This window comes from Sorex fumeus, unplaced genomic scaffold (assembly GCF_029834395.1).
Source record: "Sorex fumeus unplaced genomic scaffold, SorFum_2.1 ptg000020l, whole genome shotgun sequence".
In the NCBI taxonomy this organism is placed as follows: Eukaryota; Metazoa; Chordata; class Mammalia; order Eulipotyphla; family Soricidae; genus Sorex; species Sorex fumeus.
In genome coordinates, this window is record NW_026606077.1 from 7,755,530 (window position 1) to 8,245,548 (window position 490,019).

The following is a 490,019-nucleotide window of genomic DNA, read 5'->3' on the forward strand; positions in this document are numbered from 1 at the left end:
GCAATGAAAATTTCTTAAAAGACAAAAAAAAAATTCTTTTTTTTATTTCTTAAAAAAAAAAGCTTCGATAAAGCTTCTGGATTCATGTAACTATTGGAACTATTGGCATACTTACAATTCAAATACTTCATTCCCTGTAATATTCAAGTGAAAATGAGATAAAGCAACCCAGTTACAAAGTATGAGCTTCTAAGAGAATTATCCAATCATTCTAGTAGAATGTTAGTAAGGAAGCCTCGTGCTAATGAAGGACCCACACTGTGTTCCTGCACGCAGCCAGAGACCCATCAAGCCAACCAGCAACATCCAACGTGACCAGAACAGCCCCTTCCCCTGTACGTCATTCTCCCCTATGCTGCCAACCGCAGAAACAAGACTTGATGTTTTATTACTCAGAGATGGTTTAACAAGGTTATGTCCAAGAAGCTCCCTATCAGTTACAACGGATACATACAACTTAAAACAACTTTTTCTCCCTGAGTTTCTGCCCTAAACAACTTCCCTGTCCGCCAACTAAAATACAAGTCGTTGTGCCTGTTGCAATGTAACTGTGCCCAGTGTTTGTTAACCATCAGCGGGTGGGATGCTGCTGCTTTAGTTCCAGGGCTGGTGAGAAGGTTAGACTCCAGGGTGTAACTTCAACTCTGTAGCTAGGTGACAGCCCTGATGCCAAGGATGGCTAGGTCTGGATGCTGAGGCAATGTTTTTTATTTCCTGTCCTCTGAACCAGAAAGCACAGTTGGGATGTTGGTTAAATTGCCTCTCAGCGTTCAAACTGTGTCTTTTCTGTGTCTCTTAACACAGTCTGTTCTCTGTTAAATGAGAAATTTGATAAAGCTTCTGGATTCATGAGTTAGCACTTGGCACAGTGTTCTTCCAAGCAGCACTTCTGTGGACTCTGATGATGGGAATCTCAAACTGTGTCACAAATTCCTATGGAATACCTTGGGAATTCATGGAAACTTAAGTAGCTGTCAACTGTTTCTCAAAACAAGAATACAAGAATAGTAAACTATCACTCGGCAAACATTGGACAATAATAGAGGTGGGATAGTACAGTGCATGGGGTACTAGTCTTGCACATGGCTGGCCTGGGTTCCATCCCTGGCACCCCTTATAGTCCCCCAAACACAGAGGAGTGATCGCTGAACACAGAGCCAGGAAAAAGTCCTGAGTATTTTTGGTATGCACCCCCCTCAGGTAATTGGTGAAATTCAATCATGATTTTAGTTAATATTTGTGTATATATGTACATATATCTATAAATCACTGGTTTTCCAACATTTTGGTCTCAGAGTCCTCACACTCTTAAAGATACTGAGGACTCCAAATGACTTTTGTTCATTTGTATAATGCTCACAATATTTATATTAAAAGTTAAAATGGAAAATTTTAATATTTAGTCATTTCAAATAGATCCTTTATATAGCTAATAATATTTTTATGAACATATTTTCCCAGGAAAATAAGAGTATTATAGTTTTACATTCCTGTGAATTTCTCTAGTGTGTCACTTAAGATAGTTGATTCTCATTTCTTGTCATCATTGCTTAGGTTATTGTTTAAAATTATACATCATGTAGCATCTGGAAAATGCCATTGTACATTCCAGTTTACACTATACACTTAGGCTAATAAAGCCAAATAGCAGTTTATTACTAGGAAAAAGACCATACCGTATATTTTAGGAACCCCGAGGAGTTCTTGGACTACACCTTGAGAACCACTTTTAAATCACATAAAAATTAGTTACTCTTTGTATTTAGCTACTTTGACATAAATATCAGCTACTATTGTATTTTTTGTCTTTTATGGCATCAATTCAAACAGATGGAAAAAGTAATAAGACTGACAATTTATGAACTTAAGCAATCTTATTTATGTGAATGTTCTTCATATTTCAGGAGCTTAGAATTGTTAGCATAATGCAGAGCAACTGAACTAAATACTGCATTCTGCACTGCTGTCAGCTCACCAACCCTATATTATCTTTCAGTGTGTGTTACAGGCACCTCCTGCACAATGATTATATACTATCACTAAAGTAGGTTTGTATTCCCCCAAATAATGCTGACTCCATAAAATGTCAAGCCCGAATTCTTTCCCATAAGCATGTATTGAGTATCTACTATATTCAAGGCTCATAACAGGTTCTTAGATTTTTAATTTTATTTTTATAAAGTTGTTACAATAATTTGTTACATTCAATATTTTAACACCAATCCCACCACGATTATTTTGAAATTTACCACTACTATCCAAGCCTGCCCCAGTGGCAGATGCTAAATAATTTATTTTGCATTGCTTGTTACAAAAATTGCTAAAAATGATCCAAAGATGTTTCCTTAGAGGAAAGTGGGTAAAAAATGTTGCATCTCACCTTGGAACCATTAGTCCCTCTCATGCTCAAGGAATTCTAAAATTTTAAATAGGGTGATAGAGCTGGAGTTAAATTTTTAACCGGGAGATGGGACAGCGCTTATTCCCGACTCCATGAAATCGAGATTTTATTTTATTATATTTTTTGCTTTTTGGGCCATACCTGGCGATGCACAGGGGTTACTCCTAGCTTTACACTCAGGAGTTACTCCTGGTGGTGCTCGGGGGACCGTATGGGATGCTGGAAATGGAACCTGGGTCAGTGGCATGAAAGGCAAATGCCCTACCCGCTGTGCTATCGCTCCAGCCCCAGTCTGGGGATTTTAGTCACAAAACCTGTATACCTGGGTTTTTCAGCAGATTCATCTTCATGACTGAAGGGCTTGTCCCAAGCCTGTGAAGATTGGCTGTGAGCATGATGATAAAGATTGGCTGTGAGCATGATGATAATCGGGATCTGGAGGTTTTCAGCTGCAGGGCTCTACTGGGGCAGGCAGAAGGACTCACCTGCTCCCCTCCGAGGACCCTGGAGGCAGTCAGCCTGGTTCAGGCTGAGGAGGCATCTCTGTAGCATGTTGCTCTCTTCTGATATTCATTTGTGAGTCCAGGTTCGGAATTTAAAAAAAGTTTTAATCAAAACTCTTGCCCTTCAACCTGGAGGAGAGCAGGTCAGCCCAGTGCCCATCCAAATAGAACTCAGCAGCCAAAAGCCTCCACACTCCACAATCACCACCTTGTTCCTTGCCAAATTCCACTGCTCAGGATGAGCTTCATCCAGAAATTAAATTGCTGAAAAACTCAGGTGTGCAGGTTTTGTGACTAAATCTCCAGAATTTTATGGAATCAGGGATGGGCTACCTCACGCCACCTCCCAGTTCTTCTAGAAACCCTGACAGTCATGCAGATGCCCCAAAGCTGCCACCTAGTTAAAAATTTAACTGCAGCTCTATCACCAAATGAAAAAATTTGAACTTCCCAGAGAAAGTAGCCTTGAATGCTGCACCATCTCAAACTCTACAGCACTGATAAGCCAGGAGTAGCACACCAGATTGGAAGAGATGTAATGTAGAAGGTAACTAATCTCAATTTTCAAAATAAAAACATAGAAGGCTTTATAACAACATGTTAGTAATATTTTACACAAGGACTTAATGGCTCCATGTGAGATACAACATTCCTCACTAACTTTCAAGGAAACATTTGATGAACATTCTGTTAGCAAATTATAATAAGCAATATAAAATAAATGAAGGTCTGCTATGGGGGCAGACTTAAGGAGTGGTTGGGAAAATTGGAGACAATGGTGGAAGGAAGGTATAATGGTGGTGAGACTGGTGTTGGAATGAAATTTTTTTTAACTTAAAATCCTCAACCCTTGAGCAAGTTGCATATAAAATAAGATTTGCACTGACATTAATGTCTTTTTGCTATGTTCACTAGTTTTTAATCAGTCTGATAATTGACCCTTAAAATTATCTAGGGAAATAATTAATAATTGATTTCTGATTATGAGACATACTGCTTCAGTGAATTAGCGTGTGCGGATCAGGGATTTGGATTCTAAAAACCAACACAGAGGGTGAGGAGATGCCTTAGTGATTCAAGGGTCTGCCTTGGAAGCACGAAGCTTTGAGTTCAGTCCCCACTGTCACTCCCCAATGCCAAGTGCAATCCTGGTAGTCCTGCTGTCTATGATCTGCTTTGCTCTAATTTAGTGTTGCAGCTTGACAAGGCATGTGGAGACACCCCAAATCAAGGGTGAGTCCTCTCACGAACAGCACAACTTAAATCATGTAAGAGATCAGAAAGATAACATCGTGGGTATGGCACTTGTTTTGCACATGGCTGAGCCAGATTCAATCCCCAGCACTGCATGCAGTTCCCTGAGAACTACCAGGAGTAATCCCTGAGCACAGAGCCCAGCTAGGTGTGGCTGCCAGATAAACATTGTGTAAGCATCATGAAACAGCAGCCATTCCATGCACTGAGCCTGTGTGTGATTAACTCAGCAAACCCCAACAAGCACTATCATCAGAATGGCACTCTATCAAGCCCATGTGCAAATACTGCCACTAGAGGAGAGTAATGCCAGTCAGTATGAAGGCAAGGTGTGTAACTCCAAAACCTGAACTGCAACCCTTAGGAATCACCATAATTAAATGTTGGAGTGCCATGTCCAAGTGTGTGTGCAGAGGTCATTTTTGCACAATCAAGCAGAGGGGAAAGGAAGAGCAATAGGCAACAGAAGTGCCCATGCATTGATGAGTTTGGGAATGAATACCTAATATATATAGGGCTGGAGCGATAGCACAGCGGGTAGGGCGTTCGCCTTACAAGCGGCCAACATGGCCGACCCGAGTTCGATTCCTCCGCCCCTCTCGGAGAGCCCGGCAAGCTACCGAGAGTATTCCATATGCCAGACACAGTAACAACAAAGTCTCCAATGGAGACGTTACTGGGCCCGCTCGAGCAAATAGATGATCAACGGGAGGGCCTTTACCTTTACCTTACCTAATATATGCTAGACTTAGCCCTGGTGGCCCCCAGCACTGCCAACCCAAACAGCACCATATTGTTAGGCCTATCAATTAAACCCTGTGGTCCATTTGGCCAAGTATCACTGGTAATTGCCCCCATTCCTATATGTGTAACTTAGGACTCCCACCTCTCCCTCAATACACAAAGAAAATGCATTACTCTTTATCTCTCATACTGTCACACATAAAATATCTCTTTATTTTATCATCAATATTTTAAAAGTTTGTCATTGTTGAAAACTGTTGTCAAGAGATACTACTTATGGGGCTGAAGAGATAGTGCAGTGGTTAAGGTGCTTGTCTTGCATATGGTGGACCTGGATTCAATCCCTGGCATCCTGTATGGTCTCTTGAGCACTACCAGGAGTGATCCATGAGCACATCCAGGTGTGGCCCCAAAACAAATATATATATATGTACAGGTGTATATATATATATTTATGTAGAGAGAGAGAAAGTGAGAGAAAGACTACATAGGTAATTACCTTAAATTAAAATAGAAAATGAGGTACATTCTCTGCTGTCCATATCACAACTGTACTTTATTCATAGTTCCTTACATAATCCTTTTTTGATTATTACATTTTTATAAATAAAATATAAATAAAATAAAATATAAAATGAATGTAAACTGATGTACTTATTTTAACCAGTTTATAATTGATCTGTCTTCACTACATAAAAAATAGAAGGTATTGCCATAGCAGTTTACACCATACATGTTTTACCACTGTAAAATGCAAAATATTTTTTGCTACAGGCATCTGACTGCAAAAAGTATTACTTAACAGAGTTTTGATTTTGTTTCTTTAAAATAATTTGGTAAGATATTCCATGTTTTATTACATCTATCTTCAGGACTCATAAGTGTATCCTAGAGTATTTCAAAAAACCTATACAATTTTCTATCAAAAATTTCTTTCTGACTTTTTTCCTTTTTTTCTGACAGTGACAGAGATGAAACCCAACTCCTCACATATGTGATGCATGTATTTGACCACCAAACTGCATTCCTGACCCTACAAATTTCTTTTGAGGTTGTTTTTACTCAAGTAGTTGTCTAGACATTTTTTTTTCTTTCTGCTTTTTGGGTCACACCTGGCAATGCGCAGGGGTTACTCCTGGCTCTGAACTCAGAAATTACTTCTGGCGGTGCTCAGGGGACCATATGGGATGCTGGGAATCAAACCTGGGTCAGCCACATGCAAGGCAAATGCCCTACCCGCTGTGCTATGCTCCAGCCCCATGTCTAGACATTTCTGATTGATAGTTGCTGTTAAAGTGAGTATCCTTTGCTAATAATATGGCAATAATGAATCTTATTCAAGGAAAGTAAAGCAAAATGAAACAACTTATTTTTCTTCTCATGAAGAGAGGAAAAAGGAAGTAGCTAAGTAATTCATAATAATTTGTGAAAATGATCAAGATATATTCTCCAATTTGATGAATTAAACTAGTTTCAAAATGAAAGACTCCAGCCCAAATCATGGTTTTTAAATACCTTTTCCCTGGGTCTGAAACAATGCTACAGTGGCATTTGCCTTCCACACTGCCAACCTGGGTTTGATTCCTGGCATCCCATCTGATCCCCTGTACCCACCAGAAGTGATCCCTGAGTGCAGAGCCAGGAATAAGCCCTGGGCACTACTGGGTATGACCCCCAAACAAAAATAATAATTATAAAATAATAAATAAATATCTTTTCCCATGTAAAGGAACCAGAGTTTCCTTGAAGAAACAATTGATTCAGGACTTGATCAGGAAAATGTAATCTATAATCTGAACATCTTGTTCCTGAAATAAGTGCTCAGAACTCAGTGGGAGCCAGCCTAAAGCACGTTGACCAAATCTGGGCTAAATACAGAATTGAAAGAATTGTAGTAAGAACACTAATGAATTATGACCCATTGAGTAAGACAAGATTCTATGAGTTTATATAATGGGAGGCAGGGAATAGACGGGAAACAAGATAAAGTTGTTCCTTTTAAACTGGATGGCCACGGCTGATATTGAGAGGTTGGTGAGATTCAAAAATCACTATTTTACAGCTATCAAAGGAAAGATTGATATAAGAGAATATTAACAGGGGACAGGAGAATGTTTTAAGAGAAGCATCATATTTTTTATGTTTTCATGGTATCTCCCACAGATTGTGTATTTGTTGGAGGTGAAAAGAGTGTGCAGTAATCAAGAAACTAGACAATACTTTGATCAGTGATTATGTGTCTCCAAAAGTGAAATCCTGAAACATTGCTAGAATCTAATCAGAAAAAAACATAAACCAAACCCATATTGAGGAACAGTCAATGAATTGTCACAAAAGTAAAAAAAAAGTCTGAGGAACTAATTGTTCCATTTTAAAAGAAATGTTTTTATAATGAATTATAATTTGACATGGACATGTTTTATGCCTCGTTAGTGCATATACAAATACACAAGTGCACACACTTTAAATATCATTATATAGTTTCACATTATGGGGCTGGAGTGATAGACCGGGGATAGGGCATTTGCCTTTCACGCGGCCAACCCGGGTTTGATTTCCAGCATCCCATGTGGTCCCTGAGCACCACCAGGAGTAATACCTGAGTGCGTGAACCAGGAGTAACCCCTGTGCATCGCCGGGTGTGACCCCAAAAAGCAAAAAAAAAATTTGGTACATGGTATTTCATTGTATAGATATACTTTTACTTAATAAGTCACTTGATTTAATCAATATTTAGAATGGTTTTGATTTTAGTCCATGTTTTCTTATTCTGATATAAATAGCCTTACATAGATATTATTTTGATTAGATCTGAGTAATTTATGGGATAAATTCCTGAACATAAGGCTGTAGATTAAGGCTTCAAGTCTCTGAGACTGAAACTGAGTTCAGGATGTTTATTTGGACATAATCTTGGGTTAAACAGCTGTGAAAAGTAGAGACAGTTGTGGGAATTTCAGAAAGAAGTTGAGTTTGAGGTATCCAATGTTGCTCAACCAGCTCCATTAGGGACCTATATAAGCTAATGTGATCCATCAGACCCAGCCAGCACTGATTGGTTGCAAATAACAGCATTTGAAATACTCCTCCACTATTAATCATTGAATATGTGCTACCATAGAAAAGCCTTGCATGAGAACACTTTTTGTAGTGCATAAAATCCTATTTATTAGACATAATTCGCATAATACAGAAAGAGTACCAAAAGAACTCCTTTTTGTAGGACTAACACATGCCATCTTTTACCAAAGTAAGTATGTAAAAAAGTGTTCATGGGGCTGGAGAGATAGTACAGCAGGTAAGATACTTGCTTTGCTTGTGACTGACTCAGGTTCAATGTCTGGCACTATATATATTCCCCTGAATCCCTCTAGGAGCAACTCCTGAGCACAGGGTCTGGAGTAAACCCCGAGCACTGTCAGGTATGACCTCTGCACCCTCCCACCCCAAAAATGTTCTCATTACAGGATAAAATCTTTTAAGCAGGTTAGTAGCACTGTAGCAATGTCTTCCTCTTGTTCATCGTTTTTCTTGAGCGGGCATCAGTGATGTCTCACAACGAATTGTGAGACTTGTTGTTACTGTTTTTGACGTATAGAATACATCATAGGTAGCTTGCCAGGCTTTGCCATGTGGGCAAAATACTCTCAGTAGCTTGCTGGGCTCTCCGAGAGGGGTGGAGGAATTGAACCCAGGTCGGCAAATGCCCTACTGCTGTGCTATCGCTCCAGCCCAAGTAGGTTAGTAATGAATATTATTATCTAGATTTCCTGTGGTGATCATCTTGCCATATAAACAAATATTGAGCCAGAGAGATAGTTCATGCGGTAAGCCTTGCATGTGACTGACCCCAGATCAGCTCCCTGGCACCATATATGATCTCCTGAGCACCACTGGGAGTGTTTCCTGAGCACAGAGCCAGAAATAAACCCTCTTCACCACTCGACAGGGCCCCACCTCAAGAAAGATGCATAATTAATTGTTAGATAATATATACCTGAAACTAATATAATGTTATGTGTCAGCTTTATCTCAACAAAGATAAACAACTATTATAATGGAGACAAATCAGCAGGCTATCACTAAGAATAGCTCAACTAATTTTGTATCCAAGGTGAAACAGGTGGTCATTTCAAGTGTTCTGAAACCTAAAACAGTGCCTGGCTCATTATGGGGAAATGAAAAAATGTTAACTGAATGAACAGATATCCTTCACATGTCTTTGCACTTAAGTATAAATATCACTGTATCACTGTCATCCTGTTGTTTGTCAGTTTACTCTAGCGGGTGCCAGTAACATCTCTATTCCTCTCAGCTCTGAGATTTTAGTAGGCTCTTTTTACTCCTCTTTTCCCAATGATTGGAGGCTCTTTCAGTGTCAGGGTAATGAGACCTCTTGTTGTTACTGTTTTTGACATATCGAATACGCCACGGGGAGCTTGCCAGGCTCTCCTCATGCGGGCAGGATACTCTCGGTAGTTTGCCGGGCTCTCCGAGAGGCATATATTTATATATTTCTCTCTATGATTTGTTGCCTACTGTCTGAACCCCATCAAATATGGCGTGGTAATTATGGAAAATGGATAGGAAGTGTCTTATGATGTGTCATGCATGAATGAAGTCCCACAGAACCCAGATAATGAGGAACTTTATGACCTTAGACTCTGGGCTCAACAGGACCCAGGAACAGAGATCCCCCAGTCTCCAGCGACCCAGGGATAACAATGATAAGCCACTCACTACTGGCGCCAGATAATCTCCTCATCGACCACCCTCTAGAACTCACAGCTGCTCGTCCCGGAAGGGAGCATAAAAAGAGACTCCCATAACCATGCCACCGGATTCTGCGCCAGGCTGTTTTTACTTGGGGTGCCCCAGAGTGGGGCGGGTGAGAGCCCTCCCTGCCCCACGGGACTCAGCCCTGGCAGCCGACCTCCACTATCCAACCTCCACCATACTCCAGGCCTTTCCTGACACTCAGGCCAAGCTTCACACATGAATGAAGTCACACGAAACCCAGGTAATGCGGAATTTTGTGATCTTAGACTCTGGGATCAACAACACCCATTGTATAAATAGTATAAATATAGAAAATAAATACTATGTGGCAACCAGCATTATTTCTGTAAATCCCTAATTTTTTCCTCAAATAAATTTGGATATTGCTATTACCTGGCGCCGTGTAATCCCATCAATGGCCAAGACTCAGAGACTATAAAATCCAGCTCCCGGAACCGCGCGGCCGCATTTGCGGCTGCGCGACATCTTATCAGGACATCTTTTATGACATCTTATTATCTCATTCCTACTTTGGACAAACTTGCAGGCTATCGAATGTAGCCTGCCCACAGGGCAGAGTCTGGCAAACTCCCCGTGGCGTACCAAATATGCCAAATACCAGTAACAATGATGGGTCTCATTCTCCTAAAGAGCCTTGAATATAATTTCAGGGCTAGGATGAAAGAGACGTTACTGGGGCCTGCTCGAGGCAATCGACGAATAACAGGATGATGAAAAAAAATGAAATGAAAATTTGGATATAATGTTTACTTTTTTGTCACATTTACCTTTCTATCAATGTGGAGTCACAACTCACAAAACAGTGTTATTGGCTTTGGTTTGAATATTTTATTTTGGAGCCAGGGTTTATGTATGTGTAGGGATCACACCTGATGGTGCTCAGGGGACCATATGGGATGCCAGGATCAAATTCTGGTCAGGTGCATGCAAGGCAAGGGGCTTACCCACTGTACTATCTCTTAGGCCCCTCACAAACAATGTTTTGCTACACAAAAACATCATTTTTGTATGTTTGAACATTTCAATATTTTGATATTTTATATTGCTAACACGTTTATAATCGAATGACCCAGGCTCGATTCCTCCATCTCTCTCTCGGAAAGACTGGCAAGCTACCAAGAGTATATTGCACCCTCATGGCAGAGCCTGAAAAGCTCCCTGTGACGTATTTGATATGCCAAAAACAGTAACAAGAATCTCACAATGGAAACATTACTGGTGTCCGCTTGAGCAAATTGATGAACAACGGGATGACAGTTACAGTGATGCAGTAATCTTGCTAACAATTTAATGTATATAAATACGAAAGTTTAGTGATACTTCTTTCCCAAATCAAACTCTTATCACGTTCAGTGGATAATATGATTTTGTCCAAAGCTTAGTGACTGTGGCTTTTATTTATTTCTATTAGAAAGTCAAAGCAAAAACACAAAAGAAACGAGCCAAGGATATGGGTCAGTGACAGGTAAAGCATATTCCCTTATGTGTAAGGCTCTGAGTTTGATCCTCAGCATAGTCACAAACACACAAATACACAAGAAATTCACATCTTTCTCAACATATAATAGAGTGATATATGAGGACACATCATTGTTACTGGTATTTGGCATATTTGGTGCGCCACGGGGAGTTTGCCAGACTCTGCCCTGTGGGCAGGCTATATTCGATAGCCTGCAAGTTTGTCCAGAGTAGGAATGAGATAATGAGATATCATAAAAAGATGTTTTGATAAGATGTCGCGCGGCCGCAAATGCGGCCGCGCGGTTCCGGGAGCTGCATTTTGTAGTCTCTGAGTCTTGGCCGCTGATGGGATTACACGGCGCCAGGGGGCCAGGTGGTGGGTGTGACCCCCGCCTACTGGAATTTGGAGGATCTGGGTGGAGGATGCTCGACTCCAATTCGGGTAGGCTTGGAGATCTCGGCCCTGGAACCCGCGTGGCTTTGTCCCTCTGCCAGTACCTTCATGTTTGCGGAGAGTGGTCTCAGCATGGTGGTGGCTGGTCCTGGAGGTCTTCGGCTGCCGGAGCCCTGGTCAGGGTGGGGAGGAAAGCTCAACCCGCTCCCCTCCAAGGGACCCCGGCGAGGAACAGCCAGGCGCAGGGGCAGGAGACTGACTGCACTGGTCTCGTCCGGGAGCTGCATTTTGTAGTCTCTGAGTCTTGATGGGTCTCATTCTCCTAAAAAGCCTTGAATATAATCTCAGGGCTAGGATGAAAGAGACGTTACTGGGGCCTGCTCGAGGCAATCGACGATTAACAGGATGATGAATGAATGAATGAATGAATGAGGACACAAGGTGGACACAACAGCGGTAGGGCGTTTGCCTTACATGCAGCCAACATGGCCAACCCGAGTTCGATTCCTCCGCCCCTCTGGGAGAGCCCGGCAAGCTACTGAGAGTATCTCGCCCGCACGGCAGAGCCTGGCAAGCTCCCCATGATGTATTCGTTATGCCAAACACAGTAACAACAAAGTCTCCAATGGAGACGTTACTGGGCCCGTTCGAGCAAATCGATGATCAACGGGAGGGCCTTTACTTTACTTTACTATCAGTGGCTTTGGAGATGCTCAGGGTTTGTTCAAATTTCTTTGCTTTCCACTAGACGAAAGCACACCAAAGTTATGGTGTTGCTTCTGCTAAGAGGAAAAGTACTACTTCCTTCTTTTACATTATGTTTCTTCTTTTAATGATTCACTTAACAACACATAGAAATTCTAGTTATTAATATCTCACAGCCTCAGTTAAAAACTAAGAGCAAGTGGAAAAGTAGAATTTGAGTTTTGAATTGCTATTACCATAAAAGTTAATCAAACTAGAAAATGGCACTTAATGGATCGTTTCTTTTCCTAAAATCAAAGTCCCATGAGTTAGTTTAATTACTGTTGAAGATTCTAAAACATTTCAATAAGTTTATGTAAATCCAAATTATTTTTAATTAGGGTATTGTTCCAACTCTAAACATCAATTCACCTCTATAAATAGTAGAGAGTTTCAAATCCACCAAGAAGCAGGCATCAAGATGAGACCAGGGGCTGGAGCAATAGCACAGCGGGTAGGGCATTTGCCTTACACGCGGCCAACCCAAGTTCGATTCCCAGCATCCCATATGGTCCCTCAAGCACTGCCAGGGGTGATTCCTGAGTGCAAAGCCAGGAGTAATCCCTGAGCATAGCCGGGTGTGACCCAAAAAGGAAAAAAAAAAGATGAGACCAGATATGCAAGGGTGTGTTGGGGAGAATGCTTATAAAAGATAAAGCAGAGAACAGGAGTAAACTGGGAAGAAGAGTTCAGGGTAATCACTATCATGATTATCCTGTTATTCGTCGATTGCCTTGGGCAGGCACCAGTAATATCTCCTTCGTCCTAGCCCTGAGATTCTAAAAAGTGCCACATTCAAGGCTCTTTCAGGATAAGGAGAATGAGACCCATCATTGTTACTGGTATTTGGCATATTGGGCACGCCACGGGGAGTTTGCCAGACTCTGCCGTGGGGGCAGGTTACATTTGGTAGCCTGCCGGGTTGTCCAAAGCAAGAATGAGATAATAAAATGTCGCTTCCGGGAGCTGGGTTTTATAGTCTCTGGGTCTTGGCCATTGATGGGATTACACAGCGCGGGCGGTGGGGGGGGGGGGGAGTTGGTGAGTGTGACCCCCGCCTACTGGAAGATGGAGAATCTGGGTGGAGGATGCTCAGCCCCTATCCAAGCAGGCTTGGAGATCTCAGCCCCGAGACCCGCGTGCCTTTGTTCCTCTGCCGGTACCTTCATGCATGTGGAGAGTGGTCTCAGCATGGTTGTGGCTGGTTCTGGAGGTCTTTGGCTGCCAGGGCTCTGCTCGGGGCGGGGAGGGAAACTCAACCCGCTCCCCTCCAAGGGGCCCCGGCGAGGACAACCAGGCACTGGGGCAGGAGACTCTGTGCTGTTTTCTTCCGGGAGCTGGTTTTTATAGTCTGTGGGTCTTCGTCTTGGCCGTTGATGGGATTACATGGCGCTGGGGGGGCGGGGTGGAGGTGGGGAGGGGGCATTTGGTTGGTGTGACCCCAGCCTACTGGAAGATGGAGGATCTGGGTGGAGGGGGGCGGATTGAGTTTCCCTCCCCACCCTGAGCAGTTCAGGGTAATATCTGTGACAAAAGGGAGGAAGAAGGAATGAGTGGGAAGAACCTCAAACCAATTATGAGCAAATCTCACTCAGGTCAATGGGGAATCCTAGAGCCAAAGTTACCAATGAAGGAAGTATGCTTTGTGCAGGAGTGGAATGGCTTTAAAAAATAGTAGATAATATATATTTCAAGTTGAAAATAGTCACAAAAGGCAAAACTTGTCATCATATGATAAAGGATTCAATTTATCCAAAATATATAGCAATTGGAAATATTAATGCACCCCCACATAGCTAATTCTGAGAATACAAAACAAATGTTAACAACTAAAAGGAGAAATAAACAGTTATATTGTTGAATTTAAAGATTTCATACTTTACTCTCAACAGTGGGTAAATCAGCAAACTTACCCAATATGGAGAGTCAATAAGGAATCAGCAAATTTAGACAGCACTGATAAAATAGACCATAAAGAAGATAGCCTCTAATAACAAAAGCAATATATGTACTCTCAAGAGAACACAAAATATTCTCTAGGATAAACCATAAGATAGATCACAATTCAAATACCAACTAATTTGATCCATGTAAAACTATATAAATAGTTTTTCTGAAAAAATGGAACAAAACTAGAAATCAATAACAGGAGACAGACCAAAGCATTCATAAAGACACAGAAATAAAACAACACATTGTTGAACAATGAATCAAAAAATCTAAAGGCAAATTAAAAATACTTGATATAAATGGAAACACAAAATCATAAAATTTAGCCAAAAGCTATTTAAAGAATAGTTTATTCTTATAAATGAATATAACAAATTAAAAAAATAAAATAATGTAACATCATGCTCAAAGGAACAGCTTAGGGGAAATAAGGTTTTACATGAACTTATTAGAGTAGAACTTATTGTGGCTGGTTCCGGAGGTCTTCGACTGCCAGGGCTCTGCTTGGGGCTGGGAGGGAAACTCAATCCGCCCCCCTCCAAGGGGCCCCTGCAAGGACAGCCAGGCACTGGGGCAGGAGACTCTGCGCTGTTTTCTTCTGGGAGCTGGTTTTTATAGTCTCTGGGTTTTGGCCGTTGATGGGATTACATGGCACCGGGGTGGGGGGGGGCAGTTGGTGGGTGTGACCCCTGCCTACTGGGGGTAGAAGTTTCTTAGTTGCCTATTAGCTCTGTCCTGTGCAACAGAATCTTGTGAGGAGAGGTCTGAGTGGAGCAATGCAATCACTACTACACTCCACATGGTTCTGCACTGACATAGTGAATTGCTTATCAGTTCCTACATGCATGTTTGGGAAACAGAATTGCCATGGTTCCCATGGACTTCTATTTCAACAAGATAAAAAGGTAAGTGGGATAAAATACCATCTCCCATTCCTACCGTTAGTTTTAATCCACAATTATACCCATTGTTTTCCTAACTAACCTAAGTTTTCTCTCCCTTAGCTATTATCTCTACAGATTATTAATATTATTGGGTTATAATTCTAAAGATTTTAGGTTTAACATTGGTTTGCCATTTCTCCTCCACCGCAAGGAGCTTAGGTTTACTAATTCCCATCACAGTGCTCCAAGGCTCTCCCATTCCTCTCTATTTATCTTTTAACTTCTCTGTGCTCTGCTTCCCCTATCTGTCAATCGTTCATTTCCACTAACCAGAACCTATGACTTGTAAAGTCAAATTCTTCAGAGATATTTGGATTTGTAAGTGAAATATTGCTTTATTCTTTCCTTATGTCCTCACGCAGCCGACCCGGGTTTGATTCCTCCGCCCCTCTCAGAGAGCCCGGCAAGCTACCAAGAATATCTCGCCTGCACAGCAAAGCGTAGCAAGCTACCCGTGATGTATTCGTTATGCCAAAAACAGTAACAAGTCTCACAATTTGTTGTTGAGAAATTGTGAGAAATTGTGTGTGTGCTACAGTGCTACGTTAGAGCAATGACCTTTTTGTATAAACACAGGAAAACAGTTAATGCTATGCTTTTATAACTTGGGAATTGATTGACTCTGAAAAATATTTACTCCCAGGAATATGTCATATTTACTGCTTGACTTAAGCCTCAGTTGTCCTTAGTTCCTAGCACCACAGAAGCAGGGTCCCAACGAAGGAACTGGATGGACCCAGGACAAGTGAAAAGCTACCCTGGCATTGAAACCGGACAGGCTAAGTGCCATAAAGCTTATAATAAACTAAGAGCACAGCTGTGGACAAATTCTGTCATGACCCAAAGAGAAGTGACTGGACAAGAGCCCTGCTAGGCTTAGGAAGGACTAATCCTGCCTGAGAATTGGGATCTTTCACGAGATGTTCTTTTATGCTTAATAAATCTCTTACTGTGTCCATGCAAAATTACTAGAAAGGTTATTAAGAAGTAAATTTAGGATGACTGTTTAATGATTATGAACTAAGAAAAGGAGAAATATGCCAGAAAAATTTAGATGAAATTTCATCCTTGAGCGGATCTCCTAGAAGGATGAGATCTTTGTCTTAGAAGAGCTTCCTGGCAGGAAGGGCTTTACATATGTTGACAGTGCTATCTCATCTATGTAGAATTGCTAACCACAGCCCTTGGTGATTGTTCTCTGTAACTAGGCTGTGGAAGTGGGCTGGAGGAGAAACAAAATGGGCGGTGAGTGAGACTAGAAGGAGGCCGAGAAAGACTAGATTGGCGTAAATGGCATTTGATCACTACCCATCCTGGCCCCCCTTTTCTCCTTCTTTCATCCACTGTTATCAGCCATCTGGGGTGGGAAAGTGGCTTGACCACTGAACATACACGGCGAGAGTGCCCAGCAAGCTACCGAGAGTATTTGATATGCCAGACACAGTAACAACAAAGTCTCAACAAAGTCTCCAATGGAGATGTTACTGGGCCCGCTCGAGCAAATCGATGATCAACGGGAGGGCCTTTACTTTACTTTTACATAAATATGAATAAAGTAACCCAACATATTTAGTTGAGTATATGCCACAATTATAGGGCTATTTATTCTAGTAACATATTTATGAGATAACTTAGTGAAAAGTTTCTTGAGAAATAGCCAAGGAGCAGGCTGGAAAGATAGGGCAGCGGGTAGGGTGCTTACCTTGCCCGTGGCTGATCTGGGTTTGATCCCCTGAGCTTTACCAGGAGTGATCCCTTCCCCAAGCACAGAGCCAGGACTAAATCCTGAGCACAATTGGGTGTGGTTGTGCGCCCCAAACCAAATTAAATAAAACAAGTAATCAAGGAGGGCTGGGAAGATATAGCTCACGTGGTAGAATACATGTTTAGTATCTACGAGGCCCTGAATTAAATCTCTAGCACTGCGTGGATCACTTGAATTCCTGGGAGTAGACTTGGTCTCCCCAAGGTATACTGGAGAGAGTCCCAATTTAAAAATCAATACAAAGGGGCTGAAAAAACAGCACAATGGGTTGAGCATATATTTTGCATACAGGAATCCTGGTTCAATCCCTGGTGCCATGTGGTCCCTTGAGCACTGCAAGAGAGTACTCAGAAGATAGAGCCAGGAGTAGGCTAGAAAATGGAACCAGGAATATCCCCTGAGCACCATCCAGGATTTCCTTTAACTCTCACAAAATTAAGCACGTAAAATTAAAAAAATAAAAGATACATAGCCTACGAGTCCATCTTAAATGTCCTTTGATGTATCAACAATTATGGTATTGATATTTGCAAATAAAACAAAGTAGATAGAGAATCATGGGGTTAATTTCATAGTTAGATTCAAAAGGCCACTGTATATTATTGGAAACAAATTTTGGTTGATTACTAGATATTTACTTTTTTTCTGTATTTAACTTTAATATTAGAAGATTAAGTCTGCTTAGGTTGTTATTTTAATGAAGGGACACAACTAATATCATTTTTATAGAGAAGTTATATTCTCTTATATTTTTATTACCAATTCTCTTTACAGGCTTTACCAGTCTTGCCAGGCTTTGCTGTGCAGGCGAGATACTCACTGTAGCTTGCCAGGTTCTCTGAGAGGGGCGGAGGAATCAAACCCAAATTGGCAGGATTGGCCTCGTGCAAGGCAAATGCCCTACCGCTGTGCTAATGCTCCAGTCCAGTGCCAGATAAGTTCATTAATAACCAGTATTGAACTCACAAATAAATCTCTCAGAAGAGAGCAACACAAGAGTAATATGCTGCAGAGATGCCTAGAGGCACCTAGACCCCCCAAATCACCATCCAGTAAAAAAATAGAAATAAATTAACCTCAGCTATATCAGCATATTTAAAATTTTAGAATTCCTGGAGCGACATCTCATACTCTACCCCACTGATGTCGAAGAGTAGCACACCACATTGGATGGAAGTATAAAGTAGAAGGCAACCAATCTTTGGGAAAAAACAAATGTGTATATATATATGTATATGTATATGTACATATATATGTGTGTGTGTATATATATATATATATATGCACACAAAGCTCAAGGATCAACCTTTAAAAACAGGCTAGTAATCTCTTATACAAGGGCTTAATAGCTCCAGGATGAAATACAACAATCTTCACACTACTTTCCTCTAAGGAAATTTTCGGATCATTTTTAGCGGATTATTCATAACAAGCAATACAAAGTTAATTATTTAGGTCCTGCTTTGAGGGCAGGCTTTGGGTGTTGAGGTGAAAGCATTCAAAATATGGTGGTAGAAAGGTATAATAATACCGGGATTGGTGTTGGGATATTAAATGTAATAAATTATTGTAAACAACTTTATAAAAATTAAATTTAAAAATCTATGCAAACTGACTTGCACAGTATTTCGAAGTAGCTAAATAGCTGAAAACAGAAAGTTCTACTTTATGTGGATATTTTAGTTAATAATTGAAGAAGAAATGATGACATTTTTAAAAATAACACAATTTGTGAGGCCAGGGCGATAACTCAGAGGGCTAGAGTGTATGCATAACTGGTGTGCATAAAGCACTGACTTCAGTCCTGTACCACATGATTCCCAGCTCTGGGTGTGGTCCTACTGATTACACCCTAATACTGCCGTACCTGAATGGTGCTGTATCTCTAGGCCAGAGAATACACAACCCACAGGCCACTGGGCAGGGCTGAGTGTCACAGACCCTCCTCTCCAACCCAGACTGCCCTGATCACTTCCTGGGAGATCCCTCAAAGGTGCTAAAAATTAAAACCACAACTTTGTAACTTTTACTTTTTTTTACTGAGGTAATATAGCATCTATGAATAAATGTAATAATAACAGTTTATATAATTTAATATTTATGTATAAATATATGGTCATATAATATACAGCACTAGAGCACTGGCCTCCTGTTGTTCATCGATTTGCTCAAGCAGTCACCAGTAACGTCTCCATTGTGAGACTTGTTACTGTTTTTGGCATGTCAAATATGTCACGGATAGCTTGTCAGGCTTTGCCGTGCGGGCAGGATACTCTTGGTAGCTTGCCAGGCTCTCTGAGAGGGGCGGAGGAATCCAACCGGGGCCAGCCTCATGCAAGGCAAACGTCCTACCTGCTGTGCTATCTCTCCTTTAGGTATATAATATTACTTTACCATATCCACCATCAAAGTGCCACTATCCCCCCAACACTGTCCCAAAGTCCTTTGTAGTCTTCTCCTTTTTTCTCCAGCCCCCAACTCTACCTTGGGAACCCGAATTCTCTTAAGAGATTGTCAGGGTTCCTTTTCATTGGCCACTGTCTATACCCTTGCTTTGTTTCACTGTTAATCACATATGAGACCGTTCAGTATTTGTCTTTATACTAAATATTCTGCTCATTGTGACATCCTCTAATTCTGTTAGTGTTGCAAAAAACAGCAAGATTTCATTTCTTCTTACTTCTTAGTAGGATTCCACTGTGCACCTGTATCACAGTTTCTTTACCCAGAAATTTATTGTTGTGTGCTTAGGCTGTTTCTAGGTCTTGCAATCTTAGACATGCACTTTAGTGAACATAGCATGCAAAATCTTTTCAAATTAGTGCTTCTGTGTTCTTGGGAGAGATACCGAATTCAGAGTAGAATTTCTGGAACATACCATAGTTCTATTTTTAGTTTTTGTTTTTGGAGGGCTAGGTGCTCAAAGGTTACTCCTGGCTCTGTACTCAGGAATCACACCTGGCAGAGGTCAGGGGATCATATGTGATGCTGGGATCAACCCTGGGTCAACCACATGCAAGGCAAGCACCCTATCTACTGTACTACCACTCTAGCCCCTTATTTTTAATTTTTTTGCGACATCTCTGTACCACTTTCCACAGAAACTGAACCAGTTTACAAAGTCAGCAACAGTAATAAAGATTTATTGTTCAAGGCGTCCCCATCAGCACTGCTTGTTTTTGCCTTTTGCTGTTGTTGTTTAGGGGCAGCAACTGATGTTGAGTGTCTACTCCCATCTGTTGCTCAGGGGTTGCTCCCAGCGGTGTTTTGGAAACCATGCTGTGCTGGGGATAGAAAACCCTCTAACTCGGGCCTCCTGCTTGAGAAGCACGCACTGTAGCCCTTTGAACTCGCTCCAGTCCTGTTTCTGGTCTTTTCAATATAGGCCATTCTAACAGTTGTGACTTGACATCTCATTTTGATTCACTTTAAGGGCAGAATGGACCTATTCAATGATTCCCAATAGATATGAAAACGATCAAGAAAAGAAGTTGAATGGAAAACAGTTGACAACACCAAGGATCTGGTTTTGTTTTTGTTGCTGTTTGTTTTGGGGCCACACCCAGTAATACTCAGGGTTACTCCTGACTCTGCACTCAGGAATTACTCCAGGTGATGCTCTAAGAACCATTTTATGCCAAGGATAAAATCTAGGTCAGGTGCATGCAAGGCAAGTCCCTTACTCACTTTACTATCTCTTAGGCCCCTCACAAACAATGTTTTGCTACACAAAATACTATTTTTATATACTTTAACATTTCAATATTTTTATATTTTATACTGCTAACAATTCAACATATAAAATATTTTTAAACTAAGTGTTGGGTATTTTCCAGGATAAGGGTCTTAAAAGCAAGGCAAAAAAGTTTACTGATACTTCTTTCCCAAATCAAACTCTTTTTATCATGTTCAGTGGTTAATATATAATTTTGTCCAATGTTTAGTGACTGCGACTTCTTTTTTCTTTCTCAATTTTTTTTGGGTCACACCTGCCAATGCTCAGGGATTACTCCTGGCTCTGCACTCAGGAATTATTACTGGCAGTGCTTGGGGAACATCTGGGATGCTGGGGATCGAACCCTGGTTGGCAAGACAAACACCCTATCTGCTGTATTATGGGTCTGGATCCTGACATTTTTTTTCTACTAGCTGTACTATCTCTCCAACTCCACACTAAGGAACTCTTAATAAATTGAAAACTTTAGTTTCATTACAAGATATCAATACTGGTTTATTAACGGCAACAAATGTATCACACAAATACAAGATATTAGTCATAGGATGGATTCGGGGGGCAAATATGGGATAAAGAAGAAACTCTGTACTATATAAAATTAAAACTATGTTTAAAATATTCTATTTAGTAAGGAATTGTATTTTGTTTCCTCTGAAGTAATGAAATAGGAACTACAAACAACAACATAGAAGGTGTTACTGTCAAAGGATTGAATCTGAAATCTAATTAAACATATAATCAAATTATTATCTTATAGGGAATATGGTGACTAGATGATTACAATAGCAATACCACAATGAAAGGAAACGTAGGGGCCTCTTTTGTTTTGTTTCTTACAAATGACTTTTAAAAATAAACACAATGCATAAAAATCAGGAGAGAAAGATCTGTGGTAGACTAAAGACTTAGAAAATTTGTAGCTGAAATAAATGTGTTGAACTCATGTGGGTCCTTATTTAAGAAAGAAAATTTTGAGCATGTATGAGATTTAAAAGTACTTTCATAGGAGCTTTTAATCTGTTTGGTGTGACAGTAGCACTCTAGTTTTTGGAGTTTTAAAAACAAACATGTTTTTCATGGAAAGTATCATGTTAAGCGAAATGAGTCAGAAAGAGCAGGATAGACACAGAAAGATTGCATTCATCTGGGGAACATAAAGTAACAAAATGGGAGACTAACACCCAGGAGTGGCCGAGATTAGTACCAGGAATTTTGCTCCATGACTTGGAGGCCAGCCACACATGCTAGGGGAAAAGGCAGCTCAGATAGAGAAGGGAGCACCAAATAAAGGGTGTTGGGAGGATCCTCCCAGGATGGGAGATGCATGCTGAAAGTAGACTATAGACCGAACATGATTGCCACTCAATGGCTCTTTGCAAACCACAACACCCAAAAGGAGAGAGAGAACAAAAGGGAATGCCCTGCCACAGAGGCAGGGTAGGATGAGGGGGATGGGGGTGGGAGGGATACTGGGATCCATGGTGGTGGAAATGGGCACTGGTGGAGGGATGGGTATTTGATCATTGTATAATCAAAACCCAAGCACAAAAATGTGTAAGTCTACAACTGTACCTCATGGTGTTTCACTAATAAAAAAAACAACAAAAACATGTTTTTAAAGTTTGTATCTGTATACAAATGTGAAATATTTTAAGTTAAATGGGAAAAATTCACCTCTTCCCCATGGAAAAAGCTGAAATTATATCCCCACATTACTGCATACACAAAAATAAATTCTATCTTGCAGAAGTTATTATAAATTTTTTGAAGCAGCCATTTCCATATAGGTTCCCTATTTAACACACTGAGAATTGCGGCACTTTAAAAAAAAATTAGAAGAAACTTATGTCAACCAGCAGAATGGGTCTTCCTTGATTTATTCAGACAATAGGTATTATTGTAGTACTAAATGTAATAGCAGTGATCTCTAAAATAAATACTTTCAAAAGTGTTTGAAAATTTCAAAGAGCCAGATAAATATTATCCAGGTGTACAAAGTTTAAAAACAGGATTACTCCATGGCTTTGAGGCCAACCGCACACACTAGGGGAAAAGGCAGCTCAGATAGAGAAGGGAGCACCAAATAAAGGGTTTTGGGAGGTTCCTCTTGGGATGGGAGATGTGTGATGAGAGTAGACTAGAGACCGAACATGATTGCTACTCAATGTCTCTTTTGCAAACCACATCACTCAAAAGGAGAGAGATAACAAAAGGGAATGCCCTGCCACAAAGGTAGGGTGGGATGGGGAGGATGGGGGTTGGGAGGGGTACTGGGATCAGTGGTGGTGGAGAATGGGCACTGGTGGAGGGATGGATATTCGATTATTGTATAACTGAAACCCAAGCACAAAAATTTGTAAGTCTACAGCTGTACCTCATGGTGTTTACTAATAAAAATTTAAGGAAAAAACACTTAGTATAAGTTTGTAAAAATTATTGTTAGTACTTTACATAAAGTAATAGCCTCTTTCTTTGCTGGCAAGAAAACCGGCAGGAAATTTCTTCTTGTCTGTTTGTTCCTCTCATATTATCTAAGTGTAGAAGCCTTGATAAAGCACCCATTATGGAACCCCTTGATTTTCCCCATCCCCTCCCCTATATAAACTGCAGTAATTTGAATCTTATTCTGCAGTATACTTTCTAGGGAAGTCTAACCGAGGTGATCAAATACCTCAATTCAACCTCTTTATTGATTAATGTTGAGAGTTGTTTTATCATGACGGACTCAACTACTTTATTTAGTAGCAGAGTAAACTTCTTGGTCTCTTCAGTATATCTGTTTACTTTACAATGAGATTGATTAAACTGCCTTTGCTGGTAATTAATTTTGATGATGTGTTTTCAAGAAGGTACATAGTTTAGACATATATACAAATACTTATCATAAGATGTGACAATAATGATTCATAGACTAAACATGGTCACACATCAGGAGATGATAGCTGAGAAGGGTGGAGTTCATGCCTTGCATATCCAAGATTCCGAGTTCAACATATGTTCCCTCATCCCAGTGCCACTGGGAGTTGACCCCTTAGTACAACTGAGGAGAACCCTTCTCCAAAATATGGTCATGGGAGGTGGATAGGTAGTATAGGGATTAAGGCATTTGCTTTGGCTACATCTGATCTCAACTCAATCCCAAGCATCACATGTGGTCCCTTGAGCACCATCAAGAACAGCACAAGCACAAAACTGAGAGTAGGCTCCAAGCACTGCTGGGTGTGAGCCCACCCTCCCGTAAGAAATTTTTAAATTATAAAAGCAGTAATAAATATTAGACTCTCTGGGATCTTTTATGTCAGACAAAGCACTCTCCATGCAATTTAATAAGTGGAGTACCTCCCTCCACATTTTATTTCCAGAATGACTTCTCAATTCAATTGACTTTGGATGATGTAGATGTGCCATTAGTACTGATATAAAAGCATAATGATATCTTTCAGTTGTAGTTACTGGTTTTGGCATATCGAATACACAGCGGATAGCTTGCCAGGCTCTTCCGTGCGGGCGGAATACTCTCGGTAGCTTGCCAGTCTTTCCGAGAGGGATAGAGGCTTTTGGGGTGACCTCTAATCACCCTTGTAGGTGTTACCATATTTGAACCCTATCAAATATGGTACGACAATTCCAGAAGACGGGTATTTAGTGTCTTATGATGTGTCGCGCGGCCGCTTGCGGCCGCGCGGGTCCGGAAAGCGTCCTGGAGTGTGGCGACGGCTGGGTAGTGGAAGTAGTGTCGAGAGTGGAAGTCTGCCAGTGGGGTATTTATCTGGGTAGGGTGGGTCTCCTGTGCACAATTCGATCCCTGGGTGGTTGATGGAAGCAGACAGGGCAGGGTAGGGTGGGGCTCCTGATTAGAATCCCTTTGTCACCTGTGGTGGTGGGAGCACTCAGAGAAGCTCTGTCCCTGGGTCCGCCGAGCCTGGAGTCCAAGGTCTCAGAGAGTTCCGCTTACCTTGTTCTGTGGGTCTTCAGTTGTGCGTGGGTCTCGGCCGGAGCGGCCGCGCGGGTCCGGAAAGCGTCCTGGAGTGTGGCGACGGCTGGGTAGTGGAAGTAGTGTCGAGAGTGGAAGTCTGCCAGTGGGGTATTTATCTGGGTAGGGTGGGTCTCCTGTGCACAATTCGATCCCTGGGTGGTTGATGGAAGCAGACAGGGCAGGGTAGGGTGGGGCTCCTGATTAGAATCCCTTTGTCACCTGTGGTGGTGGGAGCACTCAGAGAAGCTCTGTCCCTGGGTCCGCCGAGCCTGGAGTCCAAGGTCTCAGAGAGTTCCGCTTACCTTGTTCTGTGGGTCTTCAGTTGTGCGTGGGTCTCGGCCGGAGCGGCCGCGCGGGTCCGGAAAGCGTCCTGGAGTGTGGCGACGGCTGGGTAGTGGAAGTAGTGTCGAGAGTGGAAGTCTGCCAGTGGGGTATTTATCTGGGTAGGGTGGGTCTCCTGTGCACAATTCGATCCCTGGGTGGTTGATGGAAGCAGACAGGGCAGGGTAGGGTGGGGCTCCTGATTAGAATCCCTTTGTCACCTGTGGTGGTGGGAGCACTCAGAGAAGCTCTGTCCCTGGGTCCGCCGAATGCAACAGCTATGTGTACCTAGGTCGAGAGGTCAACATGACAAATGACCTGGCACCCGAACTGCACAGGAGGAAGAGAGCGGCTTGGAACGCCTTCAAGAACGTCGAAGAAATAGCTAAGAGGACGAAGAACCTCCGGCTCCGGGCACATCTCTTTGATTCCACTGTTCTTCCTGCATTAACATATGCCTCAGAGACCTGGGCCCTACGCAAACAAGATGAGAACGCCATTCAGGTCTCCCAAAGAAGAATAGAAAGAGCTATGCTTGGAATATCACGTTTCACTCAAATGAGAGAACGAATCCGGAGTTCTGACATCCGTCGACGATCAAGGATCAGGGACGCTGTCTCATTTGCCAAGGTGTCGAAAATCAGATGGGCTGGTCACGTAATGAGATTTAAAGACGACCGTTGGACTAGAGCTGTTACTGATTGGATTCCACGGGATGTCAAGAGACCGCGTGGCCGCCCACCTACCAGATGGTCAGACTTCTTTGTCAAGGTCATGAACGATCGGTTTGAGGCCCTCCATGTTCCCGGAGCGAAGAGATGCCATTGGGCTACACTAGCACGCGACAGGGACAAATGGAGACGTTACTGGCGCCCGCTCGAGCAAATCGACGACTAACGGGAAGTTAAGTGATTAAGTGAATGATATCTTTCATAATTCAATAGAAAATTGTTAAATACTGGACTAGGGTTCCAGCCTCTAACGTCTTACTAGTTTCTTACTAAGCTAACTAAACATATAATCAGCAATACCAACTATATAATGTTATATTTATTCACAGGTTCATTAACTGTTTCTCTTCCAAGGTACTGTAACTTCTCGACTTGACTAGCTAATCACCACCTTTTATACCTCTGCTTACTACCATAATGCCTGGAATAGAAGAGTCCAATCACTTTAACTTCTCAATGAGGAGTAACGAACATAGCTCCCAATTCCAGTTAATGAGTTTTTGTTGTTATTTTGGGCCACACTCGGCACAGCTTGTGGTTTACTCCTGGCTCTGCACTCAGGGATCACTCCTGGCGGTGCTCCGGGGACCATGTGGGATGCCAGGAACCCAGGTCAGCTGCATGCAAAGCAAGAGCCTTACTTACTGTACTCTCTCCAGCCCTGATAATGTTTATTATGAGTAGAAATGATAGTTTAGTCTCACCTCCTTAGAAGATGCCTTCCAGTATCCTGTACCAGTTTAGGGATAGAGAATTAGCTTTAGCTCAGTCACATTTGCAAATGGTACTAGAATATATTTCAGGGCTGATGATGTGATTCAAGTGGTAGATTACATGCCTTCAATGTGTGAAATCCTGGGTTCTACCCTTGGCACTATTAGTGTCATTATCAGTTTATTTTACTATTATTTGTTATATTTGTTAAGATATTTTTATACCTCTTATAATTTGGTGCCAGGAACTCTTCTTTTAGCGTTTGCCTTTGCTGCCACTGCCCTCAGGGAAACTGGAGGAAAGGGTCCCTTTATTTATTTGTCTTTTAGTGGAGAAATGGTTTTATTAAAAGAAATTTAGAGATATGAGAGGAGAGAAAGAGCGGGATACTTGTACAAGCAGGAACACAGACTTTTCCTTTAAAGGGCGCCTTAAAACTCCTAATCTTCACCCTGTCCGTCACCTCTCCACCTCAGGGCAGGAAGTAAATGGAGATTTTAAGTTTTAAGCACCACAAGGTTCTTGCTGTCTTATTTATTTATTTATTTTGCTTTTTGGGTCACACCCAGCGATGCTCAGGGGTTGTTCCTGGCTCTGCACTCAGGTATTACTCCTAGCAATGCTTGGGGGTCCATATGGGATGCTGAGGATCGAACCTGGGTTGGCCACGTGCAAAGCAAATGCCATACCCGCTGTGCTATTGCTCTGGCCTGGGTCTTGCCGTCTTGCCTGTGTCACCCCTTGGAGCACACAGCAGAATCCACCGTGTCACTAAGTCCACTTAGTCACTGCTAGCCCTGTTCCTGCTAGGAAATGATAGAAGTTTTAATTATAAAAGCTTGCTAATTATGAAAGGCAAAATATTGAGCACTCAAGTCTAATACTTTCTACTTTTCTTTATCTTTACTTCCTTTCATTTTTTTGGGGTGGTTTTGTTCTATATTGAGCTTTATAACTATGAGTTATAGACTTAGATATTTCTTAAACTGTCAGGTTAGTATGATAAATTTTAAATTTCACCAGATGAAAGAGTTGAGTGATCATTATGTATTTCTAGAACAAAACAGGAACATTGTCCTGTATATTTAAAATACAGTCAACTGGGCCAGAGAGATATTAAAGTGGGCAGGGCACTTGCTTTGCATGTGACCAACCTGGTGTTCACTCCTCAGCACCCCAGATGTTCTCCCGAGCCTGCCAGGTGTAATTCCTGAATGAAGAACCAGGAGTAAGCCCTAAGCACTGTTGGGAATCAAGTCAACCCTCACTCCAAATAAAAGCAGAAAAAAAAAATACAGCCATCAACTCTATGGTGCTAGGGAGGACTCCCAAACAGTCCTCAGGCCACAGGCTACCAGGCCAGTATGAGAGCTCGAAGATGCAGAGCCAATGGGACCCTGCAGTGTCTGGTAGCTCTGGGCCGCCCTGGCCACCAATAATTTTTACAGAATTGAAAATATTATTGAATTAAGGGAACATTTAGTACTGAACTAATCAAAGGTAAACATTAGACTTATGGTATTTCTATAATTTGAGGAAAACTTAATATATTATAAATATTATTATAAACAGACTATGGATATGAAATCTTATTTAATGAAAGTGAATGGAAATATATATGTATACCTACTCTTTTTTTTTCTTTTTGGGTCGCACCCAGCGATGCTCAGGAGTTACTCCTGGCTCTGTCCTCAGGAATTATTCCTGGCAGTGCTGGGCGGGGGGGCATATGGGATGCTGGGACTCAAATCCGGGTCAGCCGTGTGCAAGGCAAATACCCTACCCACTGTGCTATTGCTCCAGCCCCTATGAATACCTATTCTTTTGTGACCTTTTCTTTATAGCTATTTAACAATTCTTTCACTAGAGGAATATAATTGTTGTAATCTAGCTAGATGATTGTCCCTCTTTAAAAAACACTTTCTATTATATTTTCAAAATGAGAATTTACAGAACTAACATAAATTTTATTATTCTAATATTTTGGTGTTGGCAGTACTCAGGACTCACTCCTACCTCTACTTTCAGTTCATCATTGCTGGCTGGGCATGGAGGGCAACATGGGGTGCTGGGAGCATCCCCCGCTCAGCCACATTCAAGGCTTTCCTTACCTGTTGTACTATCTCTCTAGCCCTGAACATCAACTTTAATTATGAAGAGTACACAGTATAGTTTATCACATATAAGTGTGCTTGCAAAGCCTTTGTCAGTGTTAGCCATAAAAAGCACAAATTTAGATATCACATTTAAGTAGTAGAAATATAAAGGGATGAGATAAGAAGGGTCCCTCGCGCTTGCTTTTTTTTTTTTTTTATCTACAGGATGAAGAAAGGGTCTCTTCCAAGAAAGAATTAAGGAGAGGGAAGATTTGCTTCTGAAGGAAATGATAACCCTGAACTTTTTACATAGATAAACTGTACTATGTGCTATCTATTATTGTGTAATAGGTTAAAAAATAATTGTTGTGAATAAGATTAGATAGAAGGGGGAAAGGCAGTACATTTCGCTGTGTGAGGCGCAGGGTCAGTGCACAGAGGGGGAGAAAGAAAGGGAGAGAGAAAGGGAAAGAGAGAGAAGGGAGAGAGTGAGAGACAGACAGAACCAGAGAGAGATGGAGGAAAAGAGAGATTGGGAGGGAGGGAGAAGAGAAAAAGAAGAAGGGAAGGAAGAAGGAGGGAGAAAAAAGGAAGGAAGAGAGAAGGAGAAAAGAAGGGAAGGAGGAGTGAAAGGAGTAAGTTTGAAAGAGAAGTAGAGAAGAGAGAAAAAAAGTGAAAAATAATCACGTACTTTACTTATTAAATCAAACAATATCCTAGCAAGAAATTACTTTGAATTCACGTAAAGTACTTGTACTAACTTTAAATTCTTGCCTTAAGAGAGCAATACATATGTATGTATAGAGCTCTTTTTATAAATAGAGTCCTAATACTATACCCTGATATTTTCAAAGCTCCTGTGGTTTCCTGTAAACGCATGTATTGAAGTGTAGGCATCAAAATGCCACCAACTGTTAATTTTCTAAAAATAAAGTTTGGTCTTTTATCCTGCAAAGATGGGCTATATTAGTGTTAACAGGAGGTGAGTGTGCCCCCTTAAATCCTGTCGGGACTGAGTAGGCAGTGTGCCAAGGTGGATGACATGCTGAGGTGGCGTTTGAAGAGGTAGGCTATTAGCTAGTCTTTAACCTCGTGAAACTTTAGTTTCCTCATCTGATAATGGAGATAATATTATCTCTACTCCTATTTCCCAGGGGAATTTGAGTATCAGCGTGAGATAATGTAGCTGAAAATTCCTTCTAATCTATAAGACACTATAAAAGTACTTATTTACCTCAACAAATATTTATGGGGAACCTGATATAAGAATAATATATTAAGTAATATGAAAGCAGAGGGAAGGAAATCGATTTTACTCTCAAGCAGAAAGAGTCAACTTTTACAATAATAAATAGCTAAGAGAAAAAGGAGAGGAAGGTGAGGAGGAGATAGACAACAAAGAGGGAGAAATATATATTAACCAGTGTATCTTATCTTTGACTCAGAGCCATGATATTTGAGTGTCTTTTGATCCTTAAATCAAGGGTCCATAGAGAGGCTGAGAGAAACAAAAAGGTTTGCTCCTAACTTCTCAATGTTCTTCCTTCTACTTTTCATAGTAGGCCCTCCCGTTGATCGTCGATTTGCTCGAGCGGGCCCAGTAACGTCTCCATTGGAGACTTTGTTGTTACTGTGTCTGGCATATCGAATACTCTCGGTAGCTTGCCGGGCTCTCCGAGAGAGGCGGAGGAATCGAACTCGGGTCGGCCATGTTGGCCGCTTGTAAGGCGAACGCCCTACCCGCTGTGCTATCGCTCCAACTTTAACAGATGAAAGAATCAAAGAACCAAGAATCAAAACTCGCAAGTTTAGAGTAATTGGTCCCAAGACTCATAGTCACTAACTGTCTGACCCATCTTCTGGTCTAGTTCTTAGCCTTTCTATGTACTGAAGCATTGCTTTTTGTTTGGTTGGTTTTTGTTTGTTTTGGGGTCACACCTGGGGCTCTGGGACCATATAGGGTCTGGGAACCTGCTGTACTGTTGCTCTGGCCCCTAAAGCAATTGCTTCTAACATTTTTTAAAAATTTTTGATCTTCCAATCCCTATCTTTAAACTAAGAAATTAGACTAGAAACAGTCCAAATATCCATTAGTATATGCATAGACAAATCAAGGTATATCCATACAAGGGAAACTTCAGGAAAAGGGAGAGAGAATGAGTGCAGGGAAAAGGAGATATGCAGTACACTCATACCATAGTGCATATTGATATGCAGTACATTAATGAAACTCACAATAATAATAGAGTGAAAAAAGAAAGAAAAATATGTACTGTTTGATCTATTGATACAAAATTCTGGGAGAAGAATTTCCTAGAGAGAAAATATTGATATAGAAAAAGGAAATGTTAGGATTGCCAAGCGATGTTAGTTTAGGGGTGGATGAAGAAAACAGTCACATACAAAGAAATTTTTGCAATAGATGGAAATATTTTAACTGGTGATGGATACAAATGTCAAAAACGATCCAATTTTTGCACTTATAAATATGTGTGATTTAGTATCTGAATGAATCAGTGATATGGGAAAGGCAAAGAACAGTTTTGTTTTAATGTCCTGCTGAATGATCCATGATTCTTCAGAAGAGCATCCTATACTTTCCACAGTTCAAGAGAGTTTATTTAATTAGGTCAGTTTACATTTTCTCAATTTTGACAGTAAGTGGCCTTCCTGATATTGATACCTTTATTTTAAAATCTGGACACATTTCAAAAAGCTGAAAAGTGTGTTAGGCTTCTTTCTCAGTAAGTGGCTTACCTGATTCAAATATGTATTTTAGGAATATTCAGAGAAATAATTTTCATTGTTCTCAGCATTTTGGTGGTGGGGGGTGGGGGTGGCAGGGCACAGCCAGCTGTGTTCAATGCTTATTACTGGTTCTGTGTTCAGGGATCACTCCTGAAAAGTCTGGGGAGACAAAGGGGGTGTCAGGGATCGAAACCGGGTTGACCTCAGCCCTGTTCACAACATTTTAATTGGCTTTTAGAGTTGCAAGAAACAGAGAATTATTCATAGACTATTGACAAGGAAGAAAGTCTATTGTAAATATCCACTGAAACTAAACTGCAACTGAATTTGAAATTGGAAATCCATCAGGATCTGAGAAATAGCTTCCTTTTCAGTCTTGTGGGCCCTGTGCTAATCATTTCCTCTTTTTTTTTTTTTTTGGATTTTTTTGGGTCATACCTGGTGATGCTCAGGGCTTACTCCTGGCTCTGTACTCAGGAATCACTCCTGGTGGTGCTCGGGGAGCCATATGGGATGCTGGTGTTGGAACCCGGGTCAACTGCGTGCAAGGTGAACACCCAGCCAGCTGTACTATTGCTTCAGACCAAAAACATGTCTGTTCTTTTCTTCTCCTTTACTCACCATTTCATTCTTTCTTTTTGTCTTGATGTGCTTAAATACCTTCTCTTGTCCGGTCCAGACCCCCTCCTCCTCCACCACTCGTCAGTGTCAGGCCTGTACAGTCACACTCCTGGCTCCCTCTCCAAAGGTCACTTGGAACAAACAATATAGCTCAGGTAAAGGTCATCACTCCTCCACCATGACTCACTCCACACTTTCCCCTTCCAATCTGTTCTTGTTTCCCTTTCAGGTCTAGGAGGATTAGTAGTTCCCTCTCTACCTTAGCTTGTATTCTTTCACTACCCTCTCCTCTATCATGACCATACGTTTGTGGTTAGTCTCTTTGGAGACAGGCTTTCCTTGATTTACCCTAATTGGCACATGCCATCTATTTTTTATAGACCTGAGTTACATTTTCATCTGTTTTTTTTCCATTTTCACACAGTTTCTGCTTCCACCATGGCTCTGATTCAATCTACCCTATCTGATATTTTCCGTAATGAAAGCCTATATATTTTTGCAATTTCCAATATCTGAGTGAGAAAATCTCAGGTAATTGGATCACTTTTTTCCCCCACAAACAGCATCTAGCATTACTAGCATATTGCTAGATTGCAAGCACAATGCTAGATTCTCTGTCTGTGGATCCCAGACAATCAGGGGCTTCTCCCTTGACAATAGGGGAGGGGACTTATGAAAGAGAGAAGTCACAATACATAGATTGCCCTGTCTTTGGCTACACTGAGTATCACAATTTCTTTTAAAAAGTACTTCAACTATGGCAGGTACAGTAATTCATATGAAAAACCTAAAAGATTATGGGGTTGGATAGATAGTACAGTAGATAGGGTCCCTGCTGTACACACAGCCGACCTAGGTTTGATCCCTGGCAGTTTTATTACCATCCTCCAAGCCCTGCTAGGAATGATCCCTGAGCACAGAGCCAGGAGTAAGCCCTGATCACCACGGGATGTGCCCCCCGCCAAAAATAAAATACCTTAAAACTGTAAATTATTTGCTTTATTACTCAAAACTTTGATTTCCTCACCCGTGAAGCATAATTATATCTACCTTTTAGAATTATTATGCAGATTAATGAGAATTTTTCTGAAGGATAAAACATAATAGATAAGTGGTAGTTAATCTACTCTCATAGGCTCATTTTAATTAAGCATTCACACAGCAAATGCTCTAGCTTAATTTAGAAAATGAAAAAGGAAGGATAAAAAAGGAAAGCAACTTCTACTTGCTACCCTATTTTGCTTGCTTCACTGCAGGGACTTAAGATCCTCTAACTGTTGATTTTGGTCATACTAAAATTTGGAGTCAGTTCACACTGTGCTCCATAGTAATGTATTAGAAATATTATTTCCTATAGTGAATGACTCTAAAATCAACCTTGCTTAGATAAACATGTGCAAGTCCCATTGTTTTGACCAGTCTATAGATTTTTAAATTTTAATTGCTGATATGCATTATTCTCTTCTCAGGATCGGAATCCTAACTTGAACTCTACTTGGCTGTGTAGAGTCCAAAAGGATTCTGCTTAATCTAGAACTTGGCGTGTTCTTTTTCTTGGAGCTGCCTCAATCTCTATCCCCAACTGAGAGCTAAAGGCCTACTTTAAACTAGAAACCTTGTTCACCCTAATTGTTCCTTTTTTGACTAGAGCCAGTTTGGCAAAGAGATTTTGTACCAGGTAATAGAAATTTACTGGCAGTTGTTAGCACTGTTGAAAAGTCAGGTCTTTTATGGGTGAGTTTTGAAAAAGATCCATAACTGAATTTTTAAAAATCTACCTTCTTGACAACTGAATTTTTAAAAATCTACCTTCTTGACAACTGAATTTTTAAAAATCTACCTTCTTGACAGGGCACTTTCTTGCACTTGGCTGACCAGGGTTTGGCCAGATAAAAATAAAAGTGAGAACCTATCACTAACAGTACTGGAAACCACAGTGCCTAAAAGAAAAAAAAATTTTTAAAAGAATGTCTTGGGGCCTTGGTTGGGGAATTTGGATGGGAAGAATGATGTATGTTTATCCCACATTTGTCAGCCTTGACTTAGCCATTCCTATTGCTTGGTCCCCATACTAGATTAGGTTCCTTGTCTAGGATTTTATTGCCAGTTATTTATTTATTTATTTGTTTTTTTAATTTTTAAAATTTTTTTAATTAAAAAATTTTTTTTTATTAGTGAGACACCATGAGGTACAGTTGTGGATTTACAAATTTTGTGCTTGGGTTTCAATTATACAATGATCAAGTACCCATCCCTTCACCAGTGCCCATTTCCCACCACCATGGATCCCAGTATCCCTCCCCCCCATCCCCCCCATCCCACCCTGCCTCCGTTATTGCCAGTTATTTAAACCTAAGCTTCCCACATGCTTTTGAATGTTGTATTTTGGATTGAGGTTGGTCATTTTAGAACTCAGGTGGCTGTGACTTGTGGTCATTGTTCTTCCCCAGGCAGGCCAGCCTACTTAACTCAACTTTTCTTTTATACCTAGGTTGGTTGCAATAGCTTCTTGCTGTCATAAGTCTTTGGTTTGTTCATGATCATTTGTGGTTTACCTACACTCCGCCTACATTTTGTAGTGTGGAATGGTCTCTCCTCAAATTATCTTATTATGAGTGAGCCATCTGTTTCCTGTTGGGACTCTGATAAAAGTACTATATGCCAAGCATTCATATACAACGGTGAATGAGATCAAAATGACCACTTTCTGGAGGTCACTTTAAAACGCCCTATAATGGGTACTCGATCCTTGTATGACAGAAACATAAGCACTCAAGTTTGTAAGTCTGTAACTGTACCTCTTGGAGATTCATTAAAAAATTTATAAATAAATAAATAAAATGCCCTGTAATCAGGGTTCTTATAAGTGCTACCTTTGCCTGTTTGAAATTGATATGCCTATCTTGTTAATAGTAAAAAATGAAATGACATATGCCTGAAAGTATAGTTTTGTGTCACTGTCACTGTCATCACGTTGTTCGTAGATTTACTTGAGCAGCGCCAGGAACGTCTCTATTCCTCCAAGCCCTGAGATTTTAGCAGCTTCTTCTTACGTGTCTTTTCCCAACGATTGGAGGCTCTTTCAGTGTCAGGGGAATGAGACCTGTTGTCATTACTGTTTTTGGCATATTGAATACACCACAGGGAGCTTGCCAGGCTCTGCCCGTGTGGGCGGGGTACTCTCTTTAGCTTGCCGGGCTCTCCGAGAAGCATATATTTATATATTTCTCTCTATGATTTGTTACCTATTGTCTGAACCCCACCAAATATGGTGTGGTAATTATGGAAAATGGGTAGGAAGTGTCTTATAATGTGTAACTTAGCAGCTGTGGTCCGGAAAGTGGCCTGGAGCATGGTAGCGGTTGGGGAGTGGAGTCGGCTGCTGGGGCTGGGTCCCTTGGGGTGGGGAGGGCTCTCACCCGCCCCCCTCTGGGGCACTCCGAATGAAAACAGCCTGGCGCAGAGTCCTAGTTTTGTGTAACCCCCAATAATCAGGACCTCAAAAAAATCTTAAGGGCAGGAACTCTCAGATTTGATAAAATGCATCATCTGCTGCCTTCACATATTAAATAAATATTTATTAAAAGCTTACGGACTCATTATCTATTAGAACATAGTATTACTCTGTCCGGACATTATACTTTAAGCTTAGTGGTGGGGATGGCGAGGGGAAGGAAGGTACAAAGATGAATATGACAAGTTAGATGAGAAATAGACTCATAAACAATCACCACACAATATAAAAATGAAATAGTAGGGATTTGTGGAAAGAGCTATGAGTGTACAGAGGAGAAAATGACTAATTCACTCTGGGGAGTGAGAAAGGATTTTCGGGGCTTATGTTGGCCTTAGCTTGAATTAATGAGTAAGACTTTTCCAGAAAGAGGAAAAGAGAAGGATATTTAGAAAGAAAGGAAGTTATGAACAGTAAAGAAGATGTGTTGGAAACGAATTTTCTTTATAATGCAGAACACTGTGCTGGGGATAAGGCTGGAAAAAATATGTGTTTGAAGGGGGATATGTGTTTGAGGAGTCTGGAATTTAATCTAGTAAAAGAAAACCCTTCAAAGAATTTCAAAGAAATTAATTTAACAGAGAATGAAAAAAAAAAGATTTATGTTTTAGAACAGGGTTTCTTAAACTCTTTCCACTAGCAACCCCTTTTAGCCTAAGAATTTTTTACATGGTAGAGGTATATAAAATGGGTATTACAAACCAGACATCAGTAAATCAGAAGGAAATTTATTTTAAAATAATTTTTGATATACGTATAATTTTACTGCTTATTAAAGACAGGGGAAAACATATACAATTGAAGTAGATGTACTCTTTTTTTCGCACAATTAAATCTTGACTGAATATTTGATACCACAGGACATAGACCATCTTCAGTAATTTTCAGAGTTGATCAACATTTCATTTTTAAAATCATCAATGCTGAGAACACAACTATACATAAATATGTAGTACAAAATGTCAGAAGTGTGTTTGGAGTCATTCCTAATTTTTTGGAAATTCTGTTCTATTCTCAAACCAATATTTATTTACTTTTTAGGAAACTGCAGTTTTGTACCAGTGTCACTTGATAACTTAGCAAATTTTTTCCAGTAAACTTTAAATGAAATTTGACTGATGTTTTTCATTTTAACTTAGTATGATTTCAGAATCCAACTTATTTTTATGAAATCAAAGTTTGAAGGAAAGTATTTCTTTAAAAAAAACTCATTATTAATTGAATCACAGTGAGACACACAGTTACAAAATTGTACATGATTGGGTTTCAGTCATACAATGTTCCAACACCCATCCCTTTACCAGTGTACATTTCCCACCACCAATGTTCCCAGTTTCCCTCCCCCTCCCATGGCAGTCACTTTTCCTCTCTCTCTCTCTCTCTCTCTCTCTCTCTCTCTCTCTCTCCTCTCTTCTCTATTCTCTCTCTCCTCTGTCTTTTTTCTCCTCTCTCTCTCTCTCTCTCTCTCTCTCTCTCTCTTTTCTCTTGGGCATTATGATTTGCAATACAGACACTGTAAGTTTATCAGGCGTAACCTGAAGGAAAAAGTATTTCTGAAACTGTCTCCAGACACTTCAATGTTGAATTTTAACTCTTATAATTAATTCTTCGTAAAGGTTATTGTCAATGATAAAATTGTCCATAACTGTGGAGTTCATGCCCAATTCAATCAGCTTTAATTAATGGCTGAAAAATAGCAGTACTTCTACATTTAAAAAAATCATCTGTAACCATAAATACTTCTAAAGAATTATTTTTTCCACTCTATTCTTCCATGTGTTAACTTTCTCATTAATACTTCCAATTTTAGGCACTGGAGTGGGTAGGTGTTTGCCTTTCATGTGGCCAACCCAAGTTTAATCCCTGGCAGCCTATATGGTTCCCCAAACCTCTTGGGAGTCAGCCCTGAGAACAGAGCCAGGAGCCAGCCCTTAGTATCACCAGGTGTGACCCCCGCACTTCAAACAAAACCAAACTAAAAAACCTTTCAATTTTATTTTCAACATAAATGTTAATTTTTCCTCTGAAGTGGCATATTTAATCACTGGGTTGTTAAAAAGAATGTGATGAATAACACAGTCCTGAAATCCATAAGTCATGATGGAAAAATCATTGACAAAACTAGATTTCTACTTGTTCAAAAATTGCTTGGCCAAAAATATACCAAGTTCCAGCTTGAGAGATAGCACAAGGGTTTGCATTGTGCTGGGTCCATCAGGGATCAGTTCCTGATACCACATAAGGTACCCCAAGCACTATCAGAAGTGATCCCAGAGCACAGAGCTAGGAGTAAGCCCTGAGCACCTCTGAAAGTGACCCTCAAACAAATAAAATTTTATTTTTAAATTTAAAAATTTAAATTAAAGAGGCGTCGGTGGTGTCGGTATCCTTGTCAACACAAACTTAGTCACGAGCATTGATTCATTTGAATGCCTAACAACCCGAATCGGACGATTACACTTGAATAAATGTGGCTCACTACCGGCAGTTTCTATCTTTGTTGTCTATGCACCAACATCCAGTTATGGTGAAAGAGAAACTGAGAAATTCTACATGGAGCTGGAGAAATTCTATAAAGAAGATCACACCTTCTACAAGATCATTGTCGGTGATTTTAATGCCAAGATAGGACCAAGAAGATCAGTCGATGAACTCCACATTGGAACCCATGGCCTGGAATGGAACGAACAGGGTGACAGACTGTCTGAGTTCATCATGTCAACCAAAACCTTCCATGGTAACTCAAAATTCCAAAAGGCTGAATCTAAACGTTGGACATGGGAGTCTCCCGATGGATGGTTCCACAATGAAATAGACCACATCATATTCAATCGGCGGTTTTGCCTAACCGATGTTGCTGTTGTCCCAAAATTCCAAACGGGATCAGACCACCGTCTTCTTCGTGCAAAATTCTACCTCACAGAACGAGGAGAAAAGAATGCAAGGTTTAAGAAGAGGACTCCCAGAACAACCACCAACTGGGAACTCTTTGGCTCTGTTGCGGCAACATGGGAAGATGCCGTCATTGACAACATTGATGAGGAATACGATCGAATGATTCAGCACCTCCATGATTGTGCAAGGAATGCCAAGAGAGAGATAACCACAAAAAACCATCTTTCTTCGAACACTCTTGAACTTATTCGCCAACGTGGCTTGGCACGTGCCTCAGGCAACCACAAGCAAACGTCCGAACTGGCAAAACAGTGCAGAGAAGCCATCAAGGATGACCTCAAAAACAGGAGAGCAGCAGTACTGGTAGATGCAGCAGAAGCTGGAAAAAACATTCGTAATGCCCGCCTGTCCTTCACCAACTACAAAACCAAGATGACTGCCCTCCGACATCATGATGGATCTATCACATCTTCCAGAAGGGCAATGGAGAAGATTATTCATGACTTCTACTCAGATCTCTTTAATAGCCACGTCCACTTGCCCACATACCACATACCACATGATGGATATGTCGTTCCCAATGTTCTCCCTTCCGAAATCCAACATGCCATCTCGTCTGTAAAGAAACAAAGAGCACCTGGCCCAGACAAGATCAGACCTGAACACCTGAAGAACTTACCATCAGTACTCATCAATACATTGGCTCGACTCTTCACACGCTACCTGTCTGAATGCAAGGTTCCATCCCAATGGAAAACCAGCAAGACTGTACTACTATACAAGAAAGGAGACATCCACGACATTGGCAACTATCGCCCAATCTGCCTATTGTCTGTCATCTACAAACTATTCACTCGAGTCATCCTGAATAGGATTAGCAGAACACTAGATGAAGGACAACCATGTGAACAAGCTGGATTCCGAAAAGGATTCAGTACCATCGACCATATCCACACAGTAACCAAGCTCATTGAGGTATCTCGGGAGTTCAAGATGCCACTCTGTCTAACGTTCATTGATTTAAAGAAGGCCTTTGATTCTGTTGAGATGGAAGCGGTCATAGAAGCCCTAGCCAATCAGGGCGTACAAACTCAATACATCAGGATCCTTCGTGAGCTCTATTGCGGATTCACTACCAAGATCTCACCATTCTACAAAGAAGTAATCATCCATATCAAGAGAGGGGTTCGGCAGGGTGATACCATTTCACCAAAACTCTTCAGTGCCACCCTTGAGAACATCATGCGACGGCTGGAATGGGAAAACATGGGAGTGAAGATAGATGGTCGGCAACTACACCACCTCCGCTTTGCTGATGACATCGTTCTAATAACACCAAACATCAACCAAGCGGCACAAATGCTGAACGACTTTGACCGTGAATGTGGAAAGGTCGGACTACAGCTGAATCTTGCGAAGACAATGTTTATGAGAAACAGCCTTGTTCCTGACGCTCCATTCGCTCTCAACGGAACCACCATCTCCGAATGCAACAGTTATATATACCTAGGTCGAGAAATCAACATGATGAATGACCTGGCACCTGAGTTGCGCAGGAGGAAGAGAGCGGCTTGGAATGCCTTCAAGAGCATTGAAGAAATAACTAAAAGGACAAAGAACCTCCAGCTACGAGCACATCTCTTTGATTCCACTATTCTTCCTGCATTAACATATGCCTCAGAGACCTGGACCCTACGAAAACAGGATGAGAACACTATTCGGGTCTCTCAAAGAGGAATCGAAAGAACTATGCTTGGAATATCACGATTCACTCAAATGAGAGATAGAATCCGGAGTTCTGATCTTCGTCAATGCTCAAGAATCAGGGACGCTGTCTCATTTGCCAAGACATCAAAAATCAGATGTGCTGGACACGTAATGAGGTTTACAGACAACCGCTGGACTAGAGCCATTACTGATTGGATTCCACGAGACATCAAAAGATCACGTGGACGCCCACCTATAAGATGGTCAGACTTCTTCGTCAAGACCCTAAATGATCGGTTTGAGGTTCTACATGTTCCTAAAACGAACAGATACCATTGGGCTACGCTAGCACGCAACCGGGATGAATGGAGACGTTACTGGCACCCGCTCGAATAAATCGATGAATAACGGGGATTAAGTGATTAAGTGATTAAGTGATTTATCTATCCGAGTTTCACCCTCTTGAGAGTCACCTTATCTCTGCATGTATTAATAAACTTTTGTGGTTGGAGTCCATGTTTTTGCAAAGATGTGGGGACAAAAACTCTGTAAAGGGCATAAGTTTTAATGACATTTAGTGACTGATAGTATTGAAGCACCACTATCTCAGCTATTGTTGGTGGTATTTGGTTATGAGTGACTCTTGATGGACTGTGCAGTGAGTGGAAGCAGTATGTTCATTGCCACCAGCATTAATTTTGCTGCCAATCCAAGGTTCTAGTCATCAATTACTTCATCATTGTCTGCCAGCTTGGTTTTTGCACTGTCAATATCCATTTGTGAAAATTAATTAATTTTAATATATATTGTCTCCTACAGCACCCAGGATTCCCAGGTGGTCTCCCATCCAAGTACTAACCAGGCCCGACCCTGCTTAGCTTCCGAGATCAGACGAGAACAGGCGCGTTCGTGTTGCCATGGTATTCATCAAGTATAAAGAGTTCATACTTTAAAAAAAATGGGGGTGAAACCATGTTTCTTGGTGTGATAAGTTTAAAGCTTACCTTTCATCAAAGCATTGATGATGAGAATGCATACGTTTAAACTGATCTAGAAAGAGCTGTCTGCATGTACGGCTATTCGATGATGTGGCAGGCAGATGTGCTCTGCATTGCTTTTAAAAGGCAGATGGCCAGGCGGTGGTTGGAAAGGAGGAGGAAGAGGCGACTCTGGTCTCGCTCAAAGATCTGGGGCAGCCAATGAACTGCCTAGACCAAATAGTCTTGTACGTTGAAGAGAGATGGTAAGAATCCTTTGGGAAGTGGATTTGCTTTGGAGATCATAATTGTGATATTTCTCAGGCTCAGGAAAAGAGATAACAAAAGAAAGTTGTTGTTCACTTTTTTAAAAATTTATTTATCTTTTTAATTTTTTTTTGTCATTCACTTTTTAAAAATAAATTTAAGTCGTTTGTCTGGCTCCCTAACTTGGCGACCATTTCTCCCCTCTACTGGGGACCTCCCTTTCCCACTTCCCTCACTTAATTTAATGATTATGTACTGCACCTGGCTGTCCTTGCCGGGGCCCCTTGGAGGGGACAGGTTGAGTTTCCATCCCCATCCCAACCAGGGTTCCGGCAGCCGAAGACCTCCAGAACCAGCCACCACCATGCTGAGACCAATCTCCTCACGCATGAAGGTACTGGCAGAGGAACAAAGGCTGAGATCTCCAAGCCTGCTCGGATCGGGGCTGAGCATCCTCCACCCAGACCCTCCAAATTCCAGTAGGCAGGGGTCACACCCACCAACTGGCCCCCTGGAGCCGTGTAATCCCATCAACGGCTAAGACTCAGAGACTATAAAACCCAGCTCCCGGAAGCGCGCGCGGCTGCATTTGTGGCCGTGCGACATCTTATCATCTCATTTCTACTTTGGACAAACTGGCAGGCTACCAAATGTAACCTGCCCACACGGCAGAGTCTGGCAAACTCCCCGTGGTGTACCCAATATGCCAAATACCAGTAACAATGATGGGTCTCATTCTCCTAACCCTGAAAGAGCCTTGAATATGGCACTTTTTAAAAAATCTCAGGGCTAGGACAAAGGAGATGTTACTGGGGCCTGCTGGAGGCAATTGACGAACAACAGGATGGTCGTGATCGTGATCGTGATATTGTCTCCTCTGTATGCTCTTCCAAACAACAAACCCATAGCACCTCCTTCATAAATGTATCTCCATAAATCTCCAACTGCGCCCTGTTAGAAATATCAGTTGTTCCTATCATTAAACTGCAAATAGTAACCACCTATTGCCTTTATGCTGTTTGAATGGGTCATTATTAATTTCAAAACTTCTTTGGGAAACATTATCATCTGATAAAGCGACCTTGTGAATTTTACCCCCATCCTTTTCTTCTAGGAACTTTCTGACATTTATGTATTTTATTTTATTGGGGGTGGTGGTGAGACCACACCTGGTGAGGGCTCAGGGCTGACTCCTGACTTAGGGATGACTCCCAGTGGGTTCAGGGACCAAATGTGATGCTGAGCATTGAACCCACATCAGATGCATGGAAGGCAAGTGCCCTACTGTTGTACTATCACTCTAGATCCTGTTTCTGACATTTTAATATCAGGCTACGTGAGATTGTCTATCACAGAGAGTGTTTCAGTTATTGCAATAAAATAAGGAGTTCTCAAAGATGCTAGTAAATACAGCTCACTGACAGCAAAGGTGTTTCTCAAAGCATTGTTTCTTTATTGAAGATTTTAAAAATCATTCAAGATATTCCTTTCTTTTATTGCAGTAAGTTGCATACTTAGTATTATGATGTCATTTAACTTGGCTGGTTTCTAGGCTCTCCATAGCCAAAACTTTGTAACAAATTAAGCAAAGAGCTTTTTCTACAACACCCCATTTATTACAAGCAAATCCATATTGCAAAAGTGATTAGACATATTTTCCTTCTTTTTGTCAGTTTAGTTGCATAGATAGTGAAGATTGTTCTGCATTAACCTCAGAATTTCAGTATTTAGAAAGGAGTTTGGCTTGGGGACTGTCAGGGACCACCAGTGGCAGTGCTCTGGCAATCATATGTGTTACTGGGGAGGGGTGGGTGCATACAAGACAAGTGCCTTAACAACCCTGAACTATCTTGGCTTGACATCAGTACTTTCACCTCTCTAAATTTAGCCACTTATACTGAAAAATGTTTTCCCTAAAATGTAAATTAAAATTGCTAGTAATTTATCAAATACTAGCTTTAGTTAATGAAATAATGTTTGTGCTTAATTAAAATAATGGTGTTCAGGGCATTAGAGGTAGCTCAATGAGCTGAGCACATACTTTGCATATAGGAGGACTAGATTTGATTCTCAGCATCACATGGTTCCCTACCTACCCCTCCAATTTAGCATCACTGGGAGAATCCTCTGAGCACCACCAGCTGTGGACCAAAACAAACAAAATGAGTCCCAAATGATAGTATAATAGGTAGGGTGTTTTCATTACCAGTGACTGACCTTGGCAGTCTCCTGCCCCCGCGCCTGGCTGTTCCTCGCCGGGTCCCCTTGGAGGGGAGTGGGTTGAGCTTTCCTCCCCGCCCCGACCAGGGCTCCGGCAGTCAAAGATCTCCAGGACCAGTCACCACCATGCTGAGACCACTCTCCACACACATGAAGGTACTGGCAGAGGGACAAATCCACGCAGGTTCCGGGGCTGAGATCTCCAAGCCTACTCGGATTGGAGTCAAGCATCCTCCACCCAGATCCTCCAAATTCCAGTAGGCGGGGGTCACACCCACCACCTGGCCCCCTAGCGCCGTGTAATCCCATCAACAGCCAAGACTCAGAGACTATAAAATCCAGCTCCCGGAACCGCGCGGCCGCATTCCCGGCCACGTGACATCTTATCAGGACATCTATTTTATTATCTCATTACTACTTTGGACAAACTTGCAGGCTATCAAATGTAGCCTGCCCACAGGGCAGAGTCTGGCAAACTCCCCGTGGCGTACCAAATATGCCAAATACCAGTAACAATGATGGGTCTCATTCTCCTAAAGAGCCTTGAATATAATCTCAGGGATAGGATGAAAGAGACGTTACTGGGGCCTGCTCGAGGCAATCGACGAATAACAGGATGATGAATGAAAAAATGAATGACCTTGGGTTATCCCTAGTCCCTTGAGCACTGCTAGGAGTAATTCCTGAGCAACAGCTGAGTGGCCCCCAAATCAAGACAAATAAACAAAACACACAAAAGCAAATTCTAAAAATTGACATTCATATTTACTGACACATATAGCAGTGGTGATAAAGTATATACTACTACCTATTGATAGGAATTTAGTTTTCAACAGTACAATCTAGAAATATACAAATCCAATACCTACATGCTGAGGAGTGATGATATTAGTCTTGACTTTCTGTCATTAAACTATAATGTTTATGTGAGAGCAGAAACATTTGTATGTACAGTAAAAACACTGCAATCTAGAACTATCGTAGTCATGAATCTGAGCCGAGGCATTTACGGCAGGTTCATTGGTGCTGTGCGATGTGCCAGCATGTATGGTGCAGAGAATCCATGCTGTTCTTTCAGAACCAAGGCTGCAGGGAAGCTGTCGGATGTGGCAGAGGCAAGCACTGCTACAAACACTGTGTATTCATTATGCATTTGGTTTGGAATTAGGTTTTGGTCATTGTGTGATCAGAAACCTTTTACTGTTGCCAAATTCTTGGTAATTCCTACTTTCAGTCATGCTACTCCATATGGGATTGTGACACACAGTTTAAGAATCTAGGCTTTAATAGTAGAAACCAAGGGCAGGAGAATGGGTCCTTAGTAGGAAGTTTGCCACTGTGGGGGCAGGAGGGATAGGTCAGGAAAGACAGTGATGATGAAAGTGACCATTTTGGATAAGGACTGGGATCTGAAAGGAGGTAAACCAATATGCATGATACCCCATCAGTAACAGTATTGTAAACCAAAATACCTAACGGGGAAAAAGGTAAGGTAAAGATAAAGGCCCTCCCGTTGTTCATCGATTTGCTCGAGCGGGCCCAGTAACGTCTCCATTGGAGACTTTGTTGTTACTGTGTTTGGCATATCGAATACGTCACGGGGAGCTTGCCAGGCTCTGCCGTGCGGGCGAGATACTCTCGGTAGCTTGCCGGGCTCTCCGAGAGGGGCGGAGGAATCGAACTTGGGTCGGCCATGTTGGCTGCGTGCAAGGCAAACGCCCTACCTCTGTGCTATCACTCCAGAGATAGCAGTGATAGCAGGGGAAAAAAATAAAAGAAAAAGAAATTCCTTCCAGAGAGACAGGCTGGGGTCAGGGAGAAAACTGAGGACACTGGTTTAGGGAAGTGGGCATTAGTGAAGGGATTGGTGATCAAACTAGTGGGCACTAGTGAAGGAATTGGTGATCAAACATTGCACCGCTGGAACTCAATTATAAATAATTTTTTTACCTCAGTGATTCAATTTAAAAAAAGAAATTAGGCTTTAAATTTGAAAAGTCAGGGAGCAGTAGAAATGTAAAAGATTGAAAATGTGGAGGATACATATACTTACTTACAGCATTGTAGGATAGAAATGATCAAGGCCTAAACTAAAACAAGGACAATGGGAATGAAGACAAGTGAATTGAACTGATGTTCAGGAAGCAAAGTCAAGTTTCTCAGTGATAAAAATGTGATAGGAAGAGATAGGAAGAGCCAAAATGAGGCAAAATAGATGAAAACAAATCACTAATTTGGTAAAAGGAAAGAGAGATAGAGAATGAAAAGAGAAGACATTGAAATCTATCTTGTTGAGATAAATGGAAGCAATTTGATTATATTGAAAAATTGGAAAATTTTAGAATTTGAAAGTTCCAACATATCCAAAGTTGAAGTATGGTCTGAAAACAAGTAAGATTGATGGTCTACATCTGGTGGTGTCAGATCCACAGATCCTACCCATCCCCCTGTAGTGTCACCAATAGATCTCCTCCCTACTGCAATATTTTCTTGAACTGAACTAGAAAGAACTTAAGGTCAGAGATACTAGTCTAGGTATAGGATAGGGACATAAAACTTTGAAGATTAAATGAGTTTTCTGAAACTGTCTCCTCCCTGCTTTGGGTATCCCACTCTGCTCCTGGAATGTTAGTAGCCAATCAAATCATCCCCAGGCAAAAGCCTTTGGTCAACCTCTCTATTCATAGGAATGCCTATCCAGGCAACAAGCTCGTACATACACCGGGAACTTTGGGTCCTTACTCATACATGAATGGACAGGCAATGATCATCCAAAATTTGAAGAAACTGTTAACACAGAAGACAGAGCTGATGAAAGGAACTTATTAGAAGAAATAGAGATAGAGCAGGGAGCTAAAGAAACTATTTTTTAATCTCTTTAGATAGGAGCCAGAGAAGTAGCACAGCAAGAAGGGCTCTTGCCTGGCATTCAGCTAACCTGGTTTGATCTCTGGCCCCTCATGTGGTTTCCCAGGCACTGCTAGAAGTGATCCCTGAGCACAGAGCCATGAATAAGCCCTTCACACAGGTAAGTGTGTTCCCCACTTCAAACAAAAAAAAAGAGAGAGAAAATAAAGTCTTTTAAATAAAGGATATAAAAACACTAATTTGAAAGGACATGGGGCTGGGAAATGAAGAGATGGACTAGAAGTAATAAAGGACATTGGTGGAAGGTATTGGGGAGTTTGTTGGTAGTAAGATACCACATGTGTATGCGAAGACCATACACATAACACTATATAAACTATTGTTATATTAACTATAGCAATAAGAAAATAAGGGGATGGAGTGATGGTATGTAGCGCATTTGCCTTGCACATGGATGATCTGGATTCGACCCCTGGCATCCCATAAGTTCCCCCAACCCTGCCAGGAGTAATTCCTGAGTAAAGAGCCAAGAGTAAGCCCTGAGAACTGCTGGGTGTTCCCCCAATACAAATAAATAAATGAATAAATAAAATTAAAAAGTTTTAAATACTTGAAAAAACCCTTAAATTTATCTATTTACTTATTTTTGCTTTTTGGGTCACACCTGGTGATACACAGGGGTTACTCCTGGCTCATGCACTCAGGAATTACTTGGTCAATTGTACTCGCGGGACCATATGGGATGCTGGGTATTGAACCCGGGTCGGCCGTGTGCAAGGCAAACGCCCTACCCGCTGTGCTATCGCTCCGGCCTCTCTAAAATACCCTTCATTTAAAGCAACATTATTCATAAAATACTAAATGTGGAATCTATCTAAGTACCTATCGACAGATGGCTAGATTAAGAAACTGTAGCATAAGTACTGCACCATTAACAAAAGTTGGGATTATGCCTTTTGGGACAAAAATAGATGAAGCTTAGGGTGATTAGAATAAGTGAAATCAGTAAGGAAGTTAAAGAAAAGGATCAGAAAATTTTGTTCATATGTGGAATATAAACAAGTCAAACACATTAGCTGGCTCAAAAACAATAAAGCTAACTGCTGAGCCAGATGGAAACTATGGTGGTTACTGGAAGCAGCAGTGTTGTGGGAGGAATGGGTCAAGGATGGGTCTATTGAAGAGCGGAACTCGGGCTGGGACTCAGAGAACTTAGACCTCCTACTGACTATTCTTGGTCAACCAAGCTGATTGTTCAATGCAAGGGCACTAGGATGTGGTGCTGTTTAGACCCTGCAGTATTGGGCGTTACCTGGACCACCACTGGGCTTGGGATCCTCTAGGGCTATACTCAGTGATGCTTGGGAGCCTCTAGGCAATAGTCAGTGATACTCAGGAGGTCATATGGTGCCCTGAATTAAACTGGGGTTAGTCACATGCAAGTATTGAGCCCTAAGCCCTGAACTATGTCTGATGTTTGGATATGCCATTTTGATAGTGAGAGAGTGCTAGAAATTTGGTGGTAGAAATTTTATGCATATATAGAGGTCTGAAGCTATACCTTGAAATTCTACAGTAAATAGAAATTCAGATATAAGGTTTCATTAGTTAAATATTAATGATTTTTAAAATCATTTAAAGAGGAGTTGAGATGTAGCACATTGGTAGAGTACATGCCTCAAATGCATGACGTTCCTGAGTTTGATCCCTAGTGTTCCACATGTACTCCCTACTCTCTCCAGACATCCTAACCCCTGACAACTGAAAATAAGTGAAAACAAACACTCTGATAAACATCTAAGAAAATTAGGTGTAAGGTAATTTCCAAGAAGGAAACACAGAGGCCAGAGATGAACAATAGGAAGGGGGAAATTTAAAAAATCAACCTTGGAAGTCTAACATATGAATCTGAAAGAACAGAGAAAACATAGTGGGGGGAAAGTCAAATAATATGACAAAAAACAAACAATCCATTCAAATAATAGAGAATAGAAACATTCCAGACTGTAAGGACTTAAAAATATATTATATATGGGGAACCTTGAGGAAAACTTGGAGTTAAATCTCAGGATAGCAGCAGACCTTAGAGAAGACTAAGTTCAAATCAGAGCAGAGCAGAGATCTAGAAGAAAACTTTCCAGAAAGGGGGAAAATACCCAAACAAATCATTTCATTTCAGTTGCAGTCAGCACAGTGAGAGACAATGAAAAGTACATGGACTTCTGTCCAAAACATATAACTCAAATCTACCCATGAGAAGAATACCAGACAAATCCACTCGGGTTATTCTGCAAAACACTTCATCAGTACTCAAAAAAATAAAAAAGGTTCTCTAACAGGAAGCTCCGAAAACTCCAAGGGCCTAGAGGAAACTAAGGAGACAGGACTACACAAGAGAATAAGATATCCTAGAACAGAAAAAGAAGAGTATTTCAAACTAAGAAACGCCAAAGGAAGCATGATCTTATGTTGTTATTTCAGTTACCATGTATCAGGAGTTGGAGAGATAGCTTAAAGGGTTCCATCCCTGACATTGCCTGGGTATCAAGGATTAGGCATTCAGCCAGGATTAGCTCCTGAGCATTGAGGGGTTTGGTGCCCAACAAAATACATATATAATAATGCATACTATTTATATAATAATGCATAAATATTGGTTCATTAATTATAACAAATGTAAGATAGGTAAAGGTAAAGGCCCTCCCGTTTATCGTCGATTTGCTCGAGTGGGCCCAGTAACGTCTCCATTGGAGACTTTTGTTGTTACTGTGTCTGGCATATCGAATACTCTCGGTAGCTTGCCAGGCTCTCCGAGAGGGGCGGAGGAATTGAACTCGGGTCGGCCATGTTGGCCGCTTGTAAGGCGAACGCCCTACCCACTGTGCTATCGCTCCAGCCCCATAAATAATAGGAGAAACTGGGCATGGGATCTATGAAAACTCACTCTATTAATTGTGTGTGTGTGTGTTTTGGCCACACCTGGTGGTGCTCAGGGTTTATCCTGGCTCTGTATTCAGGGGTCATTCCTAGTGGGAGTCTGGGGACTGTGTGAGACGCTGGTGTCGGAGGAGTGCAGGGCCAGCGCCATACTTGCTTTGCTATTTCTCTGCACCGCCCCCCTGACTATACTATCTTTAGAATTTTTCTAATTTAAAACTTCTCTTTGTTTTCTAATAAGCCAAGGGGATAGGCGGAGGGAAGCAATCGCTGATCTAGGAAAGTCAAGTGTACAAAAAGGAAGATGTTCTCACAGTGTACTACAGTTCAGAATCGAATGTTTATATAATCCTAATAACACCGTAATTATTAACATAAAATAAAATGGCATGAGATCAGTAAATTGGGAGTTTTGTACAAGAACTAAATGCTTGGATATGATCCATAGAAAGTCAGTTAATAAAGCCCAAAATAAAAATAACAGCATAAAATTATTATTTAGAGACTTGGTTGGAGAGAAGTGCTAATAGAAAGTTTTTTATAGGGAACCCAAGGTCACTCCCAGGCTTGGCGTTCAGGGACCTGGTGTTGCTCCCGCTGCTGTGGGGGTCATGGTGAGGAGAGACAGCATCTGGTGCAGAAACCAGACTCATAACCTTAGAGCTAGAGAGATAGGATAGAGGTCGAGGCACTGGCCTTGCAGACTTCCAACCCCGGTTTGATCCCTGGCACTGTATGTGGTTCCATAAGGCCTGACAGAAGTATGCCCTGAGCACTAAGCCAGGCTTAGTCCCCCAAACCCTTCCCAATATAAATAAAATGAACTAGTTTTTGAAAGTTTGAAAATAGCTGTCTCCTGACAGCGAGTTGCAGGGAAAGTGTTGGCAGAGGCATGGCAGTGTGCTGCTATTTTTTTTTTGTTATAATCATTTTAGTATTATAGGCCTTTGAGTACACAGGATGTCTTATATTAATTTGTTTTAAAAATAAGAGAATGTAAAATATGTTCTTTTAATTTTATAATTTCTGCAGTGCCAGGAATAGAACCCAGGGCCTTACACATGCAAGATAAAGGCAACTACTCTACCACTAAGTCACATCCCTGCCTTAGAGAATATTTAAACTGAAATGGGAAGAGGATGGTATTTTCTTGATGCTAATATTCTAATATTCACACCTATGGTAGTGAATAAGAGGGAATGAATAAGATGTCTCAAAAAAATGTACATGCGGGTTTTGGGGTGTAGCTCAATGACAGAACACAGGCTTCATATGTAAGAGGCTCTGGGTTTAATACATGGCTTTCCCTAAAAATGAAAAATAAAATTGTTCTCTCTGAGAAAGAAGAAAAGTGCCTGTCATAGAGGCAGGCTGGGGAAAAGGGGATTGTGGCAGGAGAGAAACTGGGGACACTGGTGGTGGTAAATGTATACTGGTGAAGGGATGGTAGTTGGAACATTATATGACTGAAACACAATCATGAACAACTTTGGAACTGTGTATCTCACAGTGATTCAATATTAAAAAATTGTTAAAAGAAAAAAATGTTCTCAGAAACCACAGAAATAAACATGTAGATTATTAGTTAGTGCATATTAAGATTAAATTATGGGTTAGAGAAGAGATACACAGACATCCGAAAATGCAGAATAACTGATATACTCATTAAAAAATATTCAGAAAGAAGATCAATCAGCTGGAGAAGTCTAGAAAATTTTCTAGAGACAGATAATGGCAGTCAAAAACTTCAGATACCATCCAAAAGCCTGGACAAGTAAATTCTCTGTTCTGAAGAAAATGCATAGGCATTAAAAATATTTGACAAACTTATTTTTCTGATTCAATGCTCACTTGACAATCTTGAAACTAATTTTAGTATTGTGACCCAAGACACATATATCATTGTTCTAAAATACATGGTTTTAGTCTCTTTTTCTGCAGTTTTGGAACTAAATCAGAGAGATGATGAAAGACAAGAATTTTCTCTTGGGTTCTTATGAATATGCTAACTTGATATGGTGCCTACTTGCATACATATAGGTTGAGAGTTTGACACTCCATTACATAGTACCAATAGGGCCAAAAATATAGTACAGACAACCCTCCTGCCTTGATGCTGCCAACCTCAGTTTGAGCTCTGGTACCACAAATGGTCCTTTTATTTATTTTTGGTGGGACTTTTTTGGATGTTTAATCACTGTGAATCAGAGTTACAACGTCATTCACTATTAAGTTTTAGTCATACAGTGTTTGTTCTAACACCAGTTCCTTCACCAACGTCCCCTTTCATCCACCATTGTCTGCAGTTTCCCCTCCCCACAGCCTGAATCCTTTGAGGACTTTCAGAGGTTACTCTTCAGCACAGAGCCAAGAACAGTCCGTGAGAACTGGTGGGTGTGGCACATGCCCTTCCCCAGTGTTACCAATAATGTTAAGAACCCCTCCCTATCCACTACATATGGGCTGGGCAGTACCACTAGTCTAGTTGTAATTTTTTCTAAAACACAGTGTCTTAAAGGGAGGTGGTTCATAACAGGAAGCATTAAATTAACTGTTTCCTTGCACGTTTATGGTTCAGACCTTGGCATTTGAAATGAAGTATATGGACCAGTAGCATTAGCAACACTTGAAAATTGTTAGACATTCAGAGACTCAAACCTCATGTCAGTATCTCTGAATTACTTTGATTTGATAGTCTCTCCAGATGATTCAAATGTACTATAAAGGCTAAGAAGCACTGAGCAGAAGGTGTAAATTTTTGCAAAACTGCAGTTGCAGCTTATTAGTGGGTTCCAAAATCAATTTATTGGTTCTGTTACCAGGGGTAGTTAAATGAGGTACAAAAGAAAACATCAGAGTTAATGTGTAAGAGTAAATACTGTTTTTATGAAACTCTTATTTTTATTATGAATATGTTTTTATGTACAGAATCTTGATGTAAAGTGTGAGTGCTGATATAGTTTGACAGTTTCTGACTTAGGGCACTGTTCTCTGAGTGTTATATACATTGGAATTACCTAAAAGTGCTAAAAAAAATCTCAACAATGACAATAAAAAGTGCAGGTGGGGACACCCAGAAAGATAGTTTAGCTGGTAAAGTGGTTATTTTGCATGCATCTGGTCAGGGTTCGATCTCTGCACCACATATGATTCCCTGAGCCCTGCCAGGAGTGATTCCTCGGCAGAGAGCCAGGAGTAAGCCCTGCACACATTGCCAAATGTTGCCCCCCAAAACAAATAATTAAAAATTTTTTCAGTCCATATATTCGCTTCAGCAGCACATATACTAAAATTGGAATGATGCAGAGAAGATTAGCATGGCCCCTGTGCAAGGATGACACACAAATTCATGAAGCATTCCATATTTTTAAGACACTAGCTACCAGAACCTGTGGGACACAGCTAAAGCTGTGTTAAGGGGAAAATTTATAGCTCTGCAAGCATTTCTCAGGAAGGAAGAAAGGACCCACATAAACAACTTGACTTCACAGCTCAAGATCTTAGAAAAGGACCAACAAATGAAGCCCAAACCAGGCAGAAGGAAAGCGATCATAAAACTTAGAGCAGAAATCAATGACATGGAAACCCAAAAAACAATCCGAAAGATCAATGAAACCAAGAACTCGCTCTTCGAGAAAATAAACAAAATTGATAAACCACTAGCGAAACTCACAAAGAAAGAGAGTGAGAGAATTCTGACAAACCAAATCAGAAATGAAAAGGGTGACATCACAACGGAAACCAAAGAAATTCAGAAGATCATCAGAGACAACTTTGAAAGTCTGTATGCCACAAAACAAGAGAACCTAGAAGAAATAGATAAATTCCTGGATTCCTATAATCTCCCAAAGTTGAACCAAGACCTGGAATACCTGAATAGACCTATTAATATCAAGGAAATTGAAACTGTAATCAAAAGTCTTCCCCCCCCCAAAAAGCCCAGGTCTGAATAAATTCACTAGCGAATTTTCCCAAACATTTAAAGAGGACCTATTGCCAGTTCTTCTCAAGCTTTTCCAGGAAATTGAAGAAACAAAAACTCTCCCAAACAGTTTCTATGAGCCTCATATCTATCTAATAACAAAAGGAAACAAAGACACCACAAGAAAAGAAAACTATAGGCCAATATCCCTGATGAACATGGATGTGGAGATTCTCAACAAAATACTAGCAAATAGAATCCAACAACTCATCAAAAAGATCATACACCACAACAAAGTGGGATTCATCCTGGGGATGCAAGGATGGTTTAACATTCGGAAATCAATCAATATAATCCATCATATCAACAAAAAAAGATAAAAAATCATATGACCATATCAATAGATGCAAAGAAAGCATTTGACAAGATCCAGCACCCTTTTATGATTTTTATGATGAAAAACCTCGCCAAAATTGGACTTTCCTCAATATAGTTAAAGCCATCTACCACAAGCCTATGAAAAGCATCATCCTCAAAGGGAAAAAACTAAGAGCTTCCCTCTAAGATCAGGGATGAGACAAGTATGCCCATTCTCTCCTCTGCTGTTCAATATAGTACTGGAAGAACTTGCAATAGCAGTTAGGCAAGAAAAAGATGTTAAAGGCATTCAGGTAGGAAAGGAAGAAATAAAACTCTCACTATTCACAGACAATACGATACTATACTTAGAGAAGCCTGAAACCTCTACCAAGAAAGTTCTAGAAACAATAGACTTGTATAGTAAAGTTGCAGGCTATAAAATCAATACCCAAAGGTCCATGGCTTTCCTAAATGCAAATAATGAGAAGAAAGTGACATGAAAAAAACAATCCCGTTCACAATCGTGCCTCAGAAAATCAAGTACCTAGGAATCAGCTTAACTAAGGACATAAAACACCTGTACAAAGAAAACTACAAAACACTACTTCAGGAATTAAAAAAGGACACGAGGAAATGGGAAGATGTCCCCTACTCATGGTTGAGAGAATTAATATTGTTAAAATGGCAATACTCCCCAAAGCATTGTACAAATTCAATGCGATCCTATAAGGATACTCATGATATTCTTCAAAGAAATGGAGCAAACACTCCTGAAATTCATATGGAATAATAAGCCCCCACAAATAACTAAAGCAATTCTTGGGAAAAAGAAAACGAAAGGAATCAACCTCCCCAACCTCAAACTCTACTACAAAGCAGTAATAATTAAAACAGCATGGTACTGGAACAAAGGCAGAGCCACAGACCAATGGAACAGAGTTGAATATACTGACACACACCCCCCCCCCCCCCGCCAAATATCTAATCAGCTAATCTTTGATAAGGGAGCAATAAATGTGAAGTGGAGTAAGGAAAACCTCTTTAACAAATTGTGCTGGCAAAACCGGACAGATACATGCAAAAAAAAAAATGGGCTCAGATATCTACCTAACACCGTGTAAGATCAAAATGGATTAAAGACCTCAACATCAGATCAGAATCCATAAGGTACATTTAAGACAAGGTTGGCAAAACCCCCCATGACATTGAAGCTAATGGTATCTTCAAAGATGACACGCCACTGGCCAAGCAAGTGAAAACAGTGATAGACAAATGGGACTATCTTAAACTAAGAAGCTACTGCACCTCAAAAGAAACAGTGACCAAAATACAAAGACAGTTTATGGGATAGGAAAGAATATTTACCCCAAAGCCATCCCATAAGGGGTTGATATCAAGGATATACAAAGCACTGGTTGAACTCCACAAGAAGAAAACATCTAACCCCATCAAAAAAATTGGGTGACAAAATGAACAGAAACTTTCTCAAAGAAGAAATCTGAATGGCTAAAAGGCACATGAGGAAATGCTCTACCTCATTAATCATCAGTGAGATGGCAGGTCAAAACCACAATGAGATATCATCTCACACCACAGAGGCTGGCCCACATCTAAAGAACAAAAACAACTGGTGTTGGTGCAGATGTGGCGAGAAAGGGACACTCCTTCACTGCTGGTGGGAATGCCAACTGGTTCAGCCCTTTTGAAGAACTGTATGAACGATTCTCAAAAAATTAGAAATTGAGCTCCCATTTGACCCAGCAATACCACTCCTGGGAATAGATCCCAGAGAGGCAAAAAAGTACTGTCTAGATGACATCTGCACTTGTATGTTCATTGCTGAACTGTTCACAATAGCCAAAATCTGGAAAAAAAAAAAAAACGAGTGCCCGAGAACAGCTGACTGGTTAAAGAAACTTTGGTACATCTACACAATGGAATACTATGCAGCTGTTAGAAAAGATGAAGTCATGAAATTTACATACAAGTGGTTCTACATGGAAAGTATCATGCTAAGTGAAATGAAACAGAATGAGAGGGACAGACAGAGAAAGACTGCACACATCTGGGGAATATAAAGTAACAGAATGGGAGACAAACACCCAAGAATAGTTGAGATAGGTACCAGGAGGTCTGCTCCACGGCTTGGAAGCTGGCAGCACATGCTGGGGGGAAAGGCAGCTTAGATAGAGAAGAGAACACCAAGTAAAGGATGTTTGGAGGATTCGCTCAGGATGTGAGATGTATGCTGAAAGTAGACTATAGACTGAACATGATGGCCACTCAATACTTCTATTGCAAACCACAACACTCTAAAGGAAAGAGAGCGCAAAAGGCAATACCTTTCCACAAAGATGGGGCGGGGTAGGGGGGGTTGGGGTGGGGGGTTGGGAGGGCTACTGGAATCATTGGTGGTGGAGAATGGGCACTGGTGGAGGGATGGGTACTCGATCATTGTATAACTGAAATCCAAGCATGAAAGTTTGTAAATCTACAACTATACTTCATGGTGTTTCACTAATAAATTTTTTTTTCAGTCCATGCTAAGAAAAGAATAGGAACTCATATTTTAAGCAAGTGCTCCCAGATAAGTCCGATTTTCATATGTCCTAAATTTGGGACCATTAGTCTGCCGACTTTAGTATGCATTAGAATTACCTGAAGTTGTTTGTTAACACACAGATTGAACAACATTACCCCTCAAAGTTTCTAATTCAGAAAGCCTGAGGCATGATCCAAGGAATTTCTAAGCAAAAATAAAAAAGGGGACATCTAACACATCCTCAGGTGACACTGATGCTGCGAATCTGCTGACCACCAATCTAGAAATTTAATACTAAAACTGCAAGGAACTTAAAAGTCAAGGTATTTATGGCTAAAATCATCAACTCAACTAACACCTCATTAATTTTGGTATCCATCTTTCCAGCATCATCCCAGAGCAAAAAGCCTTAATTATTTCCAGAGGAACTTCTATTGAATACTTAAGAGTTTCTTTTTTTTCTATGAATCATGATTCTAGCTAGTCAAAGAATACACATCATTTGCCAATTTCTATGTTCCCTTAGAGTCTGCCTTCTATAAAATAAGATTCGCACTCAGGAGTGCAGTTAAAGTTCAAAATTTTTGAATATTTTTATTCCCAGATATTTTTTATGTCAGTGCATTTCTACGCATGCTCATCAGCAAAACATTGTTTTTTCTATGCTGAGAATTGAACTTAGAGCCTCGCACATACAAAACAAGTGCTCTATTGCTGAGTCACATCCATGGCCCTGAAATGCAAATTTTCCCACACCACCTACAGAGTCAGAATTTTAAGAGCAAGGATACTTATCCCAGTTAACCAGTTCTCCAGGCCATTCTTAAATGTTTTAAGATGTGTAAGAACCACTTGCAGTTGCTGGAGGCCTCTGCTAAACTACACTCACTCTTGCATCATACTTAGATTCAATCACTCCACCAGGAGACTCAGCATCAGTACCAGCTGTGGCGCAAGGGGAGTGGGGTGTCGGAGGGAAGCCCTAAATTTTTCTGGCACTAGGGACAAACACAGGGTTTTCATCAAAACTCTCCTACATTTTCTGAAAATGTTAATATACATACACATTAAGAGGTTATCAAAACAAGTGAAGCATTGAATACCTATTTTTCCCTCTGTTACCAGAAATTCTCTTCCTCTTCAGATTAAACGATGTTTTTTTTTATTAAAAATTTTTTTAATAGTGAGACATCATGAGGTACAGTTGCAGACTTGCACATTTTTGTGCTTGGGTTTCAATTATACAATGATCAAATACCCATCCTTCCACCAGTGCCCATTTCCCACCACCACGGATCCCAGTATCCCTCCCGGCCCCATCCCTCCCATCCCACCCTGCCTCTGTGGCAGGACATTCCCCTCTGTTCTCTCTCTCCTTTTGGGTGTTGTGGTTTGCAAAAGAAACATTGAGTGGCAATCATGTTTGGTCTATAGTCTACTTTCAGCATGCTTCTCCCATCTTGGGAGGATCCTCCCAACACCTTTATTTGGTGTTCCCCTCTTTATCTGAGCTCCCTTTTCCCCTAGTTTGTGTGGTTGGCCTCCAAGTCATGGAGTAAAATTCCTGGTACTAATCTCGGCCATTCTTGGGTGTTAGTTTCCTATTTTAAACAATGTTTTTTTTTTAATCAAATGAAATTTCCTTTCCAGATCAAATGAATATTTTAGCCTTCCATGAAGTTCAGTATCATGGAAATATGTTAAACAAAGGTGACATTTAGAATACAAATATATTTTAAAAATAATATTTTGAATAGAGGCTTACTTTGGATATATATATATATTCATTTCATTTTTTTTTCATTTCATTTCATCATCCTGTTATTCGTCGATTGCCTCGAGCAGGCCCCAGTAACATCTCTTTCATCCTAGCCCTGAGATTATATTCAAGGCTCTTTAGGAGAATGAGACCCATCATTGTTACTGGTATTTGGCATATTGGGTACGCCACGGGGAGTTTGCCAGACTCTGCCCTGTGGGCAGGCTACATTCGATAGCCTGCAAATTTGTCCAAAGTAGGAATGAGATAATAAGATGTCATAAAAAAGGTTCTGATAAGATGTCCGGTTCCGGGATCTGGATTTTATAGTCTCTGAGTCTTGGCCGCTGATGGGATTACACGGCGCCAGGGGGCCAGGTGGTGGGTGTGACCCCCGCCTACTGGAATTTGGAGGATCTGGATGGAAGATGCTCGACTCCAATCCGAGTAGGCTTGGAGGTCTCGGCCCCGGAACCCGCGTGGCTTTGTCCCTCTGCCAGTACCTTCATGTGTGCGGAGAGTGGTCTCAGCATGGTGGTGGCTGGTCCTGGAGGTCTTCGGCTGCCGGAGCCCTGGTCGGGGCGGGGAGGAAAGCTCAACCTGCTCCCCTCCAAGGGGTCCCGGCGAGGAACACCCAGGCGCGGGGGCAGAAGACTTGGATATATATATATAAGCTATTCAAATGTTTATTTGGCAAAAAAAAAACACTATCATTAGCCACTTATGAACAACTTCTAGTATGTCAGCTCATTTCATTTGGTGCAATATAAAAAGGAGGGGGTGATGCCAAAGTATCTTCCTACCCCGCCCCCAATAGTTCCTTGAAAATCAATTGCTTCTTGGATACAGTAGCAGCATCATTTCCCCCAGGAGAGACTGCAGGGGTTATTTCTGCTCAGCATAACCAACAATGTCTATGATGATCTTTGCCAACACTATGTATGTGTATCTTTGTAGTTAGTTACCAAATGTTTGCTTTGTACTTCACAGTTGTATCCATCCTCTCTGTGCAGCTCATACTCAGCACCTCCAAATTGCTTCAGGATTGCAGCTAACTGTTAGCTACTATATTTTCATTTGTCTATTACTGTTGACAAACTCATTGCCAAAGGCCCAGAGTAATTGCAAAAAGTACAAAAATAGGATATTTTGAACCTGTAGCTATAGCTGTGTGGTCTTTTTTGTAAATTAGGAAAATGAATTGGTAGTTCTGAAGAGCCTGAGTTTTGGAGTAAGATGGGACTAGGTTTCAGATCAATGCATACGTACTACTGTGAGCAAAAGTAGTGTTACTACTTTTATCAGGACTCTGCTTCTTTCATCTGGAAGTTGGGAATAATTAGATTCTTACAAGGTTTACAAGAAATAATGAATATAAGGCACTAATCGTGCTTGGCATGAAATCATGCTCACTAATTGTTATCTGTTCTTACTATTATTAGCGATAACATTATTTCTCATGCCACAGTGACTTATTCATGGAGAGGACTAAATATTTATTTATCTCAAAATAAAAACCATCTGCTTCCAAATATAGAAATACTTTATTCGTCTTCATTCTCCTTTGGTTGTATTTTCCATTTGCAAGCAATTCATGCTTCATAATAATTACAGTTGTGTGGTAGTATCAATAAAAAATCTCTGGCTTTAGGAATTCCTGGTTTATGCTATGGATAAAAGCTTGCCCTCTTCGAAATTGTTAGCCTTGAATTTGTTCTTGGCAGGAATGTAGTAAATTTACACATTTTTTATATTCTCCTGCTGTTTTCTTCTTGATAGTGACTTTAATTCAAAGTAGTTATTTTTGGCTGGGGAGATAGATCAAAGGAGATATCTTGCAGTACATGCCCTGCACACAGGAATGTCGGGTTTGATCCCTGGTATCACATGATACTCCATCGTTCCAACACCTCCAGGAAGTAATGCACAATCACCAAACCCAGAGTAGACAACATAAATACATACATACACACATACATACATACATACATACATAAAACCTGTCTTCCACCCCCAAATTTTTTCTTGGTGTGAGGTTGTTGCACTACAGTATCATCAATGGTTGTGGCACTCTGTGGCATAGTGACTGAGTCTGCTGTCTTTCTACACTATAGATAAGTGTAACTGCTTCAATAGTATGATAATGTCAGAATTTTCAGATGAATCCAGCAGCCCCAGTTTGAATTTGGCTAGCAGCTAGCCTCACCTAGAAAAAATGTGGTTTTTTTTTTAATTTATTTTTTAATAGTGAGGCACCATGAGGTACAGTTGTAGACTTACACATTTTTGTGCTTGGGTTTCAGTTATACAATGATCAAACACCCATCCCTCCACCAGTGCGCATTTCCCACCACCTCGGATCCCAGCATCCCCTCCCCCCCCCCCCAGCCCCTATCCCACCCTGCCTCTGTGGCAGGGCATTTCCCTCTCTCTCCTTTTGAGTGCCATGGTCAGCAAAAGAGGCATTGAGTGGCAATCATGCTTGGTCGACAGTCTACCCTCAGCATGCTCTCCCATCATGGGCGGATCCTCCCAACACCCTTTATTTGGTGTTCCCTTCTCTTTCTGAGCTCCCCCTTCCCCTAACATGTGTGGTTGTCCTCCGGGTCATTGAGTGAAATTCCTGGTACTAATCTCTGCCATACTTGGGTGTTAGTTTCCTATTTTGTTACTTTATGTTCCCCAGATGAATGCAATCTTTCTATGTCTATCCCTTTCTTTCTGAGTCATTTTGCTTTAACATGATACTTTCCATGTAGTACCACTTGTATGTAAACTTCATGACTTCGTCTTTTCTAACAGCTACATAGTACTCCATTGTGTAAATGTGCCAGAGTTTCTTCAACCAGTCATCTGTTCTCGGGCACTCAGGTTTTTTCCAGATTCTGGCTATTGTAAAGAGTGCTGCAATAAACAGACAATTGCAGATGTCACTTTGGCTATACTTTTTTGCCTCTCTGGGATATATTCCCAGGAGTGGTATTGCTGGGTCAAATGGGAGCCCAATTTCTAGTTTTTTGAGAATCATCCATACTGTTTTCCAGAAAGGCTGAACCAGTCGGCATTCCCACCAACAGTGAAGGAGTGTCCCTTTCTCACCACATCCGCGCCAGCACTGGTTGCTTTTGTTCTTGTGGATATGGGCCAGTCTCTGTGGTGTGAGGTGATACCTCATTGTGGTTTTGATCTGCATCTCCCTGATGATTAATGATGTGGAACATTTTCTCATGTGTCTTTTAGCCATTCGGATTTCTTCTTTGTCAAAGTTTCTATTCATTTCATCTCCCCATTTTTTGATGGGGTTGAATGTTTTCTTTTTGTGGAGTTGAACCAGTATTTTGTATATCCTTGAAATTAACCCCTTATCAGATGTGTAGTTGGCGAATATCCTTTCCCATTCAGTTGACTGTCTTTGTATTTTGGTCACTGTTTCTTTTGAGGTGCAGAAGCTTCTTAGTTTAAGATAGTCCTATTTATCTATCTCTGTTTTCACTTGCTTGGCCAGCGGTGTGACATCTTTGAAGACACTATTAGCTTCTATGTCATGAAGGGTTTTGCCAGCATTTTCCTCAATGTATCTTATAGATTCCGGTCTGATGTTGAGGTCTTTAATCCACTTAGATCTTACTTTTGTACATGGAGTTAGGCAGAGATCTGAGCCCATTTTTTTGCATATAGCCGTCCAGTTTTGCCAGCATAATTTGTTAAAAGAGGCTTTCCCTGCTCCACTTCACTTTTCTTGCCCCCTTATCGAAGATTAGATGCTCGTATGCTTGGGGGGGGGGGGAACATCAGTATATTCAACCCTGTTCCATTGGTCTACAGCTCTGCCTTTGTTCCAGTACCATGTTTGGTTTTTTTAACCAGTTTCTGAATTGTGACTTGGATCTTAAAAGGAGAAAAAAAAATCGCATGAATAATCCTGAGAACAGGCCTATTTACCTTTAAGTAATGTAATGTTCTGCTTCATCTACAGAATAACTTGATTTAGAAAGTGTTTAGGAGGGACAGGAGAGATGGTGCATGGGGTTAAGTCACTTGCTCTAGCCACAGCTTACTCCAGTTCAATTCTAGGCATTGCATAAAGTCCCCCAAGCTCCATCAGGAAGACAAAACGTGTATTGTCCTGAGCCCAGAATAAGTCTATTTTCTTATCTAGAACCTAATGAAATATTGGCATTACCTCCTTTCATTCAGCATAGGGAAGATGGAAAATCACACTGTGGCAGATGGATAGCTTACTATGATTCATGGAGAGCACAATAGGTCAGGAATGTTTGCTTCACAAAATTCAAGCTTCAACACAATTTTTTTACAATATAAATCAAGTGAGGGAAAAGATTGGTGTGTATTTCTCTAGCTATTTTTAAATATTGAACTTTACTTGAGAAGCTCAGTATGACTAATTTATATGTGCTATCTTATTAATACTATAATACTTGAATGAAAAAGAAAAATAGAGAAATTAAAGAAAGGAAGACAGGTGAAATAATATAGAATCCTTTCTTTAGTGTATGGGTTTGGTCACATACTGTGCTGCTCAGGGGCTATTCCTGACTGTTCTCAGGGGTCACTCCTGATGGTGCTCAGGGGACTAAAAGTGGTGCTGGGCATCAAACTTAGGTGGGTTTACTTGCAAGGCAAACTCTTTAATGCATATATCTCTGACCCCCTCTCTCCCTTTCTAAAAGGTGGTTATGGGTTCAATGATAAGAACTAAAATGTGTGAATAGTAAAGTGTGGCAGGTGGTTCAGTGCTTGGTGTGTATGCGTGAGGTCTGATGTTCAATCTCCAGTACCCAACCCATCACCAAGTACAATCCCTGGCACCTCAACAAGAATGACCCCTCATACTAAAACAACAAAAATTAATTGATTCACTGATGAAATACTGTCAACAAAATGGATGTATACACCCAAATGTTCTCAATTAAAGATATATGATTTTTTCTCTCTAGATATAGAGATATCTAGATATCTCTAGATATTTTTGGCTTTGTCTTCAGGGGTCATTCCTGGAGATGCATGAAGTGCTGAGGATTGACTCTGGGCCTCTTTTATGCAAAATGTGCACTCAGCCCATTAAACTATCTCTCTGGCCATTCTCCCAACATTTTTAAAAAGGTATGGTTAAAGAAAATTTGGCACATTTACACAATGGAGTACTATGTAGCTATTAGAAAAGATGAAGTCATGAAATTAAATACAAGTGGTACTCCATGGAAAGTATCATGTTAAGTGAAATGAGGCAGAAAGAGAGGGATAGACATAAAAAGATTGCATTCATCTGGGGAACATAAAATAACAAAATAGGAGATTAATACCCAAGAATAGCCGAGATCAGTACCATGAGGATTACTCCATGGCTTAGAGGACAGCCGGGCATTCTAGGGGAAAGGGCAGCTCAGATAGAGAAGGGAGCACCAAATAAAGGGTGTTGGGAGGATCCTCCCAGGATGGGAGATGCATGCTGAATGTAGACTATAGACCAAACATGACTGCCACTCAATGCCTCTTTTGCAAACCACAACACCCAAAAAGAGAGAGAGAACAAGAGGAAATTCCCTGGCACAAAGGGATAGGGGGGATAGGGGGGATGGGGAGTGGGAGGGATACTGGGATCCGTGCTGGTGGGAAATGGGCACTGGTGGAGGGATGGGTATTTGATCATTGTATAATTGAAACCCAAGCACAAAAATTTGTAAGTCTACAACTGTACCTCATGGTATCTCACTAAAAAAAATTAAAAAATAAAAAAAATAAATTAAAAAAAAAAGGTATTTCTACAGTTTACCTCAAGTGGAGAATCATTGTATTAGAGAATGAGTGATATGTACTGTAGCACTGTCTTCCCATTATTCATCAATTTGCTCGAGCGGGCCCAGTATCATCTCCATTGTGAGTCTTGTTGTTACAGTTTTTGGCATATAGAATACATCACGGGTAGCTTGCCAGGCTTTGCCATGCGGGCGGGATACTCTATAAGGTCAAAAAAAAATCTTTATGATATGTCAAAACTTGCTTTTGTTTGTCTTTCAAAAATTCCTTAAATGAGTTGCTAGTGTAATTCCTGAGGGCAGAGCCAGGAGCAACCTTAGCATTGCTGGGTGTGACCAAAAAAAATCAAAACAAAACAAAACAAAACAAAACAAAAATGAGCTTACTAAGTGCATTGTTAGTTTTGTGCTATTCTAAGGAGAATGTCTTCAGCAAGGGAGATAGTGCAGGATTTAGGCACTGACCCAGGTTCAATCCTGGCCCCACGTGACCTCCTGAGCATCAAGAGGGTGGTCCTGGAGGGCTCAAACACACCAGGATGGTTTAAGTGGTTCCCAGTACCACGGGGCCTGAGCAGCACTAAGTCTGAGGGTCCTAGCACTGAGGTTGGCCAAGAATTGCTGGGAGTGCTCGTAGGCCTCCTGAGTGCTGTTTGGGAGGACTCTTCTGAAACCCCCCTGAAGATCATATCTTAGTTCGTTGGGGATGTTCTAACAGAATATCATGGGCAGGGCGGTTTAAACAGTAGAATTTATTTCTCATAATCTGGAGGATTGAAAGCGCAAGGGGAAGGCACTGGTAGATTCATTGTCTTCAGAGAGCTCCTGCTTGATCGTTGGCAGCCACGTTTTTGCTGTGTCCCCACATGGCTGAAGGAGAAAGGAAGCACTATGGGGTCTCTGTTTTATATTTTTGGGCCAAACCTGGTGGTACTCAGATCTTACTCCTGGCTCTGCAGTTAGGAATCACTCCTGGCAGGCTCAGGGGACCATATGTGATGCCGGTGGAAGCTGGTTTGGTCACATGCAAGGCCACCTATGGGGTCTCTTTTATGAGGACATTCATCTCACTAATGGGAGCTTCACTTTTATACCTAATCACCTCCCAAAGGCCCCACGTTGATATACATCACATTGGGAATTAGATTTCATTATGAGAATTGATAGGAATGGGGTGTGGGGGGAAGGGGTAATGGTACAAACATTCAGACTACAGCGGATAAATGGCAGCAAGACACAAAATTGTTCTAATCCTTCTCTTAACTTGTTGACTTTCAAAAGGAATCTTGCTCATTGCTTTCTTAATCAACTATAAAAATAGTTTTTCTTGGGGCTGGAGAAATAATACAGGAGAAAGCAGGCTTACCTTGCATGTCCAGTTCAACCCTTTGCACCTCATATGGTTTCCTGAGCACAAAGCCAGGAGTAATTCTTGTGTACTGCCAGGTGTGGCCCAGAAACAAACAAAAATCTAACAATTTTTTCTTAATTAACTATGCACAACATTGATTTGTACAGAAATTAAAGCTCAAGGATGCTGTAGAACATATTTGGGTGTGTCTAGATAATTCCAATTTCCATCAATACCAAAGCATAAAAACCAGTAACTGTCTTACTTGCTGGTCGGTCATACGAATCAGGTCCTTTCTCTTCAAGAATGGATCTTACTTACAGTGGTGTTTTCAACAAGGGGAAAACAGTGAAATGAAAGCCAAATTGCATTTTTTATTAGCTCAACTACTGTAATAAAATTTCTGGCCAGAGACCAATTTCAGATTAATTAAATAAAAATTTAATTTTTTAGAGTTATTCATGGAAGTGCAATGCATATTTTGTCTTAGTAGAGATCATGAACATCAATGTTGGGGAGTCCCAAGGCCACTTTGACTGTGCTGGTGGGGTACATGCACTGCTGGGCATCAAACTCATGGCTTCTTTCTTGCTAATTATCTAATCTGCCACCAGACCCTATTTTTCGTTCTGTTTTTCAGTGTTGAGCATCAGACCTGGGCATTGCAAGCTCTCTATCACTAAGCTAGAGTCTCAGTCCTATTTTGTTTTGTTTTACTGCTGAGCCCACAGGATATAGTCTACAGTGTACATAATAGATATTTGATGATTATTTATCAAATGAATAGGAATTGTGGTTTAAGTATTGAATGGTGGTTTCCACTTCTCAAACTATGGAAACTCCTTTAAGAACTGCATTATTATGATGAGATCTTTAAATGAATATTGTAATGGATGTCATTCTTTTAGTCTCTTCAGCAGCCTTCCTTGATTATTCTGATGATAAAACTCTTCCTGGGCCAGAGCAATAGTCCAGCAGGTAGGGCACTTGCCTTGCATGCAGCTAACTTGGGTTTGATCCTCAGCATCCTATATGGTCCTTGAGCATGGCTGGGAGCAATACATGAGCATCACTGGGTGTGGCCATAAAACAAAAACTGCACTGCACTGCAGCACTGTACTCCCGTTGTTCATTGATTTGCTCGAGCGGGCACCAGTAACGTCTCCATTGTGAGTCTTGTTGTTACTGTTTTTGGCATATCGAATACTTCACGGGTTGCCAGGCTTTGCCATGCGGGCAGGCTACTCTCAGTAGCTTGCCAGGCTCTCCAAGAGGGGTGGAGGAATCGAACCTGATAAGGCAAATGCCCTACCTGCTGTGCTATCACTCTAGCCCCAAACAAAAACAAAAATACTCGTTCCAACTAGGAACCGATTCAATGTAGAGTCCCCTTCCTTTTTGGACAAAGCAGATGCTGTGGGACCAAATCCTTTTCCGTGAGAAAATTATATCATCTACTCGCCCCCACTTACTCCCATAGACATTTTGGTTCAAAGTCCAAAGAACTCAGTCGACCCTATGCTGGAGGAAAAACAAAATATTGTCTTTTAAAAAATGTTTATTTCATTTTTATAAGGTTGTTCACAATAGTTCATTACAGATAATATTCAAACACCGATTCCACCACCGAGCACCTTCCTACCACCACAAAGGAAAGTGTGTTGTATTTCATCCTGGAACCGTTTAAGCCCTTCTATAAGAGGTTACAAACATATATGTTATACCTAAACAAATGTGTGCTACTTTTGGTAAATCAGTGGGCTAGGGTGTAAGAGGTCGCGTGGCTGAGAATGTCACTGTGAGCTCCAGGACGTTTTGTGTTGCTCTCTTCTGGGAGTTTTATTTCATAGTCTCTGGATTTGGGCCATTAATGAGATTACATGGCACTGGAGGCAGTTTGTGGATGTGACTGCCAAGCCACTGGAAAACTGGGGATCTGGGTGGAGGAGACCCAGTCCTGATCCAAGCAGGCTTGGAGATCTCAGCCCTGGGTTCAGCATACCTGGGTTCCTCTGTTGGTTCCCTCATGGGTGAGGCTCATCCGAGAGTGTAGAGAGTGGCCTTGAGTATGTCTGCGGTTGGGTTCTGGAGGTTTTCAGCTGCCGGGATTCTGCTTGGGGTGGCGAGGGAAACTCAATCCGTCCCCCTCTGAGGGATCCCGACGAAGACAGTCCGGCATGGAGTCAGGACATTCTGTGTGGCTCTCTTCTGGAACTTTAGGAAATACTGTTTTTTTCTGCTGGAGTTAATGTGAATGGTTTTGATGTTTGAAGCCAGCAGCAACCAAATTTCCCACTACTACCTATTGTAAACTAATCAGAGACAAGAAAGAACTAAAATGCAAGAGAGAAAGGTGGGGGGGGAGAGATTAGGCACCCAAAGAGAGGGAGGCTTGGAGGTTTGGGCATGTCCAAAATGAAGTACCCCAAGTAGCCCTGGGAGGTTAAATGTCCACAGGGTCTTTTTCACGCTGCTGTGCCTGTCCATTTTTTTGCAGTCTCCACGAGGACTCCCAGCACTGGTGCCCTCCTCATTCTCAGCCATGCTGCAGCATTGGCCCCTGCCTGTCAATTATCTGTGGGTGGTGGTGAAGGCATGGGATCTGGCCTTGGGTGGCAGGGTGGCTCTTTATCAGATTGTTTGTTTGTTTGTTTTGGTACCACATCTGGCAGTGCTTAGGGCTGACTCCTGGCTCCCCTGGGTCCCAAAGCTGGTTCCAAGGTCCACTGATCAGCTCCAGCCCCACCCCCCACCTCCTCACATGCACTAGCGCGCAGCTGAGTAATCACCCCTGTTCTTTTTTTAAATTTTTATTAGTGAAACACCATGAGGTACAGTTGTAGACTTACAATTTTTTGTGCTTGGGTTTCAGTTATACAACGATCGAGTACCCATCCCTCCACCAGTGCCCATTTCCCACCAATGATCTCAGTATTCCTCCCACCATCCCCCTATTCTCCCCTCATCCCACCCCACTCTGTGGCAGGGCATTCCCTTTTGTTCTCTCTCTCCTTTTGGGTACTGTGGTTTGCAAAAGAGGCATTGAGTGGCAATCATGTTCGGTCTATAGTCTACTTTCAGCATGCTTCTCCCATCCTGGGAGGATCCTCCCAACACCCTTTATGTGGTGCTCTCTTCTCTATCTGAGCTGCCTTTTCCCCTAGCGTGAATCACCCCTGTTCTTGAAGATAATTCTTAAAGAGCACTTGTTTGGGGGAGGGGATATGAAATCTTACACTGACTGATTCATTATCACTCTATTCTCAAAACCCTCTCTCCCAAGTTTTCCTGGCAAATAGATGGAACGGGAGGGTATTATGCTGAGTGAAGTCAGTCTGCAGGAAAGGGGTAGACACAGAATGATCTCTCTCGCGTGGCCTGTGGGACTTAAAGACACACAGTAGGAGAGCAGCAAATGGCCAAATGGTCAAAAAGCAACAGAACGTGGGAGGCTGATACACAAACTGGGCTGAAGCAGTGCTCTGATTGTCATCCCTCTACCTCTCTAGAACACTGCCTTTCTGTGACTGGCATGACTTGAATAAAATAGTAATGGATAGACAGGATTTTTTAAAAAACGGCAACAGAAGCGAGAGTTGGTCTACAGAACTTAGCTGGGGGTTGGGGATGGGAGGTAGAACTGGAAGGAAGTGGGTACTCTAATGGCACAAATGGTGCGCCATGAAACTAACATTAACAGTATTGTAAGCCACAAATACCTCAATACATATAAAATAAAATTTAAGGTAAAGGTAAGGTAAAGGTAAAGGCCCTCCCGTTGATCGTCGATTTGCTCGAGCGGGCCCAGTAACGTCTCCATTGGAGACTTTGTTGTTACTGTGTCTGGCATATCGAATACTCTCGGTCGCTTGCCGGGCTCTCCGAGAGGGGCGGAGGAATCGAACTCGGGTCGGCCATGTTGGCCGCCTGAATTTAAAAAAAAGGTTATTGACTGGGGTGAAGGAAAAAGCAGCAGACCTTTCTGAGGTGTTGGAAGCATAGGAATTAGTGCTTTTTGAAACCATGATGTCTTTTTTTAAACCAAACTTCAGGTATATTGATTTCATAGAGCAGGCTCCATCTAACATTGAGTAAATCTCTTGACTAGTTTCCATATTCATTCAAAAATAGGACGTTAATGCCTCTGGCATAATATTTCCATGCTGACTGTACCACTCTCTGAGGACAACCAAATCTCTAATTACAAGGGTGTGGTTATTCAAAGACATGAGTCAACCAAATTGCACAGCAAACACCATCTATGCTTTGTTAAGATAACAATTTAGAACTTAGCAACCGGAAATCAAGTGGCTATAGAGATCTAGAAAATGGGAAAATTTCAATTTAAAGAAATCTGACCAATTAAAAGCAAAATATGAGGCCAGAAAGATAGTATGGACGTTAAAATGTTTGACTTGCATGTGACCTACCCTGGTTCAAATCCCAGCACCATATGTGGTCTCCTGAGCACTCACTATCAGGAGAAATTCTTTTTTTTTTTTATTTTTTTATTTTTTTTAACAATTTTTTTTTTATTAGTGAAACACCATGAGGTACAGTTGTAGATTTACAATTTTTTGTGCTTGGGTTTCAATTATACAATGATCAGATACCCATCCCTCCACCAGTGCCCATTTTCCACCACCATGGATAATGTCCCCCCCACCCCCATCCCCCCATCCCCCCCTGCCTCTGTGGCAGGGCAATCCCCTGTGTTCTCTCTCTCCTTTTGGGTGTTGTGGTCTGCAAAAGAGGCATTGAGTGGCAAACATGTTCAGTCCATAGTCCACTTTCGACATGCATCTCCCCTCCCTCCTGGGAGGGACCTCCAAACACCCTTTATTTGGTGTTCCCTTCTCTATCTGAGCTGCCCTTTCCTCTAGAATGCCCAACTGGCCACTAAGCTACGGAGTAATCCTCCTGGTGCTGATCTCAGCTATTCTTGGGTATTAATCTAGGAGAAATTCTTGAGCACAGAGTCAGGAGTAACCCCTGAACACAGCAGAATGTGGCTCTAAAACCAAAAAAAAGTAAACTATGTTTTATAAGAAAGAACTTTAAAAAACAAGATGAGAAAAAAAAAATCTCACAACTTAAATTTTCTTGACTTCATTTCCAACATGGCTGACTTCTTTTGAAATGGGAGCCAGTTATGATGAAAACCAACATGATACTGAAATATCTTTGGTACAAAAATTTGATAATGAGATGTAGGGCACATGAATCTGCTTTTTGTGAGGCTACATGACACCTTGTACTCCCTATTTACAAAGAATGGCTTTTTCTCTATTGGACAAGTCCAGTTTTGTAGGACAACACTGTTCTGTCCTTCCTGCATAGTCTCAGGAATAGTTGATAGTTGATAGTTTATTGATAGTTTATCAGACTGGGGAAAAGAGAAAAACACCTTAAGGAGGTATTTTGCATGGGGCAGTCAGGAAGGGCTTTAGAATACCTTCTCAGGGAGGGCTTTCTTATATTGATTTTGCTACCTGACTGGGTGCAGGGTCAGCCCAGAGTGGGGGTGCGGGGGGGGGTAGTTGGAGAGACAAGAGAGCTGGAGAGATGAGAGCGCAGGGTGGCAAGATGGACCGCCTAGAGGCTAGCGAGGGGGAACAAGTGCTTGAGAGAACCTAGGCCCTCCATAACATAAATTACTTCTATGGAATAAACTTCCTTGAAATAAACTGCTGCTAATACCAACCGGCTTGGCCCTCACTTCCTCAGCCATCTGCCCCGGGGCCAGGGCCGCCCTGGCTGCAGGAGTGGCCAGGGTCCACCCCAAATGCGGGTGGCTGGAGGGCCTTTGAAGTTTTTTACACAGTTTCCTGGTTGTTTTTTATAGAGTTACTGTCTTTTTCACATACCAAGGAATTTAAGCAATTTTAGGAACTGTGGATAAGACTCAAAAGCGTTTCCATAGACTCAAGAAGTTTGAATGCTTTTATAACTGCTTTCATCTGAGCTTCAGTGGTATTCAAGAGAAGAGGACATTGGAGTCCTGTAGAAATCTATCCAAAAGCATAAAAGTTAATTAGTTCAGGCCAAGTGATATTACAGCAAATAGGGCTCTTCCCTTGCATGCTGCTGGCCCAGTGATTATTTGATCACTGGCCCCTGATGTGGCCCTGGTAGGAATGATCCCTGAGTACAGAGCCAGGAGTGAGCCTTGAGCATTGCTGGGTGTGGCCCAAACAAAATAAACAAACCAAAAAGTTTACCGGTTCAAGTTAGGGCAATGGAATTTAATTTTCACTCTCCACTCCCCCTGTTTTTATTCAGGAAAATTGACAATACTGGGGAGAAGTTGGGGGAGGGGTTTACACCTGGCGGTGCTCAGGGCTTACTCCTTGCTCTGTGGTCAGGGATCTTTCCTTGAAGCGCTTGGAAACCTATGTGGTGACAGGGATCAAACTAGGGTTGTCTATTGCCAGGTCAGCTTCTTAACTCCTGTACTCTCTCCAGCCCCATTATTGATCTTTTAAGGGTTGTATATAATTAAGATATTTCATTTGATAGTTTGATGTATTAATAGTGAAATCACCAACTTGACCAAAGTAATTAACATATGCATTACCTCACCTAATTGCCTTTGTGTGTGGTGACAACATTTAAGATCTACATTCTTAGCAAATTCAAAATATAAAATATAATATAAATTACATTGTTGTACATCAACTCCTCATAACTTACTCAACTTGTAGAAGTGAAAGGAAGTAGCCATTGCCTGGTATCTGTCAGATTTTCCCTCCTGCTGCTTTTAGTAGCGGCTACAGGGCCCTCAACTTATATAATTTTATTATTTTTAAATAATCAATTTGAGAAAGAAAAAACCTTGCTTAACTTCCAGGCAGCTCTCTATGATACATAAACCAGTAAATTTGTATCGAAAGAAGCCCCTTGGATTAGAATAAAGAGTAGCTTTGTCTTAAATTGAGAGAGCTTTTACTTAAGTTTTAGAAACAGTGAAAAATATTTATTTCAAAATATAAAAAATATACCTGAAGGTATATAAGTTTATATTCATGTATGTTCATTCATATATATTTATATGTATGTTTTTCTTTCAAATAATAATATTGCTTTCCAGGGAGAACTCTGTGTTGATATTTTTGTCACATTGAAGTCTTAAAAAAATCTTTTTTTTAAATTTGACTTCTAAGATACTTCTCTAGAACACTGGTCTTTAATCACTGTCCATTCATGAACCAATGCTGGTCAGCAGGTGTAGAAAGGTTGAAAAACACTGGTGGACTGCTGAGGTTATAACTACTAGACTGTGACCAGTATGCAGACAGATTGCTGGTTCTTGGTGTACAAAGGTGGAAAAACATCACTCTGTGGAATCAGTTAGCTTTATACATCTTTCCCCTTATTGTTAACCTTAGTAGCATTTTTTAATAGAATTACATCATTGGCGGAATAGTCATTCCCCTATTAAATGATGAACAACTTTTGTTACTTTGATAGTTATTACTATCAATCTTTTAGGAGTGAGTGGGATGTTGGGGCCACACCTGCTGGTGCTCAGCGACTATTCCTGGCTCTGTGCTCAGGAGTGAGTCCTAGAGGTGCTTAGGAGGCCATATGCAATGCAGGGGATTTGAAACAGGGTTTGGTGGGTGCAAGGCTAGTGCCTTAACCCTTGCGCTATCTCTTTGGCCCACTGCCAACATATTTGTGACAAACACAATGATGCTAAAACTGGTCTTGGAGAATAAAAATGCAAATAATAAAAGAAAAATTATGGAAACTCATAATTCTTCTGACATGAAACACTTCCCATTATCAGTATTGTAAATCATGATGCCTAAATTAAAAGTTAAAAAGTATTAAAAAATTATAAATAAATAGTGAGATAATGGTGGAGGAAAGTGACCACATAGCATGGAGGCTATGAACCTGGAATGTCTCATGTATGAAATCCTACTAAAAATGATTTGTGAACCATGGAGTCCAAAATGAGAAAAAAAACTGAATAAAAATAATGAAAATTAATAAATCAATTAAACAATATTTTAAATTCACTATTTTTTAATTGGGAGGTTGAAAAATAACATGATACAGAAATAGCTTGCATTTAATGTCTGATACAGGGGAGTTAATAAGTCAGTGGAAAGAAGAAACCATTAATGGTAACCATGACAATGGTTACCAGTTTAGAAAAAAATGGTTTAGGCCAACCTCTCATGCTATGTTTCAAAATAAATTCCAGATGAATTAAAGAGTAGGTATAAAATATTTAATGGAAAATCAGAATAGAACAGATTATGTTAAAAGACTGCAATGTGACTGCTTCTTATACTTGAAGTAATTAAAAAGATAAACCATGGGGCATGGGAAGTGGCCAAATGGTCGAGAGTGTGCCGTGGATGATTGAGGCCCCTAGTTTCTATCCCTAGCACTGCATCCCTACTCCCAGCATTTCCAAGCGTGGCCCAGGAGAGCCCTAAATACCACTGCAGTGGCTCTAAGCCCCCAACAACACTGGGTGTGGTACACAGCAATCAAAATAAGAGTAAAGTAGAAAACTTAAAGGAAAATTTGAAGAGATTTTAAGTAGTCAAAATGAATAGGTAGCAACAGAATGAGAAATATCCACAAAGCGACTAAGCACATTGTTTTTATTTTATAAAAGGCCCAGACAGCTTGATGAAAGTACATCAAATAAATAAGAAATGAACAATTAATTATAGAATTATATTAATTTATGTGCATAAAATATTATACACTAGTAATTAAAGAAACAAATTAAAGTGGTATTTATTTTTATTAGAAAGAGTAGCTATTTTAAGCAATCATGTCGAAATTCATGGAGTTATAAACTGGTAATTTCATACATCACAGAAATCTTGATAAACTTTTAGCTATCAAATATTCTTCTCCTTCGAGCTAGTAATTATGCATCCCTGTGTTCATAAATATGACAGAGGGAATAAGCCTCTGCTCAAATCAAGTGGTTCCGCTTAGGAAGAAGTTCTTATGCAGTTATGAAAACAACTTTGTAAAACATAATAAAAGGGTTATAAAAAGACTAGAGAACAGAATAAGAGATGGAGAATGAAAATATTTAGGAAAGAGGAAATAGAACCATTTGAATCTAAGTGAGACATTTAGAATCAGTGAATTTTAAAGAGTTGGAAGAAATTGAGGATTGAAGATGTATTTTTTTCAGTCTTTGTTGTTTTCAAGTATTGATGTCTTTGCTGCTATACTTTTAATTCAAATATGGTTCTTAGATCCTGTTTTCCTTGAAAAATGAAGCACTAGGTGCTAGGTTTTTTTCATTTTTCACCATCATTTCTTTGTATATTTCTTACCTCCAATTGTCTCATTCACAACGAGACGATCCTTAACAGCTCACTTATGTTCCCTTGATTCCAGCTTCCATTTCTGTAAATGAAACAAAAACAATCTTACTTAACTGTGCTATTTTCTAGCTATCTCAGGAATAGACAGTGTCTTTACGTCCCTGTTATTTCTTTCTTTCTTTTTTAAAAACATTTATTTATTTATTTATTTATTTATTTGTGTTTGGGCTATGCCTGGTGCTGTTCAAGGGGTTCAACCTCTATGTCTGCTACCATAATTTCCTCAGTCTCCAAACTTCTCTTATCCTGGCTCTGTGGTCAGGGATCACTCCTGGCAGGCTCAGGGGACTTAATGGGCTGCAGGTGATCAAACCCCTGCAGGCTGTGAGCAAGACCAATGTCCTACCCACTGACTATTGCTCCAGCCCCATCTTTCTTTTTTAACAGGCCTTAAAACACAGTATAAAATTCCTTTTTTTTCCTGCTTTTTGGGTCACACCCAGCGATGCACAGGTGTTACTCCTGGCTTTGCACTCAGGAATTACTCCTGGCAGTGCTCAGGGGACCATATGGGGTGCTGGGAATTGAACTCAGGTCAGCCGTGTGTAAGGCAAACCCCTACCTGCTGTACTATCACTCCAGCCCCACAGTATAAAATTCTTGATACAGAAAAGTCTCACAAAATTTTCGGCCAATTCTCATGGCATTGACTAGTCCCCAATTTCTCCTCATTCCTACAATTAATTTTCCCTGCAAATGAGTAGCCCCAAACTGTTAATTTTTCTCTTTAACAGTTCGTAATTTGTTCCAGGTTTAATTCTATTAAGGAATTGATTGGATGTAGACATCAATCTTTTTAAGCAATTTGTAAGATTAGTCAATAATTAAGTCCTTTCTTTCTCTGTGTAGAACCTCTATGTCTGTCTGCTACCATAATTTCCTCAGTCTCCAAACTTCTCTTATCTAAAGACGGAAGACCTCTCACATAACCGCACTAGAATACTCTGCTGACAATACTTGTGTGCATATTTATAAAATGTAGAACAGTTTATTCACCATTACCATTGTAGAGATGGCACCATTCAATTCCCCCTTAAAGATTTAACTACTTGTAAGAGTCAATGCCTTGCATGTATGAGGCTCTGGATTCAGTGCTGGCAACCAGCCCCTCCACATCCCCAGATAAAAATGTAAGCACTCTGAGCACAGCAGGAACAGAGAAAAGAAGATGAAGGGGAGGAAAAGGAGCACTTACATAGAGTCCTTTCAGTTTTTGTAACTGTGATTATTCTCACCTTTAAGGCAACCAATAGAACATCACTGAACACAGAGCTGCAAAAGGATGGAGAGCATTATAATGTACTTCCCTCATATAACTACAATAAACACCAATAGCCTTGAGCATGGAGAGGTAATAAAACAACAGGGAAGTTAAGAGTTTTAAGTATTTTAAATACCATTTAGTAACTAAGTATATTTGGATTAATTTTAAATACTAGTGATATTTATTTAAAAACTGAGTTGCAATATCTTGAAAAAGTTGTCATTTTCCCCCATATTTCACCCATGATTTTTACCTTCCCTATAGAATCATGCCCTAGTTTAGTAACTCCAATGAGTCAGCCTTATATCTAGAACCACTCTGGTTTTAAATACACAGAAACTAGATTCAGATTAGATTATTTACTGAACATTGCCATATGTCTGACTATGCACTAGGCCATGAGAATGCAAAAAAAGGGGAAGACTCCTTCTACAGTTGTCCTTATATCAATAACTAGCAATTGTCTAGGCTCTTTTCAAGTCCAAAACCTTAGTATCATCTTTCCCTTGTTCTCCTCATTCTCCTCTATCTTAGTTCAAGACACATCCTGATGGTTCTACCTGCAAAATATATCCAATCACATCTCACCTTTGCATTACACAAGCTGCCTGAGCTACCATTCTTTCTTACCTGGATTGTTAATATAGTATCTTAAACAACCTTGCTTCTATCCTTGCTGCTTTATGATTTAGACCAGGGCTGGGGAACATTTGGAATAAAAAGATTTGCAAAATCATGTTGTCTGGCCCTGGTACATAACAGGACAGACATGGATGCTTCTCAATCGTTACCTGTAGAATCGTTACCTGGATTGTATGACCCAGAGTGGTGTTACAAATATCTGAGTAACCCTTAGCAGAGAAAAGATCCCTCTACTCCTAGTCACTCAAAACTTTCGGATACAACCTCACATGAGGTCGCATGACTGGTGTGATTGTCATAAAATTTTGTTTTAAAATAAATTTATGATAAAGAATCAGTGAGTATTTGATTTATCTACTTTTTTTTTTGTATTTTGGATCTCATGAAGATGTTTTAGGTGAAATGTTTAAGAAGCCCTGGTATACTCTTTAAAAAAGAAAACAGATAAAACTATAAATGCACCATACCACTACAAAGATATCACAGCACACCCTCTTCCGCGGAGCAGTGTCTCTCCACCACAGTCCAGTGAACACCCTCCCACCCTCTCAAGGCCAGTCTATTTTGTAATCAGAGAGGGAGTGACTGAAGGAGACCTACAAATTCACCCTCCAGTGTTCTTTTAAATGGAGGAAGTGAAGGGAAGGGGGCTGGCTCTAGAGAGAAGATAGAATTTCAGCCATTACAACCTGAAGTGGCCACTGAAGATAGAAAATCTGGAGAAGGTGGGTGCTTTACCTTGGAGTCAATAAATTTTTTTGAACTTACTTTTTAATTGAGACACCATTGGTTAACAAGAGTGTAAATGTTCATGTACTTTAGGCTCACAGTGCTTCTAGGCCCCATCGCCGGCAAAGGGCCACTATCTCGCCAACACAGTCCACTAAACCTTTCCAACACACCACTCCCTCCTTGTTGACCAATGTTCCAGGTCAGAGTCTACGGGTTTGTGTTCCTTGAACATTACTTCTTGCCATGCTTTGTTTTTTTATAGACCACACATGAATGAGTGTATTAAGCATCTAATCTCACTCTTATTTAAGAACCGCACCCCCCCCACCCCCCCCCAAGCAGGTCCATTTATGTTGTAGCAAAAGGCAAGAATTGATTTCTTTTAATAATTGAGTAGTAGTCCATTATATGTACATATCACAATTTCTTTTTTTTTTTTTTTTGGAGGGCGGCATACCAGTTGGTGATTGGATATTGCTCCCAGCACTACCCAGGAAACCATGTGGTAGCAGAGATCAAACCCAGGTCTTCTGCATCAAAGCCTGTGTAAAGCCTTTGAGCTGCCACTCCAGTCCTTACCACAATTTCTTTATCCTAACTCATCTGTTGGGCACCTGGGCTGTTTTAATATATTGGTAATTATAAGTCGTGTTTCAGAGATTATAGGTATTCATATATCTTTTTGAATTAGTGTGCTCATTGGAAGAAGCAAAGAGTAGAATTGCTAGATAATATGGTAGCACTGTAGCATGTAGCATTGTCCTCCCTTCGTTCATCGATTTGCTTGAGCGAGTACCAGTAATGATTCCATTGTGAGACTTGTTGTTACTGTTTTTGGCATATCAAGTATGCCATGGGGAGCTTGCCAGGCTCTGCCGTGCAGGCGGGATACTCTTGGTAGCTTGTGGGGCTTTCCAAGAGAAATGGAGGACACGAACCCGTGTCAGCCGCATGCAAGGGAAACAACCCTACCCGCTGTGTTATCACTCAGATAATATGGTAGCTTTGGTTTTTAATTTTTTGAAGTCCTGGGAGTTGAATTCAGGGTTTTATATAGATAAGGCATGCACCCTACCTCTGTCACAATCCTAGCCTTTTTTTCTTTTCTTTCCATTTTTTTTTCAGAAGCTGTCAGTTTACATTCCTGACAGTGGTTAATGAGGGTTCTGTTTTCTCACAGTCCCACCCACATTTGTTCTCTTTTGATTTGGGGGCCACACCTGACTGAGGTCAGGGTTTACTCCTGGCACTTAGGAAGTTCTCCTGGTGCTTCCCATTTGTGGTGCAGGGAATCGAAGGGCTTTATGCAATGCAAGTGCTCTAACCCCTGCACTAGGACTCCAACCTAGCACTTGGTTTTGTTTGTTTTCCTAGCCTTTTGAAAAAATAGGGACCATTGCAAAACTACTTATTGTCATTTTAATTTGCATTTCACTGATAATAAGGATAATGAAGGATTAAAAAAAAAATTGGAGGAGCCTCTAAGCAGTACTCAGGCTGGGGAAGAGGGACCCTGGCAGCATTTCTCTGCCAACAGTATTTCTTTGCTAGGGTTAGAGTATGTAGTGCTGCTTGAACTCTGGGGTTCCAGAGATGACCTGGGCTACCATGAAATGCTAGGTGCCTCCAGGGCCACACCCAGTTGTGCTTGGAGCACTGTGCAGTGCCTCAGATAGAGCTGAGATTGACCATATGCAAGGCATGCTCCTTAACCCCTGAACTTTATCTTGATCCAATGAATATTTGGTGGAGTGAAGAGATAGTACAGCGGGTAGGGGGCTTGACTTGCATGCAGCTGACCCGGGTTCAATTCCTGGTACACAATATGGTTCCCTGAGTCCACTAGGAGTGGTCCCTAAGTACAGAGCTAGAAGCAACACCTGTGCACTGCTGGGTATGATCCCAAAGCAAAAACAAATGAGTATTTTTCTTGTTAAAATGTTGTTCATCTGTATATCTTCCTTGGTAAAGTTTTGCCTTCACTTTGGATGGAATTGCTTGTTTTCTTAGAATTTTTGAGATATTCAATTTTTGGTTTGTTTATTTGTTTTGCCACAACGAATAGTCCTTAGGGACTCCTAACTTTGTATACCAGAACTGTTCCTGGCAGTTATTGGAGTTCTGGTCTGCAAACCATGATATTCAGGCTGTTAGTATATCTCGCAATTCCAATTTGTTAACTGTGAATTTCTGTATTTCTTGGATTTATCTCTCTTGTCCTTTATCCGACATGCCATTTCGTCGGTAAAGAAATAAACAGCACCTGGCCCAGACAACGTCAGACCTGAATACCTGAAGAACCTGCCGTCAGTACTCATCAATACACTGGCTCGGCTTTTCACACGCTACCTGTCTGAATGCAAGGTTCCGTCCCAATGGAAAACCAGCAGGACCGTACTACTGCTCAAGAAGGGAGACATCCATGACATTGGCAACTATCGCCCGATCTGCCTATTGTCTGTCATCTACAAGTTGTTCACTCGAGTCATCCTAAATAGGATTGGCAGAACACTAGATGAAGGACAACCATGTGAGCAAGCCGGGTTCCGCAAAGGATTCAGCGCCATCGACCATATCCACACGATAACCAAGCTCATTGAGGTTTCTCGGAAGTTCAAGATGCCAATCTAACGTTCATTGATTTAAAGAAGGCCTTTGATTCTGTTGAGACGGAAGCGGTCATTGAAGCCCTAGCCAATCAGGGCATTCAAGCCCAATACATCAAGATCCTCCATGAGCTGTATTGCGGATTCACTACCAGGATCTCACCATTCTACAAAGAAGTAATCATTGATGTCAAGAGAGGGGTTCGGCAGGGTGATACCATTTCACCAAAACTCTTCAGTGCCACCCTCGAGAACATCATGCGACGACTGGAATGGGAAGGAATGGGAGTGAAGATAGATGGTCGGCAACTACACCACCTCCACTTTGCTGATGACATTGTTTTAATAACACCAAACATCAGCGAAGCGGCACAAAGGCTGGCCGACTTTGACCGTGAGTGTGGAAAGGTAGGACTACAGCTGAATCTTATGAAGACAATGTTTATGAGAAACAACCTTGTTCCTGACGCCCCATTCGCTCTCAACGGAACGACCATCTCCGAATGCAACAGCTATGTGTACCTAGGTCGAGAAGTCAACATGACAAATGACCTGGCACCCGAGCTGCGCAGAAGGAAGAGAGCGACTTGGAATGCCTTCAAGAGCGTCGAAGAAATAGCTAAGAGGAGGAAGAACCTCCAGCTCCGGGCACATCTCTTTGATTCCACTGTTCTTCCTGCATTAACATATGCCTCAGAGACCTGGGCCCTACACAAAGAGGATGAGAAAGCTATTCCAGTCTCCTAAAGAAGAATTGAAAGAGCTATGCTTGGAACATCACGTTTCATTCAAATGAGAGAAAGAATCCGGAGCTCCAGCATCCGTCGACGATCAATAATCAGGGACGCTGTCTTGTTTGCCAAGGTGTCAAAAATCAGATGGGCTGGTTACGTAATGAGATTTAAAGACGACCGCTGGACTAGAGCTGTTACTGACTGGATTCCACGGGATGTCAAAAGACCACGTGGCCGCCCACCTACCAGATGGTCAAACTTCTTCGTCAAGATCATGAACGATCGGTTTGAGGCTCTTCGTGTTCCTAGAACGAACAGACGCCATTGGGCTACACTAGCACGCGACAGGGACAAATGGAGATGTTACTGGTGCCCGCTCAAGCAAATCAACGATTAACGGAAAGTTAAGTGATTTAAGTGATTAAGTGCCCTTTATCAGTCATCTTCTCCTTTGACGCTTTTTCACTCTGCAACAAATATGCTGCCACCTTATTTTTTCTTAAACAACCAAGGTGGGTGTGTGGGGGGGGGGGGGGAAGGGGCTTGTTCTTGCCTCCAGGGTGTTGCATTTCATGTTCTCTACCTCCTCTTCCTTTGCTTTCAGCAGAACTCCTGCCTCTTATTTTCTTAACTCTCTGCTGACATGCTATTTTCTCAGCGAAGTCTTCATCTTTCACCTGTTAAAATTGCAACCCCACAGCCCACCCCCAGAATTCCCCTCTTTAATTTTCTTCATAGACATAATTCTATTGACATACTTTCACTTACATATATTTTACTTGCTTGTGTATTGTCTTCTCCCTGTCGCCCCCACCACAATACAATCTACATAACTCCATCTGTTTTATTTGCTGTTGATACCCCAAAGTTAAGAAGTGTACAGCAAAGGGTAGCACTATAGCACTGTCCTCCCCTTGTTCATTGATTTGCTCGAGCGGGCACCAATAACATCTCCATTGTGAGATTTGTTGTTACTATTTTTGGCATATCGAATACGTGATAGGGAGCTTGCTAGGCTCTGCCATGTGGGCGGGATACTCATGGTAGCTTGCCGGTTTCTCCAAGAGGGACGAAGGACTCAAACCCGGGTCAGCTGCGTGCAAGGCAAACACACTACCCTACCCGCTGTGCTATCACTCCAGTTCCTGGCAAAGGTTATACTTAATATTTACTTATTGAATACATGAATATTGTTTTCAAGGAGCTTGTAGGTTTTATATATGTCTCTTGCAATCATTAAATTTTCTGCCATTGGACTTCAGTTTCCTGTGACTGATCCCCAATTCGTACTGATAGGCATCTACAGTTCAGACTTGCTTACAAGTGTCTCCATCCCTTGTCAACCCAAACCTGGGTCTTCATAGACTGGGATTTTTATGTCGTATTATTTTATTCCTTTATCCCATTAATTGATTTTTTAAAAACACCCACCTTTGAATTAAAATCATTTAGTATATTGGTTTGAGAGCTTTTCCCTTTGTTATCTTTTCCCTCGGGGATCTGATAATATTCTAACACGACAGCTTGCATAACAAAGTCCACAGTCACAAGCACAATTTTCAAGTTAAAATGAACATGGTAAGAATAATAACTCTCTTAGCAATTAGAATATTATTTATTTTCTATCAGTCTTCCTATTACCCACAGGAAATAGGTGATTATCCTTGTAAAATTCTTAGGTTTGACATTTAGAAAAACCTAAACAGATTAGATGCTGTCAACTATTGTTAGATTTTTAAGATCTTTCACAACCTACACAGTTTTCTCAGGAACTTCACGAAAATTTCTGAAATAATTAGGATCAACTGAGTAAGTGATACAGCTTCATTTTTAAACTGGTGCTTGCTACTTAGGCAATATAGCTCATGGCAGCCTTGAATTAATAAACTGCCTCCCTCAGGGTAAGAAGATTGGAAGGTGGAGGGGCCCAGGGATGTGGTTCAGTGGTAGAGCACTTACATTGCACGTGGGAGGCCCTGGCTTGTACTCCTGACCCTACCGCCTCAAAATAAATCACAATCACAATCACAATCACAGATCATCCTGTTATTCGTCGATTGCCTCGAGCAGGCCCCAGTAACGTCTCCTTCATCCTAGCCCTGAGATTATATTCAAGGCTCTTTAGGAGAATGAGACCCATCATTGTTACTGGTATTTGGCATATTGGGTACGCCAAGGGGAGTTTGCCAGACTCTGCCCTGTGGGCAGGCTACATTCAGTAACCTGCCAGTTTGTCCAAAGTAGGCATGAGATAATAAGATGTCCGGGAGCTGGTTCCGGGAGCTGGTTTTTATAGTCTCTGAGTCTTGGCCGTTGATGGGATTACACGGCGCCAGGGGCCCAGTTGGTGGATGTGACCCCCGCCTACTGGAATTTGGAGGATCTGGGTGGAGGATGCTCGGCCCAAATACGAGTAGGCTTGGAGATCTTGGCCCCGGAACCCGCGTGACTTTGTCCCTCTGCCAGTACCTTCATGTGTGCGGAGAGTGGTCTCAGCATGGTGGTGGCTGGTCCTGGAGGTCTTTGGCTGCCCGAGCCCTGGTCGGGGCGGGGAGGAAAGCTCAACCTGCTCCCCTCCAAGGGGCCCCAGTGAGCGAGTACAGTCAGGCGCGGGGGCAGAAGACTGCACTTTTCTCTTCCAGGATAAATAAATAAAAAGATTATTAAGGGTATTGGTGTGAATCAAGAGAATATTTAATTGCTAATGATAAAAATTGTGAAATTATATATATGTTATATAATTTTGTTATATTATATATGTTATATAATTGTGAAATTATATATATATGTTATATAATTTTTTATAGTCTCTATAAAACTATAAAACCCAGCTCCCGGAAGAGAACAGCACAGAGTCTCCTTCCCCTGCGCCTGGCCGTCCTCACCGGGGCCCCCTTGGAGCGGAGCGGGTTGAGTTTCCCTCCCCGTCCCAACCAGGGCTCCGGCAGCCGAAGACCTCCAGAACCAGCCACCACCATGCTGAGACCACTCTCCACACGCATGAAGGTACCAGCAGAGGAACAAAGGCATGCGGGTCCCAGGGCTGAGAACTCCAAGCCTGCTCCGATCGGGGCTGAGCATCCTCCACCCAGATCCTTCACCTTCCAGTAGGCAGGGGTCACACCCACTGACTGGCCCCCTGGCGCCGTGTAATCCCATCAATGGCCAAGACCCAGAGACTATAAAACCCAGCTCCCGGAAGCGCAAATGCACCCGCGTGACATCTTATTATCTCATTTTTAACTTTGGACAAACTGGCAGGCTACCAAATGTAACTTGCTCACACGGCAGAGTCTGGCAAACTCCCCGTGGCGTACCCAATATGCCAAATACCAGTAACAATGATGGGTCTCATTCTCCTAACCCTGAAAGACCGTTGAATATGGCACTTTTTAAAAAATTCTCAGGGCTAGGATGAAGGAGACGTTACTGGGGCCTGCTCGAGGCAACTGACGAACAGCAGGATGGTCATGATCGTGATTATATATATATATATACATATATGCATATATATATATTTGCCACACGTAGCCATACTCTGGGCTTTCCTCCTGGCTCTACTCAGGAATCACTCTTGGCAGCTTGTGGGACCATATGGAGTGCTGGGGATTGAATGCTTAGTTGGTTCCATGCAAAGCAAGCACTCTTCTCACTGTACTATTACTTAGGCCTCATAATTTTGTTTTCTTAAAAGCCAATTCTCTGTAGACTATTTTATTTTCAAAGGTTCTGCAAAGAATATCAGGATAAATTGTAATCTTTTACTGATATAGTTCAAACCCAGGAGCCCTAAGTACCTAAATATGCCAGCAGAATTAATAAAAAGGGCATTTACTTATATTTAGCAACAGTTTAAGGATCAAAAGTCTTTTATAGCATCAATGCTGTCTCTGTTACTACAGATCTGTGAGAGAACTGGCACGAAAGAGAAGAAAGTGATTTGCCTTGCTTTCACAGATGAAAAAACTGAGGCATTATTAGACTGGTTCCTGCCTGTGAACACGGTGGTACATCAGGGCCATCAACTGCAGAAAAAAGACCGCTGTATCCACTTGATTGTTAATTTACTGATGATTTTTCAGATTATTCTGCATTGCCAACATAATTGAGATTATATTACTCAATTATTAAGTAATAATAGAAGATGGTCAGGACAACGTGATGATAATGAGCGAGAGTTGGAATTGAAAATAGAATCTAAATCTTCTAACTCTCTGTCCATTGATCCTGCCATTAAGTTATATGACTAAATTGGTGAAACTCATAAAAAAAAAAGTGGCAGTCTAGTGCTATTAAAGACTAGCCAGCATTAGTTAAATTACCTTCCATTACATATGAACGGACCAGTTTACATTTTGGCTTATCTAGAAACAAGCCAAATCTTAGAAATTCTCTATGGATGTTGTCATTTCTTCCATCATTTAAGTATTTGTTTGTGTGATGTAAAAGGATCTTAGTTGACTAAAGCTTATTAGCAGTCAGAGATAAAAGGTCGTCACAAGTTAAAAACAATCAGCTTCATCCTTTTAGCAAATTATTTGTAACAAGTAATATAGCACTGTATCACTGTCCTCCTGTTGCTCATGGATTTGCTTGAGCAGTAACGTCTCACAACAAATTGTGAGACTTGTTGCTGTTTTTGACATATCGAATACGTCACAGTTAGCTTGCCAGGCTTTGTCGTGTGGGCGAGATACTCTCGGTAGTTTGCCGGGCTCTCCCAGAGGGGCGGAGGAATCGAACAAGTAATATAAAATAAATTATTGAGGATCTGTTATGGGGGCAGGCTTACAGGGTGATTGGGAAAATTGGAGATAATGGTGGTGGGAAGATGTATTGGTAGTGGGATTGGTGTTGAAACATTTAATGTCTGTAACTAAATTGATAACTTAATAAAGTTACAAAATCAAAATCAAATAAAAACAATCATCTTTTGTCCAGAGAAATAGTACAGGGGCTCATATGCTTGCCTTACATCCTGCTCACCCTTGTTCGAACTCCTGGCACCACATAAGGTGCCCTGAACACAGGCAGGGGTCACTTCTGGGCCAGTGCCAAGAATCGTCTCTGAACACTACTGGGTGCAGCCCCAACACCAACATAATAAGCATTATGCTGAAAGAAAGTGTGAACCAGAGAGCTGGGTAAATTCATTCCTCAGTGGGTGGCGATGCCATTGAATTAGCCTGAGGAACAATGTGCTCTATTCCATTCTCAGAGAATAGTCCACACAGCAAAGGAGAAAATTAAAGAAAAGGGGTGGAGCCAATTCAGGTTTTGTATTTTACTGACATATCATTATTCTCATTCTTTTTTTTTTCTTTTTTTATTAGTGAAACACCATGAGGTACAGTTATAGGCTTACAAATTTTGTGCTTGGGTTTCAGTTATACAATGATCAAGTGCCCATCCCTCCACCAGTGCCCGTCATCCATCACCACGGGTCCCAGCATCCTCCCCCCACCCCCCCATGCCCCCCGTCCCATCCTGCCTCTGTGGCAGGGTATTCCCCCTTGTTCTCTCTCTCTTCTTTTGGGTACTGTGTTTTGCAAGAGAGGCTTTGAGTGGCAATCATGTTTGGTCTATAGACTACTTTTAGCATGCTTCTCCCACCCTGGGAGGGTCCTCACAACACCCTTCATTTGGTGCTCTCTTCTCTATCTGAATTTCTTTTCACCTAGAACGTGTGGCTGGCCTTCCATTCATGGAGCAAAATTCCTGGTACTAATCTCAGCCATTCCTGGGTGTTAATCTCCCTTTTTGTTGCTTTATGTTCCCCAGATGAATGCAATCTTTCTGTGTCTATCCCACTCTTTCTGACTCATTTCGCTTAACATGATACTTTCCATGTAGTACCACTCGTATGTAAATTTCATAACTTCATCTTTTCTAACAGCTACATAGTGTGGAGCCAATTTTTTGTTAAACATTTAAGACATCTTTTTGTGTAAACTTGTAAATTCAGGTGCATGAGACTAATTACAAATGAGACCTTAAGATGCATGTATCAGCTGCTACAGGATACTCTTCTGTATATTCCAAGGGCATCCACATTTTGCCTTGCTGGAGGGGATATGAAGCTCTCAACAGAGAACTCTTGGAAATCAGAACTTCAGAAAATAGGCACCAAATAGACAAAGATTTTACTTCTTCACAATTCTTTTCTTAGTTTTAAAAAAAACAACTAGCAAATGAATAAGCAACTTTCATATAATGTTTCTATTTCAATTAGTCTGACTTTCTCTGATATCACAAAATTTTTAAAAAATTTTATTAGAGTCGTGATTTACAAAGTTACTGATAGTTGCATTTTAGACATACAATAATTCAACACTGCTCCCTCCACCAGTGTCAACTTCCTCCACCAGTAGTATGTCCAGATTCCCTCCCCATCCTGACCCCCACTCCACTCCCACTTCATATCACAAAACTTTACGTAGAGTGTATTGTCTTTTTAAACCTTTACAACAAGTCAGAGAGAAGAATATTATTTTGCAGATGAAAAGCTGGGGTTAAGTGTCTTTCTCAAGGTCACTCAGATGGTGTAATAATTAGACCAGGGTTTAGAATCTAAATATAAATTCTCCAAAATAAAACTAATACTGTTTTTATTTTGTTACAGAAAATTAAGGCAATATTTCAATTTTAATCTTTGGGGAAATTTCCCTATAAACTGTAGACTATTTGACTGCTTTTTGAGAAATAAAAGTAAGGATATTTATTTAGTACCTATTTTTCCCGGTATATTTCTTTAGCAGAGTATAAGCATTCAACATCAGAATGAGTGTTTTTGTTGCAATAAAGTAGAAATGTATTTCCTCAAAAGTGTGCATACTCTGGGCATCATGTGCCTGTTTGTTTTGGATTCACCAAGGGCACTGTAAGTCATACTGTGGTTGCAGGCAGAGTCCTGCAATGAGCACTGTGAACTGACTTACTATAAATAAAGGAATTCCCCAACGTTCCTCAACTAGTGAGTAAGTTGAGCTACAAAGTTTCGGTATTAATGTTGGCTTGAATAGACACTAAAGAGTCTTTAAAATGTTGAAGCAAAAAAAGCACTAGTTTCAATTTACTTGCTGTGTAGACAAGGTATAATTAGTGAGTATTTTCTCACTATCATTTAGCAAGATGCTGAACTGAACATGGATCCTAATTGAACCCCCTTTTTTTAAAGTGAAATAGATTTTATTTGGAGGTTTTTAGGAAGGGGAAGAGCGAGAGAGGGTGGGAGAAAGTGGAGAGTAACGCACTCAAGAGAGAACCCAGGCTTCTCCAAGGGCAGAGAGATCCTCTACACACACCCCAGCAATAGATACAGAAGCATGAAAGTACACATCTCAAGAGGGGAGATGTGGGTTGACACATGTGTCAGCCACGTGGGCACAAGCAGCACATGGTCTTAAGTAGCATATGCACCCAAACTCAACCTTATCCAGTGGAATATTGTCTTTGTAATTTGATAAAATTATCAAAACCGTTAAGGTTTCATTCCTACGGGATCATCTCTAGACATATTTAGGTAAAAACACTCCTTTCTAACCACTCTTTCAACAACTAAATGTTCTCCATTATGTGTCAGCCCAGTGTTAGGTACCACAAAAAAGCTCAACATTGTTCAATAATGACTAAGGAGTGAAGGAAAGAGAATAGTCACAGGTATGGCATTTATCTAAATAGCGCTGACTCTTCAATACACTAAAATGTACTGAATAAATTAATGTCTCAAAAATTAGTTAAAAACACAAAATTGGGGCCATGAGATAGGGTCAAGGGTTGGTCCACATGATTTGCATAAAGAAGCCCCAGGTTTAATCCCTGGCACTACTGAGACTGACCTTACATCACCACACTGGGAGTAACCCCAAGCACCTCCAGATGTGTCGCCACAAGCTCCCCCAAAAACTTGTTCAAAATTCTTATTTATTTATTTATTTATTTTTGTGGCACTAGGAATCAAACCTAAGACCTCACAAATGCAGGGTATACGCTTTACTGCTAAACCACAATCCTGTTTCCAAATATCCTTCTAATTTTTTCATAACCCTACCTGCTATGTCCGAGAGTGATTGCTTCTTGTTTCTTTGCTTGCTTTGGGGGATAACACCATGAGGTACTCATGGGCTGCTACTGGTATGGTTCTCAGGGGTCACTCTTGGCAGCGCTATGAGGTAGTGTGGTGGTTGAACCCAGGCCTCCAACATGCAAAGTATATACTCAGCCTTTCGAACTCTCTTCCTGGGCCTCAGAGTGATTACTTTGAGTCTGAGGTTCTGTAGAATTTTTCTTTGAGATCTGGGTCATGTCCTAAAGTGTTTCACGTTGCCAAGTTTCAGATTATCTTGGATTCATAAAATGAAGCCATGATTTACCAGCCAGGAAACCTTTAGTAATTTACTTCTCAATGTCATATTTTTCTTACCTAAAAGATGGGACTAGTATCTCCCTCATAGGGATATTGTGAGAATTAAACAAGTTGTTAATGTGTAATTTTAATATGCACACAGCACAACATCTTGATCACAGTTCTAAACAATATCACAAACAGCATTTCTTTTAGAGTTTAGAAAAATACGTTGAAAACTAGGCTTAATTAACCTTCCTTTGACCTTGTTTAAGGGTCTGATTCCATATGCTGCTGCCATATGGCTCCTTTACAAGTGCCTGTGTGCTTACCTATGATAAATTAGGCCACTGAAGGTCAGTGCAATGTAGTAATGAACAGGGTAGGCCTAACTGTGAATGTCTAATGTCGCAAGGCCTCGGAAGCAGTAGACTGTGAAAGGGTGTGGTAGAGTACAGCAGATAAGCATGAGTCAGTCAGACCTCAGCTCTGCACACAGTACTTAGCCTCTTTGAAAGAGATCTTAATTATGTGCCTTGAGGAAATTACATAAGCTCTTGGTCCATTATTTTTCTCATATGAAAAGTTGAGAAAATAATATATAATTCACTGAGTGGTTTTTGTTTTCCTTTTTTTATGAATACAGTTAAAGTCCAGAGAAGGGGCCTTGGGGAATTCTCTGAGAGCTATGGTCAGGCACTGAGATGTTAGTTCTCTTTTTCTGTGACTGTCTTGTACAGAGTAGCTACAGCAGCACTGATGAGAAGTGAAGCCCATTGGCAACCTGATGTGACGTCCACGAGCCTGTCACAAAAAACGTGGACAAATAGCCAGATGGGATTAGATCTGGCCAACGCTCTGAGATGTGCAGAAAGGGGCCCAACTGTTTCCTGAGTCTCAGTTCCTTCCACTTTCCCTAGGGCTAATGACTTCCGAGAGGCCTGACTCATTGCTGCAGTTCAACTATAACCTCCCTCACACCTTTAGGTTAGCAAATTCAATCCTGTCATCACCATCTTACTCTCTAGAAGTGTGTGTGTAGTTCAGCGGTGGAAAATATGCTTTGCATTGCAGGAGGACCTGGGTTCTATCTCTGGCACCAAAGGAGAGAGAGAAAAAAAATATTCTCATCTATTCCATCGAGACTTTCTCTAAGAGATGAAGGTACAATTGCATGAACTAAGTCCAACTAAGGAATGGATAAGATGTCCTTTGATCACACTATCCATTAGCATTTTAACAAAGAGTTCCAATGTCTCAATCCAAAGAAGTGAACCAATATAAGGACCTGAAATATCAAGACAAAACTGATTTAGAGGAGCTGTTTGAAAAGGAGAGTTTCAGCATGCTACAGAGAAGCCACCTACTATGCTAAAATACAGAACTGGAGACAACATTGAATACAGACCAGAAGGTAGACACTGCGTACATTTGATGACCAATCCTGCCTACCTCATATCAACCAGTTCATTGAATGAGTCAACAAGAACTTTGGAGCCTGTGCCCATCTCTGAAGGAAGAGGTGTGGGAAGGACGGGTTTTGTGGTAGAGAGACTAGAGTAAGCTTGGGAGTTAGGCAACTTGTGTTACAGTCCTCCTCCACCACTAGTTTTGTGGCTTTGTGAAAGGCAGTTTCATGCTGAGACTTCAGTGTCTTTATTGTGGATATACTGAAATTAGACTGAATTAGAGATCCCCTTGGCTTCCCCCACTCCAGCCACTCCCCACCCCACCCCCCGCCAGGTTTAGCCCGTTGCTTTTTCCCCATTGGAAACTGAATGAATGGCATGCAGAAAATGAAGTCAGGCTCAACTGCATTTAGACATTACCAGATGGAGACTGGACAGAATGCTTAAGTAGTAGCACATACCTGACATGTTTGAAGCCAAATTCCATCTCTGAGTACCACCAACACCCCAGTACTGCCTGGTATATCCCCAGTAGCACTCATTGATGGGCACCACTGGGTAAGACTGAGCACTGAACTGTCAGGCTCACTCTGGGAGTGGACCCAGAGTTGTGTGGTGTAATCCCTATTTTAAAAAGCAAAAGAGGGCTTGGAGAGATGGTAGAGTATGTAGGGTATTTGCCTTGCACGTGGCTGCCCCAGGTTCATCCTGGGCATCCCATATGACCCCCAAGTCACCAAGAGTAATCCCTGAGTGCAGAACCAGGAGTAAACCCTGAACACAGTCAGATGTGGCCCCACCCCCCCCCAAAAAAAAACAACAAAAAAGCAAAGGAATACTATACTGAAATGCATGAGTGCTGTCTGAGAGCTGGCTTTGGAGAGACAGGCTGTGGTAGCACTTGAAAGTGTAGGTACTGGAGTTCTTGATTCTTGGGCTGGAGTTCTGAATCTGTACAAATTAAACCTCATTTTCCTCACCTTCAGAAGAGGATTGCTCATCCCAAGTCATTTGTTACTGAGAGGATTACATGAGTTAATACCTATAAAAGCACTCAGTGTCTGATACCTCAAAAATCCTCAGTTCTTGATAATGATGCTATTTCCCCTAGTTCTGTTATTAAATTACTCAAGCAAGTCATCCACCTATCTGAATCTGCTTTAAGAAAATTTTTTTTTGGTCTGATCACATTAGGTTATTTTCAAACGTGTGTGTGAGTGTGTGTGTATGTTGTGTGCCCAGATGGAACCCAATATACTATATATTTTTCTTTCTTTTTCTAATTGTTTATTAAATCATTGTGAATTACCAAGTTACGAATTTATTTATGACTGAGTTTCAGGCATATGATATTCCAACACCAATCCCCTCACCAGTGTCCCTTTCTCTCCATCAGTGTTCACAGTTTCTTTCCTACCCCCTGCAGTCATCTCTATAGCAAGCACCTTCCCCTTTTTCTTTTTTCCTTTAAGGCCCTGTGGTTTGTGATGTGGTTGTTGAAGGCATATCATACATTTGAGTCATGTGCTATACTACTGAGCTACATCCTTAGTCCCCCAAGGTTGTAAGTACAGATGTACAGGAGTAAGCCTTGAACACTGCAGATTGTTTGATGGTTCAATCCCCGATACCTCATTTGGTTCACTGAACACCACCACTCCTGAGCACAGAACCAGGAGTAAGCCCAGAGTATTTCTGGGTGTGGCAAAACAAAGTACCTCTTTTTTAAGATTTGTTTGGAGGTGTGGGGTTGGTCCACATGCCGCTGAGTACAGGGCTTACTCCTGGTTCTATATTTATGATCACTCCTGGCAGGGCTTGGAGTCCAAGTGGGTTCCAGGGTCCCCAGCAGGGAGCCAGGTTGAACCTGAATCACCATGTGCAAGGCAAGCGCCCTACCACCTGTACTCTGTCCCCAGGACCCCCTTTTATGTCTTTCTTTTTATCTCTATATTACTATTTTTGTAATAGAAACACTTGTCTCAGAAATTTGGCCAGTTTTGAATTTAGTAGCTCAAACTATTCCTCTCCTTTGCCCAGAGCAGTTTTCCAGAAACATCTCCAAATTTGACCTACTCCCACAGTGTGTAGGAGGCTGGTTGCTGGCTATAAGAATATGAAAGTTGTATAATTTTTGTTTGTTTGGGGACCACACCTGATGATGCTCAGGGCTTACTCCTAACTCTGCACTCAGGGATCATTCCTGACAGGCTCGGGGCATCATATGGAGGGTCAGGGATTGAAGCCAGGTGGGTCAGGTTCAAGGCAAGGCCCTCCTCGTTGTTCTATTGCTCCAGCCCCTGGGTATGAAAGTTGTATAATTTTTTATTTTTTTGCTTTTTGGGTCACACCCGGCGATGCACGGGAGTTACACCTGGTTCATGCACTCAGGAATTACTCTTGGCGGTGCTCAGGGGACCATATGGGATGCTGGGAATAGAACCTAGGTCGGCTGCGTGCAAGGCAAACGCCCTACCCACTGTGCTATTGCTCCAGCCCCGAAAGTTGTATAATTTTAAAGGTAAAGGTAAAGGTAAAGGCCCTCCCGTTGATCATCGATTTGCTCGAGCGGGCCCAGTAACGTCTCCATTGGAGACCTTGTTGTTACTGTGTCTGGCATATCGAATACTCTCGGTAGCTTGCCGGGCTCTCCGAGAGGGGTGGAGGAATCAAACTCGGGTCGGCCATGTTGGCTGCTTGTAAGGCGAATGCCCTACCCGCTGTGCTATCGCTCCAGCCCTATAATTAGCACAGCGAGTAGAGCATCTGCCTTGCACGCAGCCAACATGGCCGACCCGAGTTCGATTCCTCCGCCCCTCTCGGAGAGCCCGGCAAGCTACCGAGAGTATTCGATATATGCCAGACACAGTAACAACAAAGTCTCCAATGGAGACGTTACTGGGCCCGCTCGAGCAAATAATTTTAATTAAAAAAAAAAAACCTGAAACCCTGTTGCTGTATCTCTGCTGCCAACCTACATTTTCAGAACAGTCCTATGAGAACCTACATTTTCAGAATAGTCCTAGAGGTCATCGCTATTGATGACATCACCATATTGATCAAGGGTTGTTCCAGTTGGGGTCCTTGTCTTGGTGGGCGTGGCCTACCCTGGAGCCCAGTTGCTGGCAGCTGTGTGTGTGTTGAGACAAGCCATGCTCCGACCATGCAGGGTGTTTATTTCACAGAGACAAGACTGATAGCTACAAATCCTAGTATGCTGTAAATGAGAGGCCAGCTTCTTAAACTGTGGGTAGCATAATGTGTTGGTCTTTAAAAAAAATGGCAATGGTAAAGAATTTCTAAATGCACTATGACCAAAAATTAATTAAAAATCAAATATGTAATGAGTGCAAGATGTTTCTGGCAGCCCTTGTCCATGCTGCATTTCGCCAGCAAAACAGGATTGCACTGGAAAAAAATTCAAAAGCCCTGGATTAGAAGTTACTACCATCTTCTCAGTTCTCAGGTGCCCATTGTAAAGCCAGATTATTATCTGTCCCTGTGACTGACTAACTCCCCAGATGGCCTCAGGTGTGATTAATTTCCTCTAACAATCCACAACTCAGGAAACCCTTTCATTCATTAGTTCATGAATTTATTGCAAAAGACGGTAAAGGATATAAATCATCAGCCAGATGAAAGAGATGCATTGGGCAAGGTAAGTTCAACAGGCAGGGAACTTCCATATCTGCTCTAGGGCCTCCACTCTCCACATCTCCATGAGTTCACCAACCAGGAAGTTCCGTGGACCTCAGTCCTTTGGGACTTTTATGGAGACTATTACACAGGCATGAATCATTCATCTGTAGGTCACTGACTCTTGAACTCAGCCTCTAGCAACCCTGGGGATCAGAGGTGGAGCTAGAAGTCCCCCCCTTTTTTAATTAATTTTTTGTGTGTTTGGGCCACACCAGGCAATGCTCAGGTCTTACTCTTGGCTCTGCACTCAGAAATTACTCCTGGCGGGCTCACACCATGCTTGTCAGGAGTCACACTCACAGGCTGTGGTCCTGAAATCATGCTCTTGCAATTCTGTGGCTCCCAGATAGCACAGTTGCTAGAACCCAGCTCAGCACATGTGCATAGCACATGAGATTAAAGTCCTGGCATCACAATTGCAAGGCAGGCACTTGCAGCCTCTGTCCTCTCTCTAGCTTTATTTAAACACTGTGACTTACAGATTTGTTCATAATAAAGTTGTTTTTGACCTTCAATGTTCCAACACCAATGTCATCACCAGTGTGACCTTCCCTCCACTTTGTCCCCCATTTCCCAACCACACTCCAAGCCTGCCCCTTAGCATAAATAATTTATTTTATATTTCTTGTTACAACAAAATGGCAAATGCAACTATCAAAAAATAGTTCAGTAAAAGAAAAATCTTGCAAAAATTTGTTATATCTCACAATGGTGCTACTAAAGTCATTGTTTGAGGATTGATTGAACTGTTTGTTGCTAGTTGATCCTTCTGTGAACTACCTGCTCAGATCTTTTGCCTGTTTTGGCCCTTTTTTGGTATCAACTGTAAGACTTCTCTTTGTAATTTTTTTTGAGGGTCATTTTTTGGCATGTGTTCTTCGTTAACTATATTACTCAACTCTGCCAATATGCTCAGGTAGCCTTACTAGTTAGGATGCTTCGTTTGATTAAAATAGCCACAAGAATTGAATTATTATGTTTTTCTTATTGTAGTAGGTTCACAAACATAGGAGTATGCATTATAACATTCACTGTGTAGGAAAAGACAGGGAGAGGTATTTTACTCATGCATTTTTTTCACTGACTCCACAAATCTCTTTGAATACATGATTACCAAGCATTTGCAAGAACAATGTCAGGTATGTAAAATTGCTTTTTTCTGAAATATTAGAACTCATTTCAGAATGTTATACTTATTGTCACTGTGATAAAGTAAGACTTTACAGTAAATTAAGACCGTTATTCATGAACTCAGAACACTTTTGAAAATTGAACAACTCATAGACACCGACTATCTGAGGCCAGTGAATTTTAAATACATGAAGAAGTCCTGGGAGATGTTTCAAATGCCTTATGCATGTTATCGATGAATGTTTTTAATTATTCATTTGCTTATTCAAATCAAATATTTAAATACATATTAATAGGTCAAGTGCAGGGCCTCACACAGCAAGACAAATGCTACTACGGAGCTTCTGAGCTTACTCTCTCCTTGCTGATACCTTCCACGTCTGTTTCTAGCCCAGATGACCTTCCCAAGTTTCAGAATCAAGTAATCAACCGTCTGATGAATAATGTTCTTCGATGTTCTAAAGAACCTGACACACAACATTTTCAAAAACAAACTCATCATCTTTCCATCATAAATTTTTTCTTCTTGTGGTTGCTCTTTCAGTGTATGATGCCAGCATCTACTCCCCTGATCAAACAAGACTCCTAGAAATCTCTCTTGATAACTAATCCTTGTTCATTCTAAGCCCCTTACGGTCTATCAATCACCATTATCTTTTGATCTAGTTTCTTCTATGCCATTTCGCTCAATTTCTCCCCCATGACCAATACTATAACCCATGCCACTGGTGTCCTGCTTTGTTCTCCAAATTAGTTTCCCTTACTTCAGTGAAGAGACTCATCAATTTTTCTCTCTAATTTTTCTCTCTGGGGCTGGAGCAATAGCACAGCGGTGGGGCATTTTCCTTGCGTGCAGCCAGCCTTGCTGAGCCAGGTTTGATTCCTCTGCCCCTCTCAGAGAGCCCAGCAAGCTACCGAGAGTATCTCACCCACATGGCAAAGCCTGGCAAGCTACCCGTGACAGATTTGATATGCCAAACACAGTAACAACCAGTCTCAAAAAAATGGAGATGTTACTGGGCCCGCTCGAGCAAATCGATGAACAACGGGAGGACAGTGACAGTGACAATTTTTCTCTCTAACTTACCCGGTTTCTAAAATATTTCATTACTTCCTTTTAGGGCTGAAAGATAGTATATAGATTGAGGCACTTGTCTTGAATGCACTTGACCCTAGTTCAGTCCCTGATTATCACCTGAAGTGATCTCTGAACACAGAGCCAGACCCAACCCCTGAGGCCAATGAGTGTTGTCTAACCCCAAAGACTTCCTTTTCTCTTTGGGTAAAGTCCAATTTTGTTTGCTGGGCCACACCAGCATGTTTGTAGGCTTCTCCCAGTTTTTTGTTCAGTGGTCACCCTGGTGGTGCTCAGAAGCCCATGAAGTACCAGAGATGGGGGCAAGCTATCTCTTTGGCTCAAGTCCAGGTTTCTGTTCCTTTGGTAGGTGCTTTCAAGCAGTTCTCAGGAGATCTGGAGACCCTTCAGGCCCATTTGGGTCAGTGCTTATATATGAGGTCTGAGGACATGGTACTGCTTGGACCTTGTGGTGTCAGGGGTCACCTAGGACAACCTTCATGGTGGGAACCTCCAGTGAATGCCCATAGATTCACTATGCAGTGATGTACTATGCAGTGTTGGGAATCAAAGAGGGGTTGGACACCCCTGTACGATCTCTCCAGCCTCCAAGTCCAAATTTCTTAATATGATTTTCAGATTCTGTGTCATTGGCTCCTGTTGCTTTTCTGGGTGTCATCTTACACTTTTCTCTCTGTCATTTATTTCTACAAATCTTTATCATGATCACGATCATCCTGTTTTTCATTGATTGCCTCGAACAGGCACCGGTAATGTCTCCTTCGTCCTAGTCCTGAGATTTTAAAAAGTGCCATATTCAAGGCTCTTTCAGGGTTAGGAGAATGAGACCCATCATTGTTACTGGTAGTTGGCATATTGGATACGCCACGGGGAGTTTGCCAGACTCTGCCGTGTGGGCAGGTTACATTCGGTAGGCTGCCAGGTTGTCCAAATAAGAATGAGATAATAAGATGTATTCCGGGAGCTGGGTTTTATAGTCTCTGGATCTTGGCCGTTGATGGCATTACACGACACCAGGGGACCAGTTGGTGGGTGTGACCCCTGCCTACTGGAAGATGGAAGATCTGGGTGGAGGATGCTTAGCCCCGATCTGAGCAGGCTTGGAGATCTCAGCCCTGGGACCTGCATGCCTTTTTTCCTCTGCCGGTACCTTCATGCATGTGAAGGGTGGTCTCAGCATGGTTGTGACTGGTTCTGGAGGTCTTCGGCTGCTAGGGCTCTGCTCAGGGCGGGGAGGGAAACTCAACCCAGCCCCCTCCAAGGGGCCCCGGCGAGGACAGCCAGGCGCGGGGTCAGGAGACTCTGCCAAATCTTTATGGTCTCGTCAAGTATGACTCCCCACCCTGATATGTCTACCCAGATCCTTAAAAGTTTGTAAGGGTACTCTCCAATAATACTCTTCTGATTCTCTTTCTCATACTATCATTTGGCAGCATATCTGAGGCCAAAGGATAAACTCAAAACATGTTATTGAAATAGATGAAATATTAAAATAGGGTTCAGGAATAGCCATGCTAAAGTTAAAGAAGAGGCTCTTCTCTTAAACCTAAGCAACATAGGGTGCTGAATGGGATCCAGTGGGAGAGCACATGCCTGGCATGGGTGAGGCCCTGGGGTCTATACCAGCACTGAAAAAAAATGGATAAAAGAAAAATATCAGATTCTTTAATACCTGGATATTTGGAAACAATGTATTTGGAAGTTTGTATAAACCAGTCTTTCTTATTTATTCAAATGTTTGTTTGTTTGTTTAGGCTATACTCAGCATTGCTCAGGGATTACTCTTGGCTCTGCACTCAGGGATCTCTCCTAGTGAGAGGGGACCATATGTATGCCAGGGACTGAATCCAGGTCAGCTATATGCAAGGTAAGTACCCTACCTGCTATACTGTCGTTCCAGCACCTTAGATGTTTTTTGTGAGTTATTATTGGTAATGGACACTTGATAAACTTATATCTGCCAAAACTGGACAAAATTTGATAATTACTATTCTAAGGGATGCATTTCAGAAATGGAACAAGATTTTACTTTATCAAATTGTCCTGCATTGTATTAATCTATCTGTGAAAATTGACTTAAGATTTATTTTTTCCCCCAGGACAATTTTTGGGAGAAAAATTCATGTTGGCACACAAAAAGTTATAATATAATATGTGTCTGTTTTTTACCTTCCAAAACACATATTTAAAAGCAATGGATGAGAAAGTTGAAAAAGCTAATTTTAAAAGAACCATCAAATATTTACAACCTTTCTCAAATCATCTTATGTAAATTTTTATATCATGGAAGGTAATGATAGAATTTTCAAATTAAAGATCCCGAGTTAGGAGCTTTTCACATGTTATACTGACCTTATGATCTACTTGTTCCTCGATTGCCTCGAGCAGGCACCAGTAACGTCTCCTTCGCCCTAGCCCTGAGATTTTAAAAAGTGCCATATTCAAGACTCTTTCAAGGTTAGGAGAATGAGACCCATCATAGTTACTGGTATTTGGCAAATTGAGTACGTCACGGGGAGTTTGCCAGAGTCTCCTGCCCCCGCGCCTGGCTGTCCTCGCCGGGGCCCCTTGGAGGGGGGCGGGTTGAGTTTCCCTCCCTGCCCAGAGCAGAGCCCCGGCAGCCAAAGACCTCCAGAACCAGCCACAACCATGCTGAGACCACTCTTCACATGCATGAAAGTACGGGCAGAGAGAGGTATGCGGGTCCCTTGCCTGAGATCTCTAAGCCTGCTCTGATCGGGGCTGAGCACCCTCCACCCAGATCCTCCGTCTTCCAGTAGGCAGGGGTCACACCCACCAACTGCCCTCCCCCCCGACACCTGCCGTGTAATCCCATCAACGACCAAGACCCAGAGACTATTAAAACCCAGCTCCCAGAAGAGCGCGGCTGCATTCACGGCCGCGCGACATCTTATTATCTCATGATCTACTAGGATGCGAAATTTTCTTTCTACAACAAACAACAAACAATATGTTTTGATTGAATACCTTATCAGCTTACTTGCTTTGGGGCCTTCAAGTAATAACATCCATAGATGCTGTAAACCTTGCTTAAATTTTAACAAGTCTATTAAATGAGTTGTTTTCTTTGATGCCAGAGAAACCAAAGGGCCTTGTTTTAACCTAATCTCTACATCTTCATTCAATAAAGGAATGAAAAAAGGAATGCAATGTCTTTGTACACTTTTCTGTGACAGAAGTGTTCTTTACATAAAAGAGCCACATAATAAATAGAAAAAATCCAAGACACACTGCTCAGAATTACAAAATCAAAAGATAGTAACAAAAAAAAATGGGCTGGAGCGATAGCACAGCGGTAGGGCGTTTGCCTTGCACGCAGCCAACATGGCCGACCCGAGTTCGATTCCTTCGCCCCTCTTGGAGAGCCTGGCAAGCTACCGAGAGTATCTCGCCTGCACGGCAGAGCCTGGCAAGCTCCCCGTGATGTATTTGATATGCCAAATACAGTAACAACAAAGTCTCCAATGGAGACGTTACTGGGCCCGCTCAAGCAAATCGATGAACAACGGGAGGGCCTTTACCTTTACCTTTACCTTATAATAAAGTAACAAAAAACTACAGTTTCTTTACATGTCATCTTATATGTTTGCTGGGTAAAGTGATTACTATATTGAAAGTATGCCTTCGACATATATTCAGCAGTACTTTTTTGTTTGGGGGTGTTCTTTTGGTCTTGTTTTGTTTTGGGGGGTCACACCTTGGTAGTATTTGGGTCACGATGTAGTGTCAGGGATTGAATCTGCTTTTTTTCATGTATAACATGCACACTGGCCCTTTGAGCTATTTCCCTTGCGCCTCAGCAATTTTTTTGGCCACATTCAGTGGTGCTCAGGGCTTATTCCTGACTCTGTGCTTAGAATTCACTCCTGACATTGTTCAGTGGACCATATGAAGCCCCAGGGATCAAACCTAGGTCGGCCACATGCAAGGCAAGTGCCCTCCCTGCTATACTATCTGGCCTCTAGGCAATTCTCTTGAGTGAAAAGTAAGTACAGGACTTCAAAGTTATGAAAAGAATTAATTAATTCTTTTTCAAGGTCATGGTTAGGATATGATTTTCAGCAGGAAAAGTGCATGAAAGAAAATATATAAAGTTCAGAAAACTTTTAGCATAGATTTCCTGAAATATTGTAGGCATTACATATAAATATCTTGACTGGCTGATGTAAAAAGGAAAGGGAAATGGAAAAAAATAATTGCCTGTTGAAGAGTGATTTTTAATGAGTATAATTTTGAATAAATTTCCCCCTTCACTCTTTTAACTTGCTTATACACTGCAGGTTTCATAGTGCTGTTTTACCCTTTAAGCTAGTTTTTACTCTATAAAAGAGACTAAAACCCTCTTTCTCTTTGTCCCTTACTAAATGTTATTCTTTCTGTCATCCTTCTAAATCAGCAGTGATTACCATAAGTGACGCCTGAGAGATAGGATACCAAGTGCAATGGCTAAAATTAAAGACTAACATTCCCACCTGTTGTCAGCTGACGATGACCAGTCCTCCACCCACACTTTCCTCCACACTCCGCTCCCTCTAAGACAGGAGAATGATGGTATAGGTGTGGTTTACAACTGACCTAGCTGGTAGAGATCAGAAAACTTTGCCTCTTGTGGAAAAACCAGGAAGCTTAACAACTACAACATTCTGTTATTGCCTTAAGCAAACACCCATGTGTTTATGTAAAGGCTAATAACTTTTGTGCCTTGTAACATGTCAACATCACCTCCCCTTCCCATCTTTGATCAGGTTTTTCTTGTAAGACTGCATACAAGACCCAGGAGCTCAATATCTTTTTGCCAAAGAAATTAATGTATAACAGATACTGGATACATCAGTGAGAGGTAAAGTTCTAGTGAGAACAGCTAGTTCCAAGACCAGCTAGAGTCTAAGAACATTTGGAACTAAGTCATTCATGATGGAGGATCCATTGACCACTGGGCAACTTCTAGCTTTAAATTTCCTTTTTTTTTTTTTTTTGCCTTTTGGGTCATACCTGGCAGGCAATGCTCAGGGATTACTCCTGGCTCTGCATTCAGAAATCACTCAAGGCAGTGCTGGGGCGGGGGGCGGGGGGGAGGGCATATGGGATGTCAGGGATCGAACCTGGGTTGGCTGTGTGCAAGGCAAATATTCTACCCACTGTACTATAGCTCCAGACCCTGTAATACATTTCCATTTTTTTTGACAAAAGCACACCCACTCATGCCATGCAATTTTACAACTGCCATAGCAATTTCAGGAAGTGACCAAACAGAGTCAGAATCTGGGTGATACCTTGACTCTAGAAAATTGTCACCTCAAAATCCCCCTTCTTACTTTGGTATATCTACACAATGGAGTACTGTGTAGCTGTTAGAAAAGACGAAGTCACGAAATTTACATACAAGTGGTACTACATGGAAAGTATCATGTTAAGGGAAATGACTCAGAAAGAAAGGGATAGACATAGAAAGATTGCATTCATCTGGGGAACATAAAGTAACAAAATAGGAGACTAACACCCAAGAATAGCTGAGATAGGTACCAGGAGGTTTACTCCATGACTTGGAGGCCAACCACACATACTAGGGGAAAAGGGAGCTCAGATAAAGAAGGGAACACCAAATAAAGGTGTTGAGAGGATCCTCCCAGGATGGGAGAAGCATGCGGAAAGTAGACTATAGACTAAACATGATTGTCACCCATTGCCTCTTTTGCAAACCACAGCACCCAATAAGAGAGAGAGAACAAAAGGGAATGCCCTGCCACAGAGGCAGGGTGGGATGGGAGGGATGGGGGGTGGGAGGGATACTGGAATCCATGGTGGTGGGAAATGGGCACCGGTGGAGGGATGGGTATTTGATCATTGTATAATTGAAACCCAAGCACAAAAATGTGTAAGTCTGCAACTGTACCTCATGATGCCTCACTATTAAAAAAATTTTTAATAAAAAAAATCCCCCTTCTTCTCTGAATTTCCAGGCATTTTCAATTTACGCTGTTTCAATATTGTATAACCTAGAAAGAAATCCATGTAGAAATGTTGTTGCTACTCTCTCTGGAGCATGCTCACTCTCTCAGAGTTCACTCTTGCTTTTAAATAAATTATTGGACTTAGAAACAGTGCCATACTGTTGTGCCTGTACTCTGATTCAAAGTATATGCTTTGTTTTAGTAACTACTTTCCGTATTTCATTCCTTGGACTCTCTCTTGAGCTCTTTCCTAGTGTGAAGCATGGGCCCCCGTGGAAGGGCTAACAGCTTTTGTCCTGACTGTTAGGTCTTCTGACTGAGCCTTTCCACAATATCTTTCCTAGAGAGCCAGCCAGGACTCTGTCTTGTACCCTACCTAGCCGGCTTCTCCCTGTTGCAGCAGTGCCCTGGGGTAACCCAGCTCAGCTCCTGAGGACAGCTTTGGTTGTCCAGCAGCTCTAGTCCAACCCTTCCTCATTCCCTGTGAGTGATCAGCGACAGGCTGAAACTACGCTCGTTCTCTTGTCAGTTTTGTGCTCTTGGAGACCTTGTGTAGGACACAGCCTCATTCTTGCTTGTGGAAGGGTGATGCTAGCGTCCAGATGGGTGGATTCAAGCAAAAGGCAGATGCTGTCTGAACACAGCCTCTGAAGGACCAGCTGGAGGCAATTCCCTGAGCTTTTCAGGGATTCCCCACTTCTTTCTTTCCACTCTCATTTTCTCCTATCAACTCTGTTCATAGCCTCTCCCTAGACATACTCACTGGACTTACAAAAGCAAAGTGCAGTGCATACTGCTCAGAGGACCTGTGTTTGAGGAGTTATGCCAGGAATTTTCCCCACCCTCTCTTTCCCGTCAGGGAATCCGTATCTGTGAAGTCAAATCACAGGACTCAGCCAGGGGACGCCCATGTGCTGGAACAGCCTGGGGAGAGCCTGGGCCCCAGTGGTAGGTGTTAGGAACCTTTCTGACTAACTGGACCCTGTACTTGGTCTCCCATCCAGGGAGGAGACCAAGACTAGACACCTCAGTGGGTTCAATTAGCAATATTCATTGCCCATTCAGAATGATCAAAATTCTCCCTTATAGGAGCTTTCACTTTGCTTTTGGTGAAAATGGTCTGTTTGTGCCTTTTCCTCACCTGACTGAACTGCTCCTGAGTTACTTATCTCTACTTTCATGCTGCTTTTCCTAAGAAAATTCCTATTGGCTTTCATATTCGGCTTCAACAGTGGGGTCTGTTGGGCTTTATATTTTTTGCTTCTGTCTCTGCACTTGGGGCTCAAGACCTTCCCAGTGAGCCTCTGACTTCCTTTACCCCTGCATTCAAGGGACAATTAAGACCACCACTTGGATTCTTCTTTACCATGTCAAGTCTCTAGCACCAACTGAATCCAAAGGTGAGTGTTATTCCTTATGTCCCTTTTTAGTTTTTTGTTTGTTTGTTTGTTTTTATTGTAAGGGTTACCCCTCTTCACAAGGAGGACATAACTTCTTTTAAATTTTTTATTTCCTTTTTGAGTCACACCTGGTGATGTACAGGGGTTACTTCTGGCTCTGCACTCAGGAATTACTACTGATGGTACTCAGGGGACCATATGGGATGCTGGGAATCGAACCCAGGTTGGCCACAAGCAAGGCAAACACCCTACCCTCAGTGGTATCACTCCAGTCCCAGCTTTTTTTAAATTTTATTTTATTATTTTCACTTTGTATTGACTATGTGGATAGTACATATGACTGAACATTTTAAATTTTCTTTACAAAACATTAAATTTTGGTAGAAAATAATATAAAAACTACTTACTTACAGAAGCTACACAAAGCCCATAAGTTTCCCTGACTGACTGCCTCCAAGGCATGACCTTAATTGTGGGCAATTTAACAGACCATGTGTTCCCAGGTAGAGATGGAAGGGGTAAGAAATGAGAAGAGTCATTTTAAAATAAACTGCTATAAAATCTCCCTTGACTCTTATTGTTTATTGGAAGCTAAGGATTCGAAAAGAAAACTTCCTGTACAGAAAATACATGAGAAGGGCTGGAGCTTGCAGCCAACCAGAATCTATCCCTGAACCTGCCAGGAGTGACCCCTGAGTGCAGAGCCAAAAGTAAGCCCTGGTTACCACTGGGTATGGCCCAAAAACAAAACAAAAGCAACAACAACGACAACAGCAACAACAACACAAGAAGAAAATACGAGAGGTGTGTGTGTGTGTGTGGGGGGGGATCAATGCTATCTGAATGAGGAAAATAAAGGGAAAATAAAATTATTTTCTGGAAAAAAAACTACATGAACCCAGAAAACAGAAATTTTGCTAGTAAATTTACCTACTAATGTCCAATCTGTGGCAAGAAAATTTGAGGGATGGTATCAGGGAGACCACTAAGGGACTAGGGGTACCTGCTTTGCATGCATAAAACCTTGAGTTTGACCCCAGTACTGCTTGGTGTTCCTAGGACCACCAGGCATCACCCTGGTAACCCTCAACACTGCTGGGCCTGAGCAATGCTGCTTTCTGGGCCCTGGCCTTGGATTCTGTCTTCTTTTTTCTTCTTATTTTTCTTTTTGATTTTTGGATCACAGCCATGGTGCTCATGATTTACTTCAGATTCTGTATTCAGGGATAGCAAGACCCAGGGATCCAGATGGGGTGCCAAGGATTGAAACTGGTTTGGCTGCATGCAAACACCCTAGCCACTGGCCTGTCGCTCCAGCCCAGTTGGTTGAGTATCTTCAACAGTGGCCCTAGACTCCCTTGATCAGTATTTGAGAAGATCACAACCCCCCCTCCCTCCAAAAAATTAAAATAAGGGCCCAGGACATTGCTGTTGACCTTGGTAGAGGAGACCTTCTAAGTCTTTAGAACCATAACAAGGTAGAGTAGAATGAGAAGAATAAAGGAATAAGTGATGAGAAACGATTCCAAAGTACAGAACCAGAAGTAACTCCTTAGCATTGTGGGGTGTGGCCCCAAAACAAGCCAATAAAAAGAATGGAAATGAAGGTTATTGAATGTCCAAACTGGGCCCCGACCTCTGGGTAATTCCCACAATTTAGCTCTTAAAAACTTTTAGGTCTAAAGCTGGAGCAGTGAAGTCTCTTCCAGGGCCAATGTGCACATTGCCAGAATGAGGGGCACTAGAAAAGGGGTGTGGCAAGCATCCCAAAGGGTAGTGAGCAGCCCTTTAACCTAGGCAGCCTCTTTGAGAGGAGTACTCCCCCTTGTCACAGAGCTGCCACCACCTTTGGACCCGTTGTCATTAAACTAGCAGTGCCTCAGGTGACCCTTGTCAGGGCAGGTATGAAAACTAAATGTTTACTTCCTCTAGGTGCTTCCTGCTCTGCTCTGAAGCAGCCTGTGACTCTATCTCCAATTTAAGCATTTACTAATGCGATTTGATGGCCAGCCGAAAGTCTGGTGCTTTACCTTTCCCCTAATCTCTGAGGTAGACTAAAATAGCCCTACCCACTCCCTTTCAAATACACCAGAATTCCAGGTTCCTCTCCTGGGAAGAGACCTAAGAAGCTAGGAACAACCATCTCCTTAGGAAAGGATCTAGTCTTTGTAGAGACACACTCAGTGCTGGGAATCCATCCGTTGTTGGAAACATTCTGGAACTAAGAGCATTAGTATTTTGGCCCAAACTACAGAAGGGAAAAGCACTTGGAGCTCGCAGAGTCCTGAATTTTCTGCCAGAATTGTGATGGATAACTGTACAGTACTTGACTATGTGGCTGGAACAGCTGGAGTATGGTACTGCAGCCAACTCAGTGGGTCGGATAAGCACTTTTGATGAGGCCGAAAAACCCTACAGATAATGTAGGTGCTTGCTAAATGGTCCCTTCTTACCAGTGCCACCATTTTCCAAGAGACTCCTTAACTGGTTTAACTCTTCTGTTCCTTACCAGGCTCCTCCTAGGTATTTATTCCTTTGTGGCGAGTCTGAAACTACATTTCATGAGCAAGTAATTCACAACCACCTTCTCTATCCCCTGGCCTTAGTCTATTCCTGCATGAATAATGCTCAGTTCTGAAGGAAATGTACCCTTGGGAAACTAGGGCCCTAATAGAATGAATATAACTATCCATAATAGAACTAAGCCCAAATAGCAAAACAGAAAGGGCAATTGTATTAATCCTGGCAGGTTGTAGGGAAAGCCCTTGGCCTGCCTACCCCCTGTGAAGATTTGCTATTATGAAGCCATGATTAGAAATATCACCTTGGCAACAGAGGCCTAACACATTCATACAATGCATCTAATAGTTGGCCAAAAGGAAAGAAAATTCCCACTGCATAAAATCATTCCCTTTTCTAATACAGTAGACTCCCATGGAACAGAAAGAACAAATAAAGGCACTCACCGGCCCTATCTCACCACCTGCTGGGAATTATATAATCTATGAAATTTTGGTAGGTGAACTTAAGAGAAGAAATGATTAATTATTATAGCAATTATCATGGGACTTTATTTTACTTATACTCTGTTTACTGATGTTTTAAATTTTATTTCCCTATTCTTTCCTTCTTTCTTTCTTTCTTTCTTTCTTTCTTTCTTTCTTTCTTTCTTTCTTTTATATTCTCTTTTTTGGGGGGAAGATGTGTTTGGGCTACATTAGTGGTACTTAGAGCTTATTCTTGGCTTTGTGTTCAGGGATCACTCTTGGTAGTGCTCTCGGGACCATATATATATGGTACTAGGGGTCAAACCAGGGATGTTCACATGCAAGGCAAGTACCTTCACCCTGCACTATCTCTCTGGCCTGTTTTGCTCTTTTTGAAAAAAATTATTCTCTAGAAAACATAGATCTTCTTACATTCAGTTAGCCCAGACCAACTTCCCTACTCTAGTCCAATAAAAAGGTCTTTAATCTTGGGGTCACAGAGATAGTACTTTGGGTAAGGCTCTTGCTTTGCATGAGGCCAACAGGGTTTTTATCTCTGGTATCCTACATAATCCCCAAGCACCACCAGAAATGATTTCTGAGTGCATATCCAGGAGTGATCCCTGAGAATCCTCTTTGAATAACCTCTGGGAGTGGTACAAAAATCAAAATAAAATACAAATATTAAAAAAAAATTACCTTTCTGAGATTAAAATTTGTAAGACTTATCTTTTTCATAATCACATTTTTTTTACTATCTCTTCTATGTAATGTGCACTTATTTACGTGTAAATTTTTATTTCTAGGTAACTATCACTCCATGGTTCCATCAATTCTTCCATGTATGTCACAACTCTGCTTTTGGGATCCTTAAATCAGATATTCAGAAAATTTCATCTCACAGTAGGCAGGACCTACACCCCTAAATCAGCAGGAAGTAGTCATGAAAGATTGGCCTCCATCCTTAACAACTACACCATTCTGTCACTCCTTAAATGAGCATCTCTATGCTTCTATAAGGATTACTATCGTATCTTGGCCTTTGACCACCTCCTCCTTTCCTTCTTTGATTAGATTTTTTTTCCTTGAAAATCTGCACACAAAGCATGGAAGCTTGGTATGTTTCTTCCAAAAAGTTAGTGAGGTGCAAACACTGGCCAACCAATAAAGTGAAAAGGTAACCCTTTTTGGATAATTTTCAGCGGATTATTCATAACAAGTAATACAAAATAAATTATTTTGGTTCTGCTTTGGGGGCAGGGTTTGGGGTTCGGGATGGAATATGGTGGTGGGATTGGTGTTTGAATATTAAATGTAATCAAATATTGTGAACGACTTTGTAAAAATAAAATAATTTTTAAAAAAAAGAAGTAAAGGGGCTGGAGCGATAGCACAGTGGATAGGGCATTTGCCTTGCATGCAGCCAGCCGACCCGGGTTTGATTCCCAGCATCCCATATGGTTCCCGAGCACTGCCAGGAGTAATTCCTGAGTGCAGGAGTAGGAATAACCCCTCTGCATTGTCAGGTGTGATTTAAAAAGAAAAAAAAAAGAGGCTGGAGCGATAGTACAGGGTTAAGGCACGAGCTAACTCTGATTTAGTCTCCAGCATCACCACCACCTCAGGTTTCTGGGCGTAGCTATGGAGGTCCCTGAGAACCACAAACTGTGGCTCCGGAGACCTCTGAGCGTTCCTGGGTAGCCTGGGTAATTCCTGGTACCCCAGAGCTTAAGCAGCATCACATCCTTGGCCCTTGCATTGAAACATCTTTTTGGTTGATAACTCTTAGGAAACCCCTCTGCATTTGTTTGAAAAATGGTAACAGGGAGTATGGTGCTGCTAGCAGGTCAGCCTGTACCTCTGGAGCAAGTGCATCAGCAGCCTTCAGGCTTCCTGACACCCCAAATTGCCACTGTGCCTTTGGCCAGATCCCAACAACTTGGGACCAAGTTTACCAAGAAATTAAATGGCCGAAAGTTAGGTACATGGGAGATACACCCACAAACCACCTCCAGCTCAGCTATCTGAGCTCATTTATTGACCTTATTTCAGAGACCCGTAAATCTCAAAAGAGATCAAAAGACACAGTTAGGGCCTGTAGCGCGGAGGTAGGTGGGAACCCATGACTGAGATCCAATAGGGGACAAGCCTCACCCAAGATGGGATGAACCTCACCAAAGAGTGGACCGGAAAACCCAGATATGTGGGAACCTGTGACTGAGATCTCCAAGCCCACTTGGATCGGGACTGGGCTTCCTCCCCCCACGTCCCCAGTTTTCCAGTAGCTTGGCAGTCACACCCACAATCTGCCCCCAGCGCCATGTAATCTCATCAATGGCCAAGACCCAGAGACTATAAACTAAAGCTCCTGGAAGAGAATGACACAGAATTTCCTGGACATTATATTTTATCCATAACAAGCAATCCACTCAGCTCCTGGGAGAGAACAAGACAGAGTCTCCTACCCTATGCCTGACTGTCTCCACCAGGGCCCAACAGCTGAAGACCACCGAGGCCCAGCCAAGGCCTTGCTGAGAGCACTCTCCACACACTTGGATGAGCCTCACGCATAAAAGAACTGACAGAGGAACCCAGGTGTGTGGGACCCGGGGCTGAGATCTCCAAGCCTGTACAGTTTGGGACTGGACCTGCCAGTAACTAGACAGTTACACCCACCAACTGCCGTGTAACTCCAACAACGGCCAGGATCCAGAGATCATCACACTCAGCTCCTGGGAGAGAACAAGACAGAGTCTCCTACCCTATGCCTGACTGTCTCCACCAGGGCCCAACAGCTGAAGACCACCGAGGCCCAGCCAAGGCCTTGCTGAGAGCACTCTCCACACACTTGGATGAGCCTCACGCATAAAAGAACTGACAGAGGAACCCAGGTGTGTGGGACCCGGGGCTGAGATCTCCAAGCCTGTACAGTTTGGGACTGGACCTGCCAATAACTAGACAGTTACACCCACCAACTGCCGTGTAACTCCAACAACGGCCAGGATCCAGAGATCATCACACTCAGCTCCTGGAAGATGAGCGACATCTTATCATCTCATTCCTAATTTGGTCAAACTGGTAGGCTACCAAATGTAACATGCCCACACGGCAGAGTCTGGCAAACTCCCCGTGGTATACCCAATATGCCAAATACCAGTAACAATGATGGGTCTCATTCTCCTAACCCTGAAAAAGCCTTGAATATGGCACTTAAAAAAAAAAATCTCAGGGCTAGGACGAAGAAGACGTTACTGGCACCTGCTCGAGGCAATCGACGATCACAGGTCGTGATTGTGATCGTGAACAAGCAATACAAAACAAATCGTCTAGCATTGTCTTTTTGGCAGGTTTGAGTAGTGGTGGGACTGGTGTCAAAATATCGAATATAACCAAAGTAGAGATAGAGAGTATGGGGAAAATTGTCTGCCACGCAAGCAGGCGAAGGGTTGGAATGGGGTTGGATGGGGTATACTGGGGATTTTGGTGATGGAAAATGTGCAATGGTGAAGGGATGGGTGTTTAGTGATTGTATGACCGAAGCTCAAACATGAAAGCTTTGTAACTATCTCACGGTGAATAAAAAAAAGGGGAGGGGGACAGAATGATAATAAAATAAAATTAACATTCTGAATAAAAAAAGTAATATTCATGCCCAACTCAATCAGCTTAATGAATGGCTGGATAAATAGCAGTACTCCTACATTATTAAAAATAAATAAAAACCACTATATCACTGTCATCCTGTTGTTCATCGATTTACTCAAGCGGGCACCAGTAAAGTTTCCATTCATCCCAGCCCTGATTTTTTAGCAGCCTCTCTTTACTCGTCTTTCCCAGTGCTGCTGTATTGGAAAGACGGGTCAGGGGAACAAGATCCGTTATTGTTACTGTTTTTGGCATATCGAATATACCACGGGTAGCTTGCCATGCTCTGCCATGTGGGCAGGATACTCTCGGTAGCTTGCCAGACTCTCCGAGAGGCTGGGCTCTTCAGAAAAACCTGCATCACTCTCTTCCAGGAGCTTTGCTTTTAGTCTCTTGATCTTGGCCATTGATGAGATTACATGGCGCCAGCCGGGGGCAGTTTGTGGGTGTGACTGCCTAGCTACTGGAAAATGGGGGAACTGAGTGGAGGAGGCCCAGTCCCAATCAGAACAGGCTTGTAGGTCACAGCCACGGGTCCCGCATACCTGGGTTCCACTGTTGGTTCCCTCATGAGGGAGGCTTGTCCAAGCATGTGGAGAGTGGCCTTGGGCATGGCTGTGGTTGTGGGTTCTGGAGCTTTTTGGCTGCCAGGACTCTGCTTGGGGTGGGGCGGGAAACCCAACCCGCCCCCCTCCAAGGTGCCCTGGTGAAGACAGACTGGCACGGGGGCAGGAGATTCTGCAAATAAATAAATCTGTCACTGTCACTGTTCTCCCGTAGTTCATCAATTTGCTCGAGCGGGCCCAGTAATGTCTCCATTAGAGACTTTGTTGTTACTGTGTTTGGCATATCGAATACGTCACGGGGAGCTTGCCAGGCTCTGCCGTGCGGGCGAGATACTCTCGGTAGCTTGCTGGGCTCTCCGAGAGGGGCGGAGGAATCGAACTCGGGTCGGCCATGTTGGCTGCGTGCAAGGCAAACACCCTACCGTTGTGCTATAAATAAAAATTAAAAATAAAAACATTTACATAATAAAAACCATACCTCCTTGCACCATAACCAATTTTGTAAATCATCATGACACTCCTCAGAAGTGATCAACTATGCTTGGAATCTGAGTGGTTTATTTTTATTTTTATTTTTCTGTCTTTAAGTGCTGGGGGTTGAAATCAGAGCCTCACACATGAAGGCAAGTGCCCAGCATCCGAGCTATGCTCCAGTGACTCTTAGAAGTCACCACCTCAAAAACTTCTTCCTTCTCTGAAACCCATGCATATGCTACCCCTTATATATTTCACCTATTCATATACCTGTAGAACCTAGAAATTCATGCAGAAAGAGGGATTCTATCTCTGGAGTGTGTTTTCACCTTAACTCTTGGCCTGCTCCTGCTTTTATTAAACTACTTGTCTTTCTCAGAAATAAGGTTACAGTCTCTACAGCAGTCTTTTCCAAAGTGGGTAATATGAGACTCAGTGGGGTGCTCTGGACAGATCCCTGGGTGCAATTGGGAAGCACTGTCCCTTTGCTTCTGAAGGTAGATCTCAGGAAGCATGAAGTAATTTTTCCTCTGAAAAGGGAGTCGTAGGCCAAATAAGTATGGGGATCTCTGCTCTGGAGTATCTTTTTGAATGTGTCTTCTTGGCCCACACCTGGTGGTGCTCAGGGGCAACTCCTGGTTTTGTGCTCAAAGGTCCTTCCTGGAAGTGTCCAGTGGACCGTACGAAGGATGGGAGATTTAACTAGGATGGCCACATGTAAGGCAAGTGCCTTAATCTCTGTACTCTCTGGTCCAGAGTGAGTGTGTACTCTTCATTTTAGTCACTGTCACTGTCCTCCCGTTGTTCATCGATTTGCTTGAGCGGGCCCAGTAACGTCTCCATTTTTGAGACTTGTGTTACTATGTTTGGCACATTGCGGGCGAGACACTCTCGGTAGCTTGCCGGGCTCTCTGAGAGGGGGAGGAATCGAACCCAGCTCGGCTGGGCTGACTGCGCGCAAGGCAAATGCCCTACCACTGTGCTATCGCTCCCAGTAATTTTCATTTTAGTAAGCTCCTGTATTAGCAGCAATGCTCATCTCTTACACCTGTATTCTGATTCTAAGTGTGTACTTTAATAAGCTTCTTTCTATACCTATTTCTCTCACTCACTCTGGAATTCTCTTCTTTTCTTTCTTTCTTTTTGGGTCCTACTCGGCAATGCTACTCTTGGCTCTGCACTCAGGCATTACTCCTGGCAGTGTTGGGGGTGGGGTGGGGGTACCATAGGGGATGCCAGGGATTGAACCTGGGGTCAGTAGAGTGCAAGGCAAACGCCCTTCCTGCTGTAATATCGCTCTGGTCCCTAAATTATTTTCTATGGCAGTAAAAAGCTGGTGAGGATGTGGCGAGAAACGGACACTCCTTCACGGTTGGTGGGAATGCCGACTGGTCCAACCCTTTTGGAAAACAGCATGGACGATTCTCAAAAATTAGAATTTGATCTCCCATTTGACCCAGCAATACCACTCCTGGGAATATATCCCAGATAGGCAAAAAATATATAGACAAAGTGACATCTGCAATTGTTTGTTCATTGCAGCACTCTTTACAATAGCCAGAATCTGGAAAAAACCTGAGTGCCCGAGAACAGATGACTGGTTAAAGAAACTTTGGTACATTTACATAATGGAGTACTATGTAACTGTTAGAAAAGATGAAGCCAAGAAATTTACATACAAGTGGTACTACATGGAAAGTATCATGTTAAGCGAAATGACTCAGAGAGAGCGGGATAGACACAGAAAGATTCATCTGGGGAATATAAAGCAACAAAATGGGAGAATAACACCCAGGAGTGGCTGAGATTAGTACCAGGAATTTTGCTCCATGACTTGGAGGGCAGCCACACGTGCTAGGGGAAAAGGAAGCTCAGATAGAGAAGAGAGCACCAAATAAAGGGTGTTGTGAGGATCCTCCCAGGATGGGAGAAGCATGCTGAAAGTAGACTAAATAGACTAAACATGATTGCCGCTCAATACCTCTCTTGCAAACCACAGGACCCAAAAGAAGAGAGAGAGAACAAGGGGGAATGCCCTGCCACAGAGGCAGGGTGGGATGAGGGGGACGGGGGGGGGGGTGGGAGGGATGCTGGGATCAGTGGTGGTGAAGAATGGGCACTGGTGGAGGGATGGGTACTTGATCATTGTATAGCTGAAATCCAAGCACAAAAATTTGTAAGTCTATAACTGTACCTCATTGTGTTTCACTAATAAAAAAAAATAAAAAATGCTGGCACCCCAGGGCATGGCTAACAGTATTAGACCTGTCCTGGCTTTTCTACAATACTGCCCGGTGCAGTCCTTAGCCCTGATTCTTTGTGTATTCATGTACTGCAGAAGATTAATACATTATTTCAGAATTGAGATGAGATAGTACATTTGACTTTAAATTGCTTTCCTTTCAGAGCAGCTGACTTTTGAGCAATGCCTTGCATAGTATAAAGATATATCTGATCCTGCATTAGACAGGCTAACATGGTTAAGTCCATGATGAATTTTTGGAAACTAGGAGGGGGCTATCTTCCCCCAAAATACTTTTAAAATCCTGTCACACTTTGAAAAATTCACTTGACTTATCATCAGAGGGAGCCTCCTGTGAATGTTCTGTATGAGAGGCAGTTTTAGAAGTACTGTTCTTATCTAAAGACAAATTAATTTGGCCGATTGGCAGTTCTAATCTGGAAGAACTCTGTAGGAGAAAGATCATAACAAATAATTTTGAGATATAATTCACTTAGAATGGTGAGAGAAGAGGGAAACTCTCAACCAGAGAGGCAGAGTAGTATAATCAAATCACTATCACTGTCACTGTCATCCCGTTGTTCTACAATTTACTTGAGTGGTTGCCAGTAACTTCTCCATTCGTCCCAATTCTGAGATTTTAGCAGTCTCTCCTTACTCATTTTTCCCAACATATTGGAGGCTCTTTCATGGTCAGGGGAATGAGGCCCATTATTATTACTATTTTTGGCATATCGAATACGCCACGGCTAGCTTGGCAGGTTCTGCTGTGTGGGCGGGATACTCTTGGTAGCTTGCCGTTCTATTGGATATATATATATATATATTTACATATATATCTCATGTATGGTGTGATAATTATGGAAAATGGGTAAGGAGTGTCTTATGATGTGTCGTGCGGCCACAAAAGCAGCCTCACGGTCCAGGAATATGTTCACTCATATGTGAAGGCTTGGCCTGAGCATGTGGAAAGCGGCCTGGAGCCTGACGGCGGTTGGGTAGTGGGGGTCAGCTGCCAGGGCTGGGTTCCCTGGGGCGGGGAGGGCTCTCATCCGCCCCCCTCTGGGGCATCCTGAGTGAAAACAGCCCGGTGCAGAATCTGGTGGCATGGCAATGGGGGCATCATTTTATACTCCCGTCTGGGAGGAGCAGCCATGAGTTCTGGATGGTGGCTGATGAGGAGATTATCCGGTGCTGGCAGGATGTGGTTTATGGGTGTGATTCCTGGCTCAATAGAGACTGGGGAAGTAGGCAGAGGATCCTGTTGAGTTCAGAGTCCAAGGTCACAAAGTTCTGCATTACCTGGGTTCTGTGAGACTTCACTCATGCATGAGACTCGGCATGTATATCAAATAGGTCTGAGAATGAAGGGGTGTGAATGTCACATCAAGCACCAAGGTACCATATGATCAACAGTTCAACTGCAACTCATGAGAATTTATTTGTACCTGGACATTTCATTCCAGAGGAGGATGAGCTGGCCATCAGAGGAGCAAAGAGTAGAGTGAAAGGTCCAGGCATGGTCAGTGTATGGGTAACAGCTGCAGAGTGTTGGGATAGGGCATTTTACCTGTCTGGAACTGGGCTGTGTAGCCTTGTCAGAGAATGCTCTTGAGATTGCTGGACCTCTGGAATGGGTGGCATTGGGTCATAAGAATGTGTGCTGAATTTCTATGTACTTTTAGAAGGTGTGGTTTGTTTGAGCACAAACTTAGCATCCTGCCCTTGTGAATCACTCCAGATAAAGATAAGGTTCCTGACTCCAAAGGTTTATTAAACAGCAAAGGCTGTAGGAGGCTACAAGCAATTCAACACACACAAAAAGGGATCATATTCTAGTTTGTGGTTAACATCTCAGATCCTGAGAAGTGAACAAGCATCACCCTTGCCACTAAGATTGTCCTGGTGTCTGGTTCTTGTTATATATATAAAAAAAATCCTGCAAATAGAATTTTCTTGATTGAAAAGAATGCTGATCTAGGGTCACTGCATACTAAAATAAGGCCAGGGCCTGAGACTTCAGACAGTTAATTTTTAATAGGGGTGGGGAGTTTGAGGGGTCATGGCCCATGTTTTCAGCCAGCTGCTGTGTGGGCCCAAGGCCAGGTCAGAACTGGGGAGTGGTTGGGACACCAGATCCTGTGCATTACTGGGAAAGTTTCTTTATTGAAAAAAAAAGTTTTAGGAGATCGTGTGTAAGTGTATTTATTAGAATCATGTATACATAGTATACTATGATCCAACATAAAGTATGCAAATGATCCAGTGTGATGTTGAAGGGAGATGGGAATATTTGGGGGAAGGAAAGGAGAGAAACAAGAATAAGAAAGGGGAAAAAGGTGTGTGTGTGTGTGTGAGAGAGAGAGAGAGAGAGAGAGAGAGAGAGAGAGAGAGAGAGAGAGAGAGAAGGGAGAGAGAGAAAGAGATGAAGATTTTATAAATATGTAGTAGAGTTTAGGAATATGTAGTTGAGGGCTGGGGGTGTGGCTTAGCAGTAGAGCCTCTGCCTCACATTTCTGAGAACTTGGGCTCCCTCCACAGCATCAAAAAAAAAAAAAAAGGCAAAACGCCCCAAATGCAGTTTAGTCCTTCCTAGCAACACTCACCAAAAATATTTGTGACTCTAAGAAGCTGTCAGGAAAAGGACAAAAAAGATCACAGAGACCAGTAGCCTGGGAAACAGTGGTAGAGATGGGAAGATGACTGCAGTGGTTTGTTGCAGAGACATGAGAATTCCCAAAAACGAATGAAGACTAAGGCTGTGGTTTGTGACCAGCATCTGAAAGCTAAACTCTTTTCCTCTTCTTCTCCTTCTTCAGATACTTCTTCTGGATCTTTAGGAATTGCTTATCTCACCTGAATAATAATAATTCACATCAGAGAACCAGGAAATGCAGCTCCGGATCTCCAGGCCAACCCTTTTTGTGTTTTCCTGCTCTTGTGTATGAATTTCAGACATCACCTACTCATTCTATTTTGGAATGCTTAGGGAAATATTTCATTGAGTTGAGTCATATTTAGGAGCTGGCTTCATGCTACAATTTACTAGGGAAACTTATTCAAGTTTTATCCTTCGGGAAATGTTCTACTTAGTTACAGTTAGAGGAAAAATGAACCTGTTTTAGGGGTTGGTATCTAAACAATTTTGTAGTGACCATGTTTTTAAAACTATTTGAAGAAGGTGCAGGCCAGAAAAAGACAGTTTAGAAGTGTAATTGTAGATGTACCAAAGTTTCTTTAACCAGTCATCTACACAATGGAGTACTATGTAGCTCTTAGAAAAGATGAAGTCATGAAATTTACATACAAGTGGTACAATATGGAAAGTATCATGCTAAGCGAAATGAGTCAGAAAGAGAGGGATAGACATAGAAAGATTGCATTCATCTGGGGGATATAAAGTAACAAAGTAAGAGATTAATACCCAAGAATAGCTGAGATCAGCACCAGGAAGATTACTCCATAACTTAGAGGCCAGCCGGGTATCCTAGAGGAAAGGGCAGTTTAGATAGAGAAGGGAGCACCAAATAAAGGATGTTTGGAGGATCCTCCCAGGAGGGGAGATGCATGTCGAAAGTAGACTATGGACTGAACATGTTTGCCACTCAATGCCTCTTTTGCAGACCACAACACCCAAAAGGAGAGAGAGAACACAGGGGATTGCCCTGCCACAGAGACAGGGGGGATGGGGGGATGGGGGTGGGAGGGATATTATCCATGGTGGTGGAAAATGGGCACTGGTGGAGGGATGGGTATCTGATCATTGTATAATTGAAACCAAAGCACAAAAAATTGTAAATCTACAACTTTAAAAAAAAATAAAATACAATAAAGGGAAAAAAAAAAGAAGTGTAATTGTCCAGGGTCAGAGTGATAATACAGTGGGTAGGACCACCTGGCTTGGGTTCGATTTCCAGCATCCCATATGGTCCCCTGAGCACCGCCAGGAATAATTTCTGAGTGCAGAGCCAGGACTAAGGACTAAGCCCTGAACACACCAGGTATGTACCCAACACTCCTCCTGCTTGCCCCCACCAAAACAAAAAACTTTCCAGAGGCAACATATTTTCTTATTTTTTTCAGAATTCATGGTCTTATATATATACATGTTTATGTTTTCTATGTCATATATAGCTGTATATACAAACAAACAAACACTGTTCTCCTGTTTTCATCAATTTGCTCGAGTGGGCCCAGTAACGTCTCCATTTTGAGACTTGTAACTGTGTTTGGCATATTGACTACATCACTTGCCAGGCTTTGCCCTGCGGGCGAGATCCTCTCGGTAGCTTGCCCGGCTCTCCGAGAAAGGCGGAGGAATCGAACCCAGCTCAGCTGGGCTGGCTTCACGCAAGGCAAATGCCCTACCACTGTGCTATCGCTTCAGCCCAGCTGTATATATAAATTTATGTATTTTATATCTATAACTTTTAAAGGAACAATTTTTATATTGCAGTACCATTACACTGTGCTTTATTTTTCTGCACGTTTCATTCATTATTACTGCCATTCAGAGAGATGCGTGATCATTTTTGACAAATGGGCAGTTTAACCTAGGGCCTCACACTTGGAAGACAAAGGCTCTACTGCTGAGATAAATCCCCAGTTCTGTATTCTTTTTCTTTCTTTCTTTTTTAAAAAAGTGTAGATGGTATCATTAGTTTTTAGTAGTTGAATAATATTGTTATGGGGTTAATCTTTAATTTAATCAACTCCCTAAGGATTCATTTCGGTTTTTTCCTAACATTTTTTTCTTAAAAGTGACAAGTTCTTATTTAATTTTAATTTTTGTTCCTCCCAAGTGGTTCTCAGAGGGCCTTGGGCCACTGTCTGGGATTCTCCCCTAACAAGGACAGTGGTTGAGTGGGAAGGCCAGAGGATGTCAGCTTCCTAGACCACCCCAGGGGGACCTGGAATTCCTCCAGGGTCACACCCAGTGGTGCTGTGCAGGGCCTTCTAGGGCTGTAACAATGATGCTTCGGGGACCATGTGGTACTGGGGGCTGAAATGGAGTTGGTCATGTGTATTAACACCCTATTTAATGCCTCTCTGCTTCTTAAAAGTTACAATATAAAAAAATTTTTTTTCACTTTAGTTACTTTACCATGCTTTAATGTGAAATCTGTAGAGTGATCAGCACAGTCCGGGATAGCAGGTATTCAATGAATAATTATTTCATCTCTTTCCTCTCTCTGTCTCTGTTTAGTGTGACATGAAGTATTCCAAAGTGCTGGTGTGTTTATACATATATATATACATATACATATACATATATGTTCAGAATTATATATATATATATATATATATATATATTGGGTTAAAGTTGATTTTCGTTTCTTCTGCTTTTGGTTTTTGGGTAATACTCAGCAGTGCTGAGGGCTTGCTCCTGACTGTGCTCAGGGATCACTCCTCGGGGCGGGGTGGGGGGGCATAGGCATACCCTCCCCACTGTACTATTGCTTCAAGCCCAAAGATGATTTTTGTTGTTCTAGCTGCACTTTCTTCTTGGGTACTAAGAACCAACTGATGTAAGATATGTCCTTTATCTAGGGGAAAGTTTTTTTTTTCTGTGAGGGGATAAATGACATTGGTACAAATTAATTGAATTATTGGAACTCAGTTTTAGTCGATGGAGTCTCAAATCACATAGCCTATGCACCAATTCTTTACCAATCTTGTTAAAGAATTTGACAGATTTTGGTAAAAAAAAAAAACAAAAGAAAAACAAGATGAGGGGCTGGAGCGATAGCACAGTGGGTAGGGTGTTTGCCCTGCACGCGGCTGACCTGGGTTCGATTCCCAGCATCCCATATGGTCCCCCAAGCACCGCAAGGAGTAATTCCTGAGTGCATGAGCCAGGAGTGACCCCTGTGCATTGCCAGGTGTGACCCAAAAAGAAAAAAAAATACAAGCTGAAAACCTTTGGTAATCTCCCCAGTTACATGTTTATGTACTTAAATGACTAGGGCTAGAGGCCCTGGAGATGCAGCTCAGCAGTAAAAACGCTTGCCTTGCATGTGTGAAGCTCTGTGCTACTGCTTGTATGGCTCCAGGGGCTGGAGCAGCTCCAGTGATCAGGCCCAAGGACGGGAATATCAGATCCTCCAAGCTAAGCTGAGTATCTCCACCCCGCCGGGCCCCTCTGAGCACTGCTTGGAGGTGAGAAAAGAAACAAAACAAATTCCAAGCAAAGATTTTATTGTGCTTTTGTGCAAATGGACAAAATGAAATCTTACAACTGCAGGGTGCACAGCTAATTTTCATAATTTAAAAAATGTGGGAAAGGTGACTCAAATGAAACTCAAAGTGTAAGGTGGGGATGAAAGACACTATTGCGATTCTTAGCAAGACTTGGCGAAGGCACAGAAAGTAAAAACGAAATTAAAATCCACTGTCATCTAGTAAGAAGCTGTGAAGGGACAAAGGAGAAAGAGAGATGGCATGGAGAAATACGTGAAATGCTATGGGATAAATATAGATGGTTGGAACATGATTGGTAGGGAAGTTACTCCAAGAATGTTCATGGGTTTTTGACTAGAGATCAGTGTGTGCAGCTGTTGAATGGGGGACTCTTCATTCTTGACATCTCAGGTTCCTCTTCTGGGAAATGCATGTCTCTGGTGACCAGCATCAATGATATCTCACCCAGGGAAGCCAGCCCTCTTCCTGTTCTGGGGTGGAGTGGAAAGATTAAATAACTCAAACACTCCACTTCATTGTTCAGCTATTCTGGGCCAAGAAGAGCTTCACCAAACTTTAAAGAACATTATTAGGGCCAGAAGTTGATTTAGTGAAAGAACCCAGGTGTGAGGATCTGAGTTCGATTCCCCAGGAATGTGCCACATGTCAGAGTGAGATTTCCAGTGGCTCCGCTGCTGTGATCCCCAGCAAGAAAGGGGTGTGGGAACTAGGTGAGAACCCTGTGCTTGACAATCTCACACAGGAACACAGGAGAGGAAATTAAAGCAATATTGTAACAAGTGATACAGTAACATTGTTTTTGTTTTTAACTTTAAAAAAATTGTGGCCACTGGAGATGCTTCTGGTGCCTGTCTCAGCACTGTGGTGCTGATGCCAGGTGGTGCTCAAGGGTCATGAAGTCTATACTGGGCAGTGGGGGATGGATGGCAGCTGGTCCCAGCCATCAAACTTGACCTCACAAATGCTATGTCTGTGGCCTACTACTTAATCTATTTTCCTTTAAGTTGAACTAAGCTACACTACAAGGATATGTTACAAAATTTAGCATAATAGAAGCTGGAGCTATCTTACAGCCATTGGGATGTTTGCCTTGCACGTGGCCCATTCAAGTTCTATTCCTGGTACCCTCTGTTGTCCCCTGAGCACTGCCAGGAGAAATTTCTGAGTGTAGCGCCAGGAATAACCCCTGAACATCACTGGATGTGGCCAGCCCAGCATAAAATTACCATTTCCCCCACCAAGTTAAAATTAAAAAAAAAATTCTCCCCCTTCCTTCTCTCTGTTGTGATGAGCTAGCCCATGCATGTGGTGGTAATGCTCCCACTCATGGGGTTTCTGAGTCAAAGACCCCATCCTTGTGGCACTGGGGGTCCAAGGACAGTGCTGCTGTCAGAATCACACTCAGCCTTTGAGACAGTGTTGGTTCAAATTTGCAGACTAACATGCACAAAATTGACTTTATTTTTGGTTCTGATGTCACACCCAGTGGTGCTCAGGGCTTACTCCTGGCTCTATGCTCAGGGATCACTCCTGGCAGGGCTTGCGGGAATGATCATCAGCTGCACGCAAGGCAAATGCCCTGCCCAAGGTGCTAGCTCTGGCCAGGAATGTTGACTTTAATAAACTGACAGCAAGGAAACCCTCTTCCTGGGAAACTTAGAGATTTCAACTCTTCTTCGTTAATAATCTTCAATAAGCTCTCATTAGAGCGGATTTCTTTTCTTTTCTTCTTCTTTTTTTTTTTTTTTGGCTTTTTTGGGTCACACCTGGCGATGCACAGGGGTTATTCCTGGCTCATGCACTCAGGAATTACTCCTGGCGGTGCTCGGGCCACCATATGGGATGCTGGGAACTGAACCCAGGTCGACAGTGTGCAAGGCAAATGCCCCACTGGCTATGCTATTGCTCCAGCCCACTAGAGCTGATTTCTTGTGGAAAGAATATTTTTTCCGAGAGAAAGTGGTGAAGAGTTATTTCAAAATGTACTCTTTTGGCTCGCTTTGCTGAATTGTGAAAATTCATTAAAATTATGACCTCTACATTATTTTTTATTTCACTGCAAACTGTTCTGTTTTTATAGCTTAATAAGTCACACAAGAGCAAAGATGGAAAACAGCATTGCTTCTGGAAAGTATAAAAATATCAGTGTAAGGAAGCTCTAAACATGAACTGAGCGTGTGGAGCGTATGCAGGTTGATTATTCGCTCTGATGGCATGTTCTGGGACTTCCACATCCTAATCATCACACCTGCCCTAGATCATGCTACATATCAGAGCAGCCCAAGACATAGGAGGCATTTTAATATACACGAATACCATTCGCCGTGAACGACAACGCCGGGCACTTCGTTGGGAGTTCCAGGAGACCTGCTTAGCAATGTATGAATTTGGAGCCGATCTTGTCAACTTAGAACACTCGCGGAGTACGAGGCTCTGCTCGGACACCCGTCTCCCCTCGCTGATCGGAGCTTCTCCGATGAAGATGAAGATGAAGATGAGCCGGACGGAACACGCCCTCTGGACCGCCGCGATTCCGGGGCTCCCGTGCCCACCGCCCGCCGCCGAGAATTTGCCCGTAATTGACCGGGTCCCACCGGAGGCAACTCCGGGCGCGACAGGCGGCCTCCCGCGGGGTGCTCCCGCCCGCCCATTGGCCCTGCGGCGAAGCCCCGCCTCGGCCGCGCGGCCGCGGGCCGCGGTTGGCGGGGCGCCGCTGAGTGGCGGGCCGCGGCCCCGCCCCCGCCGTCCGCCGCGCTGCCGGGCTGGGCGCCGTTTCCAGTAGAGAGATGGCGGCCGCCGCAGGTAGATCGCTCCTGCTGCTGCTGTGCGCGCGGGGCGGCGGCGGGGCGGCCGGCGGCTGCGGGGCGCTCGGCGCCGGCTGCTTCCCCGGGCTGGGCGTCGGCCGCCGCCGGCAGCAGCAGCACCACCGGACGGTGAGCGAGCGCGCCGGGCGGCGCGGGGAGGGCGGGGCGGCGCGGGCGTGCGGAGCCGCGGGCGGGCGGGCGGGCAGGCCGGGCAGGGCAGCGGCCACTTCCCCCAAGTCCGGCCGCGGCCCGCGCTGCCCGCGCCCCGGAGCCGCCGTGCCCTTCAGGCGCCTGCGGCGGCGGGCGGGCGGGCGGCGGCGGCGCGGGGAGGGGCGGAGGAGGAGGGGCGACGGCGGGGATGTTCCCGCAGGACCGGGGACACCGGGGCGGGGAAGGGACGCGGCTGGAACCCTGGCTGACCCGCCCCCGCCGCGTCCCCGCCCGCGGCTCGGCCCCTCCGCCGACCCCCGCGGCGCTGCCCCGCCGGGGCCAGTCGTGCCCCTGCCTCCCCCCGCCTCCCTCGGGCCGCGGGAGTCGCGGCGGCTGCCCGGCAGCTGTGTCCGGAGCGGGGCAGCGGCCACGCGGCCGGACCTGGCCCCCGGGTGCGGCCCCGGACCCCCGCGTCCCGCCGGGACCCGGCTGGACGGAGAGCCAAACTTTCTCGTCCGCCGGGCTCCTTCCTGCGCCGGCGGCCCGGGGGTCCCCCTCTGGCTCGGGATGCTGCATTGCTCGCGGAGAGCAGCCCCGTGCTCCCCCGGTGCTCGCCCGCTCTGGAAGGCGCATTTCTAGGCTTGTTCTCGCGTACCCGGTGGCAGGAGGGTGGGCAGCGGGCAGGGAGGAACCGAATAGGACAAGTTCGCAGAGGCTGGGATGTGGTGTTCGCGGATTAACCAGTTGTTACTGGCTCCCATTGGCTGGCGATGAAAGAGAGTTTCTCTGTTTGCACAGCGTGTGTGTGTGTGTGTGTGTGTGTGTGTGTGTGTGTGTGTGCATGCGTGTGTGCATGCGCGTGTATGTGCGTGCATGCGCGTGTATGTGCGAGTGCGTGTGTGTGTGTGTCTGTGTAGATTTTCTCTTTTCCAGTTGCAAGCGGTGGATTTGGCATGGAGTTCTTGACCTAACAGGGCAGCGGGTTTTCTTCCCTTAGCTTTTCTAGACCCAGATGTGTTGTCTGGCCAACTCTTTCTTCGTTCGGCCAAGTTGTGTAGTGTGGTCATGAGAATCACTGCAGAGACTGATTGGAGAAACCCGTCCCTCCAGCCACCAGCAAATAAATCCACCTGTCTTGATCTGATCACATAGCTCACTAGAGGAAACTGAGCTGGAAGCTTTTCAGACAGGATAACCTCATACCCATGATAGCATGAAATTAAATCTCGGAAGGAACTGTGAAAAGAATGAACGATCTACAAAGGCAAGATGGCCTGGTGGACCCTCTCCTCGTTCCCGGGAGAAAATTGTACTGCTCATGTCTGGCATACTGACATATTGCTTTGCTGAAGCTTTTGGGTGAGAGCCGAGCTTTCCCACAGTTCAGTTTAGATTTGAATGTTTCATAGCCTCTACTTCTGTGTTCTGTTCTCTTTAAAAACACAAGACCACCCTCAAATCTGACTGCGTTCCAGGCTCCTGCTAACTATTTACAGGGTTCCCAGGTTGTCTTTATCTCTGTATTCTGAAGACTGTTTTGGTGTAGTGTTCATTAAAAATGTGTGCCTTGTAGATTTTCCACTACATGACTCTGTCAGACCGTGTTCTCCTTGTGTGGGTACTTCATGGGCGTGTTCTTCTGTGCTATTCTGGGGTGTGCACAAGTGAAGTGCTGAATTTGTAGCTGAAAGCACAATTCAAATGAAGTGTTATTTCAGAAGGGCAGAAGTGTTATCATGGGAACAGGGACTTGTAAATGAACTTAGAATTGTAAGATTTGGGAAAAAAAATGGAACCTGATTATTTAAAATATGTAAGCAGGTTTCTCTCTTTTCCCCACTGATTGCTCTGAAGTCATAAAGTATACAGCTGTTTCCATCTGTTATTCCATGATTTCTCTCAAGACTCAATTTGCGCAGTATCTCTTAGAGATTTGTTTAACTTGAAATGTTTTTTATATTTGAAAGTGAGAGGCCTAGAAAGGCGAAGAGATTGGCCCAAGATTACACAGCTAATGTGCAAATGTTTGTTTCCAATTATCCTCATCCCTTTCCTGTGTTCTTTTTATTTTCAGATACAATTGCACCTCACTCCCCCCCCCCCCCCCCCAAACACACAATATATTGTCTGTTAGAAAACAGTTGGTTCTAAAACCCCATTGGATTTCAGGAATTCTCCTATAAGTAAATGTTGATTCAAGGCGCATGCATCAGGCAAGCACAGGAGCCAATAGCTCGCACTTACTAAGGTTCCTGAGAGACCCTGGGGTTGAATCCTGCGTAGGAGACATCCTTTGTCTATGCAGCAGATGGCACTCTGCGCTGGACACCATCACAAGTCCAGCCTGTGCCACTTTTGTTGTTTGGCTATAGTAGGTCTGGTAAATTATAGTCAGAGGACCAGAACTGATTGCAGTACTGGTTGTTTTTGCTTGAGACATGTTTTTGAAATCCATTCTCCCCACATTCCCACCCCCAGTTTGGAAGATGAGTCCCAGGCAATACAGTAATCTAGCTAACTGGTCAATATGGTTTGGGAGATACAGCTCTTTCCCAAAGCTTCTACCCAGTTAAAATACTATTTAACTCGGTAAATAGAAATAAAGGGGGGACTTATTTTTAGCATCATCAAATGTAACTTTCCCTTTTTATCCCGAGCCTGGGATTACTTCCTACTTTGTGACTGTAACCAAGGCCAATGTAAAAGTTGTGTGTCTGTCAGTGTGTTTAGTGAAAGTGTCTGCTCCTTCCTAGGTGATTCTTGGAGTGGGACCTACCCTCCACTGTGTCCTGTATTATTCTTTTGCTAAATCAAACTGTCATCTCTGATGACAGCCGCACTGTTGGCAATTCCTAGCAGTTACTGGCTGTGCCTAATTACTACATCTCTTAAGTTTGTCAGTGTATTATTTTTAAAAGTTTGTGGCTGTCTCTATATATTGTGGGTTTTACTTTGCATTATTCTTTCTTTTTTTTGTTTTTGTTTTGTTTTTTGGTTTGTTTCCGGGCTGTAGCTGGTGGTTCTCAGGGCTTACTCCTGGCTCTGCACTCTGGGATAACTCCTGGTGGCGTTTGGGGGACCATATGAGGTGTGGGGATTTGAACCTGCGCTGTCTGCTTGCAAGGCAACCCCAGCCTGTATATATAGTTCGGCAGAGATATAATTTCACTTTAAATTGAAAAACATTTAAAAATTTTATTAGATCAAGGCACCATGATTTACATAGTTATTCTTAGCTAAATTTCAGGCATGCTGTGTTCCAACACCAGTCCCATCACCAATGTCAGCTTCTCTCTGCTGCTGTATCCCCAGTGCCCTCCCATCCCTCAACCTGCCTCCTTGGCAGGGACATTTTTAAGTTCTGCTACTTCAGTTTAGATTTTGTACTTTAAGTATTGTTGGCTCTGTAGTTTAGAGAGGTACATATAGCTTGGAAATTTTAACAGGGGATATATTGACTGACACAGAGGCAAGTTCTGTTCTTTAGTTGGGATTCTAATAGTCTGGCTCAGAATTACTTTGCTAGATCTACTCCAACAGAAATATTCTACTGTTCTTACGCCAATGTCCCACATATCCGTTCTGAGTGTTTATGCAGTTCTTCCAGCTTTTTTTTTTTCAGAATTAATCACTCTTCTAGCCTCTAAAGTCCATTTTGGTCTTTAGACTGTGATCGACAATCCCGCTTTGAATCTATCACTATATAGTTGAGGAAGCAGAGGGAAGTGACTCTTATGTTTGTAGTTAATTAATCTGGAATTGAAATTCCTTTAAATGGAGATAATTTGAAGAAGTGCTAATCTGAATCTGTTTATATGATTACTGCCTCTTAATTCCTTTCATTGTTCTTTGCTGTTCTCTCTGAATTCTTATAGGATTTATTTCAGGTCACAGGTAGACACCTGTCTTGTTCTCTAAATGTTTGTGGATGCCTTATCTTGATTGGGGAGATAAAGCATTAATATATGTATCCTATTACCTTTGTGTCTCTTGTAGACCTAGGGCAGTGCAGAGTACAAAGTGATACTCAAAGGTTAATTGAAAATTCATCCTTTGGTGTACTTTCCAGTGAAAATCGGTGCTCTTTCTGCCATGGTCCCCTGCCCTGGCAACGCTCCTCATTTGACTTTCTTAATTGATGCTTCGGGTAGTCCCCTTTGGGTGACTGATGTAAGCCTGATATTGCTAGTGCTGTCTTTGGTTGTATATATACTTATTTATAGTGAATAGATGGACTTGGTACCATTGAGTTTGCTCTACAGTGGTACCAGTTTCCTGTTCAAAGACAAAAGAATTAAAAATACCCAGTTTATTAGTAAAAATAAAGGTATGACTTTGATATTAAAGTTGTTTGTGTTTCATTCTACGAATATTCTGATTTGGGGTCAGCGAGATAGCTCAAAAGGCTGAAGCAGTCACCCTCTACACACTCAGCACTGCTGGGTGTAGCCCTAATGACCCCCAGGCACCGCTGAGGTGGTGTGAGTGCCCCTTAGCCCTGCTGGGTCCCAGAAGTACCTCTTGCCTGGACCAAGCAGTGAAGTATCAGGAGGCTGATGCGCCCCAGGAGTGACCCCAGGGCCTCTGAGCACAGCTCAGGAGCTCCTTCAATGAGAAGTGATGAAGATTCTCAATGTTTCACGTAGTCTTGTTTTTAAGAAAGTAACCATCTTTTAATTTCAGTATTTTATTTTGAAGCCCCCCCTCCCAAATATGTGAATGAGTACATTTGGGTTTTATCCTTCAAATTCTGATTATTCAAACTTTTCTAAGTCTCAGGCGACTTTATGTTACTGTTTTTTGCTTTATGGAATTCTTCTCCAAGGGGAAATATTTTGTTTTATGTTCTATCTTTGTGCCTCTGGGAGTTTTCTTTAAAATCACTGTTTTTTTCTGAAATTAAGGACAAGATTAAAGACTAGGCTTTCAGATGTGAGATAGCCACACAGTATCAGGCATCCCTCTATTCTTGTTTGATTGATTAATACCATACCATGGCACATGGGTATATTAGAATTACTGGAATAACGTGTTATTTGGAAAACAAAGATGTTACCATGGAAGACATTGTGTACTTAACAGAATACAAGAGTTTAGAGATCAAAAAGACCTTAGAGTAAGGAACTAAAAGTGGAAGAGTCATAAAATGGGTTTCCTTAGCAGTCTCATGGGGTACTACAGAGTCACAAATCGTTTACACATTTGTTGATTTTCCCATTCATTTCTTTTCCCTCAAAATTACACAGACATATGTACCTTTTCTTTCCTTCTGTAGGAGCCCCAGACTGGTCAGAATGCCTTGGCCTTCTTAACCAGTGACCCACCTTCCGGGCCCCTCTTGTACGTACCACGAACGGCAGATCTTTTCCTGATCATTTTAGTGCATGAGACATTACTGGGGTTTGAACTCATGATCTTGTGCTCTGAGGTGAATGCTTTAAGCAGTTGAGACATTTGCTGAGCCCCCTGGTGGTTCGTTTTGTAGATGATTATGCTGAGATGGATGTTTAAAAGTGAGTTGAGGGCTGACGAGATAGCTCAGTTGGGGCTGGAGCAGGTGCTTGAGCCCTGAGCTGGGAGATGCCCTTTAGCACTGGCACTGTGGCCTAAAAACAAAGCAGAAAGCAAGTTAGGATCGAATTCTTCCAGCAAGCCCTTCAGCTCAAACTCAGTCTCGAATAATTGCTCCCTGATTGAAACATCAGCCAAATAAACCTGTCCTTGTAGGTTGAACAAAGAGAAACAATCATTTTTCTGTTTCACTACGGTCTGTTAAATGCTTGCAGTGAGACAGTGTAAAAATGAAAGTTGACTTCATACAAAGTAGTAATTTTAATAAGCTTAGTGAATTATTGACCCATAAACTGTGCATAGACTTGAATTTTTTATACCGATAAAAATAAAACATGGTAAATTACATCAAGAATTAGGTTGTTATCACTAAAACAGAAATCTAAGACAGTTCTGAAAAGGTTGGCTAATATGGCGTTGCAATTTGACATTTCATAAAAATAAGAGGTTGGCGACTGGGGATGCAGCTCAAGTTGGAGAGCACATGCCTGGCCTGGGTTCTGCTCCTGGCACCTCAAACAAGAAGAAGAAAAAGGAAAAGGAAGAAAGGAAGGCTTGGAGTGAGTAGATTGTGTCAATGAGATCAATTATATGGTGATGGATGGAAACTAGACTTTTGGTGATGGATGGAGTGTTTATGGATGTTGATGTATTTCTGTATATCTGAAACCTGTATAATGTTGCAAATCAGTGTTACTTTAGTTACAAAGTGTAAGCCTTTCCCAATCTCCGAATGGCAGTATCATTTATTAATCCAAAAGAGTGGGGTGTTTACCTTTTATTTATTGGAATTCAAGTTTTCAGCCTTTACCTACTTTTTCTTAGCATTTATTGTTCACCTTATTGTTCAGAGAACAAATTAATAAGAATCAGAAAATTGCTGAATTGCCAGTGTATGAGGCTGCCCAGAGGCTGTCTCAAAGGTATAGCCCTGACCCTTGTGTGTTACACAATCCCTTAAACTTCTCTTTGGCCTTCTAAGATAGGTCTGTTTTATACTTCCTGATTCTATAAAACAAAATGCTTAAGAGTATTAGTGTCTGTTTTAACTTTAGAAAACGTTAATTTATTGACTCGTTTTGTCAAAGACTAGGAGAGCAGAGAGATTGGTTTGAACTCTCTGACCTCTATAGATAGAGGCGTACGTAATTGAGAAAATTTCCTAAGATCTGAGGGCATTGTGTTTCCTGGTGAGATCTTACCATAAACCTTTGAGAACTGTTATTATTCCGTTGTTATGGATCAGGAGGTAGGTTAATTTTTCTCTTAAGTGTCTTAAATTGTTTTAATGTTAGGGGTGCAGAGATGAAGAATACACAGGGTATGAAGAACAAGATACAAGATGCATGGAGCAGGGATACAAGCGGAGATCTGGCTAGAATTGAAACTTTACTGTACAGAGTGGAGGGCGGGTTCTCCCTCTGTTGTTCCTTTCAGGCAAGTCCCATCTCACAAGACTAATTGTGTGTGGTATGGGTGGGGGGGGGGGTGAAGAGGAAGAGAGAAAAAGAGACAGAGAGGGAGGGGAGAGAGGGAGAGAGAGATGGGAGATGCTGGGACCAAACCCAGGAATAGAGATTCAGGCAGGTAACGCATTCCCTCGACTCCTGAGCCATATCCTGGCTCTGTCTTCTCAAACCTCTTCTACCCTCCACTCCAGGTGTTAGTTATAGGGGTCTAGGGAATTGGCGTCTAGAGATCTTTATAATTTTCTTTAGTTCAGAAGGTTCTACTCTGTAAACTTGATCATTATTGTTATCAGACACTCTCCGAACATTGTGTGGTGCATCCCACAAAAGTCCTCTGGGCAAAATACTACCCCTATGATGAGGAAGCCTAGATTTAGGCAGTCATTCAGGTAGTATCTGTTGAACTCTTAACTTGGTGAGCAGTGTCCTGGGAAAGAAGGAAGTGCCTGTGTGGGATTCTGGAGCCCAAGAGACCCGGACAAACAAGATCTTAAAGGGTTGTGCTTTTCTCCTTTTCCTCTGGACATTCGGAGGGAGCATTAGGCATGCCCTGGAGAGTTAAGGGAGTGGGCTGTGGAGGACGGGAAAGGAGTGGGGCTGGCTTGGCAGGTTCTCTCAAGGTTTGCCATGCAGTTGAGGGTGAAGGGGTGTTTGAGAAACAGCTTTGCCTTTCCATACAGCCGGAACACTGGGGCCATAGCTAGAGACTAGGTTGGAGACCAGCCGTGATGACAGTGATATTTAACCAAGGGCACCATGTGCTAAGCTCTTGGAGAATCTCATTTAGTTCTTCTGGCAGCATATGCACAGGGACTGTTAGTAACCTGTTTTACAGACAGGGAGACTGATTGAAGCTATTTGCCCAGGAGCTCAGCTGGTAAGTACCTTACCACTAGAAAGTAATTAGTTCAGGATCACACACACAGCTAGTGAGGAGCTTATCTGGCATATGCAGTCTGAGTCCAGGGCCTGCCCCTTCTGTACTGTGGTGAGACAGCAGATTGGGAAGGGACTTATGAGGGAGTTGAATTTTTTTTTTTTTTGCTTTTTGGGTCACACCCAGTGATGCTCAGGGGTTACTCCTGGCTCTGCACTCAGGAATCACTCCTGGCGGTGCTCAGAGGACCATATGGGATGCTGGGAATCGAACCCGGGTTGGCTGCGTGCAAGGCAAGTGCCCTACCTGCTGTGCTATTGCTCCAGCCCCTGGAGTTGAAATTTTTATGTAGGTCAGTGGTTGCCTTTGAATTCATCGTAGAGTAGAAATATGTTTATATCAGGATCCAGCTTGTGTGTGCATGTGTGTGGAAAACTAAGTTTCATGAAATGATAAAGCAGACATCCCAACATGCATACATACATGGATTCTGCTTCATTCAAGAAATGTTGGTTAGAGCCCACTTGACGTGATTTTCCAGTTCAAGTCACAGTTTAGAAAACGACTGCTCATTTGTAGGTGAGCGCGGGAAGAATTTCAACAGGGGAGCAACATGGTCAGGTGGATAGATCACACTGGCAATAGTGTGGACGCTGGATGGAGAGATCAGGCAGGAGAAAGAGCTGTAAGATCGGCTTAATGGACCTAATAAACATCAGCCCTGGGGCTAGAGAAAAGGGAATGGAGAGAAGGAGATTTGGGAAGTAGAATGGATGGGATTAGGTGGTAGGATGTTTAGTAGAATCGGAGGAAAGGCAATGGAAAGTGAAAGGCTGCTGGTGGTATTCTTCCCTTCCCCCCAGTCACAGTTTTATTTTAATTATTATTATTTTTTAATTGAATCACCATGAGCTACAGTTGCAAACCTTTCATGTTTGAGTTTCGGTCATACAACTATCAAACACCCCTCTCTCCACAATGCACATTTTCCGCCACCAATGTCCCCAGTATCCCTCCCCCTTCCCCAACCTCCCTCCCTTTGCCTTTATGGCAGACAACTTCCCTCTTACTCTCTCTCTACTTTGGGGTATTATGGTCTGCAGTACAGATCCTGAGAGACCATCATGTTTGGTCCTTGATCTGCTTTCAGCACACATCTCCCATCCCGAATGATCCCTCCAACCATCATTGACTTAGTGATCCCTTCTCTGTTCCAACTGCCTTCTCCCACAGCTTGTAAGGCGGGCTTCCAACCAATATTCCTGGCCCCTGTCTCTGTGCCCTTGGGTGTTAGTCTCTATTATGTTATTTTATATTTCACAACTGAGAGCTATGTCCCTCTATTTCTGACTCATTTCACTTAGCATACTTTCCAAGTCCATCCACTTATAAGCAGATTTCATGACTTCATCTCTCCTAACAGCTGCATAGTATTCCATTGTGTAGATGTACCAAAGTTTTTTTAAATCTTGCTTTTCTTTTTTTTTTTCACACTGACGTTTGATAGGCTTCTTTGTTGACTTTGTCAGCTTTCCTTTTTACAATTGTACTAAGCCTTGATTGTTATTTAGAAATTTGTCGATTGCCTCGAGCAGGCCCCAGTAAAGTCTCTTTCATCCTAGCCCTGAGATTATATTCAAGGCTCTTTAGGAGAATGAGACCCATCATTGTTACTGGTATTCGGCATATTTGGTACTTCACGGGGAGTTTGCCAGACTCTGCCCTGTGGGCAGGCTACATTCTGTAGCCTGCAAGTTTGTTCAAAGTAGAAATGAGATAATAAGATGTCATAAAAAGATGTCTTGATAAGATGTCGCGCATTCCGGACCGCGCGGTTCCGGGAGCTGGATTTTATAGTCTCTGAGTCTTGGCCGCTGATGGGATTACACGTGCCAGGGGGCCAGGTGGTGGGTGTGACCCCCGCCTACTGGAATTTGGAGGATCTGGGTGGAGGATGCTCGACTCCAATCCGAGTAGGCTTGGAGATCTTGGCCCGGAACCCGCATGGCTTTGTCCCTCTGCCAGTACCTTCATGTGTGTGGAGAGTAGTCTCGGCATGGTGGTGGCTGGTCCTGGAGGTCTTCCGCTGCCAGAGCCCTGGTCGGGGCGGGGAGGAAAGCTCAACCCACTCCCCTCCAAGGGACCCCGGCGAGGAACAGCCAGGCGCAGGGGCAGGAGACTGCACTGGTCTCGTCCGGGAGCTGGATTTTATAGTCTCTGAGTCTTGGCCGCTGATGGGATTACACGGCGCCAGGGGGCCAGGTGGTGGGTGTGACCCCCGCCTACTGGAATTTGAAATTTATTTAGAAAATGATTTTAAAATTTGATATCCACTTTAAAAATAACCCAGTATTCCTACCTGTCTTTCCTGTCCCCATACTACCAGAACTTGGGAGGTTTTGCTCTGTGGTATGAAAAATTTTGCATAGCATCACAAGTCCACAGCATTTCTTCGTTGAGAAGTATATTGTGACTATAGACTTCCAGAGGGGAAACTCTTTTTTTTTTTACATAATTCATAATTCATTTAGTTTATTTTTATCTATTTATTTTTTTATTAGTGAAATACCATGAGGTACAGTTGTAGACTTACAAACTTTAGTGCTTGGGTTTCAGTTATACAATGATCGAGTACTCATCCCTCCACCAGTGCCCATTCTCCACCACCAATGATCCTAGTAGCCCTCCCACCCCCACATCCCATCCCCCTACCCCATCCCGCCTCTGTGGCAGGACATTCCCTTTTGCTCTCACTTTCCCTTAGGGTGTTGTAGTTCGCAGCAGAGGTATTGAGTAGCCATCGTGTTCAGTCTATAGTCCACTTTCAGCACGCATCTCGCAACCCGAGTGAGTCCTCCAAACACCCTTTACTTGGTGTTCCCTTCTCTATCTGAGCTGCCTTTTCCCCTAGCATGTGCTGCCAGCTTCCAAGCTGTGGAGTAGACTTCCTGGTACTTATCTCAACTATTCTTGGGTGTTTGACTCCCATTCTGTACTTTATATTCCCCAGTGAGTGCAGTCTTTCTATGTCTGTCTCTCTCTTTCTGGCTCATTTAACTTAGCATGATACTTTCCATGTAGAACCACTTGTATGTAAATTTCATGACTTTATCTTTTCTAACAGCTGCATAGTATTCCATCGTGTAGATGTATCAAAGTTTCTTTAACCAGTCACCTGTTCTCGGGCACTTGGGTTTTTTCCAAATTTTGGCTATTGTGAACAGTGCAGCAGTGAACATAGAAGTGCAGATGTCATTTCGACTGTACTTTTTTGCCTCTCTGGGATATATTCCCAGTAGTGGTATTGCTAGGTCAAATGGGAGCTCAGTTTCTAATTTTTTGAGAATTGTCCATACTGTTTTCCAAAAGGGCTGAACTAGTCAGCATTCCAGAGGGGAAACTCTTAATTTCACATTCTGTAATTACAAGTTTAAGTAATTCTCTTTGACTTCATTCTTTTTAATGTTTTTGTATTATTTGATTCCTCTTAATATAATGGTTTTGGTTAAGCTACTTGTTCTTAAGCCTAAAACCTTTCTTAGTGAGACTTTTGCAGCCTTTTTCCACATTAGAAATCTAGAGAGATAGGTTCCCACTGCATTAGCCAATCCAGTTTCTCATGAGAGGTATGTAAAAATAAAAATACATAATGGGGAAGTTCTTAGCACGTTAATTTCAGCCAGCTGAGTTCTGTTCTTTCTCTATAACTTGCTGTTTGACCTTGGGCCCATGACCTTTCTGATTTCTTTGGTGTGAATATTTATGTCACTTAAATAAGGGTACTCGATAAGGTGGGCCTGATGGTCTTCGTTCTAAGATGTGTGATTTTTAGATAACACTTTGCAAGTTATTTTTTCCCCAAGTTTTATTTAGGCACCATGATTTAGAGTACTGTTAATAAGCTTAGATATACAGTGTTCCAGCACCAGGCCCACTGGCAGAGTGTCAGTATCCCCCTCTCGTGTCTCAGGGACTCCTCCCTCCCAACCCCATAGAAAACTTCCTTCTGTGGGACAACTCTTTGAGTCTGCACTAGTTAATTTTAGGCTTGGCGGCTTGTATGAAATCATAATAGACTTTCCTCTTCTTGAAGTGAGGAAAAGTAGCCCTCTTGCACCTTTTCAAGACAGGACATAATTCTGACATCCTTTTTCCTCCCCTCCCATTTTTATTGAGGTGCTATGATATATTGTGCTATATACTTGAGAGCTTCCTGCATGCCTCATTCTAGTACAGCACACCCCGCCTTCCACCAGGTGCCTGCTTCGCGCTCTGGTGGCTCAGTGGATAGTGTCCCACACCTTCCCCTTAAACCGTTCATCATGCCTTCAGTGCCACCTTCCCCCGTGTCTATTTTTCTCCAACCTAAACTGCTGAAGGAGTTTGGGGAAGAGCCGGGGATATGGGGGTGGGGGTGGGGAATGACAGAGAGTTGAAACGATTGGGCCATAGGGAAAACAGTTCATTCTGGAGTTTGGAGGTACGTTGGCAACATTCTAATTTGTTCATTATAAATTGTGGCTGGCCAACCTGAAACTCAGAATACTTCTGCGTTCCTTTGTAACGGCATGTAGGAATGCTGAGTGTTAACCCCTAGCCGAGATGATTTGTGCCCAGAGTAGTCTGTCTTCCCACATTCTCTGGCGTGGTCCCGCAGAAAGTTAAGAACATCCAGCCAGTGATGGGTAAATGGAGTTGCAAGGTCTCAGAGACCACAGTGTAAGTCCTGCAGGGTTGTGGAGGATGCAGCCACCTAGTTCTCTGTGCCTACGTAATGCAGTGATGGGAGAAGGGCTGGGCACTGCAGAAGAGAGAGAGGCAGGACTGTGTGAGAGGCGCGCTGGTGCCTGCACACAGGTATTTCCACAGAGGAAAGGTCTGGAGGTGTTTCTGTTGGAACTAGTCTGCCAGAATTGAGCTAGCTGCCGTGAATGAGGACTGGGGCATGTTGCCAAGTGTGATTAGAACCAGAGTCCTGAGTGGCCTTGATGGGCTCCAGCCCTAAAGCTGTCTCCCTGACCTTACAATTTTTTCTTTATTTTCATTTTTACTCGAGGCCCTCCCGTTGATCGTCGATTTACTTGAGCGGGCCCAGTAACGTCTCCATTGGAGACTTTGTTGTTACTGTGTTTGGCATATCGAATACGTCACGGGGAGCTTGCCATTTTTTGTGGTGCCCAGGACTGAATCCAGGATCTAAACTCTCCCCCTGAGCTATGTCTCCTGCCCCTTTATTTATTTGGGAATGGGGGCATCAAAGTAGTGCCAGGTGATTCTTGGGCAGCTGGCCTGCTAATTCAATGGGAGGGCTGAAAATAGGGTGCTGCTAGGGTCAGGTGGCTTCAGAGCCCACCAGGGCCACCCAGGGGTGCTAGGCATTGAATTGGGGTTGGGAGTGTGCAAGTTTGCACACCAATCGCGGTGCTACCTCCCACGCCCTGGGTTCCTTTTTGAATTTTGTTTTTTGGTTTCTGGGTCATTCACAGAGGTTTTTTTTTTTGATGCTCATAGGTCTGTGTTTAGGGGTCACTCCCAGCATTACTCAAGGGACCATATGGTGCTGCACACGTTGTTTCGACACCACACCTGTCACCAGAGCATCTGTGTCCCCCTCTGGCATCTTGAAGAACAGTCTACCCTGCCTTCCCCTGAGTGGTTCATAATGCCTTTGCTGAGACTCAAGCGCAGGCTTTCAGCATGTCGTGTAGCTTTTTAGTTTTTATTTTTTCAAAGGCACTGTGATTTACAGTATTGATAATGGCGGAGTTTTGTGCATCAAACGTTCCAGTACCACCCTCCCCAACCCCCAGTAAAATGTCGGCTTCCCTCCACCGTTGTCCCAGTCCCTTCTCCCCCATCCGATTTGCTTCTTTCCCCACTTACAGTGATGTGCGTCTTCCTAAAGGCCTTCTCAGTTTCTGTTGCCTTTGGGCGTTTATGTTTTTCACACCCTACATATGAGAGGGCTCATTCTGTATCTGTCCCTCTGCTTCTAACTTCATTCATCACCATACTCTCCAGATCCACCCACGTAGCAGCAAATTGCATGGTTTCGTCTTTCCTTCTCGCCAAGTTGTATTCGACTGTGTCTATGAGCCGTGGCTTCTTCACGCAGTCATCTATTCTTGAATATTTGGGTTGTTTTCAGATTTTGGCTACTGTGAATACTGCTGTAATGCACATGGGATCTCATCACTGCTGGTGAAAATGTTGACTGGCTCAACCTTTTGGCAAAAATATATGGACGCTTCTAAAAAATCTAGGAATTGATCTTCCATATGATCTAGCAACTCCACTAACTGCATTTCCCCAAGGGCCCAAAACGATTCAGAAAAGGCTTTTGCACTCTGCTGAGGTGGTTGTTTTGTTTGTTTATTTTTAAATAGAAGAGTAGGACTGGGCATAGTACAGCAAGGGGCTTGTTTAATTGAATCACTGTGAGATACACAGTTACAAAGTTGTTCATGAGTGGGTTTCAGTCATACAATGTTCCAATACCAGTTTGTTACCAGTTAGTGCAGGAGTTTTAAGACGCATGCTTGGCCTACACCCAACTCAGGTTCAATCCCGGGTACCTCATGGCGTCCTGTGCTTGCTGGATATGGCTCTTCAGCCTCCCAAGCATCGTCAGAGTGGCCCTGGTGGTCACTGACTCTGCAGGGCCCAAGCAGCACCACATCCTCTGGTCCTAGCATTGAAATTCTGATGAGCACTCTGGGAGTGGCCCCTGGAACCCTGAGCACTGCTTTGGGAGGCTTCAGGAACAATGACCTCCCCCCCACCTTCCCAGTATATGTCCCTTTCTTGCCCTACTTCCCATGGTCTTTTGAGTACTTATGCTAGACTAAGCTGCTGAATATCATAGAAAAAATGGATTTTCTGATCTCATAGGAAAAATGGATTTTTCTGATCTCACAGATGTGAGACTGAGTTTTGTTTTAATTTTTGAAATTCGAGGGATGTACTTTGTCTCATTATATGTCTATGTTAAAAATTGTGTTTTGTTTCTTTAGTTTGTTCTTGTTTTAACCCCAAGAGTAGTTTTAACCTCAAGGAAAATAGATTTTTTTTTTGTTTTAATTTTCATCTTTGAGTTAAGCTTCAAAATAAAATGTTGCCTAAGCTCAGTTGTACAGTTCTGCCACGGAATTGTGGTATTACATATTTCAAAACTTGGGGTATTAATTTATTCAATGGAGAACTCAATTCTAATCAATCCTTAAAAATTAATATTTGATTTTCCCTTGGCATTTGATTCAGGGTGAAGTCAAGTTCATAAGTGCCAGAAATCAGGTGAATTTTAAATATATATTTTGTGAGAACTCTTGGCAGTGAAAGAGGTAAAATAAAAGGTAACTATAATAGATTTCTTGCCTAGAACAAGTATTCTTGGTAAAACTAGAAGGGCAAGAGAGGGCTCCGTGTCCCGGAGCTGAAGGCCCTGTATGAGCCCACATACCACAAAGTATGAGCCCAAGGGGCGGCGGAGACGAAGGATGTGGAACAGGTTCTCAGATGCTCCCTTGGCAAAGCCTTCCCTTCGTCACTGTGGCAGGTGGGTGAAGGATGGCCTTCACAAGGAAATTACTTTGTGTTCAGTCAAAAATCCAAGGGAGGGGGGCTGGAGGGATAGCACAGCAAGTAGGGCATTTGCCTTGCACGCGCCCAACCAGGGTTCGATTCCCAGCATCCCATATGGTCCCTGAGCACCGCCAGGGGTGACTCCTAAGTGCAGAGCCAGGAGTAACCCCTGTGCGTCGCTGGGTGTGACCCAAAAAGCCAAAAAAAAAATCCAAGGGGGGAATATTGCTTCTTTAAAAATTATGAAGCATGTCAACAAAACAAGCAGGATAACGTCTGGAGACATTGCAGCTATGGTGGATGTTGTCCCGCATTCTTCCTGAGCCCCGTATCAGCCTTCTTTCCCCAAAGGAATCTCTCATTCTGTGTTTACCGTTCCCAGACACAAGTTTATGTTTCAGCTAGACTCACAGACTGATTTCTAAACATTGCATACTATGATAAATACATTTTAAATCTGCTTTTAGGTCTTCTATATACTGTATAATCTTATGCAATTTGTTTCCTTTCCTTAATACTTTAAACATTACTTACCTAGTTGATACATGTGGTTTTAGTTCATTTGTTTGTAAGGACTTTGTTGTATTTCGGTCTCTATTACAAACGTGTAACCAGACTTTTGTTGACTCAAAGTCTTCTTATCTGCATTTGGGTGTTGGGTGCAGTGCCAGGGAAGAGGAATATACTGTATCATCTTTTAGTGGGACTAGGAATGTTGTTTTGACTTTCAAATAAAGTCAGTTTCCTTTTTTGGTGTTGAATGTCCTCGTTCATTACATTCCTGGGAAAACCCTTTGTACTTCCTGAGAGCAGGCAGGGAAGAGTAATGTTTCCTTACACAGATGCATGGTCATGTGCAAACTACAGAACAGCGTCTGCTGGAATATGACGAGTATATGAGGGGCTTGAGAGATTTTTCAAGTGCAAGACAAACTGTGGCTGGGAACTTGTTGGCATTAATTTATTGTTTCTTTGTGTTTGGAATAATTTGCTATTCGTTTTGTTTTACAAATCTTACATAGCTATTTACCAATGTATATACTTTGTTGTCATTGTTCTAAAAAGGTGATCTTTAATGCATATTTTGCTTTCCAGTTTCATGCATATGTCTTTCATTTGCAGCATCTTTGATAAAGGTTTGGACTTCATTGCCAGGGGGTGGGCACATCCGGTGGTGCAGGGCTCACTCCTGACTCTGCTCAGGGGTTACTTCTGTGGTGCTCCAGGGATATATGCAGTGTCTGGAATTGAACAAGGGTCAGTCGCATGCAAAGCAAGCGCCTTAAATGCTGTACCATCTCTTTGGCCCAAGGTTTGAACATTTTTGCAGGATATATAATACAGGTGGGCTGGAGCGATAGCACAGCAGGTAGGGCGTTTGCCTTGCACGCGGCCCGTGAGGCCGACCCGAGTTCGGTTCCTCTGCCCCTCTCAGAGAGCCCGGCAAGCTACTGAGAGTATCTTGCCCTCACGGCAAAGTCTGGCAAGCTACCCATGATGTATTTGACATGCCAAACACAGTAACAACAAGTCTCACGATGGAGACATTACTGGGCCCGCTCGAGCAAATCGATGAACAACAGGACAGTGCTACAGTGCAGTGCTACACAATATGGAGCTTCATTTAGTTCGCACCTATGTATGATTTGTTGCAGTGCATTAGCCAGAAATGCTGAGTCAGCCAGGGAGCACTAAGAAATGAAAAGCATTCCAGGGACTTTAGCTAAGGCACGCCAAAAACAAGCCAAAACTAAGATGAAAATGTGAGTTAGGTGCTCAAGAAAGTCAGATATGATATTAACTTAATTTTCCCTTCTAATTAAGTTAATGGAGACCTTGGCAATTTGAACAGGACTATCTGTTAAAAGTAGACAACTTTAAGCTTTTATTATAAATAGGTTTTGGTCAAAAAACGATTGATTATTCCTAGGCCGCCATCTCCAAATTTTATTATTTTTATTAGCTTACATTATCTTTGGTTTTTCTTATTGAATAGTTCTTTGTGTCTTATTGAATAGTTCTTTGTGTCTCAAGGATGGTCCTACCGCGTGTTTTCTTAGAGGTCCAGAGTGTTTACTTAGAGGTCCAGGGACCTCTTCGGGACTTTGTGGCCATCTAGGGGTGGAGGTGTGGTTTGACATGAGGGCCACGAAGAGGACGTGGCTCAGACCACGTAGAGCTGGGATCACCTGGGCCACCCTGACAGTGCTGGGGTCTCCAAGGCTACATCTGAAGATACTCGTATAGTGCCGGGAATCAAGTAGGCCAGTGCGTGTGCCTTCACCCCTGCACTTTCTCGCCTACCCTGAGTCAAGTGTTTTGAGTCAATTCCTAGAGAGTTGCGTGGCTAGGCAAATGAACTGGACTTGTTTTTCTAGTGCTTCAAGATTTCTAAGCTTTATAAACTTGTTTCTGAAGTGAGTGCATTTCAGAATGAACTAGAGCCTGAGACATCTTTTGTCACATCTTAAATTTTAAATTAAAGAAAGATCTGTTTGCTGATATGCTTGTTTAATTCTTCTCCCCATTTTTTTTTATGTGTTTGCTTGTTGTTGATGAGTTTTGTGAGTTCCTAGGTAGTTTGGATGTTATTTGTGCAAACTGTGTGAATTTCATTGCTTTGTGTGAATATTCTCTCCTATTTAGTACGCTGCCCTTTTTGTTGTAGTGGTAATTTCTTTTTTTCCCAATATGTGGATGTAATCCCATAAATTTATTTTTGTTTTATTTCCCTGTTGAGCCAAATTTCCAAATACATCATGGATGGCAATAGTGTTAATGTTTGCCTGTTGTTCTCTTTGATCATTTTATGGATCATAACTAACATCCGATTCTTAATCTGTTTTGAGTTAACTTTTGTGCTAGGTGTGATATAGTGATTCACTGTGATTCATTTGCATAACCATTTAATAAGGAGACTTTCCTTTACCCATTTTTGCTCTTGACTCCTCTATTATAAATTAACTGTTTATACTCATGAGGATTTAATTCTGGGCGCTCAGTTCTTTTCCATTGATTTTCATTCCAGTACCTTCTGGAATCACAGTGTCAGTGATTACTATGACTTTGTAGTATAGTGTGATTCTTTTGACTTATTGCATTGACTCTTGGGATATTCTGTGGTTCTCCATGGATTTTAGTGATGTTCAATTGATTTAAATAATAACATTATGTTTATTATTGTTTTCTAAAAATTCCACCCTCCCCTCCTCTTCCCTTCATTGCTGTTGTTGATGTTGGAGTGATTGGAGGCTGCACATACTCCTGATTGTGGTGCTTGCAGATTTTCAGCTGAGATGCTGGCTGGGCCTTGTGGTGCTTGTAAATTTTGCTATGATACTCACTCAACTTTGCCCTCTGAGTCGTAGTGCTTGTACATCTGCTAGGCAGGGCAAGTACTTGTAGCTGAGGTTCACAAGTTGTAGTTGTTAGCTCAGTGGAGGTTGCTTTGTGATTTTCCAAGTGCTTGCCTGGGGTGACACAGGCAGTGCTCATGAGGGAATTGCATCCCTTTTTTTGTGGTGCTCAAACACACCTGGATCTAGTGTGGCCCCAAATCACTTGTGGAACTCAGGGTCTCAGACTGCAGCGCTCCCAGGCCCAAAGAGCAGAGCTGCGGGACTGTGCTCACATTGCGGGACTGGGGTTTGGATTGTGATTGTGCAAGGCAGGTGCAGTCAAGCCCTGAGGTATATTTTATATTCCTCTGGGCTCACCATTAGAATTTTGATAATGGTTGTTTCTCCTGTGTCTTCTGTTTGTTTTAACAATGATGTTTTAACTGTTTTTTGATGTGATTGTAAATGGGATTGTTTTTAATAGATTTTTTTCTATTCTCATTCCTTGTTTGCATATCCAAATGCAACATATTTCTGTAGTGATTTATTGCTTCTAATATTTTTAATGGAGTCTTTAGTGTTTATTATATATATTGTCACGTTATCTACAAATAGTTCTAGTTTTATTTCTTCTTTTCCAAACTGGACTTCTTTCTTTTCCTAGCTACTGTGGCTAGGGTTTCCATGATTTGAATAATGGTGATGGTGACGGTGAACAGCTTGGTCTTGTGCTTGATCTTTTTTTTTTTCTTCTTCTTCTCCTGGGTCACACCCAGAGATGCTAAGGAATTAATCCTGGCTATGCTTGGGTGACCATACAGGAAGCCGGGGATTCAACCCAGGTTGGCCATGTGCAAGGCAAACGCCCTCTCCACTGTACTATCGCTCTGGCCCCTTGTGCCTGATCTTAAGGGAAGGGAATTCTCTTCTTTACCTTTTAGTATATTGTCTGCTTATTTTCTTAAGGGCTTTACTCTGTTGAAATATTTCCCTTTTATCATTATTTTTGTTGAAAGTCTTTTTTTTTCATTGAATTACTGTGAAATACACAGTTACAAAGCTGTTCACAGTCCGGTTGCAGTCAAACAATGTTCCAACACCATCTCTCCACCAGGGTACATTTGCCACCACCAGTGTCCACAGTTTCCCTCCTGCCAGTCTTCCTTCACCCAGCCTGCCTCCAGGGCAGGCACTGTATTTGTTATAAAATGTTCAATTATCCTGGTTATCCTGGAATAGAACCCATTTGGTCATGGCATATGATCCTTTTCATATAATGAATTTAGTTCACTAAGTTTTATTGAAGAGTTTCACATTTAAGTTCATCAGTTTTCTTTTCGTAGTGGCCCTGCTTGCTTTGGATAAGACGGTGTTAACGTTGTAGATGAAGAAAAGAACCCCCTTTCTTATATTTTTGTTAGTGGGTTGTTGGGAGGGTAAGAGCTTGAGAAGGACAGCACCTGCAATTCTTTCTGTACCATCCCTGCAGTGCTTGGAAAGATGCTGTTGCTACCTCACTCTCCTGTACGGGTCAGTAACATCTTAGTTGCTAGAGTGTGAGCTGGCCAGTGGGAGCCAAGTAAGTGCTTTGATGGTCATTTCTGAAGGTTTGGTGGAATTCAGTCATGGAGCCATCTGATTCTGGGCTCTCATTTGGTCAGAGGCATTAAAAAAATTTCCTTTCTTGTCCCTTTTCTGTTCTGTTGTTGTCTTGATGACTAGGGGTCCACACATTTGGCTGTGGTATCGCACATGTTTCTGATCAGGCGCTCACTGCGGGTGACATGCTTGGCTGTGGGACTCACATTTAGGCGTGTAGTTTGCCTGGGGTCATACACTCTAGCTCTGGTGCTTGCACACACCTACGTGTGGTACACTGGAGGTCGCTTTCTGCTGTTGGCACCAGCTAGCTTGGACGGCAGAACTGCCAGAACCTGGCTCCACTGGATCAGACTTGTGGCCCCACAGCTTTGGGGTGGAGCACCTCTCACCTAGTGATTGGGGGCCGGGTGGTTTTGGGCTTCACACTGTGTGCAAAATGCATCCCTTTGAGCATGTCCCAACCCTTGTTGCCCTATGCTTGCAAGGCAGGTGTGTGCCATTGAGCTGTTACTGGTGCCCTTTGGGGAGACTTATTTGTAATTGGTGTGTTTAGCTTTTCTATATCTTTCTGATTTAGTCCTGGGAGGTTGTAGGAATCTAAGAATTTGTTCATTTCTTTAGGTTCTTTAGGTTTAATGCGGCATAAAGTGTTTTTTTTTTTTTTGTTTTTTCTTTAAGTAATCTCATATGATCCTTTGTATTTTGGTAGTATCTATTGTAACTCCTCCCATTCTTTTCTGATTCAATTTATTAGGGCTCTCTCTCTGTTTTTTTTCTTAGTCAGCCTAGCTAAAGTTTTGTTGATTTTGTTATGTATTTGAAGAACCAACTCTTGGTTTCATTGATATTTGGATTGTGTTTTTTAGTTCCATTTCACTTATTTCTGCACTAATTTTGATCATTTCCTTCCTTCTGTGACTTTAGGTTTTATTTATGATTTTTCTTTTTCCTATAGATGTGAGGTTAGATTGCTTAGCATAGTTTTCCTTTTCTTGGATGTAAGCCTGTGTTGCTGTACATCTCTCTCTCTTTGTTATGCCTGCTCTGTTTTTGCTTTGTCTCATATGTTCTGATGGCTATGGAAATTATACCCCTAAAATGGGTATAGCCTTGTAAGTCAACTTTGTCAAATGAAACATGCATTTACTTTTTCATAGTTCTTTAGGGTTCTACTTTTTTTTTATTTTTATAAATGCTGAAAGCGTAGAGATGGGGCAAATATTTTTTCCTTTCTTTGAAACTATTTGTAAAAATATTGGTGTATGAGGGATTCTTTTTTGCTGTCTGTGTGAGCTTACTATATTGCTATCATTCCAGGCTTTCTTTCTCAGAGAAAAATATCAGTCTCAGTTTTTCTCATAATAATTCACATTCTTTATAGGGTTTTTCACTTGTGTTCTGAGAGTCCCTCTAGCAGTAGCAGCCCAAGAATGACCTAAACAGGATCCTTGAGGACCTTCTTTCCTTTTTCTTTTTTTTCCCTTTTGGCATGAGATGCTGAGCCTCCCATTGCAGAAGGCACAGGCAGGCCTCAACTTTGACATTGACTTTACTTTTTTCTATTCTTTTAGGTCTTTCTGTACCATTCCTACAGTGGTTGGCAAGATATCGTTTCTACCTCACCCTCCATGTACCATGTCAGTGACATCTTAGCTGCTAGAGTGTGGAGCTGGCCTGTGGGAGTCAAGTAAGTGCCTTTTTTACTATTTGGCATGGTTTTTGCTTACTTTGCAAAGCCATGTAGAGGAACTTCTTAAGATTAGTTTTTAAAAAGGCACTTGCTTGACCCTGGTGGGCTGGCTCTTTGCTCCGGCCTGCTGTTGAGCACCTGTAGCCAACATGAGACTGAAGCCAGCTAGTGACGGACTCTCGTGGCAGGGAGTAATTTTTCCTAGGCTAGAGGCTAAGGGCTATTAGACCCCAGGCTGACTTGATTAGACCACTTATATTGGTGCGCAACCTGAGTTGGAGCCCATAATGGACCGGAAAGAACTCCTCTTAGCTCGAGTAGTTAATTACTTGGCCTCTTAGAGATTTGGCAGGTTGTAAATGATTGGTTGTAAATCAGCAGGTTGCATGGAAAAGAACAGCTCTCATAGGAAGGTCAACCACCTTGACATTTCTCTGAATTAGCTGAAAGTAATATATGTGAAGGGTGACGCGAATGAGGTTTGGTTTTCTCTATCGCTAAAGTTGCTAAAACATGGTATTTTACTTTTGCAGGTCACCTTGTAAATTTTTTCCCATGTAGATTAACACATCCCCTGTTATGTCATAACAACCATGTAAGGGAGAGTGTTTTCCTGCTCTGTCTTAGGTATTGGTGATGTGACCTGTTCATGCAAGGGAAACGGACATTCTCAGGTATGTGAAGATCATGATTCATAAGCAAACAGAAGCAGAGTTTCAGTGAGAACTTGTGACACAGCTTTGCAAACTCTTGTCTTGCCAGTTGGCTTTACTTCCCCCTGATACAGGGCAGGGATTTGTGAATTGTATCAGAGGCCGTTGCTTGTTTTTTTATATATATTTTATATATATATATATATATATATATATATATATATACAGAGAGAGAGAGAGAGAGAGACTGCCCCATTCATTTACATATATATATATTTAAAGTTTTATTGAGACTCTGCCCCATTCATTTATGTATTGTCAGTGGCTGCTTTTCCACTTCAGCGGCAGCGATGACTTGTGACAGAGAGGACACTGCCTCCAGGATTTAATAGTAGTGCAGATTTCCTTCTTCTTATGCTCCAGGCCATCCCTAATTATGCTCCAGTCCATCTAATTAAACTCGCATTATATACAGTGGCTGCTTATTAGCTTCCTGGCTTTGTGAAGCACCATACACACATGGTTTTATTTTATTTAGTCCTATAAAATAGGTATCGTAATTGCCATGGCTGAGGAAATAGAGGCCGGAAGGGTCTGTATATCTTGTCCACACTTGTAAGTGATGGAATTGGGAGCTCAAATATGTGTCCATTGTTCCAGTTCTAACTTTATCTCCTCCTGAATTGTTCCTCCTGAGTGACTTGGGTAGGCGAGTCCCTGTCTGCCTGGTGCCTTCTGACCTTTATTCCTCACACTTGCGATTCCCAGATCTTGTCCCTTTCTTCCTCTCTCACAGTTTCATTCTATTCATCCTTCCAAGCCTGGTTCAGATGTTCCCTCTTCAGTGGTCACTTCCTAGCTGCGCCCGTTGCACCCAGCTTATAAAATATCATTAGCCCTACAGCATACTTTGAGTTTCTCTGCCTTGACTCTGTATCTTTTCATATATGTGAAGTCTAACAAGGGCTGCTGCCCAGTGCATCAAAAAGCCAAACTGCCCACACTTAGCTTTTGCTGGTAGAGGAAGGCTTTGGTTGCTGTCCAGAGCACAGTGGGGGCAGAAGCAATGCCTCTCTGCCCTTTTGCTCAGGGAATATTTGTACAGGCAAAAGGAAGGGCTTGAAACTTCTGTCTTATCTATTTATTGAAAGAAAGGCAGGTAAGTTATGGATGGAACAGGATGGGGCTGTTGAGAAAAAAAGGACAAACAGGATGATAATGTGTTTTTTTCTGTGCATTTCGTTCTAAGACATACATTTTTCATGGATTTTAGATGGCTTCTGGCTGATTTGAAGGTTAAAGGGAAGCAGGAACAAGGGTATGTGTTTCTGAGTTTTGCTTATTCCTTCTTGCAAAAACTTGTAACTTATTTACTGCTTCTGCAAGGTAGGCACTGCAAAATACGTGTGAAAGAGTTATGATGTTTCATCTTAGCAGCTTTTCAATGTCAGATAACCCTGTCTCTAGGACATTGGTTTCAGGTGGATGAATCAGCTTAGAGGGTATGTAACTTTTTGAAGTTGAAGACTTGAATTATACAGTGTGTGTATCCATATCTATATCCTCTCTAGTGCTGCTTATACATACATATACATATATGTATATATCAGAATCTCAATAAATGTGTTGATTATTTTAAATGAAAAAGGAAACAGTTGTTATTTGAAGATATATAATGTGTATATCACTGTCACTGTCCCTGTCCTCCCGTTGTTCATTGATTTGCTCGAGCGGGCCCAGTAACGTCTCCATTGGAGACTTTGTTGTTACTGTGTCTGGCATATCCAATACGTCACGGGGAGCTTGCCAGGCTCTGCCCTGAGGGCGAGATACCCTCGGTAGCTTGCCGGGCTCTCCGAGAGGGGCGGAAGAATCGAACTCGGGTCGGCCATGTTGACTGCGTGCAAGGCAAATGCCCTACCGCTGTTCTGTTGCTCCAGCCCAATGTGTATATAGGATTCTTTTTCTTTGCTTTTTGCTGCTCTTTGTAAGTTCAATTTGTGGTCTTCATTTGGGTATAGAAATGGCATATTTAGATTAAAGCTAGATATTGTTTATTCACACATAGGAATCTTGGTAACTCTTGCCCATACTGATTCAAATCAGGGCAGCCCTTTATGTCCTTTTGTCCTTTGTTTTCTATTGTCAGAACTCAGTCAGGGAGAGCAGTGTCAGGAGGAAGATGACAAGGTATTTATGTGGCCTACAAGCAGAACTGTGCAGAGAAACCAGCTCTCCTGAGAGCAAAAGGCCCTGAGTTGTAGTATTTGCCTGTCTCTGTTATTACATGCACTATGGGATGAAGGGCTGGAGTGATAGCACAGGGGTAGGGCGTTTGCCTTGTATGCGGCCGACCCTACCGACCTGAGTTCGATTCCTCCACCCCTCTTGGATTGCCCTGCAAGCTACCGAGAGTATCTTGCACGCACGGCAAAGCCTGGCAAGCTGCCCATGACATATTCGATATGCCAAAAACAGTAACAACAAGTCTCATAATTTGTTGCGGGACATTACTGTTGCCCGCTTGAGCAAATCGATGAACACCGGGAGGACAGTGTAGTGCACAGGATGAAAAGTTCTAGAATATATGACATTCTGCTTCTCACTAGCAGTCGGTTCCAGCGTGTACTGCTGAGCATTTGGCTACATCACTGACACCACTTTCTCCCTTTTCTTCATCTCGTTCTTGTGATACTCACCACCTTGCTGTTCTTCAGACATGACAGACACGCACCCACCTCATAGCTCATTTGCATATTTGACTTTCTTAATTAGGACGGTTCTTCTGAGGAAATGCAGCTTGCTTATTTCTCGTCTTTCTTTTCTACTTGAGGATCTTTCCCTGTCTTTCTCCCTGTATAAGTTTTCCCCCATGTACTCAACGCTCCCTGTCTTCTTTTCTCTTGTTTTTCCTTAGCACTTCTAACATACATGTTTGTGTGTAATTAATTGCCCTCCCTTCATATCTCTTTCTTTAGAGCAGAAACTTTTTCTTCACGGCACTATTCTCTGCACCTGAATATTTGCGGTATTAAAGCATTTGGCTATTTTGGATTTTTTTGTTGGTGGACGTAAAGGTTCTATGGACATAATGCTTTCAAGCCTATAGGAGAACCATTTTATTTGGTTGAAAAAGAAAATATCCGCAGTACATACAAAGAAATCACTTTGGACCTGGTCTTGGAAATTCTAACTTGACATCACTGTTCACCAAAGTTCCTTAGGAAGAATTCAGTGATACTCAGGGGTTAAATAAATATATTTAAATATATGTTTTAAACAAATGGGACTACATCAAACTAAGACGCTTCTGCACCTCAAAAGAAAGAGTGACCAAAATACAGAAAGAGTTCACAGAATGGGAAAGAATATTTGCCCAATACCTATCTGATAAGGGATTAATATTCAGGATATAGAAGACACTAGTTGAATTGTACAAGAAAAAAAAAACAACCTCCAAATGGGGAGAAGAAATGAACAGAAGTTTCCTCAAAAAAGAAATACAAATGGCCAAAAGGCACATGAAAAAATGCTCCACTTCACTAGCCATCAGGGAGATGCGAATTAAAACAACAATGAGATATCTCACACAGAGAGACTGGCACACATTCAGAAGAACAAAAGCAGCCAGTGCTGGCGTGGATGTGGGGAAAAGGGGACACTCTTTCATTATTGGTGGGAATGCCCACTAGTCCAGCCTTTCCGGAAAACAATATGAACAGTCCTTCAAAAATTAGAAATTGAACTTCCATATGATCCCACAATACCACTTCTGGGAATATATCCCGAGGATGCAAAAAAGCACAGTAAAAATGACATCTGTACCTATATGTTCACTGCAGCATTGTTCACAATAGTCAAAATTGTCAAAATCTGGAAACCCAAGTGCGCTAGAACAGATGACTGGTTAAAGAAAGTTTGGTACATTTTGTTGGTGGACATAAAGGTTCTATGGACATAATGCTTTCGAGCCTATAGGAGAACCATTTTATTTGGTTGAAAGGAAATATCTGCAGTGGAATACTATGCAGCTGTCAGGAGAGATGAAGTCATAGACTTTGCTTATAAATGGATAGACATAGAGAATATCATGGTAAGTGAAATCAGAAAGAGAGGGACAGACTTAGAAGGACTGCACTCATTTGTGGAGTATAAGACAACATAACATGAGGCTGACATCTAAAGATAGTAGATACACGAGCCAGATAGATTGCTCTGTATCTGGAAGCCTGCTTCATGAGCAATGGTGAGAAGACAGCTGGACTAGAGAAGGGATCACGAAGAAAAAGATGGCTGGAGGAATCGGTCAGGATGGAAGATATGTGCAGAAAGTAGATAAAGGATCAAACATGATAACCTCTCAGGGTCTGTATTGCAAACCATAATGCCCAAAAGTAGAGAGAGATTACGGGGAATCATGTCTGCCATGGAGGCAGGGGGAAGGTGGGAAAGGGGGGGAAACGGGGGATATTTGTGGTGGGGAATGTGCACTGGTGGAGGGATGGGTGTTTGATCAGTGTGTGATTGTAACCCAAACACGAAAGCTTGTAACTATCTCACAGTGATTCAATAAAATTTTTTAAAAAAAGTAAATATATGTTTGCTTGTGTGTTATTTTCACAATATCACGATCACGACCATCCTGTTGTTCGTCGATTGGCTTGAGCAGGCCCCAGTAACGTCTCCTTCGTCCTAGTCCTGAGATTTTTTTAAAAAGTGCCATATTCAAGGCTCTTTCAGTGTTAGGAGAATGAGACCCATCATTGTTACTGGTATTTGGCATATTGGGTACGCCACGGGGAGTTTGCCAGACTCTGCCGTGTGGGCAGGTTACATTCGGTACCTGCCAGTTTGTCCAAAGTAGGAATGAGATGATAAGATGTCGCTTCCGGGAGCTAAGTGTGATAATCTCTGGATCCTGGCCGTTGTTGGGGTTACATGGCAGTTGGTGGGTGTAACTGTCTAGCTACTGGCAGGTCCAGTCCCAAACCGTGCAGGCTTGGAGATCTCAGCCCTGGGTCCCACACACCTGGGTTCCTCTGCCAGTTCTTTTATGCGTGGAGGCTCATCCAAGTGTGTGGAGAGTGGTCCCAGCATGGCCTTGGCTGGGGCCCGGAGGTCTTCAGCTGTTGGACCCTGGTGCTATTAAATATTATTGTGCTATTAAAGATCTATGCCAACTACTGAGAAAATGAAATTTGTATATTTGAAGGTCATGACAGGTTGTGGGTAGGGCGTTTGCCTTGCATGTGGCTGACCCGGGTTCGAGTCCTCCATCCCTCTCAGAGAGCCCGGCAAGCTCCCGAGAGTATCCCGCCCACACGGCAGAGCCTGGCAAGCTCCCCGTGGCATATTTGATATGCCAAAAACAGTAACAACAAGTCTCACAATGGAGACTGGTGCCCACTCTAGCAAATTGATGAACAATGGGAGGACAGTGCAGTGTGCTACAGTACCTTGATTGTTCAAATTTATAGACCAAGTTAACATACTGGCTGCCCTAATAATATATTAAAGGCATAGATATCTCACAAGCTAGGTGCTTTTTTTTTTCCTCCCTGTGATCTTATTGGGCTGGAGCGAAAGCTCAGTGGGTAAGGCGTTTGCCTTGCATGCAGCCAACGCGGCCAACCTGAGTTCGATTCCTCTGCCCCTCTTGGAGAGCCTGGCAAGCTACCCATGATGTATTCAATATGCCAAACACAGTAACAAGTCTCACAGTGTCACTGGGTCTTGCTCAAGCAAATCGATGAACAACGGGAGGACAGTGACAGTGACAGTGGTCTTACAGACTTCCCCTCTCCACTTTTCTCTGTATTTGGGGAATTTACCCCTCCATTACAGTGAATCAAATTTGAATTGTTATTATTGCCAGTTTTAATTTTTAACATTCAAATTTTGGGGGGCCAAAAAACAGAAAAAGAGAAAAGAAAGCAAGTATCTTCTTTGCAGGTAAAGTCCCATATTGAAAGCAAAGCACAGTAGTTGGGGCTGGAGCGATGGCATAGCGGGTAGGGCGTGTTCCTTGCATGCAGCCGACCCAGGTTCGATTCCCAGCATTGCATATGGTCCCCCGAGCACCGCAAGGCTAATTCCTGAGTGCATGAGCCAGGAGTAACCCCTGTACAAGGCTGGGTTTGACCCAAAAAGCCAAAAAAAAAAAAAGGCACAGTAGTTAATTTTTTCCTTTTGGGGAGTAGCTAATAATCCTTTTTGTTTGTTTTTGGGTTTGCCTACTAAATGTCAGAAAACAGAATAGCTTGAACTGAGAGCTCTCACTTCTTTCTGGTATACAACTAAGAAATGGAGAGTAAGTATATTTTTCTCTCTTGAGTGACATTTTAACTAAAATTTGTGTTCTTTTTTTAAAGTTTTTTGGAGATTGGAGGGAAAAAACCCTACTTATACAAAAAGCTTAATTTCTTTCACTTTGTTGTCAGAAAATGTTTATCTTCTATAGTTTCTTTTTTTTAACTAAGACTTTTTCAGAGAAATTTATGATGCATAGTAAATTTTAAGGGAAAGTATAGGGACTTAGTTTTATTTGCAACTAAATTGTAATTAATTGCTGGATATTTGTTAGAGAAAACAAAGATAAACTTAATTTTCTGATCATGTGATGCTTTTTCATTAAAAAAATTCATCATGCCTTTTATACATTTTTAAAAGCTTGTCTTTGTTTTAAAAAAATTATTGAATCACCGTGAGATATATACATTTACAAAGTTGTTCCTCAGTAAAATTTTTCCTCTATTACAAAAATAGAAAATTAAGGTATACGGAAAAATGGAAAGAAAGAGAAAACACAGTGAACAGAAAGAACGTGTGATGGCTGGAGCATATGCTGTGCATGCAGAAGACCCAGGTTTGGTCCCAGCACTGCATGGTCCCTGAGTACCTCCAGGAGTCACCCCTAACTCTAGTAGCCACTGAACATAACTGGGTGTGGCCCCAAAACTAATATTTTTAAAAAGTGAAGTAGAAAATGATGCTTAGGGAAACCTGTTAAACAGTTTTATGTCTTTCAGACTTTTTTTATTATTTAAAAAATTTTAAATGATTTTTTAATTGAATCTGTGAGATACACAGTTACAATATTGTTCATGACTGGGTTTCAGTCATAGAATGTTCCATCATCCATCCTTTTACCATTCTAGACAATTTTAATGGAGCTTATCTTACTCTTGATAAAAGAATCATTTGTCTTTATATGCAAAATAAAACTATATTTTGCTTTTGCTTAGAACTAAACAAAATATTTAATAAACTTGTTATGAATATTTAATGACAATATAATATTCCAAAGAATGGTGCCATTTATTTGTTTGCATTTATAATGCAATTTTCAAAATAGTCCAGTGATTGCACACTGGCCCCGCATGCATGAGGCCCTGGGATCAATTGCCGGTTTTACAAAAACAAAACAAAACAAGAACTAAACATTCTTTTTCCCTTGAAATACATTTCAGGAAGATAGGAGAAAGTCCAATAGTCACCTAGATAACCTTCTGTACTTTATGAACAGAATTGGTCATTGCCCCAGCAATATTCAGATGAATTCACAAGTGACAGCACAATTGTGTAAAGGATTCAAGGCACTGAACCTGGGTTGGCTGCATGCAAGACAAACACCTTTAGCCCTGTACCATGTCTTCAGTCCCATTTGAGATGTCTTCTGTAGACGTTTTGCCACTTTAGTGAAAATGCTTAGATCCTTCTAAGGCTTTCAAAAATCTGTAGACTCAGTAGCCAAGTAGCCAAACTCAGTAGCCAAACTTAAAAAATTACTGCCTTTTTACAGTTGTATCTGCTGTTTACATAGTTTGTACTGTTTTGATGTATGTGTTCTATACTTCTTAGAAAAACCAGTTCTCTCTGTTACACATTTATTTCAAGTTTTGCTGTTGTTTTCACTGCTATAGTGAGTGTCCTTTGCACTCATTCACTGTTGCTCCTGGATGATTTTAATGGACGAGTTCCTAAACACAGAAGGTATGAGAATTAGTTTCTCTTACAATTTTGCCGACACACTGTGTTGCTAAACGTTTGGATCTTCTATGTTTGGTGAAAAATTGTTACAGCAGTGTAACTTTACTTTGCATTAAGTGAGTGAAGTTGAACAGATATTTAAAAAAACCTCATTTCTTTTTGCTGTACATTAAAACTCCTATTCCTTAACTCTTCTATGATGTTGGTGTTTCTTTGTGATTTGTTAGGAGTTTTATATATTAGGAAAGTGAAATCTCAGTGATCTGAGTTGCATTATTTTTCAGTTTGTCGTCTTTTATTTTCCTTTTGGGGTCACACCAGTCAGAACTCAGAGGCTGTTTCTGGTTCTGTGCCCAGGAGTGTCCCCTGGCGTTGTTTGGTGGGGCATATTTGGTGTCAGGGATTAGAACTGGGGCAGCAGCAGGTAAGACAAAGCATTGACCCTTGTACTATCTTTCCGGCCTTTCAGTTTGTCATTTTAACAATTAAATCCCTTAAGTCTGCTTCTCTGTTTTCAAATTAGGCACATTTTAAGGGCAGTGTATTATGTGTACAATATAGGGAGTTATCTGTAAATGTGGTGCAGAAAATAACCTGAACACAATTATGTAAATGAAGATTAGATTAGATTCATTACTTGTCCTTCTAGGAAAGGACATTTCAGTTAAATATATGGGAGAATTTTCTCTTCTTAGATCAGCATTAGAAATGGGCATCCTTGGCATTAGATGGATTTTTTTTTTATTCCTAGATCTTTCTATTGGAAAAGCGATACCAACTCTAGTTCATGTTTATTGCACAATACTCAGTGTCTTAATAAATGAATCTTTGGAAAAGAAATACCGACTCTTGTCCATTTTTATTGTACAATATAGGTATTAGCCTTCAAAAATGAATCACTGGTTGATCTGGAAGGGTAGCTAATTGCCCTTTAAATTTGCATATTTTTATTTTTAAATACTAATTTCTTAAATAGTATTTTACTTAACTCTGAATATATAGCTTTTCTTGTCTTATTGCCTAATTCCTTACCTCTCGTTTCCCATTTGTCCTGAAGTAACTATGCAACACAGATGTTCTTTCATAATTTCCCCATCTGTAAATCTTCCTATCTTGTTTTTGCCTCACTCGTAATATACAGTCTCCTCTGTGTGCTTACCCATCTTTTCTTTCAATATTTTGTTTCACAAAATTGGATCATTTTCTGTATTTTTTCCTTCATCTTGTGATTTCTCAGTCAGTAGTAATTAGTAGAATGCCAATTAGAAGGTCACCAAGTCATTTAATGGTTGAACAAAATATGCTGTTATATAATAAATCATTCCTTGCTATAGCTGTACCTTTGTTTCTGGTATCTTGTTGATTGACATTTACTTTGTTTCCTATTTCTGTCACTGTAAGCATTTTAGCAGTTATTATTATTATTTTGTTTGTTTGTTTTTTTTGGGGGGTCACACCCGGCGATGCACAGGGGTTACTTCTGGCTCTGCACTCAGGAATTACCCCTGGCGGTGCTCAGGGGACCATATGGGATGCTGGGAATTGAAACCGGGTCAGCGCATGCAAAGCAAACGCCCTCCCCACTGTGCTATTGCTCCAGCCCCAGTTATCATTATTTTTAAGCAATAATCTCGTGCTGGCACATTCATTTTATGATATAGTTTTAGGGGTTGGGGGCTGGGGACATCACTCAACATGAGGCTGGAGTGTGTGCCTGTGACACTTGAGGCCCTGAATTCAATTCCTGGTATAGATCATGCCCTGCCCCACCACTGCCCTGTCCTTACCTCAGGTGGTTTCCAGCACTGCTGCTCTGAATGGTACTGCATGGGATCTCATGTACCAGGATACCAGGCCACACAGCCAGGCAACTGGGTGCCCCTACAAAGATGCAGGAGGAGGATTTCTGTTGCAAAGGATATGTACAGATGATATATTTAATCATAATAATTACTCTTAAATTCCTTTTCAAAACCAATGGTATGCAGAGATCCCTTTTGAAATTGTATAAAAATGTTAAAAATGTAATTATGTACCTCTTTTATAGTTATCGGATTTATTGGATTCTGAAAAAAATGTGTGTGTGTGTGTGTGTGTGTGTGTATGTGTTTGGGTTTTGGGCCACATTTGGTGATGCTCAGTGTTAACTACTGGCTCTGCTCTCAAGAATTACTTCTGGCGGTACTCTGGGGACCATATGGGAGTCCGGGGATCAAACACAAGCACTGCTGTACTATTGCTCTGGCCCTTCTGAAAAATTTTTTTTTCTGAAGAATTAGTTTATAAAATTCCCTTTCTATGCCCTGAGTAACTCTCTTTTTATTACAAGATAAAACAAAATTTATTAAAGTTCTAATACCCGGTGCCAGTGTAATATTTTAATAGACCAGAGGGCAAATGGAATTGAGAAAAATTAAAAAACTTGACTTTGGGGCTGTAGTTGGGAAATAAAAGACATTTTGGTAATGAATTTTTATCTTTAAATTGGGTATTCCCTTAGTTCTGGAAGAATTAATGATAAGAATCTCTTTGAATAGTAATCTCAGCTTGAGCAGATAAATATAGAGCTTCAGTATTCCAAGAGGGAGTGCTGTAGAAAATGTGTGGGTAGCTGTTATAGTTTGAGGCAGCAGATAACATGTAGAATAAAGAGTACCTGAAAATGCTCATTGAGATTAGTGTTCTTGAAGCACCATCAAGTAGAACACGCCCCTACCTTGCATTCAAAGCCATTCATAATCTTGCCTGTTTTACAGATCTAATGTTTCTCCCACCAAGTCAGCACAGTTTTCCTCGGTCCCTGTTTTCTGGGCCTGCCACATTCTTTCCCAGTGCCATTCATTTCCCCCATCCTTTAGAAGCTGTGTATTTTCCCTTCTGAATCCTGTGAAGAGATGGATCATAGCCCCGTGTTCCAGTATCCAAGTGCTCTCTCCCTCACCAAGTCTCTCTGACTTATCCACCTCACTTAGATCTCTTGCAGTGGTTAACCATTGTAGTATTGGTATTTCAAATATCTTCCAACTGGTTTTTCAGTGTACCTGTAGGAATGTTTTTAAAAGTTTATATTCAGTGTCTCTTGTGTGCAGCACTATTCTAAATGTTGGGTGTGTAGGAATGAACAAGATCAACAGTGTCCTTGGGAACAGTGTTTAAATTGTGGGGAGAGATGACCTAATAAATAAATGAATAATTAACAAGAAAATATCAGATAGTAAAGATCTAAAAGATATTTATGACGAACGAATCTTAGTTGCAAATGGCAAAATCCACGTTGGTGAGTTTAAATAGCAAAACAAACAAAAAAATAACAGTTTTTAAGGATTTTAGGTAGCTCAGAAACTTTTGGGAGAAGACAGAGGAAAAATTTTGGAGTCTACTCAGCCAACACTGCACTACTAGGCCTTAGAGATTCATCTGCTTTTGCAATTGAGAACAGGTATTAGAATTTGCATGGTCTTTGCTGCATCTTCTTTCAGAATGCATTTTGGCTTCTGAAAAAATGTTACTGCTCGGATGAACTCCATATGGTGCCTCTACTTGCTTCCTAATTGAAGTAGCATGGGGACGTGCTTGATTGACTGGACATAGGTCACATACCTGCTTCCTGTTTGCAAGAGAGACTGGGTAAAAATGACTTTCTGACTAATCTCCAGGTGGCAGGAATTAGAAGATGGGAAATTATCTAAACAATGGAAGCTGTTTAAAAGGAGCTGAGTAGTTAAAAATAATAGGAAATTTGCTGCGGTAGAGAGTGAATACAGAGTAAGTTTAGTTTTGAGTTGTCAGAGAACCCCCCTCTAAGGTCAAGATACTTAGGATCAGACCTAAATGAAAAGGAGAAATCATGTAATGATACAGGTGAAAAATATTTCAGCTGAGTGAATAAGTGTAAAAATCCTGGGTTTTAGTTAGAGTGGGGCTTTGGACCGTAGGATGGTGAATGAATTTTTTTTTTTTTTGCCTTTTGAGTCACACCCAGCAATTCTCAGGGGTCACTCCTGGCTCTGCACTCAGGAACCACTCCTGGCGGTGCTTGGGGGACCATATGGGATGCTGGGGATCGAACCCGGGTTGGCTGTGTGCAAGGCAAACGCCCTACCCACTGTGCTATTGCTCCAGCCCCAGGATGGTGAATGAACTTGGCCTGTTGGAGGAACGGCTAGCTGGCTGTTGTTGCCGGGCTGTGGTATGGTAGAACAAATGCGAAGGCTTTACTAAGTTTTATTTGGGGAAAAGTTGGAGGAAACTCGTCTTACTCCCTTTTCCCTTCCCTTGAGATACTGTTAAGAGTAGGAATGTAATTACAGATGTGGCAAAAGGGAGAGATTTCTGTGCTGCGAGCTGTTAGTTTGGAGTAATTGAGATGATTTTGATACTCTTTAGATGGAGAAAAAAATTTTAGATAAGTTTTCTAAAAAATAAAAATACTGCAAATACTACATGGACAATGACCACTAAGGAGAAACCTGCTTTATTCCAGTACCGTGACATGGAGGGCCTTGAAAGAAATCACTTCTCTGGGTTCAGAGACAGTACAGGGCTTAAGGCACTTGCCTTGCATGCTGCTGAATCCAGTTCAGTCCCTGGCCTGGCATATGCTCTGCCGCGTACTGGCAGGAGTGGGCTGATCGCAGCCCTGGGTTTCCCTGTACCCCTAAAATAAAGTTCATTAGTCCTCTTGCCTTCACATAGAAAAAATGTTTTATGGTTTCAGCTACTCAGCTCTTTAGTTACTTTCATTACACCAACTCCAGTGAGTGCTTCGAGTGCTTTGGAATAATAAAAGCCTTCTACCCTAGATGTGCACTGATTCTTTAATTAGATAAATGTCTTACACAGAGAAGTGGTAGCAAGCTGATATTTAGACTCTCTCTCTGTGTGTGTGTGTGTGTGTGTGTGTGTGTGTGTGTGTGTGTGTTGGGGATAAAATTAGGGCCTCGTACAAGTGAAAGTCTTGGTCTGCCTCCAAACTACACCCCTAGCATAGCCTTCTTTTTAAAAAGAATTCCACAAGGTCTGGTGAGAGGCTGAGCACATGCTTTGCATGCAGAGGGTGTGGGTTCAACCCCTGGCACCACATATGGTTCCCCAGGCACTATGAGGAGTGATCTCGACATGGAGTCAGGAATGGCCGGCATACGTCAGGTGTATCTCCCAAACAAAAAGCAAACAACAGCAGAAACTTTTACTATTAAAAGTCGCTTTGCCTTTGATGAATGAGAGTGACTGCCACCCTGGATAAAGTCCATTCTCTTTCTCACTCCTGCTCTTTCCACTTTCTCGCTCAGACTGGGGCAGACTGTTCTTCAACTGTTGACTAGCATTTGTACTTTAGATGGATCTACAGGACCAGTGGTGGTGATACTCTTTACTTGGTTTCTCGGTGGCGGTACTTGTGGGTGCTTGAGCCAGGGAGTTCTTTGTAGATTGAAGAACTCCCTGTGCATTGTAAGATGCGTGGCAGCCTCTCTGGCCTCATATTACTAGAGATCAGTGCCACCCTGCCCCAGCTGTGATCAGAGAAGCTGTCTTTCGCCATTGCCAAATCTCCAATGGTATTTTTCCCACTTATTTTTAAAACATTTTCTTTTTACCCATTTTAACTATATCTGATGATTTTATTCTGTTGGTATTTTGTAGACAATTCATATCTGTGAACAGTGCCTGAAATGTGACTTCTTTATATTTGAAACCTTGTTTCAAAATGAGAAGACAAAAATCTGTTTTCTTTGTCTATCCTGTGGATTGTTCCAGCGCTACCTTTGTAACACCGTGTCACACACTGTGGTGCAAAGCTGTGGCAGTTGAGTCCTCAGTAGCCCTTTCACCTGTGCCTCATTGTACAACCATGGGATTGTTTTATGGAAAATTTGACTGGAGCCGAACCTGTTGATCTCGAACTAGCCCAAGACAGCGGTTCTTAAACTGCCAGATGTGACCAATTAAGGGATCATAAAAATCTGTGTCTTGGAGTATTTTTTTTTTAAATAAGTGTTGGCCAAGCTTGTAGTTCAGTGGTAGAGCATACGTTACATGAGGCCCTGGGTTTGGTCTCTGACAGAAATAAATAACACAGAAAATGTAGTACAGGTGTTGAGACACATGCCTTGTATGCGGCTGACTCTGATTCCATCTTTGGCATCATATGGACCTCAAGAATTTATGGGATGGCCCTGGAGGCCCTCAAGCATTGCTGGGGTGTCTGGATTATCCCTGGCACAATAGGCCCCTTACATTAAACTACTTAGAATGGGCAGAGAATTGCTGGGATGGGCCTCTGGGCTTACCGAAGACCACTTAGGAGCACCCCCGCACCCCTCAAGGCCAACTGTGAAAGACAGACACTAATAATTCAACTTCCTTACTGTTGGCTCCCTTAGAAGCCTAGTTCTTTGCCAGTCTGTCCCTGGAATTCTTTGGTCACAGGAATTCTGGGATGGGCATATGGTCTCTCTAGGCCCAGTCAGCTGGAAGGGATTTGGGGTAAGGAAAGTTGCATTTTTATATTTCATGAAATGAAAGCGCTTGCTGCCATCTTCAAACCACCAGGGGAAATCAAGTCACTGAGGTTAAAGATGTTTTTGGAAAGATGGAACTGCTGAATTTAGTAAGAGGTAAAAGCCAGCTCTTACCTCTGGGCTGTGATTTTTGGCCAATTCATTTCCATAATGAATTTGTTTTCCTCTGTGTGTGACTGAATGAACACAGACATTGTGGGTGTAGATGATGGTAGAGGTGCTTTGGAATAATTTTTTTGGAACATAATTTCTCTTTTTAGAAAATGGATGAAAAACATACTAACCCCATTTCTCCTCCAGAGAGTGGAATTGGGACTGAGTTACTTCACAGATAGTTTGAGTGTAAAAATTAATATTTGTAGAGCATGCCTCTTTATGTCTTTTGTGATTCCAGGGACAGAGCTCTGAATTTAGTGCATGCTCAGCAATCATGCACCGCTTTATGAATAGGCAGATGTTATCTATATGTAGTTTTATTGTGTGTGCTTGGTTTGGGGATGTACCCAGCAATGCTCAGAGGCTGCTCCTTGCTTGGTTCTTGGGGCTCATTTCTGGCAGTGCTCAGGGGACTGTGTTAGGTTAGAGATTGAAACTGGGCCTCTGGCATGCAAGAGTGTGTGACACCCAATAGAGCATCTCTTAGCCCTGTGTCCTCTGTTTAAAATGGCAGATAAGTTTAAGGATGTGCAGAGAACAAGCCTGTGATAACACTAAAAATTAGAAACTTGTTCAGTCTTAAGCTTTTACTGTAGGTATTCTTGTCAGTGAATGCCCACGGAATGGAGTTCTGAGGGCCTGGCTCTCATTAACGCCACATCGGTCATGGTCACGGTCCTCCTGTTGTTCATCGATTTTTGCTCGAGCGGGCCCGGTAACGTCTCCATTGTGAGACTTGTTGTTACTGTGTTTGGCATATCAAATACGTCACGGGGAGCTTGCCAGGCTCTGCCGTGCGGGCGAGATACTCTCGGTAGCTTGCCGGGCTCTCCAAGAGGGGTGGAGGAATCGAACTCAGTCGCCCACGTTGGCTGTGTGCAAGGCAAACGCCATACCCGCTGTGCTATCGCTCCAGCCCAACGCCACATCATATAGGGTAGCAATTTCCTTTATTCAGATGGAATTTACTTACCACTGCATTCACCCTTTGTGATGTACAACTCAGTGGTTTGACCATGTTTGCAGAGTATTGCACTATTCTAGAACATTTTCATCATGGCAGAAAGGAGCTTTCTACCCTTTTGCAATCACTTGCTGCCCCTCCACCCCCCCATATCCATCCACTTGAAATCACTAATTTCTTATGGATTTTCCCCTAATCCTTACATTTTCCATTATAGAATTGTACAATACATGACCTTCTGTGATTGATTTGTTTTCATTTAGCAGTGTTTTTGTTTTGTGTGTGTGTGTGTGTGTGTGTGTGTGTGTGTGTGTGTGTGGGCACATCTCATGCCCACTGGTGCTCAGGCGCTATTATTCTTGGCTCATGCTCATGATCATATGTGGTTCTGTGGATTTAAGCTGTGGTTGGCCACATGAGAAGCCAGTGTCTTAGTTCCTGAACTGTTTCTTTGGCCCATTTCACATATTTTTAAGGTTTGTCTATGTTATATTAGGTTTTATTATTTCCTTTTTATTGTATTAATCCATAATCTTTCATCATAATGATATTCATATTTTATTTATTCACTAGTTGATGGATGTTTAGATTGTTTCTATTTTAACTAGAATGAGTAATGCTGTTCCAAAGATTATTGTACAGATTATTATAATTTTTTGGTGGACATGTATGTTCTTGTTTTTTTTTTTTTTTTGGGTGTACATGCCTGGGAGGAGAACTGCATGATCGTAGGGCAACATTGTTGACATTTTGGAGAAACTACCAAACTATTTTTTTCCATTTTTTATAATTTTATTTATTGAATCACCGTGAGAGCAGTTACAAAGCTTTCGGGTCTAAGTCTCGGTCATACAGTGAAACACCCGTACCTTCGCCAGTGCCCATTCTCTACCACCAAAACCCCCAGTATACCCCTTTTCAGCAGATCTGAGTGTTGGGTTAAAATCCCAAATAATAATGGTGGGTCTGGTGTCAGAATATTGAATGTGATCAAAGTAGAGAGAGAGTAATGTAGAAATGTAGAAATCATCTGCCCCACAGGTAAGGGGGAGGGTGGGATGGGGGTATACTGGGGTATTTTTTGAGGCCTCGATACCATTTTACAATCCTTTCAGCAATAAATGAGGGTTTTAATCTCCTTACATTCTCAGTAACACATGTTATTCTCTTTTTTATTTTAGCCATCCTGGTAGGTGATAAGTAGTATTTAATTGTGGTTTTGATTTGTATTTCCCTAATGACTATTTATGTTGAGCATAGTGGAAAATGCTTATTAGCTATTTGTGTATATTCTTAAGAGAAATACCTAATCAAATACCAAACCCGTTTTCAATTTGGGTTGTTTGTTTTTCTACTCTGAGTTTTAAAGAGTAGGCCTTTTTCCCTAAACTTCTATTTATTTTATTGTGAATTTGCCATCTTTCATTGTTTAGGCTGATAGAGTTTTCCCCAAAGGCAGTGTCCACGTGTTCTTTTTAGCATATAGTTTGATTAGTTTGGGTCACTAGGAGAGTATATCATTTTGAAAAATGAAGAGTGTTGCTGTACAGAGACAGTAAGTTGAAGAAATTGTGAAATCCACTAATATAGATAGATCAAACATGATAGGACCTGATGAACTGAATTAATTCCCACAGAAATCTGACAGAGCATGGAAGCCCAGACTGCTGAATATGTCAACCAAATGCTGTTGATTGCTGGTACACTCTTTAAATGTACACTCCCGCATCAGAAATACAAGAAACATTTGTGTCTTGCAAGGTTTTGCACATAACATTTTGATTATGTATATTTTATACTCCTACATCAGGAATTTGGGTGTTCAGATAATTCAAAGCTGGTTTAACTGGATCATATCAGTGATTTCAATAGCTATCACATTTGCTTTTCACATTTTTGTCATTTCAGTTATCACCTTTTTATGGCAGTGGTTTGTCTGTCCTGTCCTCTGTTTCCCTTTCCTCTCCCCATTTCCCTTTGAGGACCTCAGTTATCTTGTCATAGTCAAAGGGTTTCTTTTCAGTTCCCATTTTCCATTTCTTATTTTGGGTCACTCCTAGCAAGGCTTAGGGGTTATTTCTGGCTCTACACTCATGGTAGTGCTCAGAGACCATATGGAATTCGGTCCAGGGTTCAACCTGGGGTTGACTGCATGCATGCTCTACTCTCTTTCCAACCTCTCTTCTTCCTTCCTCCCTCCCTCCCTCCCTCCCTCCCTCCCTTCCTTCCTTCCTTCCTTCCTTCCCTCCTTCCCTCCCTCCCTCCCCTCCCTCCCTTCCTTCCTTCCTTCCCTCCCTCCCTCCCTCCCTCCCTCCCTCCCTTCCTTCCTTCCCTCCTTCCCTCCCTCCCTCGCTCCCTCCTTCCCTTCTTTCCTTCCTTTATATATCACATATGAATGCGATCATGCAGATTTGTTCTCCCTCTGACTTATTTTGCTTAATGTCACACCCTCTGGTTTCACCTAAGTGGTAGCAAAAGTTTGTATTTCATCTAACAAGTGAGTAGTAGTATTCCATTGTGTGTGTGTGTGTGTGTGTACCCCACACATTTTTTACTGCTCATCTGGTGCTGGGCATTTTGGTGTTTCCTTATCTTGGCTACTTTTAGCAGTGCTGCAGTGAACATAGGTGTGCAAAGATCTTTTCTAATGTTTTTGTGTTTTGTGTTAGATTCCAAGGAGCTTTGCTTTTTTTTTTTTTTTAAGTAGCAGTAGCAGCAAATAATAAAGTCTGTTAAATATATTCTTAGTTTTATTCAGTGTCAGGAGAATGTATTCATCTGATCAAAATTGTCTTTCTGATTTTCCCCCGTTTGTAAGATTTTACTTTCAATTAAGGGAAAAATAAATTAATTTAATAATTTGAAATAGGCTTGAAATTATTTATTCTTTGGGTGATCTTGCACCAGCTGCCTTACTGTAATCACATTCCTCATCTGTGAAATGGTCACGGTCATGGTCCTCCAGTTGTTCATCGATTTGCTCGAGCGGGCCCAGTAACGTCTCCATTGGAGACTTTGTTGTTACTGTGTTTGGCATATCGAATACATCACAGGGAGCTTGCCAGGCTCTGCTGTGCGGGTGAGTTACTCTCGGTAGCTTGCTGGGCTCTCCGAGACGGGCGGAGGAATCGAACTCGAGTTGGCCGTGTTGGCTGCGTGCAAGGCAAATGCCCTACCGGTGTGCTATCGCTCCAGCCCATCTGAAATGGACTGAGTAAAATCTACTTTGTATGGTTGTAAGGATAAAATGAGGCAATGTGTGAGAAAACATCTAGGCTAGAGATAATTGATGGTAACTGATATGTGTTAGCTTTCAAATATCTGGAAATTTAGATATCGTTATTTATGGTTTAAATTTAACATCTTCTCAGTCTTGACAAACCTTCCCAGCGCTTAAGCGAAAAGTTGCTAAAGTTAACATGAGTCTCCTTTTTGTTATTTTTGGGGACCACACCTGTTTTGATTCAGTGTGGTCCGATGTGTGATCTGTGCTTTTTAACAGAGCATCCTGTCCTGAATGAGGATTATGATTGTTCAGAGTATTGTGTTCGTTTCTAGGTACCTTGTTTTGTGGATGTACATTAAAGGCACATTCAGCCAGAGTGATCAGTTAGGGAGAAAATGGCTTTTCAGCCTTAGAATCAAAGCTTTATGAGATGGATAGTACTGCCATGGGAGGTACTCAGGTCCTTGTTGAAGGGTGCATTCAAGTAGAGGAACCCTTGGCAGGACATTAGAAAGATTATTCAGCATCTCGCTTGGCAATGTGAGAAGGCCTCCATCAGATATATGCCTTTGTGGAGTCTCGCCCTGCAGTTAATTTTTCATTTTAGAGCATCATAGTATCTGGGATAAAACTAATGAAATTGGTAAATAATGGTTCTATTTAAGGGATTGGATTGCATAGAACTGGTACTTTCCATGTAGAATATTTCAGTATTTTATGAGTATGAATTTTAAAAAGTGAATTAAAAAAGTTGTAAACAAATATGCATTTTCCAAAATAATACAATGCTACACTTAAAAAAAAAAAGGCAGTGGAGCTAGAGAGACTGTACAGTAGGTAAGGTGCTTGTCGGGTGACCCAAGTTCAATCCCCAGCACCACACACTCTCGCCTGAGCCCAGCCAAACAAAAGTGATTCCTGAGCAGCAGTGGGTGTCGTCCAAAACACAAAACAAAACAGAAGTGAAAAACAGCAGTAAGTTCATACCAACAATTTAGTGTTTTCAGATGCATCAAAGAGCGATGTATGTACGCAAGGAATTTGTCGATATGAAATTTTTATGCCTTTGCTTAGAGTTTGTTTTCATTACTTCTGTAGTTCTTTGGAGAATGACAGTAGAACTTGGCAGACTTTGGCATATCAAATTCGTCTTTATCCCTTTAACTTTGCTTATGCAATAATTAAATAGCATGATCCTGACTAATGTGTGTGAATCATTTTCTCCCTTGGCTGCTGCCTTTTACCTTGCACGAAGGGTCCAACGAAAGGCGATTAGTTCTAAAAGGAAATGAGAGTAGAGGAAAATAGTTGCGTCCTCTCAGGAAAATACTTCTTTCTAACTCATCTCAGATGGTTCTGCTCCATAGAGACCAAGGGTTGGCCCTGTATGCCTGTTGGGACAGGATTATGACCAGTTCTTGCCTTGTGGGGAAGTTTAGAATTGTTGCTAAGAGGCCTCAGTAAATAAGGTTGTAAACAAAAACTGCACCACACCTCCTCCAGTCTTCTCGTTATCCTTATAAATGTCAGCCTGGGATTTTAATGACTCAAATGATGCAGTTTTCTTATAGTCTTAAAAAAAATCTGTAACATTTGAAAAGATGCTTTCTTTGCCTTAGATTAACCAGTGTTCCTTTAATGAGTTTTAGATTAGGTATTCAGCAATCTAAATGAGGGGCAGTCGTGGGCATTGGATGCCTGATGCCAGTGTGGAACTGTTCTGTGAGACAATGGAGAGAAAATGGGTCTCTTAACATTTGGTCAAAAAAAAAAAGATTTTGTTGGCTGGATGCTTTTCATGTTTATAGATACAAAATCTCTGCTAGAAATTTATGATTTGCTGCAATGCTTCCCAAGGAAAGACATTTAGTCTTATTAGTGAAACATTTAGGACACATGGGCTGTGGCTTGTCAACTGCTGTGACTGGGACAGGGTTAGCCATGGCTTAGGCACCAGGTTCCACCCGTCCCCTAGCCACATGGCCTCCTGGATATTGCTGTGGTAACTTTGGGGGACCCCAAACAAACTCCATATCCACAGACTCCCTCTTTTTGAAAATAACTCTTAACTTGCTTTCTCCACACTTCGGGAATTCTTCAGTTGGTGTCTAGTAGTATAGTTCAGCGCTGCAGTCCTGAGAGACGCTGATGTGTGTCTTTGAGGCAAGAAAATAAATGAAGAGGCTGATTACTAATAGGAGAACTCTGTATTACAGCAGTAGGAAGGAGAGTGGTCATCAGAAGAAACATCAGAAAAATCTAAAGCAATTTCTGTATAGGGGAGAGAGCAGCACATGCTGGGCACAGCGGAGGGAACGCCAGCTGTGCCAGCTCTCACCCCTAACACCAAGCCAGAAGTGGACCCCAGCACTGCGAGGTGTGGGCACCCTAAACAAAAGCAATTACTATTACTTGTTAGAAAAACAAAACAACTATGTTGTGCCTTCCATGTAGAAAGCCCCATTGCTTGTCCTTGGCCTGCGATCCCAAACAACAAATAACCTAATGCAAGAAATTTATAATGAACGAGATGAAGGCAGCCACACTAAATGAGTTATTAGGAAGAAAGTTAAGAGTGTCCCCCACCCAGCCCTGGTCAGCCTCCTGACCTTTGACCTGGGGTGTCAGGGTGGACTGCGCCCTGGCTATATATAAACTGCGGGCACCGCATTGGCTTGTTCCGAGAGCCCATCATCCTGCTCCAAATTGGCAGGGACTAGGGATTAAGGGTGGCATTGTGAGGGCAGCCTCAGATGTCGTTGCTGCTTGTTTAGGCCTGAGCACTTGCAGGCTTCTGGGAGTTATTAAAGCCGGTGGAATTCTATAGTGCCTTTTTTTTTTTTAAGAGAGAGATGAGTTTTATCATTTCTTCTAGACCGGGGACAGAGTTAGAGTCTTATACATTAAAAACCTCTGGAAATTACCAGTGGCTCTTTATTTTTATTTTTTTTGAAATAAATAGATTTTATTTGGAGGGTTTTTAAGGTGTGGAGGAGGAGAGAGAGAGAGAGGAACACACTCAAGAGAGAACATGGGCTTCTCCAAGGGTGGAGAGAGCCCCTACACACATCCTAGCATTAGACACGAAAGCGTGAAAGTACACATCTCAAGAGGGGAGATGCGGGCACCACATGTATTCGACCACATGGGCACAAGCAACACATGGGCTCGGGCAGCATATGCCCCCCAGTGGCTCTTTCTATCCGCATATTAAAGAGATCTTTCTATACTTGTATGGAATACTCTCTGTACTTATATTAATACAAGGAGTTATATGAGGAAGAGAAAAGGGGAACTGAAGTAAAGTTGTATGAATTAGCACACTGGGGCCCTGAGAAAGTTCTTCCACGGCTCCTTAGTTACATGCCCAGCAACAAAGACCACAAAGCTTTGTGAAGTAAGAAAAAGAGCCAATCATAACATGCAGTGATGTGTACTCTCTGGGTTAGGTTTAGCTTTTGGATTGAGTCGAAAAGACTCTTTTTCCTTCAGTTTGTGCTATTTGTCTTAGATTAGATGGGGCCAAAAGGAAAAGCCTTTTAGAAAGTTTCTATTAAGGAAGGGCGTATGCATACTTAATGTGCTCGAGAAAGGAAATGTTTAGGCCTGATAGCCCGAAGGCTGACATCCTAGCCTCCTCTTTCAGTTGCTAAGGGTTATAAATAACGAACCACCAGGAAATGCAGTGTGAAACTTAAAATTTCTCATCTGTGGAACTTTTCTGTATTTGGCACAGTTTATAATGGCCATCCCTTCTGCTTAGAATGAAGCTTAAAATCTCTGGTACTGGTATTTAAAGTTCTTCATGGACTCTCTCTCTTTCTCTCTCTCTCTCTCTCTCTCTCTCTCTCTCTCTCTCTGTCCCCCCTCCCCCCCCCACGTTCTTTTGCTATGTGTGATGCCTGAGACATCCTTTGTGACCCATCCCAGCTTTTTTTTTTTTGAGAGAGAGAGCTTTCTGGCCAGTTCTATTCTGAATAGCCGCAGTGCCATTCTTTCTTCAAGACCCTTGCTCTTCTGTTAATACTATGATTAGAACATTCGTCTCACTTACATTCAGCTACAGCCAAGAATATGTTTGGCTGTACTTTACAAACCAGGGACTGCATGCATATACTATAAATACTTAGGTTACATGTGTACACAGTGAGGTACTGTCTGTGGATGAGCAGGAAGTTGTAACTGAGTCACTTACATAGCAAATATAAATTGGAGTGTCTAGGAATAATTTGCCTTGAATAGTTCTTGACTATTAAGTGACTAATAGACTAATTGCCATAAAAGAAAAGGCTTGAATATCTAGTACACATAGAAATAAAGTTCCTATGACAATTAGAGGCAGATCATTCCCTTTCATATTTTTTAAAAACTGCAGTGGGTATGCATTGGTATGCATTGCTTACTTTGAATACTATTAGATTAATAGAGTGTCAAATAGAATTTTGTTTAAGATCACAGGTGTTTGGAGTTGGAAAAGTGATTAAACTAGATTGGATATATGCTTTTTTTCTTCGACTTTGAATTCCAGCTGTAAAGTGTTAATTTCAGTTCAAGGCAGTTGCAGCATTTTAATAACCGCTCATGCCGTGGTCCTCCAGCTTTCTCTAAGAACCAGGGCAAAAATTTTCCACTTTAAAGAAGGCCAGTTTGTTATGCTCCTGTAGTCTGATTTTATTTTTTCAGGAGTAGGGTTTTGGGGCATGTAGCTATTTAGATGCTTTCCTCTTCAATGTAGGCTTAATATCTGAAGTTAGCCAGTGAAGAGAATTAAGGGTTCTGTTATTCTTCTTTGAACCTGTCATTCAGTGACATTTTACTCTGTCGTGTATTGATTAATACTAGCTCTCCTGCTAAGTGTTTTGTGGGCAGCTGAAAAAGAATGTTCTTTTCATGATCATTTTCCTTCTCATGTGAAACTTTATTTTCAGGACCTCAAAATAGGAAGCCCCATTGTTCACGTCTAATCTTGACAGTGAAATGACAGAGTAATCTTTTAGAAATATGTTTCCCCCAAATTTGTCATTTTTTGGGGGGGAATTTCCTGAGTAATCAAGCTCCATACTTGTGATTTTTGGTTCTGTTTTTCTTTCTGGCTTTTGACTTTTATCCCAGTGTGTATTTATTTTGTGTGTAATTTGTTTTTTCAAAATTTCAAACTTCAGTTCCAGAGAGATCATGAAGGCTAGTGTAGTATAAGGGTGAGTTTAAACCAACAGATACCATGAGTCATTTGCTCCTTTGCAGCTCTGCCAGAGTACTGCTGGTAGGTGTGGTTGTGTACTTATGAACTGTCAGTACAGAGCCTTTAATCCATCTGGCAGTGGGGAGATGAGAACAGGGTTTGGAGAGAGAAGGATTTCTAGATCTAGGCAAAGACTTGTTGGATGTATAAAGGATTTGGCTGTTGGTATATATATATATATATATATATATATATATATATATATAATTCCCGCATATTTCAGTAGTTACTAATAAAATATTAATACATCTGTTCAGTTGTGTATACACAATTAACAGTCTTTCCCCCCTTATAGTAGTTATATGAATGTAATAATTGAATCTGAAGAGAGCAGCACTTGGTTGACCCCCATTGAATATAGATTCCAATAGCATAATAAGCATCTTATGTCAAAATGATGCCCTGTGATTTAGACATCGCCTGAAAGCCTGTGTACTTTGACAGTGGGAGGTGTTTTCAGACCAAGTGGAATGAAAGAGGCTACTGTGAGGAGAATGTCTATGTTCTCCTGGTCAGTGGTGACCACTGTTTACTTTCCCTGTGCAGTATTTTCAAATTGACTAGTGTGTGGATTACTTGGATCTAAAACTTTTATATAACTAGTCAGCTTGTTTCAACTTGTTCCTATTTTTTCTATGTACTTTTTTTTCATCATAAGGATTTTTTCAGATGTGGAATTCTATTTAATTTGTACTTTGTTACATTATTGCTGTCTCATCTCCAAAGGTTCTTAACATTAAAAGAAAAAGCTAAAAAAAAACCCCCCAAAACAACATTCCAGCCATGTTTCAGACATCTGCAATTAAAGCAAATAAGCTCAGAAGAAAAGAATGATTCTTCAAGTTGCAGTCTACTTGCCAGTGTTTGCATTTATAAAGGAATAACCATGGTTTGTCTGTGTTCTTGAGTGCCTAAGCTTGTGTGTAAGTTACTAAGTAAGTTTCATGAAGGAAACAGTGGAAAATGTTAGATATAGGACTTGCTCAATAGCTCCCACATGTACATGTCTCCTTGTAAATGAAGAATCATTAATTTAAGAGAATCTGTTGCTTATAGGCAGGATCTGGATTATTGATAACTGGTATGTATTGAATTTACCCATTGGAGGAAAATTCAGGTTAGGAGAAGTACATTCTTTATCTTGAAGATGTTGCACTTCGGAATGGTTGTATGCTCTGTGGACAACTTCTGGGCTGACTTTTAGGTTACACAGGGCTGTAAATACTTCTAAGAATTTTATTTAAGATAGGACACTAGGGAAAGGGAGGAAACCATATGTTTGTTTTGGATATCGGACGTGTGTGTGTGTGTGTGTGTGTGTGTGTGCATGCATGCTCTCAGCTCTTGATTTCTACATTGTATTATGACAGCACCTGGTATAGAGAAAGTTAGCTTTAATATAAACATACTTATATGCGAGACATGGGAAGCCACTATAATTTATTTAGGGAATATTTTCAAAACTTTATTATGGTTTAGGAAATTATAGTAGTGTTACAATTTATGGTGTTGATATACAAAATTACTACACCCCACTTCAGTGAATACTTATACTGAATGCCTGCCATGTATCAAATACTATTCTAATAAGTGAAGCATCTTTTTTTCTGTACTTGTCCATTGAAGGTGCTATATAAGTTATGTTTCTACCTCTAAGTGCTTGCGATCTAAATGTTAATACCAAGAATAAGAGGTAAACAAAGGAATCTTGACAAAACTTCATTTAGCATCATTCCCTAGAGGGGGTTCATGGTTTTACTGGGAGACTGACTTGGAAAAAGTCATAGAAGATTTGGCTTATGTATAATGGAATGTGGTATTGACTAATTGGACTTGAAAATAACCTTTCTTCTATGGAGGAGCTTACTTTGTACTTTATAAATGTATTTGTTTTTATTTTTGCTTTTTGGGGCACACCTGGCGATGCACAGGGGTTACTCCTGGCTCTGCACTCAGGAATTACTCCTGGCGGTGCTTGGGGGACCATACGGGATGCTGGGAATCGAACCTGGGTTGGCCACATGCAAGGCAAACACCCTACCTGCTGTGCTATCCCTCCAGCCCCGGTACTTTATAGATTTAAAAGGTATGTTACGATATTCTCCAGGTTCATCCTATATAGGCAAATTACATGACTTCATCTTTTCTTATGGATGAGCGGTAGGAGAGGGACAGAAATAAAATGATCTCACTCATTGGAGGGATGGAAAGAAACAAAGTAGGGGAGTAACTGACACCCAATTGCAGGGTGAAGGAGAACTGTTCCTTCATGGGAACCTTCCCACTGTGTGAGGTATAAGCCAGGGAAGGGACCACTATTACAAGGATAGCAGCAGTGGTCACCTTGGATAATGATTGGATGTTGGAAGAAGGTAAAGTGATATTCATGCTACCCTATCAGTAACAGTATTATAAACCACCGTGTCTAACAGATAAAAGAAAAAGGAAAAAGGTGCCTGCCATAGATGCTTAGAGGCAGCCTGGTGGGTGGAACGAAACTGGGGACACTGGTGGAGGGAAGTGGACACTGATGATGGGACTGGTGTTGGTACATTGTGCATCTGAAAATCATGAATAACTTTGTAACTTTGTAATTCATGGTGAGTCAATAAAATGGTTTTTTAAAATAAAATAAATACATTGTGGTATAACTGTACACTTGATGTATCAACTTTATTTTTTCTATCCTTGATCTAAAGAATTCTTATTTTTTCAAATTGAGATTTTTTTAATGGTTAGTATTAGCAATAATATCATGTTCCTGTCTAGTGACAGATTGAGAGCAGACTTGATCAATGACAGGCTTAATTTTGCCAGCTAGTTCCTTAATTGCAGAAAAGTTGGTAAGGAGAACACGTTAGAAATTTTCGCTGACTGGTTCCAGCTTTGGTACAGAACATTAAAAAGCAAAGCTGGTGTCTTTTCAAAGAGAGAGACTCACACTCCTGTCTATAAAGCATCTGGTTCATATCAAGTTTCTTTGAGCTTTAGTATAGACTTCTTTCTGCGAGAACTTTTTCTGAGTTATTGTTGGAAAGTATTGTGGAAATGCTCAGATTGACCTCTGGTCAGCAGATGTCAATTGCCCTTTTTTAAAAAAAGGCAAATTAAAATCGCATATTTTAATTCTCCCTCCCTTTTTCCCTCCCTTCCTTCTCTCCTCTCCTTCCCTCCCACCCTCACTCCCTCCATCTCTTCTTTCCTCCCTTCCAGCATTGCTTGGGCTTTATTACTGACTTTGTGCGCAGGGATCATTCCTGGCTATGCTTGGGGGCACAATGGGATGCCAGGGATTGAACCCAGGCCAGATATGTGCAAGGCAAGTGCCTTCCTATTGTACTATCTCTCCAGCTCACATTTTTCTTTCTTCAAAGTAATCTGAAACCCCTTTCAAAAAAATTTGGGTAACAAGGTCTGCAAATGAATATTTTGTGTTAATGTTATAAAATTATTTAGTCTTTATCAGTGTTTCTAAAGTAGGTGAGACTGGCTTGGGTAGAGGAGCACTAGGATGGTGGCGGCAGGGGAGGGAGTGTGGTTAGTATTGTGGAAATGCTCAGTAGGAGTGTGGTTCAGTTGGTGGGGGCCACTTTCTATTTGTTCACTTAAAGAAAGCAAGTTCTCAGGGGACATTGAGTAATTTTTTCTGAAAAGTGAGTAATAGGCCAAGTAAACTTGTGGACCTCTTGCCAATATGAATTAAGCAACCTATTTGTAAAATTGAAAGACTTATGAACAGTTTGTATTAGATTCTTTTTTTTTTCAAATCAAGTTTAATTTGTTGTGTTTCTATATTTTTTGGAGGGGGGCCGGTGCACACCTGGTGGTGCTCAGGAATTACTCCTTAAGGACTTGGGGAACCATATGTGATGTCAGGGATCAAACCTGGGTCAACCATGTGCATACACTGTATTATTGCTGTAGTTCCAAACAAGTTTATTTTTAAAGACTTCTTAAAGACTCAAATTCTGTCTTTACCTTAGTTTACGTGCTATTTGGTAGTATACACAGCAGTTGCATGGTAGTATGTTGCTTTTGTCATAGGATTTGGCAGACACAACTGTCTTGTAAAATAGAGCATTCTCACAGTGCAACTTTCAGTGAGAGCTTTTTGATTATTCTAAAGATTTTATTTTGTAGTATTTCACATGACCAGAATTTCCCACCACAGCTTTTTAGTGTCATCCTGTGTACATCTATAGCCACATATTGTTAACCATATAGTTTTTTTTATTGCAGTTACATACTTGTGTGTATTTTTGCATTATTCTTATTTATTCACCCAGTAATCATCTATTGAGTGCCTGTCTGTGCAGGAGTAACTGTTTGCTATAGTTTTTTTTTAATGCAGTGCTATGAGCTATAATAACAATGCTTTAAATTTTCAAAAATCAAAAAGAAAAACCTCCATAAAATATTTTTAAATTATCATTTGACTTAAAAAAATACTTAAACAGAACTACCAAGTTCCTTCATAGCTCTAGAGAACCCACTGGGGTTTTTATGATTATAAAATTAACTTTTGCACAATGTTCTAGATTTTTGCTAACTGTTATGTATCAAAGAAATATAAATTTTAGTATTTTTTTCATTAAAGAAGTATTACTTTAATGTATTACTTTAATATTACTTCTCTTTAAGTCAGAAAAATCTAGCTGCTGATAGCTATATGATTTGAATTGTATTTAGCCAAAGTAATAAATCTAAAGTACATTACTTCTAGTCTCCTGTTAATTCATTGGTTTGAAATAAGTGTAATAAGTGTTCTTAAGAACTGAAATAGCCTCCAAAAATTTTTTGGTTGACCCATGTATTTTAGGATTTTAGACTATTTTATGATATTGGCAGCTATCTGAAACGTAAACTTAAAAAGCAGAATTGGGGGACTGGAGCCATAGTACAATGGGCAGGGCACTTGCTTTGCGTGACATCTGACCTGGGTTCAATTCCTGGCATCCCATATGGTTCCCTGAGTACTGTCAAGAGTAATTTCTGAGTGCAGAGACAGGAGTAACCCTTGAGTAGTGCTAGGTGTGGCATAAAACCAAAAACAAAATGTCAAACCAAGCAGCTAGGGAACCCTGTGGCTTTCTTTCACTGCCTGCATTCGATGGCCTGGGGTCACTTCCCCATCTGGGATGGCTGATGCCGTGAGCGGACAAAGGAGGAAACGAGGGCCAGACTGGTTGGTGATCAGTTGCCATTTATTTCATTCTCCTCATGCACCTGTTTCAGTCTCACTAAACTCCCCATTCCAGTCTCCGCCTGCCCCTCATTCCCGTCTCCTCCTGTCTCTCTCTCTCATCTCTCTGTGCTCCCACTCTCGGCCTTGGTCTCTGTCTAGTTTCTCCCCGACTCCCTGCATTGGGGATAGCCACCACACCCCGTCTGGTAGCACGTCAACATTTGAAAGCCCCTGTTTCTCCTCTCCTTCTAATTTTACTTCTTAATGTTAGTTATTTTGTATGGACACAGTAAGAGATACATTAAGCTTGTAGGGTGGCTCTCCTGGGGACATCTCACTATAGATCTCGGACTACAGTGGTCAGGCCAGATTAATCTTTCCTAACCCTAGCAGGATCCTAATCTAGTTGTTACTTTTTTGGATCATGACAGAATTTGTTCATGACCATGCTCTTAACTTTGAGTTAAACATTATGGCGCTTTGGTGTTACCCATTTCGATGCCAGGGTAGTTCACAGCTTGCCCTGGGTTCATCCAGTCTCTCATCAGGACCTTGCTTTTGGGGTGCTAGGAATTAAGGACAACTGAGGCTTCAATCAAGAAAACAGATCCCCAGAGTGAATATTATTTGGAGTCAATTAACTCCCCAGTTATAAAAGCATAGCATTAACTATCTTCCTGTGTCTATACAAAAAGGACTTTGTTCTGATTTAACTATGCAAAGGACTTAAGGAGAAGAGAAAAACAATATTTACAAGTTAACAGAGTCTGGTTAGGAGATAAAGGTGATTGACTTATTGGGGAAGCAAGGCACTAAGAGGTTACAGATAAACGAAGAGGAATGGGAGCACTGTGATGGGAGTAACCCAATAAACCTAAGCTCTCTGTGGCAAGGCAGAAAGGACAAACCAGTGTTATCTTACAATAGCTCACCCAAATCATTTGCCAATTTGTTAAAAATGTTAGCCATGGTTTCTTCAAAAACATTTTTTCTTACTTCATATATTCTTTATTCTCTAATCATGTGATCTTATTATGCCTTTTGATTTTATACTGTAGATTCCTGAGTCTGAGCTCTTTGACTAAGCTGATATTCATCCTTTAGTGCCATTGATTCAGCCGATACTTGGCTTCTTGTCTGTTCTCTTGATAGCAATGCAGTGATTCCCATTTCTTTTTTACAATAAAAATACTGCTGTGAGTACTCTTGTACAGCTCTCGTTGGGTGCAGTGCCAGCCTTTCTGTATGGTACTTTGACAGTGGATTACTAGAGTATAAGGTTTGCATACCAGTTTACTTTTCATCAACAACAGGAGAGTTTATCCAGCTCCGTGTCCTTTTCAAGGATCTTTGATGTTGTTGGGCTTCTTATTGTCTGTACTGCGGTGTGTGAAGTGGCACTTGATGGTCATTTCCTTGGATTCTGAGTTAAGAATGAACTTTTAAAAAGTTAATAGCATTTTATGTTTCTTTTACTGCGTTGCCCCTTTCTAATTAATCCATATCATTAGTATGATGAAATGGATTATATCATTAATCTATTTAAATGTAGCATTTCTATCTCTATTTAATTGGGAGCCAGAGAAGTGGTACAGAGGGTAGGGCACTTGCCTTGCACATGCCCAACCCAGTTTCAATCCATCCCTGGCATCTCATATGGTACCCCAAGTACAACCAGAAGTAATTTCTGAGCAGAGCCAGAAGTAATCCCTGAGCATGTCCAGGGCTACTTTTCATCAACAACAGGAGAGTTTATCCAGCTCCGTGTCCTTTTCAAGGATCTTTGATGTTGTTGGGCTTCTTATTGTCTGTACTGCGGTGTGTGAAGTGGCACTTGATGGTCATTTCCCCCATATCCCAACTATTTAAAACCAACTCTTAGAACCAGTTTTAAATATTTCTGGGCCAATGTATTCTTTTAAATATTTGTCCTTGCACCAAAAAATGTGAGTTCTTGTATGAAATCAGAGGTCCTAAATCTGTCTTTTCAGATCTTCTGCTTCAGAAAGTAATGCTCATTTTCTGCATTTTGGAAGTTTTCCCACGTTTAATTTGTCTTATGGGCTGAATTTGTGCTCTGTATAAATTTGAGTGGTGGTGCATTTCAACAGCAGAAAGCTATTTGGTGTTCTAAAATTAAAGAATCACTTATTTCATCGTTAGTTTTCATGTTTAAATAGCCATTTTAAACTTGTATTGTACCATATCAACATTGCCCATATATTGTTAGCAACATGCTATCAAATAATAATATAAAAACACACTGACCATGTGTTTTTATATTACATAGCTGCAGGTGGTTTAATTTTGGGAATATAATAGTCTATCCTTTTCCCCCACTATTAGTCGTATATTTTTAAAATATGTCTGTTTCTCTTCTTTCCCTTGACTTTTTGTTATTGCAGTAGTCAGAGGTTGTTTCTACGTGTTTGTGGTGCTCACATACTTGGTTCTGGTGCTCACCAGGGGTTCTGTGCTTGGTTGTGGTGCTTATTGGTTATTGAACACTTAGTTCTGGTGCCAGTGATGCCAAATGGCAGTGCCACCAGGGTCCCCTCTGATACATGTGTGGCAGAGTCAGGAATGGACTCAAGGCATTGCACTTGAAAATCAGGTCCCTTGCCACACAGTTCTCCCTATCATAGCCCTCTCCCCCAGTTACTTTTTAAAACCAGTTGAGATGACTGATGTTTTTTTTCTGTGGCATGCCTTGTATGTGAGGTGTGTACTGGATAAGATGCTGTGCTTTAGTAATGATGCACATAAATAAATAAGCAATCCCTCTGTCCAGAGCACATTAGCGATAGGCATTCAGTATTTATTGTGCTTGGCATTTGGCAGCTCTGTTTGTATATCTGATCATGGTATAGCGAGATCATTTTGCCAGCTATTCAGTGTTTCCTTCCCTGATGGAGCAGCTAGAGTCACATGAGTCTGGCCCTGATCTTAATGGAGGTCAGTTTATATATAGTTTATAGAGCTGCCAAATAGAAACCAAAGATTTCTTGAAGCTAACCCCTTGCAGTGGGGTAACATTTTGCTTCTGTCTTCTGTTATTCAAGTTTCTGAGGTTTAATTCTGTAATAGAAACCTGAGAGAAAGGGCAGGAAAGGCTCCCCTTCTTCCTCCAGCCCCTCCCTGTTTGCATTTATTTTCTCTTTCCCCAACCTAAGGACGGCGGTACCTTCTATGGGAAAGAATAGTGTACTAGCTTATTTATTCCTCTAGTTCTGGTATCGTTTTCTCATTCCGTATATTTTAGATGATTGCCTAGACTCCTGTCTTTATTAAATGGGGGTCTTTATTAAATAATGTGAGGTATGTACTAGATAAGAATTTTTATTGCAAGTAACAAAATAGGAGACTAACACCCAAGAATAGCCGAGATAAATACCAGGAAGTTTACTCCATGGCTTGGAGGCAAACCGCACACTCTAGGGGTAAAGGCAGCTCAGATAGAAAAGGGAGCACCAAATAAAGGGTATTGGGAAGATCTCCCCAGGATGGGAGATGCATGCTGAAAGTAGACTATAGACCGAACATGATTGCCACTCAATGCCTCGTTTGCAAACCACAGCACCCAAAAGGAGAGAGAGAACAAAAGGGAATGCCCTGCCACAGAGGCAGGATGGGATAGGGGGGATGGGGGTGGGAGGGATACTGGGATCCATGGTGGTGGGAAATGGGCACTGGTGGAGGGATGGGTACTCGATCATTGTATAACTGAAACCCAAGCACAAATTTTTTTTTTTTATTAGTGAAACACCATGAGGTACAGTTGTAGATTTACAATTTTTTGTGCTTGGGTTTCGATTATACAATGATCAGATACCCATCCCTCCATCAGTGCCCATGTTCCACCACCATGGATAATATCCCCCCACCCCATCCCCCCATCCCCCCTGCCTCTGTGGCAGGGCAATCCCCTGTGTTCTCTCTCTCCTTTTGGGTGTTGTGGTCTGCAAAAGAGTCATTGAGTGGCAAACATGTTCAGTCCATAGTCCACTTTCAACATGCATCTCCCCTCCTGGGAGGATCCTCCAAACACCCTTTATTTGGTGCTCCCTTCTCTATCTGAACTGCCCTTTCCTCTACCAAGCACAAAAATTTTTAAGTCTACAACTGTACCTCATGGTGTTTCACTAATAAAAATTTAAAAAATTTTATTGCTGTGGCATAGTTTACAGTAGTGTTCCTAGTAATGTCTAAGTCTTACAGTGCTCCCGCACCACACCCCCCGCCAGTGTGCCAACTTCGCTCTGCCGCTGTGTCCAGATCCCTTCTTCCCCTTTCCCTCCCTCTGTCACACACTGAGAGGCTCTGAGTTTAAGTGAGAAGCTTTAATGTCTCTGAGGTCATTGTTTTCTTATTTCCCTTACTTTTGTTTTTTTTTAATTGAGATACTGTGATTTCCAGTTTCACTGATGATAGGTTTCATGCACCTGTGACCTTGCCTGGGTTTGATGGCACATTGCTGAGGTCTGTAGGGCCACACCAAGTGAAGCTGGAGAAGGGGTGCGCCTGGGGATGTGTGCTGCTGGGGATTGAGCTCATCCTCACACATCCGAGGAATGTGCTCTGCCACTTGAGTTATTCCTCATCCCTAAGCTGTTTGTTTGGTGGCCACACCAACATTGCTCAAGGTTACTCCTGGCTCTGCACTCCAGAATCACCCCTGATGGTGCTCAAGGGATCATATCAAGGATGGAATCTGGGTCTGTCAGATGCAAGGCAAGCACCCTACTCACTGGACTATCTCTCTAACCCACTGCACTGCCCTGCACTGTCCTCCTGTTGTTCATCGATTTGCTTGAGCGGGCCCAGTAACGTCTCCATTGTGAGACTTGTTGTTACTGTGTTTGGCATATGGAATACGCCATGGGGAGCTTGCAGGGCTCTACCATGCAGGTGGGATACTCTTGGTAGCTTGCCGGGCTCTCTGAGAGGGATGGGGGAATCGAACCCGGTTCTGCTGCGTGCAAGGCATATCCCCTACCAGCTGTGCTATTGCTCCAGCCCTCTAACCCACTATTATAAATTTTTAAATTTGATTTATCAATTAATGTGTTTTGAGCCACACGCGTCTGTGCCCGGGATTGACTCCTGTCTTTGTGCTCAGAAATCATTCCTGGCAGGGCTTGGGGACCCTCTGGAGTGCTGGGAATTGAACCCATTGAAAGCATGCAAGGCAAGCACTATAACCACTGTGCTATCACTCTGGTCCCTGTACAAATTTAAATAAGTCACCTGTACTGACAGCAGAGATACCACTTAATTCTGTTGTACATTTACGAAATGGCCATTGTTACTAGATGGCAGTAATCAACAACTTTTTATGTTTATTAATTCTTTGTTGAGGTAGACTTTATGCCATACGTAGCAGTACTTGGGGGCTATGCCCAGTTCTGTGCTTGTGGATCGCTCCTGGTGGTGCAGTGCTCGGGCAGTTACAGTGCTGGGGATTGAACTGGGGTCAGCTGATTGCAACACAAGTGCCTTAACCACTATAACCACTCTTTGGCCCAGTGTTTACTAATTCGCTGTTAACTTAATAATTCTTGTAACCACTTGTGCCATTTTATGAAATCCTCAAACCACACTGTGAGGCAAATTTTATTTTCAAACAGTTTTCTAAATGATGAAACTGGGGTTTAGAGTAGTTTAAATACTTCCCCCAGATTACATAGTAGCAAGTCGTTGAGTAGTCAAAGTGTCCACTAGGTTCTGGGGCAGGGTTGACATAGGAAAAGGTCTTCCTGTGGCCAGTCAGAAAAGTAAGCACGACTTCCAGGCTGCAGCACCAGCTAAGGCAGTAAGTAGCTCAGAGGCCTGTTTCAGTTGTCCATGGATATCTTGGTAGCGGAACACAGGCAGAACTTCAGATCCGCTTTGCTTTCTTGGCCATGTCCCTGTGTACTGTCAACCAATTTTTCTAGTCACAGCGATCTTAAAGCCAGAGTTTCAACCCAGTTTGATTCTAGAACCTATACCCTAAATAAAATACTGCCTTGGGGTGGCAAAGGTAACTGAGATCAGCAGCAGGAAGTCCCCCCACCTTCCAGCTGAGGTGCAGCGGCATTGCAGATGTGGTTGTTTCAGAAGCAACTGAACATTCAGTTTGGTTAGGTAAATGCAGAGCACAGCGTGAGCCATCTTCCTCTGTCTCCCTCTCTACCCATAAGAGCACAGAGATCCTGATGAAAGTTGCTATTTTTGAATATAATACTACTTACTTTTCTAGGAGGTGCAAGCCTGCTTGTCAGTGCCATGGAATAAAATTAGTTTCCTTTAAAAAGTCATGGAAACTCGAAATATTCACCTGCTTTTGTTTTTAATTCTCTAAGAAGAGGAAAGGAAATCAGTGCCTAGCCACCATAATCAGGTATAAGCCACTGTTTGTCCCCACTAAAGAAATCTTTTTCCCTACTGCTTCTCTGAGAATGTTCTTTGAATCAGCCCTCTCTGCGGTATAGTATCATGTCCACAGATACTGTCTTATTTGGTACCCCGTTAGATGGTGGAGAAAATTTCTACCACCCAGAGAGCTGATGTATGTTACAATGAAATCTTTCTCTCTCTCCGCCCATCTCCCTCTTCCTACCCCCCTTCCCCTCCCTTCTTTCCCCTCCCTTCTTCCCCCTCCCTTTGTCTGTCCCTCCCTCCCTTCTTCTCCCCCTCCCCCCCCCCCCCCCGCCTCGCCCCACCCCGAACATGATGCTATCAGCATCAGTAGGTGACTTCCAGTAACCAGAAGTAATGATCTAAGTCCATCTTGTTAGTGGTGAGTTAGGCTTGCATGACTTTGATCAAGAAATAATCCACTAACTTTGCTGAATGTGCCAGGGTTCTTTTTTTTTTTCTTTTCCTAAAAGTAGAAATCATGAAGCCCTGAGTTGAATTCCTTGAGTCTAAATGAACTTTGGCTGTTTAGCCGATTAAGCCCCATCTTTTAGCTTTGAGATCTGCATTTAAAACAAAACAAAACAAAACAAAAACAAAAACCAGGGGTCAGGACTTCAGTTAAACTGACGATACGAATGAGTGGTAAAGTGAAACATCCAAACACAGACGCAAAGCACTGAAAACATTAGCGCTCAGCTGTAGCCACTGGATCTTTGTGATGTGCCTGTCCAGGTGACTGGCGGAGGGTGAAGCAGGGGTGAGGTAGAGGAACGGAGTATGGGAACACTGGTGGAGGGAAGTTGACCCTGGTGGTAGGATTGCTGTTGAAATATTATAAGCCTATAAAATTCAGCTGTCAGCAACTTTGTAAATTGCAGTTCCCCAGTTAACTTTAAAATGTTTAAAAATCACCTCTTTAATATTTAAGTTTTTACTAAAAACTGTATCTAAAGGCTTATTTAAGAAAGATGACATAATTATACATGTAGGAATAGAAATTTTTTAAATGTAAAGGTAAAGGTAAAGGCCCTCCCGTTGATCATTGATTTGCTCGAGCGGTCCCAGTAACGTCTCCATTGGAGACTTTGTTGTTACTGTGTTTGGCATATCGAATATGTCACGGGGAGCTTGCCAGGCTCTGCCGTGCAGTAATATTATTTAATGGAACAAGCCTCAAAGTTTAAAGTCATTCTATATGTAACTCTGCCTCTATTTGTGCCATTTCAACTTGTTTCAATATGTCATATCTATTCCTTGAGTCTCCATGTAGGAAAGCAATATTTTTCTTAGAAGCTTGGCATGAGGTTTAAATGAGTCTATAAAATTTACATGAGATTGAAAAAACCTCTCAGGACAGAAATAAAGCTATACTCTTTGTTATGGGTTGAATGTTTGTTTCCACCCACCCATCAAAATTCATCTGTTGGAGCCCATCAAGTGTGGAATCCTCCGAGTGACTGTATTTGAGTGAGGAGGAAACAGATTAAAGAAGTTTCAAGTGTAGAGCCCTGATCCAGCTGAACTGGGTCCTTTATAAGAAGAGGGGGGGCCCAGGACTCCAGCAAAGTTGCCTTATAAAAACCCAAGGGAGAACCTCCCCGAGTTCAGCCCTTCTGGCACTCTTCCGGGACTTCTGCTCTCCATAAGATTATTATGTTGAAACCGTCCATTGTGGCATTTTGTTACGCAGCCCAGGTAGACTAAGACACATTTGACGTTAGATTCATTATCTTTAAGTCATAATAAAAATGTCAAATCTTAATTCAAGAAATGACTCCAAAAGAAATGACTCACTGAAAAGCCTGCTTATAATATTTAAATGTTACATTTTCAGAGAAAGGAATATTTAGTGAGCACTTAGCACCAGACATGATTTTAAATGCATTTAAAAACTATTTAATAATTTAGTCCTCAAAAGTACTGTGGGTGGTTGATATTTTTGTGATTATTTTACAGACACGGCAACTAAAACTTGCCCAAGTTCATACAGTTAGTAAATGATAGAACTGATTCTCAGTAACATTCCTTTGAAGCCTTTTAATTATGCCCTATTCCATCTGTTTCTACTGTCTTTAAGAAGCTCAGTAGAATGCCAGAGTGCAAAGTTCTGTGACATTCTAGTATATTAGAATTAAGAAATGATTTTAGGCTTCATCTAATGCAACTTTCTTGCTTTATGGATCAAAGAACCAAGGTCAGATAAGAACTAGTAAAGTGATTTAAAACTGCAGAGATAATTATTAGTAAAGAGTGAAGATCAGAACTGCTAATGTTTTACAGTAGATTTTCAAACCTGTGTAAGTGTTGGCCATTAGTAATGAGAGGTGTCAGAGGATGTTGGAAAAGATATTTGAGTTCCTTATGTAACCAATCTTAAGCCGCAAAATGAGCCTAAAAGTTTAGTCTTTCCACTCTGTCTCCCAAAGAATGGAAGTAACAGTTGGCAAAAAAGATGCACAGGTGGACATGATGTACAGGCCTATCTTTACTGTTGAAAATAGCTTCTAAGGTACAATGAAAATGAAGTTATTTTATGACTTGAGCACCTTTTATCACCTGTCACTTGGTGTGTTTTGATATTTTATGATAGCCAAAGGCATGACTTCATGGGTACTTGTCATTCTGAAAACTGTCAAATGAAAACCAACGTTGATTTTCCCTGAATTCCATTTTTTTCAGGGGGATAGGGCATACACAGCTATAATCAGAGCTTACTTTTGGCTCTGTGCTCAAGGATCACTCCTGCTCAGGAACCATATGCAGTGCCGGGAAGGGAACCTGGGTAGGCCACTTGAAGGCAAACACCCTACCGCTGTACTTTCACCCCAATGCCCTCCCTCCCACCACTTCCAAATTCCATTTAGAGTTCGTAGAGTAAGCTATATAACTCTGTGATTAATAGTGGGTGAGATGTTTAGTCCCTCGGAACCCTCCCTCATGTTACCTTCTCCCTTCTTATGGGTAGAGTGTATAGCACCATCTTTATTGGGTTAATACACATATTAAGAATGCTTATTAAATAAGCTTATTAATTACTGAAGAGAAGTACACTCTTTTTGCCCTCAGAAATATTATTTGATATTGTGAGTCTCTGAAGAAAAATAATATCAAACATGGAGGATTAAGATACAACATTCTGGATGCCAGAGAGATAGTACAGGGGATAAGGCTTGTGACTGGCTTGTGACTGACCTCAGTTTAATTCCTGACACCACATACACATACACCACCTGCACCACACCACACCACATCACACCCTGAGCATTGCCAGGAGTGATCCGCGAGCATAGTGCCAGGCATACAGGAGTAAGCTCTGGGTGTCCCTGAGTATGTCTCCTCTCTGCTCCCACACCCCTACACACACAAAGGAGAGGAAAATAGCATTTTGGTACTTTCTTAAAATTTCTAAGTCCTTGATTCAAGAGATGAACTCTACTAATTGTCAGATAATGAAGGACATCTAAATTAATAGCACTGGGTAAAATTTATTTGAATTATAATGGAACTGAGGATTGATAGGACTAAAATATGTTCTTTATGACAAGATATAGGATTTAAAAATTTGTATCTTATATAAAATTAGTAATATGGATAGAAAGTGTTTGTTCTACATGAAAACTAGCCCAACATAAGGGAGAACTTAATCCGGTTAATAAAGAGAAAAGGCAAAAGAAATATACTAGTATTAATAGCTCTCTGTGCTGGAGTGACTGATGAAGAATGAAAGCAATTTATATTGCCATTTTAAATTCTGAATTGAGGAATAATGTTTTCATTAAAGTACTAGGATTGTTGGAATTAAATTATGAGCATATCACTGTATCACTGATCTTTATAGTATAAAGTATAGATGATGTGTACAGTGATCTTTATAGAAAAGAATGCTGCCAGGTTGCTTTCCTCTCACACTGTTGTCCCAACTTTAATCCTTGGCACCACAACATATGGTCCTCTGAGCTCCACCAAGAATGACCCCTGAGCACAGAGCCAGGAGAAATTCACAAGCACCGCTGAATGTGGCCCCATCCCACAAGATACCTGGTATCAGGCATACAATTTTAAGTCAGCTTTTACTCCTGAATGGACTTTGGTAGTAAAAATATGGTATCATGAGAATATATTTTGTATGCTGTTGTAACAAATTGGGCTGAAGCAATGAATAGCACAGCAGGTAGGGCGTTTGCCTTGCACGCCGCCAACCTGGGTTCGATTCCTCTGTCCCTCTCGGAGAGCCCAGCAAGCTACCAAGAGTATCTTGTCTGCATGGCAAAGCCTGGCAAGCTACCCGTGATGTATTCCATATGCCAAAAGCAGTAACAACAAGTCTCACAATGGAGATGTTACTGGCGCCTGCTTGAGCAAATTGATGAACAACGGGAGGACAGTTGTAGCAAATTTGCCACTTTAAATTCTGAATTGAGGAATAATGTTTATTATTTGTAGTAATAATTATTTGTAGTAATAATTACTACAAATTTACTGTCTCAAGAGAGCAAATATATTTCATCTTGCTATTTTGTGGGTCACTGAACTGAAATCAGGATGTCAGTGTGTTCCTGTGTTCCTTTCTGGACATTTTTAAAGAGAATCACTTCCCTTGCCTTTTTTAGTTTGAGAGTTCACCATATGCGTTGGCAATCCTTCATATCTTCAATACTGGATAATAATCCCCTACAATGATTTTAAATCCTTATCTCCAACCTCCTCGTCTTAACCATAGCTGGAATATCGCATATTCCACATTTTTTATGTTCAAAGAGTAGACATATTTGGAGATCATTATTTTGTTTATTGCACCAAGGAATTATGGTAGGAAAAAATCCTGAACTTCGGCTAGCTTAGAGGTATTTGAAAAAAAATATAGAACTCAGCTGAGTCTTTGATGGAGAAATTAGAGAAGTAAGGTGCTGGGTCAATAAGAAAATGAGTAAGGGAAGAACATTTGCACTTAGGGAGCTATATGAGTATATATATATGTGTTAATTAGTGCAGCTTATTTTCATTTATTTTGAAAGGAACCATAGATTAATTCAAAATGTAATGTGATGGTGGAATGGGGAAAAAGTAAGGATGGAGAGAAGACTTTGATTATGTTGGTTTTTGCATACTGTGCTTCAGAGCTTAAGTTTAGCTTATAGGACATGACTTTGAAACAGGAGAGTGACATGATCAGGTTTTACTTTAGATCATTCTCAACAGTTGGGGGGGAGAAGGTGAGAATAAGACTAGAGGCAGGGGATTGAAGTTGAGACGGCAGGGCACTTGCCTTGCATGCGGCCAACCCAGGTTCAATCCCTAGCATCCTATATGGCATGCTGAGCCCCACCAGGAGTGATCCCTGAGTGCAGAGCCAGGAGTAAACCCTAAGCACAGCTGAGTGTGGATCCCTCTTCCCCCACTTCATTCCTCTTCTCCCCCCCCCCAAAAAAAAGACTACTGGCAGAGACAAATATAGACAAATATCGTTATATATAATTCAGTTGATTTAAGTTTCTGGTCTAGACAACTTGGCAGTACCATCTGAGATAGAATTCAGAAAAAAGGACTTGAAATATATAAATTAATAATAAATAATACCCAACAACTTTGTAAAGAGTTAGCCAAAGTTCTTAGTTTATTTCTCTAAAAGAAGCCATTTCTCACCAGTAAGTAAGTAAAAACAGTTCAGGTAGAACCGTTAGATTTTCTGTTGTTCGAAGCAAACTTTCTTCCCCTTGGCATCCATTCCACATTTACATAATGTTGACTGGCCACATATTTTGCCTTTCCCTGCCCTCCGGCTTTCACTTTTGCTAAATGATTTAAGTAATCAGGGCATTGTAGAAGTCTATTCCAGTTTACTCTCCTTTATGCTGTGGAGATTGAGTCAGTTTCTAGCTTGCCAAATAGTCCATTATTCAGTTTAATGGATATTGTAATCTTGGCTGCCAAAGGAATTTGTTACTTCAGAATACACACACACACACACACACACACACACACACAAAATTGGGGATCATAGTATTGCTGGTTGGGAGTGGTCTTTACATGTAGACATGGTACTTTTGCCCTGTGGTGATGTTTAATATCTTGGATAGCTAGAGTTCCATTTGCTTTGAAAATTTAGTCTGTGTTTGGTTTGGTAGTTGAAAGGGAGCTTTAACTCACCGTTTTCATCACTCAACAGTTCCCCAGAGCCTTTTTTTTTGGAGGGGGTCCACAACTCACTCTGCACTCAGGAATTACTCTTGGCGGTGCTTGGAGGACCATATGGGATACTGGGAATCCAACCTGGGTTGGCCGCGTGCAGGGCAAGTATCCGAACCACTGTGCAATCTCTGCAGCCCCATCCCTTGTTCCCCTTTCTTTTTTTGTATATATATATATGTATTTTTTTGGATTAATTTAATTGAATCACGGTGAGATACACAGTTACAAAGTTGTTCATGATTAGGTTTCAGTTATATAATATTCCAACATCTGTCCCTTCACCTGTGTACATTTCCCACGACCAGTGTCCCCAGTTTCCCTCTTTCCCCCCCCCTCCTCCTCACTCCTACATGACAGGCATCCTCCTCCTCTTCCTCCTCCTCCTCCTCCTCCTCCTCCTCCTCCTCCTTTCTTTCCCCTCCCTTTCTCCCTCCCTCTCTTTTCTTTTGGGTATTATGGTTTGCAATACAGATACTGAAAGGTTATCATGTGTACACCTTTGCCTACTTTCAGCACTCAGTTCTTCTCCAGAGTGATCATTTCTAAGTATTATGGTCTTATTGTTTCCTTCTCTGTCCTAACTGCCCCCGTTCCCTTTTCTATCAAGACACGTACGGTAGCATACTCTGGAGACCCAGAGATAGAAGACCCTGTGACCCAGATAGAAGACCCTGTGAATTCTCATTTGCTGAAAAAGAAGTTCAGTTGGAAATCTTATGAGTGGAATGAAAAGAACTATTTTGATTTGACTGGGTCTGTGGGTTCTAGTGTCAAACTGGTTCATGTCAGCTCTTGTTTCCTGAATATTGGGTGCTGATGAGTTTTTAAAGGATGAGACTTAAGGTTTTAGGATTCATATTTATTTGATTCCTTCCCCCTCACCCCTGCCCTTTGCATGACTTTGTCAAACCACTAAATGTTTCTGAAGTTTGAGTTCCTTATCTATAAAATGAGAATTAAAGTCACATTTGTTATATAAATTAAAAGAGAATGTACTAGTGGAGGCAAGTCTAATTTGGGGGAGAAATTGTTTCATTTTCATCTTGTTAGGCTCTTGGTTTAACATAGGCACCTTTTAGGTAGTGAGATTAATTTTAATAACAACATCTGGGGCAGTTAACTCCAACCTTTCAATACCTATGGACCAGCCCCCTTCTGCGTTGCTTTCCCACAGATTGGTAGTTACAACCCAGGCAGTAGACCTTCTACACCTGCGGATCAGCAGTGGTCTGTGAGCCAGCCTTATCAACCATTTCTCTAGGGAATTGGGGGAGGGGGGGTTGATATAACTTCTAAGGGGATATAGAGAATTCCAAGATTATTTTTTATGCATGTGTCAACACTGTCTTCATGTTTTAGATTAGTTTTTCAAATAATTTTATTTTCTCAGAAAATTTGAGTGAAAAGTTCAGAGTTTTCATATTCCTCAAAGCCCTCCTTCTGTCCTTTGAGTTTCCCTTCCTATCAGCATCCAACCCTTGTGAGGAACATTTGTTACATTCAGTGAATTTACTTAATTTTTAAATTTTTTTTCTTTTTGGGTCACACTTGGTGATGCACAGGGGGTTACTCCTAGTTCATGCACTCAGTAATTACTCCTGGCAGTGCTCGGGAAACCATTTGGGATGCTGGGAATCAAACCGGGAACGGCTGTGTGCAAGGCAAATTGCCCTAACCACTGTGCTATCACTCCAGCCCCAGTGAATTTACTTTAATATATCATTATCACCGAAAGTTCATAGCTTACATAAAGACTCACTCTTGACCTCATACATTCTGTGGATTTTGACAAATGTATAATGACATTTGTCCATTCTTACAGAATAGTATAGAATAGTTTTGCTCTCCTAAAAATCTGTTGGTATACCTCTTCATTCTTTTTTTCGACCCCTTTCCTTGGCAACCTCTGATCATGAGTGAGTAGAGTCTAGGGTTCCTTCCAAACACATTGTAGTACACTAGACACCACACCACACATGGTAGTTCAGAGTGTCAGTTGAGCTGAAGCCAGAAACCCTGCTGTAGGCAATGTGATCAACAAACTACCCATTTCCAGATAATGAGAATAATATTATATTCATGAAACTTTATTATGGAGGAAAATCAAACTAACAAGAGACTTTCCAGGTGTAATAGCTTTATTATCAGAAATACAAAATGTCTGTTAATCTGTCCTTTCATGTAGCCTGGTACTGTTTACAACCCAGTGTTGGTGAAATAGTTACTGACTTTAGGAATCATTTTACTCTAATGAGTTCGGGGGCAGGGGATGGGGGGTGGTGAGGGATGAATGGAAGTACGTTGCTATTCAAGTTTTCTTGAAACGAATATGCCTTCTATATATTGGTTGCAGGTTACCTAAGAAAATTAGCACTGGATTTAACCTACAGTTTTTCTCCCATTGGGTTTCCGTAGGGTAGTCTGTTTAACCCGTGAACCCTTTAGCCAGCTTTAGCTTTTGCCAGTCTGATTTTATCTTCCTCTCCCAGCCGGCTTTCTTTCTAGAATCATTTTTTTAAAAGAAAGCAAATTGCAGATGTCATTATTCCAGTTACAAATACTTTATAACTTGGTAATTATTTTTATTTCATTTTATTTTGGAGTACAAGGAATTGAACCCAGGGCCTTATACACATGCAAGACATATGTTTTATCACCGAACTTCCTTCTCGGTTGTAAATATGTATTATAATAAAGGTAGAGAAGGTCCTGGGGATAGGTTATTGGAGAAATTAAATCGAACAAATCTTGGGCAGAGGTTTTGGGGTGAGGGAAACTCTAGTGCTTTCCATGCAGTAGGAATACTATTAAATATTTATTGAATTGAAATTTCTATTATAAATGTTATATGAATATTGCAATTCTAGTGTGCCACAAAGGCAGTTTTCTCATTTTTAAAAATAATTTTAATGCCACCTTTAGTTTTATTATTGGCTTTAATCACAGTCTGGGTGTTCTTTTTCTCCCCAGCATTAAAAAAATAAAAATCTGTATCTGTTCTTTTTGCCCTTTCCCACTTACACATCTGACTCAGAACTCTGTTACTTCTTTTGTTACTCTCCTTAGATATTTGGAATTTTAAAAACTCTTAAAGCTTATGAAATGGGTTTTAAAACAAGGGAGTGACTTGGGAAGAAAAGCATTTTAGAAAAATAATGTAGGGGGTGGGCTGGAGCAATAGCACAGCGGGTAGGGCATTTGCCTTGCACGCGGCCGAGCCGGGTTCGATTCCTCCACCCCTCTCCGAGAGCCTGCCAAGCTACTGAGAGTATCTTGCCTGCATGGCAAAGCCGTGACATATTAGATATGCCAAACACAGTAACAACAAGTCTCACAATTTGTTGTGAGACGTTAATGGTGCCCACTCGAGCAAATTGATGAGCACGGGAGGACAGTGGACAGTGGAATGTAGGGAGGCTAGGAGAACAGGATTGATGCAGCTCTAGACCAAACTGGGAGCTGCAGGAACTGCTGGTGTTAGCAGCCACACAAGACTTGAAACCCACAGCTTTGAGGGGAACTGAAGTAAGGAAGAAAAGATGGACAAGGGTGTTAAAAATGATGCCCCTGTTTATAAGTTGGACAGCTAGATGATAGTGCCATTTTCTAAGAGAAGGAATATAAGGAACACGGAGTATTATTGTGGGGGAAATAAATACACATGGTTAAGAACACAACTCTAATAGTGAGAAATCTTTGACATTTAGACATGTAAACACCATTCACTCAATTCTGTTTTACCTTCACAACAGCATTTCAATCCTTTTTATCCCCTGTTCCAAATGATATTTGTTTATCCACAACAATTGGCAAGAGGTCATAAGTATATTCTCCGTTATCTTCATTTGGATCAGGTGAGTAATAGGAAACCCCAAGTGAAGCTGAGGGCCTTTGTTTCCTGTGAGTTTCTATAACCAAAGGAGTCTAAGAGATGAAACTTCCCAGTGTCTCCTAAGAACTTGTTTCTCCATTGTAAGACTGACTGCTTTGTGACCCCAAAGTTCCAGGAGTGACATATAAATGTCTCCAGATTGCATTTCATATTATTATAATAAAAACATAGTAATTCATAGGAGGCAGTTTTTCTAGGTAAAGCCCAGGAACTAAAGTACCAATGTTTTATATGAAGTGTCACTACTCTAAAAATTCTTGGTACTGGGGACAGAGAGATAGTACAGTGGGTAAGATGCTTGCCTGCATGTGGCTGGTCCCACTTTGATTCCTGGCATATCATATGATCTTCCAATCCCCACCAGGAGAATATCAGAAGTTAGAGTGAAGATCATCTATTTGCATAATGCTCCCATTGGCACCACCCCACTCATAAATATGAACAGCCTATCAGAAGTTATGAGACATACAAATAGTTTTAAAATAAACTGTAGAACCCAGAAAAAAGCAAAGTAAAAATTATGCATGAAAGGGAAAAATCTTAATATATTACTAATAATCATCAATGAGGAAAAGTAAATGTATCTCTGAAACTGGCATACATTATCTCAAAAAGGAACACACAGAAAAACAAAAACTATCTTTTAGAAACTTAAATATGGTTTAAAAGGTTTTCATAGAAAACTAAAAGTAACCAATATACTAAAAAAAAAGCAATAAAACTTAATAGAAAAGAATATGAGAATTAGCAGAAAGTCAGTACCCAAAAGAGGTTCAAGTATAGGAGTTCTGCAAAGAGAACAGAGGAAAATGGAGATAAAATCATCCCCCCAAAGAAAAAGCAGCAAGCCAGCTTGCCATAACTGAGAGGCACGCTGGAAAGACAAGAAGTGGAACTGTGCTACTGAGGAATTGGAATAACAGTGCCTAGAGGATCCAATTGGATTAATGACCTGTGGGGATTGGAAAGAGTAACAGAGATGTGCGGTGCTAGTCATTTTTTATAGTAATTTTGCATATCACTTCAAATTATGTTTATACAATAAAAAATATCAAAGAATACATTTGTATGTGAACACTTGTAACAAATTTAATGAGGACCACTAACATATCTAGTCTTAAACATTAGTTCAACTCTAACCCTGTGATCAAAATAACTGCAGGATTAATAAAACAGTGTGAGATTTTCACACTGAAAACCCCAACTGGATCTGCGAATTCAGTATTCTGTCTGTCTGGTCTTATGGAGTCTGGGATGGCGCAGCAGTAGCGCCCCTTTGAAGATACCACCTCAGGTGCTGAGTGAAACCTCTGCTGCTTGCTGATTGCAATCCCTGGTGCCAGGACATCAGTACCCCCCCCCCCCCCCCACACACACACACCGCAGCCCAGCGTGGGGCCCCTGGCAAACACTGCAACCAGGTCTGTGTGACCTCTGCCATTGTAAAAATAACAGTGCAAAAAGGAAGGGAAGGAGAAAAACAAACATTTCTGTCACTTTCTTTCCATCTACAGATCGATGAACTGAACCTCAAGTTCATTTGGAAATTCAGGGAACCCAGAATAGGTGAAAGAATCTTCAGAAAGGGAAGCACTGCAAAGCAACAGTAATGGAAAAAGTGTGGGGCTGGCAGAAGCATAGGCCACTGAACAAAACGGAAAATACAGATTTCAGTCTTTGCACTTGCAGTTCATTGATTTTTGACAAGGATGCCAAGATAATTCAATGGAGGAAAGAATAGTCTGTTTCACAGATGGTGCTGGAAAGACTAGATAGAAACTGCCCTCATTAAACAGAGAGGAGTTAATTCAGGATGGATCAAAGGTCCATCAAAGAATGAATCCATTTAAGAGAAAAAAAACTTGGAGAAAAATGGATATAAACTTTCATGATCTTATATTAGTCAAATTATCTAAGATATGACATCAAAAATACAATAAAAGTAAATTTGTTGACTTCATCAACATTTAAAACATTCCTGTTCCAAAATGTTACCATCACAAAAGTAGAAAACGTATATTCAGAAAATATTTGCATACCATTTATCTAATAAAGATTTACATCTAGACATATTAAAAATAAACTCAAAAAAAAACTTAACAGAGCCCCACAGATGACTAAGTAGATTATCATTATATGATAAACCCTTGCAGACCATGGGTTTGATTCTTAGTAAGGCTGTGGGCTTGATTCCTAGTAAAGCCCTATATTTGACATGTGATTTCAGTGGCACTATTTGGAATTCCTAGCTATGCCCAATGATCGCTAGCGTAGTAAAACCAAGTGAGTATAAGCTCCTCAACTTAAGTGTGGGAGTACCATGTTAAAATCTGTGACTCCTGGTGAGCACCTTAGCCCAAAGTGTGGGAGCTTAGCAACCAAATATATAAGACCTGATCATCACACTGCAGTACTGCAGTACACCACAATGGGAAGGAAAGGGGAGGGGGTATAACTATATCATAATTATAACTATAACAACCCCTTTTAAAATGGGCAGCACACAATGTAAAATTTTAAAATGTTAGTGTGTCTTAGCTAAAGAAGTGTGAAACATCTGAGCTTGTCCAAGTCCCTTATCTTGCCAATAAGATCTTGAGATGGACCGAGAACATAATTCCAAGTGCCGAGTGCAAGCTTTGCATGCTGGATGCCTGGGATTTTCCCTTGGCACCAACCATGGAGTTCCTTAAGCACCAAGCCAGTTGTAGCCCAACCGACCCCAGCACTGCAAGGTGTGACCCTCAACTCATAATATCACAAAATGAAATAAATAAAATGGAAAAGGAATTGAATAGTTGTTTCTTCAAGGGTCACATGGGAATAAATACAAAATGAAGCTTAGTTTCACTGGTTATTAAGAAAATTCATATTAAACCCCTATTAGATATGAATATTCACTATAGTGTTGATATAATACTAATAATGATAATAATAACAGAAAATAAAATTTGCTGAGAATGTGGAAAAGTTGGGAATCTATACATTGCTGGTAGAACTGTGAAACTGATGCATTCAATCTAGAACATTGTTTTCCGGTTCCTTAAAATGTTTAACATAGGTTCCTCCCTCCCCCATAACCCCAAAGTTTTGCTTCTAAGCATGTACTTGACAGAACGAAAAGCATGTCCATGAAAAAACTTAAACAATGTTCATAGCAGTGTTGTTATGAAGAGTAGTAATGTTGGAAAAGCCCATATGTCTTGTCAGCCAAAGAGTGACTAAATAGAATGACGTATCCATACAATAAAATATTCATTCATTCATTCATTCATCATCCTGTTATTCGTCGATTGCCTCAAGCAGGCCCCAGTAACGTCTCATTCATCCTAGCCCTGAGATTATATTCAAGGCTCTTTAGGAGAATGAGACCCATCATTGTTACTGGTATTTGGCATATTTGGTGTGCCACGGGGAGTTTGCCAGACTCTGCCCTGTGGGCAGGCTATATTCGATAGCCTGCAAGTTTGTCCAAAGTAGGAATGAGATAATAAGATATCATAAAAAGATGTCCTGATAAGATGTTCGCGGCCGCGCGGTTCCGGGAGCTGGATTTTATAGTCTCTGAGTCTTGGCCGTTGATGGGATTACACGGCGCCAGGGGGCCAGGTGGTGGGTGTGACCCCCGCCTACTGGAATTTGGAGGATCTGGGTGGAGGATGCTTGACTCCAATTCGAGTAGGCTTGGAGATCTCGGCCCCGGAACCCGCGTGGCTTTGTCCCTCTGCCAGTACCTTCATGTGTGCGGAGAGTGGTCTCAGCATGGTGGTGGCTGGTCCTGGAGGTCTTCGGCTGCCGGAGCCCTGGTCGGGGCGGGGAGGAAAGCTCAACCCGCTCCCCTCCAAGGGACCCCAGCGAGGAACAGCCAGGCGCAGGGGCAGGAGACTGACTGATAATAAAATCTCATCTGGCAACAAAGAGAATAAAGTACTGATACTGTGATGGGATGGATGAACCTTGGAAATGTTATGTCAAATGAAAGAAGTTAAAAGAATTATACAAAAGAGTATGTAGTATTGAATTTTGTTGGTATGAAATGGACAGAATAGGCAGTCCATAAATACAGAAATATATTAGTAGCTGTTAGAGGCTCGTGGAAGGGGATACTGCCATAAGTTTAATGGGCAGGGATATATTTTTGGAATTATAAAAGCTTCTAATATTTGATAATAATTATAGTCACATAGCTCAATAAATCAATAAATTATACACTTTAAAATCTATATTTCATGGTGCATAAATTATATCTCTAAATTATTTTAAACATTAACTGTGGAAGAAGGAATTGGAAAATAAAATTTGACAGTTCTTTTAATATGTTAAGATACTGCCTGTCTACTTGGATAAATGGGAAGAAAGATCCTTTTGTCGTCACGTGTTTTAAAAAAAATTGTAAAATTCTTTTGCATTAGCAGGAGTATGATGCCTCCTTGATTTTGGTGGAAAGTTTTATTTCTGAATGCTTCTGACCCTCCCATCATTCAGAAAGGTCTAAGCAGACAATAACAACATCAGTACAGCTGAAACAGTAATATATGAGTTTTATCATGTCTGCTACGTTTCTGGTTTTCTCCAGTGAGTAGCTTTTTCATACTAACAGGCTTATTGTGACAATAAAATTAAGTAGGTAGTAGGTAGGAAAGGGCTCATAAGAGTTCAAAATGTTCTACAAATGCAATGTAGCATAAACAGAAACAATGGTTTTTAATTTGGTGATATTTTGATTCCCATTTAATTGGCCTGACATTTAGAGACAGTAATTTAATGAACTGTTTATTCATTTTATTTCTGAGGGTTTTTTTCTTTTTAATTTGTCATCTTAATATAATTTAAGAACTGGAAGCCTGGAATGGGTAAGGATGATGGTAGTAGATGGTACTATGGAGGAAATATCCCTATCTACAGGGAACTTTTAAATGTAAAAATTGGCATCTTGTTATTGATAATCACAAGAGATTTGCCAGAGTTGGGGGAATGAAATTATTGGCTGATGCTCTCGGAGTCATTAGGAACATCTTTGTTTAGATGTATAAACCGACTGTATCCTTAGCCTGGGCTGCAGCCATTGAGAATTTCCTCCCTCCCATGGATTACCTAGCCTTTGACACTTTGCTGTGTGACATTCCTCTCTTTGGGGTTTTGCTTCTTTGATTTATTAATTTTAAGTGAATCTTAGTGAGATCAAATTCCGTGTAAAGCTAGTCAGATACATAAGGATTCCCAAATGCAAAAAGTCAGAAAATATATTATGTTTGAGACATCCATTCCATTCTTGGTTAAAATGAGATTGAGGACCTGGGGGTTTTATGTCTGTTTTCAGAAAGAAATGATTATGTAGTTATACATAAGCAAATGTTTTGTTTTCCTGGGAATCAGTTGAGATTTCAGTGTTGAAGCTTAACTGGAGCTATTTCTTAGTGACAAGTGGGAATGACAAGTCACTTACTTCCCAAACACTTCAGAAATAGGTATCTACTTTCATTCCTGTCCCTCTGATATTTCCTTTCTTCCCTTGATTGTGGTGATAGATTTAAGATCTTTGTGACTGGGCTAAAGGGATAATGATCCTGGACTTCATCTTAGTGTTGGGATATCTGTAGGTGAGCCAACTATCTGTACTGGATATGTAAGTGAGCAGCTGGTATCTTTAGATGGTCAGTTCTCACAAAATGACTATACTGATTTGTGGTGACATGTAGCTTGTAAGAAGCCAGTCCTGCTTTTCACTTACATCTGCTATTTGAGGACACATCATGAGAGAAATCAGTGGTTGCTACCAGATTGCAGACTCCATTCTCCAAACTCTGCCTGATGATTCTCCCGACTCCATGGCTGATTTCACAGAAGGTACCCTAAAGCACCACACACTCAGGTGGAGAGAACCTAAGAATTGTCAGTATCGAAGACTTCCTCATCACCTCTCAGCCCACCCAGAATCTCCTTTGAGCAGTGTTTGAATTGGTGGATGGATATGTCCATTGGTCTGTTTCCTTCACTCGCGTATTTGGTACATTCTTGCCTTACACTCATATGCTTCCAAATGCTCTCATCTTTCCCACTTTTAAAAAAAGTCTAACTGAACTTCTGCTGCTTCTGAGGAACCCAATATAAATTTTGTTTTCTTATTTACCTTCACTTTGAGACTTGTTGTTGGGCTAGAGCGATAGCACCGCGGTAGGGCGTTTGCCTTGCACGCAGCCAACATGGCTGACCCTAGTTCGATTCCTCCGCCCCTCTCGGAGAGCCCGGCAAGCTACCGAGAGTATCTCACCCGCACAGCAGAGCCTGGCAAGCTACCCGTGATGTATATTCGATATGCCAAACACAGTAACAACAAAGTCTCCAATGGAGACATTACTGGGCCCACTCGAGCAAATCGATGAACAATGGGAGGACAGTGACAGTGACAGTGACTTATTTACCTTCACAAGGATGAGTGTCTAGTTTCCCTCCCTAGTTAGAAAATCTCTTGCATGTAAGCCTCTTGTATTTTGTATTTGTGTCTTAGTTGGTAGTTATCGAGGCCAGAACAGCAGATGCTATTATGATCCTCATATAGTTCTCTGTGACCCACGAAGTGCCAGCCTGCAGTTGCATACGAGGGACTAACTCTTCACATAAATTCAACAATCCAGGGAATTTAGAAATATTTCTGACTGCTAGTATCTCTTACTGGGCTCTTTCACTAAGGCAAATCCCAGGAATTTGTAGCCCATGGTTCAGTAGTAAAGTGCGACAGAAGTTCCCGACCAAAAATAAATAAATAAATAAAAAATCAAAGGAAACAGTAACTCAGTTGGTTTGAAATTTTTTGCTGAATGCACTTTAAGCATAATCAATATTCCCCCTAAGTACATAATTGAATACTTTGAAGGAAACTGCTGCACTGCTTATGTTCTCCCTTGGCTAGAGCGTGTCAATTTGTAGATTGTTTCCAAATTGGATTTTGTTACCTGGCATAGTAACACCCTGTGGGTGCATTCTACAGAAAGCCTGCAGACAGTTTAAAAGATTAGATTATGCTTTTTCATTCTTTCCCATTCCTGACCCCCAGTCCCAACTGTGACGCTCTTCATTTTAGAATATTACTGAAGACAAGGTACAGCTCCTTGAAGGATCTGTTTTCACTCAGACACAGAATTGCCATATGTCATGGCTTTGGGGCTTTGACATCCACCATTGAGGCCTCTCTTCCTACAAGAGCTTGCTTAGTGCTGGAGCATGGAAATTTCTAACCAGTTTTCTTCTGGGGGGAAACATGTCAAGCACTGTACAGTGAAGAGAAGCTAATTGGGAGAGCAGGTTGGTGGTGAAGGGGGGAAGGCAGGGGAGGCAGGTTGTTGCACCCAGAGCGTTACTGTAGAGCAAATACTACCAGGAAAGCTCCTAGGGTGGTTCCGGAGAGGAAATGAGACAGGTCTCTAAGAAATCAGATGCACACAAAAAGGATCTTGGTCACGATTACTTCCAAATGCTGTCTTTTCAAAGGTGGGGAGTATTATTCCTTGATGGTAGTTTCTTTCATTTTCATTTTGAGAAATGATCTTCCTCTGTTTCTCACCTTTCTAGTTTCAGAAGCAGAGTAAGGAGAAGCTTATTGCAAAGTCAAAAATCATAGGCATTATGGAAATTCTCCAGTCCCCCAAAGTCAATATCCAATTATTCTACCTTCTCCGTGGTTCTGCCTAATTACTGCTGCTGTTGGCCCCAGGGCAGCCGGGGGAAGCCTGGCACGGATGGATTCCAGAGATCCTTGCTCGGTCCTCCAGACTGTGCAGCAAGGTTGAAGAGCCCTTTTACCTGTATCTATCGGGCGTATCTGAGGAGCTAGTGTGTCCTCAGAGATTTCCTTCTAGCCTTTAATTAGAACCAGTTAGAAGCACCTTATTCAGAGGTTGGGGAGGGGCTGGGGCTCCTGCTCACTCTACATTTTATTAAAAGGAAAGCTTATGGGCTTTTCTTTTTTTCTTTCTTTTTTTTTCTTTCAAGATTCTATCAGTTGAATACTGTCACCTTTGGGGAAAAAAATTGTTTTCCTAATGGATCTCTTAGAAACCTTTCCTGGATCCAGTGGGTAGGGCATCTGCCTTGCACACGGCTGACCTGGGTTCCATCCCCAGCATTCCATACACTCTCCTGGTCCTGCCTAAGTGCTGGACCAGGAGTAGCCCCTGATCACTGCCGGGTGTCCCCCTCCACCCACTCACACCCCCCCCCCCTCAAAAGAGACTGTTCCTAAAGGTCTCTTATGCAGACACTAACTAGGGTTTTTTAATTAATGTGTATAATTTAGTTAAAAATCAATAAAATGATCAAGTGTAATTTCCTTGATCATTTTATTGAAGGTAAATGCGTATTTTAAATTGGGTACATGTAGTTGGAGAAGAGATAGAAGAATAGATTTTAAGTAAGCTTACTGCCTGCTGGCATATCTCAAAAGGATAGGAAGTTCTGCAAAGCAATTTTAAGGCAGGGATTAGATCTTTGATGTCCTTGCCTGCCTGGAAAAAGCCCTCAACTAGCTGCTGTAAATTTTAATGTGGCATGGTGCCCAAGGCAAGGGAGCCATCTTCGCATTTCTGCGCACTGGGGAAGCCTGTGCCGAGGTGCCGGTGCATGGCTTTATGTGCCGGCTCTGGAGCACTTTGCCTGTCCAGCCGATACTGGAGACCAGCCCTGCCTTTATGAAAGGCTCCCATATGGGGAATCCCTCCTACCCAGGCAGGGAGTTTGGGGAAATTCCTAAATGTAGGTGTGGGAAGTCCCTCCTACTCGGCAAAACAGGGTAAATTCCTAAATGAGGATGCACTTGCAGCGCTAAGCGGAGAATGTCCTCGTTGAAGTGAGGAGCAAGGCGCCCACAGAGAGGACCAGAACTCGAATCGGCGTCAGCTTGCTTGGCAGAGCTGTCCAGGCGGAGTCCTGCTGTGGTCAGGGAAGTCAGGATTCCTCCAAGTACAGGGATTGCTATTCTCTTCCTTCCCCCGAGGACTCTGCCAGCCTCTGAGATGTTTAATATGCAGGTGCAGTTCTGTGATCCTGCAGGAGAACCCCCCCCCCAAATTTCCATATTCTGTCACAGAGTCAGGGAAGAAGTGGTAGAGACTGGCAATGCAACTTCCCCGCAGCTTCTCAGTGCCCTTGGCATCTCTGCAGCAAGGTTAGTGGGAGCACCTATACCGAAGCATAACTGCTTCTGGGCTCTCTGCATCTCTCTTGGCTACCCCTGCCACTGAGAGCAGAGATGTACCTGTGGCCTTCAGGGACTGGAAATACAGTCTTTGATTTATTTACATTTTACTTTAAGCAATGTGGTTTACGAAACTGATATTGGTGTCCTTTCATACATAAACGCTCCAGCACCTACCTCCCCCGCTACCACCCACCAGAGGGTCCACCTCCCTTCACCAGCATCCCAGCATCCCCCTCCACCACCTCCTGTTCTTCCTGGTGGCGAGCTTCCTACTGGAAACCAGATCTTAAGTTTCTGTTTCCTCTGTGCATCTGTTACTCCCCTACCATGTTTCTTGATTTCTCGGATAGGAGAGAGATCTTTCTGTGCCTTCCCTCTCCTTCTGGCTGAGTTCACTCAGAACCATGCAACTAGCTGCAAACTGACTGTGTCTTTTCTTAGAGTTGAGTAGTGTTCCATTGTGTATGCATCCCATAGTTTCTTTACCCAGTTAATTCTTCTTAGACATTTGAGCTCTTTCCAGATTTTGGCTATTGTGAATAGTACTGTGAATTTTGAAGAACATTGGGGTGCATGTCTTTCCTGGAGAGAGGTTTTGGCCCTTGGAGGAGATACCAAGAAGTGAAATAACTGAGTCATGTGGGAGTTCAGTTCGTAGTTTTTTTTGAGAAGTTTTTCTCCCCAAAGCTGGGCAATTGTCATTTCCACCAATCATTGAGGGTGCCCTTTTCCCCACATCCATCCCAACATTGGTTATTTTCGTTCTTTGTGATGAGTGCCAGTCTCACTGGTTTGAGATGATATCTCATTGTTGTTTTGATTTGCATTTCCCTGTTATGTGATATAGAGCATTTTTTCATTTACCTTTTGGCCATCTGTACGTCTTCTTTGACTGTTTACCTCTCCCCCCTGCTCAGTGTTTTGATGGGACTGGGATGTTATTATTATTATTATTATTATTATTATTATTATTGTAAAATTTTACCAGTGCTTTACGTAATTTGGATATTAACCCATTATCCAAAAGAATGGCTGTGAAATATCCTTTCCCATTCTTTCATTGTTTCTTTTGAAGTGTAGAAATTTCTTAGCTTGATGCAATCCATTTGCTTATTTTTGCTTCTGTTTGGCCAATGGCAATGAATCATTGAAAATACCTCTAGATATAATATTTGCAAGTATTCTACCTGTGTTTTTCTCAATACAATTTATGGATTCAGATTTGATATCAATGTCTTTAATCCATTTTTATTTGACTTTCTTTTCTATTCCTGATACACCATATGGTTGTCAGTGACCTAAATTCACCAACCATGAGCAGTTGTCCTAAGTATTTTCCTGGATCATCATTTGGTGCCTAGGTGTTTGAAGTGTGAGTTATTTATGACGCGCATTCCCCTTGTTCATTAAGAAATGACACTCCCTATCTCTTCTCACCTTTAAAATTTTAAGTCTGTATTGTCTAGTAGAATTATTGCCAGTTCTGATTTTTCGGGGGAATCATTTTCTTGTAATATTGTCTTCAAGTCTTTGAGCCTATGTTTGCCCTGACTATTCAAATCTGTCTTTGGACCACAGGGTCTCACTTGATAAATTTGCCGTGAATCTTTAGGAGTATCCTTTGTATGTAATTTTCTTCTTTGATCTTGCTGCTTTTAATATTTTGTCTCTACCTTTGGCTTTTGTAGTTCTTATTATGATTTGTCTTGAAGTAGTATTTTTGTTTTTGTCTCTTTTGGCTGGAACCCTTCAGGTCACCTGAATATTACATGTGCACTTCTCTGCATTGGACATTTCACTATGGTTTATTTGGATAATGATTCTTCATTGAATTGCCTTCTTCAGGGATTCTATTGAGTGAGCAATGATTATTTTTGCTGCTTTAAAATCTGTCATATAAGTAGTAAAGGAAGGAATTTTGAGAAGCGATTTACCTGACTTTAGATACTGACTGTGCAAATTATTAACTCTGGCCTCTTTGAGTCTAAATAGTTCCACTGGAAGGATTAGACTAATAGTTACTCATTCATGGATTTGTTGAAAGTAAATTATTTCAAAGTACATAAGCATTGTTCTCCCAGTTTCTCACAAAATTCAGTTCCCCAGAAAACATGCCATCATTGGTAGATTATGAGCTAGAAGTTTTTAAGGATTTTTTTGATAGAGGAAAATTATTTTGCTCTTTTATTTTAGCGGAAAAACAATAGATGTCTATTTATGTGTGAAGTGCTAGAACAAAAATGCATATACACTAGAGATAATGAATTGCTTCTTGTTTGATCATAATGGTAACAAAAGTGTTTTGTAGAGACTGATTTTGACAACTCTCATTGTTGAAAAAAGATGTGAACCATCCAGAGAAATGAAATTTAGTAGTTGCAAGCTTCAAAGAAATGCCAATATAAAAAATTCCATTCAACAAAGAACAGGACCAATTGTCCTGTTTGGATTTGGATTACTTTCATCTAAAACAGTCTGCATTTTAGTTTGAGCCAGGCAGCATTCCTGCCAACACTTGACTGGGACTGGGGTGTTGGGCCTCAAGGTGGGTTCTTGGACCTGGTGGTTCTGAGAGCTGTCAGGCTACCCTGGAGGTACGCAAGGGCCACTGGGCTAGTAGGACCACACCTGGACTGAGCTTAAGGACCACGAGGGCTACAAGCGAAGTGCTGAAAGCAAGGACAGACCGTGCTAGAGGTCCAAGTTGGGGCCTGTGTGAGCCAGGCATGCTCTCCTCCCTTTGAACTATCTTTGTGCCGTGCAGTTTCTTTTTAATTATCGTACAGTTGCTTTGGTTAAAATAAAAAAGGTAATGTTGACCTTAGATTTTGTAATTCCCCCCTAAGTTCCTACTAGATTTCATGTTTTAGAATTCATAGTATTTTTAGTAGAAATATTCCCTTTCTCTTTGACAGTATTGATATTTTCCAGTCTTATTAGGCCTTGAATCCTATAGCTATCATACATCTGGTATAAGGAGTGTTTGAATTTTAAAGCATGTAAATCATCTCTTTATATATAGAGTAAATTTTATACAAAGTGTAATTTTACATGTCTACATTCTACAGTCAATTTCTTTTAATCTACACATTTACTTCTTTTGCTGTTGTTTTTTGTTTGTTTGTTTTGGGGTCATACTCAGCAATGCTCAGGGCTTACTCCTGGCTCTGCATTCAGGAATTACTTCTGGTAGTGCTCAGGGGACCATATGGGATGCTGGGGATTGAAACTAGGTCAGCCCATTTTAAGGCAAATGCCCTGCCTGCTGTACTCTCACTCTAGCCGCTAGATATATATTTCTAATTCAAGTACCTGTATATGGGACCTTTGTGAAAATCCAGAAAACACATAATCAGTGTTTACCTGTAACTTTCTGATTATGTGCTGCTCATATCTATGCATTCTACTTTCTGAAATGCATAATATTACAAGATAACTAGGCAGATGGGGTGGGGCTAGAGAGTGTAAACACACAACCAGGGCTCTCCTCTCCTCTCTCATAGAAATTATACATCCTGAACTTCAGATGACTTTAAAATGATTTTGTATTAAGCCAAACAAAACATAATTTGGAAGACCAGGTATGCCCTAACTTGTAAAATAGCAAATTCTGGAGTTGGCTAAGCTCCAACTTCTTGAAGCCTTCTCTAGCACTTCCAATAATAATCTTTTGACTAATTTAAATTAGTCAAAAGTTTCTTTTAGTTATTTAAGTTTTATTGATTCTTCCTTTCATTTGGCATTTAAGCATTGTTATAAACCAGTGTGTATGCATTTTTTATGACTGTATCCTGACTTCCTAATTAGATTGTAACCTCTTAGTCATTACAGAGTCTTGTTTTGTGCTCCTTAATTTTCTCCACAGCACCTTTCTGTTCCTCCCTACATTATAGGCGCTGAGTTGAGACTTTTTTTTTTTACTTTGAGTGAGATAATAACCAGGATAATACAGGAGCAATTGTTCAAAAGCAGTCAGGTGCTGTTTTTGTATTCCAGGCTATGGTGTTAAATCTGGCCTATTCATTCAGTAGGTCTTCAGCACTACCCAAACAAGAAGCTATTGACTTTGAGGATGTGACTAAATCCAGCTGACTAAACAACTCAGTGATGGATCTCTACTGTGGCCCTGAAGTGATGGGATGGAGTCAGTAGGCTGAGTAAATGCTGCTCACATTATCTAAGGATGAGTACAGTTCATCTAGTACTTTTACTTGGAAATTTTACAGCACAGACATGTTTTGCATTGTTGCATAGTAGCATGACTATATATGCTCATGGCAGTGTGTTTGTTTGCAAACACTATAGCATCCCCTATTTTACTTATTTACTTGGGGGCTTTCCTAGCCCTCCCAGCAATTTGTCAGAGCCAGGATTGATTTCTGCTTCAGTTCTGTGGCAGTGCTCAGGGGTCACACCCAACAGTATTTAGAGGACCAATGTGCTGGAAATCAAACTGGGATCTGCTATATTCCAGCATGTACCTTAACCCCCAACTCTCTTCCCTGTTGCCAACATTCCCTGTTATAAAAGATAGTATGGTGATGAAGCTTTGTGAGAATGAATCTCATATTTTCTAAGTAGGGACTAAAGAGAGTAGGTTAGGCATATTTAAATACCTTATTTTGATCAATAAATTGTGGTATGTATATATACCTTATATACATATGTGTGTGTATATATGACATATATGTATTACATGTACACTCACAATGGAATACTGTGCAGTTCTAAGAAAGAAAAATAATCATTCAACTTGACATAAGATGGATGGAACTAGAGGATATCATGCTGAGGTCAGTCAGAAAGGGATATATACAGGATGACCTTGCTCGTATGTGGGAATTAGAGATACACAACAAAAGGCCAAAAGCAACACAGTGGATCTACCCGATTGATCCACACAAATGGAGAGGTGTTGGGGTCCTTGGGAGGGAGGAGGGTGTGGTGTTGGAATTGTGTGCATGGAAAACCATCATTAACAGTACTGTAAACTCAATCAATAAAAAATCTCCTGGAAATTAAAAGAAAAACAACCTTCCTTTGACAGCAGTCTAAAATGATGTGATGTCTTAGAGCCAGTTTCGAGTTTCGCTGTTTTCCAGAACTTTCCTCCTAGAAAATGAGTCCTGCAGCTTGTTTATTTGTGCCTGTTTAGACTCATGACTCCGTCTACTCTCGAGACTGTGAGGGGTGAGTTTGGGTATTAGTGGATGTTACTGCATAATTGTTGCAGATTTTATGCCAGTTTTTTGCCTTTTGATTAAAAAATAAAAATGGGTACAACCATTATGTGGTATATTTAATTTTTTGCTGTTATTACATAAAAATTATTTATTATTAAACTGCTTTTGGTTTAGTATCCAAATCAGGATTTTATGAGAGTAGGGTGCAGGGTGCAAGGAATACACTTGAATATATGTTAAAATTGAATAGTCCAAATAGAAATGCACCATTTCTTTGAGACAGTTTAGCGAACATTTTTCTAGTTTAAAACTTCGTTAGTGTTGCAAGTACATTCTTACAAAATTTCATCTTCTGCATCTGAAGATTGTGCAGGATATACCATGTGCTCTCATTTCACTCTGGAATGCACAGTCCTTGGCACCAGTCAGGTCCACATGTGTTGATGTCATTGCTCAGCCACAGAACCTCATCTTTGGATCCACCTCATGCACTTGAAATTCCCATCTCAGAGGCTTCCGACAGCTGTTTCGTGTGGTCTAAGGCCCTAATTCTTAGCCACATACATAGACATTTCAGGACAGGTGCTTGGTATTTGCAGCAGTCACTAATCGGTGATCACTGCACCAGGTGTAGAAATGGCGCCCATGGTGTCTGAAGGGTTTATTTACACACACTGAAAATGTTTGTGTGTGTTGAGAATTCTGGCTCACAGTGCTCAGGGTGTGCAGATAGACAAATGTGTGTCCATATGCCACTAGCGGATGCATTGCTGCTCTGTTACCTTATGAACCACATGACAAATAGGATATACCATGTGCCAATTATGCAATTAAAGGATAGAAAACCAATTTTCAGACTGGGGAAAAAAATAACCCAGGATGCACAAGTTATGCAATGGTGATAATGTGGTGAAATCCAGTAGATGAGTGAAAATAGAAAGGTTAAAATCTTCTTTTCCTTGGACTTTCCCATTTAATCTCTCTGAGTTTACAAATGCTCTGGGATACCCTCAGGGACCTTCAAACTTATCAACATCAAGTGAACAAAGTCATATCAGATGACTTGACCAGATCCAGAAGTGAAATTGAATGGAAAATTGGAAATTTTAGAAACTGCTCGGGTATTCAAGCAGATATCCTTAGCACTGTAGGTCATAGGGTGTCTTAGATGTATTCCCATTGCCCTTCTCTTTGTTGTTGCCGTCGTTGCCATGTCTGGGAGTCACAAACCTGGTGAAAGTGTCCTGGAGATCTCAAGGGCAGCTCCCCGGGGACTATACTCAGCTGTGTGGGGACTGTGTTAGGGATCTGACTCTCAGCCTCAGGCCTGCAGTGCAGGCGCTACCGAAGAGCCGAAGAGCCGTATCCCAGGCCCAGGGGTGTTCAGTTTGAATGCTGTCATTGAAACTCTGTTGTTAGTGATCTGAGTCCCAGTTAGTATCTCATAGCGTCAGATAACTGGAACTTGTGTGATTGCTTGTTGATCAAATCTCTCAAATGTCTGTCGCTTCTGTGATGTGTTTAGAGTTATATTAGTTAGATGGTAGAATGTATGCTTTGCCTGTTTGAGGTCCTGGGTTTTATCCCAAGCCCCCCTTAAGAATCAGAATTGCATTAGCTTTAACTTAAGGTCAAGTATAGGTGTTTGTATGCTAACTTTATATTATTTTATAAAGTAATTTTTTATCTTTGAATAGTTATATTTATTTATTTATTATTAGTGAAACACCATGAGGTACAGTTGTAGACTCACAAATCTTTGCGCTTGGGTTTCAGCCATACAGTGATTGAGTAGCCATCCCTCCACCAGTGCCCATTCCCCACCTCCAATGCTCCCGCATCCCTCCCACCCCCCCACCCCCCATCCCACCCCACCCCTGTGGCAGGGCATTCCCTTTTGTTCTCTCTCTCCTTTTTGGGTGCTGTAGTTTGCAAAAGAGGCATTGAGTGGCAATCATGTTCAGTCTATAGTCTATTTTCAGCATGCATCTCTAATCCTGGGAGGGTCCTCCCAACACCCTTTACTTGGTGCTCCTCTCTCTATCTGAGCTGCCTTCTCCCTCAGCATGTGCGGCTCACCTCCAAGCCATGGAGTGAACCTCTTGGTATAAAGTAATTATTTTGGGGTTGAGCTCTGTTGAGGTTTGTAAGCCAAAAAACCCAAAAAAGATCTCCAAATTTGTATTAAGGAAAAGGTAAGCTGTGAATAAGTTGATTTGTAATTCCCCGTGCTTCTGAAATTAGATTCATATTTCTGTTTATGACAGAAAAAGAATATTTAAAAATTTTTAAAAATAATAATATTGATTGATTGATTGATTGATTGATTTGAGCCACAACCAGTGGTGCTCAGGGCTTACTCCTGGCTCTGTGCTCAGAACTCACTCCTGGCCAGCTTGTGGGACTTTATGGGGTGCTGGGGATCAGACCTGGGTTATCAAAAACAAGGCAAGTGCCTTACCTGTTGTATGTATTATCTCTCTGGCCCCTAAAAAAAGAAAGAAAGAAAAGTGATTTTAGACTTCCCAAGACATCTAACTACGACGGTATCTGATCGTCTTCGAATTACGACTTTTACTTCCTCTAGATAGTCAAGTTCGACCGTCTTCTCAGCGCTCCGCCAGGGCCGTGGGCCGACCCCGGCGGGGCCGATCCGAGGGCCTCACTAAACCATCCAATCGGTAGTAGCGACGGGCGGTGTGTACAAAGGGCAGGGACTTAATCAACGCAAGCTTATGACCCGCACTTACTGGGAATTCCTCGTTCATGGGGAATAATTGCAATCCCCGATCCCCATCACGAATGGGGTTCAACGGGTTACCCGCGCCTGCCGGCGTAGGGTAGGCACACGCTGAGCCAGTCAGTGTAGCGCGCGTGCAGCCCCGGACATCTAAGGGCATCACAGACCTGTTATTGCTCAATCTCGGGTGGCTGAACGCCACTTGTCCCTCTAAGAAGTTGGGGGACGTCGACCGCTCGGGGGTCGCGTAACTAGTTAGCATGCCAGAGTCTCGTTCGTTATCGGAATTAACCAGACAAATCGCTCCACCAACTAAGAACGGCCATGCACCACCACCCACGGAATCGAGAAAGAGCTATCAATCTGTCAATCCTGTCCGTGTCCGGGCCGGGTGAGGTTTCCCGTCGCCACACTCCAGGACGCTTTCCGGAACCGCGCGGCAGCTCCGGCCGAGACCCACGCACAACTGAAGACCCACAGAACAAGCCGTCGCCACACTCCAGGACGCTTTCCGGAACCGCGCGGCAGCTCCGGCCGAGACCCACGCACAACTGAAGACCCACAGAACAAGGTAAGCGGAACTCTCTGAGACCTTGGACTCCAGGCTCGGCGGACCCAGGGACAGAGCTTCTCTGCTTGCTCCCACCACCACAGGTGACAAAGGGATTCTAATCAGGAGCCCCACCCTACCCTGCCTTGTCTGCTTCCATCAACCACCCAGGGATCGAATTGTGCACAGGAGACCCACCCTACCCAGATAAATACCCCACTGGCAGACTTCCACTCTTGACACTACTTCCACTACCCAGCCGTCGCCACACTCCAGGACGCTTTCCGGAACCGCGCGGCCGCAAGCGGCCGCGCGACACATCATAAGACACTAAATACCCGTCTTCTGGAATTGTCGTACCATATTTGATAGGGTTCAAATATGGTAACACCTACAAGGGTGATTAGAGGTCACCCCAAAAGCCTCTATACCTCTCGGAAAGACTGGCAAGCTACCGAGAGTATTCCGCCCGCACGGAAGAGCCTGGCAAGCTATCCGCTGTGTATTCGATATGCCAAAACCAGTAACTACAACTGGTCTCATTCACCTGACCCTGAAGGCTTCACCGACATGGCAGCACTGAGAAGGATGAGAAAGGAGAGGCCGACAAAATCTCAAGGCCGACCTAGGCTGCCACAACGAAGGAAGACAAAAATGATCGTCTGTACTTTCAATGCACGTACGCTAGCATCAGATGCATCCATCGAGGACCTGATGGTACAAGCGCGAATGATCAAGTACGACATCATTGGTCTGACCGAGACAAGAAGACACGAATCTCTCCATGCCATTTTCGACACTGGAGAAGAATTGTTCCTCGGAACATGCGATAAAAGAGGTGTTGGAGGCGTCGGTGTCCTTATCAACACAAACTTGGCCAAGAGCATTGATTCATTCGAATGCCTAACAACCCGAATCGGACGTTTACATTTGAATAGATGTGGCTCACTGCCTGCAGTTTCTATCTTCGTTGTCTACGCACCAACATCTCATTATGATGAAAGAGAAATCGAGAAGTTCTACATGGAGCTAGAGAAATTCTATAAAGAAGACCACACCTTCTACAAGATCATTGTGGGTGATTTTAATGCCAAGATAGGACCGAGAAGATCAGCTGAAGAACTTCACATCGGAACCCATGGCCTAGAATGGAACGAACAGGGTGAGAGACTGTCTGAGTTCATCATGTCGACCAAGACCATTCATGGTAACTCACAGTTCCAGAAGGCAGAATCTAAACGATGGACATGGGAGTCTCCCGGTGGACGATTCCACAACGAAATAGACCACATCATATTCAATCGACGGTTTTGCCTGACTGATGTCGCTGTTGTCCCAAAATTTCGAACGGGATCGGACCACCGTCTCCTTCGTGCAAAATTCTACTTCACAGAGCGGGGAGAAAGGGCTGCAAAGTTCAAAAAGAGAACTCCCAGAACGACCACCAACTGGGAACTCTTTGGTACTATTGCGGCAACATGGGAAGATGCCATTGTTGACAACATTGACGAGGAATACGATCGACTGGTTCAGCACCTCCATGAATGTGCGAGGAACGCCAAGAGAGAGATAGCCACAAAAAGTCGCCTATCTTCGAAAACTCTTGAGCTAATTCGCCAGCGTGGTTTGGCGCATGCCTCAGGCAACCGCAAGCTAACGTCCGAGCTTGCAAAGCAGTGCAGAGATGCGATCAAGGAAGACCTCAAAGAGAGAAGAGCAGAAGTACTGGTAGATGCGGCAGAAGCCGGGAAAAGTATTCGTAACGCCCGCCTGTCCTTCGCCAACTATAAGACCAAGATGACTGCCCTCCGACGTCCTGATGGATCCATCACATCCTCCAGAACGGCAATGGAGAAGATTATCCATGACTTCTACTCAAATCTCTTCGATAGCCATGTCCACTTGCCGACATACCAAATTCCACAGGATGGGTATGTCGTTCCCAACGTTCTCCCTTCCGAAATCCGACACGCCATTTCGTCAGTAAAGAAGCAAACAGCACCCGGCCCAGACAAGGTCAGACCTGAACACCTGAAGAACCTGCCGTCAGTACTCATCAATACACTGGCTCGGCTCTTCACTCGCTACCTGTCTGAATGCAAGGTTCCATCTCAATGGAAAACCAGCAGGACCGTACTACTGTTCAAGAAGGGAGACATCCATGACATTGGCAACTATCGCCCGATCTGCCTATTGTCTGTCATCTACAAGTTGTTCACTCGAGTCATCCTGAATAGGATTGGCAGAACACTAGATGAAGGACAACCATGTGAGCAAGCAGGGTTCCGCAAAGGATTCAGCACCATCGACCATATCCACACGATAACCAAACTCATTGAGGTTTCTCGGGAGTTCAAGATGCCGCTCTGCTTAACGTTCATTGATTTAAAGAAGGCCTTTGATTCTGTTGAGACGGAAGCGGTCATTGAAGCCCTACCCAATCAGGGCATACAAGCCCAATACATCAGGATCCTCCGTGAGCTGTATTGCGGATTCACTACCAGGATCTCACCATTCTACAAAGAAGTGATCGTTGATGTCAAGAGAGGGGTGCGGCAGGGTGATACCATTTCACCAAAACTCTTCAGTGCCACCCTCGAGAACATCATGCGACGACTGGAATGGGAAGGAATGGGAGTGAAGATAGATGGTCGGCAACTACACCACCTCCGCTTTGCTGATGACATTGTTTTAATAACACCAAACATCAGCCAAGCGGCACAAATGCTGGCCGACTTTGACCGTGAGTGTGGAAAGGTAGGACTACAGCTGAATCTTACGAAGACAATGTTTATGAGAAATAGCCTTGTTCCTGACGCCCCATTCGCTCTCAATGGAACGACCATCTCCGAATGCAACAGCTATGTGTACCTAGGTCGAGAGGTCAACATGACAAATGACCTGGCACCCGAGCTGCGCAGGAGGAAGAGAGCGGCTTGGAACGCCTTCAAGAACGTCGAAGAAATAGCTAAGAGGACGAAGAACCTCCGGCTCCGGGCACATCTCTTTGATTCCACTGTTCTTCCTGCATTAACATATGCCTCAGAGACCTGGGCCCTACGCAAACAAGATGAGAACGCCATTCAGGTCTCCCAAAGAAGAATAGAAAGAGCTATGCTTGGAATATCACGTTTCACTCAAATGAGAGAACGAATCCGGAGTTCTGACATCCGTCGACGATCAAGGATCAGGGACGCTGTCTCATTTGCCAAGGTGTCGAAAATCAGATGGGCTGGTCACGTAATGAGATTTAAAGACGACCGTTGGACTAGAGCTGTTACTGATTGGATTCCACGGGATGTCAAGAGACCGCGTGGCCGCCCACCTACCAGATGGTCAGACTTCTTTGTCAAGGTCATGAACGATCGGTTTGAGGCCCTCCATGTTCCCGGAGCGAAGAGATGCCATTGGGCTACACTAGCACGCGACAGGGACAAATGGAGACGTTACTGGCGCCCGCTCGAGCAAATCGACGACTAACGGGAAGTTAAGTGATTAAGTGATTAAGACATCTAAACCAGTAACATAATAATATGGAACACTGAAAAGAGATTTGAAAACCACCTGGTATCAGAGATCTTCAAAAGGATGCTAGTTCCTTTTCTTTCCACATTGTTTGCTGGCTGATTCTGGTTACTTAGTTTTCTTTTGGGTTTAGGGCCATGCACGTGGAGCTCCAGGCTCTGTGTTCAGGGTTGCATTCAGCAGTGCTGGGGGCACTCTGCGGTGATGGGCCTTGAACCCCACCTCCTACATAGCAGAGCCCATGCTCTCAACCCATTGAGTGGTCTCTCCACCAAGAGGTTACCTTTACTGCCTCTGGGTTTGGCTGGACAGGGACTAAATTCAGCAGACTTTGTGGAAATGTTTAGTGCTATCCTCTCTTACGGACTACTAAGACCCTAGACCAGTATTGTGACCCCCCCCTCGAGACTATTCCAAAGGGGCCACAGGTTAAAATGGTATAAATAGGGGTCTTCACATGAGACTAAGAGGCAGCAGTAAGATGGGGAGGACACAGAGAGGGAGCAGGTTGGAAGAATGGGGCCACGGTTATTAAAAAAGGAAAAAAAAAAAAGAAAGAAACACTATTCTAGACATATGTGTTGCAATTCTGAACTGTGCTGGTCTTTCTTAACTCTGCAAAGCATTGCAGCTCTGATATTCTCATTTTGGGCTTAATAGCTTTTATGTTGCAAAATTCATGAAGGGACATGGGGATGAGAGATACTCCCGAAATTTGTATCTAGTGACTGTTAACTTCTTTATTAGGAAAAGAAGGGCAATAGGCACGTTCTAGACTTTGCTGTTTGCAGAGCTGATTATTTCCTCCCACCCCTGGTAAGCGCAGGGAGGGGCTGCTGGGGATGTTGTATACTTCATGTGCCTCCTAGGAGCCTAATTGAGCACACAGAGATTTTTGACTAAATGAGACCTAAGGTGGGTCATATGCACTCGTCTTAGAAATTGTGAGAACAAAAGGAAAGCTGCAAGATTGTTCTTACATATTTGACTTCTTAGATTATATTATTTTGTAGATGAACAGCAATGAAGGCATAATAGGTGCAGAGTTGACAAATCCATCTTTAAAACTGAGTTTCTCTTTGCTCGATGAAAAAAGTTCTGGGTATTCCTGGGATTCCCTGCTGCTTATTTATTTATAAGTTTGTGTCTAGGGAAGACTGTGGCTGCATAATAAAAGCTAGTAGGCTGCTGTGTGCCACACTGCTCAGAAAGCTTTGATTGCAGAAGTGCTTTTGTGAATAACAGTACTTCAGTTGAAATATAATCTAGGATCTCAACTTCAGTATATATTTTAAATCATAATGGCGCTTTTCATTTTGATTTTAGGGAAATAAGAAACAGAGAAATGTATTGTGGTTTGACAAAAATCAGATATTTTGGAGGCATTTCAAACTCCTGAAAGCCTTGGAACCTATGTAGTGGATGTTCTTTGGGGTTCACTGAGTCTTTGCAAAGGAAAGAACATTCGAATGATAGATGTCAGATCATCTTTAGAGGTGGGGACAGGGGTTGTAAGAGAATATTAAGATTTTAAGTGAAAGGATCTCTTCCTTGTAGAAGAAATAAGAGCACATATTGTCTTTGTTTCTTTACCTTTCCCCCAACAGTTTCAAATCAGTGGTCTATCTTACACTGTTTGAGTTTCTTTATATTATGATCATGAATGTCTTAAAATTAAATTTTAGTTCATAGAGCTCAGTTGCAGCTCTTATCTGTGGATTAAAAGTTTTAAAAAATAAAGGACCAAAAAATATAAGGTCATGCATGGACTGCCAACCATAATCATTAGTATTCTTTTCATTCCTTTCTGTGTTTTATTTCTCTCCTTACCATTTGCATCTGAGGCAGCACAAGGAACTGAACTCCAGGCCTCAAGCTTGCAAGACAAGTGAGTTTGCCTCTGTGTCATCTCCTGGCCACTGTATTATAATATTTTATTACCAGGAAGCCTTCCAATCAATGTGCTAATCCCAGGTATTCAAATGCTGTGAATCAGTATATGCTGTATAACCTGAATAATTTCTCTTTGAATATAGACTTTCCCTGCTTCTGGTCATGTTTTCTTTTGCATAGGAAATTATTTTTAACTTCTAAAACAAAACATTTCCGGGGCTCATTTGGCAGTGCTCAGAGACTATACCTGTCGGTGTTGGGAGGCCATGTAGGATTTTGAACCTGAAACCATTTGCTTGCACTGGGCTTGCTCTGGGCCAGCAGTAAACACTTTTACTGATTCTATCCAGAAGAGCTTGTTACCTCAGTTTCCTTTATGTTTGGTAAAGAGTGAGACCTTGAGGTTGAATTTGAGTCCCGATGCCTCACTGCATGAGTGACGTAGAGTGAAGTCCCTCATTATCATTATATACATATGAAAATCATGATGAAACCTTCTCAGGAGTTTCTTTTAGGATGCTGGGCCTGGATCCAGGGCCTCATACATGCAGAGCTATTGCTTTACTGCTGAGCTATGTCCCTGGCCCAGTAGTTTCTTTTGTAGATTAAGTGACAACAGTGCATGTAAGAATAATGCATTACATGACTAGTGCCAATAGATGTTAGTGGGAACACTGATTATGCTTCTTTTCCTGGCTTACTGTAAAAATACATTATAACTGGGAGCTTAGAAATAAGTACCATGTAAAAGGTGAGATACAGTCAGCCACAAATTCTCATTAAGGGAAAGGAAAACAAAAAGAGGAAGCCTGTTGCTGAAACCATTCAGAGAAACCAGCAAAAGAAACAATTTGGGAAATACTAGAGATTAGTAGCATGAGAATTCCTTATTCGGTGGGTAAATTTTAATCCTATGTAACTTTGTACCCATAGGGCATCATTTATTAGGAAGAGGTAAACTGAGTTCTAGTGATTGAAATCAGCAATAACCACCTTATCTCATTTGGGAGTGTTGTTTGGGCTCAGGGATGTGGGGGAGGGGAAATTTGCCCCCACCTCTCTAGGTTCTTCTTGGACTGGTTGAGCAGTCAGATTAACAGGTAAGCCGGAGGGAATAAAATGAATGTTACATAACAGAAGGACTGCACATTCTGATGAGGATCTATGGTAGTAAGGAGAAAGTAGGATAAGGGATTCCTGCCCTGGGGCATGGGATAGGGCCCTGAGGCATCAGGAGAGAGGAGGGAGGCTGACGTGACTGAGACCAGCTGCTCTGGAACTGGGTATATGTCCTGCTGTATAGGAAGGTTTTTCTGATACAAAAGGTCATTTCTAGTAAAAATCATGCTTTTGAACAACCTCCTCCGCCCCCCCCCCCCCAACACACACACTTCTCATCATTTTGGTGAGCCTGCAGGGGTTCGATTGAATCTTTCCAGAGTGTCACATTGTGGGGCGCTCTTTCTGGACATCTTGCAGAAGCCTCTTCAGAACAGTTTATGTAGGCCTTTGGCCGGGCCCTTCTTGCTTGGGGAAGTCTTGGGTGGCTGCAAAGAGATGATGGTTGTGTCTTCCTCACATGTTTGAGGCTGATCATTAGCTGGTACCTCAGCTGGGCCCGTAGGAAGGAATACCTCTATGTGTCTTCTCTAACCTTGTGTGGTGGCCAAGCTCTAGGAACGAGTAGCTCCAAAGGGTGTCGCCTTTCTGACTTAGCTTCAGAGGTCAGTAGGACTTTACCTCTACTGATAAACCTACCCAGATTCAAGCAACCATAGATTCCCCTCTTGATATGTTGTGGAGACCTCGTGCTATTTCCCACATTCTCACGTGGCCCTCAGAATTCACATCCTTCACACAAATACGATACTTTGAGCCCCAAGTGTCAGTAGCCGCAGTGCACATTACAGCAACAGCGCCAAAGTGTGGCTCGTGGCTCATTCTCACACCCAGGTATGGATGAGGCCCCTCAGACACAGTTCCTTGCAGGTCCTGCAGAACCATTTCTCTTTATTTGAAGACCTTTGGCTAAAAAGAATAAGTTTTTGGTCCCACATGCTCATTGCACAGAATGGTGGGATGGACAGGTCTAGCATAACCACTTTAGACTTTCCCAGGAAAAGGGGAAAACAAACCATACATATAAGTCAATGATTGACAGTGGCTCTGGGGTCCAGCCAAAGCCACGTTGCTGGTTCCTCGTTATGGCCAGCAGTCTTTCTGTCTATTGGTGCTGTTTACCAGAACACTTGGCTCTGCTCTCCAGTTTCTTGATTCTGCTGAGTCATCCTTGCTTTTCCCTTAAAATCTAGTGTATTTAGCAGTTGAGTAGCCTATAGACATTTGGGAGATCTGAAAACTCCCCTCAGTTTTTTCTGTTGCTGTCCCTTTAGCTCCAAGTTATTACGATTTCTTATTGAATCAATTGGTCTTCTTATTGAGTCAATTTGCATATTTTGTTTTGTTTTGTGGCCCTACCCCGTGGTGCTCAGGGCCTACTCCTGGCTTTGCACTCAGAGATCACTTCTGGCAGCCTCAGCGGACATACCAGGTGCTGGGATTTAACCCAGCCTTGCCACGTGCAAGACAAGTCCCTTTCCTCACTGTACTATCTCTTGGCTCCAATCAGTGTATGGATTTATACTGAGGCAAACCCACACATAAAAGTCTCTTGACTTCTGCCTTGAGCTTCCTCTGAGACTATGAAATACTCTTAGGAACCCTGTTTAATGGAGAGTAGCCAGGAGGCATGCTCTTGGTATCTTAAGCGGCCATTTCCTCCCTCTATTTGAAAGGGTCTGGAGCAGCGTGCTTCAGTGTTTTTGTTTTGTTTTGTTTTGTTTTTTTACTCCTGTGGACCAGCATCTGTCCTGCATCCTTATCCACAGGATGTTCGAACCAAGATCCTCGACCTTCAGCCTTTCCACAGCTTCAGACCAGAGTTCTCCAACCATTGGTCTCTAGGTCTCCACTTCAAATCTTTCCTGGGGTCGTAATACAAGATCTTAAAGGTTCATTCTGGGTTTGTACAGAACTTCTTTCTTACCATCTGTTGAGACAGGGAATGAGAAAACATTTCATTTTCAAACCCAGCAAATCTGAAGTTATTTCTCTGTTTCTTAGACAAGATGACAGGGTTTTAAGAACTAGAAAAGTGTACCATTTGTGTTTTATGGGCGGCAGCTGGAAGAAGACAGGTAGAACCTTCCAGCTCTGCCCCCAGATATCTGGAGGCAGAAAACTGAGTCAGGCTGCACAGTCCTGTTTCCCAAGCTTCTGTCTGACCCTGCGGCCAGGACCCCTACTGCAAACACACATTCCCTCTCCTTTCTGCTTTACTAGCCCTCGCTGGGCTCTCAGCCCTCACACACTGCCCCCTCAAGGTCCACTTACTCCTGTCGAGGATTTTGGTCTGGAAGCACCCACTTCCAAGAATATTGAATCTGGACTAGCACATACAAGAATTGTTTCATATTTAATGTGCTTTAAATAAATTCATTTTAGAAAATTTTCTATTAAAACTTCTAAAATGGAAAGGTATATATGATAATTGTCATTATTTTAAAAGCAATTTTATCTGTTAGGAGTTGTGTTACCTGACATTTTTTGGGGTGTTGCTCTTCAAAATAATTTGGTAGTGGCGGGAACAGACTGTGGGACAGATAAAATGGGTCTTTGGTGAATATGGGTAATGGGTCGTTGGGATTCATTTTTCAGCCTATTTGCGTATATTTAAATTTTTCTACTTTAAAAACTTAAAGTAAAAATATTTGGGAGTTCATCAGAGGAAGGAAAATGGGAACTAAAAAAAAGTTAATAATTAAAAGGGTAGGTATTAGGTTTCACAAAAAACTTATTAATATGGAACATAGCGATTTCTGATAAGAGACGAGCAAATGAAGGGCTGTGTGGCACTTTCAGTCAGAGTTGCTGTACATTAATGCTTTTGTGCTCAAGTCTTAAAGCATTTTTTTGATTAATTTGCTTCTTGACAGAAACTACGGTATTGGGTACTTACTGGGTCTCATCTCTCCTGGTTACAAAACAGTCGCATACTAGATGATCTTCCAACTGTTCTCCTACAGCACCAGGACTGCAGAGAGTGAGAAGTATGTCCTGCCAGGATCCCAGGGCTGTCCTTGGCAAATGGGGAGTTCCTCTGAAATCTCATATTTTACATCAGGAGCTTGCATATATTTGTAACTCTATTACGTATTAAATGTACCCTGTTTACTCCCCAGAATGTTTTCTACCTTAACCCCAAGGAAAAAAATATATTCCAGTGAATTAATTTTTTTTCTTCTGCATCAAGGAGCATCTGGGGCCTGTTCTTTGTTGTTTGTTTTACCCTTTCTCATCTCCAGCTTCTGTTGATTGGAAGTACTGGCTCCTGGGGAGGCACCAATGTTGTGTCTATTTGTTGGCACAAATCATTAGTAGCTGGTACAGCTCTCTTTCTTGACCCACCAGGTGCTTCTCACAAAACATCCAGGTTCATACTCTGGGAACTACTTCCCTAAGCTACTTACATTTCTCAATAGAAACATTATTTAATACATTTATAGAGCTACTCAGACAGAGCAGGCCCAAGAAGTCAGTCTCCTGCTTCTCCTTTACTGTTTTTCCTTCTAGTAAATATTTGATCCACAGATCTTTTTTTTTTTTTGTATCTGCTGTACCATTGTTATACGTCTTTTTGATGGGTTTGGATGCCAGGGATTGATTTCAGGGCCTGGTGCATGTGAATTGTTTTGCTCTGCTGCTGAGCAGCACCTAGCCTCTGTTAGTTCTGGGAACTGCCTTGGATAACTCTTGCTAATGGTTTGACCTTACACATATTATCCCACCTCTCTGAGCTCCAGTGTGACAATAAAGCAGTGTGAACATAATTGGATGTATTGATATTTAAGTGGTTTTATTGTTATTTCCCCCTAATTACAAGAATAATTCCTGTTTGTGATGCATACAGTTTGAACAGTACAGAAATGCATAATAGGGAAGGAAAAGTAGAGTTGGTTTTCTTTTTTAATTAAGTTCATAAAGGGTGAAAACAGGGGGGTATGGTGCCACCAGCAGGTCAATCAATCTGTACCTGTGAGGTGAGTGCATCAGCAGCCTGATGGCGCCTTCAGACTTCCAGATACCCCAAAATTGCTGCTGTGCCTTTGGCCAGACCCCAAAAACTTGGGACAAACTTTACCAAGAAAGTAAATGGCCAAAAATTAGGTATGTGGTAGACACACCCACAAACCACCTCCGGCTCAGCTATATAATTGGAAGCTTGGCCTCTCTGGTTCCTAATTGAACTGCTTAATGGCCATGATCCCAGAAACTCAGAAACAAATCTTGAAACCCAGCGGCTTTTGGCAGAAATGAGTCCGGTCCCTGCAGTAGGTTACCGGTACTGGGCTAACCCAGGTGGGAATAGGTTTTGTGCCTTGGCCTTTTCCCCCTGGCAGCCTGGTGGCCGCCATCCTCCAGAGGCCACTAGACAGTCAGGTTTGGGCCCGCAGTGACGAGACACTCAGGGCCTCACGGGATGGGGGTGGAGCCGGTCCTGTCCTCCCCACCCCAACAAGACCCCAAGTCATCGCCCACGAACGGCCTATCTGGCTCCTGATCAAGCTGCTTAATGGCCATGATCCCAGAGACTCAGAAACAAATATCGAAATCCAGTGGCTTTTGGCAGAAATGCGTCTGGACCCCACAGTATGGTGGGCCACCCCAGGGAGGAAAGGGTGTTGTCACTCCGCCTGCTCCCTCTTGGTGGCTCGGTGGCCGTCATCCTCCAGAGGCCATTGGACAGTCAGGCTTGAGCCCACAGTGACAAAACTTGTTGGGCCTCACGGGATGGGGGCGGAGAGCGGGACCTGTCCTCCCCACCCCAGCGAGACCCTGAGTTATTGCCCACGAACGGCCTCTCTGGCTCCTGATCAAGCTGCTTAATGGCCATGATCCCAGAGACTCAGAAACAAATCTCGAAACCCAGCAGCTTTTGGCAGAAATGTGTCCGGACCCCACAGTAGGTTACTGTCACCAGGCCACCCCAGAGGTGGCCTTCCGCCTGCTTCCCCCTGGTGCCTCTGTGGCCATCATTCTCCAGAGGCCGTTGGACAGTCAGGCTTGGGCCTGCAGTGATGAAACTTGTTGGGCCTCACGGGATGGTGGGAGGGGGGAGAGGCCATGATCCCAGAGACTCAGGAGCAAATCTCGAAACCCAGTGGCTTTTGACAGAAATCCCTTCAGATTTAAGTGTTAAAATTTCGGTATTTCAAAATCACATGGTCCTACTGCAGCCACACGACATCATCTGTCATTCATAACCAGCAATAGAACACAAATTGTCTACTATTGCCTTTTCAGCAGATCTGAGTGTTGGGGTAAAATCTCAAATAATAATGGTGGGTCTGGTGTCAAAATATTGAATATAATCAAAGTAGAGAGAGTAATGTGGAAATCATCTGCCCCACAGGTAGGGGGAGGGTGTGGGATGGGGGTCTACTGGGGTTGCTGGGGGTGGAGAATGGGCACTGGTGAAGGTACGGGTGTTTCATTGTATGACCGAGACTTAGACCCGAAAGCTTTGTAACTGCTCTCACGGTGATTCCATAAATAAAATTATAAAAAATGAAAAAAAAAGGTGAAAACACCATAATTTTAGCACCCAAAGGTAATCATTGTATTTTGATATCCTCCCAGAACTTATTTCTAAAGTGCACTTAAAATTGTTTTAATTTTTTGGTAGTCTTTTCTTATAAAAGTAATACATGCTATTTGTATATCACAGTAAAGAAGTATTAAAAAGTGAAAGTCATCTCTCTTAAAAAATATATCCATGATCAGATTGATAGATCATCTCCCAGGCTTTTCTCTATACATAGATAAATGTGTGGATTTATTTTAAATACAATTACAGAATCATACTATGTACCTTAATAGTAATGTAAAATTACAATATTTGATTTTATAACTTAATTTTTTGTAGACATGATACATTCTTTTTATAGTTACACATGTGGATTGACCCTATTCTTCTGATTTCTTTATTTTGGGATTTGGGGTCACACTCGGAGGTTGTTTTTGTGCTTGGCATTGCCTTCAGTGGTGCTTGAGTTGGGGAATTACATGGTATGGGGATTGAACCAGGGTTGGCTGCCATACCCCTGAAATCTCTCTTCTGCCCCAACCTCATTCTTTTTGACAGCCATGTAGTATTTAATTGTATTAATATATCTTATTTAGTTTGTATCTTATATGTCAACTGTCAGAGACAGTACTGCATGCATATTCGTTCGGTATTTAATGAGTATCCTCTGTGTGGTGAGCACTCTTTTTTAAAAAGAAAAAACTAGAATAGTAAACAACAGCATATTTTAGCTCGTATGAAGTTGCTTTCCAGTTAACACTGGCGTCTTTACTGGTGCTTGCTCCTGATCATTCAATGCCAGGTCCTGGCAATGCAGTACTGGCTGGCCCATCCATGCTAGGGGCCACCAGGACCACCCCTCATGGTGACCGGAAAGTTACCAGACCACACTCAGAAGGTCTCAGGGGCCCTCAGTGTCACACCCAGCACTGCTAGGGCTTTGGGGCCTGCAAAGCTGAGTATCAAACTTGGGGTCTTACATATGCAAGGCATGCATTCCAGCCATTTAAGATCTCTTCATCACCCTACTTGTTTGCACAGGAAAATTTCACTTAATCACTTAATCACTTCCCGTTAGTCGTCGATTTGCTCGAGCGGGTGCCAGTAGCATCTCCATTTGTCCCTGCCGCGTGCTAGTGTAGCCCAATGGCATCTGTTCGCTCTGGGAACATAAAGAGCCTCAAACCGATCGTTCATGATCTTGACGAAGAAGTCTGACCATCTGGTAGGTGGGCGGCCACGCGGTCTTTTGACATCCCGTGGAATCCAGTCAGTAACAGCTCTAGTCCAGCGGTCGTCTTTAAATCTCATTACGTGACCAGCCCATCTGATTTTCGACACCTTGGCAAATGAGACAGCGTCCCTGATCCTTGATCGCAGACGGATGTCAGAACTCCGGATTCTTTCTCTCATTTGAGTGAAACGTGATATTCCAAGCATAGCTCTTTCTATTCTTCTTTGGGAGACCTGAATAGCGAAAATTTAAGTACAGAAAAATCAGAAAGCTGCTTTGTTGGAGAGCAAAGCACAGACAATCCTGCTAAATCTCCAGACTTAGAAAACCTAACTTCATTCATTCTTTCCCATAGTTCTCATTCTTACTACCATTGAACAATCTTCCTGGTTATTGACTATTTATATCTTTTTCCAGATTAAATTGCTATTTATAGCAGGGATTATAAATGATATGTGTTCCAGATTAAGTTGCTATTTATAGCAGGAATTGTAAATGATATGTGATGGTATATAATAAATTGTTTTTGAAGTATTTTCGGCATCTACAATTTGGCTGGAGCATTATACCACTTAAAAAAAATCTGATAAATGTCAAATAAGGGAAAAGCCCTTTGTTAATGTATCAGCAAATCAAGATTTACTTACTGGATAGTCCATATATCTACACTGACTTAGATGACATTTTTTTGAGTGAATCTTTTTACTAGAAAGTTTGCAAATCACTGATGGCAAAGGCAGACATGTAACAGTGCTGAGTAAGTGAGAAAGTTTATGTTTCTGAAGAAATCTTCTAATTGATTTGTGTTTAGATTGATTTTTAACCTTATCAGCCTGCATTAAGATTTTAAATTAAAATGTGATTTACGGGGCTGGAGCAATAGCATAGCGGGTAGGGTGTTTTCTTGCACTTGGCCAACCCAAGTTTGATTCCCAGCATCCCATATGGTCCCCCGAGCACCACCAGGAGTAATTCCTGAGTGCATGAGCCAGGAGTAGCCCCTGTGCATCAGCGGGTGTGACCCCCCCCCAAAAAAAAGACACATAAAAAGTGATTTACATGCATTATGCAGTTGCATGCATTCCAGCCATTTAAAATCTCTTAGATCTTAGGTGTTGTGTTCTTACTGAAATTATTTCACTGAAAGGCAAAACAAAGTTTAGCAAAACAAAGTTTATTGGGAAATGGGTGTCAATAGAGATCATGTTAATAGTGTGGTTTTTTTGTTTTTGTTTTGCAGCACACCTGGCGATGCACAGGGGTTACTCCTACCTATTGTATCCTGGTGGTGTTCAGGGACCATATGGGATGCTGGGAATTGAACCTGGGTCAGCCGCGTGCAAGGCAAATGCCCTAGCTAGCCGCTGTGTATCTCTCCAGCCCAAAGATCATGTTAATAGTGTTTTGAACTGAAAATTCTCTAGAAAACTTATAGTACTTTTTAGCACTGTTATGTGATATCCCTCTTAAACAAGGTAACTGTTACTTAAATCAAATTGATATGCTTTTAAAAATGGAAGTAATGAAGAATTCTAATTGATAAAATATTTTCTAGGTAGTTGTTCTTGACTCTTAACATTTTTCATCGTTTTGCTGAAAGTATTCCTAAAAAAAATCTATTCTGTTTTGTTGATTTCATAGGTCCAGTATATAATATAAACAGCAATAACCTTTGCGCGGACCTGTAGGACATTTCTGTGGACCAACATTGGTCTGTGCACTATTGGTTGAAAGCCACTGGTCGGCCATGGCTGGGCTGAGTGGTAAAGTGTGTCATTCACATGTTTGAGACTCTGCATTCTCTTCCAAGCACCACAAACACAAATAACAATGGAGAGAAAGGAAAACCAGGGATATAAGAGACTCATACTTAAAGAATTCTATACAGGTACTTCAGGGGCATTATTTTGGGTATATATTTTTCATCATCTAGAATTACAGAAGATTTAGGATAAAAAAATGACAGGGTAGAATTTCATCGTCAGATTCTTAAAGATTATCTAACTCAGACTTAGAGTGAGAGAAACCGAAGTTGAGACAGAGAGGGATGAGGGACTGAACTGAGGCCACATTCATAACTAGTATTGGAAGAAACCAGAGAACTCTGGGTTTTGAGTCTAAGTCACAGGTTCTACGCATTCATTTGAGACCGTTGGTTTGACTCTGAGCCAGACTTCTTTGAAGATTATTTTAAAAATTAATGTTTTTTCATTGATTGAGGTTCTGTGATTTACAGTGCTGTTAATGATACTGCCCCATCACCAGTATACCCACCTCTCTCCCCCAAGATCCCAACTTCTTCCTCCCTCAACCCTCCATGCCGCCAGTCTTCTGGATCAGTTCCCCATTGTGTTACCTTTGGCCCTTTCTTGCTATCTTGTTCTGTCAAAGGTAGCACTGTAGCACTGTCCTCCCGTTGTTCATCGATTTGCTCAAGCGGGCCCAGTAACATCTCCATTGTGAGACTTGTTGTTACTCTGTTTGGCATATTGAATATGTCATGGGTAGCTTGCCAGGCTTTGCTGTGCGAGCAGAGGAATCGAACCCTGCTCAGCTGGGCCGGCCACGTGCAAGGCAAACACCCTACCACTGTGCTATCACTCCAGCCCAGCCCCTGTCACTGTCCTCCCGTTGTTCATCGATTTGCTCGAGCGGGCCCAATAACATTGTGAGACTTATTACTGTGTTTGGCATCCAGAATACGTCATGGGGAGCTTGCCAGGCTGTGCCATGCGGGTGAGATACTCTCGGTAGTTTGCCGAGCTCTCCTGTCAAAGGTAATTTTTAAAAGTAATTTTCCATTTTTTCATCTTGAAAATTGTTTCTGTAGTCCATAAAAGTAGAAAACAGATAGTTTACCTTGTTAATGGTAATTCCTCATTAAGCACATTTTTCACATTCGTGTAAGACTTCCTTTAATAGTATGCAGTGGCCTTTGAAGGAATATGATACCAAGTGTTCAATTCAAAAACAGAAACTTTTATGGTTGAGATGTTGGTTTATTCTGTTCTGAAGGTCACAAGGTATGTGCCCATGGCTTTCTAAATTTTAATATTTAGAAAGTTGGACATTCTCAGGAGGCATATGGCTTAAGAGGTGGGATTTTGGTATGCTAAGATCCTGCCCACTTCTTTTGAGACATATATCATTTCTTCAATAACTAGCATTTTTCAGAGCTTATAGTAGGAATAAAAATTTTAAAAGAAAAAATTATGTCATATCTGTTTTTATTAAAAGCAATTTTATAATTAAACTATGAATCAAACATGTTTGAATAGTTAAGAAAGGTTTATGAGGCTGGGGTGATTGTACAGTGGGTAGGGAACTTTCCGTTCACCCAGTTTCATTCTGTCATGCCATATAGTCCCTTTGGGCCAGGAGTGATCCCTGAGCCAGAGCCAGGAGTATGCCATGAGCACCACGTGGTGTGGTCCAGAAAACAAAAACAAACACAAAAGAATGCTTATGATTGACTCAAAACTCACAGCTCTGGGCCAGAGTGATAATACAGTGGGTCCGGCACTTGCCTTCTGCATAGCTAGTCTAGGTTCAATCCCCAGCCCCCTGTAAGGTCACCCAAGCCTAGCAGGAGTGATCCAAGTGTAGAGCCTAGAATAAGATCTGAGCACTGCCAGTGTGACCCAGATACAAACAAAGCAACAACAGCCAAAGAAGAAAAAAAAACCCAAAATCCAATTAATCCACCACTATGTGTCAGCATCCCTCCAATGACTCAGTATAAATCTTAGTATTATTTGCATATATGTGGCTTAAAAATATTCAACTTTGCTTTTAAAGGCAAACAGAACATTAATTCCTTTGCATAATCCTAATGTTTTACTTTCTGTGTGGGTTTTATGCCTTATTTGGTTATTAATATAATTATATTATAGAAATATATATAGGTATAAGCTCCTATGAAAAGTGATCTAAAAGCATCACCCTTTTAGAACTGGAAAAAGAGCTCAAGTGACTGAACACATACTTTGCCTCAGGTTCTATCCCCAGCACAGCCTGGTCCCTCCACACCTAGCCAGGAATAATACTGAGTACTGCTCGGTGTGACCCAAAACCCAACCCTTCCAAAAGAAATAAACTCACCGCTCCAAATTATTTAGAAATAGTTATAGCTTCTGAGCAACTGTGTTGAGTAGTTTTCCCTGCAGCTTAATTGGCACTGTGTTCATTCTCAGTACAACCTTCAATCAGGTCTCAAGAGTTATGTGTTTTTATATTAGTGATGACTAATTGTTTCAGTATTTCTCTTATAACACAGTAATATTGTCTCCACCCCTTCTTCTTTTGAGTTCTAATATCAGGGAAACTAGATTAAAAATGATAATTAAAAAATTAATTAGGCAACATGATTTATAATATTGTTAATAATAGAGTTGTAGGCATACAGTGTACCAGCTCCTCACCCACCACTAGTGTGTCAGCATCCCTCCACCAATGATTCAAGATACCCTCCCACCTTTTCAAACCATTTTGGCAAACTCATTATTTTATTTTGAATTTTTATAGTTTAGAAAATATGCTTACAATAGCATTGACACTTATGGCTTTGGTGTACACCGTTACTTCCTCTCTAACATCAAAATGTCTAATACCCTCATGTTAACTCTACCCAACCTCATCATTCCCCGCACCCCTACTCCCCTTCTAGTTTCCTAATTCTCAGTTCTATAATTAAGGACCGGAGGTTTACCATCATCTGATTCCTTTCATTCCCCATCTTGTTTCTTTAAATACCACCAATGAGTGAGATAATCCTTATTTATTTAACTTATTTTGCTCAGCATGATACCTGCAGATACCAGGAAGCTGTGAGATTTCATCTTTTCTCTAGTCTGCATCATTTCCCATTGCGTTTACCATGAATTCTTTGCTCATTTATCAGTCACTGAACATTTCTCTTCATACCCTGGCTATTGTGCTCAATGCTGCAATGAACATGGGTGTGCATATATCTTCGAAATAATGTTTTTGTGTTTTGAGGGTAGATGCCAAGAAGTGGAACCACTGGGTCATTTGAAAATTCTGTAATTACATTTTAGAAATCTGTTTTCCATAAAGATTGATCCATTTAACATTCCTACCAACAGTTATTGAGGGTTTCCTTCACCACAACCCTCCAACACTGATTTTTCTAAGTCTTTTTGATATGTACCATTCTCACTGGTATAAGATAGCTCATAGTTGTTTTGATTTGTGTTTCCCTAATAAGTGATGATGAGTATCTTTTATATATGCCTTTTGACTCTCTGTTCTCTTTCTGCAAGGATCTGTTCATTTTTGTTCCCCCTTTATTGGTGGTGTTTTTATTTTTATTTTTTTTTGTTGCTGAGGCTTGTGAATGTTTTATGTATTTTGGATATTAGCCATTTATTGCATCTATTGTATGCAAATATTTTCTTTTTGGTAGAAAATAAAATAAAACAAAAACTATTTTATTTTGGCCAAAGTTTCTTGTGAAATGTGAAACCTTAATTTGTTGTAGTCAATATCATTCATTTATTTTTGGTTTTGTTATCTGCCAATAGAATCAAATCATTGAAAAAAACCTCGGAAATCATATCATGTAAAGTTCTGCCTCTACTTTCCTTGATGTATTTTGTGGATTCTTATCTAATCTCCAGATCTTCAGCCCACTGTGAACTTACTTTAGTTTATGGTGTGAGATATGGGTCCAATTTCATTTTATTGCATATGGTTATCCAGTTTTTCTGTCACCATTTTTTGAAGAGGCTTTTACTCCACTTCATTCACTCAGCTCCTTATCAAGGATGAATTGTCCATTAAGTCTGAAAATGTGTCTCTGCTCTTTTTGTTCTTATCCATTTCACTGAGAGTCTATCTCTCAGTGCCACGTATAAAGTAATTATTATTACTTTATAATAGCACAGTGGGTAGGGCGTTTGCCTTGCACGCAGCCGACAAGGCCGACCGGAGTTCGATTCCTCCACCCCTCTCGGAGGGCCCGGCAAGCTACTGAGAGTATCTCGCCCGCACGGCAGAGCCTGGCAAGCTACCCGTGATGTATTCGATATGCCAAACACAGTAACAAGTCTCACAATGTCACTGGGCCCGCTCGAGCATATTGATGAACAATGGGAGGACAGTGACAGTTAATATAATTTGAAGTTAAAAAATGTTTCATTTTTCTCAGAATATCTCCTGGCTATCTAAGGGAGTTGTATCATTCTGTTCAAATTTTAGTAGAGTTTATTTGAAGTCCTTGAAGAATCTCATCAGAATTTTGATGGGAATTGTATGGAATCTGTGTAATGATTGGGGTAGAATGTGTCAGTATTGACAGTGTCAGTGTTTCCAATCCATGGACATAGCATATTTGTCCATTTCCCGATGCCCTCTTTTATTTCCTTCAATAGTGGTTTGTTGTTTTCAGTGTATAAGTCTTTCTCATATTTTGTTAAAATGAGTCCTAGGTATTAGATGTTTTGGGGACACTATGTTAAATAGGGTTGTCTTTTTTGGATTTTTTTTCCTTTGGGAAGGATTTTTGGGTCACACCTGGTCATGCTCAGGGGTTATTCCTGATTCTCTGCTCAGGAATCACTCCTGGCAAGCTTGGGGGGCCAGGTGAGATGCTGGGGATTGAACCAACACCCTGCAAATTGTACTGTCACTCAGCCCCTACCCCCGCCCCTTTTAATGTTTCTTTATTTTATTGTAATCTTATTTAGGGTTTTTTTTTTAATTTTGGGGCCACACCCAGCAATGCTCAGGGCTTAGTCCTGACGTTGTGTTCAGGAATCACTCCTGACAGGCTCAGAGGACCTTACAGGTTTCCAGAGATTGAACTTGAAATCACAACCATTTCAGCTGCTTGTAAGACAAGAGCCCTTCGACCATTTATAGTTCCAGACCCTTTATTTTTTTGTCTTCTAGCTATTTATTTGCATATAGAAGAGCAGCACTTTTTGTGTATTGGTTTTGTAGTTGCAACTTTGCTCTGTTGGTTGATTTTTCTAAAATTTTAGTAGAGTTTTTAAGGTCTTTCTATGTATATTATTATGTCATCTGCAGATGGTGAAATTAACTTCTTTTCCATGTTGTAGCCCTTTGATTTCTTTCTCTTGCCGAATTTCAGTGGCAAAGACTTCCAAAAGCATAGTGTGTAACAGTGAAGAAAATGAGCATTCTTGCCTTGTGCTTATCACAGAGGGAAGGCTTCAGTTTTTCCCTGTTGCGTGTGATGTTGTCTGTGGGGTTGTTGTAATTGCTCACTGCTATCTTGAGAAATGTTCCTTCCACCTTACTTTGTTGAGAGTTTTTAGTGAATGTTGAAAATTCTCAAAAGTTTTGCTTCATTAGTTTGATGTTATATGACTTTTATATTTCCTTTGTTGATATGGTGTATTACATTAATAATTTGTTTACAGGGGGTGGAGATATAGTAGAGTAGGTAGGGTGCTTGCCTTGCTTGTGGTCGACCTGGGATCAATCCCCTGTGCACTGCTAGGAGTCATTTCTGAGTGCAGTGTCAGGAGTAACCCCTGTACATCACTGGGTATGGCCCAAAAACATCCCCCGAAAATTGTGTACATCCTTGCACCCTGGAATGAATCCCATGTGTTCATGGTATATGATTCTTTTGATATATTGTTGGATTTGGTTCACTAAAAGTTTGTAGGCTTTGTTTGTTTGCTTGCTTTTTTGTTTTAGGGTAACACCCAGCAATACTCAGGGGTTACTTCTGTCTCAGCACTCATTACTACTAGCAGTGCTCTGAAGACATATGGGTTGCTGGGAATTGAACCCAGATAGTCTGTGTGTAAGGCAAGCTCCCTACCTGCTATACCATTTCTCTCGTTTCAGTTCACTAAGATTTGTTGAGAATTTTTGAATCATTGTTCATCAGGGATATCAGACTGTAATAATCCTTTTTAGTAATACCCCTGCCTACTTTTGGTATTCTTGTAATGTTGACTTCATAGCAGGGATCAGCAAGGGCTTTGATATGCTGTGCTACCTGACTTAGGTGTGGTTGCTACCCCCAATGCTGAGCGTTTGGTGAGAGACTAGAGAGAAACAGAGAAGGCTGTGTCAGAGCATGGAGAGACTAAAAAGGGGGACAGGTGGGAACGGGAATCGGGGGGGCTTAATGACAATGGAACAGGTGTGTGGGAGAATGGAATAAACGGCAGCTGGTCCCCAACCAGCCTGGCCCTCGTTTTCTTCTTTGTCTACCCATGGCATCAGCCATCCTGGCTGGGGAAGCACCTGAGACTACCAAATGCAGGTGGGGAGGGAGAGGGAAAAAGGAAAAGGGGAGAGGAAAGAGAGTCACGCAGGATTTCTAGTCGTCTGGTGATTACACACAGAACCATTTTTAGCGAGGTATCTGGACTTACGATGCTGTTAGTCACACTTTCTATGCATATGTCATTCCAGTACCACACCCATCACCAGAGTGCCCGTGTCCTTCCATCAGTGTCCCAGTGGTGGTGCTTGGGGAGCACAGGAGGTACTAGGGTCAGCCACATGCAAGACAAACACCTTACCCACTGTACTCTCTCTCTCTGAATCCATTTATTTTTTAATTAAGGTATCATTGCAATTTATATTGTAATGATATAGGTAGAGGGAAAGGGATGAAAGTAAACAAACCATTAAGAATCACATAATTAAGAAGTACCAATGATAAAATGATGCCGTGTTGTGTTCACGGTAACTGTTGGACTACTTTATGTTGAAGTAAAAAGAGAAGCCCCCTCCCTCTTGTTTGTTTTTGTTTGTTTGTTTGGGGGGAGGGGTTTGGTAGGTTTTTTTTTTTTGAAGGGGGTTGAACCACACCTGGCATTGCTCAGAACTGCTCCTGACTCTGTGCTCGAAGGACTAATTGCCATGGCAAGGCGAGCACCACCACCCACGTATTCTTTCTCCAGCCCGGACAGAAGTCCTTTTTAGGAAGAGATGCTTAGTGAAACCCCAAATGACAAGATGGAGCCATCAAGGGCAGATCTGTGAAAGGATGTTGGAGGTAGAGAAAAAAAAATTTAGTGAGGCTATAAGGAAAGGATGAAGTAACTCATTTAAGGGAACTATAACAAAGACATTTGGATGGGATATAAGAAATGAAGATGACAGGGATGGAAAATTAGGTCAGAGACAAATAACTTCCCTATCGACATAAAGCCACAAAACTAGTAAAATTCATTTAATTTGATGTGATAGTTTTGCTAATGATATTCTTAAGTTGATATATGATTATAGTACTGATTGTCACTGCTTGAATTTTTTTGAGTTCAGCATAATTATAATAGTCTCTGTGGTGTGATGACTTAATTCTCTCAGTTTCCTCCTTTTCTGCCCCATTTTTGGATGCTCGCATCAAATTTAGGACCTTGCATATGCAGGACATGTGCTTTTCCCCCCATTACCCACACTCCTGAGAGCTTCTCATTGGGCCAAATGTGCTTCTTTGGAAATCTCTTCACCACAAGCCGCCAAATCACTATCCTGATTGCCAGTTACATTTATTGTGGTCTAAAAAAAGAAAACTAATGAAATTTGTTTATGTTCAGTGAGTTTTTAATTTTTCTCATTTTTATTTCTAAACAAATGTCTAATTTTAGCCCCTAAGTAATCAGCTTTTAAACCGTTCATTGCAACAGTAAATTGAATACTTTTATACCTCCTTTTATTTCTCTCAATTATACATACACTCTCTTTCTTCCCCTTCTTCCCTTATACATTACTACTTTGCTCAGAAAATATACCCAATGTTGGACTTTTTACTTAAGTTCATCACCTGTTCTTAGGGGTAAAACAACAGAAAATAAGAACCAGGAACTTTTACCTTTTTCTCACCCAGGAACATGTACTATTAATGTATATTTATAAGTATTAGCAGGACAAACTAATGAAATAGAAAAAAAAAATCCTGGGGCTGGAGCAATAGCACAGTGGGTAGGGTGTTTGCCTTGCACACAACCAAGCCGGGTTCGATTCCCATATGGTCCCCTGAGCACCGCGAAGAGTAATTCCTGAGTGCATGAACTAGGAGTAACCCCTGTGCATCATCGGGTGTGACCCAAAAAGCAAAAGAAAAAAAAGAGAAAAAAATCCTTTTAAAGAGAAGCATTGGTCTCTCCACATTCTGTTTACTTGTCTAAACATCTGATTACATCCCAATACAGTAATCTAGTCAATAAGTAACATGAAAATGGAAACTTTGTAATACTCTTGGACACATTTGTTTCACTTGTTTGCAGATAGGTAATTTCCGTAAGAAATCCTTAGGAAAGAACAACTTGAATTGGAAGAATTGTCATGTTTCTGTTATGCCATATTATCAACCTTGAAAGTTAGGTTTCTTCTGGCATTATATCCAGTACTTGGTTTATCTTTTCTTACACCTGCTGTCTTTGAAAATCAGCCAGATTCTCTTGATTTTGGCTGCTTCTGCAGAGCTCACTCCAGCCAAATGAGACAAGAGTCAAATAAATGCTTGCTCTGAAATTAGATGAGACTACTGTAGAAATTTGTTTTGAAGCAGTCAAAAATAGTCATGAGCTTCTGAAACATTAACTTCAAGAAGTTTACAAAATACCAACTGTTGAGTTTTTTATGATCTCAACACACAATATGATACAATACAATATGATACATAAGAAGTGAGAAGCTGAGGTGGGCTGTGGCAAAGGCAGGCCCGGCGCACAGGCCAGGCGCAGGCAGGATGCGGGGGTGGCTTTGGGTGGGTCAGGAGCCACCTCACAGGAACCTTCTGGGACAGCGGGCGAAGGGTGGGTGACGGGCGGACTCCCGGCATCGTCCGGTCTCCCCCTTTACAGCGCAGTCGTAGTCATCCTTACGGCCGAGGTCTCGATCATCAGAGGTCCGTCATTCTAGTCTCCTCGCCGACCTCAAAGTCTCCAAAGTCTCAGTTTTCCTTGACCCCGTGTTGTCTTCTCTTCATTCCCGTGCTCTCTTTCTGTCTTCTTCCTTTGTGCTCTACTTCTGTATGTGCCATTGTGCTCTTTTCTTAGTCCTCTGTCTTCTGTTTGTGCCGTTGTACTCTGTGTAACTCTTCTGTCTCCCGTCAGTGCCATTCTCTTCTCCTTCGGTCTCTGTCTCTCTTGGAGACCTCCTAACCTTGTAACCTTGTCTCTTCGTCCTTGTAACTTTGTAATACATTGTAATAAGGTTAATTCTAAAAATATTAGACTTCTAGATTACCTCTTCATATTCATGGATAAGGGAAATAAGACTATTAATATCCACAATTTTTTTTGGTTTTTGTTTTTTGGGGCGATACACAGGAGTTACTCCTGGTTCATGCACTCAGGAATCACTCCTAGTGGTGCTCAGGGAACCATATGGGATGCTGGGAATCGAACCTGGGTCGGCCGCGTGCAAGGCAAATGCCCTACCCGCTGTGCTATTGCTCCAGCCCCTATCCACAATTTTTTAATAACTTTTTATTTTATAAAGTAGTTCACAGTATTTCATTATATTTAATTTCAAGAACCAATCCCACCACCATTACACCTTTCCACCACCATATTTTGGGTGTTTCCATCCTGAACCGCAATCCCTGCCCCAAAGCAGAATCGAAATAATATCTCTTGTATTGTTACGAAAAACCACTGAAAATGCTACAAAAAAGTATCCTTAAAGGAAAGTGGGTGAGGATTGTTGTATTTCACCCAGGGGCCATTAAGCCCTTCTATAAGAGATCACTAACATGTTAGAAGTTGAGCCTTGTGTGCTTTTATATGTATATATATATATATATATATATATCTGTTATATATACATATATATATATATATGTCAAACACACTGTCATACACTGTCCTCCCATTGTTCATTGATTTGCTCAAGCAGGCCCAGTAACGTCTCCATTTTGAGACTTGTTGTTACTGTGTTTGGCATTTTGGCAGGCTTTTTGCCTTACAGATACTCTCGGTAGCTTGCCAGGCTCTCCGAGAGGGGTGGAGGAATCGAACCCGGCTTAGCTGGGCTGGCTGCGTGCAAGGCAAATGCCCTATTGCTGTGCTATCGCTCCAGCCCATACATCATGATCACGATCATCCTGTTGTTTGTCGATTTCCTCGAGCAGGCACCAGTAACGTCTCCTTCCTAGCCCTGAGATTTTAAAAGAGCCATTTCAGTGCTCTTTCAGGATTAGGAGAATGAGACCCATCATTGTTACTGGTATTTGGCATATTGAATATGACACAGGAAGTTTGCCAGACTCTGCCGTGCGAGCAGGATACTTTTGGCAGCCTGCCAGGTTCTCCAAAGGAAAAATAAGATAATAAGATGTCGCTTCCAGGAGCTGGGTTTTATAGTCTCTGCATCTTGGCCCTTGATGGGACCAACCTAGTGCTGACGGCAGCTGGTGGGTGTGACACCTACCTACTGGAAGATGGAGGGTCTAGGTGGAGAAGGCCCAGTCCCAATCCAAGTAGGCTTGGAGACCTCAGCCCCGGGACCCGCATGCTGGGGTTCCTCTTCCAGTTCTTTATATGTTTTATATATATATATATATATCACATATATATAGAATCTTAGATGGAAATGTGTCTATATATGTTATATATGATATATATATATATATAGAGAGAGAGAGAGAGAGAGACACATTTCCATCTAAGATTTGTTGCATCCTACTTTGAACTCCGTCAGATGTGGTACGGTGTGTGGTATGAAGTGTTGTGTGGCCCCAGATGCATGATCCAGGAATAGGTTCACTCGTGGATGAGGCTTGGCCCGAGCATATGGGGAGTGGCCGTGAGCATCATGGCGGTTGAATTCTGGAGGTTTTCAACTGCTGGGGCTGGGGCAGGGACGGCTCTCACCTGATCCTCTCTGGGGCACCCTGAGTGAAACAGCCTGGTGCAGGGTCAGAGGCATGGTTATGGCAAGCATCATGTTATGCTCCTTTCCAGGAGAGAAGGACATGCAATCTGTAATATACACATTTAAGGTAATGTTTTAGAAGGATTTAGTCTTTCGTAGCCTTGAGAAACAGTTGGGATTGGCTTGTTTTGAAGAAAGCATTAAGCATCTTACGAAGTTCTCTCTTCATCCTAAGGGCAAAGGGAACCTAGTGAAAGTGTTTTTGAACAGAGGGTGGGATCAGTCTGTAGGAGGGAGATGGTGGTACACTGATATTTTAGAATAAAAGATTGGAGACCACCATGGGAATAACTGATGCTGGTAATTTTTGTGTTTTGAGTATCAGTGTTTTGTATACATTGGCCTTTTGGTACTTATAGCATCTGGATTTATAAGGCTAGAATAGATAAAAAGTTACTTAAGTTTACAAAGCTAGTAATTGGAGGAATTGGGATTCAAGTCCATTTGTGACTTCAGGGTCTGTGTTAGTAATTTCTGAATTATGTACAGTTGGCAGAACAATTTTTAAAGGAGCAAAATAGAAGCTAAATGGATGTTCAGAGGACTCTGGAGGCCTTGCTAATGTGTGGGATTGACTGGAAGTAGTAACTGAAGACCCGAAGGCACACGAGGCTTGAAGCACAAATACTGAAATAAGAATTAATCAAAGTAGGAAGCAGTGAACTGGGAAAGGTTTGGGAACATATTTAGTTCGAAAAATATATGATAAAGATACCTAGCAGTTGGGAATTGGGATCTGAAAATCAATACTGAAAGGACTCAATGTATTATTTTCATTGTGATATTAAAAGTTCTTAAAAGAAAAAACCTTGGGCAATCCAAGTAGAATGAAATCAAAAAGACAAAAGAGACGGGCAAGGAACAGACCTTGTTTGGAGGTTTGGGGTACAGCTAAAAGAGCAGGAGTTTTCCAGAAGGGCTGAACCAGTCGACATTCCCACCAACAGTGAAGGAGTGTCCTTTTCTCGCCACATCCGCGCCAGCATCGGTTGCTTTTGTTCTTTTGGATGTGGGCCAGTCTCTGAGGTGTGAGATGGTATCTCATTGTGGTTTTGATCTGCATCTCCCTGATGATTAATGATGTAGAGCATTTTCTCATGTGCTTTTATGCCATTCGGATTTCTTCTTTGAGAAAGTTTCTGTTCATTGCCCCATTTTTGGATGGGGTTGGATGGACGATTCTCAAAAAATTAGAAATTGAGCTCCCATTTGACCCAGCAATACCACTCCTGGGAATATATCCCAGAGAGGCAAAAATGTATAGTCGAAGTGACATCTGCACTTGTTTGTTCATTGCAGCACTCTTTACAATAGCCAGAAACTGGAAGAAACCTGAATGCCCAAGAACAGATGACTGGTTAAAGAAACTTTGGTACATCTACACAATGGAGTACTATGTAGCTGTTAGAAAAGATGAAGTCATGAAATTTACATACAAGTGGTACAACATGGAAAGTATCATGCTAAGCGAAATGAGTCAGAAAGAGAGGGATAGACATAGAAAAATTGCATTCATCTGGGGGATATAAAGTAACAAAATATGAGATTAATACCCAAGAATAGCTGAGATCAGCACCAGGAGGATTACTCCATAACTTAGAGGCCAGCCGGGTATTCTAGGGGAAAGGGCAGTTCAGATAGAGAAGGGAGCACCAAATAAAGGGTGTTTGGAGGATCCTCCCAGGAGGGGAGATGCATGTCGAAAGTAGACTATGGACTGAACATGTTTGCCACTCAATGCCTCTTTTGCAGACCACAACACCCAAAACGAGAGAGAGAACACAAGGGATTGCCCTGCCACAGAGGCAGGGGGGGATGGGGGTGGGGGGGATATTATCCATGGTGGTGGAAAATGGGCACTGGTGGAGGGAAGGGTATCTGATCATTGTATAATCGAAACCCAAGCACAAAAAATAGTAAATATACAACTGTACCTCATGGTGTTTCACTAATAAAAAAAATAAAAATAAAAAGATAAAAATTAAAAATAAAAATAAATAAATAAATAAAAAATAAAAATAAAAAAAAAAGAGCAGGAGTTAAGGACAGAGACAGGGATAGACACGGGAGAAAGAAAAAACATATACCTATATTCATATTCAAAGTTATTAGTCATAAAAAGCAAAGAAAAAATTTGAAGAGGATATTTCTAGGGCTGGAAGTAGTACAGCAGGTAAGGCACTTACTTTGCATGTGGCTGACCGGAGTTCAATCCCTGGCACGCCTTGTAGTACTTTGAGCACTGCCAAGATTGATCTCAGAATGCACAGCCACTGAGTACCACTGGGTATAATGCACCCCCCCTTAAAAAAATAAAGATGATATTCCTGACTAGGAATTTCAAGCATTCAAGCATTCCCATCGGTATTAATAATATTAATAATAATAGTTTTTTAAAAGGCAATTGGAAAATTGGTAGTGAAAACCAGTTTTGTCAGATGCAGCATCAGCAAAGATAAGAGTTTGTATGTGGGTGACTGTAAGTGTATTAGTAGTACAAAAAAGAAACATGTTCAAGACAAAGATGTTGAAGACATTAAAGACATTAAAGATTCAACTCCTTGCACAGGAGTTAGGAAATAGAAGAGAAAATTGCAAGTTATAAGAAGCTTTTCAGTGGAAAAGCGAGAAGTTGAGGGAGTGATTTTCAGAAGACCTTGAAGTGAAGTTGGCTCCTGACAGGCAGGAAACCCATTCCGTAATATTTCTGTGGGGAAAAGCCTGGAGGCCTGTTGGAAATGTTTGAAATCTTCTAGTCATCCTCTGGCTAAGATTGTATAACATGAATTTGTGGCATCAGATAAGATCAGAGAAAACAGATATGGCATCGAAGAAGATATTGCACTTTTTCACAAACCTTGCCTCATCCTGTGACAGGAGTTTGATGTAACAGATTTACTAGACGTGAGGATTGGCAAAGTGCATCTGAAAGCTGAGACTGAAGTAAAGTAAAGGCCCTCCCGTTGATCGTCAATTTGCTCGAGCGGGCCCAGTAACGTCTCCATTGGAGACTTTGTTGTTACTGTGTCTGGCATATCGAATACTCTCGGTAGCTTGCCGGGCTCTCCGAGAGGGGCGGAGGAATCGAACTCGGGTCGGCCATGTTGGCCGCTTGTAAGGCGAACGCCCTACCCGCTGTGCTATCGCATTAAGTGGGACTGAAGAACAGAGTTAAAATGAAGCTTGGGGCTGCGGAGATCGCAAGGCGCGCTGCTGACCCAGGTTAGATTCCTGGCGCTCTGTGGTTCCCCCAGTACTGCTGGAAGAGCCCCAGAGATCCCCCTCAAATACCACCAGGTGTGGGCCTGGGTGCCCCTGAGCACAGCTGAGGTGCCATGGTTGATCACTGGCACCACAGGGCCTGCACAGGCCTCAGGCGCTGCGTGAGAGCCTCCTGCCCCCACCCCACAAAGAATAGTAAAGCCTGTACTGAGAAGGGAGCGTGGTAGAGAAGGCGCCTAGGTTAGGCCTGCATCGTCTGCAGAATTCAGTGATTCTTCGGGTGCTTTTATCTCCATCCAGTAAAATGCTTCAAAGATCTTTCTACAAACATGCTTTTCAGTGGATGCTTTATGGGTCCTCCTTGGGGAGTCATGCTTTGACCCAAGACAGCTGAAACTCAGACATTTTACTGCTAGTTTTAAAAAATGAAAATGGAGGGACTGTAGAGTAAGTCCAGACTGCCTTTCCATTTTATTGTGGTTGTTACTGTTTTGACAAAAAAAAAGTTTTTGATGTTCAAGGAGCATGGTTCTAGTATCAATAGGCCCAAGTAGCATTCCTTGAGATCTTGGTGTGTGCATATATTTATTTGTTTTCTGAACCAAATTGGCATCTTTTTGAGATAAGGATTTCCTTGGGCCTCTTATTATTTTGGCAGAAGAAATATAATGTGAACAACAGATTTGATTTTTCTGTATTTTCTGCTAATCTCTTTAAGAACTTTCTTACTATAAGATTAGTGAAACCCAGTTTGATTATTCTTTTTGTGGTGAGAGGAAGTCTCCAAAATGGGTCCCAGGTGCTCCTCCCAGCAGCTGGAGGTTCAATAAAAGGACTCAGCAATATGCTTAAGACCTCCAGGGTTGCACCCAGCAGTGCTCAAGGAACCATGTGGTGTCAGGACTTGTACTGCTGTCAGCCACGGGCCAGGCCTGTGCCGTACCTCTGCACTGTCTCTCCAGCCCTGGGTTTCCTTTTCTTCACTAGACCTCCACTCAGTCTTTTACTCACTCTTCTTTCAGCCAGTGCAGTAGAATTTTTGAACAGAAGGAAAGGAGTCTCTCAGATTCAACCTATTGTGATAGAAAAGGCAGACATTTAATTGAAATTATAATTTATTTTTCAACTCATTATTGAATGGCTTCTATTTCCGTACTCAAGGACTGAGTAATGCAAATGTTCTAAATTTTTTAAAAATTAGTTTCATGTTGATCAACTTATCTTTGAAAAAAATTATTTCTCAAGGTAGCAAGCAAGTGTTTTTGGAGAGGAAATTTGCCATAACACTGTACTGGTTTTTTCAGTCTAATTTTGACACCCATCAAATTATAAGGGATGTCTTTTTGTTCATCAACAGCAAGGACATTCCCTAGATATTTTTTACTTTCTGGGAGAATAATAAGTTCTCATTATTTATTCGGGTCTGTGTTCCATATATATTAATGTACTTAATATACTTGAAGGCAGTTTTCTGTATACAACATAGGTATGAAATATTATTTATTCATTTTGGACATATAAATAGATTTTCAATATGAAAGGTACCAAACTTATAATTTCAAAGTTTCTTATTCTTGATTATTATGTGAGTAGGAGACAAGTACGCAAAGCAAAAGACAGGAGAAAAATGAAGCAAAGGAATCGAAGAAAAGATTTTTTTTAAAAGATTTAGAGGCTGTGAGAACAGGATGCACAGGGGCAAGGGAGTGTCAGGGAGGGTCTCCAGTGAGTAGTCTTTTCGCTCACTGCCATTTGTTAGAAAGTTGATGAGGTAGAAAAATATTTCTGCCGCAGTTTGTGTGTTTTTCTACATCTGTGTGGGTTTTCTCCCACATCCCAAAAGTGCATGTTAGGTTAATTGGTGTATACACACACACACACACACACACACACACACACAATTACAGTTGGAGTGTATGTGTGTGTGTGTGTGTGTGTGTGTGTGTGTGTGTGTGTGTGTGGGAGAGAGAAAGAGAGAGAGAGAGAGAGAGTGGACCCCTGTGATAAAAGATTGGTTCTTCTACTCTGTGTACCATGAGCTGCTAGTCTAGGTTCTCGCCATCCAGGACCCTAGATTGGGATATAAAATAAATGAATGAAAAAAAAAATAAAAAAAAATAAAATAAATGAATGAATGCAAATTATTGTTTAATATTGGAAGGTGTTTGGGGTCTTATTTTACCTGTTTCATAAATTTTTGTGTGACTGGAAAATATGCTGTAGGAACTTGTATTTATATAAGTTAATATATTATAAGATTGGCCTTCTTACATGTCATTTCAATTTGCATTTTCCACGAAACTGTTAATGATGTACATGAATGCTTACCTGTGGTTGTTATTGAAGATATGCTTTAAAATAGCAGTGATTGAAGGGGTGTTTTCTGACAAAACACAGAGCTATGATATTGCATAGCAGTGTAAAGTAGTAGTAAGCATTCTCCTGTTATTGCTTCACCTAATGTTCTATCAAATTCTCGGGTTTTATGTTGTCTGTGTGTTGTTTCTCTTTGAAAAGACCGGTGGAGAGACACATCCTAACAACCCATCTAGCTGGCACAAACTCTGCCACTTAGCAATTTAGTCTTCTCTGTGCCTTGGAGATTGAAGAGGTGCTTTAGCTGTCATATCTGATTCTAAGATCACCTTCATCAGTGCTGTTTCTAAGCTGCCCTAAAAATTGACTGGAATGAAAACTCACTCTGCTAGTAGCTGGACACCATGTAGTTCTTTGTCCAGTATCACAGCCCAACATCCTGGAGTTCTTTATCTATTGAGCATGACTCATAGCAGGAGTCCAAATAAATTCCCAATTGGAAACTGAAATGTGAGTTTTTACAAGATGAATAGAACCCATTGGAGAACAAATTTTGATGGTATGGCCAGCTGTAGACAGCTAGTAAGAACTGAGGGACCAACTTGAAAATTAATGTTGTGAGACAGTTTCTTTTTATAAGCCAAGGCATCAGCTTATAAGGTCCAGAGTTGCAAATAATTCTGAAGGCTGCAGAAAACTAAACCTTTTCTTATAGAAGGTGATTTTTAAAATAAGGTAAATTTGGGGAAAGAAGTATAAGTAGGTTTCTTCATTGAATATCATGTCTCTTTGTATCTGCACTAGGAACAGTTTTTTTTGTTTTTTCAGTTGTGAAATAACTTATAAGCTATATTTTACAGACCTAATCACCTTTTTGTTGTTATACTTGGGCCACACTGGCTGTGCTCAGGGCTTTCACCTCAGGCTGGTAGGGTTTGGGGTAGTAAGTGGGGTGCCAGAGATTAAGCCCAGGTCAGCCACAGGCAAAGTGAGTGTCTTACCCATCTGTACCATCTCTCCAGCCCCACATAACTTTTTTTTAAAAACACTATTCAGATTTGTACTGCACAGTGTATATTAAATTTAAAACATGCTATTTCCCTATTTCTCTCCCTCTCCCTCTCTCTCTGTCTCTCTCTGTCTCTCTCTCCTCATTCTCTCCCTCCTTCCCATCCCTTTTGGCATTGTGGTTTACAGTATTGATACTGAAAGGTTATCCAGAATATTCCTTTACCCACTTTTAACCCTCAGATCTTGTCCAGCATGATCATTCCCAGCTACTGTTGTCATATTGGTCTCTTCTCATCTTACCTACCCTCAGCCCCCCCACACACTTGTGGTTAGTTCCAACCATTGACCAGTCCTCCTAACCCTTGTTTTCCATGGCCATGGATAGTAGTCTACTACTATGTATTATTTTTATATGCCACAAATAAATGTAGTCATTCTATATCTGTCTCTCTTCTTCTGACTCATTTCACTCGGCCCGATATTCTCCACGTCCATGCATTTATAGGGAAATTTCATGACTTCATTTTATCTAACATTAAGCGAACATCTTAAAATTCGAGGGGATCTTTGAGCCAGAATGGCAGAGGATAGAAAGAGGATACCTTTGCACTGATGACAAAGGTATGTCCACAAATGAGGGCCTAACCAATGAAGAGTGCATCCAGGGACTTCAATGATGGTGTGGGGAAATATCAGACTTCATCATAAGCATGTATGGAAGGATTTTATTACATAGAATTCTGCAAGAACTTTTTAATCCAAGTGATACAAGTAATTTGGTACAGCTGCTCAAACAGATCTGCTGGCAAACCACTCAAACATCTCAAGCAAATGTTCCTGGCACAGCCTTCTTCTAAGCAGTTCTTTCACACTGCTGTTGTTGGTCTTTTATCTTTCAGGTCTGTTCCATGTTGCATTAAAATCCATCAAGCCTGTAACTTATTACTCTAAAGATTAGCACATCATAAAATGTAACCTGTGAAGAGACTTCAGTTAAAGTTAGTAGAATGAAGATGCTTTCATTCTCCCCTTCTTTGAAACCCCACTGAAACAATGAGGAAAAACGAGGGTGAAACGAGGCACAGGGCTGAGTTACTGAAATTACAAATTGGGAAGCAAAACTTGTTCAGTTCCGTGAAATCTGGTCTCTAAGAGAGAGATCCTGAGCTCTTCCTGAGACTCCCAAGCAATGTGCTGACTGACCTAAAAGCTAGAGTTCGTGTTCGTTACTTTAAGGTCTAGCTGGCTGTTGGATATCTGACATGTAGAATTTCATAGATTCCAAGAAATTTTAGATATTTTTTATAGAAAATACATTTTTAAGCATAAATATTTATTTTATTGTGGTGACCCAGCAGTATTCAGGGCCCATTCCTTGCTTTGTGCTCAGAATGACCCCCAGCTGTGCTTATGGGACCAAATGTATACCAGGAATCAAAAAAAAAAAAACAGGTGGCTCCAAGCAAGGCAAGCACCAGCTTTATTTCTGGCTCCCAAGAAGTTTAAAACTTCTTCAATATGAGTATTAAGGAGAAATCAAAAGATACCAGAGAGAAATGGGAAAAAATAGTGGACAAACCTTAGGAAAGAAGTATACAATTGGACAAATTTTAAAAAATTTTATATCAAAACAAAGAAGTATGAAAGTTGATTCTAGAGAGATACTGCAGTGGGTTAGGCACTGGTCTTGCATGCAGCTTACCCAGATTTGGTCCCTGGAGCCATATATGGACCCCTGAGCCCTGCCAGGAGTGATCCCTAAGCACAGAGACAGAAATAAGCCCCGAGTACCGCCGGGTATGGCCCATATGCCCAAATGCCCCCCCCAAAAAGAACCAAAGAAAAGAGAGAGAGAGAAAGTTCACTAAATGAAAGTCATGTTAGAAATGTGAGAGAGTAAATATAACCAATGACATGGTTAAGAGGCTTGAGAAAATTATATATTCAATAAGAGAAAAATTATAGAAAAAGAGGACAAATAAAGAAGCTCCAATATGTGGGATCAGCACATATTGATCATATTATCAGCACATATCACATATTATCAGCACATATTATATAAAGGGACATGTAGTAACTATTTCAGGCTTTGTGGTGATCAAATTTCTGATGAAGCTGTTCATCTCTGCCTTTTGTAAAACAGAAGCCTTAGATATCATGGGTAAGTGTCTGCCAGTAAAGCTTCATTTTCTTTTGTTTGGAGGGACACACCCAAGTGCTCAGGGCTTACTCCTGGCTGGGCACTCAGCGATCATTCCTAACTAGGCTTGGAAAACCATATGTGTTGCTGTCAACAGAACCTGGGTCAGCCGCATGCAAGGCAAGCGCCCTATACATCATACCATTGCTTCAGTCCTGACCAAGATTTCATATGTGAAAGCTAACCAAAAGAATGGGGTGGGAGAGCACTTCAGCCATAATTGAAGCAATTTTTTTCCTGGAATAATCAAAATATTCAATCAGAATGCCAAAAGGATGTCTTTGAATCAAAATGAGCGTCCTGTTGGCCTGGAAATCATTGATCTAAAAGAACTGGTTTTGGGTTTGGAGAGAGAGTACAATGAATTGGGCACCTGCCTTGCATGCCTCTGACCCAGGTTTGATCCGCTGAGCACTGCCAGTAATCTCTGAGCAAGTCCAGCAAGCTCTATGCCACCACCACCACCCCACCACCCCTGCCCAAGCAAAGGAACTGGTCAAATTGCTAAACACAAAAGAATAAAGGAGGAATCGTGTGGGGATCTTGGTAGTGTGGACTGAGGGACAGAACTTAGACTTTAGCTTTCTCCTCAACAAGGAAGTGTTAGAAAACAGAAGGAAACTGTCTACCATGTCCTAAGGTAAACCCAAGTTTTTTTAATCAGCCAAGTACTTTAAGTTGAATTATGACAAATGCATATAATTTTAGCATGAAAAGCTCAACAAATAAAACACTCAGAAAACCTTTTTAAAAATGGATCATGATTCAAATATACCTAATCTAAATAAGAATTCAGAAATAAATCATTATAGAAAGAGTATGATACTAATAAATTTAATTCACTCCATTAGAACTTATATACCTCAGTGGAAATTATACCTTCAGAATAGATTGTAAGTTCATAAACTTTGAAGTTATGAAAACAGTTTATCATTTAGTTCTACAGGAGAGATAAAATGTAATCGTACACCTTCATCTTTCATAGCAAAGAATAATTAATAATCCTTAAAGTCAAACATGACTAAACATTTTTCCATCTCAGTACATTTCATGATATATTAACTCTAAAGAAATCTTTTAGGAACCAGTATGTCCCTAAATTATTAGCCTTACACTTTACATTAGATTATTTTTCCTCAGATAATCCAATTAAATTTTTTTTAATATTTCAAGAATGACATATAAAAATGTCCTTGAATGGGCAAAAATTTAAAACATGTTTGACAGTAGAGAACAATTTTTATTAGTCATTTAAGTGAAAGAAAAATTTTTTCTGACTCCTAGAACTTAAGAACCTGAAAATTGTGTCCTTCAAATCAGATTGAAAATGATTTCCTATAGATGATCCAAGATAATTAAAATTAAAACATAGTCTAGTGAAGTTACTGAAGTTAATTATCAAAAATTATCAAAGCAACTAGCGAAACAAGTCTTAATCAGAATGAGGTTAATATACTTCTTAAATAGCTGCACTCAACAATTTGACAAAGAAGTGATGTTGGAAAGCAAATTTAATGACACTTTTCTATTTTTATTGTTTATTGAATTTTAATTATTGTTGCCTTTGTATTTCTTCCTTAACACAAACCCTAAATCAGTTTACTCTTAAAGGACCCAGGAAAATAGTCTTCTTGTCAGTTTTCTCCTTTCAGTCCACTTGCTCAACTTGCCATGACAACAGACTTGTAAGACCTCACTGGAGCAGTGCCAGTCCCCTGCATATGCATCATTCAAGTAGAGTAATTATGGGGCCTAAACTTTTACACTGGAAGAGAGATTCCCCTTGGATGCGTGTATCTTTTGCTCTTCACCCTGGTACCATTTGCACAATATTAATAATAGTCCTGTTTATTCTATCTAGTTTCTTATTATCACCGTGACAGTACCGTATTTTTCACTTTCCTGATCTCACCACCTTCTTAATAATAGTTTTGAGTATAGCTTGCTAATACTTTGTTAGGAATCTAAATTTTTGAATAAGCATTTAATTTAAATCTGTTCTTTGGATGTAGTCTCTGAGCTTGGCCATTAGGACTATTATTATCTTTAACATGACATTAATTGTTACTACACATGAGCACTGAAATGAATACCTGTAGCAGCAAGGGTGTGGCACAAGTGCATATGCCTTGCGTGTTTAGGGTCTTTGACTTAAGCCCTGGCACTGTGTGCCCTGCTCCAGAGCCTGTCCAGTAGCACCACTGGGTATGGCTCCCGCAATAAAAATAAATAAAAGAAACACATGATACTATCTCTGTTTTCAAAGACCTTGTAGTCTAATTGGAAGAGTATGCTTAATGTCAGCAAACGCTGAAAGTATCTTACTTTGCATTAGTAAAGTGATAGTAAGTAGTATAGGCCTTAGTGAACTTGGCTGACCCAGGGATCTCTGAAATTTTGCTACAAAGAAAATGAACTTTTATTGAGTGCCTTGCATATACTGACTTCTAATTAAATCAAGTACTAATACTGACCTCTAAATGTCTAAATATGGATAATGTTTTGAGTTGCTTTGTTCTTTTAGTGTTTTTTAAAATGAAAAATAGCTTGTTTGGAGAAAACCAGAATCAACAGTGTTCATCTTCAATTGTGAAAAAAAAGATAGATGGTAGCAAAATAATAGAGTAGAAAACCTAAATGACTTTAGTAACTAAGCAACTGTTCTGCATGTATTTGATCTAAAAAGGTGTTTTTGAATGAGAAATTTTCCTAGTAATCTAAGAGCAATGTTTCTCAACCAAGAGCCATACAGCCCCTGTGAGCCCCCAAGATATTCCAAGGAGGCCACAGGCAGAAAAAAATCACACAAAGGGGACCACAGCAAGAGATATTGTGAGGGGGGGGAGATGGTACACAGATGAGACTAAGGAGCCAACCAGCAGGACAGGGAGGCCAAGGAAGGAAAGGTCAGAGGTGGGCCTCAGTTGGAGGGATGGAAGGGGCTCCGACATAGCTGTGGAGGGTGTGGTTGGAAGAGTGTATTCGTGCCATTAACAGGAGTATAGATCGTGGTGACTAAATTATATTTTAAATTTTAAGTAGAATAAATGAATTGTTTGTGGTCAGAAATAGGCAAAGTGTGAGCAAAGTATGATTGCACTCAACATTTTGCTAATTTATTCTATGAAAATGAAACAGAAAAAGTGCTGTTGTGAGAAGCCACAAAAGTGATTTCTTAATTTGGCCTTCTTGATTTCCTTGAAAATTTTTATTTCTGATCCTTAAAGTCCTTTGGTACACTATGATCACTGAGTTGACTAGATTTTATTTATTAAAGTTATTACTGATGACCTGCTTGATTATTTAGCAGTGCCAATTCCAGAGGCGAGACTATGAGATCCTGGCTTTCCTTAAAGATCTTGTATTTTCAAGACATGCAATGACAGCATTATCTCAGAATATTGTTATAATGTTGCTGTACAGTTGCATTGAACATACTGGCACTATTATACACTTAAAGTAAAAGTAACTCCTAATATTTTTTGCATGAAACCCTGCCATTGCCAATAATGTAATTCACAGTGCCTAAAATAAAAATCTCTTAAAAATAGATAAAAATAAAGTTTACAAAGAAAAAAATGTAGCTCATAACTTTTAATGCTCTTAATCTTTCTTTTATAGGAACATTAATTACATGTTTTAGCAGGTGCCTGTTTTGACTTACTTGTGCCCCTGTAATGCTTCTGTTTCTTTTTTTTTTAAGTCACATTCTTTTTTTTCTTTCTTTTTTTTGGGGTTGGGGTCACACCCGGCGATGCACAGGGGTTACTCCTGGATTTTGCACTCAGGAATCACTCCTGGCAGTGGTCAGGGGATCATATGGGATGCTTGGAATCGAACCCGGGTTGGCCGCATGCAAGGCAAACACCCTACCCGCTGTGCTATCACTCCAGCCCCTGTTTCTATTTTGTTTTACTGCTGGGCAAGGCAGGAAAAGATTTCAGATATTTTGTTAGCTGTCATTGGTAAATCTGGTGGGAGAAACTCTGGAGAATGTGCTTGGATCCTAACCAGCATTTCCAAAAATCAATGGCAGAGAAGGATTTCAGTCAGTCTCATTATTTTGAAGTTGGCATACGCCAGGAAAGCCCATACTTTTAAGTTATGCGTAGTTCTACTGAAAAGCTGCTTTGAGGAAGTAGCTTTCACAAGAAGTCTGGCATTTTTAACGAGATGGGAAAGTGGTAGTAGAGAAAGAAAAGAAGGAAGAAACACATTTTCATGAAGCGTACACTTCACTCTTTAACATATTTGGAACTTGTGGTAAGCAGTTTGTTTGTCTGTCTCCCTTTCCCTTTCTCTTGTTGTTTTGCCAACCAAGAGTAGCTCGCACACCTGCTTGTGGTCCTCACCAGGGCTTGCACTTAAGTTGACAATGGTCGCACAAAAGCCCTCCCCGGGGACACACCCTTTTAGATGCAGTGCTTCCCCACCTTCCAGTTGCAGTGCTTGCTGGGGGTCATGGCACTCACACACATGCTCTCTGGGGGTTACACACTTTCATCGCTGTGCTTGAACATACCTGACTGAGAGTGCATTGTCTTCAGGGTCCCGGATGGCAGAACTCAGGGACCAGCCCTGGTGCATGTGAGAAGCAGCAGGAAGCTATCTCGAGCTCACAAGACAGCACACTTCCTGTCGTGGAACCACTCCCAGACCCCGTGTACTTGCTTTATGAAAGATAGGGCCCAGATTTTACTTGCTTTGTCTGGCCCAATAAAGACAGCTACACTAAGACAGAAAAAAAAAAGTTTATTCAAAATGAAGCCCCAAAGGCAAGAGGCTCACAGAGCAGCCTGCTTCCACACTCTCTTGACAAATAATATTATAATAATAATAATAATAAAATAAACTGGTGAAGAGTTAATAAGACAAAGCAGTGTAGACACGAGGTAGTAAATTAGTGCAGAAGGATAGGATTTGTTTATACAAGATTTCTTGACCTCAAATGCTCCATCTCTGGTGATAAGGATGCTTCTTTCTTACCCTGGTACCAGGAGGGTAACTTTCTCATGGGAGATTTTGGAGGAACAAGGAAAACCAGGGCTTCCTTGCTTCAGCTGTTTCCTTATTTCAATTCAAAGGAATCAGTATGCCAAATGGGATATCTGGAGGTGACCTAGTTGACTTCCGGGGTGGAGAGGAAACTTTTCATTCAAGGAGTCGGTAATGCACTCTGGGTCTAGCACTTGCCGTGCCCTGATTCTCGGAGCCTGTTGATTTTAGCATTTTATAATTTTTAATAAATGAATTGCTTTTGACTTTTTATGTTGAAAATTTCAAATCGACAGGAAGATGGGAAATATAGTACAATGAATATCCAAATACCCTTTTTCTGGATTTCACTCATTGCCTCGTTGTGTGTGTGCCTGTGTGTGTATGTGTGTGTGTGCACGAGTGCGTGTGTATTCTCCACAGTGAGTCCTCTGAGACATCATTAACACTTCATCCATAAAACATTTAAGCATGTGTCATCTAAGAACAATGGCAGTCTTCTACATAACCATTACACTTGATAAATTTAACATTGAGTCAGTATTATTGACTAGTACACAATTCATAGAAATATATCATAATAATAGGATTTGCTCAGAAAAAAATTGTTTTATCTGTTCCTTCAAAAATAAATGTATTTGACCCCTCAAAGATAAGTCTGTGGTGAAAATATTTAGATTTTATATATTCTATGAAGTTGAGTACCATATTTTTGTTACAGAGTAAGAAGTAATATTAGTGCTTGAAATGAATGTCTTTGAGCAATGAGAATTTATTGAAAGATATCCATTTCTTACTTTACTCTTCAAAGACTATTTCATCTGTGCAGTGCATGTGTATAGTACATATTTCACACCTTATATTTTGTTATTGCTGCCTAATATCTTAAAATAATTTTGCTGGTAATAAAATATGTGATTAATATAGTAAAATTTTAGATTTGATTTTTAATTTTTTTTTGTTTTCTTATACAAGATTACTTTTGAAACGCCCAGTTTAGTTGTCGAAAAGATTTTTGGTAGTTCCATTTTACTTTTGACTTTTTTATGCTTATTTTAGCTGGCGGGCAATTGTGATTGTTTATCAAAGCTCCTCAGGCTTTGTTTTGAAAGGAAGATGTAGCAAGGAATTAACAGATACTTTACCAGCAAGTGATCAAGTAAATTTCTAATTCTGGACTTCTCATTCTTCTGAATCTCCCGGATTAGTGAGTAAAATAACAAAGTTTCACGTGTTTTGATCAATAGTTACTTCTTGCAATGAATACTCCTGTGTTCAGTCACTTTTTAAATTTCTGGTTTTCTTTTCTTTCAAATAGTGTCTAATGACATTTCTCTGCAATCATTTGTCTTATAGTAACTCAGTACTAAGACCAGAACATGAACTTGACACGTCCAGTTCCATTCTTAGCTTTCACTGCCACTTCTGCCAACTGAAATTGATTTTTGCTCTAAATCATTATCCCATCTTTGTTACCTTTCTAACATTTTCATGATCATTAGTCTTGTCTAGGAGAACTGATAGCTTCCTGTATTGCAGGAAATAGACAAGAAAGAGAACACTCATCTTTGATAAAGTCAAAGAGCCCAAAGAACGGTCTCCACAAAGTGCTTAAAATTCAAGGGCTGATTTTTTTTTTACAGAAGTGCTTTTCTTTTTATGTAAAATGCAATGAAGTAGTCATTTCATTTTGAACTTCATTTGATTTATGAGCTATATGTAATAATTTTTTAAGGAATGTATATATCTTTAAAAAGCTGACTTAGAAACCAGTTTGATTCAGTAACTTCCTAGACTAAAAACAGTCCAAATCCAACCTTTTCTTCTTGTCTTAATGTGATTAATATGCACAGAAGAAAACTAACAAACCTGCTTTCCCTGCTACATTTTCACTTTGCAGTGTTTAGGGTACATGAGCCACTTGGGAAGTGCCTCGCAACAGTCTCTTGAAGATTTGGACTTGCAGGAATGAATTAGCTTTCCAATCAAACCAGAAACAAAGTTAAATCTTTTCATTGTTATTGCCATTTTTTAAAAAGAAAAATCTTATCTTTTAAGTCAGCTGGTATTAAAAGCTTTTGGCAGGTACCACATCTAACACCTATAGAGTCCTTGACTATTTTCTAATGCACATGAGACATTTTCAAAAATAACTTCAAGCTAGACATTAAACCTTAATAAATTTCAGAATTTGAAATCATACAGAATATACTCCCTCACCACTGTGTAATTAGAAATCATGTATCTCAAAGACAAAATAATCCAAACAATCAATGTGTTAAAGCTGACCAGATGCAACATGGCCCAACAAGTCTGCTTTTTGCCCTATAGCCATGTGCATATATAGTACATAGAAAAAATATATATTTAAAATGTTTAATGTTATTAGCCAAACCTGAAAATAGCCTATTTTGGAGTATCACACGACAGATTTATATAATTAATAATACATATGCAAAGGTGGAAAAAGATAAAGATCTACTGCTACACCAAGTAACAAGAAGAATCTTTTAGTTTTAGATTTCACAAATCAAATGGCTCCATTAATATAAAAACCAGTCCTTGTTAAGTAAACACTTTTAACTTTTTTTTTCAAGCTCCCATGAAAAGTCTAACTAGAAAAATCTGTCAGTGTTGAAAGCATTCTTAGTTCTTCCCCCATCTTTTTCATGATTTTGAAATTTTTATAAAATCAAATTTATGGAGATTTCTAAAACACGTGTTCATATATTTAACACCCTAACTTAAAGTGTTCACTTTTTGTTATGTTTTGTTGTCTTTCAGATTATTTTTATTGTTGTATGGGCCACACCTGGCAATGCTCACGGGCCACCAGGGCAACAAGTGGTGCTGCTGAGGTGGGGCGTGCTGTGTCTTGCTGTTTGAAACTACAGCCTCACACGTGCAAGGCATGCGCTCTGCCACTTGACCACATTCCCAGCTCACTTCAGATCTTTTTGTGCTAAGAAAAAAATATATAATACTGGACCGTAGCAGTAGTACAGCAGGTAGAGGTAGCGTACTGGCCTTGCACATGACTGATCCAGGTTTAATCCCCAGAGACACACATGGTTCCCTAAGCACTGCCACGAGTACTTCCTGAGCATCAACAGGTGTGGTCAAAAACAAAACAAAAAATATAAAATACAATACAAAAAACTACCTTTAATACCACTCTCATTTTAAACATTATATTTTTGCATATATGCAGGTGATAAGTTAGCACAATGTGGGCGTTTATGTTAATTTATGTATCAAGTACTATAATTTGCATGTCCCCCCTATACTTTTACTTTTTTACCCTTTTTACTATCATTTTTTAAAAAATTTTTATTAGTGAGACACCTTGAGGTACAGTTGCAGACTTACACATTTTTGTGCTTGGGTTTCAGTTATACAATGATCAAATACCCATCCCTCCACCAGTGCCCATTTCCCACCACCACGGATCCCAGTATCCCTCCCACCCCCCATCCCCCCCCTCCCAACCCCGTCCCACCATGCCTCTGTGGCAGCGCATTCTCTTTTGTTCTCTCTCTCCTATTGGGTGTTGTGGTTTGCAAAAGAGGCAATGGGTGGCAATCATATTTGGTCTATAGTCTACTTTCAGCATGCTTCTCCCACCCTGGGAGGATCCTCCCAACACCCTTTATTTGGTGCTCCCTTCTCTATCTGAGCTCCCTTTTCCCCTAGCATGTATGGCTGGCCTCCAAGCCATGGTTTTCACTATTATTTTTTAAAGCCAGTTATTTTATTTTATTTGTTGGGCACACCCAGCCGTGCTCAGGAGTTACTCCTTGCTCTGTGCTCAGGGATCACTCCTGGCAGTGTTCAGCGGGTCAGTGGGATGCCAGGGATCAAACGCAGGTTACCTGGGTGCAAGGCAAGTGCCATGCCATCTCTTCTCTCTCAGCTCTCTCTCTCTCTCTCTCTCTCTCTCTCTCTCTCTCTCTCTCTCTCTCTCCCTAGCCCTTTTCTATTATTTTGAGGTTATTATGTGTAGATTTTTACTATTTTAAGTGAGCTTTTAAGATTACTGCACTTCATTCTCCTAAATATTTATGCTTTTCTTTCTTTTTTTTTTTTTGCGGGGGGTGGGTGCGTCTTCAGGGGTCATTTCTGGTGGTGGTCCAGAAACTATGTGTTATGTTGGGGATTGAACCAGGGTTTGTGGGAAACAAGGCAAATGCTTTAACACCTGTACTCTCTGGCCCCTATACTTTGCTTTTCTAAGTTATAACCATTTTTTGTTTTGCTTTTTGGGTCACACCCAGCGGTACTCAGGAGTAACGAGTAACTCCTGGCTCTGCGTTCAGGAATTAACCCTGGTGGTGCTTGTCGACTATATGGGATACCAGGGATTGAACTCAAGTTGGCCGCATGCAAGGCTGCTGTAACATTGCTCTGGCCCAGTTGTAACCTTTTGAAATTGAGCTAAGTACCAAAAAAAAAAAAAAAGGTTTGTATTATTTTATCTTTTGAAGGACTGAAGTTTACTCTATTTTAAGGAGATAAAAATGTTTTTCATCTTCTATTAAAGAAGATAGAAAATATTTTTGTGAAATCTTTAATTTAATCAAGTATTCAGAATATAATTGGGAACTCTGTATTCACTATTTTTCAGTCTTATATACACAGAACTGCATCGGAAGTTTCTTTTAGAGCTTTGTGCTAGGAAATATTTTTGCCTTTCCTGATGAATTATTATGCTTCTTTTTTTTTTAATGAAAATCATCACTGGCTGGTTGGTTTGTTTTTTGGTGAGACTTGGAGGGTGTGATGGTTTCCTACTATTCTGCCTAACAAATTGCCATAAATTTTGTGGCTTGGGGCCAGAGAGACTGGACAGCGGTGAGTTCACTTGCCTTGCATGCAGCTCACCCAGGTTCAATCCCCTGCATCTCTTATGGCGCCCTGAGCACTGTCAGGAGTAATTCCTGAGTGCAGAGCCAGGAATAATCCCTGGCCATTGGCAGATGTGGCACAGAAACTAAAACAAAACAAAATTTGTGACTTAAATTGATACAAACACATTATCATATAGTTCGGTGTTGTTAGAAGTTTATTTTGGGTCCCACAGGACTGGAGCCAGTCAGCAGCACTGTGCCTTTCCGGAGGCAGTAGGGGAAGAGGTTTCCTCACCTTTTTCTGCTTCTGCTCCATTTTCTTTGACCCTCTTCCTCTGTCTTTCTCACATTGTCATCTGTTCTCCCCTGCCACCTTTTTTCTTCCACTGTTTTTAAGACTCCTTGAATACCATGGGTCCTTTCCAGAAATTATCACAGGATAATTTTCCTATCTTAGACTCAGTTTATCAGAAGGCTTAATTCCATCTGCAACCTTTCTTTCTCTTTGTAAAACTGCCACAAACTCCACAGATTAGGAGAGAGACTCTGGGCGAGTGTTATTCTGCTTGCTCCAGTGCCAATATAGAACTTGGTGCCAAGTTAGTGCCAGTATGGAACTTAATATAGCAGTTGTGAAGGTTTTCATCATTCACATACTCTTGCCCTGCTACCCCCACTTTGTTTTTTTAGCATTTTTCTTTTTCTTAGGCCTGTTTTATTTTTTTTATTTGTACTTCTGAATTCATGTTTTTGTTAGAGTTTTCTGAATTCAATTTTGGCAAAACAGCACTGTGATAAAGTAATTTAAAAATTGGGTCTAATGCAGCCTTAAAAGTGGAGAGGGTGGGGGGCTGGAGCGATAGCACAGCGGGTGGGGCATTTGCCTTGCATGCGGTCAACCCGAGTTCGTGTTCCAGCATCCCATATGGTCCCCCAAGCACCGCCAGGAGTAATTCCTGAGTGAAGAGCCAGGAGTAACCCTTGTGCATCGCCGGGTGTGACCCAAAAAGGAAAAAAAAAGTGAAGAGGATGATGGTATGAAATGGGAATCTTTCTCTCTCTTCTAAACAATACTGTCAGCCCCCCAGACTGTAAAGTTGTAGCTAAAATTGATTTTTTTTCCCTACTACAATCCCTAAACATACGAAGAGTTTAGACAGTTGGGCAGCGTGAGGTTGAGGATCATTCTAGTATGAGTGTTTTCAGTTTTGAATTTTTATGATTTTTTTTTTTTTTTTGCTTTTTTGGGTCACACCCGGCGATGCACAGGAATTACTCCTGGTTCATGCACTCAGGAATCTCTCCTGGCAGTGCTTGGGGGACCATATGGGATGCTAGGAGTCGAACCTGCGAACCTGGGTCTGCCACATGCAAGGCAAACGCCCTACCTGCTGTGCTATTGCTCCAGCCCCAAATTTATATGAAAATTTTAACTGTTATTTGACTTGACCCTTTTGCTTTACACAAAGATATTTAACGACTATTACTCTTTGTTTTAACATTTAAGTGATGTGTTTATTACTCACTGTACTTCTCATTTTACTCTGGAATGGCTTTGTTAGAGTTTTTTTTTTTAATCAAGAAAATTGGAATTAAACTGATCTTTGCTAAAAGTAGTTAAAAGAAGCGAAAATTATCAAAAATCTGTGTCCTTGGGGCCGGAGTGATAGTACAGTGATTTGATCCCTGGCACCACATCTAATCCCTTGAGTCCTGCAGGATAGAGTGATCTCTGAGCGTAGAGCCAGGATAAAGCCCTGGCCACTGCTGGGTGTGGCCCAACGGGCTGGGGCTGGGGGTGGAATCTGTGTGTTTGGATAAGGCATCTTAAAGACAGAAGCCTTAGGAATGTTCTTAAATCATTAACTAATTGAAGGTATATTTGTTCTTCGGTTGTCCAGTTGGCTAGTCTGGATGGACAGAACATTGTCCTTCAGCCAGTAAATAATTCTATTGCTCATATTCTGGATTAAATTTGACAGTTAAACAGGATAATCATGTAGGAAATTACAGGCACCGTGTTTTCTTTGTTTTTAATCAGGTAAAGTAGTAATCCGATAAATGAAAGCGGGAATTCTGCAACAAAAACGACTCCTTTGCTTTTCGTTCTCTTTTAATGGTTTGGCTCCTCCTGGTAAAAGTCTGGGACACATACACAAGGCGTGGGCGGTGAGGAGTGATTTCTGTAGCAGCTGCTGTGTCCCTCTCCTTGCTGCGAATAAAAATGGCCTGTGGTTATTTATATGTGTGAGTGGTAACTGCATTCTTTCTCATTATTAGCTGAAGCTAGAACAAAAAGGAAAACCACGTAAGATTTCCTTCAGGTTGAAGTCATTCGTTTCATTAAGATAAAAAAGATGTGAGCTGACTTCTCACCCACCGTCTCTTTCTTCTCTCTTATTTTATCAGTTTGAAGAAGTTGGGCAAGTCTTTGGGGAGGTAAAAGACAAAAGAAGCCAGTGGGATTAATAAATTCTAGTAAATTGCTCCAATCTTCCTTATTCTTAGTTCTTTCCCTTCTATATCTTCTGAAGCTTTTTAAAAGGGGACCAAAAAGTAAATAATTATTTTTTACTTTAAAATAAGTCTGTAACAGGTCATTTTGTGATCAGTGAAAAATATATCACTTCTGTTCCTCTCACCTTATTTGAAAAAAATTCAAATTCACAGAAAAATTGCAGAAAGCACATGTATAGTCTTGTACCCCTCACCCGAATCCATTGATTGCTAATATATCACTGTGTTTAATTTATTCTCTGCACACGTGTTATATGTTCACATGCATACGATTATTCTTTATTATTTCCTGATTTATTTTGCAGAATCAGACACCACAGTGCTGTGCCTCTGCATCCTTCAACCACGTGTTTCCTAAGAACAATAACATTTTTCTCCTGATTTTGTGCAAAATACAGAATCTGATTTTACTTTTCTTTAATCCTGTCTTTCACCTGTGCTTTGTCAGCATTCAGAACAAAGAAAGCAGTGAGGGAAATTATTAATAGCAGCCACCCACTTCCTAAGCTGTTCCCCACTATGCATCTTCCAGAAACTGAGTGTGAAAGTGAACGAGCTTGGTTTGTGAGCCTAAATCAATACAAAATGATCAATAGGTAACACCCCCCCTGACAAGTATAAGCTTCTGCGCATAACCCATATCACTGAATCAGTTTAGTTTTCCTCTATTACTTGGGTGCCTTAAATGTCAGGAAAGAGTGTGTTTGATATTTACTTATTCTTATTATTTGGTTTTACAGGCCTCATGCAGCAGTACCCACAGGTTCTTTCTGGCCTGCTCAGGGAACCATGTGGTGCCAGGGATTGAACCCTGAACTTCTGCATACAAAGTGTGTCCTCCAGCTCTCTGAGCTATCTCCCCATTCCCTATAGATTCATTGACTTTCAGGATAGGAAGACCTTACAACTTATGTTGTGTAACCCTTTCATCTTACAAATGAGGCCAGAGTCAGACAACTAGAGATGAAACTAGAATCTAGGGTTTTAAGCTAGATTCCCCCTCCCAGTTTTTGTTATGATGACCAGGGTCTGCTCACACACTGATCGTGGTGCCCACACGCTGATGGCAGTGCTCCCACCCTTGGTTGCGGTGCTTGCGTCTGAGCTCACTGGGACTCACTCTCTTATAATCGGGCTCACCACATTCTCACTGCCACGTTGGCTGGAGGTCTCACTTATGACCACAGTGCTCACACATCTCCAGTTGCAGAACTCACCTAGGTTCATGCCCATTTGCCTTGTGGGGTGTAAGCTTACACACCCCAGCTGCCATGCTAAGAGCATGCACACTCTGTTGTGTTACCAGGGGTCCCAAACAGCAGAGCTGCTGCACCAGGCTCAGTGCACGTGTGCAGCATTGGAAGGTTGGACTTGCCTCCTGGAAGGCAAGGGCAGTTCAGCCTGTCTAGCCACCCCCCTGGCCTTTCTGTTTAGGTCTTGTTGCCTCCCCACCCGCCCCAGTGGCTTAGGCTAAGAAAGGTTAAAGGCCTCGCAAAGGTCTGTGTAAGCAGTAGCAGCATTTCTCAAACTTTAATATTAGTTTGAATTTCCTGGTCATCTTTTTTTTTTTTAAAAGCACTGTCTGTAGCACTGTCCTCCCATTGTTCATCGATTTGCTCGAGCAGGCCCAGTAACGTCTCCATTGTGAGACTTGTTGTTACTGTGTCTGGCATATCGAATACATCACGGGTAGCTTGCCAGGTTTTGCCGTGCGGGCAAGATACTCTCGGTAGCTTGCCAGGCTCTCCGAGAGGGGCGGAGGAACCGAACCCGGCTCAGCTGGGTCAGCAGCATGCAAGGCAAATGCCCTACCCACTGTGCTATCATTCCAGTCCTTAAAAAAAAAAAAAGCAAATGATGATTCTCAGTGTGAAATGGGTTCCTTGTGGCAATTTACAATAAAGCAAATCAGATTGGCACCTTCGGCCTTGTCCAGCAGGGTTAGTTAGAATGAGATAAACACTCAAGGACTGTCGAAACTTTAGGGTCACTGGGCAGTCCTGAGTGAGCTCACAAGGATGGCTCACTCTGTGTATGTAATCTGACATGGCTCCCCACCCTGGCTCCCAACAGGTGAGCCATTGTTTAAGTTGGCAGAGACAGTAAGGACACTTAGTGAACATATCAAAATTTAAGGGTACAATTAAGATCAGAGACTGGGATATTTCAGGTAGCCAATCTGTAGGCACCCTTAAAATATATAGTAAAGGCATGAAAATTTCCTATTTTTGCTTATGTTCCCTTTTATATCTAAAAACCCTAAACTATTTTTGTTCGATCCTTTCCTGGGTGCAAGTTTGCTGCCCCATTTTATTCTAAAAGACCTAAACTGCTTTGCCCAGGGGACTCCCAGCCACAGGTGTTTGTTAGGGGGAACCATTTCCCATAGGCCTAGTTCCTCTGACGCTGACAAGGCAGAGCCAGGGTCTCCTTAAAGTAGCAGTTATAGGCCAGAGAGATGTGCAGGGGTTAAGGTATTGCCTTGCACGTGGCTGACCTGGGTTTGGTCCCCAGCACTGTGAGAAATGCTGAGCACGGTTGTGTGTGGCCTAACCGTCCCCCCTCTACGCCCCAAAAGGGGCAGCAGTTACAAACTCAGAATGTTCATGTCGCCAGGCATTAGCAACGTAGATAAAGTACTTTTCAAAGAACTTTGAAATGTTTTAGTTACATAATGTATAAAGGATGACATAACTAACACCTGTTTACCCATCATCAAGCCAAAATAAAACATTTCTAAGTTATTTTTGTAACTTTCATGCTGCTCTAAGAAGGGAATTTTATCCCAACATGTTAATTTGTACATGCAACTACCTATTTTTCCATCCTTGTTATATCAACATATTGAAATTTCAGACTTTAATGGTACTGTGGAAGGAAATGTTTTTGTTTTTGTTTTTTAATCATTCCACAACTGATAGCTTTTTAAATGTTCCCTTTTGCTTTCATGAAGAAAATTAAGGTTTGGAGGCTGGGCAGATAGTACAGCCAGTAGGGCGCTTGCCTTGCATGCAGTCAATCACAGGCCTCACATATGGTGATCCTGGGGTGCAGATCCAGGCATGAGCCCTGAGCGCTGCTGGCTATGGACCAAACACCAAAAAACAAAATTATTCAGGTCTTGTTTTTTGTTTGTTTGCTTGTTTGTTTGTTTGAAGAAGACGTAAGTAAATCTCTCCCCAGCTTCTCCCCTGCTTCTGTGCAGTGCAAGGACACTGGTTCTGGCAGGAGAGGCCAGACTGACGCAGGGCAGGAAAGGAGCAGCTGGGCCATCTAAGAACACCTCCCCAGAGCCAGAGGAACAGCATTCCTGAATGCCCTCTGGCTGGGTCAGGCAAGAAATACAATGGAAGGGCACCATATGTGCCCACTATAAAGGTGGGGTCTGAGAGGCACCGTCTTCGAATTGAAACCGTCTCTGGCTCCAATGCTGATAGAAAGGACCTTTGCCAAACTAAACAGTCAATTAGAAAGAGCAGCTAAAGAGGAGCCAATTTTCCTCTTAATCCTTCACACCAGCTATGCCTGTTCAGTGAGCAAATGAGGTGCTGGAGCTTCCATTCAGGCTCAGCATCCTTATATCATGGGCTGTTAAGAATGATGCAAATGAATGTAGAAATATATATATATATGTATATGTATATATATATGCATACTAGGTTTTCAAGTAAGGAATTTGCATTTAGGTTTCTGTTGTTTAAAAAGAATAAGGAGCCAGGGCCAGAGAGATGTCCCAGCAGGCAGAGCACACGCTTTGCAGGTGGAAGGCCCGAGTTTGATCCCGACCATGTATGGTTGCCCCAGTGTGGAGCCAGGAATAGCCACCAAGCACCACTGGGTGTAGACCCTCGTCCCCAAATAGAAAACAAACAAAAACCCAAACCAAAAAAAAGGAATAAGAAGTTTAAAGGGCAATATATTTAGAAACATCTGAGCACAACATGGGATACCTTCATACTTACAACAACCAGTAATACAATAGTCTGACTCCTTAGGTGTGGGGGTTGCTATATAAAGGCTTGTCTCTTACACCCCTGGTTTCTGCTTTTAATATCTTAGGTGTTTATGTCGGTTAATATCTTCTTGTTTACAGATAATTGTGGCTTTCAAAAGCAGTGTCTTTATGACATTCGTGACAATGAGTCAGTTCCTTAAAGAGAGTGAAGGGTTTTTTTTTTTCATGTTTATATTTTTGAAGAGCTAACATTTTGGTAGAGCTTGAATTAGTCATTCAAGTTTTCTACATGTTCATCACCATGTATCCATAAGTGAATCAGCCTTGTGAAGTAGACAATTTTGTTGTCATTGCTATTATTTTTAATTTAACACTTAGAGAATCTGAGACTTGGGGGCTGAGATTGAAGATAGTATATGGTAGAACAGGAGCTAAGTTAATTACAGGCCCATCCCATCCCCATTGTACCTCCTGACGCTGACAGGTCATGAGAGTATGACGCCACCATACTAAAATTATATTTAGAGAGTAGAGGAGCAAAAGTTATTGTTAATGTAACTCTTCAACAATTTTATTTTGTCAAGGATATGGATAAAATTTATCTCAAGTTAAAGAACTGTTATGGATGTGTTTTGCATTAGACCAACTAAAATAGCTTTACACTTTCAATCTTAGTAGGTTTATTCTGGAGGATTCTGGTTTGGCAAAGTTGCTTGAAGCATGGGAATTCTGGCCTTTAAAAAGAAAAGAAACGTATGGCACCTATATTGAAAGAATCCAGTTCCATGTGATGTTAAATGTATCCTGTATTTCATATTATACTTAAAGAATTATAACAGTGGGACTTAATTTGACATATCTAAGTTTGTGGTAGCTGTGAACAAATACATATAAGTATTCCACCAAAAACTATGTGATACAGTTAATAGATTTTTTTAAATTAATTTCAGTTTTAAGATTTTCTTTTTTAAATTTTTTCTTTTATTTTTTAAATTAGTTCACAATATTTGATTACATTTAATATTCAAACATTAATCTCACCACCATTATACCTTTTCACAACTATATTTCAGATGTTTCCATCCCAAACCCCACCCCCTGCCCCAAAACAGGACCAAAATAATTTATTTTGTATTGTTTGTTGGGCTGGATAGCACAGCGGTAGGGCATTTGCCTTGCAAGCTGCCAGCCCGGCCAAGCCGGGTTCAATTCCTCCGCCCCTCTCAGAGAGCCTGGCAAGCTACCGAGAATATCTCTTCTGCACGGCAAAGCCTGGCGAGCTACCCATGACGTATTCGATATGCCAAAACACAGTAACAACAAGTCTCACAATGGAGACTTGTGAGTAACAACAAGTCTCACAATCACTGGGCCTGCTTGAGCAAATTGATGAACAATGGGAGGACAGTGCTACAGTGTTGGGCTGGAGCGATGGCACAGCAGGTAGGGTGTTTGCTTTGCACACAGCCGATCCAGGTTCGATTCCTCCGCCCCTCTCAGAGAGCCCAGCAAGCTACTGAGAGTATCTTGCCCACACAGCAAAGCCTGGCAAGCTACCCGTGACATATTTGATATGCCAAAAACAGTGACAACAAGTCTCACAATTTGTTGTTAGACGTTACTGGTGCCTACTCGAACAAATCGATGAATAGGAGGACAGTGCAGTGCTATTGTTTGTTATGAATAAGCCGCTGAAAATGCTCCAAAAAAGTTTCCTTGGAAAAAAGTGTGTGAAGATTGTTATATTTCACCCAGAGGCCATTTAGCCCTTCCTATAAGAGATCGCTAATATGTAGTTCAAGGTTGGGCCTTGTGTGCTTATATTTATATCTATATAAATATATTTCCCCCTGAGATTGGTTGCTGTCTATTTTATTTTTTTTAATGTAGGAGTATTGCTATTTATTCAGTCATTGATTAGGCTGATGGAATTGGGCATGAAATCCACCTTACTTTTTTTTCCTTTCCTTTTTTATAATTTTATTTATTGAATCACTGTGAGAGCAGTTACAAAGCTTTTGAGTTTAACTCTCAGTCATACAATGAAACACCCGTACCTTCACTAGTGACCATTTTCCACCACCTAAAACCCCAGAATACCCCCATCCCACACCCTCCCCCTACCTGTGGGTCAGATGATTTCCACATTACTCTCTCTCTCTATTTTGATTACATTCAATATTTCGACATCAGACCCACCATTATTATTTGAGATTTTACTCCAACAGTCAGATCTGCCAAAAAGGCAACAGTAGAGAATTTGTTTTCTATTGCTGGTTATGAATAACATATGATGTCACATGGCTTCAGTAGTGGCCGCACGATTTTGGAATTCCGAAATTTTAACAATTAAATCTGGAGGGATTTCTGCCAAAACCTGCTGGATTCTGAGATTTGTTCCTGAGTCTCTTGGATCATGGCCGTTAAGCAGCTTGATCAGGAGCCAGAGAGGCCACTAGTGGGTGGCGACTTGGGATCTCAGGGAGGAAAGGGTCAGCTCCACCCCCATCCCGCAAGGTCCTGCATGTCTCATCACTGCGGGCCCAATCCTGACTGTCCAATGTCCTTTGGAGGATGGCGGCCACCAAGCCGCCAAGGGGGAGCAGGTAGAGGGACAGCACCCTTTCCCCCCTGGGGTGGCCCAGTGCTGGTAACCTACTGCAGGGACTGGACATATTTCTGCCAAAAGCAGCTGGGTTCTGAGATTTGTTTCTGAGTCTGGGATCATGGCCATTAAGCAGCTTGATCAGGAGCCAGAGTGGCCGTTCATGGGCGGCAACCCGGGGTCTCGTTGGGGCAAGGAGGAAAGGGCCAGCTCCACCCCCATCCCGCAAGGCCCTGCGTGTCTCGTCACTGAGGGCCCAAACCTGACTGTCCAATGGCCTCTGAAGGATGACAGCCACCGAGCCGCCAGGGGGAACAGGCTAGGTTGCCTTCTGCTTTAAACCCCATCAAGTGGTGCACTACTCTTGGAATATGAGTGGTGTGAGGTATGAGATGTTGCGGCCATGGTCCAGGAATAGACTCACTCATAGGTGAAGCTTGACCAGAGCGTGTGGAGAGTAGCCGTGAATATGGAGAGATTGAGTTCTGGAGGTTTCTAGCTGCTGGGGCTGGGTCCCTTGGGGTGGGGAGGGACCTCACCTTCCCCCTCCAGAGTGCCCCAGATGAAGCAGCCTGGCACAGGATGTATGCGGCTGCATGGCTATGGCAAGTCATTTTATGCTCTCTTCTGAAAGATTTCTACATCTTAAGATTTTCTTAAAGAGAAATAGTAGCCTGCCTTTTTCTGTCCCCCCCCATTCCCGTTCTCTTCTCCATCTTCTGATTTAATGTCTAATAAGTAATAAATATTTGGGGAATATTTACAGATTGTTTAGACTTTACAGTCTTAAAAAATAATTTCTGAGTTTGCTTTTTTAGACAATAAAAGGTAATTTTAAGGCAGTTGCATAATTTTTGTTAATATGAAGGTATTTTTTTAAGGTTTGACTTGAATTTAAATAATTTAAGGTTAGGGCCAGAGCGATAGTACAGTAGGTAGGAAGTTTGCCTTGCATGCGGCTGACCTGGGTTCAATTCCTGGCATCCCATATGGCCCCCCAAGCAACGCCAGGAGTGATTCCAGAGTGCAGAGCCAGGAGTAACCCTTGAGCATTGCCGGGTGTGGGCCCCCCACAAAAAAAAGCAAAAAAAAAAATTAAGGTTATAAATTGTCTGTATAAACGCGTGCGTGAGCGTGTGTGTGTGTGTGTGTGTGTGTGTTGCCAAGGATTGGCCCCAGATCTACTACATGCAAGGTTTCTGTAATGTTTTTTGTTTTGTCTACTTTGGGGCCACACCTGGTAGTGCTCAGGCTTACTGTTGACTTTGCACTCAGGGATCACTCTTGTAAGGCAAGGCAAGCACCTTCCCACTGAGCTGTCTCTCCTGTCCTTTAAAATATTAAAGTTTGAACTTTTATTACTGTTCAAACTTTATGAGATAGAAAATTACAGTGTACACAGAGTCATAAAATTATATTCTGGCACCAAATTGATAATAGCATCAAATCCTTGAATTATGACATTCCCTTGGGTTTTTTTGTTTGTTTTTACTTTATATACCACAAATGATTGATATTATCAAGTATTTGTTCTTCCTCTGATTTATTTTGCTTAATGTGATACCTTCCAGTTCTATCCATATTGCAGCAAACTCCAAGATTTCATCTTTTCTTATAGCAGTATAATATTCCAGTGTGTGTGTGTGTGTGTATGTTTGTGTTTGTGTTACAGCTTCTTTACCCCTTCATCTGTCATTGAAAATTTGGGTTGTTTTCATATCTTGGCTGTTGTACTAAGTGCTACAGTGAACATAGTTATGCATATATTTTTATATTAATGGTTTTATGTTTTAATGGTTGGTTCAAAGACGTGGAATTACTGGGTCACATGGAAGCTTCTTACTTTTTGACAAATCTCCTCAGTTTTTCCTGTGTTTCTATGTTTTCCAATGTTGTCTGAATCAGACAGCATTTCTACTAGTAGTGAAAGAGGGTTCCTTCTTGACCACAGTATTATAAATACTGGTTGTTTTCAATCTTTCTGACATATGCCATTCTCACTTGCATGCATTGTCACTTTGATTTGCATTTCCCTGAGAAGTAGCAATAAACACTTTTTCATAAGCCTATTGGCCACTCTTTTGTTCTCTTTGTGGAAGTGTCTGTTCATCTACTTTCCCTATTTTTTTTTGTAGGAGTACTGCTATTTATTCAGCCACTGATTAGCTGATTGAATTGGCACTTTCCCTATTTTTTGATGGGGTTATTAGTATTTTTGTTGTTGACCTCTATAAGTGCTTATTCTAGATGTTAATCTTTTATCTGATGTATGATATATAAATATTTTCTTTCATTGGTTAAGTATTTTTATTTTAGTCCTACTTTCTTTGCCAGGTGAAACATTTTTAATGTGATGCAGTTCATTTGTTTGTCTTATCTGTGCCAGTATAGTTAAGTCACTGCAGATACCTCTGGGATCCATCCATGTTCTGGAGAGTTCTGCCTAGGTTTTCTTTAATGTCTTGAATGTTCTAGTATGATCTTCAGATCTTTAATCCACTTTGAATTTTGTGTATTGGGTGAGATACAGATCCAGTTTCCTTTTACTTTTTATCTTTTTTTTTTTTTTCATGGAGTTATCTAATTTTCCCAACATCGTTTGTTTGAAAAGGCTATTCCTGTTCCACTTCAGGCACCCAGCTCCTCTGTCATGAGTAGACTATCCATAAATCTGAGTGGTTATCTCTGGCCTCTCAGTTCCATTTCATTGGTGTGAGAGTTTTAGTAGCACACTGGTTTGTTGTTGTTGTTTATAATGTAGGAGTACTGCTATTTATTCAGCCATTGATTAAGCTGATTGAATTGGGCATGAACTCCACATTACTTTTTTTTTAATTGAATCACCATGAGATACAGTTACAAAGCTTTCATGTTCGAGATTTAGCCATATAATGATTGAACACCCACCCTCCACCAGTGCACACTTTCCACCACCAATGTCCCCAGTATATCCCTCCTCTCTCCCCCATCCCAGTCCTCACCCTGCCTCCATGGCAGGCAATTTCCCCAATACTCTCTACATAATGTTTTGCTCAGATTTCCCTACCACCATTCAAATCTGCCTGCCAGAGGCAGATGCTAGATCATTTGTAGTCCCTTGTTCATTTTGAATATCATGGGTTCCACAGCCATGCACTTCTGGAATCCTAATGGTAAATGGTTGGGTTCCAGAGACATTTCTGTAGGGCACTAATCCATTTTGGGATTCAGTTGGGTATCTCTGGGTCAGGGCTGTTGATGCACTAAGATAGCGCCCGGAGGCACCTTGTGGGTGTGACGGCTAGGCTGGGGAACCGTGGAGAGACAGCCCAGCACCTCTGCTGCCATGCGACATGGAGATTCAGACCTGAAACTCCCATACCTGGGCCTTGCTTGTGGAAGCTCTTAGTCACCAGGATTCCATCTGCAGTAGGCAGGGAGACTGCACCTGCTCCATCTGAGGTGTCCCAGTGAAATTGGCTCAGTATGGGACCTGGAGAGATCTCCGGCTTTTGTGGTGTCTTCTGGGACTCTCTGCTGTGTCTCTGGCTTTTGATCTCTTTCTAGATTTGTTTATGGGTCTTTGAAGCAAAGCAGTAATAGAGTTTACAGGGTGGCGCTGGAGTTGGTTCATGGGGGTAACTGCCAGTGCTTCCATGTGTATTGGGAAGTGGTAGGAGGTATCCCACCTCAACTCCGTGAAAGCTGGAGATTTCAGTCACAAAACCTGCATACCCGAATTTTCAGATTATACCTTGATGAGGTCTGTCCTGAGACAGTGGAGTCAGGCCGAGGGTGTGACAGTGATTTTGGATTGTGGAAGCAAGCAGCTGCTAGTGGCTCTGTCGGGACAGGCACAGGCCAACCTGCCGCCTTCTGATTTATCCCAGTCTGTTCAGCTGTGCGGGTCCGAGATTAACTGTGGATTTTGATCTCTTTTGAGATTTATCTATGGGTCTCTGGAATAAGACCAATAAATGAGCTTGTATAGCTGAGCCGAAGGTAGTTTGTGGGCATGGCTCCCACATACCTAACTTTTGGCAGTTTAATTTCTTGGTAAACTTGGTCCCAAGTTGTTGGGGTCCGGCCAAAGGCACAGCGGCAATTTGGGGTTTCGGGAAGCCTGTAGGCACTATCAGACTGCTGATGCACTCGCCCGCCCTGCAGGTTGACCTGTTAGTCCACCATATCCCCGGTAGCACACTGTTATGATCACTATAGCTTTCTAGTACAGTTTAAAATAGAGAAATGTGGTGCCTCCCTTTTTTTTTTCTGAGAATGTTTTTGGATATTCAAAGACTTTCATGACACCATACCAATTTTAGTAGTTTGTTCAAAGTCCTTGAGGTATCTCACTATAATTATAATAGAAATCAATCAAATCTCTGATTTTTTTAGTAGGATGGACATTTTGACATTGTTAATTCTTCCATACCATGAACATAAAATATTTTTCCATTCCTTTGTATCTCTTCATCTCTTTCAATAGTGACTAGGATTTTTTTGTTGTTGTTTTTATCTATAAACGTTTAATATCACTTGTTAAATTGATTCCCAGTCATATCTATTGAGCATTTACTCTTTGCCAAACACTGCTTTAGAGGTTTTATTTGTAATACTCATCTAGTCCTCCGAGAAGCTTTATATGGTAGATGCCAGTATTAATTATTTTGTCCATTTTTCATTCACAAAATGAAGACACAAAGAGACTAATGAGTCTGCCTAAGATTTAGAGTAAGTTATTGAGCTAGAATCTAAACTTGAACAAGCTGATTACAGATTCTGTGTTTTTAACCACTATGTATATTGCTTTTCAAGTAGGGAGGAAGAGAGGTGTGTGTGTGTGTGTGTGTGTGTGTGTGTGTGTGTGTGTGTGTGTGTATGCGTGCGCATGTGTGTGCGACACATACATGCAGTCTAGTGCCCTACCACTGAGCTACATTACTGGCCCCCATCATTAGTTTCCAAGCTACGTGAATGCTTCCAGAATTCTTGGATCCCCTTCTGGAGCAAAAGATTAGGATTGTGAGATTTCTCAGCATGCCTGTTTTCCACCAGGGCATCCCTGGATCTCTGAGTAAGATTGAATTCAAACAAGTTTATTTTATTTTATTTTTAGTGAAACACCATGAGGTACAGTTGTAGATTTACAATTTTTTGTGCTTGGGTTTCGATTATACAATGAAAACAAGTTTTTTTTTTTCAGGCTTAAAAACAAGTAATAGTCCATGTAAAGTCATTGTATATATTAACTTAAAGATTCTCCATAGCGGTGACTAAATAGCTTAGTGTGTCACAGTCATATGAAATCTCAAATAATTTTAAATGAAATATTTTCATTGAAGCAATGGTTTATATCATTGGTTTATATTTTCGGAAGGCTTTTTCACAACTTTTCAGTTGTAAGTTCTCACACCTCCACCAGAGTATTGAAATTCCTCTACCTCCTCCACTGCCAATTAGTTTTGGATTGGTTTCATCTGTTCTTTTGCATAGTTTCTTTATATACTATACGTGAATCAGCTTATTAGATATTTGTCTTTCTCTTTCTGACTTTGCTTAGCTTTATGCCTGCCATTCCATCCATGTTTCAAATGACAAGCTTTCATCTTTCTTTATAAATAAGTATTATTCCCTTATATACATAAATCACCTCTTTATCTGTTAATTTATTATTGGGTACTTGGATTGTTTCCCTCTCTTATCTATGGTAAATAGTACTGGAGTGAACATAAGAGTACATATTTTCTCTCAAATTAGTACTTTCCTATTCTTAAAATAGATGCATAGGAGTAGGATTACTGTATCATAGGGTAATTCTGTTAACATCTTGAGAATCCTCCAACGGATTTCCAAAGAGGTTGATCAGTTCACATTTCCATCAACAATGTATGAGAGTTCTTTTTGCTTCAAAATTGTAACAACATTTGTTTCTGATCTTTGTGATAAAGGCCATTCTTATGAGTTTGAGGCCCCTTGTTGTTTTATGTTAGGAAATTTTATTTCACGTTCAACAGAATGTCTTTTTGTTTTTGATAGTTTCTTTCTCAGTACAGAAGCTTTTTAGGTTGTAGGTTCGGCTGTTTGTTTCCCTGGCTGAGTAACCAAAGATAACACAGAAGACAGTGTCATGGAATATTTTATCTGTATTTTCTTCTGTGTGTTTTATGACTTCATGTCTTATTTGCAAGTCTTTTATCCATTTGAATTAGTTTTTGAGTATAGTGCAAAATAGCGGTCTAGTTCCATTCTTCTGCAAGTGGATTTTCAGTTTTTCTAGCACCACAAAGGAAGACTTTCCTTTCTCCATTGTCTGCTACCTGTCCCTTTGTCATACACATATATATGGTGTACGTAGGTGCCCACATGTATATGAATTTACTTGGGACTTTAATATCTGTATGAGCAATCTATGTGCTAGTTTTTGTTCAAAATACTGTACTAATCTGATTAATTTTATAAGGTAGTTTTAAGGTTTTAAGTTGAGAACCATGATACCTTCTATCTTCTTTGTTTTGGCTAGGCTGGGGTTTTTGTTTGATTTTTGACTCCTGTTGTTGCTGTTTAGATAGCATCTTACAATAGTGTAACATTTGTGGTTTTGGTGTATATAGTTACAACAGAGCATCTCCAGCAAAGTGTCCACCCACCTCTACCAATGATACTTTGCTTTTACTCCTCTTTATCCCTCCCCCCAATCACCCTGGCACCCCGCCCCAATTTGATAATCTGAACTCTGTAATTTATCATCTTTAATACTGCCTATTCCCTTGTTTCTCTGTATAAAATATAAATTTAATTTCTTTTCCCATTTGAATTCCTTTCATTTATTTTTCTTGTCTAGTTGCTCTGGCTAGGACTATTTTGAATACGGTGGTGAGTGTGGATAATCTTGTCTTGCACCTAAATTATTTTTTTTATTAAAAAATTTTTTAATAGTGAGACATCATGAGGTACAGTTGCAGACTTACACATTTTTGTGCTTGGGTTTCAATTATACAATGATCAAATACCCATCTCTCCACCAGTGCCCATTTCCCACCACCACGGATCCCAGTATCCCTCCCACCCCCCATCCCCCCATCCCACCCTGCCTCTGTGGCAGGGCATTCCCTTTTGTTCTCTCTCTCTTATTGCGTGTTGTGGTTTGCAAAAGAGGCAATGGGTGACAATCATGTTTAGTCTATAGTCTACTTTCTGCATGCTTCTCCCATCCTGGGAGGATCCTCCCAACACCTTTATTTGGTGCTCCCTTCTTTATCTAAGCTCCCTTTTCCCCTAGTATGTGTGGTTGGCCTCCAAGCCATGGAGTAAAATTCCTGGTACTAATCTCGGCCATTCTTGGGTGTTAGTAAAGTAAAGTAAAGGCCCTCCCGTTGATCATCAATTTGCTCGAGCAGGCCCAGTAACATCTCCATTGGAGATTTTGTTGTTACTGTGTTTGGCATATCAAATACGTCACGGGGAGCTTGCCAGGCTCTGCCGTGCGGGCGAGATACTCTCGGTAGCTTGCCGGGCTCTCCGAGAGGGGCGGAGGAATCGAACTTGGGTCGGCCATGTTGGCTGCGTGCAAGGCAAATGCCCTACCGCTGTGTTAGTCTCCTATTTTGTTACTTTATGTTCCCCAGATGAATGCAATCTTTCTATGTCTATCCCTTTCTTTCTGAGTCATTTCTCTTAACATGATATTTTCCATGTAGTACCACTTGTATGTAAATTTCGTGACTTTTTGTCTTTTCTAACAGCTACATAGTACTCCATTGTGTAAATGTACCAAAGTTTCTTTAACCAGTCATCTGTTCTCGGGCACTCAGGTTTTTTCCAGATTCTCGCTATTGTAAAGAGTGCTGCAATGAACAAACAAGTGCAGATGTCACTTCGACTATACTTTTTTGCCTCTCTGGGATATATTCCCAGGAGTGGTATTGCTGTATCAAATGGGAGCTCAATTTCTAATTTTTTGAGAATCGTCCATACTGTTTTCCAAAAGCACCTGAATTATTTTTAAATTAATGCCATTGTTTGTTTTCTTCTGACTTATTTTAACATGATACCCTCCAGTTTCACCCAAGTTTGCATTGTTCTGTTCAAATTTAAGTGATGTTTGTTCTGTTTCCTTGAAAGATGCCATTGTAGTTTTAATGGGGATTATGTTGAATCTGTATGTTTCTTTGGCTACCCATATAGTAGTCATTTTAACAATGTTGAATATTTCGGTCCAAAGCCTGGAATATCTTTTTTTCTGTGCCTTTTCTTTAAGCAATGTCTTATAGTCCTTGTTTTTTAGGTCTTTCACCTCTTTTGTTAGGTGTACCCTACAGGGCCAGAGAGCTAGTGCACCAGGTAAAGTATTTGCCTGCATGCAGTCAACCCTGGTTTAGATCCTTGGCATCACTATGATCCCCTAAGCCTCTCCCAGAGTGATTCCTGAGCACAGAGCCAGGAAAAAACTCTGAATGCAGCCAGGCGTCTTCCTTATTCTTTTAAAATTCTTTTTGAGGAATTGTAAATAAGATAGATTTCTTGATTTCTGTTTCATTGTATATAGATTTTTTTTGCATAAATTTTTGTATGTTTGATTCTGTAACCTGCAACTTTACTGTGACTGGCTTATTATTTCTAGTAACTTTTTCAGTGGACTTTCTGGCATTTTCTCTGTGTGTGTGTGTGTGTGTGTGTGTGTGTTTCATGTAACTTGCAAATAGTGACAACTTTATTTCTCTTCCCATTTTGATTCTTTTTATTTTTCTTGCCTAGTTGCTCTCGAACCATGTCCTCAAGTTAGCTCAACATCAATCAGTATTTTTGTTCTTATCAGTACTACCCGATACTTATACTTACCAGTACTATCCAACAATAATATATTTGTGTTACTTAACTGTCTTCTACTTAGTAAAAAATCTATAAAAGGCCATTTGTTGGCCTCTAAGTTAGGAAGGAGGAGAAAGAAGCAGCAAGAACTTTTAGTATTGGTTTGGTTAAAGCTGAAACTAATATTATGTGTTTTTAAACAAAGATGAGGAAACAGTTCATGTGATGTGTTACATAAATAGATTAGTATAAAATTGTTGAAACAAGCCAAAATATCTTACAATGCTGGGAGTTTGAGGGAATATTATTATTATTGTTGTTCTGTTTTTGGACTACGACTGATGGTGTGCAGGGCTTACTCCTGGATCTGTGCTCAGAGATCACTCCTTGCAGTATTCAGGGGGCAAGGAATTGAACCCAGGTTAGCCATGTACAAGGCAAGCGCCCTATCCTCTATATCTATCTGGCCCTAAGAGAAGTATGTTTTTTTTTAAAACTTTTATATGAAGAATACATGCTACTTAAGCAAACAAAGCTATTTCCTACACACACACGTACATATGACATTTGTTGTTCTGACAGTGAATGTGTCTTTGTGTTTTCTAGGTGCACCAGAGGCTCTCTTCTTGGCAGAGTTTGAGGGTTGTTTATTGCAGTACTGTTGTGCCCTCTGATGGTGAGTTTTGGCAAAATCCATGAATAACTGTTGTGAATTCCCCCCCCTCCCGCCCCCCCCCCCCTTAACTCAGTATGTCCCACCTTTTATATTTCAGAAAGATACTCTTTTATTCAGATGGTCCAGGGATCAAAGAAAGAAGGAAAGAAAATAAATTTTGATTTATTTGTGTTTGAAAGCTGAAGACATAGTTGATGTGAAAATCAAAGTACCACCATCTTTGGTGTTTCCTAACTATTGAGTCTCCAAATTATGAATACAAGCCAAACACTCTAGTATTTTTGTGGCATCCAAACCTTGAGAGAACATTCATTCAGTGTCTCAGAATTCTTGTTACTGGCCATCTTTTTCCCTCCTGAGGTTTGGGGTTATAATACTCTTTGTTGATGTAAGAAAGCATTAACAGTTGCTTGGATACCACATCTATGCCTCTGTAAATGTCCATGATGCTACAAACTGGCAAGAGGATCTAAGCTGTGGCTGTTTTTACAGTAGTGGAGATGGCCAGGTTTCAGATTCTTCTCATCATTTCTTGTCTCTTATACAAGGTTGCACGTGTGTGTATAACTTAGGTTGTATGATTACATTGACTATTAAATATATTTCCTCTGTGTAAAGTTTATTTTGACAAAACTCTAATTTCAACCTTGTAAACATAAATTTGTAAGTATAATAGTCTCAAAAGAACAGCCTGAAATTTTACAGAGATGCCTAAAACTCAAAAAACACTGATAAGTGAAATCAGTTTTCCTTCAGACATTATTTGCAGTAGTAGAAGAATCCCCTCCCAAAAGTAGTTTAGTGCCTAAATATTTATACAGTGTGTTCATGTTTGCTAACTCCTTTCAATTTGGAGGGAATATTCATTTTTGCTCATTATAGTATGTAGAAGTTGAAAGGAAAAATAGGTCAGATTTGGAAGTTGGAAAACATTAGCTAGTTTTCTTTTTCATATCTCTGAGAGGCATTAAAAACTGATAATGTGATATCAATATGTATATTAAAAGGCAGCATTTCATTACATCTGAGGGCAGGTAGGTATCCCCTGGATAAAATCCAGAATGTATGCAGATGCCAGTAGTTTCACTTGAGAGAGAGCCAAGAGACCATAATGCCACCTGGCCCTGCCACCTACTTTGTTCCCTCCATGCACCCCTCCAAAGCAACGCTCTTCTCCCTGACGCTGTCTCGGCTCATTAAACAACCATATGGGACTGTCCGCAACCTGCCAGCGCCACTCACTGCCCTAATACCTTCCTCCGTTATCACTCCAGGATGGCATCATTAGGTAATTTCAATAAAGAGAGAAATTTTCTCACTGTTCATGGTATAAAATCCTCTAAACTTTTGCTGAACTAGTAACAGCATCTTATCTAAACATTTCTAGCTTCTATCATGCTGTCAGAAATCATAAGGCATTCCATGTCAGATCTCTCAATATATTGACAAGTTACACATATTCAGTGTCAGCCAGCTCACGCCTTGGTAGGACCTTTATGTATCTGTGCTTGTTATGAAATCTGTGGCAATTTTAAATAATGAATTCATATTGATATTTATATTAATTTTTAATTTTCCACTGAATACACCCGGTACTAACAGTGAGCTTTCTTTCTGGAATAAGACTGTAGCGCCGTAGCACTGTCCTCCTGTTGTTCATTGATTTGCTCGAGTGGGCCCAGTAACATCTCCATTGTGAGACTTGTTATTACTGTGTTTGTCATATTGAATACATCACAGGTAGCTTTAGGGCGAGATAACTCTTGGTAGCTTGCCAGGCTCTCTGAGATAGGCAAGAGGAATCGAACCCAGCTCGGCCGGGCCAGCCAGGTGCAAGGCAAACACCCTACTGCTGTGCTATATTGCTCCTGTTCACTGGGTACATTTACTGTTTATCGTGCATGCTGGTCTGCTTAGAAGAATTTAAGTAAGGCAATGACAGCAGTGGAGGAGTTGAATATTCCTTAGGACACATAGGCTAGTCACTTACGTCTTGTGTTACAGAAGGGATTGCAGGCAATGGTTTAAGAGCTCAGGTAATCAAAAGAGTGACAGCTGATTCCTAAAATCCCTGCCAATGCTATCAACCTTCTTTTTTGGGGAGGTGGTTTGTTTTGGAGCCATCCCTGAGAGGACTAAGCGTATAAAGATATTTTCCCAAGAGGAAAAAGTCTAGAGCTTTCATCCTTAAAAAATATTTATGATACAAGAAAAACTAATACTCATTTAGAATGCTTTGGTGGGGAGAATAAATATTCAAGGCTCTCTGTATAGTTATATCATCCATTACCGGTCATAGATTAGAAGATTGAATCCAAGCTTCCTGTAAAGGAGTCTTGTTCCCCAACCCTTTGAGCTGCCTCCCCACCTCTTGACTAGGACCCTTCTTAAGAAAGCCCAGGAGCAATAGTACAGTGGGTAGGGCCTTGCACGTGGAAGACCCATGTTCAATCCCTGGCACTCCATATGGTCCCAAGCCCTTCCAGGAGTGATCCTCAAGCACTGCTGGGCATGGCCCAAAGACAAACAAACAAAAAAAGCCAAGTCATCTTAGTTACCTAGAAATAAAGTACACACTTACTTGCTTTGATGCGACTTGAGTGTTCTTACCTGTAGCACTGTAGCACTGTCCTCCCATTGTTCATCGATTTGCTCAAGCAGGCACCAGTAACGTCTCCATTGTGAGACTTGTTGCTACTGTTTTTGGCTTATCGAATACACCACGGGGGAGCTTGCCAGGCTCTGCCGTGAGGGCAGGATACTCTCAGTAGCTTGCCAGGCTTTCCAAGAGGGACGGAAGAATCAAACCCGGGTCGGCTCCATGCAAGGCAAACACCCTACCTGCTGTGCTATCGCTCTAGCCCAGTGTTCTTACCTATTCCAAAGAAATATGTATATTTTGTACTTTGTACTTAAAAATTAATATTGCTAAGTTCAGCATAACATAGGAAAAGTCTATTAGTACATAGCTACTTCAGTAGAGATTAGTCAGAATAAATTTCTCTGCCATCACTCATGGCCCTTTTTCACAATGGCTCGGTCATATAGTATAACAAATGAGGATGTTAGCTTCATTTCTTAAAGCACAGGATTTAAATTACTTCATATACTATGATATTTATATATGAACCTAATATTTTCTTTTTTTATATTTTTAAAAAAAATTTTTTTATTAGTGAAACACCATGAGGTACAGTTGTAGATTTACAATTTTTTGTGCTTGGGTTTGATTATACAATGATCAGATACCCATCCCTCCACCAGTGCCCATTTTCCACCACCATGGATAATATCCCCCCCACCGCCATCCCCCCATCCCCCCCTGCCTCTGTGGCAGGGCAATCCCTTGTGTTCTCTCTCTCCTTTTGGGTGTTGTGGTCTGCAAAAGAGGCATTGAGTGGCAAACATGTTCAGTCCATAGTCTACTTTCGACATGCATCTCCCCTCCTGGGAGGATCCTCCAAACACCCTTTATTTGGTGTTCCCTTCTCTATCTGAGCTGCCCTTTCCTCTAGAATGCCTGACTGGCCACTAAGCTATGGAGTAATCCTCCTGGTGCTCATCTCAGCTATTCTTGGGTATTAATCTCATATTTTGTTACTTTATATCCCCCAGATGAATGCAATCTTTCTATGTCTATCCCTCTCTTTCTGACTCATTTCGCTTAGCATGATACTTTCCATGTTGTACCACTTGTATATAAATTTCATGACTTCATCTTTTCTAACAGCTACATAGTACTCCATTGTGTAGATGTACCAAAGTTTCTTTAACCAGTCATCTGTTCTTGGGCATTCAGGTTTCTTCCAGTTTCTGGCTATTGCAAAGAGTGCTGCAATGAACAAACAAGTGCAGATGTCATTTCGACGATACATTTTTGCTTCTCTGGGATATATTCCCAGGAGTGGTATTGCTGGGTCAAATGGGAGCTCAATTTCTAATTTTTTGAGAATCGTCCGTACTGTTTTCCAGAAGGGCTGAACCAGTCGACATTCCCACCAACAGTGAAGGAGTGTCCCTTTCTCGCCACATCCGGGTCAGCATCGGTTGCTTTTGTTCTTTTGAATGTGGGTCAGTCTCTGAGGTGTGAGATGGTATCTCATTGTGGTTTTGATCTGCATCTCCCTGATGATTAATGATGTAGAGCATTTTCTCATGTGCTTTTTTGCCATTCGGATTTCTTTTTTTTTTTTAATTATTAGTGAAACACCATGAGGTACAGTTGTAGATTTACAAATTTTTGTGCTTGGATCTCGGTCATACCATGATCAAATACCCATCCCTCCACCAGTGCCCATTTTCCACCACCAGAACCTAATATTTTCTGCCTCTCAGTGATTGTGTTAGTTGACAAATCTTCTAATCTATGGCTGGTAATGGCTGATATAAAATAGGTAGATTGTCTTGAATATTTATTCTCCCTACCAAAGCATTCTAAAAGAGTATTAATTTTTCTTGTGTCATAAATATTTCTAAGGATATAGTGAAATCTCCAGACTTTTTTTCTTGAAAAAAATCTTTATACTTTTAGAATATTCTACACATGATTTCTTAGTGATAGATTTGTCCAGAGCAATTTATCAAATTCCCACTCTCAGGGTCTCCAGTGTAGAAAGTGTTTTGGGTGCACGTGTGTGTACCCAAACCCAGATCCCTCCTCCCTTTCCTGAGAGGCGTTATTCCTAGAGGTTAAGAGAGGATCTTTGGAACTAGCAGGCCTAGGAATGCATCACATTTCCCTTACTTAACCGCCTTGTGAATTTAGACCAGATTACTAACTTCTCCAAAGCTCTTTCTTTGTTATGAAATGGAAATTGTAGTTACCAATCTCAGTGAAAAAATGTATACTCATCCTAAACCAGAGTTTCTCACTCTACAGAGTGATTATAGTTGTGCTAAAGACTCCAAAAATAAATGCTACCTTGGATCTCTCATTTTAACTTCTCTCTGTGCCATCCCCAGATCCTCCCTTAAAATGGCTAACCGTAAAAATTTTATGATTGTTTGGTTTGCACATACTTAAGGCTTTAAAAGCCATCAGGAGTTTCTTTCATGTAAATGGAAGTTAAAGATGAGAACAACTCTGCAACTGACAAGTTGACTGTATAATTTATTATTCTACCTGAACACTTTTGAGGGCAAAAGGGAGGTCAGAAACATAACCTGACAATTTTTAATAGCATAAGTCAGGAAGTAATTTTCCTCTTAACTAACGGAAAAGTGACAAAGATAAACAGGAGCAACAGCAAAGAAAATAGCTTCTTCTAACTGCCTTTATGTCTTTGTTCAAGTATATGTTACTCAGTTTATCATATACCGAAAATTGCCGTTGAGGCTTATGTTTGATTTGCAGTTTAGAAAAGATATAATTTCCCGAGGCTGGAGCATTTGTGCAGTTCCAGGTAGGATAGGGTGTTTATCTTCATGTTGACCTGGGTTTAATCGCTGGAATCCCGTATGGTCCCCTGAATACTACCAGGAGTAATTCCTGAGTGTAGAATTAGGAGTAACCCCTAAGTACCACTGGTGTGACCTAAAATACCACCCCCAAAGGAAGTTATAATTTTCTTACAAAAATTAACCAAAAGTAACTAATTTTAGTAATGAAGGATTATTAAAAAGTCTAACATCAACAGTCATCTGCTTAATGACCCCAAGTATAGCTAATGTACAACTTTTAAACTTAAGGTCTTGCATAGCTTCAGAAATTACGTATGTGCCCCACTTTTTTTTTTTTTTGCTTTTTGGGTCACACCTAGCAATGCACAGGGGTTACTCCTGGCTCTGCACTCAGGAGTTACTCCTGGCGGTGCTCAGGGGACCATATGGGATGCTGGGAATTGAACCCGGGTAGGCCGAGTGCAAGGCAAATGCCCTACCCACTGTGCTATTACTCCAGCCCCCAGTGCCCCACTTTTGCCTTTGGATTTTTATTGTTGCTTTTTTCTAGCTTTATTGAGATAAATTTTGTGTACAATATAATTTACATGACATTATACAGGCATTATAACAATCCAGTTTTTGATTATTTCATTCACTCCTAAATCTTCTTTGTTCCTACTTTGCTATCAGACCTGCTCCCCTCCCAAGTCCCAGGTAACCATTTTTCAGTTCTCAGTTTCTGTAGCTAAACCTTTTCTTAAAATGTCATGTAAATGGATTCACGCAATGTGTTATCTTTGGTATCTCACTTGTTTTCATATCATCCTGTTTTTGAGGTTTATCCTTATTGTGACATATATTATAATTCTTTATTTTTATTGCTGAGCAATCTAGTATTTGCAAGTACCATTTATTCTTGGAAGTACCATTTATTCTTCCACCAACTGAAGCATGTTAGGGTTGTTTTCTTTTTTGAGCTAATAAAATAATTCTGCTATCTTAGAGATCATTGTGAGATACATTTATATCTCTCCTGGGTAGATACTTGAGAGTGGAATGACTCGGTTATATGGTTATACTTAGCTTCTTAATCAATGAAACTCTTTTTCAAAGTGACTGTGCCACTCCGCATCCCAACCATTAATGTATCAATGTTCCAGTGTCTTTTCGAGCATTCAGTTAATCTTCCTGGTTGTAGACATTCTAGTGGATAATTCTGTTTACAACTTTTTCAAACTTTGACTATAGGAGAGAAATGAAAGTAATGAAACTACTTGATCAACAAAGATGTAAGAATACAAAGCCTTTAATGTGCTTTAGTGTGTCAGAGTTCTCAATCATCTAAGTATGAAACCAGGGAAATTAAAAGACCTCTTATTTCCCTTTGTGTGTTGGAGGAGGATCCTCTACCCCCACCCCTGCCAAGTGGTGCTCAGGAGATCCAGGGGCGTCATGGGTGATTCTTGGTCAACTCAGCCATCAGTTGAGCTCCGGAGCTTGAGGACATGATGGGATTCAAGCCCTACAGTGTCTGGGATACCCCAGCCTCCCTGTGCTGCAATACAGCGATGACCCTGAGAGGATGTGGCACCGGAACTGAACCTAACCACTGTACTATCTCCCAGCCCCTTATTTTCCTTTTTTTTTTTTTACAAAAAAATATGTCTTGCAGATATTTTTAAAGTAGAAATTTCAGTTTGAAACTATCAAAATGTAGCTTGTTCTATTATAAAACCCTGATTTTGAAGACTTACATAAAATGGATTTTCATTTTTGCCAAGAAAGCAGCACATAAAAATGGGAAACCCTTTCACTTCAGGTGTTAACATTTAGTTAACATATAACTTAGCCTGGAGTGGAAGCAGATCTATGTCAGATTTGGCTGATGACATCGATTCTAGGATCACCATCATCTATTTCAAAGTCTGAAGTAAGTCTTGAGGCAAATGGAAGTGATTCCATTTCCCTCCAGAGTTCAATTTGATGAAACAACTGCTGCCACTCTAAAGAGTTTTAGGCACTTGATGCGTGTTGAGCCATTCAGTCCCCAAGGAGGTAGCTTTAACCCATTTTACAGATGAAGAAAGAGAGACACATCTGGACAGGTTTTGAAGCAGAGAAATATTCATCTACATCCCCAAGGTCACACAATTAATTAAGGACACCTGAGGAATTCAAAGACCAGTGAGCTGTAGACATTAGGCATTAAAATATGAAAAAACAAAGTTTCTAACTTTCATCTATAATATACCTTTGACATAATCTAAAATAAGTCCTCAAGATGTGAGTTTTTGGGGGAGAGTAGGGGAGGGAATAGGGGCCACATCTGACTGTGTTCAAGACTTACTCCTGGTTCTGTGCTCGGGGATCAATCTTGGCCATGCTTTGGGGACCATATATGGTGCCAGGGATTGAATAGAGGTTGTAGCCGGTATGTGACTCTCATACAGAAGTAGCAAAGGCTCTTAATATTCATGGCTGTCAACAACAACAACAACAATGAAGTGTTGCTGTTTTTTACCCAAATGCCAGGAAAAAATTGTGTCTAGTTTACAGAAGATCTTGGTACTCTGTGTGCAGATGGGCACTGTCTAAACTTAGCAACACTCATCCTTTCATTGCACTGGGAAGAAAAGAGCTGTGCTCTCTGTGATGGGTATTCTTTCCCATTGCACACATTGAAGAGTCCAATAGCCCAGGATCCACAAAAGCCTTGAAATAGTGACTTTTAGGAAAACACTGTTTTTATAAGTAAAGGAATTAAAATTGGAGATTTTTCTTTTGCTTGATTAATCTTTGTACAGTTTTAACAGAAGACAAAGACAGATTCCAGGAAGTGTTTAGTTATAGCTTTAGTTGCTTGTGCATATTTGGGGATTTTCAAATATGAGGCATCAATTCAAGACCTGAAAGTCATTCGTTAAGGGTAGCACTGTCCTTCTGTTGTTCATCAATTTGCTCGAGCGGGCACAGTAACATCTCCATTGTGAGACTTGTTATTATGGTTAAAAAATCAGGAACCCTTTTAACCAACCTGTAACTCTGTGGTAGTTAACTAAACGTAGACAACCATGTGACAACAGCTGGAAGACGTTTCTCTGAGGGTAAGTCTTAAAAACAACTTTGTCATTTTCTCTGCAAGAACTTAGGAAATCCAGAGAGCTCTTAAAGATTACCCCCACTTGGAAACTTTAAAATTGAAGCTTGAATTTGTAGTAGTTTTATTTGTTTTACATGCATCAGAATAGTGTTACAGATTTAATTCTATGAGTTTTAGAGAATTCTTGGGAGCTGTATACATGCCTTGCCAGGGATCATCTTGCAGAAAGAGCTTGGGAGCCGTGATCACACCTGTTACCATATTTCTTCCTTAGTCTGAGTTTTCACAACTTATTTTCATCAAAGCAGAAAGGTGTGACCTTTTAGAAAACAAAGGTATATTCATGTTGCCACATTCCAAAACTAGATCATAATATGATGTTTTATTCAAGTCCAGCAGAAACTATTTTGTATTTTAAATGTTCTTTTATATGAAAATAAAGATTGTACTGTCTGTTTTGTCATTATTGTTTTATTCTGTTCATGCTGCAAAATGAACCCAGGGTGTTGAACAGAGGAGACATTTGCTTGCCACTGGGCCATGTCCCAGCCTCTATTTTTATTTTCATTTGTACAATTTTCTTTTCTTTTTCTATTTTTGTTTAAGAAGTGTCCATTAATTTGGTCTAAAATGAAGAAAATGGGATCAGAGTTATAGTGCAGTTAATAAGGCATGTGCCTTCTGCACAGCTGACCCGAGTTCAAGCCCAGCACTGCATATGGCCCCATGAGCCCTGCCACAAGTGATCCCTGAGTGCAGAGCCTGGTAGCCCTGAACGCAGCTGGATGTGGCCCCAAAACCAAGAAGTATAAAAGAAGAAAATTACTTCCATTTTTATAATGTGTATTTGTTTACTTGAACCTCCCAAGTGGTACCCAGAAGGCCTGGGGGCCCCTCCCAGGGCTTCTCTGCCAACCTGCAACCAGCCACGAGTTCAGTTCGAGGCCCTCAGGATGTGGTTCTACAAGGGCGAGTGTGGTGTGTGTATGGTGGGTGGAGAGGGTGGAGGTATGTGGGGCGTAGTGCTGGAGATTCCTCAGCCACCTCGGCAGTGCTGGGGATCAAGCAGAGGTCAGCCACGTGCAAGGCAAGTGCCTTTTATTTTTTTTTTCTTTTTGGGTCACACCTGGCAATGCTCAGGGGTTACTCCTGGCTCTGCACTCAGGAATCACTCCTGGCAGTGCTTGGGGAACCATATGGGATGCTGGGAATCGAACCTGGGTTGGCCGCTTGCAAGGCTAACGCTCTACCCACTGTGCTATGGCTCCAACCCCAAGGCAAGCGCCTTGACTCCAGTTCTGTCTTCTGGCCCAATGCTTATTTTTAAAATATGACAGTGTAGATATTTTCACAGGCTGTCATGAAAAAATATAACTGGCTTAAACCACCACCAAAAAAGAATCTCTCTCACCATTCTGGAGCCTGGAAGGCCGAGAACAAGATGGCAGCAAGGGTCAGGGGCTGGTCTGACTCTGTCCCTAGCCTGCACATGGCCACCTTCTCACACGCGTGCACACAGGATGGGGTGGGGGGTAGAGAACTCTTCTTGCAATGTCAGAAGTGTGTGGTATCAGGTCCCTTTTCACATGACACTCTTAACCTTAGCACCCTAACACCTCAGCATTAAGGCTTCAGCATACGAATCTAGCAGGGACACAGTTCATTCCTCAAGTGCGCAATATGAAGGAAACCAGTTTCCTGTGCAATAAGTTTATTTGTTATATAATAAAATTGTATGTGTGTGTGTGTGTGTGTGTGTAGTATTCAGAAAATTTTTACAAAATAGGAATAAAGGTGAATCTATTCCTTTATCATATTCTCAGGGTTCAATTGTACAAAAATACTCAGAAACACATTGTTGGTTTGTAAAATTTGTAATCATTCCCCCCTTATTTCTTGTGAAGTCATTTTTATTCTCCTGGGGGTTGTTTATTTATTTTTCAGTGAAGCAAACCTTTTTTTCTTTTTATTAAAAGACGTTTAATTAGAGTTGTAAGAGAGAAAAAGAGGAATCCGTGTTTAAGAGCTAACACAGGCTTCTCCAGAGCGGAAAAGTTCTCTTGACATTTTTTTTACACCTTCCCCCTTGAAATTTTAAAGGCATGATTGGGATTTCTCTCATGACAATGTTATATAATTTTAGATTTTGAATTTTTGACTTTGATCATTGTATAATTGAAACCCAAGCACAGAAATTTGTAAGTCTACAACTCTACCTCATGGTCTCACTAATAAAAATTTTAAAAAAAAAGACTGCTAGGTTTCATAGTTTTTATGGCTTTTCTTAGAGAAGATCTGCATTGAATCTTTCCAGCAGTCTTGTGAGATACTAGAACCCCTGAATTCCTGGTGAAGAAATGTCGATGCAGTATATTCAACAATGTGCCCTTGGGTTTGAGTTTTCTCCTGTTTATAGAGCTGAGTGCTACCAAATTCGAGATTCCAGAACCCGTCCTTTTTCTCTTGAGTCTGTTGTTTGTACTTCAGGGTTGTATTCTTCTGCTCTTGCCATGCAAAATTAAAATGGGCTGAGAGTCAAGGTTTCATGAAGTAACCTTACAGAAACACCAAACAAAACGCTACTCTTATTTAAAAAACAGGGGGAGGTAAGATAAACTTTATTCTAAAGAAAGGCAAAATAAAATCTTAATTTCTCGGTTGAGTGAATAGATGATTGAAGGAAGGAAGGAGATGAACTTTTATTTAGCACAATTGCCTTGACATGAAAAATGAGCAGAACTGATTTTTTTGGTATACAAGTATTTGAGATATACAACTCTAACTGTATATTGAAAGATGGTTTATAACTTTTGACAAGTTTGTGTTCATTCTAATTTAAAGTTTTATCTTTTTTAAATTTTAAATTTTATTGATTTATCTCAAGCGGGCCCGGTAATGTCTCCATTGCGAGACTTGTTGTTACTGTGTTTGGCATATTGAATGTGTCACAGGTAGCTTGCCAGGCTTTGCTGTGCGGGCAAGATACTCTCGGCAGCTTGATTTATCATTGGTTTATAGTACTGTGGTTTACATTTTTAGTTTCTAGTTTTATTTAGTCCACCATTTTAGTTAATAGCTTATGGTTTTATTGGTTTATCATTGGTTTATAGTATACTGTTGGAATTTCAGGGGATTTTCTTCATACCTCTGTATGTGTATAAGATTCACTAGTCCCACCACATAACTGTTATGTCACCTGTTATGCCAAATAACTCTCTTTCTCCTTCCTCCTATTTTTCCTTCTCCTCTAATCACCACTATAATTTCCACCAAGCCTAAGAAGTCTTGTGTCTTATCACTCCATTTGCTTTAGTTATTTACACTCCATGTAGAAACATTCCATCAAAATCTTTTACTTATTTATTCACTTAACACAGTCAACAAGACGCATCCATTTGTCTCCAAAACTCACAGTTCATTTAAATGTCAGAGTAGTATATATTCCACTGGATCTATACTCATCCTCTTTATCCGGTCATCTGTTGGTGAGCATCTATGTTCGGGCTATTGTGAATAATACTATCATGAACTTTGGGTGAAAAGATGCTTTTGAACTGGTATTTTTGTATTCAGATAAATGCTTAGGAGTGAGGCTGGAGCGATAGCACAGCAGGTGGAGCGTTTGCCTTGCGTGCAGCCGACCTGGGTTCAATTTCTCCGTCCTTCTTGGAGAGCGCGGCAGGCTACCGAGAGTATCCTGCCTGCACGGCAAAGCCTGGCAAACTACCGATGACGTATTTGATACACCAACAACAGTAACAAATCTCACAATGGAGACGTTACTGGTGCCCACTCGAGCAAATCGATGACAACGGAAGCACAGTGCTACAGTGCTTAGGAGTGGTATTCCTCTATTATATGGAATTTCCATTTTCTTAGCGTTTTTTCAAAAAGTACTGTTAAGGGGGCAGCCTGGCAGTTCTCAGGGCCGTGCCCTGCTGGGATTGAACCCAGAACCTCCACATACCAAACATGTGCTCTGCCACTCAAACCACATCTGGTCCCACCATTTTCAATTTTTTAAGGAATTTCTGTATTGTTTTCCATGAAAGCTGCACCAGGTTACATTCCCAGTTTACTGTGCCCAGGTTGCCTTTTCTCCACATTCTCATCTATACTAGATATTTCCAATGTTTTTGACAAAGGCCATTCTCAAGAGTATTAGGTAATGTCCCATTGTGGTTTTGATTTGCGTTTCCCTATTAATAAGTAATGTTGAGCCCTTTTTTTTCCCCATGTGTCTGTGAACCATCTGTGTATCTTCTTTGGAGAAGTGTTTCTTCAGTTCTTTTGCCCTTTAGTTTGGTTAATAACTCTTTGTCAGGTGTTTGATGCGTAAATATCTTCTTCCAATGTGTGATACTTTCTTTTGCTAAAAAAGGTTTTTAACTTAAGGTAGTCTGCTTCATTTATTCTTTTGTTTTCATTGTCACTGGAATTAAGTCTCCAAATATAACTCTGATGTTGAGGTTCTGGAGTGTATCACCTATGTTTTCATTCATTCATTTTCAGACTGAATGTATTTTAAGAACTCCTTTTAGCATTTCTTGTAGAGTAGGTCTGGAGGTATAACTCTGTAGCTTTTGTTGGTCTGAAAGAGTCTTTATTTCTCTATCACATTTGGCTGTTAATTTTGCAGGGTAAAGTATTCTTGGCTGGTAGTATGAGTGGTTGTATGAGTCTGTCATTTTATTCTCTTCTAGCTCATAGGGTTTGGGGCTGAGAAAGCTGATCAAAGTCTGAGAGAGGTCTTGTATGTCACTCTCATCTTCTACCAGCTTTGAATATTTTTCTTGGGCTTTTGATAATTTAATAATGATTTATCTTAGTTATTTATATTTTAAAATTTATTCATTGCCTGTTTCTTAGACTTCTCTTAGGTTTGGGAAGTTTTCAGGTATAATGGTCTTTGCTTCTCTCTCTGTCTCTCTCCCTCCCTCCCTCCCTCCCCACCTTCCAAAATTTCCATCATCCTGGTATTTACCCTTCTGATGAATCATGTATTTCTTACAGATTATCTTTAGTTTTCCTAACCCCTGTTTCTCCTCTTTCATTTGGGCCGTTGTTATGCTTGTATCTTTAATTTCTTCAATTTTTCTGTAGGATTCAATCTACTTGTTCTGCTTTCCATATTAGATTGAATTTCATTCAATGTCTTTATATCCACCCTCTCTGTTTGGATTTTATTGGGTGGGAACTACACCCTGTTGTACTTAATCCTTACTCCTAGTTCAGGGCTTACTCCTAGTTCTGTGCTCAGGGATCACTTTGGGCGGGACATATGTTTTGCCAAGGACCGAACCCATGTCAGCAGCATGCTAGTCAAGCTCCTTACCTGTTGTACTGTCTTTGGAATTTTAAAAATGTCCATGTCCTTGATCTCTTTGGTGAAGAACTCCTTGAGCTCTTAAGCACAGGGGGGCGGGGGGGGGGGGGTCTTGGATTTGCTTCTTTTATTTAGTTAAGACTGTGACATTTTTGTTTTTCTATAATGGATTTTCCTCTTTCTCTGTTACCACCTTCAATTCTGTGTCTTTAAGTTTGCCCTCCAGAGACTTGGCACTTTTTTTTTTTTTGAGGAATTCCATCTTATTTTATAACAGTAGCCTGAAGAATTTTTTCACTTACACAACAGGGTTAGCTTCTTTTGTTTTTCTGAAGATGGCACTGTAGTTTTAGTATTAGTCTTGTTTCTATGGCCCTTGCTATGGAAGGAAAGGGAAATGGCAATGACAAAATGAAAAGGCATGCTCTGTCACGGGGGGAATGTTGTAATAGTAGGCACCACGGGAGGGGGACCACTCAGATGGACAGCTCTATGCTATTGAAGAATATCCCTCGCCCCCACGACCACGTCCAACCTCTCCATCCCCCCCAAAAAAAATCTCTTAGAGTTCTCCACCTGGACCACCAGTCCCATTACTGTACTATCCCCCTGGGTGGCAGCACACTCAGCCTTTTTGGTCGCTATGCCCTAAAACACCAACTTGATTTTATGTTGTTTGCTTTTGTCACAGTTCTCGGTTTCTTCCAACAGTCTTTCACCTCTCTCTAGAAGGTCAGATATGAAGACTTAATTTCTACTGTCTTGGTCCTCCCCCATAGATCAAGCCTGCAGAAAGTAAAGGCTGAAAGTAGCAAAAGTTCAGATGCATTTCAAAGAATTAGGGTTCTCGTCAGCTGTCAGTCCAACCCCTTGGGTTCCATGCTAGAGCTACCCAGTCAGCACAGTTACTGCATCTTCAGTAGTGAGATCTTTTTTTTTCCCTCTGTGATATGCAGTGATTTCTGGCTGTGCTTTAGTGGTTTATTTTGTCATTATGTCTCCTTTCATTTCATTTTTAAATCTTTCATCACGGTGGCCTAATAATACCTAAAAATTCATTTTTGCATGGCTTTTTTCCCATTAATTAATTTTTTTTCTTTTTGGGTCACATCTGGCAATGCTCAGGGGTTACTGCTGGCTCTGCACTCAGGAATTACCCCTGGCGGTGCTCAGAGAACTATATGGGATGCCGGAGATCAAACCCAGGTCAACCGTGTGCAAGGCAAACGCTCTACCCACTGTGCTATTGCTCTGGCCCCCAGATACTCAGTTTTGCAAGTACTGGCAACTGTACTTGCAAAAACTTGCAAATACACTTAAACAACTATATTTATTGAACAACTAAAGTTGTGACTGTGTGATATAACTTTGAAACATTTATATGGAAATATGCTTTGTATATAAACACAGATTTTTTAAAATGAATTTTCATCAGATGATGTTTGACATGTGAAATATTTAGTTCTTCTAACTTGAATGTTTAAAGAAAAGTTTGTGTTCATATTTTTATAGGTAGGTTTTTCTCAGGTTATTATGAAGCCATTTTTATTAGTTTATTACAATGCTAATTGTTTGCCAGGTATGTGGCTTAGTGTTAAGGCAATTGTCTTACATGTGTGGGGTGCTGGGTTTCATCCCCAGCACTGCAAAAGAAAAATGATAATTTTCATTCTGTATAGTTGTATTCTTTCAGGAGATTTTTAAAATAAACTGATCTATTCCTACTAGGGTTTAGATTAGCATCATATTAAGTTTATCAATTCACATGTGGGAAAAATTGTCAGTTTTTACAATGCCATCTTTGTATTCATTAATATAATTCTGCATTTATTCCTATTCAGCTTTAGGTTCTTTAATAACATTTATTCTTAGAAAATTATTCTAAGTTTTGAGGCGACAGCCAGTAGTACACAGGGGTCACTCCTAAAGTGCATGGTGGGCCATATATATATATATATATATATATATATATGAGCATCTGTTATGGAAATGATGAAACATCAAATAGCAATCATCTTTAGGAGTATAAAAGATTATCCAGCTTCAGTGTGAGCAGTTTTTTTTAACAGGAGCCTGACTAGAAGAAAGTAGAGCCCAGTTGTTATGTAGCTAATCAAGCAGAGACAGTGGTGGCCTGGACCAAAATGGTGGCATTGGGAAGAATTGGACGGAGCAGAGATGTTTGGAAAATAGAACAAAAGGATGTGCTGACTGGTCAGAGAAGAGAAATGTGATATTTTTGCTCTAAGAGTAGTCAAGAATATCAATTAATATCCAGTTTATCTATTTCCTGGGTTGGTTAAATGTTGATGCTATCGACTGAGATTTTTTTAAAAATGTTGGAGATGAGTAGTTTAGGGAAAATTAATTTTAAAATTTTTGATTTTGAGGAATGCTTTTGGCAAATTCACCTGTCCAGTGGTTCAAAGAGGTTTTGGATATGATCAGCAGTTAGAAGGTGGTGAACTGTGAAGACATGTCATCAGCTATGGTCTGTGAGGGTTTAGAAGTTTGCCTAGGGCAAAGCACTTCCATACTTTCAGGAATAAAGACCCTATGACGGAAGAAATTAGGATATATAAGCAGGAAGGTACACAACAAAACAAAACTGGAGCGTGTAAAAAGCTTTTTTTGAGTGAAGCAAAATAGTTTTTAATTAAATTTTATTAGAAAGATGCGAGGGGAATGCCAGAGAGATGGTATAGCAGGTGAGGGCATTTGTCTTCCATGCATCTGACCCAAGTTTGATCCCCGGAATCTGATACGCCCCCCAGCCAGCCAGAGTGATTCCTGAGTAAGTCCTAAGCACAGCTGGTTATGGCCCAAAAGCTTAAAAACAAACAAACAAACAAACAAACAAAAGGCGTATGGAGAGAATGGGAAAAGAACGTGTTTAAGAGAAAATACAGTGAGTTCAGCGGGGAAAAAATAAAAACAAGCCAAAGGAAAAGCTTTTTAAAGTGAAGAAGCGGGTAACATCACTAGATATTCTGAAAAATTAAGCAGGTCAGAACTGAAATCCCCACTGAATTGTGCCATCCAGTGCCATGGGTGCCATTTGACAAGAAAGTCAATGATTTTTTTAGTTCAAACCGTGACACACAAAGTCACTTTGCTTTGGGTTGTACTGTGGGACCTGAACAATATCATCGAATCTTGCCAGACTTAGCTAAAGCCTGTGTGGTTTCTCGGATTCTTCCAGCACTAAGATTCTCTGATTAAATTTCACATTCGATATGTAGACTATTACGGGAAGAAGGACGAAGTCAGCGCTAGCTGGGACAAGTGCAGTCCTGGTGGTGCTGCTGGTGTGATGTCCAGTGCCACAAGAAGTGTGTGATGATCTTTTGCTACCACAACCCCAGTGAGCATGGCAACAAGTGCTCAAGCCCCACAACCAAACTGGCACTCCCCAGACATTGCAGCAACAACAAAGGGAAGCGGGGACAGAATCTCCTTAAGATGACAGACCACTAGAATCATTCCTCTTACAATGTTCGGTTTTAAGCAGCTTTGAGAAAACACTGTTTTTGTGCTTCCTTACTGTGCCAGCAGCCCTTTCAGAAGTCTTTGTTATATAGTTATATGTGTTCATGAGATATTTTACAAAATTTGCCCATGATTTTGAACACCAGCCAAACTTCCTACTATGAATTTGCATAAGCATTTTTTTAAAGAATTGGGTAAAAAGCATTTAAATAATAAGCATTTGCATTTAGTGGCTTTTTCCTAGAAATGATGCCCCAAAGTTATTTAAATTTTTTAATTCTTCTTTTTTACCCTAAATATATATTGTTCTTGCATTTTTCTTCTTGGTCTAAAAAGTTTTGTTTTGTTGTGTTGTGTACCTTCCTGCTTATATATCCTAATTTCTTCTGTCATAGGGTCTTTATTCCTGAAAGTATGGAAGTGCTTTGCCCTCTCTGCTTTTTTGTTTTATCTTAAGCTGCTGTCATATTTTGTCTCAGTCATATTGGATATCCCATAATTTGTTGACTTCTTCTAGCCAGAGCCATAGACTTCTTATTTTATTGAAATGTAAAGCAAAGCAATAGGGTTTTTTTTTTTTTGGTTTGTTTGGTTTTTTTTTAAGCAATGAAAGAATTATGTTAGTTTACACTTTAAAAGAAGAGTTTTCTTTAGAGAATAGTAGTTGACAGTTGTCTTTATCTTGAAAATGCCACTGTGACTTCATTACTACCAATAGCTATTTTATATATTGTCAAATCTGAGGTAATTGCTCTCCTTTGGTTACAAACTGGGAAATGTAATATTTCCATTACAATACAGTGTGTGGGGAAGCAGGAGACCTGGGGACTTATTTCAAACGCAGTATTAGAAGGAAGGCTTGTCAGTTCTTCAGTGTGGTATTCTCTGCAGAGTTTCTCAAAGCACTCGTATTTCTTTAATTTCAATAAAATTTTTGGTTTGGGGCTCACATCCAGCAGTGCTCAGGACTTACTCCTGATGGGCCTCTGGGAACCACATTCAGTGTTAGGGATCTAATCAAGGCTGACTGTGTGCCAGGCAAGTGCCTTGCCTGATGTATTACCTCTCAGATAACAAATCATAGCAATTTGGACTTATGTAAAAGAAATGGTCGGTACTAGGGGAAAAGCTCTTGCCTTACACGTGGCCAACCCTGTTCAGTCCCCAGCGCCCTATGGCTCCAGTTCCCTAAAGCTTATTCATTTTAAATCACTTCAAAGAATAAATTGGAGTTATGCTGACTACTTATTATTATTATTTTAGTTACCGTGATCTACAACACTGTCAATGATAGGGTTTCATGCACGCAGTGTGCCCAACACCACACCCTGCAACAGTGTCACCTTCTTTCCTCCACGGTCTTTCCTCCCTCCCTTAAGCCCCTACTCCTCACCCCATCTCCTGGCCATGGTGGATTCTGTTCTGTAGACTAGTTCTCGGGTTGTGTTGTTGCTTTGACGGGTTTGTTACTCCCTTACTATGCCTCTTTCCATCCACGTGTGAGAGAGATTGCAGGTATTTGTCTCTGCCCCTCTTCAGCTGACTTCTTCTTGACTAACTTCTCTCTCAGTCAACACTACTGAGGAAAAATATGAGGAAATAAGGAATTTTATGTCATAATGTTGTAAGAAAACTCTTTCAGTTGTGTAACTTATCATAATGCTTCTCTTAATTGCCAGTTAGAAAATCCCAAGCAGTTAGCTTTAGGAAGGTGTACAACAGGGCATGAAGGAAATTATTTTTTGTAGTAAGGTCAGTAGCTACCGAGAGTATTCGATATGCCAGACACAGTAACAACAAAGTCTCCAATGGAGACGTTACTGGGCCCGCTCGAGCAAATCGACGATCAACAGGAGGGCCTTTACCTTTACCTTACCTAGTAAGGTCAGTATTAGTTGAGTGAATGCTCACTTATCATATGCCTTGGACATAATGTTGTTCTAAAATAAGAATTGACTGCTCTGAGTGTCTCACTTAATAGAGCACTAGCACATAATTAAGATGTTATTACACAAGAATTTTTGGTTTTTTTCTGTTTTTGTTTGGGGGGACACATATGGTGATGCTCAGGTGTTACTCTTAGCTCTACACTCAGGAATTACTCCTGGCAGTACTTGGTGGACAATGGGCGATACTAGGGATCGAACCTAGGTTTTCCGCAAACCCCCTACAGGAGTTTCTATTGTTATTGTTTTGGTTTGTTTTATTGGGTGGGGGGGTACCTTGGGGGCCACACCTGGTTGTTCTCAAGTGTTATTCCTGGCTCTGCAATCAGGAATTACTCCTGGTGATGCTTGGGATGCCATATGAGATTCCAGAGATTGAATGCAGGTTTACCGTGTACAAGTAAAAGGCCCTACCCATTGTAGTCTTGTTCCAACTACCCCTTACTATGCCTCTATGTAATTTGTCCATTACAGCTGGTCTCCTACCAGTTATACAGTATGAACCAGCCATCTCTGAGTATTCAACATAAATTGTACTAAAAGGAACCAGGGCTTATACTTAGCAAGAACTTTACCTCTAATTCCTGGGAAAGCCCCTCCTTTGACCCACTTATAATATAATACTTCACATGTTTGCTTCTTTTTTTCTGAAAAGCGAATTATGTGATCCATGCAGTCTTCCAAGAACCAGTTCCTAGTGTAATTTCAATTAAAGCTTAAGAATATCTCCTTAAACCTTTGAAAATATTTTCATAATAATAAGAACAGACTCAATTATAACAGTAGTGGTAACTGTGGCTTTTGCTTATAATGAAATCTAATATCCTATGATTGCGGGTCTTTTTCACTCAGATGTGACAGTGGTGTATCAGAATGGGTTACCTGTGATATCTGTGAGGCTGCCATCTCGGCGTGAACGCTGCCAGTTCACTCTCAAACCTATCTCAGACTCCGTTGGTGTGTTTTTACGACAACTGCAAGAAGAGGATCGGGGAATTGACAGAGTCGCTATCTACTCACCAGGTACAGCCACCTCCATTATCCATTCCCATCCACTCCTCAACCACTTTACACACATGCCTATTTTCTCTCTCTCTTTCTCTCTCTCTCTCTTTCTCTCTCACACACACAATTACTGTAAAAAATTCATTTTTTAAAAAAAAAGCTTTTAAAACCATGTGATGGCCTTTCATTATATGTATTGCAAACCTTAATACCCATAAGTAGAGAGAGAAAGAGGGAAATTGTCTGCCATAGAGGCAGGGGGTGGGGTGAGACGGGCAGGGGGTGGGAACGGGAGGGGTACTGGGGATATTGGTGGTACAAGATGTACACTGTTGGAGGGGGATGGGTGTTCAAGCATGACCGAAACTCAGACATGAAAGTTTTGTCACTGTAGCTCACGGAGATTCAACAAAAAGCAAAACAAACAAATTGTTTAAAAACTATGGTTTACAGAGTTGTTCCTAATACCATTGTTCCAGGCATTCATTATTACAACACCAATTCCACCACCAGTGTGACCCTCCCTCCACCATTGTTCCCAGTTTCCCAAACACCCACCAAGCCTGCCCCCTTGGCAGGCACAAAATAATTTTGTTTATATTGCTTGTGATGACAAAGTGATAAGTAGAATTATCAATAAAAGTTTAAAATTTTCATATTCTTTAAAAAGCATTTTACTTTGCAGATGTCAGGAAAGAACGGGATTTCTCTCCCCGTGGGTCTCAAAATACAGTTGTTCAGTTTTAACGAATGTCTCATTCAAAGCCCCTCACATAAAATGCTGTGAGCAAAGATGAACAGTGATCACGCGTTATCTTTTTGAGACCTTTTATCATTACCTTAGGCACAGAATAAATTTTCTAGTTGTTGAGTCCTCATCTCTGGAGATATGAAACATTTAGAATCTCTTTTCAGATCTTCCTATGTCTTTCACATGAAAATTTATAAGACTAAAGGCACAAGATTTGAAAAGAATACAAAATAAGGAACTAAAAATTCCCATTTTATATGACATCTATTATTTATTCCTTAAGTATTTTGGTTTTTCTTTCTCATTTTTATTTCGAAAAGTGTTATGCCTACAGAAAGCTTCAAAGATTGGTACAGTGACTACCTGTTTACTCTTTTTTTTTAGGCTTAAAATAATATTTATCTTTATTGTATCTTTGTTTTTTTTTTAATTTTATTTTATATTTATTTTTTTTCTTTTTTTATTAGTGAAACACCCTGAGGTACAGTTATAGGCTTACAAATTTTGTGCTTGGGTTTCAGTTATACAATGATCAAGTGCCCATCCCTCCACCAGTGCCCGTCATCCATCACCACGGGTCCCAGCATCCCCCCCACCCCCCTACCTGTTTACTCTTAATTTGGTTTGCCAGTTTAAAAAATTACCACATTCAGTTATTTTAAATGTAAGTTGTTTTTTTGTTTTTTTATGAAACTACTCAGAATACATTCTCTCCCTCTAACTCTTCCAAAGGAAGAGAAGAACGACCATCAATAGTAAAAGGCAGTTGCAAAAGCAACATCTAGAACCAGCTTCACTTTCAGGAAAGATGCTCTGGCTCCCCTCATGCTTTCAGGTGCACTACATGGTCAGAGAAACCTCTCTAGTGCAAACTACAGAAATAATTCCTGAAAGCATAGTCTTCTAAATACAATCTTAATTCTCCCCTCTTTTAGCAATATAATTAGTAGATCAAGTTGTTATACTTTGCTAAACCTACCATCTGTCCCTCCAGAATGACTGGCAGTCCAGTACTTACACTGAAAAATATATACTAAGTACTTATAATCAGCATGATTTTATGCTGAAAAAGTGTTTGATCATTGTATAATTAAAACCCAAGCTCAAAAATTTGTAAATCTACAACTGTACCTCATGGTGTTTCACTAATACAAATTACAAAAAAAGTACTGTATCTTAGAAGACATTTTCTACAAAAGCAATAACATAGACAAATATAAGAAATCCATTCACATGAACCCTTCAAACCTGGGGCTAGTGGGCAAAGCAGAAAGGGAAAGTCAGAGCATGAGAAAGAGGTTGAAAAGGTAATACAGCACATAGGGCCCTTCCTTTGTATGCAACCAACCTGACTTCAATTCCCAGCACCCTGTATGGTCCCCTGAACAGCACATAGGGCCCTTCCTTTGTATGCAACCAACCTGACTTCAATTCCCAGCACCCTGTGTGGTCCCCTAAGCATCACTAGGAATGATCCCTGAGCCCACTGCCAGAAGTATACCCTGAACATTGCTCTTCCCCCCAAAAAAAAGAAACCCATTCAACTCACGTAGTTACCCTAAATTCACAACTGATACCGATAAATCTAATCTTTCTCTGTTCATAAGGTTGTACCAGAAAAGCATATTTTCCAGGTGTAATCACCATCATTGTTAATTTTCCTCAACCACTTTCCCTTCACCCACTTTATACACATGCATATTATATATTCACAGACTTGAGGCCATGGAAGCAAAAATGCCTCCGCTAATATGAGCTTTGTTTAGCATAGATTTTGGGAATGAGGCCAAAGCTAACTGAAATGTAGAGAGAAATGTAATTATTAAAATCTATTTTGAGGATTGCCTTTTTCCTGATCATTTTTGAGTGATGCTGTCCGTGTGACTAGCTGATATTTTCACATTTATGCTTCACAGATGGCGTTCGAGTTGCTTCCTCGACAGGCATAGATCTTCTCCTCCTTGATGACTTCAAGCTGGTCATTAATGACTTTACATATCACGTACGACCACCAAAGAGAGGTAAAAAGAACCTTGACGTGATCAGAGAAATAGACAGAGGAGTTTGGGAAATAACTGACAATTTCCCTAGACATCCCTGAAAATATATCATGTTCAAAAAAAGCACTAAAATGTTTATATACAGATTATTCCACATTGGAATGTACACAGTATGCTCCGTTTCAGTTGGAAAATTCGTTTGGTATCTGTCACTTGGCTAGTACGTTGACGAAACTTCAGATTCTTTCTGGATACCAGAAATCTTTGCCATCTGATGTTGTTGCCCCTGTTTTCACCTTAATGAATCTTTTATATAAATAAAGCTTCTTCCCTTCATGCAGCTAAAAGTCATAACTATTTTAATGACATGGGGTGAATCTTTTTTATATGAATTATGAACATTTATAACATTAACTAATTTTCTTTTATGCCTCAAGGTTAACTATCTGACTGTCAATTATTGTCCCGTCATTATCCTTATGAACTTAATTTTATTCTTTTACCATTATTACTGAGGTAGTATGTTGTATAATTTGTATGTTTTACATTTCGAATGTTAAGTACCACACCCATCACCACAGTGCCAGTAGCCTTCTGCCGCTGCCCTGGGTTCCTTCATCAGCTCCCTCCTTCTCTACTCCCCAACCTCTTCCACTTAGTAACCTCAGTTCTCTTGTTAGAGTCTAAGGGTTTGCTTTTGTTGGACACTGTCTACTCCTTTCATTTTTTTAAATTTTAATATACCATAGGAGTGAAATTATCTCATATTTGTGTTTTTTCCTGACTTATTTCCCTTTGCTTGATATCCTTTAGTTCTATCCATATGGTAGATAGATTTTTTTATTCTTTCTCTTTTTTCAACCAGTTTCTTTGTCCACTCATCTGGCCATTGACCATTGACCATATGAGTTGTTTCCAGATCTTGGCTATTTCAAACAGCTCTGCAGTGGACATAATTAATGTTCTCTAGTTCAAGTTTTTATATTCTTGGGGGTGAGGAGATGTATGCTAGGAATTACCAGGAGGTGTATGAATGTATCTATAGGAAAATTGCTTAGAAGTGGAAAGAGTAGTAGCATCAAAAACTTAAATTTGGGGGAAGAGGGATTTGGGATATACCTGTCAGTGCTCAGGGTTGAACCCAGGCCTCCTGCACCAGAGCATGTACTCAGCTCTTTGAGCTCCACCTCTCTCTCTCTCTCTCTCTCTCTCTCTCTCTCTCTCTCTCTCTCTCTCTCTCTCTCTCTTTCTCTCTCTCTCTCTTTCTCTCTCTCTTTCTCTCTTTCTCTCTCCCTCAAAAACTTAAATTTTAAAAAATAAAAAGAAACATTGGAAGTACAGCAAGTATCGAACTAGTTTTATGATTTCGGAGTTAGATCTTTACCAACTATATTAAGCCCAAGAGACTTGAAAGAAGATTGATATAAAACCAAATTTTTCTCTACAGCTGAATCACAATATCACTATCAATTTCTTACCACAAAGGTTTCAATAAATGATGTTCTAATCGAAATGTTTTTAAGAGATACCAAGTCTGATTTCAAATTTTACAGATTTTCAGCTAATGGTTACCTACACATCTGTTAACATGAACATTTTCATATTTCATTAGAAAAAGGGAAAAGATTCCCTTCCTCTCTCTCTTACCCTCCTTTGCCTTCTGTTCCCTCTCTCCTTCCTTCCTTCCTTGGATTTTTAAGCAAGTACACTGTAGTTATGTACATTGTACATAGAAATAATTTATCAAATGAAAGTTGAAATGAAAAAGAGAGAGCATAGAAAAGTCATTAGTCTACCAGTAAAAATTTCTTCCCACTCCCTGTTATTCCTGAAACTTTGTGAATATCATTATTAGATCTCATGAGAGAAATCACCTTGACTTGATTTTGTTTCTTCAAAACAGTAGTAGAAAGGTATTTGTTAATTTCAATTCTCTGGGACTCAAATTCTTCCTTCATGATAACCCTATGCTTTTTTTGTGAGGATAAAATGGAATAATATTTACTTTGTTGACTATAGATAATTGATAACCCACTTCATGAATTTCTTTTGATAGGGAGCTCAGCTTACAGGAAAAATATTAATGTCAGTTGAGTCGAAGCTTTGTAATTTTGCTCCAGATTTGGGGGTGAGGAGATGTGTCCTTTACCCATGGAGTAGCCTTTGTCCTCACTGCGATGTTCAGACAAGTTGCTGCCTTCTTAACACAGTTTTCTCTCCGGGCAGCTTCACGAAGTATGAAGAGTCACTGCAAATAGGAGGGCAGAGAAGGCCCATTGCCATAGATAAATTTTAGAACTCAAAGCATTTTTCTCTTTTCCTATTTTTCCAGCATATATACTAGAACAGGCAAGATACTGCTAAAAATCACTATTTTATCATAGCATTTCTTCTCTAATCCAATTTGCTACATTTATTTCAAGTTTTGTATTGATTTATTGATTTCTTCGGTGGGAAATGGTGCACTGGAGACCTAGGAACCCATACTGGTGAATCTTGGCCAAAAGGACCTTCAATGTAATGTAAGGGTCAGAGGCTGCGACCCTGCTCGGAGCGATAGCACAGCAGTAGGGCGTTTGCCTTGCGCACAGCCAGCCCGGCCGAGCCGGGTTCCATTCCTCTGCCCCTCTTGGAGAGCCCAGCAAGCTACCAGGAATATCTCGCCCACATGGCAAAGCCTGTCAAGCTACCCGTGACATATTCGATATTCCAAACACAGTAACAAGTCTCAAAATAAAGACGTTACTGGGCCCGCTTGAGCAAATCGATGAACAACGGGAGGACAGTGCTACAGTATTATATATGTGACCAATTCTGACAGTAGCTTTTTTTATTATGCTTTGTCTATTTAAAATATGTCACATTTAAGGCAGTAAGATTCTAAAACAAACATTTTATTCCTGACACTTAATCTTTAACAATCACTATCACCAGGTTGTTTTGGGTTTTGTTGTTGTTGGCAGTGAGGGGATTCTCAAAACACAATTTTAAGGTCTTGGGAAACATATGGTATCCAGGATATCAAATCAAAGAATTGAGTCTTTTATCCTTGAAAACATTTTCATGACACCATGTCCTTTGGAATGTAGTGTTAAGGTCCCTACAGATATGCCATGTCTTTCCCCAGTACACACATAAGAAGTTGATATACTAGGGGAAAGTCCATGAAAACTAAGATTCTTAGGGAAATGTAAAGGTAAAGGTAAAGGTAAAGGTAAAGGCCCTCCCGTTGATCGTCGATTTGCTTGAGCGGGCCCAATAACGTCTCCATTGGAGACTTTGTTGTTACTGTGTCTGGCATATCGAATACTCTTGGTAGCTTGCCGGGCTCTCTGAGAGGGGCGGAGGAATCGAACTCGGGTCGGCCATGTTGGCCGCGTGTAAGGCGAACTCCCTACCCGCTGTGCTATCGCTCCAGCTCCTAGGGAAATGTATTTTTACGTAAACCTTTGTATTTGCACAATCAAAATACCCTCCCCCACCACTACCTCAGTTATCAAAGAAAAAAAATACCACAAATTAAAATAGCAAGACTACAGATAAATTATAGATTAGCATTTTAATAATTCTGATAATTAGATGGGTTCTAAAACTCTACTAGTTTTCTATCTCTTTGAGTAAGGGGGTGGTTTGGATCTTCGGCTCTGTGCTCAGGGGGTCATAGTGTGCATGGAGGGCCCAGGCTCAGCCCGCCCAACCCCTACCCTGAGCTTCTCATCTAGTTTTTAATATGTGCTTTGCTTTAAATCTTTGTCTTTGTAATGAGTATTGTTAGGCTGTGCATTGTGACCTCAATTCCAGCATTTAGACTTTTAAGACTATGATGATGAAAATAAGTTTTAAAATTTTCAAGTTAACCAAATACAACTTTTCTTCTAGAATTTGTAGATATCCCCCTGTAAAGAGGAAGTATCGCTTTCCTTCAGTTTAATTTCCCATAGAATTGATGATTCTGCCTTGCTCTTTTCATTGTTTAAGTAACCCCAGGAATAGCAGTTTCTAAAATGTCACCCTTTCCTTTCAGAACTCTTAAGCCATGAAAATGCAACAACTCTGAATGACGTGAAGACGCTGGTGCAGCAGTTATACACCACACTGTGCATTGAGCAGCACCAGTTAAACAAGGAGAGGGAGCTCATCGAGAGACTCGAGCACCTCAAAGAGCAGCTGGCACCCCTGGAAAAGGTGCAGGGTCAAAGCTGACTTTTCATTTCACCAGGAATTTTTTTCCTCCAGATCATATATTTGCTTTTATTTTCTTCTTTCGCTGTTTTACATAAACAACTTGTGTCAACTAAATACAACTTTGCTTCTAGGATAGATACCCCCTGTCAACCAAACTGACCCATTTGTTTGGGGACTGAACCATAAAAAAGGTCCAGTCAAAGCTAAGAAAGGACGTAAGAAGAAATAGTCTGGAGAATGATCATGAATTTAGAGGTTTAAGGTCTAAACATTCTCTCCTCTACTTGCTTTAACCTTTACAACTGATATTGCAATATTGTTTTACAAAAAAGGTTTGGGGTATAGTAGATAAAGATTCTAGCTGAGATAGAAATTTTATATTTGGGGGAGGTGGGGGCATACCCAGAAATGCTCAGGGGTTACTCCTGATTCTGCACTCAGAAATTACTCCTGGAGATGCTCAGGGAACCATATGGGATGCCAGGAATTCAACCTGAGTTGGCCACATGCAAGGCAAATACCCTACCAACTGTACTATCACTCTGATCCAAGATAGAAATTTTTTATATGAAATATTCTGCATTTGTTAAAAGTAATTGTGTAGATCTAACATGCTATACAAAACCATAACTTATAAAGAGTAAATGTAAAAATATGCACATATTAAATTATACTGTGATTTTTTTTTTTGGCAGTGCCAGGGATCAAAGCCTATACTCCACTACTGAGCCAGCCATACCTAATTTCAAATGTGGTTTGAATATAGTTAAATACAAGTGTATATATAGAGAGAGACAGAGAGAGAGAGAAATAAGAAAGAATATATTCCAGAATGCTAATAGAGTAGTAGGATTGTGATTGATTTTTTTTCTTCTTTATACTTATTCTGCTGGAGCTATAGTACAACGGTAGGGCATTTGCCTTGCACACAGCCAACATGGCCGACCCGAGTTCGATTCCTTCGCCCCTCTCGGAGAGCCCGGCAAGCTACTGAGAGTATCTCGCCCGCACGGCAGAGCCTGGCAAGCTCCCCATGATGTATTCGATATGCCAAACACAGTAACAACAAAATCTCCAATGGAGACGTTACTGGGCCCGCTCCAGCAAATCGATGAACAACGGGAGGGCCTTTACCTTTTTTACCATACTTATTCTGAATGTTTTCCTCTGAATATGTGTCCTCCTTATGGGTTTTTGTTTTGTTTTGTTTTGTTTGGGGGCCATACTCAGAGGTGCTCCAGGGTATCTTCTGGCTCTGCACTCAGGAATTAGTCCTGGGGGTGCTCAGGGGACCATAATGGTTACTGAGAATCAAACCCAGTTCAGCTGTGTACAGGCAAATGCTTTACCTGCTAGACTGTTGCCCCCGCCCTGAGTCATTCTTATGTAGAATAATGGCACGAATAGCTCAATTTTAAGAATTAGACTATGGAGATTGAGAAAGATAAAAAAAAATCCTAAGTATTATGTTTTTTCCTTAAAAATAAGAAACACACAAGGTTGTGCTCCTAAAACCTAAGACATTAGAAATGAAATAAATTATAGACCAAAATGCATGGTCCAGCACTTGCCTTACGTCTGGTCAGATGCAATTGTGGCCAATCCAGCATCACTGAGTGAATCCCTGAAGGCCCCTGAACACCACCAGGTGTGGCCAGGTGACCCCTGGCACTGCCACCAGCACCATAGGATTCAAGCAGCTGCACGCCTGGGGCTTTTGTGTTGAGCCACAGACCGGGTTGGCTGGGAATCACTGAGCGGGACCCCTGAGCACTATTGGGAAACACCGCACCTCCTTATGTCATACATTTAAGGATGATTATGAAAGGAGATGATACTTAAATTTGGTGTTTTCAAAATATAAGCATTTAACAAAATAGCAAAGTAATGATCATCCTCTACTGAATAGTTACTGTATGCCAGGAATTCATGCTAAATATTCTACCTGTGTTCATGTTTTTTCCTCACAATAAATCAGTGGTGTTGCTGGAGATTTGCAGATCAAGACCTGGTTTCAACTGTTCATAACATCAGGGTCCATCCACTGTGTCCATGCACACGCAGTGTGCTATTCTGCTTCAAGTGCAGTACTCCTTGGAGTATGAGCTGTTACTAGATCGGCATGTTCTTGCATGGTACAGAGAACACTGGGTGTTTTCATTCTCATTTTTCCAAGAAAGTAATCTTGTGGTTAGTAAAGAACAGTCTTCGATTAAGAAACAATTCATTTCCATAGTTTAATCATATTTGGGCCACCTCTGAAAATAAATACAAGTGTCCTGAAAGAAAAAATAAAAAGTATATCTACAGCAAAAACTACAGGTACTTTAGAAGAGGGACTGAGGGTCGGGAAGACAATTAGAATGAGGGGGACACTAGGACTGTCTCACTGCCCCACTCTCGGTAAGGGTGCAATGCTAGAATGCTGTACGTGAAACCCTGCCATTAACCGCACTGTAAACCACCATGCCTACAATTAACAGAAGGTGCAAAAGACAACTGTACTATACTGTGTAAGAGGACACGCTGTGTTTACTGGAATTCGTACCAGTGTGAATCTTCATTCTGAGCTCTCTTGTTTTGTTTTGTTTTGTTTTAGAGCATATCAAACTCTTGTTTAAGTAAGAATTTTGAATTTGTCTATGCCCAAATGCATGGTGATTGATAGCTGATGTGTGCCCCGTAGGTACGAATTGAGATTAGCAGGAAAGCAGAGAAGAGGACCACTTTGGTACTATGGGGTGGACTCGCCTACATGGCCACACAGTTCGGCATTTTAGCCCGCCTGACCTGGTGGGAATATTCCTGGGACATCATGGAACCAGTCACCTACTTCATCACTTACGGAAGTGCCATGGCAATGTACGCTTATTTTGTAATGACACGCCAGGTAAGGCTTTTGCGTCAGGTAACTTTATTTGAGATGTCTTGGTTGTCAAAGTTCTCTCTTATCTCATATTCTTTATCAGTCCCCTATAAGTATTCACACACACACACACACACAAACTCATGTATGCCTGTGAGGTACCAGGCATTATTCTGGCTGCTACAATAGATACAGCTGTTGTTGCTCTCAGACTATATCAGCTGTTAAATTCAGGGGAAAATATATTACAGTAAGTTATAGAATAAGAGGTCAGGGAAAAATAGAGCTAACAGCTATGGGGATCTTCATTCAGCTAAATTAACTAGCATTTTTATCTATTGTAGAACAGTTGGATGGCATAGTTTCAAGTTTTTTATTTTTATTCTCCAAATTGAGAGTTGATGATAACTAACATTTAATAGTTAAGCTCTGGGCTACTCCTGCACTGCATTAAGAGAATAGTTGTTACTATGTTTACAATATGGAAGAAAGTTGAAAATTAGATATCTGGTTATTTTATATCTTGGACTATTCTTTATCAATCAAGGTTATTTCTTAAATACCAGAATTTAGAACTACTTTTTGTTGCAGTACTACTTTATAAGTAGCTTGAAAATCCATAGGGTCACTTTAGAAAGTGAGAATTTGGGCCGAGAGCTAGTTAGACAGTAGTTAAACGGCACTTGCCTTGTTTGCAACCAGTCTGGGTTCAATACCCAGCACCACATGTGGTCCCCCAAGGCTTGCCAGGAGTAAACTCTGAGCATACAGAAATAAGAGTAGCCCTGAGCACAGCCAGATGCAGCTCCCCACCCCACAAAAAAAAAAAAAAGAATAGAGGGCATTTATAATCTTTATAATCATTTGGGCAGGGGTGGAGGGTTGCAAAACCCAGCAGTGCTGAAGCATTGCTTCTGGCTGTGCTCAGGAATCGCTCATGATGGTGCTCAGGGGACTATATTGATGCCCAGGAACAAACCCCAGGGTTGCCCATGTGCAAGGCAAGCACCCTATCCACTGTACTATGGCCCTACCCACTGTACTATCACTCCATCCTTAATCATTCTTATAGAAGATGTACAACCACAGGTCTAGCCTAGCACACCCTTACATGGGAACCCAAAATAGCTGAGAAGAATGGATTCATCTCTGATTACTTGGGCATCAGAAGAAATCTGTAGGTCTCTGCTTTTGAACATGAGGGTTGGGTTTTTTTTTCTTTCTGTTGTTATATCAGTGACCAGAGATCAATCTCTGTGGGAACATGGAAGCCCAAGAATTATGCTTAATCTCCCAAACATGTTTCATAAAGAGAGTAAATGGTTTATCTTCGGAGTCTCCAGCACCTAATCCATGTTTGGTTCCTATGACTCACAAAACCAAACACCTAGATCCTTCATGCTTCATTACCTGTGTCAGCATGGTTGTGTCTGTCCCTTCTATCTACACCCCTTTCATGGAATTTTTTATCTGTTTATTCCAGACTCTTTAGTTTGATGCTCACTACTGGTTGCTGATTGTTTGTTTATTTCCGAATATTCCTCAACCATTCTGTGTCTGTACTGTGTTTTTAAAAAATCAGATTATACTCTGCATTCCCCCAAATCCGTCTTCCACCATTTCATTCCTTCATGTCATTCTGTCAACTGTGTAAATTCTCCCTGTTGAGGACTCCCAGCTGTGTTTTTTTAATTTACTTTATTTTTATAAAATTGTTCAGAATAATTAAATTACATTTAATATTCCAACACAAATCCCACCACCATTACACCTTCACACCACTGTATTTCGGATGTTTCCACCCTGACCCCCAAACTACTGCCCCAAAGTAGGACCTAAATAATTTATTTTGTATTGCTTGTTATGGGGTTGGAGCAATAGCACAGTGGTAGGGCATTTGCCTTGCAAGCCGCCAGCCCAGCCGAGCCAGGTTCAATTCCTCTGCCCCTCTCAAAGAGCCCAGCAAGCTACTGAGAGTATCTTGCCTGCATGGCAAAGCCTGGCAAGCTACCCATGATGCATTTGATATGCCAAACACAGTAAAAACTAGTCTCACAATGAATGGAGACGTTACTGGGCCTGCTCGAGCAAATAGATGAACAACAGGAGGACAGTGCTACAGTGCTTATTATGGCTGAACTATGTGTGCTTGTGTGTGTATATATATATATATATTTTTTTTTTCTCCTTGAGATTAGTTGCCTTCTACTTTACACACCATCAATGTGGTATGCTGCTTTTGGTCCATCAATGGTGTAGAGTATGAGACTTGTGGCCATGCACTCCAGGAATTCTAAATTTTTAAATATGGTTATACAGTGAGGGTAACTTATTTATTTTTAACTGGATGGTGATTTTGGGGTCCGGAGACAGCACGTTGCACTCATGTCTCTGGATCCTGGCCATTAATGAGCTTGTATGACACGAGAGGCAGTTCTTGAGAATGCCTGCCAGGCTACTGGAAGCACAGGGAGATGGGGGAGGTCACCCATTCCCAACTTCATGCAAGCCTGGAGATTGCAGTCACAAGTCCTACATACCTGGGTTTTTCAGTAGATTCACTCATGGATGAGGCTCATCCTAGCCTGTCCCAGCCGTGTTTTAAGGTTTACTTAAACCCTTCTCCTTTGTGAACCTGTGACCAGTTCTTGACAGCCCACTTTGATCTCTCTCATTTGAGTTCCTGACATGCTGTGCCTCTCATTTCACTCATCCTGCTCTATCTTGTTATGTTATTATCATCATCATTATTACTTAGGCAGTGTGTCTTTTCCTCTCCAGTGTACTGTGATGTCTCTGCTTGATTTTGGTGTTTTGTTGGTGGAGGACAAACCCGATTGTTATCGGGGATTACTCCTGGCTCTGCACTCAGAGGTCATTCCTGGTGGGCTCAGGGACCATATGTGTACTGGGACACAAACCCGGGTCAGCCATGTGAATGGCAAGCACCCTACCCACTATACTATCACTTTGATCCCCTTTGTTGTATCCTTTGAGGCTAAATATTCATTATTAAATTGGGGCTTTTTGTTTATTTTGGTGGTTGATTTGTGGGATCCACTCTGTGCTGCAGTGCTGCGGATCAGACCCAGGGCTCTGTGTGTACACCGCATGCTACTGAACTGCCTCCCAGCCCTAACTGCCGTTTATTTTCCACTGCTGCCTGACACAGTGCTTTCTATTTTGAATCATCTCACTATCCTGCCATTGAAATGTTCTTCTGGTTCCCAAAGTATTCTTGCTGCCCCCAAGTGATACATTACAAAACCACAGCAGTAAGCAATTTGTGAATACATTACCCACAAGTAGAAAAACATTGACTAAAGACATTGTAATGGAGAATTTCTCCTATGAAATCTTCTTTTCCACACCAGTATGATAATTAGCATCCATGAAGCAAAAATGTCTGTTCAGCATTTAAATTCCACTAAACTGTTACAAGATGCTGCATATCTTAGCAACCCAAATAAATCCAGTGGTATATTAAATTCCAAAGAATCTTTGTAAAATAATGAATTCCTTGAAATCTAAAAATCAAGTGAAATGAGCCAGAGAGGTAGTGCATGGTTAAAGTGCTTGCCTTGCATGTGACTGACCCAGGTTCGATTTCTGGCACCACATACGGTACATTGGGCACTGCAAAGCATGTAAGAGTGGCCACTGGAATAGCCCCAGAATGCATGTGGGCCACCATCTAACACCACCCCTCAGTGGAAGGGACGAGGTATCCGCTTGAGATGGTGAAAACGCGCAGTAGAGACTTCATAGGTGCTGTAATACCAATAAGCAGATACAGCGTTTCTGTGAAATTAAGCCTTTTGGGAAAGAGAGGCACCCATTTTAAAAGGCAGAAGGGGGCCGAAGAGATAGTACAGCAGGCAGGGTTAATTTGCCTTCCACATGGCTGACCTGGGTTCGATCCCCAGCACCCCATATGGTCCTCCAAGCTCCAGGAGTGATTCCTGAGTGCACAGCCAGTAGTAAGCCCTGAACACCACTATGTGTGGCATTTCTGGGTGTGCCCCCCCCCCGAAAAAAAGCAAAACAGAATGCATAAATGAAAGCTCACTTGGTGGGATGGAGAAAATAAAAGGCAGCAGAACACATTATAAAAGGCAGCCTAAGGAGATCATCATTTCTGTGAAGAAACTCATCTGCTGTCTTCATTTCCTCGTTCCAGCAACCAACCCTCACCCCAGCAGGTTACTTTCAGAGTCACTAACCTCACCAGTCCTAGAACTTCCTACCTGGAATATAAGTCAGCAGACTAATTTAAGAAAATCATTTCTTTTTCTTTTCAGACCGTTACTTACTTGTTCTACCCACTCTTTGCTCTCATCCAGATCTCTTGACTCTGTCTTCTCTCTCAACTTTTTATTTACACTTTCCTCGTAGGTTGTTTTTCTATCTAACTCCTACCCTATTGTCATTCTCCATATTCTACAACCTCTCTCCCTTATATGCACTTTGTACACTCCTCCTAGCTGAGCTCCCCATTTATCCCATGTTCAGGATGTTCGGCATTTTGAGAGAAAAATCAGGAGAGAGGAGTTGATGCTGCTTGTGTTCCTGAGGCCATTTCTTTCCCTCTCAGCTTCCATGGTAGTAATTGTAAGACTTCACATTAAGATCCCGAGCTCACACAGAACCTTGCCTCCCACTTCTAGGAGTTGAAATGAAGTTGAAGTTGAAATACAGGCTTTCTAATTCCTGAGTTCTGTGTCTTGAGCAATGTCTGCTTCTAATTTCACACAATTTCCTTCAAACTCATATAGGAGATGACTTTTCTCTATTCTGAATTAGCACCTCCCTTGTTCCAGAAGAGGAAAATTCTTCCAGCATCTTACTACATTTATTTGTTTGTTCCCCATGTTATTTGTCTTTTCATCTCTGATTCTCCTGTCTTTGCAACGGGCTCTCTGCATCTCATCTTAGTTATTAACAAGTCAGTGAATTTCTAAATCAGAGTCTAACACATGGTTGCTTAGTAAATACTTGTCTTCAAAAAAGTGGATACGTATGGGATAGACTTGAATAAACTTAGTAAGCATACTAAACTTAACATACTAAGTTTACATGTTAAATAAAGATCAGTAAGCAGCCTCATTATAGCAATTTGGAAGACAGTGGAGGACTTCCGATTAAGGTACTTGCCTTGGGTGCATTAGACCCCAATCTGGTCCCTGATACCAAATATGTTCCCTCAAAACATAATCAGCTGTGACCTTTGAGCATAAAGTCAAGAGTAGTCCCTGAGCACTGTGGGATATGGCCCACCCTCCCCCCCCCCAAAAAAAAAGAAGAAGGTGGAATGTTTTTCCTCAAAAAAAAAATTGGTTGGGCCACACTGACAATTCTCAGGACTCTGCTCTGCACTCAGGAATTACTCTTGGTGGTGCTTTATGAGATGCCAGGGATTGAACCCTTATATGCATTTGTGTACAAGGCGAATGCCCTATCCACTGTCCTATCGCTCCGGCCCCTCTTCAAATTTTTAGCCCAACATTTATCCCTCTGGCCAGCCTCCAAGTCTTCCCTTTTGATGTTCCTTTAGTTGCTATTCATCCATTGTCGATCATTAATAATTCCTTAGGTCTTACATGGCACAATGATGAGCAGGTCATCCCCATTCAGAAAAGTTAGGGTAGTCATGCAAAACATGAAAGACATCTGCCTGTAGAGAGCTAACAGGATAGCAGGCTTTGTCAGACAAGGACTTGAAGAAACAGTCGTAAACCTGGTATGCAGGTGTGCTTTGTTCGCTAGGAAGGTTGCTGATTAGAGAGGAAAAGAATGAGAGGTCAGGTTGTTGAGCCGCACCTGATAACCTAAAAGGGCCAAGCTGGAGAGAGAGTGGTCCAGGGTTCATGAAATAAGTGAGATAATTGGGCTGAGGAATGAAACCTCTAACGGCTGCCCTTGTACGGTTATAATGATAAACCTCCCTCTGTGCGTTCTCTAGAGACCCGAGCTCATCTTTAACTTATGGCTACTGCCACTTTGTTCATTGTTCCTTGGCTATCTTGTAGATTCATTGCTCTTATTTCTTGTGCTGCTCCTTTTTTGTGTTTATCATCTTCCTTTGTGTAACTACCCCAGGGTTTTCCCTCCTACTTACCATGGGGCTACACAAAAATGTCTCCGAAGTAGAACACCAAAAAAAAAAAAAAAGTAAATAATCTTAATTGAGTGAATTGTGTCAAATCAAGTGCATCTCAGAAAAGCTGGTGTTTTTAAGTGGCAATATCTCAAATATCAAATATTGGCAAGGAGTGCTGCTAGTGCAGATATTCAGCCGATGGGAGTGTGATTGGTGCAGTCATTTTGGGGGCCTATTTTATATCACTTCTTACAATTGGTCACGTGGACATCATCCTATGATAAGGGATTTCCACTCATAGATATGCAACTAATGTAAGACCAAGAATATTCTTGGCAGCATGTTTACAATAAATAACACATTATATCAGTAGTATGATGAATAAATTGTTTCATAATTCTGCAATAATATAATAATCCAAATGGATATAACTGCACACAGAAAAAGACTCTTATGAACATAATGTTGAGTAAAAGTAGCCATGCTTTGGTAAAAAGCATAATGATATGACTCCACTTTTATATAATTCAAAAAGCTGGGAAACGTGACCAGAGCTGAGAGGAATGCATGTTTAAGTGAGATTATTGTAAATAAAGAAAACAGTTACATAAAAGTCAAGGTAATGATTACTTTTGTGGGAAAGGAGAGGTCATTGAGGACGGATTGTTGGCAGTGTTCTTTTTCAATCTGGAGAGCTGGGCGTGTTCTTCAGGATGATAGTTGTGATGTACATTTTTATTTTGTTTGCTCTTCTAATACATGCCTCACAATAAAAATTTAAAGAAATACCACTGCATGTCAGTGAATATCTATATATATATGCTAATCAATAGTTATTAAATGCTTATTTTGTAAAGATAGTGTGTTAAGGACTAAGAATTTTATTTCTCCTTTACTTTTGAAGGAATATGTTTATCCAGAAGCCAGAGACAGACAATACTTATTATTTTTCCATAAAGGAGCCAAAAAGTCACGTTTTGACCTAGAGAAATACAATCAACTCAAGGATGCAATTGCTCAGGTAAGTATTAAAGAAATAAAATGAGTCCCAGACCCATCTTGGTGGCATTTTCATGCTTGGAGCGATAGCACAGCGGGTAGGGCGTTTGCCTTGCACGCAGCCAACATGGCTGACCCGAGTTCGATTCCTCCGCCCCTCTCGGAGAGCCCGGCAAGCTACCGAGAGTATTCGATATGCCAGACACAGTAACAACAAAGTCTCCAATGGAGACGTTACTGGGCCCGCTCGAGCAAATCGATGATCAACGGGAGGGCCTTTTACCTTTACCTTACCTTTAACTCTTTCTGGCATTTAATTGCCACCCTTTTTTAGTGTGTGAATTGTTCTTCTCTGGGCATTCCTTGCACTCCCTGTCCCAAGAAGGCAGTTGATCAGTTTGGGCTTCGAAAAGCCTTAATTAGACTTAAGTACTGCCAGATGCAAGTGAGCCACTGGTGGTCCCCACAGGCATCAATGTATTTTAATCCAGCTCCTTAGCTAGGTCAAATGGACTCCAGTCTTCTGAAGCCATGTGTGATGGCTTTTAACTAGAGGGAGAACTGAGAATCCTCACTGGAGCTATAAAAACACAGACTTGTCAGCTCTGCCCCCAGCCAGTTCATTCCATCACAGACCTGAGGCCTGTGCCTGTGTGGGTTTCCTCCACAGCAGTTGACTCCACAGCCCTGTTTCTAAAATTCACTCACATTAGATAAATAGCTGATATCTTGATCCACTAAATCAATGAAAGTTCAGGCGCGTTCTGGCAAAGGCTTCTCCAGAGCCCAGCTCCTTGGCTGCAGGCCACGGCCCTATAGGGGCTGCATCACTTTTTGAACATTGGAGAGCTGGGCGTGTTCTTCAGGATGATAGTTATGATGTGAATATCATTATGCTGTACCATCAGCGATGGTTTGATTTGTAGGCCTAGTGAATAGGAAATGTCGGAAAAGGCCCGCTCTTAGGTAAATCGTGTCCTGATGTGCCAGATGCCCCACATTCTGAGAGTCCGCACCAGACCCCCTGTTGCTACCCCACTGGTTAGACAGTTCATTCTGGAGCCTCTGTGGACAGTGCACCAGCCAAAGACAGACTTCTTTTTGTGTTCCCCCTGTGTAGTCTTTGGTCTTTAAAGCCTTTCGTCTCCGAGGCAATGCAGAGTAGTATTTTGAGAGTAATTGAGATGATTCCTCTGACTCACAGTGATGGAGAAACGATCATTTACTTTTCTCAGGAGACAGGAGTATCACCAGAACTTTCACTTCATGGCCAGGTTTTCTCACCTTCAACTTCTATTTTAGGCAGAAATGGACCTTAAGAGACTGAGAGATCCATTACAAGTACATCTGCCCCTCCGTCAGATCGGTGACAAGGATTGATCTCTGCGCGGAGCCTCTGCACCCCAGCGGGAAGAATGCCTGTCGCTAACGATTGCCATAGTGGGGTAGAGGGGTCTTAACCTTTAATTAGAAAATACAAATAAAAGGGATCTTAGGGAAGAAGGAAATGGCGAAATCTAAGGATCAGGCTTTGTGGACTAAAAGCTTCAAGGGCTTAGTGAACATTGTCTTAATCAAGCATCTCAGTTTCCGAATGAAAAATGATTCAATTATATAGCTGAGAGATTCAAAAAATGAAAACGATGCCGGGGGCGGAGGTGGGGGGTGTTCATTTCTTGCATCTTCTTTGCAGGGTCAGCAAAACAGTAACACACCAGCACCCCACTCTGCTCTACTTTTTTTTTTATTTATTTAACTTTTCTTATTTTTGACATAGAGTAATTGAATATATCAGAAAAGCAAATCCTGAAGATAAGTGGGTGGCAGATTCTGGGTCCAGCAGCACTTATTTTCTATTAGACCTAGGCCCTGCAGAGTTTGCAGGAGTCTCTCCTGCCTGTGCCCATCGCTGACCACCTCTGTGGGTGACATTGATTTTAGCCATCTGATAATTGGAGCCAACTTCTGACTGTTTGATAACTGATACTTTAGATTATCCCTTCATACTTTTTAAAATATCTGTGTGTTCCAGTGCTCTGGATCAGTATCTAGAAATCATTGGCAAGACTGCATGAGGTTTTCTGTTTTGTTTTGTTTTGACGAATTAATCTTTGAAAGGAGGAAGGACTTCTCTCCTTTATTTATCTGTCCATCCCCCTGAGGATCCCCCCTTCTTCCACAACTCAAATGGGGGAGGGCGTGTTCAGCTGAGTTACCAAATCAGGAAGAGAGAAGGTTTACAAAATGGCTAAAAATTATGGCTCTGTAGCCGTTTCAGAACCTGCATCATTTCCTTGCTGTTAATCCGCTCGCTCATCCAAGATACGCTCCCAGCGCTGCCAATCAAGTGCGTGGCTCCAGGGCTCCGGGCCTGGCCTCGCTCGTGGCTGCCGCTCCTTTGACCAGTGCTCATCACTCTCTTCTTTCTTGTCTTAAACGAAAGCACTAATCTTATATTCTGTCAACATGTTTTATTATTATTGTCATCATACTTCCAGATGCCATCGGCACTTAAAGAGTCAAAGGAGTCTCTGTCTAATATCCTGTTTTGAAGGACTCCGGGGACAGGATGCCAAAGGACAGCAGGGGCTCGCCACACCGCTGATTGGCTTCTTTCACACGATTCCCCCCTCCCCTCCTGTGGCAAGGCTTCTTTCTCTTCGCCCCCCACCCCCTTTGGGATCATTGTGTATGAAAAGAAAAACTTAAACCCAGACTCCAGGTGCCTTGCAGGGGTTGAAGGCCGGCCAGGATCGCAATGCTGCTGCTCCCCCGCCCGCCCGCCCACCCGCCCGTCACTGGCATGATGAAATGAGAGGTTGCATGTCCCCCCTTCAGCCCTCGGCTGCTTCCTGCCCTCCCCCGACCCAGCCCTCCCACTTCCCCGTTTGTTCAACCCCTTCCCTCTATATTTTTGTTAAGTTGTGTGAATTATTTTTAAACCATTTATCCTGTTTGTGCGCCGGGTTTTTAAGAAGAAACAGCACAGTGCAATGAGTAAATACTTCCAGGGGGTGTGTGGGAGGCAAGGGAGAGGGAGAAAAGTCCTATAAACAAATAGCAAAATATTGAATATGTGTAAAATCCTGTATCATTTATGAAATATGTATAAAAAAGTGTACCTTCTGGAACAATAAATACTTATTCAATTTTTGAACTATGGCATCTCATTCTTTGAAGCAAAACAAAACCCAAAGAAATCAGCAATCAAAAAATGTATTTTTCTGTGAATCCAGGTGGGAAGCATTTTCACTTCTAAAAGTTTTATTAAAATACCTTTATGAAATGAATCTCTGTTCCCAGAGGCTGGTTTTTTTTTTTAACCAAGAAAGCTTTCAGTTATCAAACAACATTGCATTATAAAACTATATGTCAGGTGTGCACCATTACAAATCTACATCTGTGTCTGCTCCATGAAGTTCACCACTAAAACTTCAGTTCTGACTTTTACCAATCAGCCCCTCTTACCCAATCAATCCACTTTCCTCCCTTCCCTTCTAGCAACCATTAGTCTAAAAGCTTGTGGTTTTTTCCTTTATGTACCATATTGGAGTGAAATCATATATATGCTGTTTGTCTTTCTTCATCTGATTTATTTCACTAACATATTTCCGTCTATGTTGTCAATGACAGGATTCCATCTTCTTTATATATATACATTTTTTTATTTATTTATTTGTTGAATCACCGTGAGAACAGTAACAAAGCCTTTCAGTTCAAGTCTCGGTCGGTCATACGATGATCAAACACCCGTCCCTTCACCAGTGCACATTTTCCACCACCAAGAACCCTAGTATACCCCCCTCTCACCCACCTCCCACCTGTGTGGCAGATTTTCACTTTACACACACACTCTCTCTCTCTCTCTCTTTCTCTCTCTCTCTGTTGATCACATTCAGTATTATGACAAAAGACCCACCAGTGTTATTTGGAATTTTCCCCAACATTCAGACCTGCCACAAAGGTATCATTAGAAAATTTGTTTTCTAATGTTGATTATGAAGAGCATATGATGTTGTGTGGCCACAATAACGGCTACGCAAATTTGTAATTCTAATATTTTAGTAATAAACCTAGAGGGATTAGTGCCAGAAGCCCCTGGGTTCTGAGATTAGTATGGGTTCATGGTCGGTCACAAGCCGGAGGAGGCATTTGAGGGTGGCAACCCGGAGCATTGTCATGGCGAGGAGCAGGGCCGATTCCACCCCCCATCCCATGAAGCCCCACGTGCCTCGTCAATGCAGTCACATACCTGGCTGTTAATTAGGCTCTAAAAAATGCAGGACACCATGTCACCACCGCAGAGGGGGACAGGCAGAGGGACAGACAACCTTCCCATCCCAGGGTGGCATAGCACACCACAGTCCAGATGCATTTCGGTTGGGCATTATCTTTTGCTCAGATTTTCCCACCACCATTCAAGCCTGATTTTCAGGGAGAAATGCTGGATGATTCACTTTCCACTGATCACTTTGCATATAAGGAAATATCGCGCAGCTGCGTAAGTGGCTGCCGCAGTTCAGAAAAACTGTCCTGGTACCTGCATGCCAGAGCCATGCTTGTAGAAGCTCATAGTCACCGGGATTCCATCTGGAGAATGCAGAATTCCATCTTCTTTACAGCTGAGTAGTAGTATCCCATTGTATGCGTGTACACACACAAATATTTCACAAGTTACTTATTTGATCATCTGTGGATGGGCATTTAGGTTGCATTTAGCTATTGACTGTTGTAAACAATGCTTCAGTGAACATTGAGGTACAAATAGCTCTTTGAATTGATATTCTTCAGGCAGATACCCAGAATTCCAATAGCTGAATTATATGCAATTTTTACTTTAAATATTTTGCAGAATCTCAGCACTGTTCTACATAATAGTTTACCAATGTATGTTCCCACCAAACAATTATACCAGCATTCTCTTCTTTCCATGTCCTTGTTAACACTTGTTGCTTATATTTGTGATAATGGCCATTCTCACAGGACCAAAGTGAAATCTCAGTGTTGTTTTGCATTTCACTTCTCTGATAAGAGATAATGAACTTGGGACAGAGCAATAGTACATCAGGTAGGTGGGGGTATGGTGCCGCTAGCAGGTCAATCTGTACCTGTGAGGCAAGTGCATCAGCAGCCTGATGGCACCGTCAGACTTTCAGATACCCCAAAATTGCTGCTGTGCCTTTGGCCAGACCCCAAAAACTTGGGACAAACTTTACCAAGAAAGTAAACGGCCAAAAGTTAGGTATGTGGGAGACACACCCACAAACCACCTCTGGCTCAGCTATATAATTGGAGGCAAGGCCTCTCTGGTTCCTGATCAAACTGTTTAATGGCCGTGATCCCAGAGACTCAGAAACGAATCTCGGAATCCAAAGGCTTTTGGCAGAAATACATCCTGTTCCTGCAGTAGGTTACTGGCGCTGGACCACTCCAGGTGGGAATAGGTTTCATGCCTTGGCCTGTTCCCTCTGGCGGCCTGGTGACTGCCATCCTCCAGAGGCCACTGGACAGTCAGGTTTGGGCCTAAAGTGACTAGACACATGGGGCCTCACGAGATGGGGGTGGAACCAGCCCTTTCCTCCCCATCCCAACGAGACCCCGAGTCGCCGCCTACAAACAGCCTCTCTGGCTTCTGATCAAGCTGATTAATGGCCATGATCCCAGAGACTCAGAAACAAATCTTGAAACCCAGTGGCTTTTGGTAGAAATGCATGTGGACCACATACAAGGTGGCTGCCACCTCAGAGCTTATTGGAAAGCCAGGTATGAGCTGGCGGTGACGGGGCAACTGCAGTCTCATGGGAAGGGGAGTGGTACCGGCTCGTCCTTCATGCCCTACCGAGGTCACGAGTTGCCCCCCACGAGCGGCTCTCTGGCACGGCTATGGCTCCAAAGGCAAAAGGACTTAATTCAGAGCCTGGCAGCTTGCGGCAGAAAAGTGAATGGAACATGCGTTAAACAACAATGCCATGCCTCCCTGGGAGGGAAAGGGTGTTGCTCCCTTCGCCTCCCCTCCCCCCCCCCCCAGCAAGGTGGCCACGGCCTCAGAGCTTATTGGAAAGCAGGTATGAGTCAGCAGTGAAAGGGCAACTGCAGTCTCATGTGAAGGGGGATGGTACCGGCTCGTCCTTCATGCCCTACCGAGGTCATGAGTTGCCCCCCACAGGCGGCTCTCTGGCACGGCCATGGCTCCAGAGGCAAAAGGACTTAGTCCAGAGCCCAGCAGCTTGCGGCAGAAAAGTGAATGGACCATGCGTTAAACGAAGGCGCCATGCCTCCCTGGGAGGGAAAGTCTTGCTGTTGTTGAATTTTATGAGTTCTGTTGCTCCCTTCTGCCTTTTCCCCCACTGGCAGCAAGGTGGCTACCGGCTCAGAGCTTATAGGAAAGCCAGGTCTGAGCCGGAGGTGACGGGGCAACTGCAGTCTCATGGGAAGGAGGGTGGTACCGGCTCCTCCTTCACGCCTACCAAGGTTATGAGTTGCCCCCCCCCCCACAGCGACTCTCTGACACAGCCATAACACTAGACACAATAAAACCAATCTTGTAATTATCTGGCTCTTTGCAGAAATCCAAAATAGCGGCCACATGACATTATATGATTCTCATAATCAGCTATAGAAAACAAAGTATTTCACAATGCCTTTTCAGCAATTCTGATTGTTTCGGGGGGAATTCTAAATAATAATGGTGCATCTTTTGTTGAAATAATGAATATAATCAATGTAGAGAAGAGTTAAATAGAAATCATCTGCCTCACAGGCATAGGGAGGGGTGGGAGGGGGGTATATTGGGGTTCTTGGTGGTGAAAAATGATTACTAGTGAAGGGAAAGGTGTTTGATCATTGTATGACTGAGACTTAAACCTAAAAGTCTAGTAACTTTTCCCACAGTGATTCAATAAATATAAGAAGAAAAAAATAAATAAAATTATGGAAAAAAGAAAAAATGCATTATTTCAAAGACTTCCCTACTAATTTTTCCTTATTTTATTGGATACCGTTTGGCATACCTTTTTTTTTATTAAAGTATTATCTGTATCCAAATGCTTAATTGATTTTAAAGCAAATCCCATTAAATGTAACAAAAATATTTGCTATAAAAAAAATAGTACAGCAAGTAGGGCATTTGCCTTGCACGTGGCTGACCTGGGTTTGATCCCTAGCATCCTATATGGTCCCCGAGCACCTCCAGGACTGGTTCCTGAGTGCAGAGCTAAGAGTAATCCCTGAGAACACCAAATAAAGGGTGTGGGAAGATCCGCCCAGGACGGGAGATGCATGCTGAAAGTAGACTCTAGACCAAACATGATTGCCACCCAATGCCTCTTCTGCAAACCACAGCACCCAAAAGGAGGAGAGAACAAAAGGGAGTGCCGTGCCATAGAGGCAGAGTGGGATGGGGGATAGGGGAGTGGGAGGGATACTGGAATTGGTGGAGGTGGAGAATGGGCACTAGTGATGGGATGGGTACTCGACCATTGTATGACTGAAACCCAAGCACAAAAACTTGTAAAAAAAAAAAAGTCAAAAATAAATAAAAATTTTAAAAAAACTGAATCACCGTGAAAAAAAAAGAGCAATTCCTGAGCATCACTGGATGTGACCCCCCAAAAAAAATTTTAAAAAAAGATAATGAATGTGCTTCTTGGCCATCTGTGCGTCTTCTATGGAAAAGTGTCCGTCCTTTTGTCTGGTAGTGATCCCCCACCAGATCACTACACCCCCAATCCTATTTATTAATAGCATTGTCTTGCTGTTGTTGAATTTTATGAGTTCTGTGTATATTTGAGGTTTTAACCCCTTCTTGTTTGTATAGCATACAAACATTCCCCTGTGTGTTGACTGTTTTTGTTAATAGTTTCTTTCACTGTGTAGAAGCTTTTTAGTTTGATTTAACATTATTGGTTCACTTTTGCTTTTGTTTCCCTTACATAAAGACATAAAGACCCCAAACCTACCTGACACCTGGGCTGAAGCATGAGTACAATGCATACGCCTTATTTCCCATTGGTGTAATCATTTGCTCCCCTATTTCAGCCATCATTTATTTCCCAGGAGCTCTCAAATTATTATTGTTATTCTAGTTCAAATCATTGCTAAACAGCAGACTGGCTTATCCACATGCTAACTGATCTATTTTCAGCTTTCCCCACTGGACATAAATTCCATCCATCAAAGTTCCGTCAGGTCAATTTTGTTTTTCAATAGCACATATTTTCGAAAGAGAAGAAAACATGAACATTTAATATGAAACAAAATTTACGATTAAGTGTAACATTGAGTGAGGTAGAAGAGAGTGTAAAAGACATCTTAAGAAGCATTCAGAGATCCAGAATTTGAAATGCCTATAGAACAAATGACCAGGTTTCTTCAACACATGGCATGCAGGGGCAGGGGCTGGGGGAGGGTCAGGTGAAGGACCATTATAAATTAAAGGTAATTTAGACACAACTAGATAGAGTGGATGAATCCTGTTTGAATCCTGACTCAAACCGACAGTGCAAAGAAAAATTATTAGGGAATTTTAATTATGGAATGAGTACTAGATGATACTGAATGTGCTCGTATGTGCAGTCCTCAGTTAGACCTTAAGGACCACAGAATTCCTCTGGGGGTGACCCCTATTTTTAAAATAATATGAATTTTGTGAAAGTATGCTTTTTGTGGAAACACAGGGGTCAGATTCTCTTCTTGAATATGGCAAGCACTGGACTTGGTCTATCAGTAGCATAGTCCCCTATATGGTCCCTCAAGCCCGCCAGGAGTAAGCCCTGAGCACCTTTGGGTGTGCCCCCTGCAAAAAAAATAACATTATGATTAGCACTGTAGCACTGTCCTCCCGCTGTTCATCGATTTGCTCAAGCAGGCACCAGTAACGTCTCCATTGTGAGACTTGTTGTTACTGTTTTTGGCATATCGAATATGCCACGGGGCGCTTGTCAGGCTCTGCCATGCAGGCAGGATATTCTTGGTAGCTTGCTGGGCTCTCCAAGAGGGATGGGGGAATCGAACCCGGGTCTGTTGCTTGCAAGGCAAGTGCCCTACCCACTGTGCTATAGCTCCAGAACAACATTATGATTATATTTTTTTAAAAAATGCAAAAAGGGCACAGGGCCTGGAGCAGTAGTACAGTGGGCACTGTGTTTGCCTTGCATGGTCCTGGTCCACGGTTGATCCCTGGCACCCCGTATGACTCCTATAGCACCACCAGGAGTGATCCCTGGTCACAGAGCCAAGAGGAACCCCTGAGCATTGCCAAGTGTGGCCCCAACACAAAGTTTAAGTTAGAAATACATACTGATGAAAAATAAGATTAACAAACTGTTAAATTGTTGCAAAGTTGGGTATACATTACTATCTTTTCTACTTTTCTGGGCATTTGAAATTTTTCATCCTAAACGGTTAAAATGGCAGAGCAGGTCAATTAAAAAGGGAAAAATAGAAATAGGAAAAAAACAATCCTACCACCCTGGGAAGGCTTGTTTACAGAACCAAAGGGTTATCCGGTGACAGGCCTTGACCCGAACAATCCATCCTGGCAGCAGAGCTGGCCTTATCTCAGGCCCATGTCGTTTCTCCGTCGCACGCTTGACGTGCTCACATAGGCTTCTGGAGCAGGAAATTGCAAAGGATGTATGTTCCTTCTGTTAAGAGCAGGGACACTTCGCATCACTGAGCCACTTCCTCAGTCCCAGGTTTACCCGTTGCTGCCGGCAAGGATGCACCAGAATGGTAAGCGCATGCGTGGTCAAACTGCCTGTGGTTACTAGTCCCTGAGCAAACTCCCGGTCCCAGGGTTAGGTCATTAGAACCCCCTCGCTGGATTGTCCACTCTCTGCTTTGGGTGAATCTTTTCCCTTAGCCACTGTGAAAATACAGCCTGGTCCCTAAGCCCTTGCAAGCACTCATGTTTTTGAATAGAGGCCCTTAGAGAAAAGGAACCACACTCATTTGGTCAGGAAAAAAAAATTTTTTTTAAGTTTTAAAAAATTATGAAGACAAGCTTTGAGACTTGTCCTAAAGTGAATACAACAGTCTTTCCCCAGTCACTATTAAGTTAGTTATTAGGAAAAGAAAAGTAGACCAGGAGAAAACGTTCGGTTTCATGCAGGTTCGCAATGTAGCATTTAAACTTAGTGTTGAGTCACTATACAGACTTTAATTAAATGTGACATTTAAGAACGAACCCAGACCTTTTCCAGCCCCTCTTCTTGTCCTTCATATCACCTTCAGAAACCAGGATTGCTGATTCTTCAGTCACCAGCCTTGGCAGAATTTGATGAGCTGACACACTCTGAGCCTGTAATTACTCCGTTTCTGGCTACAGAGTGGCACTTTCTCTTGGTTTTAACTCTAATCATGGTTATAACTCTAATAACTTTGTCTCTTATTTTTCAGCGTTGTGAATGAATAGCTCATCCTTTGTAGTACCTCCCCTTATAGTGAGAATTAAGAAAATTACGAACACAAAGTTTCACTTCAAAGTTTTTGGGGAAAAATTTATATAATTTACCTATTTTATTATATAATTTACCTACTTCAGGTAAACTCCAAAATATATTCGCATTGAATATCTTTAAAAGTTTTATTAATGACAGGTAAGGCATGATTCTTACTGCAATGAGATCCAAATATAAATGAAAATTTCATGCAATATGCTTTAGATTCCAGAAAACCTACATGTGTAAATGAGAAACATTTTATTTTATTGTATTAAAATGTTTTGTTTTCCTTATTTACATAAGTTAAAATCATAGTAATCACAAATTGGCCCCTACTGATACATTTTCTGATCAATATGTTTGCCATTTCTTAAAATAGTGTTGGAATTAACTAAAGTAATTTGTTGTGTGTCTAAAGAGGAAGGTTGGAAAAAGGAGGGAAAATGGGGACATTGGTGAAGGGAAGGTCACACTGGTGGTGTTGGAACACTAAATATCTGAAATGACTATTGTAAACAACTTTGTAAATCACAGTGTTTTTAATAAAAATAAGATTTTAAAAATTAAAGTGAGGTAAAACACTATAAAGTATTGCCTACTACCTAATTTGAACATTTTTTTGTTTTTGAAAGCACAACTTAAATGGTAGGAATTTCTTTGAAGACCAAAGCCCATAGTAAAACAAAGTTATACATTTGCTTCAAGAGAAAATCCCTGTTCACACCTGATCTCTCTGCTCTTTTTCATGCTCTTATGGACTCCAAGATCCTGCCCAATGAGCAGTGGCTATATCTGGAGGTATTCCAAGCCTCCCTGAGTCTGCAGAGCCCCGGGGGCAACATCATGGAATCAGTTCCTAGAAGTCACAAACAAGACTTGACGTGAAGGATGTCCCCGCTAGAGTGAGAGTTCCCTCCTTGATAAGATACTGGAGTCCCATCACAGGGAATTCTGAGTGAGAACAATGGGAGAATCAGGGGTGCTGAGGTTTGGGGCCTGAGAGTTATTTGTAAAATAGCCCCGTTAACAGTGAGAAGCAACCCTCTCTGGGGTCACGGCCGGAGCAGGGGACAGCTTATCCTAATTCGCCTTTTCCTCTGATAAAGCACTGAGAAGTTTCCCCTAGAAGAACCTAGAGGTTTTCTGGGAAAAGAAGACAAAGGAAAACAGGGATCAGTCTGGCGCTGGTGGCTGGCCAGAAGGATGCCTCAGTTTCTGCCTCTCACCTGTTTCATCATCACAGTCATACCTTTGTCCCCAGTGGGTGAGTCTGGTGCCAAGGACTTGGCACACTGCATTTCTTCTTGAAGGGGTTTGCTATTACATACAGATTATTAAGTGTTACATTCCAGTATCCTAAATACTGGTTCTGGAATAGTGTAAGAAAAATGACCTACGAAGATATATTTTTGAAGAATTTCTGCCTCGTGTTCTACTTAGCCTCTTGCCTGGGCAACCAAAATTTCCATGAATCTGACATTTCTACCAGCTAAAATCTGTTAAAAAGTATGTGTGGACAGAATTCTAACCTTTTTGTATTCCAGGCACTTTTATAGTTCCAACTTTAAAGGTGAAAACAATAATAATACATTTTAGAGTTGAGGATTGACAGAGTTGAATGGTGTTTGTTTTAAAATGAATACAAGGAACTGAAATTTCCGTCCCCAATGTCAGGCAGGTCTGACTGCACCCAATTTCTTGTCTGAAAAATATGACTTTTTGCACAGACTGAATAAAAATTAAACTGTCTCCCTCTTCAGCTTGGCAGAAAAACTGGCCAACAAGGCAAAGGAAAGTTTCCAATTTAGTTCCTAAAATTTTTTTCCTTTTCCAGTTGAACTTAAGTCCTCAGTGGAAGAAAGGGTGAGGAGAAGTAGAGATGGAGAGAAATATTCTTCTTAGTATTCTGAATAGTTCAGTATTTCATTGACCAGTACTGCTTCTTGGGGACCTCAGGCCTTTCTCTACCATCTTTATTTACTTATTTTTATAAATGACTGTGTTTATTGGGGTAACACTGACTTTACAAGAGTATGAAGTTATATATACTTTAGTATACTTATATTGCCCAGTATTACAATGACAGGCCACCCCCAAAGTTCCTGAATCCTTCTGTCGCAACTGCAGGAGGCTCGCAGCCCAGTCTTGGAAACTCCACTCTGAATCTAAGCCTTTATTCCGTGACTGTCTACCCCCTGGAGTTGGTTCTTCACATACCATTTAGGCGTAAGGTCATCCAGTGTTTATCTCTCCCTTGTGACTGACTTCATTTAATGTAACCTCTATAGATCCATCCATTGTTGTAACAAGGGCATGACTTTTTTCATGACTAAGCTGTGTTCAATTATGTCTGTATTCCCCTTTGCCTATTCATCTGGCATTGGACACAGGTTGTTTCCAGGTCTTGGTTATTATAAATAAAGCTCTAGCACCCATCATCGATACACATTTAAGATAGACCTGAGACCTTTTGAGACATGAAAAATAAGTGAAATGGAATGTCCTGGATAGAATCTTTGAACAGAGAATCACAGAGGTAAAGGCTAAGGGACTCTAAATAAACTATGGGTGTAGGTTAGTAATGTGCTTACACTGGTTCACTGATGGTGGCTGTATCACCATACCAATGTATATTTTATAGTAGGGAAAACTGGGTATTGGGTAGCTGGGAATTCTAATTCTCTTCTCAATTATTCTCTAAATCTAAAATTGTTCCTTTTTTTAAAAATAGCCTTTTAAAAAATAGGCTTTAGTTTAATTAAACAGCTTGTATCTACTGCCAGTAACTAACCAAGAGCTGCTTAAACAAATGTCACCCTCCCCTCAAATTTCCATTTCCCCTTTTTTCTCTTCCTACTGTCTCTACCCTCCCATTCACTTCTCCCTTCCAAAGTAAAGGAAGGAAGGAAGGAAGGAAGGAAGGAAGGAAGGAAGGAAGGAAGGAAGGGAGGGAAGAGGGAGGGAAAGAAGGAGGGAATGAAGGAAAGAGGGAGGGAAGGAACAAAGGAAGGAGGGAAGGAAGAAGGGTGGGAGAGAGGGAATAAAGGAAGGAGGGAAGGAGGGATGAAAGGAAGGTGGGAGGGAAGGAAGGAAAAGAAAGGAGGGGATGGGAGAGGAGGGAGGGAGAGATGCCCAGACCCAGTGTGGCTCAGAAGTTAGTTGTACCCTTCAGCAAGGGCAGATGGGCTGGGCAGGGACATGGGCTGTGGTACTTCTCTTGGCGGGGCAGAGGTGCCTGCCAGGGGGTCTGGGGGAGGATGAGCACAGTCAGGAATCCTAATAAAGCTGAAGAGTTCTCTGGCTGGGGCAGAAGCTCGGAATTGAGCTGGACGAGGATTCCCTGGTCCTAGTGAGCTCTCCCATTTGAGAGCCACTGTGAAAAGAAAACTAACCTCAGCTTTTCCGTCACCGTCACATATAAGCAGTGCCAAATGCCAGGTCCAAGGTGACAGTGGAAAAGAGGGATTGAGTCCTTTGACTAGAACAGTAAAGGGGTGAATGACTGCCTTGGGGGTGGGGTGGAGTAGCGTGATAGAAATTTTCTCCTGTCCATGCAGAGTTCCCCTACTTCAGGCAAGAAGTCAATGTTGACAGATAACCCAAAAAAATCTCTGCTAGATTTAGGAAAAGACTTGCTAAATCATAAAACAGTTGTTGAGGAAGGTTTAAAAATTTCTGTAAAAGCCATTAAAAGTTGATGGCCTAACCATTTCACTTATAAAATTAGAGCCAAGAGGATAAATCAAATATTTCTACAAATTTATAATCACCTGTAAACTCGCCTTGGAAACCTTGCTTCCTGAAAGAGCTGAAGCTGCGAGAGCAGATGAAGGGCTTTTTCCATTCTGAGGGGCAGAGTCTACTCAAGGCCATTTCTGCCCCTGGAGGGACTTGAAACTGGTCGAAGGCTCACTTATGAAATCTCAAGGACATTTTCAAGGAGAGTTGCTCCTGCCACATGCAACTCTTCAAATACTGGTTTCCAGAAATAACGCAGTTGCCTGCTTAATTCCTGAGCTACCATATTCTCATTAGTGCCATGAGCAGAAGGATAAGCCCACCCCCATGGGCTGATTGAAGTTTAAACCTGAGTCTGGAAAGTAGGATGGGAAAAGCTAATATATTTTCTAGATATAAGAATGTAGATTTTTTTTATCTTTTCCCATCCACATTTCATTTTTGTGCAGTATTTATTAAAAAATTGAACTTCCTGTGCTTCAAAGCTACAAGTCAATAAGTCAGACCCAAGTATATTAAGAAGGAAAATACTCTCTAGCCAGTGCTCCTTTTTTAGAAGGTCTTGGTTTTAGAGACTATATAAGGACATTTCGCCTATGTAATCTAGTGTTTCACTTAAGTTGAAAGAAGCAATTAAATGTTGGGAACATTTTTTTTCTTGAGTCACTGTGAGATACACAGTTACACAGTTGTCAATGATTGAGTTTCAGTCATACAGTGTCCAACACCTGTCCCTTCACCCAGTGTACATTTCCCACCACCAATGACCCCAGTTTCCCTCCCGCCAACACCATCACCCACCTGCCAGCCCCCCTCTATAGCAGGCACTTTTCTTATTTCTCTCTCTCTCAAAATGGTGGGAACATTGGTATCTTCAATCAATCAGTGTTTTTGATGAGATGTTTAGCCACGTAATTAGTACACTAAAAAAGCAAGTTGAAGAAACTTTGCCCCTGTTTGAGATAGCAATGCCTTGGCTAATCGTGAATACACAAAGATCTTTATGTTTTCAACAAGCTCATGCAATAGGTACCACAATTTACTTTAGAAATAACTCAGATAACCTCTTGTACACTGTATTTTAAAGCTGTTGACATGTGCCCAAAGCCTCTTTCTTTTCAGTGGAATGAGCTTTCCACATTCATTATCACATCAAACTTTCCACTACTATAAAATTCTATCTATAATTTTGCTTACAAATGACCACACAAATGGTTTTTGAAAGTTTCCGGACATTAGAGGATAGCTGAACTGAAATGTATTTCCCCATAACAGGATCTTGAATTTGGAATAGAATGCTTAATTCCTCTTTTCCAAATCTGTTCCAGAATTTTGAAAACTGATATTCTTTGGTCTTTCCCCCACCCCCTCAAAACTGCAATTCTCAGCTTTTTGAATAATTGAATAATTTTGAGAGTTACTTCTAAGTTCAGTTAATGTCCAGTAGACCCAATTTGTCTATTACTTTAATCACCTTTATTTACTCTTTTATTACTCTTATAAAGCATAGCCTGCAGGGCAGAGGGATAATACAGTGGGTGGAGCACTTGTCTTGCACTTGGCTGATCTGGAGTTCAATTCTTGGCACCACAATAATCTCCCAGGCTTGCCAAGCTTGATTCCTGATTGCAGAGCCAGGAGTAAGCCTTGAGCACCATTAAGTGTGACTCCAAAACAAACAAAAACCCAAACAAAGCAAACAAAAATCCAAAACAAAACAAACAAAAACCCATAGCTGCAGAGTCTACCCCGCCCTCCAGGTACTCAGTCTAACCAGCACAGCGCTCTGACCAGAACCTCCCGAGCCCCTTACTGTCATGTGTTCATTTTCTCAAATGATTACTATAGCTAACAGGTTGGGTGTGATGCTAACACTAAACCTTAACTAGATTTGAAATAATTTTCTAGAACACACTTATGGTATATATTTGTCAACCCAAAGAATATTAAACAACTCTTTGGAGGGGTTTAGATAATTTCTTTTATTTTTTAATACATTTTTTTTTTCCATATTGGCCACAAACAGTGGTGCTTAGGACTGACTCCTGGCTCTGCACTCAGGAATCACTCCTGGCAGTGCTCAGGGGATCATATGAGATGCTGGGGATTGAACCTAGGTGGGCCTCGTGTAAAACCTTACCTGCTATACTATCACTCCAGCCCCAGATAACTTCTTTCTTTTGAACCCCCAAATCAAATCAAAGACAGGAAACCATGAAGTGTCACTTTCATTCCCAGCCCTGGATCCTTGCACTGCTTACATCAGTCTGACTGAGCCCTGGAGGAACACGGACCACCAATTAGATGAATCTCAAGGCCCACCGCTGTGTGATAATCACGTGGACGGGGAATGGTACCGCTTCACCGGCATGGCAGGAGATGCCATGCCCACCTTCTGCATCCCAGAAAACCACTGTGGCACCCATGCCCCCATGTGGCTCAATGGCAGCCACCCCCGGGAAGGAGAAGGGATCGTGCAGCGCCAGGCGTGTGCGAGCTTCAACGGCAACTGCTGTCTCTGGAACACCACAGTGGAGGTCAAGGCTTGCCTCGGGGGTTACTATGTGTACCGTCTGACCAAGCCCAGCGTCTGCTTTCACGTCTACTGTGGTCGTGAGTACCTCGCCTGTGCACATTTCCCTCAGCCCAAGGTCTCAGAAGCAGTCAGCGGAAAGAACCTTGCGGAACTGAGTTACAGCAGCAGTATCTTGAAATTCTGGTTAACTGATTTGGAACCAACCAGATTGCGATTTCTGCCATCTGGCTGTAGAGTTCTGAAAGAGATTTAGTAGGGGGCCAGAGAGATGGTTCAGTGGTTGGGGAGGGAGAGCAAGCATGCTTTGCAGGCTGGAGGCCTGGGTCCCATCCCAGGCTCAGTTCCTTGTGTCCCCCCAGGAGTCGCCCTAATCACAGATTATTCATTCTACCCAAACAAAATATCAGAAAACTTAATTTTGAATTTAGTTTATCCAAATAGTAGATTTCCAACTTTTAGGGGGCCGGAGAACCCCCTTCCCAGATATATACAAGGCCTTCAGATGTAGCATTGTACTGAGTGCCCAATGATTTTTTTTTATGCTATATAATGGGAAGAAGGTATTTGGTATCAGCAATTCTTTTCAATGAATTTCTGATATTTTTTTCTCTTCCAATTATGTAAATATTTTGCCTTCTTAAAAATGAATTTCAGAATGAATAACCTTGTAGGACCCTGTGTCCACAGAAAGGCAGGACATAACACTTATCAGCTCCTGATTCCTGAGGTTCTAGATGGCCAGAACATTTCTGATCCTGTAAAGGCCTTTGGATTTGAGTTGAGAATGATCGATCTCAATGAAAGGAGCTGTCCTGGGGCAGAATGGGTTCTATAAAAACCCTGCCAACAGAGAATTGTTGGTGTTGGCCCGGAACCCATTGCCCATGATAGAACTGATGAGAATTTCTCTTGCTTGGAAGTGTCCTCTGGCCCCGGCCTCTCCTGAGCTGTCTTGATTCTCCTGCAGACTTTTATGACATCTGTGATGAGGACTGCCCTGGCGGTGGCTGTCTGGAGGCCAGTGAGTGCACATGTGCGCCAGGAACCGTGCTGGGCCCCGACCGGCAGACGTGCCTGGGTAAGCAGCTCACCTTGAAGTACAAGGAATCTGTGAGGGTCACGGAGCCAAATCAAAATCTCTTCCTGGACTCCAAGCCCCATTGTTTTCCCATTTGTGTCTCTGAACCCTTGGAATGGTGTTTGTTTGTGCCATTCATAAGGAAAACATCAGAGCAAGTGTTACCAACTGCCTAGGAACAGTCTGGAATCAGGCTGTCCAATGAGTAGTCTCTTGTTTTGTGGGGGGGGGAAGCAGCTCTTGGGTTTTTTGTTATTTGCTTGGCTTTTGGGTCACACCAGCAGTGCTCAGGACTTACTCCTGGCTCTGCACTCAGGAATTACTCCTGGCAGTGCTCGGGGACCATACAGGATACTGGGGATTGAACCCAGGTCGCCATGTGCAAGACAAATGCCCTACCTGCTGTACTATCGCTTGGCCTCCTGCAATTATTTTTTTTTAATTAGTGAAACACCATGAGGTACAGTTATAGACTTACCAATTTTTGTGCTTGTCCTGCAATTCTTGGAACAGGGCTAGAGGGACTGAAAAAATGAATTATAATTTTAATGAATCTTCATTTAAACTTGATACTTGGGGATGTGGCTCAATGATAATCTGCATGCCTCACATGTGTGAGGCCCTTGGTTTTTTAATGTTTTTTTTTTAATTTTAATAAAAACTGAGATGATTCAGTTATTCAGAAAACTGACAGTGTTGGGGCTGGAGCAATAGCACAGCGGGTAGGGCGTTTGCCTTGCATGCGGCCAACCCGGGTTCGATTCCCAGCATCCTATATGGTCCCCTGAGCACCGCCAGGGGTGATTCCTCAGTGCAGAGCCAGGAGTAACCCCTGTGCATCGCCGGGTGTGACCCAAAAAGAAAAAAAAAACTGACAGTGTTGAATAATTTGTGTTACCAACAGTAAATTAGATGACTGCCTCACTTTCTTTTCCCGGTTTGCTCCTTCTTTCCTACCTATGTCCCAAGAAAGCTCTTGCGTTATTTTCTTTTTGTGCTTCCAGAGTTTTCTCAGTTAGATATAAAAATGCAAAGATAGGTATTATTGCCCCCTTTAAACCAAAGCTTGTTTATTGTATGCACTGTCCATGTATCTTGCTTAACAGTTTACCTGGGGGTTGGAGTAATAGTGCAAGGGATAAGTCACTAGCCTTGCATAAGGTTTAAGCTCCTCCCACTCACCCCCAAACTACCCTCCCCCACACCCCTCTCACTTGCCACCCCCTGTATGGTCCCCAAGCCCCACCAGGAATGATTCCTGAGCACAGAGCCAGCAGTAAGCCCTGAACACCTCTGGGTTCGGCACCCCCCAAAAACTAAAAAACTTGGATATCTTGCACATCTGTGATATGGAAATCCTTCCTTCCTTCCCACCCGAGGTGTGACTGGTGTTCTCAGGGAGATCACTAATTTTAGAGGCAAAGTTTGCTCTTAGGTGCCATATGTCAATTTTCCTTTAAGGTTTTTTGGGGGGAGAGGGTGTTTGTTTGATTGGGGTTTTTTGTTTGTTTGCTTTAAAGAAAGCTATGTTGGGTCCCAAGAAGGAGTACAGGGGTTAAGGGGTTAACTTGCATACAGCTGAGCCCACTTAGAATACCCAACATCCATCACATTGTCCCTGAGTACCACCAGGGGGCACTCCTGAGCACAGAGCCAGGACAGTCCCTCAGCATCTGCTGTAGCCCCAAGGCAACGACAAAAGGCTAGTTATCTAATTAGTAACTGTTAATTAAGTACTTTTCAAGCAGGGAGAAGAGTATAGGAAATACTGTAACAGGTAAACCCAAGTGCCTAGACTTAAGACTACCACGTTCCCTCAATAAAAATTTACAGATATAAGTAAAGCTGTTCACCCTCTAGAGGTAATTACTGTTTTGATTAGCATGTGTTCTCCCAGTCCCTGTTTGTTTTATTATCTGGGGATGTGCCCATAACAATAGATAGAATTATTTCGTGTGCTTTTAAAATTAACATTAAAATGATAAATTACCCCTTGTGTGATAGTTTCTCTAGTGTTTACCATAAAATTGGAATTGCTAGAGCATAACTAGACTATAAATAACAATAAACACTCAAATAGCAATGGCTTAAATAAGCAAAAGTGGCTTTCTCCCACACATGAAAGAAAAACAGTGCTGAGGTAAGTGTCAGAGCTTGGAAACTGGGCCCGGCTCTGTTGTGCCCATGGTCTGGAAGGCGCTAACCTTCTGCTTCCCGACCGGGCTCTGATCTTCTGTTTTAAAATCTACAAGTTCTCCCTGTGTGCTTGCTTGTTTTCAATTCCACTTCTGCTTTTTCACACACGTCTTTGATCTTAAGCATTATTTTTTCTTTTCTCGAGTAATTTTTTTAATCTTCATATTATTGATTTTTCTGCATGATTCTGCTGTATCCAAGTCAAAGCCTTCTGTGAGTTATCCTGCCAGCTCTCTCTCGAAAGTGAGTCATTTCCTCACAGGGTATTTTATGACAAGTCATTTTCTGTGGTCATTATTTTTCTGAGGGTCTTCTCTTATAAATGCCTGGTTTGTCAAAGTTTTACTATAGAATACTTTTTTTAAAAATTTAATCACTGTGAGATAGACTTTTACAAAGCTGTTCTTGATTGGGTTTCAGTCATACAGTATTCCAAAACCCATCCCTCCACCAATATATATTTCCCAGCATATGACCCCAGGTTCCCTCCCATCACCCCCCACCCCCTCCACTATGCAGGTGTATTTATTCTCTCTCTCTCTCTCTCTCTCTCTCTCTCTCTCTCTCTCTCTCTCTCTCTCTCCCCCCCCGCCCCCTTTGGGCCTTTGTGGTTTGCAATGTTGATGCTAAAATGTTATCAGGAATATCCCTTACCTACTTTTAACCCTCAGATCTTGTCCAGCGTGATCATTCCAAGCTATTATTGTCATATAGAATATTTTTTTAAAGGCCATAGCATCTCACTTTCTCCAATGAGTTCCTAAAGATCTGCTAAAATACAGACTTAAATCAAACTGGACTTTAAATACAGCACAGGAACTTACATTGCAGAAATATCTGATACTTTATTTTTTAAATTATTTTTAAGGACTACACTGGGTGATGCTCAGGGTTAACTCCTAGCTTTACACTCAGGAATCACTCCTGGCAGTGCACAGGGACCATATGGGATGCTGGGACTCAAACCCAGATCAGCCACATGAAAGGAAAATAAATGCCTTACCCACTGCCCCTCTGATACTTTCTTATGTGACATACTCTGCCATAACAGAAACAACTGCCCTTAAAAATCTTCCCCCTGCCCCCAGTAACACCAGGGGTTCTACCTAGGACCTTGAATAGTGTTCCACCACTGAGTTACATTCCTGACTCCCTTAAAATATGTTTTAAATACTGTACTTAAGCAGTGATTGCTAACCTTTTTAGATATGGATTCTTGCCATCATAATAGCTCAGCTGGCATCACATAAAACCTTTATTTCCACAAAGAGAGGCATAATTCATCATGACTTCATCACAGCATGTGTGTGGGGACCAGGTCACACTCAAATCAGGCTGATCAGATGCCTGGAAATAAGCAGGAACAAAAAGCTGTCCAGAATCCCAGGAAACACATCCCACCAGGAGAACACATCCCACCGTAGCTTTTCTCGGGGTCCCAGGAGACAGGAAGAGATGTCTGGGCCCAGGCCCTAGGAGAGAGAAAAACCTTAGAAATGAAAGGCTAAGTCCCTCCCTGCCAGCTAAGTTTAAACTTTTCCCACAGCTGAAGCTAAAAAATTGACTTAAACTTAGGCCCAGACTGCTTTTAAAGCCTTCCTTGGGCCTGACAGGCCTTTGAAGACCCTACACTGGGGTTCCACAAACTTCCACAAGCAAGGTTTGGAGCAGTTCCACAGAAAAACAATGACCATAGAAAACAACTTGTTATAAAATACTCCACATTAGGAAGTGATTCACTGTTGATAGAGAGTTGGCAGGATAAAAGGAGCATTTGAACTGAAGAGAGCAGAGTAGTAAGGGGAAATCAATACTATAAGGAAGTTTTTTTATTCTTGAGATTTAAAAAAAAAAGGATGATAAGAAAGAGGAAATAAGTTTGTAAAAAGATAAATCAGACTTGAAAACCAAAAAAGCATGCAAACAGAACTTGTAGATATGAAAAAATAGAGTGAACAACATTCGTGTCTCTGAACTGAGAAGCACAAAGACTTAGGGCACAGCTGAGAGAGCTAATACGAATGAGAGCTAATACATACCCCCCATTCCTGAACCATGTGGAATGGTCCCAGAGCAGAGCCCACGAGGCCCCCAGCACCACAGGGTAGTCCCAGAAACTTCAGTCCTTCCTGCATTGCACTGCCTGGAAAGTACATTGTTAGAGTCGCTCAGCCTCTGAGTGTGACCAGACAATATAAAAAGAAGTGGAGATTCCACTAAGGGGCTTGGGAAAGGGCGGCATCGGCCCAGCAGTATTCAAACATCTGTTTTCTCATTGACAGATGAAAATGAGTGTGAACAAAACAACGGTGGCTGCAGCGAGACCTGTGTGAACCTTAAGAACTCATATCGCTGTGCATGTGGGGTTGGCCGTGTGCTAAGAAGTGACGGCAAGACTTGTGAAGGTGAGAAAGATTCCACTCCAGCTGAAGTGAGTCTCTTGGCTTAATCTTTGACCTTCCTGGAACTTTTCACCCTTAAAAGAGGCTAAGAGGGGCCTGAGAGATAGTACAGCAGAGAGGTGGACATGGACATTTGCCTAACACATGGCCAACATGGGTTCGATCCCCGGTATCCCATATGGTTCTGCAAACACCACCAGGAGTGATTCCTGAGAACAGAGCCAGGAATAATCCCTGAGAATCACCAAATGAAAAAAAGAGACCAAGAGTATAGCTGTATCAGAAATGACAAAAGAGTGGTAGTACAGTGGGGAAGGCCCTTGCCTTGCAAACAGTCCATCTGGCTTAACTCCCGGGCATCCTGAGCCCTGCCAAGAGCAATCTCTGAGCACAGAGCCAGGAGTAAGCCCTGAGCGCTGCTGTGTGTGCCCCCCGCCAAAAAAAATCACAAAATAGGGCTGGAGCGATAGCACAGTGGGTAGGGCATTTGCCTTGCACGTGGATGACCCGGGTTTGATTCCCAGCATCCTATATGGTCCCCTGTGCACCGCCAGGAGTAATTCCTGAGTGCATGAGCCAGGACTTCATCACTAGGTGTGACCCCAAAAGCAAAAAAAAAAAAAATCACAAAATACAATGACAAAAGGGGTTCACCATCATGGAGGATGGATTCATATTGCAGACAGAACTTGTCTATTTGCCAGTGAGTAAATTTCTGCCTTCGGGGAAATAAAAAGAATGAAGTTATTCTGTGTTTCTCAAATCTAAATGTGCCCAAGAATACCCTAGGGTTCTGTTTAAAAGGCAGGTTTTGGCTGAGTGGGCTGGAGTTCTAGCCCAGGTGTGCCTCTTTTTTTTTTTTTTAATTTTTATTAGTGAGACACCATGAGGTACAGACTTACAGATTTTTGTGCTTGGGTTAAGTAACTTCGTGGTGACAACTGTGTAGCAGAGAGCCAGGAATCAGAGCAGGCAGCTGAACAAAGGCTTTTCCATGGTGGTTCTTAACTGCCCTTTCGGGGACCGGCGTGCAGGCACGTGCAGGTTCTTAGGTGTAAGCGGTTGAATACCACCATCTCCAGATTCTGTGCAGAAGAGGATCACCAGGTGCATTAGGGCTTTCCTTCCTCCAGGGCGCCAGAGAATTTCCTTCTCCCACAGGGGCCAGAGAATTTGTACTTTGACCAAGTTTCATAGGTAAGTCTTACCTTCTCCAAAGCTGGAGAATCTCTTTCTTGGATCCAAGCTGTTTCCCTCGTCTGCTTTGCATTTGGTAGATCTGTGCTGTATTTTGAAGAGATAAGCAAAATGATTTTGTTGTTGTTGTTGCTACTTGCAAGACAAGTGCTTTAACCCCTATACTGTCTCTCTGACCATGAATGTGTTAGGGTGGTTTTTTTTTTTTCCTGTTGACTAATGTTGTGAGTTTCTTATGTATCTTGGATATTTGTCCTTTGACAGATGTACAGTGAGACTCTTTTCTCCTACTCAGTAGAATGTCATTTCATTTTAATGATGGTTTCTTTTTACATTTGATATAATCCTATTTGGGCTGGAGCGATAGCACAGCAGTAGGGCGTTTGCCTTGCAGCCAGCCTGGCCAAGCTAGGTTCGGTTCCTCCGCCCCTCTCGGAGAGCTGGCAAGCTACCGAGAGTATCTTTCCTGAGCAGCAAAGCCTGGCAAGCTACCCATGAGGTATTCAATATGCCAAACACAGTAACAACAAGTCTCACAATGAAGACGTTACTGGGCCCGCAAATAGATGAACAACGGTAGGACATGACAGTGATAATCCTATTTATCTTATTGTTTTGTTTTTGTTTTCCTTGGCATTAGAGTAAAAACCCCTGTTGTGAGATAAATTATCCCTTGTAACGGGGACTTATGGTTCTCAATATATAAGTCTTTCACCTCCTGTAGGCTTATTTCTGGGCACTTAATCCTTTTTAGATGCAATTATAAAAGCGATTATTTGTCTCTTCTATTTCTTCCTTTTCCATGGACCATGTAGTTTTCCCAGTACCAGTTATTAGATTTTCATTTCTGCACTTTATGCTCTTGGGCTTATCATAAATTAACTGTTCACATGTGTGAAGATTTAATGTCAGGCTCTAATTCTATTTCATTAATCTGTCTGTATTTTCACTCTAATGCCAAAAAGTTTAGTCTACAACAGCTTCAGCATTTGAAGTTGCCTCTTCTTTGTCCAGACTACTTTGGGCAATTGGGATATCTTGTGGTTCTATAAAATTTTTAGTAACATTTGTTCTATTTTCTTTTAAGAATTTACTGGGACATGGGGCTGGAGAAATAGTATTGGGTTTAAGACATTTGCCTTGCACATGGCCAAGTCCAAATCCCTGGTACTGCATATGGTCCCCAAGCCCCATCAGAAGTGGAGGGATGGGTATTTGATCATTGTATAATTGAAACCCAAACACAAAAATTTGTTAGTCTACAACTGTACCTCATGGTGTCTCACTAATAAAAATTTTTTAAAAAGAAAAAAAAAGAAGTGCTCCCTGAGTTCAGACCCAGGAGTAAGCACTGCTGGGTGTATTCCCCCTCCTTACCCGCCCCCCCCCCCCCATATACACACACAAAGAATGTACTGGGATTTTAATAGGGATTACATGACTCTACATAATGTTTTGAGTACAGTACTATCATGTTTATCCTCCCAATACATGAGCATGGGATATTTTACTCTCTCCTTATATCATCTTTTTATCCCTTCTAACAAGGATTTATGATTTTCAACATATAGATATTTCACCTCTAAGCTTATTTCTGGTCACTTAATCCTTGTAGATGCAATTTTTTTCCTATTTAGTGTATACTTTTATTTTTTCTTTTAACAAATTAACTGTATGTGTACACATGTACATGCTTATATGTATAAGTTATTCATATCTACCTGTAGTATGTATATATACATGTGTATATATACACAGAGAGAGAGAGAGAGCAAGAGCTTAACTTAAGTTGTAATCCTTGTAGATGCAATTTTAAATGCAATTATTTTTCTCTTCTAGTTCATAACTGGCTTATCTAAGTGGAACTGATTTTTATATTTTGATTTTATTATAACCTGTCACCTTACTCTTGGCTTATTACTTCTAATAACATTTTAGAGATATCTTTGAGCTTTTTAAACTTTAAACACAGAGGTTTACAAAGTTGTTACAGGCATTAAATGTTCCAATACCAATCCTACCATAAACGTGACCTTCCCTCCACCATTGTACCCAGTTTCGCACCTACACACCCCCACCCCCAAGCCTGACTCCTTAGCAGGCACAAAATAGTTTATTTTATATTGCTTGTTACAACTAAATGGCTAATGGAATTATCAAAAAATACTTCAGTAGAAGGAAAATTTTTGAAAACCATCATGTCTCACCCAGGGTTGTTAAGTTCCTCGTCTGAGGATTTACTAAGCTCTCTGTTGCTAGTCGGGCCTTCTGCGTTATTATTTATTGAGCTTAGTTGATTTTATGCTATTTTCCCAGCATTCTTGGTATGATCCTACTGGTCAATCAGTATAGTGGAATTTGGAGGTGTTGGGCAGCCATGCATGCTCCAAGATCTATGGGATCTATAGATCTGGGACAACTCTCGCTCTTCCTCACTCTGACGAGACCCCAAAGTTTCAGTCTTAAATTCATGTACCTGGAATTTTCATTGCTTGGCATCTCTGCAGAGATTAGCCATGAAGCAGTGGAGTTGAACCATTGGCATGGCGTCTTTTGGGTTTTAGGTGTATACTGCCTGTAATTTGCAAAGAGCTGTGGCTTTATATCTTCTTTTCCAATTTGGATCCCTGTAATTACTTTTTTTTTACCTAATTACTATGGCTAGGACTTTCAATACTTTGTTGAGTAATAATAATGAGAGTAAAAATCTGTCTTGTGCCTGATCTTAGATAAAAAACTTTCCTTTTTCTTTTTGCCATTAGAATGTTAGGGATGGTTTTGTCATTCTTGGCTTTGAAATGTGTTCCTTCTGTATCCATTTTATGTTGTCAAAAAGCATTCCCTGCATGTAGGAATGTAATCCTATGAATTTAATTTTTGTCTTTGTGCTGATGTTAATGGATTTGCAGTGTTGAGCTATCCTTGCTTCCCTGGAATGAACCCCACTTGATCATCATCACTTTCATTTAATAAATTTGAATCTCATGCCACTGACAGCTGCACATTTTTGTGGGTAACATGAAGAGATGAAAATTTTCATTGTTTCTAGTTTTTCCTTTATTGCGGCTGTTGACATGTTTGTGCATTTAACTGTGGTGCCTTGGTGTTTGCACACCCCCAGGGCTGGTGGGAAACCTCACACTCTTCATTTTGGTGCTATCATGCATGCTCACCAAGAGATCACATTCCTTTTTTTTTTTCTTATTGGGTCATACCCAGCGATGCTCAGGGGTTACTTCTGACTCTGCACTCAGGAATTACTCCTGGCGGTGCTTAGAGGACCATATGGGATGCCAGGAATTGAACCTGAATTGGCTGCATGCAAGGCAAATGCCCTACTTGCTATACTATCACTCTGGCCCGAGGTCACGTTCCCAGGCTCACCAGGGTTACATGCTTATAGTTGTGGTACTTGCAGAGCTGGCTGCAGTGCTCCAGAGATTACCTAATGCCGCAGCACAGAGGGTCCCAGCAGTGCAGTGGAGGCCTGTTCTCAATGCATAAGGGCAGCACCAGGGATTAAATTTATGGCCAGACCCCTTTCACCAGTGAGTCATCCCTCAGGTCTTAGTCATTGCTATTTACAGAGGACATATGATTTTCCCCCCACAGAATAATTGACTACATGGCATAATAGATCTATAATACTGCTTATGAGGTTTTACTTTTTCTAGTTATATCCAAAATAAATACTACCCCAGAAGGCCAAATTATAGCTAGTCTACACAATTTATGCCATGCTATAAAGTTAACTCGGGCACCATTACCTAGAATATTAAACTACAATCCCTCGTGAACAAGACTAAATGTTCTTTAAAGTTTATTGAAATGGGCAATGTTCTGAATCCTCCTTAAATCTTAATTATTTTATGTGATTATCTTTGCATATTTGAATATTCAAGAGATGTTCCCCATGGAACATTTGTAACTACTCATGAGCATTTTATTGGAATTTTTACAGTTAATCCTCATATAATTTTAAAACCTAATACTCATAACTAAAAAATACTTTATCAAAGACAAAATTTTCAAATGAGATACACATTAGGATTGATGTTTATATTTGCAACCCTTAAGTTTTACTGTGATCCAAAATATGTTTCTTTAGTTTTTTGGTGAATTTTATCTTAAATGTCTTTAAATTTTTAAGTACTTTTATTAATTTGTTGTTATTAAAATATGTTTTTATAGGCTAAAACATAGCAAAGTAAAAGGGAGATCATTAAAATGACCCACACTCCTACTTGTCAATTATATACATTCTAAGTACTTTAGCATATTCCCTTAAGAAACTTAAATTCTTTAAGCTAACTTAGTTATTGTATTCACCTGTGTTTCATAGTTATAGATCTGGAAATATCCTAAGTAAACATTTAGTCCAATATCTTCACTTTGCAAATGCTAAAATAGATCCAGATAAATTAACTCACTAAAAAACTAATTTATAAGAAAAACTCCCAATTAATGTTTACCTGTTACAAAGTATTTATTACTATTATTATTATTAGTAGTAGTAGTAGTGAAACACCATGAGGTACAGTTGTAGATTTACAATTTTTTGTGCTTGGGTTTCGATTATACAATGATCAAATACCCATCCCTCCACCAGTGCCCATTTTCCACCACCATGGATAATATCCCTCCCACCCCCATCCCTCCCATCCCACCCTGCCTCTGTGGCAGGGCAATCCCTTGTATTCTCTCTCTCCTTTTGGGTGTTGGGGTCTGCAAAAGAGGCTTTGAGTGGCAAACATGTTCAGTTCATAGTCTACTTTCAACATGCATCTCCCCTCCTGGGAGGATCCTCCAAACACCCTTAATTTGGTGCTCCCTTCTCTATCTGAGCTGCCCTTTCTCCTAGAATGCCCGGCTGGCCTCTAAGCTATGGAGTAATCCTCCTGGTGCTGATCTCAGCTATTCTTTGATATTAATCTCATATTTTGTTACTTTATATTCCCCAGATGAATGCAATCTTTCTATGCCTATCCCTCTCTGACTCATTTCACTTAGCATGATACTTTCCATGTTGTACCACTTGTATATAAATTTCATGACTTCATCTTTTCTAATAGCTACATAGTACTCCATTGTGTAGGTGTACCAAAGTTTCTTTAACCAGTCATCTGTTCTCGGGCATTCAGGTTTCTTCCAGTTTCTGGCTATTGTAAAGAGTGCTGCAATGAACAAACAAGTGCAGATGTCACTTCGACTATACTTTTTTGCCTCTCTGGGATATATTCCCAGGAGTGGTATTGCTGGGTCAAATGGGAGCTCAATTTCTAATTTTTTGAGAATCGTCCATACTGTTTTCCAGAAGGGCTGAACCAGTGGACATTCCCACCAGCAGTGAAGGAGTGTCCCTTTCTCGCCACATCCGTGCCAGCATCGGTTGCTTTTGTTCTTTTGGATGCGGACCAGTCTCTGAGGTGTGAGATGGTATCTCATTGTGGTTTTGATCTGCATCTCCCTGATGATTAATGATGTAGAGCATTTTCTCATGTGCTTTTTTGCCATTTGGATTTCTTCTTTGAGAAAGTTTCTGTTCACTTTATTGCCCCATTTTTGATGGGGTTGGATGTTTTCTTCTTGTGGAGTTCAACCAGTATTTTGTATATCCTTGATATCAACCCCTTGTCAGATGTGTATTCGGCGAATATCCTTTCCCATTCTGTAGACTGTCTTTGTATTTTGGTCACTGTTTCTTATGAGGTGCAGAAGCTTCTTAGTTTAAGATAGTCCCATTTATCTATCTCTGTTTTCACTTGCTCGGCCAGTGGCATGGCATCTTTGAAGATACCATTAGCTTCAATGTCATGGAGGGTTTTGCCAATTTTGTCTTCAATGTACTTTATGGTTTCTGGTCTGATGTTGAGGTCTTTAATCCATTTTGTTACAAAGTATTTTTACATTTTCTTCTATGCTGCTCCATATCGTTTTAAGCATTCCAAAAACAAACTAAAGTACTTATCCTTTTCTATATAGGACAAATAGTAGATATTTTAGGATTTATAAACCAAAAAGAACTGTCAAAACGACTCAACTCTGCCCTTGTATTAAGAAAGCACCATTTAGCAATAATGAATGTGTTCCAATAAAACTTTATTAATATCATTTATGTGCAATTTTGCAATATTAGGCCATAGTTTGAGGACTCCTGACCTAGATGATAATGTCCAGAGCTTGCAAAGGTCATTATTTTCCTCTACTGACTTTAAAACCACCTAGTAGTCCCATTTTTCATCAAATATTTTCCCTTTTGTCCATTTGATTAAAGGTGCTTTTGAAAATGCAAAACCTTTTTCTTTGGTTTTTTTAGTGACACCCAGTGATGCTCAGGGTTTACTCTTGGCTCTGCACTCAGGAATCACTCCTGGCAGTGCTTGGGGGATGATTTGGGATGCTGGTGATTGAACCCAGTTTGGCCACGTGCAAGGCAAATGCCCTACCTGCTATACTATCACTCCAGCCCCGAAAATGCAAAACTTTAAAAAAAGAAACAGACTGCCTCATAAGAGCCATGTCATAGAGCTCAACTGAGTGGAGTTGAGCTTATTACCCAGACCTTGTTTATGTATTATGTTCAACGCACAGATCCCCAGACTCTCTCAGAAATGTGAAAAGAGATGCAGGTAATCCAGCTGGTCAGCAGTAACTCTCATCGGTCCATCCGGCTTGTCCAGTTGAATATGTACATTTCATATCAATTATGCTCAGTCTCCTTTCAAATTGGGTAGATTAAATCTGATAGACATTAAGAAATAACTTGTTGGGGTTTCCTCCAAACCACAACCAAAACTGCATGAGAAGAAAAAACAAACATCAAAAAAGACCTAACTTCATGGGCATTCTACAAAATACCTACCCAGCTTAAATGGTTATAACTATGGACATTTTTTTACATTTGTATAAATTTAATTTTATTGTTGTTTTTGCATTTGTAAAATTTCTGAAACCAAAGTCCAATGCTTATTACTAAATACAGATTTCTTAATTCAAATTTCCATTACCTACCATAAAACACACTCAAAAAAATACTTGCTATGTATTCAGATTGAATTATTTTCAGTGGCAGGCCCTGTTGGTTTTGGTGTTCTTAATTTATTTTTCAGGGTTTTTTTTATTAGCACAGCGGGTAGGGCGTTCGCCTTACAAGCGGCCAACATGGCCGACCCGAGTTCGATTCCTCCGCCCTTCTCGGAGAGCCCGGCAAGCTACCAAGAGTATTCGATATGCCAGACACAGTAACAACAAAGTCTCCAATGGAGACGTTACTGGGCCCGCTCGAGCAAATCGACGATCAACAGGAGGGCCTTTACCTTTACCTTTACCTTTATTAGTGAACCACCATGAGGTACAGTTATAGACTTATAAACTTTTGTGCTTGGGTTTCAGTTATACAATGATCAAGTACCCATTCCTCCACCAGTGCCCATCCTCCACCACCACGGGTTCCAGCATCCCTCCCACCCGCCATCCCCCCTGTCCCACCCTGCCTCTGTGGCAGGGCATTCCCCCTTGTTATCTCTTTCTTCTTTTGGGTACTGTGTTTTGCAAGAGAGGCCTTGAGTGGCAATCATGTTTGATCTATAGACTACTTTTAGCATGCTTCTCCCACCCTGGGAGGGTCTCACAACACCCTTTATTTGGTGCTCTCTTCTCTATCTGAGCTTCCTTTTCACCTAGCACATGTGGCTAGACTAACACCCAGGAATGGCTGAGATTAGTACCAGGAATTTTGCTCCATGACTTGAAGGCCAGCCACATGTGCTAGCTATGGACATTTTAAGATTACTCTTTGTAGCTATAATATTTAATAAATGTTCATGTGTATGGGGTGGTCCCTAGCTACCTCAATGAATAGGTTGAGTCCCAATAGCACCAGGTTGAGTCGAGTATGATTCCCAGTGTCAAGTGCCATCCCAACGAACAGTGTTATTGTTTAAAAAATTTTTTTTGTTTTTCTTAATTTATTTTATTGAATCACAGTGAGATACACAGCTACAAAGTTGTTCATGATTGGGTTTCAGTCACACAATGTTCCAACACCTGTCCCTTCACCAGTGCACATTTGCCACCACCAGTGTTCCAAGCTTCCTCCTGCCCACTCCTCCCACCCTGCCTCTATGGCAGCCACTCTCTCTCTCCCTCTCTCTCTAAGAAGACAGTCACAGGATTGCTTCCCTTTTCATTTTTACTGCAGACATCCAAGGGTGCCACAATAACAATGGTGGCTGCAGCCATTCCTGCCTCGCAGCAGAGAAGAGCTATCAGTGTGCGTGTCCTCGGGGCCTGGTGCTGTCTGAAGATAACCACACATGCCAAGGTAGGATGACAGCACCCCTGCCCTGCTCTCTGCCCCTCCCTCCCTGAATCTCCCTGCTGTCTTTACCCCACTGTGTCTGGATTCTTGTCTTTTAGAACATGAACTCTCATGAAGTAGTATTTTCATCCCTAAGACTACCAGAAAGTGAATTTTCCTTTGCTTTAAAAATAAATTGCAGTAAAAAAGTGAGCAAAGTTAGCATCTTCATCATTTTAAGTGCCCAGCTCAACTTTTACCATATATATATATATATATATATATATATATATATATAATTTCTGCGCCTTGTAAACTCCTGAGACTGAAGCTAAACCCATTCAACAATCACTTGTCTTCCTCTCCCCAAGTCTTATCAACCACCATTCTATTTTGTTGTTATTGTTGTGTTTTTTTATTCTAATGCATTTATCATTTGTTTACAGGTGCAGAACTTTAGGCTGTATGTTTGTGGGAAATAAGCATATGCTATCCAGTACCTTTCTTCCCCCATGCCCCTTACCTCGGTAACCACCGTGTTTTCACTGAGTGGCAACCACCATTCTATGTTCTGTTTCTATGAAGTTGGCTGCTTTAGCCACACTATTAGACAATTTGGCTTTCATTTTATTGTGATTGCTTACATTCACTTTGGATAAATCGCAAGGTCCATCCATGTTGAATGCCAAGATTCCCTTGCTTTATAAGGGGACTCACTTACGTCTGTTGCATGTTTGTTTTTCTCATTCCTTTCCAGGCTTCTGTTGGCTTCCTTTCATGGGCTCCTGTGAATTATACTGCTGTGAACTTGCACGTGCCAGTATCTTTGAGATTCTGCTTTTTATTCTTGTGACTATGTATCTAGATGTTGGATGTTAGGGTTTCCTTTTTCTCCTTTACTTTCCATTAGTGTACAATTAACACTCAGTTTAGAAGTCTAGGGCATGAAGTCAGAGTGATAGTACCAGAGTAAAGGAGCTTGCCTTGCCCCCAGCCAATTCTGGTTCAACCCCAGGCACTGTGGATGGTTTCCTGGACCTTGCAAAGGGGTCACCCCTGAGTGAAGAGACAGGAGTGAGGCCCAAGAATAGCCTGATGTGTTCCCCAAAAGAACAGAAAAAAATATTCCAAGACGTGGATATAGTTAATTCCTTTTTCTATCAGATTAGATTGTGAAAACAAATTGAATTTCAGTAATTGAAATTTCAATAATTTCAATTTAATTTCAATAATCCTCTGAAAATGATTTTCTGAAAGTATTATTTAAAAAAGTAAATGTTATTTAAAATAATATTTCAATAATAAAAATAAAAATAATATTTAAATATTATTTAAAAAGTAAGAAGAGGCTACTAAAATCTCAGGGTTGGAACGAATGGAGACATTACTTGCGCCCGCTCAAGTAAATTGATGAACAATGGAATGACAGTGATACAGTGATTCAGTGATTATGTAAAAAATCTGAATTCATTAACCCAGCACCCACTGTAAAAGCACCTATCTCTGATTTTTTAGTACCATTATTGTTTGTCCTCATGTCTGAATACGGTTCTCAAATATTTATGAGACTATCCATAAGTATTCCTTTCAGGGTATTTGTGCTACGGAGAAATGGACATGGAAAACTAAGGAAATGCCATCTTTCTTATATTAAGTTCAGGAGGAATTTATCTTCAGAGCTTCTGGTTAACTGAGCGATGCAAGGACAAGCTGGAGCTCTCGAGTGTTTTTATTGCCTTTTTTATGGGACAGTAATTAACAGTAATGTCAAAGCAATACCGTTATGTAATTTAAGCCTCTACCAAAGCAGTCTTTTTTTTTTTTTTTTTTTTTTTTTTTTTTTTATTTATTGAATCACTGTGGGAAAGGTTACAAAGCTTTCAGGTTTATGTCTCAGTCATGCAAATATCAAACACATTTCCCTTTACCAATACTTATTTTTTCCCATGAAGAACCCCAATAAAACCCCACCCCCCACCCCTCCCCGTCCCTGTGAGGCAGATGAATTCTAGTTAACACTCTATCCGCTTTGATTAGATTGTTTCAATAAAAGATTCACCACTATTATTTAGAGTTTACCCCCCCCCCCCCCAAATCAGACATGCTGAAAAAGCATTGTGAAGTGATTTGCTTTCTCCAGCTGGGTTCAAGAATTAAATGTTGGTTTTGGATTTCTGCTATTTTACTTATTGACCCTGGAAGTATTTCTACTGAAAGTCAGATAGTTAAGAAATTGGTTTCTGTGTTCTGGAGTCGTGGCCGTGCTGGAGAGCCGCTCGTGGGGGGCAACTGGTGGCCTCGGTAGGGCATGAAGGGCGGAGCGAAACGCCCCCCTTCCCATGAGGTTTTAGTCGCCCCCACACTCCCGGCTCATACCTGCTGTCCACAAGGCTCCCATGTGGCCGCCATCTTTCTTTCCAGAGAGGAGAGGGCGAATGGGGCAACACCCTTTCCCCTCCGGCAGACTTGATGGGCTGGATCAATGCATAGTCCATTCACTTTTCTGCTCCAAGCTGCTGGGTTCTGCATTAAGTCCTTGTGCTTCTGGGGCCATGGCCGTGCTGGAGAGCCGCTCGTGGGGGGCAACTGGTGACCTCGGTAGGGCGTGAAGGACGGACCGGAACGCCCCCCGACCCATGAGGTTTTAGTCGCCCCCACTCCCCCGGCTCATACCTGCTGTCCACAAGGCTCCCATGTGGCCGCCATCTTTCTTTCCAGAGAGGAGAGGGCGAATGGGGCAACACCCTTTCCCCTCCGGCAGACTTGATGGCCTGGGTCAATGCATAGTCCGTTCACTTTTCTGCTCCAAGCTGCTGGGTTCTGCATTAAGTCCTTGTGCTTCTGGGGCCGTGGCTGTGCTGGAGAGCCGCTCGTGGGGGGTGACTGGTGACCTCGGTAGGGCGTGAAGGACGGACCGGAACGCCCCCCTTCCCATGAGGTTTTTGTCGCCCCCACACCCCCGGCTCATACCTGCTGTCCACAAGGCTCCCATGTGGCCGCCATCTTTCTTTCCAGAGGGAGGAGGGCGGAAGGGAGCAACACCCTTTCCCCTCTGGGCAGAAATGATTGCCTGGATTAACGCATAGTCCTTTCACTTTTCTGCTCCAAGCTGCTGGGTTCTGCATTAAGCCCTTGTGCTTCTGGGGCTGTGGCCGTGCTGGAGAGCCGCTCGTGGGGGGCAACTGGTGACCTCGGTAGGGCGTGAAGGACGGACCGGAACGCCCCCCTTCCCATGAGGTTTTAGTCGCCCCCACACCCCCGGCTCATACCTGCTGTCCACAAGGCTCCCATGTGGCCGCCATCTTTCTTTCCAGAGAGGAGAGGGCGAATGGGGCAACACCCTTTCCCCTCCGGCAGACTTGATGGCCTGGGTCAATGCATAGTCCGTTCACTTTTCTGCTCCAAGCTGCTGGGTTCTGCATTAAGTCCTTGTGCTTCTGGGGCCGTGGCTGTGCTGGAGAGCCGCTCGTGGGGGGTGACTGGTGACCTCGGTAGGGCGTGAAGGACGGACCGGAACGCCCCCCTTCCCATGAGGTTTTTGTCGCCCCCACACCCCCGGCTCATACCTGCTGTCCACAAGGCTCCCATGTGGCCGCCATCTTTCTTTCCAGAGGGAGGAGGGCGGAAGGGAGCAACACCCTTTCCCCTCTGGGCAGAAATGATTGCCTGGATTAACGCATAGTCCTTTCACTTTTCTGCTCCAAGCTGCTGGGTTCTGCATTAAGCCCTTGTGCTTCTGGGGCTGTGGCCGTGCTGGAGAGCCGCTCGTGGGGGGCAACTGGTGACCTCGGTAGGGCGTGAAGGACGGACCGGAACGCCCCCCTTCCCATGAGGTTTTAGTCGCCCCCACACCCCCGGCTCATACCTGCTGTCCACACGGCTCCCATGCGGCCGCCATCCTTCTTTCCAGAGAAGAGAGGGGCGAATGGGGCAACACCCTTTCCCCTCCGGCAGACTTGATGGCCTGGATTAACGCATAGTCCTTTCACTTTTCTGCTCTAAGCTGCTGGGTTCTGCATTAAGTCCTTGTGTTTCTGGGGCTGTGGCCGTGCTCCAAACTTAACTCTGACTTTCAGGGAGAAAGATTGGGTGGTTTACTTCTCATTGATCACTTTGTATATAGAGAGATGTCGCGCGGCCGCGTAAGCGGCCGCGCGGTTTTGAGAAAAAGTCCTCGTTCCCGCATACTCGAGCTGTGTTTGTAGAGGCTTCTGGTCACCGGGGTTCCATCTGGGGAAGGCGAGATGCGGCGCCTACTCCATCTGGAACTTGCGGGTGAACTTGGCTCTTTTTGGAACCTGTTTTTTCTTTTTTTTTTTTTCCTCCGGGATCCCGCACGCTCCATGTGTTCTTTCTCTTATGCTTACGGCTTCAAAGATGGCGCTGGGGGGCGGGCTGTGGGCATGACTTCCGGAATCAGAGGTTACCTGGGAGGTGTAGTTCGGCAGATTTGAGAAAAAGTCCTCGTTCCCGCATACTCGAGCTGTGTTTGTAGAGGCTTCTGGTCACCGGGGTTCCATCTGGGGAAGGCGAGATGCGGCGCCTACTCCATCTGGAACTTGCGGGTGAACTTGGCTCTTTTTGGAACCTGTTTTTTCTTTTTTTTTTTTTTCCCTCCGGGATCCCGCACGCTCCATGTGTTCTTTCTCTTATCCAAAGCAGTCTTTTTTCCAGATTGCCAGCGAACTATGTTTGTGCCAAAATGTAATCCTTCAGGTATTTAGGTATTTCAGTGTTTAGATTTAAGCTGGCCTTACTTGGAAATAAACGGTCCTTGAACTGAAACTTGAACACAATGTTTCCTAACCTTGGCGCCTCTCATGGGAGGAGCATTTGGCCACAAACAGCGCTGCAAAGTAAGAAGTCCTTGTTTCATCATGTGATGTTGAGCCTTATAGATTTCCTTGAGACTAGAACAAAAGCTCAAGTTGTTTGCAGGTGAAATAACTTCTCTTAGAAGTCTTCTTTACCTCTCTCCCATTCCTGGGTTTATGGTTCTAATAACTGCTTCTCCCTCCCCAGTCCCGGTGTCCTGCAAATCAAACATGATTGAGGTGAACATTCCCAGGGACCTGGTTGGCGGGCTGGAGCTCTTCCTGACCAACACCTCCTGCCGGGGGGTGTCCAACGGCACCCATGTTAACATCCTCTTCTCCCTAAAGACATGTGGCACTGTGGTCGATGTAAGTACTTCTGAAGGAACATTTCCACCAGTCATTTCAGACGTTTGCACTATGGCTTGTGTAATAGATGAAATATTTCTGCTTGAAAGAAAAAAAAGTGTACACTGGTACATACACAAGCTGTTCTTAGATCTGGGAGGGTCAGGAGTTAGAAGAATTCTGCTATTGCTGGTCACAAATCACCTGTTTCTCTAAGCGATAAGACTTTTTTGTTTGTTTGTTTTTTAACCCTGTACACATTAGCTAATGGAAGAAGGAAGCTGGCTAGACCCCTGCCGGGCAATTCTTTGATTTTAAGAAGTGGGTGAATGTACAAGTGTTGATGACATTTCATTTATGAGGTAGCAAATGAGCTCAGGTACAAAATCTGGTGAAGGGCAGAAGGTTTATACTTTCAGTCAAGAATCTGTGCCTTTGCCTGTGCAAGGGAGACAGAAGGTTGCATGGAATAAGACTTTTTTCGGAACACACACATTGGTACTAAGAAGAGAACAGCCCCCAAGCAAGGGATACAGATGGCAGATGCCTTCGCAGATGAACAATTTAGAAAGGGCTTTGGAGCAGTCAGACCCAGTGAGACTGGAAATGGATGGAAGCTTGTGTGAGATGTATAAAGGCAGAAAAAAGAGAAGGCCTGGGAGCATGAGCGTATCGCAGAGATGGGCGTGTGTCCACCTTCTGCTGAGATTATGAGACAGCACAACCTAACGAGCAAAGCTTTCATGCTGGAAAGGAAATTCGAAAAGTAAACAGGAGTGGCTTGTGGATTCCAAAGATCAGCCTTACGTGCTCCATTGTAATGTGTCTGGATTTGACACCACAGAAACAGGGTGAAGTAGATACTGTGGTGGTAAAATCACAAGCCTGCCAGATTGGTAGAAGAAAGAGTACAGGGATGGAGGTGGTGTGTGCAGGGCACTCACAACCTCTGACTTTCCTGAATCCAAACTAAGAAAAAAGCAAAGAGCAAGTGTACCTGGGGGGAGAAATGGGGGAGATTGCCAAGAGGGAAGGCAAGGCTCCTTTCTGTTGTGTTCTTTCAGCCAGTGACCAAATGGAAATGCCCATAATGGGCTGGAATGTGTGACATCTCTGCTTCCAAACGTGACAGGAGTTAAAGGACCAGAGTTCACCTGAACTGGTGAAGTCACTCAAGTTCTACAGGGCTGAGTCCCACACAGTCATGCTCTATGCAGTATGGTCAACAGGTCTGGATTTCCAGAGGGAAAAATAAGAGAGACCAGAGCAACAGCACAGTGGGGAGGGCACTCGCCTTGCATACGGCTGACCTGGGCTGCATCCCTGACAGGCCATATAATCCCTAAGGTCCATCAGGAGTAATTCCTGAACGCAGAGCCTGGAGTATACCCTGAACATTGCTAGATGTGGCTCAAAAAAGCAAAAAAAGAGAGAGAAAAGAAAGAAAATAAAAAGGAAAAAAATCAACAGAAAGTGTTCTTTTCTGAAATACCAGAGCTTGGAATTTGGGGATTCTGCCTAACTATCCAGAGGTATGAGCAACATCCCAAAGAAATGCAGGAATTGAGTGTGAAGTAGGATGTAAATGTTTACAGTCAGAGCATATTGCTACAGAGAAGAGGAGCAATTGTAAAGCAGCTTCCTACTCAAAGACAGTAGAAACAAGGGCCAGGAGCACTGACCCTGGTTGGAGGCTGCCACAGTGGAGGAGTGGAGCGCAGTTCAGATAGAGAAGGGACCACTATGACAATGATATTTGGAAATGATCACCCTAGACAAGAACTGAGTGCTGAAAGGTGCTAAAGGGATATACGTAATAAACTGTCAGCACCAAAATGGGAGAAGGAGGGAAGAGAGATGCCCACCATAGAGGCATACTGGGAGTGGGAGGTGGAAGGAGGGAAGCTGGGAACATTGGTGGTGGAAAGTATACCAGTGAAGGAACCAGTGTTGGAACGTTGCATGACTGAAACCCAATCATGAACAACTTTGTAACTGTGTGTCTCAGGGTGATTTAATTAAAAAAATAAATAAATGAAATTAATAAAGTTACATTATCTTGAACTAAAAACAAACAGCTTCATGGGACCAGATAGTACCTCAGGGAGGACACTTGCATGTATGCAGTCTTCCTGGGTTTCATCCCCAGCACCCGAGGTGGTCCCCTGAGCCCTGCCAGAAATAACCCAAATATTGCCTGGTGTGGACCCCCAACAATAAAGCAGCCTCAGGTTTAATCAACCAAGGCTCTCCTGCGTGTTGATGTCAATGGAAATTTGAAGATGGCTCAGGTTAAGAAGGACAGAACATCTGTCCACTTAAATGAGAGATCTTTTTCCTCCTCCCCCCCGGCGGGGCTCAGGTGGTGAACGACAAGATCGTGGCCAGCAACCTGGTGACGGGCCTCCCCAAGCAGACCCCTGGGAGCAGTGGGGACATCATCATCCGCACCAGCAAGTTGCTCATCCCCGTCACCTGCGAGTTTCCGCGCCTCTACACCATCTCCGAGGGCTACGTGCCCCGTCTGCGGAATGCCCCTCTGGAGATCCTCAGCCGCAGCCACGGGGTCTTCCCCTTCACGCTGGAGATCTTCAAGGATAACGAGTTCGAAGAGCCCTACCGGGAGGCTCTGCCCGCGCTGAAGCTCCGGGACTCCCTCTACTTTGGCATCGAGCCCCTGGTACACGTGACGGGTTTGGAGAGCCTGGTGGAGAGCTGCTTTGCCACCCCCACTGCCAAGATCGACGAGATCCTGAAGTACTACCTCATCCGGGATGGGTAACTATGCTGTGACCATGGTTTTCTGTTCCCGGTGGACCCCTGGCTCTCGTGTCCAGCAGACCCACTGAGGGTTTTTCTAAAATCCATGACAAGCTTGCAAGCCTTATTTCAGAAATGGTTTACTGAGAGTTTGGAGGCCAAAACTGGTGAGGAAAGGGCTAGATAGTCCCAGGGTGGGGGCACTTGTCATGGGTGCCACTGACCTCTCTTTGATGCCCGCCACTGTACCTGGCTTCCTGAGCACTGTCAGGGATCAACCCTGAATATATAGCCAGGAGTTGCCCCTGAGCATACATGGTATGATACAAAATAAATAAATAAATAAAATAGAAACTGGTGAAGGAAAGGGAGATAAAAAAAAATTTCTCCAAGAGGCCTACTAGACTTACTACATGACTTAGGTGACTTATCAGATGCCATTATCCAAGACCACAGGTCATACATAGGCAGAAAAGAGGACTTGAGAATGTTGATCATTTCACACAATAATGAACTGTAAGTGCCCGTAGGACACGGCTTCTCTGCTAAGGACGCAGGAGTATGATATCACCAAGCAGGTGGAACAGTGTAGCAGCCCTGTGTCGGGAGTGTAGATGCTCCCTCAACTTCCAGCAGGTTTTGACAGCTGGTCCATGTACCAGTGACAGTCTGCAGGTGGATGAGGGTTGATGAGCACTGAGATGGGGCCAGAGCGATAGTACAGGAGGTACTTGCCTTGAACTCAGCTGGCCCAGGTTCGATCCCGGGCTTCCTATATGGCTCTGCAATCCAGGAATAAACCCTGAGCACCCCTGCGTGTGATCCAGAAACAAACAAGCAAATGAAAAGAGAAGCGCAGAGACTCTCCCTGTTTCCAGCAGGAACTCAGCTGGGTGAAGCAGCCCAGAGAAAGGCTGGAACAGGGTGTATTCCAAAACGTGAGGGTAGAGCAGGTGGGTGCTTCAGCGAGGGGCCCCTCTTCCAGGGCCTGGCTAGGAGAGTGAGGCATCCTTGACGCATTTAGGACAGGAAAGTTCAAGTGGAGGCTGCTGCAAAGATGATGGATCCCCACGTTTCCCAGGGGACCTACAGGTGGCACCACGTATCTGGGACATCCTGGCAGCTGTCCCAACACCACTGCTTCCGGCCCCAGGAAGAGCCCTCTCCCAGAGCTTGGGCAGCTGAGGCTAATGAGAGGGAAATGGGCTTGTCAGCTGGCAGCTGTGCCTGGGCTCAGGCCCTTAGCTAATTGACCACATCCATCGTTTGAAACTTCTGCTTTGCTTTCATCTCTTTGGATCCCGTCACAGGCAACCTTCACCTGCTGCTCTCAATCCCTGACACAGGAGTTTCCACTCTGGCTGCATACTAGGATCAATGGAGAAACTCTTTAAAAGCTGCACTAGCCCAATCCCACTCACTTTTCCTTCCTTCTTTCTTTCTTTCTTTCTTTCTTTCTTTCTTTCTTTCTTTCTTTCTTTCTTTCTTTTTTGCGTCACACCTGACGATGCTCAGGGGTTACTCCTGGCTCATGCACTCAGGAATTACCACTGGCGGTGTTCAGGGGACCATATGGGATGCTGGGAATCGAACCCGGGTCAGCTTCGTACAAGGCAAACACCCTACCTGCTGTGCTATTACTCCAGCCCCTCACTTTTCTACTTTCTGCCTTAACTCCAGCGTTTATTGTTGTCCAGACTGCTAAAAGACCTTCTTAACAGCAGGTAGGGTGCTTGTCTTGCATGTGATGAACCAGGGGTTGCGGAATCCCATTTGGCCCTTCAAGCACCACCAGGAGTAACCACTGAGTATTGCAGGGGTGACTCAAAAACTTAAAACAACAACAACAACAACAACTTCTTATTTGCCTCCTAAATTCCAACTTTCAAATCTCAGTTCTACAGAGCCCTAGGTAGCCAACCAAAAGGGAAATATTATATATGTTGTAACAGAAAGATTCTATTTATATATACCTATACTATTTGTATCATATCCTATGTGGCATAAAAGTATTAGATATTTATAACAGAAATACATGTGTTTGTGTGTGTGTGTGTGTGTGTGTGTGTGTGACAGCCCTGGTAGAAAGATTTTAGTGGCTCTTGATTTCCTTTGGTTGGAAATCTAGCCTCAGATTCTTGTTGTTGCCTTAGTTTATTTTCAAAATATGGACAATGTATCATTGAGTTGCTTTGGATGATAATCATATGCCTTATCAGGCTTTGTAGCACTTTGGACTTTTTTTTTTTGCCATTGTGAAAGGAACCATAAAGCTTTAATATTAAACAATACAGCATTTTTTTTTGTTTCACTTTTTAGGCACATATTTAGTGCTGAGTGGATTAGGGAATGTACCTACTTTTGAAGAAAATTGATTTTGCTTTATTTTAATTCTGTAATAGCTTTGAATACTATTTGCATACCATAGATAGACATATTGAAAGTATAATAGTGTTTGGGGCTTGGTGACAGTGCCCACATTTCATGTTCATGAGGCCCGGGTTTCAATCCCCAAGAATAAATCAATCATGCAGTTTGGTAAGTTGAGTTGCAGATGCTTGTGAAGTCATGGTAATAATCAAAATAGTGACCATGTTCTCACCCCAAGAATTTTCTTCTGCCACTTACATTTACTAGTCACAAAAATATGCAATCATAACTCACCCACTGGGGAAATACCTGTTTCCCATCTCGATGCAGCTTGTAAAGCTGATTCATATTTGTTATGCAGATACTCAGTTAAGGAGTAGCTATGTTTTGACTTAGAAAGTTCTGAGAAGCTTAATTTTCTAGTCCATAACACATATAATAGCCATTAGATATATACATATATATAATATGTGTGTATCAGTAATGGTGTGTATATATGTCAATCACACAATCACAAATCATCCTGTTAATTGTCGATTCTCTCGAGCAGGCCCCAGTAACGTCTCCTTCATCCTAGCCCTGAGACTATATTCAAGGCTCTTTAGGAGAATGAGACCCATCATTGTTACTGGTATTTGGCATATTGGGTACGCCACAGGGAGTTTGCCAGACTCTGCCGTGTGGGCAGGCTACATTCGATAGCCTGCAAGTTTGTCCAAAGTAGGAATGAGATAATAAGATGTCATAATAAGATATCGCGGCCGCGCGGTTCTGGGAGCTGGTTTTTATAGTCTCTGAGTCTTGGCCGTTGATGGGATTACACGGCGCCAGGGAGCCAGTTTGTGGGTGTGACCCCCGCCTACTGGAATTTGGAGGATCTGGGTGGAGGATGCTAGGCCCAAATCCAAGTAGGCTTGGAGATCTCGGCCCCGGAACCCGCGTGACTTTGTCCCTCTGCCAGTACCTTCATGTGTGCGGAGAGTGGTCTCAGCATGGTGGTGGCTGGTCCTGGAGGTCTTCGGCTGCCGGAGCCCTGGTCAGGGCGGGGAGGAAAGCTCAACCCGCTCCCCTCCAAGGGGCCCTTGCGGCGAGGACACTCAGGCGCGGGGGCAGGAGACTGCACTGTTCTCTTCCAGGAGCTGGTTTTATAGTCTCTGAGTCTTGGCCGTTGGCTTGGAGATCTCGGCCCCAGAACCCGCGTGACTTTGTCCCTCTGCCAGTATACACGCGGGGTGTATATATGTATGTGTGTGTATATATATGTATGTATCTATTAGTAGTGGTATATATGAGCTAATCCCAGAAGATAAAATCCAGTTCTCGATGGGGTTCACTGGGCCTTACCCTCTAATCTCTGCCTTCACCAGAACTGTGGGAAATTCCTGACCTCCATTCTTCACCCTCCTGCCTCTGCACCTGCTATTTCCTCTGCCTGAAGTCCTCTGCTTTCCTTCCTGTCTGATTCTTACTTATCCTTCTAGTTTCCTGGAGTTTGTTTTTGCCAAACAAACTTAGAAACCTCTCCTAATTCCTTCAAACCTGAACAGAAGGGAAGGGGATGCACAGAGGTTGAGAGACTCATCGGTCATTTGTCTGGGGTTGTCTGAGGCCTTGGGTTTGAATCCTGATATGGCCAAAAGATGAAACAACTAAAACCTTCTTCCTCAATGCCCAGTCTATACTTTGGGTCATTAAATACTAGACAAAGAATTATTGTTAAATGACTACCTTGATAGAAATGTAGGGCTAATCCACAGCCCCCCAAATAAATAAAAAATAGTTGAACTTATATTAAGAAATAGTTTGTTATTCATTGTCCTGTTTTAACTTAAGTCAGGCTAGTTTTCCCTGGCATTTAACATATCAAATTCACCTCCCTCTATTAGGTGTTTGCTCTGAGAATGCAAAATAGGTTAAACAAGCCTAAGCAAAGAATTGAAAAGTTAAATTCCAGGAAAAGAAACATAAATTCTAAAATCAAATGTTGGGGGACTTTCAGATATTTGGAACTATGTTATTTTGGAATATGTTATACCACCATTACTTCTCAGAACTCACATTTTCTCATCACAGCAAACAGTCCAGAATTATCATTTGTCCTATATTGATTCTATAAAGTGTTACCTATAACAACTCTATGTGCCTTATTTTTTAAAGAAAAATGTTAATATTTTTAGATAAAAATAAGTTTAAAATGCTGAGGTACTTAGACAAAAAGTGCCATTTTAATATTTTATTAATGGCGTATACTATTATCATAGATCCTGAATGATAAAGTTGGGGGGGGGGGTTACAGCTGACTAGACTCAGAGATTACTCCTGGAGGTACTTGTAGGACTATATATGGTTCAAGAAATCAAACCTTGGTTGACTCCATGAAAGGAAAGTGCACTCCTCACTATACTATCTCTCCAGTCCATGAACTATAAACTTCTTGATATCATAAAGCATATTATTCATCTTTCTATCCTCTGAGGCACTCAGCAGAATTTGCTGCACAGATAAGATATTCAATATATATTAGTTGAAGAGCATAATTGTAAAATAGTATGAATTCATTTTATCTCAGGAAAAATAGAGTATATAAGTAGAAGAAATAACAGAAGTTGCATTATGATTTTAAACCCTAATTAGAAAATAAAATTCTGATAATTATACAAAGTAAAATATTATTCATCTGTTTAGGGGTCACTCTAGCAGTGCTCAGAAGTCACTCCTGTCTCTGTACTCAGGGATCACTCTTGGAGAGCTTGGGAGACCAGACAGAGGACCAGGGATTGAACCTGAGTTGGTCACATGCAAGGCAAGCATTCTATCCACTGTACTGTCTGTCCAGCCCAATATTTTTTTTAAATAATTTTATTGGTTTCTTTAATGGCACTGAAAGAGCAATTAGCAAGGGGCCAAGGAGACAGTACAGGGTTTAAGGTGCTTGCTTTGCATGCAGCTGACCCCAATTTGAATCCCTGACACAGTATATTTCCTTCTCCCCCAGCACCTCCAGGGGTCACTTGTGAGCACAGAGCTAGAAATGGCCCTGAGCACTGCCAGATGTGACCACTAACAGCACACCCCGTCCTGCCTCCCCAAAGAGGAAGCATTTAGCACTGAACCACAGAGTGAACTAGAAAGTGACCAAAATTTCCAGTTTCATAAGCTTTCAAACCTGATCACTGCTTTTTTCCTGTCTTGGTAGCCAGGAAGTCTTCAGTATCCTTCTAAAGGAAACTATAACCAGGAAAAAAAAGTTTCTTCCAAATGGAAAAGATAATACATTGTGGACCCTAGTTTTCAAGGTGAAGGGGTTCATGCGTATTAGACCTTGGCCTTGAACTAGAGACCCACTGACGCATCTTCTCCCCCAGTTCATGCAGAGAGGCGAGCAGGACTTTCACTCTGAACAGTAGACTTGAAACTATTATTTATCCAAAACCCTGTGCAAGTTATCGCTGCATTTGTGGAAGTGCTTGTTAAAACAATGCAGAGGGAAATGGATTTACCCCAATTCTCAAAGAAACATGAGTCCTGGTGGAACTCTTCGATTACACAAATTGGGGTCTGCTCACCTTTGAATGTCTCTCAAGGATTCATGTCTACTGGGTATCTAAAAAAAAATTCATGAAATTGAAGGAAAGACCTCCTCAAACCAAGCCTATGTTCAGAATTCCTGCAATAGATATGAAAATAGTGAATGAAAATATAGACTTCCCAGCAAACAGTTTCTTTAAAATAAGTTTTATTTATGTAGCTACTACTTGAGGAACAGAAGATTCTTGTGCCCAGTTTGGGGTGGTGGGGGGGTAGCAAATGAGAAGACAGGCGGCTTCGTGAGGATACTGGCCGAAGATGCACTCTCAGGGAGGAAATTCCCATTTTCCTCCATTTTCCAGATGCTTGAGCCCAGCCCAGAGTCCCACCCCGCTTGCCTCTCCTTGGCCTGGAGACGCATTGGCCTGCTTGGTTTTTCCACCTCTGTTTAAACAATCAGGTCTGAAGTGCTCCCCTGTCCTACTTTCAGCTGTGTTTCTGATGACTCAGTGAAGCAGTACACATCTCGGGATCACCTAGCCAAGCACTTTCAGGTCCCCGTGTTCAAGTTCGTGGGCAAGGACCACAAGGTGAGCTGAATGCCTCTTAAATCACCCCTTCTCCTGAAGCTGCCTTCTTCCCAGAGACTCAGTTTGTTGATGCTCTACCAGCCCCAGATTAGAATCTATGTCTCTTTGAGGAAAAATATTATGAAACTGGTCCCCAAGAAACTTAACACCTTCTTGAATGTCACAATTATTTGCTCTGTGCTAATTCAGAGAAAACACCAATAGATCATGAAATAGTACATGATGGTCACAAAGCAAGGAGAAAAGATGAACCATCCACAGGAGAGACAAACAGTAACATAGTTGGTGAAAATTAACTTAAAATGTTGATTAAATCAGTGATATTATTTTATACATATTAAACTTATTATAAACAACACTTGCCAGGTCACTGGAGAGATAGCACAGCGGTAGGGCATTTGCCTTGTGCGCGGCTGGCCTGGAAGATCTAGGTTCGATTCCTCCGCCCCTCTCGGAGAACCCGGCACACTACCGAGAGTATCTCACCCTCAATATGCCAAACACAGTAACAAGTCTCACAATGGAGATGTTACTGGGCCCACTCGAGCAAATCAATGAACAACGGGAGGACAGTGTGCCAATTGACAGGGTGCCAAGTCACAGAAATGGGTACTTTCTATGAAGTCCTGTAACTATGCAGTAATAAAATCTAAATATTCTTTTACGTATACATTTCAATTTTAACAGCTTCTAAATAGCAAAGAAAGAAAAACAAAGTTTGTAGGTTATATTTAAAGAGCATTGCTGTAAGTCAGGTGAAAAAGCCCACAACAGGATATATTATTAATACAATATTAAACACATAATGAATATTTCAAAATGCTACCAAGAAAATGTTTGTCATATGATTTACATGCACCTTGATTATGCTACATTAAAAAGAAATATATATGTGTAAATATATAATTTCATATATATATATATAAAATGCATAGTGTTTATCAGAAGCCCTGTAGAAAAAGAGACTGTATAAGTTACATTAAGGTAAAAGTGATTTTGTCTCTTGCTTTGGTTGAGTCATTGAAACTTTTAAAACAAAGAAAGGTAAAGAGACCATCTTTTCCACACCTATTCCTTTCCCAGTGAAGTCACTATTCCAAAGCAGTTGCTGGAGGGCCCTAGACACAACTTAGAATCCTCCTGATGACAGGCATAGGACTCCGGGATCCGTCCCTGGGACCCCATGGCCTCTCTCGGGTCACGAGTTGCCATCCTAGGGTTCTCCAAACAAAACAGCAGACGTTGCTGAGTTTGCCTGCTAATTTGATCTCTCACCTCAGGAGGTAGCTTGGAGCAGTTTCCTGGAGGGAAAACTCCCCAACTGACCCAGCAAAATGGTGTTGGGGAGTGGGTCAGCCCTGCCTGGCCTGCGGCCGGGAGATGGCTATGTTGTGTGATGTCCTCTCAAAGACTCCAAAGTGATGCATGCTGGCTCCCAAGTCATCCCCAGGACTAGAGTTTGCCCCTCAGTATTCCAAGCCTGCGTTAGACAAGTTCTGGAAATGTTGGAGCCTCTTCTTGGGTTGAAGGGAGAGCACCTGGTGGGTGCCCGTCCCTCTGACTGTCCTCTGCTCTTTCTCTGCAGGAGGTGTTTCTGCACTGCCGAGTCCTGGTGTGCGGGGTGCTGGACCAGCGGTCCCGCTGTGCCCAGGGCTGCCACCAACGAGTGCGCCGCCAGGCAGGAGAGGGAGAGGATGCAGAGGGGGCCCGGGGCCAGATGCTCATGGGCGGCCCCATCAGCATCGACTGGGAGGACTGAGCCAGCTCTGCATCTGGGCCTGGCTTCCCACCGCCACCTCTTTGGAACTTCACCTCGCACCTTCAGAGGACATCAGTGGACTTCCTAGAATGCAGAACATCTTCAAACCTCACCTGGGGGTTGAAACTGGCTTCCAGAACCAGCTCAATCTGACTCCACCCACAGGAACAGCCGCTGCACGGCTTTTGTCAGCCAGAGGAAGCCAGTCCACACAAAACCGAGCTGTCCACCTCCACAAAACACCTTGCACTTCACCACTGCAGAGGCTGGACTCCTGCTTCACATAAAGGACTTAAAAACAAAATCAAAGACTTGCTTGGAATTAAAACAAAAATACCCCTAAATGAATTTTTGAAATAGTGATTACACCCAAATACAAAATAGTTATAGGGGATTTGAAATATAAAAAAAGAAAAAGACAATCCGGGCCAGAGAGATAGTATTGTGGGTAGGACCATTGCCTTGCACACGGCTGACCCTAGCACCCCTATGCCCCATCCAGCCCGACCAGGAGTGAGCACAGAGCCCGTAGTCAGCCCTGAACACGATCAGGGGTGGCCCCAAAACAAAACAAAAATACTGTTTGCTCTTACACAATATTTTGGTGTTTTAATATCTTGTCCCAAGTGAAATATTTTTAATTAATAAATGTTGATAATTCTCTAACATCCATTTAATTGTCTTCATGACTAAACTATAGACAGCAATTAAAATTTGGTATCACTTGTCCTGTTACTCTCTGGCATTTATACCCTCAGGATAAGAGGTAAAGGTATAAAATTATCCCATAGTCCATTTAGTAGGGGCTTAGTGAACTATACTGAAATAAATCAAAAAGATAAATTTTATCTATAACCAATTTCTTAATTGGGGGTCCCTTACCCAGAGGTGCTCAGGGCTTACTTCAGGCTCTGTGTCCAGGGTTCACTGCTGGCAGTTCTGGAGGGACCATATTCGATGTAGGAGATCAAATTAGGCTTAGCCATGTGCAAGGTGAGCACCTTCCCTGCTGCATTATCTCTCTGGTTATCTCTCTGGCTCCAATTTCTTAGTATTTAAATATATTATTTGACTTTACATAAGATCAGAAAACTTTATCTTTTCCTTTATAGAAATGCCTACAATCAACAATTTTTGTTGGTTGGCTTTCGGTGCTGGGAATGAAATCTGGGACCTCACGCATGCCAGTCTACAGCTATAGCCCCGGTCCAAAACTGTTCTAAAAGAATAGGTGAGATTAAAAAGAGATGAAAATATCTGCATTGTGAGTAACCAGCACTTCCTGTGAGATGTCAAAAGTCATCTATCTTGGACTTTCTAGGTCACACAGTCATCGTCATAACTACTCAGCTCTTTGGTGTAGCACAGGCTGGGCTGTGGATGGGCGTGGCGTGAGCAGGGTTGAGCTCCAGTGAACCTTTCAGATATTGGGCCATATGTCATCCCTGACCTTATTGGTCCTCTGTCCTAGATGGCATTAGAATCACTCTGCTTTTATAAATAACCAGGTATAGATAGGGACCCCCCCCCATCTATAGATTCTGTTTCTGGTTTTATGTTTGTTTTTGTTTTGTTGTTCATTTAGCGATGCAAAGTAGTTTTAGTGAGACATAAGAGAGGAGAGGTATGTTCTAGAGAGAACATGGGTGTTTCCATGTGGAATAAAGCCTTGTATTTTAATACTGCTCAGGTGGTTCTAATCCACAGTCAGGGCTGAGAAGCAGAATTTAGGGACTGAATTTGTCTTTTACTCCTCTGATATTTTAAGGTATTTTCTAGTATCTCAGTGGCATTATTTACAAAGAATTTCTCAGACTCTAACATGATACTGATACCATGTTGTAATTAAATACCGAAAGGAGGGGCTGGAGAAAGAGTACAGCGAGTAGGGTCTTACCTTGCGTGTAGAAAACCTGGGTTTATTCCCTGGAATCCCGTATGGTCCCTAAGCCCACCAGGAGTTATCCTTGAACTCAGAACCTAGAATAAGCCCTGAGCACACTAGATGTACCCCTATTCCTCCAATATCAATAGGAATAGTTCATGGAAAAAATTAGAAACTCAGGTCTAACTTCACCTGACCTTTAGTTCCACTGGCCTGGATCGGCTCAGCCTCTAAGACTGCCTGCTTTCATCTCCTCAGCACCTGTGGGAGCAATTGTTGTTGATGACACCAGGTTGGGTTCTGTTCTAAATGAAATGGAAACATATGGTGATAATGGATTCATCTATCTCCTTTCAATTTTTCTAAAAAATACACTTTATTTGTGCGAGGCTTAACTGGCAACTAAAACATAGCAATGAAAAGCACTGCTTGAATAACTGGGCTCTCCAAATATTCACTTTTGAATGTAATGATGAGTTCCAGGATTTTCGTAGTAAAACGAAGAAGTGAATTTCCAGGCCAACAAGTCTTGGTTGGGGAGCCCAAGAGACAGGAAAGAGCAATCTTTAAACCACTCCATGTCTTTTGTTCAGTTCTCCTTCATGGACAGGACTTTCTTCTCGGCTGTAGGGTCTTTCCTTCCTCTGTTTGGGGAAGTCCCACCTGGAGGGAAGGGCGGGATGCCTCTGCCACACTTCCATCTCAGAGATGGTGTCTGTGGTGCTGCCCAAGACCAGGAAGCAATCTCATCCTCAGAGCTCTTCTTTTTCCTCCTCCGCACAGATGCAGGATGCCCGCTGACTGTTCATGAAGGGCCGACAGCCCAGAGTCCACACCGTATTAAAGACGGTGTCGACCAGAGTGTCGCAGGCTGTTTGAAGAAGACAGAGAGAAATATGACGGTTAATTTAAAGGTAAATGCAAAGGATGGATTACCTCAAAGAGTAAGAGTCCTAAGGAAGGCATGCTAGCCAGAGGACAGAATCCTCAGAGCTAGAATTAAAAAGAAAACAAATATTTAAGAGAAGCTTCTTTCAGAGAAGCTCCAGCCCAACCCAAGAAACAAAGTATACCAGGGGGTTTCCTCTCCTTGTAAGGGTCTCCAGGTCAATTGGTGTTTAGTAATCAGAATTTCTCATACCATTGTCCTCTGTGGAAAATCAAAATCTATCATTTTTTCAAAAGGATTCCCTGAGTGGGGCAAGAGTGATACTTCAGTGGTTAGGGCACTTGCCTTGTATGTACACTACCTGGATTTGATCCCCACCATCCCATGTGGTCCCCTAAGCTCACCAGGAGTGATCCCTTAGCAGAGAGCCAAGAGTCAGCCCTGAACATAACCAGCTGTGGCCCAAAAACCGAAATTAAAATTTTTTTCTCAGATACAATTTATTTCTTCTAACTTTCCCTTCAAGTGTGGGGTGAGTAACCACTCGTTCCTTGAAAAAATGAGAATGTTTAGGATATGTTACTCAGCCATTCCAAAGTTTTCAGGGATACAGAGACCAAAGAGATCCCCAAATCAGGGAGTTTGGATGAAGTGAATCAGATGAACAGTTGTGTTGTTACACTCTGGGGCAGTAGGGAGCCCATAGAAAGGTTTCTGTCCCTTTGTGGGTAGAACTTTGGTTCTAGAACTTTAAAATTCTATAATTATCAGGGAAATGAAGCACATGCTTCAATATGTATGAATCTTAGAAACACACAAATGGCCTAATATGATTACCTTTATAGGAACTCATATTGACAAAACCATAGTGAAAAAGTAAACTACTTATTGCAGGGACTATGGGTGGAGGGCTATGAGAAGGATCAATGGGTATGGAGTTTCTTTGGAAGCTAATAAAATGCTTTGGAATTAGACTATTAGTGTTAAACTCATAATTCTGAATATGTGAGAAAGTACTGAATTATATACCTCGAAGAGTGATGTGAATGTTTTTAAGTTAATTCTTTGAAAAAAGCAACAAAATTTATAAACTTTCAGCTAGAAAAAAATTAAAACTTCAAGTGAGTAAATACAGGGATGAAAGCTGGCCATCACTACTGATCTTACAGAAAAACAAAGAATTTAGACATAACAACTACATGTCAAAAATTACATAACTCATTTTGAATTAAACAAAACCCTAACAAATATAAACTACTTAAAATGACTCAAGAAGAATAGAAAATATAAATGGAAGAATACAATAGAAGAATGCTAGGGAATACAAATAGGTTACTAATTTGAATTTGCAATTATAATCTTCCAAAACAAAATTCAATTCTACATGAATGTAATGGTGAATTTTACCAAACCTTTAAAGAACTACAAATACCAGTCCTTTCCAAATCACTTCAAAAATTAAGTCAAGAGGGATCATTTCTCGGCTTATTTTTTGAGTTCAGTTCTCTGATAGCAAAACAAAGACATCATAAGAAAAACAAACCATGAGCCATAGTCTCAACAGAATGCTAATAAACTAAACCCAGCAGCATATTAAAGGGATAGCATCATGAGCAAGAAGGATTTATCATAAGACTACAAAGTTGGTTTACTATTTTTAAAAATTATGCAATACTCTGTACCAAGAGAATTAAAGACAAAAGCTAAAATATTATCTCATGATGATGTAGGGAAAAGCCAAAAATTTTATGATTAAAAATACACACAAACTAGAAATAAAAGAGTACTCTGATCTAAAAGCCACTTGCAAAAGAGCACAATTAACAATTAACAATTGTGTTTAGTGGTGAAAGGCTAAAGGCGTTTCTCATAAGATCAGGAACAAGATTTTAATGCTTGCTTTTACTGCTTCTATTCAATATTTTATGGGAAGTGTTAGCCTGGGTAATTAGACAAGGGAAGGAAATGGCATTCATTTGGAAAGGAAGGGGGTGGAGTGACATACAATGGGTAGGGCATTTGCCTTGCATGCAGTGGACCCGGGTTCAATCTCTAGCATCACATATGGCCCACTGAGCGCTTCCAAGAGTAATTCCTGAATGAAGAGCCAGGAGTAACCTCTGAACACTGCTGAGTGTGGTCCAAGAAAAAACAAAAAATAATATTAAATGATTAAAATTGATATATTTTACATATATCAATCAAAATACTAAAAATCTCTTAGAATAAATAACTGAGTTCAGTGAGGCTACAGGAAAAAAACTCAATATGCAAGACTTTAGGAAAAGTTGAGTTTAGTTGAATTCAGAGACATTCCCTATCTCTCAAAACCACTTCAGATGTGAAGAAATTCTGTTGTTGTTGTTGTTGTTGTTTTTTTTTTGGCTTGCATCCGGTGATGCTCAGGAGTTACTCCTGGCTCTGCACTCAGGAAATACTCCTTGGGGGTATTTGGGAGGACCATATGGAGGTCCTTGGGGGGACCATATGGGATGCTGGGGATTGAACCCGGGTTGGCTGCGTTCAAGGCAAATGCCCTTCCTGCTGTGCTATCGCTCCGCCCCCAAATGTGAAGAAATCTAACTGTGAGGAAAAGTACAGAAATAGAGACAAGTTGGAGGATAATATGGGTCAAGGAAGGATTTTTATACTTATGTTGAGGAATGGGAGAGAATTTTTTTTTTTGGCTTTTTGGCTAACCTCACGATGCACAGGGGTTACTCCTGACTTTGCACTCAGGAATTACGCCTGGTGGTGCTCAGGGGATCATATGGGATGCTGGGGATAGAACCGGGGCCGGCCGCATGCAAGGCAAATGCCCTACCCGCTGTACTATCACTCCAGCCCTGGAAGAGAATTTTTGAAAGCAAGAGTGAACGCCAAAAGGCACAGTCCTCAATGAAGTGACGAAGATCAATTTTATAAAGGCAGTTTGAGATGGAGATGGAACACTCCTCAGCTATGTCAAGAGAGAAAAAGAAGATGAATGTTGACAGTGATTAAGGGGGGAAAAAAAGTAAAATAAAAGTTTAAGGAGCCAGAGAGATAATACAGTGGTAGGGCACTTTCCTTGCACATGACTAACCTGGCAACCTATATAGTCACCTGAGCACCACCAGGATTAATTCCTGACAGCAGAGCCAGGAGTGGTCCCTGAGCAGTGCTAGGTGTGACCCCAAAACAAAAACAAAACAAAATAAAAATTTAAAAGACTAATACTCAAAGTCAGTTGCATTTCTCTGTTAGTAATGAATTATTTTAAAATGAAATTAAGAAAGCAATTCTGGGGCCAGAGAGATAGTACAGTGGGTAGGGCTCCTTCCATGCATGCAGCCAACCCAGGTTCGATACCCAGCACCCCAAATACTCCCCGGAACCCCGCCAGGAGTGATTCCTAAACACAGAGCCAGGAGTAAGCCCTGAGCACCACTGGATGTGGCCTCCCCCCAAAAACACAAAAATTCCATTTGCAATACCACAAAAAAAATAAGGAACATGCAGATAAATTAAAGGAGATGTAAGACTTCTATTCTAAAAACTAAAATCTCATTGGAAGAGATTAAAGATCATAATTAAAGACATTTATGTTCATTAATAGAAAACATAATTTTATTAGGATGGCAATTGTCCTCAAGTGAATATGCATATATAGCAAAAGTTCTATCAAGACTCCAACTGCCAGTTCTTGAAGATATTGTCAAACTAAGTCTAAAATCCAAATTTTAGAAATATAAAGGATCTAGAGTAACATAAGCAATCTTTAAAAATAACAATGTTGAAGTACACTACCCAATTTCAAAACTTACTATAAAACTCTAGCAATACAGTTCAATACAGGCACAGATCAATAGAACTGAGCATCTAGAAATAAACTCTGCACTTATGTTCAACTGATTCTTGATAAGTGTCCAAAGACAATTTGATTCCTTTTCAACAAATGGTGCTGGAACAATTATACATCTGCACAGAAAAAGAAGAAAAGTGGACCTCACTTTTACACCATACACAGAAATTAACTAAAAATGTATAATATAATTTAAAATATAGGGGTCAATCTTTGTAACCTTGGGTTAGGCAAAGCCACCTTTAATACAACTGAAGTTTAAGAAACAAAAGAAAAAAACAATAAATCAGATCAAAATGTGAAACTTCTGTGCTGCATATGACATCAACAGGAAAGTTTTTTAAAACACACAAGATGATAAAAAAAAAGTTTTGATTATATTTGATAACAAATTTGCATTCACACATATAAAGGATTCACACAACCTAATAGTAAAAAGATGGGCTGGAGCAATAGCACAGCGGGTAAGGCATTTGCCTTGCATGTGGCCGACCCGGGTTTGTTTCCCAGCACCCCTTATGGTCCCCCGAGCACCACCAAGAGTAATTCCTGAGTGCATGAGCCAGGAGTAATCCCTGTGCAATGCCTGGTGTGACCCAAAAAGCAAAAAAATAAAATAAAATAAAAAGACAAATATCCCAATTTTTTTCAAATATCCCAATTTTTAAAAGGACATAGGATTAAAATAAACATTTCTCCATAGCAGATATGCAAAGACTAGCAAGAACATTAAGGTCATTAGTTCAGTAAGGTCAACAGCATTAGCAATCAGGAAAACACAAATCAAAATCACATTTCATATCCACTAAGGTCTACAATCAAAAAGTTAACAAGTATTGATGAGAACGTGGAGAAATGGGAATCTTATTATACGGCTGGTGGAAATGTAAAATGGTTTAGCTGCTTGGGGTAAAAAGGGTCAGTTCCTCAAGAAGGGAAAGAGAGAATTATTGCATAATCCAGAAATTCTCCTTAGAATTTCTCCTCATGTGAAATTCTCTACAAAACATATCACTGCAAAAACTTTCATTCATATTATTCATAATAGTGAAAAAAATTGGAGCAATCCAGCATTTTTTCCCATCCATTTTTGAATAAAGAAAATTTGTTATATTCATCTAATGGAATATTGTTCAAGAATAAAAATTGGATTAAATACTAGTACATGTAAAAATATGCTGCGTGAAAGAAGCCATCACATAGGAAGCGACATATGGTTTCATTGTGTGCAAGGTTCAAAATAGGCAAATCTAAAGGAGCAGATTAGTGGTTGTCAAAAGGAAGGATTGTTGTGGGGTTTCTTTGGTGGTCACACCCAGCAGTGCTGGGGGCATTCGCTGGGGTAAAACTCAGGTTCAGTGTCTAACCTGAAGGGGCCAAAGCAATAGTACAATGGGTAGGGAGCTTGCCTTGCATACAGCTGACCTGCAGGTTCAATCCCCACGTCCCATGTGGTCCCTTAAACCCCGCCAGGAATGATTCCTAAGTTCAGAGCCAGGAGTAACCCCTGAGAAATCCTGAGCATGACCATGTGTGGCCCAAAAATAAACAATAACGACAAAAAGAATTGAACCTGTAAAACATGGACTTCAGCCCCCATGAAAAGGCAAACATACTCCATCCATCCCTTTAGGCCATTTCCCCAATAATCTGATTTTTTTTTTGGAGTGATGAAAATGTTCTAAAATTGGTTGTAGGGATAACCAGGTAACTCTGTGAAGAAACATTTTTAAAAGCAATTAAACAGGTGAATTTATAAAACTTGTATTTAATCTCAGAGCTCTTTCAACAATAGCAAGATGAATCTTCATGGTATTATAATCAGAAGGAATTGGAGTAGCAGAAAGTTAGGGAGTCATCAACTCAAAAATGCAGAGTGGCGAAAAGTCAGGAGATGAAGCAGAAATAAAAGTGCCCTGGAAGCAGGAGAAGCATCAGATGGGCTGTGTGTGTCTTTCAAAGAGACTGGCCCCTCATCCAAGGAAGAAGAGTTTACAGAAGGACTTACACAGGGTGGCAATGACCAGATTCGGGTGGTATGAAAATCTAATTGGTCCTTATGGAGAGAATAGATTATATGGGACCCAGAGATTGGATTTTCAGTAAGTGATCAAGGGGGAGAGCAAACAGGTATTTAAGAGTCACGGAAGCCTGCCTCGAGTGCTGGGGAACGAAGGCAATTGGGATGGAGAAGGGACCACTATGACAAAGATAGTTGGAAATGATCACTCTGGGTTAGAACTGTGCTGAAAATAGGTAAAAGAACAAACATGGTAGCCTCTCAGTATCTGTACTGCAAACCCTAAATGGAGAGAGGGGGGGGGGAAATGCCTGCCATAGAGACAGGCTGGGGGAGAGGACAGGGGTTGGGGGGAAGCAGGAGAGAAACTGGGGACATTGGTGGTGGGAAATGTGCACTAGTGGAGGGATGGACGTTGGAATATTGAGCCTGAAACCAGGCCATGAACAGCTTTGTAACTGTGTATCTCACAGTGATTCCATTAAAAATAAATAAATAAATAATAAAAACCTCAAAACAACAACAACCATAAGAGTCAATAAGGACACAGATTGGAGGAAGCAACCTCTCCTGGCCTGAATTAGCAGTGGGTGCTTTTGTCCGGTGCTGAGCACAGAAGACTGAAACCCCCTCTCCAGGCCTTATGGATTTTCATGCTTTCCAGCCATCACACATTCACTCAAGGACCACATCCAAACATTCATCTACGAAAAAGATCTGGGAGTCCTTTGACTGCTGCCTTTCTCAGGGACACGAAGTCAGCTCTTTATCAGCCTGCATTTCAAACCTTAACCCTCTCAAAATGTTTAATGCCCATCCCTAGATATAGTGGTCTAGCTTCAGAAATGAAAGCATTCAAGTGTTCCCAAGGCGAATTAGGAAAAAAGAACCATCAACTCAGTTAGAATTTGGAGGACACAGCACTTATTTCATAGAATTATCCTCAAGTATATTTAGAATCATACAAACACAAATAGATTATATAGTTTTTTTCCTGATTGAGAACAAAAAACTTTTTTAATAAAAAGTGCTTAAACCAAATCAAGGGGTTCTGCACAGAGCCACTCTGGATATGGAAAATTATTCAACAGTGGAATGAGTAACCAAAGCCAAATGGACAATGCTTTGTTCCGGTCTTAAAGGGCAGAGTTTTATATCACTGGAAAGGCTGCAGTGCAGCCTCAGCCACCAGGACCAGTGCCAGAGGCTCTGGGCAAGACAGCAAGAACTTTGGTGAAGGAGTGCCCACAATTTTCTTCATTCTTTCCCTTTTATTTTGGAGAAGGACTGGAGGACCACACCCAGTAGTACCTGGGGGCTACTCAGGGCTCAGCACTCTGAAATTGTTCCTGTGGTGCTTGCGGAGAGTGGGGGTGGGGTTATACACAAGTCCACAGATTAGAGTAGGTCAGTTGCATGGAAGGGAAAGCCATATGCCTAATGGAGGCATGGGCGATGGAATATTGTGATTGAAACCTGACCATTAACAGCTTTGTAACTGTGTATCCCCAGCCCCTCTTCATCCTTTCTTGCACTCTTCAGTGTTCTATAAAGTTAAATGAGTTCTAATGGTCTCTTTGGGGAAAGGGGTCTTAGCTATATTTCTCTGTGAAAACTGGAGCAGAAGTACTTATTCACAAAGAAATGTCCTTAAGCTCCCTACCTTCCACGTTGGAGACAAAGCCCAAACTCCGTTTAAGATCGGAGCAGATGGAGTGGAGACACCATCGGAATTTTGCATCGCAGCGATACTTGTTGGCACCACAAATGTCATAACAAACATCCAGCTGGTTGCAGCATTTGGTCATTGCTGGAATGCCCAGGTCCATCTGGGGAAAAGTGAAGGAAGAAGATTCCGCATATAATAGACCATGAGTCCAGGCGACCTTTCCCACTTTGATATTAACTAGCCAGGTCTTAAATTCCTGTTTCAGGTTCAAACTGATTCACAAACACCAATGACTCAACAGAACACATCAAGTTTTTAGGAAGTTTGACAGTTCTAGAATGCTAAGTTGCAAGCAGAGAGATGCTCTGGATGACCCACTTTTTTCTTATTCTTCTTTTGGGAAAATTTTCATTTATTTTGGTTTTGGTGTCACAAAAACCAGCTGTATTCAGGGCTTATTCCTGACTCTAAACTCGCAGATCACTCCTGGTGGTGCTCAGAGGATTGTAGAGTTCTTTGGATTAAATTGGGTTCGCCACGTGCAAGGCAAACACCCTATCCACTGCAATATCTCTCTAGCCCCTTAAAAAGAATTTTGAAATAATATTGAGGGAAAATTATAGAGGTGAGTGTTGCTTTAAAATATAGAAGATAAAAAAATTAATGAGTTAATCATATGTGAGCATGTCAATTTGCTTAGTCTTTTTTAAGTCTTAAGAAAATAGGATGAATGGATAAACAGATGGATGGATGGATGGATGGATGGATGGATGTCTACATTTTTATTTAATGAGAAGGGCAGATTACTTTGGAAGTCCTATCTAGTCAAGTCAGTGCCCCCAAAGTAACTAGATTTGATAAAGACTCTTGAGGAAGGAACACAATAAAGATGATTAAGAGAGTTGTATGGTACTTAAGATAGATTGAAACAATGTAAGTCAGTTAAAAGACCATCTTAGAATCTTTTATATTTTTTTCTGATAATATAGACTTGGACTTGGATGGAAATTGTGAAAATCTGGTTTCAGGCACAGAGGAGAGAGTAATAAGCGGGCAGAGATCCTTCCTACCTGAGTTATGTGTTCTATTATTTGAACTTTTAGTCCAAGACTACCTAAAGTATAATGTGGACAGTTAAATATACCCTTAGTAAAATTGTCTGCCATAGAGGCAGGGGGTGGGGTGGGGTGGGGGTGGCAGGAAGGATACTGGGGACATTGGTGATGAAAACTATACACTGGTGGAGGGATGGATGTTCAATCATTGGTATGACTGAAACTCAATCATAAAAGCTTTGTGATTGTATCCCACAATGATTCCATAACTAAAGAAAAAAAGAAAGGAAAAATAACTTTAGAAGGAAGATTCTGGAAAGGAGTATAAGGAGGAACAGAGAAGGGAAAGAGGAGGGGAAGGAGGGTGGAGAAAATGAAGGAGGGAGGGAGAAGCAGAAAGAGAGAGGAGACAATGGTGAAACATGATTGTATCCGAGACAATGTAATTCATCAGTCAAAGCAAAGCCTGGATTCTGCAATTCTGTGTATATCCTCACCATCTGTTTCCTGAAGTGAAACCTTTCCCACACCTCACCCCTAAAACTCAAAATATATTGTAATGAGAGTAACTAGAATTAGATGAGTATAGAGAGTCTCATTCAACTTAGCTAGACTGGAAATTATTGAACTAGTTCTAAATAACACTACAAACAAAATAACATTGTTCCCAAAAGAAATAAAAATATATCAGCCAGAAATATATGGTTTCTCTAACATCAAACGTATTTTAAAGGATTTCTTTCTTTTCTGTCCTTTCACATTCTGTACTGTTCCACACTGTCCTCCGAGCACCACCAGGAATAATTCCTGAATACGTAACAAGGAGTGACCCCTGAGCATTTCTGGTTGTGGTCCAAAATCCAAAAGAGAGAGAGAGAGAGATGATTTGAAAAAGGCTGGTGGGGGGGTACAGTGGTAAAGAAGCAACTTCCCACAAGGCATCATCAATTTATATATTGGGGGGCTCCAAGCGGTTTCATAGGTCCAGTAGCAACTCTCAGTGATTCCTGGCCAATGGCTAGGAAGGTCATTCCTAGACTGGCTTTGTGGCTGCTGGTAGTGGAGGGACCAGGAACTCTCATTCAGTGCAAGTCAGACTTGGCGTGGGAGGCAGTTGCCCCTGACCCCAGAGCTCTCTCCACCCGCTAGGTATCTATGCGCACATATTTTAATAAGTTAAATATATAGATGTGTGTATGTATGTATGTATGTATGCACATATTATTTTATTTTGGTTTGGAGGTCAGACCCAGTTTGCTAAGGGAGACTCCCAGTATTGCTTAGGGGACAATACATTAACCAGGTATCAACCTGGGGTGGGGGCCCTCACATGCAAAACAGGTGCTAGCCCTTTGAGCTACCTCCTGAGCCTATTTATTTATTAAGGAATAAAATGGGGTTGGAGAGATAATATAGCATATAAAACGTGTGCCTTACATAGGGCACTTGCCTTATATATGGCTGATCTGGGTTCAATCCCCGGCATCTTACCACCAGAAGTAATGCGTGAGTACATAGCCAGGAGTGACCCCTGAGCATTTCTGGTTGTGCCCCTAAAACCAAAAATAAAAGAGAGAGAGAAATGCAAGAAGGAAGGAAGGGAGGGAGGGAGGGAAGGAGGGAGGGAACAAAGAAAAAGAAAGAAGGAAAGAAAGAAAGGAAAAAGGAAGGAAGGAAGGAAGGAAGGAAGGAAGGAAGGAAGGAAGGAAGGAAGGAAGAGAAAAAACAGGTGGGAGGGGAAGGGAGGGAAGAGAAGTAAGGAAAAAGTCTAGCCAAGAGTCAGGTTTCCTCTTCTAACAAAAATATTAAGATAAAATTCTGACAAATGGAAGAACATTGAGAACATTGTTTCAAGGAAAAGATTATTTTTCTTACACAAGGGCTGGAGATAGCCCAACAAGCTGCAGCAGACGTGTGCGCACATGCACACACACACACACACACACAGAAAGAGAGAGAGAGAGAGAGAGAGAGAGAGAGAGAGAGAGAGAGAGAGAGAGAGTCCCACATGGGTGGGCAGCATTTTATTTAGCAGAATAAACATGCAGCTCAGAAAAAAAATTATTATTACTTATTTTTTAGGGGGGGCATACCTGGTGATGCTCAGGGATTATTCTTGGCTCTGCACTCAGGAATTACTCCTGGCAGTGCTTGGGAAAACCATATGGGATGCCGGGGATCAAACCCAGCTGCAAGCAAGGCAAATGCCCTACCACTGGACTATCTTTCTGTCTCCAGCTCAGAAAATTCTTACAAAGTAAAATCTTTTTATCAGCAGAAAAGCAAAGTTTAGAGCCTAAGACACAAGCCAAACTCATACCTTTAGTATGAAATTACTCTACTTACATTTTAGATAAAGCATCTTTTCTAAAAGAAAATGTTTGTTTGTTTGTTTTAAAAAAAGATTTCTTCCAAGAAATCTTGAAAAAAGTGTATTACCTGCATTTACAGGAGGCTGATGGTTTGAGATTCGATTAGTTGTGTGATAATAAACTTTTACCCACTACTGGATATTTGGGGGTGGGAGGGATGTGTTGTGTGTGTATGTGTGTGTTTGGGTGCATTTATGCAGATTTCTGTGGTTAATACTTCAAACATTGCTGATTTGACATGACTAATATGAAGTAAAACACAAACTTCCTGATGCTAGAACAGTCAGTTCTCACTGGTGGGTAACAGTTCTAGCTTATCACTGTGAAGGCCCCTCTAAGTTAAATAAGTCAGACTTGTCACATCTACTTCAGATGAAGTTTCTGTTTGATTTCCTGAGTTTGACCGATGTTTGTAATGGTGACTTCGAAGTTCGCCACACTAGGGGATTCTCTGAGGAACAGCTGTCTCCAAGGAGAGGAAGCAGATTCTTTCTTTGAATCCGAAAAGTATCTCTTTTCCCTCATCCAATAAAACAATGCTTCATTATATCAGTCAATTATATTTCATAGGGATCATTTCTATCAGTGATAATCCACGCTCAGGCTTAGTTAAAACCTCTCAACTCAGAAAACAGCGGTGGTTTGGAGAAGGGGTGAAGGTGCTAGTTAAACTTGCATGCAGCTAACCCATGTTCAATCCCCACCACCACAGACTGTCTCCAGAGCACTGCTAGGAGTGATCCCTGTGCACAACACACCCGGTGTGGCCAAACAACCATCCCTCCTAAAAGAAAGAGAAGAATGGAAGTATACGTACACTTTCTGGTACCTTGAGGCCCAGGAAATAGGAACTGCAGCCATTAGGCTCCTGAGGTTTGTAGCCAGGTCTAGGCACCGGTGCCTTTCCTAGCAAGGGAAAGAGAGAAGAGAAGCAGGATGGATGACCGGCTTAGAGTTTGTAAACATCCATAAAGTAGGCACGTATGCAATTTTCCCTTTACAGATAAGCCGTTGTCTTTCACCAGGTATTCATGTTCAAATCAGGAGGTAATGATGTTACCCCAGATGTTATCTGAGAAGGTGAGATAATGAAGTTAGAAAAGAGTGATCATCAGAACAGTATGCTCTTTCTCTTTGTTTTTTTTTTAATTTTTTAATTTTTATTTGCGAGACACCATGAGGTACAGTTATAGGCTTACAAATTTTTGTGCTTGGGTTTCAATTATACAATGATCAAATACCCATCCCTCCACCAGTGCCCATTTCTCACCACCATGGGTCCCAGTATCCCTCCCACCCCCCCATCTCCCCATCCCACCCTGCCTCTGCGGCAGGCATTCCCTTTTGTTCTCTCTCTCCTTTTGGGTGTTGTGGTTTGCAAAAGAGGCATTGAGTGGCAATCATGTTTGGTCTATAGTCTACTTTCAGCATGCTTCTCCCATCCTGGGAGGATCCTCCCAACTGCTCTTTCTCTTTGAATCTCAATTTTTTATTGTGATCATTTTGCCTCATGCTTCATGCATTAACAATATCGTCACAACTTATTTCAACAATGACTTTTAAGTGGATAAAATTATTTCCCTTTTTTATTGAATGACTGTAGCTGGAGCGATAGCACAGCGGGTAGGGCGGGTAGGGCGTTTGCCTTACATGCGGCCAACATGGCCGACCCGAGTTCGATTCCTCTGCCCCTCTCGGAGAGCCCGGCAAGCTACCGAGAGTATTCGATATGCCAGACACAGTAACAACAAAGTCTCCAATGGAGACGTTACTGGGCCCGCTCGAGCAAATTGACGATCAACGGGAGGGCCTTTACCTTTACCTTTTAGGCGCGCGAGCGATAGCACAGCGGGTAGGGCGTTCGCCTTACAAGCGGCCAACATGGCCGACCGGAGTTCGATTCCTCCGCCCCTCTCGGAGAGCCTGGCAAGCTACCGAGAGTATTCGATATGCCAGACACAGTAACAACAAAGTCTCCAATGGAGATGTTACTGGGCCCGCTCGAGCAAATCGACGATCAACGGGAGGGCCTTTACCTTTACCTTTATTGAATGACTGTAAGATACACAATTACAAAGTTGTTCATGATTAAGTGGCAGTCATACAAATGTTTCAGCACCTGTCCCTTTACCAGTGTACATTTCCTACCACCAATGTTATGATTGTTTATAAATAATTCTAATGTTTCCTTTAGAGTACAATCTTGAAGAAAAAGTGGTTTACAAAAGCAAACACTCTCAAGGTGGTTTTTTTCTATTATTTTGAAACTTTTTTGCATATATTTCTTCAAATTTTGTAATGTGGGAACATTGGTTTGCATGATCATATATGATTTAGAAGTATAACATCACACGCCTTTGAAATTTATGTTCCCACGCCAAAATTATGACCCCATTGGGTCTCCTCCCCACTTCAAAATCCCTGCCTTTGTTCACTTCTGGTAACCTTAGTTCTGTGGTCTGAGTACAAGGTCTGCTTTCATTTTGTTTTGTCTGTTAGTTTGCTTTATTTCCCACACATAGATGAGATCATCCAATATTTGTCTTTGTCCTTTCTGACTTATTTAATTTAGTCTCACCTCCTCCAGTTCTGCTTATGTTCTTGTAAAATGTCAGATTTTCTTTTTTCTTATTGCTGAGTAGTATTTTACTGTGTATATATAAACCACATTTTATGTATCCACTCATCTATCCAAAGAAGCATTGTCATTAGGGTTGTTCCTATATCTTGGCTATTGTAAGAGCAGCAATAAACACAGGTGTGCAAATATTTTGTTTGCATTCATGCTTTTGGGGTCTTTGAATTGATTTCTAGAAGTGGAATTACTGGTTCATAGAGTAGTTCTATTTTTAATATTTTGAGAAACCTCAGCACTGCTTTCAATTTCTAACAAAAACAAACACTGTCCTCCCGTTGTTCATCGATTTGCTCTAGCAGGCCCAGTAAGTCTTCATTTTCAGCCGGGCTGCCTGCGCGTAAGGCAAACACCCTACCACTGTGCTATCGCTCCGCCCCGTTTTCAACCTCAGCCGAACCAATTTACTTTCTCATCAGTGTATGAGGTTTCCTTTCTAAGTTTAACATAGAAGGAGGAATCACTTGAACCTCAGGAATTATGTCACTGACAAAACAGAGACTACAAGAAGATAGATATTTTATGTTTATTCATTCATTGATTGCCTCGAGCAGGCCCCAGTAACGTCTCCTTCGTCCTAGCCCTGAGATTTTTTAAAAAGTGCCATATTCAAGGCTCTTTCAGAGTTAGGAGAATGAGACCCTTCACTGTTACTGGTATTTTGCATATTAGGTACGCCACAGGGAATTTGCCAGACTCTGCCGTGTGGGCTGCTTACATTCGGTAGCTTGCCAGTTTGTCCAAAGTAGGAATGAGATGATAAGATGTCGCACGGCCGCATTAGCCGCGCGCTTCTGGGAGCTGGGTTTTATAGTCTCTGAGTCTTGGCCGTTGATGGGATTACACGGTGCCATGGGGCCAGGTGGTGGGCGTGACCCCCGCCTACTGGAATTTGGAGGATCTGGGTGGAGGATGCTCAGCCCCGATCTGAGTAGGCTTGGAGATCTCAGTTCCGGGACCCGTGTGCCTTCATTTCCCTGCCGGTACCTTCATGTGTGCGGAGAGTGGTCTCAGCATAGTGGTGGCTGGTTCTGGAGGTCTTCAGCTGCCGGAGCCCCGGTCGGGGCGGGGAGGAAAGCTCGACCCGCTCCCCTCCAAGGGGCCCCAGCGAGAACAGCCACGCACGGGGGCAGGAGACTGCAATCTTTCGCTGTGCAGAACTTTTACATTTGATGTAATCTTATTTGTTTAAATTTGCTTTTGTTTCCCTTAACATAGAAGTTGAATCCCTGAATGTACCATGAAAGTCAAATTATGGAATGCTGTAACTATGTTTTATGTTTATGAGAATCTATCCTGCTCAAAGCATTGTATCGTTCAATGAAATCCCTATAAAAATTTCAGTGATAGTCTTCAAGGAAATAGAACAAACTTTACTTTTTAAAGAAAGTTTTCTTTTTTTTTGTTTGTTCTTTTGCATTTTTTTATAATTTATTTATTTATTGAATCACTGTGGGAAAAGTTACAGAGCTTTCAGGTGTAGGTCTCAGTCATGCAAATATCAAACACATTTCCCTTTACCAATACTTATTTTTAACCGCGAACCCCAATAGAACCCCACCTCCTACCCCTCCCAATTCCTGTGAGGCAGATGAGTTCTAGTTAACACTCTATCTACTTTGACTAGATTCATTGTTTTGATAAAAGATGCACCATTATTATTTAGAGTTTACGACACCCCCCCCCCCAAAATCAGACATGCTGAAAAAGCGTTGTGAAATGATTTGCTTTCTACAGCTGGGTTTAAGAATTAAATGATGTCGCGCGGTTTTGGATTTCTGCTATTTTACTTATTAACCCTGGAAGTATTTCTATTAAAAGTTAGATAGTTAAGAGATTGGTTTCTGTGCTCTGGAGTCGTGGCCGTGCCGGAGAGCCGCTCCTGGGGGGCAGCTGGCGACCTCAGTCGGGCGTGAAGAACGGCCCAGAACGCCCCCCTTCCCATGAGGTCCCTGCCGCCCCCACCCCCGGCTCAAACCTGCTGTCCACAAGGCTCCCGTGCGGCCGCCATCTTTCTTTCCAGAGAGGCCAGGGCGAGTGGGTCAACACCCTTTCCCCTCCGGGCAGGCATGCTGGTGCGGTTTATCACATAGTCCATTCGCATTTCTGCTCCAAGCGGCTGGTTTTCTGCGCTAAGTCCTTGTGCTGCTGGGGCCGTGGCCGTGCCGGAGAGATGGCGGCCGCACAGGAGCCTTGTGGACAGCAGGTTTGAGCCGGGGGTGGGGGCGGCAGGGACCTCATGGGAAGGGGGGCGCTCCGGCCCATCCTTCACGCCCGACCGAGGTCACCAGCTGCCCCCCACGAGCGGCTCTCCGGCAAAGAAAGTTTTCTTTTTAAAGAAAGACTCAGAATAGTCAAAGCCATTCTGAGATAGAATGGAGGAATCATATTCCCTGACTTCTAACTATATTGCAATGCAATTACAATACAAATGGTTTGGTATTGGACTAATAACAGATACACAGATCAGTGGATATAATTGAGAGCCCTGACTGAATTCTCACACATTTAAATAGTTTCTTTATGATAAAGGAACCAAGAACACTAAAGGGAGAATAGAAATCTCTTCAAAAATTGGTATTGGGAAAACTGAATAGCCACATGTCAAGGAAAGAAACAGTACCACTACCTCATGTTGTGCATAAAAGTTAATTCACAATAGATGACAAACTTGGAGGTAAACCCAAAACTACAGGATAAACATAGTTACAGCATTCCATAATTTGACTTTCGTGGTATATTCAGGGATTCAACTTCTATGTTAAGGGAAACAAAAGCAAATTTAGGCAAATAAGATTACATCAAAAAAAAAAAAAGCTCTGAACAGCGAAAGATTTCCTTACATTAAGTCTATGCTTTTAAACCTCTCTGTATTCCTCAAAATTGTCTTGATCTTTTTCCTTGGATCTTTTCTTTTTCTAATGTACAAACTTGAGAGTCAACTTTGTATGTACTACAAGGGATAGTTGTCAATAATTTTATTGCAAATGTATTGAATTTATAGATTGAAGGCACCTCTTAATCTGATTTCATGAATATATAGAATTAATTGTATTTCCTTAGACATTTGTTTTTAAATCAAGTATGATAGTTTGCTCCATCTATTCACTCTATATCCTACATACTGTATTGTTCAGATACTTAGACAAGATAGAGCATCTTATAAAGAGCCAGAGAGCTAGTACAGGGGTTAAGGTGCTTGTCTTGAATGCAGCGGACCCCAGTTCAACCCCTGGCATCACATGGTCACCAGTACAGAGCCAGGAATAACCCCAAACACTGTCGGGTATGACTTCAAAACAAAAAATAACTAAATAAAAGGAATATTTCAAAACACCAGACGCAAAGATCATAAGGTTGATATAGTAAATCTGCCTTTTTCTGGAACTCAGGCAGCTCTTAATTTTCTGACTGTACCAGCACTACATTGTAGCCCTGACTCCCATGGTCCCAAGCTGGCACTTCAGCAAACAGATCTGCATCACAGGAGCAGAATAGGGGGTGGGAATGCGGCTCAGACCTGGCTTGTGTGAGGCCCTGGATTCTTCCTGGCACAAGACTCAGAGCCCTCTCTAGTGAACACATTCCATCCTTCCTTCCTTTTATTTCCCTTTGGTCAGACCTTAATCAATGCAACAGCTAGTTGCAAAGGTGAGGTAAGAAATGAAGTCCCTCCTAAAATTGGGAGGAAGGTATTCAGAGCAATAGCACAGCAAGTAGGGCATTTGTCTTGCACACAGCTGACCAGGTTCAATCCCTGGCATCTCATCTGGTCCCTGGAGCACCATCATAAGTGATCCCTGAGTGCAGAGCCAAGAGTAATCCTTGAGCACTGCCAGATGTTCCTATCATTAGAAAACATTTTAATAAAATTGGGAGGAGAAGCTTATGACCCTAAAAAATATGGGGTGAGGGGAAACTAGAGAATAATATGGTCTCTATCACAGTTAATTTGGGTATTTATAATATTGTGATCTAAGGTGGCACCCAATAATTCCCCCATCTCCTGAGTTACACCTTCATGTACTCTCCCAGGGTTGACTGAGTTATTGCCACATAAGGACAGGTATGTTTTTTCCAAGCTGAGGTTATCAAAGACCTGAGGTTATCAAAGTCCTGTCTTGGGCTTCCTTTCGTTCTTGGGTGGGAGTTATGCCCTGAGAAGCCAGGTCATAAAGAACCGTGTGAAACGTTCATGCAGTACAGAATGAAGCCCCCTCCTGACAGTCTGGGATTGGAGACAGCCTCCAACTCTCATCCGAGTTCAGAGACTGAGGTGGGGTACAGAGTCTGACCATAGCCAGAACTGCCCAGGAAGGCCACAACAGGTTTTCTGAGCCTCAGGAACTGGCTATGTCAGAAACAATATTGAGATCTGTGAAGCTTAGAGGAAACACTGTTCAACAGTACAGAAGCGCTGTGGTCATCATTGTATTTGGAAGCTCTCTGTCACTAAACTTTTTTTCTGTGGCAGCTCTACTGAGATATGATTCACAAGCCCGACATTCACCCATTTAATGTGTACAATTCACCGGGCTTCAGCAGACCCACAGTTTTGAGACTATTACCACAAACTAATTTGAGGATGCTTTTATCATCCCCCACGGACACCCCACACCTGTCAGCAGTCATTTTCCATCTTCACTTCTCCCAGCTCTAGACAACCACAAATTGACTTTCTGTCTCTTTAAATATGCCTTATCTGGACATTTCACATTATAAAGTATATATAATAGATAACCTTTTGTATCTGAGTTCTTGCACTTAGTGTAATGTTTTCAAGGTCCATTCATGTTGGAATATACATCAGTTTTTAATCTTTATTTCCAGAAAATATGAAGGACATTCGGGTTGTTTTCCTGTGAGGTCTGTAATGAAGAATGCTATCACAGATCTTCCAATATCGGTTTTGTAGTGGCAATACATTTTCATCTTTCCATTTCTGTATCATATAATGGCTCTGCTTGACATTTTGACGAACTGACATACTGTTCACCAAAGTGGTGGCACAATTTTATATTCCAACAGCCCCGTGGCAGGATTCCAATGCTCCTAATTCTTGCCAGTACCTGTTTGTAGTTGACTTTTGATTGTAGCCAAGAGACATGTGACAGCTTTGATTTGCAATTCCCTAATGACTAATCCTGTTTGGCATCTTTACATGTGCTCATTGTCCACTCGTTTGTATTCTTTGGGCAGGTATCTATTAAGACTTGGGAGTGGGGAAGGGACTCTCAAGCAGTGTTCAGGGTGACCAGGGGTCCTCTAAGCTGGACAGTTTCATACTCAAGCCCAGCATGGGCTGCTGCTTGGCACAGAGGTGTGGTGGACCACCAGGGCTACTCTCAGCAGTGTTGGGGGACCACCGGAGTCAAGCGCGGACCATGAAGCCCTGTGTCAGCCAGGTGTATGCCCACACTCTGGCTCTCTCCCAGCCTACTGGAACGGCTTTTGTTCATTTTGTAATTGGGTTATTTCTCTTAATGTGGTACTGGGAGAATTCTTTTTTTAAAAAATAATTATTTAATTATTATTCACCAGTGTACATTTCCTGGGCTGGAGTGATAGCACAGCGGTAGGGCGTTTGCCTTGCACGTGGCCGGCCAGATTGGCCTGAGTTCGATTCCTCTGCCCCTCTTCGAGAGCTCGGCAAGCTACCGAGAGTATCTTACCCACATGGCAAAGCCTGGCAAGCTACTCATGGCATATTCGATATGCCAGACACAGTAACAAGTCTCACAATGTTACTGGGTCCACTCGAGCAAATCGATGAACAACGGAAGAACAGTGACAGAGACAGTGACAGTACATTTTCTACCACCATTGTCCCCAGTTTCCCTCTCACCCCCACCCCCAGCCTGCCTCTATGGCAGATGCTTTTCTTCTTTCTTTCCCTCCTCCCCTTTCTTCCTTTCGGGCACTGTGGTTTGCAAAACTGTGAATGAAAGGGTTTCATGTATATCACTTTACCTCCTTTCAGCACCCAGTTCTTGTCCAGTGATCATTTCAACTATCACTGTCATAACGATCTCTGCCTACCATGTCCTTTGACCTTGTCTCTCCTAACCACACCCCCTTTCCTGTGGCAAGCTTCCAACCACTGATTAGACCTCCTGGCCTTCATTTCTATTGTCTTTGGGTATTATTCTCTACCGTGTTTCTTTTATATCCTGCAAATGAGTGGGATCATTCTATGACTGTCCCTCTCCCACTGACACATTTCACTCAGCATGATACTCTCCATGTCCATCCATTTATAAGCAAATATTATTACTTCATTTTTTCCCTCATGGCTGCATAGTATTCCATTCTGTAGACGTACCATAGTTGGAAGAATTCTTTATGTCTTCTTTTGAGCCACACTCAGTGGTGCTCCGGGCTTACTGCTGGCTTGGCAATCAGGGATCACTCCTGGCAGGACTTGGGGAACTGTATGTGGTGCCAGGGACTGAACCCAGGTCAGCTGCATTCAAGGCAAAGGCCCTATTCACTGTAGTAGTGCTCCAGGCCTGTGATTAACTTTCTGAGAACAATGAGACTCTTTTCCCTGATGGCTGCACAACTTTACAGTTCCCACCAGCATTCCAAGAGGATTCCACCGTTTCATTGCAGTAAGTCATCTACATCGTGGGCACGCCTTATCCTGTTTAGAGCAATCTGAAGGGTTACGTTTCTTTCACTTCTAGAGAATTCACAGCCAGTATCTGAATTTTCTCTTCTTCTTTCTAGTTTCTGCTTCTAGACCTTTCATGAATCGTGAGTCTGTTTTATACTATTCTCCATGTTTGTCTTACCCTTTCGTCGCTTGTATTGTTCTTTTCTTCTCTCTATACTGAATTTTGAAGAAGTTAAGCAAATCTATGTTTCATAGTACAAATTATCTCCAGGTTGATTAATTTGGGTTTTTTAAATGCTTTTGTTTTCTAGAGATTATTGTTACCTTTTTCTTTTTCAGTTGCTTTTTTCTTTTTCAGGGGTCCAACCCAGGGCTTGTGGTGCAAGGCATTCACTCCAGCCCTCACAACTATCTCCCAGCCCCCTGATTCCCTGATTCTTTGAAATTCTTATTTTCATTGAAGTATGCTTTGCTTCATATTTTCTGGTTCTTATTTTATATTTTGTTCATATTTTTAATTGTTTTTGTGATGTTGTATATTATTCTCACTAATCCTAGGGATAATAATAGGTTTTGTTTTGTTTTGTTTTGTTTTGTTTTTTTTGCTTTTTGGGTCACACCTGGCGATGCACAGCAATGCACAGGGATTACTCCTGTTTCTGCACTCAGGAGTTATTCCTGGCGGTGCTCAGGGGACCATATGGGATGCTGGGAATCGAACCCGGGTCGGCCACGTGCAAGGCAAACGCCCTACCCGCTGTGCTATCTCTCCAGCCCCAACAGTTTCATTTTTAAATATTCCTTGACTCTCCCTCATAGAGGATTATTTTTTTTCGCCTGGCATATATTTTTTTTAAATGAGGACTTGTAGTTCTGAAGGAATTTCTGTTGCACTAGGTCATGTACTAGAGAACAGTTTTTTCCAAATGCTTTTGCTGTAGCTTTAGACATTTCGGGATAATTAAGACAACTGTATTTTGTTAATTTCTCAGTTTTTCAGCATGACTTGCTCACAGCTGGCTGGCTGTATAAATTCGGATTCTTGGACCAGAGAGATAACATAGCAGGTAGGATGTTTGCCTCACACATACAAAAATAGCAATAAATAAATTCCTCTTCTTCCATATGTGTAGAGTATGCACATGATTCTTTTTACCAGAGCCACACCTGTGACCAAAGGATAGAACCCTACCCCATGGTGCTGTGCCAGAGAGCTGAGGTGGTATCAGGAATGGGACTCTGGGCCTCACATATACTCAGCTTGTGCTCTTGAGCCATGTCCCAGCTCTTTATTTTATTTTTTATTTTATTGACTGATATTCTATAAAACCCAGCTCCCGGAAGAGAACAGCACAGAGTCTCCTGCCCCCGCACCTGACTGTCCTCGCCAGGGCCCCTTGGAGGGGGGCAGGTTGAGTTTCCCTCCCCACCCTGGGCAGAGCCCCAGCAGCCAAAGACCTCCAGAACCAGCCACAACCATGCTGAGACTACTCTCCACACGCATGAAGGTGCCGGCAGAGGAACACAGGCATGCGGGTCACGGGGCTGAGATCTCCAAGCCTGCTCAGATCGGGGCTGAGCATCCTCCACCCAGATCGTCCATCTTCCAGTAGGCAGGGGTCACACCCACCAACTCCCCCGCCCCTCCCCGGCATCGTGTAATCCCATCAACGGCCAAGACCCAGAGACTATAAAACCCAGCTCCTACAAGCACGGGGCTGCATTCACATTCTTGCTTTGGACAACCTGGCAGGCTATCGAATATAACCTGCCCACATGACAGAGTCTGGCAAAGTCCCCGTGGTGTACCCAATATGCCAAATACCAGTAACAATGATGGGTCTCATTCTCCTAACCCTGAAAGAGCCTTGAATGTGGCACTTTTTAGAATCTCAGGGCTAGGACGAAGGAGACATTACTGGTGCCTGCTCAAGGCAATCGACAAACAACAGGATGATCATGATGGTGATCATGACTGATATTCTATGATTTACATTAATGTTATTGGTGTTTCCCACTGCACATAATTCCAACACCACACCCATCACCAGTGTGCCAACCTCTATCCCCCAGAGATCTCCAGTGACCCTCCCTTTCCGACTTCCCTCTCCCTGATTTTTAGTGGATGTTTCTTTCAAAAAATATATTTTTTAAATTGGCACCATGATTTACAAATGTGTCTGTAATAGAGTTTTAGGCTGACAATGTTACAATACCAATCCCACCACCAGTGTCAACTTCTGTTCACCAATGTCCTAGGTTCCCTCCATCCTCCCAGCCTGCCTTGACATATATATTAAAAAAATTAATATTTAAAAATCTTTTGGCAGGGGGTGGGGCCCATACCTAGTGGGGCTCAGGGGACCATAGGTGATGCCGGGGATTGAACTTGTCTTGGCCAAATGCCATGCAAGCGCCTTCCCCTCTACACTATTGCTCCAGCAAGTCAAGCACATTTTTAAGTTTAATTATTGTAATTTTAATTACTCCGCCCTCTATTTTGCTCCTTTACTGGCCCTTTCATTTCTCTAGTCTAGGGGCATGTGCCCACCTTTTATACTTTGCATTTCCTTGTCGTGTTATTCTCCATACCACAGATAAGTGAGATCATCCCAGTCTTTGCCTTTCTTCTTTTGACTTACTTGACACAATACAATATCCACTTAACAGGGTGCAGCGAACTGCATGATTTCATCATTCCTTGTGGCTGCATGGTGTCCCATTGTGAATATATGCCATTTTCATTATTCCTTTTGTGCATGCTCCTGGTTCTTCCTTCTACCCAGGTGGTTAAAAAGCATCCTTGCTACTTCCTTGGAAAAATAGGAAGTTCTTGAATCCCCTTTAAACAGTCTGCTGGTAGCTCCTTGGCACTAGGGTTATGGGAGTTGTTCAGTTCTTCCCAACCTTCCCGGTTTCTGCAGGTGAATTCACAGCTGTAAGAACAATTCTTTAGCCCTACAGAAGCCCCCATGTACCACCCCCCCCCAGCAGCTCCAGATCAACACTGGATTTTGATTCTCTTTTTTTTTCTAGCTATTAAGGGTTCTCCTTTCATTCTAGCTTGAATGTCTATTTTCCAAACTTTTCTTTTTATTCAGCACTTCTAGCCCTGTGGGATAGAGAGGCACTAACCTCATTGACAGGGTCTGCCAGTCCCTGCGAAATTTTTTAAAGTTCTTGAGAAATACAATCAGCCAACAAAGATCTAGCAACTTACTATGTGTGTATGAAGTCTATCACAGTTTACTCTGACCACAAATTAATTTTATTTTCCAGCTCAAGCTATAGGAACTGGAGGCTGATTACTTGATGTTCTAATTTGGGAGTTGGCAAATTATGGCCAAGGCCATTCCCATCTGCTAATCAAAAGTGGTCTGGGCGGGGGTATGGTGCTGCCAGCAGGTCAATCTGTACCTGTGAGGCGAGTGCATCAGCAGCCTGATGGCGCCTTCAGACTTCCAGATACCCCAAAATTGCTGCTGTGCCTTTGGCCAGACCCCAAAAACTTGGGACAAACTTTACCAAGAAAGTAAACGGCCAAAAGTTAGGTATGTGGGAAACACACCCACAAACCACCTCCGGCTCAGCTATATAATTGGAGGCAAGGCCTCTCTGGTTCCTGATTGAACTGCTTAATGGCCATGATCCCAGAGACTCAGAAACGAATCTTGGAAACCAGCGGTTTTAGGTAGAAATGCGTCCAGTTCCTGCAGTAGGTTACCGGTGCTGGGCCAACCCAGGTGGGAATAGATTTCATGCCTTGGCCTGTTCCCCCTGGCTGCCCAGTGGCCGCCATCCTTCAGAGGCCACTGGATAGTCAGGTTTGGGCCCCCAGTGACGAGACACACAGGGCCTCATGGGATGGGGGTGGAGCCGGGCTTGTCCTCCCCACCCCAACGAGACCCCAAGTCATCGCCCACAAATGGCCTCTCTGGCTCCTGATCCAGTTGCTTAACGGCCATGATGCCAGAGACTCAGAAACAAATCTCAAAACCCAGTGGCTTTTGGCAGAAATGTGTCCGGACCCTGCAGTAGGTTACTGTCACCGGGCCACCCCAGGGGGGAAAGGGTGCTGTCCCTCTGCCTGTTTCCCCCTGGCAGCTTGGTGGCCTCCATCCTCCAAAGGGCATTGGACAGTCAAGCTTGGGCCCGCAGTGACGAAACTTGTTGGGCTTCACGGGATGGGGTGGAGCCGGGCCTGTCCTCCCCACCCCAATGAGACCCCAAGTCATCGCCCATGAATGGCCTCTCTGGCTCCTGATCAAGCAGCTCAACAACCATGATCCCAGAGACTCAGGAGCAAATCTTGAAACCCAGTGGCTTTTGGCAGAAATCCCTCCAGATTTAAGTGTTAAAGTTTCGGAATTTCAAAATCACATGGCCCTACTGCAGTCATGTGACATCATATGTTATTCATAACTAGCAATGGAAAACAAATTGTCTATTGTTGCCTTTTCAGCATATCTGAGTGTTGGGGTAAAATCTCAAATAATAATGGTGGGTCTGGTGTCAAAATATTGAATGTGATCAAAGTAGAGAGAGAGTAATGTGGAAATCATCTGCCCCACAGGTGGGGGGAGGGCGTGGGATGGGGGTATACTACGGTTTTTGGTGGTGGAGAATGGGTACTGGTGAAGGTACGGGTGTTTCATTGTATGACCGAGACTTAGACCCGAAAGCTTTGTAACTGCTCTCACGGTGATTCAATAAATAAAATTATAAAAAATGAAAAAAAAGAGTGGTCTGGGCTTATTTATCTATTTATTTTACAATAGTTGATGGAAGGGCTGGGGCAATAGTACTGCAGGTAGGCTGTTGTCAGGCATGAGGCCAACTGAGTTTTGATGCCCAGCCTTACTTATGGTCCCCTGAGCTCACCACAAGTGATTCCTGAGTACAGATCCAGGAGTAAACTTTGAGCACTGCCAGGTGTTAACAACAACAACAACAACAACAACAACAAAATAATTAATTAAATAGTTGGTTGGGAGGGGTCAGGGAAATAGCTCATGATTTTCCATACTCCAAAGGGACCAAAACTCCTTTCACCAAAAGTGGTCCCCCAAACCAAAAAAAACAAAAACCAGAAGTTGGAGGGAAAAAAGCCTAAATAAGAATATTTTATAACCCTTGCAAATTAGATAAAATTCAAAGTGTTGGTGTTTATAAAAATGTTTTATTGGAACACAAAATGTTCATGTAATACAGATTAACTATGACAGCTCTGGGGGGAATAAGAAGAGCAGAATGTTGTTTGCGTCTTCAAGAAAACGATTTTCTGAACATAATAAAAAATTCAGAATCCAGAATAAAAGATTTTAAAAATACAGATGGACCTGATGTTAAAAAGTCAAAAGTTTCTGGAAGCCAGAGAGAGAGTCCAGTGAGCAGGTTACTTGCCTTAGCACAGGGCTGGCCGGGATTTGATCCCTGATCCTGAGCCCTTCAGGTGTGATCCCTGAGGGCAGAGCCAGCAATAAGCCCTGAGCACAGCCAGGTGTGGCCTCTGGCGAATTAATACATGAAATTTTCTGCAAAGAGACACCATAAAATACTTAGGTACTTAGTTAGAGCACGTATCAAAGGAGGCAGGCGGAAGCTTAGAGGAGCCTCAGCTGGGAATCCCGCGTTCTTAGTCACGCTCAGTAGCAAGCTCCCTGCCCAACCTTCTGTGTTTCGTCACCAAGGACAGGAGATACGACTGGGACTTCATAACCCAGGTCAAGGGTCCAGTCTCCCCGGGCGGGTGTGCCCAGTCTCTGGCCTGGGCTCCCACAGGGGCAGCACTGACCTCCAGAAGCCAGGAAGGAGCCCCCCTCCCTACCCCACCCCTGGGGTTGTTAAATGTCTTTTCTCGTCTTGAGAAACCGAGCAGGTCAAGCACAGTTTACTGAAGCAAGGAACTCTCAGTTCTGAGACGGATTGACTGCCTGGGGGTCAAGGGCCAGCTTGTCCTGTTCACGTGGGACTGTTCCTGTTTTCTCAGAGATTCGATTCCCGAGAACCCCAGGAAATGAAGATAGTTGGTTATCTTAACTCGAGAACCATCTCGGCTAGAAGCCACGGGCTGCTTTCTATTCCAGGCTGTGAATTCTTTCCCAGGAAAGACACAGGTTCCCAGGCTCAGAAGATTTTCTCCAAGATTTCAGAAAGTACAGAGACTGGGGGCTTTGCCTACCCCCTGAGCACTGCAGAAAAGACCCCACACCCCTGAGCACTTCTGGGTGTGGCCCCAAACCCACAACAGCCCTTTTGTTCCTCGAGGATTGTTCTTTCTGATCACTGACAAAATGACATGGAACCAAACGACATTAGTTAAGGACATGCTGTAGTCTAAACGTACCGCAAGGAAATACCTAATGAAAAGATCTTTTTCTTGCATTTAATTATTGTGAATTCGCTCTTTTTTTTAAAAAAGAAGATTGCTGTTCTCAAAGCAGATTTTTTTTTTCTCCTTCCTCAAAGTATGTCCCAGGACCAGCAGCATCAATGACCACCTGGGAACCTGGTCATTGTCTGGTCCCACCCAGACCTGCCCATCACAGGGGGGGGGCGGGGTCAGAGTGGCAGCAGCTGGTAGGGTGGAATGATTTAAAGCCCAGAAAAACGTGCTTTGCCTTATTAGTATTATGATTATGATACTTTAAAGAATTTACTCGTGATTCACAAAGCCATTCAGGACAGAGCACCAGCATTTTATATTCCAACTGCAAAACCACCGCCAGAAAATGGAGCTTTAAAACGCCCCTGAATCTCTTCACACCTGGCCTACGTTGCGTGCACAGACCCTGTCTACACTGTGGCCCACGCAGCCAGTGGCTTTATACAGAGAAGCCACGGTTGAGAGGGTTCACCGTGCAGACTGAGACAGGCCAGAGACCCGGTGAGTTCTGGAGAGTTCAGACCCAGCTTGAGAAGATTTGGAGCCACACGTTCTCTGAAGGACTCCCTGAGATTCCAAGGTGACGCAGTGTCAGCCCTGTGTCCTGGGTGTCCTCCCTGCAGGCCCGCTCTGCCGGAGTGCCTCCCTGCAGCCTCTGTGACAGTCCCCATCAGTGGCTACTGGCAGTGACTAATATCTTTCCATACTGCTTTCCAGAGAAGGTTGGAGGTTCGGTTCTTATTTTTCTCAACCGGCCCTGCCCTCTGACTGTGCTGTGCTTAGGATCCCCTCAAGCACTGCTGGGTACAGCATTGGGGTGGAGGTGTGGGGGAGGGAGGGCCCAAGCCTTAGGGCCAAGCAGTATCCAGACCTTGGCCCATACTCTGAACCGCACACTTGGTTGGTGGAGAACTACCACTGGGGCCCGGCTTCCTGAACATCTCTTGGGAGCCCCACAGAGTCCCTGCCATGAGTCAGGAGAGACAGGGGGTGACGCAGCTGCCTTTCTGCCTCTGTGGATCCCTGCAGCACAGCCAGGAATAACCCTAAGCACCACCACCTCCATTTCTTTTTTTTTTTATTATTAGTGAATCACTGTGAGGTACAGTTACAGGCTTACAAACTTTCGTGCTTGCGTTTCAGTCATACAACGATTGAGTACCCAATTCCTCCACCAGTGCCCATTTCCCACTACCAATGGTCCCAGCATCCCTCCCACCACCCCTACCCCGTCCCCTCCACTGTACCCCACCTCTGTGGCAGGGCAATCCTTCTTGCTCTCTCTCTCTCTCTCTCTCTCTCTCTCTCTGTGTTGCACCACCCCCATTTCTACTGTTATCTATACACTAACCCCCAGGCAAAGGTCTTCTGTGACTCTGGGAAGGAAAGAGCACCTGGGAGGCTCAAGCAGCTGAAGGTACTTAGCCCTTCCCACCCCGGCCCAGCAGCCCCACAGGAAGGCACAGAAGTTGCGCTTCCTTTTCTCACTGTGCCCCAGGGAGGCTGATTTCCCTGCTGGGAGACTCTTGGTCTGGAAGAATGGCTGCCGTGATTATTCACTGTCTCCTCACAGCTTAGCCCATTTCTGCTGCTACAAGGGGAAAGTGAGAGGAACTTGAACTAAGTCCAGCCAGTATGTGGTTTTTTGAAGTTCCTCTGGACACTGAGACGTCCCTGAGCAGCATTTGGAGAAAATAGGTCCAAGGTGTTTTCCTGCTGAGCTAGACTGCCCAGTTTTGCCTTAAACCCTATGATGAGGCATTTGATGAGGTGATCAGAGTGTGGTGGCCTGGATCTGGGTCTGTTGTCAGAGCACTCTCCCGTTTGTAGTCACCGCTAACCCCTCACTGCCCACCCCATTCTGCCCATGCGTGCTCTCTGCTCCCATTAGCTTGACTTCTGAGGTGGAGTGAAGGAAAAACTGGCACATGGACATCCCCAGAGTGCTGGGCCCCCAGTTTCCATGTACCCACTCACCACTCCTACACCTGGCACCAGGCCTGAACGGAGGGACAGCCTGTGGTGGCCACTAGCCTCTTCCCTACTCACCAAGGCTGCCATTGCAGATGGGGCAGTGACAGCAGGACCGCCAACTGATGCCTCAGAGAAGGATGGAGAGACTCACAAATAAGATCCCGGAAAGAGCAACAAGCTGCAGAGATGCCTCCAGACCCCGCGCCAGGCTGAGTCTCATCCGGAGTGCCCCATAGGGAGGTGGGTGAGCCCACCACCCACCCTAACAGAGCCCCGGCAGCCAAAAACCTCCAGAATCCAACTGCTGCTCTGCTCGTGGCCCATCTCAGAGAAGGATGACTGGAAGGTGGAGGTTAGGAAGTGAGCACTGCATGGGGAGGAGGGAGACCCCATTTCTAAGCCTAGCCCAGTGGGAATGGGAACTCTCTTTCAGCCCCTGGCAGAATTTTCTCTAATCCCTTTCTTTCTTTCTTTCTTTCTTTCTTTCTTTCTTTCTTTCTTTCTTTCTTTCTTTCTTTCTTTCTTTCTTTTGTTCCTCTTGACTTTTTGGGGCCATACCTAGAGAGGCTCAGGGATTACTCCTGGCTGCGGGCTCTGGGGTACTTCTGGTGGTGCTCGGGAGACCATATGTTGTGTCAGGGATTGAGGGGGTCTGACCCTAGAACTCTCCCATTCTTTTCACACCCTGTGCTGCCTTTTCCTAAGTTCCTGCCTCACAGCAAACACATGAAAACAGCCACAGTCAACCAGTCATTAGAAGCTCCATGGCGGGGGCAGGAGCAATAGTACAGTGGGAAATGCATCTGCTTTGCATGCAGCTGACCCAGGTTCAATCCCTGGCATACCATATGGTTCCCTGAGCAACACTATGAGTAATTCCTGAGTACAGAGCTGGAGTAGCCCCTGAGCACCTGCAGGTGTGGCCTCAACCTTCCTCCCCGCCCCCACACACACACCCAAAAAAAAAAACCCCACAAAATGAAAGCTCCACGGAGGCCAGAGAGAGTTGACAAAGGGCAGAGCATTGCCTTGCTTGCAGCCAACCTGGGTTCAAATCCCGCACTCCATACGGTCCTCAAGGCACTGCCATGAGTGATCTCTGAGCACAGAGCCAGGAGTAAGCCCTGAGCACTGCCAGTTATGACCCAGAAACAACAACAAAACAAACAGAAAAAGCTCCATGGAATAGGTTTGTCAGATAAAATACAGGAAGTTCAGGGAAATTTGTATGTCAGATAGAAACCAAAACTCTGTCAGCATGTGTCCCAAATATTATACTGGATACACGAATAAATGATTTGCTGTTCACTTGAAACATCACGGTGGGCCCTGTATTATTGTTTGTCCCATCTGTGAACAGGGACAGGGGTCCTGTTTCATCTGTCCCAGCCATGCTGCCCCTCCTTCCCCCAAGGATAGTATCGACAGGAAGAGAAACAGGCACTCACCATATCGGCACCTGTACTGACAGACTCCATCTTTCCCTCCTAGCAGCTCCTGAAAGGAATCGAAGTAGCTGGTGACTGATTCGAAGCTGCCCTGGAGGTGCCGAAGCCCCCAATCAGAGTAGGACTCCTCTGCCTCAGGGCTGGTGTCGCCCTGAGCCCGGCCTGCCCCCAGGCTGAGACACAAAACCAAGAAGCCCGAGGCCAGCTTCATGCTGTCGCCAGATCGGGTCTGAGGCCTCTCCTCAAACCTCACCCTCTGGCCCACAGATGTTAGACAGCGTCAGGAGGCGATTATCTGCAACACTCAAGCTGTGTGTTCCCTGGCTGCTGGACTTTAAACAGAGCCCGGGAGGGTGGGATGAGATCAGGGCAATCCGAAAGGGCAAAGGTTAGAGTGGGAGGCCCTGTCTGAGGGATGAACTCTGCGAAGAGGATTCCGCAGTCCAGAGGTGTGAGTAATGGAACTGAGCGTCAGTTGGAATTGGTAACCTAGTGATCAGTTAGTGACATATTTGATCCTTTTGGACCGGCATCCTGACAGAACATGTCTGCAGGTCCCAGCCCCCGATGACCTAATCATTCACATGTGGTCCCTGGAGAGAATTGGGAGCTTGTGCAAAAGACTCAGGAAGACCTCTGATAGGAGTTTCATGGAGGTTTATGCATATTTATCCATTCTTCTGTGAGTGAACACTGACTGCTTCCAAATGTTGGATATTTGAATAAAATGCAACGAATATTGGGGTGCTCAGGGGACCATGTGTGGCACCAGGGATCAAACCCACATCAGCCGTGTACAAGGCAAGCACCTTACTGGCTGTACTATCTCTCTGACTCCTTCCGTCTGTTTTTCTTTTACTTTAAACGCTGTGGTTTACAAAAGTTGTTCATAATACAGTTGTGAACATAACATAACAGTTCAATGTTCCAGCGCCAATCCCATAACCAATGTGACCTTCCCTCCACTGTTGTCCCAGTTTCCCACCCACTCCCAAGCATGCCCCCTTCGTAGGCACAAAATAATTTAGGTTTTCGTTAGTTGTTATAGTTAGACGGCGAATGGAGTTATCAAAAACCACTTCAGTGAAAGATCATTTTGGAAAATTGTTTCTTACCATGAGGTCAGGAATTCCTTGTCTGAGGGTTTACTAAGCTGTTTGTTGCTGGTTGAACAGTGTTACTGTTCTTGTTTCTTGATCTTCACTGGCTTCTGTGTTACTTTCCTGTGGAATTGGGTGTGTTTCTACTGTGTGTCAAGTGGTGTGGATGGAATTTGGAGGTCTCATGCGGCATATGCAGTCCTGTACTCCAGGAATTCCAGGATACACAGAACTGGGCTGGGGCTTCTGGAAGTACAGGCTTGTGGGGGAGACTGCTGGTCAGGGTTTCAGTCTCAAAACCTGAAATTTTCATTGGTTTGATATCTACGCAGAGGTTAGTCATGAAGCAGTGTTGTTGGGTCATTAGCACAGCCACAGCTGTAGGTTGTGGGTGCAGCTGCTGGGGCTTTGGCAGGTTGAGGACTTGGCTATCCCCCTCCCAAGGGCACCCGTGCCTGAGTTTTCAGCTGAAACACCGGTACACCCATAAATTTTAGTAGCAAGGCTTGCAACTCTACCCTGATTAGTCATGAATCTGTAGGGCTGGGCCCAGGAGTTTACATGATGTCAGTTGTGGGATGGGGGCGTGGCTCCTTCAGTTCATTCTTTTTTTTTTTTCTTTTTGGTTCACACCCGGCAATGCACAGGGGTTACTCCTGGCTCTGCACTCAGGACTTACTCCTGGCAGTGCTCAGGGGACCATATGGGATGCTGGGAATCGAACCCGGGTTGGCCGTGTGCAAGGCAAACAAACGCCCTACCCACTGTGCTATCGCTCCAGCCCCCTCCTTCAGTTCATTCTTAAGTCAGTTTTTTCCCTAATGATCTGTATGGGCTTTATATATTTTTGATATTAGATATTGATATTGATAAGATATGAAAATATTTTCTTATATTCCCTAGGTTGCTTTTTTTTTTCTTTTTTTTATATTGAGCTGTATTCCTAACAGTTGTGTCAGCCCTTCCCGCTGTGTGGTGGTCATGCTGATGCTGTGATAACCAGGGTTGTGCATTGATTGCAGAGTCTACACTCTGGCACTGGAGAACTAAAGGCAGTGCTAGGGATTGATCTCTCAATTATGCTTGTAAGGGGTGGCCACTGAGCTGTCCCTGGGTCTCTAGTTTTCTTAAATTTGGGTGATAAAATTCTCTTAAAATGTGTTACAAAGTTTTCCTTCTATTATTTGGGGAACTTTAATTGTAACTGTTGCTGATTCTTCAAGCATTCAGTAGAATTTACCAGTAAGGGACTTTGGAAGTTTTGAATTTTGATAGGATCTGTTTGTTACAGACCTGTGGAGATACTCTGTTTCTTTTTAAGTCAGTTTTGGTAATGCTATTGCTTTCATTTCTGCTAAGAGTTCTTTTGTATCTTACTGACAGGGTTTGGGTTCGGTTCCTCCGCCCCTCTCAGAGAGCCTGGCAAGCTACTGAGAGTATCTGGCTCACATGGCAAAGCCTGGCAAGCTACTTGTGAGGTATTCGATATGCCAAACACAATAACAACAAGTCTCACAATGGAGACATTACTGGACCCGCTCGAGCAAAATCGACGAACAACCAGAGGACAGTGATACTGTGATTCATACAGTGAGCTGTATGAATGTCTCATGTGTTTCTGATAATAACTATCAGATAAAATATTTGAAAACATTCTTCCCTATTCCATAGTTTGTTATTTCAGTTTGTTGGCTTCTCTGCCATGCTGGCTTTTAGTTTAATGTAGACCTGTTTATTGCTGCTCCCACTGCAATTTTGATTTTCATCCAAAATCATGTCAAGGAATCTATCACCTATATTTTCTTGGAGAGAAATTGAGTCTCTTAGCAGTATCCAGAAACTGGGGAAGCTTCTTGGATGGTTTTTTAACTGTTTTTAGATGATTAATATATTAATCAATACATATTTATATATTAATATAATGCCTAGGTGGTTAATTTATTACACGTATATCTCTAAAGCATACAGAGTAGCCCAAAAGTATAAGGAAATAAAAGGGAAAATCTGAAAAGGGACCAAATATCCAATATGGGACCAAATCTTTAATAATAAACCTCAACAAAGAAAAGCCCTGGACCAATGGCTTCATTGTTGAATTTTATAAACAAACATATGCAGAACTAGTAACAGAGGCCCCAGAGATAGTGGGTACAGTGGGTGGGGGGTGTCCCTTGCATGCACCCCACGTGGTTTCCCAAGCCCTGCCAGGAGCAATCTTTGTTGGAGCACAGACCCGGAAGTAAGCCCAGAGCATGGCTGGGTGTATCCCCCAAATCAAGAACAAACAGAACTAATAACAATACCGGTCAACTTTTCCTCCAAAAGTGGAAAAGGAGGTATTGCTTCTTAACACATCTTAACAGCCAGCTTCACACCAATACAGATGCAAGGCAAAGACACTCCACAAGACCCCACTTACCTTTATGAAAATGGATGTAAATGTCCTTCTCAAAGTGCTGGCATTTTACAGCATGTGTACCATGAACCATGTGCCAACCAACTCTCAACTTCCCATCGCCCTGGGGCTCTCAAAGTTGGAAATTCCTTTCCTTTCTAATGTAAATAACGTTTGAACTCTACTTTCATTTCTTTTTTTTGTTTGTTTGTTTTTTTATTAGTGAAACACCATGAGGTACAGTTATAGACTTATCAATTTTTGTGCTTGGGTTTCAGTTATACAATGATCAAGTACCCATCCCTCCACCAGTGCCCATCCTCCACCACCAGGGGTCCCAGCCCAGCATCCCTCCCACCCCCCATCCCCCCCCCCAGTCCCACCCTGCTTCTGTGGCAGGGCATTCCCCCTTGTTCTCTCTCTCTTCTTTTGGGTACTGTGTTTTTCAATCCGGTATTATAGTCTGTATATAGTATGTTTCCCAGATTTTCTCCAACTTCTCACAATCTGCAATTAATAAACTTTTTTAAAAAATTGAATCATAATTCCTTTCTGTGGCCAATGTCCTTAACTACGTTGCACTTTATGGAAAAAAAAGTAAAGGGATTTGAAAAAAATGCTGAAAAGTAGAGGGCTGAAGGCACCTGCCTTGCATGTGACTGACTCAGGCATCACATATGATCCAAGCACCCCTAGAAGTGATCCCTGAGCACAGCTAGATGTTCCCGCCCCCCACAAAAAAAATTTAATGATGCTAATTGTAATAGAACCGAAAAGGGTAGGATCTGAGTCTCCCAAATCCGTGGGAGTATAAAAAGCAAGTAAGTGCTGTCACTCTTCTGGAGATGGCAGAACTAGTCCCAGGCACGGTCATCATAAGGCTTTAGAATGATTGTCTCCCAAGTACAAATGCTGCTACGCATAGCTCTGGAGGGTGCACCTGATGAACTTGATGGATCCCCATGGCAGGAAGTCTTTGAAACACTGTAGGGTGTTGGGGCCAGAGATAGTACAATGGGTAAGACACTTGCCTTGCAAGTCTGATTTCTTTCACCCAGCTTGTGAAATAAACTACATAGGTGTTTCATAATGATGTTGTGTATAACACTAGTTCACCTCATTTTATTAGAAATATATCGAAATGAACTAGTGATATACACAATATCCCATTGTGTATATAAGTGGGATATATACATATCCCATTGAACAGTTATATCACACCTATCCTGTCTTGTGTAGGTGTAAGTTTGTTTATGGAGTTTAACAATCATGAATAATGCTATAAATATTGACATAAGCATGTTTGTTTTTTAACTATATTTGGCAAACAATGAGTACAATTAATGTACTATATGATAAGCATATGTTTAAGAAACTATGAAACAGTCTTCCAAGGTAATATCTTGCATTTCCATCCAAGTGTATGACAGTTCACATGACCTCACAATGGTAAATGGGATTTTTCATATTTTTCCTTTACTTCAATGCTTGCATGTAGAAATTTAAGAGCTTTCAGTGTATTGATTTTGTAGCCTATTTTCTGTATATGTCTACTGTTTCTAGGAAATTTTAGGTGGAGCCTTTAGAGTTTTTAATGTATAGCATGCATGTCATCTACAATTACTGATAGTTTTACTTCTTTTATCAATTTGAATTCTTTAAATTTACCATTTCCCCTAATTTCTGTGACTAGGACTTCGAATGCACTGTTGAAAACCAATGGTGAGAATGAACACTCTTGTTCTGTGCCTCATCAGAAAAAAGTCCTTCAGTTTTTCATCACTAAGTCCCCTTTCTCCTCCTCCTCCTCCTCCTCCTCCTCCTCCTCCTCCTCCTCCTCCTCCTCCTCCTTCTCTTCTTCCTTCTTCTTCTTCTCCTTCTTTTCTTCGTCTTCCTCTCATTATACAGCTACTTTTTCTTCTTATTCCTTTTTCTTCTCCTCCTTCTTCTTTGTCTTCTACTCCTTGTTCTTTTTCTTCGTCTTCTTACTCTCTTTCTCCTTCTCCAACTCCAATGATGCTATGCCTGTGTGATACTTGACCTTCATTGAATTCCCTCTATCCCTATTTTTGTTGAGGGTGTTTATCATAAATGATAAATCTAATTGAACCTAATTTAACACTTTCTGTGTCTATATAATCTTCCCTTTTATTGATGTGGTATATCACATTGACTTATATACTTTAAACCATCCTTACATCCCTGGGAAATACCACTTGATCATTGTCCTGATCTTTTAATATATTGTTGAACTTAGTTTGCTAAGATTTTAAAGATATTTGCATCTATTTTCACCAGGGAAATTGGGTCTGTAATTTTGTTTTAAGTGATAATCTCTGTCTGTTTTTGGAAACAGGGTAATGTTGGTTTCAGAGAAATTGTTCAGGATTATTTCTTTGACTTTCTGGAAGAACTTGAGGAGGATAGGTAGTATGTCCTCTTTGAAGGTCTGGATATAAGAACTCACTAGAACCCACTTGGATCTGGAATTTTTATTTGGTGGTGTCGGGGAGGAAGATTACTATGCCAGTAATTGGTTTGTGTGTTTTCTATATCAGTAATTGGTTTGTTCAGGTTTTCTACTTCTTCCTGATTCACTCTTGGGAGGTTGTAGATTCTAAAATTTTAATCATTTCTTCTAGGCTCTCCAATTTTGTTGCATAAAATTGTTCATAGATCTACATTTTTCTGTATTTCTGTAGTATCTTTCATAATGCCTCACCTTTCATTTCTGATCCATCAGTTTTAGCTTTTTCTAATGGCTAGTTAACAGTTTGTCAATCTTGCTTATTAAGTTCACTGCTCTTTTTTCCTTTGAGGAGGGAGGTTTGGGACACACCTGATGGTACTCAGGAGACCATACAGGGTACCATGGATCAAACTTGGGTCATCATGCTCTCTGCCCACTGTACTATCATTCTAACCTCAGTTGTTACCATTTTTTAAATGCCGGATGTTTGTGAAATTAATGGGATTTTTTTGCTTTTAATTCTATACTTTACACTTGCCATTTTTGTTGTGATTGGTTTACATTTGCCTCTTCTTATGTCTTCTAAGCATGTTTGTCTTGAAATACCATCTCCCTGAAGACCTGAGTTTATATCCTCTCTTAAGTTCAAAGCACGTGAACCTTGAGTCTATTATACTAGACACTGTTATCACTCTCCTCCTTTCAAACATTGTCTCTTAAGTATCTTACTACTTTCAGTTCAGTTTTCTTTGCATTTTACATCTTGTGCATCTTGAAGATGGTTTAGAGGCCATAAACTTCTTTAATTGTTGTTTCTCCATAAATTTTGGTGTCACTTTGAGTTTGAGTAACTGTGTTCTTGTTAGACGAACTGCCGGTTTTCATTTGATAGGCATACTGTTGAGTATGACAGGGATTCCATATGTGTAAATCTTTGCTTTGCAATTGCTTACTTTTACGAGTCTATCCTTCACTCTGCCATTTTAATTCATGAGTTTTGGTGTTCATTTCTTTGGATTTGGACTCGCAACTCTCAGATTCGGGTCGGATACTTGATCCTGAGTGGGGAAGTTCCTGGCTACAATTTCTTCCATCAATGCTGCTTCTCCTCTCACTTCTAATGTGGATATTTCTCTTGAAACTGTCCTGTAGAGCTCTAATATTTTCACTTTTCTTGACTTATTTCCTTTTTTATGTTCTTTTGGATGGCTTCATGCATCTTTCCTTGAGCACATGGATTCATTCCTCAGCGGTGTCATTTTGTACTGCATTACTGTAAACATAGTAACAACAAGTTTCACAATGGAGCCTGTGTTACTGGGCCGCTCTAGCAAATCCATGAATAATGGGAGGACAGTGCAGTGCAGTGCTACTCTTGCATCTTTTAGTTCACCTTCTCCTTTCTTCAATCAGTGATTTCTGATGGAAGAATTCTTCTATTATCTGTTACCTACTTGTGATTATCTTCTGCTGTCCTCCTTGGTTCAGTTAACATCCTTTCCAATATTACTCTGAGGACTTACCAGGTCTTTTAAAGAACATTTGTGTGCTTGGGTCTGGGGTCCCTCCCAGGCTTTTGTCATCATCCATTAGTGCAGGTGAATCTCTTTGCTCCTTCACTGTGTCTGGGGCCATGTGAGATTAGGAATGAGGATCCGGGTGGCAGCATACAGTTCCTGCTCACGTTTCGTCCACAGTTTGGCATTGTTCTGTGTTGCTCTCAACTGTCACTAAGGATTTGCTGTCACCAGTTTACTGAATCAGCTGTAATCCTGCGGCCAGCCAAGGCAGTGCTGCCACCTAGTGTTGGCTGTTGCTAGTGCCTGGGATAACTGATTCTGTCCCATCCATAGACCTTGGGTTCTGTGTTCCTATGTGCACCATTATTAGTTCAGTTCCTCCTAGCAGGTCTAGTGCCCAACAGAGTGCCTGCATGTGCCCTTTCAAGGCTGCCTGTCTGGATTATCAATCTGTGAAATGTATCCGTTCACAGATTTATCATTTGTATGGGGTGCCAGGGATGGACTCTAGGGCCTCCACCATCTTAGGACGCCTACTCGTTAACTGAGCCACATCCCTCGCCCAAGGATTTATACATTGTCCTTTAAATCCCACAGGAAACAAAATGGAGTTAGAAATAAAAACTACCATGTTGATTTTTCTATTGTCTATTTATTTCCCTCTATCATAGATCTTATATTTTCGTGACTTCCAGCAAACCTCACATGTCCTTTCAACTTGAAGAATTTCTCCTTATTGTGAGAGACATCTGGCAGTGCTCAGACTTGGCAATACTTGGGGGTCACGCCTGGCAATGTTCAGGCTGCCTTGCAGTGCCACTGATCAAATCAAGGGGCTTGCACAGGCAGCTACAACGGGGATCACATTCTCAGCCACAGAAACCTTCCTTTTATGGCAGTTCTAGTGGTAATGAATTTCCTCATCTTTTGATTATCTGGAAATACCTTAGTCTTAATTTATTTCTGACTTTTGGTAGAAGAGATTTGCTAGATATTGGCTTTTTTTGCTCAGCATTTCAAATTTATTAATCCCTCTGCCCACTGGCCTCCAGTTTTCTGCTGAGAAAATTAATAATCTTACTCAGAACTACTTGTTCATGACAAGTTGTTTACTCTTATTTCTTTCAAGATTATATTTGAATTAAATGAGTTCTGTTAGAATGAGTCTCGGTACCATTTTCTAAGTTTATTCTACTTGGAATGTGGGGGTTTCAGAAGTTGACTTTCATTTTTGGAAACTGCCAACCATTGTTTTTTAAGTGATCTCAGCTTCTCTCTTCCTGATTTACATAATGTGTCTACTGGGCTGTTGGATGGGCCCCCTGAGTCCTGCTTCTTCTGTTCACTTGATAATTTTCTTTCTCCTTAGACTTGATTCATTTAAAATGATCTGTCTTTAAGTTTGCTGGTTAATTCTTATGCCTATTTGAACCTCCTCTTAAACTCTTGCAGTGACTTTTCAATTCAATTGTTGTATTTTTCCACAATTCTAGAATTATAAATTTTTACTTTTCATACTTTATAGTCTAATTTTTAATTATTTTTTGACATTTTAGTTAATTTACATTTTCCTTTAGTTCTTTGATAATACTTAGGATATATTTTTAAAGTCAGATTTATACCACAATTAACATTTTCAACCAGCTTCTAAATATACTTCTTCCTTTCTTTCTAAGAAAATGAACAGTATTAAGTTAGGGATTAAAGGTATTTCCAGTGCTTTAGTTTTTCAGGGTGTTTTTCACATGCCACCTCAGTTTATCCTCACAACTGCAAACTAGTATCACAATAAAGACACAGAGGAAGAGAGAGGATAGTGACTGGTCCAAAGTCATAATAAACGGCAGAGCCAGGATCAGAAATCAAGTTTTCTGAATCTTTGTACAGCACTCTTTCACTATCACTCTATCACTAATAACCCAATTATGAATAATAAACGACAATCAAAATCAAAAGGTCACTGAAGTAAATTTCAATGATGTATTTTTCACTTTACTGTTCAAGTGCAGGAAGTGTGAAGGTTTTACTTCTAATCACCTATAATTGCCCTTTGGTTCAAATATACAAATATGAAATACTTATAGTAATTTCCTTGTTTTGGTCAATGCAATGCATTGAAATACATAATAAAGCAATTTAGTAAAAGTTGTCATAAGTAAAAGTACAGTTAACCCATGTTACTTCCCGATATACCTGAACTTTCGCTGGCATGACAGGAAGATATCCTAATCCCCTCTTGTCTTTCTCTTTTCTATTTTTTTTTTAGGTAACCTTGGATTACAGGAGTGTAAATATTCATAAGTTTTAGGGCACAAGCATGTCTACCATCAAAGTGCCAATATCTGTCCATCAGTCTTTCAGGCCTTGAAGCCTGCTCCCTGCCCCAGACCTACCACCCAAACCCTGAAACTTAATTCTGTGGTGTAAGGGTTTGCCCTCACTGGGCACTATTCCCTTGCTTTGTTTCATTGCATATCACAAGTTGTTAAAATCAAGCGGTCTTTGCCTTTTTTCTATCTGCTTATCACTTAGCCCGACTCCCTGTGATGCTATAATGAGCATAAATATACAAATATCTTTTCCGTGTCACTGTCACTGGCACTCCTGTTGTTCATCAATCTGCTCGAGCGGGCCCAGTAACATCTCCATCGTGAGATTTTGTTGTTACTGTTTTTGGCATATCGAATACGTCACGGTGAGCTTGCCAGGCTCTGCCGTGCGGGCGAGATACTCTCGGTAGCTTGCCGGGCTCTCCGAGAGGGGCGGAGGAATCGAACCCGGGTCGGCCATGTTGGCTGCGTGCAAGGCAAATGCCCTACCCGCTACGCAATCGCTCCAGCCCATCTTTTCCATATGGTGCTTTTTATAATTCCGGATAGATATGTATAGGAGTAGGATTGCTAGATCATGTGATAGTCTTTTCCACTTTTTTGTGTTGTTGTTGGCCTACCAAGTGGTGCTCAGGGTTTACTCCTAGCTCAGGAATCATTCCTGGCATGTGGGGGCGGGGGAGGGACGGGACTCAGAGGATGCCAGGGATCAAACCCCGCTTGGCTGTATGCAAGGCAAGAACTTTAGCAATGTATTATCTCTCCAGATCTTTCTCCATTGTTTTTTTACATCTCCATAGTGTTTTGCCATAGACCCTGAACTAGTCCACAACCCCCCCAAAGGGGAAAGAGGGGTAGATTTTTACCAGAATTCTGCCCAGGAGCCCAACAACAAATAAGTCGATAAAGAAATGTTGTAATGCTACTCCAAGCTATGAGATCAAATTTTGTGTTCTGTTATAATGGATAGAAATGGTGTCATGTTAAGCAAAGCAATGTTAAGTCTGGAGGGAAAAGGCTTGAGGCTGGAGCAATAGCACGGTGGGTAGGGCGTTTGCCTTGCATGCGGCCGACCTGGGTTCGATTCCCAGGATCCCATAAGTTCCCCCGAGCACTGCCAGAAGTGATTCCTGGGTGCAAAGCCAGGAGTAACCCCTGAGCATCGCTGGGTGTGACCCAAAAAGAAAAGAAAAGGGAAGAGGCAGAGACGAGATGATCTTGCCCATAACTTTGTAGTATCTCTTTTAAAAGTGAAGAAATAGACAATAATCAATGAAAACCAACCCACAGACTTTGCTAACAGGACTGCAGTTAACAAATGAGGCAGAGCAGAAGGTAATGAGGGAGGGCTTGGACACAAAGGGAAAGTGGTGGAAGAACACGGGCACCTTGGTGGTGGGTATGGTAACACTGTAGGCCTAAAACATAAATATTAACACCACCGTAAACGGTTTTACCTCAGTGGTCACAAAGTCTTAACAGCTAGAACTAGTCACATTCACACTAAACAGTTTAAGAACGAGAACAAATGTTGATCCAAATCTATCATTCTAAGGACAGAATGCTGGAGCATGTGGTTGCCTTGACACATTATTTGCAAATCTCAATAATTGAGTTGTTTTTCTAATTATACTCAGAACCAGGATCTTAACAAAAAGATCTGAAACTCCTCTCAGTGCTCTTAAAAGTCAGTCTATAGTTTTAGAACTACTATTTAATGCCCATTTTCACTGAGGAAAAACTTTTTCACAAACTATCACAATCTACATAGTTGCCTTCATCTAGAAAACCTTGCGATGAAAAAAGTCAACTGGACCCAAAACCATGCTCTGACTGGTAAAGTTTGTTTACATTTTGATGAATTCTTCTAATTGCCTGTGACTGGAAAAAAAAAACCTCATGAGGACTCTTCTACTCTTCCGCATGCCCCTCTTAAGTGGCAGCATTTGAGTGCTTTTTATTCTTGCTCCACTTCAACTTCCCAAAGACAATACCTGCAAAGTTGCAAAGGTAAAAAGAGGGCATGGGAAAGTTAACACTGGTAACTTGACTAGGGACTTGTCTCCATCTCTAGATAAAAAAGTCTGAAAGGCGTTTCAAACCACAGTCTTAACAATTTTGTCTTTTAAACAAAGTAAAAATAGTACCAACCACAACTATTATGTGTTATTTCATATGTAAAAACAACTCCAGGGGCCTGAGAGACTGTAGAGCAAGCAGGGCACTTGCCTTGCATGCGGTTGACCTAGGTTCAATTATATTATAATAGATGATCAATTGTTTCTTTCATCACTGCAGGTACTGTTTAATCCTCTGTTTTGGGCGTCATGTCTTGTGGTGTGGAGTGACCACCTTACTCTGTGCTTGGGGAGCATATGAGATTCCAGGGCTAGAACCCATGCCTCCTGCATGCAAAGCATGTATATATGTTCTCTCTGGTGAGGTCTCTCTATCCCATGCCAGTTAATTTTTATAGTAATTCTACAAGGTTTATATAATTCTGCATTTACCTTGCTGTGTGGGTGTTCTGGTAGCTACTTCAGTTACTCCATGCTGGGGATAATTTTTGGCTCAAAGTTAATGACTAATAAAATTTTTGATCTTAAAGGACAGGAAGTTAGTGTCACATTTTCTGTGACAACTCAAAACTTTTTTTTTTTTCTTTTTGGGTCATACCAGCAATGCTCAGAGGTTATTCCTGGCTCTGCACTCAGGAATCACTCCTGGCAGTGCTTGGGGGACCATATGGGATGCTGGGAATCGAACCTGGGTTGGCCACATGTAAGGCAAATGCCCTCTCTGCTGTGCTACCACTCCTGCCCCAAAACTTCATTCATTTTAAAGGTTACCGCTTAAAATTACCGCTGGAAACAAAATTGCAGAGACCACTGGATCCAAAGCTTTATACTAGTTTCCCCCTTTATACTTTGGAAAGAAAAAACTGTGGTAACGTGCAACTCATGAGGCTTCAGTAAGGTCTAAGACTAAAGCATATTTAGCCATTTCCATGTAGGGCTGGGGTTGGATAAGGAAAGATTATATTATGGGTGTGCCGTTTTGTTCTAAAATAGGTATTTTAGTCTACTTGCTTAGTAACACATGATAGCAATTGTTGGATTCTACCCCTTGAGTCTCTATCTTACTTCTACACCTTTGGATTTACATTGTTTCCATCTGAGTAAAGCACTGAGTTTGGCTTTTCACTCTTTCTTACTGATTTCAACTGGTGGTGGAGCAAAGGATAGTTGTGAGAAAGGCAATTCACTTTTTATTTTTAAACTGCCAGAAGTACTTTTCTCAATAAACAAAATCTTCCTTAAATGTGTAAATACTAAACAAAAGTGAAAGGACCTTTGTAAGAAGTGGGATTCACCATAAAACATACAAAAAAGGGATAGCCAATGAAGCTGTGCCCCTAAGCCCAGAGCTCATACTCCACCCTAGGTTTTAAACAAGAGAAAGCCTTAACCACCATAGTTGCAATAACCTCATAACCGAAGTTATAAGGTATCCTTCAGCAAAACATAATTCGATTATTAAAATATGCAAAACCGTAAAATTTTGTGTAACATGTTGTGACATAAAGTATCTTTTGAGTGAATAAAAACCAGGAGTATAAACTTAAGACCTATGTACTACATAAACAACGGAAATAATAAACGGTTGCTATTACATGTATTCACACTCAAATATGGAAACACCACACTGAAAACTTTTTAAAAAGAAGATTTAAGATCATAAATAGGTCAGTTGTCACAACACATTTCAGAATTGAAAAACAAACATTTTGGTTTTTAAGAAAAATATTCTTTGTCATCAATTCCCTCATCATTGAAAGACATTTTAAAATTTCCAGTCTCCTAAGGCACGATATTTATTTAATCAGATGCCAATATCACTACCAGGCTGTAACAGGAGCACACGCTGTCAGCACTAAGAACAGGAAATTTCATGGACAGAAAGGAACAGACAAAGCGATGGTCATTACTGAGAAGGCCCAGTGTGCCCAGGCAGGACTTTGTGTTAGGAGTTTTTTTATCAGAGTATTCAAACTCAAATAGATTCTTTTCCAACGAGGAACTATGAGCAAAGGACTGCAATTCGGTACAGGACATGGGAGGGGGGAAACCACTTAGAACAGCTCTGCAGGGGGCAAGCACTGGGTGGATGCTGGAGAGTCTGAGTTGACACGAGTGCTCAGAGAGCAGCGCTGAGGCACACACCGACGTCAGGGCCCAGCAGAGCCTACCGCCTGCCAGGTGAGAGGCGACGAGATACTATCAAATTATAGTAATTATGTTTAATATGACAAAGAGTTCTTCAAAATACAGATATAAAAATTCTTCACTTTATCCGATGCTTTGTCTTCTGTGATACCAAGGGAATTTCAAGGTCTTGTATGTGATTTAGTGTTACTTTGAAAAAAAAAATAAAAAACACCAACAAACCCACAAAGTTAGTGATTGTCCACAGATGAAAATGGGATGAGGTTCATGACTGAATCATCATGGAGTGTTAGTCAATTGTAAACTTGAAAGTTAAGACTGCGAAATGTGTGTATCAGACACATTAGCATGTAACAGGAGAGGACGGGTGGCCGATTCGTCATTCCAATTCTGACAAGGTGCATGGTCTTCGGAATTCCTGTCCACGTTCATGGAGCCATTTATTGGATACTGTGAGAGAAAGGAAGTATATTCATTCTATTTCTAGTTTAATGGCTCTCAATCACTTAGAGAAATACATGGAAGTACTTATGTTATTCCCTCTTCTGCCCCCCATCCCTTTGTTGTTACTGTTGACAGTAACACTATCGCCTGTTGCCAGGGCAAGTGCCCTCAGTCACAGCACACACACTAGGGAGTGTGCGCCACCCACACTGGTTGTGGTGCAGGGGCCCAAAGTGCAGCGCAGGACTGTGGACGTGGGCCACTGGGGTCAGAAGCTGGTGACCATATGCTTGCAAGGCAGGTGCTCTAAGCCCTGCATTATCCTGCTGGGCTCAGAGGGCTGTGGAAACCCTGGGGATGATGTGGCGTCTCTCTTTCATCTTTCTGAGCACATGTAATTTCTGGGCAAATGAAATGGGCAGTTAAATAGTACCTATTAAAAATAACTTGGCCTTCTATTTATTGCTCTTCTAATGTGGCAAAACTGCATCTGTGTGGCCACAAAACGGGGCCTCCCCAGCTTCCCACCAAGGCCTGGCAGACCAATGTTCTATCTTCAGCCCCAAGCCTGGAAGCAGTTCTTGGGTGAGGCTTCCCTGACAGGCAGCTGTGGACCCCACTCTGCTGGGAGCCAGAGCTGACTGGGAACCCGCTGAGGGGAAAACGCTGTCTTGGATTCAACTTCCTGCTAATAGCTTATGGCATAACAGCTGAAACAGTAGTAATATAACCAAGACCAGAACCGTGCTTCAAGTCTACCAAGAAGAAATGCTCACCCCATTTGTTTCCAACTAGCACGGGACAGGCGGCGTGTCGTGTACTATAATCTCCCTCTCCACTGGCAAACAGGTTATACCAGAAAACAGCAGTTCCCTGCGGGAAAAAAAATACAAAATTGTCCCCAAATCATCACTTTCTGAAGTAACCAAATCTTTCTCTGTTTCTTGTGTAAGTGCCCCTCAATGTCATGTCAGTTGTCATCTGATGGGGATTATGCCATTCACAAAATGTTGGGGGCTGGAGAGATGGAACAAGGGGTAAGGCACCAGACTTGCAGGCAGCCAACTGACTTGCAGGCAGCCAACTCTGGTTCAATCCCCGAACACCAGTAGGTATGGCCCTCACTTACCAAATTTTTATTTGGGGAATCACACGAAAATATTAATAGCACTGAATTGCTTAACCAAAAAGAATATTCGTCAAAACAAAGCTAACAAAACTTAAACAAGCAAGATGGAAGGTAAAGCGTAATTTGAAACCCATTTAGAAATGAAAAGGGAATTTTGTTTTGTTTTGTGGTTTGTTTCTTGTTTTTGCTTTTTGGGTCACACTCAGTGATGCTCAGGGGTTACTCCTGGCTCTAAACTCAGAAATTACGCCTACCGGTGCTCGGGAGACCATATGGGATACTTGGGGATCATACCTGGGTTGGCCACATGCAAGGCAAATGCCTTACCTGCTATATTATTGCTCTGGCCCCAAAATGAAAGTTTTAAGTACTAACTCCCGGCTGAATACCTCAAGTTATACTATAAAAATATTCAAAATTTTGCCTAGAGTAGAATACCTTTTTTAAAACGCAATTCATATAATAGACTATGAAGTAAAGGTCTCTTTGTCGTGAATTAAGAGACCCTTCTTCCACAACTGAACTGACCAAGTTTTTACCTTTTTGGGCCAAACACTTGCTCCTACTTCAGGAAAAACAGTTGCTCCACCTGCTGACACATCACTCATCTGTAAAGAGAAACGAGTATTATCAGAAGATCTGCAGAGCAGTTACATCCTCCTCACAATGGCATGTTTAACACTGAAAACAAGAAGTCAAACATCTAGAATTCCGCTTACAGGGACAAGTTTGTGCATGCTATTCAATTTTTATGGGGGTGTAGGACCACTCCAGGTGTTTCTGGGGGTCAGGGAGATGCATGCAGTGCCAGGGAATCAAGCCCCTTGGAGACACATCCTCAACACTATTCTGTTACTTTTTTAGGTTTGGGTGCTACACCGGCAGGGCTCAGGGACCACTCCTGGCAGGGCTCAGGGAACTATACGTGGCAACGGGGATCAAAGCCAGGTCAGTCACATGCAAGGGAAGTGCCTGAACCACTGTCTCTCCAGCCCCTATCCATTTCAAAATTAGATGCTGAAGGGAAATAGGAGGTACAAATTTTAAAAGACACTTAAACTGAAAATGATAAACCAGGTAACATAGGGGTCAATTATGTGATTTGTTGCAATAAACTATAATATCCAGGGGCCAGAGTTTTCATCTGTTTCATTCACTGCTGAGCTTTACTGCCTAGAATATTATTTTCTCAAGAATACTGGTATACGGCTGGGGCGACAGTACAGTGGGGAGAGCATCTGCCTTGCACACATCCAACCTAGGTTCGATCTCTAGATCCCACAGGGTCCCCCTAGCACCACTAGGAGCGATCCTTTACTGCAGACCAGGAGTAAGACCTGAGCACTCCTGGATTCACTAAAACAAAAGAATAACAGGTGCTCAATAAATATTTAAATAAACAAATTTAAAGAAAATAGAAATAAACACCAAGAAGAATATTAAGCTACAATCAGTCTGTCCTTTCTCAAAGTAGAGAGAAATATTAACTGAACAAGCACAGAAAGGAAGCAGAGGAAACATGATAGAAAATTTTTTGTCAAAACATAAACAAAATAAATTATATCACAAAACAAAGTAATACCAAACTACATATTAGATATCCCAAAGTCAGGTCTAAAGTGATGTCGGCCCTGAATTTCATTTGTTAGATACCAAAATCCCTTTCTTGAAACAGTGAGAACAAAAAGCTAGTATTTTCCAGGAAAATGCTATACCAAATAAGAGTCTGACTTTTGTTTTGGGGTCACACCAGTGCTCAGGGATTTGACCGGAATCAGTCACATGCGAGGGCCTTACCCATTATACACTCTGGCCCCCAAAATTTGATCATAATGCTTTTACCTTGATTGAAGCTGTCTCATTTAGATAAAGAAGGACACTTTACCAAGATGAAGAGTATAATCAACTACACAGAAGCAGCTCGTAAGCAGTGAGAAATTTCTCTAACTTTGGAAAACTTAAAAGTTGCTTATGAAGAACAGCTAGAGAGGGTGGTATGTGGCCCATCTGGAAAAAGCATTTCAATAGTGGAGGGAAATGAACGCTGATCAAAAGGCTATGTAACTAAAGGTGGCATAATAATTAACAATCTGATTGTTTAAAAGTCTAGTATTTGTGGAAATTGGACCAAGTAAGAAAGCATCAATATTCATAAAGAAATGTAAAACCAACAAATACAAAGAAGTAAATACTAATGGCTCTGAAAACTTGTGGCAAAATATATAACTAAACACAACTGTCAATCTGATAAGTGAAAGATATACATACAGATAAAAAATCTGATAAAAAGAAGCCCAAAAAATCGTATAATTGGTAAGGTACTCACCTTGCATGTAATCATCCCAGGATCGAGCCCTAGCACATAGTCCTCAGCACTGTTGTGTGTAGACCCTTCCCACCAAAAAAAAGTCTATAAATATATCACACTTAAAGGTGAACTAGATTGGTACTCTGTGGACCTTTATATCGCCTCAGGGATCAGAACTCAACATGTTACTTATTGTACTTCTGAGATGAGGTAATAAAAACGTGATGTGCTTCTGCCCTTTTGGGGGGGAGGGGTGGAAGGTGAGAGGGATACTTGCTCTGCCATTCGATCATCATCTGTGAGGAACCCCAAGCCACAGAGAGGAATCCTGACAACCAGCCTCAGCCTTCAGCAACCCAGAGCCAGCTATCTGTCCCGACTGCAAAGCACAAAAGATCCAGGCCCAGAAACACTATGGGTAAGTCTAGTCACACAACTCTGAGAAAAATTAAAAGACTGGTCAGTTATTCTCTTTTGGGGGTACACTGTTACACTGAGGCAAATATCCTCAAAGCTTAGTTTTTTTTATCACTGCCCTCCCGTTGTTCATCGATTTGCTCGAGCAGGCCCAGTAACGTCTCCATTGTGAGACTTCTTGTTACTGTGTTTGGCATATTGAGTACTCTCAGTAGCTTGCCAGGCTCTCCAAGAGGGGCAGAGGAATCGAACCCAACTTGGCCGGGCTGGCTGCGCACAAGGCAAACGCCCTACCGCTGTGCTATCAGTGGAGTTTTTATATGTTTATGAAAAAAATTCTAAATACAGAAACTGTTCTTGAACCTCAGACGAGCAGGTAGAAATGGTTACCCATGGGGCTTTTACTATAGTGGAAAAAAAAATGAAGTGCTATCTCAAGATTTGAGTAAGAGGTATAGTTATATAATACACGACAATTTTACAGTTATATAATACATAACAATGTATTATATAACTATAAGCAGAGGAACTATTGGTTAGTCTTTTCTTTCTCCTTTGGTTCATGATACTACAATATAAAGTCATCCCTTTAACTCAGCTGTATATTCTGCTCATTTTTACCATCCTATTTAAAACTTAACTAATTAAACACACACATAAAAGTCATAAGATCAAATCCCCAATTCAAGATTTTTAGCAATGACTTACATAAAATAGCCATGTAGCAATTCTATTTCCTGTTCCCAGCTCTTTGAAAGCATCCGGTTCATCTTTCTGTGAAAAAAATACAACTAAATCAGCAATGCAGAGTCTTCTGTGTCAACTAAACCTCCAAAATATGCCGAAGGTACACTAAAAGCAACAAGAACCTTCCTTTATAACACCTAGTGTCTAAGTACACGTCAGCTGTTGATTTATACACTCAACGTTGAGGTGGGGAGAGATTTGTTAGCCTAAATAATCACTATCAGATTATTAGGATAATTAATGTATCATTTCTAATTCACTACAGTTAAAGTAGTGTGTTTTCAGTGGTGCTGGTGTACAGTTATCTCACCGTCTCTCTCAGAGAGCCCAAGACAACACACCTGTTCTCCCCCTGCCCTGGAGTTCTCAGTTTGTTCTCAATGCGTACTCAATTATAGCACATATCGTGTTATCAATGATGACCCTGTTTTAATTCCCCTATATAGTTTTAGCTTTAAAAAAAGAAAATAAGACATGAGGCCCTCACGGGCACACCCATGCAGTTTACTATCTGTGGGTAAATTTGTTTTGTTTTTGGACCAGAAGCAATGCTCAGGGATTACTCCTGGTGAGGCCAAGGCACCATATAGGGTGCCAGGGACTGAACCTGAGTTAGCCATATGCAAGGCAAACACCCTCCTCACTGTACTATTGCTCCAGCCCCTCCAGTCACTTATTTTCTATTTTAACAGCTATTTTATATCCTGTATGTGATAATTCAAAAATTTAAATCCTGGGCATTGTTTACTATGATGCCTTAACATCAGTTTGCTATATCTACTTGTGTGTGTGTGTGTGTGTGTGTGTGTGTGTATGGGGCGGGGGGGGACAAGGTGCCTCTCAAGCAGTGCCCAGGGGTCCCTGTCAGCAGTTTAACCAAAAGATGTGGCACTCAACAGTCTCCTGGGCTGCATCTGGAGATGCTCCGAGTGGTTCTGGGGATCAAAGCCAGGGACTCAGGCATGTAAGGCCCTTAATGAACTATACAGTCAGAAAGAGTGAATTAAATCTTTAAAATTCCTAAGGTACCAGAGTGAGGATATCTTCTCTTCAGAGAGAAATTAGGCAGGAGTTGTTGAAGCCAAGGAGCACTACTAAACTGAACTACTTCATTATTTTTGTGCCACATCTGGTGGTGCTCAGGGGACTATATGTGGTGCTGGGGAAGAAAGGTGGGTCAGCTACATGCCAGGCAAACTCCCTGCCTGCTGTGCTGTCTTTCTCGCCCCTAAACTGAGTAACTTTTTTAAGTGCTCCTGTCCCACAGCAGTAAAAACTCTAATCCACTTTCCAACTCCTAGAAGATGCTCCTCATAATTCTCCAACCTCAGCCAGGACAGCAGAGACAACTCTTCCTTTACGTGGCTGCATCATGGCGGACTTCCACCTTATTCTTTCACTGAGGGTATAGTCCTTTTGGAGCTGTAGGCATGCAGTCATGGTCACAGTCACGGTCCTCCCATTATTCATCGATTTGCTCGAGCGGGCCCAGTAACATCTCCATCGTGAGACTTGTTACTGCGTTTGGCATACTGAGTACATGATGGGTAGCCTGTCAGGCTTTGCCGTGTGGGCGAGATACTCTAGGTAGCTTGCCGGGCTCTCTGAGAAGGGCGGAGGAATCAAACCCAGCTCAGCTGGGCCAGCTGCGCGCAAGGCAAACGCCCTACCACTGTGCTATCGTTCCAGCCCAGGCATGCTGTAGGGGTCTGAGATTTAGCAGTCTGCACAAGCATTTTGCACAGGAAGGGCACAAGATGGGAAGGAGCCATGATCAGAAAAGAGACAGAAGAGCTGGCCTACAGCGGGCAGCTCTCTCGGTTTCTGAGCTCTGCACCTCGGCTTTTCATCCTCCTCGGACTTTCTCGTTTTAGTCTCCGATTTTTGTTCAGTTAGCCTTTTAGAATTCCCTTTACTTTCTCCCGGGTTTACCAATGCCTTGGAAGTATCTGAAGGGAACAGAGACACAGTCAAGGCCTTGGAACACATGCCTGGCATGCAGAGACCCTGGCACTGGATGGTCCCCCGCCCTGCTGGATCCAAGCCACCCCCTACAGCTGGGCTCAAGCACTCAGCATCTGGCCTGGTGACCTAGTAATCAGCAGGACTGCCCTCAGAGCTCCCAACTACTGCGTGGGAGGCCTCCTTGACAGAAAACAAAAGAGAAAAAAAGCAAAACTCTCTTATCTTGTTTTATACATCTAGATGCTTTTACTATTCCACTGTGTTTGCAAAGGGTCTGGAAAACCTGTAATATTTTAGACCTGAAATAAACAGAATTAGCCTGCTTGTCTAAGCTTCAGTAGAACAGTTTCCATTATTTAACTTACCCGTGCAAAGTCAAAGTGGGGTTCATACTGTCCACCAACTCCATAATTTGCTACCTAAAAGGAGAGAAATAAAGCATGAAAAAAATAACTATCAAGATACTATTTTTTTAAAAAGAAAACAACACCTAGGAGCACCAGAGAGCGAGCTCAAATTGCTGGAGCACATGCTTTGCTTGCAGGAGGCCCGGACTCAATCCCTGGCACCACGTGCTCCCCAACCCTGAGCACTGCTGGGTATGGCCCAAAGCCAGCGTCCCTTACATCAGGGTCAGGTACTTTAAGGGAAATGACAAGTACTTTTTAAATCGATAAGCGTTCACAAGGAATCAAGGACAACTATTATATACTATTTTTAGAACCTTTGTCAATGTGATTTTCTTTAGCAATTGTTGGGTGGACATTTCCTCCTAACATATACCAAATTAAAACTGGAATCTTATCATTTTCAGAATTAAATTTTTCTAGAATTATAATTTGGATATTTCTAATATTTTGCCCTAATCATTCTTATTTGAAATTTAAATAAAATCAAAATTAACATTCTCTAAATTAGCTCAACATGCTAACTCCCAACCTCTTTCAATAAAATCCCTTTTCCTACATATATTTTCCCTAAGGTAAAATCCAGAAGTTACACCAACTTATTTATTCTCAACATCAACTTATTCTCAACAAATTAGTTGGTCTTCATGTTAAACAGCAAAGGAAAAAAAAACTGGTCAAGTTAAGTTCTAGGTTTCTCTGTTACAAAGTATATATAACTTTGGGTACAATCACAGTTTTGTTATTGATAAGATAAGGAGAATGATTGTCTTCCTAAATTCCTTCCTTCTATCTCCATATGACAAATGAAGGTAGGCTTTAATTTAAAGACTGTTACTCCCTGTGGCATATTCGATATGCCAAAAACAGTAACAAGTCTCACAATGGAGACATTACTGGTGCCGCTGGCGCAAATCTATGAACAAAGGAAGGACAGTGCTACAGTTACTAACGAAATGAAAGGAGAACCTATTTAAGAGAATTTGCCCACAGAAACCCCACCTCTCTGTAAATGAAGCTACTCTGAATGGCTTCTATTGAGGAAACAGATCTAGTAGCCTCGAGAAGTCTCTAGGGAGGTTGGGCAGGTGAAAATACAGGTCAGGAAAGAAAGAGACACACTGAAGAGTTACTAATCACTAGCAAACTAATACTACAGAGAATGTAGGCCACCATTAAATAAGTGCAATTAAACAAATTTAAATATAATGTCCTGCATAGCACAGTTCAAAAATGCACAAATCTCAAATACTATGGTGTAGCTTCGGAGTCTATTAATGCCAGAAACCCATGAGCACCAGAGATAGCTCAAATAGCTGAAATTTCAATTACCATGATAGGCTAACTGTAATTGCATAAATGTCACTGCTAGTTCATCAGTCCACAAATAGCGGAACATTATGATCAAAGACCAGCCAAGTTGCTGCTTTTAAAGTTTGACAGTGATGAATCACTGTAGTAGTCCTTAGTTGGCTCATGCAGACAAAGCAAAGCACACAAGGCTACAAATTCAATCAACATGCTGGATACAGTTCCTGGTCCCACAACCAAAGTGCACAAGTATGACAACATAGGAGTCTGGCCCCAGTCAAGTGTGAGTGTTGCAACCCTCCATCATCACAGTAGCAGCAGAGGGAGGGGCAGGAGGAAAGCTTAAGTGGCGATACAGGAGAAAGAGTTGACAAGGAGAATGCTGGCACTGTTGCTCTTTGAGAAATTACAGATATGCAATCAGAGAAAACTGGGAAAAGCAAACTTATAAAGTGAATTTGATAAAAAGAACATAGATGAACATTCTGGAGAAAGTGATACTAGGGGAAAATTACTCCACAATAAAAGATTTCCTCAGACGGGCTCAAACAACAGTTCAGCAACTGCCTTCCACACAGTTTACCTCAGTTAGATCCCTAACATCCCATTTGGTCTCCTGGGCAAGAGTGGGTGTGCTCCCGCCCCCCCCCCCAAAAAAAAACCAGAATTTCAAACCCTTAGAGATTTAAAATTGAAAGCACAAAGAATAAAATCTTGAAAGTAAATTTATACTGAAAAAAGTATGACAATCTGTAAGACAGAGAAAAGATGGTCACTTCGTCTTCTAAGTGAAAATAGAAAAAGAGTAATATTCAAGCTTTTCTTGATAAGAGGACTATTTACAAAGAAAGAAATGTAGTTCTCAGTATATCTAATGTTTGAAATTACCAGACTGCCTTGGCAATTCTATAGAAAAGAATGGTTTCTTGAACAAATTTTGGAGGGCTGGTGAGAGAAAATAGGATTTAAAGTACTTGCCTGGACCACCGCTAACCCCAATTTGATCCCCAGCTTTTCATGTGGCCTACAAAGCTAGAAGTGAATTCCTACACACAGGAGTAGGAGACAGTCTGAGTACTTCCAATTGTGCTGCCTCACCAAAATATGCTTTAGGGGCCAGAGAGAACAGTACAGCAGGTTCATGCAAGGCAAACACCCTATCTACTACTCTATCTCTCTGGTCCCAATAATTTTTTAAATGAAAACGGGGCACAGGGAGGAAAGGGTGTTGTCCCTCCCCCTGCTCCCCTTAGGCAGCTCGGTGGCTGCCATCTTCCAGAGGGCATCGGACAGTCAGGTTTGCACCCGCAGTGACAAGACACGCGGGGCCTCACGGGATGGGGGTGGAGCCGGCCCTTTCCTCCCCACCCCAACGAGATTCAAGTCACCGCCCGCAAACGGCCTCTCTGGGTCCAGATCAAGTGGCTTAATGGCGAAGATCTCAGAGACTCAGAAAAAAATCTCAGAACCCAACGGCTTTTGGCAGAAATGGGTCCTTTTCCTGCAGCAGGTTACCAGCGCTGGTCCACCCCAGGTGGAAATAGGTTTCGTGCCTTGGCCTGTTCCCCCTGGCGGCCCGGTGACCACCATCCTCCAGAGGCCACTGGACAGTCAGGTTTAGGCCTGCAGTGACGAGACACATAGGGCCTCAAGGGATGGGGTGGAGCCGGTCCTTTTTTCCCCACCCCAATGAGACCCTGAGTCGCTGCCCACAAACGACCTCTCTGGCTCCTGATGAAGGTGCTTAACGGCCGTGATCCCAGAGACTCAGAAACAAATCTCGGAACCCAGGGGCTTTTGGCAGAAATGCGTCCGGACCCCGCAGTAGATTACCGTCGCCAGGCCATCCCAGGGGGGAAAGGTGCTGTCCCTCCGCCTGCTCCCCCTAGGCAGCTCAGGCTGCCATCTTCCAGAGGCAATTGGGCAGTCAGTTTTGAGCCCTCAGTGACGAGACATTTTGGGCCTCACAGGATGGGGGTGGAGCCGGCCCTTTCCTCCCCACTCCAATGAGACCTCGAGTTGCCGCCCATGAATGGCCTTTCTGGCTCCCGATCAAGTTGCTTAACGGCCATGATCCCAGACACTCAGGAACAAACCTCGGAACCCAGCAGGTTTCGGCAGAAATCCCTCCAGATTTAACTGTTAAAATTTCGGAATTCCAAAATCTCACAGCCACTACTATAGCCATGCGACACCATAAGTTATTCGTAACCAGCAACAGAAAACAAATTGTCTAATGTTGCCTTTTCAGCAGATCTGAGTGTTGGGGTAAAACCCCAAATAAATATGGTGGGTCTGGTGTCAAAATATTGAATGTAATCAAAGTAGAGATAGAGTAATGTGGAAATCATCTGCACTAGAGGTAGTGGGAGGGTGTGGGATGGGGGTTTGGGCCCTCAGTGACGAGACGCAGAGACTCACGGGATGGGGGTAAAGTGGGCTCTTTCCTCCCCACCGCTGCGAGACCCTGAGTTGCTCCCATGAATGGCCTCTCTGACTCCTGATCAAGCTGTTAAATGGCCATGATGCTAGAGACTCAGAAACGAATCTCGGAACCCAGCAGGTTTTGGCAGAAATCCCTCCAGATTTAATTGTTAAAATTTTTGGAATTTCAAAATCATGCAGCCACCACTGCTGTTGTGCAACATCATGTTATTCGTAACCAGCAATAGAAAACAAATTGTCTACTGTTGCCTTTTTGGCAGATCTGAGTGATGGGGTAAAATCCCAAATAATAATGGTGGGTCTGGTGTCAAAATATTGAATGTAATCAAAGTAGAGAGAGAGTAATGTGGAAATCATCTGCCCCCTTAGGTAGGGGGAGGGTTTGGAATGGGGGTATACTAGGGTATTGGGGGGTGGAGAATGGGCACTGGTGAAGGTACAGGTGTTTCATTGTATGACCAAGACTTAAACCCGAAAGCTTTGTAAGTGCTCTCACGGTGATTCAATAAATAAAATTATAAAAAATTAAGAAAAAAGTAAGGTGGAGTTCATGCCTAATTCAATCAGCTAATCTAGTGGCTGAATAAACAGCAGTACTCCTACATTTAAAAAAAAAAGAAAAGAAAAGAAAACGGGGGCGATCTGAGGTCCAGAGGGACAGCACAATAATCTGAGCATGCTCTGAATGCAGGAGACCTTGGGGATTTGATCCCCTGAAGCACATGGTCCCCTGAACTACCCTGGGTGTGATACAAAAGCAAAAAAAAAAAAAAAAAAACAAACAGAAAATAGGAATTTTTTTTCAAGAAAGCATATAAATGACCAAAAGCATTAAAGAAGTTCAAAACTGGCCTGGAGATAACTCAGAGGGCTGGAGTGCATGCTTTGCACAAGGGAGCTCTGGGTTTAAGCCCTGGTACCACATGATTATGCAGAGCAACTCCTGAGTATGCCAGGTGTGACCAAAAATAAAGATGCTCAATATCGTTCATCATGTTAAAAGGCACATGAGTGCTGGAGTGATAGCACAGCGGGTAGGGAGTTTACCTTGCACATGGCCCACCTGGGTTCGATTCCCAGCATCCCATATGGTCCCCCAAGCACGACCAGGAGTAATTCCTGAGTGCATGAACCAGGAGTAACCCCTGTGCATCGCTGGGTAAAAGGTAAAGGTAAAGGCCCTCCCGTTGATCGTCGATTTGCTCGAGCGGGCCCAGTAACGTCTCCATTGGAGACTTTGTTGTTACTGTGTCTGGCATATCGAATACGTCACGGGGAGCTTGCCAGGCTCTGCCGTGCGGGCGAGATACTCTCGGTAGCTTGCCGGGCTCTCCGAGAGGGGCGGAGGAATCGAACTCGGGTCAGCCATGTTGGCTGCATGCAAGGCAAACGCCCTACCGCTGTGCTATCTCATCGCTGGATGTGACCCAAAAAGAAAAAAAAAAAAGTCACTTGAAAACTGAAACCAGAGACTATATTTCAAACCCACTAAAGGATGGCTATAGTAAACAAGAAAAAATGTTGACAAAGATATGAAGAAATTAGAATCCTTTTAACATTGCTAGTGAAACTGCAAAATGGTGCAATCATTTTTGGAAAACAGTTTGGCATTTCCTCAAAAAAGTTATGTGTCCCATCAATTCCACAGATGGACCCAAGAGAAATGCAAATCTTGGCACAAAACTTGTACACAAAATCTATAGGAGCACTGGTTATATTAACCAAACAGTATAAACAAAACTTACAGAAAATATAACAACATATAATTTAAGGAAAATCTTATCACCTACCTGCAATTCCTCTGCTGTGGAAACATCTAGTCCCGTGAGATCTTGTATTCTCATATTAATTCGAGACACCACCGGGTTTTCATAGCCAGAAAGCCATGCACTGAGAACAAGAATAAAAATATTAGCTGTACTCAGAAGGTGAAAATCAACAGCTGTCAGTTAAAAGTCATATGGGACAATAAGTTTGTATATAAGGCATTTAATTGGTGTACTTGTTTGATGTGATTTTTACCAATGAATGTTTAAAAGACATTTTACAGTGACAGACTGGAAAAATATTTTTACTTATAAAATAAGTTTATATAAAAGGGTTGAATTAATGTTAAAAAGGCTGTTCCTCACTATGATGATAACTGCTGGAAATGATCACACTGGACAAGAACTGAGTGTTAAAAGTAGGTACAGTATCCAACTGTGTATTGATATCACAATTTCTTTATATAGTGACAAACCATGTATCATTTATTCCTGGTATCCTTTCAGTTTCTGTATTGCAAACCACAATTACCTAAAAGGAAGAGAGAAAGAGAGAGAGAGAGAGACAGAGAGAGAGAGACAGAGACAGAGACAGAGAGACAGAGACAGAGAAGAAAAGCACCTGCCATAGAGACAGCCTGGGGAGGGTTATCACTGGGGACACTGGTGCTGGGAAACGTGCACTGATTGAGGGATGGGTGTTAGAACATTATATGACTGAAATCTAATTATGAACAGCTTTGTAAGGGTCTACCTCACAGTGATTCAATCACAAAATAATTTTAAAGGCTGTTTCATTAAGAATCCTTTTTAATTCTTAAAAATTACATATCATACTGAAAACATTTTGTTCCTTCTTGGTATCACTATATGAAGTGAACATGAGGATGGAAGAGAGTGAGAAATTTTTCATGTATTACATAAATAAAATTTTCAAAGGTATGCAAACACATCCATTATAATAAAGATGGACAATATCATTCATAAGATGAGAATGTAAAGAAACACTTGCTCATACAGTGTTGGTAAGAATGTAAAATGGTTCAGTCAGTTTGGGAGTTCCTCAAACTGCGAAATAATCCCGCAATCCCACATCTAGCTATATACAGACAGCAAATTAAAACATGTTCATACAAAAGTATATACTCTATTCACAGAAGTATTCTTCCTACGATTATTTTGGTTTTGGGGCCACACCTGGAGGTGCTTCGGGCTTACTCCTAGCTCTGCAGTCAGGGATCACCCTTCATGGGGCTCTGGGGACTATATATGGTGCTGGAGAACGAATTTGAGTCAGCAGCATGCAAGGCAAGCGCCCTGACCACTGTGCTCTAGCTCCAGCCCCCACAGAAGCATAGCAAAGTTGGACAAATAGCCATCAGCTGATGAATCATACAAAATGTGCTTTTTCTATATCTACACACATATCCCTGTGATAAATTACTATGCCGTGAAAGGGAATGAAGCACTGATAAGTACCATAACATGGACCAACCCTGAAAATGTTACATGAAATAAGCCAGATACCAAGGCCACTTAAAACATGAAATATCTAGAATAAGTCAATCAACAGGGAAGGAGAACAGTGATTCCCAGGAGGGGAGGGGAAATATGAAATGATTCCTAAAGGGTACAGAATTTCTTATTAGGATGATAAAAATATTGGGCAATTAAGGTAACATTCATGGTTTAAAAACCCACTATATCATCCACTTTGAAAGGATAAATTTTACAGTACAAGAACTATATCTCAATAAAAAAAGTACCTCAGTACATTATCCCCTTTATATATGTTTTCTCCCTTAGTCTATCTGCTTTTGTTTTTTTCGTCACCTCTCATCAAGCTTTGAATCCATACGCCTTCATCTTAATAATGTTCTTGATAAAAGTCTAAATTCAACTGCCTGGAAAAAATGTACTCAATAAATTTCTCTTCTCCAGACTTATACCTGTGATATCAAATGAAGAGAAAGTAAGAGAGCAGACAAGTATCTTCCACTAAATATCACAAGCAACTGTGAATGGAGTCTCAATCTTACTCTCTTCTAATTTGAACCCCAGTCCATAGAAACAGAACCCATACAATCAACCTGCCCTTGAATCTGTTCCTTTTACATATTTTCGTTTGGAACTGTTGCAGGGATATGCCCAGTGGTGCTAAGGAGGGGCAGGCAGTGCGCAGGCCCCAGAGTGCCACTCCTGACTACGCCTGGGTGGCCATGCGGTGCTGCGGACTGAACCGAAAGCCTCATCTTCGATTCACTAGGACTCACATCCCAACCTCTGTTTCTCTTAGTTCACGCCTATTTCTTCATTCTGAGCTCATTCCGATCATTTCCTACTGATAATACCTTCTACTATCTTCCATCTTCTGCTTTCTATCATTAACTTCCCTCTCAATAATTCTGCCCATAAAGCACACACAACAATAACAACAACAACAATATTTTAAACTAGGCTAAGTTTCTTTCATTAAAAAAATAATAAAGTCAAAAATTTTCTCCTTTGGCTTGGGATGAGGCTGAGAGTTCCAAATGCCAGTGCGTCACTATACATTTGTGGCGTCACAATTTACCAGGTCCTGGGTTCAATCTTAGCAGCAGAAAAAGATTTGGAAAAAAAAAAAAGTTCCTTCAATGCTCAATCTCCCTTCAGTTACCATCCCCTTTCTCCCCACTCTTCAAGTCAATGTTTGCCAGAGACCTCATTTCTCATTCAATTCCAGCCTAGGTTTAGTTCATTATCATCCCATCAATACTGCTCTTGCTAATATCAACCTCCATCTTCATGAGACTTTTGAAATTCTCCTTGCATCTGCTCATGCAGTAACATTTCACAGAACATTTCACATTTCCTTCTGGAACTCTCCTCCTCACTCATTCTCCAGGTGTTCCTTCAGTCTCGATTCCTTCTTGCCCTCCTGTAGAGACCCAGTAATTTCATCTAGCCGAAAGGTTAGTGTTCATACTAATCTCTCTGCCCAGTACATTCTTAATCACTTGCAAAGACTTCAGATGATCACTTTAATCAGCATTTCTTCAGAGAAGAATTGATTCCTCTCAATGTCAGACTAACTCAAATCTTACTCTTTTTCAAAGGAGAAGAGGAGAAATTTTTTACTACTGTAGATGAGATTGATATACTATTAGTATCACTGTATCACTGTCATCCCGTTGTTCGACTTACTCTAGTGGGTGCCAGTAACTTCTCCATTTGTCCCAGCCCTGAGATTTAAGCAGCCTCTCCTTACTTGTCTTTCCCATTTAAGCAGCCTCTCCTTACTCATCTTTCCCAACACTGCCATATTGGAGGCTCTCTCAGGGTAAGAGGAATGAGATCCATTATTGTTACTGTTTTTGGCATATCAAATATGCCACAGGTAGCTTGCCAGGCTCTGCCATACAGGTGGCCTCTCGACACATCATAAGACACTCCCTGCCCATTTTCCATAATTACCACACCATATTACCATATTTGATGGAGTTCAGACAGTAGGCAACAAATCATAGAGGGATATATATATATATATATATATATATATATATATATATATATATATATATCCCTCTTGGAGAGCCCAGCAAGCTACCAAGAGTATCCCGGTTAGTCATGGTCACGGTTCTCCCATTGTTCATCGATTTTCTCAAGCAGGCCCAGTAACGTCTCCATCATGAGACTTGTTGTTACTGTGTTTGGTATATTTAATACATCACGGGTAGCTTGCCAGGCTTTGCCGTGCGGGCGAGATACTCTCGGTAGCTTGCCGGGCTCTCTGAGAGGGGAAGAGGAATTGAACCCAGCTTGGCCAGGCTGGCGCACAAGGCAAATGCCCTACCGCTGTGCTATCGCTCCAGCCCATTAGTATAGTAGTATACTAATATTATTATGTATTGGTATATTATGAGATTGATATATTATTTGAAATGGACTAGGATAAATAGTAGTTTTGAAATTTACATTTCTCAATCCATTCTACAGGAAAATATACCATTAATATTCTTCTTGATTTCATGGACTACCTTTAGTGAATTATTTTCAAAATAGTAAATATATTTTCTCAAGTTGTGCTAAGAAACCATCAGAAAGGCAGGTATAGTATCTACAACAATTAACAGGATTAGTATTATCCTATCCTAACATTCTGTTGTATCAATGTTATGGCAACTGCTAGGGGTGTCAATGATTAATACATTTATGCTTAAGTAACATAAACTTCATTATTCAAGAATGAAGGGTTTTCTAATTCTCTCTTTGGCATATATGTAAGTATGTTGACTGTATAAAGGTATGAAAATAATCTGAAATGCAGATCAGACCATCTCAATTTTATTCCTCAATATAGAGCAATTAATAATTATTAGGCAAAGGAAAAAACCTTTGAAACACTTCTAGTTGGGGCTAGACAAACAGTATGGGTGCGCGCGTAAGATTTGAGTTAGTCTGACATTGAGAGGAATCTTTCATAAAGAAGACCACACCTTCTACAAGATCATTGTGGGTGATTTTAATGCCAAGATAGGACCGAGAAGATCAGCTGAAGAACTTCACATCGGGACCCATGGCCTAGAATGGAACGAACAGGGTGAGAGACTGTCTGAGTTCATCATGTCGACCAAGACCATTCATGGTAACTCACAGTTCCAGAAGGCAGAATCTAAACGATGGACATGGGAGTCTCCCGGTGGACGATTCCACAACGAAATAGACCACATCATATTCAATCGACGGTTTTGCCTGACTGATGTCGCTGTTGTCCCAAAATTTCGAACGGGATCGGACCACCGTCTCCTTCGTGCAAAATTCTACTTCACAGAGCGGGGAGAAAGGGCTGCAAAGTTCAAAAAGAGAACTCCCAGAATGACCACCAACTGGGAACTCTTTGATACTATTGCGGCAACATGGGAAGATGCCATTGTTGACAACATTGACGAGGAATACGATCGACTGGTTCAGCACCTCCATGAATGTGCGAGGAACGCCAAGAGAGAGATAGCCACAAAAAGTCGCCTATCTTCGAAAACTCTTGAGCCAATTCGCCAGCGTGGTTTGGCGCATGCCTCAGGCAACCGCAAGCTAACGTCCGAGCTTGCAAAGCAGTGCAGAGATGCGATCAAGGAAGACCTCAAAGAGAGAAGAGCAGAAGTACTGGTAGATGCGGCAGAAGCCGGGAAAAGTATTCGTAATGCCCGCCTGTCCTTCGCCAACTATAAGACCAAGATGACTGCCCTCCGACGTCCTGATGGATCCATCACATCTTCCAAAACGGCAATGGAGAAGATTATCCATGACTTCTACTCAAATCTCTTCAATAGCCATGTCCACTTGCCGACATACCAAATTCCACAGGATGGGTATGTCGTTCCCAACGTTCTCCCTTCCGAAATCCGACACGCCATTTCGTCGGTAAAGAAACAAACAGCACCCGGCCCAGACAAAGTCAGACCTGAACACCTGAAGAACCTGCCGTCAGTACTCATCAATACACTGGCTCGGCTCTTCACTCGCTACCTGTCTGAATGCAAGGTTCCATCCCAATGGAAAACCAGCAGGACCGTACTACTGTTCAAGAAGGGAGACATCCATGACATTGGCAACTATCGCCCGATCTGCCTATTGTCTGTCACCTACAAGTTGTTCACTCGAGTCATCCTGAATAGGATTGGCAGAACACTAGATGAAGGACAACCATGCGAGCAAGCAGGGTTCCGCAAAGGATTCAGCACCATCGACCATATCCACACGATAACCAAGCTCATTGAGGTTTCTCGGGAGTTCAAGATGCCGCTCTGCTTAACGTTCATTGATTTAAAGAAGGCCTTTGATTCTGTTGAGACGGAAGCGGTCATTGAAGCCCTAGCCAATCAGGGCATTCAAGCCCAATACATCAGGATCCTCCGTGAGCTGTATTGCGGATTCACTACCAGGATCTCACCATTCTACAAAGAAGTGATCGTTGATGTCAAGAGAGGGGTGCGGCAGGGTGATACCATTTCACCGAAATTCTTCAGTGCCACCCTCGAGAACATCATGCGACAACTGGAATGGGAAGGAATGGGAGTGAAGATAGACGGTCGGCAACTACACCACCTCCGCTTTGCTGATGACATTGTTTTAATAACACCAAACATCAGCCAAGCGGCACAAATGCTGGCCAACTTTGACCGTGAGTGTGGAAAGGTAGGACTACAGCTGAATCTTACGAAGACAATGTTTATGAGAAACAGCCTTGTTCCTGACGCCCCATTCACTCTCAATGGAACGACCATCTCCGAATGCAACAGCTATGTGTACCTAGGTCGAGAGGTCAACATGACAAATGACCTGGCACCCGAGCTGCGCAGGAGGAAGAGAGCGGCTTGGAACGCCTTCAAGAACGTCGAAGAAATAGCTAAGAGGACGAAGAACCTCCGGCTCCGGGCACATCTCTTTGATTCCACTGTTCTTCCTGCATTAACATATGCCTCAGAGACCTGGGCCCTACGCAAACAAGATGAGAACGCTATTCAGGTCTCCCAAAGAAGAATAGAAAGAGCTATGCTTGGAATATCACGTTTCACTCAAATGAGAGAACAAATCCGGAGTTCTGACATCCGTCGACGATCAAGGATCAGGGACGCTGTCTCATTTGCCAAGGTGTCGAAAATCAGATGGGCTGGTCACGTAATGAGATTTAAAGACGACCGTTGGACTAGAGCTGTTACTGATTGGATTCCACGGGATGTCAAGAGACCACGTGGCCGCCCACCTACCAGATGGTCAGACTTCTTCGTCAAGATCATGAATGATCGGTTTGAGGCCCTTCATGTTCCCGGAGCGAACAGATGCCATTGGGCTACACTAGCATGAGACAGGGACAAATGGAGACGTTACTGGCGTCTGCTCGAGCAAATCGACGACTAACAGGAAGTTAAGTGATTAAGTGATTAAGTGAGAGGAATCAATTCTTCTCTGAAGAAATGCTGATTAAAGTGATCATCTGAAGTTTTTGCAAGTGATTAAGAATGTACTGGGCAGAGAGATTAGTATGAACACTAACCTTTCGGCTAGATGAAATCACTGGGTCTCTACAGGAGGGCAAGAAGGAATCGAGACTTAAGGAACACCTGGAGAATGAGTGAGGAGGAGTTCCAGAAGGAAATGTGAAATGTTCTGTGAAATGTTACCCTTACAGGTGGCTGGCCCAAGTATGATCCCCAGAGCTCCACCAGGAGTGATCCCTGAGCACAGAACCAGAAGTAAATCCTGCACACTTGCACACCTGCAGGTGTGGTCTCCAAAACAAACAAACAAAACATTCAAAAATATATAATGGCGGGTTTCTAAGAAGCCCTAGCTTCAACCCCGGGCCCCAAATGCATAATTAAATTCTAAAAACAAGGATAATAAGCAAGGCTTTTGACTTGTTTCTTATTAGCTTTCTGTTTGGGTGCATGACTTGATACCTGACAAATCTGTATTTTAGTAATCTATGGTACAGGCCACTCTTTTCCCATTCCTCCTCTCGTCCTCTCATTGCTGCTGCTGCAATGCTCCTCTAGAACATTAGGAGTGATTCCTGAGCACAGAGCCAGGAGTAAACTCTGAATAACACCTGGTGCTGTATGTGCGCGCGCGCACACACACACACACACACACTCTCTCTCTGCTTTCATAAATTCCACTGTGAATGTTCTCTCCAGATGTAACACTGCAGTTGTCTCTGTACCATGATTTTTCAATTCAGAGACAAATCAGTATACATTATATGTCACGTCAGGCATCCAGGCCAATCTCAGATATTACAGACACCAGAACATCCCAGCCCAGTGGGACTGTCTTTAGTCAGCTTCTTTGAAAGACTAAAGTTCTGTCAGTACTCTCTTCTTTCCAAGAGGGAAGAAGTATCTTGTAGACACTCAACTTGTAAGGAAAGTGTTCTTCATGAAATCAACCAAGCCTCTTATATCTAATAGGATTACAGTCAGGTAAGCCCTGTCAGAAACTACAACAACCATCCTAGTAGTCATGAGAGTTGAGGGTGGTAGCAGCTGTTCTCCCAGAACCATCCATATCTCCATTAATCAGGGATTTGGTGACTACCTGCAGGATGCAGCTCATCAGGAAGAAGCTAGTTCCATGCCCCTGAAAGAGGAGAAGATAAATGCCCCCAATATCTTTTGATCATCCATATCTTCCTTGGAGCACTCATCTCAGTAATTTTATAATAGTTTGTTGTTTAACATCATACAACTATTCATGTCACACAATCATTAGCTTCAAATGCATATAAATTCTGCTTGGTTTTGCTTGTCAATACCTCTGCAGAATCTATCGAAGGCATGGTACGCAGTTGATGTTCAATAAAGATATGTGGAATAGTAAAAGGGTCCTGAAAGATTCTCAGAAATACTCTAACTTTTTCTATTTTATTCCAGTGAGTGATAGCACCTCTCTTAACATCAATATAATAGTACAACTTCACATACTAGCTATGATTTGGGAAATTTCAGCAGGTATTTCAAAATCTAATTATTGTAAAACTAATTGTTTATTAGTTCACCATGAAAATTCAGGAACAGATGTTCATTAAATACCAGTGTCTAGATTTTGTAAACCATATCAGGAGTTTTATGAAAAATCAGATTTTCAAGAAATGAAATGGTCCAAATATAACTAAAAATGTCCCCAATATTCCCTTACCTCTTAGACACTCTGTATTGTGCTGTGGTCAATTTTCCAGTCTCAGGGTCATGTACTGTAGCTCGACTCAGCTACAAAAAAAAAAAAAAAAGAGAAAGGACAAGGACTTACTCGCGTAGCAGGCAATTTGGAGTTTTTGTTTTGTTTTGCCAAGCCACAGGTGATTGGAAGGGTTCAGATTGGTCTAGATGGAAGGTAATGGTTTCAAATCAGCAAAAGCATTTAGAAAAAAAGGCAGTAGAAATGCCACTTCCAAATCAAGATAAATGGATCGACAGATTTTGTTGTAGATTGTCCTTTCACTTTCAAAAAAAATATTTGAAGCTGTATGAAAATGATTTACAGCAATGCATTTCACAGGAGCTTTCTCAGATCTAGAAGTCTGATTACTTTTTAGCATTTTGGTAAAGAATTGTCTTTTAAAATCTCCACCAAAATAAAACTGTCTTTTAGCAAAAAAGGCAACAAAGTTCACAAGTAATAACAGCTGGAAGATGGAGCTCAGAAGAATAACTCTGTTCTTTCATTGCCAATTTTTACATCAGTCAGCAAGATTTTTTAAATAAAAACTCCAACAAGAAGAATATAGATTACTCCAAAATGACATGGTGTTTTATAAGATGTATGAAAAAATACCAATACAATCACCATAAAGAATGATGTGAATGCACATTTGTGAATGTCAAACAACTAAAAATAAAATTATCTCCACATTAATCCAGCTGGTTCCCCCCCCCCCCCATCCCCCTGCTTCTCCAACAACTTTGGCAAAAAAGAGGAAGAGAAAACAGTATCGGCCACTTCCTGGATATCTGATTTCTGACTTTAAGAGATGCAAAGCATATTAATTCCCTAAGAGTAGCAGCTCTAAGATTAAAAACAACTTCCAGTTAAAGAGAAAGACCTGTGAAACACAGAGCAGTTATCCATGCGTATAAACAGGGCAGTGACTTGAGCTGGAGACGGAAAATGACCTACTTCCCTTAAAAAAAATAATTCCTGTAGGATGTACAAAACACTCATTAGCGGGCAAAATATGCAGCATACACATCTCTTACCTTTTGCTAATTCTGTAATGTACCGTCTCCAAGTCTCCTGTTATTGGGTTTGAAATGGTGGCTCGCCTCAGCTGTGAAGCCAACCATCAAAATAGTTGCATTACAAAACAAAAAATGAATCACATTTATCCAACCAGTAAGAATCTGGGGTTTTTTACAAAAGAGGTTGAAAAGAGAAATAAACTCCAAAGGCTTTTCATCATCTAGTGTTGAGTTTTAAAAGCCTTTGTTTTCTAGATTTTTGTATTTTTCATATTTTGTTTTACTTGAATACAGGGCACACTAAAGGGATAGAAAATTAAATTTCTTCCAATGTCTGGAGGATATAATGAGGACAGTGAAGTTTATAGCTGTAAAAATGACCTGAACTTTTTCATTTTCAGTGATGCACTCTTTGCCAAAGTTAACATGCAAAATTTGTTTCATGGTCGTTCTAATTTCGCCTTCATATATTTCATGTATAGTAAAATAATGTTGGATTGAGCACAAAGCAGATATAAAGATTCATGCAGAGATGCACACAATAATGGTTTTAAACTTTTTAAATTCTGAGGCCAACAAAGAATACAAAATTCTTTCTGCCACTGAATTTCTTAATCAAAACAATCCAACTAATTGAGGCACCCATTTGAAGATACCAAAATCAGAGATACAAGACATGATCTCTGAGTTGAAATGAATCTTTGGTTGCTCTAGGGCTACATCTCGTGCTGCTCAGCTATTCCTGACATGTTACTCCAGAGGCGTTCCCCAGTGCTTCCTGTGGGGCCATGCAGTGCTGAGGATTGAACCTGGGTCTCCCACATGAAAAGTAGGCACTCCTCTGAACTATCTCCCTGCCCCTAGCTCTTTCTGTTAGTTCTGAGCCACACCTGGTATTTTGGGTTATTCCTAAGTGCTCAAGGGATTGAAGCCAGGCCTCCTGCATGCAAAGCACGTACTCCAGCCTGTTCAGTTATCCCTCTAGCTTACTGAAATGAACTCTATTAACATTCTGCTATGATATTTTGATTTACTGGTGTGTATTGATTATAACTGACTAAAATGGAATCCAAAGGAAAATGACTAAATGTAATTTAGTCAGTAGCACTCTGCAATTCCCCTAGACAGACAGCATCCACACACATATTAGACCAGTCTTTCTCATTTACAATGCAATCCGGTTTAAAAAAAAAATTTTTTTTATAATGGTGAAACTTAAAATTTTTTGTAGTTTCTTTCTGGAATACAGATACCTGAATAATTCAACCTTAAGTTATGACATAAAGATCAGCAAATTACAACTTAATGCCGTATACAGCCTGCTATCTTCCTTTGGAAGTTTATTACAATATAGCTATACTCGTGTATTTTCTATAGCTATTTTTGTGTTATAAATGGAGAGCTGAATAATTATAATAGGCCATAATGATCTAATAAGCCTAAAAATTATTTACAATCCAGATCTTTAAAGAACTTTACAGAACTACTGTGTGATAAAAGAATAAAAATATACCTAGAGTTGATCCCACAATATCACCTTATGAAAATGATAAGTTTCTACCAATAAGGTCAACTTAGTTTTAAAAACAAGCTGACAAGGAATTAAAGTTAACAGTATAAAGTGTAATCTTATAACTGCACCAAAAATTTCAATGCTAAATAGTAAGTTGATAGGGGTTGGAGAGATAGTACACCAGGGAAGGCACTTGCCTTGCATGCAGTCAACCCCAGTTCGATCCCCGGCACCACAAATGATCCCTCAAGCCCCTCCAGGAGTGATCCCTGAGCAGAGCCAGGAGTAAGCCCTGAAAACAGCCAGGTGTGGCCCCAAAAAAACAGAAAACAAAAATAAATGGTAAGTTTATAGGATTGTATTTTTATTGCTTTTCTTATTAAAATTAAATGATCTAAGCTAAAGACACTAAACTATGTAGTCATCATTTTAAATTACTATGCTTTTTCTAATCATGTGCCTTAAAAAAATACTTCAAATATTCTTTAAAAATAAGAAGAAACTGGGGTCAGGGACACAGATCAGAGGTAAGTGACCCCAGGTTTAATATTCAGGCTCCCATGGCCCTCTGAGTACCACTTAGTGTAGCCCTCAATACCTTGAGTACTGCCAGGCCCTGGTGGTCCTTTGACACACCCCTAGCCTCTAGCACTGAACCATCCAACTGAGTTGACTCCTAAACACTACTTGGGAGGCCCAAATCACATATAAATAAAAATTTTTTAAAAGATTTTAATAATTGAGTCATTGGTAGAGGGATATCATGAGGTGGTGGATTTAGAGTTGGAATACTGAATGCCTAAAACAATAATCAACAATAATTTTAAATTATAGTGCCTAAATTTAAAAAAAATATTGCAATATGATGATCTCTGAACAATCTCCAAGATTAAAAGAATCGAAAGAATATCTAGAAACCTTAGAAACCTTTTAGGAAGATGCCTGAAATAAAAATCTTGTTGAGATGAATAAAAAAATCTACGATTTTCACAGTAAAAGTCAAATGCAGAATAGTTATATGTACTGATAACAACCTGTGAAAACTGGTATACATAAAGCTTAGTTAACAACTCCACTTTATTTAGGCAATAGAATTTAAAACTATCTATAGAGTTATTGCCATATTATCATTTCTATAATCTTGCAAGCAAAAAAAAAAAACAAATACAGTTGCAGTAAAATGAGTAGAGAAAAAATTATTTACCCTTGGTTTTGCTAGATCTTTGACAATTTCAATTTCTGCATCAGAAATAATATCATGGAAACGAATAATACGAGGCTTGTCCCACTCATCCTCCTGTTTGGCTGGAGCCAGAATAAATTTAGGATTCCGATTTCCATCATGGTAACGACAAAAGAGTTTTTTCTGTCTCCGAGGAGTCTAAACATAGAGAATATGGCAAATATATTAGAGTAATATTTTTTGCACTTGACATTTGATGCTTGACACCTGTGCAGACAAGAAACAATCATGCCTGTGTCTACACTGAGTATCTCAGGAAGCACATAAAAGAAACCTCACTCTGCAAACATTTTGCATTACCCAGGACCTTTAGAATTTTCAGTTTTTTTAATGATTACTTCTCAGGAGAGAGATGAAAAGCCTAAAAAAAATAGTTTTACTCTTAGCCCTTCTCTCATCAAAATAAAGTTGAATTATTATAAGTATGAAAGAAATAGTGAAATATTCATAGAAATATAAAATGAATGATTGTCTTTGTTCCATACTTCCAAGTTCTGGAAAGAACCTGGAGAAGGAAAAAGTTTCTAACAAAGTCTAACTATATTTCCCTAGATATCTCCCAATAAAGTGCTTGGGGTAAAAAGAGTAATTTTTTAAAGCGGATTTTTTAAAAAGCTGAAATATTTTCTTCCTCTGAAACAGAGGAAATAAGTCCAAAGAAGCTAGGTGTTTCATTAGAGGGCATTAAAATATGGTAGTTAACAAAATGTTTCTTCTTTTAAAATTTGGGGTGGGCCACAACCAGTGGTACTCAGGGGGTCACACCTCAGGGACCATATGCAGTGCTGGGCTTTAAATAACTGTTACAGTAACATGCCAGGCAAATGCCCTAACCTCTGTACCCTCTGGCCCAATAAATATTCCTTTAACTAAAATTATTCCATAGTTTATTTTTTCTCTTGGTTAAGTAAGTCATGAAGTAGATAATAATTTTCGTTTTAGTTATTAAATAATATACTAAAACAAACGATGCATGTTTATTCTCATGTATTTTATATACCCGAAGTAAATTCAAGGCTGTATAACAAAGATTCGTATAATACAGTCAAGTGCGCTACTCCTGAGCTAATACCCCCAAGATTTATATAATGATGAAATAAATTGATTCTGAAAATAAGGACACTTCTTTAATCTTGGGTAGTTGATATATGTGTCACATCGATGAAATGGCAAATTAGTAGACCTCTATTTTATACCTATACTTCTATTTTGTTATCTTTTTTGGGTTTGGGAGGTTTGTTTGTTTTTTTGGCCACACTTGGCCATGCCCAGGGCTAGTCCTAACTTTGCACTCAGAAATCACTCCTGGCAGTGTTTGAGGGACCATATGAGATGCCAGGAATTGAACCCTGGTTGACTGTGTGCAAGACAAGTGCCTTACTGACCATATGATCACTCAACCCCCTATTTTATTATCTTTTAAAGAATTATTAACAGAAAAAAAAGTGGCTACTACTGGAAATTTGAACACTAAATAGAGGTATGATATTATGAACTACAGTGAATTAGGGGTGGAGGGGTCACACCCAGCAGTACTGGTGGCTTCTCATACCCAGTGTTGCTGGGAGATGCATACTATGTCAGGAATGAAATGTTGGGCTACCATGTGAAACTCAGTGCCAGGGATCACCAGTACTGGCAGTGCCTAAAACCTGCAGGGTCACACCTAGCAGTGCTTAGAGGACTTCAGAGACATACGGTCCGGGGCAAGCTCAGGAGTAGCAGGGGATCTAGCCCAGGTTGGGCATGGATAAAGCATATGCTTTAACTGCTTGCTATCTCCTGGTCCCCCGTTATGAATTTTTCAGGTGTCATAATGGCTATTTTCAAATTTATTATTATTATTATTATTTTGCTTTTGGGGTCATACCCAGCAATACATGGGGTTGCTCCTGGCTCATGCACTCAGGAATTACTTCTGGAGGTGCTCGGGGGAGCATATGGGATGCTGGGAATCGAACCTGGGCTGGCTGCGTGCAAGTCAAACACCCTCCCCTATGTGCTATTGCTCCAGCTCTAGCTATTTTTTTTTTTAAGTTTTATTTCAAGGGTCAGAGAGAGAGCATAGGTGCTAAAGCATTTACCTTAATTGGCAGCCAACTTCAGTTCAATCCTTGGCACTGTGCATGGTCCCCTGAGCACCAAAGAGTGATCCCTAAGCACAGTACCAGGAGTAAGCTCTGAGCGCAGCTGGATGTGGCCCAAACCCTTCCCACAAAAATTTTATTTTTAAAACAAATACAAAAATATTTAGAAGTGAATTATTTTTAAATGTCACAAATCTAGTAAAATGTTACTGTATTTGCATTTACTCATTTGCACTCAAAGCATTTTTTAGTTGTCAAAAATATCAGACATAAAATACTTATTTGCTATTGAAGGTTAGGCTTTCATCACTAGTCATTAAAAATGAAAAAGTTTCAATATCAGAAACGAGTTTATTAGAGAAACGTAAAGAGCTTGAAATGTATTAGAGAAAAAGATAAAACACTATTCACAAGTTTATACTTAAAGTACTTGTTCACTACTATATACTCCCCCATTCAACTGACAATCCCCACACAAGAGTACTTTAAAAAAAGACTCCATGGAGGCTGGAGTGATGGAACATTGGGGAGGGCATTTGCCTTGCACCAAGCTGACCCGGGTTCTATTCTCAGCATTCCATACACAAATCCCCAGCACTACCAGGAGTAATTCCTGAGTGCAGAGCCTGGAATAATGCCTGTGCATTGCAGGGTGTGACCAAAAAAAAATTAAAAATAAATAAATAAATAAGGCTCCAGGATCAATTAATGTTGGGAAACAATGTATATCAAACCCATAATACACATTATCATAAAAAAGCTCTGAGAAGTTCTGAGGGTTTATGTTCTCTAGACTTGAACATTTTTGTTTTTAACCTAGTATCTAATAACCTCCCGAAGTACTGATACTCTGAATGAGTATAATAAACAATGAACAAAGTATATAAACAATAGACAAATAAATGATAATATTTGTTAAAGTATTAAAGCAAAAATTTGTTAAGTTTTTCTACAACTAAAATACTTCACTGAGTAATCTTGTTAAGTACAAGTAAAATCACAAGAGATTACTATATGGAATTCAGGGTTTCCCAAATGGTGACACTGTCCATTGGGAAAGCCTTGTGAACAATTGTGGGCACTGTTCGTTCACTTAGAGTAGACATATTTTCTGGAGACACAATATTTTATTTTTCTAAAAAGGGAGCATTAGGCCAAATAAATTAGGATCCACTCATTGATATTTATATTTTCAGTATTCTATTTGTACTGCATAATTTGTTTCTTGTACATAAAAGTGAATTTTGGTAAGAGTAATTTTAAGTGTGTAACAAAATAATATATATGTTTAATTTCAATAAATTGGGATCCTCTGGGGACCCATTATTTCATAGGGTGAATTAGAATGCCATATTATTTCTACTTAAAATTACTACATTCTTTCGCTTTAAGGAATGAGGGGGGTATGGTGCCGCCAGCAGGCCAATCTATACCTGTGAGGCAAGTGCATCAGCAGCCTGATGGTGCCTTCAGACTTCTAGATACCCCACACAACTGCTGCTGTGCCTCTGGCCAGACCCCAACAACTTGGGGCCAAGTTTACCATAAAAGTAAACGGTCAAAAGTTAGGTATGTGGGAGATATACCCACAAACCACCGCCGGCTCAGCTATATAATTGGAGGCAAGCCCTCTCTGGGTCCTGATCAAACTGCTCAACGGCCATGATCCAAGAGACTCAGAAACAAATCTTGGATCCCAGAGGCTTTTAGCAGAAATGCGTCTGGTGCCGGAGGTTACTGGCGCTGGGCTACCCCAGGTGGGAATAGGTTTCGTGCCTTGGGCTTTTCCCCCTTGTGGCTCAGTGGCCACCATCCTCCAGAGGCCACTGGACAGTAGGTTGGGGGCCACGGTGACAAGACACATGGGGCCTCATGGGATGGGGGTGGAGCCGGCCCTTTCCTCCCCATCCCAACGAGACCCCAAGTTGCCGTCCACAAACGGCCACACTGGCTCCTGATCAAGCTGCTTAACAGCCATGATCCCAGAGACTCAGGAACAAATCTTTGAACCCAGCAGTTTTTGACAGAAATCCCTCCAGATTTAATTGTTAAAATTTCGGAATTCCAAAATTGCGCAGCCACGACTGTGGCTGTACAACATCATATGTTATTCATAACCAGCAATAGAAAACAAATTGTCTACGGTTGCCTTCTTGGCAGATCTGAGTGTTGGGGTAAAATCTCAAATAATAATGGTGGGTCTGGGGTCGAAATATTGAATGAAATCAAAGAGAGAGAATAATGTGGAAATCATCTGCCCCACAGGTAGAAGGAGAATGTGGGATGAAGGGTATATTGGGGGTTTTGGTGGTAGAAAATGGGCACTGGTCAAGGGACAGGTGTTCCATCATTGTATGACTGAGACTTAAATCCGAAAGTTTTGTAACTGCTCTCATGGTGATTCGATAAATTTATAAAAAAGAAAAAAAAAAGTAAAGTGGAGTTCATGCCCAATTCAATCAGCCTAATCAATGGCTGAATAAATAGCAATATTTGTACAGTTAAAAAAAAAAGAATTAAGAGAAAAATATATTACTTTCCTTCAACTGTGATCCCAATCCTAAAAAAATAAATCACTCCTGATCTATGAAAGGGTATTACTGCCACAAAAACATATTATGACATATGATTCACAAGTATTACTGTAAAGCTATTTTACTAACAGATTATATTAAATGTTATAAACACAACAGCATAATGTGGCAAATCTGCCAGTACTTGGTGCAGTAATTCTGGTTTAAGTAGGCTTAAATATATAAAGCACTCCTCTCTAGACTTAGGTGCAAACAGATACACTCACAAACACACACACACAATTGGCTTTTTCACTTTACCATTTTGATACCCTCCCCACGGCACAGCATTTCATACTTCTGTCTCTCTGGCAGGTAATCCACAGCAGCTCCTTTTTTCTTCAAGGTGAATTTCTGCTCGGACTGGTTATCTGAAGCTGACTTATTATCATCTTTTTCTTTAGTCATTATATACTCAAAATATTTTAAGTTACCATTAGCTCTCTGATGTTCAGGATCTGTTAGAAGAAAGCAAGTCGAAGCATCAACAACATGAAGAAAGGGATCACTCCAAATTAGGATGCTTTCAAGGATGACAAGAGGAATTAATAAAAAATTACCATACTGAAACAGAATGTGGAAATCAGTATAGTCCCAAATTCATCAGAGCTATCACCTTATATAAAGAGTTTCATAGACAGAAATACACATTTATTTCAAAGTAGCCATTACTATTTCTATTTTTAGAACTTATTAATCAGCCAGAATTACTATCATCAACTTAATACAAAATGAATTATTTATTTATTTTTCTTTTTGGGTCACACCCAGCGGATGCTCAGGGGTTACTCCTGGCTCTGCACTCAGGAATCACTCCTGGCGGTGCTTGGGGGACCATACGGGATGCTGGGAATCGAACCCAGGTTGGCCGCGTGCAAGGCAAATGCCCTACCTGCTGTGCTACTGCTCCAGCCCCCTGAATTTTAAATTATTACTCATTCTACTTATTGTAAGCAATGGTAAAGATTTTTCTGAGACTGAAATGTATTTATCTGCAGAAGCCATGGTATTCCGTTCTAAAGCAACCTTTACCACAGACACATTATCCAGGTTACTTCTGAGGGCTGAGTGAATTTCAGTTCCCAAATTCTAAGTAAAGAGAAAAAGAGAACCTAAAGATATAATTTTCAAATAAGCCAGAATCCACTAACTGCCTCCAAATTGCTAGTCATAATTTTTAGCCATCATTTGGGGAAATGATGGCTGCTCTCCATTTGGGAGAAAAATTTCAAAATACACACACACACACACACACACACATACACACACCACACATACTCACACACAAACACACATGAAGACAGAATCTTGAGCTGGAGAGATAATACAGGGATTAAGGTGTTTGTTTTGTATGCGATTAGAACCTGGATCAGCCACATGCAAGGGCAACGGTCCCACCCACAGTACTAGCACTCAGGTCCAAATTTTTTAAATTCTTAAAGCTTCATTCTAAACTACAGGCCAACTGAATTGTTTAGTGTACAACTAACTCCACTTCCAGAAATTCTGGCTTAGAAGGTATAAGGTGAAAATCAGGAATTTTCATTTCTAATAAGAATACAAGTAATTCTGATGCATGATTCCTGGATCATGCTAATAAAAAAATACTATATTCAAATATTAGTAGCTAAATCCTCATATCATATTTTTCTACGATTTAAACATGACATTCAAATATATTTTCAGTTTACATCAAATCACTCTGCGGGGAAGTAGGAAGGCCACACCTGGAGGTATTTGGGAGACTGTATAATACCAAGAATCAAACCTGGACTGTCTTCAGGCAAAGTATATATGCTAGCCCTTTGAGTTATCTCCCAGACCTTACTTTACTTTCTAATAGAAACTGCAATAAACTAAAAATATCCTTCAAAGGAAGTGGGTTAATAAATAATATAGAAACATGGTAAGTAAACCTTATTGTTTTGTTTTGGGGCCACACCCAGCAGTGCTTAGAGCTAACTCTTGGCTCTGAAGGATCACTCTTCGCAGTACTTGGGATACCATATGTGGTGCCAGGGCTCAAACCTGGGTCATCCACAAGCATGGCAGTAACATACCACTGTACTATCTACCCGGCCCCCAAATAAATATTTTTGACGTAGTTAACTAGGTATGGTATAACTTAAATGTTCCTAGAGAGAGTAGAGAAATAACCACTGCTGGGGTATTATTATGTGAGAAAAAAAAGCTGTTATTTATTTAGAGGATTAAAAAATCTCATAAATAAGCCTTTTGACTTTTAACAGATACGAAATATAAAACTTATATAACTGTACACATATACACAAACATACACAATCATATTCCCTAATATAGCCATGAACCTTAATTCAGCCCAATTAGCATACCTAGGTCAAGAAGCTTCTTTGTGAGCAGAAGCGCCTTATCTACATCCCCCTGTTGATACACAGCATAACTCAAATAGTCTAAAACAGACACTTTATCAATAGCAGAAACCTCTCCTTCATCCAGCTGCCGCAGAGCTTGTTCCATCCATAATTCTGTATGATAATAATCGGCTTCTGTATAGGCAACTTTGCCCAATTCAAAACAGTCCTCAACTGTTAGAAAAGATTTGTGTTGTACTCCTGTGGGGGAAAAATACAGAGTGTTAGGAATCTTAACACTACTCGACATTGTTAGGACAACAGACTTCAAGTGCTCTCCTACTTTCATTTGAAGCTCACAACAAACCTCTGAGATACAAAAATCAAGAATTATCTTTAACCATTAAACAAAAGAACTATAAGGTAATGATTAATGACAAGAATTGACCAGCTGATAATAGGAAATCCAAGAGAATTCAAGACCTAAATTATTAGCCAGCATACCAAGTAAAACATCAATTAAGTCGAAAGGTACTCTTTTCTAACTCAGCAGGAATCACACTGATAAACAAACAACGGGATAACTTCTGAGAAACATGATGTTGGTGGTCTTGTATGAACGTCACAGGGGGCAATTCCACAAACCTAGATAGCATGGCCCACGGTATTCCTCAGCCACAGAAGAGCGATTGGAATTTACTCTCTTCCCTTTCCAGGAGCATTAATGAGTACATACCAAAAATGTCACGTGCTTAAAGAATAGTCATTTATAGTATTCACATCATTGTCTAAACAACACCATCATCTAATTTGACACTCCAAAAAGAACTCCTCTAGTCACTCCCCATCATCATCACTCCCCATATTAGCAGTCACTCCCCATCATCTCAGGTCCCTGGCACAATATACATTCTGCATCTAGAATCAGCCTATTCTGATTATTTCACAGAAACAGAATCATACAAAATATGGTATCGTTTTGGGCCTACTTCATTCAATGTAATGTTCTCAAGGTTGTTATAGCTTCTTTGTATTGTGGGATGGTGAGTCGTAGAGCCACCTGAAAATAGTTTGGTAGTCCTGGAAAAGGTTAAGCATGGAACTGTCATGGGACCCCATATTTCTACTGCTACAGTCAAATTTAAGAACAGTAAAAACAGAGTCCACACAAATTTGTTCAGGAGTGTTCACAGTAGCATTTTTAATAAAGGCCAAAATACAGAAACAACTGATGTATCTGTCAAGATTTGAATGGAAAACACAGAACTGAGTGTGACATTAATTTTGGATTTGTAATATATGATCTTTAATATGCTGAGCCTTACCCTCTCTATCTTCATTGTGTTGAGAGTTTGTCCACAAATAGATGTTAAATCTTATCAGAGTTCTCTCTGCACATACTGATATGACTTTGTATCATTTTTGTCTTTTCCTTTTCACTTCATTGACTACATTAATCTGCATATGTTAAACCTTCCCTACATCCTTGGAATAAATCCTGCTTGGTTATGCTGTCCTATCCTTTTTAATGTGTTACTGAATTCAGTTCATGAGGATTTTGTTAAGAATCCTTGCTTTTATTTTTGTGATAGATGCTTCTATTACCGTTGGCTTTGATATCAAAGTAATGGCCGCATAGAAACTGGAAGAATCCCCACAGTTCTTAATTTTTCAGAAGAACTTGAGAAGACATTTGATAGACCTTGCTATAAAAATCATCTAGGCCTGGAATATTTGTTTTCAGGGATAAAATGGGGAGAAGGAATCTTAATTCATACTTTAATTTCCTTGCTTGTAACTGACATGCTCAGGTCTTCGATTCCCTCCTAATACAGTATTAGAATACTGACAGTATTAGAATACTGTATATTCTAAAATTCAGCCACTTCTACATTCTCCATTTTCTTTTTTTTTTTTAATTTAAATTTTTTTTAAATTTATTGAATCACTGTGGGAAAAGTTACAAAGCTTTCAGGTTTAAGTCTCGGTCATGCAATCATCAAACACATTTCCCTTCACCAGTACTTATTTTTCACCACCAAGAACCCCAATAACCCCCCCCAACCCTCCCAATGCCTGTGAGGCAGATGAACATTCTCCATTTTCAATGGCATAAAGTTGGTTACAGTAGTCCGTTCTAAGACTCTCTATGTCTGTCTTTATTGTAACTTCTCCCTTTTCATTTGTGACCTGATTTCTTCAGGTTTTCTTTTTTCCTCCATAAGTCTAATTAATGGTTTTTCAAACTTGTGTATTATTTCAGAGACGTGTCTATCAAAACATCTACAAAAGCACAAAGGGAGAAATTGGTAGCAATACAGGCTTTTATCAGGAAACAATAAAGAGATGAAATAAACTGACCTCACATCTTAGAAAATGGGGTAGGGGGGGCACCAGGAAAGGAACAACAGGGCCAGAGCAAAAGCACAGTGCATGTGGCATTTGCATTGCATGTGACTGACCCAGGTTCAATCCCTGGCACCCCATATGGTCCCCAGAGCACTGTTAGGACCTGAATGCAGGGCCAGGAGTAAGCCCTAAGAACTGTCAGTATAGTCCCCCCAAAAAAACAAAACAACAAAGGAACAACAATTGCAGTCCAGGGGGCCAGTATAGCAGGTAGAGCATTTGCCTTGCACAAGGCCAACCTAGTTTGATCCCTGGCACCACACATGGTCCCCCAGCTGCGCCATGAGCACAGAGCCAGGGTAGTTTCAGAGCACAGCTGTGTGTGGTTCAAAAGTCAAAAAGAAAAAAAAAGTGCCTACTTCCTTTTTTACACTAATGAAATACAGCTAACATGAAAAAATAATGCTTTTTTTGTTTTGTTATAGGCTAAAATTACCTGTCATTACTATTAAGTCCTCAAGGAAGAGTGAATTGTTTAGTCCTCAAAAGGCCATGAAATAGGCTTGCTTGCCAACCTGTTCCCTCCCTTGAACACATCTCTCCTCACTTCCCGTATTCTCTTATGAACATATAAATCCTCCTTCCTTCCTCTAAGGTTTAATTTAAAATACCTATCTTGCGTCACAAAAAAAAAGGACTAAATTTATAAATCTTACAATACAAATGTCTTTTTTTTTTTTCATTAACACTGTCCAAATGGAATAAACAGAGAAGCAAAGTGACAGGCAAATTTTCTAAACTAGGAAAAGTCTTACCTGGCAAATTACCCTTTGAAATAGTGTCTGTATCCAAATTGTAGGTATCCTGGAGACGCAATAGAGCTTTGGCTGCCCCGACCTGATCCTCGTCATTAGGGAAGTACTGTCTCTGAATGGTTAGATTAGAGATAAAACCTTGAAACAAACAAACAAAAACAAAAGAAACTCAGGCTTTTTCCTTTTCCTGTCTTTTGCTTTTTTTTGGGGGGGGGGGTGCCAGAATCAAACACTGGGTTCACACATGCAAGGTAAGACTTTACCCAGAGCCATATCTCTGACCCTAGGGCCTCTCTGGACGCGTTCAGTCACTCTCAGGGATCAAATCTGTTGAAGCTCCAGCTCACAGGCTTTTAATTTTCAATATAGGTCTTCATAAAGGTTTTTCAAAATCTATTTCATAATTTCCCACCATACCATTAAAGTTCTATATGTTCAACAAGAACAAAATGAAATACAATGAATGAGATTTGACATACCTTTAATTTGTTCAGTCTTGAAAACACCAAATGTTTAAGGAGGCCTCTTTGAATGTTGCTTAAGCATTAAGGTCATGGCATAAATTATATACATAGAACCAAGGAGACAGTTTGAAGGCCTGTGCACATGCTTTGCATGAGGAAGGTCCATGCTGGTATTCTTTGGAGGATGGGGGGAGACACTGGTTTGGGGGTCACTCCGTGTGGGGCTCAGGGCTTACTACTGGCTCAGGGATCACTCCTGGCACACTCAAGGGATCATGTGCAGTGCTAGGAGTCCCAATAGGGATTGGCAGCATGCAAGTCAAGTGCCCTATTCACTGTATGATGGCCCTGGCCCCTGTTTGATCCCTTGCACTCATGGTCCCCCCAACCACCACCAGGGAGAATTCCCCAAGTGCTGGGTGCATCCCCTAAGCACTGCTGGATATGGCCCCCAAAATAAATTGTATTAGTAAACAGCAACGAACATTCTAGTTAGAAAACATCGCCTCCACTAAGCTTGCACAAAAATTTACAGATTATAAAATAACATTTATTGGTCATTTTATTTGAAGGTAACACACTAAGTAAAATATATGTTCCTAAATAAAGTTCTCTTTTCTTTTTCCATGCCACACAGTATGCAAGTATGTACACAGTTTGGTAGCAAATTGTTTTCTATCCGGCACCCCCCTCAGTTTGGTAGACTTTTGTATATTGCTGTGCCAGGGATCGAACTCCTTACACAAGTAAGGCAAGTGCTCACTGACAAAGGCCCTGAGTGGCTTTCTGTGCAGGAAAGAGATACCAATTATATATTTAAAATCATATATCAGGTAGTTTATTACAGTGTATTAATATTATTGTATAGTTTGCATCAACCAAGACTTGCTCTATATAAATCTTAATCTTAATTTTTTAAGGTTTTATATAAAACATAATAAAAATCAAACAAATGACTGGTGAAAATAAACCCCTAAGGAGAATGGAAGCTGGAGAACGGAAGGTAAACAGTCTTTTAAAAATCAAAGCAGGTTTGGTGAGACAGCTCAACGGACTGGACACACACTCTGCATGCAGGAGGCCCAGGTTCATTCCTCGGCGTCACATGCAACCCGAGCACCTGGCCAGGAACAGCCCCTAAGCACTGCAATGATGGCCCCAAGAGTTAAAAATAAGTAACACAAAACATGATTTAACAATAAATGTATTTGTTATTATTTGCAAATAAGAGATGAGACTTTCCTAGTCTTATTTACTTATATGTACATTTCGATAAGTCAAGCATTTTATGTTACTGGAAATGTACAAAAGAAAACTAGCTGATGGGGGCCGGAGCACTAATACAGCAGGTAGGGCATTTGCCTTGCACGTGGCTAACAGGGGCTCAATCCCCGGCATCCCATATGGTTCGCTGAGCACCACCAGGAGTTAATTCCTGTGTGCAGAGCCAGGAGTAGCCCTTGAGCATTGCCGGGTGTGACTCAAAAAACAAAAACAAAGAGAAATGAAAACTATCTACAAGAGAGTTACTAAAGTTCACAGGAAGCATATTTTATAGTTTTAAGATCAACTCAGTCACAATAACTAAATGGAATTTTACAAACAAGTTTACAGCTTTTACAGAAGACTAATGTTTTTATAACCCCAAACAGCTGCCTAATTCCTCCCTTAAAAAATACATACATGGGTCGGAGTGATAGCAGAGCGGGTAGAACATTTGCCCTGTATATGGTTGACCTGGGTTCAATCCTTGGCATCCCATATGGTTCCCCGAGCACCCCAGGAGTAACCCCTGAGCATAAACAGTTATAACCCCCCAAAAATACATAATACATATACATACATAATAAGTATATACAGGCAATACAAAACAACTACCATATATTAAACACCAAGTTTCAAGGTTTCTCTTAGGAAAAAACTTGAGAATAACAGAGGTTGGGGTGTGTGTGTGTGTGTGTGTGTGTGTGTGTGTGTGTGTGTAAGAAAGAAAGAAAATCCACAGGAAGAAAGGAAAATAGGAAGGGATGGAGAGAGGACGGAGGGAGGGAAGGCTGACTCCATTCGAGAGAGCAAATAATCACAGGCATTTCCCTTCCCGAAGAAGCATTCGTGATGCTTGCCTTGATTTTTCTTTTCAGTTTCCTGACCTATACATAGCAGTTTCCTTTACTGCTCACCAGCACCTGTAAACAACAACCCTGGAACATGTAATTTACACAGCTTGGTTCTCTTCCTACTTCAGTCTTGTAAATTAATTAGTCTTGGGGGTCACACCTGGCAGTGCTTGGGGGCTCCTCCTGGCTTGGTGCTCAGTAGACTAGGGCTGCTGCTCACGAAGCATGAGCTCTAACACTCTGACCTTCCAGTCCCCTATTTCTCTTTGTTTTCTGCCACTGTCAGCCAAGAAATTTTTAAACTTCTAATACGTACTAACCCTAACCCTTTACTTCCTTAAATTACAGATTTCATTTTCTGTGTCTGTTGCTGTGGCACTATAGCACTGTCCTCCCGCTGTTCATCGATTTGGTAAAAGTGGGCCCAGTAACGTCTCCATTGTGAGATTTGTTACTGTTTTTGGCATATCGAATATGCCACCGGGAGCTTGCCAGGCTTTGCTGTGTGGGTGAGATACTCTGGGGAGCTTGCCGGGCTCTCCAAGAGGGGCAAGGGAATCGAACTCGGGTCAGCCATGTTGGCTGATTGCAAGGCAAATGCCTTACCTACTGTGCTATTGCTCCAGCCCAAAATACCTCAATAATCTAGCTACAGTACTATTTTAATTAGACATTTATTATTACTGTTTACAATTTCAGGTTTTTCATTTGTTTAAACAAGCAAAAAATCCTTAGTTGTCAACCCTTTCATACCTACAGACCTACATCAAGCTACGACCTGTCATACTACAGACCTACAGCAAACTACAACCTAGTAACTGAAGACCATAATTCCCCTACATGTATAGATGTAGAAAAGTAAAATGAATCCAGGGCCAGAGAGACAGTACAGGATGTCAGGTACTTGTCTTGCATGCAGCTGCAATGGCTGAAACTCTGGTTCCAATCCTGGAGCACTGCCAGGCTCCCTCCTGAGCACAGAGCCAGAAATAGCTCCTGAGCACAGCTAGGTATAGCACAACCCCTCTCCAAATTTGATTAAAACAAATATAGGGCCCAGGAGATCAATACCCAACACAACACCGTTCCCTGAGCACCACTGGGAATACCTATATACTAAAACAAGAGTAGTGCCCAGTAACACCCAGTGTAGTCCCCCAAAACACAAAATAGTAAGATTTAACTATACATTTTTTAAATCTTAGGGTAATCCTAAAATGAAAATAAAGAAACTTAGAAGTAAAGAAACACTCAAAACAAACAATTCTGATATATTTCAAAGCAAAAGGCACCAGTGTCAATAACAGAAATTGCTTTTAAGAAAGTTTTCTTTTCCTTTGGTTTTTTGGTTTTTTTAAATCTAGGAAATCAGGATCTATACTAAACTTGCTCTACCTACCCCCAAAACACCCAACAAAACTGAACATCAAGTGTTAGTTTACAAAACTAAACACTCTGATGTTCAGGGAAGTGCATTTATTACCAATTCTGGCTTTCCTAGAGTTGATATAACAATACCATCTTCCCTCCTTTAGGTTCTCTGAGGTCTTGTCATCTGACTTACCATCTGACATATCCTTAAGGACCAGATTTTCCAACTCACTCCATTCGGTGTTCAGACGTTTCATTAACTTGAATGCATTTACAGGGTGCCCAACAAATCCTTCTGGATCTTTTGTTGCTGTGCTGGTTAGTCGATCTAATTTTTCTGCCCAGCTAAAGATATATAAAGGATATATACACTTAGTAGGGGAAAACAGAATTTAGTTGAGATAGCTAAAGAGAGGATAGACTGACTAACTTACAGGTTTTGAAGTTAAATCTAAATTTAAAAGTATTTTTTTCAATTAGATGCCTAAAATCAACTATCAATAGCTTTGTAAATCACAGTTCTTTAAAAAACCTTTTTTTTTGTTTCATCTTTTCAAACAACAGAGCGATCAATACTGCTTTTGTGCATAAAGGAGGTCCAAACTGGCAGCTCGGTGCATGCAAGGCAAATTATTATAAACTGCTGGGCTGGAGCAATAGCACAGCGGGTAGGGCGTTAGCCTTACAAGCGGCCAACATGGCCGACCCGAGTTCGATTCCTCCGCCCTTCTCGGAGAGCCCGGCAAGCTACCGAGAGTATTCAATATGCCAGACACAGTAACAACAAAGTCTCCAATGGAGACGTTACTGGGCCCGCTCGAGCAAATCGATGATCAACGGGAGGGCCTTTACTTTTTACTTACTTTTACTGAGCTATCTTCTGGCCCCTACAAAGTAATCTGGGAAGTGAGGGGGTGGGGGTGGCCACACCCAGAGGTACTCAGACTTACTCCTGGCTCCATGCTTAGAATCACTCCTGACAATGCTCAGGGCAACATAAGTGGTACTGGGAATCAAACCAGGGTTGGTTATTTGCAAGACAAGTAAGTACCCAACCTCTTATGTGCTCAATTAAAATAAGCACACCAAAATTTCATGTTCTATACATTTAAAAAGAAACTGTTTTAGAACAAAGACAGGATACTTAGCTTCCAGCTAAGTCTCAAGTCAGGACTAATCATGAACTTGAATCAACTAAAAATGAATATTAGATTTTTTAAAAAAAATCTATCGATGAATACATCTTAAAAAACTAGAAACTGAGCTCCCATATAACACAGCAATTCCACTTCTTGGCTTCAACTCCAAGGGTCCATAAACTCTACTCAGAAAAGAACCTTGTAGGGGTCAGAATGATAGCACAGAAAATAAGGCACTTGTACATGGTCAATTGAATCAATCCCCAGCACCCTATATGGCCCCATAAGCCTGGTAAAAGTGATCCCTGAGTGCAGAGCCAGGAATCCGCACTGAGCACAGACACGGATGGCCCCCACCCCAAAAAAAGAAAAAAGAAAAGGAGAAAGAGAGGAAGGGAGGGACAACTGGCATTTCACACCTATTTCATTGCAGCACTGTTCACAACAGCCAAAATCTGGAAACGACCCAAGAGCCCAAGGACAAGTGACCTGATAAAGAAACTAATATATAGTTTAAGGACACTATACAGCTCTAAGAAAATTTTAAATTATGCAATTTACTGCTATATCGAATAGATCTGGAGAGTCTCATGTTGAAAGCAGTCAGGAAAGGGACAGGCACAGAATGAGCTCTCTCATATACAGGATATAAGGATATAAAGATACACAGTAGGGGAATAACAAATGCCCAAAGGCAACAGAAAATGAGAAATGGTGTTTAGCAGGAAGCTTCCCACAGGGAAGAGAAGGTAGAGATAGGACAAGGAGGAGGACACTGGGACAATGATGGGGGGAAATAGCCACTCTAATGAGGTGTGGTGCTGGAACGTGTTACACATGAAACCCTGTTAGTAACCTTATTTAAACCACAGTGCCTAAAATGTGATTTTTTTTAAGAAAGAAAAACTATCAATTAAATAATAACCACACTGTCACTTTATTGTCAATATAGGATTAAACAGAATTCAAAAATTGCACCAGACAGTATTTTAATAGGAAAGTTACATTAGACTCTATTAGCAATCCCCTTTTAAAGCTGTGTGTTAACATTTTATACACATTCACATTACTCTCTGGCTCCACGCACTTCCTCACGAACTCTTAGCTCAGGACTAACTCTCGTTCTGTGGTTTTTTTTTGCTTTTTGGGTCACACCCGGCGATGCTCAGGGGTTACTCCTGGCTCATGCACTCAGGAATCACTCCTGGCGGTGCTCGGGGGACCATATGGGATGCTGGGAATCGAACCTGTGTCGGCCATGTTGGCTGCGTGCAAGGCAAACGCCTTACTCGCTGTGCTATCGCTCTAGCCCCTCGTTCTGTGTTTTTATTTAAACATTCCAGCTGGCTTTTTAAAACTGACAACACGGCTTCCAGTGTTTTAGCTTCAAAAGGAAAACATCCAGGTGGAGCAGATTCAAAGCGGTAAAGCAATAAAACTTACACTTTTATCTGCTCTAATTTGTCTTCTTCTGCCTTTATGTAATCTTTCAGGGAAGTCACCAGATCTTTCTCAGTATGAATCAAATCAGTCATCTGACCTGGAAGGAAGAGAAGGAGAGAAAGTTAACAAATATCCACCCTTCGAGCCCAGGGAGATACTCAGTGGTCAGTCCCTGTGTCCACACCCTAGCAACTAAATGCAGTCCTGGAGGCCCTCAAGAACTGCTCTGGTGGCCCCCATTACCACTGGACATTGAACTGTCTTGCCCGGTGAACTGCGGATCACCAGGAGTGGCCTCTGAGTCCCCTGGGTATTGGCTAGGAGCTCCCCCATGATAAAAATATATGAAAACACTCACATTCATCATCAACACAAGTATTTTAGAATAATCCAGGAATGATCTATGACACTTCTTCGAACGAGGAGATTTAGCTAGCATGATCAAATTTTTTTTGTTGGACAAAGCAGCCTTTTTAAAACCAGATAATTAAAATTAAAGCTGAAAACTTGTTTTTAAATATATAGGGGCCACACATTCAAAAGAACAAAAGCAACCAGTGCTGGCGCGGATGTGGCGAGAAAGGGATCCTCCTTCACTGCTGGTGGGAATGCCAACTGGTTCAGCCCTTTTGGAAATCAGTATGGACAATTCTCAAAAAATTAGAAATTGAGCTCCCATTTGACCCAGCAATACCACTCCTGGGAATATATCCCAGAGAGGAAAAAAAGTATAGTCTAAGGACATCTGCACTTGTTTGTTCACTGCAGCACTCTTTAAAATAGCCAGAATCTGAATCTAATCAAAGCAGATAGAGTGTTAACTAGAATTCATCTGCTTCACAGGGACGGGGAGGGGTGGGGGGTGGGGTTTTATTGGGGTTTTTCATGGTAAAAAATAAGTATTGGTAAAGGGAAATGTGTTTGATATTTGCATGACTGAGACATAAACCTGAAAGCTTTGTAACCTTTCCCACAGTGATTCAATAAATAAATAAAAAAAAAAAAAAAAAAAATAGCCAGAATCTGGAAAAAAAAACCCTAAATGCCCAAGAACAGATGACTGGTTAAAGAAACTTGGGTACATCTTCACAATGGAGTACTATGTAGCTGTTAGAAAAGATGAAGCCATGAAATTTGCATACAAGTAGTACTACATGGAAAGTATCATGCTAAGCAAAATGAGTCAGAAAGAGAGTGACAGACATAGAAAGACTGCATTCATCTGGGGAACATAAAGTAACAAAATAGGAGACTAACACCCAAGAATAACCGAGATAAGTACCAGGAGGTTCACTCCATGGCTTGGAGGCCAGGGGCACATGCTAGGGAAAAAGGCAGCTCAGATAGAGAAGGGAGCACCAATAAAGGGTGTTAGGAGGATCCTCCCAGGATGGGAGAAGCATGCAGAAAGTAGACTAGAGACCGAACATGATTGCCACTCAATGCCTCTTTTGCAAACCACAACACCCAAAAGGAGAGAGAGAACAAAAGGGAATGCCCTGCCACAGAGGCAGGGTGGGATGGGGGGGATGGGGGGTGGGAGGGGTACTGGGATCAGTGGTGGTGGAAAATGGGCACTGGTGGAGGATGGGTACTCGATCATTGTATAATTGAAACCCAAGCACAAAAATTTGTAAACCTACAACTGTATCTGAAGGTGTTTCACTAATAAAAAAAAAAATACAAAGAAAGGGAGTAGATAGTATCTAAAAAATAAATGAATAAATATATAGGGGTCATACCCAGTGATGGTTGGGGAGATCATGTGGTATCAGGGACGTAACTGAGGGCCTCTCACATGCTAAGCATACACTCTACTTTTAACCCAAGACTAAGAGTTCTTCAGCTATCTCCTCCCCAGATCCCCAAAAACTTTTCTACTCATGTGCTCCCACTCTATTTTTCAAGCTACACTTAAATTTGAAATCCTGGAATATACTAACAAATTGTTTTTCCATCTGAAAAAGCATTTTTAAATTATAACACACTAATCGATATTTCTTTTTCCTTCCATACCTAGCTCTGTTCAAAATAATTGATACTAATGAAACTTAAATTGTATTCAATGAACAAAAATCACAGTAACAAAAAGAATAGTTACTGAAATTCAAAAAAAAAAACATTTGTAATTATTTGTAGCTGGATGAGAGAGCTCATCATTTTATATCCAGAAATTAGGTGTCCTAAATATACTGCTGTGTTTTACTTAGTTCTTCAACCACACAAGAATCTGGAGGGAAATGAACATATAGAAATCATACACTTTACTTTTTCATGCTGTATAGTGTAAGGCAAATATATATATATATATATATATATATAGCTTTTTTATTACTCCTGGCTCTGCACTCAGGATTCAGCCCTGGCAGGGCTCAGGGGACCATATGGGATGCTGGGAATCGAACCCGGGTTGACCACGTGCAAGGCAAACGCCCTACCCGGGGCTGGAGCGATAGCACAGCGGGTAGGGCGTTCGCCTTACAAGCGGCCAACATGGCCGACCCGAGTTCGATTCCTCCGCCCCTCTCGGAGAGCCCGGCAAGCTACCGAGAGTATCTGATATGCCAGACACAGTAACAACAAAGTCTCCAATGGAGACGTTACTGGGCCCGCTCGAGCAAATCGACGATCAACGGGAGGGCCTTTACTTTACTTTACTTATAGTGTAAGGCATCAGAAAAATATATACATAAAAATATATGCTAGATGGACCCATAAATGAAGAATTTCCTTTGATATGGTTTTTCTAAATTAAGAAAAATTTATTTAAAAGAAAAACAGAATTGAATTTTTTAAAAAGACATATTTTACATGGAGCAGGGATTTCAGTTCCAAGAAATCATCGTATTGATTTTACTGGTTTAAAAACAATTTTAAAAAATGGAATATTTTAAATACCAATATAAGCAAAAAATAGTTAAAACTTACCAATTGAAGTAAAAAAGCCCGGATGTGCCAAAGACTGGGAAAGTAGAATTCCTACTATTAAAATACACCAAATCATCTTGGAAGACTTAATTTGCAGGTTCGCACACCTACAAGAGAAATATAGCCATTACCAAAACAAACAAAAAATTGTAATGGTTTTTTTTTAAAGGATAGGAAAAGTTCCTATTTTTCCTAAGAACAAAATAAACAACAGACCCCATGGTTGCTCAAAAAAATTAATTCTCATTAGATGATCATTAAATGATCAAATAATCTCAGTAAATATTTTGGGGGGAGGCAACCTTCCCAAGCAGTGCTTAGGAGCCCAGGGGTCCTTCCCAACCAGGCTGGTGAGTTAGTGTAAGTGCCAAGAATACTCAGACACTTGTGGTACCAGGGATTGCCAGGGTCACCCCAGAAGTTCCTGGGGACCTCCAGGACCAAAGTAAGTTTGTTGGTGGGCCATGTGGTGCCAGGGATAGACCAGGGTCGGGTTCCTAGAATAATTGATAAAGAGCTTGACACTTCATAGTAAAGAAAACATACATGCTATCTGATAATTTATGCTGGAAATTTAACTGAGATTGTGTCTTCCTTGGTTACTACAATTAGAGTAACTGAATTGTGGCTCTTTCACATAGCCTGAAAAATAATTTTTCTGTGATACCAAACTGAACATGAAACCCCTGAAAAATAAACTACTTGGGGCAGGAAAAAGAGTACAGCAGGAAAGGACTTGAGAAAAGAGTACAGCAGGGAAGGTGGCTGCCTTTGACACAGCCTGGCCAGATCTGATCCCCCAAGTACCCTATACAGTCCCTTGATCCCCACCTGGAGTGATCACTGAGGGCAAACCCAGGAGTAAGACTTAAACATGGCAACGTGTGACCCAAAGCAAACAGACACACACACACACACACACACACACACACACACACACACACACACCTCTTTTTATAGTATCACTGTATCACTGTCACCCCGTTGTTCATCGATTTCCTCGAGCAGGCACCAGTAACATCTCCATTCATGCTAGCACTGAGATTTTAGCAAGTGCCACATTGGAAGTTCTTTCAGGGTCAGGGGAATGAGACCCATCATTGTTACTGGGTTTTGGCATATCGAGTACGCCACAGGGAGCTTGCCAGACTCTGCCATGCAGGCAGGATACTCTCAGTAGCCTGCAGGTTCTCCGAAAGTGAGAACTTGACAATAAGAGAACAACACGGGGAGTTTCGGGAGTTTGGCTTTATAGTCTCTGGATTTTGGTCATTGATGGGATAACAAGGTGTGGGGGGTGGGGAGAGGGCAACTGGTGTGGGTGTAATTGTCTAGCTACTGGAAGATGGGGGATCTGGGTGGAGGAGGCCCAGTCCCAATCCGAGCAGGCTTGGAGATCTCAGCCAGGGATCCACACACCTGGGTTCCTCTGCCGGCTCCTTCATATGTGAGGCTCATCCGAGCGTGTGGAGAGTGGTCCTGAGCATGGCTGTGGCTGGGTTCCAGAGGTTTTCAGCTGCTGGGGCTCTGCTCAGGGAGGGGAGGGGAACTCAACCCACCCCTCTTCAAGGGGCCCCAGTGAAGACAGCCAGGCGCAGGACAGCCTGAAGACAGCCAGGAGACTGTGTTATTTTCTTCCAGGAGCTTGGTTTTATAGTCTCTGGATCTTGGCCGTTTATAGTATAACTTAATTTAAATGTCACCACAATACAATCTAAAGATGTTAGAATATATTTTAAAATAGTTCAGAGTTTTCTCTTTAATCATTACATTCATAACTTTGCTTGATCTTTCCTTATGGCTTTAAAATCTTAAATAAGTTCAATCAAGTGATAGAGCAGTATCTCAATAGGCTGCCTGTAAGCATAGAAGACTGGGTTCAAGCCCTGACACAGATCTTCTGAGTAGTGCCTAGCACAGACTTGGTGTATGTAATCAAAAACAGCACCAAAAAACTTGTAAATTTGAGGGGTAATTAAGATGTTCTAAAACTGATTAACTGCTGAAGACCTACCTCTGTGAAAGTATTTAAAACATACAGAATCAGGGGTATGGTGCTGCCAGGTCAACCTGTACCTGCGGGGCGAGTGCATCATCAGCCTGATGGTGCCTTCAGACTTCCAGATACCCCAAAATTGCTGCTGTGCATTTGGCCATACCCCAACAGCTTGGGGCCAAGTTCACCAAGAAATTAAATGGCCAAAGTTAGGTATGTGGGAGACACACACACAACCCCCCTCTGGCTCAGCTGTATAAGCTCATTTCTTAGCCTTCTTTCAGAGACCCATAAATCTCAGATCAAAAGACGCAGTTAAGACCTGTAGTGCAGAGGTAGGTGGGAACCCGTGACTGAGAGCTCTAGTCCCACTTGGATCAGGACTGGGCCTCCTCCCCCCAGGTCCCCAGTTTTCCAGTAGTTTGGCAGTCACACCCACAAACTGCCCCCGGTGCCATGTAACCTCATCAACGGCCAAGACCTAGGGACTATAACCTAAAACTCCCGAAAGAGAGTGTCCCAGAATGTCCTGACCCCGCACCAGGCTGTCTTCATCCGGGCGTCCCAGAGCGGGGTGGGTGAGAGCCCTCCCCAGCCCAAGGCTAAGCCTCAGGCATGAGTAAAGTCCTACGGAACACAGGTAATGCGGAACTTTGTGACCTTGGACTCTGGCTCAATGGGACCAGGAGCAGAGATCCTCTGCCCGCTTTCCCCAGTCTTCGACAATCCAGGGGTCATGCCCATAAACCACCTCCTGCCATCACCAGATAATCTCACCATCGGCCACTGTCCAGATCACATGGCTGATTCTCCAAAAGGGAGCATAACATAGGTCCCACGTTACCATGCCACTGGACTCTGCACCAGGCTGTTTCACATGGGGCGCTCCAGAGGGGGGTGAGTAAGAGCCCTCCCCGCCCCAGGGGACTCAGTTCCGGCAGCCAAAAACCTCCACAACCCAACTGCCGCCACACTCAAGGCTGCTCCCCACGCACTCAGGCAGAGTCTCACATATGAGTAAACATATTCCTGGACACATCATAAAACACTCCCTACCCATTCTCCATAATTACCACACCACATTTGATGGGATTCAGAGAGTAGGCAACCAATGATAGAGGGAAATATATTTATATATATATGCATATATACATATTTTCAGATACATATACATCACCCAAACTTTAACAGCATGTTAGTGACATCCTATAGAATGTCTTAGTGGTTCCTGCCAAAGTAGAATAATCTTCACACTGTTTCCTTCATAACTGACAATACGAAATATATTATTTCGGTTGTGTTTTGGGGCAGGGATTGGGGTTTGGGATGGAGACATCCCGAATTTGATGGTGGGAAGATGTAATGGTGGTGGGATTGATGTCTGAATATTGAATGTTATCAAACATTGTGAACTAACGTATAAAATTTAAAAATTTTTAAAAAAAGAAAGTAATGTGGAGTTCATGCCCAATTCAATCAGCTTAATCAATGGTTAAATAAATATCAGTGCTCCTACATTATAAAATAAATAAATAAAACACAGAGTCAAGGCCAGAGTAGAAGACAGTGCAGTGGGTAGGGTACTTGCATGTGGTCCTGCAAACAGACAACCCAGGTTCAATCCCTGGCACCTCATACAGTCCCCCAAGCCTTGCCAGGAGCAATCCCTGAGCACAGACCCAGGAGTAAGTCCTGAGCATCAGAGAGTGTGGCCCCCAAACCAAAACAGAAACAAAAACCACAAAATCACAAAAATTAAATAGGTTGGGCCAGAGCAATAGCACAGCCAACTTGTGTTCAACCTCCGGCATCCCATATGGTCCCCTGAATACCACCAGGAGTAATTCCTGAGTGCAAAGCTAAGAGTAACCCTTGAACATCTCTGGGTGTGACCCAAAAAGAAAAAAATTAAATAGGTTAAGTTGTAATGCATATAATTGTATCAATAAGGAAAAAGAAGATGGGAGGTATCACCTTTCCCAATTTCAAACTTTACTACAAAGTGGTAATTAAAACAGCATGGTATTGGAATAAGGACATACCCACAGACCAATGGAACAGAGTTGAATACCCTAACTCACAGACTCCCAAATTTATGATCACTTAATCTTTGAAGAAGGAGCAAGAGGGGCTGGAGCAATAGCACAGTGGGTAGGGCGTTTGCCTTGCACACAGCTGACCTAGGTTCGATTCCCAGCATCCCATATGGTCCCCCAAGCATTGCCAGGAGTAATTCCTGAGTGCATGAACCAGGAGTAACTCCTGTGCATCACCAGGTGTGACCCAAAAAAGCAAAAATAAATAAATAAATAAACTCAGACCTCCTTCTAACACCATGCACAAAAGTCAGATCAAAATATATTAAAGATCTCAACATTAGACCTGAATGCAAAAGATACATGAAAGATAACACAGGCAAAACCCTCCTTGACATTGAAACTAAAGGTATCTTCAAAGATCAAACATCAAAGATCAAAGGTGGAAGCACAGATAAACAAATGGGACTACATGAAACTAAGAAGTTTCTGCATCTCAAAAGAAATGATGACTAAGATACAAAAACAGTCCATGGAATGGGAAAAATTACTTACCTAATACCCATCTGATAAAGGGCTAACATCAAAGTTATATGAGACACTGGTAGAACTTAACAAGAAAAATTAACACCCAACATCAAAAAGTGGGAAGAGGACTTGAACAGAAACTTCCTCAAAGAAGAAATTCAAATGGTCAAAAAGAACATGAAGAAATGAAATGCTCTACATCACTAATCATCAGGGAGATGTAAATCAAAACAATGAGATATCACCTTATACCACAAAGACGGGCACACATCCAAAATAACAAGAGCAACCAGCGCAGGCACAGATGCAGGGAAAAAAGGACTTTTCTTCATCGTTGGTGGGAATACCAACGGGTCCAGTCTTTTTGGGAAAACAATATGGACATTCCTCAAAAAACTAGAACCTGAGCTCCCATTTGACCCAGCAATACCACTTCTGGGACTATATCCCAAAGGACCCAAAAACACACAGCAGAAATGTCATCTGTTCTTCTATGTTCATTGCAGCAATATTCACAATAGCTAGAATACCCTGGGGGCCCAAAAACACACAGCAAAAACTTTATCTGCTCTTCTATATTCACCGCATCACTATTCACAATAGCCAGAATCTGGAAACAAGCCGACTGACAGAGAACAGATAACTGGATAAAGAAACTATGGTACATCTACACAATGGAATACTACACAGCTGTTAGAAAAAATGAAGTCATGAAATTTACTTGTAAATGGATGGGCATGGAGAATATCATGCTGAGTGAAATGAATCAGAAGGAGAGGGACAGATAGAGAATGATTATATTCATTTGTGGGATATAAAATTATGAGGCTAATATCCAGGCACAGGGGAAACATGGGCCAGGAGGACTGGTCAATGGTTGGAAGCTTGCCACAAGAGTGTCTGGGGGGGAAAGGGTAGTTAGGCTAGAGACGGGACCAAGTTGGAAAGGGAGTTAGATTTACCTAATAACATTTCAGCATTTGTATTGCAAAGCATAAGGTCCAAAAGGAAAGAGGGAGAGAGGCAAAGAGGGAAAGGGAGGGGGGAGAGAGAGGTGGGGAGAGACAGAGACAAAGAGAAAAAGATAAGAAAAGTGTCTACCATAGAGGCAGGAGGGTGGGGGAAGGGAAACCGGGGACAGTGGCCATGGGAAATGTACACTGGTGAAGGGACAAGTGTTGGAATATTACATGACTGAAACCCAATCATGAATAGTTTGTATCTGTGTATCTCACTGTGATTCCGTTTTTTTAATTATATCAATAAAATTATTACTTATTTGTGAAGTACAGAGAAGTGGACTAAAAAAGAGTTCCAGGGGCTAGAATGCGTACTTTGCTAGGAGGAGACCTGGAATTAATCCCTGGTACCACACATGGTTCCGGAGCACCGCCAGAAGTAACCCAGAACACAAAGCCAGGAAGCACTCCCTAAGTACCACTGTGTGGGCTCCCTCAAAAAAGTGAGAGTGCACCCAACCAAGAAGACTAGAAACTTCCTGCTCTCCCTCCAATCATCTTGGTGGCTGCTCTCCGCAAGTTCCTTGGCCACGGTTCAGGTAAATCGGGGCGCCCTGCACGTTGTGACTATAGTTCTGGATCCGATCCTCAACTTCCTGTCCCATCTCCTGGACATCTTAGGGTAGGAGCTGTTCCACACCTGAGCAGGAATGGGGCTTCCTGAAGAAAATGTGAGCTCAACACGAGCACTAAGCCCAAACTGGCTTTCAGCACCTCTGTGGCAATGAGCATGAGGCAGCACTGAGTGAGGAGGACACTTCAGCCTGCACACTGGCTATCATGGATCCTGGTGCTTCCGGTGCCACTGAGAAGCATGCCAGGGCAGACTGATGAGAAGCAAACCATGCATTCTCAGTAATAAAACTGCAGAGCTTGGTTGAAAATCTGCCACTAATAACTCAGAAGACACAGGCCTGAGTTTTCCTTCTTATCTCCGGCGTCCTATGAAGTATAGAATCCTTAGCTCTCCACAGTGACTTTAGGAAGGGGTGAGGGTACACCTAGCTGTGCTCAGGAACTGAATCCAGGGTTCCTCTGCGTGCCCTTAGAGCCAGCGAGCCCTAGCCCTGTGGTTTCAGGGTTGTTTGAAAAAGCAAACACCTTTTTCCTTGCCTCAGCAGAGTTATCTTTTCTAGAAAGAATCATTACCTTACAGGAGATTACGTTTCCTCACAGTATTCTTTACCTCAGTAACAGATCCCCACTGATTACTCTGATTAGTCTCTCTTTGTTCAGGCAACTCTGTAACAGGTTATTCATGAAACCACAGGTCCTAGTTTGCACTGGAAAGCTTCCAGATCTGCAAAAACTAACTACAGTAGACCTACTTTTCCCTAACTTGAATTTCAATAAAAATAGATTACTATAGAAACTGGTGGTCTGATAGTACGCCTAAGTCTTCTCTCTCAAATTTGCTGCACATTTCCAGATACTTCTAGAACCACAGTGATGAAAACACTGCTCTCTTGGCTGCCTGACAGTAACTAGTTGGGAAAGCTTCTAGAATGGGGCAGATGTAGACACTTCCTCTCCTGGACTCCTGCCAAAGCATGAGACTTTCTCAAAATCCTTGGCTGGCTGATGAGTCTAGAATCTTCTATTTAAACAGATCCCTGCTGTAACTTTTTTCATGACTAAGTCTTATTTCCAGAAAATACAGATGTTTTTGTTGTACTAACAGAAAGTTAATCAGAAATGCTGTCTAAATGTTTAACTGATGACAAAGTTTGTATTTGTCAGATAAGAGATTATCTTTTTTTCATTACTATAGTCACTAAAGTTTTTGCCAATTTCCACCATCCTTAATGCTAAAATAAATAAAAAACCATTAACCTATAAAAACTTCTAAAAAAATTAAACATTATACTTTAAGAATGCTGAGGATGGGTTGGAGCAATAGTACAATGAATAAGGCATTGTCTTGTGTGCAGCTGACCCAGGTTCTATCCCTAGCATCCCATACGGTCCCCCAAGCCCACCAGGAGAGATTCCTGAGCGCACAGTCAGAAGTAAGGCCTGTGTACCACAGAGTGTGGCCCCGAGACAAGCAAAAGAACAAAGAAAAAAGAATTCTAAGGCATAAAAAAATGTAAAGCATACCCATATAAATATTATACCTTGCATCATTTTGCCAAATAAATTCCAGATGAATTTAATTCCAGAGTTAAATTTAATTTAAAGTTAACTTGAGGGGGCTGGAGAGATAGCACAGTGGGTAGGGTGACTGCCTTGCACGTGGCCACCCAGGTTCGATTCCCAGCATCCCATATGGTCCCCCAAGCACTGTCAGGAGTAATTCCTGAGTGCACAGCCAGGAGTAACTCCTGAGCATCGCCAAGTGTGACCCAATAAGCAAAAAAATAAATAAAATTTAAAAATAAAGTTAACTTGAGAGTTGGCTAGAGCGATAGCACAGCGGTAGGGCGTTTGCCTTGCACGCAGCCAACATGGCCGACCCGAGTTCGATTCCTCCGCCCCTCTCAGAGAGCCCGGCAAGCTACCGAGAGTATTCGATATGCCAGACACAGTAACAACAAAGTCTCCAATGGAGACGTTACTGGGCCCGCTCGAGCAAATCGATGATCAACGGGAGGGCCTTTACTTTTACTTTACTTAACTTGAGATTTAAATAATAAAATTCACTGTAACACTGAAAGGAGAGAAAAATTTATAAACTTAAGTATGATTTAAAAAAAAAATGGACCAGAGCGATAGTACAGGGGGTAAGACGTTTGTTTGCCTTCATACAGCCAACCTGGGTTCCATTCCCAGCATGCCATATGGTCTCCTGAGCACTGCCAGTAGTAATTTCTGAGTATAGAGCCAGAAATAATTCATGAGCATTGCTGGGTTCGGCCCCAAAACAAAAACGACAAAAATGGGTCAGGGAGATAGCTCAAAAGGATGGAGCATGTGACATACAGATTCCCAGCATCCCATATGGTCCCCCAAGCACTGTCAGGAGTAATTCCTGAGTGCACAGCCAGGAGTAACTCCTGAGCATCGCCAGGTGTGACCCAATAAGCAAAAAAATAAATAAAATTTAAAAATGAAGTTAACTTGAGATTTGGCTAGAGCGATAGCACAGCGGTAGGGCGTTTGCCTTGCACGCAGCCAACATGGCCGACCCGAGTTCGATTCCTCCACCCCTCTCGGAGAGCCCGGCAAGCTACCGAGAGTATCTCGCCCGCACGGCAGAGCCTGGCAAGACATACAGCCCCAAGTTCATTCCCCAGCACGTTTGCCCAGCACAGTCTGCCAGGCTCAAACAGCAGGGCTAAGTATCACTGGCAGTGACCTCTGGGCTCCCAATGCTGGGGAGGCCCCAAAAAACAAAGATGGGGTAGGAATATGGCTCAGTGTTATAGTTCATGTTTCACTGTGAGACCATGGATTCAATCTCCAGTGCAGGAAAAAAGAAAAAAAAATCTTTCACATGTAGCACCTGGCAGCACTCAGGCGCTAAGCACAGCTTAATATTTGGCAAGAGGTGGGTGTGTGGGTGTGTGGGTGTGTGTGTGTGTGTGTTGGGGGGGGCGGGAAGGGGGAGCAGTTCTCCTAGCAGCTCAGGGGACCACTCAGTTCTGTAGACTGAAGCCTGGCTTCCTGTATGCAAAGCACTCACTCCATCCCATTGAACTATCTCTACAGCTCTAATTTGTAAACTTAAATAGAAAATGTAACTTAAATATTAACATGAGGGGGGCCAGAGAGATGGTACAGTGGGTAGAACACTTACTTTGCATGCAGCTGATCCAGGCTCAATCCCCGGCACCCGGTATGCACCCCTGAGCCCAGTCAGGAGTGAGACCTGAGCACAGTCAGGTGTGGCCCCAAAACAAAATAAATATTAACTTGAGGGTAAGGGAGATAAGACAGGTGTAGTTTTGGAGGTATGGCCCTGGTATATCCCCAACATACCTGGAGTGGTCCTAGCAGGGCCTGGACAGTACTGCATCCTCTGGCCCTAGCATGAATTTTTGGGTTCCTCAGTACCACTTGGTGACAGGACCCCTGGGAGTGATGCACCTGTACCATGCCTAGAGTTTGATCCCCAGCATCACATCAAATGGTCCCCTGAATCCTTTAGCATCTCCAGGTGCAGCTCTGGTGGTCCTCCAATCTCGCTGGGACCGACCCTAAAAGACTGGGCACACTATACAGGTCTATGCTTTGCATGTACAAGCACCTAGATTTAATCCCAAGCATCACCAGGAGTGGCCCACATCAATCAATAAAAAACAATTTAAATGACTCTTACCCCACGATTGATATAGCAATCATAATAGCATGATAGCACTTTAACAAGTCAAACACTTATACTGACATAAACACCTATACCTATGAGTTACACAGTACAGAGGTTAGGGCTTATGCCTTGTATGCAGCAGACTCCAGCAATCCCCAGCACCACAGCCACTACCAACTCCCCCCCCCACCCCACCCCAAGCACTGCTAGATATAGCCCTAAAGGCTATAATGATCATCGTCACTATTTGAACATTATTATTTAAAGCTTTTTTTTTTTTTTTGCTTTTTGGGTCACACCTGGTGATGCTCAGGGGTTACTCCTGGCTTTGCACTCAGAAATCACTCCTGACAGTGCTCAGGGGACCATATGGGATGCTGGGAACCAAACCCGGGTCGGCTGCGTGCAAGGCAAACGCCCTACCCGCTGTGCTATCACTCCAGCCCCTATTTAAAGCATTTCTAAATGCAGATACAATAAACAGATACAGTCCCAAAATATATTTGAGGTAAAAAAAATTGGCAAATTTTGATGGGCTGAAGCAATAGCACAACAGGTAGAGGAGACCTGCCTTTCAAACTACTCCCCATATGGACCCCTGAGCCCACCAGAAGTGACCCCTGAGCACAGAGCTAAGAGTAAGCCCTGAGCATTGCTGTATATGGCCCAAAAACAAAACCAAACACACAAAAAAAAATTGGCAAATTTTGAGGCCTTGTAATTTTGAGTGTCTTCATGAAACCTTTAAATATGAATTAAATCTTGCGTGGGTTAAACAAGGACAAACTAAAGGGAGTGTTAAAACAAGGATGCAAAATCAAAAACAATGTGTACATAGTAAATAATGAAATACTTGACAGCTTCTTAAGATTCCTAGATATGCATATATAAAAACTGTGGGATTTAGAGTTTAAGAGGGGACTGAACCTACTCAATACCAGTTAAACATATTTACAAAACATTCTCAAATAAAATATTTAAATATAAAAATACATTAGCTGTCCTCTATCCTACTCAAACAATAAGTTACGCATTTTCCCAGCAACTTTGGGAGTAATTTATCTAAAATTAAGTATCATGCCTTGTATACAGATTTGTATTTTTAACCTAAATTCTTAAAAATTTCAGAGAATAATTCATGATTGGGAAAAATAGCAACAGAACTGGTATTAAAGTAAAGAATCTTCAATACTCAAAAACATTTTGTCACTACTGGAGACATGCATAGCAATTATTGTTCTATTTCATGCTTATCAACGTTTAAGTGCATTTTTTTTTTTTGGCTTTTTGGGTCACACCTGGCCATGCCTAAAGGTTACTCCTGGCTCTGCACTCAGGAATTACTCCTGGCGGTGCTCAGGGGACCATATGGGATGCTGGGAATTGAATACCGGGTCGGCCGTGTGCAAGGCAAATGCCCTACCCACTGTGCTATCTCTCCAGCCACTGCACTTTTATTTTATACTGATGACTGCTAATTCTAACTCTAGTTCCAAAATTAAAATAACTTTGATGGCTGGTATGAAAAGCATCTAACTTTGAACACATTCTCAAAGATAAGGGGCAAATTCCCATAAAAACCTATAGTATTTATTGTATGATTATTGTTGTGCCTGGCAAGCTACCCTGACGTATTAGATATGCCAAAAACAGTAAAACAGTAACAATAAGGCTCACTTCGTGTTCCTGGAGGGAGCAGATGCCATTGGGCTACACTAGCAGTGACAGGGATGAATGGAGCCTTAGAGCAAATCAATGAACAACCCAACTACAATGCTACAATGTTACTATGCTGGGGCCACACCCAGCTGTTCTTAAAACTTACTCCTGTATCTACACTCAGGGATTATTCCTGTCAGGGCCTGGGAGACTGCATGTAGCACCTGGAATGGAACATGGGTTGGCCCCATGCGAGGCAAGTACTTGTTATACTATCTCAGCCACCTTATGGTATTTTTTTCTAATACAAAAATGGTTACATATGTTTCATTTCTTACCTTGATACCAAAAAAATGTTAGTATGTTTCATTTCTTACCATGACAGATTCAGGTCATAACACATTAGTCCAGAGCAGAATATCTAAAAATGATTTTAGGATATCTTTTCTTCCTAAATAGATGGACTGACTATAGTTCTGAGGTCCAAATACGCTTTATCTCAATTTCATCATTCTCAAAGATACTCTGCAAAAATCCAATTTGTCTTCACCCTAGTTTGCCTCTTTTTCTATCCTTCAATTTGATCTCATCTTTAACATCAGACCCAAAGTTCTCAAATTAAGAAAAGTTAAACAAAATAAGACGAAACATACTGGCATAGGAGAAATGAATATGTGGTGTAGAATTAATCTAGACAGTGATTTCCACTCAGCATTTGTTTAGTTTTAACATCAGATAAAATGCTGGCATACTATGTCGACTTTCTGTCTTATGATACATTGCTTATCACTCCTTTGATTCTGCCATTGTATATGGGCACATTATATTGCTTTTAAAAAGTTCATCAAGGGGCCAGAGCAATAGTACAGCTGGTACTCAGCCAAATCAAGTTTGATCCCTGGCTCCCCATATGGTCCCCTGTGTCCCCCCCAGGAGTGATCCCTGTGCCCAGAGCCAAGTAAGGAATGAGCACTGTTGGGTGTCGCCCAAAACACAAAGGAAAAAAAATTCATTAAAACCAGTGAAATAACTAGCTTATTACTACTAGCCAGGAATCCTACTTTATTTCAACTCCAGCTATTGAAAAATTTTAATACACTGGCAATGCATAATTAAATTTTTTCATTACTTCAGAGTTAGTTTGACCTATTATGAAAGATAAAGGAATATGAAGGGTTAATCAGTTAAACAATTTGGATACGTCTTAGGCCTATTACTTAGTATATTCTTGGGCATATTGATTTCACTGACCGTGGCTGATTTGTTTTATACCACTAAGACTGTGGTGATATAAAACTACTTCATAGTATTATTTTTAAAATGAAATTATAGAGCAGGGCTATGGCTTGGTAAAAGTGCATGCCTTGCATGCAGGTCTCCAGCACCACAAAAGAAAAAATAATCTATACATGAAAGAAAACTATAGATTTTATTTATTTATTTATTTATTTTGGCTTTTTGGGCCACACCTGGCGATGCTCAGGACTTACTCCTGACTTTGTACTCAGTAATTACTCCTGGCGGTGCCCAGCGGACCATATGGGATGCTAGGAATCAAACCCGGGTCGGCCGTGCTCAAGGCAAACATTCTACCTGCTGTATTATCACTCCAGCCCCAAACTATATATTTTAAAGTATTTTATTAGGTAGGTTAAAAGCAACCTTGTAGAAGGGCTGAGAGATAGTAGAGCAAGTAGGACACCTGCCTTTCTGGTAGCTGACCCTAGCAATCCCAGGTATCCCAGAAGGGTACCCCATCACCTGTGAGGATTGATCCCTGAGCTCAGAGTCAGGAGAAAAACCTGAGAATCGAAAACAATCTTTTAGGACCAAACCAAGACACTAAAAGACTATTTTTAGGAAAAAGAAAAAATTACTGGGGCGAGAGAGTACAGTGGGTAGAAACTTGCCTTGCACACAGTCAACCTGGTTTCAATTCCTTGAGCCCTGCCACACTGCGCACCGCCAGGTCTGGCCTCAAAAATTAACAAAAAAGATCTAGAGCTGGAGAGATCATACAGCAGATAGGGCATATTTGCCTTGCATGTAACCAACACATGTTTAATCCCTGGCACCCTGTATGATTCCCCATGCCCCACTAGAAATATTTCCTAAGCAGGAAGTCAGGAGTAAACCCTAAGCACTGCCAGGTATGCCGCCCCCCAATAATATAAAAATTCCTTTTAAAAAAGGGGGGGTGGAAAAAGAAAATAAAATCACTGGCCTAGAGAATTTAGTAATTCAACAATTCTCCTACCGGGGTCATTTATACACAGGTTCAGTCAAACTGACTTTCCCATTCAATCTGCATTAATTCAATACTGCTTAAATTTATCTAGAGATCCTTAAAATTTTTTCTTCACATTTCATCTCCTTTTTGGGGTTTATAAATGGGCTTTGGGGGGAAATTATGCATGTACATACATATATATGTGTGTAGAGAGAGAGAAAGAAATAGATATATCCTAGTTACTGTGTATATTTGAATTTCCTAACCCCTGGTCCACACCTTTACAATGAATTTCACAACCTCAAAACGGGGAAGACTGCTACTATGCAAGTCACAAGGTACAATTTCCAAATCTAAGACCAGTAATAAATCCCAAGTGATAATTATCTGCCAGCTAAAATAAGGCATTCCTTCCACTGAAACAACAGCTAAGATGCTTTCTGGGTGCATTCCTGGAAACCTCATGCATCTGTGAATAAAGGTATTGGCCCTTAGAAAAATATATCTAGGTGATATAAAGTTTTTTTTTCAATAGTCTTTTGCATTACATTTTTTCTGCAGTAATTGAATGCTGTAAACACTTCATCATCTGTTTTACTACTTTAGGTCCCAGAGCACAAAATGACCAATGTAATTATCCTGTTACCTGATTTTCAATACTTCAAAAGTCAATACTTCAAAAAACCAAAATAACTCATTTAAATATGTCAATGGAGATGAGGGGGAAAAAAGTAGTTCTCTTCCTAATCTATCTACATTGAATCTTTACTTGTTATGGTTATCTCAAAAAGCAGCAAGGCATGAGGCACATGCCTTGTTCTAATGTCCCAAAAGCCCAAAGACACAACTTTTAAAGGTAAGTGATAGTGTATGCTTCTCAAAGAAGAAGGTAAAATTTGAGGTTCATAGTCTATGAATCTAAAACTGACTATTTTGAAATCCACCGGCTAAAAATCAGAGTTGTTTTTTTTTTTAATCACGCACATGTATTTCAATTTCAAAACAAGGCAAACATTCATGGCTGTTCGGTTTCAGTTTCTTGAATATTTCCTGCTCTAGGTATCCATCAAGCTTGATTCCTAAAAATAGTTTATAAATTAAATTCCACTATTTCTTGGAGGCGGACTGAACCGTTCACCCGCTTATTTTAGGAAATGACTGGTCTCATTCATAAATTACAACTAGACCGAAAAGGGTAAATACCTTTCCTGCCAGAACCTTCCTTTTCAAAGGGGCAGAAAGTTAAAGAAAGCACACGGCTGCCACGTCCTTCCCCCTCCCCCACGCACGTAGCGGCGATTTCATCCTTGCAGAGCACATTCCGGGGAAAATCCGAGAGCAGAAAGCAGAAACAGTTAAGCTGAGACTGGAGAGCCTCCCGGCCTTTCGGATCACACTCGCCAAAGGACAGTCGGTGGCGGTCCTCGCCCTTTTGTTCGCGCCCACCGTGCAAGAATCCGGAGTCCTCTGCACGCTCCCCTAGGGGTCCGCGGGGTCCCTAGGGAGACAGTGGCCTGGTCCCTGTCCCGCTCTGCCCTTGGACCCTCCACCTGGGGGGGGACGAGAAGACGGCTCGGAGGGCTGGGGCGCGGGCTGCGCCTGCAGGAGGCTGGGAGTGTCCATCCCCAGCACCGAGACCCCCACCAAGCCGGGCGCAGCTCCCGGGGCACCGCTGGGTGTGGTCCCCTAGCCCCTCCAACCCCGACCACACATCACATGCAATCAACTACGACCTGGACCTGGGGTGGGACGGACTGGGGGCATTCACGCATTCCCCGACTCAAAGCTCGGCTGCAGCCCTGAGTTCGTTCCTTTTACGGAGGGTGGGCTCGCACGGGTGGGCTCTTAGGGACGATCGCCCCCGGTGCGCGCGGGGCAGCAGGGCAGAAGCCTCGGCGAGGAGGGGGGCCAGGGGCGGAGGAAGAGCCGCTGCCCCGACCCCCGGTGCAGTGACAGCCCTCGTCCTCCCCGCGCCGCAGCGGGGTCTCCCCCGGCCGCCCCCCGCCCCGGGCGCCCCCCTCTGCCGCCCTCGCGGACCCCGCCGAGGTAGGTGCGGAGCGCGGGGCTCGAGGGGAAGCAAGCAACAGGGTGAGTCTTCCCCGGTCAAGGAAAATTCAAGAAAGTTCTGGTCCCCGGGGCGGGGACAGCGGCGGCCCCGGCGGCGGGGGGACGGACAGGCGGCGCCCCGCAGAAGGACAGTCGGGCCTCCCCGCGGGGGCAAGCGGGGCGCGGGCCCGGACCCCGGCGCGGAGGGTCCCGAGGCAGGCGGCGGTGGTCAGCGAGAAGCCCCCGCCCCCGAGCCAGCCCACCGGGGGGCAGCGGGCGGACCCGGGAGCCGCCCGAGAAGGTCCACGGCTGACCGAGCCCCCGTCCCCTCGCTGGCCAAAGCCGGTGCGGGGAGAGGCTCACCTGAGAAGCAGGAGCGGCGAGCAGCGGACTCTGTCGGGGCCGGCGGCCGACTGCCCACTCCCGTCCCTCGGGCCGCTGGCGGCGCGACTGGGCAGCAGAGGGAGCCCGTTAGCCCTTTTATAACCTCTAGGCCACGACCGCGGCGCCGCGGAGGAGGCGACTGTGGCCTCGCGCGCTACGTGAGCCCGAGCACACCCGCGCGCGGCCACCGCGCAGGCGCACCGCGCCGCCCCCGCCCGCGCGCCCCACCCGCGGCCCGACCCGAGCCCGCGGCCCGGGGGAGGCCCGCGCGCAGGGCGCCTGCGCGGGCTCCGCGCCACGCCGCCGTTCCCATGGTTACCGCGGGGCGCGCCGCGCCTCCTTTCCAGGCCGAGTTCCTCCCTAGCACCTCGGTGCAGCTCAGCGGCAGGCGGGGTCGTCACGCTGCCGGGATGGGAGCGCGTCAGGAGGACCAGGGAGGGACTTGGGGGCGTAGGCAGTGACGCTCTACGGTCTAAAGGAGACCCCAGGTGGAAAAGAGTATAGAGGGGCTGGAGCAGGGTGAGCAGGGTGTTTGCCTTGCACGCGGCCACCGGGGTTCGATTCCCAGCATCCTGTATGGTCCCCAGAGCATCGCCAGGAGTAACCCCTGTGCATCGCAGGGTGTGACCCAAAAAGCAAAAAAAAAAAAAAAAAAAAGTGTAGTTCTGGCGGTCAGTACTGCGCTGGCTGCGGGGCATGTTTGCTTCTTTTTTTAAAAAAAAAAAACTCTTCTCGCCTCTTGTTATTTTTTTCCTAGATAAAATTAATAAGATCTTTAATAGAATGAAAACAAATTGCTGACTGATCTGTTATTTTACAGGAACCTCAGTTCTGTCTCCCATCTTTATCCTTTTATCTATAAGTAATGGACCGCTTGGCCCAGAGGTCGGTGATGCTGCTCAGTTCCCGGCTCCATCCAGGGTCACAGTGGGCATTAGCCAAACTTTATATCTGTGAGAAAAATTTCCTCAGCTGAGGTGTCTCCGAAAACTACAGTGAGGATTTACTTAGGTGAGGTACGGCGCTCAGCGCTTGCCTAGCCGCACAGAAAGGCCTTGACAAATACTAAATTCTGCTGTCTATAAGGCACCTACTGTTGTGTTTGGTCTTCCATAACTGGTCTTCGAATAATTGCTGTAGCTATCTGGGACCAGGTTTGATCCTGGAGCACTGCCAACAGTAATTCCTGATTACAGAACTAGGAGTAACCCCCAGCATCCGGTGTGATCCAAAAACACTGTAGCACTGTCCTCCGTTGTTCGTGGATTTGCTCAAGAGGGCCCAGTAACGGCTCCATTGTGAGACTTGTTGTTACTGTGTCTGGCATATCAAATACATCATGGGTAGCTTGCCAGGTTTTGCCATGAGGGCAAGATACTCTTGGTAGATTGCCGGGCTCTCCAAGAGGGGTGGAGGAATCGAACTTGGGTTGGCCAGGTCAGCTGCGTGCAAGGGAAATGTCCTACCCGCTGTGCTATGGCTCCAGCCAGATCCAAAAATAAACCAGAAAGAAAGGAGAGGAGAGGAGAGGAGAGGAGAGGAGAGGAGAGGAGAGGAGAGGAGAGGAGAGGAGAGGAGAGAAAGAAGGAAGGAAGGAAGGAAGGAAGGAAGGAAGGAAGGAAGGAAGGAAGGAAGGAAGGAAGGAAGGAAGGAAGAAGCTGTTTTCCCTTGTCATGGAAGGAAGGAATAATAACTAATCTGTGGTTTATTATTTAATAACAATTGTTTCTGACATTTCCGTGATGTTCTAAAAAGTGTGACTAAAATAACATTTGACTAGTACCTAGGAGGTCGACTTGAGGAAACAGAAAGAGAGGGACTTACCTAGGGGTTCCCTGGGCAAACAACAGGGAAATACAGTTGATGTCTAAACAGTTCTCAAGGCAAGAACTCTTACCTCGAGATCCACAGGGGATCCACAGGGGATCCACAGGATCAAAATTATTTCATACAAAGATGTATGAAATCTTGCCATTTTCATCTAATGAAGTACAACAAAGTTTTCCAGAGACTACACAGAGCCCATTAAAAAATTGAATAGCAAAAGATTGAATTCAGAAGCAAATATGAGAAACTTCTGTTAGCACAGATGTTAAACAGTTCCACATAAAGGAAAAGAATGCTACTCTTCTCACTAAATCCTTTTTGTTTAGAAAAATAGTGTTTTTAATTTAATGTATAATTATGGAATGGACATATATAGTATAAGAGTTACATGGGGCCCACTCAGGTTCCATCCCCAATACCACATATGGTCTCCCAAACACTCCGAGTGTTCCTAAGTTGGGTGTGGCCCAAAAACAAAAGTGTTATTAACATGTAAAGTTTTATGATAACCTTTTGATTATTATCATTATTATTTGGGGGTGGGGTTTTTTCTTTGGTTTTGTGGCCATACCCAGGAGTACTCAGGGCTTCCTTCTGGCTTTGTGTTTAGGGGTCACTCCTGGCAGTGCTAGAAAATCATATACTTGGCCACGTGCCAGGCAAGCTCCTAACCCCTGTACTATCTTCCTGGGTCTGGTGACTGTTTCAAATGAATTAACAGATATTTTACATATGGTTTTAATTTCTAACACAGTAAATGTTTATAATATAACCCACTAAAGGCTTTTTGAAGTCCTTCATACTATTTTTAGAGGTGTGAAATGATCATGAGACCAAAGAGTTTTAGAACCTCACATCTAAATTTAAGAGATAGACATATGTCTGTTCTTATTAGAAAACTCTTTGTCTCAAGAGACCAAGAGATAGTAGTACAGTTAGGGCATAGGCTTTCATCCCTGGTAGACCTGGCTTCAATCGCTAGAACCACATGGTCTCTTGAGCATCGCTGGTGTATCCCTGGAGACCCCCAGGTATACCAGGGGTGACCCTGGAGGTGCCTGAGCATTGCCAGGTCGCCTTAGTGATCCGCTGCATCACTGGGCTTGAACAGCACCTTATCTCCAGAGTCACAAGTTGAATTGCCTGCCGACTTGGCTGAGAATGAACTGGGAGGAGCCCCTGACCCCTCAGTACTACTTGGGATGCCTCCCACTCACCCCAGAAAATAAAAATCTTGCCTCAAATGGAGCTGTCATCAACCCTATATAATGCTGACTTTGAAAATTGACAATATTTCCTGTAATAACTCCAGACCCTAAAGCAGAAAGAAGCTTCAGTTTCAGGAACCCTTGTGTGCAACATTCTCTGGAAGAGGCTCTGGCCATAGCTTCAAATTATTATAGTCTCTTATAAAACATGTGAAAGTAGGATGCTTCCATTTTTGTCTTTTGACTGTTCTTCGCTCTATGATGTCCTATCAGGTTTCTCTTGTCTAGAGGCATTGAAGTGGCCAGCAGGCATTTAAAAAAATTTCTCCGAAGGGAAGTTAGGATACATTTGGTTTGTGTTTAGTGGGATATATTTTTTTAAGTCACAGTCACTTCCAAGTATAGTTAAGATATTGCCAGCTGTCCCAGTGAAGGAATGGCATCTAAAAATAATCCTACCACCCATTGTGCAAACCCTCCCAATGTTAAGAAACAAAGGTTCAGAAATAGTTATTTGAATGTGTCCAGTGTTCTAACTTCAAAAATATATGAATAGTGGGGGAAAGCAAGGTTGAAACTTAGGGAATCTGTGGGAAATTCTCCCAACTGGTGGATGGCTATTATTTTTGTTTGTTTATGTTTTGGGCGATGCCCAGCAGTGCTGAAGTGACCATTTGTGGTGCAGTGGATTTAATCCAGCCATGTGCAAGGCAAGCGCCTTACCCCTGTACGATCTCCAGCCCCCCAGATGTCTACAATTTTCTTTTTCTTTTTTTCAATGCTTGAATCTGGGGCCTCATTCATGTAAGACACGCACTCAATGCTGAGCCACATCCCAGTCCCCTTGGATATGTAAAATTTTAAATGCATGCTTGAGTATTTACCAATGCTTAGTCAAAAAAACTGTGATTTTCTGTCATAATTTAATGAAGTATACCCACAACAAACTAGAATATTATCTTTTTTACTAAAACTGATGTTGCAGACCAACGAGATAATACAGTAAGATGATAGCTTTGCACCTGGCTAAACCAGGTTTGGTCCTAGCACTCCATACGGTGATCCCCCACCCCAACCCCAGAAGAAGTAAGCCCTGAGCACAGAGTCAGCAATGAGCCTTCAGCACAGTCGGGTGTGGTCCAAAAACAAAATGATGTGCTCTGAACTTTTCAAAGTCGACATATTAAATAATAGTTGATATTTTCCCAAATGTGATACAAAAACCTAGGTTATCAATACTGAGCTGTGAAATTAAAGGAATGTATCATCTATCCCTATCAATATTATTTGGTTGCCATTCGAAATCTGCTTAAGACTTGGTCATTCCCGAAGATGAGAGGTACCCTAAGGAGGGTAGGAAAGGAAGCAAAACCTCCTACTCCTCTTCTTGATCTGAAAATATTGAGCATATTCAAAATCAACAAATATTTCTTTCCATAGAGATCCTCCTAGTAGGGGACTTACGGGCCACTCCTGGTGACTCTTGGCCAACCAGAACTGACCAGGTCTTTCTGGATACCCCACCACCACCATCACCACCACTAATGAAATACTGACTTGGTCAGTGGTGCTGGAAATCACCAGGGCAATCCCAGAGGTGCTGAAAACTCCAAAGCTACACCCAGCAGTGCTTGGGTGGCAGGGGGCGGTAGTGGATCATGAGGTGCCAGGGATTAAACTTGGGTCCTAGGCTATGACCCCTAAACCTTCCCCCTGGTCCCTAAAAGGGCCAGAGAGAAAGTAGAGCAGGTAAAGGTGCTTGTCTTAAATGTGGCTGGCCCAGGTTCTATCACCATGTGGTTCCCTGAGCCCTTCCAAGAGTCTCATGGTGACTCAATCATTTGATCACCTGACATCCCGTTACTCATCAATTTCCTCAAGTGGGCACCAGTAATGTCTCCATTCATCCCTGTCGTGTGCTAGGGTAGCCCAATGGCATTTCCTAGCTCCAGGAACATGAAGAGCCTCAAATAGTTCGTTCAGGGTCTTGACAAAGAAGTCTGACCATCTTGTAGGTGGGCAGCAACATGATCTTTTGACATCCCGTGGAATCCAGTCGGTAATGGCTCTAGTCCAGTGGTCATCTCCAAATTGCATTACATGTCCAGCCCATCTGATTTTCGACATCTTGGCAAACAAGACAGTGTCCCTGATTCTCGATCATCAATGGAGGTTGGAACTCAGGATTCCTTCTCTCACTTGAGTGCAGAGTGATACTCCAAGTATAGCTCTTTCAATTCCTCTTTGGGAGACCCAAATAGCATTCTCATTCGTTTTTATAGGGCCAAGATCTCTGAAGTATATGCAGGAAGAACAGTGTTGTTGAAGAGATGTGCCTGGAGCTGGAGGTCCTTTGTCCTCTTAGCTATTTCTTTGACGCTCTTGAAGGCGTTCCATGCCGCTCTCTTCCTCTTGCAGAACTCAATGCCAGGTTGTTCGTCGTGTTGCATTCTCGACCTAGGTACACATAACTGCTGTATTTGGAGATGTTCATTCCGTTGAGAGTGAATGGAATGTCAGGAACGAGTTCGTTTCTCATGAACATTGTCTTTGTGAAATTCAGCTGCAGTCCAATCTTTCCACACTCACTGTCGAAGTTGGTCAGCATTTGTGTCGCTTGGCTAATGTTTGGTGTTATTAGAATGATGTCATCAGTGAAGCAGAGATGGTGTACTTGCCGACCGTCTATCTTCATCCCATTCCTTCCTATTCCAGTTGTTGCATGACATTCTCGAGGGTGGTACTGAAGAGTTTCGGTGAAATGGTAGCACCCTGCCAAACTCCTCTCTTGACATGAATGATCACTTCCTTGTAGAATGGTGAAATCCTGGTAGTGAATCCGTAATATAGCTCAGGGAGGATCCTATGTATTGAGTTTGAACACCCTGTTTGGCTAGGGCTTCCATGACCGCTTCAGTCTCAACAGAATCCAAGGCCTTCTTTAAATCAATGAACATTAGACAGAGCGGCACCTTGAACTCCCGAAAAACCTCAATGAGCTTGGTTACCATGTGGATATGATCGATCGTGCTGAATCCTTTTTGGAACCCGGTTTTCTCACATGGTTATCCTTCATCTAGTGTTCTGCCAATCCTATTCAGGATGACTCGAGTGAATAACTTGTAGATGACGGACAACAGGCAGATTGGGCAATAGTTGCCAATGTTGTGGATGTGTCCCTTCTTGTACAGTAGAACAGTCCTGCTGGTTTTCCAATGGGATGGAACCTTGCATTCAGACAGGTAGCACGTGAAGAGCAAAGAGTGGCCCCTGGCTGCCTTGCACCTGCGGGTCCCTCACGGTGTCACCTCAGTGCCTTGGTGGAGTGTCGGGACACCGTCGCCCCAACTGTGTCTGCTGTGATTCTGGTCCCTCGCTTGCCATGGCAGGCCATGGATGCAGGTTCCTAGTCGTTGTCACTCCCCAGAGCAACAGATTCCCTGTGCAATTCTTAGATTCAAGGTCAGAAGTGGAGACTCGGGTAAAACACAGCTTGCAAAATCAGAGTCAGGGAACCTTGTGGTGAAAAATCAGGGAAAAACAACTACATGAACCGCCCAGTGAAAAGTTTTGATACTTTAGTGGAAGAGGAGGAAATCTGCCAGCACATTTTTTTGAAGAATTAAGAAAGGAGACAAAGGTATCCTGGGTGTTACTGACACCAGTCCCTCCAGAAGGAGAGAATGAATTTATTTGTGTAGAACTGTGAAGCTCCCAGAATCAGAGATATGTACTGAAGGACACAGGACCATTGATGTCATCGCCATGGCCAGGAAGATGATGGACCCCCTTAAGAGCAAGGATCATCCTTCCCGCCTCCTTTGGACGGCAGGCAGTGAAACGCAAGCACAGACCATGGACTCCAGGACTCGTGTTCTGCTTCTGAATAGGCAGAACTCTGTGACCTTGGACTCCAGACTCAACAGGACCCAGGAACAAAGATCCTCTGCCTCCTTCCACCAATCTCCAGCGACCCAGGGATCACACGCAGAAGACCCAGCCTGCCAGAGTCAGATAAATACCTCATCGGTCGACCTCCACTACCTCCACTACCCAGCCGCCGCCACACTCCAGGTCAAGGCCACACAAGACATCATAAGACACTTAATACCCATTTTTTATTATTCACTTAATCACTTAACTTCCCGTTAGTCGTCGATTTGCTCAAGCGGGCACCAGTAATGTCTCCATTTGTCCCTGTCGCGTGCTAGCGTACCCCAATGGTATCTGTTCGCTCTGGGAACATGAAGAGCCTCAAACCGATCGTTCATGATCTTGATGAAGAAGTCTGACCATCTGGTAGGTGGGCGGCCATGCGGTCTTTTGACATCCCATGGAATCCAGTCGGTAACAGTTCTAGTCCAGGGGTCATCTTTAAATCTCATTATGTGACCAGCCCATCTGATTTTTGACATCTTGGCAAACGAGACAGCGTCCCTGATTCTTGATCGTTGACGGATGTCAGGACTCCGGATTCTTTCTCTCATTTGAGTGAAATGTGATATTCCAAGCATAGTTCTTTCAATTCTTCTTTGGGAAACCCGAATAGCGTTCTCATCCTGTTTACGTAGGGCCCAGGTCTCTGAGGCATATGTTAATGCAGGAAGAACAGTGGAATCAAAGAGATGTGCCCAGAGCTGGAGGTTCTTCGTCCTCTTAGCTATTTCTTCGACGTTCTTGAAGGCGTTCCAAGCTGCTTTCTTCCTCCTGCGCAGCTCGGGTGCCAGGTCATTTGTCATGTTGACTCCTCGACCTAGGTACACATAGCTGTTGCATTAGGAGATGGTCATTCCATTGAGAGTGAATGGGGCATCAGGAACGAGGTTGTTTCTCATAAACATTGTCTTCATAAGATTCAGCTATAGTCCTACCTTTCCACACTCACGGTCAAAGTCGGCCAGCATTTGTGCCGCTTGGCTGATGTTTGGTGTTATTAAAACAATGTCATCAGCAAAGCGGAGGTGGTGTAGTTGCCGACCATCTATCTTCACTCCCATTCCTTCCCATTCCAGTCATCGCATGATGTTCTCGAGGGTGGCACTGAAGAGTTTCGGTGAAATGGTATCACCCTGCCGAACCCCTCTCTTGACATCAAATGATTACTTCTTTGTAGAATGGTGAGATCCTGGTAGTGAATCTGCAATACAGCTCACGGAGGATCTTGATGTATTGGGCTTGAATGCCCTGATTGGCTAGGGCTTCAATGACCACTTCTGTCTCAACAGAATCAAAGGCATTCTTTAAATCAATGAACGTTAAACAGAGCGGCATCTTGAACTCCTGAGAAACCTCAATGAGCTTGGTTATCATGTGGATATGGTCAATGGTGCTGAATCCTTTGCAGAACCCAGCTTGCTCACATGGTTGTCCTTCATCTAGTGTTCTGCCAATCCTATTTAGGATGACTCGAGTGAACAACTTGTAGATGACAGACAATAGGCAGATTGGGTGATAGTTGCCAATGTCATGGATGTCTCCCTTCTTGAACAGTAGTACGGTCCTGCTGGTTTTCCATTGGGATGGAACCTTGCATTCAGACAGGTAGCGTGTGAAGACCCAAGCCAGTGTATTGATGATTACTGACGGCAGGTTCTTCAGGTGTTCAGGTCTGACCTTGTCTGAGCCGGCTGCTGTTCTTTTCTTTACCGACGAAATGGTGTGTCGGATTTCGGAAGGGAGGATGTTGGGAACGACATATCCATCCTGTGGAATTTGGTATGTCGGGAAGTGGACATGGCTATCAAAGAGATTTGAGTAGAAGTCATGGACAATCTTCTCCATTGCCATTCTGGAGGATGTGATGGATCCATCAGGACGTCAGAGGGCAGTCATCTTGGTCTTGTAGTTGGCAAAGGACAGGCAGGCATTATGAATACTTTTCCCGGCTTCTGCCGCATCTACCAGCACTTCTGCTCTTCTCTCTTTGAGGTCTTCCTTGATCGCATCTCTGCACTGCTTTGCAAGCTCGGACGTTAGCTTGCGGTTGCCTGAGGTATGCGCCAAACCACGCTGGCGAATAAGCTCAAGAGTTTCCGAAGACAGGCGTTTTTTTGTGGCTATCTCTCTCTTGGCGTTCCTCGCACATTCATGGAGGTGCTGTACCAGTCGATCGTATTCTTCGTCAATGTTGTCAACAATGGCATCTTCCCATGTTGCCGCAATAGTGCCAAAGAGTTCCCAGTTGGTGGTCGTTCTGGGAGTTCTCTTTTTAAACTTTGCAGCTCTTTCTCCCTGCTCTGTGAAGTAGAATTTTGCACGAAGGAGACGATGGTTTGATCCCATTTGGAATTTTGGGACAACAGCGACATTGGTCAGGAAAAACCGTTGATTGAATATGATGTGGTCTATTTTGTTGTGGAATCATCCACCAGGAGACTCCCATGTCCAACGTTTAGATTCTGCCTTCTGGAACTGTGAGTTACCATGGATGGTCTTGGTCGACATGATGAACTCAGAGAGTCTCTCACCCTGTTCGTTCCATTCTAGGCCATGGGTCCCGATGTGAAGTTCTTCAGCTGATCTTCTCGGTCCTATCTTGGCATTAAAATCACCCACAATGATCTTGTAGAAGGTGTGGTCTTCTTTATAGAATTTCTCCAGCTCCATGTAGAACTTCTCAATTTCTCTTTCATCATAATGAGATGTTAGTGCATAGACAACGAAGATAGAAACTGCCGGCAGTGAGCCACATCTATTCAAATGTAAACGTCCGATTCGGGTTGTTAGGCATTCGAATGAATCAATGCTCATGGCCAAGTTTGTGTTGACAAGGACACCGATGCCTCCGACACCTCTTTTATTGCATGTTCCGAGGAACAATTCTTCTCCAGTGTTGAAAACGGCATGGTGAGATTCGTGCCTTCTTGTCTCGGTCAGACCAATGATGTCGTACTTGATCATTTGCGCTTGTACCATCAGGTCCTCGATGGATGCATCTGATGCTCGCGTACGTGCATTGAAAGTACAGACAATCGTTTTTGTCTTCCTTCGTTGTGGCAGCCTAGTTCGGCCTTGAGATTTTATCGGCCTCTCCTTTCTCATCCTTCTCAGTGCTGCCATGTTGGTGAAGCCTTCAGGGTCAGGTGAATGAGACCAGTTGTAGTTACTGGTTTTGGCATATCGAATACACAACGGATAGCTTGCCAGGCTCTTCCTTGCGTGCGGAATACTCTCGGTAGCTTGCCAGTCTTTCCGAGAGGGATAGAGACTTTTGGGGCGACCTCTAATCGCCCTCGTAGGTGTTACCATATTTGAACCCTATCAAATATGGTACGACAATTCTGGAAGATGGGTATTTAGTGTCTTATGATGTGTCCAGAAAGCATCCTGGAGTGTGGCGGCGGCTGGGTAGTGGAGGTAGTGTCCATAGTGTCTTTCAGTGGGGTATTTATCTGGTCCTGGTAGGGGTAGGGTGGGTCTTCTGTGTGCAATCCGATCCCTGGGTGGTTGGTGGAAGCAGACAGGGCAGGGTAGGGTGGGGCTCCTGATTAGAATCCCTTTGTCACCTGTGGTTGGTGGGAGCAAGCAGAGAATCTCTGTCCCTGGGTCCGCCGAGCCTGGAGTCCAAGGTCTCAAAGAGTTCCGCTTATCTTGTTCTGTGGGTCTTCAGTCATGCGTGAGTCTCGGCTGGAGCTGCCACGCGGGTCTGGAAAGCTTCCTGGAGTGTGGCGGCGGCTGGGTAGTGGAGGTAGTCTCCGTATTATTACTGCACCATATCTGATGGAGTGAAAATATGGTTTGAACCATGGGAACACCTGCAAGGGCGATTAAAGGCTGCCCTAAAAACCTCTATCCCTCTTGGAGAGCCCGGCAAGCTACCGAGAGTATTCTGCCCGCACAGCAGAGCCTGGCAAGCTATCCGTGGCATATTCAATATGCCAAAAACAGTAAATACAATGGGTCTCATTCCCCTGACCCTGAAAGAGCCACCAATATGGCAGTATTAAGAAGGATGAGGAAGGAGAGGCTGATAAAAAAAAAAAAAGGCCGAACTAGGCTGCCAAAACAAAGAAGGACTAAAATGACTGTCTGTACTTTCAATGCACATACGATGGCATTGGATCCATCCATCAAGGACCTGATGGTGCAAGCATGAAAGATCAAGTATGACATCATTGGTCTGACCAAGACGAGAAAGCATCAACCACATCATGCCATTTTCGACACTGGGGAAGAACTGTTCCTCGGAACATGTGACAAAAGAGGCCTCGTTGGTGTCGGTGTCCTTGTCAACACGAACTTGGCCATGAGCATTGGTTCATTTGAATGCCTAACAACCCGAATCAGACGATTACACTTGAATAGATGTGGCTCACTGCTAGTAGTTTCTATCTTCGTTGTTTATGCACCAACATCCAATTACAATGAAAAAGAAATTGAGCAGTTCTACATGGAGCTGGAGAAGTTCTATAAAGAAGACCACACCTTCTACAAGATCATCGTCAGTGATTTTAATGCCAAGATAGAACCGATAAGATCGTCTGAAGAACTCCACATCAGGACCTATGGCCTAGAATGGAACGAACAGTCTGAGAGACCTTCTGAGTTCATCATGTTGACCAAGACCATTTATGGTAACTCACAGTTCCAGAAAGCCGAATCTAAACGTTGGACATGAGAGTCTCCCAGAGGAAAGTTCCACAATGAAATTGACCACATCATATTCAACCGACGGTTTTGCTGACCAATGTCACTGTTGTCCCAAAATTCCAAACGGAATTGGACCACTGTCTCCTTCGTGCAAAATTCTACTTCACAAAGAAGGGAGAAAGGGCTGCAAAGTTTAAGAAGAGAACTCCCAGAATGACCACCAACTGGGAGCTCTTTGGCACTATTGTGGCAACATGGGAAGATGCCATCGTTGACGACATTGACGAAGAATACAATCGACTGGTTCAGCACCTCCATGATTGTGCGAGGAACTCCGAGGGAGAGAAAGCCACAAAAAGATGCCTGCCTTTAAAAACTTTTGGGCGCAAGCCTCAGGCAACCACAAGCTAACATTCAAGCTTGCAAAGCAGTACAGAGAAGCAATAAAGGAAGCCCTTAAAGAGAGAAGAGGAGCAGTGCTGGCAGATGAGGCAGAAGCTGGGAAAAGCATTTAGAATGCCCACCTGTCATTCGCCAACTACAAGACCAAGATGACTGCCCTCCGACATCCTGATAGATCTATCACATCTTCCAGAAGGGCAATGGAGAAGATTATCCATGACTTCTACTCGAATATCTTTGATAGCCACGTCCACCTGCCCACATACCAAATTCTGCAGAATGGATATGTCGGTCCCAACATTGTCCCTTCTGAAGTCCGACACGCCATTTCATTGGTAAAGAAGCGAACAGCACCCGGTCCAGACAAGGTCAGACCCGAATACCTGAAGAAACTGCCATCAGTACTCATCAATACACTGGTGACTCAATAAAAAATAAAAAAAATAAAAAAGAGTAATCCTTGAGCACAGAGTCAGGAGTAAGCCCACAGCACCACCGGGTGTGGTCCAAAAGCAAAAGCAAAAATTTAAAGATGGGGGTAAGCATGCCATTTGGGAGTCTCCTACACAACTGGAGATCCTCACAAGCTGTGTGGTGTATGGATGAAAGATCAGCGCAGGGCAGGAGACCATAGAAAGTCCTTCTATGCCATCATGGAGGCAATTGACAGTTGTTTGGAATGAACACCCAGGCCCCAGGCCCTACTCATTTTCCCAAAATTTTCTAGCCTATGAAGCAAAATCCTTCAGCCACTGAAGAATAGACAGCAAACCAAACCCTTTGACCCCAGTATCTGGTCCAAGATCCCTTGTAGATGGTGAAAGGATAGAAGGGGAAAGCTTCTCTGTGTTTGGGGAGAGGCAGAATCAGGAGCATGCTGCTGAATCCCAAGTCCTACATGAATAGCAAACTGTAGTCCATTCCTGCCAGTGGAAAAGAAGGACAGTCTTGCCCAACCATAAATAAAAGACTGAGTTGGTTGCTACAGGAAAGAAAAGTCAGAAAAAGTCCTACTTCTAAGGCCTAGGCAAAGAAGACTGCCTAAAGAGAGTAGGTTTAGGAAACCTAGAGAGACTAGATCAGAACAATGGAGAATTCCCATCGAAAACCCGGTCTAATATGAGTGCAAAAAGGGCCCTCTGTGAGACTGGCCCACATTCAAAAGAACAAAAGCAACCAATGCTGGCGTGGATGTGGCGAGAAAGGGACACTCCTTCACTGTTGGTGGGAATGTCCACTGGTTCAGCCCTTCTGGAAAACAGTATGGACGATTCTCAAAAAATTAGAAATTGAGCTCCCATTTGACCCAGCGATACCACTCCCGGGAATATATCCCAGAGAGGCAAAAATGTATAGTCGAAGTGACATCTGCACTTGTTTGTTCATTGCAGCACTCTTTACAATAGCCAGAAACTGGAAGAAACCTGAATGCCCAAGAACAGATGACTGGTTAAAGAAACTTTGGTACATCTACACAATGGAGTACTATGTAGCTGTTAGAAAAGATGAAGTCATGAAATTTACATACAAGTGGTACAACATGGAAAGTATCATGCTAAGCGAAATGAGTCAGAAAGAGAGGGATAGACATAGAAAGATTGCATTCATCTGGGGGATATAAAGTAACAAAGTATGAGATTAATACCCAAGAATAGCTGAGATCAGCACCAGGAGGATTACTCCATAACTTAGAGGCCAGCCGGGTATCCTAGAGGAAAGGGCAGTTCAGATAGAGAAGGGAGCACCAAATAAAGGATATTTGGAGGATCCTCCCAGGAGGGGAGATGCATGTCGAAAGTAGACTATGGACTGAACATGTTTGCCACTCAATGCCTCTTTTGCAGACCACAACACCCAAAAGGAGAGAGAGAACACAGGGGATTGCCCTGCCACAGAGACAGGGGGGATGGGGGGATGGGGGTGGGAGGGATATTATCCATGGTGGTGGAAAATGGGCACTGGTGGAGGGATGGGTATCTGATCATTGTATAATTGAAACCAAAGCACAAAAAATTGTAAATTTACAACTGTAAAAAAAAATAAAATAAAATAAAGGGAAAAAAAATAATAAAAAAAGGGCCCTCTGTGACATCAAAATGCAGGGAGAATGAAAAGAGGAGGAAGCAGGAATACGGAGAAAACCTCTCTGGCATCACAGCCACTAAGTAAAAGAAAACAGCACTCAACTGCTAAAGGAATTTAAAGTCTGTTATGTAAGGAAGAGAGGTAACTATAGCAACAGCAAATCCTCAGCTCAACTCCACTCCTAACTAAATTGATCTAATCTCCCACGTTAACCACCTGACAGAAGACGTATCTTTTTCCCAGGTGTGGACACGCTTATTTACTTACCGGAAAATAGAATTGTTCTACAAAAATGTCCAGCATTCTTTTTTCTTTAATGTTAGATACACAATACAAACAAGCAAGCAAATACTTCACTATCAAGAGATAGAGAATAGTTAACAGAGATGAGTCAGATGTTAGAACTCTCAGATAAGGACTTCAAATTTCTGGGGGAAACTTGATAGCATGCGTAAAGAATGGGGGTTTCAGTAGAGTGAAATTTCTCAGTTAAATGAGCAAGCAGGGGTGGGGAAGCAGGAATCCTGTGATAATTAAAATAACTTGATTAATGTATCAGTATATCCAGTACAGCTGAGTAAACAACAGGACACCCAATCCAATATACAAAAGCAGAATATCCAAAAGCTCTTGGACAATATCAAACAATATGTGTTTAGTTGGAGCCCCAAAACAAGAGTAACATATCAGGTCTTTAGAGAGATCTAACACATAATGCGAGAGCTCACCACTGCTGAGCTGAAGGGTTTCCCCAAGCTGGTCTGTGCTGTATTCTGGGCCGCTGCAAGGATAATGACAGAGGACCTAAGGGCTGCGAGGATGAAGGAGCCCTTTCCTTCTAGTGTGTTTTTGATCATGGCCGTTTGCAAAGCACTGGGATTAGTGGTTGGTTTAGCCACTAGAACTGACAGCTCAGGGTCCTAGAAGCAACCTGATGGACGTCTATTTTGCCCAGGAATCTAGGACTGTGAGGAGCTCAACTAAACCTGCTGTCTAAATGGGGGACCTGCCTGCGGAGGTGCTTCTGGGTCTGGTCCCCAGACATATGCATGGCATGCACAAGGGAAAATGCTCTCATTGCCCAGTGCACTTGACTGCTCAAGAAATGACCCACGTGTGAATGCTGGCCTGGCCACCTAGGCAGATTTTCTCAGGCATTTCCACCTGGTGTGCTGGCCGGGTGATAAACAACCATCCCACAGCCCCCAGGACTTCAGCACCATCTGTGGACTCCACACCAATGCAGGCTAGCATCTGCCCTGCTCTCAAAAATCTTCCCTTTTTGTGCAATTTGTGGCCAGTAAAGTCTAATGCTTTTAATTGCCTCAAACTAGTAAAAACCATTATAGCCCCTAATGTTTCTATCAAAAATCAGCTACTTTCTTCTGTCCTTTCCACCCCTAAAACATACATGTTTAAAGTTAGTCCTGGGGAGCCAGGGAGTAAGACATTTGTCTTACATGCAGTTGACCCGGGTTCAGTTCCCCAAGCACTAAACTGTGAACCACAGTTGTAGACCACCACGCCAGGAATAGTTCCTGACTGCAGAGCACAGCTGGGTGTAGCCTACAAAACAAAACAAAGAAGTTAGCCCTGGGATGAGGAGATAACTCAAAGGGCTGGGGATGCTCAAGCTTAGTTTGATCAAGGGTCCATCCTAGAACCGTAGCAGCCCTCCACCCCAATCAGCACCACCAGAAGTAGCCGTGGTTGCCCCAAGAACGACTGGGGGAAACCCCCAAGTCAATGAAAAAGTCAGACCTATTTACATGGTAGTCAAGCCCTATATGTGTGTGTGTCTTTTGATAACACATTCTCACCCTAAACCTTCCTATTAAACAGTCCTGCCTTCACATTAAAGGTTAATCCTAACAACGAACTGAGGATAAAGTTTTGAGTAGTCTATCAAAGTCATGGCAGTATCTTGAAAGGAAAAGAAAAGGAAGCATCTTTATGGAGAATAGATGGGAGAGGAGGAGTAGATAATAGAGGTGAAGGATTGGTGGAAGAATGTATTTATCAGGAAGACTAGGTAGAGAAAAGGATGCAAATTAGAAGTTGGAAGATGGATTATTTTGTTTAATTATATAGACACAGAAGCAAATTAAAAAGCAAAATTGAAGGCCAGTTGCCACCACTTATAGAAAGCTACATAAGTTAAAGACATCCCTTTTTTTATTCTCAGGACATCTAAATTTCCCAACTAAAGTGCCTAGTTAATTGTTTTCTTCACAGTATGCTATTTTACCTGTTACTGAAGAAAAAAATTTCACAATGTATTTAGCTGTAAACCAAGTACCAAGACTATATATTGTAAAATGTTTTTTAAAAAAAATCTTTGTTATATGAATATGTCCAAAAGCTGGATATATGGATCAAAAAAGAACGATATAATGAGAGAGATTATTCTAAAAACAATACACAAAACCATAGATCCAGAAAATTCACTTTCCTCTCAAATCATGGCTGTGATTTTAGAAAACTGATTCACTTCAGTAACAATGGTTCTTGTCATAGGGATGGGCAATTAACTCAGATCCCGCTCAATTCATGTCATGTTTACATTTAGATTTGTAACATAATAAATACATCCTTTTGCTGTGCAAACAAAAAAACAAAATACTCAAACAGTTGAGTTTTCTTTAATTCTACTTGAGGGTAACCAAACAGCTCTTAACCAACTTAGTACCCTACATTTGGTATCAGGAGTCATTTTTGAGAAGGCTTGAATTCAGCTCTCACTGTTCTCTTTTTTAATTTGGGTTTGCAGGGCCACACTGGGTGGTGCTAAGGGACTACTCCTGGCTGTGTGCTCGGGGTCAGGGGTCATTCCTGGGGATGCTTGGGGAGATCTTATGCAGTGCCAAGGATCAACCAAGATCAGCCACATGTAAGGCAAGCACCAGACCTGATGTACTTCTCTCTCTCTGGTCCCTGTTTTCTTGTTTTGAACTAAATTTCGAATTCATGAAGGAAATGTACCTGTTTCCCAAAGGAAAAACAAAAGCATGATAAATACTACCTTTGACTAAGCGGGTTGTAATAAGAAAGCATATTTTAGCTGTTTTCTTATTCATTCATTAAATAAATACTTAACCGACCATCTACACTATTTTTTGTACCAGTTACTAGAAACATATTTCTCAATAGGGTAGAGTTAATTAGTTTTTGTCTATGAACAATTTACAGATCATATGAGAGGTGTATGGCCCAGACAAGATCAGACCTGAACACCTGAAGAACTTACCATCAGTACTCATCAATACATTAGCTCGACTCTTCACACGCTACCTGTCTGAATGCAAGGTTCCATCCCAATGGAAAACCAGCAAGACTGTACTACTATACAAGAAAGGAGACATCCACGACATTGGCAACTATCGCCCAATCTGCCTATTGTCTGTCATCTACAAACTATTCACTCGAGTCATCCTGAATAGGATTAGCAGAACACTAGATGAAGGACAACCATGTGAACAAGCTGGATTCCGAAAAGGATTCAGTACCATCGACCATATCCACACAATAACCAAGCTCATTGAGGTATCTCGGGAGTTCAAGATGCCGCTCTGTCTAACGTTCATTGATTTAAAGAAGGCCTTTGATTCTGTTGAGACGGAAGCGGTCATGGAAGCCCTAGCCAATCAGGGCGTACAAACTCAATACATCAGGATCCTTCGTGAGCTCTATTGCGGATTCACTACCAAGATCTCACCATTCTACAAAGAAGTAATCATCCATATCAAGAGAGGGGTTCGGCAGGGTGATACCATTTCACCAAAACTCTTCAGTGCCACCCTCGAGAACATCATGCGACGACTAGAATGGGAAAACATGGGAGTGAAGATAGATGGTCGGCAACTACACCACCTCCGCTTTGCTGATGACATCGTTCTAATAACACCAAACATCAGCCAAGCGGCACAAATGCTTGCGGACTTTGACCGTGAGTGTGGAAAGGTCGGACTACAGCTGAATCTTACGAAGACAATGTTTATGAGAAACAGCCTTGTTCCTGATGCTCCATTCGCTCTCAACGGAACCACCATCTCCGAATGCAACAGTTATATATACTTAGGTCGAGAAATCAACATGATGAATGACCTGGCACCTGAGTCACGCAGGAGGAAGAGAGCGGCTTGGAATGCCTTCAAGAGCATTGAAGAAATAACTAAAAGGACAAAGAACCTCCAGCTACGAGCACATCTCTTTGATTCCACTATTCTTCCTGCATTAACATATGCCTCAGAGACCTGGACCCTACGAAAACAGGATGAGAACACTATTCGGGTCTCTCAAAGAGGAATCGAAAGAACTATGCTTGGAATATCACGATTCACTCAAATGAGAGATAGAATCCGGAGTTCTGATCTTCGTCAACGCTCAAGAATCAGAGACGCTGTCTCATTTGCCAAGACATCAAAAATCAGATGGGCTGGACATGTAATGAGGTTTACAGACAACCGCTGGACTAGAGCCATTACTGATTGGATTCCACGAGACATCAAAAGATCACGTGGACGCCCACCTATAAGATGGTCAGACTTCTTCGTCAAGACCCTAAATGATCGGTTTGAGGCTCTACATGTTCCTAAAACGAACAGATACCATTGGGCTACGCTAGCACGCAACCGGGATGAATGGAGACGTTACTGGCACCCGCTCGAATAAATCGATGAATAACGGGGATTAAGTGAAGTGATTAAGTGATGAGAGGTTTATCAAACTCTGTCTTCTCCTTTTCCATTTTCTGATATCTTTTCTTAGCAGTGTATCATTATCTGAATATATAAACATATACATAATTGTTTGGTAATTAATTGGTAATTAATTGTTTGGTAAAAAGAATAATTTGCTGTACTTTCAGCAAAGAGCTAAAGCAATAGCACAAAGGGTAGGGCGTCTTTCTTGCATGCAGCCGACCCGGGTTCGATTCCTCCTTCTCTCTCGGAGAGCCCGGCAAGCTACCGAGAGTATCCCGCCCGCATGGCAGAGCCTGGCAAGCTCCCTGTGGCATATTCAATATGCCAAAAACAGTAACAACAAGTCTCACAATGGAGATGTTACAGGTGCCCGCTCGAGCAAATCCATGAACAACAGGAGGACAGTGCTACAGTGTTACATATACATAAATATATATATTTGAGTAAATATATATTTATTTGAGTCCTGAAAATTAAAATTTGGCTTTTGGCTTTTGGATCACACCTTGTGGTGCTTAGAAATTACTCCTGGTTGTATGCTCAGAGATCACTCCTGGAGGGGCTTAAGTCACGATCTGTGATGCCAGAAATTGAACCCCAGTTGACCATGTACAAGGCAATACCTTACCCACTGTACTATCTCTCCAGCTTCCCTAAAACTTAAATATTTTAAGTGCTATTTCTTTTACAGGGAAATCTCCAATAGCTAGTCTGGCAAACATGGGGAAAGTTACTAAATTCTGAACAAATTTTTACTGAAAGCAGGTTACATTTCAGAAAGGACTCCTTCTGTTTATGAGTTCACAGCATCTGATTTGGCTCTCTGAAAGAGTTGGAGAGTTTGGCCAGTCGATGCATTCTTCTACCCAAATGAACTTGTCAAGAACTCAAGCCAGAGGAGGATGCCAAAAATCACAACAAATCTCGCATTCAGTGAAGCGAGACACAAAAGTTCAGGATCTAGAATTCATTTAGTCACAGAATTACTGTATTGGGTAGGAAAATTAACTCGCCTGGAAGGACCTGGAAGTTTCTTTGCAGTTCCTTGCTGATAGTAGAGCAGGATGTTCCTGAAAGCATTGCTTTATCTTTCATGTTGTAATCCGTTCATCATCGAGTGGTCTTATTAGTATTTGTCCTATCAACCATACAAAGGCATTATGAGAATCTATAGAGATACTTGTTTTGAAATTTCTTGAAAATTATAAACTATTATATTAATGTGAGTAATCATCATGGGATGCTATATACATGCAAGGTTTTATTGTGGGGGAGGAGGGTTGTTTTTCTTGGGAGGTTGGTTGTTTGCTTGATTTTGGCCCAGACTTGCAGTGCTCAGGGATGGATGGTTCCTGGCAGAGTTTAGGGGACCATGTGGTACCAGGGATCAAATCTGTACTTCCAGGGCCGAGTAACAATAGAATGGGTAATGTGTTCACCTTGCACATAACCAACCCAGATTTTATCTCCAGCACTACATATGGTACTCTAAGACCAGCGAGGAGTGATCTGTGAGCATAGAGACAAGAGTGAATTCTGAGCACAGTATGCGTGGCCCCAAAACAACAAAACATCTGCACTTCTGCATGCAAAGCATACACTTTAGTCCACTAAGCTCTCTTTCTGAGCCCATTTTGAGTTGGGTTTTCTATTTATTTTTTTCAATCACAGAGCCAAAGTTGAGGTCAGCTACTTGTTCAAAGCAATGGCCCAAGAATTTAGTGCTGTTTGGGCCCTGTGGTACTGGGGACTACCTGGGCCACCCTGGCACTTCTCAGAGACCTTCAAAACTGCATCTCAGATGGGGTATCAGGAATTGAACCGAGGTCTATTGCAAGCTACATATATACCCTAACCAGTGTACTATCCCCTAGCCCTGGGAATTACCCCCACCCCACCCCAGGAACATTTTCAATAAGGCTACTGTGGTAGATTTATTGCATTGATACTGAAGTACCAATTCTTTGCCTTCATTGTAAAAATTAAAAATTACGAGGCTGGGGAGAAAGCTCAGTGGTAAGGGTATATGTGTGCGTGTGCAGGAACCTGCATTTGATCCTTGGTACTTGTTGCATGTCCCCCAACAAGTACTTGCAAAAATGCCTGGGGGCCTCTAGCAACACTAGGCTTCAGCAGCACTGTTGGTTCAAGCACTGCATCATTCAGCCCAGTTTGTGAGTGTGGCTCTACAGCTCCCTGGACACTGCTTAAAAGCCTCCTCCAAATTTTTACCTTGCCCCCAAACAGGTATGCCTAGGTTTCTGAAAGATGATCTCAGGCCTGATAGGAATGCTCTTGTCTCCCTGGAACTCTCAACAAACGGAACAGTTTAGCAATTTAGGGTAGGTACTGGCCGCACCAAAGGTTTAGAGTTGGAGTTGGTCACAGCATAAACCAACAACATGACTTATGGTGGGGCTTTGGGTGATGGAGCACCAATAAGAAGCCTGGACACCAATGCCTGTGAGTCCTTTCAGTTGACAAGATCCAATCTGTATTGTCGTGCGTGGATGCAGGGAAGGTAATGCATCCTGACCACAGAGGGAACCATGGAAACCCCACTTTTGCTACTTTCCCTGCTGCCAACCAATAGGCGCCTCTCTGGATGATATCGTTTCGCATCCTCTCCCAATACCAAGACCCAGTAGGAGTAAAAGAGCTTTTAGTGAGTTCTGTGAGTCCTCCCAAGAGTAGTTTAGGGAAGTCCTTGAATTTGCAATTGGTAACCAAAGTGAGGGTCACATCTTATGGGGTCTATTCCCAGATTATTTCGTAGTAAACCTAAACCACTCTCAACATTCTTTCTATCATCCTTGTAAGAACCTCCCATAGCCCTGATCCTGACCATATGATATGCTTTGTCTGTGACATAAGCAGAGACTTGCATTTTTTATGTGTGTTTTTGCCTTCTGCAATCAGTGTGTGGCGGGGGAGGGGGAGCGGGCAGAAGGGGAAGTTCCCATGTTAGTTTGTTCAAAAATAAGAGACACATAGAGCAAAGCCAACTCACCCCATTATACCAAAATTACCCAATAATTTACCACTCCCAGACACATAAATGAGTCTGACCAAGATCAGCATGACCTAGTCAACGACTCCATATATGTGAGCCATAAATGCTTCTTGTATGCCTCTATGATTTTGTGAGCATTTGTTATGAAGTATTATTGTGATAACAGATGACTGGTAATAGTTAAATCTTAGCTTTTATTGTAGTGCAGGAATAAAGAAAGAATAAAGTAAATCAGGCAAAATTCTCTAAATTCTTTTCACTTAATATTGAAAATTTCATTGATCATATATTTGTATAATTTTTTCTTTTTTAAATTAAACCACTGCGATACAGTGAGAATCACAGTTACAAAGTCGTTTGTGATTGGGTTTCAGTCATTATTTGTATAATTTGCGATAGCACAGCGGTAGGGCGTTTGCCTTGCACGCAGCCAGCATGGCCGATTCAAGTTCGATTCCTCCGCCCCTCTCGGAGAGCCCGGCAAGCTACCGAGAGTATCTCGCCCGCACGGTAGAGCCTGGCAAGCTCCCCGTGACGTATTCGATATGCCAGACACAGTAACAACAAAGTCTCCAATGGAGACGTTACTGGACCCGCTCGGGCCTTTATAAAGTATTTAAAGATTTAGCACTATCTCCAGCTGAGGACCAGAGAAGTGAAATAACCACCAATTAGGTAAAAGAAAAAAATTTTGCCTTGACATTAATCGTGCAGTAGAAACTTTGTCTAATATTCCAACTCCCTCTGGATATTAGAGCAAAAAGGAGACAATATGAAATATTAGATTAGTGAATTAGAGAATTAGCATATTATTGAAAGCATTTAGTCAGATTTTTTAACTGATAATGAAAATCATTTAAAAATTTTTTTAAACTTCTCCCAATGGTTCGATAACATTGTTAGTAATTGCAATGAAATGCCCATTCAATGAATTATTCATTTAAAACAAAGAAATAAAAAGGTGGACAACAGGAAGATCAGAGTATGGGTTCACTAAACTGGAAATAGACATCTTTTGTCTGGTGACTACATAATGCTAACAAAATCACATATTCAAATTGTGATCCTGATAAAACCTAACGATTCTCTTTTAACCAAAATATCCCGAGCTGGGTTGTGACTTTGTCTTAAGCACTACTCCACATTTGAGAAACAGAGGGTAAGGAAATCTATTGTATTTTTTTTTAAGAGAAGCATGAGGACCCTAATGCATCACTGGATATACACACATACATAGCTGGTTGGGCTGGAGTGATAGCACAGTGGTAGGGCGTTTGCCTTGCATGCGGCCAACCTGACCAACCTGGGTTCAATACCCCTGTCCCTCTCAGAGAGCTCAGCAAGCTACCGAGAATATCTCGCCCGCATGGCAAAGCCTGGCAAGCTCCCTGTGATATATTCGATATGCCAAATACATATATATGTATATATACGTATATATACTGGGCCCGCTCGAGCAAATCGATGAACAATGGGAAGACAATGACAGTGACAGTGATACAGCTGGTTATAAGTGGCTTACTATTTTAAGGGGTTATCCTGTAAACACCTTCTTACAAAGATTATGAAGGCTTATTTCTTATTCCATATGAAGTAAGGTAATGTACAAATATAAGGTTGTTAACAAAATAAACATTCAGTTTCTCTCTTAGGCATGTCCATTTAGGTCTGATTTAGAATGTCTACATCTGTAAATGTCCTTTCTCAGCTGATAGCATGGGATCAAGGGCTGTGCTGCCAGGATGACACTGGGGATTAACTTAAGGGTTTTATACCTACAAGGTCAGACCTCTGTCACTGAGCCATAACCTGCCATCCACCCCTACAAACAGAGTTTCATGAAATGCTTCAGTTTTAGTTTGGGGGTGGAGGTAGACCTGGTGGTGCTCAGGGTTTACCCCTGGCTCTGCACTCAGGAATCACTCCTGGCAGTGCTCAGGGGACCACGTGGGATGCTGGAGATTGATCCAGAGCTGGCCACATGCAAGGCAAACACCCTTCCCTCTGTACTATTGCTTCACCTCAGAATGTCGCGATGGAAAAAGCTAATTTCTAAAGTGTGCAAGGGAGAAGTAGAATCTGAGATACATAGAAAGATCAAAATGGTCCTGGGTTCAATCCTGAAATCCTGAGCACCCCATATGGTCCTTCAACCCTGCCAGAAGTGATCCCTGAGGAGAGTGTCATGAGTGAGCCCTCAGCGTTAGTTATTGTGACCTAAAACAAACAAAACAAAAAAGAACAAAAAAAAAATTAGTCAAGAGGTCTGGGGGTTGGCTCAAAAGGCTAGAACCTGGTTTTTGCACTCTGGACAAGGCCCTTCTCTCTGAACACATATTCTTCTCTGCAGAGAGAGAGAGAGAGAGAGAGAGAGAGAGAGAGAGAGAGAGAGAGAGAGAGAAGAAAAGTGTCTATCACAGAGTGGGGGGAAAGGAAGGACTGGGGACACTGGTGGTGGGAAATGTACACTGTGAAGGGATGGGTGTTGGAACACTGTATGACTGAAACCCATCATTAACAACCATGTAATTGTGTATCTCACTGTGATTCAATTAAAAAAATTAAAAACAAACTATTCTGCGAAAGAAAGAAAGAAAGAAAGAAAGAAAGAAAGAAAGAAAGAAAGAAAGAAAGATTTTAAAAAGGCTGGAACTCAAATCCAGTTCTCTGAGCACAGCTGAGAGTGAAGAAGGCCTTGAACCAGTAGGTGGTGGCCCATAAAACAAAATGAAAGAACAAAAATAAGAGAGGAGGAGGAGGAGGAGGAGGAGGAGGAGGAGGAGGAGGAGGGAGGAGGAGGAGAGGCTTTTTATTTCTTTGTTTTTTATTTTGTGAAATCATCTTTTACAAGACTGTAAATGTTTGTTTTAAGGATATAATGTTATTACACCAAACCCATAAGCAGTTTTCCACCGCAATCTATTTTCACCCTTTGGCTCTCTTCCTGCACCTCTCTTCCTCCCTCTTCC

The 490,019-nt window shown here is 41.9% G+C and overlaps 4 protein-coding genes and 3 non-coding genes across 9 annotated transcripts; 4 read left to right on the forward strand and 3 right to left on the reverse strand.

Annotated features, from left to right (window-relative positions):
* The first annotated feature begins 52,554 nt into the window (after window positions 1-52,554).
* LOC130022757 (U6 spliceosomal RNA) lies at window positions 52,555-52,657 on the forward strand. Its single transcript, XR_008792296.1, has one exon. It is a non-coding gene; the product is annotated as a U6 spliceosomal RNA (small nuclear RNA).
* Window positions 52,658-68,444: 15,787 nt separating this feature from the next.
* On the forward strand, window positions 68,445-68,570 carry LOC130022770 (small Cajal body-specific RNA 8). The gene has a single exon (XR_008792307.1). It is a non-coding gene; the product is annotated as a small Cajal body-specific RNA 8 (non-coding RNA).
* A 53,706-nt stretch (window positions 68,571-122,276) lies between these two features.
* On the forward strand, window positions 122,277-312,313 carry MCU (mitochondrial calcium uniporter). Its single transcript, XM_056113479.1, has 8 exons — window positions 122,277-122,447; window positions 271,938-272,007; window positions 292,103-292,273; window positions 294,923-295,027; window positions 299,031-299,191; window positions 301,878-302,081; window positions 309,062-309,178; window positions 310,459-312,313. The coding sequence occupies exons 1-8, from the start codon at window positions 122,301-122,303 to the stop codon at window positions 310,534-310,536; spliced, it is 1,053 nt and encodes a 350-aa protein (XP_055969454.1). The 5' UTR covers window positions 122,277-122,300; the 3' UTR covers window positions 310,537-312,313.
* LOC130022746 (small nucleolar RNA U3) lies at window positions 293,699-293,909 on the reverse strand. Its single transcript, XR_008792287.1, has one exon. It is a non-coding gene; the product is annotated as a small nucleolar RNA U3 (small nucleolar RNA).
* An 8,452-nt stretch (window positions 312,314-320,765) lies between the features above and the next one.
* Window positions 320,766-359,381, forward strand: OIT3 (oncoprotein induced transcript 3). Of its 2 annotated transcripts, XM_056113338.1 has the most exons (9): window positions 320,766-320,862; window positions 325,575-325,949; window positions 326,840-326,950; window positions 331,429-331,551; window positions 340,946-341,068; window positions 346,067-346,227; window positions 348,569-348,984; window positions 355,355-355,454; window positions 357,040-359,381. In XM_056113338.1, exons 1-9 carry the CDS (start codon window positions 320,802-320,804, stop codon window positions 357,211-357,213), a joined length of 1,644 nt encoding a protein of 547 aa, XP_055969313.1. In that variant the 5' UTR covers window positions 320,766-320,801; the 3' UTR covers window positions 357,214-359,381. The 2 variants fall into 2 exon arrangements, with proteins under 2 accessions (XP_055969313.1, XP_055969314.1); XM_056113339.1 differs by lacking the exon at window positions 326,840-326,950.
* A 419-nt stretch (window positions 359,382-359,800) lies between these two features.
* On the reverse strand, window positions 359,801-390,296 carry PLA2G12B (phospholipase A2 group XIIB). The gene is made up of 4 exons (XM_056113346.1): window positions 390,006-390,296; window positions 371,765-371,853; window positions 367,515-367,680; window positions 359,801-359,969 (listed from the first exon to the last, which is right to left on the reverse strand). The coding sequence occupies exons 1-4, from the start codon at window positions 390,214-390,216 to the stop codon at window positions 359,851-359,853; spliced, it is 585 nt and encodes a 194-aa protein (XP_055969321.1). The 5' UTR covers window positions 390,217-390,296; the 3' UTR covers window positions 359,801-359,850.
* A 13,858-nt stretch (window positions 390,297-404,154) lies between these two features.
* P4HA1 (prolyl 4-hydroxylase subunit alpha 1) lies at window positions 404,155-465,413 on the reverse strand. 2 transcript variants are annotated; one of them, XM_056113340.1, is made up of 15 exons: window positions 465,203-465,413; window positions 449,077-449,183; window positions 446,149-446,245; window positions 443,760-443,911; window positions 439,615-439,752; window positions 436,472-436,711; window positions 434,382-434,578; window positions 429,422-429,598; window positions 425,665-425,735; window positions 417,006-417,109; window positions 411,422-411,471; window positions 409,053-409,118; window positions 406,159-406,227; window positions 405,267-405,363; window positions 404,155-404,496 (listed from the first exon to the last, which is right to left on the reverse strand). In XM_056113340.1, exons 2-15 carry the CDS (start codon window positions 449,150-449,152, stop codon window positions 404,426-404,428), a joined length of 1,605 nt encoding a protein of 534 aa, XP_055969315.1. In that variant the 5' UTR covers window positions 449,153-449,183; window positions 465,203-465,413; the 3' UTR covers window positions 404,155-404,425. The 2 variants fall into 2 exon arrangements, with proteins under 2 accessions (XP_055969315.1, XP_055969318.1); XM_056113343.1 differs by lacking the exon at window positions 425,665-425,735 and adding an exon at window positions 426,723-426,793.
* Between the last annotated feature and the right edge of the window lie 24,606 nt (window positions 465,414-490,019).

Excerpts from the sequence above, each read along its gene's own strand:
- MCU (XM_056113479.1), top strand. The coding sequence starts at position 122,301 with ATGGCGGCCGCCGCAGGTAGATCGCTCCTGCTGCTGCTGTGCGCGCGG. Across the intron at positions 122,448-271,937 it reads AGCAGCAGCACCACCGGACG|GTGCACCAGAGGCTCTCTTC; the intron begins GTGAGCGAGCGC and ends TGTGTTTTCTAG. Across the intron at positions 309,179-310,458 it reads TCAAGGATGCAATTGCTCAG|GCAGAAATGGACCTTAAGAG; the intron begins GTAAGTATTAAA and ends CTTCTATTTTAG.
- OIT3 (XM_056113338.1), top strand. The coding sequence starts at position 320,802 with ATGCCTCAGTTTCTGCCTCTCACCTGTTTCATCATCACAGTCATACCT. Across the intron at positions 326,951-331,428 it reads CGACCGGCAGACGTGCCTGG|ATGAAAATGAGTGTGAACAA; the intron begins GTAAGCAGCTCA and ends TCTCATTGACAG. Across the intron at positions 346,228-348,568 it reads CATGTGGCACTGTGGTCGAT|GTGGTGAACGACAAGATCGT; the intron begins GTAAGTACTTCT and ends GGCGGGGCTCAG.
- PLA2G12B (XM_056113346.1), bottom strand. The coding sequence starts at position 390,216 with ATGAAGCTGGCCTCGGGCTTCTTGGTTTTGTGTCTCAGCCTGGGGGCA. Across the intron at positions 371,854-390,005 it reads TCAGTACAGGTGCCGATATG|GAAAGGCACCGGTGCCTAGA; the intron begins GTGAGTGCCTGT and ends TTCCCTTGCTAG. Across the intron at positions 359,970-367,514 it reads CTTTGTCTCCAACGTGGAAG|CCTGCGACACTCTGGTCGAC; the intron begins GTAGGGAGCTTA and ends TTCTTCAAACAG.
- P4HA1 (XM_056113340.1), bottom strand. The coding sequence starts at position 449,152 with ATGATTTGGTGTATTTTAATAGTAGGAATTCTACTTTCCCAGTCTTTG. Across the intron at positions 429,599-434,381 it reads GTGGGGAGGGTATCAAAATG|ACTCCTCGGAGACAGAAAAA; the intron begins GTAAAGTGAAAA and ends CTCTATGTTTAG. Across the intron at positions 425,736-429,421 it reads AAGATCTAGCAAAACCAAGG|CTGAGTCGAGCTACAGTACA; the intron begins GTAAATAATTTT and ends TTTTTTTTGTAG.